At 55.7% G+C, this 546860-nt stretch overlaps 26 protein-coding genes, 11 long non-coding RNA genes, 2 other non-coding genes and 1 pseudogene across 131 annotated transcripts; 17 read left to right on the forward strand and 23 right to left on the reverse strand.

The window, feature by feature from the left end:
• The first annotated feature begins 12523 nt into the window (after positions 1-12523).
• CCDC124 (coiled-coil domain containing 124) lies at positions 12524-23679 on the forward strand. Its single transcript, XM_045496595.1, has 5 exons — positions 12524-12628; positions 17115-17286; positions 22268-22457; positions 22979-23093; positions 23230-23679. The coding sequence occupies exons 2-5, from the start codon at positions 17128-17130 to the stop codon at positions 23435-23437; spliced, it is 672 nt and encodes a 223-aa protein (XP_045352551.1). The 5' UTR covers positions 12524-12628; positions 17115-17127; the 3' UTR covers positions 23438-23679.
• A 5274-nt stretch (positions 23680-28953) lies between these two features.
• On the forward strand, positions 28954-61608 carry KCNN1 (potassium calcium-activated channel subfamily N member 1). Of its 14 annotated transcripts, none has more exons than XM_045496606.1 (12): positions 28954-29079; positions 31748-31862; positions 42454-42936; positions 43693-43788; positions 46292-46710; positions 47128-47136; positions 49538-49679; positions 52983-53093; positions 53710-53837; positions 58026-58034; positions 58452-58521; positions 61023-61608. In XM_045496606.1, the coding sequence occupies exons 3-12, from the start codon at positions 42535-42537 to the stop codon at positions 61275-61277; spliced, it is 1641 nt and encodes a 546-aa protein (XP_045352562.1). In that variant the 5' UTR covers positions 28954-29079; positions 31748-31862; positions 42454-42534; the 3' UTR covers positions 61278-61608. The 14 variants fall into 14 exon arrangements, 10 of the variants coding, with proteins under 10 accessions (XP_045352562.1, XP_045352560.1, XP_045352558.1 ...); XM_045496604.1 differs by lacking the exon at positions 28954-29079 and adding an exon at positions 30051-30178; XM_045496605.1 differs by lacking the exons at positions 28954-29079; positions 31748-31862 and adding exons at positions 37728-37838; positions 41798-42015.
• LOC123607398 lies at positions 44013-49531 on the reverse strand. The gene is made up of 3 exons (XR_006716727.1): positions 49402-49531; positions 44713-44874; positions 44013-44163 (listed from the first exon to the last, which is right to left on the reverse strand). It is a non-coding gene; the product is annotated as an uncharacterized LOC123607398 (long non-coding RNA).
• A 1248-nt stretch (positions 61609-62856) lies between the features above and the next one.
• On the forward strand, positions 62857-70742 carry ARRDC2 (arrestin domain containing 2). Of its 4 annotated transcripts, none has more exons than XM_045496611.1 (8): positions 62857-63646; positions 66659-66725; positions 66965-67112; positions 67634-67736; positions 67840-68096; positions 68210-68372; positions 68646-68803; positions 69050-70742. In XM_045496611.1, the coding sequence occupies exons 1-8, from the start codon at positions 63388-63390 to the stop codon at positions 69098-69100; spliced, it is 1206 nt and encodes a 401-aa protein (XP_045352567.1). In that variant the 5' UTR covers positions 62857-63387; the 3' UTR covers positions 69101-70742. The 4 variants fall into 4 exon arrangements, with proteins under 4 accessions (XP_045352567.1, XP_045352566.1, XP_045352563.1 ...); XM_045496610.1 differs by having other exon boundaries at positions 62861-63646; positions 69047-70742; XM_045496607.1 differs by lacking the exon at positions 62857-63646 and adding an exon at positions 63658-66565 and having other exon boundaries at positions 69047-70742.
• An 11337-nt stretch (positions 70743-82079) lies between these two features.
• Positions 82080-85178, reverse strand: LOC123607401. The gene is made up of 2 exons (XR_006716731.1): positions 84749-85178; positions 82080-82673 (listed from the first exon to the last, which is right to left on the reverse strand). It is a non-coding gene; the product is annotated as an uncharacterized LOC123607401 (long non-coding RNA).
• A 1184-nt stretch (positions 85179-86362) lies between these two features.
• On the reverse strand, positions 86363-91246 carry LOC123607400. Of its 2 annotated transcripts, none has more exons than XR_006716729.1 (3): positions 91024-91246; positions 86616-89320; positions 86363-86390 (listed from the first exon to the last, which is right to left on the reverse strand). It is a non-coding gene; the product is annotated as an uncharacterized LOC123607400 (long non-coding RNA). The 2 variants fall into 2 exon arrangements; XR_006716730.1 differs by having other exon boundaries at positions 86371-86780; positions 88419-89320.
• A 4384-nt stretch (positions 91247-95630) lies between these two features.
• On the reverse strand, positions 95631-115879 carry IL12RB1 (interleukin 12 receptor subunit beta 1). 2 transcript variants are annotated; one of them, XM_045496613.1, is made up of 16 exons: positions 115715-115879; positions 114355-114417; positions 113379-113493; positions 112732-112901; positions 111163-111305; positions 108044-108077; positions 107016-107141; positions 105971-106053; positions 104854-105097; positions 102164-102325; positions 101326-101463; positions 100805-100960; positions 99167-99301; positions 98115-98217; positions 97743-97824; positions 95631-96733 (listed from the first exon to the last, which is right to left on the reverse strand). In XM_045496613.1, exons 1-16 carry the CDS (start codon positions 115782-115784, stop codon positions 96380-96382), a joined length of 2178 nt encoding a protein of 725 aa, XP_045352569.1. In that variant the 5' UTR covers positions 115785-115879; the 3' UTR covers positions 95631-96379. The 2 variants fall into 2 exon arrangements, with proteins under 2 accessions (XP_045352569.1, XP_045352570.1); XM_045496614.1 differs by lacking the exon at positions 98115-98217 and having other exon boundaries at positions 96547-96733.
• Positions 107361-107445, reverse strand: TRNAW-CCA. The gene has a single exon. It is a non-coding gene; the product is annotated as a tRNA-Trp (tRNA).
• Positions 115880-122457: 6578 nt separating the features above from the next.
• On the forward strand, positions 122458-160077 carry MAST3 (microtubule associated serine/threonine kinase 3). 28 transcript variants are annotated; one of them, XM_045496615.1, is made up of 29 exons: positions 122505-122558; positions 128610-128641; positions 131133-131222; positions 139056-139144; positions 139228-139300; positions 139479-139499; positions 140011-140125; positions 140536-140696; positions 140882-140957; positions 141268-141477; positions 141574-141675; positions 141966-142098; positions 143613-143674; positions 144075-144160; positions 144978-145186; positions 145862-146000; positions 148610-148742; positions 148990-149155; positions 149769-149870; positions 150540-150662; positions 151544-151653; positions 152985-153121; positions 153646-153890; positions 154627-154833; positions 155130-155356; positions 155814-155936; positions 156559-156695; positions 156800-156981; positions 157965-160077. In XM_045496615.1, the coding sequence occupies exons 1-29, from the start codon at positions 122520-122522 to the stop codon at positions 158495-158497; spliced, it is 4062 nt and encodes a 1353-aa protein (XP_045352571.1). In that variant the 5' UTR covers positions 122505-122519; the 3' UTR covers positions 158498-160077. The 28 variants fall into 28 exon arrangements, with proteins under 28 accessions (XP_045352591.1, XP_045352592.1, XP_045352582.1 ...); XM_045496616.1 differs by having other exon boundaries at positions 153649-153890; XM_045496622.1 differs by having other exon boundaries at positions 140011-140089.
• Positions 160068-161038, reverse strand: LOC123607409. Its single transcript, XR_006716733.1, has 2 exons — positions 160427-161038; positions 160068-160320 (listed from the first exon to the last, which is right to left on the reverse strand). It is a non-coding gene; the product is annotated as an uncharacterized LOC123607409 (long non-coding RNA).
• Positions 161039-161145: 107 nt separating this feature from the next.
• Positions 161146-174084, forward strand: PIK3R2 (phosphoinositide-3-kinase regulatory subunit 2). Its single transcript, XM_045496644.1, has 16 exons — positions 161146-161270; positions 162958-163706; positions 166546-166638; positions 167005-167055; positions 167149-167280; positions 167370-167580; positions 168074-168159; positions 168319-168427; positions 168516-168614; positions 168774-168954; positions 169038-169163; positions 170683-170825; positions 171059-171235; positions 172158-172229; positions 172403-172573; positions 172905-174084. The coding sequence occupies exons 2-16, from the start codon at positions 163385-163387 to the stop codon at positions 173110-173112; spliced, it is 2181 nt and encodes a 726-aa protein (XP_045352600.1). The 5' UTR covers positions 161146-161270; positions 162958-163384; the 3' UTR covers positions 173113-174084.
• A 2536-nt stretch (positions 174085-176620) lies between these two features.
• On the forward strand, positions 176621-180088 carry IFI30 (IFI30 lysosomal thiol reductase). Its single transcript, XM_045496646.1, has 7 exons — positions 176621-176824; positions 177824-178006; positions 178089-178163; positions 178412-178504; positions 179322-179474; positions 179659-179712; positions 179797-180088. Exons 1-7 carry the CDS (start codon positions 176696-176698, stop codon positions 179857-179859), a joined length of 750 nt encoding a protein of 249 aa, XP_045352602.1. The 5' UTR covers positions 176621-176695; the 3' UTR covers positions 179860-180088.
• A 9091-nt stretch (positions 180089-189179) lies between these two features.
• MPV17L2 (MPV17 mitochondrial inner membrane protein like 2) lies at positions 189180-191931 on the forward strand. 3 transcript variants are annotated; one of them, XM_045496650.1, is made up of 5 exons: positions 189180-189572; positions 190247-190417; positions 191155-191231; positions 191324-191452; positions 191656-191931. In XM_045496650.1, exons 1-5 carry the CDS (start codon positions 189386-189388, stop codon positions 191683-191685), a joined length of 594 nt encoding a protein of 197 aa, XP_045352606.1. In that variant the 5' UTR covers positions 189180-189385; the 3' UTR covers positions 191686-191931. The 3 variants fall into 3 exon arrangements, with proteins under 3 accessions (XP_045352606.1, XP_045352605.1, XP_045352604.1); XM_045496649.1 differs by having other exon boundaries at positions 189181-189572; positions 191324-191540; XM_045496648.1 differs by having other exon boundaries at positions 189182-189572; positions 191324-191931.
• Positions 191932-191982: 51 nt separating this feature from the next.
• RAB3A (RAB3A, member RAS oncogene family) lies at positions 191983-197438 on the reverse strand. The gene is made up of 5 exons (XM_045496647.1): positions 197268-197438; positions 195870-196097; positions 194407-194525; positions 193705-193829; positions 191983-192833 (listed from the first exon to the last, which is right to left on the reverse strand). Exons 2-5 carry the CDS (start codon positions 196095-196097, stop codon positions 192643-192645), a joined length of 663 nt encoding a protein of 220 aa, XP_045352603.1. The 5' UTR covers positions 197268-197438; the 3' UTR covers positions 191983-192642.
• Positions 197439-201301: 3863 nt separating this feature from the next.
• Positions 201302-227138, reverse strand: PDE4C (phosphodiesterase 4C). Of its 4 annotated transcripts, XM_045496656.1 has the most exons (17): positions 227034-227138; positions 226574-226628; positions 221381-221586; positions 210473-210664; positions 209561-209597; positions 209397-209470; positions 209056-209108; positions 208569-208681; positions 208395-208488; positions 207701-207864; positions 207403-207501; positions 206793-206957; positions 206607-206706; positions 205839-205993; positions 204204-204326; positions 203763-203945; positions 201302-203194 (listed from the first exon to the last, which is right to left on the reverse strand). In XM_045496656.1, the coding sequence occupies exons 2-17, from the start codon at positions 226613-226615 to the stop codon at positions 202796-202798; spliced, it is 2199 nt and encodes a 732-aa protein (XP_045352612.1). In that variant the 5' UTR covers positions 226616-226628; positions 227034-227138; the 3' UTR covers positions 201302-202795. The 4 variants fall into 4 exon arrangements, with proteins under 4 accessions (XP_045352612.1, XP_045352615.1, XP_045352614.1 ...); XM_045496659.1 differs by lacking the exons at positions 221381-221586; positions 226574-226628; positions 227034-227138 and adding an exon at positions 218729-220499; XM_045496658.1 differs by lacking the exons at positions 221381-221586; positions 226574-226628; positions 227034-227138 and adding an exon at positions 213730-214114.
• Positions 227139-228900: 1762 nt separating this feature from the next.
• On the reverse strand, positions 228901-235636 carry LOC123607416 (proline-rich receptor-like protein kinase PERK9). Of its 3 annotated transcripts, XM_045496664.1 has the most exons (4): positions 235209-235630; positions 231376-231672; positions 229141-229301; positions 228901-229043 (listed from the first exon to the last, which is right to left on the reverse strand). In XM_045496664.1, the coding sequence occupies exons 1-3, from the start codon at positions 235465-235467 to the stop codon at positions 229162-229164; spliced, it is 696 nt and encodes a 231-aa protein (XP_045352620.1). In that variant the 5' UTR covers positions 235468-235630; the 3' UTR covers positions 228901-229043; positions 229141-229161. The 3 variants fall into 3 exon arrangements, with proteins under 3 accessions (XP_045352620.1, XP_045352617.1, XP_045352619.1); XM_045496661.1 differs by lacking the exon at positions 229141-229301 and having other exon boundaries at positions 235209-235636; XM_045496663.1 differs by lacking the exons at positions 228901-229043; positions 229141-229301 and adding an exon at positions 229872-230087 and having other exon boundaries at positions 235209-235634.
• A 521-nt stretch (positions 235637-236157) lies between these two features.
• Positions 236158-250909, reverse strand: IQCN (IQ motif containing N). 4 transcript variants are annotated; one of them, XM_045496655.1, is made up of 5 exons: positions 250664-250789; positions 248357-248494; positions 244947-247215; positions 243709-244829; positions 236158-237168 (listed from the first exon to the last, which is right to left on the reverse strand). In XM_045496655.1, exons 2-5 carry the CDS (start codon positions 248438-248440, stop codon positions 236242-236244), a joined length of 4401 nt encoding a protein of 1466 aa, XP_045352611.1. In that variant the 5' UTR covers positions 248441-248494; positions 250664-250789; the 3' UTR covers positions 236158-236241. The 4 variants fall into 4 exon arrangements, with proteins under 4 accessions (XP_045352611.1, XP_045352608.1, XP_045352607.1 ...); XM_045496652.1 differs by having other exon boundaries at positions 236158-244829; positions 248357-248489; positions 250664-250909; XM_045496651.1 differs by having other exon boundaries at positions 236158-244829; positions 250664-250909.
• Positions 250910-254263: 3354 nt separating this feature from the next.
• JUND (JunD proto-oncogene, AP-1 transcription factor subunit) lies at positions 254264-256183 on the reverse strand. The gene has a single exon (XM_045496660.1). The coding sequence runs from the start codon at positions 256020-256022 to the stop codon at positions 254979-254981; it is 1044 nt and encodes a 347-aa protein (XP_045352616.1). The 5' UTR covers positions 256023-256183; the 3' UTR covers positions 254264-254978.
• Positions 256184-258560: 2377 nt separating this feature from the next.
• On the forward strand, positions 258561-261164 carry LOC123607417. The gene is made up of 2 exons (XR_006716734.1): positions 258561-260778; positions 260905-261164. It is a non-coding gene; the product is annotated as an uncharacterized LOC123607417 (long non-coding RNA).
• An 11965-nt stretch (positions 261165-273129) lies between these two features.
• LSM4 (LSM4 homolog, U6 small nuclear RNA and mRNA degradation associated) lies at positions 273130-287012 on the reverse strand. Of its 4 annotated transcripts, none has more exons than XM_045496665.1 (5): positions 286798-287012; positions 282117-282158; positions 278799-278897; positions 275630-275813; positions 273130-273820 (listed from the first exon to the last, which is right to left on the reverse strand). In XM_045496665.1, the coding sequence occupies exons 1-5, from the start codon at positions 286798-286800 to the stop codon at positions 273729-273731; spliced, it is 420 nt and encodes a 139-aa protein (XP_045352621.1). In that variant the 5' UTR covers positions 286801-287012; the 3' UTR covers positions 273130-273728. The 4 variants fall into 4 exon arrangements, with proteins under 4 accessions (XP_045352621.1, XP_045352622.1, XP_045352623.1 ...); XM_045496666.1 differs by lacking the exon at positions 286798-287012 and adding an exon at positions 286481-286499; XM_045496667.1 differs by lacking the exon at positions 286798-287012 and adding an exon at positions 282473-282491.
• Positions 287013-294555: 7543 nt separating this feature from the next.
• LOC123607421 lies at positions 294556-296338 on the reverse strand. The gene is made up of 2 exons (XR_006716735.1): positions 295869-296338; positions 294556-295505 (listed from the first exon to the last, which is right to left on the reverse strand). It is a non-coding gene; the product is annotated as an uncharacterized LOC123607421 (long non-coding RNA).
• On the forward strand, positions 296333-325177 carry PGPEP1 (pyroglutamyl-peptidase I). Of its 5 annotated transcripts, none has more exons than XM_045496669.1 (5): positions 296334-296462; positions 298459-298511; positions 313551-313667; positions 316602-316834; positions 320728-325177. In XM_045496669.1, the coding sequence occupies exons 1-5, from the start codon at positions 296429-296431 to the stop codon at positions 320918-320920; spliced, it is 630 nt and encodes a 209-aa protein (XP_045352625.1). In that variant the 5' UTR covers positions 296334-296428; the 3' UTR covers positions 320921-325177. The 5 variants fall into 5 exon arrangements, with proteins under 5 accessions (XP_045352627.1, XP_045352625.1, XP_045352626.1 ...); XM_045496670.1 differs by lacking the exon at positions 296334-296462 and adding an exon at positions 296905-297068; XM_045496671.1 differs by lacking the exon at positions 316602-316834 and having other exon boundaries at positions 296333-296462.
• A 23075-nt stretch (positions 325178-348252) lies between these two features.
• LOC123607435 lies at positions 348253-355128 on the reverse strand. The gene is made up of 2 exons (XR_006716742.1): positions 355002-355128; positions 348253-353582 (listed from the first exon to the last, which is right to left on the reverse strand). It is a non-coding gene; the product is annotated as an uncharacterized LOC123607435 (long non-coding RNA).
• GDF15 (growth differentiation factor 15) lies at positions 353394-363293 on the forward strand. 3 transcript variants are annotated; one of them, XR_006716737.1, is made up of 7 exons: positions 353394-353676; positions 354952-355739; positions 355872-355943; positions 361735-361829; positions 362193-362306; positions 362501-362561; positions 363245-363293. XR_006716737.1 is itself a non-coding variant. In XM_045496698.1 (2 exons), the coding sequence occupies exons 1-2, from the start codon at positions 353394-353396 to the stop codon at positions 355593-355595; spliced, it is 927 nt and encodes a 308-aa protein (XP_045352654.1). In that variant the 3' UTR covers positions 355596-355850. The 3 variants fall into 3 exon arrangements, 1 of the variants encoding a protein (XP_045352654.1); XR_006716738.1 differs by lacking the exon at positions 362193-362306; XM_045496698.1 differs by lacking the exons at positions 355872-355943; positions 361735-361829; positions 362193-362306; positions 362501-362561; positions 363245-363293 and having other exon boundaries at positions 354952-355850.
• LRRC25 (leucine rich repeat containing 25) lies at positions 359370-364019 on the reverse strand. 2 transcript variants are annotated; one of them, XM_045496683.1, is made up of 3 exons: positions 363696-364019; positions 362320-363112; positions 359370-359809 (listed from the first exon to the last, which is right to left on the reverse strand). In XM_045496683.1, the coding sequence occupies exons 1-3, from the start codon at positions 364017-364019 to the stop codon at positions 359670-359672; spliced, it is 1257 nt and encodes a 418-aa protein (XP_045352639.1). In that variant the 3' UTR covers positions 359370-359669. The 2 variants fall into 2 exon arrangements, with proteins under 2 accessions (XP_045352639.1, XP_045352640.1); XM_045496684.1 differs by having other exon boundaries at positions 362320-363150; positions 363696-363799.
• A 9664-nt stretch (positions 364020-373683) lies between these two features.
• Positions 373684-390824, forward strand: SSBP4 (single stranded DNA binding protein 4). 12 transcript variants are annotated; one of them, XM_045496697.1, is made up of 18 exons: positions 373684-373960; positions 382656-382728; positions 383081-383142; positions 383240-383324; positions 386932-387021; positions 387511-387576; positions 387804-387863; positions 387949-388018; positions 388185-388252; positions 388337-388404; positions 388719-388764; positions 388854-388889; positions 389010-389064; positions 389151-389221; positions 389317-389395; positions 389766-389794; positions 389956-390063; positions 390439-390824. In XM_045496697.1, the coding sequence occupies exons 5-18, from the start codon at positions 386959-386961 to the stop codon at positions 390466-390468; spliced, it is 849 nt and encodes a 282-aa protein (XP_045352653.1). In that variant the 5' UTR covers positions 373684-373960; positions 382656-382728; positions 383081-383142; positions 383240-383324; positions 386932-386958; the 3' UTR covers positions 390469-390824. The 12 variants fall into 12 exon arrangements, with proteins under 12 accessions (XP_045352653.1, XP_045352649.1, XP_045352647.1 ...); XM_045496687.1 differs by lacking the exon at positions 373684-373960 and adding an exon at positions 375408-375819 and having other exon boundaries at positions 389956-390179; XM_045496690.1 differs by lacking the exon at positions 373684-373960 and adding an exon at positions 375410-375819.
• LOC123607430 lies at positions 375842-379313 on the forward strand (annotated as a pseudogene).
• Positions 377721-385022, reverse strand: LOC123607434. Its single transcript, XR_006716741.1, has 4 exons — positions 384822-385022; positions 380824-380951; positions 378169-378376; positions 377721-377836 (listed from the first exon to the last, which is right to left on the reverse strand). It is a non-coding gene; the product is annotated as an uncharacterized LOC123607434 (long non-coding RNA).
• A 213-nt stretch (positions 390825-391037) lies between the features above and the next one.
• Positions 391038-397106, reverse strand: ISYNA1 (inositol-3-phosphate synthase 1). 2 transcript variants are annotated; one of them, XM_045496674.1, is made up of 11 exons: positions 396843-397106; positions 393940-394068; positions 393635-393796; positions 393221-393353; positions 392916-393109; positions 392573-392722; positions 392272-392487; positions 391996-392160; positions 391787-391900; positions 391474-391691; positions 391038-391348 (listed from the first exon to the last, which is right to left on the reverse strand). In XM_045496674.1, exons 1-11 carry the CDS (start codon positions 397017-397019, stop codon positions 391147-391149), a joined length of 1860 nt encoding a protein of 619 aa, XP_045352630.1. In that variant the 5' UTR covers positions 397020-397106; the 3' UTR covers positions 391038-391146. The 2 variants fall into 2 exon arrangements, with proteins under 2 accessions (XP_045352630.1, XP_045352632.1); XM_045496676.1 differs by lacking the exon at positions 393635-393796 and having other exon boundaries at positions 396843-397105.
• On the forward strand, positions 394410-396993 carry LOC123607433. The gene is made up of 2 exons (XR_006716740.1): positions 394410-394708; positions 395406-396993. It is a non-coding gene; the product is annotated as an uncharacterized LOC123607433 (long non-coding RNA).
• Positions 397107-397404: 298 nt separating the features above from the next.
• ELL (elongation factor for RNA polymerase II) lies at positions 397405-484241 on the reverse strand. Its single transcript, XM_045496677.1, has 13 exons — positions 484237-484241; positions 475120-475267; positions 427728-427775; positions 420683-420804; positions 420104-420267; positions 417725-417999; positions 414260-414384; positions 406888-406984; positions 405262-405736; positions 402183-402249; positions 401764-401935; positions 400401-400445; positions 397405-399714 (listed from the first exon to the last, which is right to left on the reverse strand). The coding sequence occupies exons 2-13, from the start codon at positions 475252-475254 to the stop codon at positions 399598-399600; spliced, it is 1842 nt and encodes a 613-aa protein (XP_045352633.1). The 5' UTR covers positions 475255-475267; positions 484237-484241; the 3' UTR covers positions 397405-399597.
• On the reverse strand, positions 454679-460660 carry LOC123607436. Its single transcript, XR_006716743.1, has 2 exons — positions 456441-460660; positions 454679-454834 (listed from the first exon to the last, which is right to left on the reverse strand). It is a non-coding gene; the product is annotated as an uncharacterized LOC123607436 (long non-coding RNA).
• FKBP8 (FKBP prolyl isomerase 8) lies at positions 482458-494996 on the reverse strand. 5 transcript variants are annotated; one of them, XM_045496679.1, is made up of 9 exons: positions 494869-494996; positions 493172-493494; positions 490616-490785; positions 490338-490426; positions 489856-490073; positions 489023-489195; positions 487148-487225; positions 486509-486640; positions 482458-482845 (listed from the first exon to the last, which is right to left on the reverse strand). In XM_045496679.1, exons 2-9 carry the CDS (start codon positions 493467-493469, stop codon positions 482741-482743), a joined length of 1263 nt encoding a protein of 420 aa, XP_045352635.1. In that variant the 5' UTR covers positions 493470-493494; positions 494869-494996; the 3' UTR covers positions 482458-482740. The 5 variants fall into 5 exon arrangements, with proteins under 5 accessions (XP_045352635.1, XP_045352634.1, XP_045352637.1 ...); XM_045496678.1 differs by having other exon boundaries at positions 489856-490076; positions 494869-494995; XM_045496681.1 differs by lacking the exon at positions 482458-482845 and adding an exon at positions 485560-486091 and having other exon boundaries at positions 494869-494995.
• Positions 494997-502178: 7182 nt separating this feature from the next.
• KXD1 (KxDL motif containing 1) lies at positions 502179-509976 on the forward strand. Of its 2 annotated transcripts, XM_045496700.1 has the most exons (6): positions 502308-502346; positions 502913-502982; positions 504830-504951; positions 505919-506071; positions 507655-507701; positions 508634-509976. In XM_045496700.1, exons 3-6 carry the CDS (start codon positions 504851-504853, stop codon positions 508861-508863), a joined length of 531 nt encoding a protein of 176 aa, XP_045352656.1. In that variant the 5' UTR covers positions 502308-502346; positions 502913-502982; positions 504830-504850; the 3' UTR covers positions 508864-509976. The 2 variants fall into 2 exon arrangements, with proteins under 2 accessions (XP_045352655.1, XP_045352656.1); XM_045496699.1 differs by lacking the exon at positions 502913-502982 and having other exon boundaries at positions 502179-502311.
• On the reverse strand, positions 506243-510589 carry LOC123607432. The gene is made up of 3 exons (XR_006716739.1): positions 510468-510589; positions 509808-509992; positions 506243-506421 (listed from the first exon to the last, which is right to left on the reverse strand). It is a non-coding gene; the product is annotated as an uncharacterized LOC123607432 (long non-coding RNA).
• Positions 510590-510639: 50 nt separating this feature from the next.
• UBA52 (ubiquitin A-52 residue ribosomal protein fusion product 1) lies at positions 510640-513881 on the forward strand. 3 transcript variants are annotated; one of them, XM_045496703.1, is made up of 5 exons: positions 510640-510755; positions 511830-511943; positions 512212-512298; positions 513485-513587; positions 513684-513881. In XM_045496703.1, the coding sequence occupies exons 2-5, from the start codon at positions 511841-511843 to the stop codon at positions 513775-513777; spliced, it is 387 nt and encodes a 128-aa protein (XP_045352659.1). In that variant the 5' UTR covers positions 510640-510755; positions 511830-511840; the 3' UTR covers positions 513778-513881. The 3 variants fall into 3 exon arrangements, with proteins under 3 accessions (XP_045352659.1, XP_045352660.1, XP_045352661.1); XM_045496704.1 differs by having other exon boundaries at positions 510654-510755; positions 511833-511943; XM_045496705.1 differs by having other exon boundaries at positions 510751-510850.
• Positions 513882-515263: 1382 nt separating this feature from the next.
• On the forward strand, positions 515264-518361 carry REX1BD (required for excision 1-B domain containing). 4 transcript variants are annotated; one of them, XM_045496714.1, is made up of 5 exons: positions 515264-515755; positions 515850-515932; positions 516292-516520; positions 516899-516993; positions 517429-517508. In XM_045496714.1, the coding sequence occupies exons 1-5, from the start codon at positions 515654-515656 to the stop codon at positions 517445-517447; spliced, it is 528 nt and encodes a 175-aa protein (XP_045352670.1). In that variant the 5' UTR covers positions 515264-515653; the 3' UTR covers positions 517448-517508. The 4 variants fall into 4 exon arrangements, 3 of the variants coding, with proteins under 3 accessions (XP_045352670.1, XP_045352668.1, XP_045352669.1); XR_006716744.1 differs by having other exon boundaries at positions 515265-515755; positions 516899-517071; XM_045496712.1 differs by lacking the exon at positions 516899-516993 and adding an exon at positions 518140-518361 and having other exon boundaries at positions 515310-515755.
• Positions 516101-529267, reverse strand: CRLF1 (cytokine receptor like factor 1). Of its 5 annotated transcripts, none has more exons than XM_045496711.1 (9): positions 529110-529254; positions 524229-524510; positions 523800-523929; positions 523457-523626; positions 522277-522434; positions 522027-522195; positions 519701-519888; positions 519545-519587; positions 516101-516184 (listed from the first exon to the last, which is right to left on the reverse strand). In XM_045496711.1, the coding sequence occupies exons 1-9, from the start codon at positions 529219-529221 to the stop codon at positions 516180-516182; spliced, it is 1257 nt and encodes a 418-aa protein (XP_045352667.1). In that variant the 5' UTR covers positions 529222-529254; the 3' UTR covers positions 516101-516179. The 5 variants fall into 5 exon arrangements, with proteins under 5 accessions (XP_045352667.1, XP_045352662.1, XP_045352664.1 ...); XM_045496706.1 differs by lacking the exon at positions 516101-516184 and adding an exon at positions 518094-518406; XM_045496708.1 differs by lacking the exon at positions 516101-516184 and adding an exon at positions 518094-518406 and having other exon boundaries at positions 519545-519592.
• On the reverse strand, positions 521682-521754 carry TRNAK-CUU. Its single transcript has one exon. It is a non-coding gene; the product is annotated as a tRNA-Lys (tRNA).
• Positions 529268-535304: 6037 nt separating the features above from the next.
• On the forward strand, positions 535305-540446 carry TMEM59L (transmembrane protein 59 like). 2 transcript variants are annotated; one of them, XM_045496715.1, is made up of 8 exons: positions 535318-535579; positions 536543-536699; positions 536801-536910; positions 538056-538208; positions 538790-538892; positions 539216-539333; positions 539435-539552; positions 539803-540446. In XM_045496715.1, the coding sequence occupies exons 1-8, from the start codon at positions 535415-535417 to the stop codon at positions 539929-539931; spliced, it is 1053 nt and encodes a 350-aa protein (XP_045352671.1). In that variant the 5' UTR covers positions 535318-535414; the 3' UTR covers positions 539932-540446. The 2 variants fall into 2 exon arrangements, with proteins under 2 accessions (XP_045352672.1, XP_045352671.1); XM_045496716.1 differs by lacking the exon at positions 538056-538208 and having other exon boundaries at positions 535305-535579.
• Positions 540447-546860: the final 6414 nt, after the last annotated feature.

Below are 546860 nucleotides of genomic sequence, written 5' to 3' on the forward strand. Positions count from 1 at the left end.
TGTCCTCCTTGGGGCCAGGTCTCAGACTGGGGCTGGAATCTGGGATTCCCCCTAAATCAGCAGCCCCTGAGGACCGAAGAGGCAGCTGACCTCACACCATCCCAACCCACAGTATAGAATCTCAATGAAAGAGCTGTGCAACCTGCCGTCAGTTGCTGCCCCTGTCTGGGTCATCCACATCACTTTCTCCAAATCCTGACCTGGCAACAGGTCACTCAAAAAGCAGGTCAACCTCTTTGTTGTCCCAGCAACATAGGGCTCCTACATCGTGGAAAAAAAAAAAAAAAAGATCACGAGAGGGAAAGATTTTCTTTTCTTTCTTTCTTTCTTTTTTTTTTTTTTTTTAAATGCCTACTGGGTCATATTCACATTGCTCTGAAATTTACTGTTTTCTTTTCAAGAGTAAATCACAGAAATGTTTCCTGGGCAGTAATTATAAATCTGATTCATCTCTTGACTTCTTAAAAAACTTGAATTTTCCTGTTATCTTTTTATCACACAATATGAAGTTTAGAGAGCCAGATTGTTCTGGAACGCTTATTATGAAACTCTGTAGCCCCCTACGGCTCCCATGTTTGATGAAATCAAGAAAAACAGCAACACCATCGGGAGAGAAGGAAGAACAGTGTTGGGGGGATCTGGACTCACGGGTATTAGGGAACGAGGGTGTTTGGACTGGAGCCAGACACGTGGACAAGCCTCCCTCTTGCCCACCTTCAGCACCTGTGGATCCCAGATCCTCTTTCCCCGGATTCTGAAACAGCCCCTTGGTCTCCGCTCCCTGCATTCCGGCCTCTGCCCTGCTTCTCTACTCCCGAAGGATCTGACACCCAGCCTCCCTCCCCGGCTCACACATCCTTCATAGCTCCCTACTGCCCTCAGAACAAAATCCATCTGGTAGCATGAAGCCTCTCGAATCCCCTTCCCCTCCTCACGCCCACTCCCAGTGAGACAGCGAGGCTCTGGACTTAGAGCCAGGCAGAGCAGAGTTCAAATCCCGATTTTGCTGTTTGCCGGCTCAGCCCGGTGGGGGGGGATGGGGGTGTCTCGGTCTCTTGGAGATTCACGTTCCAGGTCCGTAACAATGGGTGTGTGTTCTAAGGGGGCCGTAAAGGCATTGCCCTTGACCAAAGGCACTGCCGGGATGACTGGCCGCAGGCTCTGAGGAGAGCCAACCCGGGGTTCCTGGTGGAGGCCCATGTTTGATGTAGGGAAAGAGGCACCAGACTGGGCTACTATCGGGGCGAGGTGAAAATGACGTGATTTGAAGTGAGGTTCAGGAGCGAGCGGTCAAGAAAGAGTTCTTGAGGGGCGCCTGGGTGGCTCAGTTTGGTAAGTGTCTGTCTCTTGATTTCAGCTCAGGTCATGATCTCACGAGAGATAGAGTCCCCCCTCCACCCCATGGGGCTCTGCGCTGGCAGCCCAGAGCCTGCTTAGGATTCTCTCTCCTTCCCTCTCTCTGCCTCTCCCCTGCTCATGCTCTCTCTCTCTCTCTCAAAATAAACAAATAAACATTAAAAAAGAAAAGAAAAGAAAAGAACGCTTGAGATGTTTTGGTACAAAAAGGTGGGTTTTTTTAAAATGTTTAAATTTGAATTTAAAATTTTTAAATGAAATTGAAATTGGAATTTGTGAAATGAAATTTAAATGAAATTTAAAATTTGTGAAATGAAATTTAAAATTTGTGAAATGAAATTTAACATTTGTGAAATGAAATTTAAATGAAATTTAACATTTGTGAAATGAAATTTAAAATTTGTGAAATGATGGGGCGCCTGGGTGGCGCAGTCGGTTAAGCGTCCGACTTCAGCCAGGTCACGATCTCGCGGTCCCGGAGTTCGAGCCCCGCGTCGGGCTCTGGGCTGATGGCTCAGAGCCTGGAGCCTGTTTCCGATTCTGTGTCTCCCTCTCTCTCTGCCCCTCCCCCGTTCATGCTCTGTCTCTCTCTGTCCCCAAAATAAATAAACGTTGAAAAAAAAATTAAAATTTGTGAAATGAAATTTAACATTTGTGAAATGAAATTTAAATGAAATTTAACATTTGTGAAATGAAATTTAACATTTGTGAAATGAAATTTAACATTTGTGAAATGAAATTGAAATGAAATTTAAAAATTTGTTAATTTAAATCGAAATTTTTTTAATTTAAATTTAGAATTTTTTCATTAAAATACTGAGTGTGCTTGTACTAAAGCATGAGGAGAGGACCAGGACCGTGGGCAGAAAGAACTGGAAGACCCACGCTGGGGTGGGGAGGGGCCACTGATGATACACTCTGGAGTTGGGGGAGGGAGAATGGAAGTCTCCAGAAGAATTTCCAAATGTCAAAGACTTCTGGGATCCTGCAGGCCTAGCTATTGTCAGGCTAGGTTGTTTTTCTCTCTAGTGAGGCATTAACGCGAAGATTGGAAGGTCTTGGAGGAGGGTTATACCCCCCCAGCCCCCCCACCCCCGTCTGCCTCAAGTATTTGTCAATGGGCTATAGGTTATAAGGAAATGTAATTTTATCTACATTTCCTTTTGCCTTTGTTCCCCACACCCGAGGTGTGCAAGGGCTTCAGGAAACCCACAGATTACTCTTATTGGGGAGAAAGGTCAACCCCAGAAAGCAAATAGCAGCTCTGTGTTCCCAATAGCCCTGGTCACCCATCAAAGTCTGGTCCCCACCCCAGCCCACCTGGGGTCACCACCATCCACAGAAAGGTGCAGCGTGTTTGCCAAATGCAGTCCTTGCTCAAACATTTGTTTTCAAGACAAGACGCCTGCAGAGGCCCCACATGCCCTTTAGGCAGGGACAGAGCCCACAGCTGGCGTGGAGGAGGAGGAGAGGCGTGTGTCCCCCGAGGCTGCACACAGCGGGACCCAGGGCTTCTCTCCAGGCCCGAGACTCTGGGCCAGGAGTCCCGTGGTGGGAGAACACGCCCCGCTCAGAGCTCGGGCCACGGACTCAGAATCTCCAGCCTTCATCATAAAGAAAGAACGAAGTACCGACACAGGGCACAACACGGACGAACCTTGAAAACATCACGCCAAGTGAAGAAAGCCAGAAAGCAAAGGCCCCTTAAGTGTTGGTTCGTAGGTTCGAGCCCCCTTGTCGGACTCTGCGTTGACAGCTCAGAGCCTGGAACCTGCTTCGGATCCTGTCTCCCTCTCTCTCTGCTGCTTGTTGTTGTGTTGTGTCTCTCCCTCAAAAATAAATGAATAAACATCAAAAAAAAAAAAAAAGAAAGAAAGAAAGAAAAGGAAAGAAAAGAAATGAAATGAAAAGAAAAGAAAAGAAAAGAAAAGAAAAGAAAAGTCCAGAACAGGCAAACCCATAGAGACAGACAGCAGATTAGTACTTGTAGGGACTGAAGAAGGGGGATGGGGAGTGGCTGTTAATGGGCATGAGGTTTCCTTTTGGGGAGATGGGAGCGTTCTGGAACCAGATGGATGGTTACACAACACCATGAATGTATTAAATGTCACTGAATTGTACACTTTAATCAGTTAATTTGATGTCATACGAATTTCACCCCAACAATCATAAATAAGTAAAATACTGTAATAAAAAAAAAATCATAGCCACTATGGAAAACTATATGAGAGTTCCTAAAACAATCAGATGCAGAATTACCACATGGCCCAGCAATCCATTTCGGGATAGATCCCCGAAAGAATTGAAGGCAAATATCGAACAGATTTTTGCAAACATAGCAACATTATTCAGAATAGCCAAAAGGTGGAAGTGACCCAGATGTCCACTGACAGATGCACGGAGAAATATATATATATATAGTGTATATATATATACACATATATAAAATTTTATATATATATATATATATATATATATATATATATGGTGTATATATATGTGTATACACACACACACACACACATATACACCTTGGAATATCATTCAGTCTTAAAAAGGAAGGAAATTCTGATGCAGTCTACAGCATGGATGAACCTTAGGGACATAATGCTGAGTGAAATCAGCTAATCCCAAAAGGACAGATATGGCGTGTTTCCATTTATGTCAGGCCTCTAGAGTAGTCATATTTGTAGAGAGAGAAAGTAGAATGGGGATTGCAGGGAAGGAACGGGGAATTAGTGTTGTTGTTTTTTTAAAGTTTATTTTCAGAGAGAGAGGGCCTGAGTGGGGGAGGGGCAGAGAGAGAGAGGGAGAGAGAAGATCCCAAGCAGGCTCTGCACTGACGGTGTAGAGCCTGACATGGGGCTCAAACCCATGAACCGTGAGATCATGACCTGAGCCAAAATCAAGAGTCAGACGCTTAACTGACTGAGCCACCCAGGTGCCGCATCCTCAGCCCATTTTTAAAAAAATTGTTGAGGGGCACCTTGGTGGCTCAGTCGGTTGAGTGTCCGACTTTGGCTCAGGTCATGATCTCACAGTTTGTGGGTTTGAGCCCCACATCAGGCTCTGTGCTGACAGCTCAGAGCCTGGAGCCTGCCTCGGATTCTGTGTTTCCTCTCTCTCTCTGCCCCTCCCCTGCTCTCTCCCTCTCTCTCTCAAAAATAAATAAACATTAAAAATTAAAAAAAAATTATTGAGTTATGTGAATTCTTTATATATTTTGGATATTAACCATTTATTGGACATATGATTTGCAAATAACTTCTCCTGTCCAGTGGGTTGCCTTTTCATTATGATGATGGTTTCCTTCGTGGTGCAGTTCGATGTCATCCCATCTGTTTAGTTTTGCTTTTGTTTCTCTTGCCTTTGGAGTCAGACACATCTCTACCTCTAAGACCGCTGCTGAAAAGCCTACCGCTTGTGTTTTCTTCTAGGAATTTTATGGTTTCAGGTCTTACATTCACATCTTTAATCCATCTGGAGTTACTTTTTGCGCACAGTGTAAGATATCAGTTTAGTTTCATTCTTTCACATGTGGCTGCCCAGTTTCCCCAGCACTGTTGATTGAAGAGGCTGTCCTTCCTCCATTAAATGTTCTTGACTCCTTAAAAAAAATTTTTTTTTAAAGTTTACTTATTTTTGAGACAGAGAGAGACAGAGCATGAACGGGGGAGGGTCAGAGAGAGAGAGGGAGTCACAGAATCTGAAACAGGCTCCAGGCTCTGAGCTGTCAGCACAGAGCCTGACGCGGGGCTTGAACTCACGGACCGCAAGATCATGACCTGAGCCGAAGTCGGCTGCTCAACCGACTGAGCCACCCGGGCGCCCTTCTCGACTCCTTTTTATAAACAAACTGTTCATCTATGTGTAGGTTTATTTCTGGGCTCTCAATTCTGTTCCATTGATCTGTGTGTCTGTTTTTATGCCAATGCCATACTGTTTTGATTATTACACTTTTGTAGTATAATTTGAAATCAAGGAGCATAGAGTTTTTCTTCTTTCTCAAGATTGTTTTGAGCATTACATAATGATAAAAGGGCCAATTCAGCAAGAAGATACATATTTATAAATATTACGCACTATATATATATATATATATATATATATATATATATATATATATCACAGAAGTAACAATGACCTTAAGTGATACATTAAACCAGATGGACTTAAGCTATATTTACAGAACATTCCAGATCATATGTTAGGCCACAGAGCAAGTCTCAATAAATTCAAGACTGAAATCATATCAAGCATCTCTTCCTGCCACAATGGTATGAAACTAGAAATCAGTCATAAGAAGAAAACTGAAAACAAAAATGTGGACACTGGGGCGCCTGGGTGGCTCAGTCGGTTAAGCATCCGACTCTTGATCTCAGGGGTGTGAGCTCAAGCCCTGCATTGCATTCTGCAATGGGAATGAAGCCTACTTTAGAAAAATGTGGAGATGAAACAGCATGCTACTGAACAACAAATAGGTCATCAAACAAATCAAGGGAGAAATAAAAAACTACGTAGAGACAGTTGAAAATAGAAATACAACGTACAGTAACACCTTGGTTTGTAAGCCTGAAACATGCTTGTAATCCAAAGCACTTGTATATCAGAGTGAATTTCAAGAACCATTGACTCAGTTGTCATCGTGGGACATTTCAGCGTCACGTACTACTCGTATGGCAAGATATCGCTCGTTTAGCAAGTTAAAATTTATTTGAAATTTTTGCTTGTCTTACAGAACATTTGCAGAACAAGTTACCTGCAGTCCAAGGTTTTACTGTAGCAAAATCTACGGGATGCAGCAAAAGTGGTTCTAAGAGGGAAATTCATAGCAGTCCATGGTCTCCTCAAAAAACAAACCAAAAAAATCACAAATAATCAGTCTAACTTAACACCTAAAGGAACTAGAAAAAGAAAACCAGGTAAAGCCTGAAATTAGCAGGAGGAAGGAAATCATAAAGATCAGAGCGGAAATAGATGAAACAGCGACTAAAAAGACGATAGGAAAGATCAATGAAACTTAATGCTGGTTCCTCAACAAGATAAACAAAATTTACAAACCTTTAGCTTGACCAACCCAGGAAAAGGGGAAGTTAGTATTTAATGGGGACAGAGTCTCAGTTTGCGACAATGAAAAAGTTCTATGGATGGCTGGAGGTGATGGTTTCACAGCACAGTGAATGGACTTAATACCACTGACCATTTAAAAATGGTTTTAAATACCATTTAAAAAATGGTTAAAACCATTCAAAATGGTTTTAAATACCATTTAAAAAATGGTTAAAACCATTCAAAATGGTTTTAAATACCATTTAAAAAATGGTTAAAACCATTCAAAATGGTTTTAAATACCATTTAAAAAATGGTTAAAACCATTCAAAATGGTTTTAAATACCATTTAAAAATGGTTAAAATGGATGTGATGTATATTTCACTCCAAATTAAGAGAAAAAAGAATCAAGAGTCTTCAAGTGGCAGATTCCTAGAATTTGGGGATTTTAGGGACAGTAACCTTAAATTGTGTTCTTCTGACAATACTTTGGGCTCTGACGAAGGCCAGCAGCCTTGTCCATGGCACCCTCTCTCAGTGACCTGGCCTGATCCGGCCAGGAAAGCCATGGAAGGTTTGGTTGGACCATGCTGGGTATGTCAGCTTCTTTTCTTTTCTTTTTTCTTTTCCTTTTCTTTTCTTTTCTTTCTGTTCTTTTCTTTTCTTTTCTCTTTCCTTTCCTTTCCTTTCCTGTTTTTTCTTTTTTGAAGTTTATTTTGAGAGACACAGAGATAGTGTGAGTCGGAGAGAAGCAGAGAGAGAGGGAGAAAGAGAGAATCCCAAGTAGGCTCCGTGCTGTCAGCACAGAGCACGACGAGGGGGCTTGAACCCGTGAACCCTGAGATCATGACCTGAGCTGAAACCAAGGGCCGGACGCTTAACCACCTGAGCCACTGAGGCGCCCCATGCTGGGTATGTTGGTTATTGGCAAGGGAGACAGACACCATGGGGACCGGAGCGCAAGGAGGGGCTTATTTTTATTGGGTTCAAGGAAGGAGAGTTGGGCTCTGGATCGGCCACAAAGAGGAAGAGGGGGAGGACTCTGTTTTGGCATCTTGATTTTTTACCCAGGGGTCAGGAGGAATCGGGGGAGGCTGTGGCTATAACTGAGCAGGAGCAGTTGCTCCTGGTAGCCAGGAAGGGAGACTTCTGGCCGTTTTTGTGATTTGCAAGGTGTTCTTGTGTTTGCCTGTGCTCAGACATGATTATGAACGGGTCTTTCTGGTTTTTTTTTTTTTTTCCGTTTTTTATTTTGATTATGATTATAGACCCACAAGGAGTTGCAAAAATAGTACAGAGAGGTTCCCTCTGCTGATCACCCAGCTACCCCCAAAAGTGACTTGCGTGTATTTGCAAAAGCAGGAAATGGTGGCAAAAAAAAAAAAAAAATTATACACACACACATATAAGTACATTATACATGTGTGTATGTATATATATGATGCGTGCATATTGTGTGAAGTAGAAACATGGCAAAAAATAAAGGCAGATTACAATTACGTGTAATGACCGGTGTTTTGTATCTCTTCCTTACTTAGAAACCAAATTTCTTTTCCATTGCTGCCGCATCAGATGACCACACACTTAGCAGCTGAAAACAACACTCATTTCTTATCTCATTATTTTCTGTAGGTCCAGGCCCAGGTTCATCAGAGCTCAACTGGGCTTTGGGTTCGGGGTCCCACAATCCCAAGTCAACGTGAAATTCAGTGGCATTTTTTTTCTTAAATTTATTTATTTTGAGAGAGAGAGAGAGAGAGAGAGAGAGAGCAGCGAAGGGGCAGAGAGAGGGAGAGAGAGAGAATCCCAAGCAGGCTCCGTGCTGTCCGTGCAGAGCCTGACATGGGGCCCGAACCCATGAACTGTGAGATCATGACCCGCGCCGAAGTCAGACGCTTCACCGACTGAGCCACCCGGGCGCCCCCAGGGTTTTGTGTCTTTTCGACAATTTTGTCCCATTAGCCAGAGGAGATGCTCTGAGAACATGCATGGAAAGACGGTGCTATTTCCATTAAATCGTCTTTAAAGTTTCCCAAGTGAGGAGGAAAGGGAGAAAGACAGAAAAAAGAAACGAGGGGAGTCCTTTTCAGATACGGTATTTCCACTCGGTCAAAGGACCGAGAAGTTTCAGTGGAGGAAAACCCATTGGCACAGGCACACAAGCGCAAACAGAGTCATTATACCCAGTTCAAACATTCATCTGGGTCCTTGATAATCTCATCAAACCGTGGATTGTGGAGCCCAGCCCTTGTTACAGACGCCCCAAAATCTAAAACAAACAAAGGGGTGTTTGGCCAAATGGTCTGTTTAGACAGGATGATCTCCCTGTGACAGCCTTTTTCTTTCTTGTTTCTAGATCCCTGTCCAATGAAAGGCCCCACAGTGGCCACTGCAATCCGAAACTTTGTTCCAACTCGTCCCCGATGGGGACAGTCCCAGCCGAGAGCGCCGTGTTCGAGTTAACGTGACGGAAACACGAAAGACGCAGGTGCTTGGCCCGGACCAAGCGCCGCTTTTGATGGAGAAAACTCCACGAGAACAGCAACGAGTGTTGGAAGGGCCCCTGTGCAACCTCGGCTTTCCAGAACTTTGCTAAAGGCTGGTCGATACCCATCGGAGGCCGAGATGAGATCAGCCTGGATTTGGAGTGGACCCTCAACCCAGTGACACGTGTCTTTAGAAGAGACACAAGGGAAGGCCGCGTGAAGAAGGAGGCGGAGACTGGAGCGATGTGGCCCCCCGAGCTGAGGAATGCCTGGGGCTGCCGGAAGCTGGAAAAGGCAAAGAGGGATGTCCCCCAAAGAGCCCTTGGAGGGTCCTGGGTGGGGGCAGCGAGGGTCTTGGTGGGGTCTCGACAGGATGCCCATCCCTACTGATGCCCTACCAGACATACGTGTAGTCAGACCGAGTTGGGTGTAATGGCTCATTGCAGGGGGGCTCTGTGTAGCATCCCAGAAAGAGGGGGTTAGGAAGGGCTTATTATAAAACTGGGGCTTACGTGAGGCGGTTTGAGGACGGGGAGGTTTGGCCCTCTCGGTGGTTTGTGATAACGACCTTGTGTTTGTCTGAGGTCAGATGCACCGGAGGGGGCCTGTTTTTGCCTTGCTTCATCGTGGCTAGAGTGGCCTTTTCTGATACTGACGTTCTGTGAAATTACGTCACGTAGGAGAAAACCATAGCGCAGCTGTAGACGCTGGGCCAACTCCCACCGGACCAAGGTCACGGTCCGCTTTCTTCTTTCTCGCTTTACACCTATCACCCGGCCTTTGCACATGCCATTCCCTCTGCCCAGAACGCCTTTCTCTCCCTTTCTTCACGCAGCCCTGTTTAAAGGCCACCTCCTCTGAGAAGGCCTCTTTGATCACCCAGCCTGCTGGCTTCTGTCACCCACTCTCAATGTGGGGAATATCTTCTGAGTATGGTGAGGATCATAATTTGAAGGGGGGGGGGGCGGCACCGGGGTGGCTCAGTCGGTTAAGCGTCCGACTTCGGCTCAGGTCACGATCTCCCGGCTCGTGAGTTCGAGCCCCGCGTCGGGCTCCACGCTGACAGCTCGGAGCCTGGAGCCTGCTTCAGATCCTGTGTCTCCCTCTCTTTCTGCCCCTTCCCCGTTCACGCTCTGTCTCCCTCAGTCTCAAAAGGAAATAAACATTTAAAAAATAAAGAATCATAATTTTTGTGTGTGTGACTTCCTGACTGTGTGAGCCCCAGAAGACCAGGGACCACGTCTGTCTAATTTTTTTGTAAATGCTTATTTATTTTGAGAGAGAGAGAAAATATCCCAAACAGGCTCCACGCTGTCAGTGCAGACCCCCACATGGGACTCGATCTCACGAACGATCGCGAACCGAGCTGAGATCAAGAGTCGGACGCTTAACCATCGGACCCACCCAGGTGCCCCCAACTTGTCTCTGTATTCCAGCACAGGCTCGAAGTAGGCACTCAACACTTGTTTGAGAATGAGGGCATCGAAGAGCTGTAGTGTCACCACGATAGAAGCTAAGAATCCTTAGGACGGGGAGTAGCACTGTGAGGCAGAGTGCCTGGCCGGTGGCAAAAGTCATCTTGCAGAAGATTTTGCTTGTTCTGGAATGATTCACTTGACCTACACCTCTGAGTTATGTCAATATGAAGCAAGAGGCATCCTGCCCCCGGGAAGGTGTGACGAGCCAATCTCTCTTTTAAATTATTATTAGCATTTTTTTTTTTTTTAAACCTGGCTCTTTACCAGCAGAAGGTTGACTAGGTGTTGGCTTTGCTGCCTCCACACATCCTGTACCTAATACTGAACAATACAGTTGACCCTTAAACTGCATGGGTTTTTAACCGCATGGGTCCACTTATCCAAGGGTTTTGTTTTGTTTTGTTTTGTTTTCTCCATAAATGCAGTATAGGGCTACCAATGTAATTTCTCTCCCTGATGCTTTTCTTAGTAACATTTTTTTCTCTAGCTTACTTTCTTGTAAGAATGCATTACATAATCTATATAACATGCCAAATATGCGTTAAGCAACCGATTGTTATTGGTCAGGCTTCCGGTCATTCGTCATTAAGTTTCTGGGGAGTCAAAAGTTATAGGCAGATTTTTTTTTGCAAGGTTTTTTTTTTTTTTTTAATGTTTCTTTAATGTTGAGAGAGATACAGAGACAGAGCGCGAGCAGGGAGGGGAAGAGAGAAAGAGGGAGACACAGAATCGGAAGCAGGCTCCAGGCCCTGAGCTGTCAGCACAGAGCCCGATGCGGGGCTCGAACCCACGAACCGTGAGATCGTGACCTGAGCCGAAGTCCGACGCTTAACCAACGGAGCCACCCAGGCACTCCGGCAGACTTTCTTTTTTCTTTTTCCAATGTTTACTTTTGAGAGAGAGAGAGCAGGGGAGGGGCAGAGAGGGAGGGAGACACAGAATCGGAAGCAGGCTCCAGGCTCCGAGCTGTCAGCACAGGCCCCAACGCGGGGCTCGAACTCACGGACCGCGAGATCAGGACCTCAGCCGAAGTCCGACACAACCGACTGAACCACCCAGGCGCCCCTATACGCAGACTTTCGACCCTGTGGGAGTCGGTGCCCCTAAATCCTGTGTGGTTCAAGGGTCAGTTGTACATGTTTTCTGCTGAGGCTGCTCCAGCTGCATGGGTTCCGTCCCATGTCACAGCCACGGGAGAAGCAGAAAACAAACAGGTCAACAAATGGACAACGCAAGCTGATTCTCTGACCGAAATAAAGGAGTCTTGAAAGGCAGTGGGAACCCACCAGGCTCTAGAGCAAGGTCCTGGCAGTGTGACTGGGGTTGCCTTTCAGAGAAGGACTCTGTGGTCCACTCGTCCTGCCCGGACGGTCCCCTAGATCCAAACCCTGCCTCTTTCCCCACAGCCAGGTCCAGGGTAACCACCCTCAGACCCCTAGTACTCCCCATTTTTACAGATGAGGACACGGAGCCCCAGGAAATGCAGAAACTCTCAAGTGTAGGTGCCTGGGACAAATTGGCCCCCCAAACTAATTGCTGAATAAAATAAAAAAGCAAGGTGCGTGTGCAGGGGGTGGGTGAGAGTGGAGCATTTCAGGAGGGGCCGGCGAGGAATTCGAGCTGCTGCGGGGGGGGGGGGGGGGGGGGCTTACATTTTGAGTAAATTCACTTCCTGGTGTCTCTGAGCCTCGGTTTCCCCAGCTGAACGGGGTGGGGTGGTTCGTTTCTCTGCCACTTTCTCCGGCCTCCCCTCTCCCCAGCTTCGCAGGTGGGACGCAGAGAGTGTGGATTAGAAGAGCGCCTTCTCAGCGCAAAGCGACAGCACAATTTGGGGGGATTCTTCTGGGCTTGGCCGGCTGCGGACAGCGATTGGACCGCAGGCTCTGGCGCCCCCTGGTGGCAGGGCAACTCCCGCCTGACGCCGTCGGACCATGTGTGAAGTGGAGGCCGCCATATTTCATCCGGGCAACGGCCATCTTGGTAAAGGCGACATTCTAGATTGTCGTTTTTAGCCGCCCCTCCTAGTTTGCCAATATCTGAAGCGAGAGGAGGGGGTGGGGGCCTCATAAAATAGCCTCTTCGCGGAGAGGAAAAGAAGTGGCTGATAACCTTGGCTCGGGTGGGAGGCCAGGGAGCGTTTCCCTTACCAAGATGGCGACAACGCTGACGCGTCATCAGCCCGCGCCTCCGGGAGCTCGGCGCGCAAGCCCTGCGGTGACGTCATGGATTCGCGACCGGGCCGGCGCTGGGGGAAGGAGGTAGGAGCGGCCGCGGCGCGGGCGGAGCCGGGGGGCGGGGTGGCTAGGCCTGAGACCGTCTCCCTGGGGGGGCTGGAGGTGGGGTGGTCGGAGACCCGGGCACTTTCAGCGTCCAGGCAAGACGGCTCTCGCGGGGGCTGTGCCCATTTCCCGGAGCGGGCGACCGAGACCCGGGGAGAACTGCGTCCTTTTGGAGGCCAGCCAGCTCCAGCCCTGCCAGGCTTGGGGGTGACAGAGCTGGGTACGGACGCCCCCCCCGGTGTCTTGCAGTGGGGTCAGGACTGGGGAGAGGCACGACGGGCAAGGGGGAGTCCGGAAGGGGTAGCGGGAGGGCTTCTTGGAAGAGGCGGTGTTGAGCTTTATCTTCTATTCTCTCTTTACTTTTGCATCCAATCAACCACGTGGGTCTGGATTCCGTCCTAAACGTACCCCCTTGTCCATCCGGAGCCACTCCCCGGATCCCTGCCTGAGTTCCTTGCTTATCTCACCCCTACAGTTCGCCTCTTATTCACAGATCAGCGCCTCCCGGTTCTAACACCCTCCGCATGTTTCCATCACCCTGAAATACAGATCCCCGCTTCGCAGCCTGCCTCCCCCACCCTCCTGGGGGCTCAGGAGCCCCTGACTCCTTCAGGCCTTTTCTTAGATGTCTCCTTCAGGAAGCCCTTTAACCCCAACCTGGGTCAGAAACCCCCCTCGAGGCTTCCCCAGCGCCCTGCATGTCCCCATCACAGTTCTTATGGCCAGTTGTCACTCCTACTGTCTAAGCCCTAGCCAGCCTGGCGGTCAGATGGGTGCTGCTTCGCTACCCAGTGTCCCACGCGTACTAGGTGCTTACTGAACGACAGCGTAAGTGTTTACCGCAACAGAAGAGAAGCTGTCTGTGTAAAGCTCGGGCTGCCATTAAAAAATACCACAGACTGGGCGGCCTAAGCAACAGGAATTTCTGTGCCTACGGTTCTAGAAGGGAGGAAACGCAAGATCCAAGTGCCCCCCAGTTTGGTTCCTGACGCAGGCACCCTTCCTGCCTTGCAAATGGCCACCTTCTCAACCGTGTCCTCACGTGGTGCAGAGAGCAAGCCCTGGTGTCTTTTGCAATGATAGGGGCACCAGCCCCATTAGATTAGGGCCGCACCCTTATGACTTTGCTTAATTGCTATCGCTCCCTCACTGGCCCTGTCTCCAAAGACAGTCGCCTTGAGGGTTAGGACTTGTTGAGCCCCTACTGTACCGGGCAGTGGGGAGCCAGTAGGGACCAAGGCAGTCCCTGCCTTCGCAGAACTCCCAGGCTGGTGGGAAACATGGACATTTGTCAAATAATCATATACGTGAACATAAAATAGCAACCCGGACGAGGGCCTCAAGGAGAAGCTTGCGGTCTGAAAGAGGGTGTCTCGGGGAAGGCTTCATGGAGGCAGACACACCTGAGGTAGGCCCTGAAATTTGAGCCGCCAGGTGGAGGATGCAACAAGTGCAAAGGCCCTGAGGTGGGAACCTGCAGTATGTTTGGAAAATGGCAGGGAGGCTGGCGTGGCTGCCACCAGTGAGTGAGGGGAAGATGGAGGGAGAGTAGGGTGGCAGGTTTTCTCTCTTTAAAGTTTATTCATATGGGGCGCCTGGGTGGCGCAGTCGGTTAAGCGTCCGACTTCAGCCAGGTCACGATCTCGCGGTCCGGGAGTTCGAGCCCCGCGTCGGGCTCTGGGCTGATGGCTCAGAGCCTGGAGCCTGTTTCCGATTCTGTGTCTCCCTCTCTCTCTGCCCCTCCCCCGTTCATGCTCTGTCTCTCTCTGTCCCAAAAATAAATAAACGTTAAAAAAAAAAAAATTTTAAAGTTTATTCATAGAGAGAGAGAGCACGCACGCGCACAAGTGGGAGAGGGGCAGAGAGAGGGAGAGAATCCCAAGCAGGCTTCACACTGTGTGGATCCCCACGTGGGGCTCGACCCAGGAGATCATGACCTGGGCCAAAACCAAGAATCAGAAGCTCGATCCAATCTAGCGCCCCGGGCGCCCCGGGTGGGGAGTTTTCTAATCTGTAACTTGGACAGTGACTCCCAATTCTTGGCACTCCCCTGGAGAATCCAGGGTGGGGGTGGTTCTATTGAGTATGCTGTGGACACTCAGTAATGAATGCTGACTTAGGTGGTCAAGGAGCAGCTGGGAGGCCTGCGGGATCAGGCCAGCATATCCCCCTGTGGCAGCTCTTAAATCCAGGGGGTCAGGAGAGGGACTGGGATCCATGCTGTGTCTCAGCTCAAGGGGAGCACTTCAGCTGTGATCGCAGCTCTGAGTCTCCTGGGTCCACTGATCGCCCCTACTTTGCCCTGCTCTGCCCCATGGGGCCCTCTCCTCAGTCTCAGCCTGGACCACCTGGCCAGGAGGCCACCCCTTGATGTTACGTGGGGGGGGGGGGGAGGGGGGCAGTGGCCTCAGAATCCTGATCCGCGGGGAACATCAACGGGGCCTGTCGGGACCCCGGGGTGGGCCAGCGGTTAGGAGCACAGAGTTGGGATTGGGGGTCTGGCCCTGGGTTGGAATCGGGCCTCCTCCACTAACCTGCTGTGTGGCCCTGAGCGTACTACTTAGTCCTGCAAAGCCTTAGGTTCCTTCGTCTGTAAAATGGGGCTGAAAGTAGCCTCTGCTGCTGCTGCTGGGGGATGAAGTGGTTTAGCGTGTCCCTGGTGCCGAGCATCGGTCCGAGTTGACATCGTTATGACTGCCCGACTCCATCCGCATCATTGTCGTCCCCTGGCCTATCCGCACAGTAGCCACAGTGGGCTTGGGAGCAGCCTGAATCAAAATGTGTCCGTGCCCTGCTCCGGGCTGCTTAACGGCTCCCTGGTGCCCAGAGAATAAAATCCTTGCTCTTCCTTGGCCCATAATACCCCACTCTGACAGCCCCGTGCCCTCCCACCCTCTTTTCCTCCCCCTCCCCAGTGCTCAGTGGCCTCATCAGTGCCGCAGGGTCTTTGCATATCCTGTGCCCTCTGCCCAGAAGCCTCACCCCTTCACCCTCACAAGGGTTGAGGCTGGAATGGGGTGGCCTGGTGGTCCTGGGTCAAAGTGGCCCCCACGTTCTCTTCCCTTCATCTGTGGATGCTGGGCCTATTTCCCTAAGGGGACTGAGCTGGAGATATTCAGGGGAGACAAACAACCCAGGAGCTTTGGAGGCATTCATGAATTTTTTTTTTTTTTTTTTTGAGTAAGCCCCGTGCTGTGGGACTTGAACTCATGACCCTGAGATCAAGGGTCCCATGTTCTACCGACCGAGCCACGTAGGCACCCCGCTCTGGAGGCATCCGGTTGAGTTGGTCCATATGAAGGGGTTAGTGGAGGGAAGGTGGTGCCTGCTGTTTGTGTATATCATTTCCCCAGCACCCAGCGTGGGACTTGCACCGACCATGTGCCTCCTGGACAACAGCTTTCCAGTTATACATCTCCTGGGTCACTGGGAGCAGTTCACGGCAGCCGAGTACCCAGCGAGGAGGATTTAGCCTCAGGGTTCTGGGGACTGAGGTGTCACAAGTGGCAGAATAAGAGGGGCCACACACAGACTGGCCTGCAGGGGTCCACCGAAGCATGCCTCCAAAAGCCAAAATGTGGAGGGGCGCCTGGGTGGCCCAATCAGTGAAACATCCAACTTAGGCTCAGGTCGTGATCTCAGTTTGTGTGTTCGAGCCTCACGTTGGGCTCCGCGCTGACAGGGTGGAGCCTGCTTGGGATTCTCTCTCTCTCTCTCTCTCTCTCTCTCTCTCTCTCTCTCTCTGTCTCTCTCTTCCCCCCCCCGCCCCTCTCCCACTCGACTCCCCCCCCCCGCCCCACTCCCATTATCTCTCAAAATAAATAAATAAATAAACTTAAAAAATGATGAAAAAAAAATGAAAGCCAAAAAGCGGAAACAACCCGGGTGAACGTTAGTGGTGAACGGATAAACAAAATGTGGTCAATCTGTACAATGGAATATTACTCGGCCATAAAAAAAGAACGAAGCACTGACATGCTAAAAAGCATAGAGGAACCTTGAAAACATCACACCGAGTGAAAGAAGCCAGACCACAAAAGGCCACAGAGTGCACCGTTCTGTTTATATGAAACGTCCAGAAGAGGCAAATCCGTAGAGACAGAAGGCAGATGGGTGGTTGTCAGGGGCTAGGGGGAGGGGGGAGGGTGCGTGACTGTTTGTTAGTGGGTGCGGGGTTTCCTTTTGGGGTGCCGGGAATGTTCCGGAACTATAGAGGCGATGGTTGCACGACATTGCGAATGTATTAAATGCCACCAAATTGGGCACTTGAAAATGGTTCATTTTTTGTTGTGTGAATTTCACCTCAATCCATTTTTTTTTTTTTTTAAAGGGAGATCACTAAGTCTGAGGCCCTCATTTTACAGACAAGGCCCTTGAGGCTCCAAGGGGCTCTTGACTGCAAGTGTGGGCGCGGGGGCGCCGAAGGCCGCCTGCCCCCTACTCACTGGTCCCTGCCCTCCCGCAGCCTGCTGAGGGATATGCCCAAGAAGTTCCAGGGTGAGAACACCAAGTCGGCAGCGGCCCGGGCGCGGAGGGCTGAGGCCAAGGCGGCAGCTGATGCCAGGAAGCAGAAGGAGCTGGAGGATGCCTACTGGAAGGATGAGGACAAACACGTCATGAGGAAGGAACAGCGCAAGGTGGGTGGTTCCCAGGCTCCCGCAGCTGCGGGTAAGGTGGGCAGTCAACATGGAAACGAGGTAGAAGGTGGCAGGAGGCCCCTGGGGCTTTGGCTAGAAAGTGAGAAGGCCCTGGACATAGAGCAAGGACGAGGAGGGCGGTGGAGGCAAAGGCCCGGGGGGGGGGGGGGGGAGTCGTTAGGCAAGGGAGCCACCACCCCCTGCGGGCTCCTCTCTCTCCTCCGGGTAATGTCCGGGCTGGGTCAGACTGGCACTTCTCAGCCTCGAGCAGTTCTGCACCCAGCGGGCACTTGGTAACATCCGGAGACATTTTGGGTTGTCACAGCCGGTGGGTGGAAGGGGCCACTGGCATCTGGCGGGCGGGGGCCGGGATCGCTGCTCAACACCCTTCAGGGTCCGGGACAGTCCCGCCGTGAAAAGAACGAGACAGCCCCGGACGTCCGCAGCGACAAGGCTGGGAGCTGCTGTACTAGGTCCCCCGCATCCACCCTGCTGACCCCGGGGCTCGCAGGCTCTTCTAGGTGTGTGCAAAAACACAGAGGAGTGCAGGGATGGCCATCTGTCCCCTAGTGGGTCCCAGTGTCAGGCACCCAGTGGGTAACTGAATTGGTGTCTGGGAAGTGGATCACGGGTGACGCTGACTGGCTCTGTCCAGTAGGTGGCGCCAGAGACCCACTGTCGCTGTCTCTGCTTGTCCCCCCCCCCCCCCCCCCCCCCCGGGGGGCTGATCAGAAGTTCCTGACCAGACTGGTAACAACTGCAGAAAATAGCACTGGTGACATACCTTCCCTGCTTGCCCGGTTCCGGGCATGCCTGGGTGCTTTTGTGAGTTTTTCCCATCACCTTGCTGTGCAGGACTGGATCCTGCCTTATTTTTAGTTGGACATGGCACGTCATTGGTTCCCTCCCCACACCCTGTGCTGCATTGGGTCCATGGAGGTCTTTCAAGTTTCTTTTTGACTGTCAATATTTTGATAATATAGGATAGTTGAAAACCCAAAAGAGGGGCGCCTGGGTGGCACAGTCGGTTAAGCGTCCGACTTCAGCCAGGTCACGATCTCGCGGTCCGTGAGTTCGAGCCCCGCGTAGGCTCTGGGCTGATGGCTCGGAGCCTGGAGCCTGTTTCCGATTCTGTGTCTCCCTCTCTCTCTGCCCCTCCCCCGTTCATGCTCTGTCTCTCTCTGTCCCAAAAATAAATAAACGTTGAAAAAAAAAAAATTAAAAAAAAAAAAAAAAAAAAAAAGAAAACCCAAAAGAAAAAAAAACATCGTCTGCCAAAGAGCCCTTATGCATTACGCGGAGAGAAAAAGCCAGAGACCTTTTTTTTTTTTTTTAAAGTAGGCTCCATGCCCAGCACGGGGCTTGAACTCACGACCCTGAGATCAAGACCTGACCTGAGCTCAGGAGTCAATGTTTAACTGCCTGAGCTAACCAGGTGCCCCACAGAGACCTGAAGCAGAGGTAGCAGCCCAGGCCCCAGGCCCCAAGAGCCCTCCCTGGGCTAGTGTCTTGGGCTCTGGGGTCCCTGGTTGAGAAAAGTGCGGCACGGATAAGGCAGGAAGCCCAGGTCGCAGGGCTGTGGTGAAGGGCTGGGACTAGCTGAGGCCATGGGTCTACCTTTTGGTCTGTTACAAGGGGTGGCTTAAAGGACAGGCCCTGTCCTGGGTGTGTGGCTTAGGGAGCTGTCTGTCTGCCCGCCTGTGTAGCATGAGCCTACAAGAACATGCAGAGCAGAGGTCGGATAGGCTGGAGGGGCCAGATGAGCTCTCACAGCTTTTTGACCCTGTCCTTCTGGCACAGAGCCACCATATGCAAATGGACTAAAACCTTTACCAAAACAGGTGGAGGACTGTAGTTTGCCAACCCCTGCCGTCTGGAATATTCCCAGCCTCCAGGCCCTTCCCAGGCAGTCCACCCTCCTGACTGTTTTGCATGCAGTTGCCAACATTGGGTGGTTTTCTGCGGTTTGTCTAGCCCTCTTCCTGCTGATGGGCATGTGGTACCCACAGTTTACGTAGCCCACCTAGTCCTTCTTTTCTTCCCTATACAACAGCTGCTTTAAAAACATTGTTTCTGGGGCGCCTGGGTGGCGCAGTCGGTTAAGCGTCCGACTTCAGCCAGGTCACGATCTCGCGGTCCGTGAGTTCGAGCCCCGCGTCGGGCTCTGGGCTGATGGCTCAGAGCCTGGAGCCTGTTTCCGATTCTGTGTCTCCCTCTCTCTCTGCCCCTCCCCCGTTCATGCTCTGACTCTCTCTGTCCCAAAAATAAATAAACGTTGAAAAAAAAAATTAAAACAAAAAAAAACAAAAAAAAACCATTGTTTCCGTGGGGGCCCCTGGGTGGCTCAGTCGGTTAAGCGTCCCACTCTTGGTTTCGGCTCAGGTCATGATCTCACAGTTCGTGAGCTCGAGTCCCGCATTGGGCTCTATGCTGACAGCATGGAGCCTGCTTAGGATTTCATATATACGTGAAAAAAACGTTTCTATGAAAAAAGCAAATCTGGGTGCCTGGCTGGCTCCATTGGTGGAGCATGTGACCCTTGATCTCAGGGTTGTAAGTTCGAGCCCCACGTTGCGTGTAGAGATTACTTAAAATAAAATAAAATCTTTTTATTTTTATTTATTTATTTAAAAAGATTTTTTTTTAATGTTTATTTTTGAGAGAGAGAGAGAGACAGAGCGTGAGCAGGGGAGGGGCAGAGAGAGAGGGAGACACAGAATCGGAAGCAGGCTCCAGGCTCTGAGCTGTCAGCCCAGAGCCCGATGCGGGGCTCGAACCCACGAACCGTGAGATCATGACCTGAGTCAAAGTCGGACATTCAACTGCCTGAGCCACCTAGGCGCCCCCTAAAATCTTTTAAAAAAGAAAGGAAGAGGGGCGCCTGGGTGGCTCAGTCCGTTGAGCGTCCGACTTTGGCTCAGGTCATGATCTCGTGGTCCCTGAGTTCGAGCCCCGTGTCGGGCTCTGTGCTGACAGCTCAGAGCCTGGAGCCTGCTTCCGATTCTGTGTCTCCCTCTCTCTGACCCTCCCCTGTTCATGCTCTGTCTCTCCCTGTCTCAAAAATAAATTTAAAAAAGTTAAAAAAATAAAATAAAATAAAAAAGGAAGAAAAAAGCAAATTCATGCTCACTCTAAAAAACCCACGTCCTCCCTCACATGACACCAGACTTTTCTCACCCAGTGTCCTACCCTAAAGCCCGTGTCTTCAGTTCAGTAGGGTCCCACAGCCATCTTTCTCCTGGCCACCAGGCAGCGGTCGCGGATGGGGCCGTAATTCATCGCCGCCCCCTCCCCCGCCGCCCGGAAGTCAGCAGTTTATCTCCACTTGTTCCGTATTAAGCAGCTCTGCCTGAGCACCTGACTCTCCGGGTTCCATGTCAATTATTTATGAGACTCACTTTTTATGGCGCAGGAATATTCTGCAGAGTGGACTTATCGTCACCCATCACCAGATACTGCCAATTGCTGATGGCTCTTTTTTTTACAAACTGCAAGTGACTTTGTCACAAAATTTTGCTGAATGTCAAAGCATAAATGCTCATGTTTCCTCCTCAGTCCCATGTCACTAGAGACTAACGGCCGCAAGCGAGTGTCTTTCCTGAGTTATTGGAGCTTTTTGGAATTCATGCATTCATGCAGCATACTTTTACTAACACCTACTGTGTTACTGGGCCTGGGGCCAGCAGGCAGCTGTTCAAAACCCAGGCCAGGGCCTGCCTCCTGCCTCCAGGACAAACCAGATAGTCAGAAGACCAGAAGCAGGGATTTGCGGAACACGGGAAAGAGCCATGGGGTGGAGGTGCCGATAAGGAGCCAGGAGCTTAGCCAGGGAAGGAGGCCTCGGCGCCCCAGGAGGAGAGGACAGCCAGTGCAAAGGCTGAGGCAGGGCCGTGTTGGGGACAGAACGAACATGGGCTGTATGAGTACCGTGCTGCAGGGACTAGGGGGCCTCGGGAGGACATTACCTCTAATTGATGGGTAAACTCAGGCTCGGACAGTGGCCCTGCCTGAGGTGCCTGAACACAGATGTGGGGGCCCTTAACCTTTAACCTCGCCTCCACTTTCCTGCTGCGCAGGCAGGTTAGAGTTCAGAGGCCCAGGGGGACACTTCGTTCCACTATAGGAGTGTCACAGAGGGCACTGAAGGAGTGGGGATCACCCCCAGGGCATGGAAGTCAGATGGCAGAGTTGTAGGCAGAGGGTAGGCAGGTTGAGGTGCCCGAGGTGCAGGGCCCTGTGGGGGTGCGGGTGGGAGGTGGCCGAATATTCCAAGCCTGTGGTTGCCCTGCACTACAAATGAACCAGGCCATGACTCTGCCCCCTGGTGGAGGTGGTGAGGGGCAGCGGCCAAGGGCAAGTCCTGTAGGTCAGATGGCATCAAGGCCTCCCTGGGGGGCAAGGTGGGACCAGTCACAGCCCCTGCGACACTTGGCTAGGGACAGTGCCCATAAGGGCAGACCCCTGCCCCAGCCAGAAAATGGGCTCAGACCTTCCCTGGGTCCTGTCACCTTCGGAATCCAATACAAACCCCTCCCTTGAGGCCCCTTGGGGTCCCACCCTATGTCCTCCCCACCTCTTCTCCTGCCGAGCTTCCCCTCCCTGCTCCAGCCACACCAGCCTTTGTGAGTCTCTCCTCTGTCCTGCTCGGAGGTTCCTGCCTCAGGGCCTTTGCACCTGCATTCCCACCTCTAAGGACTTTCCTGTCCTCCATCTCTCTTCCTGTCTGGCTCCTCCTCCAGCCCAGGTGTCGCTTTTCCTTCAAGAGCCACCATCCACCTGCCCTGGCCAAGGTTCCCTTTGCTCCCGTAGTACTGTAGGCTGGGAGCCCTCAGGTAGGCCTGTTGTGCTCCGGCTGTGTCCGCTGTGCCCAGCACAGGGTCTAGCACACAGCAGGGCCTCAGTCTGCCTTGGGTGAGATAGATAAAAACCCAGACCTCGTGCCAGTGGTGGGGCCCACTCCTGATCGCCTCCCTCCCCCCAGGAGGAGAAGGAGAAGCGGCGCCTGGAGCAGCTAGAGCGCAAGAAGGAGACGCAGCGCCTGCTGGAGGAGGAAGACTCCAAGCTCAAGGGTGGCAAGGCCCCCCGGGTGGCCGCGCCCAGCAAGGTCACCCGCGCCCAGATTGAGGAGACGCTCCGTCGAGACCACCAACACAAGGAAGCCCCAGACCCAGGTGGGGCTTTGGCTCGCTCCGGAGCTGCCTTTTTCCCCACTAAAGGCCAGGCCGCAGGACTAACCCTGGCTGAATCCAGAGCCCCTTCCTCACCCCCAGAGAAGCTGCCTGGGCTGTGTGGTGAAGCAGGGGTGGGCAGCGTTCCGGCAGGCCTGGCTTTGAGCACCGAGAGCATGGGCACAAACACGTGTGTATTTACTTGCTGTGCATCTGACCTCCGCTTGTGGGCCATGGGGTCCCCGGGGACTGAATGGGGTGCCCGGAGGGTAAGGAGACAGCAGCCAGGAGTGGGGGTGTCTCCTGTGTGCTCAGTTGCAGGGCAGTCAGGATGACAGCGTGGCCTGGGCAGGGGCCTGGGCGCTGGGAGGACAGGAGGGCGCCCCCATCGTTCTTTGCCTGCTTGCCTCCTTCTCTCTCCTCTCTTCCCCCACTGCGTCTCTCTCATCTCTCCGGAGCTCTGCATCCCAGCTTATCTCTGTCCCTGTGTGTGTCCCTGTCACTTGGCTGTCTTCCGCCCCCAGCCGAGAAAGCCAAGAGCCACTTGGAGGTGCCGCTGGAGGAGAATGTGAACCGCCGCGTGCTGGAGGAGGGCAGTGTGGAGGCGCGTACCATCGAGGATGCCATCGCGGTGCTCAGGTGATGGGGTGGGGCTTGAGCGCCGGGGGTGGGGCTATGTGTCTGGGGGCGGAGCACGGCCCTCCCCGCGGGCGGGGCCGCACCCTAGACCCCTCCCCCCCCTCACTCGGCTCTCCTCCTCACTGTCCTCCCCTAGCGTGACGGAGGAGGCTGCAGACCGGCACCCGGAGCGCCGCATGCGGGCGGCCTTCACCGCCTTCGAGGAGGCGCAGCTGCCGCGGCTCAAACAAGAAAACCCCAACATGCGGCTGTCGCAGCTGAAGCAGCTGCTCAAGAAGGAGTGGCTGCGGTCGCCAGACAACCCCATGAACCAGCGGGCCGTGCCCTTCAATACCCCCAAGTGAGCCCAGAACTGGGGGAGCCGCCCTACAGGCGGTCAGGGTCATGACCTCACACGCCGTCCGCTGGGTCAGCTGCGTGGGTTACAGAGAGGTCCGGGGCTGAGGCAAGCATCCTGGGGGCTAGGTGGCATCGTCGGTCGTGCCTCCCACCGGAGGGTCCCTGCTTCAAGTGACACCCACCACCCCCTTCCTGCGCCCGTGGAGCCCTGGGGCTGATGCCCAATAAAGGCAATCGGTGAGGCAAACCGTGCACTCGACGTCTCTGTGGGTGGCGGGTGGGTGGGTGGTGGGGAGAGGAGGGCTGGAATGCAGGGGTCACGGCCAGAGAAGATCAGGGCCCCCAAATGCGTGTTGTCTCAGCAAGCTGAGACCTGTGCCTGGCTCTTACGGCCTCCCCACCTGGCTGGCCACCTGTCCATTAAGGGACCTGGACCACCACCCCTGGAAGCTTTGCTGGGCTGCTACGAGGGGACTGCTCAGAGAGGTGGAGGCACTGGCTCCAGGTCACAAAGTACTTCAGGGGCAGAACCAGAGGCGAGCTGAAGGCGAGGTGTTAGCATCCTGAGGTTCTGGTTCAGAGTCAGCAGTCAGGTCACATACTGCGCTCGGGGTGGGGGGTCAGGAAATGCTGGCTGCTCTGGTGTTACTCCAACAGGGGAGGCATCTGGGTCAAGTCATGGGCAGGCTTCCCAGTGGAGGATTTCTTCAGAGCGGGCCTGAGCGGGAGATGAGTCAGATCCCATTGTACAGGCAGGGCCGTAGGCAGGCGAGGGCCTGGAGGCTGAACGGGCAGGTGGATCTGGGTAGGAATAAGTGTCCCATCAGAGGCTGCATGTCTGGGAAGGGTTGGGTGAGATCTGTTCCTGGTTCTGGCTTCCTAGAGCTTACTTGGCCTTGGAAAGTTGGCAGAAAGGGAGGGCAGCAGCCAGATGGGCCCCCATGGGTAGGGGTAGGGTCCAAGCATTTACCAGGTCACTGCTATGGCTCTCACCCACGTGACAGCCTCCACAAGGCTGCCCTTGCGGCTTCTGGCCTCCATACCCCCCAACTGCGTGGCATCCAGGGCTGGGCCAAAGGGGGCCATGAGGGTTTCATGGAGGGAAGGCCTCGAAGGATGCATAGGAATTCTGTGCACAGACAGGGGCAGAAAAGGCTGAAGGAACCACATGTGCAAAGGCCTGGAGGTCACAACTTTCCTGTTCAAGGGAGGGGTGCCATTAATAACTGGGTACAGCTAAAATGCAAAATGGAAGGTTCCTGAAGCAATTGCTGGTTGGCGTAAAACTAACCAACATATATTGAACAATGGCTTAGTTTGGGGATCCTGGAGCCAACTCTAAAACCATCACTAGAAGACATGTGAGGAATCCAGGAAGTATTCCCAGAAGACCCCGTGGGCTCTAGGGAAGTGAGACAGAAAGCAGGCGCCCTGCAGGGGTTGCCATGACAAGGAGGAAAATCGCACCAGGAAGCAGGGTGGGGAAGCCACCACCAAACTAGACCAGCTGTGAGAAACATCCCCTAGATGCTGGGCCCTGGCCTAGCACATGGTAATATGTCACCGAAGCCTGGGGACAGCCCCATGAGATATTTATTCCCTTTACAGATGGGAAAACGAAGCCCCCTGCCTGTCACATAGCCAGAAGGCACCCAGGGCTGTGAGGGAGCCAGCAGGGACAACCGTGGGGTCCAGAATCAGGGTTGAAGGCCAAATAATGGGTGGAGGGGCCCAGATGTCTCCTCACAAATCGAGGGTTCTGCCTTTTACCTCTGCGGTCTTAGGCCAGGGCCTTAATGGGGCTAAGCTTTAATTTCCTCCTATATAAAACGGGACTAAAACAGTATCTAACCCCAGGCTATCTCGAGAATCAACGAGATGGTGCCTGGGAAGGGCATATCCTGAAGAAAGGCCTGGCAAAGGAGCCTCCTGCGTGGGCACGTTGAGGTCTTTGTGGTCTGGAATGGGGGGGGGGGGGGGTTGGGGGTGGTGTTTAGCGACCAATGGTGAATAACCAGAAGGTAGATACCGGCTGGGCGTTCAGGGCCTCAGACGCCGGGCTGAAGAATAGGGCTTCACCGCAGGAAGGTAGGGAGCCACGGCGGGTCTGTGAGCAAGGTAGGAAAGGTATCGGAGCTGCGTGTGGCAAGCTCTCCTGGGGACCTGCAGAGGGATGGCCGGTGGACCAGAGAGGAAATAACACTCAGGAGCTGAGAGGACCGCTTCGATCCTCTGACAAAGGGAATATGGTAATAGCCTTTGTTCCCTAGCACGGAAAAGCCCCTTCTTTCTCCGGCCCCGCCCCCGCGGAATCCCAGGCCCGCGCTTGCGCGCGGGCAGCAGGGAATCCCCGACTCGGCTGCAGTGCGCGGGAGGGGGCGTGAGACGGGAGTTCCGTGCTCTCCCAGCCCTCCCCGCGCGCGTTGCCGGGGCAACCGGGCGGGGCTGTGGGGACGCCGGGCGCTCACTGCGCCTGCGCGGGGGTGCTCGCTTCACGCGCTAGGGCTTTCCCGTCGAGCGCTGGTCTGGGAGGGAAAGCCTCGCCCTGCGCGCATGCGTCGATCCCCGACCGACCCCCCCCCCCCCCCCCCGCCCTGTGGGCAAGGGAATCCTCACACGCCGCAGTGCGCACTGGGGGAGGGGTGGGGAAACCGGCTCAAACCTGAGTGGGGTTTGCTGAGGAGGTGGCGGGGGAGGGAGAGAGAGTGGGGTCTTCCGGAGGTTCCCGCTCCGGCCCTCGCCGTCGCCTTGGCAACCGGGCGCGCGGGCCGCAGGGAGGGGTGCGGCGGCCTCAGGGAAGCCGGGCGGCTCTGCGCCTGCGTGGAGCGCGGCGCCGGTGGCCGGGGTTCCCCCTTGCGCGCCCCGGGGATTGACGGGGGAGGGTTCGCAGAAGAGAGGAGAGGGTGGGTGCCCGGGGAGGAGGTTAGCGCGGAGAGAGGGGCCGTGGAGGAGGAGGGGGGGGTGGAGGGACGAGGGGGGGGGGGGTGGAGGGACGAGGAGGAAGGGTGAGTGCCAGAGAAGGTGGGGGAAACGCGAAGGGCTGGGGAAGATGGGGAGAGGGGTGCAAGAGGAGTAGGAGGAGTCGGGGGATGGGGTAATGAGGGAGGGCGTGGAAGGAGGGGGACAACAAAGGAAGAGAGAGGAGGGGAGGGGGAAACTTGAGGAGCAGTTAAGGGACGTGGACAGCGTGTGGGGGACAAAGGAAAGCCTAGGAAGGGAACATGTGCGGCGCCGGCGACAGCGTGATGGACTGGGAGAGGACGGACACTTCCAGGGCCCCTTCTCCTCCTCCTCCGCACAAACCCCAGGTTTGCTTGGCCAGAAGATCTGGGCTTAGAGTTTCCAGGTTTAGAAAAAGAAAACTACGTCGCCCAGTAAAACTTGACTTGCAGATAAACAACGAATACTTTTCATTTTTACAAGTATGTCCCATTCCGTGTCCTGTATTTTATGTGGCAACCCTAATTGTGCATGGTCGGGCACCCCTCCCCCCCCCCCCCCCCCCCCTTACTGTCTTCCACATTCCCGCCTGTCCTTTGAGACTTTCTGAAACCTCTCGGATGATGCCTTTGTCTCTTGCCTGGCTGGTTCCCCTGGTCCTGCATGCCAGGTCCCCCCACTTCCCATGCCAGCTCCCACCCTTCTGGCCTTGAACACCAGCCTGAGGTGTAGTCTGGGCTGGGCAGTGAAACGTGCAAAGACAGGGCACTCACCCATCCCGAGGCTTTCTCCCTCAGCACCCACAAGCTCCCCCCAAGTCCATGGCTGTGGGCCTGGCCCTGCTGACACCACATGTCCCTGCTCATCCCCAGCCCATCACCTTTTCCCAGAACCCACAAGGCTCTGTATTCTCAGGGACCCCAGGAATCCCCCCCCCCCCTCCTCTGAATTCAACCCTCAATGTCTGGGCATATAAATATATAGATAGTAGTTGCTCAAAGCTTTCAAGGTAAATTTATGGAGGCAAGTATGGGAGGGGGGATGTTTGATTTCTCAACACTGGCAGCTGCGTTTTCTGTCCCAGGGGGGGCACATACCCTCTCTGAGCTTTTATATCCTCCAACAAAGAGATTTTCCCTTTATCCTCCCCTTGGTTTCAAAAAGTGTAAGCTAATGAAACATGGAAAAGCTAATAACAAAGGAAAGGTCACTCCCCTCCCCTCAGTCACTGCTGAGGTCACTGCTGCGGAAAGGTCACTGCTCCCACTGCCCCCTCCTCCCCTCAGTCTTTGCTCTTCATACTTACTTGCCATCTGAGCAGACACGCCTCCGAGCTGGCTTCTCAACCGGCCTGGAACTGCGTCCCTGCGGACCATGACCATCATGTTATTCTGGAAACGGGCTAAGCCATCCCTGGTAGGGAACATTTGGGGGCCTGTGGTTTTTAGTGTCCCTGTGCAAGGTGACACCCCTACGGGAGCAGATGATGGATCTTTTGTGCCACGTCCCAGGGGTGCTTTCCAGAGTGGCTAGCTGGGGCAGTGGTGCTATCTCTGTCTCTGGAGCTGGGTAGCTCCTGGGGAGGTGCTGGGTCGGAGTTGGCCCACCCGTCATCAGCCAAGCCCAAGTTGCCGAGAACCCCCCCATTCCCTGGGGGAGGCAGAAGGTGAACAAGTAACACAGCACACCAGGAATGGAAGGCCTGAAACTAGAGGGATGTTCCCAGAGCAGGAGGTGACTTTGAACCGGGCTCTGAAAGACAATAGGGGGTGAGGGAAGGGTGATCTTGGCAGAAAGAAGGGCGGATGCAAAGCCCCTGAGGCTGGACACATTAACACAGAGGTTGAGTCAGGCCAGAGTGTGGTGGGTGGTCTAGGGAGACAGCCCTAGTGCTGGGACAAAAGGGAGTGGGAGCCGGAGCTCTCAGGACTTGGAAGAGAGGGAGAGTTCAAGGAGGAAGGTGCTAGTTCTGTGGACAGAGCCATGATCAGTCACATAGCTGAGTATGGAATTCTGTAGTTGCATCACGGAGAAGGGACGAGGGAGGCCATGGGTGCGAGGCAAGGAGCAGTGGGAGGGGCCTTCTGGGGGCTCCGCAGGGCAGATGTCCAGGTTCAAGGGTGGAGGACTCCCCCCTCCCCCCGTGAAGCCACCCTGTCACTGCTGACTCTTGACCCTCCCTGTGTCCAAGGTGCAGACCTCAGCCTTCCCCCCGCCGGTGGAGAGTCATCCCCGCAGAGGTACTGGGTGGGACCCCTCATCGGTGGAGTCCCTGCGGTTCCCCCAGCCCTCCCTCAATCTGCCTCCACAGTGAATACCCTAGAGGTCCCCCGCCCCTTTGTTCTCTTTCCCTACACACACGGTCACGGTCACGCTGACGGCTCCTTCTGAGAGCATCTCACACACAATGGGGGGGGGTGGTGCGCTCCCAATCGCCCCCCACTCCATCCCCCCCCCGCGGCCCCGCCCGCGCCGCGGAATCCCGGGCTCCGGGACCCCACCCGGGGAGTGCATTACCTTTCCAAGGGAGGCGCCCGGCGGCGTGGGGGGGGCGGGGGGGAGGAGAGTTGGAGAGGGAGGGCTATTTTTAGAATGAATGGAAGAAAAGAGGGGGGAAAAAAACAACCAAAAAGAAAAAGGATGGAGGCTCATGGAAGCTTCCTGGCTCCCAAGAGGAAACCCCCCTCATCCCAGGCCACGGCGGAAGGTGGGTGGGGGTTCAGAGACCGGGTGGGTGGGGCTGCGGGGGGCAGGGGGGCCGAGAGGGAGAACACGGTGGTCTGGGAGGGCACCACTCCTCCTGGGGTGGGGGTGGGGGGCGGAATTGGATAACAGCAAAATACAGCCGGCAGCCCCAAGGACCTCGGAGAGCTGGAGGGACCCCAGAAGTGAATGCTGTCCAGTCGCAAGAAAGAAATAGGCTGAGAGAGGGGCCTGAACAGGGCCAAGGTCACAGGAGGGGCTGAGCCCTGCGCAGCGCCCCCTCTGCCATCCCCTAGTGACCCTAACCCGGGGAGCCGCATTCTTCTAATTTGGCAGAGTGACCTTCACAAACAATCTCGCGGCCCAGGGCCCGGCTGTTCACGTTCAGCGGGGTCCCTGAATCGTGCGGTGAGAAGAGGGACGTCACAGCCCAACAATGACATTAGAGAAGTTTTCTGTGGTTTGTTTCATGGCCACCCGAGGTACCCCTCCCTCACTGGGACCTTCCAGCCCCAGCAACGTCACCAGCTGCCTGAAGCCTCCGGGTCCCCCCCCTGGACCTCCCAGGCCCCAGAGCCCGCTCAAGGTGGGGGGCTGAATTGCCTCCCTTTCTCTCCGCGGCTCCATTCCTAACCCGGACGCCAGGAAGCGACCCCCCAGAGACAGGCGGGCAGCCGCATTTCTATGCTGCTGGGGCGCTGGGCCCTGGCCAGGGGCGCCCCAACTCTGGGTCTCAGTTTCCCCATCTGTAAAATGAACGTGATGGGCCAGCGGCGGCGGAGGGTCCTCCCAGCTCTTTGAGCGTTCTTAGAGATTGGCTGTTCCACTCCTGCGGGGAGGGGGATTCCCTCCCCACCCTTTCTGGAAAAGCAGAGCGGGAGAGGGGGGGTCGCACGGTGGCCGCCGCAGTCTGCCTCTCTCGCTCCACCGGGTAGGCGCCCCTCCCGGGGAGGCGGGGCGGGGCCCAGGTCGGCGGGGAGGGGGTCAGCTCTGCGGCGGCGCGCGCACACCCTCCCGGCTCACACGCCCTTGCCCGGCCGTGCACTTGTCTTCGCGCTCGGGCCAGGCGCTGGGGCTCCGGCGGCGGCGGCCGTCTCTGGCCGGTGAGTAGGCACTAGTGGGGAATTGGGGTGGGGGCGCTGACAGGGCGGAGGGCCCAGCGGCGCTCCCCTTCTCCTTGGTGGGCGTTTCGGTCAGGGTTTGCCCCGACTCCCGGAATTCAAAGGGGGGAGGTGCGGGAGGGAGGGGAAACCCTTCCATCTCCGCCCCCCCTCCCCAACTCCAAGCCTCGAGTCACTCCAGACGCCCCCCCCCCCCGCCCCAGCATCCCCCTGGGAGGAGGGGGGCTTCCGCTCCCGGAATCTGGAATGCGGAGACGTCCTCCCACAGAGGAGAAGGTGGAGACCAGGGGACCCTCAGGCGCTAGCTGGGGGTGGGGGGTGGGGGGTGGGGGTGGGGAAAGTGGCGGGGTGGGGGGGGCAGTGGTGGCTCCATTGCTCCCTTCCCCTGCCTTCCCCCTCAGTCCTTCCACCTCTCACGGAGTGTGGTGGGGATTCCCCCGGCTGGCCCACTGCAGAGTGGAAGGGAACCCCCCCCCCCACCTGCCAGCCTACTGTGCGTGGGAGCTCCTCCTCTGCTCCCTTCCCTAAGCTCCACCTCCCCCCGCCCCCACCCCACTGACTGGGAAAGGGGCCGAGGCCCAGAGAGGGTTAGCACTTACCCAAGGTCACCCAGCTGGGCAGAGGCAGAGCTGTGTTTGTGGCGGACTCAGATTCAGGAACCCCAGAACTCAGCTGGTGGTGTGGGCTCCAGGGTCCCCTCTGCTTCCTGCGTTTAACTGTCAGGGTGGGGCTTGAGGGCCCTGTCTGGAACTGGGTAGGGGGAGTACCACACTCTCTCCAAGTCTCTCCACACTGCTGGAGGCCCAGACAGGACTGAGTGGATGAGCCCCCTAACTGGCTCCCTCCTCCGGGTTCCCGGGTCTCATGTCCCTCCTAGTCCTTCTTCCCCCAGCCTCCTCAAGCTGCCTTAGACCTCAAAGGAAGTCTGGCTGGTGAAGGGGAGAAGGGGAGGGAGGGCAAGGGGTCCTTCCAGAGCTGGTAGAGTGATCACTCTGACGCACCGACCCACTGGGTGACCTTGGACAATCTCCCTGTTCTCCCAGAGCCAGAGTCAGATCCAAAGCCCCCCCCCCCCCCGACTAGAACAGGCAGCCCCTGACTCGTCCAGGTGGCCACTGGCCCCACTCCAGATCCCCAGCGAGAGGAAGGGCAGCTGGGATGTCCATCTCAGCCCGTGTTTCCCCTTCAGTTCCATCCTGGGGTCGTGCTCCCTCACCCCTCTCCGCCATGGGGCTGCTCTGTGTCCCCTTTCGCCCTCTCCTCCGGAGTGGGGCCTGGGTTCCATGGGTACCATGGGGCTTTCGCAACAGCCCAGTACAGAGTGAATTCCTTGAGGGAGTTACCCCAGGGCAGCTGCAGACAGGGTGAGGATCAGGGGGTGGCCAAGAATACAGCTGGCTGAGTCAGGGATCCCTACCTCCTTCACCCTTACAGCAGCCTGTCCCAGCCTCATCCACCTAGATCTCCCTGTGGTGAAGGAATTGGGGGGGACCTAGGAGCAGGACAGGGAACAGCATGGGGAAACCCCTTACCCGTGTCTGGTCCTTACAGGTCAAGGGGAGAAGAAAGGCAGCTCAGCCCCCTGCCAGCCAGGTGGTAATCCAGCAGGACTGAAGGGGACAGGCCCTTTGGTGGTGGCTCATCCGGGAGACCCCTGCACACCAGGGTGAGTGAATCCAGGTCTGGGTCATATTTGGGAGTAAGGGTGGCCCGGGAGCTACGTGGACAATCTGGCGACGTAAGAAAAAAGCGCCAACCTCTGACATCAGACTAACAGTACAATAACCACCACCACAACAGCTGTGCTTTCTAGAGCCCCCAGAGAGTCACTGCCCATTTTCTCCAGTCGCTGGTGGTGGGGAACCCGCTCTGTGTCACACAGCCAGAAGGGAGGAGATGAGCCAGGTTGGAAGGTCCCCCACCCCTGGTCCGCCACCCAGATTCTGTGGTCTCGCTCCGGGAGACAGCTTTTAGGGAGTATCTCCTTTACTCCTTCTGTCCCCTGCAAACATTGGCTGACATTTCAGGGTCAGCAATGAGCTGCCAATGGGGGCGGGATATGGAGAAAATGGAGGCAACGGTTCTAAATACGTATGGTCGGTTTAATCAGTCAGCAAACACCGAACAGGTACTGTGTGCCCTGGGCTGGGTGCTGGGGACACGGCAGGGGCTGAGGCAGGCCCAGATCAGCCCTTGAGACATACTGGGAGGGAAATAGAACACAGTGATCCTTTTTTTTTTTTTTTTTTTAAGTTTATTCATTTATTTTGAGAGAGAGAGAGAAAATGAATGAGTGGGGGAAGGGCAGAGAAAGAGGGAGAGAATCTCAAGCAGGCTCCTTGCTGTCAGCTCAGAGCCCAGTGCGGGGCTTGATCTCACACACTGTGTGTGGAATCATGGCCTGAGCCAAAATCGAGCTGGATGCTCAACCGACTGAGCCATCCAGGGGCCCCTCGCAATGATGTATGAGAGAACGACCCGGGGAGAGGGAGGCTCCTGGAGGGGGGACAGAAGGCGGGAGGAGGAGCCAGCCAGGTGGCAGTTGGGAGAACGGCATACTTGGCAGCAGGGACAGCAAGTGCAAGGGTCCTGAGGCAGAAGTGAGGTTGGCACGTTTGAGGAACAGTGAGGAGGCTGCTGTGACTGGAACAGAATGAGCGAGGGGGAGAGAGGAGGAAGAGGAAGACCGAGGGATCTGCAGGCAGGGGCTGAGGTCAAGAAACAGACTGCAGAGCCGTGGGGAACCATGGAGGGGGTGTGAGCAGAGAGGGACAGGGTCTGGTTTATGATTTTCAAAAGCCTCTGTGACTACTGTGGAGAGCAGGGACTGGTGGGGCAAGAGTGGAAGCGGCAGAAGGCCGGAGGGGAGCCCAGGAGGCAACTGGGTAGAGTGAGCTCCGCCAGGACTGGATAGAGGCAGAGACGAAGAGAAGTGGGCAGACTCTGGGACTCAGCTGGGCGTGGAGGATGGACTGTGTGTGGCCAGTTTTCTGCCCAATGCTGAGGAACCACAGGGAGGAGGGAGAGATTTGTTGTGCTCTGGGAAATCTGGGAAGGCATCCTGGAAGAGGTGTTCTTCTTGCTCTTTGAGCTGGGTCTGGTCGGGCAAGTAGGTCTTTGCTGGTGTCCAACTGGAGTTGTGCTGAGGGTCAAATTGTACAGATGCCACGAGGGCCATGGGGAGCCACTGAGCATTCAGAATTAGAAGCAACATAATGAGATTTTAGCAAGGAAATATCCCTCGGGGGCGCCTGGCAGAGACTGGACGGGAGCCAGAGAAGTCAGGAAGGCACTTGAAATGGTTCAGATCCCGATCAGGCTAGTAGCAACTGGGAGCATCCAGTGAGCGCTTGCTGTGTGCCTAGCACATCTGAGGGGGATTGGATCCCCAGCCCCTCTCACTGCCCTCGGAGGGCCCCACTGCCTCGCTGAAGAAACTGAGGCTCAAAGAGGGATGTGCCTTGCCTGTGACCACTGTATGACTTTCCAGGGGCTGTAGTAATAAATGACTACGACCTGAGAACAACAGAAATGTCGCGTCTCACAGTTCTGGAGGCCAGAGCCTGAGATCCAGGCATCGGCAGGGCCACATTCCCTCTGGAGGGTCTAGGGGAGGATCCTTCTTTTTGTCTCTTCCCCTTCCTGGGGGGGCTTCATGTGTCCCTTGGCTTATGGCCACATCACTCCAGTCCCTGTACCTGTCTTCACGTGGCCGTCTGAGAAGGACGCTGGTCGTTGGGTTAAGGCCCGCCCTCGTCTAGTATGACCTCACGTTAATTTCACTGTGTCTTTAAAGACCCTGTTTCCAAATAAGGTCACATTCTGAGGTCCTGGATGGACTGGAATTTGGGGGGGAATACCCTCCAAACTAGTATGGCCACAAGCAGAATACCCTACTGCAGTCATGCCTTTGCTCCCAGGGCCTATGGTGAAGCAGTGGCCGCAGGGATGGGGACCGAGTGAATTTAGGGACAAGGATGGGCAGACCTGGGGTCCCATTAGATGTGGGGGTGGCCGGAAAGGAAGAGTTAGGCTGGAGTGTGAGAAGGGAGGGGACGCTGGTGCCTGGAATAGGGAGGCTGCCGCCAGCTGAATGAAGGAGACAGCCCCCCGGGTGGGAGGGGGGGGGGGAGGCGGCGGGGATCCCCTGGTGGGTGTGACAGGGGCTCCCAGGCCAGAGGCTGCTTTGTGGGGAGTCTGTGTTTCCGATAATACTGGTTCCCTGCCTGCCTGTCACCCCCAGACTCCCAGCTCCTCCTCCAGAGCAAGGATTAGGTGGGCTGCCCATGGGGAGGACCAGGGGCTGCCAGGCTTAGCTCCTCTGTACCCCTCCCTGGCCTCATTTCCCCCGGGGACCATCTGCAAGGGTCAACTGTATTTACTTACTGTCTCAAGATCTGATCTTGCCTGCTGAAAACACGAGTTCAGGGGACTTTTTTTTGTGTCTTCACCATGGTATCTCCACTTTGGGTCCATGCCTTGTATACGGGAGGCGCTCAAGAAACACTGATAGAATGAATGAAGCTTCTCTGAGTCCCCGAATCCCAGAGAGCCCAGGAATAAGCTCTCCGAGACACACACTCCAGCTCCCTTGGGCCTTCCTGTCCCCCTTCCTGCCCCTACAATTCACAGGACCCTAAGGGGCTTAACCCCCCATGACTCCCAGTCTGCTGAGGCCTCACGCACTCAACCCTGCAGGTGGAACCCCTGCCAGCCTCTGGCTTGCCCCATCCCTTTGCCCCTTCCCTCCAGCCACACAGGTCTCCCTTCCCTTCCTCAAACATTGCCCACCTCAACGTCTTGATCCTTGCAGTGTCTTCTACCCAAGGCACCCTTCTAGCTCTTCGAGGGCCTGCTCCTTGACCCCTGTTGAATGTCCCCCCTTCCAGGAGGCCTCCCATGACCACCTCAAAGTCTCCCCATCCCCATTCCTATTTTTCTCAACTTCATTGGATCTTTTCCTAATACTTTTGTGTATCTAGAATTCTTACTGGTCCCTTTATTTGGAGAGGGTTGTGCCTAGCGTTCTAGAAATGCAGCGCCACGAAGGATAGGTTTGTATCTCTGCTTCTGCATTCCCAGCAACAGACTCAGAAAAGGGGCTTGGTGGCTAGGTGAATGAATGAATGAATGAATGAATGAATGAATGAATATGTGAGTGAATGAATGAATATGTGAGTGAATGAATGAATATGTGAGTGAATGAATGAATATGTGAGTGAATGAATGAGCGAATGAGTGAATACATTCCCCACTCTGCCATCTCCACACTTATGGGAGACTCAGGGTCTAGCCTCCTTCTGGGCAGTTATCTGTTAGACCCAGGATGGGTCTGAGATTTCTGTGGATGCACACCTGCAGGCTTGAGTCCTTCCCTACTCAGGCAGCCTGTGGGTCCCTCAGCCCCTGGGAGACCTCTTCCAGGTCTCTGGCATCCGGACCTAGACTTGTGGCCCAGCCCTCAGGCTCCTGGAAGAGGGGCTTCCTGTTCAGCCACCACCCCAACCCCTGCCTGTTTGATCGGCCATTTCCTGGGAGTGTGAGTCCTGGGGCATCCCAACTGACAGGTTCGTTTGGAGGCTCCTCAGGTCTCTTCCAGCCAGCCATGGGCTGATAAGAGGCTCCATCTGGAATGGAATCTCAGGTGATGCCCACCCACAGTCCCACCTCCATCCACCCCTGACCCCTAGCCACCTCTGCCAGCCTCGTCTCTGAGGGGTGAGGTTCAAGCAGGCAGCAGGGCAGACACGGGTGGATGGTGATCATTCACCAGGCCCCCCCATTCTAAGTTCAGCCCCTTCAAGGGGGTCTCTGACCCCTCAGGGCAGATGACCCCAAAGGGGAAAGAGGGATCTTTCCAGAGAGAGAAGGTGGGTATAGAGCCTGCAGGGCCTGTTCAGGGTGGGAGGCCTGGCAGAGCCTCCAGGGTCTGTGGCTCGTGCTTTTGTGAGTATCTGGATGTCGACATATTGGACTTGAATTCAAAAAGCATCAGATGCCGCAAGGACTCCACAGAAGTCTGCACAGGCTGGAGTCAGCCAGTGGGCACAGTGTGAATGCTTCTTATGGGGCAGGGACCCGCACAGGGGCAGGCTCTGTTGTCAGGGGCTGGGGCACTGAATGCCATACAGGGATGTGTGCCCGGTCCTGAGGGAGATGTGGGTGGCTTCATCACGACTGTGCTTTAGAAAGAGCCCCCAGCAGGCCATGCAGGCCTGGGGTGGGGGCCTGGTGAGTGGATGGGGGGGATGGAGAGGGGATGGCTGCTCTTCGAGCATGGCTGAGAATGCATCCATTTAGGGTCCCCTCTCCTGGCATCCCTGTGGACATGGGAGGGCATGAGTGGTCCCCAGGCCTCCTCTGCCACCACAGCCAGGCCTTCTCCAGGGTGTCCCCGAGAGGCTGGGATGAGAAACCGAAGTCCTGTCTGCAGACCCCAGGCCATCACCTGGCTCTGCTCAGCCTCATCACTGGCCCATGAGGCCACCCCCTGCCCAGGCAGCCGTCCACTCATTCATTCATGTGGCCCAGCTATTTTCTGGACACCACAGAGGAAACAGATCAGCTGCCCGCAGGCAGTGATGAGCAATCAGATGTCCTGACCCTGTCCCAAGCTCAGAGCTAGGAAGAAAACACTGGGAGAGAGATGGTGTGTGTGTGTGTGTGTGTGTGTGTGTGTGTGTGTGTGTGTGTGTGTCAAAGCTGGACTCAGTCACCCTCAGTCAGGCTGGGACAGGGTGAGGCCTAGGTAGTTAGGAGGCCTGGGGGAGGAGGAGGAAAGGGCTCCCCACCTCCCTGTCCCCAAGGCTGAATGAATGAGCCGCCCAAGCACGCCCTCTGTGCCAGAAAGGAGCTTGGTTTTGGACAGCCCCAAAGCAGGCTTCTGCTGGCCTGTCTTCCTGGCATTGGTGATAAGGGTTAGAAATGGGGGTGGGGGCTCAGTCCCGATGATGGTGGCCTTGAACCTATGGCCCTAGCAGGCACCCCCTCAGCTCCTGGGAGCCCCCACGTCGGGGTCCTAGGCACCCTCCACGTGGCAACATCCTGCAAGCAGGACGTCTGAGGAGGTAGTTTCAGGACGGAGGTGTCCAGTCGCTTTGCAAAGTTATCCCCTCAGCAAATGCGTGTATTTGAGGGGTTGAAGGAGGGTTGGAGTTTGAAGACCCGATTTTAGAAAGGGGGCGGCTAGGAGTTCTCGAGACCTGTCGGGGACCGGAGTTGTCGCTTCCCTAAGTAAGGTCCCCTCCGTTGCGCCCAGCCAGAGAGCGGGTTTGAGGACCAGCTGAGCGCTGGGGGCCGAAGGGGGCTCCCGGGAATGTGGGATCTTTAAATGTAGGCGGAGCTTGCGGGGTCGCCGGGGGCGGTGCCAACCCGGGCTCGACCAATCGGCGGCGCCGTCCGCGTCGCACCGCCCCCTCCTCTCCCGGCCCGGGCGGGCGCTCGCCCCCGGCCGGGCCCGTGGACAGGGCGGCGGGGGATGCACCCGCCGCCGCCCCCGGCCCGGCCGCCTCCGGGCCCCACGCCCGCCGGCTGCTGCCCGCCCCGTCCGCGGCCCCGGGCCCGGCCCCCACGCGAGGGTCTGCGGCCGCGCGGGACCCTCTCCCCTCCAGCTTCTTCTGCCCACGGGAGCCGAGCCCTGCAGGTACCGGGTGGGACGGACCGGAGCGCCCAAAGAGGGAGGCACGTCCTGGAGGGGGGACGCGGTTTGGGACAGGGGCCAGGACGGAGGGTCTCCGAAGGATCCGGAACCCAGGGGACACGGAGAGGAAGGGAATGTGTGTCTGTGCACTGCCTGAGCGAGTGGAGATTCGCGGACCCCCAATCCCGGAGGGGGAAGGTACTGGGTTCACTTTGGCCGGGGTAGAGCAGTGAGTCTCTAAACTCCATAGATACGGTGGGGGGAGCTCTTGGGGTGAAGGCAGCGACCTGGGACTTATTTGGGAACGGGAGGGAGGAGACCCTCACCACTGGCTCCCAGAAACTGCCGTTAGGGTCGCCCTAATGCAGGGGCCAAGGAGCTAGGTCTCTCAGCTGTCCCCGGACAGAGGTTCGGGTACCCTACACAGGGCACTGCCTTGGCTGTCCTGGAGGGCAGGCTGCAGATGTGAGTGCTGGAGGCTGGGAGCCAAATGGGAGACGCTGATGGAGAGGGGTCAGCGTGGAGGGCGCTGGTGGAGGCAGCCCCGCGGAGGGCAGAGCAGGCTAATTGCACCCTGCTGAGCGCTGGCAGGTTCCTGACTGGTGGTGATGGGGGTGGGGGTGGGGGGGCGCCCAAGGGAATTGGGCAGTCAGCGCCTGCCTTACTGTACCCACTCCTGGGCAGCCCAGGGGTGGGAGGGCAAGTGGATCCCATCACACACACCCCACACAGCTCACCCACACGTCCTGGAAGGTTCTGCCATGTGTTGCCCTGGCCACGGTTCCTGGGAGCGGTGGGATGTGGATTTCACCGCAAGGGGGGGCTCTGCTTTGGAGATAGGCCCCTTCTGGTCCAGCTCCGAAGGATGGGCAGCAGCACCTCCTCAGATGTACCCACGGCCACATGCTAAGCATTTTCCATGTGAGATCTCACTTCCATTTTGGCCACCAACCTGCTGGGGGGGGGGGCGGGGGGCGGGCACCGAGACATCCTTTTACTGAAGAGGCAGGCAGCTGAGGAGGGGGCAGTGACTTCATCCTGGCTGGGACACCCAAGGGTCCCTCCCAGGCAGCCACTGCACCAACTTGTCATTTGTAAAAGGGCTCACTCGAGGACCTTGGGGGGTCTGGCCAGTTTCTTTGTCTTTCTGTTGAGTAGAAAAGCTTGGAGAAGCCAGCCGCCCTGCTTCCTGCCACCTGCCTGCCTTCTCCCACTCCTCGAGTCCTCCTGGGCGCCCCCTGCCGTGGGTGGCCCGCCGGGTTCCCACAGTGTCTCTTGGGGTGGTGTGAAAGGGGGGGGGGGTTCGGCTCATCCTCCCATGCCAGCCTTCAGTGAACAGAGGGCTCATGCCCCAGACACATTAGGTAATTTTGGCAATTCTAGGGACCTTCCGAACCAGATGCAGCCCACGAGGTGTTTCTAACTTTTTAGAACTCAGTGGCGAACCCAGGGCCTTCACCCAGAAAAATACACCCTTTCACAGACATCCAAACCTTGGCCAGAGTTTTAGAGAGGCTCCAGGTTCTTTGGGAATCTCTGAGGGTTCCAGGGACCCCAGCTTTGGGCCTAGTTGCAGTGGGGGAGGGGAAGGTATACCTGGGAAGGGGTGGGGTCTCTCGTCTCCCAGGGCCCCCCCCCCCCCCGGTCCCACCCGAACTGCAGAAACCAGCTGCCCCCTTCTATGGAATCTCAGGCAGGCCACTCTGTCCTGTTTCTTCTGAGGTCACAGGAAGGGTCAGACACCCACCGTGCCTGTGTCCTGAGCTCTGTGGCCCCTCAAGGGCAGGGCTTGGCTGACTCCCTTCCCAGAAGGCTCGTCAAGAGGGAACTTGGCACATCCCACCACCCTCTGCCCCCCCAGACGGCACTGACTTCGTCTCTGCTCCCTTCCTGACTTTGTGACCTTGGGCAAGGTGCTAAACCTCTCTGAGCCTTGTCTCCCATCTGTAAAATGGGAGCGGGAATGCTGCCTGCCTCACTTAGTGGCAATGGAGGTTAAACATGATAATTCTGATAAAGAGCCCAACAAGCCCACAGTAAGCGCCATGGGCACGTTAAGGTGATGGGCCACAGGAAAGCCCTCCACCTCTCTCCCTCCCAGAAGCCACCTGTACCCATCCTCCCAACCCCTCCCTGCCCAGGGCACCTTAGGACGAGGCTGCCAGGCAAGGAGGAGCATGGCCGACACACGGCTGAATTTGGCCTATGCGTCGGGCGGCTGAGTCACATCCCCAAATTGTATCTTCGTAAGTGCGTTTCGGAAGGTCGTTTGCAACACCCCCACCCCCTCCAGGCTCCGTCTGCCAGGCCACTCGCCTCTCCTGCCCGTGCCCCCGAGCCCTGGGTGAGGACCCCCTGCGCTTTCAGGAGGGATGGTAGGAGCGATGCCTGGGGTTTCCTCACCTCCTGGGAGAGAGCAGTGTCTGCGATCGCTGTGTGTCTCCTGGCGACAGGCTCCCGGCCCCACCTGCCAGCTGATGGCCCTTCAGGTGGCGAGCAGGGGCCCTCGCCCGGGAGTAGCAAGGCCCCTGAGTGTTCGTGAAGGTGGAGAGAGAGATCGGGGGCCAAGGTCAGCCTTATAAACTGTGAAGTGCTAAGCCCGTGTGAGGCCAGGACTTATAAACCAACGTGTCAGGCCACAGGTGGCCACGGCCTGGTTGAGGTAACGGATGGAGGGGCGAGGGAAGGGACACGTTCTAGTACTCATGAGGTCGCTTTGCCACGAAAGGAAGGTTTCTTGTGCCCCTACTGTGCGCGGGCACCAGCATCTGGGGACATGCGGTGAGTGGGACAGACACTGTCTGGGGGGTGCCCGACAAGGTGTCATCTTGGCATGTCTTTATGTGACAGTTTCCGTGTCTGTCACCCCCCCCCCCCCCCCCCGCCCAGAGTGTGGTTGCAGGGCCGCAGAGGCATCCTGTCTGTACGCACAGCCCTGTCTCCCGGGCCTGGTCCACAGGGGCCCGCCGTGCATGCCAGGCTGGCCTTTTCTTTTTTTTTTTTTTAATTTTTTTTTTTTTCAACGTTTATTTATTTTTGGGACAGAGAGAGACAGAGCATGAACGGGGGAGGGGCAGAGAGAGAGGGAGACACAGAATCGGAAACAGGTTCCAGGCTCTGAGCCATCAGCCCAGAGCCCGACGCGGGGCTCGAACTCACGGACCGCGAGATCGTGACCTGGCTGAAGTCGGACGCTTAACCGACTGCGCCACCCAGGCGCCCCGAGGCTGGCCTTTTCAAAGGGGGTCAGCACTTGGCCACTGCCTGTCGCTGCCCCACTTATTCCTGCTGAGAGAATCTTACAAAGCAGCCCGGTCCAGAATCTGCCCTAGAAGGACATGGCCCCTTCACGGCACAGCGCCTCAGTTTCCCCACCGGTAAAACTGGCCAAATCCCAGCACCCCTTCTTGGGGGTATTGGCAAGGATCAAGGAGCAGATTTGTGTGAAGGACGTAGCCTGGCGTGTTGTAGACGTTCGCTAAACATCAGCTCGTAGCGGCAACAGGGGGTACACAGGAGGGAGGGAGAGATGGTGGGTTGGGGTGGGACAGGGGAGGGTCTAGCAAGTTGGGACCCAGAAGGTGAGACTCCAGGCAGCCTCATCTTGTATGGGTCACTGTCCTCAAGGTCTTCGCTCTCGAACATGGTGCCAGAGGACACTGCCCTACGCAAGGGCAGAATCCCAGGATGTCGGGCGGTCAGACAGTCTGCTCTCTGGTAGCCTGGTGGGGAAACTGAGGCTGACCCGGGGTCACAGGGCCAGGCTGAGCACATCTCACAAGGCCCTACAGAATCAACTCTGGGATCTTAGAGGTAAATACCGGGTTGCCACGTCGGTCCCGGAGTCTCTTTGGAGATCACAAACCTCCTTCCACGCAGGCAGGAGGGGGCTGGGGGTCTCTGCAGCCACAGCCACGGTCCTCGTGTCCCCACACTGATACCCCATGCTTGCGTGTGTTCAGGCCTTCGGACAGCTCTAGGGGAGGAATTGGAGGCCCAGCAGGGTGAGCTTGACTTGCCCGAGAACCCGAAGGTCAGAAGGAGACGAGCCCAGGTTGGAACCACCTCCTGACCACACACACGGCCTCTGGTCCTCCCAGGCAAACCTGCCAGCACATTCTGTCTCCAGACATTCCCAAGTGTTTACTGAGTGTCAGCTGAGTGCTCGGCATTGTTCTAGGTACTTGGAGACAGAAAACCAGTGGGCAAAGGTTCAATAAGAGGGTGTTCCAGGCAGAGGGCCCAGCAGGTGCAAAGGCCCCAGGCTGGACCAGGCTGGTCAGGATCTGGTGATGGGGATGCTTATGTGGCTGGAAGAGAATGACTCTGGAAGAGTGAGAGGGTTGAGGTGGGTAGGAGCCAGACCACAGAGGCCCTCCTGGCCACAGTGAGGTCTTTGGTTTTTGTGCAGCAGCACTGGGGAGCCATGGGAGGGTTTTGAGCAGGAGAGGAATATAGGCTGGCTTGGGTGTTTCTTGGAAGGCCAACCCACGTGTCAGTCGCGTGTCTGGGTTCAGGGCTTCCTGAGCCTCAGAATGTCTTGGGGTGGTGACAGGGGTCCCTGCCCTCTGGTCGGTTGGCAAGGCCCTTCCCTGACTGTGTCCCTCATGCCCCTCAGGTCGGCACAGGAGCCCGGTCACTGAGCCATGCTGGGCCCCGGGTGGCCTACAGCGAGCCCAACCCCGGCACCCACATAGTCATGAACAGCCACAGCCACAATGGCTGTGGGGGGCGGCCGCTGGGCAGCGGGCTGGGTGCCCTGGGCAGAGACCCTTCGGAGCCCGAGGCCGGCCACCCCCCCCAGCCCCCACATGGCCCGGGCCTCCAGGTGGTGGTGGCCAAGAGCGAGCCAGCCCGGCCCTCACCCGGCAGTCCCCGGGGGCAGCCCCAGGACCAAGAAGAGGAGGAAGACGATGAAGAGGATGAGGCAGGCAGGAGGAGGGACTTGGGGAAGACCCCAAACGTGGGCCACCGCCTGGGCCACCGGCGGGCGCTCTTCGAGAAGCGGAAGCGCCTCAGTGACTACGCCCTCATCTTCGGCATGTTTGGCATTGTCGTCATGGTGACCGAGACGGAGCTGTCCTGGGGGGTCTACACCAAGGTAGGCATGGCCTTTCCCCTTGGCCCAGGGAGGGCCCTGTGGACCTACTTGGCTCCTCACTGCCCCTGGGGCGTGGGGTCAGGGACCATATTGGCCCCAGGAGGAGAAGGTGGAAAATGCTGGAGGAGTAGGGGGGGCGGGGGTCCTGGAGGCAGGGCAGGGGGTGGGTACTGGGCCTCCCACTGTGTCTACCTTGTGGGGGTTGCAGGCAGGCTGTACGTGGGGGAGTTAGGCTCCAGCCCATTCCTTCTGCCCTGCACCAAGAGGCCACACCCTGGCTTAAGGGGGGGGGGGGTGGCGGCTGCCCCCCAGTCCAGGCCTAGGACAGGAGAGCCCCAGCGAAGGCCTGGGCCTCAGAGCCCGGAAAGAGCTGCTCCTCCTGAGAGTGATCGGGCTGGGCTGCAGCTATGGCTGTATGCCCCCTCGTGCCACCCAAGGGTGTGTGAGGACAGAGAGAGAGATCGGGGCACGTCGGCCGGTAGACTGTGAAATGCCGCCGGTGGATGCGGCGAGGCCTTCTAAACGGTGAAGTACCTACGTGAGGCCAGGCCTTATCGGCTGTGACATGCTGGGCCTTTAGGAGGCCAGGCCTTATCAACTCTGAAGTATAGGCCAGCGTTGCCATCGACCCAGGCCTAAGGAGAAAGGACAGGAGCATTCCTTCCTGAGGGGGGAGCCCAGGTGAGGGGGGCGGTGAGGAGGGCCACCCACCCCCCAGCGCCCTTGTCCTCCTGCCCTCTCTCTCTCTCCGCCCAGGAGTCCCTGTACTCGTTTGCACTGAAATGCCTCATCAGCCTCTCCACGGTCATCCTGCTGGGCCTGGTGGTCCTTTACCACGCCAGGGAGATCCAGGTCAGTGCCAGGGCAGTTCCCCTCTCCGTGCCCCCAGAGACCCTCCCCGTACCAGGCACCGGGGACCCCAGCCCCCTAAAACATGAAAGGACCAGTAGCCTCTTTATAGACAAAAAAAAAAAAAAAAAAAAAAAAGACCTCTCTGAAGACATGCCCTTTAGATCACTCTAAATGTGTTTAGAATACTTGTCTATGTTTTATTTTTCATTGGTTATTTGGGGGGGTGGGGGTGGGGGGGGCGGAGAGGACAACGAGGGAGCCAGAGGTGAGCTGGGGTCTGGCACACATAAGTCATCTTCGCAGCCCTGGGGGGTCTTCCGAGGTTTTGCAGCCTTAGAAGCCGACCCCAGCCTTCTGTTCCTATTCGGTTAGACCCTGCGTTTGAAAGATTTATTACATGCCAGGGAGGCTGTTCTCCTGTTTCGGGAGTTCACTGCAACCTCGATGGAGCCCGGAGAGCCCAGCTCAGGGCGTGCTGTCACAGCCTGTCACAGCAGGCAGATGTCACCTGGGGTTGGCACCGGGGCCTGGGGATGCCAGAGGGTGTCAGATCTGGCTCCCGACTCTGGCCCCTGACCCCTGGCCTGAAGGAGCCGTGGTCTGACGGGAGGTGGGTGGAGGAAAATCCTGCCTGGGTGGAACCACCTGCAGAGATCCCTGGGGACATCCAAGAGAAATGAAAACCCCCACCGCCTACCTCCACACGCAACTCGTATACGTATGCACCTAGCAGCCCTATTCGCGGGTACCACAAAGTGGAAACAACCCAGATCCCCGGTGTATGGACCAACAAAATGTCGTGTGCCCACACAGTGGGATGTGGTTCACCCACTAAGAAACCGAAGCACTGTGTGAGGGTGTTCCCGGCTGCTTTAACAGAGCACCACAGCCGAGGGGCTGAGACGGCAGGAAATGTGTCCTCACGGTGCTGGGGCTGGAAGTCCAAGATCAGGTGCTGGCAGGGTCGGTTTCTGCTGAGGCCCCTTTCCTCCACTTGCAGACGGCTGCCTTCTCCCCCTGTGTCCTCTCGGCTTCCTCTGTGTGCGCGCATCCCTGGAGTTGCCTCTTCTTACGAGGACACGGGTCCTGTGGGAGCAGGGTTCCACCCTTATGACCTCATTTAATCTTAATTACTTCCTTGATTTTTTAAATGTTTATTTATTTATTTTGAGAGAGAGAGAGAGAGAGAGAGAGGGTGAACAAGAGAGGGGCAGAGAGGGAGAGAGAGAATCCCAAGCAGGCCCTACGCTGTCGGAGCAGAGCCGGATGGGGGCTCAAACCCACGAACGGTGAGATCATGACCTGGGCTGAAATCGAGAGTCGGACGCTTAACTGACTGAGCCACCCAGGCGCCCCTAACCTTAATTACTCCGTTAAAGACCCTCTCTCCAGGGACACCTGGGTGGCTCAGTTGGTTCAATGTCTGACTCTTGATTTCAGCTCAGGTCGCGATCTCAGGGTCATGAGTTCGAGCCCCACACTGGGCACGGAGCCTGCTTAAAAAAAAAAAAAAAGCGGCGGGGGGGGGGCGGGTTGTCTCTCTCCAAATACAGTCACAATGGGAGTTAAGGCTTCAATTTATGAGTTTTGAGGGGACACAAGTCAGTCCAGAACATTTCAGCCTCGGGCCCATCCCCCAAATTCATGTCCTCCTCCCATGCAAAATGCATTCACAACTTCCCACCTGCCCCAAAGTCTTAAGGCATTCCGACACCAACTCCCAAGTTTCATGTATCACTTAAGTATCAGATACGGGTGAGACTGAGGCGCCACTCCAGCCGAGAGCCGGACAAATCACCCAAGATGTAGGGGTGGGACAGGCGTAGGAGAGGCCTTCCTATTCCAGAAGGGAAATCTGAAAGAAGGAAAGTTGGCAGATGCTGAGCAAGTCAAAGAGCTCCCAAGGCAAATTCTCCGCGTTCTGAATGCTCAGTGCCGCGGTTTCCGAGCCCACTGGGGTGGCACCGTTGTCCCCTCGGCTCTGGGTGGTGGCCTTTGGTGCCTGTGTTCTTCGACTCAGCATGTTTCCGAGGTTCTGCCACATGGCAGCGTGTATCAGAGCCCCTTCCTCTTGACGGCCGAATAATATCCCATTGTTTGGAAGGACCCCGTTTTGGTGATCCATTCATTCATTGACGGACACTTGGGTGGTTTCCGCTTTGGGTAGTTGTTCGCGTGCAAGGATTTGTCCCAATGCCGGTTTTGTTTTGGTTTCTATGTTTTTTGTTTTTTTTTTCTGATGCTCGTTTTCATGTCTCTTGCGTGTGTCCCCGGGGACGAGATTGCTAGGTCCTTGGTAACCCCGTGTTTTCTTCCACATTTAATTTGAATCGTGGCTGACCCCGAGAGCTAGGGAGTTTCGCGTCGGAGGCTGTGTTTCTCATAAAAGCCAAGCCAGGGGTTCGAGGGCTGGGGGAGGAGGGGGGGTCCTCCCTGAGGGGGCACGGGCGCGAGTCTGACACCCACCGCCGCCTGTCCCCCCCCCCCGCCCTGCCCCCCGCAGCTGTTCATGGTGGACAACGGGGCGGATGACTGGCGCATCGCCATGACATGCGAGCGCGTCTTCCTCATCTCTCTGGAGCTGGCCGTGTGCGCCATCCACCCGGTGCCGGGTCACTACCGCTTCACGTGGACGGCGCGGCTGGCCTTCACGTACGCGCCGTCGGCAGCCGAGGCCGACGTGGACGTGCTGCTGTCTGTCCCCATGTTCCTGCGCCTCTACCTGTTGGGCCGCGTCATGCTGCTGCACAGCAAGATATTCACAGATGCCTCCAGCCGCAGCATCGGCGCCCTCAACAAGGTCACCTTCAACACACGCTTTGTCATGAAGACACTCATGACCATCTGCCCGGGCACCGTGCTGCTCGTCTTCAGCATCTCCTCCTGGATCGTCGCCGCCTGGACGGTGCGGGTCTGTGAGAGGTACGCCCCCGGCCCCGGGGCCCACCGTGCCCTCCCGCGGCTCCGGGGACCCAGGGCTCCCCTGGCCATCACAGCCCCTGACCCACATGATACCCCCCCCCCCCTCCCAGTTCCTGGCCTCAGTGACCGTCCTTCAAGCGCGGCCCCCTCATCCCTGGGACTCCAGCCTGTGTATCCTGTCCCCTACCCCAAGCGACACCCCCCTGGGACCCCAGGCCTCTCCCCCAGGGTGGGGTGGGGGCGGGTCTCATGCTCGTCTTTCTCCCAGCTCTTCCGCTGCGAGCAGCTAACCTCTGACCTCTGGCCCAGGGCAGTGGAGGCAGCAGGAACAGGATGCCCCCCGCCCCCCATCTGCCTGTTTCCCCCACAATTTAACCAGCTCTCCTTCTCCCCTCCGCCCGCCCCACCGGACTGTAGGGAAAACATGTGAGTCCTACCCTTGACCAAGCTGTGTGCACAGAGCCGCTGCCGTCCTGTCCGCCAGGAATTTAAGATTAGCTGCCGCAAGGTGGGGTGGGGCGGGGGGGGTGCGTTGGTGCATAGGGAGGTGAGGCGGGGCCGGGGCAGGCAAGTTCGGAGTCAGGCCCAGGACTGCTCTCAGGCCGTGTCCACTGGGCATCCTGGAGGTCCTTGTCTCCGAGGTTGGGGAGGGTTTTGTCTGGACAGCTGACCCTGGGGGACTTGGACAGCCCCTCCGGAGAGTTAGGTGGGTCCGGAGTAAATAAAAACTGACCCAGCCTTTAGTACCTGTCTCTGCACGGGGTTTGTTCTCAACAGCCCTGGAAGGTGCAGGCCATTCACCCAACTTACAGACGGGGAAAGGGAGGCTCTGGGGCAAAGGGACATTCCTGAGGGCCTGATTCCGGGTCGGCCCTGAGACCCACAGGGTGCTTCGGGAAAGGGAGGGTCTGCACTGGGCCTCTCGGGACGTGGGGGTGCCTTGGCTGGGAAAGAGCCTCTCCTACCTCATGCTTTGCTGGGGAAGGCCCTGGAAGGGTGTATGGCAGGTGGGGCTGAGACTGGGCTTCCTGGGGGTCCCTGGGCTGGACTTGTCCCCCCAGGACCCCAGTCTTCACCCCTTAATCTCCTCCATGGCGCCTGCCTCAGCCTGATGTGGGGCTCATGGGGGCGAGGGCCCAGCCCTTCTCGTCCTCGAGGCTTACCGTCTTGGGACCAGACGGGGTCTCCTTGGACCCCTGCTTGGATCCCTATGCCAGTTCCCACAGCCCATCCCCTACCCTGTCACGGCGGGGTCAGGATTGTGGTCTGGGGAGTGAGAGAGGGGCTCCCCTCCTCGGGCATCCTTGAGGTGCAGTCTAGGTCATCGCAGGGGTCCCCAGGTTGGGGCAGGGAACGGGGCAGGACCAGGGGGGCAGCCAATCCTAAATTCTGAGCCCTATGATGCTGCTTGAAGCCCCCTCGCCTGCCTCGCTCCACCCCTGCGGCTCTGTCCCACCCCCACCCTGCCTCCCGCATGTCCCCCACTCTGTGGTCCTAGGTAGTCCCGGGGGGGTCCTGCAGCACCCACCACAGCTCCAGCCAGGCCCCGGGCTCCCCCACCCGCTGCTGGAGGGCCTCCCTCTCGTCTTACTTGCTGGTATGGGGTGCTGGTTTCCCGGGAGACAGAAGCCAGGGTAACTTGGGGCTCAGATGCCTCGGTGGGATTCGGTCCCAGGTCCCCCGCACCCAGCAAGCAGACTGGCAGCCCAGGAGGAGGGGCCTGGAATGGCATCCCGACAGGGACCCCCAAACACCACACCTGCCGAGAAGGTCTCCAGCCTTCCCATCCTCCTTTGGGGGCTTCTGTGGCCTCCTCTTGAGCCCCTGACTCCAGCCCTGTCTGTCTGGAGCAGCCCTCCCCCCAGCTTCCCCTGTCCTGCCCCTGCCAGCGTCCCCCCTCCTCTGCGCCACCTCAGTTGACCTCTAACCTTGAGCCCCCTCAGGGCCTGAGGCCTGGGAAAGAGTGGGTCATCAGGAAAGGGCTCCCTGAGCTGGAGGGGCTTCACAGGCTGGGGAACCTCGAGCTAAACCCCTCTGACCCCCAGCCTGGGCTGACCGTAGGTAGGACGTGTCTGTAGCCCACGTGACCGGGTTCGCAGGGCTGGCCATGGCCAGGGACCAATTCATGTCCCTTGGGGCCCGCCCCCCCCCCCCCCATACCACAAAGTTAACCGCCAGCCTCCCCTCAGTGCCAAGCTGCCGCCTCCTTCCCCAACTCCCAAACAAACCCTAAGCCTGGGATTTGGGGACCATTGGTGCTGCCCCACACATACTGACTTCCCTTTTGCTCCCAAGTCCTGGAATACTGCAGCCACCCGTGTCCCCCAGGGGCCCTCTCCCCCTGCCCCCTCGACCTCACGGAGCCCTGCTGGCTGGGGAAGTTCTTCCCGATGTCTCACCTGAATCCTCACCTCCACTCCCTGCCGCTTCTGGCACCCGTGGCCACCTGTGTCTGCGTCTGTCTGTGCGTCTGTCTTTGGGAGGGGGATCGCGTGGACACAGTGGACGGACCCTCACCCGGACCCCTCTGCCCCCGGGCCAGGGCCAGGGAGGGCACACATCCTGGGCGGCAGCTTGGGGTGGGGGTGAAGGGAGAATGGTGGGAGGGATCCCGGGAGGAGAGTGTGGGTGCCCTCTGCCCGACGGTACCCTTGGGAGGATGCTGACCATCCCCTCTCCCTGCAGCGGTACCTTTTTGAGCCCTCAAAGTGGTCCGCTGCTTGTAGTCAGGGCCCCCACCTAGCCGGGTGGACCCAGGGCACCAGAGGGTGTGATGAAGGCAGAGAGACCAGTGTGGACTGACTGGGCCTTCCCCGGCTCCCCTCAGGTACCATGACAAGCAGGAAGTGACCAGCAACTTTTTGGGGGCCATGTGGCTAATCTCCATCACCTTCCTCTCCATCGGCTATGGCGACATGGTGCCCCACACCTACTGCGGGAAGGGCGTGTGCCTGCTCACTGGCATCATGGTAAGGGCGGGGGCCCTTGCACACCCCCTACGGATGGGGAGCTCACTCCATTGTGAACCGTAATGCATCAGCCTGCCCCTTCCTCTTTGTGTCATCCTGCTCCTTCACTGCGCCCCCCCCCCCCCGGCTCCTCCTTACCCCGGCCGTGACTCAGAAATCTGCACCCTTGGGCTTCCTGGGGGGCATCTCTTCTTGGCTTCTTCCAGCCCTAGGTATGTATGTAACTCCTGTGGTCCCCGCAGGGCTGGATGCTGTGGTCCGCTGTTAGCCTGGCGTTGGTCTGCCCCTTTATTCTCTGCAGCCTGCTTACTTCACAGCCCTGGGGTCCAGGGCTAGGGACTTGATGCTTCCATGCCTCAGTTTCCCCAGCTATAACCGGTGCCCATCTCCTCTGTTCATCATGAAGCTCAAGTCTGTCCCTTTTGATTTATTTATGTCTTGTTAAATTTTTTAAATGTTTCCCTTTATTTTTGAGAGAGACAGAGACAGAGCACGAGCAGGGGAGGGGCGGAGAGAGAGGGAGACACAGAATCCAAAGCAGGCTCCGGGCTCGGAGCTGCCGGCACAGAGCCCGACGTGGGGTTCAAACTCACAGACCGCAAGATCACGACCTGAGCCGTGGTCAGACACTCAACCGATTGAGCCGCCCAGGCGCCCCTCAAGTCTGTTCCTTTACGTGAAACGTCTAGAACGGCGAATGCTGTGGACACCCAGTCAACACCCTCTGGGTTGTGCCGTCACGGCTCCCTTCCCCATCCTTGCCTGATTCTTGGGGCATCCCAAGCACCCCGCTGAGCCCCCGTGCTGTGCAGCTTGTCTCCTGTGACTCGTTGGGCCCTGACAGCACCCCTTCTCCCCCGAAGACTTCTCAAGTCTGTCGGTGGGTGTGGGCAGCCTTTGACACCCAGCACCTTCTTTCCCTGGTCCCATCTTCGGTTTTGCTGCTCATCCCCTCCTTCTGGAACCTTCTTTCTCCAAGCCTCCACCTCCTTCACAAATGCTCTTCCGTGTTTTTGGGTTGCGGATGATCGGATGCGTCATAGGGAGCTCCTCTCCCCAGTCCCCAGTTAATAACCTGTTCATTTGTGAAGAACAGTGAGCATCGGTGGGACCAAAGTAGCACCAAAGAAGCTGACTTAATCCCACCCCCCAGGTTCCACGCCAGGCCACTCCTCCTCCGTTCTGGCAAACATAGGGCACGATCCCCACAAGAGTTTCCTTTTCTCCCGCCGACGGAAGGAGCATCTTGTGTGCCTCTGCCCACCCTGTTTCGCTGCTTGCAGACCGTGGTCAGTTGTCACTGTGTCCCGAGGCCCGCGGCTCTGTCCCCATTTCTCCTCACCCTCTCTAAGCTGTTTGAGCAGAAGCTGGGGGCTCCACGTCCTCCTCGGAACCCCCCCCCCCGGGGCCTCCCTCCTCCTGGCTGCGCTGACGCGGCCCCCCTCTTGTGAAATGGCACCACGCCTATTTGCCTGTGTTACTTTGCAAGAGGCGAAGGGGAAAAACTAAAGGTGGGCCACAGTCCAACCCCCACTACAAGCAAACGAACTTTACAAAAGAACCAAAAAAGGACTCAGGTAAGGCGAGCTCAAACCCGGAAAGCCCAAGACAAAACGGAAACGCCGAGTTCCGTTCTTTGGGACATGGCTCCTTCTGGAAAATGAGTTCCATGTGTGGCCACGTCTCCGCCCTCGCTGCTGGCACACGCACGGGTGGTCACGCTTGGGCTGGTTTCTAGTTCTCCTCTTGGCTCTCTCTGCCACCCTTGCCCAAGCGTGTCCACTTCCGGTCACTGCCCTGTCCAGGATCTCACCAGCCATGCGTTTGTCTGTTCTTGAACTTCAGGGCATCCCAGTGTGGCCCCCTCTGAGCCTGGCGTCTTTCGCTGGACGTGGTTTCCATGCTATTTTGCGGAGCCACCAGATGTCTTTTTTTTTCCTTTCTGCGTAGTATTCCACCTGGAGGGTTTTGTTTCGTTTTGTTTCGTTTGTTTGTTTGTGTGTTTTTTTGCCCGCCCCCCCCTCCTCCACCCAGGATGTTTCTCTGCCCCAGTTGCCAGGGATTCTTCTGAGAACAGACTCCAGGAACCTATGTCAGGGTTTTCTCAGAAGGCGACCTTGTGCCCATGTCGCCCTGGCGGGGCATGTGGGGACCCAGACCTGCCCAGGACCGTCCGATGGTGGCCCTGGCCCACCCCTCCCCATAGATGTTTCCTTCCATCCCTAAGAAGAACTGAGCATCCCTGGCCAAGTGTCCCAGGCTGAACTCTCCCTTCTTCCTTCTTGGAGGTCATGGCCTCAGGAGCAAGCAGCTTGCAGGAAAGCATCAGGAACAGCCCTCAGTGTAGGCGGGGAACTGCCTCCCCCCTTCACACCTGCTCCCGCCACCTGCCTTGAACACCTGCTGGCCCCCCTCACCTGCTCCTGTCACCGGCCTCGGGCACTTCTGGGGCTGATGACACTCCTGGGGGTTCTAGGCTGGCCCCTGGCCCCTGCTCCTCGGTGGCAGACCCTCTCCCTCCCTCCCACGTCACTTTTTGCTGCCCCCCTCCACCTGTCTGCCCTCTCCTCTCTTGGGTCCTCGCTCCTGCTCTTTTCTCTCTCTTTCTCTCTCTCCTAGGCTGCTCCCGGTAGACATACAAGTCCTCTCTGACCTCCTTCACTAGCCAGGAGATCTGCCATTTGGGGCATCCTGGGGAGTGTGATTGTATCAGGCGGGGAGGCCAACCATTCTCCCCTCCACTCCCCACCCCTCCTGGGACCTCCGCTCTGCTCCTTCCTACCTGCAAATGCCCCACCACAGGCAGCCAGCCTGACCCTTCGCTCACGCTGCCTTCTCACCCTGCCAACTGACCCCTCCCAGGACTGTAGAAAGACGTGTTGTCTGGGTCTCTGCCCTCAATGCCCAGACCCCAGCGCCTTGCGGGAAATGCTTCCAAATCCTCCCTCCTCCATGTTCCGAACGTACCTGCAGATCCTGCCCTTTTCTTCTCCCTTTCTTATCTCCAAGCCTCAGTTTCCCTCTCTGTCTAGTGGGGATAAGAGTGGTATTACCTCCCAGGGCTGTGGGGGATCAGATGAGCTCATCAGTGGGACACAGTCCCCAGACATTCAACCGATATTAAGCAGGTGGGACTGGGAGTCAGTGAGCTCAGCAGGTGGGACCTGCCAACACTGTGGGCTTAGAAGGTAAAGGTGAGGGTGGAATCAGGGCAGGCTTCCTGGAGGAGGGAGGGTGTCCTGCCTGTGACCCGGGACCTACATGGGGCAGGACACTGATGTGTTCCCCACCCTCCGCATGCAGGGGGCCGGCTGCACAGCACTTGTGGTGGCCGTGGTGGCCCGGAAACTGGAGCTCACCAAGGCAGAGAAACACGTGCACAACTTCATGATGGACACTCAGCTCACCAAGCGGGTAAAGACCTCCATCACAGCCACGTCCTCTTCTCGGTCATCAAGGGCAGACCCTCCCCACCTTACTTCTGTACGTGCCAGGCATGTGCACATGCCCACCGGTCACTGCCCTGCCTTGTGCTCTGCTGCCCACGTGAATGTGCATGAACCACGCACAGAGACGTGGCAGTGGCCCCAGGTGCCCACCTGTGTGCCTAGTCATAGCCCCACCCTGAGCCACACAGCAAGAGGCAGGCATTTGGGGGCCAGGCAGCCGGGTACAACTTAAAAGCTGTCTGACCTTGGCAGGTCGACCGCCCTGTGCCTCAGTTTCCCCGTGTGTAAAGTGAGAGAGATGCCAGCGTGTGTAGATTCACTGATATAACATTTGCAAGGTGTATAGAAAGGGTCTGACCCACGCTGAATGATACAAATGAAGCGCGCACACACACATACACACACACACACACCCACACAGTGCAGGTGTGGCCACGTAAACATGTCCTTGCCTTACGGTCCCAGGATCCCAGAGGGGCATTTCCAGGAGTTTCTAAAAGTTTCTGGAGGTTTCCGGAAGTTTCCAGAGCCTTCCACAGTTTCGTGCCTGCCTTGAGGAACTGTTCTTTTTCTGGCCCCAGGTAAAAAATGCCGCTGCTAACGTTCTCAGGGAGACGTGGCTCATCTACAAACACACTAGGCTGGTGAAGAAGCCAGACCACGCCCGGGTTCGGAAACACCAGCGTAAGTTCCTCCAAGCCATCCATCAGTAAGTCCAGCACCTTTCCCGCTCACGTTTCTGTGTCCACCTGGTGCGGAGGCAACTGTGGTCCTCGGGAGGAGGCTACAGGCCAGGCCAGACAGCTCAGCGTGGCCTCATCACGGCCCCTCCCATGCCGGGTGGTCAGTTGGTTGGGGCTTGCAGTGTCTGTGCTGGGTGGGATGGTCAGAAGGAGGCAGGTGATGGGCCCAGCAGTTGTCCAGAGCGATCACCCTTGATAAGTCATGCAACCCACCCCAAATACATGGCAAGAAGCATATTGTTTTCTCCAGAATAGCCAAAATTGTTTTACCTTTTAGATGAGAAGCCATTTCCCTTTTTTGCTTTGGCTGCCAGGAAGCTCCGAATTAAATTTGTGCCCTGATCCATGTGATCATGTGGGGTAACTAGAAATTCCTTGATTCCCTCTGTTGTCCCTTTGTCCTGAGAATTATTTAGTCAAGTAGTTCTCCACCTTGGCTCCTCACTGGAATCCCCCACGGGGCCTTAAAAGGCCCACAGGCTGCACCCAACACAGCAGAGTCTGGGATGCACCGTGAGCTTAAGTTTAAGTTCCTTGCGTGAGTCCAGTGTGCAGCCAGAGTTGGCAAACTTTTCCTATAAAGGGCCGGAGGGTAAATATTTCAGGTTTTGTGGACCAGACGGTCTGTCACAACTACTCTACTCTGCCACTGTAGCAGGAACGCAGTGAAGAGGAGTGGGTGGGCTATCCTCTAATAAAACCTTATTTTCCCAAAACAGGTAGCTGGCCAGATTTGGGCTGGGCCAGGCTATCATATGCCAAGCACTGTCCACTAGAAATATCACGTAAACCACAATATAGTTTTAAATTTCCTAGTAGCCACATTACAAAAAAGTAAAAGAGGGGAACCTGAGTGGCTCAGTCAGTGTCTGACTCTTGATCAAGGTCTTGATCTTGGGGCTGTGAGTTTGGGCCCTGTGTTGGGCTCCATTCTGGGTATGAAGCCTATTTTAATAATAATAATAATAATAATAATAAATTAAATTTTAAAATAGGAATGAAAACAAGTGAAATAAATTTTAATATATTCATGCAATAGATGCAAAATATTATCTTAACATGATTAGTATAAAAAATCAGGTATTTTAGAATTTTTTTTGTGCTAAATCTTCAAATTCTATTGTGTATTTTACATTTATTTACAGTCCATTTTTATTCAGACCATCCACCTTTCGAATGTTCAGTAGCCACACTGAGGATGTATGAGACCAGCACCCAGTCTAGAATTTTAAACAGCTCCAAATCCTGGGAGTGAGGCACTCAAATATAAATTACAACTGAGTCCTGTGGTACCTGATTTAAAATAGTAAAAACGTATTTAGGCACTTTTCAGAATGAGCCCATGGATTCCCATCTCTCGTGTTGTGGGAAAACCTATTCACAATTGGGTTCCCCTAAGAAAATCAGGTGGCTCCTTGCCCTGGGAGCTCCTAGGCCAGACTCAGGGGCCAATGAGTCACAAAGTAAAGTGAATAGTGTTAGAGGCTGAACTAGTACAGCAGCAAGGCAGCTGATTCAGCTGTGGAGAAAAGAGACAAGAGGCAGCATGGAGAACCCTGGTGTCAATGGTAGAGTAGGAAGGTTGGGTTGGAGCAGAGCTGAGGGTGTGGCTGAAACAGCCCAGTTTCTGGGATGTCAGAAGGTAAACGAGTGTGGCCATGAGGAGACCAGGCCATAGGAGAGGAAGCTCAGCCAGCTGGATTTCAACTTTTTAATCCTGTTTAATAATCTTTGCCTCTTAAAAAAAAAAAAAAAAAAAAAAAAGCTTTATTAAGCTATAATTGACTATAGTCAACTGCACCTATTTACACTGCATAATCAGTGTTACCGTATGTATACATCCACATAACAATTAGCACAGTCAAGATAAAAAAAAAAACAAAAAAACAGATCCATTGCCCCCAGAGTTTCTTCGGGCTCCTTACCGTCTTTGTCTTTTAGCTAGAGAGTTTAGTACATTTACATTTATTGTGTTTACTGTTATAATTGGATGGGTTTCAAATGATAACAGTCCCTACTTCACAAGACTGCAGGGAGATCTAAATGGGAGGATATGCAGAAATGCCTGGCATGGTCCTTGGCACAGAACAGATACTGGTAACACATGGTGCCCTCTGCTTCTGCTTCCACCATCGTCTAAAAAGCAGGGAGAGGAGCTGGTACCACACTTACTCAACCTCACTGTGTCCAGTGCCTTCTCACGAGACCCCAAGCCCCTTGAGGACAGAGACCCCTCTTCGTTGGCCCTCCCGCAGTTAGTAACTGACTACTGTTGTCCCAGTCTGGTTTCTGCCACCTAACTGTGGGACCTTGGCAAGCGACTGTGCTATTCCAAGCTGCGTTTTTGTATCTTTATAAGTGGAGCCAATGGTCGTTAATGTGCCTTTCCTCCAGGGATGAGGCGTGGATAGAACACAATGGGGGATTCACCTCCGCCTACCTGCTGTACAGTGTTTTCTAAACAGGAGAACCAGCAATGTTGTCATTACCACCCTCGATATGTTCATTTGGTTACTGTATACGCATTTCCTATGCCAGCTGGTGTGCCAGGCATGGGGGGCACAGACATTGGCCCTGTCCTGGACTTTGCCCCAAGGGAGGTTCCGGAAGGTTGTTGGAGGGAAGCAGGAGGGTAGGAATTTAGGAAAGCCAGGCCTGTGGAGAAGGCACTTGCTCTGTGAGTTACCTGTTTCCCTTTGTTCTGGGGCAGGACTGTCTCCTTCTTCTTTATTTATTTATTTGTTTGTTTCTTTGTTTATAAATAAGCCACCTGAGCCACCTGGGCGCCCCCATTTTTAATTTTTTTAGCGATTTCATTTTTTTTTTTTTTTAATTTTTTTTTTCAACGTTTTTATTTATTTTTGGGACAGAGAGAGACAGAGCATGAATGGGGGAGGGGCAGAGAGAGAGGGAGACACAGAATCGGAAACAGGCTCCAGGCTCCGAGCCATCAGCCCAGAGCCTGACGCGGGGCTCGAACTCACGGACCGCGAGATCGTGACCTGGCTGAAGTCGGACGCTTAACCGACTGCGCCACCCAGGCGCCCCTAGCGATTTCATTTTTAAGTAATCTCCATAACCCACATGGGGCTTGAACTCACAACCCTGAGATCAAGAGTCGTCCACTCCACCGACCAAGCCAGCCAGGCGCCCCTCACTCAATCTTTGGGTCCCCCTAAACCTACTCCCTTCCCAATCGGAAAAGAAAAAGAAAAAAATGGCCCCATAAAGCTGATAAAACCAAACAAGTTGGAACTAGGGCCTGAAGGGTGGGTGAGATTTGGTTAGGAAGCCAAAGGGGGGCGGGGGGGGGGCATAGCAAGGATTGTCCACAGCCCGGGCAGTGGTGGGGAGGTAGGAATGAGCGTGGTGCCAGGGAGACTGGAGGTCTGATATGCGGGCATGAGGGAGCCTTGGCAGGGTCTTGCGCTGGGGAGTCTCCGTGACGGGGACACCGTATGATCAGCCAGTGAAAAGGCAGACATGATCTCTGGAAAGATCGAGGAACGTAGTGGGCACTTGCTCGGGATGCCATAACAGAGTACTACCAACTGGGTGGTTTAAAACAGTAGAATTTATTATCTCACTGTTCCAGAGGCCGGAAGTCCAAGATCAGAGCTGGCAGGGCCGTTTGCCCTCTGAAGGTGCTAGGGGAAGATCTGTTCCAGGCCTCTTTTAGCTTCTGGCAGCCTCGGGCGGTCCTTGGCTTCTAGATATATCTCCCCAGCCCTCCGTCTTCAAATGGCCATCCCTGCTGAAGTGCCGGTGGGCACTGGCTTTGCCTCTCGGAGCCCCGTTATTCTTGGGAAACAGCATGGGCATAGTTCCCTGGACTGAATGCCACCTCTGGGACCAGGTGCCTGGCACAGACTGGGCTACCGTGGCACCACAAGGCTGCAGGCAGCTGCATTTGCTGGGTGGGCGCGGCTGGAGGGAGGGGAGGCCAACGGGTGCGTCCCCCAGGGGCTGGCGCTGCCCGCTCAGGCTGAGCCTCTTCGCAGAGTCAGGGCGACAGCCCCTCAGCCATCCAGGGCCCCCGGTCTGGTCTTGGACTCGTGCAAGTGGGAGGCGGGCAGGGTTGGGCGCGCGGCACCCGGCCGCACGGAGATTAAAATTGCCTTGTGATTTCTCTCTGCTCTGCCGGGGCCTGCCAGAGCTCAGAAGTAAGTCTCTCCCGGGGGGTTGAGGGGTGCATGGTGCTCGCGGGGCAGGGGACACACCCAGGGCCGCTGGCGGATCACTGCCCGCTGGCCCCAGGAGGTGGCCAGGGCACGTGTCCAGCGTATGCAGCCTTCACCTAGGCCTGGGAGTCCAAGTTCCCGGGACATCCTGAATCAGGCCGCGTGGACGTGGCCAGAAGGTGGACGCTGTCGGGGGTGGCTTAGCCACCCGCCAGGCCCTGCTACCCCATGTGTGCTAGGAGGGAATGCGCAGCATGGGGCCCGACCCTACCTCCGCCCTCATCTCCCACCTTCTGCATGTCCCACAAGGCGACCCCGGGTGGGGTGGGTGCATGAAGGGCCCCACTCCCCTGCAGCCTCCACCAACCCTGTCTACCCACCCCCCTGTCTGTCTCCCAGGCTCCGGAGTGTGAAGATTGAGCAGGGGAAGCTGAATGACCAGACCAACACTCTCGCCGACCTGGCCAAGGTGAGCCAAGCGGGGCTGGGCGGGGTGGCTCCCCAGGCCAGCAGGGGGTGGTCAGGCCCCTCCGAAGGAGGATGGGAGACATTCAGTAAAGAACAGAGCCCGCCTCCTGCCCGGGGAGGAACAGTGCGGGCACCGGTAGGGCAGACGGGGGACGCAGGCCGGGTCTGCAAGGCTCCAGAGGTTCTGCTTGTCAGAGAGAGGCTAGGAATCCACATCTGTAAGTAAACTACTTTTTTAGCGTGGGCAGCTTTTTTTTTTTTTAAACCGTATCTAGTAAAATAGCTTTAAAGGGATATCTTTTTTGTTAATGTTGATTTAGTTCTGAGAGACAGAGCAGGAGAAGGGGAGGGGCGGAGAGAGAGGAAAACACAGAATCCCAAGCAGGCTGCAGGCTCTGAGCCATCAGCACAGAGCCCAACGCGGGGCTCGAACCCATGAACCATGATCGTGACCTGTGGCAAAGTCGAGCGCTTCACCAACTGAGCCACCCAGGCGCCCCTTTAATAAGAATATCTAATTAGTGGTCCACATTGGTGAAGTGGTCCTTTGTGTTTTAGGCATATCGACACCCAAGCCCCAAAATTCAAGAGAAAATCAAAATTCTTTTGCTACGGATGGAAATTCAAATCCTAGCATCAGCAGAGAGCTGCTTTGCACGGCAATTAAACATCTTTCAGGAAATTAAAGCTGGTTGCAAGGGCTCTGTAAGATCAGTTTATGGTATACAGCAATCTATTTGTTGGTCTTATTAGCAAGTCCTGCTCTTTGAATATTCGGCACACTGTTCTGAACCCCCTTCTGAGCAGTGGCATACCCTCCATGAATAGTTCATGTGTGAACTCTGCTCATTGGCTCCCTCCCCGAATCAGTTTAATTAGTCTGAGGTTAATTTAATATTATCTTCAGAAGATGCTTATAAGTCCCATCCTACTTCCTATACCCAGAGCGTTTCGGACTCATTCTCTTCATCATTGTCAAGAGAATGCGATATAATGTTAACCTACATAAATTTAATTTGGAAAGAAACATTATGGAGGAGAAAACATATTCTAGAACCCTGAAGAAATCATTCCGTTGGTAGTAGAGAGAACATAGTCCCAAAAGCATATGGAAAACCCTTGCCAAACTAATTTGATGTCGTGTGAGATAACGGCTATAAATACACATGAAATGCCTTTGAGACACTAGATATTATAATTTGGATTATCTCTATCACACTTCCTTCTGTTAGTACAGATGACTGAAATTTGAATTTTTCAAAGTTATTTAAACCTTGCAATCACGGTAGTATACTCTCCGAGTACATTTAACAAAGCCTTCTTTGAAGGAAGGCTTTGATTGGATTGGATTATATGGGTTCCTGATTTTTTTAATTTAACAAGGTTAAGATGTTTTCCAGTATTAAACTTTAATGCGCTCCTGCCCCAGGTTGCTGATTTAATTTGTGTATCTCTGATAAAAGTCACATGCGTGTTCCAAGTTTAAAAAAAACTTAAACCTCAGAGGCCAGGAAAAAAAAAAAATCATCAGAGGGCTGGATGCCTCCAGATGTTATCCTCTGGCCCTGGGGACCGCGGCCCTCTGAGGCATGGAGGTTGGAAGGGAGAGGTTAGGGGTGGAACGCAGCAAAATGCCGGGGTAGATGCCTCATCCTGTCCCCCTTCCATGGAGCGGGGGGGGGGGGGGGGGGGGGGGGTTGGGGGCTCTTTCCCCGCCTCAGCATCAATTCTCCCATCCCAGGCAGTGGCTGGGGAGTGGCTGTCCCCCTTGCAGGGGGGTGCCCAGCGCTTAGCTGAGGTTAGAGATGAGGAACGATGTTCTATCGCCACCTGGTGGCAGCATTGGCCCGCCACGTGGAGTGGCCAGCCTCCCCTCCCAGGGCCCACGTGGACAGTCTCAGAACTGCCTCCTGCTTGCTGGATTGTGGGGAGCAGTCGAGTCGGCGGGGACATCCCATGGCCTACCGTAACAGTAGTTGTTGTGGCTGTTGTACTCCCTGGTCTGTGACCGGGTCGGATCCTTGGAGCGGTCCCTTCCCCAGCGTAGTGCGGGGCGCGGGGAGGCGGTTCACAACTGACCTCCTCCCTCTCAGCCATGGCCCCAGCCTGGAGCAGCGTCAGCCCCAAACCCCCTCCAGGCCTCTGGGCCGTGGTTCCCCTGGGTGAAGGCACCACCCAAGACCCCCCCCTTTGGCTGCCTGTCCAGGTGGCCAGTTAAACCCCTCAGGGCAGCTCTGACCACTTGTGCCCCGGGACCTCCCTCCACCTTCCCCTGGCCTGCTGGCCCCCAGCCTGGTGTCCAAGACCTGTCTGTCCTCCTACCAGTTCCGGGGGCCCAGCAAGAGACCTGTGGCTCTGCCATGTCTTCACAGTTGTCCCTCACTTGGGTCCGCCTTCCTGGGCCCCCCCCCCCCCCAACTGGGGCTGGTCAACCATCTCTGCACCTGGCCCTCCCTCTCTCTCACTTGGCCTCTCCTCTCTCTCCCACTCTGTCTCTGGCAGACTCAGAATGTCATGTACGACCTCATGTCCGAGCTGCACGCCCAGCACGAGGAGCTTGAGGCCCGCCTGGCTGCCCTCGAAAGCCGCCTGGATGCGCTGGGCGCCTCCCTGCAGGCCCTGCCCGGCCTCATCGCCCAAGCCATACGCCCGCCACCCCCACCCCTGCCTCCCCGGCCTGGCCCCGGACCCCTGGACCAGGCAGCCCGGAGCCCCCCGTGCCGGTGGCCACCCATGGCCCCTTCAGACTGCGGGTGACAACCCTGCCCACCACCAGACCCCTCAATCTTGGCCATCGTGTGGCCGCCACGTCCACGCCATCCAGGAAGCCCTGTACAGTGGTGCCTCTTGGAGTTCAAGGAGCCGAAGCTGAGTTGGGCTGAGTGGACCAGGGCCCTCCCCACCCAGACCGTCTGGGCAGAAGGCAGGGCCGGACCGCAGGCGAGGGCAGGGGTGGGCCACCACCCGTTTCCTCCCTGAACGGAGCCGGGGGGAGCCAGGAGCTTCCTCTGGTCCCCTGGCCCCCGGTGGGCACGGAGCAACCAGGAGAGGGGTCCTTGCCAGTTCTGAATAAAGCAGGACCCACCCAGTTGCTGCCTGTTTTGCATGGCTGGGGGACACTCATGACAAGGGAGGTGGCCACCTGACTCCAGGTCCCAGAACGGATGGGGGGGTCTAGGCGAGCCCCTGCCATCACTGTTCTAGCCTGGTGGCCCCCCAAGCCGGAGCTCAGCTGGGTACACCTCCTGAGGACAGCAGCGGCAGTCCCCACTGGACCCAACCCCGGCCTGCAGGAGGCAGCAGATAATCGAGACATCCTTCCCATTCTACCAGCCGACTTTGCTGGAGCACCCACAGTGGACCAGGGTCCGGTGGGGAAGGTGACATGAGTAAGAGCACCATGTTCATGGGACCTGCCGTGGACAGGGACCATCACGTAAATCACCACACTTCGTCACCAGAACCTGGCCCGGGTGGGGTAGGGAAACTGCGGGCCAGAGAAGTGAAGCCACCTGCCTGGGGCTGCAGAACGAGGAGGGCTGAGTCGGGATTCAAACTCGGGGGCCCATGGGTCAAAGCGAAAAACCTCGGTGGAGGGCGCTGGAGGAGGGGGGGGAGTACAAGTGGGGGAGGGTGTGGTATGATCCTCGGGTTAGAGTGGCCTCCGGGTGGGCTTGGGGTGGGCTGGAGTTCCCCTCCGGAACCTTCCCGGTTCTGGACACAAGGAAAATCAGAAAGGTCCTTCCAGGCCTTGGGCTCAGTGTGCTGTGGTGAGGCAGGGATGGCAGGCACTTGGCAGCTGCTGGGCTCTGGGTATAGCAGGGAGATGGTGGCCTGGCCCCTGGGAGGCTAGTCCTGGCCCAGCTGAGAGCCTCAGGTCCTGGCAGCCTCTGATAAAGAGCTCAGCAACCTGGCTCAGGAGATAACGTGGGTGCAAGATCGAGAAGAGTGGGGACGTGCCCATGGGCTCCAGACCGGAGTTGGGAGTCCTGACTACCAGGGCTGGGTGCTACTGGGCAGAGGCTGCCCCCCTGTGGGGGCCTCAGTTTCCCTCTCTGTAAGATGGGCTGAGGAGAATAGGGCACAGTGCCCAGCTTTGGGGATCACCTAGTCGGAGGGAGGAGGCACGGTAAACAGCACTCAGACAGAGACCAGAGCCATAAAGAAATCAACAAGGCAGAGTATGACTAGGGGACTCTGAGGAAGTGACATTTGGGCATGGGCGGGGCGGAGGTGGCGGGGTGGCGGGGGGGTGGGGGGTGGGGGGGTGGGGGGGGTAGTTGGGAGAGCCGATCTGGGGAAGGGCGTTCCTAGTAGGGGACTGGTCAGTGCAAAGGCCAAGAGGCAAGACCTGAGCTCGGGGGGGTTGGAGAACAGTCAGGAGGTGGCACGGAGACCAGAGTGGGAGGCTGGGTCGGTGCCCGGGGCCAAAGGTGCCGGGTAGGGGCCAGATGAAACCGCAAGATAGCCCGGTGGCTGCCTCCGCTCCGGGCCAGCCACATCCGCCCCCGCCCGCCTCTGACTCAACGGCGCCGACCCTGCAAAAACAGGGCCCGCCCCGCGCCGGGGGGTGGCAAAGTCAACAGCGCGGGCACGCGGGCGGCACGTCCCCGGCGGCCCCGGGCGCGTCACGGGGGCGGCCGCGGAGGACCAGGAAGTCGGCGGCCGACGCGCCCGCCGGGGACCCGGGGCGCCCGCACGAGTTCGCGGAAGCCGGGGGAAGCTCGGGGGCGACCGGCGCCGCGAGGAAGGGCGCTGAGCCGCGGGAGGGCCTCGGGCGCACCCCGGCCGCGCGCCCGGTCGCTGGGCGCGGGGGCCGTCCTCCCAGCGGGGTGCCGCGTCCCCGCCGGGCGCCCGGGCCTGCGCCATGCGCCCTGGGGGCGTGCGAAGCTTCGCGCTGGAGCTGGCCCGGGGCCCCGGCGGCGCGTACCGCGGCGGGGAGCGGCTGTGCGGCCGGGTGCTGCTGGAGGCGGCGGCGCCTCTGCGGGTGAGAGCGCTGGAGGTGGCGGCACGCGGCGGGGCGGCGACGCACTGGCTCGAGGGCCGAAGCGTGGGTGTCAACGCGGTTTCCAGCGACTACGCTGCTGCCGAGACGTACCTGCGGCGGCGGCAGCTGCTGCTCCGAGGTGAGCCTCTCAGCCCCCCGCCCCCACTCCCAGCTGGGATCCCCTGGGACCCTCGCCCCAGATCTGGGCGCTCTACTCCAGTGCGGGGAGAGTTTCAGTTTAGAGGCTGTGTGGTCGAGTGACCTTTCTTAAGTAGTGGGGACCTCCTCCCCAGGGTCTTGACCCTCCCACAGGACACCTACCCACCTACCCCCCTCCCAAATCCTCTTTCCCAGGAAAGAGACACCCCCCGCTTTACAGGGGGTGTCTGGGCACCCCCCCCCCCTCCCCACCTTGACAGAGCTGGGAAAACCCTCCACCTAAAGGCTATGCGGCGGGACCCTCCCCCCCACCCCTCCCATCCCGAGTTTGGAGAACCCCTGGGTGGAGTCGGGACATCCTTCTCTCTGGACCCCAGGATCTCCTTTTAACTCCAGATTTGGGTCCCTGATTTCCCAAAGAAGACCCCCATCTCCCGCGCCCTCAGTTTACCCCCGGTGTTTGCAAGAACCAGTTCTAACCCGGGTTGGGAGTTCTGGTGATAGTTGCAGGTAGGTTTGCATCCCAAAGAGAGAGGAGACTTGGGGTGGGGACAGATCGGGCTGCGAAGACTTCCAGCTCTGAACCTCAGCCCCCCACATTTAGGCCAACACAGAGAGTCAGAAGCAGGCCAGGGGCGAGCCTTGGCAGTGAGCTATGTTTGCTGTGGAGGATGTTGGCTTCCTGGGTCCGCCAAACCCCTTCGGCTAAGCCAGACTTCACTATACTCTTCTGTAAAATGGGCAGAGGAAAGAGACAGCTCAGACCTGGTTTCCCACCTATGGCCCCCTTTTTTCCAAGCAGATGCTTTGCCCACGGCCTTTCAGTCTTGTCTCAACACCCCAGGTGCAGGCTCTCCCCTTACTAGCTGTGGAAACCCAGACCTCAAGGGCCCTAGGGTGGGACAGGAAGGGCCCCCCCCCCCCCGAGGCACTTCCCTTCCCCTGAGGTTCAAGGGAAGTTGGGGCTGGTCTCACCCCTGGTTCCACTCACCAGCTGCTTCATTAAGACACTGCAGGGGTGAAGCTTGCAGAACTGCTGGGTAGCCTCAGGTGAGGCCCTGCCCTTCTGTGGGCCTCTGGGGACCGATCTGTGAAATGGACTCACCTCATCCCCCATCTCCTCCTGGGCTTATAGCCTCCAGGGCTCCACTTGGCCCTGGTGGGCGGGGGGAAGGTACTAGCCCTTCATTTTGGTCTCAGAGTCCCCTCTTCCGTGCAGACCCCCCAAGCTGATCACTGCGTCTACCGCCTCTGCCCCTCCCTTACGTACTGTTCTGACCCCAATGCCCCTGTGGCCACTCTGGCTGCAGGTTACCGTGTCCGGTTATGATTTCCTCCCACTGGGGCTTCCGAGGCCTCAGGGGTGGTCCCAGGGTCGTCTGAGGGCCCCTCAAAGGTGGCCGCCAGGGTAGTGGGTAGGTTCGAGCAGCTGCTCATCTCGCTGCCAGCAGAGGGCGCCGGTGCCCTGCAGACCGCCAAGAGGAAACTGCCTTAGAAACTCTCCTGGAGGTGCTTCTCTGAGGAAACTGAGGCCCAGAGAGGAGTCCTACCGTTTCGAGGGCACACCGCAGCCCTGACCCTAGGGGTTCCTGGGACGTCCCTTCCATTCGGCTGTCTGGGAGGGGACTGGGGCCGGGTGAGGGGCGGGGGGGGGGGGGTGCGGGCTGCCAGGAGTGGGCACAAGGACGCCTAGGGGGTTTGTAGGAGTTTGCTGGGGGCTGCAAATTGGGACAGGAACATCGAGAGTTGGGAACAGCCTGGGCAAAAGCGCCGAGGTGCGACAGAGTGGCGGCTTGTGGGGAGTGGGTTGATGACGTGGGAGCAAGGCTCTGGGAGAGGTCGAGCATGGGCTACACAGTGATTCAAGGCCCGACATTCTGAGGTCAGGACTGATTTTCTTCCAGCTCTACAAACAAGGAAACTTAAGTTTTAAGAGATTGTCACTAGCCCGGGGTCACCCAGCTAAGCGGGATTCTAATCAGAAGAGGGGGGCGGGCGCCCAAGCAGAGGAGGGCCCCACGCACTTCCTCCTCCTTCCGCCCTCACTTAGAGGGGAAACTGAGGCCCAGGGTAGTCCTGGGCACTCAAGGCCCCGATTGGGTCCAGCGCATCCCACACCCCTCTAGCTCGGGGCTGGACGTGTCTCGAGTCATATCTGAAAGTGGTGGCCAGTTGATGATTAAACCTAGTGCCAGAATGCTCTTGCTGGGTAACTTCAAGCCCGGGACCCGCTTCCGGCCCTGTCTCCCCTCTTTACCCCCGGGGTCTTCGAGAGACCGGCTCTGGCCCCCGATGCTTCAGTTTCACCGAGGGCAGAGGGCAGGCAGCTGGGGCGTTTGAGGTTTTGTTCCACGCCTGGGAGGAGCCACGCCCCTCGCCGCGCCATTGGTGTGGTCCTTTGTGGGGGTGGGGCCTGTGTCTCGCCCCGCCCCGCCCCGCCCGCCGTATAAAGGCAGCGCCGGCGCCGGGCGCACAGGAATTTCTGTCCTGGTCCGCAAGTGCGCCTGCGCACGTTGGGCCGGTTCGAGTTCTGAAGCTGTAGCCTCGGCGCCTCGCGCCGCCGTGCCGCCGCGTCGCGGGTTCGAGGCCAGGGTGTGTGCGTCGCGGGTTCGCATCCCGGCCGCGATGCTGTTCGACAAGGTGAAGGCGTTCGTGGTGCAGCTGGATGGCGCGAGCGCGGGCGCCGAGCCGGTGTTCAGCGGCGGCCAGGCCGTTGCCGGCCGAGTGCTGCTGGAGCTGGCGGGCCCGGCGCGCGTGGGCTCCCTGAAGCTGCGCGCGCGGGGCCGCGCCCACGTGCACTGGACCGAGTCGCGCAGCGCCGGCTCGAGCACCGCGTACACGCAGAGCTACAGCGAGCGTGTGGAGGTCGTGAGCCACCGTGCCACGCTACTCGCGCCAGGTACCGGCCGGCGACCCCAACGCGGCGCACGTGCTGCGCGCTCCTGGAACCTGGCGCGGCCGCTGAGCCTCCCTTTCTGGCTTCTACTTGCAGACACCGGAGAGACCACGACGCTGCCTCCCGGGCGCCACGAGTTCCCGTTCAGCTTCCAGCTGCCTCCGTAAGTCTTACGGTGTCGGGCGCAGGATTGCAGGGGAATCGCTAAGCCTGCTGCTGCTTTCAGGTTTAGGGCTCCATTGCTCTGTATCTGGGGACCCTCGAAACCCCAGCACCCCAGCACTGCCCCCCTGGGGGAGGATCCTCCGGGTCTCTGCCTCTCATCCTAAGTCTCTGGGGCCACCCCCCACTTGTATCTCGCCCCCTGAAGTCCCTTCCCTCCATCTCCCCCCGCCCCCCCAGGACCCTGGTGACGTCATTCGAGGGTAAACATGGCAGTGTCCGATACTGCATCAAGGCCACCCTGCACCGGCCCTGGGTCCCTGCCCGCCGGGCAAGGAAGGTATTTACTGTCATAGAGCCCGTGGACATCAACACGCCTGCCCTGCTGGTGAGCGGCCGTTCCAGGGGAGGTGGGATGGGAGCGTTGCAGGTGGGGGCCTGGCTGCTGGGTGACCCCGACGGGCTCCTCACCCCCTTCACTTCCTTCCCAAAGTGGGAAATCACTGCTGGGCCCTGGCAGGAAGGGAGGCAGGCGTGGGAATGCCTTTGGAGTCCAGTGGAGCTGGGTGCAGATCCCACCTGCACCAATAATCTGTGTGGCTCTAGACAAGTATCTCACCGTGTCTGAGCCTCAAAGGGCTCCATCTGTGAAATAGGGGACCGCCAGGACTTGCGATGATAATGGTTTTCTGAGCACTGATTGTATACTAAGCGATTAGCTCGTTCATCACATTTTCAGCCTTCTGAGATGGGTTTTTTCTGCGGCTGTCTGTTACAGGTAGTTATGAAGAACCCAGGAACGCTGCCCCAAATCCCCCCCTCTGCTGGGGGTGGTCGGGAAGCTCTTGGGGCAGGGTCTGTGGTTTGCACAAAGTGACCTGTTCCTGTCCCTCTCCTCTGCCCCACCAGGCCCCTCAGGCGGGAGCTCTGGAGAAAGTCGCCCGATCGTGGTACAGCAGTCGTGGCCTTGTCTCCCTCTCGGCCAAGATTGACCGAAAGGGCTATACGCCAGGTACCAGGCGAGCGGAGCTGGTTGGGGAAGAGGGCCGACGTCAGAGCTGCAGACGGGGAAACTGAGGCCGCCCCCCCCCCCCCCCCCCCGCTCCCCACTGCAGGTGAGGTTATCCCCGTCTTCGCCGAGATCGACAACGGCTCCACGCGCCCAGTGCTGCCTCGGGCAGCAGTGGTCCAGACGCAGACCTTCATGGCCCGAGGTGCCCGCAAGCAGAAGCGAGCAGTGGTGGCCAGTCTCTCGGGCGAGCCCGTGGGCCCCGGGCGGCGGGCGCTGTGGCAGGGCCGGGCGCTGCGGATCCCCCCCGTGGGTCCTTCCATCCTGCACTGCCGGGTGCTACACGTGGACTATTCCCTCAAGGTAGAGTGCCCCGTCGGTCCTAGGAAGCAGAGGCGGCTATGTCTGCTCTGTTCTCCAGACTGGGGTTCCCCCGAGGCTGCCTGGGGGCCCTCCCTCACGGTCTGTCCCTCCAGGTCTGCGTGGACATCCCTGGCACCTCCAAGTTGCTCCTGGAGCTGCCGCTGGTCATCGGCACCATCCCCCTGCACCCTTTCGGCAGCCGCTCGTCCAGCGTGGGCAGCCGTGCCAGCTTCCTGCTGGACTGGGGGCTGGGGGCCCTGCCAGAGCGACCTGAGGGTAAGCTCCCCGTCCCGCTGTCCGGGGGCTGGGGGGGCGGAGAGGCGGGGCGCCGGGCTGACCCTCCCCGCCTCCCCCGACCTCAGTGGCCACGTCTGTGAAAGTACACAGTAACGATCGCGTCGGTGGCCCCAGATCCCCCCGCAGAATCTCATGCCGAGGGCACACCGCCCGGCAGCCCCAGGATTGGCGCACGCCGGCTCCTGGCCGTTGTCCCCGATTCTGGGGCTCCCCTTTCCCACCGGCCTCACCCACCCTGTCTCTCACTTGCAGCTCCTCCCGAGTACTCAGAGGTGGTGGCAGGTGGGGAGGTGGCGGCCGCGGGGCAGAGTCCCTTTCCACCGCTGCAGGACGCTGACGTGAACCTTGAAGGCCCCTTCTTCGCCTATATCCGGGAGTTCCGCTACCGCCCCCCACCCCTGTACTCCGAGGTGAGCTTGGGGGTCCGAGAAGCCTCTCCAGGCCCTGGGAGCCCGGGTGGGGGTGGGACTCGGATGAGTTTTAAATGTGAATGGCATGCCTTCGTTCAGGGCCCGAGCCCCCCTTGCGCCCCAACCCGCACCGCGTGTTGCTTCCCGACTGAATGCAGGAGTCGGAGACGAGCAGGGCGGGAGAGGGGTGTTTCTGAGCCTCTGGAGCCCCGCCGTGGTAGTTGACCGGGTTCTTTCTGTCAGGAGGATCCAAACCCACCCTCAGAGGCCATGAGGCCACGCTCCATGACCTGCTGAGGCAAGTGAATACCTCGAGGGATGCGGGTACACGCAGGCTTCCGGCCTCCGTGGACACGGGGAATGGCTGCATCGAGAGCGGCCCGACCGGACTGCGCTGAAGTTGGGGAATCCGCGGCTCGGAACAGGGCAGGGCTTTCCGGCATAACCCAGGACGGGGGAAGAGTCTGGAACCTGACTGACGTGGACTGGCCCTCGCGAGGCATCAGATGCCCCTTGTCGGATCCCGTCTTGTCTACGCCGGCCTGTGGACAGGGCTCGGGTCCCCCGGGAGCCTCTGGTCTGGGAGAGACGTCGCCAGACGTAAACGCTTCCGGTCCCGTGGGACCAGAGGAAGAGACCCAGGACCGGGAGAGTCCAGACGGGAGCAGAGAGGGCTTCCCGGAGCAGAGGGCGTTCTGGCTGAGGCGGTGGCGTGTGAATAGCGGCCCAGCAGGCAGACAAGCAAGAGGAGGAAGAAGTCGGAGAAGGTCAGAGCTGAGCGATGTTTGGAGATCACCCCCTTCATCTCAGAACTGGGGCTCAGAAAGCGAGTGCCTCCGTTGAGGCCACACGGCAAGGGCCGGCAGGCGAGAGGGCCCAGGAGTGAGGCATTCAGGGAAGCGGGTCATTGGAGCTCCGTGGGGCTTATGGGTGGCAGGAGACCACTGCTCCAGCCTTTGTTTTGTTTGTTTTTTAAAAGTATTTATTTATTTTGAGAGAGCGCACGAGCAGGGGAGGGGCAGAGAGAGAGGGAGAGGAGAGAGAATCCCTAGCGGGCTCCATGCCGACAGCGCCGAGCCCAGCTCGGGGCTTGAACCCACGGATGGTGAGGTCATGACCTGAGCAGAGATCAAGGGCTGAACGAACGCTCAACCGACTGAGCCATCCCGGCCCCCCTCCAGCCTTTGAAAGCCAGAGAGAGATTCCTGGCCTAGGCTGGGCCTGCCTGGGGGCTCCTCCAAGTACTCCAGGACATGCGACTTGCCTGGGTATCATATGACCAGGGAAACCTGGTTCAGAATATTAAGCCAGACCTTGGGGTCAGAGGTCAGCCTGGGGTAACACAGGAGGACCAGTGAGCCTCTGGAGCCTTCCTGTATCCTGGAGGGACAAAGTGTGAGGGGGCAGCTGGACAAGCCCCCAGTTGGAGAGTCTCAGCCATAGCTGGGGGCGGGACCCCTGCCTGGGACTCATCATTTTTGATAAGCCTTAAATTGTTCTCTTTTTTACAGATTTTTTTTTTTTTTTTTTTTTTAATAAAAGCGTGGGGAACGAGACTGGGCTTACTGGTTTATTTCCCCCAGCTGCCAAGGGAGCTGAGTGGCCATGACCTCCATCTTGCGTCAGGATCTCAAGGGTCGAACTCCAGGCCGAGGAGGGCGGAGGGGCCCCTTGTCCAGAAGGAGAAACTGAGGCCCAGGGACACAAAGGGAGGCTGAGCTCAGGTTGCAGCTGGACCCCATGCCCCTTCCCTAGCACAGTCACAGAGGCTAGGAACTTGAATGGGGGAAGGCAGACAGAGGCCTCAGAGAGGAAAAAAAGCTGGCCGGGCAGGGGCGCCCCGGGACAGGTGGATCTTGGCTTCTCTTGAGTTTGAACCGCTTTTGTTTTTATTCAGATGAAACTTCTATGCCATGAAACGAACCCCTTTAAAGCATAAGGTTTGGTAGCGTTTTGTGCATTCACACGTGCAGTGTGCACCCATCACCTCCCCAAAGGAGACCCCGCCCCTGTTAGCAGTCACCCCCACCCACCCCCTCCCTCACTCCTGGCACCCACTCATCTGTTTCCTGCCTCTGTGGATTTTCCTGTTCTGGGCATTTCAGTAGATGGGATCATGCTGCGTGTGGCCTCTCCGGCCTGGCTTGCACTCAGCATAAACGTCCACGTTTTCACCCACGTGGCAGCATTTCGTCAACGTTTCATAACTTTTTGTGGCCAAATAATACTCTGTAGCGGGGATGGACTACGTTTGGATTCTCCCTTCACCCCTCGATAGACGTTTGGGCCGTTTCCACCTCTCAGCAACGGCGAACAGGGCTGCTATGGGCATGCGTGTGCAAGGATTTGTTGGCATGGAGGTCGTCATTCTTCTGGAGCTGCGGGTAGGGAAAGGGAGTCCCACGGAGTGAGGTGACTCGTGCAGGGTCCAGAGACCCCACTCGGAACCGCCAGGCTCACAGGTCGGCTCCTGGAGGGGCTCCCAGCGCTCAGGCCCCGCCCCCGACCCGAGGCCCCGCCCCCACAGGGCTGGGCCCAATTAGAACCCCGTTTTAATTGTCCCGGCTGTGTTCACCCATTTGCCCCAGGCAGTGAGAATTAACTGGCAGTCTGGGGTGACCATTGGCAGGGCTGAGGAACAGGGAGGAGGACGAGGGCACCCAGGGCCCGGACCCTGGCAGGTATGGGTTCAGGCTTAGCTTTCTGAGTGACCTACGGGCAAGGGCAAGTCACGTGGCTCTGAGCCAGTTTCCTCACCCGAGACTCTTGGGACACCTCCCTGCCACAGCCTCAGTTGTCTCCCACCCGTGGTGTGAATTTGGGTCCTGATCCCCACCGACTTCCGGCCCCGGGTTTTGCCCAGCCCTCCCTGTCCAGCGGCGTCTGCCCTCGGCAGCTGACCTGGCATCCAGCTTCGAACCCGTCAGATTTGGGGTTCCTTTGGGCCCAGCAGAGGGGAGATGTACCCACAGCACAGACCAGGTCACCCAGACCTCGCAAATAGCCTCAGGAGGGGGTGAGCTCCCCTGTCGCCCTGGTGTGCAAGACACAAGATCCCAGTCTCCAGAACTCTGTCCCCAAACAGAAGAGTAAGGTGTTTGTTACAAAAGGAGACACTGGTACAGTTTTACAAAAGTTTCCCCTGGCAGGCTTGGGAGGACAAGCCATCGCGTGTCCCCGGGACTTCTGCGTCTGCAACTGGCTGGAACCTGATCCCTTAAGAGGTGGATTATCCGGTTCAGATAAATGGGAATCAGAATGGAGCCGGCTTGGGTTGTCCAGAATTCAGGGAACCCCCTGAACACAGAGTGAGGCCCATAGGGCATAGAGGGGGGTGGCCGAGATAAAATCCCACCCTTCCCTAGGCCCCTCTCACCCACCCCTCCTTCCAGCCCCCCCCCCCCACCCCGGATCCCTGACTGCTCTTCACGTAATCCAAGCTGGTTTCCACCTCAGGACCTTTGCACATGTGGTTCCCGCTGCCGAAAGGCTCTTCTTCTCTGTGACTGGCTCTTCTTCACCTCCTAACCTCATTTTTCCAAGAACGCCCCAACCTGTTGGTTAAAGGTGACACTCCCTGTTACTCCCTCTCCCATCTCCCTGTCCTATTGCCTTCCTAGCCCTCATCCCTCTCTGAAATTTTGATTTAGATACTCATTTATTTGAAGCTTTGAGGGCCTCTGCCTCTCCCATGTTTTTTCACTGTCTCTTTGGCTCACTTTCTGTAAGTCTCTCGTCTTTGTCCCCCACCCCCACCCCCTCTCTGTCTCTGGTTCACCGTCTCTGCATCTCTCTCTCTCCCTTTCTCTCTCTCTCTCTCTCTCTCTCTGTCTTTGTCTCTGTCTTTCACTCACCGTCTCTCTTGTTTACCATCTCTCTGTCTCAGTCTCTGATTCTTTCACCATCTCCGTCTCCTTTCCTGGCTTGGCCAGGCCCCCGGGGCCCTGGGGGTGACAGGCAGGGCACCCTCTGCTTGTTTTCCACCCTCGCTGGCAGGGGGCCCAGCTGGGCCGCTGTTCAGGAACCCTCCAGCTGCCTAGCTGCAGCCACCAGGCACAGCCGCCTCTGGCCTCTCCTCCCAGCACATTCTGTCCCGAGCAGGGAGCACTGGGGGTGGGAGGGGTGGGGGTGGAGGGTTCCTGTCGGGCTCCAGTTACAGGACAGCCCGTCCTGGTGGCCTTGCTCCCCACCAGTGCTGCCCCCTGATGCCTCCCCTCCTTGCTTGGGACTTAGATCTTCGTGAATGGGGCCCCTCTGCCAGCTCATCCCTACCTCAGGGGCTTTGCACCTGCTGTGCCTTCCCCCTGGAGTTCCCTCTCCCCAGATAGGCCCAGGACCTTCTCCCCAGCAGGCTTCAGCTCACAAGTCACTGCCTCAGAATGCCCTCCCTGTCTCTGGGTCAGAACACCCCTCAATTCCCTGACTCCTGTCCTGATGCCTTTCGCTTCCTGATCTTCCCCCTTCCTCAAAGTTATATATTTACTTGTTCGTTGGTGTGGTGTCTGTTACCCCAGAGCCCTCCCGGGCATACACTGGGTGCTCAATGAATGCTTTAGAATTGTTGCCATTTCATCCCAAAGTTCAGCTCTAGCTTAGCCACCCAGGCGCCCACACACAGCTCCCGTCCCTTCAACCTGGCTGACCTACCCCAGACCCTGCCTCCTCCTGACCTTGGCGCCCCCTGCGCCCCCCGCACACCCGCAATATCTCTGCCCTCCCAGCTGCTTCTGGCGACTTCCCTCCCCCAGATGCACCTTTTCCAGTGAGGGGCTGAGTCTGTCTGTTTTTTAGACCCACTGGGCTCCATGCGGGGGCAGCTATCTCACACACACACACACACACACACGCAGAAACGCATGCACACACACATACAGGGACCCAGAAATGGGCCGGTGAACTCAGGCACACACAGCCTAGACCTCCACGGACACAGACCCGCGTGCGCCTGCGTGCACACACACGTAAGGTCCAACGGTATTGACCACGCCGGGCGCCCCCGGCTCTGGTTGAGGGCTTGCAGGGTGTTCCCTCTGCCCTCGCTTCCCCCACCTTATTTCGGGTGTTCGAGGAAGGCCAGGAAAGTCCCCAGAAAGCATCAGGCTGGGCGAGAGGCCCAGGAGGAAGCAGTGAATCAGCTGGCAGCCATCAGTGCCCAAAGGGACCCCCTCCGGAGGGTTGGGGGGACTTACAGAAAACAACAATAAAGGATTGGGGGGTGGGGGCGCCTGGGTGGCGCAGTCGGTTAAGCGTCCGACTTCAGCCAGGTCACGATCTCGCGGTCCGTGAGTTCGAGCCCCGCGTCGGGCTCTGGGCTGATGGCTCGGAGCCTGGAGCCTGTTTCCGATTCTGTGTCTCCCTCTCTCTCTGCCCCTCCCCCGTTCATGCTCTGTCTCTCTCTGTCCCAAAAATAAATAAACGTTGAAAAAAAAAAAATTTAAAAAAAAAAAAAAAAAAAAAAAAAGGATTGGGGGGTGGACGGGGCCAATGGGGCCTGCTGAGCGGGGTGGGGGAGGGGAGGGGGCGTGCCTCAAGGGGTTCCCGGGGCTCCAATACCCCCACTCTGCTGAGCCTGATTCCCAGGTGGGGAAACCGAGGCACAGGGATCAAATGACTTGCCCAAGCCCCTCCAGCCATGATGGGGCAGGCAGAGGCCCCCGAAGTCCTTGGTAAAAGGTTTTGGGGGGGGCGTCCCCTCTTCCTGCTCTCCTTTTGGAGGACAAAAGGAGCCTGGTCCACTTCATGGCTCCAGATGTGGACATATGACCAGGTCTGGCCAATTAGAGCCTTTTGTGACCACAGACTCAGGGATTGGTTCAGGAATAGGCATGTGACTCTGACTGGGCCAATCGTGCTGGGACTTTGGGGGGGTTCCCAGAGCTACTGATAGGCCTGGAGGTGATAATAAAGAGGGGCAGAACAGAGAGTTCCAAGGCCATTGTGGTGGAATCCATAGACACTCCTCCCAGGAGGAGAGGCCACTGGCGTTGGGGTTTTGATGGGTGAAGAGGAGTTCACCAGGGAGGTGGAGAAGGGCATTCCAAGAGAGGGCAGCCGCGGCTGTGTTTATTTGCTCCTAGGCACCCCCATGAGCCCCCTAAGGGTGAGACCACCTCTTTGCCGGCAGCCTTGTTGGCAGCTGACGTTCCATTAACGTTTGTGGCGTAGGTGGCCCTTGTCTGGGGACGCAGATGAGTGAGATGGGTGGGCCGTGAATGGGAGAATGGGATTCAGGGGGCCAGAGAGCCCAGGGCCGGGTCAGGGTGGCCCCCGGGGGGCCTGGGAACAGCACCGCGGTCCCAGGCAGGAGGGGGCACTTCCCGTCTCCCCGTCTGTGAGCCCCCAGTCCTGGGCATGGCCCTCCAAGGGGAGGCAGATGGGGGCCTCTGCCTTCCTGTGCGACCCTGGGATGGTGACGGCACGTCTCCGGGCCTCAGTTTCGTCATCTGGAACCTGACTTCGCGGTAGGACAGGGTCGGTACCGGGCACAGAAGCAACACCAGGTCTGCGGGACCGGATGGGGTGTGCTGAGCCAGTGGAGGAGGGGCTGGGCCGTCCAACACATTCCCTCAGCAGTTCCTGGCCTCTTTGAAAACAGGAAGCTGGCTCTCAAGGGAGCCCCCCAGCAGCGCTTCCTGAGCCTCCTCATGACGCGTGCTGGGAGGGAAGGAGGGGGGAGGCGGGGGGGGGGGGGCCGTGCACGCACATGCGTGTTTGCAGGCGGCCTGGAGATGAGTGAAGTCCACCAACGCGTGCACACGTGTCTGCGTGTCAGCTTTGTCCGTGGAGTTATCCGGAAGCACGTGCCCATGGTGCGCGTGCTTGAATGTGGGTTTGCACACGTCGGGGAAGCAAACGCGGGCTGGTGGGTGCATTTGTGAGTCTGGGTCTAGGTGGCAGGCATCGGTGTCTATCCGCAGTGGGGACCGGGGAGTGCTGGCGGGAGCTAGCCAGTGGGGGAAACACCTAAGGGTCAGTGACGGTCTGGAGTCACTCAGCCACGGGGGCCAGAGGGAGCCAAACTGGGGCCTCCTCACGCCATGTTCCTGAGAGGCTTTTCACTTGCCGGCAAACTTCTACTCATCCTTCAAAACCCCATCTCGCCTGGGTGGCTCAGCGGGTTGGGCATCTGACTTCGGCTCAGGTCACGATCTCACGGTTCGTGAGTCCGAGCCCCGCGTCGGGCTCTGCGCTGACAGCTCGGAGCCCGGAGCCTGCTTCGGATTCTGTGTCTGCCTCTCTCCCTCTCTGCACCCCCTCCTCTCAAAAATAAATAAACGTTAAAAAAATTATAATAAGAAAACCCCATCTCAAATACCCCTTTTTTTCTAAGCCAGTCCTGACGCCATGGGCTGAGGGCATTTCGTGTCTGGCCATGTCTATCCCCTCTGGATGCTGAGGGGCATCGCCAGGAACACAGGGCCATGTTCCCCACATGCTGACTTTCTGGAGTTGGCCCAGATTCCTTTGCCATACCTGATCCCCAGGAGGGGGACTCCTGCCGCCATATCATCCTCAGGACCTGCCAAACCCGGTGGTTTAGAAGTTCGGGCAAGACATTTCCACTTGATCCACAGGCCCATGTGTTCTGGAAAGTCCCCCGCCCAGGCCTGTGGGCTTTCTGGCCTTGGCCCGCAGCAGTTCAATGCCAGTCTGCTTTGTCTGTGGGATGGACCAGAGATTTTCCAAGGCCCAGGCCGTGTGATGGGGGTTTCTCGCTGGTATCTCAGTGTGCCAGCCCCAGGGCCGCCATGGGGGCTTTGAAACAAGGCTCAGATCCCATCCCTCACGCCCCCTCCCCCAAAGCCCACCAGGCCCTCTGTGGCCTCGCCCCGCAGCCTCTATCACAACAGACTTAGGCCTACCTCAGGGCCTTTGCACTGTTCCTTCTGCTCAGAGAGCCCTTCCCCTGCTCCCTACCTTCTCCTCCTTGATCTAAGTTCAAGTGTCCCCTCCTCAGAGGCCCCTCAGCCTCCCTGACCAAAGCTGCCGCTCTCTCAACCCCTCCCTTCCGCCTCTGGAAATTCATAATTACCACATATCTGTGGCTTCATGGCCATCCTCCACCTCTCCTCTGTAATGGGACCTCCAAAAGGAGGGGGCGGGGCATAACGCCCCTCCCCGAAATGGGAGAGTTTCCCAGCATCATGTCTCACCCTTTCCTTCCAGACTGGGCCTAGAAGTTTCCTCATTCTGGCTGTATCAGCCAACAGCATAGATGGGAAATCCCAGGGAAGGAGAGGCGGCGTCCCCATGTCCAGGCAGAGCATACTCCTCCCCCCACGTGGCCAGAGCTCCACCTCACCTGCGGGAGAACGTCCGGCTCTTAGGCTCGGAGTTCAAGGTCCAGCCCGCTTATGGCAAAACCCTTCCTCTTCCTTTCCTTAATTCTCAGCTGCTGTCAGAGACCAACTATTTGCTGCACTGAGCATGTCAGCACATCGGGCTGAGTACAAAGGAAGGGGACTCGTTTGCGCGGTATATGAACATTGCGGACCGATGAATCCATAGTCTGCCCAGTACGTAAACGCCGTTGCTTGTTGGCTACTGACAGCCGCGTAGAGAACAGAGGCTGCCCAAGCGCTTAGATCAGGGGTTGACAAACTTTTGCTATAAAAAGTCACATAGTATGGGGCACCCGGGTGGCTCAGTCGTTGGAGCGTCCGACTCTCGATCTCAGCTCCGGTCTTGATCTCAGGGTCAGTTTGTTTTGCTTTGTCTTTAAAGTGTGTTTATTTATTTTGAGAGAGGGCGTTCGCATTGGAGGAGGGGCAGAGAGGGGGAGAGAGATTGGGAATCCCCAGCAGGCTCCCTGTTCCACGCTGAGCCCGACGCGGGGCCAGACCTCATGAACCCCGAGAGCCGGTGGCCCAAGCCAAAATCAAGAGTCCGCCGCTTAACCCGCTGAGCCACCCAGGCGCCCCTCAGGGTCATGACTTCAAGCCCCACGTTGGGCTCCATGTTGGGCCTGAAACCTACTTAAAAAAAATAAAATAACATAGGGGCGCCCGGGTGGCTCCGTCGGCTGGGCGACCGACTTGGGCTCAGGTCACGATCTCGCGGGTCGTGAGTTCGAGCCCCGCGTCGGGCTCTGCGCTGACCGCTCGGAGCCTGGCCAGCCGTTCCCTTGAAAGCAGCCATAAACAATACACACATGAGGGGGGGCGTGGGCAGTGTCCCAATAAAACTTTATTTACATAGTTTTGAATTTCATATAGTTGTCGTGTGTCCGGAAACCTTCCTTCGGTACGTTTGTAATCATTGCAAAAGCGTAAAAGGCACGTCTAGCGCGTGGCCAAAGCTACATCATTTGCCAGCCCCTGGATGAGACCTTCAGTGGGCAACAAAGTATCGGGAGTGGTCGTCTTACAAACACTGGAGCTCTGCTTAAAGGATTGCAGGTCGCCAGCGACGAAATTTTAGAGCAGGGTAGACGCTTAACAGCGTCTGACCCCTGACAGGCGACAGGTATCACGCTTGATGTTTACGAAGCATTAGATCGGAGCAAGTGAGGGTGGCTCCCTGGGTGTCAGGACCCAGTTTAAGTTGGACCCAGCCCCCCCGGCTCCAGCACCACGCGGACCAAACGGGGCGCCGCCTGCCCATTCTCAGAACACTGTTTACCAAGTATCAAGTGACAGAGGCCGGCGGCCGGGTATCGAGTCACAGGGCAGTCACACTGAGGCTTGGGCGCTGTGACAACATCTCCAGACACCAGCTGTTTGCAGTGACATGAGACTGGCTGTTTACAGGGGACCAGCTGACCTGCTTCCGGATGCCAGAGTCCAGATGGCCGGTGGGACGGGCTCCTCTGCAGGTGTTTGCAGAGGGCCCAGGTCCTGGGGACCGCCCTGCTCCTGCGGCAGGAGTGGGGATGAGGAGAGAGCTCGTGGCCGAGGCGAGGTGAGGCTTTTGCTCGCAGAGGCCCCCCACGCTCATCCCTGCTCTTTGGGGGCAGGAATTGAGCCCTGCGGGGCATCAGGTTCCGCGGTCTGGCCGCCACTCTCTCTGCTCATTCCCGGCCGCGCCACCTTGCGCGCATCGCTTCGCTTATCTGAGCCTTCACTTCTCTATCTGGAAAATGGGCAGGGCGATGGATCAAGGTTGCCAAATAAAATACAGGATACCCAGTTAATATGGAATTTCAGGGGCGCCTGGGTGGCTCTGTCGGTCAAGTGGCCGACTTGGGCTCAGGTCATGATCTCAGGGTTTGTGAGTTCGAGCCCCAGGTCAGGCTCTGTGCTGACAGCTCGGAGCCTGGAGCCTGCTTCGGATTCTGTGTCTCCCCCTCTCTCTGCCCCTCCCATGCTCGCACTCTGTCTCTCTCTGTCTCAAAAATAAATAAACATTAAAAAAATTAAATACAGTCATCAGCATAAACGCAAAATTATAACTTGGACAAGACCTGCCAAAGGGAGATACGCAGTGCTAGTAGGATCCAGAGGGCCCTGAGTAGGGCCCAGAGGGGCTTTCTGGGGGAGTGACACTTTATGGGGACCTGGAGGAAGAGATTCGCAGGTACAAACATGGCACAGAGCATCTTAGGTAGTGGGCACAGCCTGTGCAAAGGTCCTGGGGTGAGAGCGAACGTAATTTCGGGGGCTGGCTTCGTGCCACCCCCAGCTCCCTTTGACAAGTTGCAGGCTCCAGCAGATAGGCAAGGCTAAGTGTAAGATGGTCGGGGTCTCCCGGCGAGAGGAGCAGGATGTGATGCCCTCAACCACCCACAGTGGGGGAAGGACAAAAGTCTGGGCGCATCCTCAGCCAGAGGGGTGGGGAGGAGCAGGTGAGGTGAACGGCGCCCAGCACCGCCTCTGCCCTGGAATTTCCTGAGCTACTTGCCGGCCCAGTCCACCCTCCTCGCCCACATTGCCATAGCCACTTCCCAGGGCACAGAGCAGCAGGATAGAGACAAGGCCACAAGCCACTGCTGGGTGGAGTCAGGAGGCAGAGAGAAGAGTTCTGGGACGCCCAGCTGGGAACTCTCAGGACCGAGAACCAGAGCCGGGATGGCAACAGTAGCAATCACGATAATAGCTGCTAAGGCCTAAAAGTGCCCAGCTGAGTCCTGGCAGGGAGATTTAATAGCCACAAAAGCCCCAGCAGGCTGGTTCCGGAAGTATCCCCGTTTTACAGAGAGAAAGACTGAGACTCAGAAGGATGAAGCTACTGGTTGAGGGCTCCTGGTGACCCCGGGATGTGGCAAATCTTCATTCAGGCTCCTACGACAATAACTACCACGGAACGGGGGGCTTAAACAGCAGACAGGTACTTCTCACAAGTCCGGAGGCTGGGAAGTCCAGGATCGGGATGCTGGCAGATCCGGTGTTTGGTGAGGGATGATTCTTGGTTTGTGGACACCTGCCTTCTGTCTGTGTCCTCACATGGCAGAAAGCAGGGAGAGGGAGCAAGCTGTCTTGTGTCCCTTCTCGTAAGGGCACTAATCTCATCGTGGGGGCTCCACTATCGTGACCTAATCACCGCCCAAAGGCACCCCCCCCCCCCTTCTAACGCCATCACACTGGGGATCGGGGTTTCAATTTATGAACTTGGGAAGGGACGCAAGCAGTCAGTCTATAGCCACACCCGCATTTCCTTTTTATCCTCACTGTTGAGGGGCTGACATCAGGGCCCATTGGACCCTCCGGGCCATTTGTCTCTAGCCTCATTAGTACTGGCCATAAAAATGGGACTTTGGCCAATTGCCAATATCCATAGGAAGACCTTGACCCCGGGCTCCTGAGCCCACTCTGGGCTCAGCCCAGAGGGACTATGGCAGGAGATGTTTCCATCTCCCGGTTGAATCTGTAACTCGCCGTGTCCAGTTGGTAAAGGCAAATGTGTACATCCACTATCTGTTACTTACTGTATACCTGGGGGAGGGGATGGGCTGCCACGGGGCCGATGGGACTTTCTGGGTGATGGAAATATGATATCCAGATTGACAGTTTCAGGATTTATGCATTTGCCAAAACACATCCAACTGTACTTTACTGGCTTTTGGGGTTTTTTTTAATTTTTTTTTAAACATTTATTTATTTTGAGACGGAGAGAGACAGAGCATGAACGGGGGAGGGTCAGAGAGAGAGAGGGAGACACAGAATCCGAAACAGGCTCCAGGCTCTGAGCAGTCAGCACAGAGCCCGACGCGGGGCTCGAACCCACGAACCATGAGATCATAACCTGAGCCAAAGTCGGCCGCTTAACCGACTGAGCCACCCAGGCGCCCCTGGGTTTTATTTTTTAACGTTTATTTATTTATTGAGAGAGGGAGAGAGAGAGAGAGAGCTCAGGAAGGGGAGGGGCAGAGAGACGGAGAGAGAGAATCCCAAGCAGGCTCTTCGCCATCAGCACAGAGCCCAACTCTGGGCTCGATCCCACGAACCACGAGATCATGACCTGAGCTGAAATCAAGAGTCAGACGCTTCACCAGCTGAGCCACCCAGGCTCAGTACGTGAGTCACGTACTGAATTCTATTGTATGGGAGTTAGGCCCTAACAAAGCTGACCTTTAACACAGTTATATGAAAGTTTATTTTAAGACCAGTTGGGGAAAGGCAACATCATAACAAAATTCACGTGCTTTTTTTTTTTTAATTTTTTTTTTTTAACGTTTATTTATTTTTGAGACAGAGAGAGACAGAGCATGAATGGCGGGAGGGTCAGAGAGAGAGGGAGACACAGAATTGGAAGCAGGCTCCAGGCTCTGAGCTGTCAGCCCAGAGCCTGACGCGGGGCTCGAACTCGTGAACCACGAGATCATGACCTGAGCTGAAGTCGGACGCTTAACCGACTGAGTCACCCAGGCGCCCCATAAAATTCACGTGCTTTTATACAAAGTCTTCTGTTTGGGGAACTTGAGTTATTTGCTGTACCTACGGAAGGACGTCAAGTGCTATCTCACTATAGACTCTAGCTGTCCAGACGTGCCTGGTAGTGTTCCCTTCCTCCCTTCGGAATAAAACGCATCTGTATTTTAAATCATGTCGACCCTAAGGTGCTATCTGCAAAGCCTTGGCGAAATACACACGAACATACTGCTACATAAACACAGAAAAGAAGATAAAAGCAGTCAATCTAGGCTGGGAGATGTCACAGCTGTCAAAGCCCCACACCCAGACGCTGCCTCCGTTTCCCCATCTGTGCAATGACGTAATAATAACCTCCTTGGGATTCTCTCTCTCCCTCTCGCTGTCTCTGCCCCTCCCCTGCTCACACGCTCTCCATCTCTCTCTCTCAGGATAAACAAAAATAAAATAAAATAAAAATAAATCCTAGATTGGATTTGGTATCCTTTGCCCTATCTGCTGTACGTGTTTGCTTTATGCTGACATAAATCAACACAACGGGTGGACGGCGATTCCCATCATTGTCCAAGTGCCTGAGTTGTTCGTCTACACGGCAGGCTTGCCTGAGTTGTTCGTCTACACGGCAGGCCAACCCAGTGAGGTGGCGTTCAGCAGCATCGCCTCAGCCATGCCCAGTGCGCAGCCGCCCCTTGACAAGGTCCACTCGTGGTCCTGCTTCTCTTCTAGAACGATCTTGGGGGTGCTGAGGAGCCCAGGCCAGTGCCTTGAGACCCCGGAGCCCCTGGGGTCACCAGGAGGTTGGATTCAGGGTGACCAATGGGGGAGCTGGGGTGGGAGGCTTTGGGACCCAGCAATGTGGCTCCCAAGATGAGGGGAGGGGGTTAAGGGGTGGGGCAAGGCAGCCAGGCCCAGGTTGGGCTCAGCGTGTATAACTTTGGCCCCTTTCAAAGTCCAGCCCGTCAACCATTCCCTGGAGGTTCGACAGCGTGGCTCATCCCACTCAGACTGGAGGCCCAGAGGTAGATGCAGGAGACGGGGGAGGTGAGACAGGGGACCCAGTCCACCTGTGAGAGAGACAGACAGATGGGGGAGAGACGGGGAGAGAGGGTCTCAAGGGCGATTTTGATTTTGGAGCTGGGCTCATCCTGTAAGACCCATCTCAAGTCTCGGATGAGAAGCATGACCCTGGGATTAGTAGGAACCTCATAAGGTCGAGGGGGAAGGAGTGTCATGGAACTGAGGTCAGTGCCTCCTGGGTCACTGTGCGTCCGGGGACGGGCCCATGGGTCACTGTGCATTCTTGACTTCAGGGCATGTTTGAAATTTTCCATAACACAAGGCATTTTTAAATGATCTCTGGAAAAAATAAATAAATACATAAAATGATCTCTGGGCTCCTGGGTCTGATCCCAGGCCTGATGTCCAGGATCGAGGGAAATCTCAGCTCTTCCTGGAGCAAAGCCCAGTGGCGCCAGAGTGGGGGATGTCTAGAAAACTCCGAGAATGCCCCAGGCCTGAGACAGAGGCGCCAGGCCGCCTCAAGAAGGCGGCTGGGAATTCTGCTGCTGGCATCCCCCTGCCATTGCGGAAATATGTGATGTGCACCCCCACACCTGCCAGCTCCGAGGCTGGAGTGACCAGAGCAGTGACTCCTTCATCCCTGGGGAGGCACTTGCAATATAAGGAATGACCGCCCTTCCACGGGCTGCCTTCCTGGGAGACGCTGGGGGGAAGGCCGGACAGGGGAGAGGTGGGGAGTGAGAGGTGACAGCCTGAGTTTTAGGGGACCTGGGGATCTCATCTCACTCCCTGAGACTGGGGGAGCGGGGCTGGCCTTATGACTGATGTCGCTGAGGAAGCGGGCTGGAATCCAAATGACCAGATCTGGAGAAACCCATCATTTCACCAGGAAAAATCTCTGAACCATGACCTCCACCAAGAGTGGGAACAGAGGACAGATAGCTTCAAATGAACTTGTCGTGCACCCCAAAACCCATGAGGGCAGATGCCGGCCATGTGAAAATCGGTCCATCCAAAAACAAACAAACAAAGAAACAAAACAGCTCGGTGGTATCGGGAATATGATAGAGGAAGGAATGAGCTGGTGAAACAGATCAAGTGGAGGCCTCCCTACATTGGAAAGAGAAATAAATGAAATAAATGGGGCTCTCGACCCTTCAGGGAAACAGAAATGGCTCTCTTAAGAGATCCTAAAGAAACAACAGGGAAGGTGGATGTACCATATTCATGGACGGGGAGGCTGAGGCTTAAAAGATGCAGATTCTCCCCATCTGAGGGTCTGTTTTGTCTCCTCCCCCCCCCCCCCCCACTTCTGAAGTTTTAACACAACCCCATCCAAAGTCACAACACAGGCTTTCCCTCAGGAGCATGATAAGGTGACACAAAAATTCACCGGGAAGAGCAGAGGGTTGCAAGTAGTCAGAATACTTATACAGAAGAACAGGGCGGTGTTACCTGTCCTACCAGCTATGGGGACCCATGACAAAGCTTGTAATTAAGTCAGAGGGATACTGGCACAGGCAGGGACACGTTGACCAATGGATTGGAATTAAATGCCCACGGTCACCCTATGGAGGTCAGGAATTGGCTCCAAGATAGAGAGGATCTATCTCAGCAGCGGGGAGGGGAGATTATTGTCTAAAAGAATCCATACAGTGAGAGTCTATGTTGAAAACAATTCAGGTAGTTCTTTCTGCCCACGGGTCCTGTCCCCGTGCTCTAATAAAACCACTTTTTCTGTACAAAAAAAAAAGCCCAAACAATCCAGTTGGGTCCCTTTGTCACATCACACACAAAACTCAGTCTCCGGCTCCAGTCTCCGTTTCCATCTCACATGGCCTTCTCTTCTGTCTCAGCTCTTCCCCTCCTTTCTCTTATCTTCCAAGGACACTTGGCATTGGATTTAGGGCCCACCCTAAACCAGAATGATCCTATCTCGAGATCTTTACCTTAATGACATCCACAGAGACCCTATTCCAAATAAGGCCACATTCACAGGTTCCAGGTGGACCCGTCTTTTGGAGGACACCAGGCAGAACGCTTCGGGGGACCCTTGGTCTTAAGCTCATACCAGAACACAGTGAACACCCATTAGCCTGGGGTCCACAAGGTCATGTACCTGTTGCTTCCAATCCTTGCTCGCCTCGATGTCCCCACTTCCGGCAAGGGCTTGGCCCACAGCAGACTGGAGAGGATTCCAGAGCGGTGAAGCGAATAGATTCAGGCTCCCGACAGCCAGGGTTGAAGTCCTAGCCCCTCAGAGCAGCAACCTGATCTCTCTGTGCCTCAGTTGCCCATAAAGTAGAGCTGATAATGATCTTCTTGGACAATGTTGGGTTGTGCCCCCCCCCCCCCCGCAAAAAAGAGATGTCTACCCACAACCTGAGAATGTGACCTTAAAGGGTGTGAAAGCAATAGTGTCCCTTAGGCCAAAAGGAGGCTTAATACCTAACCTAATTGCAAATTCAACCTCCCTGAGAATGTAAGTCTTAACCAGCCAGCCAGGAATTTTCTTTCTTTCTTGTTTTTTAATTTTTTTTTTTTAATTTTTTTTTTTAACCTTTATTTATTTTTGAGACAGAGAGAGACAGAGCATGAACGGGGGAGGGGCAGAGAGAGAGAGGGAGACACGGAATCCGAAGCAGGCTCCAGGCTCTGAGCCGTCAGCCCAGAGCCCGACGCGGGGCTCGAACTCCCGGACCGCGAGATCGTGACCTGGCTGAAGTCGGACGCTTCACCGACTGTGCCACCCAGGTGCCCCGTTTTTTAATTTTTTTTTAATTGGTTATTTATTTTTGGGAGAGAGAGCGCGCGTGCGTGCGAGGGAGGGTCAGAGAGAGAGGGAGACACAGAATCCGAAGCAGGCCCCAGGCTCTGAGCTGTCAGCACAGAGCAAACCCATGAAACTTCGGGCTCTGAGCCGAAGTTGGACGCCCAACTTAGCCACCCAGGCGCCCCAGCCAGGAATTTTCAATCTGCGCCAATGAGGGATCAGTTGTGGGCCCTGTCCATGCCCCCCAAAGGAAGATGAGGGAACGCACCTAATAAGACTCCTTGGCCCTTCTCACTTCAGGTGACTTGGCCTGGAATAACCCTTTCTTTTCTTTTGCTAATAACTTTCTAGCCCCACCCTCCTTCTGGTAAAAACCTTCCATTTTTTTCACAGCTCCTCCCAGCTCCCCTCCAGTCACTAGGTGCGATGCTGTCCCATTTGTGCCTGGCCTGATTAAAAAAAAACAATTTTTTTTTAAATATTTATCTATTTTTTGAGAGACAGAGAGAGACAGTGTGAGTGGGGGAGGAGCAGAGAGAGAAAGACACAGAATCCGAAGCAGGCTCCAGGCTCTGCGCGGGCAGCACAGAGCCCGCTGCGGGGCTCGAACCCATGAGCCATGAGATCGTAACCTGAGCTGAAGTCGGACGCTTAATCGACTGAACCACCCAGGCGCCCCGTGTCTGGCTTGATAAAGGCAATTAGATCTTCTACTTGGTCCAATTTTTGTTCTTTTTTTTTTTTAATTTTTTTTTTTTCAACATTTATTTATTTTTGGGACAGAGAGAGACAGAGTATGAATGGGGGAGGGGCAGAGAGAGAGGGAGACACAGAATCGGAAACAGGCTCCAGGCTCTGAGCCATCAGCCCAGAGCCCGACGCGGGGCTCGAACTCACGGACCGCGAGATCGTGACCTGGCTGAAGTCGGACGCTTAACCGACTGCGCCACCCAGGCGCCCCTCAATTTTTGTTCTTTAACAAGGGTCACTGCAAACATAATGAGCTTTGGATCTGGAGACAAGAGCTTCGGGGACTCGGGTTAAGGGACAAAGAAGAAGACAGAGACAAAGGCCACGTGCACGTGGACATAGAGGCAGACATCGGGGTGATGCAGCCACAAGCCAAGGAACCCCACGGGCTGCCGGCGACCACGGGAAGCCAGGAGACAGGCCTGGGTTGGGCACTCCCTCTGAGCCCCCAGGAGGAACCCACCTCGCCACCACTTGGGTTCCAGGCCTCCGGCCCCCTGGACTGTGTGAGAACAAGTTGTTTGAAATGTGGCAGGTTCACGGTCATCTGTTCCAGCCCCAGGAAGCTCAGATTTTGCCTTAGAGCGTTGTTGGGGGTGATGGGATGAACTAATACCTGGTACACAGCCTTTTAAACAGCAAGCACTTAATATATGCTCCGCAGGAGAATAAAATGTGCTAATTCAGCAAAGCACGAAGTCATTGTTGACTGTTGATTGAATGAGTGATCAAAGCTCAGTGGGGATGAGGGCTCCGTGCACTCCCAGGCCCCTGGCTCCCCTGCCCACACGGTCCCCAGACCCCTGACCTCCCCTCTGCCCAGGGTTGCCCTGCCTCCCCTGAGCAGACAGGTTGATCAGCCCCGAGCAGAGCAGGCAGCCGGTGGGGCAGCAAACCTCCCCAGGCCTCAGGCGGTTGGAGCCAGACGCTATTTGCAAATCGAGCAAATCGAAACGGGACTGAGGCTTTGGCCACCCACTTGTGAAACCAGCCGCTGCTGTTTCCTCCCTGTCAGAAAGTCCCCCAGTGAGGGGACGTGGGGAGGGGCAAGGGGAGTGGAGGAGGGCTGACTGTGTTCCCAGGGGACCTTGGGAAGTAACGGCACCTTTTTGCTTCGGTTTACCCATCTGCAACTGGGTGGGGGCAGGGGAGGGATCTGCGGGCTCCTGGTGGGAGACGTGGGAGTCGGGGACGCTGGGTAAGTGACTTCACCCCTCTGAGCCTCAGTTTCCCCATGTGTGAACTGGTGAGACACACACAGCTGCTCTTTCCTTTGGGAGACATGACTCAAATCCGATCACCTGCCTTGAGATCTCCCAGGGTGCCCCACTGCTCTGAAGGTGACGACCAACCCCCCTCCCTGTGGCCCCAAAGGCCCCATGAGTCCCACCTTGCTGCCCTCCCCACATGACCTCCCCACGCCACCTCCTCAGAAACAAACAAATGCATTCCTATCTCAGGGCTTCGGTCTCCATGCCACCCTTTCCAGAAGGTGCTCATCTGAAAAACTCTCTCTCTGCCCCATCTGGCCAAGTGTCCTACTCCATTCATTCGATCCATCTCCCTCCCTGCCCCCAGGCCATAAATCCCACCAAGGGATATGTCCCCATCATCCTCAGCCCTGTCCCCAGCCCCGTAGCCCAGGCCCTGGCAACACAGTAAGCGCCTGGTAAATGGCTCTCATTAAGAACGTGATTAAGCACGCTGATTAAGCACGTTGGCTTGACATTGCTGTGAACAAAACACAGACTCCTGATGGCAAGAGAAAAAGAAGGGCATGTGGGCGGACCTCCGAGCTGAGACCTGAAGGAGGTGACGGAGACATACGGATGTCTTGGGGGAGACCGTCCAGGGCAGAGGCACGGCCTGTGCAAAGGCCCTGGGGCAGGAGAGTGCCTGCCGTGGAGGAGTTTCCCAGAGGCCCATGTGGCCTGAGTGGAGTGAGAGTTGTGTTAGAGTAAGCAGTTCGTTAGGCTTTAACAGGATGTCTGAAGGCCAGCAAAGTGTGAGTCACGGTCAGTTATGGGGAAAGTCAGAGGTCTGTCCTGGCAGCCCTCCAAAACAAAGCCACAAAAAGCCGGATCAAACCAGACAGGCCCAAGACAACAACAACAACAACAACAACAACAAAAGTACAAAGCCCTGCTCCCCCAAAATCCCCTCCCCAAGAAATAAATATTCCACCCCCTCGTTAACAACTGTCAATAAAGGCTAGAGACCCAAACCCCAGGCCTAGCAGCTCTTCCTTGAGCCTGCCTGCTCTCACCTCTCAAGAGTGTATGCTCGCTTGAATTACACGTTCCTTCTTGAACCACTCAGCCGTTATGCCTGGTCTGTCCTCGAATTCTCTCTCGCAAAGGAGACCAAGAGCCTCTGGCAGCATCCCGGGGTGCAGCTGGATGGAGGCCGCAGGACCCGGGGTTCTCCCCAGCCTCCCTGCCGACAGTTGGAAGGAAGTGGGAACCGCAAGGCCAGCAGGGTCCTGGGGCTATGAGAAGGCCTTTGGCTCTTACCCCACGGAAGGTGGGAGCCATAGAGGGTTCTGGAGAAAGGCAGGACGAGTCTGACCCTGGCCACATGGAGGGAAGGTTCTATGGGGGCTGAGAGCAGAAGCACAGAGACCAGGGAGGCAGTGCCTGGCTGGTTATAGGGACAGATTCTGCTGGGGTTGGACCAGAATCTGGGGAGAAAGGGTCGGGCTTAGGAGCAGTTTTGCGGGAGAATGGAGAAGAGGATGGGCCTGTTTGAGCCCATCTCACAGGGAGGTAAACTGGGGATCTGGGAGCGGAGGGATGTAGGTAAAGGAGAGGCTGAAAGGGAAAGAGGGACGTTAAGAGGTGGCCAGGGTCTGGGACGGAGATTCGGGGCCTCCCCAGACTCACCAGGGCTGGTACAGACACCATGCTTCTATCTCTGATTTTCTCTAGAATTTCAATCTTGTCAGAGGGAAGAGGCTCACCTCTTACGGTTGACGATAGGCCCGACCCAGCTTCCCACAGGCTCATTTAACTCCCCTCAGCAGCTCTGAGACCAGGGTACCATCTTTTACAGAAGGGGAAACAGAGGCGCAGACAGACGAACCCGTCACGCAGGTTGATGAGTGGCAGAGGAGGGGTTTCGAACCCAGGACGTCAGGCTCCAGACCCCGTTGTTGGGATGGCGCTCTGCCTGGGGGAGGGGGTGGCGTCATCAAATGTCCCACCCTGGCACGTATTATTTAGTACCCGGCTTCAGATGGGGTTTTTGTGGTTGTGGGATTGTTCATTCATTCCTAGCCACCTTCAGGTTCCTGCCTTGTGCAGGTGAAGTCCAAGGCCCCAGCTTGGGAAGGTCTAGGCCTGACACAGATACTCCCAGTTCCATAGAGTCTAGGCCGGGAGGAGTTACCCCGAGCTGGGGGTCCCCAAGAGCCTGGGGGCTTCCTGAAGAAGGGACCCTCAGCCTGAGACTCCCTTCCTGCACCCCCCCACAGTTACGATGAAAGGCAGGGAGCTCGGGGCCAATGGAGGCACTTCCTGGGTGGAGGTTCCACCTCAGACCCTGCTTTTAGCTGCCCCCCCCCCCAGCTCCTGGCTGGCACCAGGCCACCTCCAGTGCCACCGCGACATGACTTGGGCCACCCACCAGACCACAGCCACTGGGAAACCAGCTGCGGGAGGTGAGGGTGTCGCTGTCCAGCCTGCCCGGCGGGGGGGGGGGGGGGGGGACCATTTACAGTGACTATTTATGGGGCAGGCCCAGGGGACCGCAGGCTGGAGGACAGCCTGAGAGCCACAGAGCCTGGTGGCTGGACCAGAATGACCAGTTATGCCACTGGGGGTTGGAGGCCCTGGATGAGACTCCTCATGATACAGGCTTCAGTTTCCCCATCTAAAAAAGTCAGGGGAGGGGAGTGGTGGCTGTGTGTAAGGCTGTGGATGCTGGGCTGCTGGGTTTCCTAGGTTTGAGAGGGATTCTGACGCGGTTTGGGTCTCCTGGGCAGCAAGAGAGAGCCCCAGGCTTCCTGGAGCGGGGGCCCTGAGGCCACAGTGAGGACAGATGGGGGGGAGAGCCTCTTAGACTGAGGGCTGGCGCTGGGTTAGTGCGGGAGATCCCCAGGCAGGCTTGAGTGAGAGACAGAAGCAGGGAGAGACAGGAACGGATCGGGAGAATGTGAGACAGGGAAATGAAATATGAAAGGGAGAGAAATGGGAAAGATTGGGGGGGGGTACGCTGAGGGAGGCACAGGCCCCCCCACCCTACAAATCCATGGGAAGCTGGGGGCTCAGGACCAGCCCCCTTGTCCACTGGGCCAGAGGAGCCCCTGGGTGGGGCATTAATCTGTGTGCTTTTTAAAATTATTATTAAATATAATTTAATTGGTTTCCATGCAACACCCAGCGCTCCTCCGACAGGTGCCCTCCTCAATGCCCCTCACCCACCCTCCCCTCCCTCCCACCCCCCATCAACCCTCAGTTTATTCTCAGTGTTTAAGAGTCTTGCATGGTTTGCCTCCTTAATCTCTGTGTGCCGTTGAGCAAACCATGACTTTAATATTATGGTGGATGAGGGGCATCTGGGTGGCTCGGTCGGTTAAGCGTCCAGCTCTTGATTTTGGCTCAGCTCGTGATCTCGCGGTTTCGTGAGTTCGAGCCCCGCTCCGGGCCCTGTGCTGACAGCTCAGAGCCCGGAGCCTGTTTCAGATTCTGTGTCCCCCTTTCTCTCTCCGCCCCACCCCTGCTTGTGCTCTGTCTCTCTCTGACTTTCAAAAATGAAGAAACGTTCTTAAAAAATGTTTCTTTTTAAGATTTGCTCTCTCTGCCCCTCCCCCCCCAAAGTAAATAAATAAATAAACAAACTTCAACAAATAAACACACTTTAAAAAAACATACCGTTGTGGATGATGTTAGCGACAGCTTCACTCTGCTCGCTCTCCACTCTCACAACCCCTAGGGAGGACTAACTACCGCCATTTCACCGATGGAGAAACTGAGGGTCAGAGAGCACCCCCCCCCCCCCCCCCCCAGGCTGCACAGCTAGGCTGGGAGCAGAGCCGGGACAGCCCGGGTGCTGGTGCGTGAGACGTTTGTCGGTTGCCTAGGTGACCCCACCCTCACCCCCCCCCCCCGCCCCCGCCCCCGCCCAGCCCCCAACCCCAAGGCACATCCGCTGACCGCCCCCTTCCCCCACCAGCCCTCCCGGAGTGTTTTTCTTCCCTCCTCCTGGGTGTTTTGGTTTTGGGCCCCGGAGCGGCAGGCCGCGTAACAGGCGGTTCCCGCCGGCAGGGTCAGCCCAGGGCTGGCGGGGAGCCAGGAGCAGCGCCAGGGCCAGGGTGGGGAGGACTCAGGGAGCGATCACCGCCCTTGCCCCCCCCAGTTGCTCAGCCAGTTCCGTTTTCCTCTCCCCTTGTCCCCCCCCCCCAACCCGTGTCCCGCTGGCTCCACCTGGACAGCGGGGCCCAGCGTGGTCGCGGCCCCCATCTGTGGCCACGGGGGCCCCCTCGCTGGATGCGGGCGGGTGGCTCCGGGCGGGGTTTCCCGCGTCCTTGCCAAGGTTCCGTGCGCTCTGTTCGTTATTAAACATTGATGGAGGCTGCAGGGTGCCGGCCCAAGAGGCCTCCCAGTTGGGGGAACGAGGGCAGGGAGCAGACGCCCCAACCCCAGTGGGGTGGGGGGTGTTCCGGCCAGGACCAGAGGGAGGGGCTGGGGGCAGGAGGATGGGACAAGTGCCTGGAAGGCCGGGAGAATTCTTAGCTATGACACCTAATCATAAGCAACCAAAGGAATACGTAAATTGGTCTCCATCAAATTAAAAAGAAAAACAACAAAAATTGACCAAGGTCATTCCTAAGAAAGTTGAAAAGGCAGGGGCGCCTGGGTGGCTCAGTCGGTTAAGCATCATGACTTTGGCTCAGGTCATGATCTTGCGGTTTGTGAGTTCGAGCCCCGTGTTGACAGCCTGGAGCCTGCTTCTGGTTCTGTGTCCACACCCCCCCCCCCCCCCCCCCCCGCCCCGGCTTGTGCTCTGTCTCTCTCTCTGTCTTTCAAAACTGAATAAACATTAAAAAAAAGTTCTAAAAAGAAAGTTGAAAAGGCAACCCACAGAATGGAAGGAGAACCATCTGCAAATCTTGTATCTGACAAGGGATCGATATCCAGAATATATGAAGCACTCTTACAACTCAAAAGGAAACAGACAAATAGCCCAATTAAAAAATAAGGAAAGGAGGGACTTAATGTGACAGCCTATCAACATTTGAAGATATTGGTACTTGATATCCTGTTAAGGAAAACGTGCCTCCGAATTTTAAGCTGGAGGGGTCACTGGAACAACTTTTCGAAGAGAATCACAACTACGTGATTTTTTTAGATTTTCAGTACATACTAAGAATTGTGTACAAACTGAATTGTCTGTACTGACCCTCAGAACAACCAATGAAAACGCAATTATGAAAAAAAATATGGAAAGCATTCAAATAGATGTTTCTCCGAAGAAGGTCTATAAATGGCCAATAAGCACATGAAAAGGCACAGAAAGAAAGAAAGAAAGAACAAATGAAAGAAAGAAAGGAGGGAGGGAGAGAGGAATGAAAGGGAGGGAGGGAGGGAGGGAGGAAGGAAGGAAGGAAGGAAGGAAGGAAGGAAGGAAGGAAGGTAGGTGAGTGAATAAATACACGGGGATAACGTCCATGCGATGGAATATTACTCAGCCATCGTAAAGGAATGGAGTTTGGACACACGCTACAACACGGATGAAGCTCTGAGACATTTATGCTGAGTTTCTTTCGCTGAAGAACACACACGGGAGGCCACGCGTCGTATGATCCCGTTTATATGAAATGTCCAAAGAGACAGATCCATAGAGAGACAGACAGCAGATTGGCGGGAAGACAGAGAGCCAGGGGCTGGGGCAGGGCGGGGGAGGGGAGAGGGAGTGACCGCTCACGGGCACAAGGTTTCCTTTGGAGGTGATGGAAATGTTCTGGAATTAGACAAAGGTGACGATCGCGCAGTATTGCGAAGGCACCAAGCACCACGGAATTAATTGTTCGTTTTACAAGGGTGATCTGTATGGTGTGTGGACATCTCTTAAAAAAAACAAAACAAAACAAAACACTGACAAACAAAAAAAGGAGGAAGGAACAAAGGCACACAGCTGGGGGAAGGGCCAAGGGCCTGGCGTCTGCAGGGTGAGGGCGGTTAAGCGCGAGAGGCCTGGCCACGGCTGTCCTGCGTCATCCCTACGGCCCAGGGTCCTCGGGGGCCGCTGATAACCCCAGCCCCATCCTGGCTCAAGGGAGGAGACAGAGAGACAACATCTCTTCCTGACCAAGTGCAGAGGCCCCTGGAGAAACAGAGGACGGGGGGATCTGGGGAGGTAAACTGAGGCAGCCTATCTCCCTGATGGAGACATGCTTCCTGACTCGAGGCGGAAGCCATGATGAGAGGGAGTCAGATCAAGAGAGACAGAGACAGAGGAGAGGGAGCGAGAGGGGGCCAAGGGCTCTGGAGAGGCCACCTTATCCATTTTCCAGACCAGGACGCTGAGGCCAGCAAGGCTGAGTTGTCTGTTCCTCTGAACAGTAGCAGGACTCACACATCAGGTCTCAACCATCCTGCTCCAGGACACCATCCCCCAGCCTGAGAATAAAACCCATAGGCCCCAGGAGGCAGTAACTTCTATCCCCACCCCCCCCCACGCCCCCACTCCCCCATCAACCACGCCTGCCTCAGGGCCTTTGCTCTCTCCGTTGTGCTGGCCTCTCTTCACCACTTGACCCTGGTATCACTGCTTCCAGGAAGCCCTCCCTTACCCACTGTTCACACTTTCACTAGTCGCCGTCACTGTGTCGGGTTTATTATAAGTCCCTGCGTGACGATTACGTGACCATCTGCCTTCCCCACCGCGCCAGAAGCCCCTCGTGACAGAACCAATTCTGACCTGCGCAGGATAGGGCTTGGCACACAGTAGGTGCTCAACGCGGACTTCGCAAATCAACGAATGAATACAGATGTGAAACGGGGTCTACTACAGTCCTGACTGCTAGAGCTGCTGGGAGGAGCTGAGGACTGGACATTCGGAGGACCCCAGAATAACGAGTCCACACTGGGCGCTCAATAAACACCGGGCTGGGGCTCTGCTAAGCAGGGTGGTCCAACCCAGTGAGGTAGGGACCCCAAACCAGTGCTCTGAACCCTTTCCTATTATACACACAGGCAAACAGAAACCCAGAGAAGCACCTCCTATAGGTCATTTCCTAGCAGCAGAAACAACTCAAAGTACAAAAAGGGAACTCAAAGTCAACAAAAAGGGAACCTGATGGAGGAAAAAAAAAAAAAAAAAAAAAAAATCCCAAGGTGGTGGGCTTCAGGCATGGCTGGATCCAGAGACAAGGGAGCCATCTCACTGGGCTGCTGTCCTCCCCGAAAGCTTCTCTCCCAAGGCAGTTTCAGCCTTCCCCATCCCCCCCCCCCCACCCTGTGGAAGCACTCTCCCCATTTCTACAGCAAGAAAATTCCAGATGGTGCTCAATAAAGGTCCAACTCCTACTCCTTGGACCCAGGGGGCTGTGCCTCCGTATGGGTTTGTTAACTCATGGGGCCACCAAACAGGGTGGGTCCAGGACTGGGGCAGCCCCTATGGGGGCGTTTAGTTACCTGGACGCTTCACTGTGAGGGGTAGGGGTGGGTATCGGGTTCTGGACTTGAGAAGGTAGCTTTGAGCTGCGGCCCAGGTCCCTCTGGTCTTTTTTATGAGGCCGCTGACCCGGCATCCCTTGCTGTCTGCCCACTTGGTCTTGCCACCAAGGAAGGAGGAGCACTGATTCGCAAGGGAAGGCATGCCTGGATGGGAGGTGGCACATCCACGGGAGGGAGCATGCGCACAACGGTGAACCGTCTCTCGCAGCTGGAGCACGGCGGGGGGGGCAAGGCTTCTGTTCTCCCGTCTAGATGCATAGATGGAAAACTGGGGCGCCCCCCAGGGGGCGAGGCCTGAGCCTCTCCCCTCCCCGGGGCGTTATGGAGCCAGACCTTTCTGCCCCAGAAGCTTCCAGGGGTTCTGGGTTCTAATCTCCTCCCCTTCCCCCTCCCCGCCCTCCCTTAAAACCGTTAAAGTCTGTTTTGCAAACTCCGTGGCAGGGGAGGGGGCGGGGAGGGGGCAGGGGAGGCCCGCGAGGGGCGAGAGACACGGGCTGGTGTTGCCACCTGGTGGCCACGGGGGAATCCGAGACGACGGGAGGAGCTCGGGTGGGGAGGGACGGAAAGAGGGCAGATTCAGGGTCCGAATGGGGCGTTGGGGGGGCGGGGGTGCTGCGGAGCGTTGAGGGCGAAGAGAAAGGAGGAACCCCAAGCGCTGACCCTGGGCGGAGGGCGGATCGACCCCTAAGAGGGGTGGAGCTGGGGGAAGGAACCATGGCTCCTGATTTCAGGGGACCCGCTCCCCCTCGGGCTGTCCCTCCCCTTGCCCAGTCCTGATCTGGTAGAGTTCGGAGTGATCATCCAGTGTGTCTCATTTATTAAAACGGAAGGCTCATTTATTCAGCCATAAGCTCCCTCCCCCACCCCACAGCTCTGTGAGTTCAGTATTATCCTCACCCCCATTCTACAGGGGAGGAGACTGAGGCTGAGGAGGGGCCATCACTTCCTTCAGAATGATTAGAGCCCTCCCCCCCCCCCTTGTTTTCCCCACCACTAGATCCTCAGAGCCTGGACACCCTGCGGCGCCGCAGGAACTCTGTGCCCAGACTCCCCATCAAGTGCTCCTGGGACAAGACGTCCAGCCTCGGGTCCTAGGATCAGCACGAGCCCCCGCCCCAGCCTATTCAACACCGAAAAGTTCTGTCCCTTCCCCCACGGATGTCTCGGGGGGTAGCAGCTTCCATTTTCTGGCGCTTTCTAGAGTTCCCACCAGAGGACATGTTGCAAGACTTGCTAGACAGAGTTGGGGGGGGGGGGGAGGCGGGGAGGACGGTGGCATCAGAGCCTCCAGGGTGGAAATGGGGTCTGGGTCACCTGGCCCAGGTTTGACTCCCACCAGTGCTGTGTAGCTTCAGCCTAGCCACTTGCCCTCTCTGAGCCTCAGTGGCCGTGTCTGTAAGATAGAACAGCCATGTACCTCTCGAGGTGGTTGTGGGGGTTCAGGACATCGCGGGAGTGTCTAGACAGAATAAGCTGGGTATGCAATGTTTGCTTAATAACCGGCTGTCTTCAGGCTTCCTGCCTGAAGGACGACTTTCTCCTCTGTCCCTCAGGCCTCCAGGCCGGTGTGCGAAGGGCCACCGAATACGGGAGTCTGTATTAGGTCTCCCAAGAGCAGTGAGAGTCCAGCCGCCTGGGCAGGGCTGCCCTCCAGACCATCCTGCCTTCCCGGCTCCGGAGTCTGAGCCTCAGGGTGTCCTCGCACCTGTCTCCTGTCCTCCGAGGGCAGCTCCGCGTCCAAGGCCAGCTCAGGAGTGCCCTGAAGCAGCCGTGTCTTCTCCTTGAGATGCCCGGGCGTGTCCAGGTCCGTTCCCTCACCTTTTTCCCAGGACACGTTCACCACCAGGGCCTCTTTTCGGTACACCTCCTCTGGGAAGTCTGCCGGGCTTGTCCACTGCCAAGCCTAGATAGGAAGGGTGGGCCCGAGGCTGTGGGCAGCGCCCTATTTCCTATCCACACGGGGAGTGGATCGTGCTCCTGCTGGCTTAATTCTCTAAAACCCTGAGACCAATTCGAGGATCAGCTCTAAATCAGTGACCCCCCCCATTCGGCATCCCCTTGGGAAGTCCTCCCCGGCCCCCCATTTCTCTTTGGGAAATTGTTCCTCTTCTCACTGTTGATGCGATTGGGCAGGCAGGGCAGTGTCTCCACCCCAATTTGAGTGATGGACATGTGACCTGGCCCAGCCAATCAGAGCACTCTAGCCCCTGATTCCATGAGCATGTGGCCCAAGCTGGGCCAATCAGTGATAGCCCTGAGACTTTTGCTGAAGCGAATGGGGAAAACGGCACCTGCTTCCACTGGGGAAAGACTGCGCCTGGCTGGGAGGGAAGACTGCGGGCAGAACGGCAGCCCAGGGGCGCCTGGGTGGCGCAGTCGGTTAAGCGTCCGACTTCAGCCAGGTCACGATCTCGCGGTCCGTGAGTTCGAGCCCCGCGTCGGGCTCTGGGCTGATGGCTCAGAGCCTGGAGCCTGTTTCCGATTCTGTGTCTCCCTCTCTCTCTGACCCTCCCCCGTTCATGCTGTGTCTCTCTCTGTCCCAAAAATAAATAAACGTTGAAAAAAAAAAAAAAAAAGAACGGCAGCCCAGACAAATGGATGTTCAGTGTCGGGATTCCTAGATCTAGCCATGCCTGAAGACCACCATCCAGGGAATCCTCCCCTTACCCCCCCCCCACCCCCACCCACACTGGGTTCTTCTGTTGTTTCTGCTGCTAGGAAATGACCCACAGGAGGTTCCTCTCTGGGCCTCTGCTTGTCAGTGTGTGAAATAGGACGGGTTTTTGGAATCCCTGTGTCAGTGGTTAGAGGAGAATAAAATGAATGAAGCCACGGCCATTACTCTGTAGAACGCCAGCCCAGAGTATAGACCCAATAAATAAGACCTTAAATTGGAAAAGGAGTGCCCTTACCTGCTTCCCCTGGCTGCTATGGAACTCGACCACAGTGCTGGCACAGGGTGTGGGCAGAGGCGGGCACAGATACCGCGCAGCCCTGGGGAGGGAAGGGAGCTGGTCGGAGGAGCAGTGTTTCTATCCGTTCTTACTTTTTCATTGTTCTGTCTTATTTTGTTCATCTCCACTAGGTTATAAAGGGAGAAATGATGTGGGTTGGGGGGGGGGGAGGCGGGCATCTGACAGACTTTGTTTCAAATCCCAGCTCAGCCCCCACCGCTGGATACTTTGGACCTGACTCTCTGAGCCTCAGTTTCCTCATCTGTAAACTGGGCACCAATACCTACTATGGCCATTATGGACCATCTTGGGGGAGATGGTGTAAGTTACCTGCTCAGGCCGAGGTACCCAAGGACGCCCAGGAGAAGGATGCTCAGGAAGCTCCCCAGAGACGCGAGGAGTACGGACAAATCGAACTGGGAAACCTGGACTTCTGGGAGTGGGAGAGGTTGGGTTGGGGGAGGGACACCTCCTGCCTCTTGCTGGGAAGGGAGGTGGGAGGGCTGGACCCTCCATCAGCTCGCTGCTGACCATGGCATGCCATGGGTCCCTCTGTGCCTCAGTTTCCTCATACGTGAAGCCAGAGACCGGGGAACCCACTTGCCCTGTGTCTGCGGGACAAAGGCCTGGCCCGCCGCGCCCAGGACACCGTGGCTCCAAGTGCCCGCAGGTTGTGCCCATGTGGTTGCTCCCCTGGACCCAGACCTGCCACCCCACACAAGGACTGACGGCCTGGTTCTCTTGGGACCAGATTTCACCGTAAGGACAACAGGCAGCGACTATGGCAGGAACAGGGATCATTTGATTTCCAAATCTCTTCCAGCCACACACCCCAGGACAACGGAGCCCGCCTCCTTATCTTTGCGATAAGAGAGACACTCATTCATTCACATTCACTCACTCAATAAATAGCCCCCTGCCCCCTCTACCTCCCCTGGAGCCCCCAGGCTGGAGGGGGGGGGGTGGTGGGACAGAGCCTGGGACACAGACACCCTCCCTCACCCACTCCCAAGATGTCAGGCCAGGAAGGAAGGGCAGTAACAGCTAGGGGGGCAGGGGGCGGGGTGGGCACCCAGAGGAAAGCGTGGAAGGCTTCCTGGAGGAGGAAGCTTATGAGCTGAGTTTTGGAGGATGGAAAGGAGTTAGCGGGAAGCACAGACATTCCGGGCAGAGGCGCCTGCACAGGCAAGGCAACAGGAGTGTGAGAGAAGGTTCCGGAAGGGAAAAACCGCAAGAAGAGGTGGGAACAGAGTGAGGTGGGACTTTCTCCTGAGGGTGATGCACTGGGGGGCAGGGGCAGGGCCAGGGCGGGGCGGCTGGGGGAGGCTTGGGCCGGGGCAGTGCATGCTGGGTAAATACCCAGGCCCTGCCCTCCTACTCACCGAAGCTGAATGGCTGAGGTTGGCTCCAGGCGCCCTGCAGCGTCACTGTGTCTGCTCGAACCTGCACGGTGTAGGCTGTGCCAGCCCGAAGGCCACCAAGGGTGACCTCGGTCTCCGTGGGCTTCACAGACAGCTCTGTGGGAGGGAGGCAGGCGCGGGTTCCTAGACTGCCTTTACTCCCATCGGGCGATGGGATGCCCGGGGTCTGGCTGGGCAGTGACACCCTAGGAATGGCAATGGGGACTCAAGGCGTTTTGCTGAAAACTCTTAATGCACCCACGCACCTCAGCTTATTTGGAGGAATCTTCGTCACCAAAATATTTAGCGACTGGTGCTATTTTTCTCAAATCCTGACCTCTGCAGGCTCCTTGCTCCGTCCCCTGCCCAGACCCACCTGCCTTTTCCTCCAAGCTCCTTAGAGACGCCAGGTTCTGTTACACCTCAGGGCCTTTGCACGGACAGTCCCCCCCTCCTCTACTTTGTTCACCCTTTCCCCGGATATCCGCGTGGTTTCCTCCCTCTCCTCCTTAAAAACACTTTTTCGGGGCGCCCGGGGGGCTCAGTCGTTTGAGCCTCCGACTTCGGCTCAGGTCATGAATCTCGCGGTCTGTGAGTCCGAGCCGCACGTCGGGCTCTGTGCTGACAGCTCAGAGCCTGGAGCCTGCTTCCCAGTCTGTCTCTCTCTCTCTCCCTGCCCCTCCTCAGCTTGTGCTCGCTCTCTCTCTCTCTCTCAAAATAAATAAAAATCTTAAAAAAAATAAAGCCCTCCATAAAAATCCTCACGAGGAGAATACCGCTGCTGGCCGTTATCAAGAAGAAAAAAACTAGAAGCCTCAGTCGATATTCTTTGTGTATATTCAAGATAGAATATTCTTCAAACGGAATTTGGGGGGAACGGGTAAATGTGGCCAAAGGGTGGTTCGTGCGCTAATCTTCAGCAACCTGACTTTTGGCAGATGGGTTTTCGGTAATGGCCGCTGCCAGCTACGCCGCCCCGAATAAGCCACCGAACCCCACTCGGCCTCATTTACCCCCTCTAAGCAATGGGTGGCCAAGCTGATGGCAGGTGTCTTTGATACCTGGGTGTCCCCCCTGCCCCCGGGGCATCTGTGCCTTGACTGGTGAGTGCTAGGTGCTTGGTGGGAAGGCAAGACACGAAGAGGCAGGTCTCGCTGGCCCGGCCCGTTGCTGCAGGAGGTGGGGGGTGTGAGGCCGTATCGGAAAGGCCGTGTTCCCTGCGTGGAAGAGGGGGGCCCTAGTGAGACTTGCCCGGCGTGTTCTCACTTCTTCCCCTCCTAAGGGGCGAGAAGGGGCACCTGACTGAGCCCAAGTCCAGGCTTCCTTAACCCTTGGGCGGGAATCCCACTCCAGGCCTCAGTGTTCCCATCTGTGAAATGGGGACAGCTGCTGATTCACAGGAGGGGCTGCCACTCACACACGGGGTATGTTGTGGGCGCACGGCTGCTGCCCCCTGGGGGCCTGGAAAGGGCCGTCGAGACTCGGAGCCCATCTCCTGGGTTATGGGTGGGAAAACCAAGGCCCAGAGAGGGGCAGCGAGGTGCTCGGGGTCCCGCAGCCAGGCAGACCTCAATCCCAGACCCCTTCTCCCCGCAGCCAGACCCGCGCTGCCTCACGTACTGGACATCTGGCCGCCATCCTTCTCTTGGCAGAGCACGACGTACTCCTTCAGGACGCCAGGGCAAGCGCTCAGCACGGAGGGTGCCCACTCCACAGTCACGGAGTCCTGGCTGAGCCTTTTCACCAGCACGTGTTGTGGGCTTCCGGCCCCCGGGGCTGCAACCGCGGCCATGGTCAGTTCCAGGAGTACCGGCTGAACCCTTCCTTCCCGCGTGCCCAGCCTGGCCCCGCGCAGAGACCCATGCGGGTGACCTTGGCGGCAGAGTCGGGCGGGCCTGGGTTCGAGTCCTGGCTCCCCGACCAGGCGCCATCATTTCTCTTCTCTGCGCCTCACTTTATTTAATCTATAAAATGGGGCGAGGCCGCTCGGGGCGTCTACAGGAACCCCCTTCTGCGTGTCTGGCTTCTGGCCAAGGCCTGGCCTGGAGTAAATGCCCCTGAATGTTCTTTCCCTCCTCCTCACGCCCAAGGCCGCTGCCAAGCCCTCCGGAGGGACCACCCCATAGGTCTGGGCTACTCACCGTGGCCCCCGAAGTGGTAGGTGGACAAGACCGTGGACCACGAGGTGGGCTTCTGTGGGTGTGCGGACGCGAAGATCGTGATGCGGTAACACATCTTCTGCTCCAGCGCCCCGGATGCCCTGCTCCAGCTGTAGGTTGCTGGAAGGATTGGCCCGGGCCAGGCCAGTAAACAGGTTGTATTTCCCTCCACATCTCGGCGCTGGCTGTGCCTCGTGCCGGGAACTCCCAGAGAGCGCTCCTGCTCATGCTTCAAAACCCTTGCACCAATGTCCCCTCTTCCAGGATCCCTTCCTTATCCCCCCACAGCCCGTCCCCGCCCCCCTCCAGCCCAGCCCTTCCTCTACAGGGCCTGGTGTGCCTGTCCCCAGCTCTGTCTCTCCAGTCTGCGGACTCCTCACGGGCCAGTCTGAGGCTGAGGTTCCTGGCGGAGGCCAGGCCCAGGGTAGGAAGCGGGAGGGAAGACGCGACGTTGCCGGGGCCATGAGCCCTCCCCGTTTTCCTCCGGAGGCCTCATTAAATTTGCCACCAGTATCTTGCTAGCTGCACCTTCTCTGGCACGGGTGAATGTTTAACAGGCACCCTGGGATGTGAGACTCATTACCTACTGGGGCGCGATCTGCCCAGGGCTAAGTAAGCCCTGATGCCCCAGGATCCTGGCAGGGAGCTCCCGACCGGCATGGGGGGGAGGGTCCAAGTCTCGGCCTGGCTCCCACCTCTGGGGGACGTCGGGTAAGCAGCCAGGCCTCTCTGGGCCTCACACATCGCACACGCACGGCCCATAGAGGTCTGACCCGACCAGGAGCTCTAAGGCAGAGGCAGAGGCGGGGCATTACGGTACCCATTCCAGTAGGGTCCCGATCCTGGGGTGGAGTCAGGGTGCAGGTGGTCAGGCTCCTGTCCTGGCCCCGGGGCTGCCACTCGATGCAGTAGGTCATGTCCGGGGCCCAGGCTGGCCAACGCATGATGGTCCCGTTGGCGCCGGCGCTGATATTCAGAACCCCTGGTTTTGGAAGGAGCGGAGAGAGCCACGTGAGAACAGGTGCCCCCTTCTCCCGCCTGCCCAAGGCTCCCATAGCCCTGTGCCACCCTCTGGCCAAACCCTAACCCCTCAGGGCCGCGGGTGTCTGCGCCTGGCTCTGTCTCCTCACACTGGGGGCCACCGGGCTGGGGGCGGGCCCAGGGGCTGTTTGAATAAGTTCGGTCATCTCCAGGTCTGACCACGAGTTCCCTGCTAAGACGCCCACCGTCCATGACGCCTGTACGCACGCACACACACACACACACACGCATGCGCACCCCTCCCCTTCCCGCCCCGCCAGCCCGGGGAGCATCTCTTGTTCCAGCAGATGTCTGGCCACCCACCTCCTGCCTCACCCAGTGACGGGTGGGTGTGGTGCCGGATGGGCCTCCTGGCCTGGGCACAAGGACACATCCACTCAGCTCCCGGCTCGTCTCTCCCACTCCCTCCCGCAAGGGCGTCTGCAACCACCTTGGGGAGGTGGGCACGACTTCTAATTCCGGGGTCCACAACTAGCACGTATTGAGCGCCGACTATATGCGCCGGGCCCGTGTGAGGGCTTTGCTGTACCCTTCGCTACCAACGGGGCTGTGATCACCCCACTAACACAGACCCGGAGGCTCAGGGAGGGAGAGCCACTGGCCCAAGGTCACACAGCGGGGCCATGATCCAAACCAGGCCGGGAGCTGACGGGCTCGCTGCTGTGCGAGTGGCTTCACCCATCGGAGCCTCAGTCGTGTCATCTCTGAAATGGGCATCATCGTAACAGCCCTGTGCTCACAGGGTTGCCGGGTGGCTCGGTGGGGCCGGGACCGGGGTGTGAGTGAGGCAACGATCGGGCACAAAATGTGAGGCACTGAAGAACTCAGTCGTCAAGGTAAATGTTGTTTTAAATGCGATATTTAAAAAAAAAAAAAATCAAGGGGCACCTGGGCGGCTCAGTCGTTTAAGCGTCTGGCTGGGGTCATGATCTCACGGTTCGTGGGTTCGAGCCCCGGATCGGGCTCTGTGGTGTCAGCTCAGAGCCTGGAACCTGCTTCAGATTCTGTGTCTCCCTCTCCCTCTGCCCCTCCCCCACTCGTGCTCTCTCTTTCTCTCTCTCTTAAAAATAAGTCAATAAAACATTAAAAATAAAATAAAATATAGGGGCGCCTGGGTGGCGCAGTCGGTTGGGCGTCCGACTTCAGCCAGGTCACGATCTCGCGGTCCGGGAGTTCAAGCCCCGCGTCGGGCTCTGGGCTGATGACTCAGAGCCTGGAGCCTGTTTCCGATTCTGTGTCTCCCTCTCTCTCTGCCCCTCCCCCGTTCATGCTCTGTCTCTCTCTGTCCCAAAAATAAATAAACGTTGAAAAAAAAAAATAAAATAAAATATAAATAAAGCTAAAGAAGTCAAAACATGAACGGAAAAGTATGTGATGGGCACAATTTACAATCGCCAAAAGGTGGAAACAGCCCAAGTGTTCATCTGCGGATGAACAGGTCAATGCGCCGTGGTCCCGGCCACGCGATAGAATGTTCCTCGGTCATAAAAAGGAAACGTGGATGAACTTGGAAAACGTTATGCTGGTGAAAGAAGCCAGATACAAGAGGCCACGTGGTGTGTGACCCCGTTTCCGTGAAATCTATAGAGACAGAAAGCGGGTTAGTGGTTGCCAAGGGCTGGGGAGAAGGGGGATGGGGAGTGACGGCTGATGGGCACGGGGTCTCCCTTTGAGGGTGATAGAAATGTTCTGGAACCAGACAGAGGTGATGGTTGTGCATCACTGTGAATGTCCTAAATGCCACTGAACTGCACCTGTTAAAGTGGCTGGTGTTGCTACGCGAATTTCACCTCAATAAAATATGTGTGTGCGCATACGTGCCCGTATACATAAATATAAATCTTGATTTTTTTCATCATACGTATAAATACATGTACATATTTAATTATGTATGTGTATACATAATGAACAAACATCAAGATTTTTATTTTATGCTGAGAGAGGGGGGGGGCGCAAGCGAGAGAGCGGGAGAGACAGGAAGACAGAGGGAGAAGCGGGGCTCCCCCGAAGCGGGGCTGGAGCTCCCCTGCTGCGGAACTCGAACTCACGAACCTGCGAGATCATGACCTGAGCCGAAGTCAGATGCTTCATGACTAAGCCACCCAGGCGCCCCAGATATCAAGATTTTAAGTGAAGATAGGATCAATCCTGTGCCCGCCTCGCCCACCACACCCTGATCTCACCCTGGTCCCCGTACAACTTTATTTACAAAAACAGGTGGTTGGTCTGGGCTGTACTTTGCCAGCTAGAGTTTTGGTGTTGGCGCGTTTGCTTTAAATACTGCGTTGTAACATGACATGCCCTAATTAGTGATTTTGACACGTTCCTAAATTCGACACCCCCTTCACTTTGTGCCTCACCTGCCTCCCCGCTCCCCCCCTACCCCGGCCCCCCTGCCTGGCGGAGGCTCAGAGTAGGTTCTCAGATCCCAGAGGCCCTCCCGCAGCCCTCCCCGGCCAGAGGAGACACCTGGGTGGGTGTGGGCATGGGCAGGAATGTGCCACGTCTGGTTGGGGCCGGGGCCGAAGCGATTCTGGGAGACGACAGCCAGGTCATAGGCGGCGCCGGAGATAGTGATGAACCTTCTCAGCTGCAAGGTCTTTGTGGCCTTGGGCTTACACGGGCAGGACAGCATGTGAAGGTGGACACGGTAGGTCACCTCCCCGCCAGACTTGGACCTGAGGCAGCCTTCTGGAAGCTCAAGCTGGGGCAGCTGTCGGGAGTGTGAGAGACGGCTTGCTTGCGGAGGCCTGACCCCGGTCATCATCCCCAGGGTGCAGCCCCTGGGCAGACTCATCCATGGGCCAGGGCCTGTGCCAAAAATTAAAACAAAACAACACAACCAGCCCCCGCCCCCCGTCCCCCAAAAAGAAACCCTCCGTGCCGCCAGGGCGGCTGGAAAATAGCCATTCATGTCCGGTGCATGTTGGTCTGAGGGGGAAATAATTTGGCGAAACTCACAGAGAGCCAGGGAAAAAAAAATGTTTTCGTTTTCTGGGGGTTTTTTGGTGTTTTTCTTTTTTTTTTTTTTCCCATCTTTGGAAAAGCCTGGAAATTTTTCCTAAGAAAAGGAATTCGAATGAGAGGAAAGCCAGGAAGTAAAAGAGCTTTACTGCAGCCTTTACTGTGACAGCCCGTTAGGGAGCTGGCCGCGTTAATTACGGTGAAGCCAGGCGGCGCAACATTTGGTGGTTTTGCTCCCTGACTTGGCCAGGAGAGTTTCCCTCTGTGCCTCAGTTTTCTTCCCTGTAAAATGGGGGTTAATTAGACTGTTCTTAACGGGTTGTTTATTATCTCCCATCTAGACTGACATGGCCGACCCCTGGCCTGCCTGTTTGCACCCCAGCCCCTCACAATCTGGCCCCCACCTGGCAGCCAGGGGAAGTCTACGAACACCTGAACCCCGCCATATCCCTCCTCTGCTCACATACCCTCCATTGCTCCCAATTACCTGCAGAGTTAAACCCACGGTCCTTGCCACCTCCATGGCTCTTCCCCATGTCCCACTCGTGCCCCGACTCCAGCCTCTTTCTTGTCTCCTTCTGCCCATCCCAGGCCACCCTACAGCCCTGTGCTGGCCCATTACCTGCCCATCCAGAGTCACCTGCCTCTTCCCGTCTGGGCGGAGTGCCCCCACCGAGAACCTCCAGCTGGGCTGTGGGAGACGTTCTGCAATGAATGGGATGGGCCAGACAGTGAGGCTGGGGGCGTTCCCTTGCCCGCCGCCACCCACGGACCCCCGATGGGGACCCCCCCGCCCCGCCTTGAAACACAGGATTCCCATGGGATGTTAGTTTGCAAAATCTGAAAACATGGAGATCTAGTCTCCAACAACGTGACTATACTTAACGCTAGAAAACTACACTTTGAAATGGTTAAAATGGTACATTTTATATATGATGGGCTTTTTACCACACTTTTTTTTTTTTTTAAAGCCTGAAAATAACTCTTGGAGTTGTTTTCCGGCAGATAATGCACTTGGGCAGGAGGAGACCCCAGATCACAAGGCCAGGAGCAAATGTTGCCAGTGGCCTCATCCTTCCCTCCCTCTTGGACCACGTCGCCACTCTAGAGCTGCCCAAACTCCAGCTTCCTGTGTCATTTGGGAAAATACGTCTTTGTGACACAGCCATTTTCCCCTGTCAGCGCCCTGGGTGGCTTGAAAAGAGCAAAAGCAACGAAACACCTCAGAAGAAGAGAACGACTGAGAAATGTTTCTTTCCAGATGATGGATTCCCCACATTTGACGACGTGAAACTCGCTCACCGCTCTGCCCCCTTTCACTCATTCCCACTGATTTCTCCCGTCGCCTGTTTACTGACACCCGCCGCCTTATTTCCGAGGCCCACTGCTGAATAATTCTTCTTCTTTTTTTTAATGTTTATTTATTTTTGAGAGCGAGACAGACAGAGCGTGAGCAGGGGCAGAGAGAGAGAGGGAGACACAGAATCCGAAGCAGGCTCCAGGCTCTGAGCCATCAGCACAGAGCCCGACGCGGGGCTCAAGCTCAAGAACCGCGAGATCGTGACCTGAGCCGAAGTCAGCCGCTCAACCGACTGAGCCACCCAGGCGCCCCCCGCTGCCGCATTTCTAATGCCTGCCCTGGTTCCTGTGATTCTAGGTGCTCTCACCAGGGGGGACACACACGGGGCTGCTCCAGCTGCTCCAAGGATCTCCTGGGGCTCCCGGCCTGAGCCGCCGCCTCCGCAGCTGGAATTCCTGGGCTGCGTCCATCTGCAGGGGGCAGAGGCATGACTCTGGCAAGAAACAGGTCAGACGTCAAGCTGAAGGGCTGTCCCACACCTGGGGGTGCCCCGGGGCTTGGCACTTGGCACTCAGCCGTCATACACTTTTTAAAAAATTTTTTAACGTTTGTTTTTTAAGACAGAGAGACAGAGCACAAGTGTGGGGGCAGGGGCAGAGAGAGGGAGACACAGAATCCGAAGCAGGCCCCAGGCTCTGAGCTGTCAGCACAGAGCCCGACGCGGGGCTCGAACCCACGAACCGCGAGATCATGACCTGAGCTGGAGTCAGATGCTTAACCGACTAAGCCACCCGGGCGCCCCAGTCGTCATACACTTATTGAGTGCCAGCTGTGTGCTGGGCCCTAGGGACACTGCGGGAATAGGCCAGGGCCTGTCCCCTTGGGGCTTCAAGATCACCCATTCTTTTGGGGCGCCTGGGTGGCTCAGTCGGTTAAGCAGCCGATTTGGGCTCAGGTCATGATCTCGCGGTCCGTGAGTTCGAGCCCCGCGTCTGGCTCTGTGCTGACAGCTCAGCGCCTGGAGCCTGTTTCAGATTCTGTGTCTCCCTCTCTCTGACCCTCCCCCGTTCATGCTTTGTCTCTCTCTGTCTCAAAAATAAATAAACGTTAAAAAAAATAATAATAAAATAAAATAAATAAAAAATTTAAAAAAAAAGATCACCCATTCTGCCCCTGCCCTAGGTCAGAGTCCCGGCAAGGCCACCCATGGGGATGTGCCCCTGATCAATGGCTTCTCACCCCCCAGGCTGTTTCCTCACCTGTGAACTGGGAATAATCCAATACTGAACTACAGGGTGGGCCAGGAAGCACACAGAGAATTTAGCACTGGGCCTGGCACCCAGTGGGTGCTCAATTAACGCTAGCTTGCTGCAGCTGTTCTTATATTATTCTCACCGAAGCCAGCATCATCCTGACGTCCACAGTGGCCCTAGGACAAGATCATATATATACATATATATATATATACACGTATATACATATATATACATATACACATATATATGTATATATACATATACACATACATATATACATATATATATACATATACACATATATATAATATATACATATATATACACATATATACATATACATATACACACACACACACACACACACATATGAATGAACCTGTGACCATTTCGGTGTTGAGAAATACTAGCTCTTTTCATTGTAAACAATTATTTTAGGGGCACCTGAGTGGCTCAGTCGGTTAAGCGTCCGACTTCGGCTCAGGTCATGATCTCACGGTCCGTGAGTTCGAGCCCCGCGTCGGGCTCTGTGCTGACAGCTCGGAGCCTGGAACCTGCTTCCGATTCTGTGTCTCCCTCTCTCTCTGACCCTCCCCTGTTCATGCTCTGTCTCTCTCGGTCTCAAAAATAAATAAACGTTAACAAAAATTTCTAATTAAACATTGATTTTACGTGCAATGTGGGAGCTTGGGTCGGAGCCAGGAACAGAAAGAGGATGTTTGTAAAAATAAATAAATAAATAAATAACCAGAAATAAAAGAGGACATTCGTGGAAAAACGAGGGACCTCTGCAATTTAATTCATAGCAATATGCCAACATCCATCTCAGTTGCAAACAAACACACTCAAGAATGTGAGATATTAACATGCGGGGAGGCTGGGTGGAGTTTCTGTGGGAGTTGTCGGCTTCCTGGAAACTTTACGGAGAATCTAAGATTCTTCTAGAATTACAAGTTTACTGAAAAGATTTCAGGAGGCAGGGGCGCCAGGGTGGCTCAGTTGGTTAAGCGTCCAACTCTTTTAATTTCGGCTCAGTTCACGATCTCGCGGTTCGTGGGTTCGAGCCCCGCATCGGGATCTCTGCTGACAGCTCAGAGCCTAGAGCCTGCCTTCGGATTCTGTGTCTTGCTCTCTCTCTCTGCCCCTCCCCTGCTTGCGCTCTGTCTGTCTCTCTCTCTCTCTCTCAAAAAAAAAAAAAGAAAAAAAGAAAAGAAAAAAGAAAGAAAGAAAAGGAAAAAAGAAAAAATCTTAAAAAAAATTACTTTAGGTGGCAAAACCTGTATTTCTATGGTGTTGGGGGTCAGGAAAGCCAGATTTAGGACACGGCCTGGCCCACACTTCCCAGTGAGATGCTGAGAGTCCCCCAACATCCCAAGCTTCAGTTCCCTCCTCTGCTAAGGTGCTCAGGGGGCTGGAAATAAAACAGAGAGACACGCCTTTCGCCATCAGAGGCCCCATACCACTGCCTCTGACTGATTCCGTTGACCTGATGGCATAACAGAGACTCAGAGGGGCCCAACATTGGGAGGGATGGCGGGGCTGACGCTGAGGCGGCTCCCTGACCTCAAGATGCTCCCAGTCTGAGGGAGGAGGAGACGCCATAATTCAGAGACTGGAGGTCTCTGTCTCTCCCAAACTAGGGGCTTCTTCTTCTTCTTTTTTTTTTAAGTTTATTTATTTTGAGAGAAAGAGAGAGAGAGATGGAGAGAGCACAAGCAGGGCAGGGACAGAGAGAGAGAGGGAGAGAGAAAATCCCCAACAGCCTCCATGCTGTCAGCGGAGATCCCACAAACCGTGAGATCGTAACCTGAGCTGAGATCAAAGCGTTGGGACGCTTAACCGACGGAGCCACCCAGGTGCCCCCCAGACTAGAGACTTCCTGGGCGCTAAGCAAGGGCTGAGATTTCTGGCAGGCCCAGCTGGCTCTGCCCCGAAGGGGGGAAACAGCAGGGGCGGCAGAGGGTAACCAAAGAATGAATGAAGGTCCAAAAAAGTCATACAGAGAAACAACCTAAGGGTCCGTCGATGGATGAATGAAAAAACAAACAAAAACAAAACCAAAATCAGGTGGTATATATACAATGGACTATCACTCAGCTGTCCAAGAAGGAAATCTTGCCGTCTGGGACGACATGAATGGGGGAGTGTATTATGCTAAGTGTAAAAGGATCTCTCACCCACGTGGAATCTAGAGCAAAACCACCCGGAAACGTGTGGATACAGAGAACTGATTGGTGGTTGCCAGAGGCAGGGGTGGGCGGTGCGTGACATGGGTGAAGGTGGTCAAAAGGGACAAACTTCATTTGTAAAAGAAGTCAGTCCTGGGGATGTCATGTCCAGCTCGGTGACTGTAGCTAATACTGCCTGATGGGGGCGCCTGGGTGGCTCAGTCGGTGACCCGTCCGCCGCCTTCGGCTCAAGGCATGATCTCCGAGTTCGTGAGTTCGAGCCCCGTGTCAGGCTCTGGGCTGCCAGCTCAGAACCCGGAGTCTGCTTGGGGATCTGTGGCTCCCTCTCCCTCTGCCCCTCCCCGCTGACACTCTCTGTCTCAAAAATAAGTAAACATTTAAAAAATAATAACAATAATAACACGGTGTGGTGTATTTGAAAGTTCCTGGGAGAGTAGATCTTCCAAAGGTCTTAGGACAAGAAAAAAGGTTTATAACTTCGTGTGATCGTCTCACAATATGTATATAAATATCAAATAAGTATGTTGAACACCTGAAACCAATACAATGTTATATGTCAATTATATCGAAGAAGAAGAAGAAGAAAAGGAGGAAGAGGAGGAGGAGGAGGGAAGGGAGGAGTGGAAGTGGAAGGGCAGCTTCCCGGAGAGGCGGCCCTGGAGCTGGACCCTGAAGGTGGGCTGGATTCTCATGTGCTCAGATAGAAAGGAAAGCATACAGATGGAGAAGACTGCATGGGTAAAGCCAGAGTCTGGAAATGCCGGGCATGAGCAGAGACTAACAGCCATTCAGGAGGGGACCAGAGGAAGCACAAGGCAGGTGAGGGTACCTAGGGCCAGCCGAGGAAAGGATGCCCTCCTGAGGGTAATAGGGAGCCATGGAAGGTGTGCGAGCGAGGGAGGTCCCGATGAGAGCTGAGTGTCAAGGACACTCCAGAGGCTAGAAACAAGGCAAGAGTGGAGGCCAGGTAGGAGGGGGGAAGGGTGTAGAGACGGTGAAACTGATTTGGGGGATGGAGCTGCCCCGGGGAGAGGCCTGTGTTCTCCCCCTGCCCGGGGAATAAACTCACCAGCTTCCAAAGGCTGCCGGCTGTCCGGTGCCGGAACTGGACCTCGGCGCCATCCTGGCGGGCTGGGGTCTCCCACTTCATGAGCAGCCGCCCCGCGGAGCCAGACACCTTGATGTCTCCCAGCAGCGGTGGGTCGTATTTAACTGGAAGCAGAGATGGGGTTTGGGGAGGGGGCCAGCATATGCGTGAGTTACTGGTCCTGAAAATTTCAGAACATCCGTTCCACCCAGCCCAGGGTAACTGACTAAGCCCCCAGTATGTGAATCGGGGAAACCCTTACATGCTCCGTCTAAGCCTGGGAGGGAAATATCAATACCCCTTAGAGCAATGCTATAGCGAGACAGGCGCTTTTGTAAGTTGCTGACGGGGAGGGTCGTTGACAATCTATTTTTCTGGAGGACGATTAGGGAAATCTTACTAATTTTTTAGACCCTGACCCAAAGAGAGACGTCTATCATTCTTTCTGCATCTTGGTCACACCATGCCTGATTCTACCTCAGGGCCTTTGCACTTGCCGTCGCTCTCATGTCCTCCACCTGGAACACACTTTTCTACGCTTTATTCCTGTTGGATCTTTTTTTTTTTTTTTTATCCTTCCGGGCTCAGCTTGAGCCAGAAGCCTCCTTGGCCTCCCAGCGGTATCTCCTCGTATGTCATAATCATGCCTCGTTCATCACCCCCTCTTGATTCTGGGCTCCACGAAGGCAGAGAGAGGCAGGGCCACGAGTACAGTGAAGCAAGAAAGGCAAGGGTGTACAAAGACACGGTCGGATCCTGTCTTTAATTAACTAATTAATTTATGAGTTTAGAGGGGTTTTGTTTGTTTGTTTGTTTGTTTGTTTTTGAGAGAGGGAGTACGAGCAGGGGAGGGGCAGAGAGAGGGACAGAGAGAATCTTAGGCAGCCCAGCGTGGAGCCTGACGTAGGACTCCATCTCAGGTCTGTGAGATCATGACCTGAGCCAAAATCAAGAGTCGGACGCTTAACCGACTGAGCATATTTTAAAACGCGATATTTTAAAACCGACCCCATATTTTAAAACGCGGTATTTTGTTCCCCGTGGATTTTTTTCCCCACGAATTTTGATTTTTAAAAATATTGCATTACCGTAATGTTTGTATCGACTAGCGAGGTTTGGGGCACCCCTTGGAAATGTTGTGCCCCAGGCGGGCTCCCTTCTCACCTCACCCTAGTCCCAGCTCCGAGCTGCAGACTTTGGTGGCCTCGCTCGTGTCCCTGTGACTCAGCGGTAGCACACGGTGGGAACTCAGCAACGATATGTCAAAGTGTGTGTGGTTGAGTCGTGACAACAGACATAGAGGACCCAACAGGGTCCCAGCAGCCTTCACCCAGAAGCCACCTAAGTGCCCGGCAGCTGGGGATTGGCGAGGGGACCATAAGAAACTGCCGTGTCTCACGATAGCGTGTGATGTGAAAATAGCTGGCGTTATCGAGCCGCTTGCCGGAATCGCCCCCCAGGTCCAGGCTCAGGGACCGGAGGCTTCTCTGGGTGACAAAGGGGCCGCGGGGAGGAGGAGGAGGAGGAGGAGGAGGAGGACAGGGTACTAACCTGAGCTATGAAGCATCAGGGTGACCTTGGGTGACTTCTCTGTCCGGTTCCCGGCTCGAGATTCAACCCAGAGGGTGACAGCCTGCAGCACAGATATGCCGTCCTGGTCGGAGAACTGCACGTTGGTGGCCGAGCCTGCGGCAAAGTAGCAACAGCGCCCGGACCTGAGGCTGGGGAGGGAGAGTGCTGGTGCTCAGTCTGGGGGTCCTCGGGACCCCCAGGGTGCCTCGGCAGAAGGTGTGAGTCGCATCCCAGCATCTTCTTCTGCCCCCTTTGCTCCCCCTCCGCGGCCTGGGGACTCCGTGGGGATCAGCCTGGAACCGAGGGGTTGGGTGTGTGTGTGTGTGTGTGTGTGTGTGTGTGTGTGTGTCCCGGAATCTCGCGAGATGGGCTGCCACAGGAGGAAGGAAGATGGGAATGAATGGATGGGAGGATGGACGAGTGAGTGAGAGGGTGGGGACCAGGGGCTAGAGGGACGCCCCGCCCCCCCACCTCCCACCCCCGCCACAACATAGAGAGTCCCAGCCCTCTCTTCTCAGATGAGAAACTGAGCCTCCCGAAAGGAGCCTGACAAGGTCACACATCTGAGAGCGGGAGCCAGGGTGGGATGATGCATGAGGGTCTGGGAACTGGGGCAGGGTCCTCACCAGCACCTCAGGAAGTGGCTGACCCCAGCCGCGGGGCCTTCGTACCGCCAGGAGCATTCATAACCGGCGCTGAACATCCGGTAGCAGGTCAGGTCCTTGGGGCCTGAAGCCGAGCCTAGAGGAGGTACCAGAGGTTTGGGAATGGACCAAGAATCGGGAGGGGCCCCTCCTTGCTGACACACCCTCAGGGTAAATCTTTGTGACATTTAAGGAACCCGCTCCCAGCCCCCTCCCTGTGCCCTTTTCTCCTGTCTCCTGCCGTCTCCTGTGCTCACCCCCCTCCGGCCACACCAGTGGACTCCTCACCAGTCCTCAGACACACCAAGCTTACTCCCACCACAGGGCCTTTGCACATGCGGGGCCAGCTGCCTAGAATGCTTTCCCCCCAGATCTTGACATTCCAGTTTCTCCTTCAGGGTCACCTCCTTGACCACCAGGCAACCTGAAACAGCCCCTTCCTTCATCCCCCACCTCCTCTGGTTTCTCATAGCACATCCTAGGATGCCGTCCATGTACGTGTTTGGCAGTTGGGGTCACGGCCGGTTCTTTCATGCCTAGAACTGTGTCCGCACAGAGTGGGCGCTCGGTGACTATTTCTTGCACAAAAGAGCGGATGAAGAGCCTGTTCAATGGCAGGCCCTTATTGGGGTGCATCACAAGCACACATGTTCCAGCAACGCCTGCCTCCGGGGAGCCCCAAAATGTCTCACGGCTGCTTAGCCCCCCCATGCTGAACAGACACAGACACCAAGTCTGCGACCCTGCGAGGGAGGAGACGAGGCTCAGAGAGGCAAGCGACTGATCCAGGACGCCCGAGCTTGGTGAGGATAGGACAATAGGCTGTCTGGTCACTGCCAAGACCTCAGGCCGGCCTCAAACTTTGGCTGGGCAGGAGGGAGCTGAGGGACCGGCCCCCAGGGATGGGCCAGTCAGAGCCCCGCATGCCCTCTCCCCACAGCGCAGAACTGTTCCAGACCTGAGTCTGCATCCGGATATGGTGGGTCCTGAAAACAGCACCCGCTCGTGCCGCAGGCTTCGGCTGCAAAGGCAACAAAGAGATCATGACATTCCCAGAGTTTCACTGCATGGGAGAGGGGCTCAGGCCGGGGGCTCGCCAAGTCACCATCCACCCACCTCTCCACGTTCCCATAAACGGATCCGCCCACCCGTCCTGCCGTCCCTCCAGACGTCCAATCTTCTACCCATCCATCCACCCGCTCGTTCATCCACGTGTCAACCTCTCAGGCTGCTCTTCCGATGCAAGCCAGGGTCCCCTGGACCCCTCCCCGTCTCTGCTCTCCAGCCCTGCCTCACCCCTGAAGGCCCCGAAACCCTGCCGCTGCTGTTTCCAGAGAGGGAAACTGAGGCACAGAGAGGCAAAGGGGTGGCCTGAGGTCACACAGCAGCAACAGCTGAACCGGAATTAGAGGTCAAACCCAGCCATCTGCAGGGGTCAGGGCTCCTTCCCATCTGATTCCACAAGACGGAGAGAGTATATGAGTATATATAAGGTAGGAATATACCATATACTACAAACATAATCAGTTACCCTGTATATCACTTATATACATATTTGTTCTTTACCCTTTTCTTAGCATTTCTTTTTATTTATTTATTTATTTATTTATTTATTTACTTATTTAAAAGGTTTTAGGGGCGCCTGGGTGGCGCAGTCGGTTAAGCGTCCGACTTCAGCCAGGTCACGATCTCGCGGTCCGTGAGTTCGAGCCCCGCGTCAGGCTCTGGGCTGATGGCTCAGAGCCTGGAGCCTGTTTCCGATTCTGTGTCTCCCTCTCTCTCTGCCCCTCCCCCGTTCGTGCTCTGTCTCTCTCTGTCCCAAAAATAAATAAATGTTGAAAAAAAAAAAATTTTTTTTAAAAAATAAAAGGTTTTATTTATTTTTGAGACAGACAGAGGCGTGAGCGGGGGAAGGGCAGAGAGAGAGGGGGACAGAGGATCCAAAGCGGGCTCTGGATGACAGCAGAGACGCCCACACGGGGCTCGAACCCACGAACCGTGAGAACATGACATGAGCCGAAGTCAGGCGCTTAACCGCCGGAGCCACCCAGGCGCCCCATCCTTTTCTTAGCATTTCTCACAGAACTCTGGGAAGTGGGAAAGATTCAGGGGTTCGGCCCATTCCACGGAAGACAAAATCAAGGCCGGAGGGAGGATGCCCAAGTTGGACCCCGGAAGCTATGATCGGCGATCTCCCATTTGAGAGAGGGAAAGACTGAGGCCCAGAGACGCAGAACCCACCCCAGAAACCCAGATCCACGGCCTTTCACACACACGTCTCCCAGCAAAGAGCCACCTTGTCGGGGTGGAGCACTCACCGCCCTGCCCTGGAAGCAGGAGCAGAAGGAGGGGGACCAGCCTGGTCAACAACTGCCCCATGAAGTCCATGCAGAGGCCTGCAGCCCCAGATGAGCTTCTGTGTTGCTGGCGAGGCCCAGCCACCCCGTCCTCGCCCTAGAACACATTGAAGCTGAGCAAGAAAGAATGCTAAAAAGATTAAAAAAAAAAAAAAAAAAAAAAGTTAGGTGTCATGGCCCCTCCTGGCATAAGTCAAACTGAAAGAGAAACCCAGGAAGTCAGCTCGGTGATGGTGGCCTCATCCCAGCCACAAAGCCACCCGTGGGGCCAGTCTGACCCAGGGCCTTAGATCTCGGGGTCTCTTCCGACCCGAGAAAGACCCAAGCAGGACACTGGGTGCCAGCCTCATGAGGGGGCAGCTCTGGGCCCTTGCCCTGGTCTCTGGCCCTCTCTAGCCAACTTCTGAGACTCGGGTGCCCAATGGGAGCCCAGGGTTCTTGGATGTCTGAGTTCACTCTCCCAACAAGTCATTCTGAAGTGTTTGCTGTACCTTACCCCTCCCCCCGCACCCCCCCCTCCCCCGCCACAGCAAATGCCCACCTCCCCGTTTCCCAGACTCTGGTCTCGGGGCACCCTGGGTCCCGGCTCCTAAAGAGCCCCTTTGCGTCCTTCAGACGAAGCGTTTTCTCTTCTCCGTGTCTGTTTCTTTGGCATCTGGGGGTCTCATTTTCTGAGTCTTTCTCCCCACTGCCAAAAGAGGCCCAGGATGTCCATGGAGAAGCAGTGATTCATGCTACAAAGCGGATGAATCTCAAACACATCGTGCTGAGTGAAAACAGCCAGACGCAGCAGCCCACGTGTTGTATGATTCCATGTATATAAAATGTCCAGAGCAAAAAAATAAATAAATAAATAAAAAATAAAAAATAAATAAGAAATAAAATGTCCAGAGCAGGCAAATTCGAAGAGACAGAAAGATTAGTGGTTGCCAGCGGCTGGGGGGTGGGGGCTGGGGAGTGACTGCTAATGGGGACGAGCTTCCCCTTGGGGTGAGGAGAATGTTCTGGAACTAGACAGAGGTGACGGTTGCAAAACGTAGTGAATGCTCTAAATGCCACTGAACTGTGTATTTTAAACTGGTTACTTTTATGTCATGTGATGTTTCACCTACAAAAAAAAAAAAATGTTCACGGAACCGTGGGAGACGGAGGAGCATACGGTGAGGGTCTCTCTTGGAAGAGCATCTGGGGAAACTGAGGCCCAGGTGGGCCAGGAGGAGGCCCATTCTCGGAGAAGCCCTGTCCCGGGGGGGGGGGGGGGGTGGGCGGGGCAGCTGGGCCGGTCAGGGTCAGGCGCCCGGGAGGCCATGAGGTCAGAGCCATGGGAACAAAGAAACAGTGTCCCAGGCCTGGCACAGTGGGGACGGGGACCCCGTGACCCCGCACAGAGCAGCCTTCACTGGCAATAGGGCCAGACCAGGCCACGGGGTGGAGTGGGCTGCAGGACTGATGTGTGAGGCCTGGGGGAGGGGCAGAGACAGAGAGAGACAGAGACAGATTGAGAGAAACATGAGGAAAGAGGGAAGAGACCGGTTAGAGAGAGGGCCAAAGTCATGACCTCCCCTCGAGGAGCCTGAGACCCCACCCGAGGAGACACCATCATGGGCCCCATTTCACAGATGGAGACACTGAGCCCAGAGGCCTCAGCTGCCTGTGAAAAGATGATTCAGAGAGAGTCCCCTCCCCTCCCCGCCCCCCAGTGGGGCTGAGCGGTGAGTGGGGAGTGAGCCTCATGCCCCAGGGCTGCCCCATCACCGAGGTCGGCCCTTCCAGGCCTCAGCTACCCCATCTGCAAAATAGGCTGTAGCGAGGATAAAGGATTTGGGCTCCCGGCAGATCGTGCCCACCAGCCAGCCAGCGTAATTAATCATTGTTTGGGGGGCCTCCAGTGGCCTCTGCTCTTGTCACAGCTCCTTCCCACCTCCCCAAAGTCAGAGCAGCCACTGGAAAGACATCGAAGGAGGGAGAGAAGAGTGGAGGAGGGGTCAGAGCTGGACACAGATGCCCCCCCCTACCGCCCCAGCTCCTTGATGTCAGGGCTGGGTGCAGGGAGGGGCTGGGGGTGTTCCAAGGGAGAGTAGGGAGGGATGCCCAGAGAAGGGGGATCTTGAACTGGGTTTCTAGAATGCAACAGCACTCCCCGCAGAGGGGCACAGCAGAGACCAAAGCTCCGGGGACATGCTTTGGGGGAACATCAAGATGAGCATGGCAGGTCTCGGACTCCACAGGAGAGATGAAGGTGGCAAGTCGGACAGGGACCTCGAGCGTCAGGCTGAAGGGCTGGGCTTTTTTCCCAAGGGCACTGGGGAGCCATAGCAGGTGTGTGAGCAGGACGCCAGTCACAGGTGAAGTGGTGTTTCTACCCTTATCAAAGTCAGGATCTGCACTTCACCTTCCCCCATGCCCGATCTGCACACCCACCTCCCTTGGCCTGCCCGCCCCCCTACTCCAGGAAGCCCTGGGGTGCCCTCAGTGGCCCCTCCCAGCTGCCCTAGAAACACAGCTGGGGTATGCCCCTAGGGCTGCCCCACTTTCAGCCGCCTCACGAACTGCTGGGAGGGGGAGGCAGGAAGGATTGGGTTAAAAGGGGCCGCCGGAAATGGAAATCGTGACAGGAGGAACCACAGAATTTCCCCACCCCCTCAGCTTCCGCCTCCTTCCTGGGTAGAGTGACCTTCAGTCAGCCGAGGGTTGAGCTTTTCCCTTCTCCCGGCCACAAGACCCTGACGCCCCTGGAGGGCATCTGAGAATGTTGAAGGATCAATAGGATTTTGCAAGGAGAAAATCTGTTAGTGTTTTTAAATCAAACACATTTCTAGGCATCACTTATTCGTTCAACAATCCCACTCCCTGATGCCCCTTAGAGATACCTGAGAAGGGTTTTGATGGATGTATAGAAGTTCGCAGGAAAACAAATCACTTATTCATTCGGTAAAAATGTTCTTTGATGCTTCTTAAATTTGAAGCGGGTTTTGAAAGATGCATAGGCGTTCACCAGGGGAAAATCACACTCACTGTTCGATTGATTCAGCGAGTCAGTCAATAAATGTCCCCTAGCGCCCACGGAAGGTGTAATTTTGGAAGTTCTGTGGAGAAGTTCTCTAGATGGAGCAAGGGTATTTGAAACCTCTCTGGTGGCTCTCCCTCCAGCAGCTCCCCCATTTGCCTGATCCAACCACCTCGGGTACAGGGAACCTCTCTTTCCCCAAGATTGTAGCCAAAGTCCCAGGGAAGACTGATTGGCTGAGCTTGGGTTTCATGTCCACCGTGAGCCAGTCACCCTGGCTGAAGTGAACGAAAAGTCTCTAGGTCACATGTCCACCCCAACTTGGACTCTAGGAGAACTTGTAGGCAGAACAGACCAGAGACAGGGCTGTCGTCGGTCGCTGTAAGGTGCGCGCTCCCCATTACCCGGGGTAGACAAGCTATAGCCTGAGGTCCTTTTAGCATAGGGTTGCCAGGTAAAACGTGCCCTATTAAATGAGAATTTCAGGTTAAACGCCCCCTAAGTTTTTAGCATATCTACTTACCAAGGATCGCGTGGAACATTATGAACAATTATTCATTGTTTGTCTGAAATTACATTTTTTTTTAAATTTTTTTTTCAACGTTTATTTATTTTTGGGACAGAGAGAGACAGAGCATGAACGGGGGAGGGGCAGAGAGAGAGGGAGACACAGAATCGGAAACAGGCTCCAGGCTCTGAGCCATCAGCCCAGAGCCCGATGCGGGGCTCGAACTCACGGACCGCGAGATCGTGACCTGGCTGAAGTCGGACGCTTAACCGACTGCGCCACCCAGGCGCCCCTGTCTGAAATTACATTTAACTGGGTGGCTGTAACTAGTTTGCTAGACCAGCCATATCAAAGAGACGGAGTGCCTTCAATAACAGGAATTTCTTTCCTTACAGTTCTGAAGGCTACAAGTCCAAGATCAAGATGTTGGCAGGTTTGGCGTCTTCTGGGGTCTTTCTCCCTGGCTTGCAGATGGGGTTTTCCTGCGTGTTCACGTGGCCTACCTTCTGTGCATGCCTGTGCCCTAATCTCTTCTTTTTTTTTTTTTAATTTTTTTTAACGTTTATTTATTTTTGAGACAGAGAGAGACAGAGCATGAATGGGGGAGGGTCACAGAGAGAGGGAGACACAGAATCTGAAACAGGCTCCAGGCTCTGAGCTGTCAGCACAGAGCCCGACGCGGGGCTTGAACCCACGGACCGTGAGATCATGACCTGAGCTGAAGTCGGACGCTTAATCGACTGAGCCACCCAGGCGCCCCCCTAATCTCTTCTTATAAAGACAGCAATCATATTGGATTAGGATCCACCCAGGTAACCTCGTTTTACTTTAATTGTCCCTTTAAAGTCCCTCTCTCTGGACACAGTCACATTCTGAAGGACCTACGGTGAGGATTTCAACGTCTGGATTTTGGAAAAACATGACTCAGCTTACAGCAGTGGCTGCTTTTGACTGCACAGAACAGTCTGGCCGTTTTTGAAAAAGCAGAAATATAGAGTTACCATATGACCCAGGAATTTCACGCCTAGATGTAGACCCAAGAGAATTGAAAGCATATGTCCACACAATAACTTGCGCATGAATGTTCACAGCAGCGCAACTCACAAGAGCCCAAAAGTGGAAAAACTCAAATGTCCATCGACAGGTGAACGGATAAACAAAATGGGGTCCATCCACACGATGGAATATTATTCAGCCATAAAAAGGAAGGAAGCCCCGATTCAAGCTACAGCGTGGGTGCACCTTGAAAATGTCGTGTGGAGCGACAGAAGCCGGACACAAAAGGCCACACGTTGTAGGATTCCATTTATGTGAAATGTCTAGAACAGGCAAAGCCACGGAGACAGAAAGCAGATTGGCGGCTGCCGGAGGGAGGATGGTGAGTGCTCATGGGTAAAGGTTTTCTTCTAGGGTTGGTAAAATGTTCTGCGATTAGATAGTGGTGATGATTACACAATTCTGAGAATATGCTAAGAACCACGGAATGGTACTCTTTAAAAAGATATATTTTAGGGGCTCCGGGGTGGCTCGGTCTGTTAAGCGTCGGACTCTCGATTTCGGCTCAGGTCATGATCTCACGGTTTTGTGGGTTTCAGCCCCGAGTTGGGCTCTGTGCAATGACGGCGTGGAGCCTGCCTGGGATTCTCCCTCTCCTCTCTCTCTCTCTCTCTCTGCCCCTCCCCCCCTTGCGCTTTCTCTCTCAAAATAAATAAACTTAAAAAATAAAAATAAATTAAAAGGTATATTTTATGGTGGGTGAATTATATGTCAATTTTATTTATTTATTTTTATTTATCTTTTATAAATTTGTGAGGGGAGTACCAGTACCCTTTTTTTTTTTTTTTTAACGTTTACTTATTTTTGAGAGAGAGAGAGAGACAGAGCGTGAGCAGGGGAGGGGCAGAGAGAGAGGGAGACACAGAATCCGAAGCAGGCTCCAGGTTCCGAGCTGTCAGCACAGAGCCTGATGCGGGGCTCGAACCCACGAACTGAGAGATCATGACCTGAGCCGAAGTCGGAGCTTACCCGACTGAGACACCCAGGCGCCCCTCCTTTTTTTTTTTTTTTTTATATTTAATGTTTCTTTATTTTTGAGAGAAAGAGAGCACCAGCAGGTGAAGAGTGGAGAGAGAGGGGGACAGAGGATCAGAAGTGGGTTCTGGGCTCACAGCAGCTTAGCCCAACGCAGGGCTCAAACTCCCAAAACCGTGAGATCATGATCTGAGCTGAAGTTTGACGCTCAGCCGACTGAGCCACCCAGGCACCCCAATATTTCAGTTTTAAAGTGTGTATGACAAAAACAAAATTTCAGGAAGCCCTGTATTTTTTTATGTGCTCAATCTGGCCACTGTAATTTGGTAGGAGCCTATCCAGACTCAAAGGCAATCGGGCCGTCCCTGGGGTCTCTCCTCCAGCCTGAGAAGATCCTGTAATGTTTAAGTCCAACGGATAGCCAAGGGAACCTGCAGGTGCAGAGACAGTGGCAGTCCCAGTGGAAGAGAGAATATGGATCCCATCTTGGCACTTGGGCTTTTCCCTGCCTCAGTTTCCCTTCTGCAAAGGGGGGCTGATCAATTATCACCAGATACCTGTGGAAGGTGGTCCTCATTAGGTGCTTAGTCAGGTGCCCAGCTGACTCGGCAAAGGGAGTCCTCCTCAAAACAGAAACCAGCAACAGTGGCTGCCTGTTCTTGTAAATAAAGTTTTATTGGGGCTAGGGCCAGAATTAAGGTGAAACCAGCAAGGCAGCGTGATGTAAAGGCAGAGGCAGAGCCTGCATTTTTGGCGTTTAGTTCATCCTGCGCTTTTCGCATTAGTTTAGATTCTTTACATTATTGTATTCGAATCTTGTGTACCTTAATCACTGGTATTTGTGGCCCTTTTCAAATTTTGAACAGAACTGAGGGTCTCGTTCACCTCACCCTAGAACTGGTCTTGTTGTGCGCCCTGGGCACATCAACTAACTTCTCTGAGCCTCAGTTTCCTTCCCTGCAAAATGGGGGTGCTAACGTTCCCTTATTCCCAGGAGGATTCATTGAAAAATGGACTCATCTTGGCTGGGGGGTAAGGGTGGGGCCTGGAAGGGCGGGTCTGGCCCATCCAATGGAGGCGGGGCCCTTCCAGGAGGGCTCCCAGGGAGGGGCGGGGCCAGGACACGTCAGCTGACCGGCTTGACCAATGGCGCGGGGTGGCGGGGCTTGGCAGGCTGGGGCGGGGCCGGGGGCGGGCCAGGCGGCGCGGACTAGCGGGCCATGGACGAGCCGAGCCTCCTGCGGCGCCGAGGGCTCCAGGTGAGGCCCCTGCGTGGGCGGGCGGAGGGCGCGGCCGAGTGCACCTGGCTTGGGTGCCAGGGGCGAGGTTTCGGCGTCCGGAGAAACTGAGGCGGAGAGCGGGGCGCGCGCTCCGATCGCTCCTTCTGCCCGCTTTTCAAAGTGGTTTTCGCCTGATGGGAAGGGGACATAGACTCCGTTTGGTTTGACAGATGGAGAAACTGAGGCTCCAAGCGCTAGCGTGGGAGACGGGGGCTGAGGGTTGGGCCCCTTCCCACCAGCTGCTCTAATAATATGAGCAACAGCAGCCTTTGAGCGCTCGCCATATGGTCCTCGTCGTGTTAATCTTTTTACTAGTGATATATTCTTATTAATTAATGTGGATCATTACCTGCCTCGTGCCTTCGCTGCGCCACCGCGCCCCAGCCTCGGCTCACCCCTAAGGTGAGCCAAGGAGGTTGGGGCTGTCCGGGCGCCCATTTGTCAGACAGGGAGACTGAGGCTCGAGTCTGGAAAAGTCACAAACTCGAGGTCGCCCGACAGAGGTTCAATCCGGCAGCCCTAACTGGCTCTCTATTGCAGAAATCACTGCAAACTGGCTTGCGGGGGGCCGGGCGGGCGGGCGGGCGGGGGGGAGGGGTGTCGAGGGCAGGAGACACTTTTGCTTATCCGGATCTCAGTTTCCCCATTGGCTGTAAGGGCCCTCCTCTTCTGACCTCTGGCCCTGAGTTTGTGCGTGAGAGAGTTCGAACCCACGCAGGGGCCATGGGACCCCGATGGGCGACTCCTTTGACTTTTCTGGCCCTCAGTTTCCCCATCTCTGTGCAAAGGGAATTAAGATGATCTAGCCGAGGCGTAGACCACACCCTTAAGAAGCCACCAGGTTGCCTGCCGGGAACCTGGGATTCATCATTTACCCAACAAACATTTCTTGAGTGCCTGCTGGAGAGGCGGCGGGGTGTTCACCCTCTGAAACCGCTCTCCTGGGTCTCCTAGCCTGTTGGGGGATATGGACGCCTGAGCAGCAGTGACCCCAGGGAGTTGTCAGCTGCAATGTGGGACGCTCAGGCACTCTTGGAGAAGGCGCCTGACCCAAGCGTTGCTGGGTGGTCTTGGAGCAGAGGAAGCAGCGCGGGTGGCAGGGCAGGGGCGGGGGGTGGGGGGGGGGGGTGCATGGGGAAATAAAAGAGTCTGAGGGAAGCTAGAACCTTGGAAGGACGGGGTGGGGGTGGGGTCCGGGAGGGCAGGGGCAGAGATGAAAGGCAGAAGCACCCCCACCCCCAGGCGTGGCGGGGGCGGGGGCCGCAAGGGGAAAGTCCGAGGCCAGAGACAAGAGCGAGGGGGAGGCCAGAGACAAGAGCGAGGGGCCTGGGCGTAGGGGAGGGGGCGGTGAGCGGTGGGGTGTTGTGGGGGGACAGGCCCCGCCCCGAGCCCCAGTTAGACGCGAGCCCCGCCCGCGGCCTCTTAAAATAGAGAAACTGCTTTCGGGTAGGCGAATGGGGGCGCTGCTGACGTCAAGAAGTGGGGGCCTGTTTCATGGGGAAGAGGCACCCGCTCCCTGATGACGAGTCCCATGCTACAAAAGGGGAAACTGAGGCTCAGAGAAGCCTAGCCCCTGCCCAGGTGTCACAGCACGTAGGTGACAGAGTCAGGATTCGAACCCAGGCAGGTCTGGCTCGCCCTCTTGCTCTGTGGAGGCAGAGGGACAAGTAGAGATTGCCCAGATGAGTGAGGGAATTCTGGGTGGAGGGCACAGCACGTGCAAAGGCCCAGAAGCACGTAACTATATATGTTGCATGGGGAAACTAGAAGCCAGGCTAGGGCCAGGACTGTGAGAGTGGACCCTCTGCTTCAGGGCGTTCCAGTGTCGATTTTGAAGAGGTTAGATTTTCTCCCTAAGGTGATTGGGAGCTATGGAAAGTGCTGGTGCAAGGGAGGAACACTATCAGACCTGAAGGCTTTGAAAGACTCCTCTGGAGCAGGTGGGAGCCACAGAGGGGGCCAGAGGCCAGGAAGTTACCTGGAGTAAATAACCAAATAGGAGACCGTGAAAATAATAAAAAATTAGTCATAGTAGATGTATAGAGCTGCCTGGGTGGCTCAGTCAGTTCAGCATCTGACTCTCGATTTTGGCTCAGGTCATGATCTCACTCACAATCATGAGGTTGAGCCCAGTGTTGGGCTCTGCACAGAGTGTGGAGCCTGCTTGGGATTCTCTCTCTCCCTCTTTCTCTCTCCCCCTCTCCCCCCACCTTGAAAATAAATAAATAAACATTTTGAAAAACTTTAAAAAAATAATAATAGTAGAAATATAAATAATGTCTCACAGTAACGGGCACCCACAAATGCGAAGCACCGTGTGTGCATTTAATTCTCCTAACAGCACAAGAGGTCAGTGCTATCATTGGCCTCGTTTTTTCAGAGAGGGAGACTGAGGATCAGAGAGGGAAATTAAGAGATTTGGAATGCTAACCAGTCTGGCTTCTGAGGATGCAAAAACGTGGAGGGCCTGGGTTTGGGGCATAAGCCATCTGGTACCTTAACTCGGAACTTTGTTAATGGGCCCAGGAGCACCCCCAGCCAAGCAGGTAGCAGCCTCCTGGTCAGAGCCAGTCAGATACTCTGGAGGCTGACCCTTCCAAAGGTCAAAGAGTCGATTCATAAAAGCTTGAGGAAGTGGAGGGGACTCAAGTCAGTTGCTGACCGGCTAGTATAGACCATATCCGTGGGAAGGCTGGCTAATCTGACTGGGGCAGTGCGCTGGGAGGTGGTAAGCAGGAACTGGTCTGGCCCTTGGACCCCCAGTTTGCGTTGGGTCAGAGGAAGAGCTGGGAACTGGGCCTTCCCGCTTTGGGTTAAGCTCAGTCTTCTGTGCAGCATTTATGGGTGCCGGTTAACGTGAGCTCTACTCCTCGCATTGTTATTGCTACGACTACTATTCTTATTATTCCATTGTTATTTTTTTATCATCTCCCACTTGGGCCTTTGCTTCACAAGCCACGCTTCTTTTTTTTTTTTTTTTTTTTTTAAGTTTTTATTTATTTCTTTAGAGAGAGAGAGAATCCCAAGCAGGTTCCACACTGTCAGCAACAGAGCCCGACTCGGGGCTCGAACTCATGAACCGTGAGATCATGACCTGAGCCGAAATCGAGAGCCGGATGCTTAACCGACTGAACCACCCAGGTGCCCCACGAACCACAGACTTTTAAAACACCAGATCTCCAAATCCAGGGGCAGTGAAGGTGGCCAGAGCTTGTATCTCTCTGAACTTTGTCTCTGCTGCTGCTGGAGGCATTCCCCGGAAGGTCCATCCTGCATCCTCGTGGCCCAGTTCAACTTACTCTTCTCCTCCAAAAAGCCCTCAGGCTGGTGCTCTGTGGTCCCTGCTGACTTCTCTCTCCCTTCACTGCAGTTGCCAACTTCCCGTGGGGCTTGGTGCCAGCCAGCCTGGGTCCTACCCCCACCGCACAGATTCCCACCAGCCTGACCACCCCCCACCCGGGAAGCCTCTTGGCTCCCCCCACCTCCAGCCCCTTCTCTCCCCCTGGGTCTCCCCAGTGCCTCCAGTTGTGGGGGTGTCCATGCCCCGGGGGGTTCCTCAGGATGGAGCTGAGGCTTCTGGCTGGGAGGCAGCATTGCCCAGCTCAGCCAAGAACCGAAGAGGTTGCCGTAAATATTATCTTTAAAGGGCAGTTGCAAGGGGATCGGGCCCCCACCTACTCTGGTCTATGCGGGAGTCACTCCTTGAGAACAGCCGGCAAAGAGGGGGCTGAAGGCGGAAGCAGATGGCTCTGGGAGCAGAGGGTCCGGGGGCGGTGCCGGGAGAATTCCATGTGGTCCCAGCTTTCCACAGAGCCTTTGCAGGGGGCTGCCGACCTTCCCTCGCTTCTCTCTGCCACTTTACATCTTTTTGTATTTTGGAAGCAAATTAAAATTTGTGGTTAAATTGGTGGTTATTATTAACCTCACAAAATCATTGTCTTGGCACTGATTTATCGAAGCCTCCCCAGTGCCGGGCTCTTAGCTTGTTTCTTGATTCCTCCCAGGACCCTATGGAACCCGGAGGCTTTCCAAATGAAGAAACTGATGTGAAATTGTTTGGCGGGGGTCACACAGCTCAGATGATGGGGAGCCAGACTGGGAACCCAGAACGGCCAGGGCTTTGGAAGGAAATGGTTGGGATGGGGGGAGGGGGTGCCGGAGCAAGTAAGTCCTGGGTTCAGATGCCAGCTCCTCGCTGTTTCACGGGTTAGAGGAGAGGGGTAAGCTGGCATAAGACCCCATAACAATTGGAGGGGGCAGCAGGAGGCCTTAATGGTGGTGGTGGTTCCTATGACTGTGATCAATTGCCCTGAACGATAGTGAGCTCTCCATTCCCGGAGGTGTTCAGGCAGACAGAAACACCACGGGATGGCAGGTCAGCCTCTTCCCACCTTGAATCGCCCGGTTTTGTGGGCTCAGGGTAGCTGGGGTCAAGCCTCGGGGTGACACCCCTCCTCTTGGACCCTCCTCTTCCCCTGCTGGGGGACCCAGCCAACCTCTCCCAGCCCCGTCCTGCACCGGGCAGCTTCCAGCCCCCTTGAATTGGCTGTGGGGGCTGATGACGTCAGTGGTTGCCATGGTGAACGCCCCGCTCTGGATGTGGGCAGTCCGGAGAGCCCACCTAGGTAAAAATAGTCATGTGTCTGTCCTCCACAGGACCGCCCTGGCGTGTGTGTTTGGGGGGGGGGGGGAGCAGGGGGGGGTGGGGATGTCCAGAGACCTGGATTCCCTTCCTTCTCTTTGCCAAGAGACATGGGCAGCTGGCTTCCCTCTGCGCCTCAGTTTCCCAGCCTGAAAAACGGCCCTTGCTCCTGGTCTGTATGTATTAGGTGGCTCAGTAAAATTTATCAGATATTACGATAGTCCACCTAGGCCCTTGCTGAGCTCAACAATAACACAACGCACGACAGCCACGATAATAATGGCTGATCATCACTACCCTGGGACCCTCCTGATGTTACCCTCCACCTTATAGGTGGGAAAATCAAAGCACGAATTGCGCAAGTTACTTGCTCAAGGTCCCACAGCCAGGCAAGAACAGATAATAAATAGATCTGGACCCAGGTCTGAGTATCCCTAGATTCGAAACTTGCGCGACATGGCCTTTTGAGAATTTAGAAACCTTCTTGGGTGAGCTACATTTGAGGATGGACTCCGGGGTCACCGTGACCCCCAAGTGCACGGCTTTTTGCCCTGCATATGGCGAGGGCACCCAGGGTTGGTGCAGTCAGCTTGCTGAGCTCCAAAAGGGAGTCACTGATTAGTGCCCCCACCCCCCATCGGTTCCCAAGACACAAATCCACATAAGCTTTGCAGAAGTGACTTTCAGATCTGGGAGGGGGCAGAGTGAGCAGGAGTCAAGAATCTCCCTTTCCTCGAACAATTGTTACTATTTAGCCACTATTGACATACTTCTTTACAAATATAACTAATTTGTTATTTAAAATAATGAAGTTATGGGCGCCTGGGTGGCTCAGTCGGTTAAGCGTTCGACTCTTGATTTCAGCTCAGGTCATGATCTCGATGTTCTCGCGAGTTCGAGCCCCGCATCGGGTTCTGCGCTGACAGTGCTGAGCCTGCGTGGGATTCTCTCTCTCTCCTCTCTCTCTGTCTCCTCTCTCTCTCTGTCTCTCTGCCTCTCCCCCACTCTGGCTCCCTCTCTCTCTCAAAATAAATAAATAAACTTTAAAATCAAATAAAATAATGAAGTTATTTTTAGTACAAGGAGGGTTTGAGCTAGGCAGGGAGGTGATTGGGAGTCTGGAGGGCTTTCAGGAGGAAGGGGTGCCTGAGCTGAGGGATGATGTGCAATTGACTGGCACCAGAGGGGAGGGAAGGCAGTCTTGGCAGAAGACACAGCTGGTGCAAAGGCTCTGAGGCAGGGCAGAACCCAGAATATGGGGCAGCAGAAAAGAGGCATTGGCTGGAGCTGGGTGAGCGAGGGGCCACCTTCGGGGTGAGGTGGGTGGAGGGCCGGGGATGTGAAGGGCCTGTCTCCTTGGGAATGACCCCTGTTTCCTCTCATTTCAGAAGGAGCTGAGCCTGCCACGCCGGGGACGTGGGTGAGTTCACCTAAGGCCAGTGGGCTGGGCTGGACCCAACGGTCCTGGGCACAGATATTTCAGCGGCAGCCTCCAGACTTGTGAATTTATTTGATAATTACAACGAAGCTGCTCACCTTGATCCTTTCCCCCGGTGTTTGCAAAGTGCTTTGGAAGTGCTTCATTTGGCCCGCACAAGCTGGGGGCCCACGCCAGTTTGCAAATGTGGAGATTGAAGCGCTGTAGGGTTGCACAGCTGGCACAAGGGCATCCAGACTGGAAAAGGAACCCTTGTCTAGCATCTAGAGTCCAAATGAGAGGATTCCAGCCAAGTATCCTGGAGCCAGCTTGCATGTCTCCCATGACGGGGAGCTCACTCTCAGGGAACACAGGTAGAAAATTGTATCCTTCAGGGTCACATTAGCATTTTTCTGTACGCTGGCATTTTCGGATCCCAGAGCTCACAGACCGTTGTGTGTCGTGTCTTTGCTGGTTTACAGACAGGAAAGCACACAGCCCAGGACAGGGAGGGTTTTGCCTTGTGCTAGTGGTCGGGAGGTGTGTGAGTGTAGAACACCCGCTCTTTGGGGGCTGTGTTTGCCTGAGGGATGGGAATTCTCTTGCCCGGCAGTGAAATTACCCACTTAACAAACTTTCTTGGGGTGCCTACTGTGTATCAGGCCCTGTTCCAGGCACGGGGGGGGGGGGACACAGAGACAAATCGATGCCGGACCCTGCCCATGGCGCTCACACTCTCTCGGGGAGAGTTATGGTGAAGAGATGTACTGCAGGGGAGAAATTAAACAGATAGAGGAGCTGGGGGTGGGGGGCGGCTTTAGCCCTGTTGGAGAAGGTAACATTTGAGCCTAGATCTAGAAGAGGAAGAAGAGGCAAGAGGGAAAGTCTGAGGGGAAGAGCATTCCAGTTAGAGGGAACAGCATGGGCAAAGGTCCTGGGGTGCAAACCAGCTTGGCATTGAAAGAACATCATGGAGACGGCAGTAGCTGGAGTGAAGAGAGCACAGGGGAGGTGAAGGGAGAGAGGAGGGAGGTCCTGGGGTTTGGATGAGAGTTTGAAATCGGATGGTGGGGATGGGGTCAGACTGGCCCCCAAGGCCTGACCGTATGTTCTTGATGGACTGGGGATGTGCAGCTGGTGGGGAGGAGCCTGAGGGGCCCGTAGGGGCGGGGCTCCGGCATTGACCGGAAGGCGGGCACTGTCCCTGGCCTTTGCCCAGGCTCGGGGCGGGGTGGTGGACCGGAATCAGTCAGAACCACGGAGGACAAAGTCCTGGGCCACGGGGCAGAACGAGGACAAAGACTCCCTGAGAGCTGTCTACTTTCTGCTACCTACCGCGTTCTTGACCGGGTCTAAGTGGGGTGTCGAGGGGGGGCCATAGCCAGACACAACCCCGGAGTCTTGGGAACTGGGCTGGGCAAAAGGGAGGGTGGGACTCGGGGCGCCATGGGTTGTTGTGTAGGGACGGCTCCGCCGAAGAGGGGCCCATGGGACCGAACTGGGATGTGGGTGAGGGGGACGACGCTCCAGACAGGGACCCCAGCGAAGCAAAGGCCTGGAGGCGTGGACCGGCCTCTGATGTGCGTGGGGATGCTGAGACCCGCCGCGAGGGGCTGTGCTGAGCGGCAGGCGGTGGGGGAATAGGGGCGGGACGCGCTCCGATCCGGGGTCCGAGAGACAACCCCCACCCCACCCCCGCACCTCCCGGGGAGGGGTGGGGCGAGGGCAGAGACCCGGCCGGGAAGGGGTGGGGCCAGGCGATGGAGCAATAATGCCAATCGAGGAGGCAGTGACCGCCCTTCCTTTTCGGCCGCGCAGCCCTGGGGCTCGAGACCCGGCAGCCTCGGCGTCCCTCTCTCCGGGAGGAGGTGGCACCTGCCACTCCAGCCTCCCGCAGCCCGACTTTTCCTGCTGGGCTGGGCCTGCGCGCAGGTGCGGGGCCCGAGCCCCGCCCCGAGGCGGAGAGAGCCCGCCCCCCGCGCCCCCGGCGGCCCGGCCTCCGCGCCGCCGCGTCCGTCGCGCCCGCCAGGCGTGCTGTCCCCACGTCCGCGTCTGTGGGTCTGTCCGATCGCGCCACCATCAGGGGTTGGGGGCCACAAAGAGGGCTTTGGCACCCAGCCGCGTAGACGCAACCCCGGCCTCAGCATGAAGTCTCGCAGGGACAAGCTTCACATCCCGGCGCTGACCCTCGAGTGAGTGCTTGGCAAAGAAGGGGGGAAATGGGGAGGGAGGAAGAGAGGCAGACAGACAACCGCCCTTCCCCCCCCCCGCGTCTCTTTTTAAGTCGCCCAGAGTCGGACCGCCGCCTCCGGGGAGCCCTCCCGGGTCATCGGTCATCGGTCAGGCCCCACCCCCGCGGCCTTGGCGAGACCCAGAATCCCGGGCCTTGGGGGCTCCTTCTCCCTAAGGGAACCTAAGTCCTGGTCCGAATTCGGATTCGGCCACACGCAGGGGCCACCACCAGGTTCACCGTCCCCGGCCTCTTTCTTTACAGTCTGTCTCCGAGCAGCCAGAGCCCATCTTTGCTGAGCCCCAGCAGCCCCTGCAGCCCTTGCAGCCCCTCACTGGGCCTGCATCCCTGGAGGTAAGTGACAGCACTTGGGGGGCGGGGCTCGGACATTGCCCTGGCACCCCAGAACCTTGGAAGCCGCCCAGACCCAGCTTCCTCACCAAGGTACTGTGGGCTGGTGACATCACCTCTCTGGGCCTCAGTTTACCCCTCCATAAAATGAAACTACTATCCACATTAGGGCCTTGATGGGGGAAATTCCATTTTCAACCATAGCCAACAGGTCCTCCATCCGACAGGTGGCCAAGGTGAGGCTAGAACTTGAGCTGTGGCCCAAGGACATCCCTGGGACAGATGCTGGGTTCCCAGCCTGCTCTGGGCCCTCCCTGCTGAATCAGCCTTGCCTTCCAGCCTGTGACCTCCAGGACCCTCCCCACACCCAGCTCAGCTGGCCAGAAAGCTCCTCCCTCTGAATGTAGACACACACACACACACACACACACACACACACACACACACACAGCTGAGAGTTCACCGTTAGAGCCCCACGCACTGTACCAGGCAAAGTGGTGTCAGGAGGAAAGAACCAGCTTGACTGAGTGCCAGCCCTGTACCAAATACCTTCTGTTTCCTGCACAAGCCGAGAGGGAGGCGCCCTTCCTGTCCCCATTTCTCAGCTGAGGAAACTGAGGCTGAGAGGAGACGCCACTTCTCCTGGTTCAGTACGTCTGAGGACCAAGCATCAGGGCCAGCTTGGCTACCAGAGTCTGTTGAGGGTTGAGGCAGCCTCTGTGACTGGCGCATCTCAGGGTCTTGCCCCCTCTATAGGAGGGAAGATCAGGGTTGTCGTGGGCTCTTCGCACGGCTTGGGAAAAGTTCAGGGAGGTGACAGATGTGTGAGTCAGTCATGTCTAGAATTCAATGGCCCGTCAATCATTTATACCTCAGTATGAACGAACTGATTAGATTCTTTCCATAGACCTTTCGTGGGGAGAAGAGAGAACAATTTGGAGCCCTCACTGGGTGCTGGGCAACAGACAGTTCCCTTCATTAAGTAGGTACCTACTGTGAGCCAGATGCTAAGGGCATAGCTGTGAACAAGATTAACGTAATCCTTCCCTCATGGGCCTCTCAGTCAGATCTCCGGAGGTGGGCAGTGAACAAGTGAGGAGACAAACAAGAGCCATTCAGACGGTGACCCCTTGGGGGAGGTGGTGTTTTAGCCAAGGTCGAGGCAGAGCTAGGGGAAGAGAGGTACCAGGCAATGGGAACTGTACGTGCAAAGGTCCTGAGGCAGGACCAAGAATTGAAAAGCTTCTGTGGCTGCCTTGGGGGAAGAAAGGTCTGCCGAGGACAAGTGATAGGAAGGGAGGTGGCCAGGATTAACATCTGGGTAGAAAATGGTGGGGCCTAGACCAGGTCGGGGTATCCAGCGGGGACTGCTGTACCCCCCATTTAGGGGAGGAGGAAAATCCAGGACATCAGAGTATGTTGTGCAGAGGTACCCTGGGAAAGAGTGTCGGGCCAAATCTGACACCGACTGCTTGGCCTCAACCACCAAGTGAACAATAGCTGAGCCAGTTTTACCAGGAGCAAATGGAGGCAGAGAGTTTGGGACTCTGAGCAGAAAAGCCTCCTCACCCGCCACCAGAGGGCAGCAGAGCCCCATCACCTTGGGCCAGGCAAGGAAATGGGTCCCTGCCTCCCCTGCTCCAAGTACCCTAGGAATAAGCCCACGTTTGTTCCCTCAGCCCCCAAGTCCCCATGAGTCTGGCCTCTGCCACCTCTTATCTCCCTGTCACCTATCTCCCCATCTGGCTCACCATACTCTAGCCATGAGGCTTCCTGGGCTGCCAGAATATAAGCTGGTCCAGCCTCAGGGCCTTTGCATTGGCTACTCCTCTGCCCAGAGCTCCATTTCCTCCTTTCTTTGTTTGTCACGACTCTATCAAGCCCTCAGATAGGAAGCTTTTTCTGAACACAGCCCCCGTTCAGGGCCTCCCAAGCCCCAGATACATCCATTATGCCTGTCCATTTCCCTCATTGAGACTGCATTATGGGTGTGATTTCCATGTTTTCTTGTGTGATTCTTAGGTTATTTTTCTCACCCAGAGGTTTGGGAGCCCCTTGAGGGCCAGAGCTGGATCTGTCCTCTCTATTCTAGGGCGGGGCCTGGCATACAGCAGGTGCTCAGTTAATGCTTATGGCATGGACAAATGGGAAGGAGGTGGGAGGGCTCTGCCTGTGGTGGTGAGCAGGAGGTAATCGAAGAAGGTCGTGAACTCAAGGTCGTGAATTCGGCCCTCATGGACAAGGGGGCAATAAAAAGCACTGTCAGAAGAATGTTCCCTCTGGGGCCTTGAATGTCAGGGACAGGAAGAATTTGTATTTTTCTATCCAGGGAACTAAGAACCATACAGCATATAGAGCTGGGAGGGGTGTGGACAGTGCATGGGCAGGTGGGAAGGGCTTGGGATGGTCGGACCACGGAGGGGTCGAGGGTAGGGTTCTGTATGCTCACTGGGGCTTTGCCATTTACATAGTCCCTTAGCACAAGCAGAGGGAGGCAGATCCTGAGTTACAGACAGGGTTAGGATCTGAGACCTAGGAGAGGGATTCACCCAGAAGTGTGGTTTTGCTGCAAAAGCACTGAGCAGCCACGGAGGGCGGGTGAGTTGGGGAGGGACGTGATCTGGTGGGCAGCGGGCTGATGCCAGGCATCGGTGGCTTAGTCAGCCTTTCACGGGAGGCCTTTGCCACGGCCACAGGCGTTTTGGATTGTCAGCTGCAGCATTGTTCTGCAGAGGAGGAAACTGAGGCCAGATGGGCGTGGGAGAAGTGGCTGCTGGGGATGCCAGCGCAGTGGGAGTAATGGGGGGCACAGAGGCACTATAGGGTGCCACCACAGCTGGGATTGACGGGTAATTCCTTGACTAACTGTGCAGACGCATCCCTAGCACACATGGTGGGGAGGGTTTGTGGGCACGGTATGTCAGTGACACCAGACCATGATTCCATGTCTACTTGGGCCTCAAACCAGGTGACACCAGACCATGATTCCATGTCTACTTGGGCCTCAAACCAGGTCTGGAATCTACCCACTTTTCCCCACAGCCTCACCCTGGTCCGGGCCTCAGTGTCGTCCTCCCAGACCCTGTTACAGCCTCTCACTAGCCTCCTGCCACTGCATTCCTGCCCCTGACAGCTCCTGTTCCCCATGGAAGACGGTGGCGGTGGGGGGCGGGGCGGGGGCGGGATTGACAACCAATTCAGACCATGCCCCTTCCCTGCTCACACGTCCTCCATGGCTCCCCATTGCTTCTCCCGTTACAACTGCACTCTTCCTGCAACGTTTACATGTTAAGTCCTGCTGGCCTCTTCCCCTCAGTCTGGTCTCAGGGCTTTTGCACAAGTTGTGCCCTCTGTTGGGAACACTTCCCATGGCTGGCCCCTCTTCTCAATGTGTCACCTCCTCAGAGAGGTCTCCTGGCTAAAGTCGCCCTTTGCCATTTGTTACCTCTGTTCTTTTCCTTCCTTGACTCTGGTGTTTGAAATTATCTTGATCATTGAGTCGTTTGCTGTTTACTGTCTGCTTCCCCCACCAGACTTGGGGCCTCTGAGAGCAGGGTACTCAGGGTTTAGCACAGGGTCAGGAACACAGTAGTTACTCAATAAATGTTGTGTGAGTGAATGACCAGCGAGGGGTGTTTGAGACCCAGGCCCAGGGGACCTGGAGAGCATCAGGAGGACAAACCCAGTAGCTTCCTGAGGGTGACTGTGGCCATGGCCAAGGCAGGATGGGGAGTCTCTTGAGAAACCTGAGAAGCAAAATTGGTTGGGGGGAGTTAGGGTTACACACCAGGCAGGGGCCCCTATCCATGACTTCTCAGATACGGGGTCTGGGCTTCAGCGTCTGGGTTGGTTCCCAAAGCATCATGTGATCTGTGAAGAGGCCACCCTCAGGGTGACACTGTCCCTGACTTCTGGGACGGTCATGAAAGGAAGAAGCATTAATTCACTACCTCCTGTGTCAGACGTTCCTGTTTCTTTTTTTTTTTTAATTTTTTTTTTCAACGTTTATTTATTTTTGGGACAGAGAGAGACAGAGCATGAACGGGGGAGGGGCAGAGAGAGAGGGAGACACAGAATCATCGGAAACAGGCTCCAGGCTCTGAGCCATCAGCCCAGAGCCCGACGCGGGGCTCGAACTCACGGACCGCGAGATCGTGACCTGGGTGAAGTCGGATGCTTAACCGACTGCGCCACCCAGGCGCCCCCAGACGTTCCTATTTCTATGGTGAACAGGTACTGCATTCCCAGCCCTTTCTGTGCCTCCGATTCCATTCCATTTTCCTGAGGGGACATCTGTAGAGGGAGAAACAGAGGCCTGGAAGTTAGCCTGGTGCTAATAACATTTATCACACATTTAGCAGGCACTGTTGTGGGTGCCACCTTACGTCTAATTCATGTAATCATCCTATCAGCCCAATTTCCCTCCCATTTTACACTTGAGAAGACAGGCCTCAGAAGTTAAATCAGGTATCCCCTGAGTCGGGTAGCCAAGTTGATGGCCTTTCCGTCACCATAGACAGGCAAAGCATGTCAGATGCCCTGATTTCCGTTTACCCAACACGTCCTTTCTGCCAGTCCAGTGCTGAGAGATGCCCGGGGCCTCAGAGAGCCCAAGCCCGAGAAGACAGAGCCAGACAGACGAGAAAAGGTTTCCTGGAAGAGGGGACGCTGGATTTTGCCAGGCAGGAAGGGCATTCCAAGAAGTGGAGCCACCGTGGCCGCGATAGCATGAGCCAGGCCAGGCCCTCGGATAGGTCTCAAGTGCCACACTCAGAAGGGGTTCGCGCGGGGGGGGGGAGAGGGAAAAGGAGACGTGAACAGATTGACGTTTTGAGGGAAGGGGGCTACGTTCCACCGCCTCACCTAACAGGCGCCAACGCCCCGCCCCCGCCGCCCGCAGCCCTGGCAACGCCCCGCCCCTCCGCCCGCGGCCCTGGCAACGCCCAGCCCACTAAGCCAGCACGCGGGTCCGCCAGCCTCGCTTCCGCGTCGCTCGCTCCGCCCCGCGAGGCCCCGCCCCCGCGAGGCCCCGCCCCCGCGCTCGCCTGGGCGGGTTCCCGGCCGCGTTCCGGGGCGCGCGCTTCCTCCTCGCCCCCTAACCCCAGCCCCGCGGCGCGCACCCCCTACCCCGCTCCGCGGGGCTCCTGGGGCCAATCCCGCCGCGGAGGTTCGTGCCCCGCCGCCGCCGCCGCTGCGCCCCCGCGCCTCCCGGGTCTCGGGCGGCGGCGGCGGCACAAAGAGAAGCAGCATGTCCGACCCCAGCTACTGGACGGCGGTGGCTGCGCCAGGCCACCGGAGCCGCCTTGCCAAGGGCGCGCTGCTGCAGCGCTCCAAGAGGTAGGGGGCACCGTGCGGGCAAAGGCGCGGCGGCCGGCCAAGCAAACACGAGTTGCCAGAAGTATATCCCGGCGGCGTGGCGTGGGCCACTGTGTGCGGCGGTAGGGGGCAGGGGGGGACGCTTTGGGATCGAGGTATCCTCTAGGACCCCAGATACCCTCGTTTCGCCCGTCGTTACCCCGGAGTGGGGTGTCTGCCCGCTGGGGTCATAGTTAAGGGGGTAACACAGGCAGAAGGGACTTGGGACCGAGTCAGGATTCGAACCCGGGTCTCTAGGCCTGGGAGACCTGGGGAGGAGCTTCTTGGAAAAACTGAGGCTAGTCTGTCCCTGGGGCTCAGTTAGCGGAAATATTGTTTCAGAAGCAGATATTTACCGCACGAGGCTGGCATGCAGGTGGTGTGTCAGGAGCCGGGTCACGGGGGTAAAATACTGGGTTTAGCCTCCAGCGAAGCCTGGCTTCTCCTGGAGTCTGTTTCCTCTTCTGAAAAGAAAAGGCCAGGTAAGGGCTGTGGACTTTACAGGACTTGGGTTCAAATTCCTGCCCAGCCACTGCCTGGCTGTGTGACCTTAGGCAGTTCCTTAACCTCTCTGTTCTTAGATGTTTCACTGGTGCTGGGTTGGGGCGTTCCTAGAGGGCTAGGCACTGAGACCAGCTGCTGAAGGACCTGGAATGCTAGGTTCAGGGCTTAGACGCTTCTCCCAGATCCTGTGGAGCTACAGAGGGCTTATGGGCACCTTAGGGATCGGGTACAGGAAACTGGCCTCAGGCCAGCGTTTTCTGTCGTATTCTCACTGTGTGGTCCCACTTGGGTGTTTATTGAATGGCTAGGCAGAGCTTCTCAGCGTCCTGGGCCTTCTCCAGAGAGGGCTGAGCAAATAGTCGACACTAGACAGTTGCTCGGGAAGTGCACAAATGATGCCCGGTTCCCCTTTGAGACCTCAAATATGGCTGTGTTTTCTTTTCAAGAAGGCCCCGCCTGAGAGCGAGAGGGAGGTGGCCAAGTGTTTTTCCCAAAGGCAGCTGTTAGTGATAAATGATGCATTGGGGTGCAGCATGGAGCTGAGGACCCAGATGAGGGCTGGGAGAGGATGTGGGACTGGCGGGGGTATGGGTGTGTGTGTTGGGGGGCGGGGGTTGTTGGCAGGAAGTCTTGCAGGAACCTGTGGGTTTCGCTTTTGCTTCTGTACATCAGACTACAGGACAGTTCCTTGCGGCTGTTGACATCCGTGGCCTCAGTTTCCTAGGCTGGGAAGTGGGTGCAACTGGTGTCTCTGACCTCCGGGTTTGTTGGGATTGGCAAAGGGTGACTTAATTCACCGGGGAGGCATTGCCTGCCCTCCCACTGCGTGCACTAGACCCTGCAGGAGTTGTGGGGAGAAAGATGACAATATACGTGCCCACGGCCATCGACCCAGTGCTGGGCCCAGAGCTGAACACTGTGTACGTAGTTCATCAGATCTTCCCAGCACCTTGCAGGGTGTACAGATGGGGAAACAAGCTCAGAAGGGCAGGTGCACATGGTGTCGTGGACAGGCTGGATCCCTCCTCCCTGCCTGTCCTGGTGCCTGGGTCGGCGGCTGACCCTGCTCTCCCATGTCTTAGCCTGCTCTGTGCCTTCTGCCTGGGACACCATTCCTGGCCCTGTAAGGCCCTGAGGTTTCTCTCTCCCTCCCTGCGCCACCGAGCTGCGTTGGCGGCTCAGAGTATGTGGGCTGCTGCAGAGCCGTTGCTGGGCGACTGCACCGGGGAAGGTGGGGAGACGGTTCGCTCTCAATTTCCCTCTGCCAGGGCGGGGGCCGGGGCCGGGGCACAGGTGGGAGAGGCTGGGCAAGCGCGGGAGTGGCCTGGGCCAGGGGGTCTGGAAGCCAGAAGACCACGGGGATGGAGGGAGGGAAACGTGTGGGCAAAAGTTGGGTAGAACAGGAAGGACAGGACCTAATGGGCGAGATGCTGATTTTCGGGGTTTTTTAAGGATCAGGTTGGCATTTTGGGGGGATCGTGGGGAGGAAGGTCGCCAAGAGATTGGGGCAGTGAGCCTGAGAAGGGGTGCGTGGAATGGAATGGGAACCTGCCTCGGTTCACCAGTGAGCTCCGGGGTCCTCTCCACTCTCTGCCTTATTTGCCAGTGCTCCTGGCCGGGGCATGGTGTCAGCGAAGGAGTGGGGGTGGGGTGGTGAACACAGAAGCGTGAGAGGGCTCACGGGGGGCTCCTGGCCATGTGCAGTGTCCCCCAGGAGTCTGCAAGTGTTTCATGCCACCACTGATGATAATAAGAGTTTTAATAGTAGGTAACATTTGTCAAAAATGACTACCCCAGACCTCAAAGGCCGAGCTAAGGGCCATGCAGGAGTCCAACTGGGGGCAGAGTGGCAGTGGTCACACCTCGCTTCCCGTCCTGCCCCAAAGCTGGCCACATGTGCGCTCTGGCTTGGGCACGTGGTCCTCTGAGCCCTGAGGCCTGGGCCAGCGCCTGACCTTGTCCCCACCTCCCTGACAGCTGCCGCAGTGGGAACCGCAAAAGCCTGGTGGTAGGAACGCCCTCCCCAACCCTCTCCCGGCCCCTGTCTCCGCTCTCAGTTCCAACAGGTGAGTGTGGGAGCAAGCCTGCAGGGGCGGTGTCCCGTCTCTGCCCCCTCTGCCTCAGCTTCCCCTGCCTGCTTCTTCCTCAGCAGGCAACAGCCCCCTGGATAGTCCTCGGAACTTCTCCGCTGCGTCGGCCGTGAACTTCCCCTTTGCCCGAAGGTGAGTGGTCGCTGGCTTTGAGGGATGACCTCAGCACAACTGGTGAGGGGACAGGCAGCGGCATGCTCTTGGTGGTTGGCCCTGCCTCTTCATTCGCCTTTTCCCCTCCCCTGTCCCCTGCCCTGTGACGGTCTCTCCCCCTGGCTTCTGCCCCCGGCAAACGCGCGGCCTTCTGCAGCCACGTCCCGCGCACGGACAGGTAATTTCAGGGAGCCCTTGGGGAGGAGGAGGGCACACCATCCAGGCTAAAATCACTAATTCCCTAAAAATCATTAATTTACTTAGAGTTGACGTTGGACCAAGCATTTAAATGTTACTCGTTCACTCATTAACATTTATCGAGCACCCGTTACATGCCGTACCCTGGGCCGGGGGCCGAGGAAGGGGGAGGCTGGACTTCGACCCTTGGGGAGTCCTCAGTCTCAAGGGGGTGACTGGCATGCTTCTCAGCAACTGCAACTCACAGAGGTCAGAGCTTCGATGTGGGAGGCACTGGCAGCTGGGTCAGGGAGGGCTTCCTGGAGGAGGTGTCAGAAGGACAAGGAGAAAACACACAGTGGATTTGTTCACCTTGAACCTCTGTTCTCCGCCTTTTCAGAAGATCCTTCCTCCAACAGGGCCAGCACCTGCCAGCCACGGTCTCCGTCCTTAGTCCCCGCAAACCACGGGGGCCGTGCCTTCTTTCCAACTCTTCTGGTTCTCCCCTCTAGGGCTGACGGCAGAAGATGGTCCCTTGCATCTCTCCCATCTTCTGGCTATGGAACCAACACACCCAGCTCCACCGTCTCGGTACCCACAGTCCCACCTTGGCCAGCAGACAGGCGGGTGCGAGGTGGGGCGGGACACGTCTTTGGTTTTTATCAAGGTGTCGGATAGTTGTCCGGTCAACAGACGTCCTGGCTGCCCCCTCTGTGCCCCATTCCGGGCAACGTATGGGTCCCTGAAAGGACCCAGCCTCGGTCCCAAGGAGTCCCCGTTCTGGAGGACAGAGACATCCCCATCCTGTGGGGTTAGGGCCTGGCCAGAGGGAGTCTTAGGGTTGCTTAAGGAGCAGGCGGCGAGGCTTGCTGGAGGAGGGGGCATCAGAGCTGGGGTTTTGAAGGATGCGTAGAAGTCAGGCAGGAGAGTGTTAACATCTAATGACCAGCAGGCAGCCTAGGCCTTGAGGGGTAATGCTGGGGTTCTGGCTTTGGCGCTGACTGTGAACTCGTGGCCCTGATACCCCCTCCTGCCAGTCGAGCTCATCCTCCCGGGAGCACCTCCACCAGCTTCCTTTCCAGCCGACACCGGATGAACTATGCTTCCTGTCCAAGCATTTCCGCAGCTCAGAGAGCATGGCTGACGAGGAGGGCGGCCACCGCTCACCCCACCTTCGTCCCCGTTCCCGCAGCCTCAGGTGGGCCTTGCCCTCTAACCTCAGCCCCTCCCCGGGCTGCCTTTGGGGCCCACATTGTGGCCCCTCCTCCACCTCTGGCCCTGACCCTGTCCGAGCCCGGCCTCTGATCCTCGACCCTCCCCTGGACTGGATTTCTGGTCCCACGTCACAAGCTGACTGTCCCCCGCCTGCCCCTTCCCCTTCAGCCCGGGACGCACAACAGGGAACTTCGACAATGAAATCGTCATGATGAATCATGTGTACCGGGAGAGGTTCCCCAAGGTGGGCAGCGCCCGGTGGCTGCACCGGCCCTAACCCCCCTCCATGTTGTGGTCCCTCCTTGGCACCCTGTCTTCTTGGCTGTACCCCCCCCCCCATCTCTCCATTTCTGTCTGTCCCTATCTCTCTGTCTCAAAGCGCCCCCCTCCAACCCAGGCATATTGCTTCTTCCCCCCACCCAGTTCTCTGGCCCCGTCGTCCCCATCATCACATTCTCCCCCACAACTGCCTGTCTTGCCCCCCGCCTGTGTGTATTGCCCCCCCCCCCCCCAGCCCCGTCCAGTGACCAGGTTGTCCCATCCGCCCTGCCCAGGCCACGGCACAGATGGAAGGCCGCCTGGAAGAATTCCTTGCTGCTTTTGCACCCGGCGCCCGGCTGGCCCTGGCCGATGGCGTCCTGGGCTTCATCCACCACCAGATCATTGAGCTGGCCCGCGACTGCCTGGCCAAGTCTGGAGAGGCCCTCGTCACCTCCCGCTACTTCATGGAGATGCAGGAGAAGCTGGAGAGGCTGCTACAAGATGTGCGTGGGGGGGGGGGTGTGGGGGTGGGGGTAGGGGTCCCCGGGGAGGGCAGGGCCAAGGGCCTGCAGGCGACACCATCACCCGCCTCTCCCTAGGCCCACGAGCGCTCGGACAGTGAGGAGGTCGGCTTCATTGTCCAGCTTGTCCGGAAGCTGCTCATCATCATCTCGAGGCCGGCGAGGCTCCTTGAGTGCCTGGTGAGTCTCTGCACCCAGCCAGGTGTGGGGCCCAGCGGTTGAGACTAGGCCGCTAGAACCGTCCTGCTGAGATACAAGAGACATGCCCGTTGGGTGGAGTTTGGAGAGGAGCACGGGGTGCCTCCCGGCTGGGCTGGGCTCTTTTCCCCAGGGAAGTGCCAGGAGCTGAGATCTGGAGGGGAGAGTTGGAGCCACCAATAGTAAAGCTGCTTCAGACGGAGGGAACCGCCCGGGCCGAGGCCTGGAGGTGGGCACAAGCCCCGGCTTACCAGCCCCTCTGCCACCCCCAGGAATTTGACCCTGAGGAGTTTTACCACCTGCTGGAGGCTGCCGAGGGCCAGGCCCGAGAGGGCCAGGGCATCAAGACGGACCTGCCTCAGTACATCATTGGGCAGCTGGGCCTGGCTAAGGACCCCCTCGAGGGTAAGCTGACGGGAGTAGGGTGGAAAGAGAAAACCAAGGAGAGGCCGGGGCAGAGCTGTGATTCAAACCCAGAGCCGTCAACTCCACAGCTGCCATGATGTCCTTCGTCTCTCTGTGGCTCTGCCCTCAGCCACCTGTGGGGCCCACTGTGGGAAAGTGCCTGGGGTTCCTGGGTCAGCCAGCTGTAAGTGGGACCTCTGACCTGCCAAGGGGTGGCTCCAAGAGGAGCCACCACTCCTCCCACGAGTCCCCAAAGTACTTTCCTGATTTCATCATCTGACTGTGGCCCAGGAGACGGACTTAGAGTCGGACAGGACAACCAACCCGTGGGCTTGACCAAACTGGTCAAGAACCCCCCCCCCCCCCCCCCAGACAGCAGAGTCAGGAGAACTGAGACGTGGGACCCGGGGAGCGTCGAACTTGGACCTGACCTGGTCCAGGTGCGGCCTTGGGAGGCTCTGGGGAAAGGTTGATGTGTAAGCGAGTCCTGGCGGACGGAGACGTGACCAGGTACAGATCTGGGGAAGAGAGGGGGTGAACCGGGAGGGGGAGGAGGGTGAAAGCAAAGGCCCTGAGGTGTGCGGGAAGAACAGTGAGGGGGGAAGCGACTGGAGCTGAGAAGCAAAGCTGGGAGAAGGTGGTGGGGTCAGCAGGGCTTTGCCACAGTGGCTGGCGTCTGCCCAGCATCACTGCTCTGTTAACCCTGGGACTGGGCTGCCATTGTCCCCGTTTAAGGCTGAGGCTCCAGGCAGATGAGGTCGAGCAGGGATTCAGACCTCGGCGGGCCCCAGGCCAGACCGCTTGTTGACTGGCTGTGTGGCCCGGGCTGTGCCTGGCTGTCCAATGAAGGCAGGTGGTGCCGTGGGCGGCCCCGGGGTCAGAGGAAGCAGAAAGTGGCCGGGCAGTTGGCAGCTGAGACTGTGGGGCAGGTCATCTATCCAGTGTCCCTGGCGGGGAACCTACTGAGTAAAAGAGGCTGTCTTCAAACCCCGACCTCCCTCACCCATGAGACCCCATTGTCCCATCCCAGCCTTGCTCCGTGACCGTGAGACACTGTCATGATTCAGTGCCATCATCACGGCTCACGTGCACCAGCCGCTCACTCGGGGCCGCCCTTCTGCCAAAGCCCTAGGGCCAGAAAACGGCATGGGTGGGGGGCTCCCTCTGGGCCATACCCTCAGCTGAGGAGGACGTTAGGAGCCAAGACCCAGAGGGCCCATGTCACAGCCTGCGTTAACAGGCCCAAGGCTCCGAGCCAGGATGGTGGCTGTGCCATTCAGAGGCTGGGCTTCCCACTGGTCCTTCTGGAAAGTTCCTCAGTCGTTGCTTACTCTGGCCCGGGTTTGGCCAAGGTCTGGACGTAGTAGGGGCTCGATGGTGCAACGATGGTATCGTGGGAGCCGGTCAGGGAGGCACTACGTCCCCAGGATGAGCCCTGGAGGCCTTGGGAAATCTCTGGGCGATCGAGGCACAGGCACGGAGGCATCATGTGAGGCTCCTCCCTTGTCTCACAGAAATGGTGCCTCTGAGTCACCTTGAAGAGGGAGGACAGCCTCCAGCACCTGAGTCCCCGGAGGTAAGTCACAGAGCTTTGACGCCCCCACCTGTCGGGTTCTTTTCAAGGTAGATCAGGCAGCCGTGGGAGGGGCTGGGTGTGCGGACGTGTTGCATGCAGTAGGTGCTTAGTAAATGCCTGTGACTTGAGGGAGAAGGTAGAGGCAAGTGCCCTGCCCTGGCGGTTGGACAGGGCAAGGCTGGAGGGGATACTGGAAAGGGGCGTTTTGCAAGATGTCTAGGAGTTTTCTGGAAGGAGGACGTGGCTCCGGCCAAAGCTCAGAAACTCAGAAGCTGAGTTTGAGAAGTCTGGAAGGAGAAAGTAGCATCAGATGTCGGGACCAGTGGCTGGGACTTGAAGGCAGGAAGAGCCCGGCCTGCTCTGAGGTGGGGCAGGACCCTGACCCTTCTTTGCCCCCTAGAGCCGTGCCCTGGTCGGCCCATCACGGAGGAAGCCGTGTGAGAATGACTTCGAGACCATCAAACTCATTAGCAACGGGGCCTACGGGTAAGTCCTCGGGTCCCCCATGGACTGATTTCTCAGCCGCCCACGGGGATGCCTGAGGTCCAGCGGCCCCTGAATGTGCAGTCCGGGAAGCCGAGGCCTGAAGAGGGCAGTAGAGACACAGTACAGCCAGGCCAGGGTCTCAGACAGGCTCCGCCACGATCTAGGCCATTACCTGCCCCAGGGGTAGGGAGTTCTAGGTATACAAGGGAAAAGATGGCCGCGTGGTGGCGGTAGTGAGCAGTGAGCGTTATTTTAGTGCTACTCTGACAGGTCCGCGTGGGGCTGGGGTGGGAGGGGGGGTCCTTCACAGGATAAGACTATCCAGAAGGGGCTTCTGCGTCTAGGTGATTTGGCTCAGCAGCACTGCCAGGAGTCTGGGTCAGGGAGCTCCAAGAGGGAGCAGTGGCTTGGGGTCTTTTAGCCTCAGGGTTCGTCTTCCAGATGGCTAGTAAATTTGGTATCGTTTCACTACGGATGCAAAGCTGGCAAGCTCTCAGCGGTTAAAAAATCTGCTTATTTGGGCCCTATTTAAAGCACTTTGAGTTTGGTGCCAGGGGGCTTTTGACTGCAGGGGTCTCAGTCCGCCGTGAAGACATAAGCCAAGGGCCATCTCTGTCATATCGATGTGACACCAAGAAAGGCAGCTTAAACCCATAGGGTGGCTGCTTTTGGAGAGGGGCCAGGTAAGGAGAAAGGGTGTCCCGGCTGTAGGGCGCAGCGCGGGCAGAGGCCTGGCAGGTTGGGTTCTGGGCCCAGGTCGGGTCCCGTTGGCTGCCCGGGCCTCGGTCTCAAGCCTCAGCGACCCCGGCTCCCCCAGGGCTGTCTACCTGGTGCGGCACCGAGACACACGGCAGCGCTTTGCCATCAAGAAGATCAACAAGCAGAACCTGATTCTGCGCAACCAGATCCAGCAGGTCTTTGTGGAGCGTGACATCCTCACCTTTGCCGAGAACCCCTTTGTGGTCAGCATGTTCTGCTCCTTCGAGACCCGTCGCCACTTGTGTATGGTCATGGAGTATGTGGAAGGTGCGGTCACTAGGGCTTGCATGCCGCCAGTGACGGGGAGCTCACCACCTGCCCAGAAGAAAGTCCCTCCTTTGACCAAGCTGGGGTCTGCTCCGGCCTCCCTGGGGTCCCAGCCTGCCTTGGGAGCTCCTCAGTCTGTGGTGGGGGGGGTCCAACCTGGGCAGTTGGGGCTGAGGGAGTCCAAAGAGGTGTGTGAGGGTGGGACCCAGACATCCTGGGCAGGGGGGGCGGGGGGTACCAGTGAGCAGAGGCCTGAGGGCCAGAAGTAAGAGCAAGGACGGAGGGAGGGCGGGAGGTGTGGGTCGGAAGGGCCAGGATGATTGGGGGCCAGGGAGAAGAGTTGTTGGATCAGGTTTGCAGTTAAAGAATGAGCAGGGCCTTCAGGTGGTGCAGGGGTGTGCACTGTTCAAGGTCCTTCTAGGCAAGGAGGGGGAACGAGCACTTAGGACGCACCGGCTGTGTACAGGGTAAGGAACCGCGTCCTCGCAGGGCTGCTGCCCTGCCAAGGGAGAATCAGGAATCTGGATCTGCCCTCCCTCCTGCCCTTCTCGGTTCCCCGCCTTGGTTTGGTATAGACCAGGGATGCTTTGCAGGAGGGTGGGGGGGGGGGGGTCTCGTAAGCCTGGAGCAAGGCTCTAGAGCCCAGGGCCTCTGAACGCATCTGTCCCCCAACAGGTGGTGACTGTGCCACACTTCTGAAGAACATGGGCCCACTGCCCGTGGACATGGCCCGCATGTACTTCGCCGAGACGGTCCTGGCGCTGGAGTACTTGCACAACTACGGCATAGTGCACCGGGACCTCAAGCCTGACAAGTGAGCAGCCTGGGGCTTTGGGAGCGGGGCCTCTGATTGGGGTCTGGGGCTGCTCAGAGCTCCCCGCTGGCCCATGGGCCCCTGGCAGCAGGAAGACAGGGAGCAGTGGCAACTTTGGGCACCTGGTGTATACAGAGGAGGACAGGTACTTAAGAGGCACCTGCTGTAGGCGAGGGGAGGATAGTTGTATTTATGGAGATGCGGTCAGGCAAAGAGAGAATGTGCACTTTAGGGTACACACAACGCACAGGGGAAGGGACTGTGCGCTCACAGAGTTACCGCGGCACAAGAGGAGAGAACGTGCATTTAGGAGGCACCGGCTGTATATAGGGAACAGGGACGTGCGCTTTGCAAGACCTTCTGTGTGAAGAAAGGGACTGTGCGTGTCTTGAGCACCTGTTGTGTGTTTGTGCAGGGAAGACAGGAAGAGATGTTCATGGAGAGCCTTGGGAAGTTTATTTTGCTCTAGCACCTGATAAGCACCTACTGCATGCCAGGTTCGCTGTGGGCGACCGTGAGACGCGTGTGTGAATAATCCATCGTGCTTTATAACCCCTACATAATTTGCAAGGCACTCTCCCCTGCATTAATTGAGCACCTGCTGTTTATAGAGCAAGGGGCTGCTCTTGATAATCAAGTGCCGTCTGGATACCAGGCAAGGAGCTCGAGTTTCTTAGGTTCTTGCTGCACGGGGGTGTGAACATCAGCATTAAGAGCCTGCACGTTTTCAGGCGTCTCGTAGTTTGCCAGCGGCTTAGAAAATAAAGTGTGTATTTGGCACCTGCCATGTACCTGGGCCTCTGTGCGCAACACTTGTCAATATGCTCTGTGCCATGAGGTCTGTGGATCATCCTAGAGTGGGGTGGGGTCTCCTGAGTGACCCCAAGGCAGCACCTGCCCCTCCCAGGCTCGGGACCCCCATCTGCAAAATGGCACAGGCCGGTGCCCAGCCCCAGAGGGTTCAGGGAGACAGACACACACGATAGACACGCGAGAGAGATATTTTCTCCTTTCACTTTGGAAAACTCCAAATACATCCCAAAGTCAAGAGAAGGCGCATTCATTCACTGAGGCTGTCAGAGCAAAGTAGCACAGAACTGGGCAGCTTAAACAATAGAAGTTTATCCTCACAGTTCTGGAGGCCAGAAGTCCAAGATCGAGGTAGCAGCAGGGCTCCCTCTGAAGTCCCCAGGGAAGGATCTCTTCCAGGACCCTCCCCCAGCTTCTGGTGATTTCTTGGCTTGTGGTGACATTGCCCCGCTCTTCACATGGTGTCCTCCCTCTGCTGTTCCCATAAGGACACCAGTCATACTGGATGAGGGGTCACTGTACTCAGGGACGTCCTCCTCTTAACTAATCACACAACAATCCCGTCTCCAAATAAGGTCACGTTCGTAGTCACTAGAGGTCCGGACGTCAACATGTGACTTTGGAGGTACATAACTCAGCCCAGAACAGAAGGAAGGGTCCAGTGCCCCCCCGTCCACTCCCCACATTCAACCCGTTTCCACAGCTTCCAACGCTTGGCCAATCCTGCTTCCTCCCCATCCCTGGGTCCCCCCACCCCCCATGCTGGGCAATTTGAAGCATATCCCAGGCATCGTATCATTTCATTTGTAAGAAGGAAAGTTTTTTGGTTTTTTTTTTTTTTTAACATTTACCTATTTTTGAGAGAGAGAGAGAGCGCGCGAGCAGGGGAGGGGCAGAGAGAGAGGAAACACAGAATCCGAAGCAGGCTCCAGGCTCCAAGCGGTCAGCACAGAGCCCGACGCGGGGCTCGAACCCACAAACCGTGAGATCATGACCTGAGCCGAACTTGGACACTTAACCCACTGAGCCACCATGGCACCCCCAGAACTTTTTAAAGACAGTGGGTGCACAGAATCGTTCCTTTAGAGAGTCCATGGATGCAGTTCTGTGCCAAGTAAACGGTTTATCAAACAACTTGGCTGTACGCAGCTCTCCAGAAATTAAGCAGCCGAGGTACCAGGAGGTGCGCGAAACCGCGACTTTCTAAAGGTGGTGCGTATGGTTCTGTCATCTGGCAAGGCGTTTATATCCTTGAGCCGACGGGAAAACTAGAACAGCAGGGTGCATGGGAGGTGTACAAGGTTTTAAAAACGGGTGCCCTCAGGAGGTGCACAGAAATATTTCTGTATACAGCAGCTGCTCAAGGTATGTTCGTTTTTCGACAGGAAACGTAAATAACGAGGGCTTGCAAAGAAAGCATTTAGCGAAAACAAAAAATGGCCACGTGTGCAAAAATATACTGTGGGTTTCAGACGTTTTCATGCACAGCGGGGAGATGGTATGATTCTCGGGAGATGTAAATGCCAACAGCGGAGTATACAGTAGGTGCTCAGTAGCGACACCCGATGCATCCGGTGGGTGCACCGAGACGTTTGCCAGATTGGCAGTATTGCCCAAGACCTGTCGGTCCTCGTGATGATGTGCCCGCGCTCGGGAAGTGCTGTCCGACCCCCTCGGGGGAGTTAAGCCGCCCTGGCTGGACCTCAGCCCACCTGGGGTGGCACCAGGTTCCGGGGCGGCATGAGAAGCCAGGCACCTCGGGCCCCCCAGCCCTGAGTGCACCACCCGCCCACCCACAGCCTGCTCATCACCTCACTTGGCCACATCAAGCTGACCGACTTCGGCCTGTCCAAGATTGGGCTCATGAGCATGGCCACCAACCTCTATGAGGGCCACATCGAGAAGGACACCCGGGAGTTCGTGGACAAGCAGGTGTGCGGGCGGGCAGGTGGCCCTGGGTGCGGGGCCGCCCCCCTCTATCTGGATCCTGACCCTCAGGACGCGGGGAGACTTCGCAGCACGAAGGAGAAAATAAACCGCACACCCCCCCGCCCCCCTGCCCCCCGCCCCGTAATTCTCTCCACCCCCCGTTCCCAGCCTGGCCCTGGCCCCTCCGTCCCCCTCATGGTGTCTCTGGAGTTGGAAGCCATCCTCCTGTTCCCCATTCTGCCTGACCCAGGTGTGCGGGACCCCTGAGTACATCGCGCCCGAGGTGATCTTCCGCCAGGGCTACGGGAAGCCGGTGGACTGGTGGGCCATGGGTGTCGTCCTCTATGAATTCCTGGTGGGCTGTGTGCCCTTCTTCGGAGACACCCCCGAGGAACTCTTCGGCCAGGTGGTCAGTGGTGCGTTTCCCCCACCGTGGCCCCGGTTCGAGTCTTGGCCGCCCTGGGGCTCTGGGCAGCAGTTTCCCTACCGAAGGGAGCAGCTATGTGTGTGGACTGGGCACGTGTGGTGTGCCTGGCCCCAGCTGGACACTGGGGACATGGCCAAGGGCGAGACAGCCAGGGAGAGAAATACGCAAGTTAGGGAACGTCAGATACAGAAAAAAGTGCCCAGGAAAAGAAGCAGGAAGAGGGGAGGGGATAGGGAACCAGAGGTGGTGGGGGCGGGGACTTGGGGGGGGGGCTGCATTAAATAGAGGGTCATGGAGGCCTCGCCAAGGTGACGGTGTGAGTAAAGACCTGACGGAGCAGCAGGGAGTCCCAAAAGTAGGAGAGGGGAAGGTGGTGTGGGCAGAGGGTGCAGCCACAGCAAAGGCTGTGGATGAGGTGGCACCGAGCCTGGTGTGTTGATGGAATAGAAAAGGCTGATGGCTTAGAGTACAGTGAGTGAGGGGAGGTGGTTGGAGGTGCTATGAAGGGCTGTCCTCACCCTCTCACTCTCTCTTTTTTCTTTTATTTTACGTTTATTATTACTTTTTTAATTTGATTTGGTTTTTCCCTCTCCTCATTTTAGATGAGATCATGTGGCCCGAAGGGGATGAGGCCCTTCCAGCAGATGCCCAGGACCTCATCACCAGGCTGCTCCGACAGAGCCCACTGGACCGTCTGGGCACCGGTATGTGGACGTGGGATGGGGAGAGGCTGCATAGAGAAGGGGGACTTGGGGCTGGGGTTTTGAAGGACGCATAGGAGTTCACCGGGAACTTGCGTAAGACCTTGAAGGAATAGCGGGTATCTGGGTCGGATGCAGACAAGGGGCACTGAGGCTGAGTGAGAGCCTACAGGGTCACCGTGGGGTATGTCCTAAGGTCCTCAAAGGCCCAGCCCAGTGGATCCCACTGTTCAGATTCCCCAGCCACCTAATTAAGGGTTAAAGGATTATTCGAGACTCATGCAGCCACTACAGGTTATGTCCATGAGGAAGCTTAGCCACTGGAGAGGACCACAGGGGCTGAGGTTGGAGAACAGGATCCCTTCACGCAGTCAGCTCTCTGCTCCGTGGAGTAGAAATGCATAGAAAAGGCTGGAAAGAAAGCCCTCCTGGGGCTTTGGGATCTCAGAATCCAGCAGAGGAAAGAGCAGGGCCTGGGGGCTAGCCCCAATTCTGTCTGTCTTCAGGCTCTTGAACAGCGGCCCCAATTCTGTCTGTCTTCAGGCTCTTGAACAGCAGCTGTTCCCCTCGCCATCTTTATGGCTCTGTGTTGGCCAAGTTGGGGCTCAAATTTGGCCCAGGGGGCAGTGGGGGACAGGGACACGCAGGGCTGAGCCAGGCATGTGTTGGCAGGTGGCACCCACGAGGTAAAACAGCACCCCTTCTTCCGAACACTGGACTGGGCAGGGCTTCTGCGACACAAAGCTGAGTTCGTGCCACAGCTCGAAGCTGAGGATGACACCAGCTACTTTGACAGTAAGTGGCGGGGGGAGGGGGGGTGTCAGGGGGGTGGGCTCTGCTGTCCCACAAGCCCCTGAGGCAGGGAGGGGATGTCTGCCAGGGTCTCCACCCAAGCACCTCGCCCTGGACCTGGAGCTTCTGACTTCCTGAGCTTTCTGAGTAATCAGAGCATGTCTACCGGTAGCTGCCCCCTCCCTGGCTGGGATTTCCTGTGCCTCTGGGGTCCGGAGGCCACAGCATCCTCTTGGGTTGTGGGAGGGGAAACCAAGGCACCGTGTGTGGCAGACCCTTGCCTGGCGTCCCTAGCAGGTTCAGCCTCCTGAGCGTCCAGCCCTGACCAAGGATGGTGCCTCATCTGTCACACGGGAGGGAGGGGCGCTTCGCTTTGCCTTGTGGAGGGAGCCCCTCCGACATTGTGGGTGGGCTCAGACAAGTCTTCCTCTGCCTACTTGGGGCTCCAGCCACACAGGTTAAATGCTCTAGGCTCCCAGCACCTCCTCTAGAACTTGCTGTGCGATCTTGGGCGTGTCAGAGGTCCTCTCTGAGCAGCTGTTTCCTGTTCTGTAAAGTGGGGAGCATCCTTTATGTTTAAGATGCACACGATCACCTAATTCTGGGTGACCCATCTCAAGGGCGAGGATCCCGAGGGTCAGACACAAGAATCCCCACCCACAGTCCCACGGTTTTTAGGGACCCAGCTGGAGTTTTTCGGCCAGGTCCTCACTCTGCCAACTCAAGCCTCCCGTGGCCCCTAAATACACCAGACACAGCCCCACCTCAGTGCCTTTGCCCTGACCGTGTCTCCCCACCCCGGGACGCCCTCCCCAGATCACCCCACAGCCCTCGCGGCCGCCTCGGGGCATCGGGTGGGCTGTACGTGACTTTCCGTCCTGCAGCGCGCTCGGAACGCTACCGCCACCTGGGCTCCGAGGACGAGGAAACCAACGACGAGGAGTCATCCACGGAGATCCCCCAGTTCTCGTCATGTTCCCACCGGTTCAGCAAGGTGGGCCCGGGGACCTAGCTACGGCACTGGGGATGTTGCAAAATGTTGGTTCCAGGTTGGGGGCAGGGTTCTGCTGCTTTCTGTCGTCATGGCGGTTGAAATACGTATGAAATATACCATCAGAGCCTTTTGATTGATTGATTGATCGATTGGGGGGGGGCGGGGTAGAGTTTTTACCTTTAACGAAATGCCCTTGGAAATGACGTACCTTTTCGCGACATCGACGCTACGGTTTTCGGAGTCACAGTAAGATACGCAGAATTGCATCCATAATTAACGTGAACGCCAACGCTTCAAGCAGTGATTTCAGTTACATGGCGAACACAGTCAAGAAAGCAGCCACCGGACAAACGTGGGCTCCTCTCCTGCCTCCCCCTCTTCCCGGGAGGTGGCGGCAGGGGCAGCTGCAGCGGCAGAGGTCAAAGGGGTGGCGCCCCATCGTAGTCATTTTAAACTACAATTCAGTGGCATTCCGCGCATTCATAAGGTCGGGACACCCATCACCTCTGGTTCCAGAACGTTCCCATCATCCCAAAGGGAACCCCCGGTCCCGTGGGCAGTCACTCCCCTTCCCCTCTCCCCCCAGCCCCGGGCCACCCGCAGTCTGCCTTCTGTGTCTGGTGTCTTTCACTCAGTTGGATGTTTTCAGAGTTCACCCACGGTATCGTGTGTGCAGGGCTTCGTTCCTTTTTGTGGCTGAGTAGTGTTCCACTGTGTGGACGGACCACGTTTTGTGTACCCATCGGTTGGTGGACACTTGGGTCGTTTCCACTTTTGGGCGACTGTGACCAGTGCTGCTGTGCTGGGTGCCACATTTTATAGCCTCACTAGCTTCAGTTTCCTTCCTTTGTTTCTAATTTGCTGAAGAAAACCTTCTCTGCTCCTTGTGGGCCTGGGCCCCAGGCAGGGCGTCCTGATCAGCAGCAGAAACCCTGGCTGCGGCCCCCTTGGTAGCCGGGCCCCTCCGAACCTTAGTTTCTCCGTCTTGTACAGTGGGCGTCTTTACTCTGCTGCCTTTAGGGATGGGGTGAGTCTGGACTTAAGGAAGTGACTCACAGGGAAGCACGGGGCACATAGGAAGCACTCAACTAAGCTCACTCTTTTTCCTTTTTTTTTTTTTTTTGAGAGAGAGAGAGAGAGCGAGAGAGCGCATGTGTGTGTGTGAGTTGGGGAGAGGGGCAGAGGGAGAGAGAATTCCAAGCAGTCTCCACACCCAGCGTGGAACCCGATGCCGGGCTCGATCCCACAACCCTGGGATCGTGAGTCGGACACTCAACCGACGGGGCCACCCAGGCACCCCCACTGTTACTAATGTTTTCTGTTTCTTCCAGGTCTACAGCAGCTCCGAGTTCCTGGCCGCCCAGCCCACGCCAACCTTCGCCGAACGGAGCTTCAGCGAGGACCGGGAGGAAGGGTGGGAGCGCAGCGGCGAGGGCGAGTATGGCCGCCGCCTGAGCATGGATATTCGGTAGGTGGGCTGGAGAGTATGAGCAGATCCAGCTTCCGAGCCTGCTGGGAGGTGGAACCCCAAAATCTAACAATGCAAGGAGCTTCCTGGTGGCCCAGGAGAAAAGGGTCAGACACACTGGCTAGCCTGTCAGACCCCTGACAGCGTGGCCCCTATCATTGCTGCCTCTGGCTTTGCGTCCCTTACCACAGCAAGCATAAAGCAGCCGTGCACTGTCCTACTGCTAGGCTTCTGCTTGCTCTGTTCCCTCTGCCAGCATACCCTTCGCTAACAAACTCCTGTCCGTTCCTCAAAGACCAGACTCAACAGAAATAATCAATGTCCACTAGAGGATGAGTGTCGGAAGCTGGGTTTTAAAAAACACAAATTCTCTGGGCCGAGGACGGGGCAAGCAGAGGGAACTCACCCTGTATTTACGAATTCCCTCTGGTTCTGGGCTGAGTATTCAAATCTGGCTGCCAGGGGTAACTGGGTGTCCCGGGGCGACGGTGCCTGGCAAGTGTGACTTTGGCCCTTCCCTGCAGCAGCCTGAGGTCCTGGACGTCCTCTGGTACTTCCTGTCCGTCGTCTTCCCAGCCCGAGCGGGGCCCCAGCCCGTCTCTCTTGAGTACTATTAGCCTGGACACGATGCCCAAGTTTGCCTTCTCGTCAGAGGATGAGGGAGCCAGCCCAGCCTCTGCGGGCCCCAAGAGGCCCATCTTCATTCTGGGGGAGCCCGATCCACCCCCAGCAGCCACCCCAGTGATGCCCAAGCCCTCAAGCCTTTCTGGTAGGTGAGGTCCAGGGTGGGTGGGATAGTGTTGTAGAAAGTGTCCCAGAGGGACTATTTGAGATGGGTTTTGAAGGCTAAGTAGGGGCTCCCCAGAGAGACCATTCGCCTGTCTAACGAAGGCTTTAAGATAGGAGAGGCCAGGGCTCCCAGAGAATCCTCGAGCCTCAGCTTGTCTCCCAGTCTAGGGGTGATACCCCCAGCTTCACTGGGTCAGGATGGGACTGGAGAGGGGGGTGAGACCGCAGAGCTCTGAGGGGTGCTGGGGGTCTGACGGGTGGGAGAAGGCTGCTTAGAGGAAGGGACTTGCAGAGTCTGGAGCTTTCCAGGGAGAGCAGTGCAGGAAGGAAGTGTGGGAAGAGAGAACCCTCTAAAGAAAGGCCAGGTAGGGGCGCCTGGGTGGCTCAGTCGGTTGAGCGGCCGACTTCGGCTCAGGTCATGATCTCACGGTCCGTGAGTTCGAGCCCCGCATCGGGCTCTGTGCTGACAGCTCGAAGCCTGGAGCCTGTTTCAGATTCTGTGTTGCCCTCTCTCTGACCCTCCCCTGTTCATGCTCTGTCTCTCCCTGTCTCAAAAATAAATAAAACGTTAAAAAATAAAAATTTAAAAAAAAGAAAGGCCAGGTAGCCAAACTAGGGTCCACGCTGACCGGGGAGGAAGGGGCTCTGCCTGCCGAGGGCAGAAGGACTGAGTGGTGAGACCGGCCGGGCTGACCCCCAACCCTGCTGACCCCTAGCTGACCCAGCCGCCCTCAGCCACGCACGCCTACGGAGCAACAGCATCGGTACACGGCACTCAACACCACGGGCCTTGGATGCTGGCCGAGGCCGCCGCCTTGGGGGCCAAAGAGACCCAGCTCCTGAGAAGTCTCGGGCCTCCCCCAGCGGGGGCCGTGTGCCCAAGTCCGCCTCAGTGTCCGCCCTGTCGCTCATCATCACGGCCGGTAACGCACATGGCCCAGCCTCGTCTTTGCTTTGTCCGTCCACGTCTGTTGTAACCGCGGGGCTCGGGCTGTGCCACAGGAAGGGGGAAGGAGCGAGACACGGGGAGAGCTGGGGGGCCGGCATTCCTGGCAGAGGGCACTGCATGTGCAAAGGCCTGATCGGGGGACCGTGCCTGGGACACTGCAGCGGCGGCAAAGCAGCCAGAACGGTCAGCTTGGTGGGAAGGGGAGGTGCCCTCCCCACCCTCGTCCCTGCGAGGGAGTGACCTCCCCCCCCCCAACCCGCGTCCTTGCAGATGATGGCAGCGGCGGCCCCCTCATGAGCCCTCTGTCCCCACGCTCACTGTCCTCGAACCCGTCGTCCCGAGACTCCTCTCCAAGCCGAGACCCGTCCCCCGTGTGCGGCAGCCTGCGGCCCCCCATTGTCATCCACAGCTCGGGCAAGAAATACGGCTTCAGCCTGCGGGCCATCCGCGTCTACATGGGCGACAGCGATGTCTATACCGTGCACCACGTGGTCTGGGTGAGCTGGCCTCGGGGTGGGCAGGAACAGCGGGACTTGGTTTGAGTCTAGCTTCACCCTGGCAAGGCACTTCACTTTGGGAGCCGCATTTTCTAGTCTTGGGAAAGCAAGCTCATTGGCTGAAAGGTTTTGGAGCCCAGGGCAGGGAGCTGGTGCCACCTGGGTCTTTGCAGCCCCTCTTACTTAGGGGGAGGGGGCTGGGCAAGACGGACAGGGATGGACAGAGGGGTAGAGACCTCAGTTGGGCACGAAGCTCTGGCCCCACGCCCGCAGATGCACCCTGGGTGTGATGTCCTGCCTCCCCCCAGCCCAGGGCCCGTTCCCTCCCTGCCAGCACCCAAGGTCAAGGAAACCACGTTGAGTGGCAGCAGCTTGCTGGGGTCCCACAGCTGACCCAGCTGGGCCGGGATCTCCAGCTGTGGGTCCCAAGCCCCCTGACCCTACCATCCACCCCCAGAGCGTGGAGGAAGGAAGCCCTGCCCAGGAGGCGGGCCTGCGAGCTGGGGACCTCATCACCCACATCAACGGGGAGTCAGTCCTGGGTCTGGTACACATGGACGTCGTTGAGCTGCTGCTGAAGGTTCAGCCCCCCACCTTCCCACCCTTGGGACTTCCAGACCCCCCCCCACTCTGCCTGCCCTTGGGGCTCCCAGAATCCCCACGTCCCGTCCATCCTCAGGGGCCCAGGTCTGCCCCCACTGCTTTGCTCCTGTGACCCCTCAGCTTTTGATCCTGAGGCTGTCCCCTCCGGAACCACACCTTTCCACACCTGGTCCCACCTCCAGGCCTTGCATGTCCCCTCCCCTCTGCCCGGGACAGACGTACATCCTCCTTTGCCCCCTGGGTGCCCCTACGTTTGGCCCTCCTTCTGACTCACCCTGGCCTTATGAGGCTGGGGGTGTCCGTATCATCTTTATCTTCCTCGGGGTGGGGGGGGGGGGCTGAGGCCTGGGGGTGGGGAGGTGGGCCCAGGCCAGGAGGCAGGGCCTTGTTTGGAGAGCTCCTAGGACCGGTGGGTGGACAGGTGGGCAGCTCATTGCATGGATGGGCAGATGACGGACATGCCTCTTTGGCCCAGTGAGTGGCAGGTCAGTAGGCGAGAAGTGGGTAGATAGGATCTGGGGCTCTGACGGATGCAGAAGTGTGCGGGGGCTTGCTAGGTGGGAGACACACAGGTGACCCCCTCGCCATCCCTCCTGCAGAGCGGCAACAAGATCGCCCTGCGGACCACAGCCCTGGAGAACACCTCCATCAAGGTGGGCCCCGCCCGGAAGAACGTGGCCAAGGGCCGCATGGCTCGCCGGAGCAAACGGAGCCGCCGGCGGGAGACCCAGGACCGGTGAGCGACGGGTGGGCCTGCGCGGAGTGCGGCAGAGGACCGGGAGCGGGCCCCCTAGACTGCTGGGGACAGGGGTTCTGACGCATCGGGTCTCTCCCCCTCAGGCGGAAGTCGCTTTTCAAGAAGATCTCAAAACAGTCCTCTGTGCTGCACACCAGCCGGAGCTTCTCCTCCGGCCTCCACCACTCCCTGTCGTCCAGCGAGAGCCTCCCGGGTTCGCCCACCCACAGCCTCTCCCCCAGCCCCACTACGCCTTGCTGCAGCCCAGCTCCCGACGCCCCCGCAGGTAGGTGTGCCCCCGCCCCCCCCCGCCCCGCCTCGGGGCCACCCTGGGGCTGCTCAGGTCTGTGGGGCCTGACCCCGGTGAGGACCCCGGCGGGGTTTACAGGAGGGAATATGACATGATGTAGGAAGTGAGGGGACCAGAAGGGCCTTTCCAGTGGCTTGGGGTCTGAAAGGCAGCCTGGAAGTGGGAGGAGAGAGGCGGGAGAGCAGAGAAGAGAGTACCCAGCAGAGGGAGCATCGTGGACCAAGGGGGCTAGGCTGCAGGGTTGTGAAGGCAGGGAGAAGGCTGGGAGGGAGGAAGTTGGCAGATGGGTCAGGCCAAGGAGCTGGGCTTAAATTGGTGGGCAGCTGGGAGCTATGGAGGGTGTGTGAGCTAGAGAGGGCATGTTTTAGAAGGGTCTGCGTTTTAGAAAGATCATTCCGGTGCAGGAAAGGATGGGTGGGGACTTGGCCCAATGTCTGTGACAGACAGCCAGGTGCAGACACCCCTAGGCTCACTGGGTCAGCATCCAGTGATGGGAGGACCAGGCTGGGGCACCCCTGAGGGGAAGCAGGGAAGGCCTCCTGGAGGAGGCGCCTGCTCCAAGAAGCCCTCTCTGCCCCCTCTCTACCCTGACTTCGAGGGGCTGAGGGTATCTGTGCCACCTTTCCTTTCCTCAGACCAGGTATCCTCTGCAGCTGAGGCTTGGGGTGGAGGGGCGGTCACGGGGCAGATGGTGGATGCGTACCTTTGGCCCACCGAGGGGTAGGTCATTAGATGAGAAGTGGGTGGGTAGGAACTAGGGCTTTGATGGATGAGTAGGAGTTCGCCAGATCTAAGCCAAGGGAACACCTTGCACACATTACAGGAGGCGAGAAAGGCAGGCATACTGGGTGGCCGTAGGCAGAGACGTGGGCTTTGGCAGGCGCTCTCAGGCCCAGGGCCCCACGACAGGGCTGGGGACATGCAGGCCGGTGGCCCTGACCCTCATCTATCACCCACAGACACCGCATCCCCTCCCAGTGCATCCCCGAGCTCCAGCAGCCCTGCCTCTCCTGCCGCCGCTGGCCACACCCGCCCTAGCTCCCTGCATGGCCTGGCCGCCAAGCTCGGGCCACCCCGCCCCAAGGCCGGCCGCCGCAAGTCTACCAGCAGCATCCCGCCCTCCCCACTGGCCTGCCCCCCGGTGCCCGTGCCCCCACCCCGCTCACCCTCGCCCCTCCCCGGGCACCCACCTGCACCCGCCCGGTCTCCACGGTTGCGCCGGGGCCAGTCGGCTGATAAGCTGGGTTCGGGTGAACGGCTGGATGGGGAGCTGGGGCGCCGCGGCCGCGGGCCAGACTCGGAGCTGGTAGTCATGCGGCGGCTACACCTGTCCGAGCGCCGTGACTCCTTCAAGAAGCAGGAGGCTGTGCAGGAGGTGAGCTTCGATGAGCCACCCGAGGAGGCCACCGGGCCGCTCACCTCTGTGCCGCAGATTGCCGTGGAGGGCGCCGAGGCTGTGCCAGGAGCCCTTGGTCCTGCCGGGAAGGACTGATCCCTCCCACCTGGCCTCCCCCTGGCCTAGAAGTTGGGCTTTTTCGTGTGCAATGTTTTTTCCGTAAAGCGACTCTTGGATGGAGCCTGAGCCACCAGACTGTGACACCTGGAAGGCGAGAAGCCATCTCAGTCCTTACCGGAAAGTAGAGACAGCACCTCCTTCGTGTTCCGGTGCAGATCAGGGGCCGTACGTAGGGGCAGGAATGGGGGACAAGGGTGGCATTGTAAATAGCAGCAAATCCCTGCGACTAATTTATTACTTTTTATAAGCGATAGGTAGACTGAGCCACCACTGTGAAGGTGGCTGCCTGGGTCCTGCCCCTTGCACCTGGGACCCCATTTGCAGACGCTGCCCCCTGGGCTGAGAAGGAAGCACTTTGGACAAGTTACGTATGTTTGTGTTTTCTAGGTTTTCTGTATGTTTTAGTTTTGTGTGTGTGTTCCTTGATCCCATCCTGGCCCAGGACCCACTGACCTGAGGGGATACAGGCAAGCTTACCTGTCCGGGCCCAATGCGGATAGGACTTGGAGAGTCCGTAAATGATTCCCCTCCACCACAAAACAAAGCAATCCCGATGATGGACTGGACACTGAAAGCTACGTCTCACTGTCATAGCCTCTATCCCTAGGCCAGTCTTGCTAGAGTTTGTTTCTAGTCCTGAAGGCTTCAGCCCGGGGGAGGGGGTGTGGGACCTGGGACCTTGATGGAGGAGCAGAGAGGTCACCCACTCCACAGGGGGGACACTGATGCCCTGGGGGTGGGGGGAGGCGCAGGCCTCGAAGGGTACTACTGCCAGGGCAGGGGAAGAACGTCCACCCTGGACAAGATTTCACGCGCTCAGTGCCCACCAGGGTGAGCCCTTGACCATGATGTGTCTGAAACACCCTACGGAGGGTTCCCGCAACGTATCGCAGCCTTCCTAGAATGAAATTCGAGTGAGAAACCCAACTGGGGGGCAATGGGGCCCAAGTTTGAATCTTGGCTTCCTCGTGTGGCTCTGGGAAAATGGCTTTCCCGCTCTGTGCCTCAGTTTCCTCGTGTTTACAAAACTAATCCCAATGACTATTTATTAAGCATCCGCCCTATGCCAGACGCTTCTACTCGTGGCTTCTCCCTCAGCCAGCCTTGAGAAGGCTGCAGGTGGCGGTGTCCTCCCCATTTTACGGACAAGTAACCGAGGCCTGGCGAGGGGTGGAGACGTGTCCCACCATCACCTGGTAAAAAAATCATGCAGCCAGGCCCCGTCGTGGGCACTGTCGACAAGGGAGCTTGAACGGAGAGTCTGGTGTCGGATACAGCAGACCCAACCTCCAGCTCTCTTCCCCAGGCTGCTGTGTGACACACACTGGGCATTTCAGAACCGCCACTCCCTCTGTGGAGGTGGCCGGCGAGATCCCTGCGCCCCACCTGATGAGGGCACTTTCCAGGCACGGTAGCCCACTCTGCATCCCTCCCAGAGACCCTCGCCCAGCACTGGCTGGTGCTGGAGCTAGACCAAGGCTGTGCATGACTTGTGCCCCCGCCCCCCAACTTCCATCCTGGAGCTGACCGTGAATAAAAGCCCGCGTTTACAAAGAGGAGGCCCAACGTCTGGATTTGTGAGGGGCAAAGAAAGGGGTAAGGGGAGAGAGTGTGGTGGGGACGGGGTGAAAACTGACTTCCTTTGAAGGGGTTTTGAAGGTGGCACAGGAGTTCGCCAATGAGATTCTCCCTGATGTCTTCTCGGGTCCCTGGCCTCCTCCTGCCCTCTCCCCGAGTGAGTACCCATCATAGGCTCTGCCCTTAAAAGCTTCATCCGGACACCGATCTGGGGCCCCGAGCTGTGTTAATAAAACAAATAAACCATCTTTGTGTCCTTTCTATACAAGTCTTCGCTTGAACTGTGCCCTGTCCCCCCACAGCCCCCCACGCCGCACGCGAACCCACCCCAACTCCGTGTTTTTGGGTTACTTCTGGGCAGTACCAGAAGCCCCGGGCCACGCTTCCGAGTGTCTTCGGCTATTCCGGAAACAATCGTCCGTCTCTGGGTCCTCGTTGGGCGTGTTCCCGCGCTCGCTGCGCTGCAAATAGTTCAGCTGTTTCCGGACGCTCTGGGCTGCCATGGAAACGCTTTCAATCCCAGCTTATTTGGCTCTTTCCTGAAAAGCTCAGATTTCTGTGGCGAGCTCCCTTCCCACCCCACCGCCTCCTGCTCCCTGAGCTCGGGGCCGCCTCGCGCCCTTAGGACCCATCCATCAGTTCCGGAAACTGGTGGTCCATCCCTGGCTCTCGACTCACAGGGCCTCCCTCTGGGTCCGAGCACACGCGGTTCTTTGCAGGAACTGCAGTCTCGGGGCTCAGCCTCGGTTCCATCAGTCCCGCTGGGGGGGGGGAGACGCTCGGCGATTTCCGGAATCACTCGGTCATCTCGAAGCCCAGCCGGGCCCCGCCGAGCTTAGGGAAACGCTTAGCTGACGCGATTGCACTCGGCTGTTTCCGGAAATGCTCGGCTCTCTCGTGGCACCCTCTGCCCGCCAGTCCCGCGGGAGGATGTTCGGCTCTTTCCGGAAATGCTCGGCCATCCCGAGGCTCCGCCCCCGCCTCGCTTCACGCGCCTGGCCCGAACGCGCTCGGCCATTTCCGCCGGGGGCGGGCCGGGCTGTTCGGAACCGCGGCGGCTGTGGCGGAGGCGGGGATCCCGCGGCTGCGGCGACGGCGGCCGCGGCGGAGCCACGGGTCGGGCTCCGCTCCGTGTGACGGCGGCCGCGGCGGCGGTGGCGGCCGCGACCAGGTAAGTCCAGGCCGGCTGGCGTGGCAGGCTAGGCTGGGCGTGCGCGCCAATGCGGGGCGCCTAAGCAGAGCGCGGGGCCGAGGTGGAAGTCGGAACGCGAGCGCCTAGCCGCATCGCGCCCCGCGGGAACCGGGGGCCTCCGGGAGCAGGAGGCCTCGGGTTCGACCTGGCAGCGGTGCAGCCTGCCCCGGACGGTGGGGAGAGGAACGCGGTGCCCCCAGGCAGAGATAAGGCGCTGGGACTGCGGCCCCCGATGGAAGGAGGCCCTGCCTGGAGTGGGGCGTCGAGCAGTAATAAGGGGCACCCAGGCTTTGTGTGGGACATAGTGAGATGCAGGAGGGTCGGGGGTCGTCTCCGCTTCCGTTCCCCTGGGGGTTGCCGGGTCCACGCAGGCCCGGGCACGCCTCTGAATACGCGTGAGCGCGCGGGCCCTGCGTCCAGCCGCCGAGCCCCTGGCCAGGCCTGGCCCTTCCACCCGGCCTCTTGGATTCCCCGGGCGCACACACCGGGGCGTGTGCAAACGTGTGCACGTTGGGGCGCGGGGGCCGGCAGGCGAGCGGATCCAGGCGGTTGGTTTCCTGGACGTCCCCTCGCTGGGCCTCAGTTTCCCCACCTGTAGAATGGTGGTACCGGGTCCAGGAAGCGGGTACGTTTGGGCACCCCGGAACGGGGAGCTTCTCCTCCCTGCAGAGAGTCCCTTCTGGGGCTCTCGTGGTCGGGGGACAAAGCCCCGACCCCTCTGTCTGGCACTCGAGGACCAGCGCGGTCGATGGCGGGTGGCTTTCATCGGGCCACCCTGAACTCTTGGCAAGCAACTTCCCACTGTCAAGCCTTTGCACGCACTATTCCCTCTAGCCAGTACTCTCTCCTATCCTTTCTGAAGACCCGCCCTCTAGAAAAGCACGCCCTCCCCCACTCCCCAGTCTCAGGAAGACCGAACCTGTGGGGCTGAGACTGGGAATGCTGTCCTTGGCGGGCTGTTTCCCCGAGGCTGGACGCTCCCGGGGCGTGATCACCGATCGCCATGCATCCAGCAGCCTCCCCCTTGGCAGCTGTGATGCCCTCCTGCCATTAACCCTCTCCTGGCTGCATGGAGGTCCCCTTGTCCGCCCATCACCCCCCGCCCCGCCTCACGTTTTGAGATCCTACTCTAGGCCCCTCATTGAGCCAAGCCGGAACACGCACGCACGCACACGCGCACCTTCATTTCTCCCCATGCAGAGACCTTGGACTCACTTGTTAGTCCTTTGCCGGCCCTGGGGCCTCCAGCTGGGCCTGCTTTCCTACCTCTTTGCTTCCTTGCTGCCTCCTGTGTTCAGCTGGCCCGGCCCCTCCTCGGGACTCCCATAGTACCCTAAGCATTCCCCATCACGCTCTGCCCACTGGGGGTCTAACTGGCTTCGTGGCCCACTGGTCCGACAAAGACCTCCCTGCGCTGAGCCTCAGTTTCTCCATCTCTAACAGGGGCGATGAAGAGCGTGCGATATGCCTGGGGCAGAGCTCGCCAGAACCCCCAAGGGCTGCTGTTACGCCCATTTTACAGCTGGGGAAACAAGACTAGAGAGGGGCTGGGACTGGCCCGAGGTTACCCAGCGAGGGGATTCCAAGCTCAGATTTGGGCCCATCTCTGGGGTGGGGGTGGCAGGAGCCCGACCCGGCTGACGCTGCCCTGCCCATCTCCCCCTAGGTCGGCGTCCTGGCCAAGCATGGTGACAGCCTGTGCCCTCGGCCCCCTCGTCTGGCGCAGCCGGAAGAGCCGCCAGCCTCGGGCGCCGATGGCCCCCCGTGTGAGGGAGTGAGCAGCCTGGCCCTGCCCTACGGATCGAGGGGGGACGCAGCGGCCGAGTGACCTGAGACCACGCTGCCGACCCCCTCCCACCAGTTGACGGATGGTGGAGCGAGCCATGAGCGACCCACGTCAGGGTCGTGGAATGATGGTGGGAGGCAAGGCATGAGTGACCCCCGTGGTCACCTGTAACTAACTTCTTGTAGAAATAGTGGTCTCGGTGCCCCAGGCCGACTCCGCGGACCCTCCCCGGCCGTCGCCCCAGCTGATGGGGCCACCGGGGCCCCGAGCAGCAGCTTGACCGTCCAGACCCCCACCCTGCCCAGCCATGGCCGGCGCCGAGGGCTTCCAGTACCGCGCGCTGTACCCGTTCCGCCGGGAGCGGCCGGAGGACCTGGAGCTGCTGCCCGGCGACGTGCTGGTGGTGAGCCGAGCGGCCCTGCAGGTGCTGGGCGTGGCCGAGGGCAACGAGCGCTGCCCACAGAGCGTGGGCTGGATGCCGGGCCTCAATGAGCGCACGCGGCAGCGAGGTGACTTCCCCGGCACCTACGTCGAGTTCCTGGGTCCTGTAGCCCTGGCCCGGCCCGGCCCTCGTCCGCGTGGCCCCCGCCCACTGCCCGCCAGGCCCCGGGACGGGCCCCCTGAGCCAGGTGAGCAGCAGGCAGGGGCCCCGGCAGGGGCGGGGGTTCCCTCAGACCCTCAGCTTCCTCTTCTTTCTAGTGAAGCAATGGCACCCCTTCCAGGGGAGGAGGAATAAGGACATGTGGTTGGTCAGCAAGTGTTGACTGCACTGCTGTCGAGGGCCGGGCACGGTTCACGGCGCCGGGGACACAGCGGTGGACACGGGCCCGGCCCTGCCCTTGTGGGGCTCCTGGTGCAAGAAGTGACAGGTGACGAGAAGTGATTAGGTAACGAAAAGGGCTGTGAGGAAGGAGCCTCACAAGGGGAGAGCTGGGGGCGAAGGGCTCCAGGCGGCAAGCACAGTAAAGGCAGAGGCTGAGAGGTAGGGATGGAGTGGCGGGTTCGGGGAACAGCCCATGGAGCCGAGTGGGAAGGGAAGGGCCACGCAACAGGGGCTGTGCCTCGGGGACTTTGTGGGATTGATTCTGAGCCCAGTGGGGAGCGTCCGGCAGGACGGAGAGGTTCACTTTAGCCTCGTCCCTCAGTTTACCGATAGGGTCCCTTGAGAAACCCCCTCTCTGTTGCCCCAAGTTTACCTGGATTCCAAAACGGAGGGAGCCACAGAGCCTAAACAAAGAGGATGGGATGATCATTCCAGGCCATGTAGCACACTGGGGTATGAGGACCCCACGGGCCTCCCCCAAAGACCCTTGGCCGTCTACACTTCCGAGGCACGTGGTAGGAGTGCAGAATGAGGGCACTGGGGGTAGGCTGAAATTGCTGTCTGTTGGGCAGGGCACATGGCTTCCAGCCAGGGAAACCAAGGCTCAGGTTGTGGGGAGGAGGCTGGTTAAGTGCTGAGTGCCTGGTAGTCTGCTCCCCCACCCCCCGCCACAGCAACCCAGGGAGGCCCCGCCTACAGATGGGGAGACCCAGGTGCAAAGGAGTCAAACCACTCACCGTGGGCACATCCCCCAGGGAAGACCAAGGCCCTGGGAGGCGCCATGGCCCCAACCTTTGGCCTGCCCGGTTTTGTGCCAGAGGGACATTGATGCCCCAAGAGGGTCACAGCAGAACCCCACAGCATGGGGCCGAGTTGGGGGGGGCGGGGTGCGGGAAACAGAGGCTGTGGTGTGGTGCTGCTAGGGGTTTGCAGCATCTGGCGCCTCCAGGGCCGGGGCCTACGTCCCGCCTCAGCCTGGAGGAGCAGGAGGCGGCCCCATCCGGGCTCCCAGCCAAAATCTGCCTCTCCCCCTGGTAACAGCCGCCTCCCTCCTCTGCCTGGCCTCGGTCCAGCCACCGCACACATGCCCACTCCGAGTGGCTGCCCAGCCCCGCCCTCCCAGTCTTCCAGGACTAGGTGACAGCAGCTGGGGCCAGCCCTCTCCAGGCCTCAGTTTCCTCATCTGGCAGCAGGAAGAACTGGTCCTTTGCACGTGCAGGCCCTGCCTCTCCAGGGCCCTAGGACCACCCAGCAACGTGCTGTGGCTGCCTGTGTCCCCTCCGTTCCATCCCACACAGGGAGCTAGTGTGAAACTTCAGTGTCGCACCTGCGCCCCCAGAGGGTGGTTGCTCCCTCCCTCGGCCTCAGTTCCCCCATCAATAAAATGGGGGTGACACCTGTTCTCACGAGACTTCCCTCCCCCGCTTTGCAGAGGAGCCACAGGCAACTTTCAAACCTGTGCCCCCACCCTGCCACCATCACCCACCTCCTCTCCCCTTGTTCTCTCTCTTTTTTTTTTTTTTCCTCTTTAGTGTTTTTGACGTAGCTGGGCCTTTCTCCAGCTTGAGGCACCACCTGGCCCATCACTCAGGGAGGCCCCGCAGGCCTGGGCTTGCCCTTGCTGGATGCCAGGGCGTCCCTGCCGAGGGCCGGAGCCGCATCAAATGGTGGCCATGCAGGCAGAGCACGCCTGAACACAAAGGGCCCGGTGGAGCGAGAAACGCAGGCCCAGGAAGGCCTCTGACACCCGCTGGGAAGGGGTTCAGCATTTTTAAAACCGGGAGAAATACTTTTTTTTTTTTTTTTTTTTTTTTTTAAAGCAAGATGACTTAGAGAATGGAGAAAGGTCCTTGAAGTGAGGTGTTCTGACCCGGATAGGGGAGACTGTCCTTTTATTGTCTTCAACCGCTTTGTTGTTCCCACTAAGGGAGAAATGACACCATGAACCGGCTTCTTCCTCGAGGGAACTGAGGCTCAGAGAGGGCGGGTTCTGTACCCAAGGTCGCACAGTGAGCAACGGCAGCACCGCCGTAGTGAATTCCCACGGACTCGGTGGCCTCAAGCAACAGTGTATTTGCTCACTGTTCCGGAGGCCACAAGTCCAAAATCAAGGTGTCGGCAGGGCCGTGCACCCTCTGGAATGTCTAGGAACGGGTGGTTCTTTGTTTTTTCCAGCCTCCAGGACCTCCAGGTGTTCCTTGGCTTGTGGGCACATCACCCCAGTCTCTGCCTTTGTCTTCACCTGGCCTTCTCTTCTTACAAAGACACCAGTCATTGGATTGAGAGCCCCAAATCTAACATCTCGTCTCAAAACTCTTACCTTAATTGTATCCGCGTAATAAGGTCGTAGTCGCAGGTGTCAGGATTAAGATGCGGACATTTCATTTTGGGAGACACTAATCAGCCCGCTATACCTGGTCTCTGAAAGTGTGTAAACTGGTACTTTAACCCAGAAAATCGTTTGCCACCAACTCAACCCTCCCAGCCGCTTCAGCCAGGCCTTTTGGCTTCCAAACGATGGCGGTTCAGATGCCAGGCTCCTGCCTAGACCCGACCCTACCGGGAGCCGCCCAAGCTGAGGTTCAGGCAAAGAAGGGCTGCAGTCCTTCCAGGGACCCCACCAACACGCTGTCCCCTTCTGCCAGGCCTCACGCTCCCTGACCTGCCAGAGCAGTTCTCCCCACCTGATGTGGCTCCCCCGCTCCTGGTGAAGCTCGTGGAGGCCATTGAGCGGACAGGTGAGCCTCCGCCCGGCTGCAACCCATGCATGCTGCTTGCTTATCTCTGGTGACGGGCCACTCATCCTCTCACGGGGCCGCCAGACCCACTCTGCATGGAAAGAAGCTGAGCTTGGATGCTCTGGGCCTCCACGTGGAGGTGGGGCAGTAGTGACTCCTACCGGGTTGGATGGGAATGTGGTCACCGGACCTGCCGTTGAGTGTGCGGTGCCCTCTGGCACCACCTGTCTCCCCTCCCCCTGCTCTTCTGATCTCTGGGAGGTTGAGTAGCCATCCCAGGCCCGTACAAGGGGTACGGGGATGCATGTGAGGGCCGGTCTTGCCATCTGGCGTGGAGCTGACCCACCCCTTCCCCTACCCCTCCAGGGCTAGACAGCGAATCCCTCTACAGGCCTGAGCTGCCCGCCCCGCGCACAGGTGAGGGGAAGCTTGGACGGGCAGGGGTTGGGGGAGCGCTGGCCCTGGGCCTCCTTGGCCAACCCTGCCCCCCCACCCCCCCCGCCCCTGCAGACTGGTCCCTGAGCGACGTGGAGCAGTGGGACGCCACAGCCCTGGCAGATGGCGTCAAGGGCTTCCTGCTGGCGCTGCCCGCCCCCCTCGTGACGCCCGAGGCTGCGGCCGAGGCGCGCCGGGCCCTGCGGGGTGAGCCTGGCGGAAAGCCCGGGTGGGAAGGGGGCCGGGGCGGACCGGCGCCGGCCCCGGCTCACCCTGCCCCGGCCGTGTGTCCGCAGAGGCCACGGGGCCCGTGGGGCCGGCGCTGGAGCCCCCGACGCTGCCACTGCACCTCGCGCTCACGCTGCGCTTCCTGCTCCAGCACCTGGGCCGGGTGGCCCGACGTGCCCCGGCTCCGGGCCCCGCCGTGCGAGCCCTGGGCGCCACCTTCGGGCCGCTGCTGCTGCGCGCGCCGCCCCCCTCGCCGCCGCCAGGGGGCGCGCCCGACGGGTGAGGCGCCAGAGGGGGCGGGGCTGAGCCGGAGCTGAAAGGGGCGGGCTTTCAGGGAGGAGGGGCGGGGAGCCTCCGCCCAGGGTGGGGTCTAGGCCGTGATAAAGGGAGTGTGAACGCGGCCCCGGGGTTAAGAGGCCAGAGGTGTTGTGATGCCGGGACTAGTTAGGATAACCCGGGGTGGGATCTGTGGTTCCAGGAAGACCCCAGCAGCCTTGAGACTTGAAGCGATGGGGCCTAGACCGCAGAAGAGGCTCGTGGGTGGAGCTGGGCACCTTCGCTTCCGCTCCCCCTCCCACCCTAGGTGCTAGACTCCCGTGTGTTTGGTGTGTGAACATTTATCGAGGGCTTACTGCATACACGTAAACAGGCGGGGGGCCCCCACACCTGCCCGTCTTCTTCCCTACACGTGCTTTCACGTACGTCTGCCGCACGATGCGGGACCCTGTGCACCTCAGACCCTACCTACCCCCTGCGCTCCCCTTCCCCCTAGGACTGAGCCCAGCCCTGACTTCCCGGCGTTGCTGGTGGAGAAGTTGCTTCAGGAACATCTGGAAGAGCAGGAGGTCGCACCCCCAGGTGACTCTCCCCTCCCCCCACCCCAATATTAGCTCTTAACTGTTGGGAATCACGAATACTGACCTGGAGTCCTGCCCGCATCAGCAAGCTCTGTTGCAGTAGGAGCCAGCCACGGTATACAGTTGGTGCTCAGTGTACATTTCTTTTCCTGTCCCCCAGCGCTGCCGCCCAAACCCCCCAAGGCCAAGCCAGCCCCCGCAGGCCTAGCCAATGGGGGGAGCCCGCCCTCCCTGCAGGATGCCGAGTGGTACTGGGGTGACATCTCCAGGTAGGGCCGTGGGACGGGGCCACGTGGCGGGCAGAGCCCGAAGGGCAGGGTCTCCCGCTGGGCGCCCCAATCCTGGGTCTCCCCGCAGGGAGGAAGTGAATGAGAAACTCCGGGACACACCCGACGGCACCTTTCTGGTCCGAGATGCATCCAGCAAGATCCAGGGGGAATACACACTGACCCTCAGGTGGGGGCCTGCCCCTTCCGGGGTGACTGGGTGTGAGAGGTGGGAGGGAGGACACCCAGGGCGGAAGGACAGGGGGTTGCCTGGAGAGTGGGGCACGTGCGGTGTCCGGACGGCTGGGGATCGCAACGGGCTGCTGACACCCCTCTCGCCCGCCCCTAGGAAAGGCGGGAACAACAAGCTGATTAAGGTCTTCCATCGTGACGGGCACTATGGCTTCTCAGAGCCACTCACCTTCTGCTCCGTTGTGGACCTCATCACCCACTACCGCCACGAGTCGCTGGCCCAGTACAATGCCAAACTGGACACACGGCTCCTCTACCCGGTGTCCAAGTACCAGCAGGTCTGCGGCCAGGGTGGGAGGACAGTGCCAGCCTCCGGCACAAGTGTCCCAGCCGCTTCTCTGATCACCCCGGGTGTCCCTAGGACCAGATCGTCAAGGAGGACAGCGTGGAGGCGGTGGGCGCCCAGCTCAAAGTCTATCACCAGCAGTACCAGGACAAGAGCCGCGAGTACGACCAGCTCTACGAGGAGTACACACGCACCTCCCAGGTACCACAGGCCTGCACACGTGGGGAGACCCAGGCGTGGAGGGGCGGCGGCGAGGCCATAGGGACAGCCGTCTGCTTCCAGGTCACAGAGCAGTCACTCGGCACCCAGAACTGCCCTAAAGGCAGAAATCAATGCATGTGTTTTCAAAAAAGGAAGGCACCAGCCAGCCTCCCGGGAGCAGCTGAGTCAGGACCTAGAAAATGCCTTGGTGGAGCCTCTGCGTTTCTCGGGGCCTCACTTTCCCCATCTGGAACCGCAGACTGGAACCGCGGGTCTTCCTTATTTGTCCGTAACCCCTCAACCTGGACGTTATCCCGAGTGATAATAACCTGACAAAGAGTTGATGGAGACAAAGGGTCAGGCGATCATCAGGGAAAGAGCAACATCTTTTAAAACAGGGAAGGGGGATGGGGCGCCTGGGTGGCTCGGTCGGTTAAGCATCTGACTGCGGCTCAGGTCAGGATCTTCCGTGAGTTTGAGCCCCGCGTCGGGCCCTGTGCCGACAGCTCGGAGCCTGGAGCCTGCTTTGGAGTCTGTGTCTCCCTCTCTCTCTGCCCCTCCCCTACTCGTGCTCTGTCTGTGTCTCTCTCAAAAATAAACATGAATTTTTTTTTTTTTAAACAGGGAAGGGGGAGGGAGGTTTTATCACTCCAAGACTGTTAATAATCTACTTCCGTAAGTCGAGACGCAGCTTATTCAGACTGGACATCCCATTTCAGGCAGAGAATATCTCGGTTCCCCCTGCCATCCCCGAGGAATTTCTTTCTTGTCCCCTTTTTAGTGACGGGTCGTCTGAAGCTCTGAGCAGACAAGACGCCTGCCTGATGGGTGATGAACATTGTGATCCTGGGAGTGACTTAGGGCCCCTGAGTCTGTTTCCCCATTAATAGCTGTCGCTTTGTAGGAAGCTCTCGGCAGGTTCTACAAGATGATATATTGAAAGTGATCCATGTAGCATGTATCCTGAGAGGGAGCCCCATGCCCTGTACGTAGCAACTCGATTTGTCATTTTTTCCAATTTTTTAAATTTATTTTGAGAGAGAGAGAGTGCACGTGAGCAGGGAGGGACAGAGAGAGAATCCCAAGCAGGCTCTGTGCTGTCAGCATGGCACGCTGAAGGCACACTATCATGCAGCTCCTCAGACCTAAGCTTCTGGCAGCTTAGGCGTGAGATCGTGACCCGAGCCAGTACCCAGAGTTGGACGCTTAACCAACTGAGCCACCCGGGTGCGCCTAGATTTGTCTTTAATTCTCAGCAGTGCTAACAGATCCAGGTGTTTGTAGGGTACCCAAAAGAGGATCTAAAGGAAGAGTGGGTTTGGGGAGTGGGGTTCTGAAGGCTGAATAGGAGTCCGTTCAGTACAGGAGGCGCTAGAGGAACGATGCCCCTGATAGAGGGAACAGCGTGAGCGAAGTCTCCATATCAGAGTGGGGATCTGCGTTCACCCCTCATGAGGGACTTGAAAGGAATCCCAGCAGGTGCTAAGAGTCCCCCCCCCCCCCCCCCCCCCCGCTTCAGGAGCTGCAGATGAAGCGCACAGCAATTGAGGCCTTCAACGAGACCATCAAAATCTTTGAAGAGCAGGGCCAGACACAAGAGAAGTGTAGCAAGGAGTATCTGGAGCGCTTCCGGCGTGAGGGCAATGAGAAAGAGATGCAGAGGTGAGTCGGCTCCTCTGCCCTGCCCTACCCCACCCTACCCTGATCTGGCACAGTGCACTTGGGGAAAGAAAGGAAACAGGGGGGACACCCCGAGTTCCAGGGGGAGGGAGGGTCGTTTGAAATGGGCTTTGAAGGATGAATAGGAGTTCGCGGGAAAGAAACCAGGGACGCAGCAGTGCAAAGGCGTAGAGGCTGGGGCGCCGTCTGAGGCCTCAGAGCCGCCCCTCCCACAGGATCCTGCTGAACTCAGAGCGGCTCAAGTCTCGCATCGCCGAGATCCACGAGAGCCGCACGAAGCTGGAACAGGAGCTGCGGGCACAGGCCTCCGACAACCGGGAGATCGACAAGCGCATGAACAGCCTCAAGCCGGACCTCATGCAGCTCCGCAAGATCCGAGACCAGTACCTCGTGTGAGTGCCTGGCTCTGTGCTCGGCTGCAGAGTCCCTCGTGAGTTCAGGCACATCTGGCACGGTGATCTCTGCCGGGGCCTCACTCTCGTTGCCTCCACCAAGCGGCCCCGCCTTGCCCCTGAGACCCCTCCTCTGTCCACGAGCCCCCCCCCCCCAGCCCCGTCGATCAGACCCCCTCCTAGCCCCCCCCCCCTCCCCCGGGAAGGGCTACCTAGGTACGGGTCGGCCTCAGCCTCATAGTGGTCTGCGAAATGGGAACACTGTTCCCACAGAGCTTGGTCACTGGGAGCCTCCAGCAGAAGCCAGTCTGTGGATGCTAACCGCGCGGCCTAGCGCACGGGAGGGTCGCAGCAGCCCCAGCCCGAGCTGAAATCGTGCCCCTGCCCCCCCCCCCGAGCCGCCGAGGGCTTCCTCAAGGGCTTCTCTCTCCCACCTCCGCCTGAGATGCGTACCTGCCGTGTGCCAGGCACTGTGCTGAGTACCGTGTGCGCGTTAGCTCATTCTGTTCTCTCAAAGTTCTTTGTAAAGTTGGCCCTTAACAGCTGAGGGAAACTGAGGTACGGAACAGAGCCCCCCTCCCCCCCCGCCGTGTGAAGGCACACTGCCGTGCAACCCTCAGGCCTAAATTTCTGGTAGCGATAAGACCTTGCTGGGGTGGCCCATTCTAGGGGTCCGATAAGTGTTAAAGGAAACATAGTAAGTGGGGGCTTCCCTGGAAGGTCCCCAGGGCCAAGCTTTCCTTGACCAAGCCAAGGCTGACCCCTTGTGGCAGCCGGCGGTATTGCACCCAGAACCTGCGCTCCTGTAGGCCGGTCCTTGCCTCCGGCCGGGCTGCCCTGACCCACTGTGGGCTAGCCTGCCTGTGCTGCTCTGTTCCCCTCCCGGCAGGGTGGAATGAGCCTACCTTTCCTCTTCCTCCAGGTGGCTTACCCAGAAAGGTGCCCGGCAGAAGAAAATCAACGAGTGGTTGGGGATCAAAAATGAGACCGAGGAGTAAGTGGACACCCGATGGGGGCCCGGGAAGGCTTCCCGGAGGAGGGGGCCGTTTTCGGTGGGTTTTGCAGGACGAGTAGGAGTTCCCCAGGGCAGGTGAGTCGTCCAGGCGGCAGGAGGGCCTCAGAGGCTTGTGGGTGAGTGACCAGGGTCCCTCCCTGCTTCCCCCGCAGCCAGTATGCGCTGATGGAAGACGAGGATGACCTCCCCCACCACGAGGAACGCACGTGGTACGTGGGCAAGATCAACCGCACGCAGGCTGAGGAAATGCTGAGTGGCAGGCGGGATGGCACCTTCCTCATCCGCGAGAGCAGCCAGCGGGGCTGCTATGCCTGCTCCGTGGTGTGAGTGCCTGGTTGGGGGGGGGGGGGCCGGGAGTGAGCGCAGGGGTGGGGGATGTGCGCCTTCCTCCTGAGAGCTCTCGCTGAGCACCTACTGTGTGCTAGACCTTGGGAAGACGGCCAGGAAGAAGCTCCCCGCCCTCCCCCACCCCCCACAATGGCTGCCACAGGCAAGGGAGGAAGCTAAGGCAGGAGGCGGTGGCATCCGGGCCAGGGTGGGGTCCAGGACACGGGGAAATGCGCGTCCAGCGCCGAGGTCACCTGGTGGGAGTAGCGGGAACGGGGAGAGCCTGGGGGGAGCCCACCTGAGCGCCCCCTTCGCCTGCGCCTGCAGGGTGGACGGCGACACCAAGCACTGTGTCATCTACCGCACGGCCACCGGCTTCGGCTTCGCGGAGCCCTACAACCTGTACGGGTCGCTGAAGGAGCTGGTGCTGCATTACCAGCACGCCTCGCTGGTGCAGCACAACGACGCGCTCACCGTCACGCTCGCCCACCCCGTGCGGGCCCCCGGGCCCGGGCCCCCGCCGGCCACCCGCTGACCACCGAGCACCGGCCCGGAGCGGTCACCCCCGGGCCCGGAGGCTGGGGGGGGGGGGGGCAGTCCCATCCTTCTGCCTCTGTCCCTTCTTCCGGGTTTTCTGTCTGGTCTGTCTGTCTCCTTTAGGAGCCTCTTCCTGTCTCTCTTTCCATCTCTCTTTCTGAGCCTCCCTCCGTCTCTCCCTGTCACCCTCTTTCCCTCCCCACCTGTCGGTCCTTCTCTCTGTCCCTCTGTGTCTCCGGGTTGGGGGTCCTACCTCCCCAACCCCATACCCCCCTCCTCCATGGGCACTGCCCTCCCCACGGCTCTGGCCACCCCTAATCCTGTGCGCCCTGCCCACCAGAGCCCCCCCACCCCCGGGGTCCCCGAAGCCCCACCTGGCTGCACCTGCCATGTTTACAGAGGCCCCTGGGCTGTGCGGCCCCAGCCTGGGTGCCCCGATTTTTAAGCCATAGACCTGGGGTCACGGCAGGAAGGAACTTTACTTGGCCTCTTCCAAGAACTTCGGCTGGGACATTCTGGGCCGGGCGGGACCCGCCCCCAGACCCAACTTCCCCTCCAAACCCTGAAGTGAAACCACCACTTGGTTATCCCCCCCATAGGGGCCACCGGCCAAGGAGCAACGCCCCAAAATGAAAAGAGTTAAAAATAAACTCACAAGCCGGCCCCACCAGGCACCAGGCCTCCCAGAAATAGAGGCCCCCGGCACCGCTTGGGCGGCTGAGACGCATCACTGCCCACGGCACCTCTACTCAGTGTAGGTTCAAGGCTTCTCCTCAATCATGTTGGGTTCTGATTTGATTTTCTCTTGACTGTAAAGCCCCTTTTTCTCTCCTCTTTTGGGATGAGAGCCCTGGTTTTCTACACTACCCGCGGACCCCCCGCCCCCCAACCTCCTGCCTGCCCAGCTAGGCTGGCAGGCAGGTTTTGTAAAGTACGTTGATACTGATATGGATATAAAACATCGAACGTGTGGATGCTTCTGTTGTTGGTGACGGGACTTCTCTATGGCTCCCGTGTGCTGGGGACCCTGGCATTCACAGGGTCACACAGACCCGGCAGCCAGTGAAGGCTGACAGTCCTCCCTCCCTCCCCACCACCCGGTTTAGCTGCTTGTGACCAGAGAAGTTGAGAGACCTGTCCAAGGTCACAGGGCAGAGAGGCTCAAACCCTGAGCTCTGCCCTGCGCCACGGCCTCCTCAAGGCACCCCAGACTCCAGCCCGGCTTCCTACCAGCATCCAGGCTGTCCCCCAGGTTTGAGTCCCAGCCCACGGCCACCAGCCAGGCCCTCAGGAAAGCCGCCTCCCCTCTGATGGGCAGCTTCGTCATTGCCAGGTGGGGTCGATAGCACAACCCTCTCATCACACTCAGAAGCCTCCCCCGCCATGTCCTTAAAGCCCTCAGTCCCAGCCCCTCCCTGCTGACTCTCCTCTGACCCCCTCCACACCCACCCCTGACTTTCAGGCCTCCAGGTCCCAGAGGACACTGACCTGGGGCCTCATGGTGTCTTTGACCTTGACCATTCGCCATCCTCCCCTCCCCAAGGTCCCGGTCTCTCAGCCCTCCCCTCTCCTCCCCCCTCCCCCTACAGAGAGTAAGCTTTCTGCCCTCTCCCCTCGGGGCTGGCACCTGTCAGGGCCCAGCATGCCTGCAGCAGCCCAGGATAAATGAACAAAGCTGCCCTCTGAGCCGTTTCTCACTGGGCTCCAAGGGGCAGGACCTGCCTCCCTTGGCCTGAGCGCCCGGGCTCTCCCCAGGGCTGTCCCTGCTGTGCCCTGTGATTCCAGCCCAGACGCTGTCTCCCCTGTGGTCTTCACCCACTGCCTGGGGGAACACAGGATAAAGGTCACCTTCTAGGTCCCATGACACCAGCAGGCTGAGCCTGGAGAAAAGAGGTAACACCCCACATGGCCTCCAGCCGGTGCCTGCACTCAGCCACCCGCTGTTTCCTTGGGACAGGTCCCCCCCCCCCCCTTTCTGATCCTCTCCCCAGAGGATCTGACCCTCAGATTCCTCTCACCAAGTCGGATCAATAGTTGCTACTCCCACCCCCAAGAGCAAGTCTCTTAAGGCTTGGATAAGCAAAGGAATGAGGTTACCTCTGGGAATTCATCCAATAGGGCTGGGGCCTAGTAACCGCCGGAAAACTTGTAGCAATTTAGGATTATTTCTTCTGCCCTGCCCTGCATGGAACAAGTGTACACAAACTCTACAAAGTTGTAGGGCTTCCTCTTCCAGAGACCTCACAAAAATGGGTTTTGCAAAGGGTTCAAAGAGAATTGGCAGGACCATCCAGCCGCGGGGACTTTAGGGAACCTCCTCGCCCCTGCCCAACGCTGCTGCCATGGACACCAGGCTGGGAGGCTGGGGCTTCTCCCAGACCGGAAGGAGGCAGAGCTGGGGAGCTGGGGACTTGGCTGTGTGATCTGGGCCAGGTTTGGGCATTTCCTCCCGTGGGATCAGGTCCTGTGTCATGCCTGGTATTTGAGGCCCTGCAAGGCCTGAACGCCTGGGTTATTCCCTCATCACCCCCAGCCTCCACCTCAGGCTAGTCTCTGCCTGCACCTCCCAAGACCTTTCCAGCTGGGCCACCCCACCCCTAGCCTGGGGCAACCCTCCCTCTGCCTCTGAGCCCACCACGTGGCTTTCTTCCCCAGACTTCACTCTTCTCCCCATGTTACAGAAGGGGAACCTGAGGGTCCATCGCTTGAGGCGTCCAGTGGAGTCTGGAGACAAACCCCCGTTTGGGTCCCCCACGGTCAACCCCCCTCCCTCCCGTGGGAGCTCCCTGCGGGCCTGGATGCTCACCGCCCCCCCCCCCCAAGCTTTGGATGGAGGAGAGAAGGAACTCCAGCTTTCCTCTTGCCCTCCACCCCCACCCCAGCCAGGGCTGGGAGGACCCAGAGAAGTGAGGGGCCCTCCCCCCACTGGCTTCTGCTTTCTGGCCCAACTGTGGCCAAGCCTGAGTCAGCGCCGCGGGACCACGCTTGGTGGCACTGAGGCGTCGGGGCTGGGGAGCCTGAGAGGAGGAGGGGGCGTGAGGGGCAGGTCCCATGGTCGAGAGTGAGGGGCTCCCCGCGCAAGGCTGGGGTGCGGGGACAGGCTGTGCAGCCCCTCCCTGCTCCCCCATAAGAGCAGGGTAGGGAGAGGGGGCTCCCAGGCTAGGAACGGGGGCCTGGGTCACCCTGGCCAACCCCAGAGCTGTCTGTGGGCCCATGGAGACCCTTGTTTCTCTGTCTCTCTCTGTGTCTATCTCTGAAGCCTCCACCTAATCTCAGCTCCCTGAGTTCTTGCCCCAGCCTCACGTGACTGGGCGACCCTGGGGGCTGGGAGGGGTCGAGAGAGATGGAAAGGCGGCCCCACGGCCTCGGGATGGCGGGCCCAGCACCTGGCAGGAGTGAGGGTGGGGGACAGGCTGGACAGGGACCCAGAGAGGTCAATAGGTACCTAGAGACGCCAGCCCCAGCCCCCAGGGGCGTGGGCATCGGGAGGCGGGTCCGGCTGGGGGCTGGGCCACCGCGGGGTTAAAGGCTGCTCCTTCCCCGGGCCGCTGCTCTCGCCTCCGCACGTTGGCCCGGCTGTGATGGCCTCGTCGCCACCTCTGCCGTTCCTGCCGCCGCCGCCGCTGCTGCTGCTGTTGCTGCTGGGGGTCCCCGCGGTGGCGCGGGCGTCCTCGCTGGACAGACTCCCCGAGGGGGCGGCCGCCTGCCGGGTAGGGATGGCGACGCGGCGGGTGGGCCGGCGGGGACCGACGCCCAGGCAGGGGGCGACGCGGGACAGGCGGCTCCTCCCCTCTCCCCGGACTTTGCCGGGAAAGCCTAGGGTCCCGGGGACGCTGTCCCGGCGGGTACCGAACCCCACCCGCGGGCACCGTGGCCGCGCTCGGATTCGTTTCACTTTCCCATCTCGCGTCCGAGACTCTCCGGCAGTCCTCCACCCACCCCCGCCCGCCCAGCCCGGGGGTGCATTGAGCACCTACTGTGTACGTCTGGGGCGGGAAAGGAGTCTCCTTCTGTATGCCAGGGGAAGCCCAGATAAGTCGGCCCGTGGCACCGACCCTGCAGGCGCTGCTTACTGGGTGCATTCCGGCCAGGGAAGAAAGAGCTCGCGTGCTTCTGGGGCCGAGCAAGCAGTTGTCCCGGAGGCTGAGCGACTTGCTCACTGCTGCACAGACACTGGCTGCTGCCATCCGTCAGCCGAAACCGGAAATCAGCACATATTAGGCGCCGCCTCTGCAGTGGGGTTTGGGAGGGGTTCACCTGGGCCCCTTAAGAGGAAGAATAAGTAAGGAGTCCGCGCAAGGGTAGGGCCCTGCTCAGCCCGGGGGCCAAGGCTCTGGGGGATGAGGTGGCAACAAATGAGCATGAATTAGTCTCCTGTGGTATGCACCTCTGAGAAGGCAGGATTGAGGGCAGTGACCAGAAATGCGCATGCCTCGGGTCCTTACTGCATACAGTTCCCCTGGGCCAGGGGTTTCACCTCAACTGAAGGAAAGCAAGAGCTGTGCATAAATTAAGTGCCTACTGTTTGCAAGTCTTTGTTTTGCAGAAAAACTAGGAAGACCTAGGGATGCAATAAAGCCTTAGGGTCAGGATTCCACCTGGCAACGTCTGAAAGGAGGGCAAAACGGAGCACCTACTGTTTGCAGCTACCTTTCTGCAAGAGAACCAAGCGGGGCTGTACTCCCTTCACACCCCTTCCTCCCACACAGGCGGGGGACCTGTGCCCACAGGGGCCCCTCGGGAAGTCACAATCCCCGCCTGTCAACGTGAGCCTCTACTACGAGGCACTGTGCCCCGGCTGCCGGTCCTTCCTGATCCGAGAACTCTTCCCGACCTGGCTGATGGTCCTGGAGATCCTCAACGTCACGCTGGTGCCCTATGGAAATGCCCAGGTACATTGGCACTGGGGAAACTGAGGCGCCAGGGGAGGGGGCAGCCGGCGGGCCAGCCAGCACTCACCTAGCTGCCTTGCAGGAGCAAAATGTCAGCGGCAGGTGGGAGTTCACATGCCAGCACGGTGAGCAGGAATGCAAGCTTAACAAGGTGGAGGTGAGCAGCTCCCAGAATTCCCGAGCGGTGGGGGCAAGAGGCTGGGGACGTTGCCCGTTGTCGGGAAGGCCGAAGCAAGGCTCAGAAGGGACTGGAACCGGCCCCATCCTCTGCCTGCGTGCCTCCACTGAGTCATAGCCTCGTTCACCCCTTTATTAGTGAACACCCGCGATTACTCCCAGAGTGGTGTAGGTAGGGGTGCCCTGGGCCCACTTCATGCCCTTGCCTGTCTCCTCCCTATCCCACAGGCCTGCCTGTGGGACCAGCTAGAGAGGAATATGGCCTTCCTGACCATTGTCTGCTTGGAGGAAATGGATGACATGGAGAAAAACCTGAAGCCGGTGAGCCACACCCCTCCCCTTGGCCCGGGTTGGGAGGCCCTGGGCTTCCCTGTACCCAGACGGACCCAGGCTCAAGTCTTGGCCCGACCACCACTCTCTCGGTAGCCCCAGGAAAGTGACCTTCCCTCGGGAAGCCTCACATCTCTGAATCAAGGGAACAAAGATCTTTTGGAAGCAGGGGTAAATCAAGGAGGGCTTCCTGGAGGAGCTGCCTCGGAACTGGGCTTGGATGAACAGAAACGTACAGGCATACGGATGATGATCCTCATCTGGGGTATGAGGATGACAGGACAGGCCCGCCTACTTCTCGGGAGGGTTCCGGAAAAAACAATTCCCAACGGAGTAACTCATGAATGCCGATCGTTTATTCGCCCATCAAACATCTGGACGGCCTAAGAGGCCTCACCCCGGGATGCCCCGCAGCCCTGCAGAGTCATAGCGGGGCCAGAAGAGTGAGGAGGAGGGAGCACTCAGAAGATTCTGGAGAAGGAAGTGGAGGGGTGTTCCTGGTGGAGGGAACAGCACATAGGAAAGCTCCGAGGAAAATGAGACGCTAGAGACGCCAGTCTAGGGGCTGCAGGTCTGGTCTCGTGAGAGGCAGGAGCAGTCGGACTCCCACCTTGGGGGCCTCCCCTCAGGCAAATATTAAGCACCTGCTGTCTAGGGGTCTTGTTGCATTGCTGTGGACCCAAACGTCTCCTGTTGCCAGTGAGGAAACAGAAGCTTGGCGGGGGACTGGAGGAGGCACCGTTGGGGAGATAACACAGAGGAAGCTGAGGCAATGCTCCAGCTCACCAGCAACCTTCTTCACCCTCAGTGCCTGCAGATCTATGCTCCGGAGGTGTCCCCGGACACCATCATGGAGTGTGCAATGGGGGACCGCGGCATGCAACTCTTGCATATTAACGCCCAGCTTACAGATGCCCTGCAGCCGCGCCACGAGTATGTGCCCTGGGTCGTCGTCAATGGGGTAAGAGCTCTCGGAACCCTGCGTGTGGCCCCGGGGCAGGGACCAGGATGATGGATGTGCCCACTGGTCTGGGAGGCAGGGGCCAGACTCGGAGCCATTTGCAGCCCCTTCCGGGCCAGACTCAGGTTAGTTGGGGCAAGTGGAGCCGGGGAGACGGTACGACTTCCTGTCGTGTTTTGCGCAGAAACCCTTGAAAGATCTGAGTCAGCTCCTAAGCCTCGTCTGCCACCTGTACCAAGTAAGCTGGAAGGGGAACAGAGGGGCCGCTGGGGGCGGGTAGGGACGCGTTCCGGGACCTCCAGCTCACGGCTGTCCCCTCCAGGGCGAGAAGCCAGATGTCTGCCAACCCGTGGCCAGCTCCCACAGGGAACTCTGCTTCAAGTGACCGCTGGTGCCCTCGAAGGGAGCCGATGGAGGAAAAGCCAGAGCACTGCCCCCGTTTTTTCCGATCCCTGACTCTCAGCGGCTGCTACTCACCATCCGGATAATTTCTACACATTCCACGAAGCCCAGACTCAGAATCCTACCCCAACATCAAGACTCTTGCCCCACTGGTGACGGTGCTACCTTGAAACTAGTTTAATAAACACTTCTGGATGTTGTGATTCATTTGATAAGTTCACAAATCTCTCTCTTCCGGCCAACACCATGCCGAGACCCCTGAGAAGTCTCCTTTCTAGGGAATGCAGAGCCGGACAGACGTTCCTGGTCTGTTCCTGGTCTGTTCCTGGTCCCACAGGGAGCAGAGATGGGCCAGAGGGAGGCACCAGGGCAGGAGGACCCCAGAGAGAGAGTGAAGCCTCTGCGTAGGAATAGGGGCACTGGGGCTCGGGTTCTGAAGGGTAAGAGTTCATTGGGCAGAGGAGGTATTCATTAATTCAACCCACAACACTAACTGTTCCCTTTTGCTGACCCCGCACTAATAGGAGTTGAGCCAGAAGGTGGAGCAGGGATCTTGTCTAGGGAGTTTCGAAGAAGGCGTTCACTAGTGGCAGGGGGGGTGGATCCCCGCATTCCAGGCAAGAGGAACAGAGTGCAAAGACCACGCCAGCAGCAAAATCTGGAGCTGTGGGCGCCTGGGTGGCTCAGTCGGTTAAGCATCTGACTTTGGCTCAGGTCATGATCTCACGGTTGGTGAGTTCGAGTCCCGCATCAGGTTAGCTTGAGCCCCACTTCTGGTGAATCCCGCTTCTCTCTGTCTCCCTCTCTCTCTGCCCCTCTCTGTCCCTTGCTCACTTGCGCCCTCTCTCAAAAAAAAAAAAAAAAAAAAAAAAAAAAATCTGGAGCTATAATGCCAAGTTGAGGCCAGGCTGAGAACACCAGGACATATTATAGGATACCTTAAAAGCGTTTTGGTTTTGGTTTTGGTTTTGGTTTTTGAGAGAAAGAGAGACGCGGGTGGAGAGGAGCAGAAGAAGAGGGAGAGAGAACCTTAAGCAGACTCCCCATTCAGTGTGGAGCCCGATGCAGGGCTCGATCTCACAACCGTGAGATCATGACCTGAGCCCAAACCAAGAGCTGGACGCTTAACCAACTGAGCCACCCAGGCGCCCCAAGATACTTTTCAAAAAAAAAAAAAATAGGATTCTTAGACTGATATAAAATGATTACATGTTAAAAATTTTATTTCATTCATGATTAATGAAGAAACCTGGTTAGATGTTCAAAGAAGCATTCAAAGAACAGGGAGGTTTATAAATGAGAAATCTTGAAATGATTGTGCAAATAGAAGTAAAAATCACTTTTCACTTTCTCATAAAGTGGCGGGAGGGGGTAACACGTTTTTTTTACTCCCAGTTTTTTTGTTTTACTTTTATTTATTATTTATTTAAAATCAATTTAATGAACATACAGTGTAGTATTCGTTTCAGGAGTAAAACCTAGTAATTCATCACTTAAGTTTTTTTTTATTTTAATAATAGATTTTATTTAACCTGAGGTTTTATTTAACCTGATATGGATCTGATACATTATCATTTCAACGTGTAAGGGATATGAGAAATCTTAATGAGACCTTCTTTGTTCTTTTTTTTTTTTCATACTAAGTCCTTTTTTTGTTTATTTATTTTGTTTTGTTTTTAAATGTTTATTTAGTGGGGCGCCTGGGTGGCTCGGTTAAGCGTCTGACCTCCGCTCAGGTCACGATCTCCTGGTTTGTGGGTTTGAGCCCCGCGTGGGGCTCTGTGCTGACAGCTCAGAGCCTGGAGCCTGCTTCAGATTCTGTGTCTCCCTCTCTCTCTGCCCCTCCCTCGCTCACGCTCTGTCTCGGCCTCAAAAATAAATAAACGTTAAAAAAAATTTTTTTTAATTTTTTAAATAAAAACTGAAAATAAATGTTTATTTAGTTTTTAGAGAGGGGTGCATGAGCAGGGGAGGGGCAGAGAGAGAGGGGGACAGAAGATCCGAAGCAGGCTCTGTGCTGACAGCAGCAAACCCCATGAGGGGCTCGAATTCACCAACCGTGAGATGGTGACCTGAGCCAAAGTCGGCCACTTAACTGACTGAGTCACCCAGCCACCCCAGTTTTTATGTATTTTGAGAGAGAGAGAGTGCGTGAGAGAGTAGGGAAGGGACAGATAGAGGGGGAGAGAGAGAATCCCAAGCAGGGATGTGTCGCTGTCTCCTTCAAAAATAAATACACATTAAAAAAAAAAAAAAAAACTAACAGAGAAAGCAAAAAAAATTCCAGTTTGCATAGCTACACTATTGATATTGAAGTTCATTGTTAAAACCCTTCTAATAAATCCATTTGATTTTTGACAACTTGACTGCACAAGATAAAATTCTCTCCCTCTCTTTCTCCCTCTCCAACTTTCTATATCTACTTAGGTTTTCGTTCTTTGTTTTCCTCGTTCATATTTTTTTTGTAAAGATTTTATTTTTCAGTAATCTCTACACCCAATGTGGGGCTCGAACTCACAACCCTGAGATCAAGAGTCCCATGCTCTACCAACTGAGCCAGCAAGGAGCCCCCCCTTTCTTATTTTAAAACAATCTTTTTAAAAAAATTTTTTTAACATTTATTCATTTTTTGAGAGATAGAGAGAGACAGAGCATGGGGGCGGGGGGTGTGGCACAGAGAGAGAGGGAGACACAGAATCTGAAGCAGGATCCAGGCTCTGAGCTGTCAGCACAGAGCCTGATACGGGGCTGGAACCCACGAACTGTGAGATCGTGACCTGAGCCAAAGTCAGAGGCTTAACCGACTGAGCCACCCAGGCACCCCGAAACAATCTTTAAATACCTTTAAGCTGGGACAAAATTACTCTCCTTTATCCTTCACACCTCATACATTTCCTACCAAAACACATCCTATTTTCCTTGCATTCTTTATATAGGAGTTTTTTTTTTTCTATACTCTGATTAATAATAGTTTTGTTTTCTTATACCAATTATAATATACCACTAATTGTATACAATTAGTAAACTGTAGAACTGTATACAATTGTAAACTGTAGAACAGACCAACATTCTGCCCTAGATCAGCAAATCTGTAAATCCACCATTTCATAATTTCTAGAGGCGTATGCTTTCTTACAGTACAACATTTCAATGGGACAAAGGTCATGTTCACAAACTAGCCCAAATATCTTTAGACCCTCTGTAGAAATTCAGGAGCCAAAGGGGACTATCTTCAATAAGTTTAGTAAGTAACGTTTCAGTATTTTATCTTATCTGGAAAGGATCTAGATATTCAATGAACATCCACCATCCAACTTAGCAAAACTTCAAGGTTCCAAGTTTCCCAAAAGATTTGGCAAACTATTTTTGAGCAAACTTTTCATAAGACGTAATTATGCCCAAAACACTCACTCATAAACTTTTATCCCACTTACATGTTTTTAACTTACTCGTTTTTAAAAATTATGCTTAGATCACTTGTGAACATGTGAGTCATGAAACATCTAGCCAGCATCCTAAGTTATCTTTCTTGTTGACAAATCAGGTAAGTATCAAAAGTCACAGGGGTGCCTGGGTGGCTCAGTCACTTCAGCGACCGACTTCGTCTCAGGTCATGATCTCGCGGTCTGTGAGTTCGAGCCGCGCATCGGGCTCTGTGCTGACAGCTCAGAGCCTGGAGCCTGCTTCGGATTCTGTGTCTCCTTCTTTCTCTCTGTCCCTCCCCTGCTCATGCTCTGTCTCTCTCTCTCTCAAAAATAAATAAACGTTAAAAAAAATTTTTTTTAATCACAGACACAGGACACCTGGGTAGCTCAGTCCGTGGAGCGTGCAACTCTGATCCACTATGAGCATGGAGCCTGCTTAAAATTCTCTCTCCCTCTCCCTCTCTCTCCCGTCCCCATCCCTCCCCACTTGCACTCTCTGAAAAAAAAAAAAAAATCACAGACTCAAAGAACCTACAAAGTTAAACATCTGACTCTCTTCCTTTTTTATTTAGTATCATGCTTGATATAAGCAAACCATTCACTTTTATCATATGTTTTGTTCTTAGGGTTGAATTTATCATTTAATAATCTTAAACGCAGAGATAACGACCTCGTTTGACTAATCTTAATTTATGTAAGCATTTTTTTAAAAGGTCAGTTAAAGGGCATCCGGGTGGCTCAGTTGGTGAAGCATCCGACTTCTGCTCAGGTCGTGATTTCACGGTTCGTGAGTTCGAGACCCGCTCCAGGCTCCTCACTCACTCTCCCTCTCTCTCTGCCCCTCACTCACTCACGTTCTCTCTCTAAAATAAGTAAGATAAATAAATAAAATAAAAAGCCAATTAAATAGAGCTCTTTGACAATTTTTAGCAATAGTTCTGGAGGTAGAAAAATGCCACATAAACACAGAGACAGATACAATCAGAGATCTTATAGCTCCTATTTTTAAATTTTAGCCATGACACAGGTACAGGAATAACAAAACTCACATGTTTGAAAAAAAATAGTTCAGGGGATGCCCAGCTGGCTGAGTCAGTGGAGCGTGTGACTCTTGATCTTGGGGCTGTGAGTTCAGACCCCACACAGGCATGGAGCTTACTTAAAAAAAAAAAAAAAAAAAGTTAAATTAAAAAATAGATTTAAAAATAAAATTATTTTAATAGTTGACTCCAAACTATGTTTCTGGCAGATGGAACGAGTTACTAATATTTGCAAAGAAGATTTTTAAGAGATTTCACATGCCGGTTTGTTCCCAAGTGGCCCTCTGAGTATATATTTCCATTTTAGCTTAGGAGAGAAGGCTTTGAAAGTAGTTCCTAACAGCCTCAGAATATCAGCCTCCTTAGGCCAATTTCTGTCCATCGAGTTCCTTTAAGAATAATAATAATGAAGGGGCGCCTGGGTGGCGCAGTCGGTTAAGCGTCCGACTTCAGCCAGGTCACGATCTCGCGGTCTGTGAGTTCGAGCCCCGCGTCGGGCTCTGGGCTGATGGCTCGGAGTCTGGAGCCTGTTTCCGATTGTGTCTCCCTCTCTCTCTGCCCCTCCCCCGTTCATGCTCTGTCTCTCTCTGTCCCAAAAATAAATAAACGTTGAAAAAAAAAAAAAAAAGAATAATAATAATGAAAAAAAAAAAAAGTCCTTTTAAATATCTTATCAGGCTTCAGCTCAGACAAACAGTAAATTTTTCTGGCGGTATTGAAATCTTATTATTATTTTTTTAAACAGAAGCATACCTGTTCCAAGTGATTCAAAACCCAAACCCGGAGGCGCCTGGGTGGTTCAGTCGGTTAAGCGTCCGACTTCAGCTCAGATCATGATCTCTCAGCTCGTGGGTTCGAGCCCTGTGTCAGGCTCTGTGCTGACAGCTCAGAGCCTGGAGCCTGCCTCGTATTCTGTGTGTGTATGTCTCTCTCTCTGCCCCTCCTCCGTTCGCTGTCTCTCAAAAAATGAATAAACGTAGGGGCACCTGGGTGGCTCAGTCGGTTAAGCGGCCGACTTCGGCTCAGGTCATGATCTCGCGGTCAGTGAGTTCAAGCCCCGCGTTGGGCTCTGTGCTGACAGCTCAGAACCTGGAGCCTGTTCCAGATTCTGTGTCTCCCTCTCTCTGACCCTCCCCGTTCATGCTCTGTCTCTCTCTGTCTCAAAAATAAATAAACGTTAAAAAAAAATAAAATAAAATAAAAATAAATAAAAATAAATGAATAAACGTCAAAAAAAAAAAATCAAAACCCAAACCAAAGCCTTTTATGACCTAACCAGGGACATAAGAGGTGTCCCCAAGGAGGGCACAAAAGCTCATTCTTCCCAAGATCCAGAGCCACTCTCAAAGACAGCCAACAGGACAGACATTCTCCAGAGAGCTGGCAACGACCCTAACCACAAATGGGGTGCGACCCACGTTTCTGGCTGGCCCTTGACATGTTCTCAGGGCTCCTAACCTGATGGTTGGTCCCCTGCAGCACCCAGACCTGACAACAGGCAGGCAGAAAGCCAAGCCAAGCTTTCAGCCCACAAAAGGGGACAAACAGGAAAACAACAGCTGGGAGGGAGGGATTAACAAGCGGGTACCCAAAACCAGAAAATTTTTGAAGTTTATTTTTATTATTGATTTTTTTTGAAACAGACAGATACAGAGCAAGCGGAGGAGAGACAGAGAGAGGGAGACAGAGGATCGCAAGAGGGCTCCAGGCAATCAGAGCAGAGCTGAACTGAACGTGGGGCCCGAACCGGGAGATCATGACCAGAGCCAAAACTGAGATACTTAACCGACTAAGGCCTCGCCAGGCGCCCTTCAAAACCAAATTTACAAGAGTCACGCAGAATCCAAAGAACTAGTCCTTCCGAATGCTTTCCTCTCGCCAATAGGAACCCAGAAGGGAACAAAGAGAAATTTTTACCATCCTCTCCCCACCAGGCACTAGAGCCAGAGATCCAGAAGGCAAATGAGGTAAGAAATCTTACCTACTGCTGGCTTCATCAGGCCCCAGGACCTCCCAACTGCAGACTCCAGAGCCAACGGAGTCCCAGCCAATGTTATACCGTCCTCCTTACTAAGCAGGACAGCCTCCGGCTGAGACTAACACCAGGCAGATTAAAAGCATGTGGATTTTATTTACACACACGTGGGAGCCCTTATGAGAAAAAGGAAGACTCGAGAAATAATTAGGCCCAAGTGCTTCTTTACTAGGTTGAACACAGGGAGGCAATGATGGAAAAGCAACTAAAGTATATAGGGATGAGCCGCTCAGACGCCCTTTTCTTTGAAATTATTCATTGATCTCCCATTGTCTCTCAGCCAGCAACTAGGAATCTTCCGATAGAAATTATCAAATGGTCAGACCATAAAGCCAGATTCCCAGACTCTTACACCCCCAATGCAGGTGACAATATCCATCATAAAGGCATCAAAAGCAAAGCACACATCTATAGAGAGGAGAACAAAGGCGAGAACAATAAACAGTGAAATTATCTTACCCCTTGGGAATCATCACAACTTTAGCCACCATGAAATGTACTTGTCTATTGACAAAGCCTACCTGACTCTGTCCTGTGAACAGTGTGATGTTTTCCCCACCTTTGGGCCATTTTGGAGGTTTTTCCACCAAGATGCAGTAAAATCTAGTGCCTGGAATACGAGGCTGTGGCACTTGACAGCAATAGGGAGTGCCAAAGGACAATTTTCCAAAAAAAAAAAAAAAAAAAAAAAAAAAAAAAAGGTAAAATCACAACTCTCCTACAGATAAAAAAAAAATGAGCACATGTTAAAAATTATTAACTCATTTTTTTTTAAGCACGGGAAATTGTACATTTTTTAATGTTTTTATTTTATTTTATTTTTGAGAGAGAGAGACAGAGTGCAAGTGGGGAAGGGGCAGAGAGAGAGAGAGAGGAAGACACAGAACCTGAAGCAGGCTCCAGGCTCTGAGCCGAGCTGCCAGCACAGAGCCTGACTTGGGCCTGACTCTGGGCGGGAACTCACAGACCATGCGATCATGACCTGAGCTGAAGTCAGACACTCAACCGACTGAGCCACCCAGGCGCCCCATCTTAACTCATTATTAATGAGGAGAACCGGTCAGATGTTAAAACCATTTCAGAGGGGATCCAAACAAGAAGCAAATTAGGAATAGTAAAATAAATGTGCAAATTAATGGAACAAAGATTAGGGGAAGTGTCTCTCCACCTGGCTGAATTCATTTGCATGTCTCGAAGCAAAAATTATTTTTCCCTGTAATCATGTAACTACAGAGTTTATAAAAAGTCTTCCATAGAAATCAAAATCAGAAACCCCTGAAGGGTTTAAAAAACATTTTTTTTAATTTAGATTTTATTTTTAAGTAATCTCCACAAAGTGGGGCTCAAACTCACAACCCGAAGTTCGAGAGCCATACGCTCCACCAACTGAGCCAGCCAGCACCCCAATAATTTTTTTATTGTATAGGGGCATATAGCAAAATAATTTAGTTGTTGCAGACCACAGTCTTTGTTGCAACTCCTCATTGTAGTGAGGGTAGACAATACAGAAACAGAATGAGCATGTCTCTGTTCCAATAGAATTTTATTTACGGATCCAGAAATTTGATTTTCGTGTAATTCTCATGTTACGGAATCTTATTTTGATTTGTTTCCCCAACCATTTGTAAAGTGAGAAAAGGAGGTGAAAAGGAACTGAAAAGGAACAAAGGCTTTAATCCGGGGTCCCAGAATCACACTTCAGGAAGCACAGATTCCTGAGTAACCAGAAAAGTGTCCCTCTCATGTGGGGAAGCAAACGGATTTTATGAGAAAGAAGAAAACGGTAATTACATGATTTAGATAAAGGAGGGGAAAAAAAAAAAAAAAAAAACCCTGCTAATTTGGTGCTGACCAGTTGAGTCACTTCTGATTACTGTTATTTTATTGGTGCGATCAAATGAAACTGTCCCTGGTATTTATTAATTTACTTTCTCCATATGATCCGAATGCCAATTACTCTTAAAAATTTTATGAGCAACTGCTTGTAAAACGATTGCTGTCCAGCCCAGCTCAAGAGTTCATTAGTTGCAAAGTAAAATGGAGCTTCAAAACGGATTCTCTCGGGTCCAGAAATTTTATTTCAACTATTTCACACACTTAAAAAAAATGTAAGAAACATTTTTAGCTCGTGAGCCTCACAAAAACAGCAATAGGATTTGGCCCACAGGCCACAGTTTGCGACACCCTGGCTCCTTCTAAGCCACAGCTTTCCACTGAAACTCCTCTATTTTCCCCTACAGGAACACGGGAGGTAAAATAGGGATATAATTGTTTGTATAACTGCTGGGAAATAAATTAATGCATGTAATGTGCCCAGAACGGTGCCTAACGTTTTAATTGTTATTATTCTGGAACTGAGGTCAGATACCCAGCTAAAGTCAGGACCAAGGTCAATGTCCGGATCAGCCTCCAACTGGGCCGCGCGCGTATCAGAACTGTATCTCTCCCCCAGTTCCGTGAGTCTCTGCGGGCTTAGACTTCTGCCGCGGGAGCGGTCGTGGTCACGGGTCGCACTCCTTCTCAGGAATTCCGGGAGAATCTGAGAACCTGGAGGGCAACTAAAAATGAGAACAAAATTGACCATCTCAACACAGGAGGCGGGACAATCGGCAGTGATTCGCCGGCATAACGCTAGTCTGTGATTGGTCAGTGCAGTAGTGGGCTGGTCGGTAAGAGTGTGGCGACGGCTGTCCATTGGTCGGCGCAGAAAGAGGCGGGGAAACGAGGGACAGTCAGCCTTTGATATGCGTGTTGCAGTGAGACGCCTATTTGCGATTGGTCCGTTAGGTGCGGAAGGCAACGACTGGCTTCATTCAGCGATCGGCCCGGGGATGGGATGCCGGTCTTTTATTGGCTAATACCTCTCGAGGCCCGCAAAATTGGGCGACCTGCGGTCAGTGATTGACTGGCGAGGACTGGGGCGGGCGTGCAGAAAGCGAAGACAGAGTGCGATTGGCCAGCACCGGGAGGGCGGCGATCCCGGCGCGGGTTCCAGAGTAGCGGCGGGCTATGGCTTCCGGCGGCAGGCGCTGGCTGCGCGGTCTGTGGGCCGTGGGGCAGCCCCTGTTCCAAGGTCGTGCGCTGCTCGTCACCAACACGCTGGGCTGCGGTGCTCTCATGGCGGCCGGGGACGGCGTGCGCCAATCCTGGGAGGTCCGCGCCCGTCCTGGCCAGAAATTCGACCCGCGGCGCTCAGGTGAGGAGGCCGGCGCTATACTGGCCCCTGGCCCCGGAGGATCTTTGGCCCCAACCTCAGATTTGGAGATCCCTGACCCGTGGCCCTAATTCCCGGCAGGACCCTTGGCCTTGGCGTGCACCCGAGACCCTCAAAACCCACCCTCGGGTCTCCACCTCGGGGTCTCTGTCCCGTCCCCACTCCAGGTCTCCCATCTCCTCCTACTGCCTGGTCCCTGCCTCCTCCCACATCCAGTTTCTGTCCACTTCCACCCGCCAGGCCTCGTCCCCACTCATCCCCTTGTCAGCTTCCCTCCCTTCTGCACAGAGACCAAACCGCACCCAGGGTAGTCGAGAGCTCAGCCTCCGGACCCAGTCAGCCTGGGATTGTGCCCTGGCCCCACGCTTCCCAACCCGCCGTGCCTGTTTCCTCGTCCGGAGAGCAGGGCAGCGGTAGAACCTGCTCAGAGGGTGGTGAAGGGGATGAGAGAAAACGGGAGAGGAGCCACTGGGACGGTGCCTGACAGTGGGGCTTGTAATGGAAGATCGTACGGCTGGGCTCAGGGAGAACTTCAGGTTAATCAGGGAGGGAGGTTAACCAGGGAGGGAATGGATGGGGGGATTTGCTTGCCTGACGTGCCCTACCCCCCCCCCCCCCCCCCCCCCCCGCCTCCCCGACTCTTGGACTGCTCTCAGCTAGCATGTTTGCAGTGGGCTGCAGTATGGGCCCCTTCCTGCACTACTGGTACCTCTGGCTGGACCACCTGCTCCCAGCGTCCGGCCTCCGTGGCCTCCCAAACGTCCTCAAGAAGGTCCTCATCGACCAGCTGGTGGCCTCTCCCATGCTAGGCGTCTGGTACTTCTTAGGTAAGGAGCCTTGTGAGCTTGGGCTTTGCCCCTCCATACCTCAGGAGGGGCATAGCCAGCTTTGTGTTAAGAAGGATGCTGAGGTGCCTTTCTGATGTGCTCTTCTGTGAGTGGCTCGGGCCTGGGTGCCGTGTCCCAGTGGTAACAGGACAGACCCGTCGGGGGCAGGTATGAACGGCAGAATCAGACAATGATCCTTAGTGTAGGAGGGATGAGGACAGGATCAGGTGGGCCCAAGGCAATGGTTGGGAGGGCTGCCCAAAGGAGAGGACACTCAGCTGAGACCTGAAGGAGCCAGCAGGCATGAAGAACTGCCTGTGTAAAGGCCCTGGGGCTGAAGGAAGAGTTGCTGAGGCTGGGGTTGATGTTGATGGGGTGCAGGGGGTTGATGTTGATGGGGTGCAGTCATCCAGCCCTTGACTCTAGGATAAGTTTCCCCCATCCTCCCCACCCCTTCCCCCCAGGCTGTTTCCTCTGTGAAAGGCAGGAAATAAAACAGCCTCAGGAAGGGTGCATTTTCATCCTTTGGGGTGCGTGTTTATTTATAACCTCTCCCTCACTGGGACCGACTTGTTCTCCGCCCCAGCCACTCTGCTGCGTGCGGCGCTTCCCACCACAAGGCTTTTAAAACATGGTCTGCCTGCCGGGGACACTGGCCTTCAGGGCTCCTGCCCCATCTACTCTATCACCGGTACTCCCCAGCCTCTGACACTCCCATTTTTTGGTTTCCTTCCCAGGCCTTGGCTGCCTGGAGGGCCAAACCCTGGATGAGAGCTGCCAGGAGCTGCGGGACAAGTTCTGGGAATTCTACAAGGTGGGCAACGCCCACCCCCTCGGGCCCCGCCCTTCCCTCCCCACCACGCCCTCAAGGCCCTGCCCCTGACCACACTCCGCCCCTCCCCTCAGGCCGACTGGTGCGTTTGGCCAGCCGCGCAGCTGGTGAACTTTCTCTTCGTGCCCAGCCAGTTCCGAGTCACCTACATCAATGGCCTGACGCTGGGCTGGGACACGTACCTCTCCTACCTGAAGTACCGGGTGAGCACGGTGGGTGCACCAGGCACCCAGGGGACTCCTCAGGGGCCACATGTGTGAACCCCCAACGGCAACGCATCTGCACTCCACCGTGAGGTCCTCCTGTGCCTGTGACAGTCCACAAACCACAGTAGGTGGGTGGGGAGCTGATCACCAGCAGGGTAAAGACCGAGCCCCTCTCTGCTGTTTGATGTGACCTTGGCCAGGTCCCTGCTGAGTCTTTCCCGCAAGATTGAGCCCAGCCACAAGACTGGAGGATGAGGGCTCACTTGGCGACGAGGAGTCCAGAGGGTGTGTGACCAGACCTTCTTGCACGGACGGACCCTGGGCCCAAGGTGGGGACACAGCCCATGCCCTTAGAGCAGGGCCGAGCCTGGAGTTGACCTCCAGAATCTGGGGCCTTAGGCGGGGCCGAGTGGCCTCCAGTATCCTGCTCGGGTCACGGGCTGTGGAAATTCTATTAAATTATCTTGTCATTGAAATTGCTGTGGATGACCAAGGCCACCGTTGGCAGGCCGGCACTCATAGGGACATGGCGTCATCCATTCACTTTATTGGGTGTGTGTAGTGTGGTCATGACATCTCCTGGGGATCTGAGGGGCACGTTTGACACTCATGACGTCCGAGCAGGTCTGGTGTTTCGGGGGGGTCCCAGGGTGGCGAGTACCCACAGCAGCCCTCACCTCTAAAAAAGGGTAAAACTTTGGGGGTGAGGAGCCAGGTGGGTCACTGCCTGGCTCTGATCCACCCCATGGTCCATGCTGAGACCCCCCCCCCCCCCCGCAGTGGCCTTGGCCCGGCGAGTCACAGCCAAGAGGCTGGCCAACCAGACTACCTCCCATCACCCAATGAGCCTGCCCTGGGGTGTCATCGGGCCCCCTCTTCAAAACCAGTAACTCTCGATGGGGGGTGAATTTTAAAAAAGGTGGGGTCTTGAGAGGAGGGGAAGCGGTGAGTTCACAGGGCCACGACACGCCACGGCAGAGTGGGGACAGGGCTGTATGTACAGGGTGGGACGTGGGATGGGCAGGGAGCCCGTGCCCCTGGGGGACATCTCCAATAAATAAATAAATAACTACAATAATAAATAAGGGTGAGGGGCCAAGTGGGGGCAGAGGTCTCGCGCCCTCGGCCAGTGGGGGCTGGATCAGGCCCGGGGGGTGGGGAGGGCGGGGGTGGGGGCAGGGCAGCTCTCAGCAGGCGCAGTCCTGGTGCGGAGGCGCCTGCTGGTCCGTGAGCTGTGGGCCCTGCTTGGCACCCGTGACTGCAGGGTCGGCCGTGTCCAATGACTCGGACATCTTCTCACAGATGACGTCCACCAGGCGCTCAAAGGTCTGCTTGACATTAATGTTGTCCTTGGCGCTTGCCTCAAAGAACTCAAAGCCTGTGGTTTGGGAAGGGAGGGGTGAGGACCCTGGTCTTCTGCCTCCCAGAGCCCCTTCTCTGAGGGCAGGGAACATCTGGAGATCCCCAGTGCCGACCACCTGTCAAAGGCACCAACAAGCCCTCTAGGGAAGCAGCACTAGGCCGGGTGGGCCCTGTTGCTCATATTCCTTCCCGCACCCTCAGACTGTCCCTTCTGGTCTCCAGGCCCCTGGCAAGACCTACTTCCTTGCTCCCGCCGGCCGACCCAGCCTGTGCACTGACCCTGGCAGCATCTGACATTCCCATCCGCCCGTGCCCTCCCCCGCTTACGTACCCTCTGGTTCCCTGCGGCCTCTCCGGAGGATCCGTGTGGTTCGGACCCTGCACGATCGGCCACGTTTCCTCCAAGTGGCCCCCGTGGTCCCGCCGTGTGAAATGACTCACCAAAACACCCACGATCTCCCCCACCTGTGGCCTTTGCCTAAGTTGTTCCCTCTGCCCGAGAGAGCACCCTTTGCTCAAGCACCAGATCCAGTGCCTTCCTGCAGGTCTTCCCTACTCCAGGCAGAGCTTGCCCCCCTCCCCAGGCACTCCCCCAGCCCAGCCCCCCGTAAAATGAGGTCCTTCAGGCCCAGCAACCCGACAGGAGGCCGGGCAGCGAGGGGATCCGAATGAATCAGTAACTCCCTGCCTGGTGAACTCCTATGCATCCATCAAGATCCCTCTCACGGCTCCTGGATCAGGGCCATTTGCAGAAAGCGTGAATTGTCTGCATTCAAATCCAGGCCCTGTCCTGGCTCTGCCGTGAGATCTTGGACGCGTCCCCTCCCTTTCAGGGCCTCGCTGTCGCTTTCCTAGCCTGGAGGTGTGCGGCCCCACGAGGCACTCACCAAGGTGGTCAGCCAACTGCCGGCCACGTTCCGACGACACCACCCGTTCATCTTCCATGTCACACTTGTTCCCCACCAGCAGCACCTGGGCATTGTCCCATGAGTAGGTCTTGATCTGGGTCGACCTGGAGGAGGCGGTGACAGGTGGGGTCAGGGCTGGGAGGATCCTGCCTCCAGCGTCCTTTTGTTTCCTCCCTCCCTCACCCCACTCTAGTCCCCCACCTCCTGATTATTCCTTGAACTTGGCAGACTTGGTCCCTCCTTCCAGCCTGTGTCCTGCCAGGAACACGCTTCTGAGGCTCCCAGACCTTCGAAACCCCTTTCAAGCAGCCCTCCTTCCCAGATCCCTGTCCCCCAGAGAGAATTTCTCTCTCCTCTGCAAACTCAGAAATCTCCTTAAAACTTAGCATTACTTTGGACAGGAATGTAAACGTTTATATCCTTTCACCTATGAGAACTGTCCTATTCTCTGCCCCCGCCCTGACTTTTTCTCTCTACATATTTCATAGTTCATTCTTCCATCTGAAATGAAACCCTTTTTTTTCCCCCTTAGTTCGAGCCAATGCTACCAAGCTTTAATGATTACGGACTGACAGCAGGTCTGAGAATCTAGTATTGTATTTACATTTCTGCCAGGGCAGCTGGGGCTTCGCATCAAACCCAGTTCTGAAGACAGTCTGCGAGGGGATGGGGTGTGCTCACCAGTCCTGCACGGCGTTGAAGGACTCCTCGTTGGTAATGTCGTACATGAGGATAAAGCCCATGGCACCCCGGTAGTAGGCCGTGGTGATGGTCCGGTATCGCTCTTGCCCTGCTGTGTCCTGGGGAAGAAAAGAAGGGGTCAGAGAGGACCCACACATAAGCTCCTCAGAATGGAAATAAGCCCTGAGGTTGTCCAGCCCAGCCCCCCTGGGGACCAGAGGTGGCTCAGGGAAAGCAGACTGGCCACGTACATCGTGCTCCATCGTCCTCCAGAGGCAGGCACCTACAGAATCATTCCATCACTCCTTCAACATACCTGGGCATTGACCTGTGCCACACCCTGTGCGGGGCACTGGGGGCACAGCCGTTAACAAAATGGACAAAAATCACTGCCTTGTGAAACTGACAACCCGGGATAGGAAACAGACGATAAACACATAGAAGAAAACGTATCCTATGTTGGAGGGTGATAAAGACCGAGGAGAAAGATAAAGTTGGACAAGGAAGGACAGGCAGTGCAGGCGAGGGTATGGTTTTAAAAGCTGAAGGAGGGGCGCCTGGGTGGCGCAGTCGGTTAAGCGTCCGACTTCGGCTCAGGTCACGATCTCACGGTCCGTGAGTTCGAGCCCCGCGTCGGGCTCTGTGCTGACGGCTCAGAGCCTGGAGCCTGTTTCCGATTCTGTGTCTCCCTCTCTCTCTGCTCCTCCCCCGTTCATGCTGTCTCTCTCTGTCTCAAAAATAAATAAACGTTAAAAGCTGAAGGAAAGGAGGAGGGACCCATGTGGGGATCAAGGGAGAGACAATCCAGGCAACAGGCACAGCCCAGGCAACGGTCCTGAAGAGGGTCTGTGCCTGGAACATCTGAGGAACGGTAAGGAGGCGGAGGTGGAAGGAGACCGACCAGGCAGGGGCTCCCAGACTGGGGGTGAGGGGGGTACTCCTAAGCCAGGGGACAGGTATGGGTTTTACCCTGAGTGAGGTAGGGGCCATGGGAAAGCAAGAAGCAGAGAAGGGAAGGCTCTGACTTGGGATTTAACAGGTTCCCTCAGGCCTCTATGGGGTTAAGGGAGGTGACCAGTAGACCCCTGGGAAAGTGCCTGCTCCTGTCCCAGGGAACGAGGTTGGGGGGCCAAGATCCAGCTGAAACCGAATACAGACTCCTATGAAAGAGCTTAAAGATGGGGAAACTGAGGCACCAAGCCAAGTGATGCTCTTGACAATAGCAAGGCATAGGAAAGGACCCAGCATTTGCTCCTTCCCCACACCCAGAGAGCAGTGATTAGGCACCCATGGGAGAACAACAGCACTCTATTCTGGGCCTCTAGCCCCCGGGTACACAGGAGGCACCTGATAAATGCCCAGTGTGTGAATGAATGAAGGAATCCAGACAGGGAACAGACAAAGCTGGGGCTGCTTTTCTGGGAAGGGAAAGTGAGAGACAGGAGCTCCCCAGCTGGACCCACCCAGATCTGCAGCTTGATCCTCTTGTCGTTGCGGTAGATGGTCTTGACCTTGAAGTCTATGCCCACAGTGCTGACAAAAGCAGGCGTGAAGGAATCGTCTGCATAGCGGAATAGGAAAGACGTCTTGCCCACGCTGCTGTTGCCAATGATGAGGATCTTGAACATGTAGTCGAAGTTCTGGTCCGAGGACTCCTTCTGCCCATAGCGTGAGTCTGTGGCGGACGCCATCTGGGTGTGTGGGGTGTAGGTGAGGTTGAGGAGTCCCCTTCCACCACCAACTGCCTAAGCCCCAGGCACAGGGTGCAGAGAACTCCAGAGCTCTTGAGGGGGACTAGTGTTTTGAGATTACCCTTATCTCATTAGAAGCCCCAGTGCTAATGGTGGGGCCGTGGCAAAGGACGGCAGTGACCTTGAAAGGCCGGAAGTGTCAGAGGAGGAGCTCAGAGAGGTGGGGGTAGGGACACCCCAGCAAGCCCGTCCAGCACGCCCTCGGCCCAGGTCCCAGGTCCGACTGTAATCCTAAACCCTAAGGCTAGGTGGGTAGGGGTGACTGCGGCCGGCCCCACCCCCCATCCATCATTCTGTTCCTCAGAACGGAGCTGCTCGGGCGCACGTGCACACGAGTGTACGATCCCGCGGGGATGCGAGTCGCAGCACCCCCTCCCCCTAGACTCCCAAGATAGGAGAGATCGGGCTAAAGCAGCTGGTCATGTGACAGGCACGGGGCGTGCACACGTTCACGTGCACGCAGCAGGGAACACAGCCGTACACGCGTGTGCACATGAGAGTCGAATACACTCGATGCACAGGAAAGAGACGCAGACACTTGTCTGCACACCAACACGCATATACAAATGTGACAAGCCCACCCGTGCGCAGGACGCCCTCCACCCATGCAGGCGTGTACACGTCACCCACGCGGGCACGCATTCCAGTGCACGTATGGACACGGCGTGCACGTACATCACAGTCCATGCGTCTCCTTCCACACGCGTGCAGCACGCACTCACGGGAGTCGGGACACCCACAGGGTCACACGAGCATACCCTGGTACATAAGCAAAAGGGTATGCACACAAACCCGCCGGCACAGGCGGGCGCGCACACGTGTGTTCACACCACGCGCACGCGCACGCACAGAACCTCCCGCGCGCAAAGCTTCCCGCAAGGCACTCGCCTCCCCTCCCCCTCCGCCGCAGAGGCCGAGGGTGGGGGGTGGGGGTGAGATTCCGGCAGGTAGGGGGAACCAGGGCCCTACCCTTACAAGGGCTGTGATCGCCGCACCCTTCTTCCCATTTGACCCTAGCCAACCTCGTCCCCTACCCCGCAAGCCCATCAGTCAAATGAAGGTTATGTAGGTGTTCGCTGAGGCGGCGAACCAGGCCGCCCGGGAACTCACCTTGCCCTGCACCGATGCGGTGGTGACCCTAGCGATGGCGACTTTTCGGCAGCTGTGGTGACAGGGCCCCCGTGAGTTGATATGGGGCTGCGCGACAGGGGCAGCGGCGGCGGCAGCAGCGGCTCAGGCCCCTGCAGTCCGCGGTGACGTCCTGCAAAGAGTGAGGCGGGGCCTCATATGCAGATGTAGCCGTGACGCCATCCTGGGGCGGAGCCGCGCTTGGAGAAGTAGCCCACTGACGCACACAGAGCCAGGGGGCGGGGCTCCCACGCAGATTAACCCACGAACGGGGCGGGGACCAGTGTGCTCAGCCAGTAGTGCGCGGGGGCGGTGCCTATCTGCTCCGCCCCCTGCTTGCGTCATGAAGGCGGGGGCGAGTGGCGTCCTGTCACTGGCTCAAGCTCCGGAGCGACGGACTGAATAGCCGATCAGAGATAATCACCTTTCTGCTCTTGTCCAATAATGGTTCCCATATGGTTGCAGGGATGAGAGGTTGAGGCCTTCCTTTGCTAAGCCTGGGTCTTCAGGGGGCGTTCCCGTTCCCCGCCCCCGCCCCCGCCCGCCTTTGGCCTGAGACTTCAGCGGACCGCGACCTCTTGTTAAAAACACTCTATTCCCAATTTCAGAAAAGAGGAGCAGACATCCGAGAGATGCTCCATGTCCCCTATTTATGGGGTTCAAAATAAGTACAAATGAAGAAAAAGCGGAGATAGGGGTCAAGAGAGACCAATTTCCGAGGTGTAAAATCCCCAAAGAGGACCGGGCTGGTAGATGCCCGATCCCGTTTCTGAGATGAAAAAGAAGAAAGAAGAAATAGGGATCAAGAGAACCACTTCCTAGAAAAGAAGGAAGGGGCTGACACTACAGGAACCCCTCCTCTCCCTGCGCCCCACTTTCCGGAGAAAAATTCGAAGACCGTGCTGAAGTGGGGCAGAGAAACGGCCTACCTCCTAAATGCCCAAAGCCTGCATTAAAAAAAAAAAAAAAAAAAAAACGAACAAGAAACCAGGAAACAGGGAGGGTCTGACCGAGGTTCAAAGACCCAGCCATAAAGATGGGGCTGGAAGATGCTTTACCCGTGCCTGGTCACTGACTTAGGGGACCCACTCCCTCCATCTGGGGAAAGAAGACTCAAGAGATTGGAGACTTTGGGGGCTGAGCTGCTCATTTATCCTCCCAAATCTTGAGGGGGAAATGTCAGAATTGGAGGGGGGGGGGGCAGGAGAACAAGACCCTTTCCCCCGTTTTGGATCCCTGCCCCTCAACTCCGGTCCCCAGACTCGGCAGGAGGAGCGTGGCCCCAAGAGAATCCTGATTCTTTGATTCCTCCCTGGGCGCTGATGGAGGGGATGGCAGGGGGTGGGTTTCGTCCTGTTTATAAAAAGGCTTGCCAGCTGCGGAGGCGCCTAAAGACCAGAATAACTTAGCGCCTGGAGCCGCCCCCCCCCCTCCCCCGCCCCCTGGAAGTTCGGGGCGTCCCTCGCGTTCCGCTGGCATTTATTTTTATTAAGGGTAACATTTTTGTCCCTCTCCTCCAATCGCACTATAAAAGTATTACGAACCTACTGCGGAGAGTTGGGAAATTCAGAAAAGCATAAAAAAATAAACAAAAATAAATTTACCCCCAATCTCCCCCACCCCCAGACCGGCAGTCAGTGGGGCCCCAAGCGCGCTGGGACAGGAACCGGCCCACACCCCCGGCGGAGGTAAGGACGTGTGAGGCTTCTTGGCTCCCTGACCTCCCAAACGCTTGCTCTGGGCTTTGTACGTGGGTGGCACTCAGAAATAGCCCACAACACTGTGTACCAGCGTCTGCACAGAGGAATTTGTGTTTTATTTTATTTTATTTTATTTTTTATTTGTATTTATTTTTATTTTTTCATGTTTATTTATTTTTGAGAGAGGGAGGGACAGAGCGTGAGCAGGGAAGGGACAGAGAGAGGGAGACACAGAATCTGAAACAGGCTCCAGGCTCTGAGCTGTCAGCACAGAGAACGACGCGGGGCTCGAACTCACCGACCGTGAGATCATGACCTGAGCCGAAGTCGGCCGCTTAACCGACTGAGCCACCCAGGCGCCCTGGGAATTTGTATTTTAAAGTAAAAATAATGCAAGGCATTTATTGTTGAGGAAGAGCATTCCACTCCAGAATTAGGGATGGTTGAATGGGGGAAATGCTGGACAGCAGGGGAGACCAGACACAGAGGCCTTAAATCCTCCCAAGTCCCACCCTACTCCGAGTAAAGTCTAAACTCCACCCGACAGCCCAGGCCCTCCAGCCAGCTGCCTCTCGCCAGCTACCTTCCCGTCTCATCTTTCTCCTCCAGTCAGATACTCCCTCTCGTTCCAGGTGAAATCCTACCTCAGGGCCTTTGCATCTGCTGCCTGGAGCACACTTCCCCCACCTCCTTCCAAGCCTGGCTCTCTCACCCCCTTCAGATCTCAGATGGACACCCACCTCCCATTTCGGGTCACCTTCCTATCACGTTGCCATATTTCTCCTTCTCCTGACACATCCCCTTCAGAAATAATCATTTGACTTGTTTATCCATCAGCCATCTGAGAGTTCTGAGAGACAGGAATTGGGGTCCCCGGCACCTAGACCTGTGGACACAGTAAGTGCCCTGTGATGGTAGGACATGTATGAATGAATGATTGGAGAGAGGCTGCCTTTGGCCACGGAGGCTGGGGAACCTCTCTGAAGAAGTACCATTTGAGCAGGAACGTGAAGAACGAGCTGTTCCCTCCAGAAAGAGGGAACAGCGAATGTTCGCTAAACAAGCTCAAGGGACAGCCTCTTTCCAACTCTCCTTTCTGAGGAGAGGCCCAGGCAACGTCTCCTTAAGAGAAAGGGCAAACCGAGGCCCTGAGAGTCACCCTAGGAGGTCACAAGGGCCGAAAGTTCCAAGGAGCCCTGAAGCCCTTCTCCAACCTTCCTCTTCAGGTACAGAGTAGGCCACAGAGGCGAAAACTGTGTCCCTTGGTAAGGACCCTAAACAGGAGAAAGTGGGGGGCCTTGAACATGTGAGCAACTTCACTCACCCCCTCTGCAGGCCTCAGTTTCTACATCTGATAAATGGGAGAAGGAAGAGACAGAGTTACTGTGCACCTCAAGCAAGTAGCTCGGTGTGTGGCTCAGGACACACTCTTCTCAAGCTCAGAGAGGTTAAGAGACTCGAAGTTGTCAATATTCATCTCTAGGGGATCCTGAGGATGGTGTGGTGGGCCTGGCCCAGGCCTGTGGGGATCAGGGTGTGGAGACGATGGTGGACATGAATCCAAGAATCCTCGAGAACTTCCACGAGTGCCAGCCTGGGATGGAGGGTCAGGAAGGACCGTGCAGGGGAGGAGATGCTGAGCTGAGACCCAACCAGTGAGAATGAGGGTGGGGGTGAAGCAATCCAGGTGGTTTGGCACAGTATGTGCAAAGGCCCTGAGGTGGGGCCATAACTTGGGGTATGGAAAGCCAGCATGGGTGGAGTGCAGTCAGTAGGAGGGAGAGAGATGCCTGTGACCCAAATTGAAGGGGAACATATGTTCTTATAAATGGGCGGAGAGAAAAAAAAAACAAAAACAAAATAAAAATGGGGAAATAAGGTGAGAGGCTGAAGGCAGATGATCTACAGGAAGGTTATAGCAGAATTTTATTCTCTTTTTTTTTATGTTTCCATTATTTCCAAATTCTCTACAGTAAACACATATTACTTGTAAGTAAAGGGGGGGGAGGGAGAAATAATTATAAATACAAATCCCCTAAATCTCTGCCTTTTATTTATTTTTTTAATTTTTTCTAATGTGTATTCCTTTTTGAAAGACAGAGAACGAGCAGGAGAGGGGCAGAGAGAGAGAAGAGGGAGACACAGAATCCGAAGCAGGCTCCAGGCTGCGAGCTGTCAGCACAGAGCCCGATGCGGGGCTCAAACTCACCAACCGTGAGATCATGACCTGAGCCGAAGTTGGACGCTTAACCCACTGAGCCACCCAGGGGCCCCTAAATCTCTGCCTTTTAAAAGTCTGGAAGGAAACGCACCAAGTTCGTGACCCAGATGAATTTTAATTCTCCCTCTGTGGAATTTGATCATTACTTGTGATGAGGATGAATCATATCAGTGGGATAGAATCATCAAGGGAATTATTTAGGAATGAAGCCAGCTGTCCTTGAAGCCAGGGGCTGCTTGATGACTTGTGTCATGTATGATTCTTCAGGCAGGCGACGAGGGGCGGGGCGGGGAGATACTGAGGCTTCTGGAGGCGGGAATCGAACCTGATCCTGGAGCACAGAGCAGGCCCCTTCAGCATGAGCTCGACGTCGCGGGAGCCGAGAAACGGCGGGTAAGGCGAGGAGAATCCCCCAATTCGCCCGGCCTCCCTTCCGTGCCTCCGTCCGCCAGGGGGCGCCGCTGGCTACTGTCCAGCTCCCAACTGCGCGGCCCAGCAGGCCAAACGGCCCTCTTTGCAACCCCGTTTCCCCATCCCTGAGATGGGCGCGGCATTAATTTTGGGTGATAGGTTTATTTACCCCAGAGACACGTTCAGTGCCCCACGTTTCTAAGATATTTCGGAGAGGTCACGGACACCACCCTCCAACCAAAGTTTACCCAAGTACTAGGATCAGCCCATGGAGGGGAAACTGAGGCCCAGAAGGGGCTGTGCCTGGAAAGAAAGGGTCAGAGGCCCCCTTCCCCCTACAGGGAGTCTGGGGGATCCTCAGAAACAGGAGGTGTAGAGATTTGCCGTTGGGGGAGGGGGCGGATTCTGTGCTTTGTTGCTGTTCTGTAAGAGGGAGAAAAGGCGGGCAGCAGGGGTCCTGGGGCTAGGGAGAACAGAACCCACAGACCCGAGGACAGAAACTACAGCCACTTAAAGCAACAACCAACGAGTGCACAGGCGGTCATAAGCTAAGTCAGTCTTCAGAGTTCCCGGCACAGAGCCCTCTTTCCTGCTCCGTATTGGTCCCGACCGGAGCTCCTGAGCCAGAATCGGGTCTGGGACAAAGCTTTGGTGCTGAAAATTCTCCCGTTCGAGTTTCCAATTTCTTGTGTGGAGCTGCCTGGCAGATGAAGGCGAGGCGCCTGAGGTGGGGGTGCATCGCCTGGGGGCTGCCTCCCCACCCCCTCGGGCACGCAGCGGGCCCGGGCCCGGCACACAGCAGGTGCCCAATAAACATGTGATAAAGGGTGAACGAACCAAGTGATGGATGTCCCTCAAGAGTGGCCGCTGGAGAAGGTGGACAAGGGGCCTGGCAAGACACCCTCTTTCCACACCGGCGGTGGAAGCCCAGGAGGGAGAGATCCCAAGGGTGCTGGGAGAGGCTGCCTCCAGCCCAGCCCCTTGGAGAGCTCTCTCAGCAAATCCAGGTTCAGACTGGCCCCCAGCCAGCTGCCTTCGCTTTGACCGCGAGGCCTGCCTAGAACTAAAAGCTTGGTTTTCTCCCTCCGTGGTAGGGGTGGTGGGGACGGCGGACAGAGGCAAGGCAGGGGCCACCTCGGACCTCTTCCCGGAAGGCCCACCCACCCAATCAGGAGCCATTAGGTCCCGAAGGGCTCAGCCATCACACTGGCCTCATCGTCCACGCAGGGCTTGCCCACAGGCCTCTGGTTGTCCAGGGGTAGGGCCCCAGGGTCTGGGCTGGCCTCAGGGACCAGCAGCTCGGTGTCAGGTGACTCCGAGACCTCCGTGTCCAATGTGGGTCCCTCCTCCTCCTCCTCCTCCTCCTCCTCTTCTGCCTCCTCCAGAGTCAGCTCAAACTGGAATCTGTCGGGACCACCCTGCTCGGGGCGGGTGACATCCACAGGACTGCGGGGGATCTTGCTCTGGTACCACTCGCGGTTGTCCTCCAGCGTATCCAACAAGTCCTGTGCGTCTGGGTGCACGAGATCAGCCCACGTCTCCCACAGTGGGTGTGCAATGTAATCAATGAAACCCACCTGTGGGTTGATACAGGGCAGGGAGGTGGGGAAGGTAGCTGTGCCGTGAGTCACCGTGGAACCTAGATCTGGTCCGGCCTCCAGGCCTCTGCCCTGGTTGTTCCCTCTGTCTGGAAGGCCAGCTCCCAACTCCTACTCATCCTTCAAAACCCTCTTCAAACAGCCCCTCCTCTGGGAAACCGCTCCTGCCCCTTCTGGTCTCCCTCAACCCCTAAGTCTTTCTCCCTATCTCATCCCTGTCACCTCCCCTCAGGGCCGGATGTATGTGGCCCCCAGACCGGGAGCCCCTCCAGGTTCCCCCCGCCTCCACGGCACCCAAACTGGTATTTCCAAACTCCTCCCGTACGGATCCCTCCCCCCTCCCCCTGCAACGGATCTCTCTCCCCGCAGTCCAGAGGGAATGCCTCCCGGGACGGACTCCACACAGCCCAGGGCAGACCTCACCCTTAGGCCACTTCCCCTCACCGGCCAGCTGTGGTCAAGCCAGGACTCCCGCGGTCGGCTCACCCAGCGTTTCCCTCCCCTATCCCCGGTGCCTGCTGGTGGCTCAGCCCGGGGGCCCTCACACCTGGGACTTCTCCACCGAGGCGGTGTGCTTGTCACACATGGGGCTGATATCCAGGCCTGATTCACGCTCCCGGTCGCCCTGCTGGAAGAACTCGGCCATGATGCGGTCGGTCCAGCGGCGGTACAGCTCCAGCGGCTTGGTGGGGTTGCTGAGGTCAGCACAGTGTACCAGGTTCTGCAAGACCTGGGGAGACCAAGGCTCGGGAGGGCTCGGGCCGGGCCACTCTCAGGCCTGGTAGCCTCCGCAAGAGGCTGGCGCCACAAACACCCCCATCTTACGGGTGGGGAAACTGAGGCCCGGGTGGGAAAGAAGGGCCAAGGCATTGGCGTGTGGCTCTGGGTGCCTCCGTTTCTTCAAGCTGGCTGCACAGCCGGTGCTTCGTAAGCAAAGCTAGGTGAGAGCCGTGGAAACCGAGGCTCCAGGGCCCATCTGGACACATACCTGGATGCGGTCAGAATAGTTGTCCAACAGCAGGACTCCAAGGCTTGTCACCTTCTTGGTCTCCACCATGGTCTTGAGGTCGGCCAGGAGGTTCATGTGTTTGGACATGTCCGTGGCCAGCACCTGGGAGCAGACAAGATGACGAGGATGAGGACTGCGCCCGCCCCACCTTCCAGACCCCACGCCCGCTCCGCTCCTTAGCCCTCTGAGCCTCAGCACCCTCATCTGTGAAATGGGGGGATGTCACAAGATTCACTGCAAACTCAGTTCACCGGAGGAGCTGAGTCAACGGTCCCTTCTCCAAGGTTGCTGGGTTCGTGAGGGTACATCCCATCCATGGGACAGGGCACAGGGAGAGAAATTAAACCGGGGGCTGGGGTGCCCGAGGGCAGTGGTGAAGCCCAGCAGAGGGCATAGCCTGTGCAAAGGCCCTGGTGCTGGGTGAGCTGAGGAACACAGAGGAGGCAGTTGCGATGGCAGCTGAGGGGAGCAATGAGTCTCAGGGAGGAGTGGGGGATTTATTCAGAGGGCCACCGGAGCCACAGGTGGATCTGAAACCAGCAAGGACCTGCCTTTGGTGCTCCCCAACCCCCCTGTGGCCACCGTGCGGCCAGAAGGGCTGTTTTCAGACATTTGGAGGGAAGTTCAGCTCTGAGCACAGCTGTTTCAACTTAACTGAAAAAAATAATAATAATCAGTTTCACTGGACCCGAGCACAGCCAGCCCAGGAGTGATCCACACGCAGTGCGTGGGCTCCTCTGAGAATCAAAGAAAAATCTCAAAAGTTCTCCCCAAACCTCCCACCTGCCCGAAATGATGTTCCTACCGGGGGTACCTGTTGCCCAAGGCCCCAAGTCAAGACCACCTCACCAAACTTTTCATTCTTGGTTTCCTCTGAGCTGTTCCCTCTGCTAGAAACACTCCTCCCTACCTCATGGCCGCCACACCCTGCGAGTCCTGCCAATTTCAGTGTTCCCTCCCGGGGAAGCCCTCCCCAACCTTGAGTACTCCCCTGCCTCCCCCCATCACGGCTCTATCTCTGGGTTCTCTCATCGTGGCTCTGCCTGTGGGTCCCTCTCCCTCACAGGCCATCGAGTCTCCTAAAGTCTCCTCCACAGGCCATTGAGTCTCCTACTGGTCATTGGCACAGGGCAAGCACACAAGAGGTGTCCAATAAACGCTTGTTAAATTAATGAAAGAGGGGCGCTTGGCTGGTTCAGTCTGCAGAGCATGCGACTCTTGATCTCAGGATCGTGAGTTCAAACCCCACGTTGGGCGTGGAGCCTACTTAATTAAAATAATAATAATAATAATAATAATAAGTAAAATAATTAACAAATGAGACACAAGACCCCAAAGCCTACTGTTGTCTTTTGATCTGAAAAATACCAAATGGACAGACTTATGGCTCAGAACAAAGTTGCACCTGGAACCCCAGAAACTCAGTTTATGAAACTCTGCCAGGATTTCATTCCCCCAACCAAGGGCCTGGTGACCCTCACCCAGGGCTTGGATGGTCACTGCCCCATTTTACAGAGGAGGAAGCTCAGGTTCAGAGCGGAGACATGTCCAGGTCCAACCGAACCCCCAGCCAGGCCAAGATCACCCCCGTCCCGTTCATAGCCATGTCCTCACCATGTCGATGACCATCCTGCGCAGACTCAGCCGCTGCTTGGCACTGAGGTTCTGGAAGATGTCACAGTTCTCTGCCTGCAGCAGCTTGAAGCCCACGGCCAGGTGGTGGTTCTCCAGCACGGAGGCATCGTTGTACATGAGCGCAAGCTCTGAGTCTGTGGGGGAGGCAGAGAGCCTCAAGACCTGTCCACCCACCACCTCCACCCAAAGGAGTTGGTAGGCAAACTCCTACTCGCGCACGAAGGCCCCAACTCTAATGCCCTCCATTCCGCGAAGCCTTCTAGAATTCTGTCTTTCCCCCTAGCCCTGCCCTGACTGCAGGCCCGGGGACATCGGTGTTCAGATCTCCCTCCTCGAGACCGGGGACCCCTTGAGGCGTCGGCGTGGCAGGAGGCGGTGGGCACTGAGTGCCAGTTGAATGAACAACTGAGTCACCGTCCTACTGGACTCTGGGCTGGTTGAGTAAGAAGGCTCCACTCTCATCCCAGGCTCTCCAAGGATGTATACAAGAGGCACCCAGTAATTATCTGAGTTTTTTCCGACATCTCAAAGGACCCTGAACTTTCAAACCTTTGTGGCCCCGGATCAGCTCTGCCACGTTTGTTATTGTCTCACGTATTGAGCACCTACTGTGTACCTGGAACTGCTCTGAGCACCAAAGGGAAGGACTGTCCCAGCCATTTCACAAACGGGGAAATTAGGCTCAGAGCAGGAATGGGTGGGTCTGGGGTCAGGTGATTGACAGGTGGGGCCCCGCCCCCGACTCACTGGTGTTAACGAGAAACTGGTTGGAGACCCCAGGGTGGTCCACGTCGTGGATGGCGCTTGCGAAGATAGCAGCCAGGACTTCCAGGTCTGTGAAAACGGCCTGGGCAGGCAGGAGGCGTGAGAAGTAGGGGGTGGGCTCCCTGCACCCTGCACCCACCCTGGCTGCCTCTAGACTTAGGGTAGTACCTCAAGGGCAGGTGTGGCCAGCAGCACGTGCGTGGACTGAGCCACGTCGGCGGCGTGTAGGCTGTTGTGGTAGGCCACATCGGCATGGTAGTGACTTTCCAACGTCAGAAGGTAGGTGACGAGTGTGTCTGCTGGGATCTGAAATGTCTTGAGCAGGTCTCGTTCCTGGTCCATCACAGGCCTCCAGTCAAGGCCTTGGCCTCTGGGGCAGCAGCATACACCGTTCCTATGCCTTCTCTCCTTCTGAGCTCCTATCCGTCCCTCAAATGCCCCCTCTTCCAGGACGCCCTCCCTGCTCTCCCTCCGAACTCCCTTGGTCTCTGTCCTGCCCCTCTGGTCTATCCCTGACCTCACAAGCCTGGGGCTCTCTTCGTCCAGTCCTTCCCTCCAACCCTGAGTCTCTTCAGGGCCAGGCTCCGGGCTGAGGCTTGTTGCCAATGCACGTTTCCACCTAGTGAACTCCTATTCGTCCTTCAATACGCAGCTCGCATTATGCCATTCGGGGGGATCGGGGAGCACTTGAAGAATGAGTGTCCCCCGAGGCCTTGGGGTAGGAAGATGTGAAGGAAAGAAGCCCCAGTAGCGTTGGAAGCCAAGGGCGGGGAGGTACCTGAAAGATGTTGAACATGATGGTTGTAAGGGGCCGGTTCCCACTGAGCTCTGCCACCTTGAACACGTCGAGCCCCCATTTGTTGGTATCTTCCAGTTCCTAAAATGCGAAGAACTGAAGCTTAACTCCAGCCCAGCTTGCTCCGACTCTGGACCCTTGACATCCCCCACCGGGCCTCAGGTCCTATGCTGAGCCCCACCTGCCCAATCTACAGGTGGGCAAACTGAGGCCCAAGGCAGGGCATCCACACAGAGCCAGGACTCAACGGCAAGTCTTGGTATTCCAGTTGGGGACCCACCTTGGCCAGCTGCCCCTCCTGGTCAGTCTGGACCCCAAAGCGTGGGATGGTGGCTGCAGAGAGGCCGGCACTGTGGGGGAGCCCACGCAGGCCGCTGATCTGGGACATGGGCCTTGGGGTCTCCGTGGGGGTCACCCTGGGCAACTCCATCTCAGTCTGCTGGTCTGTAGATGGGGAGGGCGGGGCTCAGGGAAACTGATTCACCTGCTGGGGTCATCCTGCCTCGCCTCAGGGTCACGGACCTTGCCAAACCTCAGGATCTGCCTCTTTTTTATCTGGATCAAAGCGAGCTTGGAGTAAAGTCCCTGCCTCGCCCGTAGCTACCCTTCTCCGTTCATGGCTGAGCTCAGTGACCTCTTCTGTTTGATATTGCCCGTCGGCAACCAGGGCTCAGCGTTTTCCCCCAAAAAGCCAAATGTGCTTTCCATCTCCCAAGGTCGAGACCCAGCTGTCTCGTTCACTCCCTGTCTCCCTTGGAAAACTTCTACTCGTGCTTCAAAATCCTAGCTTTAATATGCCCCTCCACCTAACAGTTCCTTCTGTGCCTCTCTCTGGAACAGCTCTGAGCCATGGGGTTGGAAGTGTTCATGTCCAGCTCTGTCTCCCCCAGGAGGCCTGTAAGAGAAGTCTTTTCTTTTTCTTGGTTCTTCCTACCTCTATTGTGTTGCTCAAGCAGTGACCCACCACAGCTCACCCAGGAAGGTTCGGGAGATGTACTCGGACACCTGGTTCCCAGAGCGGCTGGTTTCAGACAGGTGAGTTAATTCCCGGTTCAGCATCCGCTTGAACTGCAGGGGAAGGTGAGGACAGTGATGATGGGGGCACCGTGGCCAGAGGCAAACGAGCTGGGCTATCTGGCCCTCCTCACCTTGTTGGAGGCCATCTCCCCCACTGAGTGCCGCGTCTGCAGTGTCTCCAGCTGATCCAGACACCAGTCCAGCTCGTCCAGCGTCTCCAGAGCCAGCTTCTGCCCAGTGTCCTCTGGGGGCCGAGCTGGTCAGGAGGCCTGCCTCACCCTCCCCCCTCCCCGCCTTGGGGACCCCGCATCCCTCATGCCACCTTCTCTTGCATCTGGGCCCCAGAGCCCTTCCCAACAAGGCCACTCAGGACCTCAGGATCTGAGTGGTAGACATGTCCCCAAGTAGCTGTGTGACCATGGATGGGCAGGTCTCTGCCCCTCCCTGGGCCTCAGCCCCCCCATCTGTAACATGGGTATGGCAGACCCCACCCCCAAAGGTGTTCTGGAGATTACAGTTAGCAAGTCCCTAAGGACTCATGGGCTGAGTAGGTCGCCATGGAGAGGAAGTTCACAGCCGTCCAGCTGTGGGAGGAAGGGGAAGGGGCAGGCACATTACCTGTAAGTGGAGGGGGCTGACTGCCAGATAGGGGGTTTTCGACCGATCCCTGCCTGCGGTACAGATGGCCTCCCTCACTCATGGGCCCCGCCCCCAAGTCCTCCAGGCCCCGCCCCCACCCACCCCTTGCCCCGCCTCGCCCCGTCCCTCAGGTCGCTGGCCACCTTATTTCGGGTCAGGCCCCACCGCAGCTTTGCCCACCTGTCTTCAGGCCCCGCCCCTCTAGGCCTCGTCCCGCCCCCTCCTGCCCTTCCCTCCCGCAGGCCCCGCCCCGATGTCTGCCCGAGTTGGCCCCGTCTCTTTCTCGGCTCGACCCCGCCTCCGCCCCGCCCTCTGCGTACGAGGCTGCCCCGCGGCCTTGCAGGTGGGCTAGGGCTGCGACGTTGCTCCGAACCGTTCTCAGACTTGCTAGGACCTGTCGGAAGGGGCGCGATCAGCGCTGGAAAGCAGGGGTCGGTTCTCCCCGCTTGGCCCAGGGGAGGAGGGGCAAATGGTGGGCACCCACCTGAGCAAAAGGCGTCACGATCATGTCTTCTCCGTGTCTGCGGGGGGGAGACGGGACATCAGGAAGGGCGGCCAAGAGAAGGCCTCACGCTTGTTCCCATCTTCCAGCTTTTTATACATATATATGTGTATATATATATTTTTTTAATGTTTATTTATTTTGGAGAGAGAGAGAGAGAGAGAGCGCGAACATTGGAGGGGTAGAGAGAGAGAGAGAGGGAGACAGAGGATCCAAAGCAGGCTCTGCGCTGACAGCGAGCCTGATGTGGGGTCTGAACTCACCGCTGGGAAATCATGACCTGTGCTGAAGTCCCGATGCTTAACCGACTGAGCCACCCAGGCCCCCCACACCCACCGCCTTCTTCCAGCTTTGACCCAGACTATGCCCTCTACTGAGTGTGACCTCCCCACATGACTCCACCTTTGGTCCCTATGCTCCCCTCACCTGACTAGTCTGAAAGCCACCAGAGTTCCTCTGACCAAGCCCCATCTCACAAATAGTGAACCATGGGCAGCAGAGGTCTTAAGAGAGGCAAGGCGGAAATTACCGTGTTTTTCTTTTTTTTTTTTTTTAATTTTTTTTTCAATATATGAAATTTATTGTCAAATTGGTTTCCATACACCGTGTTTTTCTTTTCATTATGGCTACCACGAAGCTCAAATCAAGGTGTTTGTTCGGTTGCTGTCATTGAACATCTCCGGATCGCCACCGAACTCCAGGCTAAAGTCAAGCACAGAGATTTACTGGATATCATTCTCAGCATGCTCGACTGAATAAGGGAGCTGTCTGGAAAACACCTGCTTAAACTTCAAAGCCCAGCTCAAGTGACCACTTGAAGGAGGTTTGCTGAATGGAGACATTAAGGAAGGAGGGACGAACAAGGAGGTGTCATCCCATCAGTCTTGGACTCACAGATCACTGGCCACAGAGGAGTTCCGAGACATGGCCTTGGGTGAGAGGTCGTAGTCGCTGTCGGATCGGTACAGGAAGGACTCTCGCCTCTGGCCGTGCTGAGCAGGCGCCTGGATGACCCGGCCAAGGCCAGGCCCGGCCTGAGGGTCCAGGGTGCTTCTCCCGCATGACAGTCCATTTTCCAGATCAAAGCTGAAGGCAGATTAGGCATGGTCAGTGCCGAGGGTCCTGGCAGGTGGAGGCCTGGCTGTGGCCCACACCCGCTGTCACATCCTCCCGGGGGCCTCGGTGGGTTGGGCAGAATAGCCTCCGGCTTGTCTACCTCCCCACAGGCACACACACCCCTACTCAGGGACCGCGTGCCTCTCATTCCTCTGTCTCCACATCTGTACCCCGGAGCCTTTCCCGCTGGGAGCAACCTGGACTCTGGGACATGGGTTTCGGATCTGTCCCCAAGTGACTGTGTGACCATGGGTAGGTTTCAGCCTCTCTCTGGACATCAGCCACTTGGGCTCTAACGTGGGCTTGGTATACTCCTTCCCCGAGGAGGCTTTTAGGGAGTTACAACAGAGGACCTGACGAGGGGCAACTGTGTAAATTAAGGTCGAGGTCCCATGGTAAGTTCACGGGGACTGGAAATGACTTCCTGGGTTTTCCTTTCTGGAGACCAGGGTCCTGCCTAGATCTGACACGCTCCAAGGCTCCCCCCAGCCAGCTTAGGAGATGCTCCCATCACCTGTCCCCACCCCCAGCTCCCGGGCCCCAGCCCATTCCTTATGGCCCGGCCCCAATCTCCACGACCACGCCCCCAGCTCACTTGGCCTTGTCCTCAGTTTCCCCACTCGCCTGCTTCGTTTTAGGTCCAAACGCTCTGCCTGTTCTTTTCCACCTCCGGGCCTTTGCACAGGCTGTGCGTGCCCTCTGCCCGGAGCACCAACGTCCCTCCCTCGGGTGCCCCTTGTTTCGGATAATCCCCAATACCCCCTCCCAGCTGTCAGCCCTTGTGTCTCCATCATGCCACACTCTCACTGGGTAAGGGGAATCTACACCCCTACCCCTTGGGATTAGAGATCAGAGAAAAAGTGGGAGGGGCCCGGGGAAACAGAAGTGTGGGAGAGGAGTTAGGACAGCGAGCGGTTAGCAACCAGGGAGAGGAGGGGCCATCTGTGTGTGGGTCATGGGCTTTTGAGAAGGGGATAGGCAGGAGAAGCGAAGACAGGAAGACACCGGAGACCGCCCCAAACATGGGGCCCCTGGCTAAGGGCCGGTGTCCGCTTCGTCCCCTGCGAAGGGACCCCATCCCAGACCACCGGCCAGGATCAGCACCAGCCTGAAGATTCTGAGCAGGGGATTCGGCTCAGACCGTGGTGGGGGTGGGGGATTCGACAGGATTCTGTCCAGTTCGGCCGGATTCGGTCTGGGTCGGTCAAGTACAGCCAGGTTTGACTTGAGTTTGGTCTGATCACACAGGTTTGGGCCTGGTCCAGATAGGTTCGGTCGGGTGAATTCGGTAAGATTCGGATACGTCCGACCGCGCTCGGGAAGGTTCGGCTACATTCGGTCATGCTCGCCGAAATCCGGCAGCGCTAGGTTTCCGAGCAAGTCCGGGTGGCCCTCGACCCGAGTCGGGCGTATTCGGCTTCGTCCGGCCTCACTCGGGTGAATTCGGGCATATTCGGCTATGTCGGCAGCTCTCGGCCTTTTCGAGTTCGCCGCCTCCCTGAGAATCCCCAGGCTGCTGGGACCTCCGAGCTCCCGCTTCGTGACGTCACCCTTAGGGGCGGGGCTTCTTAACCCTACCCTGCCCAGGCCGGGGCTTGGCGGCGGGCCGCGAAACACTCTGGAGGGCTAGCGGCCCTCGGAGGGGGGAGTCCTGCCCTCGGAGGGGGGAGTCCTGGGGGTGGTGCACCTCTACCCCTTCCTTGCCTCTCCTCAAATGTTCTGGAAGAGCAAATCTATGGATCAAGAGGGAAACTGAGGCCAGGAGAGGCAACAGGGTGCTGGATTCGCATCCAAGTAATAGGTGCAGAGGGTTAAGGGCTGGGCCGGGATTTTCGCGCCGCGAGAAAAGCTGTTTTTCTTTCTGCTCTAAACTTAGCCCGGAGCGGCGGGGTCAGACCGTGATTCCATGACGCGGGCGGCGCGGAGCGAGGTCGCCTGGACTATGAGAATCGCGCGTCTTAGGTAAACTGAGGCAAGAGGGCCTCGGAGGAACCCACCCTCCTCTAGTCTCACCTTCTGGGACTGGTGGCTCTCCCTCAACGCCTTTGAGCTCTCTCCGGAGAGGACCTCTCTCCCTCCGCAGGGACCCCTCTTCGCGGGCGTCTGGTGCCCTGGGGACGCTCTCCGGGATCTGGGACACCCCTCCAACCCCTCCGGGGCTGAAATGGAGCCATCAAGGACCACGGTCACGACTCCCTCCACCCTGCCAGCTGTCGCTGGCCGTGTGACCTTGGTGAAGGGACCTCCAGTCCCTGAGCCGCCAGGTGCCAAATTATCAAGTGAGTACTAACGCGGCACGAATCCAGCGCGAGGCGCCAAACGCGGTCCGCGCCCACAAGCCCCACCTCCCGCCCCAGCCTCGCCCCCGAGCCCCACGAGGTCACAGCTTCCTGAAGGGGTCGGGGTTCGAACCCGGAACAGTGGGGTCGAGTCTTTGTAGGACGCGTGTGGGGCTGCGCGGAGCCAATGCTCTGCGAGGGCAGGTCCGCTTTCACCGTGGGACACACAACTCGCCCGCTTACGCTGCGAACGCCCTGTTTCGAAGGCCCGGTCAAATCAGGTCTTCATCTGTAGACACCGAAGGCTTAGTGTGAGCCCCCCCCCCCGCCCCTCCCCGGGGGCCATCTAGTCGCTGGCTCCGGGACCCGACTGGGGAGCGAGACCAAGGGGAGGAGTCATTTCCTCCTCCCCTCACCGCCAGGGCGTTCAGCCCGCCTGCCCCGGCCGACGAGGGTCAGGAGGAGACGTGAGCCTCAGCCCGTCCGGCTCGGGGCTGCACATCTGGAAAGGGACAGACGCTGGTCCCCAGGGCATGTGGACAGGCAGCGGGTGGAGGGAGACAGAAATGGAGAAAGAGTCTCCAAGTACGAGAGACCGAGAGCGGGCAGAGCGAGGGAGATCCCGAGAAAGAGAGGGAGGGGCAGAGCATCCCTACCCGGATTCCCCACCCGGCTCCAGCTCTCCCTGACTCTGCCCTTCCCACCTCCAGCCTGGCGGTTCTGGCGACCCCCGCCAGGCCCTCCTTCTCGCCTCACCACAGCGGATGGGCCACAGTGAAGCGCCGCTGCAGGCGGATACTCTGGTTCACCAGGAGCTTCCGGAAGAGCCCGGGGGAGCCGCGAGGGGAGCCCCGGGGAGAGCCGGGCCCGGGGGCCGGGGCGGGCGCGGGGGGTCCCTGCATCGCCAAGACCGCATGGAGGCTGCACCCAGCGCCGGCTGCGCGGGACCTTTTCTGGACAGCCGCGGGGGCGGGGCCCGGCGGGGAGGGGGCAGAGGGCGCACTTGGCCCCGCCTCGCCGCGGGACCTCTCCTTGATGCCCCCACCGGGACCAATGGGGGAAACTGAGGCACTGAGCTGGACGCGACTCTCTGCTCCCTCCCTTTGGGGGTGGCCCCGTGGGTCCCAGAACCCGGATCTTACGCCACTTCTCTCTGTCTAAATGTCCCTAACTAGAGCAGCTTCTGGGGTTGATAACTTGGCTGAAAAGAGTGAAATGCGGAAGTCAATAAGGGAAGCGTCCCCCTTTGGGAGAGGGTCACAGAGGCACGGAGTTTACCGAGGGGCTGCGTCTCACACAGGGCTTCCAGTGCCCCTCTGCCCATTTCCCATATGGAGACAATGAGGCCTGGAGCCACTCGGCGCTGCCCAGAAACTACAGACCCTTAACCCTTTGCCAGGTGGAGAAACTGAGGCTTGGAGGGAGGTAGTAACAGGCACAAGGCTTTGCTGCAGGGCAGCGGGGTTCAAACCCAGCTCCCCCTCTCTGAGTCCCCCTCCACTAGGCCCCGCATGACCCCCACCCACTCTGACATTCCCCAGGCCCCGTCTCTGGATCCTTTCCTCTACTTTTGCTGTTCCTACTAGACAAACATCCGCACTCCACTCTCGCCAGGTCTTCCGTCTGTGAAGCATCAACTGCCTTTCCTCTGCCCCAGGAGGGACCCCAGGGGGCCTGGAAAGGGAGGTGTGTGTCTGGGGGTTTCCAGGGGTCTGTAGCAGGTGCTCTATCCTCTGAATGCTGGCATTGGGATGGCCCTGCCCCATTCCATAGGAAAGGAAACCGAGTCTCAGGGTATCACACTCGGAGGCAGGACCTCGAATGCCCATGTTTTAGGCAGAGGCAGCTCTAAAGGCCTCTGTGTCCCTGCCGTGGGATGACACCCCCTCCCCCGCCTGGGCTCTGCCCCAGGGGACTTCATGAGTTTTGGGGTCCTTAGACAAATGGCACCCCCATTTCTGGCACTCCTAGGGGAATGTGAGATACAATGGGGGTGATTAGAACTTCAGCGGGGACACCTGAGGTGCTACAGGCGGGAGAACTCTGACTCTCTCCTGGCTCCCAACCATCCTGTTGTCCCCATCGTACAGGTGAGAAAACGGAGGCTCAGAGAAGTAGGGTCCCGCTGGGGCTCAGGAGTGCAGAGAGACTCAAGGACCTGGCTGGGAACCCCCTCCTGCTCCCATGGCCCTGCAACCGGACACCTGGTGGGAACCAGACTTGCTGTCCCAAAGACAAAAATACCATCTGTAGCTACTGTGGCTGGACCTAATTATAGCCGGTCCCCAGGGGATAGAGGCCGCCAGGATCAGCCTGGTGGAGGCACTGGGGACAGGGTCAGGGGAGCCTTGATATCACCTCGGCCCCGTGGGAGGGGCTTGGAATTGCCTGGTGTCCCCAAGGAGAAACTGAGGCACGGAGAGACTCAGTCCCTCCCCAGAAGTCACAGACATGAAATGGAGAGCTAAGACGAAGTGCCTCGACACAAACTGCTTCCTACTAGCCTGGAGCTGAGCCAAGGGCTGTGCATGTAAAAGTCATTTGATTTTCAGAGCAAACTCTACAAAGTGGGGACTATCGTGCTCATTTTGCCGATGGGGAAATTGAGGCACAGAGAGGCGGTGTTCACTTGTCTGGGGGAGTGGTAGGGCCAGGGTCATTCAAGCCGAGGCAGGAGGGCTCCCTAGCTTGTGCCCTCTCCCACTTAATGCTTAACTGGCTCCAGCCCCTCTGGAGTCCCAGAGGCTACTCTGACATTCATGTTTGATCAAAAGTTTTAACAGTTTAATGGTTTGAAACATTAATAGATTCAACTTTAAATATTTTATTAACAGTTTTAACAGTAATGCTCTATTAATAGCTTTTTGGATGGAGAAACTGAAGCCTGGCCGGCTTGATTGCGGGAGGCCCCGAACCCAGCCGGGTAAAGAGCTGAGGCTGAAGGAGAGGTGGACGTGAGGACTCCCACCTTGACTTTGTCCCTGTGTGCTGCATGACCTGAGGAAGTGCCCAGCACTCTAGTGCCCTTAACATATCACTGGAATCCACCCCCCACCCCCCACCCACCCCCCTTTGAGCATTCCTTCCCTGGGCAGACACTTTTTTCCTCTGCCACCAGGTGGCCCCAGTGAGATGGGTGCTGTTGTGCCCATTTTTACAGACAAGTAAACTGAGGTCTGGAGAGGAGCCATGACTTGCCGAAGTCCCCACGGAGAGTCTAGACAAAGGGAGGAGGGTGGGGGCTGAGTCCAGTTATAGATGCTCACATGGGGCAGATCTCACCCTCCTCTGCTCCAGACCCTCTCCATGGCTCCCCGTTGCCCTTCTGTCTCAACCCCCACCCCTCTGAATGCCTTGTATGGTCTGAACCTTTTGAGGTCTGAGCCTCCCTCACCCCCCTCCTTCCTCTTGGCTCCCTCTGCTCCAGCCTCTTCCCCCCTCCTTACTTTTCCTTGAACCAACCAGGTTCATTCCCACCCCATGCCTGTGCCCAGATGCTTTTCTCTGGCTGGCTGTTCGTGTTTCAGGTCATAACTGAAGCACGACCCCCTCCAGGAAGCCCTCCCTAACTAGATGGGCAAATATCCTCTGAGCGTCCTTCTCTCATAGGTACAGTTTCACATTTCCTGCCATGATTATTTGATCTGGATCTGCCTCGCCCACGAGACCCTCAAAGGCAGGAAGGACATGCCTTTGCTCACAGTGTGCCCTCGGTGTGTGGCACTCAGTACGTAAATGAATAAGAGAGGCTCCCCTCCCACCCTCCGGCCACAGTGATCTGTGTTCAGCTCTTCACAGAGCTGTTCTGGTCCTCTTTGACTCTGAGGCTCGGCACATTCTATTCATTCTGCTTGGCGTATCCTTCCCTTCATTCTCGCTGGCTAAAGTCTCTTCATCCTTCAGTTTAAGCTTAGAGGCCACCTGTTCCAAACCATCTTTTCTCACCCCCTGCCTGCCCCGTGCTGGATCAGAGGCCTCCTCTGAGCTCCCCTGGCACCCTGACCTCTCCCCATGGCAACACAGGTCACTCTGTGCTATTTCCCCCTGGTGTGAGTCTCTCCACCATCAGCCTGTCAGCACCTGTTTACCCACGGCTGAGTCTCCAGTACATAGTACTGGAGCCTGGCACATAGTAGGTGCTTAATAAACGCTTGCTGAACCAGATGCTAGCATCCTCCCAGACCACATGATCTGCCTGGGGCAGTGGGGGAGGACAGCCAGAGCTGGGGACGAGGCTCCCACACAGAAAGTTCAAGACAAAATGTAGAAAGTACAGATTCGTGTTTGCATCTCACTATCAACACTGTTGTTCAAAGAAGCATGGCCGCTTTTTCGGGACCACACAGCAGGTTAGCCTTGAACCCAGCTTCCCCGAGGGCTGAGACCCTCCCCCACACACCGGCATATATATGCACGTGCACATGCACACACACTCACAGGAACACAGTCCCCTGCCTTCCGGAGCCACTTGGAGTCTCCCCCTAGATGGGCCCAAACCCGTCTGTTTGTTCTTTCTTGAAGATGGAAAATCATGAGTCACTGGGAGTGGGGACAGGAGGAGCTGAGGGATGGGGGGGGCGGGGGCTGGTGGGGGCATGGGGCCTGCTGGGTCACCTGGGAACAGCTCCAAATCCTCTGGGCCATGGGGCCCATCTGCCCCAGATGTCTCCCAGAGCTGCTAGAGGACCAGGCTGGGAGTGTTAGTCCCGGCTTGTCGGCCAAGTAAGAAGTCAGTGGCCCCAGGAGGTCCATGGGCCAAAGTGGGAAAAATGAAAATCAAGATCCAGAGAGGAAAGCAATTCATCTGACGTCACCCTGCCTGGCCTCAAACCCAGGAGTCGAGATCTGGCCTAGAGTCAGGTGTCTCCCCCTCCCATTCAAGGAAGGCCTGGGGTTTCTAGATCCTGCTTCTCAACCCTCCACCTCCTCAGACTTCTAGCCCTGAGACTCCCATCTCTGGTCCCTCTAAGGCCCCTGCTTTACCTCTCTGTGTTTGTTTTCTGTCTGTCTTATTCCCCTGCCTGCCACCCCCTTGGTTTATATGAAAAAGGAGCAGCAGCCCTCCCTCTTTACCACCACCCCCCATCTCCACCCCATCCCTTTTGATGTGGAAAAAGCATGCTGTGTTCAGTCTCCCCAAGAGGCTCTTCTCCTCCCCAGGTCACAGGGGGCAGGGTGGAGAGGGGTGGCCAGACAGACCATAGAGAAGCTCCTTCCCCCAGCGCTGTGGATAGCCTGCCCTGGTCCTCTCATACACACTCCCCAAGGTGCCCTCAGATACCCACGGTGACCACCAACCCCACAAATGTCCCAGGACATTCCAAGATCTGGAGGACCCTCGGACACCCAGCTGGGTCAGAGTGAGATCACCCTCAGTCACACACCCATGGGCACCACAAGGGGAAACACATAGGCACGTACGCAGCGATGTACGCACACCCAAACGCATCCGGCCAGCCACAGACACAGCTGGCTCTGGACACGCACAACAGGTCGGAGTACACACGGGTGCAACTGCTCAGACTCAGACACACACTCAGATACAACTGCACCTTAACACAACCAGTCACAAACCCATAAGCAAACCCTCCAGCTCCAACCCACATAAAGAGCAGCTTTTTCCTCCAAAGAACCGGCCTCAAGCCAAGCAGCAGAGACCCCCGCCCCTGGAGAAGCAAGGACCCTCCCCCACTCCCGCCAGGCCCCGCGCGCCCCTCCCCCACGCCTTGGGAGTGCCCTGCCCCCGCCCACCTACCGCCTGTAGAAGGAGGTGGGCCAGGAGCGCAGCGACTTCTCGAGCCCGGGCCGCGGGCTCCGGTCCCGCTCACTGCGGCCCGCGGACTTGTCCGGGTCCGAGTAGAAGCGCTGCTGGATGCGGATGGGGCGCCGGGGCTGACGCCACAAGTGCTTCGGGGGTCTGGCTATGCCTTGGCGGCTGCGAACGCGACTCAGCTCGCTGGATGCCTCCTCCCCTTCTTGGACCCCTGGGGTCTCCATGCGCCAGAAGGAGGCGGCAGGGAGAGCAGGGAGCAGAGAGAGCAGGGCACGGGAGCCCCGAGAACGAGGAGTATCTGCGCCCGCCCGGGTCGGGCCAGGACCGGGGGTGGAGGCGACAGCGAGCAGCTGTCCGCGCCGGAGGTGCTGAGGCGGGAGAAGGTAGAAACAGGGACTCAAGGTGGGGCTGACACCAAGGAGCTGTCCTTGCCCAGATGGTGCTGAAGGACAGCACGGAAAGAAGAACTTGGGGGTGGGGGGTTGGAAACAGGGGCTGGGGATACCCCGAGAGCAGAAAATGGTTTGCTGTCCTCCCCTCTAGTGCCGAGTGAAAAAGGGTCAAGACATGAGCTTGGAGTGAAGACAGAGATTGTCCTCCCTGTTGCTGCCGAATGGAGAGCTGGGAGGCAGGGGCTCTGGAGATCCCCAGCGCTAAGGCTCTGTCCCTTCTCCTGGTGCTGAAAGGGAAGGTAGATTCAGGGACTCCGGGTGGATGAGATGCGAGGAGCTAGCTGCAGGAAAGCGCAGAGACAGGGGTTCAGGAACACCTCCACACCGGGGCGTCGTCCGCCCAGGAGGTGCTGAAAGCTGAGCAGCGGCGGGTCCTCAACCCTCCCCAATGACTGTAGCAAGGAGGAGTCTGGAAGCAAAGTCAAGGGCTCTGGTCTTCAGAAGTAGGCACAGATGGTGTTTCTCTGTCAAGCTCAGGAAGGTAGGATTAGCAGTTCAGTCCTAGATGGGGTCTCCTGGGAGCCCTGAAGCCCCTACTCACACAGGGCAGGGATCCGGGAAGGGCAGAGAAATGGGGAGGGCTGTAACAGGGCCCTCCCATCCCTGGGGTGGGCACACAGAAACTGCGTCTAGTCGGGGCTGACAACAGCGGACGTGGGTAGAGAGGGGCACGCTTTTATAGCCACACCAACGCCTAGACCCTCGGCGGAAATGGTGGGATCTCATTCGTCCCACTATGCCTTGGGCCCCACCTCACAGCCATGATTCCTGCCCTCAAATCCCAGGCCTGCCCCTCCCTTCCCCAGTTCTAGAAACTCAAGGCCCTACCCACCAGACATCCTAATCCCAGGAGTAATTTCCTGGTAAGTGGCAGAGGGAGGGTGAGAACATTTTCTATTATGGTTAACAGAAGTAGACATGGACAAGAGCAGGGCCGGGTTGGTGGGTGCAGTCTCTGGGCTGGGGCAGGGATGCATTTGGGGCCACTCGGTGCCGTAGATTTGGGGGCAGGAAGAGCCATGATCTCAGAAGGCTATTTCAAGGATATTTCTCATGGAGACCACCCTCTACCCTAGTTGTGTCCCCAGGTTGGAGAAATGGGAAATGTTTGGGCCCGAGAGCCAAACAGACTGGGTTCAGCACAAACAACTCTTCTATGTACTTTACTTTCATGGCTCAGTCATTGCCCTTCCTCTCAGCCCCCCGCCCTCTAGAGCTGATAGTAGGAGATAACTTGGTCCATTGGCAGGGAACATGGGTTCTCCCACTGGCTGGCTGTCACTCCACCACCCCCCCCCCAGCCTGTTTTCTATTCTGGAAAGTGGGGATAATGTTCGTGTCCTACATCCTGGCATTGTTGGGAGGGTGAAAAGGGATGTCACCTGCGAAGGGTCGAAGACTAGGAGCTGTCCACACCAGTCCCCCTACGCTTTTACTCCTGCTGGTGTCCACCAACGCCTGGTTTGTCTACCTCGTAAATAACTTCTGTATCTGCCTACTTCTCTCCAGCCCATGGCTCCACCTTGGTCCACGTACCACCATCTCCTGCCCAGAACTGCCCAGGCCTCTTCATTGGGCTCTTGCTGCTTCTACCTCTGCCCTTGACAATTCTACTCAGTAGTCACAGAGAATTTTTTAAGTGCCAATCTGATCAACTCACTCACTTGAAAACCCACCCATGGCTCCCCGTTGCACACCATGAGGTCTTATGTGGTCCAGCCCCTGCCAACAGCCGCAGGCTCCCCTCCCACCCTCCAATTACACTGATCTGTGTTCAGCTCTGCGCACACCTGGTCTTCTTGAGATGTGCTTTGCACATTCTGTTCCTTCTAACTGGCGTACGCTTCCCTGCCCTTCTGTGGCTGACTTCGCTGAATCCTTCATGCTAAACTCAGATGCCACTTCTTCCAAGTGGTCCTTTCCTCACCCCGTACCCCCCAGTGCAGGGTCAGAAACCTCCTCTGGACTCCCATGGCGCTCTGATCTCTCCAACTGGTATGAGTCTCTCTCCATCAGCAGCCTGTGAGCCCCTGTTTGCCCGTGGCTGTGTTACCGATACAGGGCCTGACACATAGTAGGTACTTAACAAATGTTTTCTGAACAGGTTAGAGAAAGGTTCAGCTAGACGAGGCATTCTGTCTCTCCTGAGACTGGCCCCCTTCATCCCCATCTGCCTCCTCACCTGCTTGGGCCTGGACTGTGGCTTTGCTCTGTTCCTCGAGCCTCGATGGTGAACACCACACGGGCACTGGGCTCACCCTCTCCAGGGGTTCCAAGGCGGCTTGACAGCGGCGGCAGCAATGGGGTCCCTGAGAATCTTCTCCGGACGAGACCACTGCCAAGCGGGCTTATGGGAGCCAAGCCAGAATCCACCGACTCTCGGACCCGCTGGGGAGACAGTGGTGAGACGTCAGCAAGTTCCCAGGCAAGGTGCCTCTCTGGGGCCCAGGGGACCGTGAGGAGAGTCTGAGATGCCCTCACCCAGATTCCTGGACTAGACCAGAGAGCCGTATCTCAGTCCTACTTTCTCCCTGAGTGAATTTACATCTCTGAGTCTCAGTTTACTCATCCATGAAATGGGCGTGTGGATCTCAGACCGGCAGAATATGAGGGGTCCTGGCCCACAGCGGGCATTGCAGCAATATTTATTTATTAATCAATTAGTACATAGTATATTTATAATTGATAACATTCTATAACATATACTGCTATTTAATATAAGAATACTCTAGTGATTTTCTATCATATTATATTTTTTATTAAAACATAAAAATAAAACATGCCGCACATAGACAAGTGAATAACAACAACAATGCCAATAGCTAACCTTTCTTGCACACTCACTGCGCATAGGTGCTGTTCTAAGGATCCCTCACGGGTTAGTTCACAAGGGCACAACAGGGCTGGTATATAGACCATTATCCTCATTTTATTTGAAAAAAATTTTTTAGAGATTTTATTTTTTAAAATAATCGCTAGACCCAATGTGGGTCTCTAGACCCAAATTCACAACCCGGAGATCGAGATCGCATGCTGATCGCATGTGCCAGCCAGGCACCCCCTCCCCATCATCCTCATTTTACAAACAAGGAAACTGAGGCTCAGAGGTGAAGAAAATGCCCACGTTTGCTGTTGGCAAATAAATCCTGAATTCGGAGCTGTGGTGCCTCATTTCCTGAAGGAAGAACTGAACAGGGGAAATTAGACGAGAGGGTGTTGCCAAGCATGTCCTGAGGAAACGCTTGAGACATTTGAAAATCAAACAGAATCAGAACGAACTGATGAATCAGCAAGGGTGAGCTTTCCAGCCCAACAGAACTGGCTTCACCCCATGCCACGTGGTGTAGGGGAAAGCATACCTCAGTGTTCCCATCTGTGAAATGGGACGAAAGTGATACCAATCATTTGGCCGTGTTGATAATAAAAGGACAGGCCCACATGTTCCCGTCACAGTCTGAGACCTGTCAGTGGTGCTGACTCCAGGTCTTGGAATTCACAGCCTTGGGTGTGTGTGTGTGTGTGTGTGTGTGTGTGCGCACGCACTCACGCGCTGGGGGATCAAAGGAGTAAATGGGATGTGGGAGAGGTGGAGCTCAGAGGGGCAGCCCAGCCTTCTCCTGCTCTGCCACTAAGCCTCACCAATTAGTCTATCTCGACAATCAGACATTCACATAGGAAAACCGAGGTCCGAGACAATATGGCACATCAGGGCCAGAGCTAGGGCAAGGGGAAGCAGGAAAGAAGGTACGAGGGACACACATCAGTTGCGCCTCTATAAGCCAAGTTTCTGCAGGGCATTTCTTCACGGAGGAAGAGGAAATGACTGGCTGAGAGTCACAGAGCCAGGGGCTGCTCAGCTCCCCCGACCTGCCAGCCCCACTAAGCTCTTTGCATAGATCTGATCCTTCTAGGACCCAGGATACTTAACCGGTCCCCTCACTTCCAACCCCATATGAGCATAACCCTCTCCCAGGAGCACCTGAATTCTAATGTAGAAATCTAAGTGTTCAGCGCTAGGCCTCCCCTGGGAGGTTTTGTGGTAGCCGGGAGGATGTGCAGGGAAAGCAGAGGGTGGGGTGTGTGGATGCATTGGGCCCCTCCCAGAACAGGAAGCCCACTGGGATGTCACCTGCCCATTTTCTTCTTGGGGAAGCTCAGTTCCAGATGGAGAAACCACCTGCCCACATTCATACTCACTCATTTATTCATTCCAAAAAAAAAAAAAAAAAAAAAGTTCCCATTGTGCTAGAAAGAAAATGAAACTGTGCCATAGCCTGGAGAGTGATGGGGTGAGGGGGACGGCTAATGTTGCTCAGGCATAGTTAGGGGCCTCTCTGAAGAGGCAACTTTGAACTGAGATCTGAAAGAAGAAGGAGCTATCCAGGAGAAAGCTAGAGCGAAAGCATACCAGGCACAGGGAACAGCATGTGCAAAGCCCCTGAGGTACGACTGAGCTGGTGGGTTTGAGGAACAGCAGAGGGGCTGGAGTGGAGTGTGGGAGATGAGTGGGTGGGGAGTTGATACAGAGGCTCGGGGGTGGGATGAGGAGTTGGGAGTTGGTTATGGGAGTGGACTGAGAACTTCTGAGGGGTGTGAGTTGCTTTATCATTTTAAGAAGCCTCCTGTGTTGATCTCAGGGCAAAGGGACGTCGGGGGCAGGGTAAAGGCTGGGGCAGCATCTCGGTAGGTCAGGATCGTGGTGGGGCCCACGGGTGGATTTGGGATATGTTTTGGAGGCTGAGGGATGGGCCATGGCCATGGATGTTCAAGGGGATTCAAGGGTACGTCATGATTATGATGGGTGACCAGTCCTTTACCGGATAACTAATAGCCACGTAGTTACCTGGGTGGGTGGGGCCACCTGGATGGGGAAGATTGGCGGGGGTGGGGGTGGGGTGGGGAGTATGATAATTAGGGCTTGGTTTAAATATCATGTGACCCTCCCAGGGGAAGCCAGTGGAGGCGGCTGGATGTTGGGTCTGGGCTTGTGGGGGGCCAGGCTGCTTTTAGGGTAAAACAGGAAAGACAGGCCCTGTGGGGAGTGGTTGACCTTCCCCCGTCTGGACCAGGGCTGGGGCAAGAGTGGGGCACTCTCAGAGCTGTAGGCTGGAGAGGGGACCGTCCTCCTGGCCTCTCAGCTGCAGCATGAATCAAACTGCCACTCCAGACTAATTGCTTTCCCTGTTGAGAGGCTGGCAAGGGGACAGAAAGCCTCGGGGGAGGAGGGGGAAGGGCTTGGAGGGAGGCCGAGAAGCTGTCTTTCTTGCCTGTGCTCAAGATCTCGATATGAGCCAGCCCTGGCTGCAAGCCCCGAGTCCTGCCTCTAAGACAAACCCTAAATCTGTCTCTCGCCTGCTCCCTACTGTCCCGTGGTTCCCAGCACCCCTAGAACAAATTCTCAGAAGCCCCTGGGACCCCACCTGCCCCAGACCCTACCCACAGCTGCCTCTCACCTTCCTCCATCTCCCCGTAGCTCAGCTGGCCCCAACCCCACCTAAACCTGCCTCAGGACCTTTACACGTGCTCTGCCCTCTGCAGGGAACACCCTTCCCCCAGCTCTCCCTCAAGACTGGCTGTTTGTTTTCATTTATTCAACTTAAATGTCACCTCCTGGGAGATGCCTTTCCTGCCCAGCCTGCAGTGTCATTCCCACTGACCCATCCCCAAATCCTATTCTTTTTGTTAGCTGGACATCCAACTCCCCAGCCTGTGAGCCTCCACGTCCCCCATGCCCAAAGCTGGGCCCAAAGCATAGTAGATGTTCCAAGTGCAGGTAGAATGACTGATGCTGTAAATTGTGTGCTTTGGGGGGCGCCTGGGTGGCGCAGTCGGTTAAGCGTCCGACTTCAGCCAGGTCACGATCTCGCGGTCCGTGAGTTCGAGCCCCGCGTCGGGCTCTGGGCTGATGGCTCAGAGCCTGGAGCCTGTTTCCGATTCTGTGTCTCCCTCTCTCTCTGCCCCTCCCCCGTTCATGCTCTGTCTCTCTCTGTCCCAAAAATAAATAAACGTTGAAAAAAAAATTTAAAATTGTGTGCTTTGGGGGAACACGGGGCGGGGGGGGGGGGGGTCCCCTCTGCACAGAGGAAGAAGGTGTGGCTCAGAGAAGGAGCTGGCTGCCAGGGCTCGCTGGGGCCTGACCAGGGCCTTCCCACACACCACGTTAAAAAGGAGGAACGGGAGGGGGTGTCTGGGTGGCTCAGTTGGTTAAGCGTCCGACTTCAGCTCAGGTCATGATCTCACAGTCCTGCGCTGACAGCTCAGAGCCTAGAGCCTGCTTCCGATTCTGTGTCTCCCTCTCTCTCTGCCCCTCCCCTGCTCATTCTCTGTCTCTCTCTGTCTCAAAAATAAATAAAAACAGGGGCGCCTGGGTGGCGCAGTCGGTTAAGCGTCCAACTTCAGCCAGGTCACGATCTCGCGGTCCGTGAGTTCGAGCCCCGCGTCGGGCTCTGGGCTGATGGCTCAGAGCCTGGAGCCTGTTTCCGATTCTGTGTCTCCCTCTCTCTCTGCCCCTCCCCCGTTCATGCTCTCTGTCTCTCTCTGTCCCAAAAATAAATAAACGTTGAAAAAAATTAAAAAAAAAATAAATAAAAACATTACAAAAAAAAAAAAAGAAGGAACGGGAGAATCTTGGGTGGTAGAAACATTGGGGGGCTCAGCAGTGGGGTGCAGGGTGCAGACAAGGGTCCCGAAGGCCCAGGTTCAAATCTCAGTTGGCCACTCACTTTGAGGGAGGGATAGCCTCTCTGTGCCTCAGTTTCCTCATCTGCAAACTGGGACTGCCCTCATCCTTATTCTCCTTGCATAGACAGCTGAGCTGTGGATAAATGAGTTAAGGCATGTGGGACCTTGCCTGCTGCAGGGGACCAGCTCATACTGACCTCTCTCAAACCACACAATTTTAGGCCCCCGCCCTTTTTTTTAATATAAGCAAACAGAGTTCCAGTTTATCAGTCACTCAGGCCTTGGTGATCAGCCTGGGATTCAAAGTCAGCCCGTGCTGGGTTCTCTGCTTACTACCTCAGTTTCCCAGAATGAGGTCGTTGGCCCCGTCCCTAAGGTACGACCTCCTACCCTCCCTGGACTGAGGGCACCCAGGCCTCCTTCCCTTGGGCAGTCAAAACCTCGCATCCAGACCCCAAGGCTCCCTGCTGCTCCCTCCTCCTCTACTGGTCTCCTGCTCCTAAAGGCAGTGGCTGCGGCCCTGGGCTGGACACCTAGATTGCATCCCAGACTCCTAGTGACCTCTCTGGGCCTCAGTTTCCCTACCTGTCAGCGGGCCCCCAGGCAACTCTGGGTGTTTCCAGTAGGGGACATACTGTGACCCCCTCCCCGACAGCCTGGACAGCCCGCCCCCCAGCCCCCAGCCCCCACTCACCTCACTGAGCAGGAAGGACAGTGCTGTCCCGCTGCGCCTCATCCTGCAGGCATCTCTGAGCCCGGGGAGACAGATGTGAGATCCCTGAGGCCCCGAGAGCCCAGCCGTACCCCTGTGAGACTCTCCCCAGACAGGGGGCTCATCCCACACCCTGTACCCTCTCTCAGAGCCCGCAGATACTCAATCAAGGTAGCCCGGGCCATACCACAGGCACCAGTGTGGGACACCCCCCCCCCAGAACTCTGGAGGGGCCCCTATCCAGGGACAGCAGGCCCCGATGCTACGCACACTCCCCAAGCCTCCTGCTCCCTCCATGCCAGGGTCAGCAGCCTTGGAGCATAAGGACCTTCGGGAAGAAGTCCCCTGGCCCCGGGCCCCATGGGGGATCCATTCAGCTCCCAGCCCAGCTCTGATGGATTCAGGGACCCAAGTCCACTGGCTGAGAACTCCCCAAACTCACACAAGGCTCTGCTAGGCCCCGGGCAGGCCTGGCACTCACTGCCACCGCTGAGTCCTGCCTGAGTCCCGTGACCTCCCTGGGAGCGGAGGAAGGGAGGACTGGACCTGCCCAAGTGGGCGGCTCAGGGTCCCCCCCCCCCATCCCGGCGGAACCCCTTAACTGTCTGAGTGCCAGGCTCAGACAGGACACACCCATATACCACCCTGAGGACAGAGCCAGGGGGTGGCAGGCAGAGTGACGGGGGAGAGTGTGGGGTTGTTCCCAACATGGAGTGTGACCAAGTGTATGTGTGTGTGAAGGGGGAGGTAGGCTCAGGGAGGGCAGGGTGTTAGGTTTAATTGTTCCTGTGTTTGTAAGAGGGACAGAGAGATGGAAACATGAAGAGCCAAAGAAAGAGAAAGAGAGAAAGAAAGGGAGAGACACACAGAGACACAAAGAGACAGATAGGGAGAGACAGAGAGGAGAGACAGAGAGAGGTGCAGATTTGAGTAAGAATGGAAAGATTTTACCCGCTCAGGGTCTGGGACACATGCTTCACAGCATAGCCCATGAGGTGTGGCCTCAGGAGTTTGGGGGTGGCCCTCTGGGGGGTCCCTGGAGGCTCCAGGAAAGCTGGTCACCACGCTGTGCCACTCTAGGCAGATCGATGACCCTCTCTGGTCAATGCCCTCTTCACAAACAGCGGGGACTGGAGCTTCAGTGGAACCAGCACCCCACCCCACCCCCACCCTGGGGTTGGGTGGGAGGGGCTGTGGCCAGAGGAAAGGGGTTTGTGTGGTGCTGTCACCTCTCGAGCTACTGCAGGTTAATGTGTCACCAGAACAGCCACCTGCCGGGGAGGCCCTGCCGTCCCTCTGCCCCCAAAAATCATTAGAGCATGACCCTGTCCCCGGGGCAGGCTTCACCCCCCCCCCCACCCCGTGCTGTGTGACCTTGACCTCCCACCTCTGTCACCACCCATTTCACAGAAGGGTAAACCCAGCCTTGAGGGGGCAGCTCCAGGCCGGAGTCCTGGCCAAGGCATAGCCTGGAGCCTCCATATCCCACTCTGGCTAGAGAAGCCCGGATGGTCCTGGGGATGGGGTCGGTGGAAGCAGGAAGAACCCACCGACCCACCAAAGGTCCCAGCCCCAAGCCTGCCGCTCCCTGGACCGTTTTCCCTCCTGCACAATGGGAGGAGAGAGTGGGGCCCAGGCTCAGGAAGCAGGGCCGAGGCGGGGGAGCCATTGTGCCTCCATGTTCTCTGCGTGCTTCTGGTGCCTTCCTGCCCCCAAGCCTTGGCACAGGCCGTGCCTGCCTCCTGGAGAGCCTTCTCCCCCTGCTGCTTTGTCCGCCTCAAGACTGGAAGCAGGACCTACTAGATTCTGGAACTTCCTGGCTGGAAACTCCCCCGTGATGTAAAGCTGGTCTGAGCCGGTAAAATCTTTCCATTCTAAGACACACACCCCTTCGCACAGCCAGCGCGGCCCCCCACTCACGTCTCCCTTATCCCGCTCCAACTTCACTTACTTCCGTGTTGTTTCCCAAACATCGCGAGTTCTTCCTACCGCAGGACCTTTGCATTTGCTGTGCCTGTTTCCTGGGATCCCCTCCCAGCTTTCTCCAGGGTGGCTCCTTCCCACCACCCCTCACCGCCCTCTCAGGAAACCTGGACGCAAGGGCCCTTGTGATTCGGCCACAACCCCAGTCTGTGACTCCGTGACCCTCTTCGCCACCTGAGGTGATGTCATTTGATTCCCTGGCTATTGTCTGTCCCCATATTTGAGACTGTGGGCCCCACCAGGGTGGAGAAATGGTCCCCACTATGACCCCAGCACATAGTAGACACTCAGAAGCGTTTGTCACAGCAGTCCATGACTCGGGAGGCCACAGAGGAACACAAAGGCTTTATTCTGGCAAGCCTAGCCCCTCCCCAGGTGCTCTACCCCGTCCAAGCCCCCTTCTCCCTTGGCCCCACGGAGATCACTCTGGTGGGTGATGGGCAAAGGAGGACCTTTGGCTCGCTGTCTCCTGGGGGAGGAACACACACGAGAGAACGGTCAGGCACGAGCAGGGTCTGCAGCAGGGACTTGGGAGGGCAATCCCTCCAGCCCAGCCCCCACCTCACCGTGGACATCTCATCCAGCTTCTAGAACTCAGACACACCACGGTGGCCACGCCTCACAGCCATTAGCACAGACCCGATGAGCAAGACGGACACCAGCAGACACACAGCCACCACCACGCCTGGGTTCCTGTGCAACTCAGGGGCCCCAGTGTCCCCTGGAGCTGAGGGGAGGAGGCCTGAGTCAGCCCTGGACCCCACCCCTCCCAAGGCTGAAACACGCACCGGGTGTTTCTACATCCCTTCCAGGAAGCCGTGCTCACTTCCCTCTCCTGTTGCTGCTGCGACTTTCTTTTAAGTTTATTTATTTATTTTGAGAGAGAGAGAGAGAGAGAGAGAGAGAGTGTGGGAGGGGCAGAGAGAGAGAGAGAGAGAGAGAGAGAGAAAGAGAACCCCAAGCAGGCTCTGCACTGTCAGCGCAGAGCCCGACTCGGGGCTCGAACTCTCAAACTGAGAGACCCATGACCGGAGCACACATCAAGAGTCGGACGCTCAACCGACTGAGCCACCCAGGCCCCCTGCTGCTGTAACTTTTTTCTTTTTAATATAGTTTTTTAAAAATGTTTTTAATGCTCGGTTATTTTTAAGAGAGAGAGACAGAGCATGAGCAGGGGAGGGGCAGAGAGAGAGGGAGACACAGAATCTGAAACAGGCCGTGGGCTCTGAACTGTCAGCACAGAGCCAGACGCGGGGCTCGAACTCCCAAACCATGAGATCGTGACCTGAGCGGAAGTTGGACGCTCAACCAACTGAGCCACGCAGGCGCCCCTGTAACTTTTTTTAAAGCACGATTTTCTCCTTTCCCTTTTGAAAATCATTTGTCTATAAGGAACTCATTCAGTGCTCTGTGTTTTTTGCTGCCCTCGTTGGGGACTCTCAGGAGTTCTTGCCAAGTGAGAAAAAGCAAATCTAGGATTCTGTTCCCAAATGCAGCGACGTTCTGAGGATGCCTGCAAAATTTGAGCCTTTGTGAGGCTGGTTTCCATCCTAGGACTTCTGGCAGGTCATTACACTTTGTGTCACGCTGTTCTTTGGACATTTGAGACAACACACTGTTCTGAATGACGGGGGTTTTTTTCTAGACCCCCTAGAAATGCTTGGCTTCTACTGAACCCCCAGGGCCCTGTCTGGCCATGCTCTGCAACTACCCTACCCTCCCTGCTGCCACCAGTATCCCCACTCATCCACCCCACTCACTCGGTCGGTCCCAACCCTGTCACTGGCCCTCAGATGCGCCAGGCACAGTCCTACCTCAGGACCTTTTCATGGGCTGTGCCAGCTACCCAGGCTGCTCTCCGGCTAGATACCTGTGTGACTGCCTCCTTCACCTCCTTTAAACTGAGACATTTACTAACTGTTCTTTAAAAATTTCAATCCTAGGGGCGCCTGCGTGGCTCAGTCGGTTGAGCGTCCGACTTCCGCTCAGGTGATAATCTCACAGGTCATGAGTTCAAGCCCCGCGTCGGGCTCTGTGCTGACAGCTCAGAGCCTGGAGCCTGCTTTGGATTCTGTGTCTCGCTCTCTCTCTCTTTCTCTCTGCCCCTCCCCCGCCTCACACTCTGTCTCTCAAAAAGAAATAAATGTTAAAAAAGAAAAAAAAAATTTTTTTAATTCAATCCTAGGGGTGCCTGGATGGCTCAGTCGGTTAAGCATCTGACTCTTGATTTTGGCTCAGGTCATGATCTCATGGTTTGTGAGTTCAAGCCCCACATCGGGCTCTGGGCTGACAGCACAGAGCCTGCTAGGATTCTCTCTCTCTCCCTCTCTCTCTGCCCCTCTCCCTGCTCCTCCTCTCTTTCTCAAAATAAATACATTTTTTAAAAACTAAAAATGTCAATCCTAGTACGGGACTCTTGATCTCCGGGTCGTGAGTTTGAGCCCCACACTGGGGGTAGAGATTACTTAACAGTTAAAAGTTTAAAACAAATTTCAATACACTTGTATTCACATTCTGACCCCTTATCGCGTTTATCTTGTTCTTTTATAAACAAATCAATAATTTACTTATAACCTGTCTCCCAACAAAGCTGTGTCTCACAGGACCTGATACACACTAGGTGCTTAATAAATGTGCATAGAAGAAAGAAGGTCTGAGCGGCTTTAGGTGATACCCGGTAGAGTGGGGAGAAGCACTTCTCCACACATTCTCAGGTCTGTGTCTCTCCCTGGTGGCTAATCCCAGAACTGCAGCCTGCTACCCCCAACCATTTCCCCAACCCCCAAACCTCCAGTACTCACCAGAGCCAGAGGACACAGAGGTCCTGTCAGTGCTGGCTGAGGGCATGGAAGAGGGCTCTGGTCTTGAGCTGGGAGAAGTGGAGCTCCAATGCAAGGTCAAGGTGGGGGAGCTTGGGGGGCTCGAGTGGGAGGTAGGGGTAAGCTCTGAACCCGGGGAGCCAGAACTGGGGTGGGTGGCCGTTTCTGGTTGTGGGGAGGAGATGGACTCCAACCTTAGATTTGTGGAGCTGGTGGGGGTTGCCCCTGAATTTGAGGAGTCGGTCTTTGAAATAAGGATGCGGACCTGGACGTTGGAGTCTGTAAAAAGAGAAACACGCCCAAAATGGAGTCACTTGTGCTAAGCCCCATATCAACAAACCAAGACTTAATACCTAATCTAATCGCAGTTTCCGCCCCGCCCAGGAGTGGGACCTTTACCCCGTCAATCTGGAATTAGCTGGTCAGCACTTGTGAGATAATCTGCCTCCTAGATGCCCCTCCTCTGCTTTCTCGTAAAGGAAGGTAAACTCGCCTGAAACAATCCACCCTTTGCTGGGAACTGCCTTTCTCTTCCCCCCCTTCTGCCTATAAAAGCCTTCCATTTTGTACAGCTCCCCGGAGCTCCTTTCTATCTGCTCAGATGGGACGCTGCCCAATTCATGAATCATTAATAAAGCCGTTTAGGTCTTCGGATTTATTCCTGCCGAATTTTGCCGCTTAACAAGTCTGCCTCTACACTCGAGGTGCTGCTGTGGATGGCAGCGGCCGGTGGTTTCCACTGAGCTAGAGGAGCCGTAGCTGGGAAGCTCGGTTCTCCGTCCTGCTCGCCAAGAGCACGGAAAAAAAATAACACTGGAGGGAAAACTCACTGAGGGGGCAGGGAGGGGATGGTTAGGGACAAGGGGGTGTGGCCTCAGCCCCAGCCCCTCGCCGGGGAAGAGGTCTCCCCGTTATCCCAGATGGTAAACACCTGCCTCTCGGGAGACCTGGAGGACTTGGCGAACCACGTGAGTGCTCCGTGGGAAGCGGGAGGCGCCCTTGTCTGAAGTGCTACAGCCAAAGTCACAGCCCGGGTGGGGCCCTCCCCGCCCCCACTCTTGCTTCGGGGCTCTAAAGGCCCTCGGTATATAGGGAATGGCTGCAACCCAGCCAGCTGGGGAACTCTTTCTCTTTTTTTTCTTTTCTCTTTTTTTCTTTCTTTCCCTCCTTCCTTTCCTTTCTTTCTTCTTTCTTCCTTCTTTCTTTTCTGTTTCTTTCTTCCCTCTTTCCTTTTCTTCCTTTCTTTTCTTTCTTTTCTTTCTTCCTTTCTTCCTTCCTTTTCCTTCTTTTTCTTTCTTCTTTCCCTTTCCTTCTTTCTTTCTTTTTCCTTCTTTCTTTCTTCTTTCTTTCCCTTCTCTTTCTTTTTTCCTTACCTCCTTCCTTTTCTTTCTTTCTTTCTTCCTTTCTTTTCTTTCTTTCTTTCTTTCTTTCTTTCTTTCTTTTCTTTCTTCCTTCCTTTCTTTCCTTCCTTCCTTTTTCTTTCTTTCTTTTCTTTCTTTCTTTCTTTCTTTCTTTCTTTCTTTTTCCTTCTTTCTTTTCTTTCTTCCTTTCTTCTTTCTTTTCTCTCTTTTCTTTCTTTCTTTCTTTCAGTCTATCTTCAATGTGGGGCTTGAAATCACCACCCTGAGACCAGGAGTCTCATGCTCCACCAACTGAGCCAGCCAGGCGACCCTGGGGAATCCTTCTAAACCTTCTGGGACTCAGTTTCTTCCTCTGTAAAGTGTAAGTCGAGCCTCTGAGCGCTCACACAGGTTTGGCACATAGTGGGTGGTCAGGTGCACAGATCCACCTCCAAGCCCTCCGCCCCCCCCCCCCCCCCCCGGGGAGGATCAGCTCTAATCTTCTTCATCAGGTACCTGGAAGGTCCCCAAGGCTAAACTCAGAGTCTTAAATGAGAGGTTGGTTCTGAGGTCTCTGGCTCTGGGAACAATCCGTGGTTTGGAGCTCTGGAAATTACCCTGCTCTGTTCCAGCCACTCCCTGGCTCCTACCCCATCCCAGGCACTGAGCCCAGGAGCTAGAATGAGGGTGGGTGAATATTTTGTGGGCCACGTCCCACAAGGACTTCCTAGTTCCAGGCTGCTAGGCACCTTAGCTGCTTGTGAGCTCGTTCATCAACGGCTCCTTGCCCCACCCTACCTACTCTGCCCCGGGCGAATCTTTGTGCTTCCTCCCTCACCTCACCTCCGGCAGCAAAAATGCGGAAATAACCTTAGGCGCCAGGAGGGGGCTGGGTCTACACACAGACCCCTAATTCTCTGTCCAGGCTCCCAGGCTCTGTGGGATGCCAGAGAAGTGTAGCCGAGGCATGGTGCACTGGCCTGACTTCATTCCCATTTTACAGATGGGGGACTAAGGCTCAGAATGGTTGGGAACCTGGCCCAAGGTGACTGGGAAGGTGGGAAGAGGGCCCCTTAAGGACCACCAAGGAGTCAAGGATGAAGAGGCCAGCCTCCCCAAACTGCTTCCTATCATTATTTTTGAGGCATTTCTGCTGAAATGAGGATGACTCGGGGCCACAGTGGACCCCAAGCCAAGCCAAAACTCTGGGGAGCTGAACTTTTTTTTTTTTTTTTTTTTTAAGTAGGCTTCACATGCAGCAAAGAGCCCAAGGGGTGGGGGCGCGGGGGGAAGAGACGGGCTTGAACTCATGACCCTTCAAGAGTCGGACCCTTAACTGACTAAGCCACCCAGGTGCCCCAAGGGAGCTGAACGTTTTATAAATTTTTTTTTTTTAACGTTTATTTATTTTTGAGACAGAGAGAGACAGAGCATGAACGGGGGAGGGTCAGAGAGAGAGGGAGACACAGAATCGGAAACAGGCTCCAGGCTCTGAGCCATCAGCCCAGAGCCTGACGCGGGGCTCGAACTCACGGACCGCGAGATCGTGACCTGGCTGAAGTCGGACGCTTAACCGACTGCGCCACCCAGGCGCCCCCCGAGCTGAACGTTTTAAAGTCACCCGAGGAAAGCCAGTGCTTGAAAGAGGAGGTGGAGGACGACACAAGCTCTGCTGAGTGCCGGGGACAGAGTAGACAGGTGCTCCTGAGCTGCCGGAGAGCTGACCAGAAGCTGAAGTGAAATTGGATCCAGGCACTGTGCCGGGAGCTTGCTTTGCCCGGAGTGCCCTAGACCAGGAGGCTGGCAAGAGCCAAGGCATCTGGTTCTACTCAGGGCCTGGCACAGCGGGGAGACTCGCCTCGCCTGAGCCTCAGTTTCCTGAGCTCTGCAGTGGGGATACATGTGGTGCCTTCTGAGTGAAGCCCTTGCCCGCAGTGGGAATCCCGGGCGTGGTGGCCTCCGCACTTGACATTCTAGGGCTGAGGCCGGGGCATGGGTCAGAGAGAGCCATGACTCGGTGGGACAAGGAGGGCTGGGGGGAAGGCTGCGGGTTCAACTCTTCTGCAGCCCGGGGACTGTCTTACAGGGCGGCAGAAGGAAATCAAGTCAGGCGCCAAGAACCTCTCCTGGGAGCCATCAATGCTTAGTGACCAGGAAGTGAGCCCTTATGTGGCCCCCACTATGGCCCTGGGGCCCTCACTCCTCTCCCCTTGGGGGCTACAAGAAACTGAGGTTTGAAACAGAACCTCAAACTGGGTATGGAGGCCCCCACCAGCCTCTTGCTGGTTCAGATCAGCAGCAGAGTGGCAGCGCCCCACTTTGCTTCTGAGAGGAGTGGCCCTTCACGTGTTGGGGGAAGGCTGGGGGTGGGGGGGGTGGCCTGAAGGAGGGATTCAGAAGCCAAGTGTGTTCCTGAGCCATACCCCCCCCCCTCCAGCTTCCCGAAAGCCAGGCCTCCTTGTCACCTGTTCTTACCTCTAGAGGCGACAGGGGCAAGGGAGGAATTCCCCAGCAGCAGCACCAGAGACAGCGGCAGAAGTGGCGATGGCAGCTGGGAGCCCGCCATTCCAGGGCAGGGAGGGCGAAAGGCGGGCTGGGCACAGGTGTGTGGCACGCGCACGCGCACGCGCCCCCTGCCTGCGGCGGCGTGTGGGGCTGGGCACAGGTGGGGCAGAGGTGGGGCCTCAGGACACAGGGCCTCTGGGGGCCCGCTACTGTTCCCCGGGGGTGCCATTCCTGCCGCCCTGTCCACCCGGACCCCCCGCCTCTCCTACAAACCCCACCTGGACCATGACCCTGAAGCCGTCCAACTCTCCCTATCCCCTCAACTCTGTGGCCCCCTCCGTAGCTGCCCTAAATCCATGCTGTCCCCGCCCTGCCCCTCCTCTGTCCGGGCCGCCCCCCTCTGGGGCAGCCCCCTCACTCTCTCTCTCTCTGCCCGGTTCCTGCCCCAACAGGCTGGGTGGGTCTGTCTGGCTCGCTCTCTCACCAAGACTGGGGGTGAGAGAGAAAGGCAGACTACATTTCCCCAATCGGGAAGTGGCTGGAAACTCCTAGCATTTCCTGAAGGGGGCACCCATGCGCCCGTAGGATTTTCTAGGGGCAGGGAACTCATGGTGGCCATTCTGGACCAGGTCCCCGGACACTGGCTTCTGGAATGTGCTGGGGACCGCTTCCATCTGGAACTGACTGGGCTCCACTCCATTAGCCACGGATAGACACGGTGACGTATGTGAGGCCACCCTGTCGGCCCTGACCTCTAGAAAAGATTTAGGGTCCCTCTCCCGGCTGCAAAACCCAGGTGCTGACTGCATGGTTGGAAGCTTTGGGGCCCCTCCCATCCAAGATGTTCCAGAGCCTCTCAACTCCACCCCCCACGCCAACCACACCCAAGACACCCCCATGAGCACAGGTGGACCAAGACTCAGGCTGTGGAGGGCTTTATTCACTAGACCCTAAGAGCCACATTGCCCCTCTCCTGGTGTCCCCCCACCAGTCAGCCAATGTCCTAGACACCGGGCCACTGCATATACTGCGGATCGTCCCATGCTGCTGGTCCCAAGAGCGCATCTGTGGTGAGGGTGGCCCGAGTGTGATGGCCGCGCCAGGTGGCTTGAAGCGTCTTGGTTGCCGCCTGCTGCTGCCTCAGCTGGCGGCGTGCGCTGAAGCCCCTCCACGCGGACTGGATGGTCGCGGCTGCCTTATTCTGGCGACGGGACTGCCGGGGGCTCCCGGGGGTTGTCTGGGTGCCAGAGCCCCATGGGACGCCTGCCTGGACTCTGGCGCCCCGGCCCATGCCGTGCACCACCCGAGTAGGCAGGGTGTGGCCACACGTGTGGCACGTGCGGGGGCTGGAACCCACGAGCATCACCACACTGGGCGGGCTCCCCGCCCTGGGACTCAGGGACTGGCAGAGGGGGCAGACGTGCGGCTGGCAGGACTGGAAGCAGCGGTGGTCAGAGGTCGACCGGGTCCTGCCGCCCATCTCGGCCCACACGCCCTGGAGCAACGCTGGCGGGGTTTGGCCCCGGCGGATACAGAAGCCCCGCCACACGGCTTGGATGACGGTGGCAGCTCTGGAGAGCTGGGCCAGGTCCCGCCGCACTTGGTACCCACGCCAGGCGGCCTGGATGATGACGGCCCACTGGTGCCACGCTTTGATGGCGCGGCGTGCCAGGTAGCCACGTGTGCACGCCTGGATAACGACCACAGCGCGGATGATTATCTTCTCCACGGCCTGCATCGATGTCATCAGCTTCCCCGGCTGCCTGGGATTCACCGCTGCCTCTCTGCCCACAGTGTCCCCCGGCACAGAAGCCCTGGCCGGCTCCCACGGGCCACCAGGGGTCACTGCGCCGTCCACGGGCCCGACGGCTCCACTGGGGACGGCAGAGTTCCGCGCTTGGCCACCAGCTCTGACGGCGTCCGCGGGGCCCTGGAGTACAGCGGGAGTCAGGAGTGCCCTAGGGCTGTCTGTAGGAGCCACAGCGCTCTGGAAATCCCGAGACCCCCATGTTGGCTCCTGGGTTAAAAGGGGCCTCCGGGAACCGCCAGGTGAAGACTCATAGCCCAGAGACACCCTCCGAAACTCTGGGTGCAGCCCAGCGATGCCCATGTCTTGTGTCGCCTCAGTACGTGTGATTGGTGTTATGGCTGGTGGTGTAGCCGGGAGGCGTTCGGGACTTTGCCGTGAGGACCTGTGGGCCTGCTCTCGCACGTCACGTGAGGGCACGATCCTGGCTACCTTATCATCTAGCATTTCCGACACAAGACTACCAGGCACGGACCTATAGGATTTTCTAGAGCCAAGAAACTTGTGGCTGGTCTGAGCCGGATCCCCAGATGCCGGCTTCTCGTGTGTTCTGGGGACAGCTTCTGTATGGAACCCACCAGATGCCACCCCACTCACCCTGGGCAGATAAAGCGGCACATGTGAGGCCACCGTGGCGGCCCCTGACCTCTGGGAAGTCCTGGGGGTCCCCATCCCAGCTACCGACCCTGGGTGCAAACTGGATGTTATAGTGCTGCCATGGGCCAGCTTGGGTGACCCTGCGACTATGGTAGAAGCCCCCGCCTCGTGGGCGTGGTTCTGGGGCACGTGATCCACCAAGGGGTTCTGAGGCACAATGAGAGCCACTGAGGGGCTCTGGGACCCATGAGCCGCTGTTGCCCGTTGATGAGCCAAAGGGGCCCCAGTAGCTCTGACAGACTCCATGTGCCCACTGGGGACCCTGCTAGTTGTCACAAAGTGGGAATTGGGGGCCCCCCAAGTGGTTGCTGACCCCTGCTGCAGAGCTGCAGTGACGCCCCCTGCCCTCCAGTGCTTGGCAATACTCAGGGACTGGGGAGGGACAGGGGCCATGCCACTGGTCAGCGACTTGGTTTCACTGGGAACCACCTCCTCCAACAATGGCTTTTGACCGTTGGGAAGGACCTGGAGGCTGTGATTGATGTCAGTTGACGGGAGGCTATGGGGCATCCACGGGGTTTCCTCGAGGACTATGGACTCCCCACTGGATTCGGACGCCTGGGACAGAGCCTTCTCCAGGTCCTCTGGCTTCATCATGACCTGGTCATCTGTGGTCTCAAATGGCATCATCCCAAGAGCGTGGCTCAACTGTGAGGATCTTTGTAGAACCGTGGGCCTTTGGTGCACCCTCCAGGTTGTGCCACTAGCTTCCCCAGCCCAGGGATGAAGTTGACCCAGGCCAATGGCACGGGATGCTTGGAAGGGGGCTATAGACCCTTCCCCAGCCAGAGATCCATAGTAAGGACGGGGAGTGATCCCGATCAGCATGGACCCCTGGGGAAGGCTCTGGGCCACATTTCCGACTGTGGGGGTCAGGCCAGCTGCGCTAGCCCTGGACCCCAGAACCAGGCCCCCATTCAGTCCCCCAGCCATAGATGCTGGAACCATAATAGAGGCCACAGACTCAGGGGAGACATTTGGGGCCACCTCACTCGCCACTGAACCTAGGACAAGGCTCGGAGCAGTGAAACTAACTGCACATCTTACAGGGAGGCTTTGCCCCATCCCACCAGCCCCAGACGCTGCAATCAGACTGGGGGCCACAGAACCTGGACACAGGGACCTGGTCATGCCACTGGCCACAGAACCCAGAGGAAAGCTCTGGGCCACAGCACTGGCCATAGGATCTGGAGGAAGACCCTGGCCCATGCCCCTGATCACGGATCCTGGGGGAAGGCTATGGCTGATACCATAGATCACAGACCCTGGGGGAAGGGTTTGAGCTACACCACTGACCACATAACCTGGTGGAAGGTGGGGAGGCACGTCACTGATCACGGGCCCCGGAGGCAGGCTTTGGCCCACACCTCTGATCACAGACCCAGGAGGAAGGCTGGGGGCCACACCACTGGCCACAGCACCTGGGGCCATAGCTGTGGCCATCCTATTGGCTACAGAACCTGGCACCAGGCCACTGTCTGTGCCCATCACAGGCTCCTGGCTGACAACATTTGCTTGTTGGTAACCTGGTGCCACAATTGTGGACACAGAAGGATTCTGGTGGTTCAAAGGTGTTGGGAGATCGACATTGACCGGAGACATATTGGGGGCCACGCTGGCCTGGGAAAACTTGAATGGACTCCTACCCCATCTGTTGGGCACTGAAGCCTGGGAGAAACCAGGACCCGCCTCTGAGGCTTGTTCACGAACCAAAGGGACACCTGCCACAGAGCCTGGGGATGCAGTGGGGGTCGTCCCACCGGCCACCTGAAACTGGTCTGGGCCCACACCAGTTACCACACTTCTCTGGCACACACTCCCTGCGATGCCTGGGCACACAGGTCCCGGACACACACTTAGGAACATACCAGCAGCCAGGGTCCCCTGAGACATATTTGGGAACATGCCGGCAGCCATAGCACCTGGGGACATGCTGGTAGCCATGCCCCTGAACAGAGCCCCCGGACATATACCGGTTCCCTGGTCTAGACAAGAGTCCTCTCCACTAGCCACAGGCACCTGGTAGAGGTTTGGGGCTGAAAGGGCAACAGCAGAATGTGCAGTCCTACTTGGGCACCTTCCCCTGACACTGAAAGGCTGATGAAATTCAAGGGACACCTCACTGAACTCAGGGGCCTGGGGGTATGAGGCCACCCCACTAACCATTACAGGATCTTGACATGGGTCCACCCCAGGGGTCACAGATGGCTGGCTCAGACCTTGACCCATGCTGCTGGTCCCAGATGGATATGATGCACTCAGGGGGACTTCAGTCACAACCGATGGATGACGCCGACTCGGGGCCACGGCATTCACCCTTGATGATGGTAGATTTGAACCCACTTTAGGGGGCCGACTTGACTGACCAATTGCACAGCTAGTACCACTCATTACAGATGGTTGGAATAGGCTGAGGGGCTCCCAACTGGCCACAGGTGCCTGGGCTAGGCTGGGGGCCACCCCACTGGTCACAGATGGCTGGGCTAGGCTGGGGGCCACCCCACCAGTCATAGGTAGCGGTGTTAGGCTGGGGGCCACTCTACCGGTCACAGATGCTTGCATTAGGTTGGGGACCATCCCACTGGTCACAGATGGCCAGGCTAGGCTGGGGGCCATCCCACCAGTCACAGGTAGCTGTGTTAGGTTGGGGACCACCCTACTGGTCACAGATGCCTGCATTAGGTTGGGGGCCATCCCACTGGTCACAGATGGCTGGGCTAGGCTGGAGGTCACCACACTGGTCACAGGTGGCTGGGCTAGGTTGGGGGCCACTCCACTGGTCACAGATGTCTGGGCTAAGCTGGGGGCCATCACACTAGTCATAGATGGCTGGGCTAGGTTGGGGGCCACCCTACCAGTCACAGATGGCTGGGCTAGGCTGGAGGTCACCACACTGGTCACAGGTGGCTGGGCTAGGCTGGGGGCCACCCTACCAGTCATAGATGGCTGGGCTAGGCTGGGGGCCACCCCACTGGTCAAAGATGCCTGGGCTAGGTTGGGGGCCACCATACTAGTCACAGATGACCAGGCTAGATTGGAGGCCATGGCACTAGTCATAGATGGCTGGGCTAGGTTGGGGGACACCCCACTGGTCACAGATGGCTTGGCTAGGCTGGCAGCCACCCCACTGATCACTGATGCCTCGGCTAGATTTGGGGCCACTCCACTGGTCACAGATGGCTGGGCTAGTCTGGGGACCACCCTACCAGTCATAGATGGCTGGGCTAGGTTGGGGGCCATGGCACCAGTCACAGATAGTTGGGCTAGATTGGGAGCCACCCCACTAGTCATAGATGGCTGGGCTATGCTGGGGGCTACCACACTAGTTATAGATGGCTGGGCTAGGTTGGGAGCCACCCCACTGGTCACAGGTGGCTGGGCTAGGCTGGGGGCCACCCCACCAGTCACGGATGGCCGGGCTAGGATGGGGGCCACCACACTAGTCACAGATGGCCAGGCTAGGTTGGGGGCCACCCCACCGGTCATGGATGCCTGGGCTAGGTTGGGGGCTACCACACTAGTCAAAGATGGCCAGGCTAGGTTGGGGGCCACCACACTAGTCACAGATGACTGGGCCAGGCTGGGGGCCATGACACTGATCACTGATGCCTGGGCTAAGTTGGGAGCTGTCCCACTAGTCACAGATAGCTGGGCTAGTATGGGGGCCACCCTACCAGTCACAGATGGCTGGGCTAGTTTGGGGGCCACGGCACCAGTCACAGATGGGTGGGCTAGGTTGAGGGCCACCCCACTAGTAATAGATGGCTGGGCTAGGCTGGGGGCCACGTTACCGGTCACAGATGCCTGGGCTAAGTTGGGAGCTGTCCCACCAGTCACAGATGGCTGGGCTAGGCTGGGGGCCACCCCAGCAGTCATAGATGGCTGGGCTAGGCTAGAGGCCACCCCACTGGTCACAGATGGCTGGGCTAGGCTGGGGGCCACCCTACCGGTTATAGATGGCTGGGCTAAGTTGGGGGCCACCCCACCGGTCACAGACGGCTGAGCTAGGCTGGGGGCCACGCTACTGGTCACAGACGCGTGGGCTAAATTGGGAGCCACCCCACTGGTCCCAGATGGCTGGGCTAGGCTGGGAGCCACCTTACCAGTCACAGATGCCTGGTCTATGTTGGGGGCCACCCCACCTGTCACAGATGGCTGGGCTAGATTGGGAGTCACCCTACTGGCCACAGATGCCTGGTCCATGTTGGGGGCCACCCCACCTGTCACAGATGGCTGGGCTAGGCTGGGGGTGACCTTAGTAGTCATAGACGATTCAGATAGGCTGGGGGTGACCCTACTGACTATAAATGGCTGTTGCGGGTTTGGAGCCATGTTATCTGCTACTGATGGCAGGGAGAGGCTTGAGGTTAATCTACTGGCCCCAGAGGGCTGCTGATACACAGTAGGGGCCACATTACCCAAAGACACACTCCTGGTCAGTCCTGTTCTATAGGATTTCTGGGACAAGCTCTTCTTCAGATCCATGGAGCTTTGGCCTGAAGACACATCCCTCTCATCCGGATCATCCAAGCCCCAGTGGACACTCAAGGTCACATGACCGGACACCGAGCTGTGGTGCAGAATGGGCATTGGCTCTGAACTCGCAGAGGGAGGGTGGTGGAGGTTTGGAGTCGTGTGTGGCCAGCTCACCTCCCTAGTTTCTTCCCTGTCTCCAGGCCCCTGAGGCCCCCCCTCGGCCTCTCCAGAGAGGAGGGCATCTACCCGGATGTCCCTATCCAAGCTGGCCTCCAAGGACGCCTCCTCCGCCAGGTCGATAGCAGTCAGACTGGCCACAGACGTGGTGGAAAGGCTGAGTGAACTACAGCTGGGCAATGAGCTCTGGGAATTACTCACATTCGGGCCACAGTCTGTGGAGTCTGGGGACAGGCTTCCGGACAGGTCATTGTCCAGACCCTGTGGCAAACTGGCCACCAGTTCATTGAGTATACGGCCAGTCACTTGCTCCCGTGGGCAGTGCCCACTGGAAATGGTACCCTCGGTCCGCTTCCTCTCCTGCCGAGGGATGGCTGTACCGGGCAGGGGGTGTGCCAACCTACTGCCTGGGGACACTTGGAACACACTGGGATCTACCTGAGTCTTGAGTGCCCAGCGATGACCGGGAGCCGCGGAGCCAGGCAAGAGACCTAGGCTTATGTCACAGGCCTTGGGAGTCTGTGGTTGGGCTAGGGGTGCTTTGCTCACAGCGGCAGCCCTCCGTGGACCTGAGGTCACCTTGCCGATTCTCTCCCTAGGGTCTGGGGAGGCCCGTTTGTGATTTGAGGACTGAGTTTTCTGCACGGCGTCCTCACGGACCACAGATGGCTGTCGTGGAACTTTGGTAGCTGATGACCGGTATACGCCGAGGGGCACCTTGTTGACCCCGGAGGGCCGACACCAACAAACAGATCCCCCATAGGCAGCGACACACTGGTGGGAGTGGGAGGCCTTCCCGCCACCCACAGTGCAGGGAGGCATAGCCGGGGCCACCCTGCCCTCCCTCGACGAGGCCCACGGATGTGGGGCCACCCTGCTGACATGTGGCTTATGGGAGCTCTGGGCTGTGCCACCGGCCACTGACGGCTGGCTGGTGCTTGGGCCCACACCGTTGGCAACGAGCGGCTGCCACAGACTGGGGGGCAGCTGCAGGAGGGGTGGCCTGGGCAAATCGGGGTCCATGTCGCTCTCCACGGGGTTGAGATCCGATGCCAATTCACCGGCCGCTGGGGGGAGGCACACATTTTTCTCACTGACCTCAGGAGTCAGATACAGGTTTGAGGAGGAGTCCCTGCTGGGCCCCCTCTCCCGTGATAGAGTGGGGTCCAGGGCAGCAATTAGGGGGTACTGATGAACAGTGGTGATCACTCTACTAGTTAGGGAGGCACCCATGGAGACCACCGACGAGCAGGGTGACCCCCCGAGCATGGCCCCATCCCCCATCTCTGCTAAGAACCCGGCAGGCCTGCCTGTGAAGAAGCCCTCCCAGGCCCCATCCTGGGGAACCCTGACCTTGCTGGGCTGTGGTCTCACGGGGCCTAGGGTGGGCCCCCACGCAGCTGATGGGCTCCCCACCTCCACTGGGGTCGGCATCACAGTCATCCTGCTTCCTGCTGTTTGCGAGGTGGCCTTGGGGAGGACAACTCCGGTCCTCAGGGCTGCCTGAGACAAAGACTGGCTCAGGACCGCGCCTAGCTCCCCCTGACACAGGGCCTGGCTCAGGGCTGCCCACTCCTCCTCCGTCAGCGCCTTGCTGAGCACGCCCGCCAGTTTGCCCTGCTTGGCCTTAGCGAGTTTTGCCCGGAGCTCGGTGGGGGTCAGGGTGCGGGACAGGGCAACGCCCAGCTCACCCCAGGACAGCACTTTCATCAGCGCTGTGCCCAGCATGCCCTGGGGCAGGGCCTTGGTCATCGTGGCACCCAGGACTTTCTTTGTCAGGGCCTGGTTCAGGGCTGCCCTCACTTGCCCCTGGGAGAGGGCTTTCGCCAGCAGGGCGCGGAGGTCCTCCTGGGAGCCCAGCTCGGCGGCCAGCTCGGCACACAGGGAGGCGAGCTGGGAGGCTGCCGGCTCTTCCTGGCAGGGTGTGGCTGGGCCGGCCATCGACGGCTGGGCCCGGGTAGCTCCACTGTCACCCCAGGATTCAATGTTGCACGTGGGGTGTCTGGGAGATGCCGACAGGGGCATCAGCATGCTCTGGGTTTCGGAGGACCCCTGGCATGGGCCCTGGGTGGCTTTGCCCTGTGCATGGCTGTGGGGCTGGATCTGGGTCAGTCTGTCCTCTGGCTTGGCTCGGGGCAGAGTGCCAAGGGCACCAACGTGATGACAAGGCTGGGAGGAGGCCCTGAACCCAGCCAAGAGCGGCTGCGACTGGGTCTTGCTGCTGAGCTCAGCAGGTTGGTGGGTTCCATAGAGGCACTTGGCTGCTTCTGTGACCAGCTGGGCCTGGGAGTGCACCTTGGTCAGCCCGGTAGGCAGATGTGCTTGAGATTGGACCTTTACTGCTCCTGTGGCCAGATGTGCCTGGGACTGTGCTTTGGTCAGACATGTGCCCAGATGTGCAAAGGATGGGGTCTTGGTCAGCTTGGCAGATGGACGTGCCTGGGACAGGGCCTTGGACGGACATGGGCCCAGATGTGACTGAGCCTCAGCTGCGGTCAGCTCAGCAGGTGGATGTCCCTGGGACAGGGCCTTGGTCAGCTTGGTGGATGGATGTGCCTGGGGTAGGGTCTTGGACAGACATGTGCCCAGATGTGCCTGGGGCAGAGTCGCGGTCAATTCAGCAAGCAGCTGTCCCTGGGACGAGGCTGTGATTGAACATGTGGCCAGCCGTTCCTGGGGCAGAGCTTTGGCCAGACATGTTCCCGCGGCCTTGGCCGGACATGTGGCCGGCTCGCCCCGGGGTAGGACCACAGCTGTTTCTACAGGCACATACACCTGGGATTGAACCTTCATGACATCGGTCCTCAGGTGTGTCTGTAATGAGGACTTGTTCCTGTCCTCAGTCACTTTTGTCCATGGCGAAGCCCTGGGCGTTTCAACGGCCAAACTGGTGTTGGATACTGTTTCCGTTTTCACCTGTTTCTGGGAGAAGGTCTTGATTTTTTCAGCTTCTAAAGGAGGCCTGGCTGGAGCCTTGGGAGTCCCAGCCCCCAGATGTGGTGGGGGAAAGTATTTGACCTTTCCCTCAGGCAAGGATGAGCGGGATGAGATCTTGACCATCCCTGTTGTCTGCTTTGCATCCACCACAGCCTTGGCCTTTGGTCCGTTCAGATACGTGTGGGATGAGGTGTTGGGAACTCCGGCTGCCGCTGCTGCTGGAGGTGAAGACTTCAGATTTCCAGCTGTTGGAGGTGGCAGGCACAGGGTCCTGATGATGGCAGCCACCGAGCGGAATTGGGCTGGGGTTTTGGTGACCATGGCCGCCAGACGGGTCTGGGGAGGTGTCTTGGCCATCGCCGGCGCGGGGCATGTCTGGGGCGGAGTCTTGGTCATTGCGGCCACAGGGCGTGTCTGGGTTGGGGGCTTGATCATTGAGGCTAACAGGCATATCTGTGGTGAGATCTTGGCCATCATGGCTGCCGGTCGTGTCTGGGGTGAAGGGTTGGTTATCGAGGCTGTTGCTCGCATCTGGGTTGGGGTCTTGGATACCGGGGCTGCTGGGGATGGCTGGGGTGGGGTCTTGTTCCCCATGGCTGCCAAGCAAGACTGTAATGGGGTCTTGGTCACTGTGGCTGGCTGGGATGTCTGGGGTGAAGTCTTAGCCACTGCAGCCACCGGGCATGTCTGGGGTGAGGCCTTGGCCACCGGGCCTACCTGGTACATCTGGGGTGGGGTCTTGGTTATTGTTGCCGTGGGCGTCGAGCATGGCTGGGGTGGGGTCTTGTTCATCATGGCTGCCAGGCAAGACTGGAGTGGGGTCTTGGTCATCGTGGCTGCTGGGTACATCGGGGTTGGGGTCTTGGTCATCCGGGCCGCTGGGTACATCTGGGGTGGGGCCTTGGCTACTGTTCCCGTGGGCACTACACACAGCTGGGGCGGGGTCTTGGTTATCACAGGTGCTGGGCCTGTCTGGGGTGGGGCTTTGAAGACCTCTGCTTCCATGTGGTCCTGGGTCTGGGTCTTGAGTGATCCGTGAACTGCCGGGGCATACCTGACAGGTGGTGGTGGCCCGGAGACTCCTGACTTGCTGGCTCTGGCAGTTCCTTGCTTGGTCTTCACTGTGTCCCCTTCTACATGGACAAGGCAGGAATTTCTGACGGTTCTTGTCAGCAGGCATGGGCAGCACTTTGCATCTAGACTCACTGGACACGGAAGTCTGATGGCAACGGTCTGGTGTGGTAGGAAGGTGACGTTGGGGCCTCCAATGGTACAAGGGACCCGTATGCCAGGCCGTGGAGTACTCTGGGTCTGCAGGAGGACCAGCTGGTGGGTGCAGGCAGCCAGGCTGTCGGAGGAAGGGAACTGGGTCTCTTTGCTCACCATGATGGGCTGAGCCAGAGGGGACTTGCTCTCTCCTGGATGCTGGAAACGCACCTGCTGGGGGGGGTGGTAAGGGATGTCCCCCTCCTCCACGCTCACTTTTTTCTCCACCGACTTGCCAGACCGGAGGAGACGCTTGGTGTTGAAGTGTCGCCAGGCCTCCTGGATGGCCTTGGCTGCCATCATCTGGGAGATCAGCTTTTGCCGGAGCCGGTAGCCTCTCCAGTTGGCTTGGATGAGGGTGGCTGCACGGGACAGCATCATGTCCATTTCATCTACCAGGATGTTCTTGAAGGCCTGGCTCTCAACCACAGCCCGGAGGCGTGGGATGTGACGAGTCACCTTCTTGTCCTTGTCCAGATCTTGCGGAAGGCTCTCCTTGGAACCAAGTGGCTCATGCTGAGGTTTTGGACGCAGCGTCCGTGCTTTGTCTTGGAGATTGGGGTCGGACTGGGGCTGGTACAAGCTCTGCCCATTGGGTGATAACTGGGGCTGTGTTGCTTGCTGCATTGTCTTTCTTCTTGAGCAGGTCAGCTCTGCCTGTGAAGGGTGGCAAGGAGGTAGGTGGTCAGGGAGTGGGGTCATGCAGGCAAGAGGTCTCCTTGCCGGAGCAAGCACTCCAGGACCTACCTCTTCCTGTTCTTGGCACCTCACAATCTTCCTCCTCTCCTTTGCAAGCCCTCTTTCTCCTGGCCACCTACCGCGGTGGCCTTTGGTACCTATGTCTCCCTCATCATCCTGTGGCCACTTCGATGCTGGCACAGTGCAGCCGCTCAGTTAAATGTCCAACCACCTTCTTGCTTTTTGAACTTCCTTTATATCTGGAACATAGTGTGAATATAGCACTGATCACACTATTTTGGAAAATTTCTGGGGTGTGTGTGTGTGTGTGTGTGTGTGTTATTTTTTGCCTCTCCCCATTTACTATGAATTCCTAGAAGGCTAGAACCAAGTCTGAGTCATTTCTGAGTCCCCATCTCGGTCACAGGGCCTGGTTTCAGGCTGCGAGCAGGTGAGTGTTGGGTGGGTGGCTACATTAATAAATGAGTGGTTGAGTGGATTGGAAGTTGGGCAGATAGGTGGACGAATGACTAGATATGGAAGGGATAAATCTGGATAAATGAATGAATGGTGAGTGGGTTGGAAAGATGGATAAAGGGTTGTGTGGAAGAATAAATCGGTAAATGAAATTGATGAATGAATTGATCAACAGATCAACAAATAAGGAAATGGACACATGGATGGATGGATGGATGGATGGATGAATGGATGGATGGATGGATGGGAGGGGAGAGAGAAGGAGGGAGGAATGGACGGATGGGTAGACGAATGAGTAGTGGATGGATGAAATCTGAGTAGATAAATGGGCGTATGAATGAAGAGAACTGAAGAAATTGAAGAGATCAATGAACAGGAGGTAGACTGATGGCTGGATGGATCAGAGAATAGATGGTGGATGACTCGTAGATGATGGGTAGATCAATGACAGATGGAAGGATGAGTAGAAGGACAAGGGGGTGACTGCGGTTTTCAGAAGTACCTTGGTTCAGAGGGAGTTGGGATATTGCCAAGCAGCCCTGATGCGTAACCTGGAGCATAATACACTTGTCTGGCAGAAGCCCCCCCACATCCCTGCCATCTGGTGGGAGCAGCCAGTTTCTTTTCCCAGCCATCTGCATACCTTGAAGGGCCATAGGGTTGGCGAAGGAGCAGGAGGAGAAGGTGCAATCCCAGAAGCCAACTTGTAAGAGGAAGCAGCCTTCATTCAGCCTTTCATCTCATGCAACGTGCAGCAACACTGCCCTGGGCTGGCTCTGACCTCAAGACCAACATGAGAAGAAATGTTAAAAAGCAGACAAACAAAATCCCCAAACCCTAGCATCTCAAAACAAAAATCAAAGACTTTTAATTCCACAAAGATGAATTCATTCTAGTGTTATTTGGGGTTTTTTAATGTTTGTTTATTTTGAGAGACAGAGAGAGAAAGAGTGCGTGCAAGCAGGGGAGGGGCAGAGGGGGACAGAGAGAATCCCAAGCAGGCTCCATGCTATCAGCACAGAGCGTGACACGGGGCTCAATCTAATGACTGTGAGATCGTGACCTGAGCTGAAATCAAGAGTTGGACACTTAACTGACTGAGCCACCCAGGAGCCCCTAATGTTATTTTGTACATATAAGCAAAACAGTTAGAGAGAACCAAAAAGGTGATTCCTAGGGGGTCAGTTACAAGTGCATAAAGGAGGATGTTCAAGGATGTTCATCACTGTATTGTTGAAGAAGAGTAAAAACTGAAAACCACCCAAATGCTTATCAACAGGAGGCGGCTTAAATTACACAGAACAAGGGGGCTTGGGTGGCTCAGGTGATTAAGCGTCTGACTTCGGCTCAGGTCATGATCTTGCAGTTTGTGAGTTTGAGCCCCATGTCTGTGCTGACAGCTCAGAGCCTGGAGCCCGCTTCGGATGCTGTGTCTCCCTCTCTCTCTGCCCCTCTCCTGCTCTCTCAAAAATAAATAAACATTGGGGCGCCTGGGTGGCGCAGTCGGTTAAGCGTCCGACTTCAGCCAGGTCACGATCTCGCGGCCCGTGAGTTTGAGCCCCGTGTCAGGCTCTGGGCTGATGGCTCAGAGCCTGGAGCCTGTTTCCGATTCTGTGTCTCCCTCTCTCTCTGCCCCTCCCCTGTTCATGCTCTGTCTCTCTCTGTCCCAAAAATAAATAAACGTTGAAAAAAAAAATTTTTTTTAATAAATAAACATTAAAAAAATTGTTTTAATTTACTCAGAACATTCATACAGCGGTATGCAATCCAGCCATCAGAAAGATGTCCAGATCCACAAAAAGGGCTAAAATTTAAAAGATGGACACAGCATGACCACTTGGGGAAACTGTCGGTATCTTGAAGGCGATTCATCAATTTCACCCTGACATTTACACTCAAGAGGTCCACGTGTTCATTACACTCACCCCAAACCGCCCAAATGCCCATCAACAGAAGACTTAAATTCAACCGTATCAGTAATTGATATAATAGACCAAACACTTTAAGACAGAGATGATCGAAATAGATTTGTTTTCAAAGACCCACGTGCTGCCTCCTTTCACAATGAATGTTGTAGCGTCACCTATGTAATGGCTTGAATGTCCTGCCCCAGCCCGGTGTTCACCCCAGCCCCAGGACAGGTTGGGCCCATTCAGAACAAGCATCAGTGTGAACTGAATCATAACGGCAAATGGGCCCGAGGCTGGTTCTCCTGGAGGTGGGCACAGTCATTGTCCCCATTTCACAGAGGAGAAACCTGAGGCCCGGAGAAGCCAATATACCATATTTCTTATTTCTTTGTTATTTCTGATTTGCCTCCCCGCCAATTAACTATGAGCTGCCCATGGGTAGGGATGTCTGCCTCTTTTGTTTGCTGTTGAACCCCCAGTGCCTAGAATAGTACATACAATAGGTGCTCAATAGATGTTTATGGATAGATGCATGGATGGATGGATGGACGGATGCAGCCCAAGCTTCAGAACTTGGAGAGAGCAGCTTCAGGATCTGAAACGGCCTATCCCAGAGTCTGGGGTTTCATCAGCCATATGGTTCAGCCCTTTCAATGAGCTCAATCAAAATGAGTGAACAGACAACGGAGCGAGAGGGGACAGGAAAAAGGAAAGGGGCCCCCAGACATGTAAGCTGAGCTGGCTTGGAAATTTTGAGTAAACCCCTCTGAGCCTCCGTTTCCCTGTCACGCAAGCTAAGACCACTTTCCCGGCCTCCCAAGAAACATGATAGGCTCTCCAGGCTGGGACCCCAGGCAGACAAACCCACCATCAGGTTTTTGGGGGCGCCAAGCGCCCCTGGTCTGAGGGACTGAAAAGCTGACCCACTTCTTGGAGTGGCCTGGAGAGTCCAAGGGGACTCTGAGGATGCTGGAGGCCAGGGGAGAACAGCCCAGTCTCCGTGTACCCCCCACCCCAAACCCTCCACCAGCCCCACTCACCTGCCCCTGAAGCTGAACCGACCAGCCCGAATGGCCAGCCTTGGGGCCCTGGTGCCACAATGGCTTTGTGACTCACAGCCAAGTTCCAGCCAATCCCCACCAGCTCCTCCTGGGGAAAGGGGGTTCTAGAAGGCAGACCCAGTGTGGGGGCGGTACCTAGATCAGGGCTGAGGGTTATGGTGGTGTCCACATATTTTCTGCCTGTCCTGAACAGAAAATTAGGGCTCTGAGCACAGAGGGGAGCCCGAATTCTTCCCCTACACGTGTCTCAAAGCAGACTCAGTCTCACATACCTTGGGCATTTGTTGAGCACCTAAGTTTGCAGCGGGACCTCATCTGGGTCTGGGGACACAAACAACTCAAATAACTTGGGGGTGTGAAACTGCTAGGAAGGAATCAAAGAGGGGGTGGATGGGCTGAGTCCCAGAGGAGAAGAGGTTAGTCACAGGAGAGCTGGGGGAAGGGCATCCCAGGTGGAGAACACAGCTTGGGCAAAGGCCCTGAGGCGGAAGAAGTTAGGCATGGTTAGGGAACGTGGAGGCTGATGTGGTTGGAGGCGAGAGGGAGAAGAGGGCCGGAGGTGGAGGACAACTGAATAGGGAGGAGTCAGAGAGGAGTACGGAGTTTGGGTTTTATCAAGAAGGTTCTGGGGAGCCATAAGAGGGGTCCAGAGCAAAGAAGACACTGCTGTTGTAAAAGGCCAGGGATTGTCTGTGTCTGGCTCTGAGGATAGGGGCTCCTTAGAGTGAAGCTAGGCCCAAGGTTCCTTGGGGTCCCCATATGGGCCTGGCAAAACCGGGTATTGACTCTGAGCCACAGTCCTGAAGGGGAAAGTGAGGCCACCGTCCCCATTCACCTCCTGGGGCTGGGCTGATGCCCGGTGTGAATCACACTGCTGGCCGGGGCTGGGGCTGACACACACCTTGGCCTCAGCTCAGCAGGGTCCTGCCAAAGCCACACAGCCCGGCCCAGCAGCCTCTGCCTCGCTTCCCTGGGGGTTGCGGGGGAACAGCTTCCGAGGCCAGCTGGGTAGCTGAGGGAAGAAGTGTTATCAGGCTCCCAGCTGTGCAAAGGCCCTGAGGCCAGAAAAGAAAGAAGTAGTTTGGGTGGGTGGGGGGGGGGGGGTGCCTGGAGAGACACTGACCTCTCCAGGGCCAGATGCACTCGAGGACTTTTTTTTCCAGAAAGGTTTCAAGTATGGGGTCAGATCTGTGGTTTCCAACAAAGCCCCCGTGTCACATGCTGGTGAAAACATAGGGCCTCCACTTAGACCCAAGGCTCCTGGGAGCCAGGCAGGAGTCTAGGGTTCTAGCCCCTGCTCTGCCATCTAGCAGGGGCGGGATACAGTAAGATATACTTGGCCTTCGTCCCTGGTCCCTGGCACTCTTCTCCTGAAACTCTCGGAATCTCTGAGGGTGATAAGTGTCTTTTGTAAACTAAAAGATGAGTGATGGCTGGGGACTAACAGATAGCTTCAGGATGGGGGCTGGTCCCCAGAAAGACCAAGGCATTAGAGGGTTGGAACGTTCAGCCCCACCTGCCAGACCTCCTGGGAGGGAAGAGGGGCTGGAGATTGAACTAATCACCAAAGGTCAATGATCTAACCATCATGCCTATGGAAAAAGACCACTGGGGTTCAGAGGGCTTTTTAGTTGGTGACCACGCAGGGGTACCGGGAGGGTGGCACACAGAGGGCCTGGAAACTCCACACCCCTTCCCCTTGTATCTTGCCCTATATATCTCCACCTGGCTCTTCCTGAGTTGTATCCTTTAAAATAGTCCAGTAATAGTAAATAAAGCACTTTCCTAGGCTCTTTGAGCTGTTCTGGCAAGTTATAAAAACTGGGGTGGGGGTCATGGAAACCCTTGGTTTCTAGCTGGTTGTTCAGATGTCCCAGGTGACAACTTGGGGCTTGCACCTGGCATCTTTTTTTTTTTTTTTATGGTTATTCATTTTTGAGAGACAGGGCATGAGCAGGGGAGGGGCAAGGAGGGAGGGAGACACAGAATCCGAAGCAGGCTCCAGGCTCTGAGCTGTCAGCACAGAGCCCGATGCAGGGCTTGAACCCACAAACCGTGAGATCCAGACCCGAGCCGGAGCGACTAAGCCACCCAGGTGCCCCGTAACTGGCATCTTAAACGGGGATGGTCTTGTGGGACTAGGACCTTCACCTGTGGAGTCTGTGCTAACTCCAGGTAATGTCAGAACCCAATTGCAGGGCACCTGGTGTCTAGAAAACCGAATTGGTTGGTGTGGGGAAAACCCCCCAACACATTTGACGTCAGGATTAGGAATAAAACAGTTCAGGGGGGTGTCGGGCACATCTCCCAACCTCCTGGGCCTCCTCTTCTCTGTAGATTGGGGGCTGCACGGGGAACACTGGAGTATCGTTATTATTCTTCCCCCAAAGCGATATGGGAGATGTTACCTGGGCATGAACGTACCCATTTCACAGCACGGAAGGTAGAGGGGAGAAGGGGAGAGGACTTGGTTGAGGTCACGCAGTGGCAAATTGGCAAGTGAGGGCTCCGTCTCCTGAAGAGTGAAGCTTTGCCCCTAAAATGTGGCTCTTGGCCCCCTCTGTGTCAAGACACCCCCAACTCAGCTTCAGCCTCTTTCTCACTCCCGGGCCCCCTCCTGAAACGTCTGCCCGAAGGTAGGCGGTGCTCAAGAGGAGGTCACATGGTTAAAAACTAACCCCCAAAGCAGCTCCCGAAGCCTTGAAAAGTGGGCGGCCCGGGTTATCAGAAGGAAGAGTCCCACCCTTCCAATGGCAGAGGGACTGTGGGCATGTGCCCTTCCTTCTTTGCACCTGTTTACCCATTTATAAAACAGGGACAATTCATCTGCCTTCCTTAGCAGGGCTGGGTATACAGCTGGCACTGAACACATGACCACCAGCTTGACTTGCCCTGTGCCTAGGTCCCTCCAGGCCCCAAGTGAAGCAGAAGCCCCAAACCCAGGGTCTTTTGCCCACACAACAGCACGGGCCAGAGCAGGCAGGGGAAGAAGGCGGCCTGGCAGTGAAGGCTCTGGAGGTGAGGTCCGCATGTCCCTGCAGTCTCCCGAAAATTTCAGGCTGTGTGACCTCAAGTTACTCAATCTCTCTTAACATTAGTTTCCTCAAAAAACTGAGCACCACCTGTAGCCAAGCACCACTCTGTGAACAAAGTGTTCATCCTCCAACCTTGTGGGACAATGTTACAACTGTTCTGCCCATTTTACAAACACGGTTAACAGAGGCCCAGAGGTTCAAGTTTCTGCCTTTTCCCGCCTGCCGGTACTGGGCTGTCCTCTTTCCATCTTGGTGTCTCTTCCCCCAAGGAGACAACCGTGGGCCCATCAGTTCCAAAAGCTTGTTGGAGATCCCAATGTCCCCCACCTAACCTGGACACGAGTCGGCCCCAAGCCTAGGCGCGCCTAGATGGCGCTCGCTGCGCGCCAGATGTGCAAGGCCCCTCCCGGACGCCGGCTCTCCTCCGAAGTAGGGGCGGAGGGAGGAGGGGAAGGAGGCAAGGAGGGGGAAGGGGAGCGTGCGGGCCAGGCCCAGCCCAGCCCGACAGGCCCCGGCGGGGGAAGAAGGAGGCAGAGAGCCGAGCTGGCGTAACGAGACTTTACTGAAAACAGAAAACCGGGCGAACCAAGGATTACAAACCGGAATGTGGACTCGTAGCAAAACAAAACAACAGAACAAAAAGGGCGGGAGGAGGGGTGTCGGAAAGACAGAAGGGGGGGGGAGCAAGAGCGAGGAAAGGGAAGGGAGTTTTTTTTTTTTCTTCTTCCCATTTCTTTAAAAAACCAACACAAGAAAAAACACACACACACAACCAACGTTTGTTCCCGAGTAGAAACATAAATAGGGCAGAATCGAACACTCTGTTCTTCTCTCTTCCAAAGGCAAAAAAAAAAAAAAAAAAAAAAAAAAGTAAAAGGAAAGGCAGGGCTTGAGGCTGCGCCCCCTCGGAGCCCCCTTCGGCAGCGGTGTGTACAACGGGGCGGCCGGGGCGCGCGGGTTTGTGCAACACTGGGTGGCCGCGCTCGGGGAACAGAGGCAGCGCGAGGGCGGGGGGGGGGTCATGCGCTTGCCCCCCGGGAGTAGGGGGTCCAGCTTGTCGAGTCTGAGGCGCCCTCTCCGAGTCCTGGGCACCCTCGCGGGGTCCTCAGGGACCGCGCTCTCTCGGAATCCTGGCACCCTCGGGGTGGGGGGGTGTCCCCGGGGCCGCGCCCTCTCGGAGTCCGGGGCGCCCACGCCCCCCCCCCCACGCAAGCCCGCCTCCCGGGGAGGGGGGCCGCGCATGCGCCCCGCGCGCGGGCTCAGTACGCGGACACCTGGTGCTGGGGCAGCAGCTGGCAGCCGCTGTTGACGTGGCTGAGGACCTTCTGCTTGAGCTGCGCCACCTGCTCGCGCAGCAGGCTCGCCGTGGACGCCAGCTCCGTGTTCTGGCTCTTGAGCGTCTTGACTTTCTCCTCGAGGCGCGAGATACGCTCCAGCTTGCGCTTGCGGCACTTAGAGGCAGCGATGCGGTTGCGCAGCCGCTTGCGCTCCGCCTTAATGCGCTCCTGCGTGTCCATGTCGATGGGCGACAACGGCGGGCTCTCGCCGAAGCTTGGCACGTCGGGCACCGTCTGCGGCTCATCCTTGAGCGCCGTCAGGCGGGGCGGCCCCAGCGCGCCTGGGGGCGGCGGCGGAGGGAAGGGCACAGGCTCGGCGGCGAAGGCGACTGTCGCAGCACCCCCTGAACCTCCGGTGCCGCCCGCATAGCTGCTCAGGTTCGCGTAGACGGGCGCCTCGGGCGTGGCTGCCGCCGGGGCCAGTTCGCCAGGAGGCGCGGCGCCCGCAGCCGTGCCCGAGGGTCCTCCCGCGGCCGCGGCAGCGGAGGCCGCGCCCGCGCCCAGCTGGTTCTGCTTGTGCAAGTCCTCCAGGGCCTTGACGAAGCCCTCAGCAAACTCCTGCTCCTCGCTGGCCGCCACCTTGGGGTAGAGGAACTGAGTGCTCGTCGGTGTGGTGGTGACCAGCCCGTTGGACTGGATGATTAGGCGCTCGAGCTCCGGCGAGGCGAGCTTGAGCAGCCCCAGGTCGGGCGAGGCAAGCAGGCCGTCGGGGGGCGCCGCGCCTGGGGCGCCGTCGGTGCGCAGGGGGGCCGGGGGCGGCGCGGCGGCAGGCTTGAGCGCCGCCGCCACCTGCTCGCTCAGGCTCAGCGTCAGCGCGTCTTTCTTCATCATGCTGCCAGTCGCCGCCGTCGGGGGCGCCCCGGGGAACAGGCGACCCGGGGACGCGAAGCTACCACCGCCACCACTGCTACTGACGCCGCCGCCCAGGCCGCTCAGCGCCTCATCGCCGTAGAAGGGTGTTTCCATCCTCCGCCTCCCCCGCCGCGCCGGCCCGGGGGGGGGGAGTGGCCGCGGCCGCCCGGGGGGCCTGCGCCCCCCCGTCCGCTCGGCCCTACGCCCGCCCCGGCCGAGGCCGCTGCGCCCGGCCCTCCGCTGGCGGCGGCTCCTACGCCGCGCAGTTCGCGCGCCCTCTTATAGCCTCGGCCCAGCGCGATGAGCTCACTGCCCCCGCTCACCATTGGGCGTGGGTGACGTCGCTCATTTGCATGGTGGGGTGGGGCCAAGTCATTGACGCCCCCCTAGCTGCCGTTGCCCCGGTGACGCGCGGTAAACCGCACAACAGCGCGCTGCCTTGTGGGTTGACGTCATGGGGGCGGACCCCGAGCCCGGACCCGGTTACCCCGCCCCGGGAGCGCAGTGTACAACCAATGCCCCCAGCGCTGCCTCCCGCCAAGGCACGTCCCGGGTGGCGTGATGAGCCCGGCCACCAGCCGCCTGCCCGCCCCAAGGCCCCGCCCCGCATCCGCGCGTGGGGCCCCGGCGGGGAGGGGGAGGGGGCGGGGGCGGGAGCGGGGGCGGTGCCGGCCTCCGGGGACCGGTGGGGGATGGGGCCCGGATGGATAAATAACTCCCTGGCGCCCTCCGCTCCACTACGCCTACAAGTGCCTTCCTCACCGCTCCTCTCTTCTGGCTCTGTACGAGCTGGGGGCAGAAGGCCTTAGGGAGCTGTACCCGGTGGCTTCCTGGGCGTGTTGGCCAGATCTGCCTGTTTCACCCCCACCCCAAATCTCCAGTGATGTGTTTGCCCCAGAAAGACGAGGGAAGGGAGAGGAGGACTGTTGGAAGCTGCTGAAAGCGCTTTGATCTTGATACTTTTCACTGAGGAGTCTAAAAGTACGGAGTCCAACTTCCTGACTTTACAGACTGAGAAACTGGGGCTTACTAAATTGTGACCAGGCCTGACCTCTTATTCACCTGGTAGAACCCGGGCCTCCTGGGCCTCCTGCTCCTGGGCAGCCGCCTACAATTTTACCCTGCATCTGCCAGGGCCTGCTGTGGGTCCCTAGGTGAGGGTGATGGACTATAGCCCCTCCCCCCTCGCCCCGTTTCCTCAGCGGCTCTCCCTTCCGGAATGTTAAGGCAGGAGCCCATCTGGTCATTGTTACCTGCTTATTATTATTTTGTTATTGTCAGTGCTCAACGGGCCTCCTCAAAGACTGGCTGGGGATGGGATATGAGGGTGTGGGGAGAGGGCAACCTCCCCAACACTCCCTAGGGATTGTTGGGACATCTAGGTCTGGCTGACAGCTCCTGCACACAACCCCTCAGGTAGACTGTGAAGGCTCCCAGGACCCTTCTTCCACGGACTCCCTCTGACCTTTCACTTTCACCTTCTCTGAGCCTTGGCCTCTCAGCTCATAGCTGCCTCAGGGCCTTTGCATGTACTCTGCCCTTTGCCCGTGCTCCCTTCCCCACTGCAACTCCTAATGTCCTCAGAGAGGCCACTCCCACTCACTGTATTTCCATTATATCCTTGGAAGCATTCAGAATGACAGGATGGACCATGGAGGGCAAGGACCTTTATCTATCCCGAACCTGCTGGTCACCAACATCCAATACAGCGCCTGGCTCAGTGTTGAAGGAGAATGCTGCCTGGCCTAGTTGCTGTGGAATCTCTGGCCTCAGTTTGTCTGACTCACCTGTGGGCATGAACATTCCCAGTCCCCAACCCTCGTCTTCTACCTCCCTACCTCATCTGGCCCTGCCCCTGATTGGGCTCTGGAGCAAGAAGGCCATGAAGGAAACTGTCACCAGGAGCAGGAGGCCTGCCCTGGTGGGCAATGGCCCAGGGGTGTGAGTGTGTCTATATCCACACAAATGTCTGTTTGTGCCTGCGTTGTGTTCATGTATGGGTCAGTGTACTCAGGTGTGTTCACACACAAGGGCAGGTGTCTATGTGCCAGTGTGGGTTCATGCACGCAGATCTGTGTGCCTGTATGTATACACATATATGTATACTTGTGTATACGTATGTGTCCATTTGTGTGTTTCTAGGCACGTAGGTCTCTGTGCCCTCCAGACCTGTCCTCTCAGGTCCCAGCCTGGGCAAAGGGACCCTTGATGAGAGGGGATCCTGTCCCCAGCCTGTTGCTAGCCTTGCCCTGGGACCCTGCTCTGGGCCTGTGCAATGGGGCTAGATTGGAGGAGATGGGGCCATGCTTCTCTCTCCAAGGCAGGACATGAGTGGGTGGCCTAGATAGCCTCCACCCTGACCTTGGGCCTTGACCTTAATAAGTGGGTGAATGGTCTGGTGAAATATGGGCAGAACCTACCTGAGCTGAAAAACTGACCAGCAAACAGGCCTTGGGAAATGGAGGCGCAGGGAACCCAAGGCAATTCACCTCTCTGAGTCTGTTTCCTCCTCATGAAAATGGAGTGAATAATCTCACCTCCCTCGTGGAGTATTGTGATTTTTGTTTCTTTTCTTTTTTTTTTTTTATTCAGTAAACTCTACCCCCATCATGGGGCTACACATGCTCTACTGACTGAGCCAACCGGGTGCCTCAAAGAATACTGTGGTTTTTATTGGATTTAAAGGAATAGAGCTCATAAGTGCTTTCTATGATTGTTTTATGTTATTATTATAAGGCTAGCCTTAGCTGTGTATGGTTGTTTGGTCTGGAGCTCCTTCAGCCAGAAGTGCCCTTCTATCCAACAGGCAAATTGCTACTCCTGCTTCAAAACCCACTGTCTCCTCCTCCAAGAAGTCTTCCCTATCCACACCCTCAAGGAGTCCCCTAAGCCACCCCCCACCCCCTACCGTCTGGCTGAGCCCGTCCACCATCTGTATTGGGCTCTGTCTGCCCCAGATGGGGCAGGGGAGAGTCCTGTAAGCTGGGTAGGCAGGACCTGTCTTGGCCTCTAAGTATGGGGAGCTGCCCTGGGCAGACTCTGCCAGCCCCACTTTTCAAGGAGTCGAAAAACTGGCTCCTTCAGTCTCCTCTGCTGTGCACCTGCTGTTCCCTCTGACCCAACACCTTTTCCTACCCTCTCCTTTCTCCTAGCCAGAAAGCCCTCTGGGACACCCTAATACTGCTCTTCCATTGGGACCAATCCTATCCCCACCTCACCAGGCAGTTCAATAGGAGGCCTGAATCCATCAACCAGCCATATGCAGTGAACTAGGGGTAACTCCTATTCTCTCATTCATTCGACAGATACTGACTGAGCACCTACTGTGAGCCAAGCGATGGGGACACACACGAATGACACAAACACCCTCACCCCGCACCCGGTCTGAAAGAGGAACCTGTCAAACACGGCTTCAAGGAGGCTGAAGGGTGCCCCCTCCATGGACGGGGGTATGTTTTAGAGTTGGGTGATCTGGGAGGGGCACCCTGGGAGGTGATGCTGAACGAAGGAGAAGCTGGAGCAAATCTTGAGCTAATTTGAAGGCCCAACCTCCCAGACTGTGGGAACAGCAAAAGCAAACGCCCTGGGGCAGAAACCAGCTGGCCACGTTGATGGAGAGAGGCAGGTGCCTCTGGATTGGGTGAGCCAGGGGAAGCCAGAGGGAGAGAAGGAAAGCAAGGGTGCAGGACTTCTACAGAACCCGGTGGTATTTGTCCCAAGAGTAGTGGAAATGGCTGTAGAAGATGGGATTGAGGGAGAAGCCGGTAACAGGGCTCAGCCTGGACTCTGCATTTTCGCCCTTCCTCTCCCAGCCCCTCCAGGAGTCTCAGGACATTATCTCACTTCCCAGATCAGCGTCCAGGGAGGGTGCGGGACCCACCCGGTCGAAAGAATCCCCAACCCCTACCCCCACCCACCCATCCCCGTTTGGAACGGAAGCTGAAACTAACCCCCACCCCTCTCCCAGCCACGGCTCTAATCTCTGCCGCTCTGGCGCCTCTTTCTCGAGAGCGAAGAGTTTACCCTTCTTGTTTAAAGCGACCTGCAACTCGGTTTAATGTTTAGTCTTTATTTGAAGACCCAGAGAACTAAAATCTACTCGATGAAACGGAAAGCCCCAAAGAAAGAGAAAGAAGGAGTTAATCAGGAAGCAGAAAGGGGTGAGGCGGAGGGGACCTCTCCATGGGGAGGTACGCGGGGAATGTCCCGCGGCGCTCGGGACACCGCGGGGCTGGGTAGAGTTTATGGGGAACGTCCTCCGACACTTAGGACCCACCGGCTGGTGGGGGCGGGGCTTGCGATCACAGTCCCCGAGTGACGGGACCCCGCTAGGGGGCCGGGGGAGGGGCGCCGGCCTTGGGCCGGGGGCGCGTCGGCCCCGGCGCATTCCTGAGGATCAGGTTACCGGCCTAGGCGGCGGCCCCTCCCCTCCCTTCCAGCCTGGCTTCCGCCCTCGCCAGGGGCAGGAACCACAGTCACCTCCCCCGTCCTGTGCAGGTGCTTGGCCAGCCGCAGGGAGGGGATCCACACCCTGTCCTCTGGGCCGGCTCTGACGCTCTCCAGTCTCACAAGACCATTTTACAGACGAGGAAACCGACGCGTCCTCAGCGCCTTTTCGGCACTGGTGGAACCAGACTGATAGAGCTTGCTTTACGACCCGTGTGGCCCAGTTGACTCCACCGAGGCTGCAGTGTCCCCAGCCTCTCGTAGGCAGGCCGGGAAGAGCGGCTCAGTCTAAGTCCAGTGTTCATTGATTGTCCTGGGTGAGCCCAGAAGGGCGCCGGCTCAAGGAGAGAACCACGCCTCCCAACACCTTCCCTACCAGATTCCTGCGCTCATCCAGGGAACTCTGCTGTATACCCAGGCCCAGGTTAGGCCCTTTCACAGGCAGACTTTAAGAAACCAGAAGGTTTGAGGGTCAGAGGGTGGTGAGTCGGACTTCACTAAAGCAACTTCAGAAGCTGATTTGTTTTGATTTTGTTTTTCTTTTGGCCAGCCTCAAGCACCATCAATCACCCCTTCCACCACCCACTCTTGAGCACCTACTGTGTGTCCGGGCTCTGTGTGCTGGGGGAGGGTTTTCCATCATCCCTCATCACCTCCTAAGCTGATCCGCGAATAGAAGACAGGACAGAACCACCATAATGAAGAAATATGCTTTAGGCTGATGTCACTCTCTCTCCTTCAGGTCGACCCCTTTTTCTGTTTTTACTTGGGTAAATATATTTCAAAAGGGAAACTTCATGTCACCGCCAAGAATGGAAAACCAGTTTCTCTTCCATAAATAGAAGGAAAGTGAAAAACGATGAAACGAGAGCAAAACCCAGGCATTCCCTCCTCAAGGACACTCTGGGCCAGGCCCAGAGTGGGAATGTCCAAATATCCCCCAAGCCAAGCCAAGAAGAGTACAGGAGGGGCCACAAGGGTAGTTTTGTCCCCTAGCGGCCCAGCACACAGTAGATGGTCAGTGATGTGCTAAGCCTTGGCAGCCAGCACCTACTACGTGTGGGGGTTGCCTGCATCCACCAACAGCCTTCCAGTGCCTGTGAGTTACTGACCCGTTTCCAGGTACAAGTGAAGGTGATGGCAGGTAGCAGCCCTTTGGGGGGTGGGACCCCACTGGGGCCTCTCTGGGGAGACTTCAGGTTGGTTCAGTTAAGTGGAAGCTTCCGCCTAAAGACTTTGGGGCTGTCCCCACCCACAGTCCTGTGGCCCCTGACGTCCTTCTGTGCTGAGTTATGGGCCCCTTCCCAGGCTGCCCAGGGACTGGGGAGGGAAGCAATGTGTGAATCAATGAATGAGTGCGAATAAGTAAATGAGTGAGCGAGTGGATGATGTAACGGATGGTTTGGTGAAGTAATGAATGGATGAATGAATGAACGAATGACCGGATGCACCCATGCTGCCAAGATGGGATACCCACTCCCCACGTTTTTCCGTGATACCTTCCCACCAGCACTGCAAGGAGGGCCACCTGTCCACATTTTTCAGATGGATAAACTGAGGCTCGGAGCAAACCATGGCTCCACATGTTGGAGGGCGGATTGGAATACAGGTGGCCTCGTTCACCGCGAGCTGCAGGCAGAGGGGCTGGGGCTCAGGGGGCCTGGCTGGGGCAGACGAAAGCTGGAACTGGACCTCAAGCCTGCGGGGCCTAGAGGGCCGGCACCTGATCGTCGCCCAGTAAAGGAGCGGGGCCCCAGCGGAGGAGTACATTGAATGGGGGCCAGGCGAGACGAAGGGAGAGAGCTGGGAAGCGGTGGGGGCGGGGCCGCCGGAGTGGGGAGGAGCAGGCAGTCCCAGTCGCTTAGGAAGGGGCCCCAAGGAAGGAGCAGGATTGGGGGGCGCCCCGACACGCGAGACACACAAACGCCAGCCCTGCGTCTCCCGAGGGTGGGGGGCACAACCCCCCCCCCCCATCGGAACCTGAGGCCGCCACCGTAAACTCCCTCGCCTGCCCGCCTCCCCCTTTCCTTCGCCACCGCCTCTCCTCTGGAGGAAGTGGTGAGGGTGCGGGGGAGGGCCCCCCATTCTCACTTCCCCTGAGGCAGGGCGGGGACTGCAGGTCAGGGTCCCCTCCCCCGCTGCGAGGATGGATGGGGGGGGGGTGCCCACAGGGGTGGGGGCGGGAAGCCGCAAGAGCTGGGGCTCGGCCAGCGCGGGGCGGCCCCTCGCTGGGTGACCTGAGCTCTCTGGGTTTGAACGGTTCTCATCTGAAAAATGGGGGGAAGAAACTCAACCTTGGAACAATGGATTGCTGGGTGAGAGGCCCCGCCCCAGGCCCCGGGAGACAGAGCCGGACAAGGACACTCCCAGGCCCGGAGGGGTCAGGGCCGGGCCGGAGGGAGAGATGTCGCCGTAAACACGGACTTGGACCCGGGCGGGAGGCGCATTCCAGGCGGAGGGAAGGGCGCAAAGGCCTGGAGGCTGGTGGGGACCTCCCGCCTCGCCGGGCGGCTGGGCCTGCCCAGGACCTGCCCCTCGTCGGTCCCCCCAGCCCGGCCCCTCCTCTGGCGGGGGTGGAGGAGGGATCTGGAGGGCCTCCGCGCGGCCAGCCGACGCCGCACGGTTCACCCCGCGCCGCGGCCGGACCCAGTGGCGAGGGGGGCGGGTGGCGTCAGCGCCGACGTCAAGGCGAGGCGGAGCCGCGTAGACTCGGGCCCGGCGCCCGCGCCCCACGCAGAGCTGGAAGTCGTGGGTGTGGTGGTAGGCAGGGTTCGCCTTCCAGCTGTCCCGACGTTGGGGACCGGAGGGGGAAACTGAGGCCCGGCGAGGCGCGTGGCCTAGCTGAGACTGAAGCTGGGCCCCAGGGCTCCAGGGCCCCCGTCTCGCAGCCCCAGCCCTTCCTGTGTCCCACACCGTCACCCTCTCCCAGTCGTTCGCTCGCGCTGGCCCGCACCGCGACAGCCCCCAGGGTCACTCGGCTGCGGCGACGAACTGGGGTTTTGTGTGTTGTTTTGCTTTCCGGCAGGTAGACAGGTCCCTACGAAACCGCCCAATTAAGCGTCACCGCAGATACGATACGTGGGCCTCAGTTTCCTCAACCGGACAAAGGAGGAAAGCTGACATTTAACCGCGGGCTCACAGCTCCTGCCTTCGGGAAGGGCGGGGGAGACAATCTAGAGGCGAGAGATACAAGTGGGGGGGATACCAGCGAGGCCGAATTCGAATCCACGGCTGGCTCCCGGTCCCCCTTTTGTCCTCTATACCCCCGCCCACTCTCGTCCCACTCCCTCGGTTTCTAACCCTCTCCCCTCTCCTCCCGTCTCCCTCCCCTCCCCCCACAGGCCCCGCTCCGCTCCGAGCCCCGCCGGGCCGCTAATTAAATGCAGAACTGGGGGGAGGGGGCGGCTCGCTGTTAACCCCTTCCCGCCGGGCCCAGGAGGGCTTCCCTTGGCTGAGGAGGGGAAGCGGGAACGCTGCTCAGCCCCCCTCCGCTCCTGGCTTAAGGCCCCAGGACAAGCCCATTTGACGGACGGGTAAATCGAGGCTGAGGGGCCAGCCCCGAAGCTCTAGGCAAGACCCGATTATTAATCAGGGCCTCCAGATAGGAGGGCCAGGGCCTAGAAATAGCCGAGAGAAAAGGGAGAGAGGGGGAGAAAGGCAGAAGGAGATGGAAGGAGAGAGAGCCGGGAGGGAGGGAGGAAAAGTCTGTTGGAGCCAGACAGAAACAGCCAGAGACCCAGAGAGAGTGAGACAAATGAGTTAAGAAGAGACACCAGCTGGAGAAGGCTAGAGACAGCAGGAAGAGGAAGAGAGAAACACTCAAGTATTTTCTATGGGATTCTCCGTCCTTGCCTGGGGACTAGAACTAACTAGTGAGGAAGGAAAGGTGGCCCTCTAAATATCTACAAGGAAAACAGAGTAACTATCCCAGGCTGTCACGGTTGGGACTGGGGGGGGACGCAGTGGCCCTGAGAACTATCAGTATGTGTGGTGATAGGGGACTCCTAGGCCACCTCAGGAGCTGGAGGCCCACAGGCCAAGCCCCCCCTCACTGGCTCCTGGCCCTGGGCTGGCTTGCCCACTATTCGCTGACCTCTGACAGGGCCTTGTTGCCTAAACTGAGGGTCAACCCTGACCAGGGAGCTGTAGGTCACCTCACGTTCCCACCCTGTCCTTAGAGCTCTGGGTCAGGTAGACAGGACCCAGGCACAGCCATTCCACTGCCTGGGACCCCTGTCCCTCTGCACGATGACTACTGCCACTGTGGAGCTGGGTAAACGAGAGATTTGAGAGGGGCCCAACATTCTTGGGGTGCGAGCAACTGAAAAAATGGGTAATACGTCAAGCAGTGACAGGAGCTTTGAAGAGATCTCGGGGGGATGTGCAGAGGATCAGTGACATCTGTGGACCAAAGGGGCTCAGGGGAAGGGGGGGACCGGGGAAGGCCGGACTCCTGAAAGCTGGAATAGCACAGGCAAAGGTCCTGAGGTAGGAATGCATGATGTGCTGGAGGAGAATCTAGAAGAAGGCCTAGAGTAGGGTGAGGAGAGGGGAGACAGGGTAGGGGGATCACAGGGACACCCAGGTCACCAGCAGCTGAGGGGGGAAGGGGGTCATTGGAGTTTTTGCCAGCCCAGGAGGAGCCTGTGACAACCCTCCCTGCCTCAGTCTCCCCACCAGTGCCCATGTTTCAGAGGATGCAGAGGAGTCTCGGGGGAATAGGCGCTGCCCAGAGCCGCAGGGACCTGTCTTCTGTCCTCCGCAGGTGCCACCCTGGCCTCCTCTCACCCTCTGTGGCTCCCTGCTCTGGCTTGTCTTCCTGTTACCACCTAGCTCTGCCCCTCCTGTGGTCCAGCCTCCCAACACGTGCCCATAACGTTCCTTCACCCGCAGTCCCCGCCTCAGGAGACATTCCCTGGCCCCCTCCCAGGCAGAGCAAAGAGACCCTTCCTCGGCTGGGGCTGGCTCTCCAACCGCACTCAGCCCTCTCACCCTTTGGCTACAAGCTCTGCAAGAAAGGAGGAGGCTCAGGAGACTGGGTTAAGGGAAACAGGGGAAGGTGAACAGTGTGGTCCTTGAGCCTGCATAAAAATAGCTGCCCCCTCTGCGCCTGCCCCCTTCAAGGAGGCATGACGGTGGCTGCAGCGATGGGGGATGTGCCAGGAGGAGCATCCGGCGGGGCCCACGTTGCCATGGCGACGCTGACTCAGAGGCAGAGGCAGGTAGCAGCATCTAGTACCCGCCAGCCCGCCCCTGTGCTCCTGGCACCCTGCCCAACCCCCACCCTCCAGCCTCCACTCTGGGGGACCTCTTTTGAAGCTGAAGAAGGGTGGGTGAGACCCCAGCATGGCTGGATGAAGTTCTCCACTCACCCCTACCCAATCACCTGCTGGAAAGTGGGAGACACTATTTTATCACACTAACCTGGGTACCACACCTTCCTCCTTCAGGACACTCATCTCCCCATCCATCTGTTTATATGTCCATCCATCCATCCATCCATCTATCCATCCACCCACCCACCCACCCACTCATCTGTCCATCCCTCTATTTACCCATCCACCCAATATTTATGGAGCCCCTACTATGCGCCCACATTGTTCTCAGCACAGGGCACTCATCCTCTGCTCCAGCATTCAAGGTATCAGAGAAGGATCTGGGCTGGGGCGATGCAGGTGACGATGATGAGGCCTCTGTGGCTTCTTGGGCCAAGGCCTTGGGAAGTTGAGGCCCCTTCTCTCCCTCCTGCTCTCAGTCTGTCTCCTCTACCACTATCTGTTTCAGACTCTATCTCCCCCTCCCAGAGTACAGACCAGACCCTTCCCCAATCCCACCCCCAGGCCCTCACCCCCAGACCATATATCCCCTTTCCTCTCTTCCCCTCATTTATTCACTCCAGCCACATGAGCCTCTGTGTTTTTCCTCCAACACACCAGCTTATTCCCACCTCAGGGCCTTTGCACATGTTTTTCTCCCTGCCTGGAAAACCCTTAAGGTCTTTACCTGGCATTTATCTTGTTTATTTCTTGGCTTCCTTATTATCTGTCTCTACGCCCATCTCCAGAGTATAAAGACTTAAGAGAGAGTCTGGTTCCTTTGGTGTCCTGTCTGCCTATCTCTGCCTTCATTTTGCCCGCTGTGAAATGGACAGATGGGAATGGTGTTCACAAGTAAGACTTTATAGAGGGGGTTGGGAGTAGGAATTAAGTCCTTAGAACTGTGCCTGGCACAGAGTAAGTGCTCAACTAACATTTCCTTAAAAATAGTCCGGAGGGGGGGCACCCTGGGTGGCTCAGTTGGTTAAGTTCCCTACTTCAGCTCAGGTCATGATCTCACACTCCGTGAGTTCGAGCCCTGCGTCGGGCTCTGTGCTGACAGCTCAGAGCCTGGAGCCTGCTTTGGATTCTGTGTCTCCCTCTCTCTCTGCCCCTCCCCCACTCACGCTCTGTCTCTCTCTCTCTCAAAAATAAACATTAAAAAAATTTTTTTTTTAATTTTTTTTTTCAACGTTTATTTATTTTTGGGACAGAGAGAGACAGAGCATGAACGGGGGAGGGGCAGAAAGAGAGAGAGGGAGACACAGAATCGGAAACAGGCTCCAGGCTCTGAGCCATCAGCCCAGAGCCTGACGCGGGGCTCGAACTCACGGACCGCGAGATCGTGACCTGGCTGAAGTCGGACGCTAAACATTAAAAAATTTTTAAAACATAGTCCAAATGTCCATGAGCTGCTGAAGGATAAACAATATATGATATGGCTGTACAATGGAATACGACTCAGCCATAAAAAAAGAATGAAGCCCTGACACAGTTACATCGTGGATGAACTTTGAAAACGTCGTGCTCAGTGAAAGAAATCAGACACAAAGGCCACCTGTTGTATGATTTCATTTATATGAAATGTCCAGAGCAGGCAAATCCGTAGACCCAGACAGCAGACTAGTGGTTGTTCAGGGTCTAGGGGAGAGGGAGTGGGAGGTGACTGGTAACCGGACAGGGTTTCTTTTTTTGGGTAACGAAAATGTTCAGGAGGGGTGCCTGGGTGACTCCGTCAGTTAAGCGGCCGACTTCGGCTCAGGTCATGATCTCGCGGTTTGCGAGTTCAAGCCCCACATCAGGCTCATTGCTGTCAGCCTGGAGCCTGCTTGGGATTCCATGTCCCCCTCCCTCTCTTTGCCCCTCCCCCGCTTGGTCTCTGTCTCTGTCTCTGTCTCGCTCTCTCAAAAACAAATAAGCATTAAATATAAAATAAAATGGTTAATTTTGTGTGAGTGAATCTTACATCAGTAATAATTTTTAAAAGAACATTGGGTGATGACTAAGGAAATCTGAATAAAGTGTGTACTTCAGTTCATAATGATCAGCTTACTGCAACTTCAAGATGCCCAGCATGCACTTGCCCTTGAGCCTTCACACCTGCTGTTCCATCTAGCTGGAGGCTCCGGGGAACCTAGGAGCTGGATCAGACTCTGGGGTCTGAGCTGCAGTCTAACCATTTGCCGTCCCTCTGCCCCCTCCCCCCCCCTCCTCCAATCACTGGAAAGGTCAGAGTGCTTGGTGGATAGGGATGATGTTGAGGACATTCCCCTGCCTTTGGAGGGTCAGTCTGCACTCTCCGGGGTCGGGGGGAGGGAGAAGGACCTCCAAGCTAGTGGGGTCCCGCAGCAAGTGGGCAGGAGAGGCAATGGATTCCATCCAGCTGGGGAGCCCTCTCCTGTTTCCAGCTGTCTCATGAACACAAACAGCAAGAACCATTTTTTGAATTTTTAAGGAAAGTTGCTGAGTAATGAAGATCTCCCTGGACAGCACTGCTGTGCCCCCAGGCTCCCTCTCCAGGAACTGAGTCTTCTGGGGTTTGTGGAAAAGACAGCCTTTCCAGAAGCTTCTGAGGAAACCATGTCGAGGCTCTCCATGGCGACAGAGAGAGTGGGAGGGAGGGAGGGAGGCCACCTCACCATCATCCACACGCACTTGGGCATTTAGGGACATCCCCGAGCCCTGCTTGCCAGGGATACTCAACATGCCAGAGGGGCACAGTGTGGAGGGACAGGCCCTGGGGGGTGGGGGGCCTACAGGGAGGGTTTTCAAAGGAACAGAGAAGGGAATGAGGGAGGGGAAGACGCAGGAGGACGCACTGAGTATTTTTAGGCACTGAATGCAGCCCTGAAATATTTCCACGGCCACTCCCCGAGGGTGAGCAGGGTGACTATTTCGGTGCCTGGTTCCAGTGGAGGCGGGACGGACAAGGGTGAGTCACCGCTGGGTGGCTGGACCCAGACTGGGAGGGGGCTCTTAGGGCAGGACCGGGGGCCTTCCAGGTGACCACTCACCAGCCTGGGCCAGGCAATCAGTGCTGGCCTCCGGGGCGAGGAGGACGGTGGCCTAGCCAAGCCAAGCATGTGGCACCATTGCCAGGGTCCCCCCAGTGAGCTGCTCGGGCTGAGCCCAAGACTTATAGAGACGGAGAGGGTCCCAGGAGGAGTTTCCGACACTCTACAGGTGATCGGTGAAGAGTGAAGCTCCCCTCTGAGCCGCATGCAAGTCTGTATGGAGCGCTTGCTGTATACCAAGCCTCCTTCCCCTTGTAATCGTCCCGGCAACCCCTGGGAGGTAGAGGCCACTGTGATCCCCTGTGACCAGCAAGGAAGTGGAGGCGCAGTGGGGTAACCCTTGCCAAACATTTGGTGTATCTCGAACCCAGTCCATCAGTGGAGGCTACAGTCAGGGGAATAAGTTTTAAAGCAGGTGCCAACCTCACCCGCCCCCACCCCAAACGACTGCTGTCTCCTGATTCCATACCTGACACAGCTAAACTAGGAGAAGGTAAACGGATGCTCCAAGTTCCAGGAGGCAACAGAAGGCGGAGCTTGGAGGAGCCTCTGGAGCTGTGTGACCTGGGGGCAGGTGGCTCACCCTCTCTGTGCCTGAGTGTGGGAGCTACCTGGCACACACTAGATTGTTTTTAGGATCACGGCTTGGGTCTGATGACTCCTTTTTTTTTTTTAATGCTTTTTAAATTTTTTTTTTTCAACGTTTATTTTATTTTTGGGACAGAGACAGAGCATGAACGGGGGAGGGGCAGAGAGAGAGGGAGACACAGAATCGGAAACAGGCTCCAGGCTCTGAGCCATCAGCCCAGAGCCTGACGCGGGGCTCGAACTCACGGACCGCGAGATTGTGACCTGGCTGAAGTCGGATGCTTAACCGACTGCGCCACCCAGGCGCCCCTTTTAATGCTTTAAAAAAAAAATTTTTTTTTTATTTAGAGAGAGAGAGAGCACACACATAAGCACATGAGCTGGGGGTGGGGGGTGGGGGCGGGTAGGGAGGGACAGAGAATCCCAAGCAGGCTCTGCACTGTCAGCACAGAGCCTGACGAGGGGCTCGAACTCAAAAACCATGAGAGATCATGACCTGAGCTGAAATCAAGAGTTGGGCATTTAACCAGCCGAGCCACCCAGGCACCCGGGGTCTGATAACTCCTGACCTCATCTCTGCCCGGCTGTGACAAGCCACATAAGCTTGGGGGGCTTTTCACTTGCGGTTCCCTCCACCTGTTCCCTCCTCTCTTCCCGTGGACGGTGGCTTCTTGACCTTCGGGAGTGGATTTGAACATGCCTCCCTCGGTGAGGCCACCCCTTCCTCTCTGGAAATCTTCAATCCCAGCATCCTGGCGTTCCTAAGGAAAGACGAACCCTTCTGCCTGGGCCCTCATGGCACCCCTGCCCCCTCTTTTTTTTTTTTTTTTTTTAACATTTTATTTATTTTTGAGACAGGGAGACACAGAGCATGAACGGGGGAGGGTCAGAGAGAGAGGGAGACACAGACCGAAACAGGTTCCAGGCTCTGAGCTGTCAGCACAGAGCCCGATGCGGGGCTCGAACTCACGGACCGTGAGATCATGACTTGAGCCGAAGTTGGACACTTAACCGACTGAGCCACCCAGGCGCCCCCCCGCCCCCTCTTTTACCACGTCTGCGACCTCTACTGTGGGCTGAGCCCCCAGCACCAACCTCCTCCTAGTCTCCTGGCTTCCGCTCTTGTCTCGGTCTGTTCCAGAACCCTCTGTGCCTCCCATCTCGCTCAGGGCCTGCACCTGCCCCACTTCCTACCCACTCACTTTGTTCTTGTCACCGCTCTGTGCAGGGCCTTTGCACTGGCACAGGCCTTTCCCCTTGTCTGAAATGCTCTTCCCCTCGATGGCTCGCTCCCTTGGCTTCCTCCTTTTCTTGAATGTCACCCTCTGGCCTGCCCTGACCACCTTTCTCCCACTCTTGCTTTCTTTTTCTCCACGCTGATGCATTCGGCTTGTTTGTTGCTCACTCACTCTGTGGAAGGTAAGGGCCACCGGGCCAGGGCTCTTGGCCTCATTCGTGCTGAGTGTCCAGCAACCGGGACGGGGTGGTGGCCCCAGTTCCTCCGCCTCCAGGCCAGCCCCCTGCTCCACTGAGGCGGGCAGCTTCTCCCAGAGGTCCTGTGAGCAGACATCAGCCCCACTCCTATACCCCTTTCTGGCCGGGTGTCCTCAGAGGGACAGAGGAAGACACCAGGGCACTCACTGAGCCACTGGAGACACATACACTGCTGATACCAGGACAGGCTGGGGGCCCTAGGGTCCAGATGGATGGGTGGGGAGGACACTTGTCATCATGCTCCCGTGGACTCAGCGGGCACAGGGAAGGGCTTCCCCGCGGAGCTGCCCTTGAAGCAGCATGAGGCCCCACCGAGAAGGTGTTGGGGGGGGTGTGTGTGCAGACAGGGGTGGCGCAGGAAGCCAGAGAGATGCCCCCCCTTCCCCCTGCTCGCTGCCGCCTTGTGGGACGGATGCTTCGGGTTGCTGACCGCATCCGTGTCCCCCAGATGGACTCTTGGCCCCAAGTCAGGCAAGCAGGGGCCAGGGCCGTCAAGGCTGGCCCTGCAGGGCTTGGGCTCCAGGCTGAGTCACACCTCCGCTCAGATGGGAACTGGAGCAAACGCCAGGGGTAGGAGGTCCTTGGTTCTTGGGAACCGGGAACAACCTACGTTGAAGGCGTCCTACTTGCCCCGAGTCACGCACCGGTCAGCTGATGAGGGCTCAGGTCCCAGCCGACAACCATCAGAGGGGTGGAAAAATCGAGGCCCACTGCTTAGGATCTAGATGGGCTCTTTCGGTTTCTCTTCTTGTTGAGGGGGCCGAGGCTGGTTTCTCGAAACCAACCGGGAAGCTTTGAAAAACGGGGCCGTCCCGACAGCTAGCTCAAAAAGACAGAACCTTCCGGAAACCCACTGCACCTAAGCGGACTGGGCTGATGAGGCGGCTCACGTCACGGGAGGGCGAGGAGGGGACTGGGCTGCAAGCCCGGGCTGCCTGGCTGGAAAGGTCAGGGCCGGCTGGCGTGTCTGGCGACACACGCGGGAAGCCGCGATTACGCAGGCTGGCTCCGGTGCCGGCGCTGAGCCCCGGTGCAGAACCGTGGTGGGGGTGGGGGGGGGGGAGGGAGAGCCTGGGCCCAAGACCCTGAACTGTGACAGGCGTTCTCGTTCTAGTTGTTCTTGGGGCAGGGCTAGGTTAGGGGAGGAAAAACCAAACTGCCAGAAGCAGGAAGGGGCGGGGACTCCAAAGGGCTTCCCATTCGCAGCCTTGCTGGACACCTGACCCCAGCTTTCATCAAAGCCTCTCCAGACGGGGCCCCACAGGCTTTTATGGGCCTGTGAGTCCGGGGCCATGGGGGAGGGGAGCTGAGAACCCGGCCATCTCCCTTCCCACCGGTCCTTCTGGCTCCTGCCCCCACCCCCCCACCCCCAGCCCGCAGCCCACGTCTCCGAGGGATGTGATCTCTCTGGGCCTGGGGCTTTGCCAGGCGCTCCCGGGTTCCGCTCTGCCTCCATGCCCTGTCCCCCGTCCGCGCCAGAGTGCTGCTTTGACACTCGACACATATTCGGGCTGCAGCAGGTCCCACGAGGGGCGCCCGAGGGAAAAGCAATGGTGGTGGCCTGGGGCAGGGCAAGAGCACATCTTGAGACCGGCTGAGGAGTCTCGGATGTGGCTACCTGCGAGACTGCCTGGCTAGCCCTCGGCAGCTCCAACAAGTGGAGCTCTGTCTCAGGCAGCACCTTGGATGCTGATCACCCCTGAGAACGGGTCTCGACACGGTGACGATGAGAACCCGCTCTGGTGGGAAGCGGCTGGTGCCCCGTCTTGCCTCCCAGCACCAGGCTGTCCCGCGGTTCCCCTCACTTGTAACAACAAGGAATATCAGTCCGCTGACAATGGCACAGAAACGTTTTACAAAAGTGCTGGCTCAACATCCCAGGCAGATCACGTCTGTGCCCCAACTTGGGAGAGGAGATAAGAGCCTCATGACAAGGTTCCTCGCACGTTGCTGGAGGCAGCCGCTCGTCACAGCTTCTCTCAGTGAACCTGGTGTGAATGGTGCTTACAAAGCAGGGGCGGAGGGCAGGACACTGCTGGCAAGGATGGGCTGCGTGGGCATCACGCCGGCTCCTCCCTGGGACTTCCCTCCCCCCCCCTTCCCCGCATCACCTCTCTCTGCAAAGGGGCCCAGGGATGACAGGCAGACCTGGTGCTGGAGGGCCACTCCCACCGCCCGGACAACAGCCACCTCTTTCTTAAAAGGACATCATGGGACACGGAACCAGTGTCCTGTTGAAATACTTCCCCTTGGCGAGACAGGCAGCAACCCTCGAAAGGAAACTTCTTTTATGGGGCTGTGATTTCCTGAGGATACCACACTCTAGACGTGCCCAATGGCTCAAAAGGAATTAGGAATTTGCAGTTGGTAGTTGTATTTGTTTTTATTTTTGTAACACAAACAGGGAGAGAGGAGGCAAAGGGGCAGGGCGCAGCAACGTCCCAGGAACAGCTTCTGTGGCGGCATACGTTCCTACGTATTTGTTTTCAAAAGGCAGTTCTGAGGTCCGTGTTTCAGGAAACTCCCAAGGCTGTCAATCTCAGTGCAAACAGCTTAAAATAAAAACCTCCGGTCTGTTCACCACAGGAGGATCCAACTCAAAATGCAAAATAAGCCTGTTTGGAAAGCGCCCGCCCTCAAAACAAGAGCGAGGGCTCTAAAGACATATTAAACACAGAATCTTCCAGGAATCAAGTCAGCTGCGGCATCACAAAACCAAAAACACCAAATAGCATATCCAACTGTAGAGCTGCTGGCTTTAAACAATAAAGGGGTCGGGGAGGGGGGACTTACGAAAAAAGGATCACAAAATGACAGACGGGGAGGGACGGGGGCTCTTCCCCAACACCTGCCTCTTCTTTTTGCTCTGAACACGCTCCCGAATCGGAGAGCAGGACCGCGGCGTCAGGGAGCGGCAACAGATGCTCAGGGGCAGCTCAGTCTCGGGGGGGACGAGGGGCGGCTCACTGTTTGCCCGCCTGTCTGCCCGGCTTCTTTTCCGGCTGACCTCTGCCTGTGCCTGGGATCCCACCTCGGCCCCGGCCACCAAACACACCTGTGAAAACAGAGGAGGGGGCTGCAGCAGAGCCAGGTGTGGAAGTCCAGCTGAGATGTGGGGTGGTGCTCCAGAAAGTTCTCAGTGTTGACAAGGGACGAGACCAGCTCCCCAGGGGTACGAGGGATGGCAGGGAGGACAGAGGTCAGCTCCCAGTCACACTGGGGCTTGGGGCAGGCTTCCTGGGAGAGGGCCTGGGGTCAGGGTAGCGGGGAGTCATCAAAAGGACAGAGCCAGATGGCTTCCAGGAGGAGGGGAGCGAGAGCCCGAACAGGGCCAGCACTCAGCCCAGGGGGAGGGGCACAGGCCCCCAGCTCTGAGGACCCAGGCTTCTCTTTCCCGGCACCGCCCACACCCACTGGCCCAGGAGAGAAACCGTTGGGAGGTTCTGTGTGTCCAGCCTGGGGGTGGGGATAAGGGAGTTCTCTGCCCTCTAACCCCCGCTGGCCAGTGATGGGGCTGTGTTTCTAAGACATTTTAGGTGGAGCCCGAGGTAGGAGCTGTGTAGGAGGCTGAGTAGTCAGGGATAGAACACAACCCCACCCAGGGAGGACCCGGAAGGACCAGGGCAGCATGGGGACACAGAAAGGTGCCCACAGTCCCCCTTCCGCCACAAACCCGCAGCGGGCCCTACAGGGACTGACGCCGATGCCCGCAGAAGCTGCCTCTCCTCACCTCTCACGGGCAAGACCAGCTCTGCCACACACCGTGAGATTTCCAGCTGCCGCCGAGGGTCCCATGGCCTCTCTCTTCAGAGTGGCCCAAGGAATTACTCCTCCCTCAGTCTCTGCTCCTCTGGGCAGCTCACTCAACAGTGGAGGCCCCCAGCACGCAGAGCCAGCCCCCAGGTATGGAAAAGGCCCAGTTCACCCCCCGGCCTCGGTAACCCTCCATCTGGAGTGTCCTCTCCGCCTCCTCCCTCTGGCTCACTCCTGACGATCACGGGAGCCTCGAGGCTCCGGGCTGACTCTGTCCGTCCTGGCCCTGCCTGTGAGCCCCCGGGGTGTGTGGCGGGGGACCTAGGCCTGGCACACAGAAGGCCCCTACAGATGGAAGAGACAAAGCCAGGGCCCTCCAACAAGAGGAGTGAGTGGGGGGTGGGGGGTCTGCAGATGGCCTCTGGGCTCAGGCCCCAGCTGACTGCACAACAAATTGAATTTTAAGCCAGATTTATAATCCCGGGGTTGGGGGTAGGGTGAGGGGAGTCGATCAAAAAGGCATGAACTCTTCCTTGTATAAAGGAGAGACAGCAGGGAAGGGTCTCACGCCAGGCCCTGAGCTGGGATTCTCACCAGCAGCCTGGTGAGGCAGGGGCCCCCTGCAGAGGGGAACCTGAAGCTGGGGAGGTGCCTCGCCATGCCCAGAGCACCTGCCAGGACCCACAGGTGGGCATCAGACGAGGGCTCAAGTCCCAGGTCAGCACAGGCACCGCATCAGTCGGCTGAGCTGGACCCAGAGTTAAGGGAGCACCGATGACTGCTGCCGGGCAGAAGGGCCCAGGTCGGGGAGGAGGGGGGTCAGCACCACCCACCAGGACTACACGATGCTCCTTGGGTTGGGCCTGTGGGGCTGGAGCAGGCAGCAAACAGCAGCACCAGGAGAGCCCTGTGAGTCATGACCCCCAGCTCTACGTAGGGGGCTCAGAGCCAGGCCTGTGGCACCGTGACGGCACCACCCAAGAATGTCAACACTGGGACGGGATGGCTGACACGTGCTGCTGCAGCCACCCTTCAGCGGCAAGGCCCGGGCAGACCCCGTGGCCTAGCCAGCTGGAGGGGTCGGGGGGAATGAGGGGAGAGAAAGGCCTACCTCGCCCAGCACCCCCCATGCCTCGACCCTTCTGCTGCTTCTGCTGCTGCAGGCCACCGCGGCCACGGCCCTTGGCCACCACCTCCTCCTTGACCATGTCGATGATCTCATCAGGTATGCGCAGGTACTTGATCGTGCTGCCACGGATGTAGCACTCAGGCATCCGCCAAAACTTGTCCCCATCCTGTGTGAGAGAAGGGGGAGTCTCAGATCTGGGGAGCATGGGGGGAGTCCCTGCAGAGGGGGTGCAGATGGCCAGGGCACATCTGTCCCTCATGTCCCCATTCCCACCTGGGCCACAGTCCTAGCCTCCCTGCACCTGCAATCACCCCTGCGTAGTTCTCAGTCCTGGACTTGACGTGGGGGTGGGGGAGCTGCCTTCCAGTGGAATCTCTCCAGACCCTTGGTATCCCTTTATGCAGGAAGAGTCAGGGGATCACATGAGATAGCTTCCTCATTCTCAACCTGTCCTCCAGTGTGGGACAGGGTTTGTTACCTGCGGCCCACAGCCCAGAGAAGGCTGTGGCCCTACGTACCAGGCACTGCCACAGCCCGGCCATGGCCCAGCCCCTCCACTCTCCTGCCCCCAGCCTTCTAGAACCCACCTTCTGGAACCCTCTCCTCCTGCCCTGACTCACTCATTCATCCACATGTCTCCTGACAGGCTCTGAGCTGGGTGTGGGACACAAGTAAGTGGGATAGAGACTCTGTGTGACTGGTGAAGAGGGCAGGAGGGGGTGGCAAGGTTGGCCACAGGCGGCAACCAATGATGCCAGTTTTTAGAGGAGCTAATTAAGGCTGGAGAGATTAGGAGGCTTGCAAAGTCACAGACTCCGGAGCAATGCCAACGCTGCAGGTCCTAGGATGTCAACTGCCTCCCCCGCCCCGTACCCTGTGACCAGCACAAGGCCTTGCTCCACACCCCCTCCTGTTGCCCTTGGGCAGGAGCCCAGGGCCTCTTCCTTCAGATTAGTTCTCCAGCCCCACCCCTGGTACCCTGAGCCAGAAGTCTTGGCAGCCCTCTCCTCCCTGCACATCCCTAGAAATCAGACCAAGACACTTCCCTTCTCAGAACCCAATCAGGGCCCCCTTGGCTCAAGGACAAGGTCCAAACTCCTCAGTGTGGCTCCCAAGGGCCTGAGATCTAGCCCCACCCTGGCTGCCCTCTCTCAGCTCTCGATGACGTGCCTTCCAGATGGAAACTTCTAGAACACACAGTGGGCTTCTTGTCTCTAGCACTTTGCACATGCTGTTCCCACTTTTCCATGTCTGGCTAACTCTGACCCCCGACAGGCCTTGCTTCCCAGCCTCCTTGAAACCCCCAGTCCTCATGCATAACACTTCCCAGCAGTGCCTGGGTCAGGCCGGTCTGGCCCAGTGGAAGTACTCAACATGACAAATGGAAAACTAAGGGCCAAAAGGAATGTCTGGGGGCCGACTCTTCCCAGGAGTGTGCACAAGCCCCCAACCCGCACAGGAATCCCATGAGGTCTCGGGGCACTCCTCTCCCAGGAAAGGTAGGCCAGGGGCCAAGTCCGCAGCGATGCAAAGTACAGCCTGACAGAAACAGAATGATTCCATGGAAGCTCAGGGCTGGGACTGGCTGCTCAGGGCTCAGCTTTCCCTTAGCCAAGGACGGGCTGGGCCCAGCACACTCCCTGCAGGAACCAGAGCTTACTCTGCATTCCCTGGCAAGAGCTGAGCAGCCTGAGCTGAAACCACCCTCCAACCAACCTTAGCTTTCCAGTGCTTTCTTGGCCCCTGGGGTGTCTGTATCCTGCCCATGCTGCCTGCTGCCCAAGGGAGGTGCTGCTACCACATGTTTACAGATGAGGATGCCGGAGAGCCCAAGTGACACTGAACCTCACACCGGCCTCTCTTTCCAACCAGTAGATACAAAGGGAGGACGACCCAGGAGGACCCACAGGTCCAGTCTCTGCTGGCGGTGGAGGTCAAGGCTGACCTTGCCCTGAGAACTGGCGGTTGCTTCCAGGCCCCAGCAGTGGACACAGACCTACTGGCCACGTGCTCGGCTATGCACTGTGACAGCGTCTGCTATAGCCACACTGGAACTGCCCAGACACCTGCTGCCAGAAGAGCGGCATGAAAACCCGGAGAAGGTTTCTAGCGGGACACCTCCCACAATGTACCATCACAAGAAGCAGGGCACAGAGCCACACAGGTGAGGGGAGACGGTCACACTTACCACTTTGCCTGCTGGGGTGTGAACCATCCAGGAGGACGGCCCAGGGGCAAGACGGGCTGCCTAGTGCTCTGCTGTCCTCTGGGATGGCAAGCCTCAGGGCACCTGCCCACGGGCTCAAGACAGCCCCATTCTGGATGGTCCCCCTGCACCTTCCTCCCCTGTAACATAGGGGGCTGTTGCCAAAAGGGGGATGGAGACTGGAATCAAGGCAGAAGGAAAGCCCTGGCAAACCCCAACACAGGTTAGCAGTAGAGAGCCCTGCCTTCACCACTATCATCATTCTCATTGCTCTGTGGGTCATCCTGAGGGCTGGGGAGGCCTGTGACCCTAGACCTCCAGTCCTGGCCCATCCAGGGGTCCTCCTGGCCCTGTACTTCCTGGTTTGAGGCCTTGGGAGGTAAACAAGTTTCCTAATCCACAGGGCCACAGGGCTGCCCTCGCCCCCTGGTGGCCTGGATATCCCATGGCCACATCACCCTGGCCTGCTTGGCGAGAGATACACACAACCAGGACCAAAGGCAGCAGAGGCTGACAAGGAAGGTCAGGCTTGCCTTGGAGGCCACCGCCCTACCTGGACACTAGGGATCTGTAACCAGAAGTGCCCCCTAGGCCTAAGTCCTTCTTGTTTAGGATGGGCACCAGAGGTGGGGGGTTGGGGCAGCGTCCCCATAGGTGCAAAGTCCGGGGCACTAGGTGGAGTTGGAGGCCCGCACATCTGCCCCCACCACACCTGGACCAGTCACTCGGGCCCCGCCCTTCCTAAGCCCAACTTCTTCCATAGCCTTACCCTGGCGGGATGGCCTGGCAGATGTCATCCCACAAGGGCAGGGAGGGGCCTTCACTCCCCTGAGGGCGCTGAGGCTCTATAAGCCCCAGATCTTACACCGGCCTGGCCCTGCCTGACCAGCTGTGCCAGAAGGCCCCCAGGCAGTGGGCGCAGACTCAGGGCACGAGGGCACTCACCCTAGATGTGCAGATCACCTCTCGAAGGTTAATGTTCATCCAGTTATCACAGCTCACCAGGTGCCCATTGTATGTCTCTCCATTTTTGAGTTCCACCAGCTGGAAAGAAACGGCCCCAAGTCAGCCACGGGCCCCAAGGGAAGTGCAGCCCTGCTTCTAAGAGCTACGGGACTATGGCCCGGGCCTCATTCTGACACATCCTAGCACCTCTTGGGACCCAGTAGCCACAGCACATGGTGCCTAACATGGTCCACACACACCCATCCCCACCCCCTGACCCCCGGCCTCAGTGGCCCATCTTACAGGTGACATGTTTTACATCCTCTGTATGTTTTGCTGGGCATCGTGGACTTCTATGATGAAACCAAAACAAATTTTTTTTTAAAGTTTATTTATTTTTGACAGAGACAGAGTGCAAGCATGAACTGGGGAGGTGCAGAGAGAGAGAGAGAGAGGGAGACACAGAACCCGAAGCAGGCTCCAGGCTCCGAGCCGTCAGCACAGAGCCCGATGTGGGGCTCGAACCCGCAAACCGTGAGATCATGACCTGGGCCGAAGTCGGACGCTTAACCGGCTGAGCCACCCAGGTGCCCCGAAACCAATTTTTTTGTGCAAAGCAAACAAAAAAACAGAAAACAAAAACCAAACAAACCCACAAAAAAATCCTCTACAAATCTTTCTTTAAAGGAACCAGCGAGGTTTGGGTAAGAGTGGCCACTGATTCACGACAGCTGGGAAGGCACACCTCAGCTGGTCCGGGCAGGTGTGCCAGGGGCAGGTGTTCTTTAATGGCACATGTGTGAGCTTTGGTGGTCTGGAAAGTCTTTTTCCATCCAACGCTGACTTACTCATCTATTTTATTTTACTTTATTTATTTATTTTTAAAGCTTTCTTTTTTTAAAATTTTATTTATTTTGTGTTTTTAAGTCTTTTTTAACATTTATTTATTATTGAGAGACAGAGAGAGACAGAGCATGAGCAGGGGAGGGGCAGAGAGAGAGAGAGAGGAAGACACAGAATCCGAAGCAGGCTCCAGGCTCCAAGCTGTCAGCACAGGGCCCGACGCGGGGCTCGAACTCACGAACCGTGAGATCACGACCTGAGCTGAAGTAGGACGCTTAACTGACTGAGCCACCCGGTCGCCCCCTTACTCATCTATTTTAATGTGTTTTGGGAAAACACAAATAGTAGCACGTCAGTCTGAAAATATGCTGACATTTAAAAAAGAATCAACTCGGGGAAAAAAAAAAAAAGAATCAACTCAGGTACCTGCCCAGGAGAAATAAAAACAAACATCCACGCAAGAACGAGTGTACAAATGTCACTGCAGCCAAAACAATCCCAAAAAGACAAAAAATAGAAACCACCCACATGTCCATCATCAGCAGACAAATGGATAAACAAATTGTGGTATGTCCATACAAAGGAGTATCACATGGCCATAAGGAGCGAAGCCCTGATACACGTTAAAATGTGGACGAACCTCGAAAAATATCATGCAGAGTGAAAGAAGACAAACACAAAAGGCCACACAGTGTATGATCCCATTTCTAGGAAACGTCCAGAAGAGGCAGATCCATAGAGACAGAAGGCAGGTTAGTGGTTGCCAGGGGCTGGGGGAAGGGGAGTCACTGTTAACAGGGATGGGGTTTCCTTCCCGGGTGATGAACTTGTTCTGAAACTACACAGAGGTGGTTGTTTACAACACTGTGAATGTACTAAATACCCCTGAGTTGTATGTGTTAAAAGGCTGAATTATAGGGGTGCCTGACTGGCTCAGTCAGAAAAGCATGTGACTCTTAATCTTGGGGTTGTGAGTTTGAGCCCCTTGTTGGGTGTAGAGATTGCATACATAAATGAATTAAGTAAAAACTTCAAAAAAAAAAAAAAAAGGTTCAGGGGCGCCTGGGTGGCTCAGTCAGTTAAGCTGCCGGTTTCGGCTCGAGTCATGATCTCACAGTTCATGGGTTCCAGCCTCACATCAGGCTCTCTGCTGTCAGCGCAGAATCTGTTTTGGATCTTCTATCTCCCTCTCTCTGACCCTTACTTGCTTGCTTGTGCATGCACACACACACTCTCTCTCTCAAAAGTAAATAAACAAACAAAAAAAAAGATTGAACTGTCTATGAGTTATATTTCAGTAAAAAAGAGAGAACAGAATATACTGACATATATCACACACTGTATGATTATGGGCAAAAGTCATTTAGGGAAAAAACACGTGTTATGTGATCCCATGTATATTTTTAAAAAGCACATTCATGTTTATACACGTATGTTAAAAGTCTGGATGTGCAGGGCACCTGGCTGGCTCAGTAGGTGTAGCATGTGACTCTTGACCTTGGGTCTGTGAGTTTGAGCCCCATTTGGGCCAGGTGTCTACTTAAAAAAAAAAAAAAAAAAAGTGTAGATGTGCATATATAAAAGATACAGTTAATTTGCTGGGAAGGTTAATGAAGAGAAGCTTCTAGGTTTTTTTTAATGTTCACTTGTTTTTGAAGGAGAGAGAGACAGAGCATGAGCAGGGGAGGGACAAAGAGAGAGAGACACACAAGAATCTGAAGCAGGCTCCAGGCTCTGAGCTGTCATCATGGAGCCCAATGTGGGCTCGAACTCAAGGGCCATGAGATCATGACCTGAGCTGAAGCCGAATGCTTAACTGATTGAGTTACCCAGGCGCCCCTGGAGCTTCTAGTTTCTATGTATCTCTAGTGTTTGACATTTTTTAAAAAAGTTTGTTTATTTTTCTGAGAGAGAGAGAGCATGTGCGTGTGTGAGTGTAAGCAGAAGAGGGGCAGAAAGAGAGGGACAGAATCCAAGTAGGGTCCGCACTCAGCGCAGAACCTGACCTGGGGCCTGATTCCACAAAACTTGAGATCATGACTTGAGCCGAAATCAAGAGTCGGACACTTAACCCACTGAACCACTCAGGTGCCCCATGGTGTTTGACATTTTTTCCCCCTAAGTGTTTAAACGTTTATTTATCTTTGAGAGCAAGAGAGAGAGAGAATCCCAAGCAGGCTCTGCATCGTCAGCACAGAGCCCGACACGGGGCTCGATCCCATGAACTGTGAGATCATGACCTGAGTCGAAATCAACAGTCGGATGCTGAACTGCCTGAGCCACACAAGTGGCCCAGTGTTCGACATTTTAATAAGCATGTATTACTTTTATAAGCAGCAGAACTAACCCAGGTCCTGACACAGGCAGAAGAGGGTTAGGAGGGCAGGTCTGCCTCACCCTTTGCCCAGTATCCCCACCCCCATTCTGAGGCTGGCCCCCACTGAAACTCATTGCCCCCGACCCACATGGACTCACCATGGGATGATTCTGAGCAGTCTTCAGCAGTGACAAGGGAAGCTGTAAGGCAAACACAGGCATGTGACTTGTCTGTCTGATCAGCACTAAGGAGCCTTGGCCTCTGGGCACGGCTGGGACTCCAGTCTCACAAATCTGCCAGCTCATCACAGCGCTGGGGGTGCGGGAGCATGCATCCCTCACCCCGATAGAAGACATGTGCTCCCAACTCTGCCCAACCCCAGGACACACAGCTGCCTCCCGGTGTGGTAAAATCTCGAACACTTCCCTCCTGCCCAAGATCAGAGGCAGCAGTCACCTGGTCTTGGGGCTGACCAAGGGCATTTCTTTATAACTCACGTTGCATATATTTACACCCTCGACAGGAAAGGGCTTAGCCCTCCGTGCTTATCAGTAGCATCACAGCACACAGGTCCTACTGCTGGTTGCGTTTTTTACTCAACTGCTGTCTCTGAGATGCATCCATGTGAATACATGCAGCTCCTTCAACTTCATCCTCAGTGAGGTTATTGTCACACCCACTCTACAGATGGGGATACTGAGGCTTAGAGACTGAGGACCTTGCTGGGCACTATAGAGCTAGTAAGAGAGCCTGGCTTGACCCCATTTGCTGGAAGGCAGTTCATGCCGAGCCCACGCCTCAAAGGGCAGCCAAGCAGCTGGGAGTCAGCCTTGATCGAAGGTGGCTACGTCTGAGCTAGGTTTTCAGAGAGCACTCCATCAGGTAGGAGGAAGAAACATTCCAGAAAAAAATCCGTCATTACTACAAGTGACGGCAAATAAAAGATGCACTCTTTGAAATATCACCCACACAGAGTTTTCAAGATATTAAAAAAAATCTGCTCTTCTCATTTTGGGTGCACAAATCACGACCCACATACTAAGGGCCTGCCTCTCGGTCTCCAGGAGGGTGACCTCGGGTGGCAGTGCTTGGGTCCGGGATTCAATGACAGGCCAGCTGGCAAGGCCAGATGAAGGTTCCGGACCGAGGGTCCGACGGATGAGACACTGCCTCAGCGGGGAGGACGGGAGCTTCACTGTACCCTGCCCTGGCAGTTCTGGAATCCGAAGTCACCCTGCCCCCCAGAAGCTCTCTGCAGGGGAGCCTCAGCCTGCCCTCACCCTCCCAACGCAGGGCAGCTGCTTCTCCAGGTGGTGGCGACCGGAGGCCAGAAATGGCCCTCAACCCCCACAGGGGGGCCCCAGTGGAAAGACTTGAGCGGGGATTCCCACATCCCATAGACCTTCTCTATGAAGGGCAGCCCAGGGGAGGTCCAGCGCCGGCAGGAAGCCAGGCCCAAGCCCACTTCCTGTATTGGCTTCCTGGAAGGGCAAGAGAAGAAGGGGCCACGTGGAGAAGAGGTGGCTGCTGAGAGGAGGGCGGGCAAGCAGGCTGGGGCCCCAAAGAGACAACCTGCAGCTCCTGTGCCCTCATCTGTGCGATGGTGCCCAGGTGCAGAGAGCCATGGAAAAACAGGAGGCTCCGACTCCCACGTGGGGGCCGCGAGTCTCGGTCGCCTTTTACAGGGGAGAAGCCTCAGGCTTTCCTGGGCAAGCCTGTTATCTCGTGTCCAAAATGGGAACGTGGACCAGGGTGACACGCTCGCTCGGCAGGTCTTCCTCCCAGATTACCTGAGGGGGCAGGGCCAGGCTGGCCCTGGAAGGCACAGAAGGTCGACTCAGCACTGAGAGGCAGAGAGAAGCGCGGCCAAGGCCCCTCTAGATGAGGGTCCAGCGGCCAGAGCAGGAGGGACCTTCCAGGGACACACAGCAAGATCCTGGTAAAGCCCATGAAAGCAAGCTGATGTCCGTCAGCAGGGGACCCACAGGGGTCCTCCTACGGCATACGCAGCTTCTTTTTAATTTGTTTTATTTTTGGGAAAGCACAAGCCAGGGAGGGTCAGAGAGAGGGGGACAGAAGATCCGAAAGCAGCCTCTGCACTGACAGGCTGACAGCAGCGAGCCAGATGTGGGGCTAGAACTCACGAACCGTGAGATCCTGACCTGAGCTGACCTCAACTGACTGAGCCACCCAGGTGCCCCGCTTTTTTTTTTTTTTAAGTTTATTTATTTATTTTTGAGAGAGAGGGAGTGGGAGGGACAGCGTGAGCGGGGGAGGGGCAGACAGAAAGGAGAGAGAATCCCAATCAGCACAGAGCTCGAACTCACGGAACTGTGAGATCAGGACCTGAGCCGAAATCAAGAGCCTGACACTTAACTGAGCCACTCAGGCATAGGCTTCTATGCCGGCGCTGGCCTTTCCCTCGTCCCAGCTACTGGCAGCACAGCCCTGGAGAAGCCACGGCTTCCTCCGCTGTCACTGGCAGTGCCCTATTCACAAAGCAGCTGAGAAGGCGTCTGAGACACAGAAGGCACCAAAACCTGCTCCCAACACTCCCCTGCACATCCAGGCCCCAGGCAGGTCACAAGGCCGAGCCAGCTCCAGCCAAACTGGACCATTCGGTTTCTCACAAGCCACACCCATTTGTGCTGTACGACCTTTGTTCCCCAAGTTCCCTCTGCCTGAGCTGTCCTTCCCCAGGCTGGTAGCTGCTCCCATATCACTTCTTAAGGCTCTTGGCCAAGCCCTCATAATAACCTCGTCTAGGGATTGAGATTTCCACCTGGGCCACCCACTGCTGCTTCCATTATAGGACAGAGCCAGTCTCTAATTATCTTGTTTATTATGTCTCCCTGGCTAGACTGGAAAACTCAGAGGGTGTGGACTTTGTCCAGTGCCGAGCTTGGAGCCAGGCACTTGAGAGGGACTCAGTAAATATTTGCTGAACAAATACACAAGAAAATGCACACATCATCCAGGGAGGCAAGCGGTGTGGGTGGAATAACTGCCCCACCCCACAGATAAGAAAAGGCGAGGCTCAGATGGGGAGGGGTGGCATCGGAACAGTCCCCCCAAGGCTGCAATGGCCGGGAGCAGTGTCCACATCTTGCCATCTTCCAGATCTTTCTCCCTAAACTGAGCCGGAGACAGAGGCTAGAGGAAGGGGAAGATCCCTGAGAACTTAAAAGACTCGGTGGGGAAGAAGTTCTTGAAGGTGACCGGGGAGATGGCACAGGGCAGGACACCATTGGGGGAGACAAGGCCATCTGGAGTTGGGAGAGTCAAAAGCTTCAGAAAAGAGCCTCCCTTCCTCTAGGCTTTTTCAGAATGTCTGGGGTCTGGTTCTCAGGTCTAAACCAATCTAAGGCTAGACCTGACAGCTTCCTGAGGCTCCCAATTCAGGAAGCTGTCATGGATCCACCCTCCAGACCTCCTGCTTTCAGCCCCACCATGACCACAGGGAACTGGCAGTGTGTCATGCCTCGTCCCTTCGTGAACATTCTTCAGGCTGAAAAAATAAGTCTTTCCACAAGCACTGTTCTAGGCTCAGGCAACAACTTATCAGGGATAAAAGTCAAAGATCCTGCCTCCAGGGAGCTTAACGAGGAAGGAAACTTCCGGTTCCGCCCCTGCCCTCAGGTCAATTCTGCCCTCTGGCAGAGAGGAACACACTCCCTTCTCTCAATTCCTGCAACAGCCAGCAGTATTTGGTGCAAGCCTTCCCTAACCCTCAGGGTGACTGGTGCTGATGGGCTAGGCACTCTCCTTAGGAGGCCTGGCTCTGAATTTCTGTGTGGTCCTGCTTCCCTGTCCGCACATTTTAATTTATTTTTTTGAGAAGGAGAGAGAGAGCACGCAAAAAGAGGGGCAGAGGGAGCGAATCCAAAGCAGGCTCCATCCTCAGCTACGGGGCTCCATCCCATGACCCTGGGGTCATGACCTGAGCCAAAATCAAAAGTTGGACGCTCAACAGACTGAGCCACTCAAGTACCCCTACACATTTTTTTTTTTTTTTTTTTTTTAAGTAAGCTCTACGCCCAACACGGGGCCTGAACTCACACCCCCAGTATCAAGAGTCGCATGCTCTACCAACTGAGCCAGCCAGGCGCACCTCCCTGTCTATACTCTGAAGGCACAGGCAGTCTCTGGCCTAAGTCCAGAACTTCCAGACCCGAGAGCAGCATGGTTCTGGAGAGATTTCCGGTCAGGGCCTCAGTTTCTCCTTCAGTGAACTGGGAGGGTGCAGTGATTCCACTCGTGGTTCAAAATGCCCTTTCTCCAGAAACGACACCCTGTGTGATCCAGGGAGAAGGCAAATCTCCTCTATGGGCCTGTTTTTTTCAGCCTGAAAACGAGTGGCACAGAAGACTTGTGCTAACATTCTAAGAACCTTGCAGGTCTTGAAAGTCTCAGAACTGGCTTAATTTGAGAACTCAGGTCGACCCCCTGTCGCTCCACCTTTCCAATATATGAAGTTAGATTAGGTCGGATGCACTTGGAGCCACTCCCTGCCCGAACTCACTCTAAGGCGTTCACCGGACCCTTTGCCGGGTCCCCTCTCTCAGGCTTCGGTTTCCCCATCTGCAAGGTGGGAAGACTGCAGCTAGGCAGACGTATTATGAGTACACGTTCGTCCAATCCTAAATTCCCTGAGAGCGACGTGCTGGGTGCCCTGGGAGACCTCCCTGCCCTCGTCTGCGGCCGGGGGGGGGGGGGCAGAATCGAGGCCCTGGCTGCACGCTAGCTCCGCGTCGCCCCTGCCTCAGCGCCCGCCCCGAAGGCGCTCGGCGGCCGCGTCCCCCGCCTCCCGGAGAGACCTCGCAGCCGCGCAGCCCTCACCATGGTGTCGGCGGGGAGCCGGCTAGCCGACCACTTCCGCCGCCGCCGCTCACGCTCCTGCCGGTAGCCGCCCTGCCGCGCGCCACTAAGCTGAAATGAAGTGGCAGCGACGCGAGCCAGTCAGCGCGGGGCTCGAGGGAAGAGCAACCAATCAACGTGGAGTAGGGAGGGGTCGGCTAGACAAGAGGGACAAGGTTGGCTGTGTTCTCGCTGGAGGAATACGAGAGAGGGCCGTAAAGTGTCGACGTGAGTGCTGAAAAAGGGGCGGAGCCACGCGCGCCAGCGCCAGTGGCCTTGTGGGTAAAGGCGCATGCGCAGGTGAAACTCTCGTTGCTCTCCTGGGCTCCGCGCTGTGGGCAAAGCCGGATATTGCCACAATTTGCAAAGGAAGAAATTGAGGCTTCGTGGTTATTGGGTTGTGTCTAATGCCTCCCTTAGGGCTCCTACACTTCAGATTTTAGTTATTTTGGTTGAGCCTCGCCCCAGGCACGTCTTTTGGTAGGTTGGAATCCCGACTGTGCCTCTCTGAGCCTCAGTTGGGTGACCATCAAGGGTTCCTTCCTCTGCTTTAACCTTCAAGCTTGTAAGTGAGCAGTAGGTGCCTTCCTCCAGTGACTACTCTTTTCCAGGTGTCCTGAGTGTCAGCATTGGCATGAGAGCCTTTCTTACCAAGACCAGGGCCAAGTTCTTCCAGCTAAGAAGACCCTGTATTTCCTGGAGCCTGCTTGGGGAGGCCTTGATGCTCACGTTCTCAATAAAAATTCCCCTGCATCAGGCCTCAGAGACCTGAGCAGAAAAAGATGGGAACACATAGGCCTAGCCACCTCCCACTAAAATCTCCCCTCTAGGACCTGGTGAGGGAGGGAGATCTGGGTGCCCAGCGCTGCTATAAATGAGCTGAGTCAGGCATGTTATTCCCTTTCCCCTCCTCCTTAAAAACCGAAATAATCATCTCTACCAACCAGGGTTACTGTGTGGCTTGAAAAAATATGGAAGCCACATAAAGTGCCAGGCACCTGGGAGCGCTGAATCAACAGTTGTCCTTCAAGCCTTAGCTTGGGGTCCTTCCACCCCCGGAAACCAACCTTGAAGACTCCAGGGCACATAGCCTATCAACAGGGTGACCCCAGGAAACCCCTATTGGAGGTGGAGGCTGAGAAAGGGAGGGTAGGATCCTTGCAGGGGGCACCAATGAGTAGTCAATGCAGTAGTCTAGCAACTGGGGGTCAGTCCAGCTGGAGACCTCACGGAGACAGCATAAAAGCTGGTGTCTTAATAGTGATTCCACCTAGGGTCAGGGCAGCTGGGGTATATATTCAAGCCTTCTCTAGCATTGGGTTAGGCCTGGGTGCTGGTGGGGTCTGGGTTGTGTGCAGGACACTGGTAGGTGACTAATAGTGATAACGCCACTGGGTTAGAGGGATTAGAATGACAAGCCAAGCCTTGTTTGCCAATGTTAAAAAGGCTGATTACGGTAAACAACAGAAACTGCGGTACCATGAACTGTCTCGGCATCAGCATGGTGGTGGAAATAGGAAGAAAATCACAGGCTGGTACACTCCTTTCTGATTTTCCTCGACTTCTGTACTTGGCAGTTTCTTCTTTGGCCCAACTGGCAAACGCCTGTTCATGCTTGAAAACTCTGCTTGGGTGACCCCGTGTGGCAGACTGCAGTCACTGCAGTTGTCGTCGGCTCTTTTAACATAGGAATGGCCAGTCAGAATAGAAGGCTCCATCCCCCTGGCCCATCATGATTGGTTAAAGGAGGAGCATGTGACCAGCCAAGGTTAATTAGGATCTCCCTTGGGAGGGACGCTGAGGCTGGCCAAGAGAGCTTTCCATGGAGGTTGTTGAAAGTGACATAGTGTGGGGCGCCTGGGTGGCGCAGTCGGTTAAGCGTCCGACTTCAGCCAGGTCACGATCTCGCGGTCCGTGAGTTCGAGCCCCGCGTCAGGCTCTGGGCTGATGGCTCAGAGCCTGGAACCTGTTTCTGATTCTGTGTCTCCCTCTCTCTCTGCCCCTCCCCTGTTCATGCTCTGTCTCTCTCTGTCCCAAAAATAAATAAACGTTGAAAAAAAAAAAAAGAAAGAAAGAAAGAGACATAGTGAAAGACTGGGATTGGTTTTCTGGACGATGCTTTCTCTGCATGGTGAATCCAACCTCCACAAGAGCTACCATGTGGGGAAGGAGGCATGGTGTGAGCCCCTGGATCCAGCTGTACCTGAAGCCGTGAAGTGCGACTTTCCACTTAGCCCAAAATGTTGTCCTTTATTGCTTAATTCTCTTGGAGTTTGGACTCGGTCCCCGGCAGTTGGCATAAGGTGCACTAATGTATAGGTGCTCTGCGAACATTTCCGTGATAGCCCCCCAAACCTAATCGTCCCTTCTCTTACACTTTGAACTTCAGTAGCTGACACTGAATCACTGCCTGGTCTGTGTCACGTTGTAATTGCTTGCTTGCCCGCTTAAGCCTTCTCAACTCTGACTTGTAGGCCCCTGTTTACCGCTGTCAGCCAAGTTCCTGCTGTTCATCAAGGACACGTGACCCAGGCTCAACCAATCAGAAGGCTCCCCTGGGATGGTTCTGAACCGGCAGAACCGGAGCGGGAGTCAAGTACAGACCTCCCCATCTCGACTTCAGAATCTTGGCTCCAACTGTGCCTGATGCTTCATAAATCCTCCCCTTTCCTTATCCCTTGAACCAATAATGCTATTTTTTTTTTTCCCGTCTACTTTACATTGTGTTTCTGGGGGCGCCTGGGTGTCTTTGCTGAGTGGTGGACTCTTGATTTCAGCTCAGGTCATGATCCCAGGGTGGGGATCTAGCCCCAAGTTGGGCTCTGTGCTGAGTGTGGAGCCTGCTTGGGATCGTCTCTCTCTCTCTCTCTCTCTCTCTCTCTCTCTCTCTCCCCCTCTGCACCCCACCCCTCAAATAAAAATAAAATAAATATAAGTTGTGTTTCTGACAGGCTCTGACAGCAGAAACCTAAAGGGTAAAGGTCAAGGTACCTGTCAAATTAACAAAAACACTCTACCCTACACTAAAAAAGGGGGGGGGGGTTGAAGAATTGTAAGACCCCATGCTGTCAAAGTGGTGGTGAAAACTGGTACACATATATTTCCTTTCGAGTGGGGAAAACATTGGCATTGTTGGCCAATCATGTCTCAAAATCCACAGACGTGTCACGTCCTTCGGTAAGCCATTTCTGAAATTTTATACCAAGGAGATCTTGCAAAGGAAGGGAACCACTCTATGCCAAGGCCTTGCAGCAACGTTGCCAATTGTAACATAACAGAATGAACATCAAGGTCTAACAGCAGTGGACTGGTTGCGTAAACTACAGTTCACCCACTAGACAGAATATTTTCCATTCATTAAAAATTATATGTAACCTCACCATCATCACCAAGGGTGGGCTGAGCTCCGTGACTCACTTTCAAAGAACAGAGCAGAGAAAGGGGAAAATAGTGACTTGACGGTGGAGACATGTGACAGTTGCCACACACAGTGGGGTGAATGGCAGGCCCCTAAAGACACGTCCAAGTCCTGACTCCAGAACCTGGGAATGTGACCTTATTTGGAAAAAGAGGCTTCCCACATTTAATCAAGTTAAGGGTATTGAGATGAGATTGTCAGGGGCTTAGGGTGGAGCCAAAACCCAATGACTGATGTCCTTGTAAGAGAAAGGCAGAGGGAGATTTGAGACACAGAGAAAACAGAGGCAGAGTTGGGGGTGATGCAACCATAAGTCGAGAAATCCCCAGGAGCTGGAAGATCCAATGAAGGATCTTCCCTTAGAGTCTCCAGAGGGAAGATGGCCCTAGGGACACCTTGATTTTGTGCTTCTGGCCTCCTGAACCTTGAGGGAAGAGATTTGCGTTGTTTTAAGCCACCGAATTTTTGGTCATTTGTTATGGCAGCCACAGGAGACCCAGATGACACCACTATGAGAAATTGTGTGGATGTTAGGGATCCCTGCTACGATGAGACGAAAGGGGCGTCTCACCTCTGTGGTCTCCCCCAAACACCCACAGCCCTGTTCTAATCACAGCAAGAACATCAAACAGACCCAGATGGACGGTACCCCACAGGACACGGGCCAGTCTTCCTCAAGACTTGGTCAGGTCGTGAACAACAAGGAAAGACACATATCCCATTCTATCAAGGAAAAAAAAAAAAAAGGATTCCCCCTTATTCTGTGTGACTACATTGTCATCCACGCTAATGCATGGAAACAATTCTTTACAAATGAAACTTGGTTTTTCAACAACTCTGAGAAATTAGGTGCGGTACTGAGTCCATTACATCGTATCAATGTCAATTTCTGGTTTGGCAATCCTTTAGTAAGATGGACCATTTTCCTGGGTCAAGCTGAGTGAAGGGTCCATGGAAATGCTATTTTTGCAACTTTGTATTAGTCTTCAGCTGCTTCAAAAAGAGAAGTTATAAAAGCTGAGTGACCAAAAGACTCGAAAGCAGCCTGTCGAAGAGATACTTGTATACCCCTGTTCATAGCTGCTGTCTTCCTGACCGCCAAAAGGTGGGAGCAGCCCAAGTGTTCACGAAGGGATGAATGGAGAAACAAAATGTGGCGTATTCATACAATGGGGTATTATCAGCCTTAAACAGGAAGGAAGTCTGACACACGCCACGGTCACGGAGGAACTTTGAGGACACTGTGCTAACTGAAATAAGCCAGTCACAAAAAGACAAAGGCTGAGGCTGTATGATTGTATTTATATGAGGTCCCTAAAGCAGTCATATTCATAGAGACAGAAAGTAGAATCGTGAGCACCAGGGGCTGGGGGAGGAGAATGGGGAGTTAGTGTTTAATAGGGACAGAATTTCAGTTTTGCAAGATAAAAAGTGTTCTAAGGACCACTCGCAAGAAAGTGTGAATGTACTTTTTAATTTTTTATTTTTTTTAATGATTATTTTTTTTGGGGGGGGGGGAGAGTCAGAGAGAGAGGGAGAGAGAGAGAATCCCAAGCAGGCTCTGCTCTGTCAGCGCAGAGCCCAAGGAGGGTCTCGAATCCACAAACTGCGAGTGAGATCATGACCTGAGCCGAACTCAAGAGTCAAACGCTTAACCGACTGAGCCACCCAGGCGTCCCTGAACGTACTTTTAACACTACTGAACTGTATGCTTAAAAATGGTAAAATTTAGGGGCGCCAGGGTGGCTCAGTCGATTAAGCATCCAACTTCGACTCAGATCGTGATCTCACGGTTCGTGAGCTCAAGCCCCACATCGGGCTCTGTGCTAACAGCTCAGGGCCTGGAACCTTCCTTGGATTCTGTGTCTCCCTCTCTCTCTGTCCCTCCCCTGCTCACGCTCTGCCTCTCAAAAAGTGAATAAATGTTAAAAATTTTTTTAAATGGTAAAATTTATGTTAGGTGTAATTAAAACACACACACACACACACACACACACACATACACACACACACGCACACACACACACACAACCCCAAAACTCTAGTGGCATTTTTTTAAAAGGAAAAGTGTCCGTGTTGGATTTATTTTGGAGTACAGGTATCCCCAACTTTTCAAAAGTTCACGTTATGCCACTTGCTTTTATGAAATACCTACTCCTTAGTACCCATTTGCCGTAACCGAAAGAAATGGGAAGGTTTAGCGACTGTTCCGCAGCCAGTCCTTATAGAGGCGGCGTGCATCCTGGGCAGCAGGAGTGGAAGCCCCAAGCTCCTTCTCCGAGAACTACACTCAGCGTCACAACGTCAAGCCACCAGAGCACCCGCCTGTGGCTGTGAGCGTCTGTGTCTTATTTTGATTGGTTGGTTGGCCGATCGATCGACTGAGTCAGTCATTCCCTTAACAAGATGCATCCTGGGGCACCTGTGAGGCTCAGACAGTTAAGCCTCGGACTTCGGCTCAGGTCATGATCTCACAGTTTGTGGGTTCGAGCCCTGCGTCGGGCTCCGTGCCGACAGTGTGGAGCCTGCTTGGGATTCTCTCTCCGGTGTCCCTCCCCTCCTTGTGCACAGGATCTCTATTTCTCTCTCTGAAAATTTAAATACACATTAAAACAAACACACAAACAAGATGTGTCCTAAGGTATCAGAAAAGCCTAAGAGGTTATTTGGGGGGGGTCTGGGAATGCTAAAAAAAATTTCCATATTAATTTAGATGCTTCTTTGCCATTTCTGCTTACTAAAGGTTTCACAGAAACACTCTACTTTCAGATAACAGCAGAAACCTGTAGGTGATGTGTGTTGGGGGTGCATGAGCTGTTGGCCATGTTCCCCCTCTACTCCCACTTTCACACACCACCCCCATCCCGGTTCTCTCCCCAAGAGGCCCTAGCATCAATTTCTTGTTTTTCCCTCCTGAGATATTTTCTGCATTTGCAAACACATTTGTGTTTCTCTTTCTTTCTTGAACATTTGCTTTTTATTCCATAGATTCTTCTACGCTGGATTTCTTTCCTCTTCTTTTTAAATATTTTATTAATTTGTTTTTATTTCAAAAATTTTTAATGTTTACTTATTATTATTATGGGTTTTTTTGTTTGTTTGTTTGTTTGTTTTGAGAGAGAGATAGAGAGACAGAGTGAGAGCAGGGGAGGGGCAGAGGGAGAGGGAAACACAGAGTCCGAAGCAGGTTCCAGGCTCCGAGCTGTCAGCACAGAGCCCCATGCAGGGCTTGAACTCACGAACCGAGAGATCATGACCTGAGCCAAAGTCAGATGCCTAACCGACTGAGCCACCCAGGTGACCTTGTTTATTTTTAAAGTAGACGCTACACTGGACTTGGGGCTCAAACTTACGCTCAGAGATCAAGAGTTTCATGCTTAACTGACTGAGCCAGCCAGGTGCCCCTCATCTTTTCTTTCTCTTTGTGATAAAATGCACATAACATAAAACCCCTTAAACCATTTTAAAGTGTACAATTCATTGGCACTAAATACATTCACCATGTTGTACAACCAACACCTCTACTTCCAGAACATTTCATCACCCCAAAATGAAACACCATCCCTGTTAGCAATCACTCCCTCTCCCCCCTCCCCCAGCCCCTGGCAACCATTCATTTGCTTTCTGTTGTCTATGGACTTGTCTGTTCTGGACATTTCTTATTCATTCATTCATTCATTCATTCATTCATTCGTTCGTTCGTTTGTTCATTTACTTTTGAACATTCGTTCATTCATTTACTTTTATTTTTATTTATTTATTTAAAAAAATTTTAACGTTTATTTATTTTTGAGACAGAGAGAGACAGAGCATGAACGGGGGAGGGTCAGAGAGAGAGAGGGAGACACAGAATCTGAAACAGGCTCCAGGCTCTGAGCTGTCAGCACAGAGCCTGACATGGGCCTTGAACTCACAAACCGCAAGATCATGACCTGAGCCGAAGTTGGACGCTTAACTGACTGAGCCACCCAGGCGCTCCTCATTCATTTACTTTTAAAGTTTTCACTTATTTTCAGAGAGAGCATGAGCAGGGGAAGGACAGAGAGAGAGAGAGAGAGAGAGAGAGGGGGAGAGAGAGAATTCTGACAGCAGGCTCCACACCATCAGCACAGAGCTGTTCTGGGTATTCCTTATAAGTGGAATCATACCCTCCGTGGCCTTTTGTAACCGGCTTCCTTCACCAGGCACGATGTTTTCAAGATTCATCCATGCCTGGATCAGAACTTCATTCCTTTTTATGGCTGAGTAATATTCCATTGCATGGATGGGCCAATTTTGTTTCCCTGTTCAGCCATTGATGAATTGATGAACATTTGTTTGTAACAGACCTTCGGGCAATCGAATAACGTTGTCATGAACAATCACGCACAAGTATTTGTTTGAACACCTATTGTCAATTATTTTGAGTTTATACCTAGGAGTGGAATTGCTGGTCCTATGATCACTAGGCTTAACTTTTTGAGGAACTGCCAAGCTTTTCCACAGCAGTGCTTTAGGGCTTGGCTTTCCAATGTAATTATCTTGCCCCCCCCGGTTTTTTTTTTTTTTTTAAGGAGCCCTCCATTTCTCCCTGCCTCTTCATCTATCCCCTGGTGTTGCTGGGCCTTTCTTCCACTCGCTCTCAGCAGTACTGTGTGACTCAGTTTCTCCCCATCAGCGCTGACTCTGGATGTTATACAGGTGTCCTTCCTTTTGTACATTGGGATGAGGGCAAGTGATGTGGCTTCCCTCCCTTCACAACCCTGGCTTCTAGCAACATGTGCAGACACTTCTGACAATGTTTGAGTTACGAAACGTGATCGTGGGGAGATTTTTGTTCTGTTCCCTTCTCCCACTTGGCTTGGCTCTTGTTCGCACAGCTGGTGCAAGCCGGCTCTCAGATTTTCTGAATTCTACCTGAAGCTGCCAGAGACCAAAATAGCCACTGAGTATGTGACCTCTGGTCTGAGCTTGCAAATCAGGGCTCCAGGCCAGTCCGAGGAGCTCTGCCCTGGGTATTCTGAGGCTGGGGCCAGAGGCAGATGGCCTTTGAGTCAGCACCCAAGCTAATCCGGTGCCAAGGCTGCTTGGAATGAGATGTCAGCGACCCGAGTCCAAGGTCTAGCCCTGTTTTCTGATGATGGGGCCAGAAACTCAGCTTTCTCTCTCTGGCAGTTTTTGGAGAAATCCTGGTCTCTGATGATCATTAGTGGGCCACCTACAGTATGCCAGGCACATGGTGCAGGGACACGGCTGTAATTGAGGCAAGCTCCTGGCCTGGAAGTTCTAATCCCTATGTCAGAAGAAATGGGAAATAAATCAGAAAAGTAGAGTCTATCATGGACTGTGGACGAACAGCAAGCAAGGAAAGGAGATGGACCTACTCACAGAGGGTGAGGGGCCGGGTAGGGGATTCTCAGCCAGGGAGGGCAAAGAGAACGCCCAGGAGGAGGTGAAGTGGAGCTGACTCCTGAAGGAAGAGAAGCAACTAGGTTCGCAGATACCGGCAGGGCATGTTCCAGGCAGCAGGAACAGGAAGTGCAAAGGCCCTGGGGTGGGACTCTGCTAGGCCCTTGGAGGGCTGTTGGGGCTAGAAGTGGGGTAAGTGTTGGGGAGATGGAGAGAGGGGAAGCCTAGGTCTGCGGAGCCACATCACCTTCTTTCTTTGCAACACAGGAGCCTGCAGAGGACCTCTGGGCGCCGCCGCACTGTGGTGCTGGGCTTTCGCTTTATTTCGTCCCCCCGCCCTCAACCTCCTGGCCCGCAGGCTGCTTCTGGGACTCCAGGAGGCTCTAGTCGAGCGGCTTTAGGATCCATGCTTCAGTTTCCTCCTCTGTAAAACGCAGCGACTAACGGAGCCTTACCGGCAGGTGGCGGGGAGGGGAGCCAGATAATTCACAGCAGTGAACTCAGTGAGTTCAAGCGGCCACGCCGCACAGGACGAACTGTCCCCATCACTCAGGTGGAGACACTGAGGCTGGGGAAGGCGGGGAGTTGGGCGCTCGGGGGGGGGGGGGGGGGGGGTGAGTGTTCGGTTCTGGGCGCGCACGCAGCGTCTGGCACCCGGGGGCGCGCACGCCGAGCGGCCCGGCGGGGGCGGGGCCGGGGGCGGGGCCGGGGGCGGGGCGGCGCGGGATCCGGGCCGCGGGGGCAGCGGCGGCTGCGGGACTCGCCAGTCCCGACGGGAGCGGGTCCGAGGCGCAGCCTGAGCCCGTCATGGAGCAGCCCAGGAAGGCGGTGGTGGTGACGGGTACGCTGATGGCGGCCGCGGTGACAGCGGCCGCGGGCAGGGGCGGGTCGGGCGGCTCCAGAGCCGGCGGGGTCGGGAGGGGCGCGGTGGCCGGGCGGGGCAGGTGCTAGAAGTCGTCTTAGGTTTGGAAGATGTCATCGCCCAGCTCAGTCCGCGCAACACGTAGAAAGTGAAGAAGGAGCGCCCCTGTGTTCCCACTGTCAGGGGTCGGGGCAGGCAAGGGCGTGGGGGTCCGGTCAAGTGCCCAGCGCGGAGCAGGCCCCTCGGACGTCCTTCCTTCCCCAGGTGAGGACAGTGGCTCTCTGGGCACCTGTCTTCTGTCTGCCCGGCTGGTGGGCAGGACTGGACTTATCCCTGCCCCTCCCGAGGTCGGGCCTGTCCCCACCCACGGCCCCAGGGGACAAAGGCCAATTTGCGGGCAGGAAGTGCCCCAGTGACAAATGAACCTCCTGGCAGCCAGTGCTCCCCCAGCCCTGCGCTAAGAGGGGGCTGCTCTCCTGAGGCAAGAGCAGGTGGAGGTCGGGGGACCTCGAGCGGGTAGCCGCTCTCCCTGTTGTCGCCAGGACCGGCTCAGTCAAAAATCTTTCCGCCCCGGGCTCTTTATGGGTGAGTCCCTCCCCGCTGTCACCAACTCCCTGAAACTAACTGTTCCTCCTCGAGGAGACTCCGCCTCAGGGCCACGTGGGCGTCAACTTCCGCCGGGCCTCTGGCTGGGGGGTCATTTTGACCCTCTGTCTGGAGGGGTCAGAGTAGGAGATCCCGCTAAGGTTCACGCAAGTGGTTTGTGGACCCGGGAGGGTGAGGCTGGGCCTGGAATTCTCAGGAAGATAGAAGAAGGCACTCACTCAACAGATGTGTGTAATTGGGGCGACGGTCACTGCCCCCCCAACCTCCCCACCCCCACCCGCGCAGCCCTCCTGTATCTGGTTATTTGTTCCTCTAGTGTCCACTATGCAGGGAGCCACCGGAGTGGACTTTTTCCTTGCATGAGTTCACGATATGTTCTCCATGTCCATTTGGCAAAGGGGAAACGGGCTCACAGAGGTCACCCTGTTTGTAGGTGGCTGAGCTGAGACTCATACTTAGTCTATGAAGGAGGAGAGAGGGGGTAGAGAAATCCTGCCCCCACTGGGGGTGGGGGGGGTGGGGAGCCTGCTGTTCCAGGACACAGCATCCCTTCCGGGGGGGGGCCTTGTCACCACCTGGGACCCTCAGTCTTCTTGGGGGTGTTCATTTTTAGGCAGGGTGACAGGGTGATCAGAGAAGAGCTGTGGACTCTCATGAATCTGGTTTAAAATCCCAGCTCTTCTGCCTTCTGGCTGTGTGACCTTAGGCAGCTGTTTTCACCTCTCTGTGCCTTAGTCTCCCTTCTGTAAAAGGGGCCCAGGAAGCAGCCTTGGCTGCAAGGGGGATGCGGTGCGGCCGAGTGCCACAGTGCGTGCAGAGCCCTTAGCACATCCTCAGGTGGACTCTCTTGGTTTGTAAGTGGGGCTGGAGTTTGAGCAAGTGGACAGGAGGGTGGCAGGGTGGTGTCCCGTCAGCCTGTCCTGGGAGACACCCACATGCATCCCTTAAGGGCTGTTCCTTACTTTGTGGCGGTTCACGGAGCCCAGAGGCTCTGCACAAAGACATCGAGAAAATAATTGTAGATGGGGGTCGGGGATAGTGGAGGAAATCTCGAGGGGAACAGGCCAGCCCTTTCTGGGGCAAAAGGAGGCCACTGGCCCCTTGCTGGGCACAAAAGTCAGGTGGCGGTGAAGACAAGAAAGGACAGTTAAAAGCGGTTAAGAGCAGAGAAAGGAAGGGGTGCTCCGAAGGCCCCTGGGTGCACCCAAGAACACAGGACCAGGCCCCCTGACATTGTCCCACGTGGCAGGTGCTCTCGAAGATCCCTGTTCCCCCAGGTGGGGCAGCAGCCTGACCTTGGGCAGGCTAGAAAAGATCACTGGGTGGTGATACGCTGACTTTCCTGTTTTTGTTTTGGTTTTTTTTGCAGGGTTTGGCCCTTTTGGGGAACACACTGTGAATGCCAGCTGGATTGCAGTCCAGGTAACTCAGATCCAGAGGGTAGGAATCAGGCTTGGGGCTGGGGTCCCCCTGGAGATATATGGCACCAAAGAAGGGAAGGAATCTATGAAGAGAACGTCTCCCTTGAAGCTTCCTGCAAAACATTTATGCCCGATACACTCTTCTTTCTACATGGGAACCACTGTCACTTGCACCTGTCGGCTTGCTCTGCACCGAGCACTCTGAATTTCCCCCACAACCCCTTGCACGGTTGGGGTCACTTATTCATGTGCCCACTTTACTGATGAGGCAACTGAGGCCCAGAGAGAGTTATCTGAGGTCACACAGTGAGGAAACTAGAATGGCATTGCCTCAAAGGTACCCCATGCCCCAACCAGGTTTGGGGGTGACCAGGCAGGGATGTTGGGGGGGACGTATTAACCTTGTTGAGAGGATATAATGACCTTCACTGTTGCCTCCCAGCAGCTGGGGGAGGAGAAGGCTGCATATTGGGGGGGGGGGTGCCTTTCCCACTATCCTGAACAGGTTGTTAGCCTGCAAGCCTTCCAGTTTCTTTGTCAGATGGGGCATTTGGAGAGACAGACGGGAACAATGGGGAGAGAGAAAGAGAGAAACGTTTTCTCCTTATATAAATCAGATCTGCAGAGACCGGAGCCAAACTCATGTTAATCCTAGCCCATTAGCTGCTTGATTTAAAGCATCCCCTGCTTTTCACTCCAGAGCCCTGACTTTGGAGAAAAATCCAAGTTAAAACCTCAACGCATCAACCCCTAGTTGGGGGCCCCCCCCCCCACCTCTTATGCCATCCCTCATATAGACCTCAAAATCGTGGCGACTTTCCTTTTTAAAAAAATGTTCACCCCACCTTCTGAGCGGGACAGAGGGACGGGGTCCCCGGGACCCTGCAGATGGAAGCGTGTCCGGGGCTCTGTCCATTGCACCCGCTCCCTGGAGCCCCAGACAAAAAAGAAACAGCGTGTTTCTGAGGACGTTGTGTGTCTGGCTTTGTGCGAGTTTCAGACAGGAGCCTTCACGGGGCTGAGTGGACACAAAGCCGTGTGTCTGAATTCCTGGGCCCCAGACACTATGATCTGCATCTAAATAGGAGAAAAATCAATTAAACAATCTTTGGAAATCCCTCCGGGCTTTGGGATGTGGATGGTGGGGGACGGCAGCTTTTCATCCCGCTGCCCGAGGGGAAATACCCCCTGATATTTTGGTTGCCCAACTTGCCAGACCTGGCCTCTGGAAGACTTTGAGTTTTCTTCCTCAAGCTTAGGAAACAAGAAGAGAGGCTTCTCCACCATTCCCTGGATAAAAAGATGCCAACCTTCCCAGATCTGAGCGTTTCCCTTAAAACAAAACCCAAACAAACAAAAAATTGTAGTTGCTCGTACATACTTCGAGTGAACGCGTTCGGCGTAGCTCCACGAAATTTTCCGCACGTGCACCTTCGCGTCACCCGCGTCTGGATCAAGATCTAGAACATTCCTAGCCCCCTTCTCTTCGCAGAAGAGCCTTGTGCCCCTTCCTAGCTATTTCCCCCCAGGCGTAAACCTCGCTGCTGACTCCCCCCGCAACTCCCCCGCCCCCGCTGCCGACGTGGGTGACACCTGTTCTAGAACTCGGCCTCAATGCAGTTGCACTCGGGTCTGGTACCTTCTGCACAGCACAGTGTCTGCGGGTTCCTTCTGTGGGGTGGCTGGGAGCTCCCCTTGGTGTGTTTTAATTGACCTGGGTAAAACGGATTTGCCCGTGCAAAGGGTGTCCCGTTGGGTGGGTGGAATCCATCCCTCAAGAAAATGTGCCTCGGCATGTTCTTGCTGTGATCCAGACCTGAGTTCTGAGTCAGTCCCCTCAAGCTGAAGATGGGAATTTTGTTCCCCGGGCTGAGCAGCAGTTAACTTCCGGTCCCTACTGACTTTTCAGAAGCCCAAGCTGTCATCTGTAGAAGAACCTCTCCTCTCCCAGGGACCAGCTAACTTCTCTTGTCTTTCTCTCTCTCTCTCTCACCTTCTCTTTATCTGTCTCTGTGTCTCTCAGACTCCCTCTGGTCTCTCCCTCTTTCCACTTATGGCTCCGTCTGTCTCTCTGTACATCTGTCTCTGTCTCTGTCTTTCACTGTCTTCTCGCCGCTGTTCCCCCCACCACCTCTGTCCGTCTGTCTCATCTGACCTTCCTTCTGCATGCCTTGGGTGAACGTGTGCTCTAGTGGAGAGTGAACTGTTTCCCACAAGCCACAATGGGGAGGTGAGAGTTCTGGGGACGGAGGGCACCCCCTTTTCATCTTTCTCCAGGGTGGCGCTGCCCCTCAGCACCTCTCACAGAAGGGGCTTAATCTTTGGAGTGTCCTGTCTCCCCCTGGGTCTAGGGTGGCGGGTGTGGGACACTGGCTGCAGATCTCTCTTCCTAGGAGGCTCAGGTGGGTGTCAAGGGCCGGGACCCCCTTGGCTTGGGGCCGTCTGGAGTGTTCCCTGCCCAAGCGCTACGAGGAAGAGCTGGGTCACAGGTCCTGGTGACATCACGGGACAATTACTGCCACAGTGAGTCTAGACAGACCTGCTAAGGATATTAACCAGGGAACAAAGGGGGTCTTTGTCGTGGGGTCAAGGGAATCGGTCAGATGCGGCCTCGCGGCGGGGTCTTGTCAGGTAGACTGGGGTCTAGACAATGCGCCGTCTGGGGCGCGGGAGCCCTGTTCGTTTCACGGGTGTGTGCTCAGCAGCCACGCTCACCGCGGTGTCGTGGGACTTGGGGTATGCGTGCCGCTCCCCTCCTCCCCCAGGAGGACTGTCCAGCCCTGCTGGGACAGAAAGCCTCCCGAGGCAAAGAATTCAGCTAGATTACAGGCCACCCGCTTCTGATCACTTCGGATGAGCCTTATATAGCCGCTCCTTCCCCCGCCACTGCCTTGTTTAAAATTGGGGAATAACTTGCATAAAGCGACACTACAGATCTTTAGCGCCCCTAACACTTCAGTGAAGAGTATTTATACCCTTGTCAGGGATATTTCGGTCAACATAGTGACCCATTTCCAGCAACCTGGAATGTTCCCTCCTGCCCCGCATCGCTTCCCCAGCACCCTCCGCCCTGCCCCCGAGGCAGCTGCTGTCCTGACCTCAGTCACCTTGCATGAGTTTTTGGCTAGCCTCAACCTGTGACTGAACAAGATGGCACAGCCTCTGTGTCCCCCGCGGGCCGGCTGCTTTTGCTTAGCCTGAGTTGGTGGCAGGAGGGCGACCGGCTCTTTTCCCGACTCACCCCCTCCTCCCACTGACCTTGGCATTGAGGGGCTTCAGGGTTTGCTCCCAAAGAATGAAACGGCAGGGGCACTGTGGAGGGGTGGGTTGAGGTGGTGGTATATTTTCGGTGGCAGCTTTCTTAGTTTAGATTTTTTTTTGCCCCCCAGATGAGGGGGCGGGGGCTAGGTGATGACCCAGAGCACAGGAGGAGCAAAGATCAGGACAAGAAGGCTACTCCCAGGGCACCTGGCTGGCTTGGTCAGTAGGGCATGTGACTCTTGATCTCAGGGTTGTGAGTTCGAGCCCCACGTTGGGCATGGAGCCTCCTTAAAAAAGCAAAAATTGAAAAAAGAAGGCAGTGAGTCATTCCATGGCTCCTTGGTGAGGCCAATTCATTTCCTACCACCGAGAACCGATGTGGGCATGTGGCCATCCCACTAATGCTCAAGAAACATCACCCAGTGGAGACAGCCCTTGAGCTGATCTAGGCAAGTGACACTGCTCAGAACAGAGTGCCCGTCCTGCTGGGCAGAGAGGATCCGTAGGGAGGGCCTGCTGTTCCGAGCCAGGCATCCAGCCTTGGCACATCACATGTCATGGTGGCCACCAGGAGGGTTATGGTGCCCCAGAGAAGGTTTCTCGGGTTGGTCACCAATAGAGTTAGCATCCTTTGTCCCCCTGCCCACAGAGGTGGTTTCCCCAGGTACACGTGTCTGGGCTTGTGGGTGGCCTGGCCTGTGGACAGCTCCCCAACTGGAACCAAACAAGTAAAGGTGATTTTTTGGGGGGAGGGGGCAAGTGAGCGAGGGCAGAGAGAGAATCCCAGGAGGGGCAGACAGAGAGAGAGAGAGAGAGAACAAGTAGGGGAGGGGCAGAGAGAGGGAGAGGGGATCACAGACAGACTCACACCGTCAGCGCAGAGCCCGACGTGGGGCTCGAACTCAGAAACCATGAGATCACGACCTGAGCCCAAGTTGGACGCTTAACGGATTGAGCCACCCAGGCGCGCCCCTGCCCTGAGTCATTTAGAGTCAATTGCAGACATGACACCCCCTTGACCCCTAAATAATTCACCGTGCATTTCCTAAAACACAACCTCAGCACAATGATTAAAGTCAGACTCCTTTAACATAGATGCAATGCTACGACTTACAGCCCTTATTCAGAGTTTGCCAGCCCCCTCATTCATGTCCTTCACAGCAGAAGAAAATTCCACATCACACATTGTGTTCAGTTGTTCTACCTCTTTAATCCCCTGTAATCTGGAAAGTTCCTCGGTCTTTCTTTGTGTCTCACGTCAGGACACTTGCTGAGAACTGCTCAGTTCTTTGGAGAGCGTCCTTCGGTGTCGTTTGTTTGACGTTTCCTCTTGATTACACGGAAGCTGCAGGTTTTGGCAGGAGGTCCTCAGAAGCGATGTTGTGTCCTTCTTGGTGCATTGTATTGGGAGTCACCAGAGTTTGAAGTGTCTTGTGACTGGTGTTGTTGACCTTGATCGTTTGCTAAAGATGAGATCTGGTGGACTTCTCTCCTATGATATTATGATCTTGCCCTTTGTAATTAAAAAGTACCCTGTCGTGAGATACTTTGTAGTATATAAATACTTGTTTGGACTTACTTTTAGCATCCCCTGGTGAGTGTTGCCTGAATCAGTTTTTATTTTAGTTGATGGTTACCAAATGGCAGTTTTCTAGTTCCAGCTTTCCTTTGACACTTTTTTTAATGTTTATTTATTTAGAGAGAGGCGGGGGGGAGGGGCAGAGAGAGAGGGAGACACAGAATCCGAAGCAGGCTCCAGGCTCCGAGCTGACGCGGGGCTCGAACCCACAGACCACGAGATCATGACCTGAGCCGAAGTCAGACGCTTAACTGACTGAGCCGCCCAGGCGCCCCTCCTTTGACACTTTTTTTGGCCTCCTGCTTTTAGGAGTTTATTTGTATCCACGTGGATTTACTGCCCTCAAGATATGACCATTGCTCACTCTCAGTCTTTATTTTGATGTTCAAATTGTTGGTGTTCAGATTGTCTCAGATTTGGCTCGTGGCATTCCCTTCAGGCTGGCTCCTGTGTCCATTTTGTGTGTCCCCATCATTCTCTGAGCACGTCGCTTTTTGTTGTTTTTTTGTTTGGTTGGTTTTTTGGTTCCAGAGTCAATTTTTGCAAATGAGTTATTTCAGAATAATTTTAGAACCTAACTTACGCATTCAGAAAGATTGCACAGATAATACAAAGGGTTCCTGCACATGCCTCGCTTGATTTCCCCTAGTGTGAACATCTTAAATAACTACTACATTTCTCGAAATGAAGACACCAACCCTGGTCCACCACTGTTAGTAAACTCTGGACTTTATTCCGGTTTCATGAGTTTTCCCACTCATGTCCTTTTTCTGTACCAGGATCCCATCCAGGATCCTTCATTGCATTTCGCCGGGCATCTCTTTCTATTTTCTTTTCTGATTTCTACCTGAGTGTTGGATGTCAAGTGCTTCATGTCCTTTTTTAAAAAAAAAAAAATCAAGATTGGGCGCCTGCGTGGCTCAGTCGGTTAAGCGTCTGACTTCGGCCCAGGTCATGATCTCACGGTTCGTGAGTTCAAGCCCCGCATCGGGCTCTGTGCTGACAGCTTGGAGCCTGCTTCAGATTCTGTGTCTCCCTCTCTCTCTCTCTCTGCAACCCCCCCCCCCCCAGCTCATGCTCACACTCTGTCTCTGTCAAAAATAAATAAACTTAAAACAAATTAAAAAATAATAAAAATCATAAAAAAAACCAAGATATAATCTTACTGAAATACAATCATGTGCCGTAAAGTTCCTCCTGGTACAACCATCACCACTATCTAATTCCAGAACTTTTTCATCACCCCAGAAAGAAAGCCCATGCCATTAACCGTCACTCTCCCATTCTTCCTTTTTCCTAGTGTCTGATAACTACTAATTTACTCTCCATCTCTATGGATGTGTCTGTTCTGGACATTTTATGTGGAGTCATACATCATGTGGCCTTTTATATCTGGCTTCTTTCACTCAGCATCCCGTTTAATTTATTTTGTATTTTTTAAAGCATTTTTAAAAATTTTTATTTATTTATTTTGAAAGAGAGAGAGTGGGGGAGGAGCAGAGAGAGAGGGAGAGAGAATCCCAAGCAGGCTCCACACTGTCAGCAAGGAGCCTGACACGGGGCTTGAACCCACACACCGTGAGATCATGACCTGAGCTGAAATCAAGAGCCAAACGCCCAGCTGACTGAGCCACCCAGGTGCCCCTCAGTGTCGCGTCTTCAGAGTCCTTCCCTATTGTAGTGTGTCCACACTTCATTCCTTTTTATGGCTGAATAATATTCCATTGTGTGGGCATACTGTGTTTGACTAGCTATTCAATCGTTGATAGCTATTTGGGTTTTTTCCACCTTCTGGTTGTCGTGAATCATGCTGCTATGGACATTCACATACAGGTTTTTGTGAGGACGTAGGCTTTCGTTTCTCCTAGGTATACATAGACCTGGGAGGGGGACTGATGGGTCATGTGGGAACTCCAGGTTCGCCCATGTGCTTTCCCTGCTCTGGCCTTGGAATCAGCAAGTTCAACAAAAAGCCTTCATTTCTGTCCTCAATAATAACATTTAAAAACCAGGAGCTGAGGGCTGGGTGTGCTCAGTACTGCTGGGGTGTCGTTACTTGTGAGCTGTCAGTGGGCAGTGGGGGAAGCAACGATGCATCGGCTCGCACACCCACCCTTACGTGCACCCATTTCTTTTTATTTAAAAAATTTTTTTTAATGTTTATATATTTTTAAGAGAGAGAAAGAGAGCGAGCACGCACGGGTGGCGGAAGGGCAGAGACAGAGGGAGACCCAGAATCCGAAGCGGGCTCCAGGCTCTGAGCTGTCAGCACAGAGCCTGAGGCAGGGCTCGAACTCACGGACCGGACCGTGAGATCATGAGCTGAGCTGACGTCAGACACTTAACCGACCGAGTCACCCAGGCACGTGTAGATTTAAAAAAAAATTTTTTTTTTAACGTTTATTTATTTTTGAGAGAGACAGAGACAGAACGCAAGTGGGTTAGGATCAGAGAGAGAGGGACACACGGAATCCGAAGCAGGCTCCAAGCCGTCAGCACAGAGCCCAATGCGGGGCTCGAACCCACAGAGCGGTGAGATCGTGACCTGAGCCGAGGTCAGGCACTCAACCGACTGAGCCACCCAGGCGCCCCAGGCACCTGTAGATTTTAGATTCCCCATCGGGATGGGGAGAAAAGGCAGAGAGAGGAATTCCAGAAAGTTCTGCAGGGTTTAAAATTGGAATCGGGATAGTTCCCAGCTTTCAACAAGTGAAGAAGAACGGTTGGCAAGGAGCCAAAGGCTGAATCTCCGAGGGGGAGAGTCCGGGGCTCGGGGAACAGAGTGCTCAGATTCCTGACTCAGGGACAGGAGCCCGAGAGCAGCTATTTTCCCTCCTGTTACCAGCACCACCCCCACCCCCACCCCCAGCCTGATGTGGACATGATCCCAGATGCCTTTTAGTGCCTGCGCCCTGGGGGCGGGGTGGGGGGGGGGGAAGCTAGCCAAAGGGAAGGCAGTTAATACAGACCATGGATGGCTTCTTGCCTTGTTCTTTCTTTGTCCTTTTAAAACGGTGAGAAAATCAAGGAAGAAATCCAGGAGAAAATCAAGGGAGAAAATCAAAGGAAGAGACAGAGCCCTATGCGGGGCACGAACTCCCGAACTGTGAGATCATGACCTGAGACAGAGGCAGATGCTTAACCGACTGAGCCACCCAGGCACCCCTCCTTCCTTTTTAAGGCTGAATATGATTTTATACTGTATGGCTAGCCCAAATTTTGTTAATCCTTCATTAGTTGATGGACATATCGGTTATTTCCGCCTTTGGCTATGGTGTATAATGCTATTATGAACATAGGTGTATAAATGTACATTCAGGACCCCGCTTTCAATATTTCGTATAGAGACCTAGAAGGGGAGTCGCCGGATCGTATGGTAATTCTGTGTTTAACTTTTTTTTTTTTTTTTTTTAATTTTTTTTTCAACGTTTATTTATTTTTGGGACAGAGAGAGACAGAGCATGAACGGGGGAGGGGCAGAGAGAGAGGGAGACACAGAATCGGAAACAGGCTCCAGGCTCTGAGCCATCAGCCCAGAGCCTGATGCGGGGCTCGAACTCACGGGCCGTGAGATCGTGACCTGGCTGAAGTCGGATGCTCAACCGACTGCGCCACCCAGGCGCCCCTGTGTTTAACTTTTTGAGGAACCACACAGTTTCCCACAGCAGCTGCCCCATTTCACTTTCTTTTTTTTTTTTTTTTTTTTTTTCAAAGACTTTAAGTAATCTCTCCACTCAAGGTGGGGCTTGAACTCACAACCTCGAGGTCAAGAGTCACGTGCTCCACTGACTGAGCCAGCCAGGCAACCCTGCACCATTTTACATTCTTACCAGCAGTGCACAAGGGCTCCAACTTCTCCACATCCTCCTCAACCCTTGTTATTTCTTGTCTTTTTGATATTAGCCATTCTGACAGGTGTGAGGGGATCCCTTGTTGGGATTTTGATCTGCATTTCCCTGACGACTGATAATGTTGCACATCTTTTCATGTACTCATTGGCAATTTGTATGGCTTCTTTGGAGAAATGTGTATACATATCCTTTGCCTATTTTAAATTAAAAAAAAAAAACATTTTAGAGAGGGCACGCAAGCTGGGGAGAGGGGCAGAGGGAGAGAGAGAATCTTAAGCAGTCTCCGTGCTCAGCGCAGAGCCCGACATGGGCCTTGAGCCCACACCCCTGGGATCATATGACCTGAGCCCAAATCAAGAGTCGGATGCTCAACCGACTGAGGCAGGTGCCCCCCGGCCTTTGCCTATTTTAAAACTGGGTTGTTAATTTTGTTGTTGTTCTTGTTATTGAGTTGTAGGCATTCTTTATATCTTCAAGATTTTGATTCCTGGTCAGATACATGATTGCAAATGTTTCCCCTCATTCCATGGGCTGTCGTTTCACTCCGTTGATTGTGTTCTTTGGTGCACAAAAGTTTTCCATTTTTATCAAATCGAATTTCTCTGTTTTTGTTTTATTGTCTGTGATTTTGGTGTTGTTGAATTTGTTTTTCAGAGGAAAAAAAGAGCTCAGTGGGTCTCTTCGTAGGGACTAGGGGAAGATTCATTTATAAATTCTCAAATTTTTCCCCTGCCTCTAGGATGTGCTGAGTCAGAGATCAGAAAAGCAGGTTTTGATTTTGGTCTTCAAACTTGATCTGTATGGATTTTTAAAAAATTGCTCTTTGGGGCACCTGGGTGGCTCAACCCGCTGAGCCACCCAGGCGCCCCAATAAAAAAAAACAAAAAACTTAAAAAAAAAAAATTTCCTCTTTAATGTCCTTATCTACTAATTAATTCTACCATCTCTGTTGTTCCTGGACTGTTTCTGTTGATTGATTTTTCTCTTCATTAAGGGTTGTAGTTTACTGCCTTTTTTTTTTTTTTTGCTTGTCTGGTAAGTTTCACTTTCCTGCCAGACCTGAATTTTACCTTGTCGCCGCTGGATACCTTTTTATTTCCTCTAAATATTCTTGAGCTTTGCTCTGGGATACGGTTAAGTTGCTGGAAACAGTTTGATCCTTTCCAGCCTTGCTGTTAAATTGTTTTTTTTTTTTTTTTTTTTTTTTTAAGGCAGGACCAGAATAGTCTTTATGCTGGGGCTAATTTTTCTCTACTTCCTTATGAAGTTTTTCCACTCTGGCTGATTCACACCCTCTGCTCCTTTCGAGGCTCAGTCCCTGGTCTTGGCACACCTATATGCCCATTAAGTTCTCAAACTCTCAAAAGATGTCTGCATTGATCAGGCTCTCCCTTTCCCCTCCTCCCCGCCCCCCCCCCCCCCCCCCCCCCAGCTATCTTCTTTCTAGGACTCTGCTCTGCAAACTGTAGCCTTCTTACCTTTTCTAGAACCCCAGCTTTGATGCCTCAATGTCTGAAAAGTGTTATTTTACACATTTTGTCTATTTGTTTCCAGTTGTTCCAGATTGGGGGGAGCGGCGGGGAATCTGATTCTGGAGGCTCCGTTTTAGCCAGGAAGAAATGGCGCTTTTTTTTTTTTTTTTTTAAAGGAAGCACATACATGTTTTAAAATGCAATTTAAGTTAACATCTTTTGAGCAGTTTTTAGACTCTGCCTTATGTGTGTGTTGTTGTATTTTTCCTCCCTATGACATGGGTACTCTTGTTAATCCCATTTACAGATGAGAAAACTGAGGCACAGAGAGGGTGAATGACTTACCGAAGGTCTCTCAGCCAGTAAGTGGTAGGAAGAAGGAGCAAACGTGGCCAGAGCCTCCGGCTCTGGAGGCTGTGCCCCTGACTCCTACCCTCCAGCATCCATGCCTTCAAGAGCCACTTTTTTTCTCTTTTTGTTTATGTAGATGAAACTTACATAACATAAAATTAACCATTTTAAAATGAACAGTTCAGGGGCATTTACTATGTTCACAGTGTTGTACACCCCCCACCCGTCTCTGGTTCCAGAACATTCCCATCCCCCTAAAGGAAATCCTGTCCCCATCAGCAGCCACTCCCCATCCGCCCTTCTCCAGCCCCTGACTACCACTAATTTACTTTCTGTGCCTATGGATTTGGCTGTTCTGGACATTTCATAGACAGAAATCACATATCGTGTGACCTTTTGTGTCTGGCTTCTTTCAGTCCGCATGTGCTTTCGTGGTCATCCACACTGAAGCACGGGTCAGGGCTCTGTTCCTTTTCATGGCTGATTAATATTCCACTGTATGGCTAGACCACATTTTGTTTCTTCATCCTTTTATCCACTGATGGATGCTCGGGCGTCTCTACCTCTTCTATTGAGGAGGTACTTTTAGTTACTTATTTTCAAAGTTTTACTTATGTAAGTAATCTCTGCACCCAACATGGGACTTGAACTCATGACCCCAAGATCGAGGGTTGCATGCCCTTCCAACTGAGCCAGTCAGGTGTCCCAGGAGCTACTTTTTTTTTTTTAAGTGTATTTATTTATTTATTTTGAGAGAGAGAGCTCGCAAGCAGGGGAGGGGCAGGGAGAGAGGGAGAGAGAATCCCAAGCAGGCTCTGCATGGTCAGCGCAGAGCCCGACGCGGGGCCTGATCCCACGAACTGTGAGGTCATGACCTGAGCCGAAATCAAGGGTTGGATGCTTAACCAACTGAGCCCCCCAGGTGCCCCCCCAGGAGCTGCTTTTCTTTTTTTTTAAATTTTTTTTTTTTTTTTTCAACGTTTATTTATTTTTGGGACAGAGAGAGACAGAGCATGAACGGGGGAGGGGCAGAGAGAGAGGGAGACACAGAATCGGAAACAGGCTCCAGGCTCTGAGCCATCAGCCCAGAGCCCGACGCGGGGCTCGAACTCACGGACCGCGAGATCGTGACCTGGCTGAAGTCGGACGCTTAACCGACTGCGCCACCCAGGCGCCCCTCAGGAGCTGCTTTTCAATGTAGGAAAGGATGGAAAGAAAAGAGAGGGTCCCAGCTAGCAGCTAGTCCAAACCTCTATTTTGTAGTTGAGGAAAGTGAGGCACTTAGGTCTATATTTATTTCGGTCTATGCTTGAGCTGCTCAGTTGCTCAGCCAGTATTCACAAGCACCTACCTTGTGCGTGCCCTGTGCTATAGAAAGGACACCATTCTGCGGGGCTGAGGGAGTGTGCAAAGGGGTGCTTGTAAAAGTGTCAAGTGCTTGTCAGGAGGCTGAGACATGAAGGCTAAGGAGAGAGTTGACTGACGGGAAAGTAAGGGGAAGAATGTTCCATGTAGTGAGAACAGCCAGTGCAAAGGCCCTGAGGCAGGAGTGAGTCTGGTATGTGGGAGGCCACATGGCTGGAGTGAAGTTAGCCAAATGGGGGTGGGGGGTGGTGGGTGGGGAGGGTTGAGGGTGAAGGGAGAAGGGAGAGAAGGGCAAGGAAATTGGCAGCGTCTGGCTTATGGGCCTCGTGGATGATGGCGGGAGTTAGGATTTTTATGCTGGGTGTGGCAGGAAACCCAGCAGAGTGAGCAGGGGAAGGGTGTGATGTGATTTTAGATTTCGCCTTGGGAAGCAAGCCGTTGGGGCGGCGTAGGGTGGGAGACCATGGGGTTTGAGTCTCCAAACTGCCCAACAAAACCTGGCGTATCCCATAAATCCCACCCATGGGACTCTCTGACATCCACCGAGGTAGCCTTTTCAACCCCCGAGTGAGATCTGGGAATAATATGAGAGAGCCCTACCGATAGTAATCGTTGGGAGCGTTCATTTTACTATGAAAAATGCTCAAGCCAAAGATCGTCTGTCCGTGTTTGTGTGGCCATTCAAAACAATCCCCCGGGTGTGTGGCACGTAGCAGGCGGGTGAGTGTTTATGAAATTGTAGGAATGGAAACAGGGCTCAGGATGTAAAGCCTTCTGGTGGGGGGTGGGGGGGTGGGGGGCGTGACAGCGTGACATTTCGCTGGCGAGCTCCGTGCCTGCTTCGTCTCCAAATCCCCACACCCTTTAGAGAATGTCTCCCTGATCCCATTGCACAGTCCGGGAAGTTGAGGCTTAGATGAAAAGGGAACGTGAGCGTAAACATACTAATGACCGAGAGAAAAAAAATTATAATAAGAGAAATGAAATATGCTGCCAAGTTTCTCTTAAGGATATGTGAAACGTTTTGAAATGGATTTCACCCAAAATGTCACCCCCTCACCTCGCAACCACCTGCCCCAGCAGCGGCCTGCCCTCCACCTGTGCACCAGTGTGGAGCGAGCAGATCTACCCTCTGTCTGGCCCTGGGACTTCTTCCGGGGTTGGGGGTGGGGAGGTTCTTTCTGATCACTGGGCTTGGTGACAGGGATGGGGTCTCAGTCCCCGGTGCTGGAGTTTAAGACTCTCCCCACATGGGGGGGGCGCCTCGGTGGCTCAGTCAGTTGAGTGTCCAACTTTGGTTCAGGTCAGGATCTCACCGTTTGGGAGTTTGAGTCCCGTGTTGGGCAGTGAGGGATCAGCTGCCCAGATCCTCTCTGCCCCTCCCCCACTTGCGCGCGCGCTCTCTCTCTCTCTCTCAAAATTAAAAAAAAAAAAAAAAAAAAAAAAAAAAAGATGGGGCGCCTGGGTGGCACAGTCGGTTAAGCGTCCGACTTCAGCCAGGTCACGATCTCGCGGTCCGTGAGTTCGAGCCCCGCGTCAGGCTCTGCGTCAGGCTCGGGGCTGATGGCTCAGAGCCTGGAGCCTGTTTCCGATTCTGTCTCCCTCTCTCTCTGCCCCTCCCCCGTTCATGCTCTGTCTCTCTCTGTCCCAAAAATAAATAAACGTTGAAAAAAAAAATAAATAAATAAAAAAAGAAATAAAAAAAAGAAGACCCAATGATTTGGGGCACCCAAGTGGCTCAGCCAGTTAAGCGTCTGACTCTTGATTTCAGCTCAGGTCGTGATCTCAGGGTTTATGAGTTTGAGCCCCATGTCGGGCTCCATGCTATTAGTGCGGAGCCTGCTTTGGATTCTCTGTCTGCCTCTCTCTCTCTCTCTCTCTCTCTCAAAATGAATAAAATAAACTTAAATGAGATTTCCCACACAAGTACACCATGCCCCCCACCCCCTTGGTGTCGTTGTCTCCAGGTGACCTTGACGCACCCTCTGGGGGGGGGGGTAGTTGGGAATTCTCTGTCGGTGAGAAGGGACCTGCCTTTCCAGGTGTTGGATGCTCTCCAGCAACTGCGGTCAAATGAGCGTGGAGTTGGGACAGCGCGGATAGCAAGGTCAAGGCAACCAGATAAAGTAGCCCTGAAGCCATGTCAGGGGATGCAATGAATGAATTCCGCGAAGCCAAGTGCATGCAAAAAAGGCTTTGTCTGGGACCCCACATCCACCAGTGGCAGCGTTTTCCAACCACTGCACGCGATCTGAGAATGATAGGAAACAATCCTGCAGCGGTCATTATTCATTATTCAGAGTATCAGTTAAAAAAAAATTTTTTTTTAATGTTTCTTTGTTCTTTGAGAGAGAAAGAGAGAGAGCACGAGCAGCGGAGGGGCGGAGAGGGGGAGACAGAATCGGAAGCAGGCTCCAGGCTCTGCGCTGTCAGCCCAGAGCCCGATGCGGGGCTCGAACCCACGAACGTGAGATCATGACCTGAGTCAAAATCAAGAGTTGGACGCTTAACCGACTAGGCCCCCCGGGCGCCCCTCATGATGTTTTTAAGCCACCTCATGCTGGAGATTGTTAGAGGGTCCCTAAGGGGTTGGGTCCACCTGTGAACGTGAACTGAGATCCTGCTATGTGTGGCATGCGTCAAGTCTATAAATAATTCTCATCAGGTATAATGAAGCGGAAAGTATAATAACAAATAACAAAGACAAGAGTCGTAATGGGAGCCCACATTATCTGAGCACATACGATGTGCCGAGCATTTCTTGGAACTATTAGCGTGTATGCGTTCGTTTAATTCTTACAGCTACCTTGTGAAAAAACTACTTTTTTACCCCCATTTTATGGGTGAGGAAACAGGCTCAGAGAGGTTAAGTAAGTTGCCCAAGATCACACAGGGTTCAAACCCGGGCGCCCAGCTTCAAAGGCTGCAGCGTTATGCTGCTGCCCATGGAGATGCATAGAGAGTTTGAGAAGAGGGAGCGGGGAGGGGAGCGAGGGAGGAGCTTTGGGGCTGGGCCAGCGCGCGCACCTTTCCTTCCACTCTGCACACTGAGTCTGGAGCCCCACCTGCTTTCTGAGGACGGGTCAGTTTACCCCCTGGGAACGCATTAACCCTGCAGCCCTCACCTAATGCCACAACACTCCCTCTCGTCTCCCTTCCAGGAGCTGGAGAAGCTAGGGCTTGGCGACAGCGTGGACCTACATGTGTATGAGATTCCAGTCGAGTACAAGACGGTCCAGAGGCTCATCCCTGCCCTGTGGGAGAAGCACAGCCCACAGGTGAGTGGGGCGAAGGCAGGTGCTTCCTCATCAGGACCTGCAGGTGGGCACCCCGCACGTGGATGATTTGTGTGGCTTTGTTCCTGCTTCAATCACATGGCCGATGCCCATGGCCTTGTCCCCCATAGGGCCACACTTTCCCGGGTTACCCGTGGATGCGAGGGAGGAGTGCAAACATCTGCGACCCCACAGAGCCTGGCTCCGTCCCTCTGGAGTTCTGTGTCACTCACGACCCATTTAGTTATAGGTGACAGTCAAAGCACACCTTAACTCAGCTTAAGCACAAACGCTTGTAAGCTTCAGGTATAGCTTGATCCAGGCACTCGCCCAGTGTTATCAGCCATCCCTCTTGGCCCTTCAGCTTTGCTTTGTGCCTCGCTTTTGCTTTGGCAAAGATAGGTGGCTGCTGGCTGATACCCTACCGACTCAGCCCCTCAGCGGAAAGAAAACATCTTTCCTTTTGATAATTGCCCAGAGTCCATGGCTGATTCTCACTGGCCACCGGGGTCCCCTGCCAGTCCCTGAGCCAATCACTATGGCTGGGGGTTGGAGGGAGGAGTGCTCTGATTCGTGACGCCTGGTCACATGCCTCCTCTGGTGGCCAGTGGGTGGTCTCACCTCTCTCCGAACCTCTTGAAAGGGGGTTCCACAAGGGGACCATGAGTATGGGAGGGAGCTGTGATGCGGTGTAATGGAGGCCAGACAAGAAGGAGCCACACTCTCCCACCACAGACACATGTGACTCCAAGGGGTCAGGAGTGGAAGTTGCCTGGGAAGTTACCTGGGTGGTGTCTCTGATAAGTGAGGTAACTGGTCGCCCGTGGGCGCCTCACCCAGCTTCCCACACTAGCCTGCCAGATGCAGATTTTCCAGGGCCGTCCAGTGGAAACTTCCTTCCTAATGAGCCCTCCTGTCGAGTCTCAAGTGGAATTTGTCCTTTGTGAGAGGGGGACCTGGAGGCTTAGTGAGACGTGACCAAAGGTTCTGTCGATGGACATTTTCTTCTGCTTTTTCTTTAAAAATTTTTTTTAAATGTTTATCTTTGAGAGAGAGAGAGAGAGAGAGAGAGAGAGAGAGAGACAGAGTGTGAGCGGGGAAGGGGCAGACAGAGAGGGAGACACAGTATCCGAAGCGGGCTCCAGGCTCCAAGCTGTCAGCCCAGAGCCCGACGCGGGGCTCGAACTCGCGGACCGCGAGATCGTGACCTGAGCCGAAGTCGGACGCTTAACCGACTGAGCCACCCAGGCATCCCTCTTCTGCTTTTTCTGTGCAGTCCTGCCTTTTGCTAGTTAAACAAATAAAAATACCCTAAAGCATGAACATGTTTTGAAAAATTTTTCCGACCGTAGAGAATCACCCCTGCCTAGTTAACTGGCACCATGATTATTGCCATTTTATCACTCACACACGTATCTGCACACACGCGTGTGCGTGTATGTTAGTATGCACACGCATGTGCTGTTTCAACAACCTGCGTGGACTGGGTTCCTGCGGCTGCTATAAGAATTGGCCGTAAACTTCGAACCACAGAAATGTAGTCTCACGTTTCTGGAGGCACAGAAATCCAAAGTCAAGGCCTCAGCAGCTATACTCTCTCTCAGGGGAGGGTCATTTGGGGTCTCTTCCAGCTTCTCCCGCTGTGGTCACGTGGGCTTCTCCTCCTCTCTGTCTCTGGCTTTTCTTCACGTGTCTCTTTTACGGACATTTGTCATTGGATTTGCGGCCCACCCAGATATAAAGACCCTTTTTCCAAATGAGGTCACGGTTGCGATTTCCAGGCAATTAGGACAGGCTCTTTTTTTTTTTCTTTTTTTTTTTTTGCATGCGGGGGTATCACCTTGCAGCTCATTATACAACAGCTGCTGCTTTGTTTTCACATTCACCAATATTCAATTTATGGAACTCCAGATAGGACAGTGCCAGATGTGGGGCGTCCGGTAGTGAATCAACTAACCTTGTGACTCCAAAGAGTTAGATTCTCCAGCATTATGGCCCGTTAGACATCATCACTCCCTTCTGCTGGACACTTTACATCTTCTACTAGCCACACTTAAAAGATACAAGAACAGGGGCGCCTGGGTGGCTCAGTCAGTTGAGCGTCCGACTTCAGCTCAGGTCGTGATCTCGCGGTCCGTGAGTTCGAGCCCCGCGTCGGGCTCTGTGCTGACGGCTCAGAGCCTGGAGCCTGCTTCAGATTCTGTGTCTCCCTCTCACTCTGCCCCTCCCCTGCTCATGCCCTTTCTCTCTCTCTTTCAGGAATAAACATTTTAAAAGTTAAAAAAAAAAAAAAATGTTTATATATTTTCTTACAGTGCCCTCTCTGGGTGTAAGCATATACACAAATAATAAGTAGTCGTTGAAATTCGACTGTACTTAATCTGGTGTCCTGCTTGTTATAAATATTTTGTTGTGAGCATTTTATTATGTAGGTCATTAAAAATCCTCCCTTATATCACGTTAACGGCTGGGTAGATTTTAGTAATTGACATGACTGCCCTCCTATTATTATTCTAGTGATTTGATACTTTTTTCTCATTTTTATGCAAAACCCTGACGTGATCATTGACAGGCTATTACCTCTTTCGCTTCGATTCCTGAAAGTTACACCATGTCTTTTGCATTTGGCAATATGTCTTGAAGGTCATCCTGTATAGAACTGCTTTTGGCATGTTAACTCCGTAACGTATCCAGCCAACCCCCTACTAACGGCTAAGGAGGTTGTTTCTGGTATTTGATTGTATTAACACAGTTTACAGCCTTGCGTGTTTCGCTTGGCCTATACCTTTGTGTGGGGCCGACTGTGTGTGGTCTATTCCAGCAGCAAGAGGCCCGAAACGACGTCACTCCAGGCAGAGCCCCGAGAGGATGCTGTCCTCTCCTGCACCTGGGGTGGGGGGGACCCCCAGTCTCATGGCCCTGCCCATCTGTCTGCAGCTCGTGGTGCATGTGGGGGTGTCGGGCATGGCGACCGCGGTCACACTGGAGAAGTGCGGGCATAACAAGGGCTACAAGGGGCTGGACAACTGCCGCTTCTGCCCCGGCTCCCAGTGCTGCGTGGAGGACGGGCCCGAAAGCATTGACTCCATCATCGACATGGATGCTGTGTGTAAGAGGGTCACCACGCTGGGCCTGGATGTGTCAGTGACCATCTCCCAAGATGCCGGCAGGTAGGGCACCTTGGGGTGATTGCGAGCAGTGGTTTCCCTCCTCCACCGGCCCAGGCTGGCGTTGAACGAGCCAAGTGCGTTGACTTTGGCCTCTGTGGGCTGAGCACTCACCGTTCACGAGGCTCAGAGCTAAGTACGTGCACATAACAGGTGCCACGGATTCTGCTTCTGGGACTCATTATGTGTGGATCTGCCCACCTCTCCCCTGCTCTGGGTGCTAGCATCTGCCACCTGGACGCTGCTGCCCCGGCCGCCTCCCTGGTGTCCCTCCCTCCACCTCTGCCCCGGCCCTGAGGGTCCTCTTCCTCCAAGCGGTTGGTTTCTGTTTGTGTTTTCTGTGGCTGTTGTAACAAAAACCATCACCTTGGTAGCTTAGGACAACAAAAATGTATTGTCTCCCAGTTCTGGAGGCTAGAAGTCCAAAATCAAGGTGTTGGCAACGTTTCCTCCTTCTGGAGGCCCTGAAGGGGAATCTGTTCCCTGCCTCTCTCCCGGTTTTTGGTCTGCAGGTAACCCTTGGGGTTCCTTGGCTTGTGGCCACATCACCCCGATCTTTGCCTCCGTCTCCACACGGCCTTCTTCCCTGTGTGTGTATTTACATGACCTTTTCATGAGCACATCAGTCATGGGATATAGGACCTACCTGAGGCCAGTATGATTTCATATTAGATAATTATATCTGCAAAACCCCTATACCCATATGAGGTTCTGGGTGAACATACAGTCTGGGAAGAAACTCTTCAGCCTCTTACAAGCTCTTTTATAAATTGAAGTCTGATGGTGTTCCCTTCCTTGCTTAATCCCTCCTGCAGCTCTCACGGCACCTAGAATAAAATCCAAGCTGTCTCCACCACCATCCATAGGTTCTGTGTGGTCTGGCCCCTGCCCACCTCTCCACTTTCATCTGCCTTCATTCTTCTGTCCCCCACTGCATGCCAGCCACACAAGCCAGCCTCCTCCAGTTCCTCAAACACAGCACGCTCACTCTAGCCTCAGGGCCTTTGCACATGATAAGGCCTCTGCCCTCATGGGCAGATCTCACCTCCCTCTGATAAGGTGTCTTTCGGGGGGGGGGGTGGCCTCTGCAATCTCCTGGAGCAAGTTATGTCCCCTCTGTTCAATGCCCTCTCAGCACCAGGTGTCTCCATTTCTCAACACTCTGTACACTTCTCCAGCCCAAAGGCAGCAGGTGACAGATTCAGTAGACTGAATGGAGTAACTGAATTCACCATCCTTCTGTTTTTATTTTTTTTTTTAATGTTTATCGATTTATTTATTTTGAGAGAGAGATAGAGAGCGAGCGGGGGAGGAGCAGAAGGAGAGGGACACAGAGAATCCAGAGCAGGCTCCACGCTGTCGGCGCAGAGCCCGATGCGGGGCTTGAACTCACGAACCTTGCTTGAGATCACGATCCGAGCCAAAACCAAGAGTCAGACGCTTAACTGCCTGAGCCACCCAGACGCCCCCATCATTCTGTTTTTAAAACTAATTCCAAATGGCACAGATAATTCCAGACTATATTCTCATGTGTTCCCACTGGGAAAAATTCTCTTGCCCTCTCTCCTTCTCCCTAGCGATCCCTCTGTTAAAGCTGAGACTTAAATTGTAAAACGTCCTATGCACCGACACCTTTCCGTAGACGGGTAACCCTTGAACAACATGGGGGTAGGGCTGCTGATCACCCCCCTGCATACAAAATTTGCATAACATTTGACTCCCCTCACCTCTGCCAAACTTTACTACTGTTAGATCACTGTTGACCAGAAGCCTTACTGATAACATAAACAGTTGATTAACACACGTTTTGTATGTTATGTGTGTGTGTGTGTGTGTGTGTGTGTGCTGTATTCTTACAATAAAGTAAGTTAGAGAAAAGAAAATGTTATTAAGAAATTCAGAAGGAGGGGCTCCAGTCTGGCTCAGTCAGTAGACTGTGTGACTCTTGATCTCGGGGTGGTGGGATTAGGCCCCCACGTTGGGTATAGAGCTTACATTAAAAAAAAAAAAATCAGGGGCGCCTGGGTGGCTCAGTCGGTTGAGCATCCAACTTCAACTCAGGTCACGGTCTTGCTGTTCATGAGTTCGAGCCCCGCGTCGGGCTCTGTGCTAACAAACAGCTCAGAGCCTGGAGTCTGCTTCCGATTCTCTATCTCTCTCTCTCTCCCCCTCCCCCGGTCATGCTCTGCCTCTTTCTGTCTCTCAAAAATAAGTAAATGTTAAATTTTTTTTTCTTAAAAATCATAAGGAAATGGGAGCTAGCCCAAGTGTCCACTGACTGATGAGTGGAGAAAGAAGATACACACACACACACACACACACACACACACACACACACTGGGATATTATTCAGCCATAAAAGAATGAAATCTTGCCCTTTGCAACTCCACGGATGGAGCTAGAGAGTATAATGCTCAGCAAGATAAACCAGTCAGAGAAAGACAAATCCCATGTGATTGCACTCATATGTGGAATTTAAGAAACAAATGAGCAAAGGGGAAAAAAACAGAGAGAGAGAGAGAGAGAGAGAGAGGCAAACCGAGAAACAGACTCTTAACTACAGAGAACACATCAGTGGTGCCCAGAGGGGAGGGGTGGGGGTGGGTGAAGTCGGTGATGGGGAGCAGCGAGGGCACTTGTCATGACGAGCACCAGGGGTTGTCTGCAACTGTTGAATCACCAGATCGTACACCTAAAACTAGTATCGTACTGTATGTTAACTAACCGGAATTAAAGTGAAAACAGACAACAACCGCAAAAGAAAACCATAAGGAAAAGAAAATGCATTTACGGCACTGGGCTTGCTGGAAAAAAACCCTTGTGTGAGGGGACCCTTGCAGTTCAAAGCCATGTTGTTCAGGGATCGAGGGTACGTGAACACTTGGTCCTCCAGTTGAGGCTTTTGTCCTATTTTGTTTTGCTTTTATGCGGCTGGGGTTACGTGATGTGTATGTTCTTGAGATGTCCCTTTGTCGGTTTCACTCGTGGGCACGCGGCACGGGTCTTGGTGGATTCTCCGTTTCCCTCTGGATCCGCCACGTGCCTTGTAGATGGCTGCATAGTATTCCCTTGTGTGGATGAGCCGATTTATTAAGCCACTCTTCAGTCAGCGGACGTTTAGATTGCGCCCTGGCTTGTTTGGGCTGCTACAACCACATACCACATACTGGGCGGCTTATAAACAACAGAAAGTAATTGCTTACACTTTTGGAGGCTGGGAAGTTGAAGATCAAGGCACCGGTCCGGTCCTGTTCTAATGAAGACCTCCCTCTGGGCTGCAGCCCCCTTCTTGCTGCGGCAAGAGGAGGGAGATAGCTCTCTGGGGGCTCTTTTATAAGGGTCCTAACCCCATTCATGAGGGGCTCTCACGTCCCAAAGGCCCCACCTCTTAAGACTATCACATCGGGAGTTAGGGGCTTCAACAGTGAATTTGAGGCTGGACATTCAGACCGGGGCAGGTTACTTCCCATTTTTCGACTTTTCTACTTAACAATGCAGCAAATGCCTTGTTGGTCTTTCTTGTGCCCTCATGCCAATGGCTTCTGAAGATAGATTCCAAAAACCAGAAATAATATGTCACGAAGTCTGGGCATTTGTGATATACTAGCCTGCCCAATTTTCCCCCTGGGGCAATTTGCATCGCCACTGGTAGCATCTCATACTGCCTCCTTCCTCACATACACACCAGCACACGAGGTTATCGGGTTTTTTCGTTTTTGCCAGCCTGGGGAGGGTGAAGCAGTCGGTGTTCCATCCTGTGGCTTTCTGGCGAGGTTGGGGGTCTTACGGTAGATCTGGATGGAGGCTGTCCTGTTAGTCTGTGTACTGACTCTCTGACCCTGTTTTGGTCTCCCTTCTGCCACCCCCCCCCCCAACCGCCATGCCCTGCAACGTAGGTACCTCTGCGATTTCACCTACTACACCTCTCTGTACCAGAGCCATGGCCGCTCAGCCTTCGTTCATGTGCCCCCGCTGGGCAAGCCGTACAACGCAGACCAGCTGGGCAGGGCGCTGCGGGCCATCATCGAGGAGATGCTGGACGTCCTGGAGCAGTCAGAAGGCAAAATCAACTGTCGCCACAAACACTGAGAGCCTCTTAGGCCTCCCAAGACCTCGTCCCACTAGGGACCCTGGGAGGGACATCTGCCTTCTGGGGCCTGGCCAAGGAGGATACGCCTGACAGCTGGGGATCTGATTTGGATCAATATTCCGACTTACACACCTCTTCCTTTTTCTCCGCAAAAGGGCTGGTCGATTTGCAAGGGGTGGCTGAAGATTTTTCCTCTATCGCCCTTGGCTTTAGGGGACACCGCCACAGTGGCTGGGAAGCCCGTGGGTCCCGATCTCCACGGGGAATCCTGGCCGAGTGGATCTCTGCTCTTTGATCCCGCAGCTGGGGCCCCCTGTTCACCTGCCTGTCTAAGTCTCCGGTGAAGGGATTCCGGTGTTCCCCCCCCCCCCCCCCCCACGTCCATGACTGGTTTTTCCCAAACTTAAAAACTCCTTGAAATGTCTTTGCCCTGATTCATGTCCCAACAGCCTGGACAGCCCTGGAAAGGGCTGCCTTGGGATATGGCAGGGGCTTTTTTTTTTTTTTTTTTCTCCTCTCTCTCTCTCTCTCTCTCTCTCTCTGTCTCTCTTACTCTGGAGCGGGGCTGCCGGTGGAAAGCAGACCTTGTCATTTTGACATGCACATGACTGGTTTTTGTTTTCTTTTTTTTTTTAATGTGTAAAAATTTATAGCAGCTGCAAACCCACCCCACATCTGGCCTGGATTTTTGCGGACTTGGTGCTGGGGACCAGCTTATTGCTTTCCTCATGGTGGTGGGGGCAGAATGGGGCCTGGGGGCTGGAGTTTGCCGAACCCCTTGTGGCTGGCGTGTTTGAGCACGAGGGTGGCGAAGCAGCCAGGGGGCTTTTGTGTAGATGGTTTTGGAGCCGCGCCCAGGACTCAGGAGCAAATTTTGATCTCGCTCCCTGGCAGCTTTGAACTTGCCAGCCGGGGATGAGAGTAACGCCACCCAGCTGGACCTTGATTACCGGTCAGAGGGAGAGAACGACCACAGCAGTCAGGAAGCCAACTGAGGAAAACACCCATTCGGGAAGGGATCTACTACTTTGGGGGACTGTGTGGTTTTATCATGCCCCTAAGCGTGAGGTGTGCTGGAATCTGATGCCGTGTTGGAGCGTGTCGGTGTTTCCCAGCATGCAGTTCTTTTGAAAACAGATGAGGGTTTTGCTTTGTTTTGTTTTGTTTTGTTTTCTTCAACCTTCACCTTCTTCCCCGCTTGTTCCGATGGCCAGGGGAGGTCCTGCCTCTGCTGAGCTGCTGTGTCGCTGGGAAACCGGGTTGATGGGTTTCCGAGTTAAATGCATGTTCGGAGTCCTGGGTTTCCTCTGGATGGGGGAGTGGAGAGAAGTGGGTGACTTGGGGCCGGCACTTGGCCATGGGTGTGGACTATGGCTGGCAGGTGGAAATGATTGGGACTCTTTCTCCATGCCCGCCCGCCTTCTACCAGAAGTGTCCCTTTCGCGTCCCCAGTCTGAGCTTGTAGTCTCCCGAGAAATCTGCAGCGTGGGATTCTGTGAGCAGAAATTGCGGCTCTTCTGAATATGGGGAGCTCGAGGCTCATGGGTTAGCTCGGTTCCCCAAAGGTCCGATCTGCAGGTGTCGGAGGAGGAAACGAATCCAGGCAAGATGGGGAGGGAAGGGGTGGGGCGTTCCTGGAGATGAGCCACGTCTGTGCTTAGCTGGATACCCACTGGAACCCAGACGCACCATCCCCAAACTCCGCATTTTCATCCTTCTTTTGTCTTCATTTTGCCTCTCTGTTTGAAGCACCATGTGATTCAGAAAGTTAGAGGTATAACTTATTGTCCGATCATTGTTGAGTGTACGTATGTCATTTTTGTGTTCCGGCAGTGGTTTTAGATTTTCTCATCCAGTCCAGCTGGAATCCTCTCCTTGTCCACGATGCAGAGCATTTTGCTCATTCTTATTTAATCAGACAGCCATTGAACATTTCACCCACTTCCTGCCAGCTCTTTGATCGTCCAGTTTGGGGCAGACTCACCTGTTCCCTCCGTGGCGTGTCTGTCCGCATTTATCGGGCCTTGGACTAAAATGTCCTTGTGTGAGAAGGGAGGACCAAGCCCCGTTCTTCCTCCCTCATCATTTGCGGAGTCTCAGGGGGAGGGGGGCACGCAGCATGGGGCAGGGGGATGGCTCTGTGAAGTGGCTTAGCCCCGTGTGGAGGGGAGATGCTGAGAGGTGGGTGCAGCAAGTGTTAGTGGTAGAAAGATGGGCAGAGGGATGTGGTGGGAAGGCTGTTGGGGGAATCTTGTAGGGTCAGTGGCGAGGCGCCTCTCCCTGGGCCCCCATGGCGGGGTGCCGAGGTGGGGGATGGGGACAGCAACAGTCATCTGGGTGTCTGGTGATGGCATGTCCTTTAAGGTGCCAGAGCCTCTGCACCTCATACCTTTCTTCTTCTCTCAGCCCCTTTGGCTCCCCCTTCCTCACCAAAAAGAAGGTCAGTGGTAGGTACTTGAGGGCGTAGCTTGAAAAAGAAACAAGAAGGCGTGGTTGGAGAGAAGGAAAGGTGGCAAGAAGCAGGAATTTGAGTCGGTGGCCTGGGCTTGTATCACCTGGCCCACCTGGTCTGGTCAAGGAACAGCCAAAGGTCCCTTGGCCACTGGGAGAGACAGGGCCAGGTGGGGGACAGAGGTCAGGGCCAGGTGGGGGGGACGGAGGTCATGGCTTCCCAGGTGGTGCCAGGTCTTTGGGGGAAATGTCAGATTGCAATAGTTTCAGCAAGGCAAAGAGTTTTCAGCTGCCTTGCTCTTTGCTGGCACAGTGACTTCTGGAACAGAAAGGGCCTGCTCAGGGGGATGGCTGGAAAAGTAGATTCAGGATGCCTTTTTGTTGTCTTAGAAGTTTCTGCCAGGAAGCCAGGCCCGCTGGGGTGTGTGTGTGTGTGTGTGTGTGTGTGTGTGTGTGCACCCGCATGCCTGTGTCCCCCGAGGGCGACTGGGCCAGGGAGGGGAGCTGCTCCTGGAAATCCGCCCACCCCACCAGCCTCTTTTCTGTTGCCACTGTCTAGACTGTTGACCTTTGACCTCTCCACCTCTTGGAGTGTTTAAACCCGAAAGTCCCCTCTGGGGAGAGTGGGACAAAGCCCCATTCTTCTCCATGGCCCCAGCCTCCACCCCGAGACCCTCGAAAGCGCACGCGTGAGCCTGCAGCCGGTGTGGGGACGTTGATGGTCATACAGGCGGAGGCAGGCCACCGCGTTGCCAGGTGGCTCCTCGTGGCCACGAATCCCCCACTGTATCCATTGACTCCGGGAAGCCGAAAAGGGCTTTTGTTTTTATATCCCAGAGTGCATTTCCCTTCTCCAGGCACAAGTGCCTCAAAAGGGCCTGGGCCTGCTGGCTGGGAGGGAGAACATCTCTATTTTTGTGGTGAGGAAGCACATTAAAGGCCACGGACCCCCTCACACCCATGGCAGCATGGCTCTTTGGGGTGGGAGGCCATTTGCTGACATCCACATCTCGGGTGGATGCTGAACATTTCTGCTAAGAGACTCTGTCCTCCAGTTCATGGGCAGTTGTCACAAGCTGAGTGTCGCGGGCTCCCAGGTCTCTGGGGGACCTGTTCCAGCCCTGAGCTGCTCCTCCTGCCAAACCCATTTCTCCCCCTCTCTCTCCTCACCAAGCCTTCCTTTCAGCTGCCTGGAGACCCACAGAAGTGCCTGCCTCTCTAATAAACACGGGGCACAGAGAAAGGGGACGAGATGAGAAAGAGAGAAGTAACCCCAGGCTCTGGACCCCAGGGCCCAGGCCAGGGTCACCGGAGCCATTTGCAGAGGTGGGGTCTGGAGCGAGTGACTTTTGTGACTGACACACTTTGTCCCCAGGAAATCACAGAGAAAGCCAGTTTGGAATTGGGCTCTGTGCTTCCCGGGCGTGTGGCATCCCCAGATGCCAAGGAAGCTACATCGGGATCTTGGGAAGCAGAATTGGCTTTTGCCTGCCCTAGGGGTACCTGGCATGTTTCTGGGGCTCCGTTAACATCTCAGGTTTCTATCTCATCCTGTATCTCTCTTTAGGAAAAACCTTTCCCACCGAAGGTAACTGCATTTTCTGTCCCCCAAGGTGGGCCTGGTCCCTGCACCCTCAGGGTGGCTTCTCCCTGACCCCCAGAGTTCCTATGAGTGCCTTGTCCGAAACCCTCCTGGCTGGGACCCCTGGCTGGGGAAGGGTCTGTCGGACTTTGCTGGGGGCTGGGCTCTGGGACACCCCAATCTTGACACCCCAGAAAGCAAATAAAACAGTTGAAATATGTGATTTCTTGTGTGTCTTTATGAGAGGTTAGCAGCCACCGGGGTCATCCCCAGCCCGAGGGCATCAGTGGGCACAGGGGGCTCTGACTCACTGGGATTTCTGTCCTTGGTGCCCACTTTGTGGCGGCTGTTGTGAGTGTGCTGAGTGGATAATGATGAGGGGGTTTCTGTACAGAATGGTCTCCCTCCTCACAACCCAATGCCTCTGTTCTGATGCACAGAGAGATCAAGTAACTTGCCTACTGTCCCACAGCAAGGGGGTGTGGTGGTGCTGGGGTTTGAGTCATGATCGTTTAGACTCCCGCGTGTGCAATATTCCCACTCACAACTCTGTGGTGGGGGTGCCATTACGACCTTTCACAGATGGGGAAACTGAGGCTCTGACAGGTGAAGCCTCTTGTCATGGCCAGGGAGAGGAGAGGCAGGAAAGTGAACCCAGACCAGCTTCTCTGGCACTGAGTAGTTTGAACCAGAGACAGGGCCTGGTCATTCCCCTATGTCTGTCCTCGGAAGGAATGAAGCCACTCCAGGGTCAGGGGCTTTCAAAGAATAGATTTAAAAAAAATTTTTTCCTAATGTATTTTTTTATTTATTTTTGAGAGACAGAGACAGAGCACCAGCTGGGGAGGGGCAGAGAGAGAGGGAGACACAGAATCCGAGGCAGGCTCCAGGCTCTGAGCTGTCAGCACAGAGCCCCACGCGGGGCTCGAACTCACAAATGGTGAGATCATGACCTGAGCCAAAGTTGGATGCTTAACCGACCAACTGAGCCACCCAGGCTCCCCCAAAGAATAGATTTTTGAAACCAAAAGGACTTGTCTTGGGGGATGTTGGTCCCGGGGGAGGGGGCACCTACTTGAAGTCCCTGAGGACACAGGGACTTTGCACCCTCAGAGGAAGTGTCCTCTGCACCCAGCACAGCTCCAGGCGTTTAATAGGTGTGCAGTAAACTACAGGGGGAGGTGGGAAAGGGGTGAATGCTCAGTGTTCTATCTCGAGGCCAGCAGGGGGCGCAAGGAGGCGCCGGAGTCTCCAGGGAGCGGAAGACAAGCCCTGGAAGGCCAGCTTCCTTCTCTAGCCCAGACCCTCACACCACCTGCTCCTTACCACTGGAGCCCTGTCTCCCTGTGGCTACATCAGTCACTTATGAAGTGCCTACTGTGCATTGGTGCCTGGGCTGGGGACACACCAGGGATCCAGCAGTTTCCAGGCCAGGAGTATGGTGCAGGGGATCCGGCAGTGATGGGGGACATACAGGGAGCTGAACGGTCAAGGCATATGAGGGGAGGCTCATTAGAGGGTAAGGCTTGGAGAAGTCTCTGTTGGCCCCATTCAATAGTTTCCGTCAGCTCTCGCCTGGACATTCTCAGTCTTACTTGGAGATCAGGGGCTTGGACGATGGGGTTTTGGGGTGACGGGGAGTTCGGAGCTGACAGCCAAGAAAGAATTCTTGAAGACATCTTTGGTGCAAAAAAGGGGATTTTATTAAAGCACGGGGACAGGACCCGTGGGCAGAAAGAGCTGTACTGGGATTGTGATGGGTAACTCATTATAGACCTTTGGGTTGGGAGGGGGTTAGGGATAGAGCAAATCTCTAAGGTATTTTGGAAGCAAGGTTTCCAGGGCCTGGAGGGCCTCAGTGTTGTTTGGAAAATGTCATTTGTTACCGATTAGTAAAACCTCAGTCATGAGACCCTTCAGATGTATATCAGAGGGCCGTATGCTTGGAGTATGATTGCCAGCATATATCTTGGGGGAGTTGAGATAAAGGAAGTTTCCAAAGGAATTTTTATATGTTAAAGCAGACTCACAGGATCCTGGGGGGTCAGGATAATGTTAAGCCAAGATTGTCTTTTGCCCCCAGCAAAGTGTCATCGTCGAGGCAGCTGAGCTCCTAGAGGAAGGTCGCTCTGCCTGTTTCAAGGACTCGTCAATGGGCTGTAGGCAGTAAGGGAATTTCATTTTTCCTTAGTTTGCCTTAGTTTCCCACATCACCACAGCAAGCACATAAATCCCTTTCCTTTGTTCTTGGGTAGCCGGGGGTGTCCAAGGAATATCACACATGTGCCACCAGAGCAAGGGGGGTTGCTAGCCTGTACTTTGCCCTTGGCTTGCATTATGCTCCCTCACCATTGGACACCAGTCTCATCCTTCTCGTCCACCTGATTCTGGGGATCTGATGGGGGCCCCTCCCCATCTCTCATGCCCTCCATGGCTCTCTTGTGCTTCCAGGAGAAAGCCTGACTCCTCTGCTGGGCATTTGAACCTCCGTTCTCTGGTTTCTACCAATCCCAAGCTATCCCCTCTGCCTGGAAGCCCTCCTGCCCCCCATTTATACCTGGAGAACTCCTATGCATCCCTCAAAACCCAAGGTCATCTTGGGACACGTTGTATGTGAAAGTCCTGGGTAGGGGTAAGGGGGGAGGGTGAAGTGCTGAGCCGGATATCCCAAAGTCCTTCCCCCACACCCTCTTTAACTTTCCTACCCCTTCCTTTCTGCACTGGCAGCTTGCCATCACGCATTCAGCAGTTTCTACAAGGAGTGTCTCAGACCTGCCCTGACATGTCCAGGTCCCTGGAAAGGGGGAGGGGCAGGCTCAGGCTGCCCCCCCACAACCACCCCCACCCCCACCCCCACCCCCATACACTGTGGTCCTGATGGGGAAGGTGGGGAGGCCAAGATAGAGATTCCGAGAGACTGAAAAGCAGAAATGCAGAGAGAGCAATGGAGAGATTCAGAAACAGGCAGAGAAAATACGGGAAGTCCCTAGACATTTTCTCTTCCAAACTCCTGTGAGGACACTCAAGGGGCAGAGGGGGTCCCGAGCCAGCCAAGGAAAAGGATTTGAGGTGTTGGGTGACCTGGCTGGATGCTGTGTGTCCCAGCCAGGCACAGGGTGCCCTGCTCTGGGCTTCGGTTTCTCCCGTGCTAACATTCACCCACCTTCATGTGGCAGGACTGTGTGTCTGTGCTCAGCCAGGGCCTGGCACCGAGTGGGTGCCCCATTAATGCCCATCGTAGCTCCCAGAACCATGACAGGAGCCAGCGCACGTGCCAACCTGGGCGCTGGAGCGCGGGGAAGGGAGGGCAGGCTCGGGGTTCCCCGGGCCAAACGTTCCGGGCAGTGAGCACGTGGGGTCCCGAAGCCTGCTGCCTCAGCTGACCCACTTCCTGCCCAGCTCAGGCTGTCCATAGCCCCCCCTCGGCCAGGAACCCGCACAGCCGGTCCCAGGGGCTGAGCTAACCACTTCCGCCCCAGGCAGCTTGGCCGGGCTGACTCACGCTCAGCTGTCCTCACCACTCCTAACCCACGGAGGCAGAGTTAATGGGGGGCAAGGGGGAGGGGCTGGCAGAGGCCCAAACCCAGAATAAGAGAGGTCAGGCTGGAAGCATCACAGAGGAGAATCATTCACCAACTTCCTGACAAATGAAAACCTGACCTTGATAAGGGGAAAAAAAAAAAAAAAAAAGGAATAAATGGAGGGTTTTGGGTACATTAGAGTCAATCACAATTTTGTGCTTTTGGACACCAAAAAAATCCATAAAGAAATGGAAAAGACAAGCCAGGGACTCAGAGAAGATACCTGCCATGCATTTCACTGGCTGAGAATACCTTCCAGAACATATGAAGACACGCTGATGGAGGGGAAAAAAAAGACATATTTTTTAAATGTTTATTTAATTTGAAAGAGAGAGAGAGAGAGCAGGGAAAGGGCAGAGAGAAAGGGAGTGAGAATCCCAAGCGGGCTCCAGCACAGAGCCTGACGTGGGGCTCGAACTCACAAACTGTGAGATCATGACTCGAGCCAAAACCGAGAGTCAGATGCTTAACCGACTGAGCCACCCAGGTGCTCCCCAAACCACCAGATATTAAGATGGGCGGACGACATTCATTGTTTCATGGGGCGGCCATAACAGTTACCACAAACTGGGTGGTTTAAAGCAGCAGAAATTTATTCTTTTATTGTCCGGAGGCCAGAAGACCCAACTCAAAATGTCAGCAGGAGGCCGTGAGGGAGAATTGGTCCCAGACCCCCTCTTCTGGCTTCTGCCAGCTTCCAGCACTCCCTGATGGCCCTTGGCTGGTGGCCACATCACTCGGATCTCTGCCTCTGTCTTTACGTGGCCTTCTTATAAGGCCATCAGTCATTGGATTTAGGGACCATCCTACTCCAACGTGACCTCATTTTAATGTAAATAATTACATCTGCAAAGACCCTAAAAGTCACAATCTGAGGTTCAGGTGGGTGTGCATTTGGGGACACAATACTCAATGAAGTACCGACATGAACGGGCAGTTCAGGGAAGGTGAACCAGGACAACCAAAGATAGAAGCCCAACCTTAGTTGGGAGCAAAAATCACTCGGAGACCTCTCCTCACCCCTAGGGAGACTCGCAGGCAGGCTCCAGAGACAATGGGCAGAGGTCGCTGGGAGTGCACTGGTGATGGGCGTGGGAATCCGTCTGGCCATGTTAAAGAGTAATTTGGCTAGTGCAGTTGGGGATGGCTGGACCCTCCGACCTGGCCATTCTGCTGCTGGTGTGCATCCCAGAAAAACCTGAAGCGCATGTCTTCCCAGCGGCCTGGCTTATCATAACGAGGAGTGGGAGCCCAGAAAAACGCTGGGGCATAATACCGTGGAGCACTATAAGCACCAAAAAAGGATGAGCCAGACTTCCAAATCTCCTGAACATGGAGTGAAAATGAGCAGGTTGCAAAGGGGGATAAACACTGTGATGCCAATGTGAATAAAGGTTTTTTTTTTTTTTTTATTTGCATTTTTGTATTGTGGTAAAATATAGAGAGCGTAAAATGTGCTATTTTAACCATTCCTAAGTGTACTGGTCAGTGGTCCATTTACAAGGTTGCATACGCACAACACACGACCTCTACTTAATTCCAAAACTTTTCCATCAGCCCCAGACAAAAACTCTGTAACAATAATTCCTCATGCCCGTCCCTCTTCCTTTAGCCCCTGGTAATAACCTCTAATCTACTTTCGGTCTCTCTGCACGCACATATTACAGATATTGCATGCGAGTGTAATCATATAATGCTTGTCTGTCTCTGTCTAACTTATTTCACTCAGCGTGTTTTCAAAGTTCATCCAAGTTGTATCATGGATCAGAACGTCATTCTTTTTTATGGCTGAGTAATATTCCATCGTGTAGCTATACCGCATTTTATTGATCCTTTCAGCCAGTGAAGGATACTTGACTTGCTTCCGCCTTTTGGCTATTGTGAAGAGCGCTGCAGTGAACATCGGTGTGCAGGATTGGTTCCAATCCCTGCTTTCAATTCTTCTTAAAAAATTATGGGGCGCCTGGGTGGCGCAGTCGGTTAAGCGTCCGACTTCAGCCAGGTCACGATCTCGCGGTCTGTGAGTTCGAGCCCCGCGTCAGGCTCTGGGCTGATGGCTCAGAGCCTGGAGCCTGTTTCCGATTCTGTGTCTCCCTCTCTCTCTGCCCCTCCCCCGTTCATGCTCTGTCTCTCTCTGTCCCAAAAATAAATAAACGTTGAAAAAAAAAATTAATTCATCTTTGAGAGACGGAGAGAGCACGAGTGAGCGAGGGGCAGAGAGAGAGGGAGAGAGAGGGAGAGTGCAGAGCCCGGAGCAGGGCTCAAGCTCACCCAGTGTGGGGCTCGAACTCATGAACCGTGAGATTATGACCTGAGCCAAAGTCGGATGCTTAATGGACTGAGCCACCCAGGTGCACCCCCCGCTTTCAATTGCTGGATCATATGGTAATTCTCTGTTTAGCCTTTTATTTATTTATTGTTTAAGTAGTCTCCATGCCCAAGATGGAGGGCAACTCACAACCCTGAGTTCAAGACCTGAGCTGAGATCAAGAGTCAGACACTTGGGGGCACCTGGGTGGTTCAGTCAGTTGATCAGCCAACTTTGGCTCAGGTCATGATCTCACAGTTTGTGAGTTTGAGCCCTGCATCAGGCTCGCTGCTGTCTGAGGAATCCATTTTGAATTGTCTATCTCCCTCTGCCCCCCGCCCCCACCTCTCAAAAAAAAAAAAAAAATAATAACGTTGAAAAAAATAAGAGACACTGAATCAACTGAGCCACCCAGGTGCCCCTATGTTTAGCTTTTTGAAGAACCACCAAATTGTTTTCCACAGAAGTTGCACCATTTCGCATTCCCACCAGTGGCACAAGAGGGTTCCAATTTCTCCACACCCACCCATTATTCTGATATTAGCCACGCTACTGAGTGGGAAATTGTATCTCACTGTAGTTTTCATTTGCATTTTCCTAATGACCGTTGATGTTGAGCATCTTTTTAGGCATTTATTGTCCATTTGTATATCTTTCTTGGAGGAATATCTAAACCCTCATGAGATATAATTTGCAAATATTTTCTACCTCTCTCATGGATTCCTTGGGATTTTCTATATATAAGGGTCACATCATTGGTGAATAGAAGTAGTTTTATCTCTTCCTTTAAAATTTAGATGCCTTTTATTTATTTTTCTTGTCTAACTGCTCTGGTTAGAACTTTCAGCATGACATTGAGTAGCAATGGTGAAGGTAGACTTTCTTGTCTTGTTCCTTGTCTTAGGGGGAAAGTTTTCGCCTCTCACCATTGAGAAGGAAGTTAGCTATGGGTTTTTCATAAATGTCCTTTATGATGTGCATGAAGTTCTATCCCTAGTTTTCTGAGAGTTTTTATCACAAAAAGGTACTAGATTTTGCCAAATGCCTTTTGGCATTAATTAAGATGATCGTGTGGGGGCGCCTGGGTGGCTTTGTCATTTAAGCATCTGACTTTGGCTCAGGTCATGATCTCACAGATTGTGAGTCTGAGTCCCGCATCAGGCTCTGTGCTGACAGCTCAGAGCCTGGAACCTGCTTCAGATTCTGTGTCTCCCTCTCTCTCTCTCTCTCTGCCCCTCTGCCACTCAATCTCTGTCTCTCTCTCTCCTTCAAAAATAAACAAACATTATGTCCACCAACTGATGAATGGATAAAGAAGATGTGGTTTATATATACAATGGAATACTACTTGGCAATGAGAAAGAATAAAATCTTCCCTTTTGCAGCAACATGGATGGAACTGGAAGGTATTACGCTAAGTGAAATGTCAGTCAGAGAAAGAGATCATATGTTTTCACTCATATGTGGAACTTGAGAAACTTAACAGAAGACCATGGGGGAAGGGGATGGGGAAAAAATAGGGAAAACAAAGAGGGAAGGAGGCAAACCATAAGAGACTCTTAAATACAGAGAACAAACTGAGGGTAGATGGGGGGGCGGTGTGGGGGGAGGGTAAAACGAGTGATGAGCATTGAGGAGGGCACTTGTTGGGATGAGCACTGGGTGTTATATGTAAGCAATGAACCATGGGAATCTACCCCCAAAACCAAGAGCACATTGTACACACTGTATGTTAGCCAATTTGACAATAAATTATACTTTAAAAAAAGCAAAAATAAACACTAAAAATTTTTTTAAAAGATGATTGTGTGACTTTTTTCTGTCGTTCCATTAATATGATGTATTATGTTGATCGATTTTGTTATGTTGAACCATCCTTGCATTCTTGAGATCAATCCTACTTGGTTATGGTGTGTAATCTTTTTAATATGCTTGTTTGTTTGTTTTTGTTTTTGTTTTTGAGAAAGAGAGAGAGAGCACCCACATGTAAGTTGGGGAGGAGCAGAGCAGATGGAGAGGGAGAGAATCTCAAGGAGGCTCCGTGCCCAGCCTGGAGCTCAACACAGGGCTCAATCTCATGACCGTGAGATCGTGACCAGAGCTGAGATCAAGAGGCAGATGCTTAACCGACTAAGCCACCCAGGCATTCCTTAATATCCTTTTGGATTTAGTTTGCTAGCTTTTGGTTTAGGAATTTTACAACTATATTCTTAAGGGATATTGATCTGTGTTTAAGGAAATACTTCAGTCCTCCTTCTTTGTTTCTCTTTCACTCTCACACAACTACCACCATACTCACACAATTTCTGCAACGCCACAATAAGCAATTTTCAGCCGGGTATCTGACAGTTTAACTCAGTTATGACACTATCTACCTGCAGATAGTGTCAGATCCTTCCGGTTAAGGGTTTGGCCCTATAAGACTGCCCAATACTTCCGATGCCCATAGCAAGTCCAAGTTCATAGACAGGCTACAAATCAGAGGTTCCCATGACCCACACAACTCAGGACAACAGTTTACTTACTGTTTACCTGTTTATTATAAAAGGATATGATAAGGATACAGGTGAACATTCAGATGGACAAGATCTGTAGGGTAAGTATGTGGGAAGAGGCAAGGAGTTTCCATGCCTTCTCTGGGTACACCACTTTCCCAGCATTTCCACATGTTCACCAACCCGGAAGCTCTCTGAACCCCGTCCTTTTGGGATTTTTATGGAGGCTTCATCACGTAGGCATGATAAATCATTAACTCCATTTACAGCCCCTCTCCCCTTTCTGAAGAATAGGGGGTGTGGCTGAAAATTCCAAACTTCTAATCATGGCTTGGCCTTTCTGGTGACCAGTCCCCATCCAAGAGCCCACCCAGAGTTGCCTCATTACAACAAAAGACACTCCTATCGCCCAGGAAATTCCAAGGGTTTTAGGAGCCCTGTGCCAGGAACTAGGGTCAAAGACCAAATATTATAACAAAAGATGCTCCTAGTGTTTTTATCACTTAGGAAATTACAAAGGCTTCAGGGGCTCTATGCCAGGAACCAGGGCAGAGACCAATATGTATTTTTTCTATTCCCTCGCAGTCTGTAATTTTCTTTTCTTATAACGTATTTATCAGTCTTTATTATCAGGGTAATGTTGGTTTCATTGTAAGTGTTGCTTCCTCTTCCATTTTTTGGGAGAGTTAGATAAGAATTGGTGTTATGGTTGAACCTTGAACAACATGGATTTGAACTGCACAGGTGTATACATGGATTTTTTTTTTGATAAATACAGTGTGGGACTGTAAATGTATTTTCTCCTCCTTATGATTTTCTTAATGCGTTTTTCTCTAGTTTACTTAATTGTAAGAATACAGTATTTAATACATATACAAAATATAAAATAATACATATAACGAACAAAATAGTTTTAGTCGACTGCTTATGTTATAGGTAAAGCTTCTGGGCAATAGTAGGCTACTAGTGGTTGCATTTGTGGGGACTCAAAAGTTATACCTGGGGGCGCCTGGGTAGCTCAGTCGGTTAAACGGCTGACTCTTAGTTTCGGCTCAGGTCCTGATCTTGCCTTCTGGGAGTTCTAGCCCCTCATCGGGCTCCGTGCTGACAGTGCAGAACCTGCTTGGGAGTCTCTCTCTCTCTCCCTTTCTCTGTTCCTCCCCCACTCACTCTCTCTGTCTTTCTCAAAATGAATAAACTTAAAAGAATTTTTTAAATTTAAAAAATTTCAAAACAAGTTATATGCTGAATTTTGACTCCATGGGGGGGGGGGAGTCAATGCCCCTAACCCCCATGTGGATCAAGGGTAACTATTTAATGAATGATTGGTAGAATTCACCAGGGAAGCCCTCTAGTCCTGCACCTTTCTTCGTTGGAAATTTTTTGATTACAGATTCGATCTCTTTATTTATAGGTCTGTTGAGATTTTCCATTTCTTCTTAAGTCAGTTTAGGTAATTTGTGTGTTTCGAGGAATTTGTTTCATCTAGGTTATCTAATTTGTTGGCATATTTTTTATAGCGTTCTCTTATCTTTTTTAGTTCTTTTTTTAAAGCTTATTTATTTTGAGAGACAGAGAGAGTACAAGTAGGGGAGGGGCACAGAGAGAGGGAGAGAGAGACTATCCCAAGCAGGCTCCCCATTGTCAGTGCAGAGCCTGGTGCAGGGCTTGAACTCATGAACCATGAGATCCTGACCTGAGCTGAAGTCTGACACTTAACCAACTGAGCCACCCAGGTGCCCCTCTTTTTTATTTCTATGAGTCAGTGGTAATGTCCCCACTTTTATTTCTGATTTTAATGATTTGCATCTTCTCTCTTTTTCCTTTGTCAATCTAGCTAAAAATGTGTTGATTTTGTTGATATTTTCAAAGATGCAACTTTCGGTTTCATTGATTCTCAGTGATGCTATTTTCTCTATTCACTCTTTATCTTTGCTGTAATCTTCCTTCCTTCCTCACACTAGCTTTGATTTAAATTTACTCTTCTTCTTCTACTTCCTCAAAGTGTAAAGTTAGGTTATTCATTTGAGATCTTTTTTTTTTTTTTCTTTTTCAACGTAGGCATTTATAGCTGTCGGTTTCACATGTGCCCTGCCTTTGCTGCATCCCATGACTTTTAGTATGCTTGGTTTTCATTTGTTTCCAGATATTTTCCAACTTCCTTTGTGATTTCTTCTGTGACCCACAGTTTCTTTAAAATTGTGTGGTTTAATATCTATATATTTGCAAACATTCCAGTGTTCCTCCTATTATTAATTTCTAGCTCCATTCCGTTGTAGTTGGAGAAGACAGTTTGTAGGACTTCGATTTTTTAAAATCTTTTAAGGGGCGCCTGGGTGGCACAGTCGGTTAAGCGTCCGACTTCAGCCAGGTCGCGATCTCGCGGTCCGTGAGTTCGAGCCCCGCGTCGGGCTCTGGGCGGATGGCTCAGAGCCTGGAGCCTGTTTCCGATTCTGTGTCTCCCTCTCTCTCTGCCCCTCCCCCGTTCATGCTCTGTCTCTCTCTGTCCCAAAAATAAATAAACGTTGAAAAAAAAAATAAAAATAAAATCTTTTAAGACTTTTCCCCCTAGCATCCGGCCTATATGGGAAGATATTGCATGTACCTTTGATAGGAATGTGTAACTCTGCTGTTCTTTCATGGAATTTTCTATGGATGTCTCTTCAGTCTAGCTGGTTTACAGTGTTGGTTAACCCTCTATGTCCTTAATCTTCTGTCTAGATGTTCTAGATGTTATTAAAAGTGGAGTATTGGAGTCTCCCATCGCTTTTGTAGAACGACTTGTTTTTCCTTTGGATTCTGTCGATGTTTGCTTCTTATAAGTTGGAGCTCTGTTGTTTGATGTATATATGTTTAGATATGGCTTTGAATTACCGTCTACTGTCCTTTTATTTCAACTTTAGCATTTTTTAAAATGCTCGTTTATTTTTGAGAGAGACAGAGAGAGCGTGCGCATGTGCGAGTGGGCGAAGGCAGAGGGGGGTGACAGAGGATCCGAAGCAGGCTCTGTGCTGACAGCAGAGAGCCCGACGCAGGGCTCTCACTCACGAACCACAGGATCATACCCTGAGCCGAAGACAGATGCTCAATCACCCAGGTGCCCTGTTGGCTACAGAATTCTTGGTCAGGCTGTCAATCTTACTGAGGATGTACTGAGCATGTACATGATGAGTAGCTTTTTCTTGGTTCTTTCAGATTTCGCTCTTTCCCTTTGGCTTGCAACAGTTGCATTACAATGTGTCAATGTGGGCTTCTTAGAGGTGTAGATTTGTATCTGCCATCAAATTTGGGAAGTTTTTGGCCATTTCTTCAGGCATTCTTTCTGCCCTTTACTCTCTCTCTACGCACACACTCTCCCCCTTCTGGGCCTCCTATAATGCTTATGTTGATTCTCTTGATGGTGTCCCACAGATCCTTTAAACCGTTCACTCTTTGTTCTCTTTTCTTTCTGCTCTGCAGACATAATAAATTCAATTATCCTATCTTCAGGTCTGTTGATTCTTTCTTCTGCTTGCTCATATCTTCTGTTAAGACCTCTAGTGAATTTTGCATTTCGGTTATTGTCCTTTTCAGATCCAGAGCTTCTGTTGGGTTTCTTTTCATAATGTCTATCTCTTTATTGATGATCTTAGTTTGTTCATACGCTATTTCCCTGACTTCCTTTACTTCTCTTTCCATGTTAGGTCTTTGAGCATGTTTAAGATAGTTGTTTTATAGTTATTGTCTAGTAAGTCAGATGTCTGGGCTTCCTTAGAGGTGACTTCATTCCTGTCAATTTATTCTGTCCCTTTGAGGGCCACCTTGCTGGCTCAGATAGTGGAGCATGTGACTCTTGGCCTTGGGGTTGTGAGTTCGATCCCCACAGTGGGTGTAGAGATTACTTAAAAATAAAATTTAAAAGGGCACCTGGGCAGCTCAATCGCTTAAGCGTCTGAGTCTTGGTTTTGGCTCAAGTCATGATCTCATGGTTCGTGAGTTTGGTTTGAGCCCCGCGTCGGGCTCTGTGCTGACAGCTCAGAGCCTGGAGCCTGCTTTGGTTTCTGTGTCTCCGTCTTTCTCTTCCCCTCCCCTGCTCATGCTCTGTCTCTTTCTCCGTCTCTCAAAAAATAAAATAAAATGTTAAAAATTTTTTAAACATGAAATAAGATAAAATTTTGAAAATTAATTTATTTTTCTCCTTTGAGTAGGCCATAGTTTTATGTTTCCTTTTATGCCTTGTGATCTTTTTGTTGAAAACTAGGCATTTGAACATTATAATGTGGTAACTGTAGAAACCAGATTCTCCTCTTCCTGAGGGCTTGCTGTTTTTGTTTTTGTCTTTAAATTGTTGAAGGTTGTCTTGTTTCATTTGTTTAGGCACTTTTCCAAACTATATTAAGCAAGGACTGTATTCTTTGTTGTGTGTAGTCCTGAGTTCTCTGTTCGTTTAGCTCAAGCTCAGTTAATATCTTTTTTCTTTTTCTTTTAACTTGTTTTATTTTTTATTTTTTTAAATTTATATCCAAACTAGTTAGCAGATAGTGCAACAATGATTTCAGGAGTAGATTCCTTAGTGCCCCTGACCCATTTAGCCCATCCCCTCTCCCACAACCCCTCCAGTAACCCTGTTTGTTCACCATATTTATGAGTCTCTTCTGTTTTGTCCCCTCCCTGTTTTCATATTATTTTTGTTTCCCTTCCCTTACGTTCATCCATTTTGTCTCTTAAAGTCCTCATATGAGTGAAATCATATGATTTTTGTCTTTCTCTGACTAATTTCACTCAGCATAATACCCTCCAGTTCCATCCACGTAGTTGCAAATGGCAAGATTTCATTCTTTTTTGATTGCCGAGTAATACTCCATTGTATAGATATACCACATCTTCTTTATTCATTCATCCATCGATGGACAGTTGGGCTCCTTCCATACTTTGGCTATTGTTGCTAGTGCTGCTATAAACATGGGGGTGCACGTGTCCCTTCGAAACGGCACACCTGTATCCCTTGGATAAATGCCTAGTAGTGCAATTGCTGGGTCATAGGGTAGTTCCATTTTTAGTTTTTTGAGGAACCTCCATTCTGTTTTCCAGAGTGGCTGCACCAGCTTACATTCCCAAGGCTCAGTTAATATCTTGACAGAGATTTCTTCTAATGCCAGGAGATAAAAACAACAACAACAACAACAAAAAAAAAAAAAAAAAAAAACAAACCCAAAACCAACCAACCAACCAACCAAACAACAAAAGAATCCACCTCTCCTAGTATTTTCAGATTGGTTCTGTGCTAGGGCATTGCTTCAACATCAAGCTGGGTTTGTACTGAGTCTGGGGATCAGCCTGAGATGAAAGCTTAGGGTCTCCTCAGGTCTTTTCTGAGCATGAGACTAGCCCTGGACCATACACATAGTTTTCCAAATTCCCTCCATATAAAAGGAGGCTCTGAATGTCCTAATTCCCCAAAGAATCTCCCCCAACTTTTCCTCCTGGGGTTTAGATGATTGATAAATACGTTTTGACCACAATCTTTTACCCTAGGTGCTTGCGGTTAGTTAATTCATCTTGCAGAGCAACGCCTGCCACTTTTCTGGCCTGAGCTCTGAGTTAGGCAATTCAGAGATGAGCATTTTGTGTGAGTCCTTCAAGAAGCCCTGAGTAGGTTAGAACAGACCTACAAAGTAATTTGTGAATGAGATCTGCTCTGCCTCCTCCAGAATTAGAGACCAGGGTCCAGCACTGGTAACACAGATTGTCTCTGTTAAACCATCACTGCTGAGCTGAGGAGGGGATGGGGCAAGGGCAAGTAAAAATACCATCAAGCTTTCCTACCATTTTCAAATTGCCCTTTAATTCTTTTCTTCAACATTTGCTTAGTTGCTGCAAACCTTTGATGGTTTTCCAGAGTTCCGACAAAATCAACTCTGATAGTTTCTGTTTGTTTGATGTTCTTGTGGGGTTGGGAGAGGTTGGAGCTGTCCATTCCACCATTTTGCTGGTAGTTTTTTTTTTTTTAAGATTTTATTTTATTGGGGCACCTGGGTGGCTCAGTCAGTTGAGTGTTGGACTTGGCCTCAGGTCATGATCTCACGTTCGTGGGTTTGAGCCCCGCATTGGGCTCTGTGCTGACAGCTCAGAGACTGGAACCTGCTTTGAATTCTGTGTCTCCCTCTCTCTCTGTCCCTCCCCTGCTTGCGCCCTATCTCTCTCTGTCTCTCAAAAAGAAAAAAACTAAAAAAAAAAGAAAAAAGATTTTATTTTATTTATTGTTTTATTTTAGAGAGAGAGCGAGAGCATGAGTGAGGGAAAGGGAGAGAGAGAGAGAGAGAGAGAGAGAAAGAATCCCAAGCAATCTCCACGTCCAGTGTGAGCCTGACATGGGACTTGATTCCATGACCCAGGGATCATGACCTGAGTCAAAATCAAGAACCCAACACTCAGTTGACTGAGCCACCCAGGTGCCCCTAAAGATTGTATGTATGTGTGTATGTATTTATTTGTTTATTTTAAATGCGTTTTTTTTTTTTTTTTTTTGAGATAGAGAGAGAGCAAGTGGGGGAGGGGCAGAGAGAGGGAGACAGAGAATCCCAAACAGGCTCTGAGCCACCAATGTGGAGCCCAATGCGGGGCTCCAACTCACAAACCGTGAGGTCATGACTGGAGCCAAAATTCTAGAGTTGGATGCTCAGCAGACTGAGCCACCCAGGCATCCCCTAAAGATTTTTTTTTTTTTTTAAGTAATCTCTATACCCAATATGGGGCTTGAACCTACAACCTCAAGATCAAGAGTCACTTGCTCCATTGACTGAGCCAGACAGGTGCCCCATGCTGAAAAAGTTTTAAATATGCCTACCCCTTCAAAAGATATATAATATTATAAAAATAGGCATTGGGATGACCAAATCCCAGTTTTAGATAGAGACTTCCCTGGGATTGGAAAGGACAGCATAATGGATGGACGATGGAGGGTATAAAAGGTGTTCAACTCTTTTGGGAATGTTTCTTTCTTTAGCTGGGTAGTGGGTAGGTGGGTGTTTGTTACTTTATTATTGATACTTTTGTGTAGACCTGAAATATTTTGTAACAAAAAGTAAAACTGAGACGAGAAGGCTTGGCAGTTTCTCAACAAGTTCAACGTAAACTTACCACGTGACCCAGCAACTGCTCTCCTTGGTATAGACCCAAGGGAACTGAAACAGGTGTTCAAACAAAACGCGTACATGCATGTTTATAGCAGCACTATTCACAGTTGCTAAAATATAAATATTATGATTCCACTCATATGAAATGTTCAGAACAGGCAAAATTATAGGGACAGAAAGTAGATTGGTGGTTGTCAGGGGCAGGGGCAAGGGGGGTGAGGAGTGACTGCTAATGGGGACGGGGTTTCCTTTTGGGGTGATGAAAAAGTTCCAGAACTAGATAGCGATGATGGTTACACAACACTGTGAATGAATGAAACCCACTGAATCGCACATTTTTAAATGGTTATGTTTATGTAATGTGTCTTTTACACAATAAAAAAAAATTTTTTTTTTAATTTTTTTTTTCAACGTTTATTTATGTTTGGGACAGAGAGAGACAGAGCATGAATGGGGGAGGGGCAGAGAGAGAGGGAGACACAGAATCGGAAACAGGCTCCAGGCTCTGAGCCATCAGCCCAGAGCCCGACGCGGGGCTCAAACTCACGGACCGCGAGATCGTGACCTGGCTGAAGTCAGACACTTAACCGACTGCGCCACCCAGGCGCCCCAATAAAAAAAAAATTTTAATAATAAAACTGACTTTGCTCAAGAAATGGCCCTTGCCATCGATCGGGTACTTTTTGGGGGTGAATTACATGCTTACAGATTTGTAATCGGATCTTGATCCCGAAAAGCTGCAAATAAACCTCTCTGGGTGAGGAAAACTGCCCTTGACAAGAAAGAAAAAGAATCCAGGATGTGAAGAGCTCACTTGCCCAGGTTACAGAGATGAGGAGAAGCCAAACCAGGATTTCAAACAGGCTCATCCGCTGAGAACAACCTCCAGGGCCCGGCTGTCACCTCCAGCTGTCTCACTCTCACTCTCACACTGTCTGTGTGAGAGTCTCTAACCTCAGGGCCTTTGAATAGGCTGTGTCTCCTGCTAGCGGTTTTTTCTATACTCCCATCACACCTAGAGTCTTCTTTTTCCACTTGAAAGGAGGCCCTGGCACATGACAGATGCTGAAGCAGTATTTGTGGGATGAATGAGGGAATGAATGAGTAGATGGTTTTCTCTAAAGCACCTCCTTGGGGTGCCTGGTGGCTCAGTCGGTTTGGCTCAGGTCATAATCTCACAGTTCATGGGTTCGAGTCCTGCATCCAGCTCCGTGCTGACAGCTCGGAGCTGGAACCTGCTTCCGATTCTATGTCTCCCTCTCTCTCTGCCCCTCCCCCGCTCATGCTCCGTCTCTCTCTCTCTCTCAAAAATAAACAAACAGTAAAGCACCTCTCATGTGAGCACTGTCAAATGGCAAAAGCAATACAATTTGGCAATGAGTTTGATGTCCCTTCTTCAAGGGAAAACAATCCACGAATCCATGGGAGACTACATGTCTCATGGGCAGAGTAGCATACCCCCTGAGGAATGTAGGATTTTACAGAGCTTTAGAAGTGACTCAGAAGCAGGATATGGCTGACGAGGAGGTCAGGGATTTCCTTACAAGGTTAGCAGGTCTTATTTTCTAGGGTAAGGTGAGCTAGCTAACGCTGAACGGGAAGATTGTGATTGGTGTATGTTAGGTTTCCTATAAGGACGGGCTGATTTAGGTTTATTTATTTATTCTTTAATGTTTAATTATTTATTTTGAGAGAGAGAGAGCGAGAGAGTGAGCATGAGTGGGGGAGGAGCAGAGAGAGAGGAGAGAGAGAATCCCAGGCAGGCTCCGTGCTGTCAGCACAGAGCCCGAGGTAGAGCTGGGACTCACCAAACTGTGAGATCATGACCTGAGCCGAGATCAAGAGTCGGACGCTTAAATGACTGAGCCCCCCCAGACGCCCCAAGGTGATTTAGGTTTAGATTTGTGATGTGGGCAGGGCCCACACTGGGTGGCTTCTATTTTGTGGGTCCAGGTATGCAAATTACCCTTATCAGAAGCAAGGAGAAAGACCTGTGGATCCTCATAGCTGTGGCCTGTCCAGGGCTGAGGACATTAGAGGACGAGCCTGGCACAGAGAGGCCAAGACACCTGCCTAAGACCACACAGCCAGGAAGTGGCAAAATCTGGATTTGAACTTGAGTCTCCCTTCCCTGAGCATGGGTTTGTCCTACAATGGCCCGAGTACCACAAGTCCATTATATACCCCAGAATGTGTGTGCATCTTTCCCATCTGAAGGTGCCAGAAGATGCCAACCCCTCGCCACCCCCATTCACTGCTGTGGGTGGCCCTCAGGGACTTTCCCAGACCACGCCTGATCTGATAGCTATCCCTCAGTCCCTGTGAATGTGCCTTGATTTGGAAAGAGGGTCTTTGCAGATGTGATTAAGTTAAAGATCTGGAATGAGCCCATTCTGGATTTATAGTGGGACTTAACTCTACAGGTGTCCTTAGAGGGGGAGGAGGAGAGAAGAGAAGGCCATGTAAAGACAGAAGCAGAGATTGGAGTGATGGGGCCACAAGCCAAGTATTGGGGAGGAGGAATTCTCTCTGCCCTTCAAGGTCCCCGTAGCTGGACTAAGAATCAAATTGACATGAGACATTAACAGGAGAAAATGAAATGTAATAGCATGCATATGTCTGGGGAATCCACACAGATATGGGAATTCCTTGCATGAGCTCAGGAGAGGGGTAGGGGTCTGAGGAGAAAAGGGAAGAGAGACCCGTTAGCAGGAGGGTAAGAGGAGGTGTTTATAAAACAAACACCACCCTGTTATGTAGATACGTTTCTTAGGTAAAGAGGAATTTTGGGGAATAGCTCTCTTCCTAGCACAAGCAGGTAGTTGAGTGGGAGGTACAGAGCTTTTCCCGAATCTGCTGGGTTCTGATTGCTTTTAACTCAAAATAGGGTTCATGCTAAAGCAGCTCATCTTGGGGCTGCCTGCCCTTGGCCCCTCCATGAGGAACATCTGGGGCCACAAACACTGGGAGAGGCCAGGATTTCAAACTTCTGGCCTGCAGAACTGTGAGAGAATAATTTTCTGTTGTTTTAAGCCTCTCCGTTTGTGGTCCTTGATTACAGCAGCCTAGGAAACCAGCATAGTAATAGTGGGGCCTGGTCCTTGAAAAGGTGCTGGTCTGCGGGGGGCACAGGGCCAGAACCAGATACCCTAGTCTTCGGTGGGCAGGATGGCACCCTGAGAGGGAGGTCCCTCAGCCTCAGGGAAACTGGGGAGAGAATAGGGAGTGCTTAATGGGAGGCAGGACATCAAAGCTGGGGTTGAACAGATACATAGGAGTTTGTCAGAAGGAGACACTGTTTCCGAGCAAACTTGCCCGGGCGTATTTCAACCCAACTCTGGCTGAAGTGGAGAGATTGCTGCCCAACCATCTCTACTAACAGAGGTCATTAAATCTAAAACATTGGGATTATAGCTCAGATTAAGGCCCATCTACTCAGTGCTACCCTTTAAGGGGGTAGTGCTGAGAAAGCAGTGTTTGGAAGAGATTAGCAATGCTTCAGAATCTGCTGGGCATCTCAAGGGCTGAGCCAGCATTTAAACCCAGGCTGCCTGGAGGACCCTCTAGATGACACAGGCACCCACTGGCCTGGAAGGAAGCTCACGTAATAGGATAGCAATTCTCCTTGTCCTGCAAACTCATAGGAAATTTTAAAATAACTTTTTTTTTTTTTTTTTGGCCTCTTCCGGACCTCCTGCCGTGACTGTGTTTGTTTCATGTCATGAGAAACAAATAATAGAAGTGGGTGTGTGTTTTCTTGTGTGTTGCGTGTGTTTGATGAGGGTGGCCATGGCCAAAAGTAGGTGGTGGCGAGGGAAAATTCTGGGAGGTTTGGGGCCAAGCCAGGTGGCGGGAACGGCCTGACCCCTGGCCTTCACGCTGTTTACTTCTACCTTGGCCCCTGGGGACCCATGGAAGCTGCCAGAGAGGAATGCAGGGCCCTGGCCCACTGAGCTCACTGATGGCTGCCTGCCTACCTCCCACCCCACCGCCCCTCCCAGCTTGGCCACGGGGCTGGCCATGAGGTCATCAGCTAACGATTTTCTGAAGGGGAGCCAGAATGGCCTGGATGCCTTCATTCCAGAGTTTGGTGAACTGGAAACACCATGGAGCTAATGTTCCCCTTCGCTGCCCCTGGGCATCCCCCAGGCCCTTGGTGGTGCCATGTCCCCTTGGGAAGTTCCAGGAATAAATAAACTAATTAGTGGTTCTGCTTGTAAAGTGGTAAGATGCCCACTCACGAGCCAGCAGCTCCACTCCCTTCTGGAGTGGACTACTAAGCAGCCAGGAAAAGGGGTGAACCAGATAGAGAACAAGTGGTGTTGGGTGCAAGATGCCAGACAGAAGAGAGAATGCTGGTTCCGTTATATCAGGTTGGAAAACAGGCAAACTCAGCCATCGTAACAGAAGTGGGCATCGCGGTCATCCAGGGTGTTCCTGGGGCTGGGAATGTTCTGGAACCTCATCTGGGAAGTCGCCCCGCAGGCCTACTGTATGGGAAGTGTCATTGAGCTGAACACTAAGATGACTTCTTTTCTGCTTCATGTTAGTCGTATCTCAATAAAAGTTTAAAAAGAAAACGGCCGAGGCTGTGGAAAATATTCCGGGCACTCCTCAAAAAGTTAACACACAGAATAACGATGTGACCCAGCAGTTCCACTTCTGGGCATAGCCCCACGAGAACTGAAAACAGGTCCTCAAGGGGTGCCTGGGTGGCTCAGTCGGTTAAGCATCCAACTCTTGGTTTCAGCTCAGGTCATGATCTCACGGTTTATGGGTTCGAGCCCCACGTTGGGTTCTGCACGGTCAGTGAGGAGCCTGTTTGGGATCCTCTCTCTCTCCTTCTCTTTCTGCCCCTCCCCGGCTTGTGTGCTCTCTCCCAAAATAAATAAATAAACTTAAAAAAAGAAAGAACGAAAGAACGAAAGAAAGAAAGAAAAGAAAGAAAGGAAGAAAAGAAAGAAAGAAAAGAAAAGAAAGAAAGAAGGAAAGAAAACAGGTCCTTGAATCCTTGTATATCCTTGTAGGGCTGTTCACAGCAGCCCTATTCAAAGCTGCCGAAAGGTGAAAACAATCCCAATGACCATGAATGGGTGAGTAGATGAACAAAACGTGGTCCATCCATACAATAGAATATCACTCAGCTATAAGAGGGAATGAAGGACACACGCCACGCCATGGATAAACCTGGAAAACAGCATGCTGAGGAAAGAAGCCAAACACCAAAGACCATCTGTTGTATGATTTCACATATATATGTGACATTGTCACTTATAATAAGAAATATGTGTTTGGTCTTTGACCCTTGGAATTCCTGTGATGAGGGCTATAAACGTGTCTTTTTTTTTTTTTTTTTAAACGCTCCATGCCCAATGTAGGGCTTGAACTCATGACCCTAAGATTCAGAGTCACATGCTCTACTGACTGAGCCAGCCAGGTGCCTCAAGAGCTATACGCGTGCCTTTTAGAAGGCACCTGACCATGTGATTAGACAGTTCAACTTTCAGTCCCATCCACACTGACCTCAGGGGAGGGGAGAGGGGCTGGAAGTTGTTGAGTCAGCCCCCAACTGCCGATGATTTGATCAACCATGCCTATGTCGTGAAGTCTCCATAACAACCCAAAGGGCAGGGTTCCCTGGAGGGCTTCCGGGTTGATCAACATAGAGATTTAGGGAGAGGGCACCCCTTCCCACCTAATTCACCCTGTGCATCTCTCCATTTGGCTGTTGATTCGTATTCTTTTATATCCTCCGTAGTAAATCAGTAATCTAGTGAGTAAATGGGTTTCCTGAGTTCTGTGAGCTGCTCTAGCAAAGGAGCTGAACCCAAGGAGGGGGTCTTGGGAGCCTGTGATTTATAGCCAGTCTAGAAGGACCACGATTAACAACCTTGCTAGGGGCATCTGAAGTGGAGGACTGAACCCTTAATCTGTGGGATCTCCCACAGGTAGGTAGTGTCAGAATTAAGTTGACCTGTAGGACATCCACCTGTGTTGGAGAATTGTCGGCGTGTGGAACCCTACCCGCCCCGCCCCATCACATTGGACATTGGGTGCAGTATATACTTAATATGAACCGTCCAGAACAGGCAGATCCATGGAGACAGAAAGCTGATTGGTGGTTGCCAGGGGCTGGGGGAGGGGCATGGGGAGCGACCGACTGCTCATGGGAACGAGGTCTCTTTTTGTGGTGATGGAAATGTTCTGGAACCGACCGAGGTGATGGTGGCACAAATGCTGCGTCATTCAATTGTTCGCTTGGAAATGTTGAGCTGTTAATTTTCCGTGGAGCCTCCTACGGCCTCCCAGGAGAGCTAGGTGGTGAGTGGAGATGTCTTCAAAGAAATCTTCCCAGGCCTCCAACCTCTGTGCCCCTGGGGACCCAGGCATTCTAACAAGACACAGGGAAGTCTTACCTGGCCAGTGGGGACATGTGCAAAAATCCCATGGTAGGATGGCTCCCTATTACTCTATCTACCTTGCTTGCCCCCAGGGCCCTGGATTTCTCTTTCTTTTTCTTTTCTTTTTTTTTTTTAATGTTTATTTATTTTTGACAGAGAGAGAGAGAGAGAGAGAGACAGAGCATGAGCGGGGGAGGGGCAGAGAGAGAGGGAGACACAGAATCCGAAGCAGGCTCCAGGCTCTGAGCTGTCAGCACAGAGCCCGACGCGGGGCTTGAACTCACGGAACACGAGATCATGACCTGAGCTGAAGTCAGACGCTCAACCGACTGAGCCCCTCTTTTTTTTTTTTTTTTTTTTAAGTTTACTTATTTATTTTGAAGGGGAGGGGAGGGACAGAGAGAGAGAGAGAGAGAGAGAGGAAGAGAGAGAATCCCAAGCAGGCTCCCTGCCATCAGCACCAAGCCTGATGTGGGGCTTGAACTCCCAAACTGTGAGACCATGACCTGAGCTGAAATCAAGAGTCAGACACTTAGCCAACTGAGCCACCCAGGCGCCCCGACCCTGGTTTCCTTAATCTTAGAAAGCAAATGGGTCTGAATGGAAAGAGGCTGGGTCCAACCTCCTGCCCAGCTGCAATCAGGCTGGAAATGACGGTGGCAGGAGCAAGTTTAAGCACCTCCTGCTGGCTGGGGACATCACCCAGGACACTTTGGGACCCTCCCAAAGCCGGGCAGTAATCCCAAGGCACAGAAGCTGAGATAGACTCAGGGGAAACCCAGTCTCCCCAGTGGGTGCATGCTGGGCGTTGGGGGAAGCCTGGCCCTGCTCCTCCAGCAGGGACTTGCTTTGTGATCCCCAGCAAGCCCTTGTACCTTTGCTGCACACACTGTCACACTTCACACATCCCCACGGTTGGCCTCACACAGCTGCCCATCTTCTCTGTGGCCAAGGAACAGGCACAGGGGCCAGTGCCTGGGGCCAGGGGTCCTCAGCAGTGGAGAGAGGTCTGAGGGGAAGGCCTGGGTCCTCCTGGGGCACCCCTTGCCCTCTACCATCTGGTGGCTGGACCTGATACCTGCCCCAAACCCCAGCACTCCAATTCCCTGCCCCCTCCACTCTGGGCCCAGCCAAGGGCCTGGGCCCCAGAGTAGCTTCATCTCTGTCTAAGTCTTCAAAGGGCCTCCAGTCTGGGGCAGACAGAGCCAAGCACAGATACTCCCAGTGCTGTGAGGTCAGGTCTGCGCTGAAGGAAAGGATGGGGGTTGGGAGCATGCGGCTGAGCCTGGAAAGGTAATGGTAGGCAAGGCTTCCTGGAGGAGGAGCTTTTTGGGTAGGGTTTTGAAGAACGAGCAGGAGTTCCCCCTAAGGATCAGGGACTGCAAAAACACTCAGTCAATCACACAACCTCCTACGGGTCTGGCCCTGTCGTTTATGCCCCATTTGAACTTCTCTCCAGTGAAAGTCTCAGTTCTTGTTTTCCGGATGAAGAAACAGAAGTGGGATGAAGGGGAATGACTTGCCTAAGGCTGTACCTTCTGGCTCCTTCTGGTCCTTTCTCCTCTGCTTCCTTTGGTTTTCAACATCTGGAGCCTTTGACCGGGCCCTCTGAGATGCGATCCAGTCTGGATGTCCCCAGACTCCAGAAGTTGCAGAAACCTTTCTAAGACACCCTGACCATGCTGCCATTGAACAAGAACTTGAAAGACTCAAACGCCAACCAGATCCTAAAGTGTGAGTGAAATCTCAGAGACCCTTTGGGGCAGTCCCCACATCTAACCAGTGGTTCTGTGTCCCAGAGACCCACTGCTGAACCTCAGTTACTCCCCATCTGTGAACTGGGCAGGAATAGCCCATCTCCCCTCATGACTGAAGAAGGAGCCAGCAGCCTCATCTGCGCAGCCACACAGGGTGGGGCTCGGTCAGCATGGGATTATTATAACCCTGCCCTGATCACAGATGGAGAAAATGAGGCCCAGAGGGGTCAGCAACTCTCCTGAAAGTGCACAGGGCCTGCAGAACCCAGAGGCAGGTGCCAGGAGGGCATCGTTCTTACCGTTGGTGGGGGTCAGGGGGGAGATATGTGCAGGGGTGAGGGGAAGGAACCTGCTTAGGTTGGTTCCAGATTTGAGGCAATCGAGGGCCAAACACTGCTAAAGTTGCCAGCAGAAGGTGCCCTCAAGAACTGGGCTATATGATCCTCTGGAAGGAGTTTGGTGGGGGAAGGTGTCAGGATCCGGAGAGCGCTCTGAACCCTCCCTGGTCTTGCCTGTGCTGTATATTTTCCAAGTAAACTTGGGTCCTCTCTGAACCTAGTAACTAGGTTGAGGGCCCTAGAATCTCAGGCCCACTCCACAGTTGTCCCCAAGACCTGGACCAGCTTGGGGGGCTGTGTGTCTGAGGATCCTAAGGGTCCAAGGAATCCGGAAGTTAGGCACCCTGTGTGGTCTGGTACCCTTCATTGCTCAGACATGGAAACCAAGATCCAGAGAGTTGAAAACGCGGTAGCTGGTTGTTATAGCCCCAGGGACTTAGCAGGCCTTCAATAAAATGTTTTTGACTTCCAGAGGAGGCAGAACCACTGTTTGGCTCTTAGTCCCTCTAAATATCAGATATACATGAATTCCTGCCAGTACTTACCAAGCACCCACTGTGTACCAGACATGGTGGTGACTGGACAGACAGAAACTCCTACTAAGATTCTAGTAGGGGAGATGAAGTGACACGTAATGAAAGAAAATGGGGCAGTGCCTGTATTAGGCAGGCTGGAGGGATATGTAGCCTGCCATGCTGAGATTCAGGGGACTAGTATGCCAGGAAGAGGAAGCAGCTTGTGCAAAGGCCCTGAGGTGGGATCCGCCTTGGTGTGTGGGAAGAAATGGGCACCCTGCGCCTAGCACATAGGAGTCCCACGAGTTACCAGTTTCTTTTTCTCTCTCCACAGGAAACCTCCAGCCTAGCATCTCTCCTGCCCATGAGAAATCCTGCTCCCACTGCCAAGGTCACTATGAGTCTTATGGTCCCCGAGGCAACACGTGGGCCTGGGAGTCAGCTCCTTGTCACCCCAGAGGTAGCATCCAGGCCCCTGGAACACCAGATCCACAAAAAGACTGGACATACACCATTTGGGATATGTCTCATAGCTTAACCGCAATGCTGCCACTTTGCCTCTAAGCCCACAGGTCAGAATGGCAGCACTTAGGGTGAGGCAGGCACTAGCTAATGTCCACATCTTGAAACTTAATTCCTAACAGATCCTGAGTGCACATTCCAACAGACCTTGTCCCCTGACTCTCTCCCTGCCTATGAGTCCTCCTTACATCCCTGTGAAGGGATGATGGGGGGTGCCATTACCACCTTTTACGGACAGGGAAACTGAAGCTCATTTATCACAAGCTGGGGGTTGAGAACTCACAGATCATGAAGGAAAACAGTCCAGCCTTTAGCTGCTCTTCCTTCCCCCAAATTCATTTCTCTTCCTTCCTCTCCTCATCAAACCTACCTTCAGCTACCCAGAGACCCACAGAAGTGCCTGCCTCCCCAGTACACATGGGGCACAGAGAAAGGGGACACGATGAGAAAGAGAGAAGCAACCCCAGGCTCGGAGAGGGGGCCGGCTCCTCACTGCTTGGGTTGGGGTCATCCAAGGGTTCAAAAGGGGTGGGGTCTGGGGCAAGTGGTTTTTGTGGCGACACACTCTGTCCTGAGGAAATCCCAGAGGAAGTCAGTTTGGAATTGGGCTCCCTGCTCCCAAGGCATGCAGTTTCCCTGGACAATACAGGAGGCATCATCTGGCTTTGGGGGAGCAGAGGTGGCTTTCTGCTTGCCTTGGGGGTACCTGACATGTTTCTGGGGCTCCCTTAACATCTCAGGTTTCTATCCCGCTCGAAATCTCTCTTTAGGACAAACTGTTCCTGCTGAAAGTGACTGTATCTTCTGTCCCCAAAGGAGGGCTTGGGCCCTACATCCTCTGGCGGTCTTCTCCCTGACGCCCAGAGTTCCTGTGAATGCCTTGTCTGAAGCCCCTGTGCCAGGGACCCCAGGGTCTGCTGGACTTTGCCCAAACTTGACACCCCGGAAGGCAAATAAAACAGCTTAAATAGGTGATTTCTCACGTCTTCGTGAGAGGTTAGCCTCCACCAGGGTTGTCCTCTGCCTGGGAGCATCAGTGGGCAGAGGGGGCCCTGATTCACAAGGATCTCTGTCCTTGGCGTGTGACCTGGTGCCCAGTTTGTGTTGGCTCTTGTGAGTTTGCTGAGTTAAGAATGGTAAGATTTCTGTACTTAATGTTCTCCTTCCTCACGACCCACACTGCTTTTGTTCTATGCACAGAGAGTTTGAGTACTTGCCTATGGTCACACAGCAAAGTGGGTGGCACTAGGATTTGAATCACGATCGTGTTGACCCACAGCGTGTGCAAAAATTCCCACTCCCTGTGTGTTCTCCCCACAGCCCTGACTCAGAATGCCATTACCACTTTTTACAGATGGGGAAACCGAGGCCCTGCCGGTTGATGCCTTGTCCCACATGTCATGGCCAGGGAGAAGTGGGCCAGAATGTCAACCCAGGCCAGCTTCTCTGGAGCTGACAAATGTCCAGTCTGTTGGGACCTGGATCAGGAAAAACTCTTTATGAGGCTTTTAAATTTGGGGGGGGGGGGAAGAGAGAAAGGAAGGAAGGAAGGAAGGAAGGAAGGAAAGAAGGAAGGAAGGAAAACAGTCCTAGACAGAGGGAACTTCAGAATCCTATCACAGGCTTAGAAATGCCAGGAAAACAGTCAGCCAAAGGCTGGTCTCCAGTGTGGAGTTGCCCCCTACAATCTTACTTGCCCCTCCTGGTTTGGTTCCCTTAAGAGAAAAGTGTATGAACAGTGCCTGCAGCGTGAACTCTGGTGAAAGTTGGCATCTCACCATTATTGATCTTGCAGGGAAAGCGCCCTCTCTGCCCCACCCACCCCAGGTGAGGTCAGACCTAGGCACTGGTGACCCTTGCTGACCTGCCCCTACCACGTTAGGATTACTCAGCACTCTCGCTCACCTTTGGCGCCTGGCCTCTGCGGAGGGCATAGCAGTGCGGCCGCACAGTGGCCCCAGCTCCTTGTCTAGTCAGTCCAGGACCCTTTTTGAGCTCTTACTGTGTGGGCCAAGCTGGTGGGGCAAGAGGCCCATCTTCCCAACAGCCCCTGTCAAGATGGTAGTGACAGTGGCAGGAGCCGGTCTGTTTACTAAGCACCTGAATGCCCCGGGCATCACAGAGGGATACTTGAGACCCATAGCTGGGCGGTAATCCCACTGCAGAGAGGCTGAGACTGAGACTCGGCGGAGGTGGCGGGGGGGTGGGGGGGTGAGCCTTGGCTGGGCTCACACAGCCAGTGGGTGCATATTGGGGGTGGCGGGGAGGCCCGACCGTGTTCCTGCAGTGTGGGGATTTGCTGTGTGACCCGCAGCAAGCCCTTGTCACCTCTTGCCTGCACACGCTGTCACACTTTACACATCCCCACGATCTGCCTCAACTGCTGCCCGTCTTCCCTGTGGCCAAGAAACAGGCACAGGGGCCAGTGCCTGGGGCCAGAGAAGGGTCTGAGGGGAAGGCCTGGGTCTTCCTAGGGCACCTCTTGCCCTCTACCATCTGGTGGTGGGCCTGATAACAGCCCTCCAATTCCCTGCCCCCTCCACTCTGCACTGGGCCCCAGAGTAGCTTCATCTCTGTCTAAGTCTTCAAAGGGCCTCCAGTCTGGGGCAGACAGAGCCAAGCACAGATACTCCCAGTGCTGTGAGGTCAGGTCTGCGCTGAAGGAAAGGATGGGGGTTGGGAGCATGCGGCTGAGCCTGGAAAGGTAATGGTAGGCAAGGCTTCCTGGAGGAGGAGCTTTTTGGGTAGGGTTTTGAAGAACGAGCAGGAGTTCCCCCTAAGGATCAGGGACTGCAAAAACACTCAGTCAATCACACAACCTCCTACGGGTCTGGCCCTGTCGTTTATGCCCCATTTGAACTTCTCTCCAGTGAAAGTCTCAGTTCTTGTTTTCCGGATGAAGAAACAGAAGTGGGATGAAGGGGAATGACTTGCCTAAGGCTGTACCTTCTGGCTCCTTCTGGTCCTTTCTCCTCTGCTTCCTTTGGTTTTCAGCATCTGGAGCCTTTGACCCTAACCAGGAAGGGAGAGAGAAAATCCCATGAGGGAGAAGGCCTCCTCTTAAGCGCTTGCTATGGAATTGAGCACATACAAATAAGTCTTTTTCTGACAAAAGCATTCTTTTCACCAGTCCACCAAGCTGGAAGGAAGTCCCCATCTCATAGAGGATACTGAGGCTCAAAGAGGCTTCTGGGGGGGAGGGCGTCCCCCACTTCCCCAGGAGAACTCCCCAGAAGGGCCTCCCCCTTAAAAGCAGCCCAAGACTCAGCCATGTATGGTCCCTGGAGTGTTTACTCTGCACCCAGAGCGGAAGGGACCAGGCAGGCGGGGGCGGACAAAGTCCGGGGATTATAAAGGCCAGTCCAGCAGCGTCCGGTGTCTCAGTTCAGAACTCAGCCAGCACAGGCATGCCTGGGCCCGGACCCACACCACCAATGCTGCTGATGCTGCTGATGCTGCTGATGCTCTGCTGGCTGCCTTCGGGAGGTGCCCTGTCTTTGGCCCAGGAGCACCTCCCGGCCTTTCCCGGACCCTCAGAAGCTCGCTCCGGTACGGATGTCTCCAGATTCGAGGAGTTTCGGAAACTCTACGAACACCTGCAGACCAGGTTGCGGTTGAACCAAAGCTGGGAAGATTCAAACCCTGACCGAGTCATCTCTGAAGCTCGAGTCCGGATACTCACTCCAAAGCGTGAGTGAAATCTAGGAGACCGGCGCCCCCTGTGCAGCTACCATCATCTAACCAGTGGTTCTGTGACACAGGGACCCAGACCTGCCACTGAGCCTCAGTTTCCTTATCTGTGAACCGGACAAGAACATCCCCCCTAGGGGCTTCGGGGGGTGGAGGGGGGGGGGAGGTGGTGGCCGGGTTTATGCCAAGACTAGGCGGGGTGTGGCCAAAGTGAGATGTTAAAGATTGCAGATGGGGAAACTGAGGCCCAGCGAGTCTCTTGAAAACTCACAGAGCCTGGAATTTCCAGAAACAAAATCGGGCGCGGGGTGGGGGGTGGGGTCCCTGTCCTTGGGTTTAGGGGTGGGGGAGGGCACGCAATCTAGGAGAAGGGATGCAGGGGCGGGGACGAGAGGAGCGCAGCCCAGGGATAGGCCGCATCTGCCGGTACTGGTTCCCAGTCTGATGCAATCCCTTGACAAGCCACTGCTCAAGTCTCACGTAGCAGGTGCCTTGGAGAGGGAGGGGGTATTTTCTCCCCCCTCCACGGAGGCTCTAGGGGGTAGAGAGGCCGGAAGGAGATCTGGGCTGCGCTAACTGGGAGGGGTTAGGGAAAGAGCGTCAAACCAGAAGGGAGCGCTATTATCTCACCCTAACCCTACGTGTGCTGTGAGACTCCAGGTTCGCCTCTTGCTCTCTCTGAGCCCGGTGACTGAGTCCAGGGCCCTCAAACCCTAGTCTGCTCCCTATCCCCAACACCTGTACCAGCCTGGGGACCTGAGGATCCTGGGAAGCCAGGCACCCTTCATTTCTCAGACATGGAAACCAAGATCCAGAGAGTTGAAAACACAGTAGCTGGTTGTTGTAGCCCCAGCCCCAGGCACCTAGTAGCCCTTCAATAAAACGTTTTTGACTTCCAGAGGAGGCAGAACCACTGTTAGGCTCTTAGTGCCTCTCAAAATCAGATCCACATGAATTCCTGCCAGTACTTACCAAGCACCCACTGTGTACCAGGCACGGTGGTGACCGGGGAGACTGAAACTCCTACTAAGATTCTAGTAGGGGAGATGAAATGATACACAATGAAAGAAAATAGGGCAGTGCCTATGTTAGGCAGGCTGGAGGAACATGTAGCCTGCCATGCTGAGATTCAGGGGACTAGTGTGCCGGGAAGGGGAAGCAGCTAGTGCAAAGGCCCTGAGGTAGGATCCAGGTTGGTGTGGGGGAGGAAATGGGCACTTGTGCCTGGTGCACATAGGCCCGTCACTGACTGACTGGCTCTCTTCTCTCCCTCAGTGCGACTTGGGCTGGGCGGCCACCTGCACCTGCGCATCGCCCGGGCTGACCTGACGAAGGGGCTCCCCGCATCCTTCCGCCTGCATCGCGCGCTGCTCAGGCTGTCCCCGACGGAGCTGAGCTCTTGGGACGTGACGCGGCCGCTGCGGCGTCAGCTCAGCCTTGGAGGTTCCGGGGCGCCCACCCTCCACCTGCGACTGTTGCCTCAGAGGGACCGCTTGCCGGCGGCGTTGCCTTCTGCACTTCCCCAGCTTGAACTGCACTGGCGGCCACGCGCGGCCAGAGGGCGCCGCAACGCGCATGCGCGCTCCAAGGACGACTGCCCCCTGGGGGCGGGGCGCTGCTGCCGCCTGCAAAGCTTGCGCGCGTCGCTCGAGGACTTGGGATGGGCCAACTGGGTGGTGGCGCCTCGCGAGCTGGACGTGCGCATGTGTATCGGCGCGTGCCCAAGCCAGTTCCGGTCGGCCAACACGCACGCGCAGATGCAGGCGCGCCTGCACGGCCTGAACCCCGACGCGACGCCGGCGCCGTGCTGCGTGCCCGCCCGCTACGAGCCGGTGGTGCTCATGCACCAAGACAGCGACGGTCGGGTGTCGCTTACGCCCTTCGACGACCTCGTGGCCAAGGACTGCCACTGCCTATGAGCGGTCCTAGTCTTTCGCTTACGGCTCGTGCGCAGTGGAAGGGACCTCAGAGGTCCTTGCCTGTCGAAGGGGCTTGTGGGTCCTGAGATACCCGATTTCCCACCACTGCTATCTACCCCGTCCGGCGGAGACCGCTGTATTTATGTTTGTATTTATTATTAACTTATTGGGGTGATCTGCCTGGGGACTGGAGGGGCTGGTCTGACGGTGTGCATTTATTTAAAACCGTGGTAATAAAAATGAAGTTGTCTGACCTGAGCCCCGATGGTTGTCCAGGATGGAGCTGGTGACCCTGGGAAGAACCTTCTGCTCCCTGAGCTCAGTTCTCACAGGGGACCTGGTATTAGGGTGAGTGGAACTGCTCAGGGAACGGGTGGTGGGGCGTTCTGGGATGCCAAGCAATTGGATGGTGCTCATGACGCCAGTGCCCCTCAAAGACACCCTTCTCTCTGTCTCTGTGCTTCTCTGTCTCTCGTTCCTCTGTTTCTGAGACCCTTCTGGGTGTCCCTCTCCCTCCATATCTCACCTCTCAGTATTCCTGCTTCTGTGGTGATACGGTCCTCTCTCTATCACTGTCCTGCTGGCTCTCCTTGCATTGGAGTCCCCTTTCCAAACACAGGCAGCCATCCGTCTGCAATCAGGCATATTGTGTGTGATGTCGCCCCTGACCTCGAAGAGCCCCATCACTTCTATTTGTGGCACATCACTCTATGTTAAGGGTACCTCTATTCTCTCAGATAAAAAGAGCTGGGCTGGGGGTGGGGGGTGGGGGGAATGGGGGGTGGGGAGGACCGCACCCTGCATGGCAGAGGCGGCCGGGAGTCCCAGGCCTCTGCCTGCACTTGGTTTCCACCAGCCCACAAACAGCGTGGCAGCCATCCCCTGCAGCGTCTTGCTCGTGGCCACCCTCGACTATCACTGGCACCGCCTGGGTTCCACTTCCAGTAACACCTCCTGCGGAAGGGCAGAGTATCCTGGGGAAGCCATCCCTCACCACCCCAGTTCCCCAAGACTAACCCGGGTCACTGATGGGCAAGCTGCTTTTTGGGGAAGTCCACTCTCCCATTCGCGGCCACAGTGTTGGAGTCCCCAGAACCCTCAGAATCTCTCCAGGCCTCCAGTGGCAGGATCACCTATGACTTGGCTCTGGAAGCTATATGAGGAAGCAGCTTGGTGGCCAGCCTGACAAGGCTAACGCCTGGCCCCAGTCCTGAGTGGGCACCACCAGGCACCAGCCTTCAGGAGGCGGTAGGCTCGTCAGAGCCCATCCCTCCCCTCCCCGTAGACTAGGCAGGCTGCAGCAAGCAGACCAGTTGGTTTCTTTTCTATCAAAACAGCAAAACACTAAAAAGGAAGTTGAGAGAATCCCACTCTTTACTATCCAAGCCACAGGCATGCCTTTCTGACACTCTGTTATTGTGTGCCTTGCACCAAGTGGAAAATCTACTCCAAGCAGCTAGTTAAAAACAAAAAATGGGGAAATAAATACATTGTGAGGAACATTTTCATGCACACTGCATCTCCAATGTTATGAGTCTTCCTACTTAGGATCTTGGAATCCCCAAGATGTGCCAAATCCAGGCCCGTCCCACACCCAACTGCCTGTCCATCCTGAGAATCTCTGATAGGAAATGTTACGGGGGGGCCTGGGGAAGAGAGTGCCTACTTCCAGCAGTGAGTGAGGTGTGTCCCCTGTGAATGCTGCCACCTAGAGGCAGGCCTGAGTGACTGTAGGTGCCCCTGAATGTATTCAGTGAATGCCCACTTTGTGTCAGGCCTTGACTGGGCACTGAGGACACAGAAATACCAAGACAGGCAAAAAAGCATCCCATTTGAGCTCAGTCGAGTGAGGAAGATAGATGAGTGCAAAGAAAAGTAATGAGAAAGTAGTGGACGGTGGTAAGAATTGTGCTGAGAAGTCAATCCAGGCCATCTATTAATGAATGGAGTCAGAGGTGATTTAGATGGTCGGCGGAGGGGGGGGGGGGGGCCTCCCTGAGGAAATGATCTATGAACTGAGACCTGGAAGAACAGGACCCGGGAGAGTTGGAGGATAAGCATTTGTGGCATAAGAACAGGTGCAAAGGCTCTGGGGTGGAAACAAGCTCAGTGTTCAACAGCAAAACTGTTGAAGATGGGGCCAGAGAGGTGGGGGCGGCGGGGCAGAAGCCACCAAATCTCATGGGTGATGGTGGGGGTGTGGGTCTAGTTGAAGAGCCATGAATTAGACATAGGAGCTGGGGAGGGCTGGGATCTGATTTATGCCAGAGGCAAGAAAGATGACTGGGGACAGGAGTGGCCACTTGAACAGTGTCTAGGGTGGGCATGCAGGGAATTAAGGTAGTAAAGACCCTCATAGTTTCCCTCTCCCACCCCAGATCATTCCCAAGTGTTGGGGAACCCAAGGGAGCCTCAAAATTAATACCAAGGTCACCCAAAGCCAGCAGATGCCGTTATTGAGCCTCTCCCCAAATAACAGCTGTTGCCTTTGCTGAACATTGTGTTGCCCATGGGCCTTTTTATCCCTCTAGGCTGCTGCTTGTCAGGCTGGTCCCCCTACCCAGTATGCGTGTCCTCTCCACTTCTCAAACACTTAACGCATTCTTCAAAACCCACTCCAGATTCCCTTCTTATATGCAGCCTTTTCTCACCTCCTTCGTTCATCTCCCTCTGGAGCCCTTGACCCCATCCCTCCCTCCAGGCCAGGCTTGACCTCTCAGGACTGAGGGTGCCTGTGTCCAGCTGTCTCCCCTAGATTGGAGGGTTGGCAGGAGCCAGGCTGGAAGCAGCTGACAGGGTACCCAGCTGAGGCATGAGAATTTGAACAAACTCTTTTTTTTTTTTTTTTTAATTTTTTTTTTCAACGTTTATTTATTTTTTTTAGGACAGAGAGAGACAGAGCATGAATGGGGGAGGGGCAGAGAGAGGGAGACACAGAATCGGAAACAGGCTCCAGGCTCTGAGCCATCAGCCCAGAGCCTGACGCGGGGCTCGAACTCACGGACCGCGAGATCGTGACCTGGCTGAAGTCGGACGCTTAACCGACTGCGCCACCCAGGTGCCCCTGAACAAACTCTTAAAAGACACTGAGACTCAGTTCCTGACAAGAAACCAAGGAAGCCTTCTTAGAGGAAGTGGCATTGAGCCTGACCTTGAAGGGTGAGTTAAGATATCTCAGCATATTAAAGCTAAAACAGCTGCAGAGACACTAACTCTAATTGCCTTGTACAGAGGGGGGAACTGAGGTCCTGTTAATGGCAGAGTCAGGACTTGGACCCATGCCCCCTGACACCCAGAGACCAGAGTTCTGCATCTGTATTAAGATATTTAACAGTGCGACAAAGTGAGAGGGGATGGCATCCTGGGCGAAAGGAACGGCATGGGCAAATGACAACTTCAGGAGCAAGGTGGAGTTGGTGGTGAGGAGGCCTATACCAGAAGGACAGAGGGATGGGAGAGGACAGTGAGCTGGGCAGGGCAGGATCACGCAGGCCTCAACCCCCAGGCTGAGGTCCTGGGGGCCCTGGGGAATCCATGGAGGGTATGTGAGCAGGGGAGGAACACAGTACCATTCATAAGTTATAATGATCCCTCTGGGGCTGGTATGGGCTGCCCTGGGGGCTAAGCCTGGGTATCAGGTACCCAGGAAGGCAGCCTAAGAGGGACAGAGGGGAGAGACCAAGGGTGGGGAACAATTCAGGAGTCTCAGAGATCTGGTTTGGGTAGCTTAAGGAAATCCCCACCTCAAGGAACCCACTCACCCTGAGCCAGCAGCCTTGTCAGCCCTGCAGTATTTACTGAGCACGTCTAGTACTCTCCCAGGAGGGTGACAATGGCATTCACAAATTGACCCTCCTGTCCCCATACCAGGGCCTCTCCTCTTCCCCTTCCAGCAGCTGTGGGAGGTGAGAAGCAGAGTGGGGGCTGGAGAGGGAGCTACAGAGCCTCCCTGGGGCTTTAGGGACAGTCCTTCTCTGTCCCCATTCCTCAGGTGGGAAAACAGAGGCCAGGGAAGAGCCAGAATGCTCCCAGTCAGCTGGAAGGCAGCAGGTGTGAGTTCAGGGCACCAAAGACTCAGTGCCCGGGGATCACATACTCCTCTTCGTCCAGTGGGGCTCGGTCCAGCGACCGCAGATTGCAGTAGACAGGCTGGGAGGCACGGTCGAGGCCCTCATAATTCATGTAGAAGTCGCTATCCTCTGATGGGTGGGCCCTGTGGAGACAAACAGATGCAAGGGGAGGGAGGACTCAGGGTGCAGGCACGTCAGCTTTGAGAGGCAAAGAAAGTTCTGGGCAGCTGAGTCCCCCCCCCCCCCCCCAGTATTTACATGTGAAGAAACTGAGGCACAGGGCAGTGTTCTCCCAGCCTCTCAAGTTTCTCTGAGGAAAGGAGGTGGGGGGGCCAGAGATTCAGGGAAGATTCCGTGGATTTAGCATTGTAATGCTGTGGCACAAGGACCTCGAGCCCATGGTCAAATCGTCTTCCCCCTTAAAGTTGAGATCAGGGGTGCCTGGGTGGCGCAGTCGGTTGAGCGTCCGGCTTCGGCCAGGTCACGATCTCGCGGTCCGTGAGTTCGAGCCCCGCGTCGGGCTCTGGGCTGATGGCTCAGAGCCTGGAGCCTGTTTCCGATTCTGTGTCTCCCTCTCTCTCTGCCCCTCCCCGTTCATGCTCTGTCTCTCTCTGTCCCAAAAATAAATAAACGTTGAAAAAAAAAAAAATTTAAAGTTGAGATCATTGCTCATTTTTTACATTAAATCTAGACTTCAGTTTCCTCTTGAAAAGTCAGAAGTTCCAGCTGCACCAGCCACATGGACACAAGTGGCTAAAGCCAAACCAGTGCCCCTTCAAATGGGAAATGTTTTCACTAGGTTTCCTGAAGCAACTGACTTTGTGGCCTCAGTACAGAAATAAATCTCGGAGTCCCAGATCCATAGAGGAGGAGGCAGTTTCTTGGCAATGTCTAGCTATGGTAGGCAAGACCCGCAGAGAAGAACTTTCCTGCCTCTGGAACATGCTTCTAGAACCCTACCCCAGGTTGGGGGGGGGGGCACCTCTTTTTTTTTTTTTAACGTTTATTTATTTTTGAGAGAGGGAGAGAGAGTGTGTGTGCATGCACACAGGCGGGGGAGGGGCAGAGAGAGAGAGGGAGACATAGAATCCGAAGCAGGCTCCAGGCTCCCAGCTGTCAGCACAGAGCTCGATGCAGGACTCGAACTCGTAAACCATGAGATCATGACCTGAGGCGAAGTCTGAAGCTCAACCAACTGAGCCACCCAGATGCCCCTGGGGGATACTTCTTTGTTACCTCTTGTAACAAAGGCTATTTGGGGCAAGTTGTGTCTATCAGTCATTCATGCTTTACAATGAATCACTCCGGGGGCGCCGGGGTGGCTCAGTCAGTTAAGCATCCAACTCTCAGTTTCGGCTCAGATCATGATCTCATGGTTTGTGGGTTCAAGCCCTGCATTGGACTCTGGGCTGTCAGGGTTGAGCCTGCTTGGCATTCTCTCTCTCTCTCTCTCTCTCTCTCTCTCCTCCCTCTCTCTGCCTCTACCCTGCTTGTTCTCTCTCTCTCAAAACAAATAAATAAGCTTAAAAAAAAAAAGAATGAATCCCTCAAAATACATAAATGCTTATGTGGGATAGACAGGACTCAGAGCCAGGATTTGTTTCCTGCCCCTGCTTTGGACTCACTGTGTGACCTTGGGCAAGTCATGCCCCTGTCTCCCAGAGCCTCCGCCAGTACAACTAAAACATAGGGTGGGAATGACACATCCGATATCATTTGGATCGCATCACAATGTTTTTGGCGGAGACTGGCCCTGAGATTTTGCTGACAGTGAGGCAGAGGCGAGCATCAGAACATGAGCTGCCTTATGGAGTCCAGTGCCTTTCAGCTCCCCACCACAGACCACTTCTGCTTTTGAGCCAAATTTGCATCTGCTTTGCATGTTCTCTCATTTCTCACCAGCAGCTTCCCAGCAGCCTCCCCACTTTGTGGATTCCCTTGCCCAAACCCATCCATGATCCTGTTCCACTCCTGCTGGGGTTCTCCCAGCCCCCTCCAGCCTCCGCTCTGATGTCTTGCTTTTCGCAAAACCGATTCACGGAAGATTCTCTATTCTCTTCCACCTCCAGGTCTTTGCCCCTGCTGGCGCTGCCGCCCGAAATTCCCTCATTCCCTCAGCCAACCTGGAAAAGTTGAACCCATCTAAGTCCAGCCAAATCTGAAGGTGACAGGGCTTTGTTGGCGGGGGGGGGGGGGGGGGGGGGGGGGGGGGGGGGGGAGAGGGACACAGCTTTCTTAGCATCTCATGTGCCAAAGGCAGATGGGGAAAGGGGAGCTGTCCCCATTTTACAGAGACTGAAACAGAGGTTCAGAGACAGCCCTTGGGTCACACAGGAACTGAGCCCAGGCCACTGACTGCTACTGCAAAGCCCCTACTCTGCCTCAGCACGCGCTTCCTCTCTCCCCATCCTTGATAGCCAGAAACTGGGTTTGCAGGTCACAAAGGGGGAAACGTGTCTCAGATACAGGAACTCAATTCTTATCCCAACTCCATGAGGTGGGGGCTGTTATTATCCCCATTTTACAGATGAGAAAACTGAGGCCCTGAGGTGAAACTACTTGCCCAAAATCACACAGCCTACAAGAGGCGGTGCGGGGATTTGAATCCCGGCCGTCTGCCTCCAGAGTGTTGCAGGCAGATGTGAGTCACTCACCCTGTTCGGCCCACTGGTGCCTGGTAGCTGGCTGGCCCACGAACACATTCTCATAGTCGGGTGTGGAGGGTCTGGGCAGGACAGCCTCTGGGGGCTTAGGGCTGAGGCCTCGGCTGCCATACCTCGGCTGCTTGCCCAAGCCAGACCTGGAACCATCCTGAGCAGCCCATGTTTTGTCCAGGTCGTGGCTGCTGACCATCCAGCGTCCCCGAAGTCTCCAGGCCAGCACTAGGCCAGCAATGGTGAGCCCAAGGAGCAGGCTACAACCAGCCACCAGTGCCCCGATGGTCATCACGGACAGGCCAGGGGGGCAGCCAACCTCCAGGAAGGTAGAGATATTGTGCCAGGCACCAGTAGCTGTGTCCAGGCACAGCAGAGGCAGCTGGCCAGAGCAGTTGTCCCGTCTGACCTGGTGCCAGGATTCTAGGACACAGCTGCAGTCAGCCTTCAGGTCAAGTTTACAGCGCATGGCCAGTGCCCTGTCCACTCGGCCCAGTGGGTTGTTTGTCACATCTAGGACCTCCAGCTTTCCCAGGAGGGCAAAGAAGGGCAGTGGTAGCTCTTGAAGACCATTCCCAGACAGGTCAAGAAGGACCACGTTCCTGGCCTGCAGAGACTGGTTCCGGGGCAGGCTCAGGCCTTGGCCGCTGAAATTCAGGCATGTGGCTGTGAGCTCTGTGGTCCAGTCCACGTCCCACGAGGACACGTTGCATGACAATCCTTGGCTGCCGGGATCCTGCAGCAGCAGCGGCAACAACAGCATCCACACCAGGGCGCCCCCCATCCAAGCAACCTAGGCAGAGACACCAGAATCCAAGCCCCGACCTTAGCCTGTGGACACTTCACCCTCACTGCCTGTGTATTAATATTAATGTCAATGTTAATATTAATGTCAATGTTAATATTAATATTATTCTTATTTCAGAGTGACTCAGGCTCCTTCGGAAATGATTAAATGCAGCCTCTAGTGTGCCTCCCCTCTGGTCGGCTCTAGCCTCTGTCTGGCCCCAGTCGTCCCCTCTGGGAAACGGGGGCGTACGTAATTCCAGGGCCCAAAGGTCTTGGAAGGCGAGGAGGAGACCCGACCCAATCAGCCCCTCCCCTTCTCCCCGTGGAGCCCCTTCGGGTTAAGTTTCCCTTCCCCTCCCCTCCCCACCCCAAATATTTCGGGCGCCCTCACTGGCCAAGACGGGACCATATGCAAAATAAGCGGTTGCCCCGGAAACGGCCCGCCCCTGGCCCAACTAATTGTTTCTTCCGGAACTGCGAAGTGTTGGGAGTCTTGGGCTGATCTGGGGTGGGGCTGCTGAAAGGAACCCCCTACAATTTGGTTTGAGGCCCCTTCTCGGACCCCAGTTCTAGCGCCTCCGTCCTACCTTTGTGGTCCCACCGCCACGCTTTTGCCTCGGCGGTGCTGGAAGGCTCTGGCGCGGGACGGCTGCGTGGTGGCTGACCTGCACGAGAGGGCCCAAGTGGTCAGCACCCTCTGCGGATTCGCTCTGGTCCCGGACGCTCCTCAGGATCCGCACCCAGAGACTCAGGGGAAGAGGAACTGGTGTCCGGGTGCAAGGCTGAGGGGAAGAATGAAGACACAGAGACACGCCCCCCCCCCTGCAAGACCTCAGGCTCAGGATTCTCACGGGAGGGGGAGGGGCGACCTGCTTCTCTCTTGCTGGAACCCAGTGACTACATGTCCCCATTAACACCCCGAATGACTGCTATCTCATCAACTCGCTTCCTGGTCTCAACTCGGTTGCCGCCCAAGCCACGCATTCACATATTCATTCAACAATCACCCATGCTGGACTTCCAGAAGGCCTCGGCTATGGCCAGGTTCTGGTGGAGCAACCCAGTCTTTGGAGAGAACAGAGCTAGCCACAGACACACCCCGTCCAGTGGAGTCGGGTCAGGGTCAGAGGGAGGGACAGAGTCCGGTAAGGGTTCCTAGAGGAGGGAGCATTAGAATTGGGGCTTCAACACGTGAGTAGAGTTTTGCCAAGAATTCCTAAAACCTGCCTTTGACTCTCCCAGCTGCTAGCCTCCCCGACAGACTCAGAGCTCCTGCTCCTCCTGTACAGTGATGCCTCCACCGTGGAGGGGGCTGCGAGGAGGGCTCCCTGGGAGAGGAGATGTTGATTTCAGGACTTGGGGGTGAGTCACAGTAGCTGGCAGAAATAAATGCATGGCAGATTCCAGGCAGAAGTCACAACAGGCGTGGAGGCCCTGCAGCTTGAGAAAGCATGGTGGGCTGGGACTGTGCATTTAGGAGTGGAGTGGCTAGATGGACAGGCTAAGAGGAGGAAGTGGTGGTGTGGGCAGGCGGTGGGCAGTGCCGGCCTCAGAAGCCAGGCTGAGGAGTGGGGCGTTATTCCCAGGGCCGTGGGGAGCCAAGGAAGATGTGTGAGCAGTGGAGGAGTGCTGTGTCCAAAGATTCCTCCAGAGTGAGCGAGCCTGCTGTCTGGAGGTGGGGAACCTGGCCAGGAGACCAGCGTTCCAGAAGGAGACAGGTACCTGAGCCAGACCCAAAGCATACTGACAAGAGTAGATGAAGGAGGGTGGGCTAGGAGAGGGTTTCCGCCTCCCTGGGGTCCTAGCGTCAGGCAGACCCAGTTCAACTCCCTTCCAGACCCTGACTCACTGTGCAATCTTAACCCCCCTGTGCCTCAGTTTCCACATCTGTAAAGTGGGATAAATTCTGAGAGCCTTCTTGACGGTGAGAAGCTGAACCCCACTCTCCCATGCTTCCCCCTCTCCTCAAACTCTGCCCCTTCCCTCTTCAGACTCAGAGGGATGGCCAAAGGTTTTGAGCCGAGACTTTTAGAAAGAGCTGGAAATTGTCGTTCCAACGCACCCAAAGGTACTTTTTCCTAACAGAAAAATTGCACATCACAACTCTGAGGCGTCATTTGTTTTCCCCTATGAGACTGGCAAAGATTCAGAAGTGTGCCGATGTTCTGCGCTGGCCGGGCTATGGGAAAACAGGGAAGCCCATGCCACGCTTCAGGATCACATGTGGCGCTGTCCCAGTGGAAGGCACACTGACCGGCAGAGGCCACGGGAGTTCCAAACACTCGTGCCTGCTGCCCCAGCATCCGCTGCTGGGACTGTCCTGAATATTTCATGTTGACAAAGTGACAAGGGCGGCAGTGGCATGAACTAACTGAGGAGTGGATACAGGAAACGTGGTGCCTCCAGACAGCGGAATGTTACTCAGCCACAAAAAGTGGTGAAACGCTGACGCTCCCTTGGTCATGGATGAACCTTGAAAACATCAGGGTGAGTGAAAAGAAGCCAGTCACAAAAGCCCACAGAGCCTGTGACTCCATTGATACAAGACGTCTGGACCAGGCAAATCCCTAGGGACAGAAAGCAGATTGGTGGTCGCCAGGGGGCTGGGGTGAGGGTGGGGCGGCAAAGCGGGGGGATGGGGTTTCCATTTGGGGCAATGGAAATGTTCTGGAGCCAGAGGTAGGTGGTGCTCACAAAACACTTTGTAAATGTACAAAATACTCACGCAATCGTTCACTCTAAGATGGTGAAAATGGTCAATTTTATGTTAAGTGTGTTTTGAACAATCTTAAAAAAGAGGGAGGGCCAAGAGATGACACGGTTAAGGATGATTCATCTCAATGTTGTTATATGGGGGGGAGAAAAAAAAGGAAGCAATCTAAGGGATTGGGTAGATGAATAATGATTTATCCATCCTGGAGGGGGCGTGCCACAGTCATAGAAACAAAATGACGGGTCTCTATGAACTGAGAAGCAAAGACTCATTTATTTTTCCCACAAACCTTTATTAAGCTCCTACTGTGTGCCGAGGCCTTAGGGAGAAGGATGAGGGGGACTTATTGAGTAAGGAGGTGGGAGAAGGGCATCCAGGGGATGGAACAGACTGTGGCAAAGGTCTGGGGAGGGGTGGAGGGGGTGGGAGCAGACCTAGGTGAGAGCAGATGTCTCCAAGAGAAAACATTAACTGAAAAAAGCCAAAAAAGTAAACTTCTAGATTTCGTGTCGTTCCTCCAGAGAAACCGTGGATGAAACATGGAAAACAAATACCCGTGGTTAGCTCGAAGCAGCGGGCAGAAGGGAGGGAGAAATTCACCACGTAGGTTTTTCATGCAAAACACAGAAATCAGCCAGCAAACACATGTAAGACACGCTGGCTTTGGGGATAAGAGGGACAGAGGGGCACCAGCCAGCTTCGGGCCTGGGTAGGGGTGGATGTCCCCTATGCCCCACACCCTGGGAGGAATCCGCAGAGTTAAGGGCTAAGTCCTCTTAGAATAGGAGGAAATGAGAAAATGAGGAAGTACCAGACACAAGGGCTGGGGGTGTTTGGGGGGGGGGGGAGGGTCAGGCGTGGGGCCTGGGATAGTGGGTTCTGGAGGTGGGTCAGGGGGACCTGGGGGTCCTGGAGTCTGGAACATTTAGAGGGGTCTGGAGTTTGGGAGGCCTAGGTCCTGGGGCTTAGGAGTCTGGAGGTTCCTGGCATTTGGGGAGGTCCTGGGTTCTGGAGCATGGCAGGGGTCTGACAGGTCTGGGGCCTGGGGGACTTGGGGTCTGGACCTGCTTGCTGCAGCCCCAGAAGGTCATGGCCAGGCTATGGGGAGCAGGGCAGCTCTGGCTCCACGGCCTGAGGGACCAGAAGCTTCCAGAGGGTACATCTCCACACTCCCTCTCCTTCCAGGCTGACATGTCCCGAGATTGAGTCTGAAACAGGTCTGAGTCCCACACGGGGCCAGTCTCTCAGCACGGAGACTTCCCAGAGATCCTTAGAGACACCTAGAGACCTTCAGAAACCCCCAGAGATACCTAAAACAACTCAGAATCCCCAAGACCCCAGAAAAACCTATAGGCCCTCACAGATAGCCCAAGACAGAGATTCCAGAGACACTCAAGGACACCTAGAGACCCACAGAAACTTCCAGAGATACCCAGAGAAACTCAGACATCCCCAAGACCCCAGGGATGCCCAGAGACCTTTAGAGACCTTCAGACACCCCCAACAATAGTCAGAAAAATTCAAAGGACCCTCCACTAAAGACAAAGATAGATATACAGAGTTCCCTGGGGGTAAACCCAGACCCAGGGCCACCAATGTGCGGCCCCCACAATTTAGCCATATTTGCCCGACACCCTCTGACCCCCATGTACCCACCTATGCTGGGTAAGGCCTCGGCCTGGGCCCTGCCCCCAATATTTCCGAGACTGGGAGCTGAAGTGGGATCAAGGGTTTGCCCTCTCCCATTATCCACCTCCCATCCTGCTCCTGGGTTCTCACACTTATCCAGAATCTGCCCCTCTCTCCACCCCTGGGGTCCAGGCCCCCAGATGTCTTGCCCTAACCCCTGTCCTACCATTTCCAATCTCCATGTATTCAAAGTGCAGCCTTTGAACACCAGACTTCCCCCCCTCCCCCCTTCCCTCCGGGTCTGGCTCTCTGAAGATCCAGTCTCACCTGGGGGAGGGTGGAGGGCAGGGTGCCAGGCAGCCCAACCCAGCAGCAGAGGCCATCTAGAGGCCTGGATCTTGAGGTGTCTGAGGGGCTCTGGAGCCAGCAGGTCAGGACCAGAGAGGCAGGTGTGACAAGCAGAGGCTGCACTGGGGCAGCAAAGCTGACTTAGGGGCAAGCCCGGACTGTGGGTAGATGTGGGTGGCCGCGGACCAGGCGTTAATCCAGCAAGCGATGACTGAGGTCTCCTTGGCCACTTCACCGCTGTGTGACCCAAGGCCAGTACCTTAATCTGTCTATGCCTCGGCTTCCTCTCGGGTAAAACAAGGACAGCGAAAACCACGCTAGAGGGTGGCTGTGAAGGGCTGAGAAGCAGGTGTGAACACGAGCCTGCCTACGGCACCGGGGACACTTGGCTGAGTGTCCCACGGGGGAGGGGGAGGGGGTCAATGATGGTCCATCGAATGGACAAAGATTGAATCAGAAGGTATAGCTTGATTTTGAATGAGTAGAAAGACGAGTCTGAAGTCACGTGGCCATGTTGGTTACGGTGAAATTTTAGAAGTCAGTGAATGCTGTTGTAAGGGGGGGTGAGGTGGGTGGTGGTGGGGGGGGCAAACAAAAATATATCGCTGAGGCAGCTGCGGTCAGCAAGCACGTTCCACCTGCGAGAGCCAAGTTTGGTCTGGTTGTGGGAGGCTGCGGGAGGCCAAGCTGCTGGGCCACAGGGCTCCCCTGGGAATAGCCCTCCGCCACAGAAGGAGGAGCGTTGATTATAAATGCCTCAGATTCCTCCTCCCTCACTTAGGACATCTCTGAGGCACGCTCTGGGCTGTGTCCCTGAGGGCCCCCTGGGAAACCAGCCCCTGGGAACCCCCTGGTTGGTAGCCCCTGAAGGGCTCCTTCTCTCTCCTCACCTTGACCTCTGTCTCTTCCTCGACCAGGGCTTCTCGGAATGACCACCTAAACAGTCCATGCTCTTGAATTCTGTTCTTAGAACCTGCTTCTTAGGGACCCCAAATTAAGATGGGGGAGTGATTGGGACACCTGGCTGACTCAGTAGAGCATGTTGACTCTTGACCTTGGGGTCATGCGTTCAAGCCCCACATTGGGTGTAGAGATTACTTAAAATAAATAAAAATAAGCTTAAAAAAAAAAAGGATGCAATCTTCACGATAGCCCCTCGAAGATAGGAACTGTCATTACGCTTCATAGGAACTGAAAAGACCCCTGCTCCATTTTACAGACAGGGAAACTGAGGCATGGTGTGTTTGAGTAGCTTGCCCAAGGCTCAAGAGCAACTGAGGGTCAGCCGAGAATCCGTGTTGTTGACCATGAGGCTGCACAGTTGCTCAAACACAAGATGCATTTGCGTACGTCTACCTGGTGGGGTCTGCAGGTCTGCAGGTCACTCCTGGATGCATGGATTTGAACTTGAGTTCATGACAGCGATTGCCTGGGGCTGTGGGCTAAGGAGGGTATTTCGTTTTATTTGTTAGGTTTTCTTTTCTTTTTCTTTTTAGAGATTTTATTTTTAAGCAATCGCTACCCCCAACGTGAGGCTCGAACCCACACTGAGATCACGAGTGGAATGCTGTACCGACTGAACCAGCCAGACGCCCCTAATTTTTAAATTTTTTACTAAGATTACATTCATCCCTCAAATATTTACTGAGTGCCTCCTGAATGCAGCAAAACTCCCGCCCTTCCTTGAGGAGCTGATATTCCGTGGGGAAGGTGCAATGATTAGGAAGTAGGAGTGCAGTGGAGAAAAAGTTAAACAGAGTGTAGAGGGGTTTGGTTCATGGCTTGGAAAAGTTGGTGAAAGACCTCTGGAGAAAATAAAGTGAGGGGGGGAAAAAAAGATATGCAGGGCAGAGTTCAAAATGGGAAGTTTTGGGGGGGGGGGGTGGAGGAACCGGGTGATTTTTTTCTGTATTTTTCTTCTTTTTTTTGCTATGAAATAATTCAACACATAAATATGTAAATATATATCTGGAAGCCGACTTGGGGGCATGGGCAAGGTCAAGAGAAGCTGACTACGTTCCAAGCCTGAAGCTTGAGATCTCAAGTGCAGTTCCAAAGGTGCACCAAGGCGAGGCTTGAGGGGGGGAGGGGGGCGGGGGAGGAAGACCCTTAGGAGCTCGTGCTGCGAGTCTCTGCTGCCCTCGTGTGGCCATACTTGGGATTGTAAGTCCTCGGTGGCCTGGGCAGAGGCAGAAAATTGGTCCCTGGCCCTTTTGAACCCTGGACTCCACCCTGGCCAGGGAGGATGGTAATGATGGTCTGTGTCACAATCAGGCTAAGACCACTGAGGACACTGAAGGCCTCAGATCCCAGCGCAGAGGGGACAATGATCATTTTTAATTCATGTGTGTGGCAGCAGGTATTTATTGAGCTCCTGCTGTGTGCCAAGACTTGTTCTAAGCACTGAGCAAAACATTCAAACTCCCTGCCCTCGTGGAACTCATGGATTACTGAAAATGTGGGAAATCAACGTGCAAAAACAAGGTTTTCAGGAAAATCCAACGGGGCAATGTGACCCGGGTTGGAGGGCCTCTCTGAGAAGACATGTGGGAGCTGAGGCCTTAAGGATGAAGAGTAGCAGGCCATGGGGAAGGGCTGGGGGCAAGGTATCCCAGGCAGAGAGCACTGCCATGTAAAGGCCCTGGGGTGGGGATGAGCTGGATGCATACAACAGGACTGTGGACACAAAGTACCCAGCTTCTGGTGCTTAGCAAGCATCCATTCCCCAGTGTTATTATTAAGTGATGGACTCCCAAATGGGGGGGGGGGGGGGAAGACCCCTCCCCTTTACTGCCCAAAGAGATACCTGGTTCTCCACTCTCTGCTGTGTGTCTTCAGGTAAGTTGCTTCCCTGTACTGAGCCTCAATTTTATCTGTGGAACTTTCTCTGTACCTGCTACAGGCTCTTCCCTCCTTCATTCCTCTCTTCCCTGCTCCTCCCCCCAGGCCTGAAGTTTCCACAGAATGCCTCCAGTTTCTTAGAGTGAGTATCCCAGACCCAGACAGGGCAGGCATACCAGTGGGTGAGGTGCTGCCTCTGTGTCACCCGTGTGACTTTTTTAGTAGCTCTCTGGGCTCAGAGAGCCCTATTCTAGTCTATAACATGGGAATGAGGCTGCTGGGCAAATTTTCCAGGGATGATCTGATCCGGGCTGAGCCCACCAATTCCTTACGATTGGTTTGGCCCTGGAGTTCAAATGCAACGAGAAGGAACAGGCACTTAATTTATGGGCACTGGAGCCCACGGAAGGCACTGGAGGTAGGTCAGCCTACTGGCTCAGGCAGAGCTTTGTTGAGGATGGTGCTGATGGGTGGAGCTGTAGAATTGCTTGAGGCTCCTCCTCCTAGTTATCCTGGGTCCCCTCGGTTGCCTAGAGTTCGGCAGCAGCTCTGCAAGCTGGTGGGGGGGGGGGGTTCAGTCGCCTCCTGTTCCAAGACTCTCAGTGGACCTGCGCAGCCAGGATTCAAACCCAGGCCCAATATCCATCCATCCGGGGACTTCTACCTCCAGGTGATCAGTCTTGGAGTACAGGAAACCTGAGACTCCAAGGGGTTTCTGCCTCTTCCGGGAGCCTTTGCCCCCCCTCAACCCCCCCCCCCCCCCCCCAGCGCTCAGGTTGGGGGCCTTGCTCCTCCCACCAGGTCTAGGCTAGAACTCCCACCCCTGCTCTAGCACTCGGGCCAGCTGCTGTGGCTTCTCCCCTCCCGATGTTGTTTGGGTTTTAATTTTTGTGTTGCAGTTAGAAAATTACCCATAATTACAGCTTCTGAGAGGAAACATCTCAGGGCCCAGACCCTGCTCCCAGCTGTGGCCCGCCTCCCACGCACGGCTGGGGAGGAGCCCCCATCCCGAATCCGGGCCCCTCCCAAGGCCTGCCACTTTAATGAGAAGTCGGGGGGGGGGGGGGTGCTCCTTCCATCTCCAGTGGAGAGGAGAAACCATCATCAGGAAAACCCAAACCAGGCTTCCCAGCGACTTCTGCAACATATTCACCGGCCGCCAGGGCTGTGTCCTCAGGGAGGACAGATCCGGGGGGAGGCATAGGCTGTCAACAGATTATTTGATGCATCATTTTATCGTAACAGTGACAAATCCAACCAAGACCAGTGCTGAACCAGTAATCTGAGGGAGATGGCCAGGGAAGGCAAGGAAGAGGGAGGGGAGGAGAAAGAGGGGAAGGAAGGAGACGAGGGGGGTGGCGGGAAGAAGGAACTAGAATAGGCAGGGCCAGGAGCCAAAGAGCCCTCCAGGCAGCAGCAGGAACAGCCCGTGCAAAGGCCGGGAGGTGGGCCTGTGAAGGGCGGGTATGAAGAATGGAAGGGCTGGCAGGGAGTGGGGAGGGACAGACTTTCCTCCATTCAACCCCCCACTCCCACCCCGCCCCAGCCCTAGGAGCACAGTCCGCTACGGGCTTGCCCAGGCACCGCCTCCAACCCGGTGGTGATCCCGAGGCAGAGAACTGGCTCAAGGCTGCAGTCCCCGCACAGCCACACAGGGGCAGTCGGGAGCCGATGAAGGAATGGCGGGTCTAGGATTCCGACCAGACTTTAATAAGTCTTCTCTGCTTCGGGTCCCCACCGGGACCCCAATCAATTCCCGGGTCTGCCATTGGCCCAGGGCCCCTGTCTACCTGGGCTTCTTACGCGGGCAACCTTCTGCATCCTCCATGCTATCTCGATGTACCCAGCAGCCCCATGGAGCTTCTTAAAACCCTGTTGCGGATTGCCGTTCAAGGCTACACACTTTCCCGTGGCTCCTTATTGCTTAGAACGAATCCCAACCCGTCCCCTCGGGAGTGATCCGGTTCCTCTTCCTGTTCCAGCCACACTGCCCTCCTCGTTCTGCCTCCAGCACCTTAACCGTGTACCCACCTCAGGGCCTTTGCACTTCTGTGCTGCAGTCTGAACATTTTGCTTTCAGATCTTTCAGATCCACCCCTCCCCTTAATAAAACAACAAACAAAAAAAAAAACCGAAAAACTTTCCTCCCCCCCCCAAGCCCCTCCCTCTTCTGGGTGCGGTGGGGGTAAGGCCCTTCTGTGGGTTCTGCTCTTGTAAGGAGTGCGCCCTGCTTGGATGTGCGCGCGGCTCCGCTTCCCTGACGCCGCGTGGGGCCGATCTCCCTTTTCTCGGACTTTTCCGCGGGCACCGAGGCTGTGTTTGGAGATCCGTCCCGGTTGCCATGAGAACCGCGCTTGTCGCTTCAGCCCGCCGCACCTCCCCCTTCGCAGCTCGCGCTGCGTTTCCCTCCTTCTCTCCATCCTCCCACCACCCCCCCACCCCCCGCCCGCCTCCACCCTGCCTGGGAGCCCGGCCCTTTTGGCCATCGCTGGATCCTCTCCACTGGGAACCCCTCCCTCTGCCCAGCATGTGGTACTCCTTGAAATTATCCTACGGACACGCCAGCGTTTGACGGTCAGCCCTCCCCATCAAAATCTCAGTTCCACAAGCAGTAGCAAAGCGTGCTGGCTGGGTCCCCAGAGCCCCCACAAGAGCCCTGCGCACAGCAGATGCTCAATAAATGTTTGTGGGGAGGTTGGAGATCACGACTCAAGGAACCGTGGCTCAGAAAGGCCGAGGGACCCGCGCAGGACACACAGAATCCCGGGGAGCCACCGAGCGCTGGGAGATAAATAGGGGGTGCCTGGGATGGCAGGAGGAGCGTCCTCGGGGCCGGAGTGTCACAGTTGTCACATATACGCTGTGCGACGTGGGGGAGCCACTTTCTCTGTGCCTCGTTGGAAGTAGGCGCCGGAGACCGGTGGTGGGAGCGGGTATTACGACGAGGGTGCCCTTGGCTCCCACGTCCGCCGGTGGCCTCCGGGGCGCTGGGCAGCCGCCAGCTCGAGGCCCTATAGAAGCTTGCCGGCCGCGCCCCCATTAGCTCGCAACGCAGGCCCCTCCTCTACGCCTGCCCGGGCCTCGGGGGCCCCGCGGGAGAGGAAGCTGGGGGAGGGGACGACCGGCTGGACAGGAAGTGGGAAGGGCTGGCGTCCCCCTCCAACCCCGGCCCGGGGCCCCTCGGGATGGAGGCGGGGCTGGGGCCTGCCTGGCCCTTCCCTTCCTCTCCGCCTGTCTGGAACCCCAGCGGCTCCCGACTTCCCGACCGCCAGGCTTGAGGGGTGGGGATCCCTACTGGGGAGCGCGGCCTCTTAGAGGGAGGTATAACAGGGGGTCAGCTGGCAGGGGCGGGGGCGGTTGCTCCCATCAAGACACACACACACACACACACACACACACACACACACACACACACACACGGCGCAGGAAGCCTGAGCACACAACCACACAACACAGGTCCCGGGGAGCCAGTAATCAACCTCCGCGCGGAGGCACACGCAAACACACACACTTGTGCACACAGCCTAAGGGCGTCACTCGGCCTCACACAACTGCCAAGGACACACAACCGCTGCTGCAGAGCCAGGGACAGTTGACCAGACAGCAGCCTTTCCCTGGATACCTACCAAACTCCAGGCAGGCATGATGCACATGTGCACTCACACAGGAACTGCGGGTTCACACCCAGACACAGACACACACGCTCGCAGTCGTGCATGGGGGGGGGGGGGGCGGGGGGGGGACCCCTATGGCGGACATTCACAGAAACAGCCAGACCTGGAGACACGACCGGACTGCCTCCCTCCACCGGGCGCAAGCAGGTCCCGCGCACAGGCCTCCACCCCTCGCAGGCACCCTTGTCCTTACTTCGGTGTCTGCCCCCCTCTCACACCCTCTGGAGAGAGGAGAAGGGCCCCTGGAGGGGGAATGGGGTCCCCCCCCCCCGCCTGCAGTCCTGACTCCTGCAGAGGAGACAATGGAAAGTGGGATGCGCCCCGTTTACAGCCGGCCGATACCCAGGCTGAGCAGCAGCCGCAGGAATGACCCAGTCGACAATCACCCAGCAACTGCTATTGACACGGGGTGTGGCTACGGGGCGGCGCTGTGTGGTGGTCTTCGGGTTGCATGTGTCTGCGTCGTGTGTCTGTGAGTGGCCACAGGCCCCGGGACCGTGTGACGCTGTCGTCTGTGGCACTGTGAGACCCCAGGGCTACGTGTGGAGCCCTGGGTAGGAGTTCCGACAAGCAGCCGCGTTTTTTTCCACGGCCCGTTGGGAGCTGTAGCACAACGGAGCCGACGTGTGCCTGTGCGTCCCTGTGAGCAGTGGCCTGTGTGTTTTGCTGTCCTGGTGGCCACTGTGTATACCACCGTGTGTGGGACGGGGTGTCCCTGGGTGAACTGTACGTGTGGCGGGTTCCTCTCAGGATGTGGGGGGGACATATCTGTGGGGAGGACACCCAGTGTGACGGCCTGTCGCTTTAGGGAACCCTCACTCGTCGTTCCAGTAGCTCTGTGGATTTGTGTGTGTAGGGTCCTGCGTGTGGCTGTGCTCCTGGGTGTACAATTTGGGTGGCTGGTCCTATTTGTAGACCGTGTGTGGAGCCGTGATCAACTGTATCCTGCTGTGTGTCCCCAGGTGGCCGCCCCCACCCGTGCCTGCGTGTGTGTCCCCGCGCTCCCCCCCCCCACCCCACCCCACCCCACTGCGTTGGGCACTGCGCGTGCGCGCCCGGCCCACGGTCCCCACAGCGGGACCCATCCGCGCGCCCGCCATCGCCCCTTTAAGAGCGGCGCCCGCGGGCGGCAGGGAGGCGGCGGGCGGGGGCGCGCGCGGCGGGAGGAGGGGGCGCGCGCTTCCCGGAACAGCCCGCGCTGAGGGAAGAGAGGAAGAAAATAAAACCCGTGGCTGGAGCTGAAGCTGGAGCTGCCGCCGCCGCCGCCACCGCCGCCTTGGCCGTCTGGAGCTCCCCCGCGCGGACGATGCCCGCGGTGCCCGCGCGGGGCTCGGGGCTGTGAGGCCCAGGGCGCGGGGTAGCTATGGCGACCGCTAGCGCGGCCCGCGGTGCCGCCTGACAGGTGTGGGCCCCGGAGGCGGCGGCGGCGGCGGCGGCTCGGAGCAGCATGTACGCCAAGGGGGGCAAGGGCTCGGCCGTGCCCTCCGACAGCCAGGCCCGCGAGAAGTGAGTCGGTGGGCCGGGGCCGTGGGCGCCGGGGGCGGGACTCGGCCGCCGCGCGGGCTTCCGTGGGCCCCAATGCCGGCGGGCACCGCGCGGGGCACGTGGGCGCGGGGGCAGGGCGTGCGGGGCCCCAGCGCGGCTCGAAGGGGTCGCGAGATTTGCGGGGGCGCGCGAGACCCGAGGGGCGCGAGATTTGAGGGGGGCGCGCGAGACCCGAGGGGCGCGCGGGGCCGCGAGATTCGTGGGAGTGCGCTAGATCTAAGGGGCGTGGGGAGCTGCGGGGTTCGCGAGATTTGACGGGCGCGTGGGACTCGGGCGGCGCGAGGGACGCAAGGGGTCGTGTGGCTGGAGGGGGTGCGCGAGATCCCAGAGGTCGGGAGGGCTGAAGGGGTGCTGGAGACCCGAGGTTCGCGAGATTTGAGGGGGCGCGTGAAACCCGAGGGCTTGAGCGACCCGAGTGGCGCGAGGGGTCGCGACGTGGCCCCAGACTTGAGGGCGCAGGATTCGAAGGGGCGCGACGGATCGGATCCGAGCCGGACTCGAAGGTCGCGAGACCTCCAACAGTCGAGACCTGCGTGCGCGCGAGGTCGCGAGCCGAGCCCTCTCCCACATTCTGCAGGGAAGTTTCCGCGGCCGACGAGACTGACCTCAGTCGGGGAGGGGGGAACCCCTGCACCTCAGGAAGAGCTTGAGAGAGGAGAGGGCCTGAGGGGTGCTGGCCCCAGCCCCGCGTGGGCAGCTGGGTGGATCCCCTCGGGAGGCCACACGGCTCCCAGTGTGTGTGTGTGGGGGGGGGGGGGGGACACTGGGATCTGCAAAAAACCCTCATGCGGAGGCTAAAGGTGCCATCGTGCCTATTCTCCAGGCCCCTTGGTGACCAGAGCTGCCCTGCGTTCGTCCGTTTCTTGTAGGGGCTCCCATGTAAGCGTTGGTTTGGAGATCGGGTTCTGCTGCTAAAGAAAGTTTGGAAAACACCAGATGGTCGCACCCCCTCTTTCATCCGTAGGGCTGCGGGGGCCCTGGGGAGGAAGCGATCTGCTGAGGTCTCAGCGTCTAGGGCACGAGAGAGCGAGAGAGCTCTCGGAAGGGGGGAGGGCGACACCGCACCCGGGAAGCCGGCTGGTTGCTGCTGAGCCTTCCTTTCTGAAATAAGGACGACCGGCCTTGTAGGATTCTCACAAGGACTACAAGGACTGGTGAAAGGCTGCAGGTAGGGCACCCCACGCAGGCAGCCACCAGCCCAGCCACTTCCTGTGTCTGGGCCTCGGTTTCCTCCTCTGTGAAATGGGGTGTGTGGGGGGGGAGGGGGTCACACTGCTCAGGTCCTCAGCCCCTGGCACTATGTTTTTCTCCCTGCTCACCCTCCTGCCTCCTCCTGCCCTTCCTCCCTCTCAGGTCCCTGTCCTGGGCCCGCCTCTGGCTCCCCATCTCAACACTGGGTCTGGGACAGCCTGCCCCAGAAAGGACTGCATACCTGCTGGGTGCCAGGACGGTGGATCCAATAATAAACACTCCCAACCTACAGGGCAGCCTGGAGGGCACCTGCCACCCAGAACTAACTAGCACTTGCATTTGGTCGTTGGATTTAGGGCTTTTTAAATAAGAGTACGAAGGTAGCAGGGGTAGCTGCAGGCCCCTTTGTCCCCTTTGTATCCCTCCTCCTATGGCTCCAGAGGTTCTGCCATTGTGAAGCGCTGCTAGGTTGGTTTAAATCATTCCATAAACGACAACCATGGTGGGTGTCACGGGGTTCCTTGTGTTTTTTTCTCCTGGGGCGGGTTTTGAGACAGGGCACATGACCACAGGTGAAGTTTGTTCCTTAGCCCAGCAGGTGCGGGAGTCACCTTGCGTTTGCTCTGTTTCTTGCTGGGCTTCCGAGTATGGCTGTGGGCATCCTTGTTTGGAGAGCAGATGAGTAAGAGGTCCTTAAGAAAGGAGCCCCTGAGCGGAGTCTTGGAGGCTAAGCAGAGCCGCTGGACACAGGGGAGCCTCCAAGGAAGGACTTGAGAAGAGGTAGTGTCTGGGAGGGAACAGGAGGAGGAGGAAGACAGAGGTGGAATTTGTGAGTGGGGGGTCATCACTCTGGCCACCGTGTGGGAGAAGGGCTGTGAGGGGCAAGTGTGGAGGCTGTGCCAGGCGGATGGTGAGGAGGGTGGTCACCACCCTGGCAAGAGATGCCTGAAGGCCTGGCCTTGAAGGCAGCAGTGGGGAGGGAGGAAGTGTGTGGCTTGGAGAGTCCCTTTGCTGAGTGATACAAGCCCCTGGGTAGAGGGCATCTCCCAGCCCCCAGCAGCAAGTCCAGGGGCTTTAAGGGGGAGGAGGACACCATGCGGGGAGCATCCGTTTACCTACCATAATTCTTGATTACGGTGGTGGTGGTGCCGCATTGTAGCCTGCGGGGCTCTAACATCCTATTGGGTCACCGTGTGCATTTCTTCCTATGAATACTTGGGGTCTGGGCACGCCAGATCCTCTAGGTCACTCGCTCCTTCCATCCACCTGCCCTCTTACTGCAGAAGCGCCCCCCCGAGTGCAGTCATTCTGCAGGTCATTTGCCAACCTGGTTAGGGGTGGGGATGCCAGGATTTGGATCCAGAGCCCAGGCCCTTCCCCATGACCGAGCCCAGGGCTTGGTCAGTGACCGTCAAACTAGAAGCCCTGCTTGGGGTCTCTGAAGGGCCCTGAACAACATAGCCCGTGTCCAGGCTTCAAAAATTTTCACACCCCCCGTCCCCCGCCACCAACATGCGCGCCGTCAGGCCCCAGGCTGGCGGTTCCGGCCCTCGCTTTCCCTCCAGCAGTGGCCGGACCACCTTGCTCTTCCACTCCTTTTTCAAGTCCCTCGTGGGCAAGGATGTGGTCGTGGAACTCAAGAATGACCTGAGCATCTGTGGAACCCTCCAGCGTGTGGATCGGTATCTCAACATCAGACTAACTGACGTCAGTGTCACAGACCCTGAGAAATAGCCTCACGCATTATCAGTGAAGGACTGCTTCATCCGGGGCTCAGTGGTCCGCTCTGTGCGGTTGCCGGCAGATGAGGCCGCCGCAGCGGCTACAGGACGCAGCAAGGAAGGAGGCCCTGCAGCAGAAACAGTGGCGGTTCCTCCTCCCCTTGCTGTCCCTCTTCTACTGGTGACCTTTAACCTCAAGTCCCAGCCGGGACCCCTGGCTCCCATACTTGAGGGTTTTTTGTCTTTTTTTTTTTTTAATAGTGGAGCCTTTTTTTTTTTTTTTTTTTTTTTTTAATTATTACTTCAGGGATGAGTGGATGAGAGGAAATAATAGTGGGGAGCAGCTCTCCTCTGTTGAGGGGAGGATAAGTAGGCTGAGGAACTGCAAAGCCTGCCTTGTCCCCAGCATCCGTCCTTCTCACTCCTTCCCTGGAGTGGGAAGAATCTCCTAGATTTCTCCAGGGCGCCCATGTGTTTCGTTTTGGGGATGGAAGGAATCTCCCTCCCGTATCGGCAATAAACTTACGATGCACACACAAGCAACAACAAAAGCACTTTTCACGCAAAACAAAACAGCTCACAATTCTTCCCTCAGACTCCATCGTAGTAAAAATTAAAGTACCAACATGTAAGAGAAATCTGCAAAACTGAAAACTCTGCCTGGTTTCTCTGCTTTGGGGATAAAACCCCACCCAAATCCTTAACATCGAAATACTCAGCCAACTTGTATGGGTGCTTACCAGACTACTTGTGTTAATCCCCCCGAAGTCACAGGAGGGAGTCCTGGTGTTGGTTTGTTCATTCCTTTGGGGTAGATGGGGGCCCAAGATGCGCTGGGCTGTTTTTTTTTTTTTAATTTTTTTTCAACGTTTATTTATTTTTTGGGGGACAGAGAGAGACAGAGCATGAACGGGGGAGGGGCAGAGAGAGAGGGAGACACAGAATCGGAAACAGGCTCCAGGCTCTGAGCCATCAGCCCAGAGCCTGACGCGGGGCTCCAACTCACGGACTGCGAGATCGTGACCCGGCTGAAGTCGGACGCCCAACCGACTGCGCCACCCAGGCGCCCCTGTTTTAAGTTCAGTAGTGAGTGAAAGAGAGCAAGTCCCTGCCTCCACCCCCGGCCCCCTCCGAAGCTGCATTCCAGAAGGAACTGCAGGCAGAGAGCAGAGACCTATGTGTCAGAAGGGGATAAATAAGGTGATGGGGGGGGGGGGGGGCGGGCAGCGGCGGATGGGGCAGGTGGTGTTAGGTGTGATAGGAAAGACTGTGACGGGTGACATTTGAGCTACACCGGCCTCTAGGTGGAAGCGTTGGAGGTGGGTGAACACCCTGGGTAAAGGCCCTGAGGTGGAGGATGGCCAGTGTATGTGTGTTGGGGCAGTGAAGGGGGAGTGTTACGGGATGTGTGTGTGTAGACACTAGGGGCTGGGGAGAGCGCAGCCCCTGGAAGGGGGCGGGGGGGGGGGGCTGTCGAAATCCAGGTAAGAGATGCTAGTGGCCTGGGCCAAGTGTGTGCTAGAGGAGGCAGGAAGAAGGCTCCGAATCAGGAGAGCGAGCTTTTTCCTTAAGTCTTTTCCCCCTAAATTCAGTAAGTGCAGTGATCTCAGGGCTGTGGTTGGGTGGATATTATTCGTGCACGTGTGTGCACCCTTGTATCTTTGTGAGTCAAGGCCAGACCACCCAAGCCAGATCACAGGGGCGTGGGGGGCAGGCCGAGGCGGGCTCCTGAACCTGCATTCTGGGTCACATGTCACTGCTGAACAGTCAAGGGCAAAGGGAGGTATAGGAAGACCCAATGGCTGGCAGTGTAGACCCCTTGGTGGATGTGGTGGGAGCCAAGGGTATTTCTTCAGGGGGCTTACTGAGCTAGAATTCCCCCAGGGCAAGACCGCAGCCCCCCACTACCCCTACCCTTACCCCATCTACCTGGATTCCCCCACCTCATTTTGCTTCCTTGTCTCTGGACGCCTCACCCCAGACTTTCCTGCTCCTTGCAGCAACCCCCGAAATGGGTGAGGGACTGACCAGACCTCTCTCAGCCTCTCCTTACCTGGAAGGTGGGGTAGCTGGTAGGCCTGCGCTGGTTGGCTCTGCTTCAGGCCATTGGCTTTTCACATTCGTTGCTTCACTAATGGACACAGGGCTGGCAGATGCAGGCCCCTTGAAAGCTCAGGAAGCCTCCAGAAAGGAAGAGTCACAGGAGTGAATTGGACAGGTAAACCTGGCCATGGGGCCATGGGGCCAGGAAGGCTGAGAGGGGTGCGATGATGTGGGGGAATCCGCAGCCAGTCTTGAGGAAAACCCACACTTGGAGTTGCATGAGCACCATGAACTCTACCCCTCTATGCCCTGTCCCTGTAGGTGGCTGTCACAGCTCATTTGGTGTGGTGTGAGCCAGGGGCCCACCTCACCCTGGGACAGCTGCCCACCCCAACCCCTTAACGTCCCCCTTTTGCCCTCCCCTAGCACGCACAACCTTCCGGCCCAGCATATAACTTAGCTTCTCCTATGTAGTGTTGCGTCCCTGTCTGCCCACAAGCAGGTAGCTTGCAGAGGTACAGGTGTCTGTTGCGTTCATTGCACAGGGAGGCGCTGGATGAAGGAAGAGGATCCAGGCCAAGGACAGAACCCATGGGGTGGGGCAGGGACTGGGGGCCAGGACAGAATGGCCAGAACTGCCTCTGTGAGGTCTGAGGAAGGGGGAGTGATCTGATGGGGGGCGGGTGTGTGAGGATCAAGAAGCCTGGCTGGGAAGGTGGGGAGAGAGCAGGAACATGAGACAAAGCAGGGTTATTTTAGGATGGGGCCCTCAGCCAGGGAAGGGCGGCCAGCCGAGTGGGGAGGCGTTCTAGAAGGCCTTCCAGCTCAGGCCAGCCCTTGAGGAGTCCCCAGTCTTGGATCTGGACCCTATACCCCCCAGCCCACATGGGACCTGGACGGGCAGTAAGGTCCCTGGGAGCACTGGGAGGGGCCCGTAACCGTGGAGTGGATGGTTGGGAAATGGGTGACCCCAGGGGCCAGGAAGTTGTTTCTCTGCTTGCTCGTGTGGAGGACTGATGAGGGGGCGTGGAGGCTGAGGATGGAGAGGCTTGGAAGGTGGCGTGGAAGGGCCGGCCTTCCTATGTGGTCCGTGGAGGACACTGCCGGATGGAAGGTGGCCTGTTCTTGGGGTGGGCAGTGGCCAGATTGGTGTGTCTAAGGTTACCCGGCACTGTGTTTCGACAAGGTGCCGTGGCAGCCAAGTGGCACTGCTGGCCCCACTGCCCCTCGCTACCCTCACTTCTCCAGACTCTCCCTGGAGGGCTGGTATAGATGGGTCATGGCCACCACTGGTGGATGGGCGCTGATCCTGAGAAAGAGAACGGGGGTCCAGGGACACCTGGAAGAGGGCCCCTAGCAGGCAAGGCTGGGAGGGAATTAGGTGCTGGGCCCTGGCCACATGGCCTAGGGTACTGGCTGGGAGACCCTACCCAGGGCATAGTCTGGAGTGACATCCGGGAGCCCTTTCTCCTGGGCAGAAAACCTCCCTGGGACCAAGGCTGTTCTGGGGTCTCAGCGTTGGCAGGATGGGGCCGGGACTTGGTGTTTAACAGAGCAGAGTTTGGTTTGCCAGTGGGGGGTTATGGACTGCTGAGAGCGTTGCCTAGAAGAAGGGCCTGCAGGCTGGGTATTGATGGATATGTAGGAGTTGGCTGGTCTGAGCAACTGAAGTCATCACCTGTCAGGGTGGGGGAGATGTGGGTGATTGGGGAACCAGTAGGGGGCAGTGAGTGAGGCCGGGAGTGGCGTCATGAGGGGCTCACTGAGGGCCTCTCTCAGGGATCCTTGGGACTGTGGGGCTCGCCCCAGGCCTGAGCCAGCCTCCCCTCTGCCTGCCTGCAGGTTGGCACTCTATGTATACGAGTACCTGTTGCACGTTGGTGCCCAGAAGTCAGCCCAGACCTTTCTGTCCGAGGTAAGCCAGCCTGGCCAGGCAGAGATCCCCCCCTAAGCTGGGCCCTTCCTTACCACCCATACCCTGGGGTCCTCTCCATCTCCTTTCCAAATGGGTTGGGGTGCCCCTCTGCTGGCCCTGGGAACTGAGGGCTGGGGTGGATCAGGGCCCGTGGACTGGTGTCCAGGCATCTGCCTAGCCATCTGACGATCTGTGCCCACTTATCTGCCCCTCACATAGTTGCCCCCCTCCCAGCTCCCTTGCTCTGGGCTGCTGGTCCCCAGCATTCCCCAGGCACCAGGCTGGGCTAGGGCTGCCCCAGGTTGGAAGGGGTCAGGCAGGGCCCTCTTACTGTCTTGCCTTCCCCCTGCAGATCCGATGGGAGAAGAACATTACGCTGGGGGAGCCCCCAGGGTTCCTGCATTCCTGGTGGTGGTGCGTGTGAGGCTGGCCAGGGTGGGCCACGGAGGGGGGCTGGGTGGGGACGTGTGGGGAAACCATCGTCCCCCCCCCCCCCCCCTGCCGCCCACAGCGTGTTCTGGGACTTGTACTGTGCAGCACCTGACCGCAGAGAGGCGTGTGAGCACTCAAATGAGGCCAAGGCCTTCCAGGACTACGTGAGTCCCTGCCCCGGGGACTGGGACCAGGGCTCGTGGGCATGGGCAGGTTTCTGGGCCTGTGGCCTTGGGGTCCTGTGTGGCCTGAGGCTGGCTTGGGTGGCCAAGTGGGTCTGGCTGTGGGGGTTGATCTGGGATCTGGCCACTTCTGGGGAGTCCCTATTCCCTCTACTCAGTATAGGGATACTCACAAGATGGGGGAGGTCCTTCCACTGCGCTCAGCTCCTGAGGGCCCCCACAGCCCCCCCCATACCTTCCTGAGGCGGGCCCCGCCTCTCTTCTCCATCATCTGAATCCCCCGTGGAGCCAGGAGCTCCTGCCTCCCCATCTGCCTAGCTGTGTATGTGTAGTTTGTGTGTGTGTGTCTACATGTGTGGCGGGGGACGGGGTTGGGGCCACTACTGCATGTCCCCTCCCGCCCCAGCCTTTCTGAGTGCAGGCGGGAGTGGGGGTGGGGGTTGGCTAACTGGCAGGTGCACCCTTGAGCAGCAGAGGCCCAGCAGTGGGCACACTTCCTAACTTTGCTTGGTGGCTGAGGCTGTTGACTCCACCTCTTTGGCCTCAGTTTCCTTCTGGGTTGAGTGGAGTCAGAGGCCTGTCTGAAGAGGAAAGGGCATGACATGAAAGGGCTGGTGGCATTTTGTCATGGGCAGATGGCAGCCCCTGCCTTTATCTTCTTGGCCTTGGGTGTGGGGCTTGGCCACCCGGCTTCTCCGAGAGGTCTCTGGCTGGCCAGGAAAGGCTTGGGGGCTCCGGGCCCACTCAAGGGGGAAGCAGCAGCTCAACTGGCGTCCAGGGGCGGGCAGCTCTAGGCGAGTTCCCCCCTCCCACCCCCCTCCCCGTTGTGCGCCCACACTCCGACAGCCGTCCTCGCATCCTGAGCAATCCTCCCCGCTGTGCCCCCTCGGGCCTCCCAGGGCGTGGCGGTCCCCATCTCGCTCTGCAATTGGTCAAGGTTGTGCACCGCCTCCCCGCATAACGCATCCCCTCCCCTGCCCAGTGCAGGCCTTCGTAGGGCGGGAGTGCAGCCCCGGAGGGGTAAGGCTTCGTCTTGTCCCTGAAGACGCTCCTCACGCGCCTTACGCTGTGCTTGGGAGCTGGGGTCATACTGTGGGTCCCTATTGGGTCCCACTGCTCGTGTGCTGCCCCCCTGTCCCTCTCCTGCCAGAACTGGGGCTCCAGGGGTGTCTGGAGTTGTGTGCGTGCCTGACTCCTTGAGGGCGCCCCCTCCCGGCCTGCTCAGCGCCCCTTCCCTCTCCGCCCCGGCTTTGCCTCTGCCGGCGACTCCAGCGGCCTCTCAGGGCGCCTCCAGGGAGGGCAAGGAGGGCGGAGTGCTTGGTTCTTCACACGGAGGGGTACGCGCTTCCCGGGAGCGCGCCGGTTACCATGGCAGCGGAGCGCGCGTGGCGTGGGGGGTGGGGGGAGATGGCACGGGCACAGCGGACGTGGGTGGAGGGATGGGGACCCCCCCCCACCCCGCCCGCGGTGGGTAGCGACCTGGCCCCGGGGTGGCGGGTTCTCTGTTGCTGCGGGCGCACATCCTGCCCGGCCGCTGCTCTAGCGCCCTGCTTGCCTCCTCTACGTGGTCGGTGTGTGTGTGGAGGCCTCCGAGTGGGGACTCAGTTCGCCCCTCCCGGCTCTGCTGCCGACCTCGGCATCTCCAGGAAACGCTAGCGCGCCCAACCCGTCGTCATAGCAACGCAGGTTGGGCCAGGGCGTCTCCGGGCGGATGATGGACGTGGGGGCGGGGGGGGGGGGTCTAGCTGGGCCACCCGCCAGGGAGAGTGGACCGCCCCATATTAACCCTTCTGGGCCTAGAATTGGGAAGCTACAAGGGGGTGAGGGGTGCCCCATCTTTTCCCTGCCCCCACATCTCGTGGTCCGCAGCCCAGAAAGCAGCTGCCCCCACCTCCGCCCTCCCGACCAGGAAATGATCTGGTGCCTGTTGTGGCTCAAAAGGAGGGGGACTGCTCTCCCACCCTCCCTGTGGGGTAGGTGGGGGGGGGGGGCGGGGGTGGATAGACCTAAGGTTCAGAGGTGCCCCTGTTCAGCCACTGAGGCAGGCGCCTTCGAGAATAGCTGTTCAGCTGTAAGGCTGTATCTGTGGGAGAGCATGAGGTGGAGGAAGGGGGGGGGGGTGGCAGTTTGGAGGGGGTGCTGAAAGCTTTATCCCCCCTCACTCCTAGGGTCTCTTGGGCTTTCAAAAGATTTGCAATGGGCCCTGGGAGTGCTTTCAGTCACCATAGGCCTGGGGAGGCTCCCACCCATACCTCCCCAGTTTGGGGCCTGGAGTCCTTCAGAGGCTGACCTTTGAGAAGGGACAGGAAGGGGGGCAGCTTGCATTCCCCAGGCGGAAGGGTATGTCTCCAGGGGCCCTGCCCTGACCCAGCCAAGGGGCCCTCTCCCCACTTCTGTAGGGCAGGAAATGCTGTGTGACCATGGGCAAAATGCTTAACTCCTCTGAACCCAAGTGGGTGCAGTTCTACAAATTCCTGAGCATCCCTTGTGTGATGGCTTGTGCTAGCCCCAGGGACGGCAGTGACCCGCAAAGACCAGACCCTTCCTCTTGGGTCCTGTCAGGCCTGGAGTGGGGGCAGATGATCCAGACAGACCAGAGTCAAGGGGCCCCCAGAGAACTACTCCTCTCTTCTCTACTCAGTCCCTGCAGAGTCCTTCTCCTTCCCTATCCTTTGATGTGTCCCCTCTGCCCTGTAAACTAGGCCTCCATTTCCCCTTCTCCTCCCTGCTCTGTGGGCCCCAAAGGCAGACAGGCCTGGGACTTGGAACCGACCAGAGGAAGTGGCCTGTCAGCCTGCCCCCTGCCAGCTCTGGCCTGCCACCAGCATCTCCGCCCTTGGCTGACATGGGAACTCCCCTCTCTGGCACCCTGTCATCTCCTCTCCTCCATCTGAAGTCAGGAGCCTGAAGACCCCACCCCAGTCGTCCTCCTCTTCATTTCCCTCCCTATTGGAGGAGGAGGGGGATTGGTGTGTGCAGCAGCTTCAGGGAGGAGCCTTCTGGAAGGGAGGTTCATCTTGAAGCTGCCAGTTGGTTTTTAGGTGTCTTGGATAGAGCTGGGGGTCTAGCTTATCTGCCTCACCAGCCTACCGGGATGGGCCTAGAGTTAGGGACTGTGCCCCTACTAGTCTGAGGTTAGATTCAGATGGAAGGAACAAGCCTGTGCCAATGGATGAGGCACATGCCCACTGGAGCCCTGGGTTGTTGGCATTTTCAGACCCCCAGATCCTCGGGCTTGGGACTGACTCCTTAGGAACTGGGAATCCTGGCCTCTTTCCTGGGCTGTGGGTTCAGCCTGGCAGGGCCCTGATCACCTCCAGCGTCTTGGGTGCAGCAAAGAGGCAAAGCCCATCCTGAGGGCCACATAGCGCATCTGAGGAGGAGGCCAAGTCAGGGTTGCTAATCATGGGTGGGGACAGGGGCAGCTGCTCGTCACCTAGAGGACCCTCCAGGCATCCTCACCTGCATGGGTAGAAGGTCAGATGGTCCAGGTTCCTTGTGCAGTGGAGTGGGCTGCTTTTGGAAAGGAGAGGACACTCAAGCAGGAAGTGACCTGACCTGGTTTTCATGGTATTCCCCACCCCTGCAGAGCTCTGTAGCGGCCCCTAGTCCAGTGATGGGGAGCATGGCCCCCAATGACGCAATGGCAGCGGGCCCCATGGCACCCGGCTTCTTCCAGGTACAGCCAGGGCTGGTGCCCCCTGTTCTGCAACTCTTGAGTGGTTATGTCAGGGTGACAGGTGCGGGCACTGATGGGGTTGGGGGTCTCATGTGGGGAGAGGCCCTGGCAGGCTGGAATTGGGTGGGAGGGTGGTCAGTGCGTGGGTTTTTGCATCTGGGTTTTGGTGTAGCCAGCGGGGGAGGGGCCGCTTGAGCTGGGTCCCAGGCCAGGAGAAGGCGGGGTCTCTGTGCAGTTGGTCTGTGCGTGCCAGGTTGCTAAGAGCCTTAGAGCATGGCTCTCTGAGCCGTGGGTCTTGCCCCTGACTGTTTCCGTAGAGCCCCTCACCCGAAACCCCGTCTTGCCTTAGGGGGAGTGCAGGACTGGCCCACCCTCCCGCCTCCATGGCATCCCCTCCCCCCTCCCTGGCCACGCCCAGCAAGGCCACAGAAAGCAGTGAAGCTTCGGTGGACCTCGCTCTTCCCAACCCACCTGGTTCTGTCCTCCTAGGGCCCCCCCGACTCCCAGCAGCCCCCCCACAACCCCAACGCCCCCATGATGGGGCCTCACGTTCAGGTAAGGACCTGTGACGCCCCGCCCCTTCACCACACGCACGTCCCAGCAACTCGAGCCCCCGGCCCCACCGCACTCACGCGCCGGGCACTGGCTGGCTGCGGTCTGCTGACTGGTCCTGGAAGAGGGGGCTGTCCAGGCTGGGGGCCGGGGCGCCGCAGGAACGGGGTAGCTTGGGGGGGGGGCGAACGGGCGGTGGGAGGTGCTGATCCCCGGCCCACCTCTTCCAGCCCTTCATGTCACCGCGGTTCCCAGGGGGCCCCCGGCCCGCCCTGCGGATGCCGAGTCAGGTGAGAGAGGGATGAGGGGAGGGGGGGCAGGAGTTGGGCCAGGGTGGTGGTGCCCTCGCTCACTGCTGCGACGCCCCCTCCGCAGCCTCCGGTGGGCCTCCCCGGCTCCCAGCCCCTCCTCGCTGGCGCCATGGAACCCTCCCCGCGTGCTCAGGGTGAGTAGGGAAGCTCCAGCTGCTGCCTCCCCCTCCACTCATCGGGACCCCGGCTCGGAATGCCTCGTCCCTGCTGTCTCACGGTGCAGAACCACCCCCATCCAGCCCATGTCCACCCCGGGGAGTGTTACCGGCCTGAGCCCCCCTCCTTCTGTCCCCACCTCAGGGCATCCGAGCATGGGCCCGATGCAGAGGGTGACACCTCCACGGGGCATGGCCGGCGTTGGACCCCAGGTGAAGGCAGGGTCCGGGAGAGGGGGTACGCCTCGGGGCCTTCCCCCCACACCTTGGCCACTCACAGCCCTTTTGCTTCCCCAGAGCTATGGAGGTGGCATGCGGCCCCCACCCAACTCTCTCGCCGGCCCGGGCCTGCCCACCATGAACATGTAAGGCCCTGGGAGAACCCCTGGAGTGTGCCCACGTGGGCCATCACCCAGCTTCACGGGCTGGGTGGGCCGGGGCAGGCTCAATCTGCACTGGCCATTGTTCATGCTCTGGATATCGTTTACTCTGCTGTCAGGTGGGGAAACTGAGGCCCAAAGGCCGGTGAGGGATGAAGGCTGACCCAGCCAATGTCTGCTGCGCTGAGGGCCTGTTTGGGGGCACACGGGGCAGCAGGGTGGGGGGTGACAGTGCGTAGCGGGGGGGGGGCCGTGTACCACCCGGCCTCACCCCAGGGTCCACCCACTGTCTCTTCTAGGGGCCCTGGAGTGCGAGGCCCATGGGCCAGCCCCAGCGGAAACTCGGTGAGTGGTGGCCCGGAGGGCCGGGGGAAGATGGTAGCGGTCCGTGCGGGGTAGAGCGGGCGACTGCTCATAGCTGCCCTTCTCCCCAGATCCCCTATTCCTCCTCCTCCCCCGGCAGCTACACGGTGAGTGGGGCCCAGCGGGCCGTGGCTGTGCCGCTCAAGCCTGGGGGGAGGGGTCGTGGGTGGCAGATGTGTGTGTGTGGGGGGGTCTTTCTCACCTTCTCTGTCTCCCTCCTTGTGCAGGGACCCCCAGGAGGAGGCGGGCCCCCTGGAACACCCATCATGCCCAGCCCTGGAGGTGGTACAGCCCGGGTGGGGTACAGGGAGGGTGTTCCTGGAGAAGTCGTCCCACTTCTTCCCCTCATGCACCAATATCTCCCCCAGACTCCACCAACTCCAGCGAGAACATGTACACTATCATGAACCCCATTGGGCCGGGCGCCGGCAGGGCTAATGTGAGTGGAGGGGGCTCCAGGGTGGGGGCTGCAGAAAGTAGTGGCCCCACTGGGGGTCTGGTGGCCCTAGTCCCACGCTGCCCCGCTGCCCGCAGTTCCCACTTGGCCCTGGTCCGGAGGGCCCCATGGCGGCCATGAGTGCGATGGAGCCTCATCACGTGAACGGATCCCTGGGTGAGTGGGCGTCCGGAGACCACCCCCGCCCCACTCCCCAAACAGGCTGCTTCACAAGCCTTTTGCGCCCCCTGGCGGATGCTCCCGCCCCTCCAACCCCGTTTCTCCTCTGGCGACCCTAGTTGTGCCCCGAGCTTCCGCAGGCGGCCTAGTGGCAGGGGTTGCGTTGGGGGGAGGATTCCTGTAACTAAACCATGAGTGCCATCACTGACCCCTGCCCGGACCCTCCGTCCGAGATCCCCAGCAGGCTGGGCCTGGGGGCGGGGGAAGTTCGAGGAGGGGGTCGATTGACCCTGGGCTCCCGGGGGCGGGGAAGTCGGGCCTGGCGCAGGCGCGTCTGAGCCGCGGTCCGCCGTCTGTCGGTCCACAGGCTCGGGCGATATGGACGGGTTGCCGAAGGTGAGGGGCCGCGCTCCTGCGTGGGGTGGGGCCTGGGGCTCCCGGGGCGCGGGGATGCGGGCTTGACCAGGGCGGTGAGGCCTAGTCCAGGTCGGGACGAGCGGTGGGCAGGGCCTGGCCCGCGGGGCGGGGAGTACCGCGCTGACCGCGGCCGCCCCCAGAGCTCCCCCGGCGCCGTGGCCGGCCTGAGCAACGCCCCGGGCACCCCGCGGGACGACGGCGAGATGGCGGCCGCCGGGACCTTCCTGCACCCGTTCCCGAGCGAAAGCGTAAGCGACTGCGTCGACTCCCCCCCCGCGGCGGCGTCGGGCCGGAGGGGCCTGGCGGGCAGGCCCCGGCGGGGCGGCCGGGGGGCCAGAGCAAGACCGTGACCGCGGCGGGCCAGGTGGGGGGGCGGCCGCGTCATCCTTCCCCTCCCCTCTCCCCCCTTCCCTCACTCCTGCCCTTATCTCACCGGCCCGCCCCCGTCCCAACCCCACCCTGGGACCCGCACCCCAGGGCGGCTTCCCCACGCTTCGCCACCTGTCTCCCCCCCCCCCCACACGTCCGCCCCGCCCCGTCCCCTCTTCTCCCCGGGGGGGCGGGTCCCAGCCTAGGCCGGAGCTGAGCCCGCCTCCGCGCGCCACCCCCTCGTCTCTCCGCAGTACTCGCCGGGGATGACCATGAGCGTGTGATGGGGCAGTAGCCCCTTGCCCACTGCCGGCCTCGGCTTCTGCCCAGTGCCCCTGCCTGGGACCAAGGTCCAGGGGCTCGGGCAGTCTGCTGGGTGAGGGTCTGAGGTCACACCTCGGGCGACTGTACTCCAGTTCAAGGATTGGACAGCTGGGAGGCCCCGCACGAAGGACTCTCATTTTATAAAAAAAACAAAACAAAAAACAAAAAACGCAAGGACCTCAGAGACGTTCTTTCATGTATAGGACCTTCCTGCCATTTCTATTTTGTCCAAGGGGGCTCCCTGGGGACCTCTTTTCCCCTGGACAGCAGGGGGTGGGCCCCATCAATAAATGTAACTTGGTTTTGGTTTTTGGTATCTGGTCTCAGATTTCTTCACTTTGGCTTGCAGCCACATCCTCCATCATGGGGTTAGGCAGAGGCTTCAGGGTTCTGGAAGTCTCAAGATTTGGGACATCAGTTTTTGAAGGGTAGGTTGGAGTCTACCACGTGAGAAACGGGAAATGGAGTCTAGAGTGGGGGGGTGGGGGTGATTAGGATTAGGTCGCAGGCGCCAAGAACCCACAGGTGATGCTGTGGCCGTAGTGGCACTGGCTTTATTGTCTTTAGGGGTCTTGGAAAGGTTGGGTCCTGAGGGGCAATGGAGGCCGGAGTTTGGGGGCAGAAGAATGACCATGGCCTTAAGTGGTGGGCATCTGGGGTGCGTCAACCTGCGAGTGCCCGTTGGCATCACCCGTACAGCCGTTGGGGGCAGTTGGCGCTGGTCCCTTCTTGCAAGGCACAGGGCAGGCAGCGACCACGGGCCCCCCTCGCGTGAGGCCCGGGCGCTCCATCTTGTGCTCCAGAAGCATGTGGTTCTGTGGCGGGAGCCCCACACAGGCCCTGGGGAAAAGGCTGGGGGTTAGCGGGGGCCGGACTCCGCGGCCGGTGGACCCCACGGCCTCCGATCCCTAGAATCCCTGTGGCCACTTGGGCCTGGGACGGGGAGCCCCAAGGCCAGGGCGCACCTGAGGATATTCTCGATGCAGCTGCGCTGGCGGAAGAGCGCATTGACCACCGGGCTGCCCGGGGGCACTAGCGGCGCCTTGAAGAGGAAGCTGAGCAGCGACAGCACCGAGTGGAAGCTCTGCGGCTCTGGGTCGGCGTCGGTGCAGAAGCTCACTCGCTGGCACAGTTCGGTCAGCAGCACCAGGTCTAGCATGATGGGCGCGGCCAGAAGCGAGTCCTGTGGGGCCGGGGGGGGGGGGGGGGGGGGGGGGCGGGTCAGAAGGTAGGGGGGGCCGGTGGGCAGCCCCCCTCCCGCCCCGGCGGGCCCCGCACCTCGCACGTGTTGTGCAGCACCAGCGTGTTGGTGCCGCCCAGCATCAGCTCCGACGTGTACTCATCCAACGCACGCTTGCTGTCGCCCACGTACGGCACGTACTTGATGACCACCTGGAGGGCAGCACCAGGTCACAGGGGTCCCCGCCCTCCTCGGCCGGGAGCCCCCACCCCCACCCCGCCCCCATAGCGGCCCACGGCCCACGCACGCAGTGGTCGGGCTCCTCGCCGGGTGCGTAGAGCACCGGGTTGCTCTGCACCATGTCATCCACCACGCTGCTCTTGGACACCTCCTTGGAGCGGAACTGTGGAGGCGCCGACAGGTTCTGCCCGTCGTTGTTGCCCAGGTGGTTGTAGCTCACGATGGACATGGTCTGCGGGGGAAAAAGGGGCCCCGCGGCAGCTGCAGGCCCCACAGCGCACAACCCCGGCGCTTAGGGTCCAAGCACCCCCTCCTGCGCCGTGCACCCCCGGGGCCCACGCACCTTGAGGCCGGAGCCAATAAGGAAGTCCACCAGTACGGACTTGACCTTGGTCTGTCCTGACTTGAAGTCGTCTCCACCCACGAAGACGCGTCGCTGACGTGCAAGCTCGAGGGCCCCGGGTACCAGCGTGTTCTGCGGGGACCCGTTGAGGAAGGCACAGCCCTCCAAGATGCTGGCCACAGCGAAGAGAGTGGAGGGCGACACCTCCAGGCCCAGCTGCGGACGTAGGCGGGCAGTCAGCACGGAGGGGTTCTTTGGGGCTCTGGCCCTGACCCCTCTCCAACCCCGTGTGCACCCCCACCTGGATGGTACGCAGCAAGTTCTCAGCAGTGTCATTGAGGCCTGGGACCACTTCGCAGAAGCGCTCCGTGTTCGCTGTCCACAGGACGATGACTTTGTCTAGCCCAGCGCTGGACCGGAAGTCACGGATGTCCCTGCGGATCTGCTCCAGCTGGGCGGGGAGGGAAGGAGGTTGTACAGGCCCCTCGATCTGGAGAGGTCTGGGCGACTCAGTTGCCCAAGTGCAGAGTGAGGTGTGGACCCTCAGGATGGGAGCGTGAAGACAAAAGACGGATAGAGAACGTGGGGGCAGACGGCGGGAGCAACAAGTGGCAAGGGATAAAGGACTTGGGGCGGGGCTGCACCTGCTGGGCGCGAGTGCCAAGTATGAGGTTGTCCGCACGCGCACTCTGGTTAGCGGCGATGAACTCGGGGATGTAGACAGAGGGCCGGGGGCGGAGGGACTCCATGTGTGGCCACAGTTGCTCCTGCAGTCCCCAATCCAATACTTGCGCGCGCCGCATGGCCTCAGCCAGGTTCACGGATGATATGTCCCAGCCTGAGGCGAGGTGCGGGGTGGAAGGCTAACACCCCCAAGCTCAGCCCAGCCCGGAACCTAGGCCCCTCCAGGCCCCGCCTCCCACCCGCCCCTGCCTAGGGCCCCGCCCACCGTCGAACACGAGGTCGTCGGGTGCCACCATGGGCAGCAGTGCGCTGAAGGGCACGAACACCTCCTGGCCCTCGGCGTCCAAGCCCAGGCTAACGGTGCCGGCCTGCGTCAGCGAGCCGTAGTAGTTGGCCTCCTGGGGGGCGGCAGGCGGGGCGGAGTGAGGTGGGGCGTGGCGTGGGCCGCTGGCCGGCCACGGCCCCGCCCGGCATCCTCAAGCTCCGCCTTACTTTTGGACGCCTCAGCCGCAGAAGCGGCTCCCCGTTTGGAGGTTCCCCCCACCACGGGAGCCGGCCGGCACCTTAGGCTCCTCCCCCTGAGGGCCCCCCCCCCTCCTTCGTAGAGCTCCGCCCCCTAGAGGCCCTTCTCCCTCCCGCACCGACTCCGGCCAAGGCCAAGCCCCACCCGACCCCCCACCTTGCGGCCGGTGCGCGTGGGCCAGGACAGGCGCAGCCGGTTGGCCAGCACGGCAGCGGTGAGCGTGGAGCCGTTGTTCCCACCCCAGCCGACGAGCATGACCCCGAGCCGGGGCACCTGCCGGACGGTCCGGAAGGTGAAGCGCGTGGACGTGGGGTATACCTGGGGACGGGCGGTGCAGTGAGTCTGGGGCCACACCCCCCTCTTACTGCAGGGACAGGCCCACAGACGTTGGGTCATTCCCGTCCCCTCCTGGCTCCCTGGTTCCCCCATTCCCACCCCACAACTCCTGGTCCCCTGCCTACCTTGAGGACACCGCCCTCGCGGCTGACGCACGTTGTCCGGTACTCGTACTGAGCCTCGATGGCGTCAGGGCCGTAGACCACGTCGGGGCTTTCGACCACGAACTCGGCTGTGGCCTCCATCGCGGAGAGCTAGGGGCGTAGGGTGGGCAGGTCAGCGGGGACACGGGAGCCGGCGGACCGAGGCGACTGCGGTCCCCGGAGAGCCCGCACCAAACCCGGGGACGCACTCACCGGCGCGGAGTCAACTCGGACAGTGGCGGACGGCGAGGGCTCGGGGCGCGCGAACTCCAGAGAAAAGAGCCGCGGCCCCGCCCACGCCCCGCCCCTCACCCCACCCGCGCCAGGGAGGAGGGGCGCGCGGGGAGGAGGGGCGCGTCTGCCTAAGATTCGGGTTCAAGGCCCCGGAGACCTTAGCCATCACCGCCCTTGGGATCCCGCCCTGCCTGGCGCGGCAGGACATCCACGTGGGCTCCAGACCCCGGCCCGAGCACGGAGCGCGTGGATTCACTTCGCACCACAGTCGCTTAAGGCGCTCGGCCACTTTGCCTCATTTTGCAAAAGAAGACAATAATGGTTGCGAGAGCGCGCCAGGCCCAGCCACAAGGCAAAAGGTGGAGCTGGAGCAGGGCAGGGGGGCTGGGCACCTGGGTCCGAGATACTGCAGTGGAAACTAAGGCCAGAACTCTGACTCCCAAGCCAAACACTGCTTCAGCCTAGGCCGCCTCGGCCTCCCCGTTCCTGAGAAGACACTCCCGACAGGGCTCACATGGTGCGTGTAGGGGGCGCTGCGAGGCCTCGATTTCCCTACCTGTGGCAGGAGGGCTTGGCAGGGCCAGGCTGGAGGGGGCCGGTGTTTGGTGAGAGGGCAGCGGAAGGGAGGGGGTGGGCAGGACCAACGAGGTCAGCTGGGGAGGAGCTAGGCAGGCACAGCAAGGCGCCCCCCTAGCACCCAGTGATAAGGGAGCGTGGGAACCCGGCGGGCGGGCGGGGGCGGCTCCCCCAGGAACTTTCCAAAACAAGCGGCCTCCTCCGGCTGGAAAGTTTCCACCACTGGAGCTGACCCAAAAGGTGGATAGTTGGGAACGTTCGCAGGAAACATGGTCAGGGCCTGGCCTTGGGGTTGTGGGCTCCGAGACTCTGGCTCCAGGCTTTGCCCTCGAGGGGCTCCAGTGTAGGGGCGTCCGAAGTACACTGGGGCACCCCTACCTAGCCAGAGGCAACTCACAGATAGGGTCTGGCAAGGGCAGGCTGCCTGGAGGAGGTGGTTGCTGCAAGGTTCTTGAGACAAGAGGGCATCTCTTATGGGGAGATATGAAGGACTGCCCAGGCAAAAACCTGGGGGAGTGGGTTCGGGGGCAGATGGAAAGGTGGCCGGGTGGGAGGGAAGAGAAGCGGTCTGGGGACAAGGGCAGACCCTCGAGGCTGGAGGGAGGGAGTAGTGTATAATATTTGGGTTTCGCCCCCAGTTCCTGGCTGGAGATAGAGTCCAGTCACCAACGGCCAGTGATTTCATCATATGTACATAATGGAGCCTCTGCAAAAACCCAACAAGGAGGGCTCGGGAAGCACATGACGGTGCTGCCTACATGATGGGCGGTGGCACATCTGGAGAAAGCATGGAAGCCCAGTGCCATTCTTCGCTCCCTGCCTTCACCATCTACCTCCTCCGGCTGTTGGGAGTGTTTTCCTGAGCACTGTGAGCCATTCTGGCAAACCAAGGGGGGGAGCCGAGGGAACCCCTGATGTATAGCCAGAGGGTCAGAAGTTTGGGTGGCCCGAGACTTGTGGCAGGTGTCTGAAGTCGGGGCGGTCTTGTGTGGGACTGAGCCCTTAACCTGTGGGGTCTGATGCCAGCTCCAAGAATTGAAATCCAGTAGGTGCCAGAAAACTGGAGGGAGCTTGTGCCTCCAAGTGACAAGTGACCTGGGAATGTGTGCAGAGACCAGAGAGGTCCCCAGCCCCAGGCCTGGGGAGCCCTAGCATTCATTGGGCAGCCTGCAGGAGGTGCCAGGAAGATGGTGGGTGCCAGGAAGATGGTGGGGGTGCCAGGCTCCCCGGAAGGGCAGTGGGGTGGCTGGGTGGGGGGCTGGGAGGGACGTGGCCTCGGGCTGCTTCTAATCCTGGCAGACAAATGGGCACCGTACAGTGATCGCAGGGACCACCTGGGGACCCCGGTGGGGCTCTCGAGGGCAGGGGCAGGGCTGTCTCAGCCACCGAGTGCCAGTGCCCAGGTGGAGCCTGGCGCACAGGAGGGACTGTGGGATCGGAGTGCCGGCAAGATGACACCTGGGGATGTCGTCCAACAAGTGGCCGGAATGGTGGGCGGCCCCTAGCCCCTCGGCCATGGTACAGATTGTGACCTTGGGAAGACCCTTCTGGGGCTGGGGGGCTGGACTTGTGACATCCTTGGCGCGGGAAGGATGGTCACGGGACTGCCTGCCGCTGAGGTGCCGGGGGTGACGGCCACCCTGGGAGGCACGGGGGCTGCAGGGGAGTCTGGTGGAGGGCCTAGGGAGTCGGGTGGGCAAGGCGAAGCTGAGGCATGACGGGGTTGAAGGAGGCAGACGCTGGCCCTGGACTCCGGACCGTGGGGGAGAGAGATGTTATCCCCGAGAAGAACGGTACGGGCAGGCCGCCCGGGGAGCAGGGTACACTCTGCCCCACAGGGCCTGCTTGACCTTGTCTCCTGCGCCCCTTGGATTCCCAGGCCACCTTAGAACTCGGACCAAGGCTGCTGGCCAGCAGGGCTGTCCCGGAGGCTAAGGCCCACAGCCCCTGACCCCTGGACCCCTTTAATCCCAGTCTTACTCTTTATCTATTTTTCCTTCCTAAGATAAACACCCACCCGCACTACGTCCTTCAAGAACAGGACCCTGACCCCTGCCTTGCCTTCAGCTCCTCACCTGGAACATGGGACAAGGACAGCCATCCCTGCTGGCATCCCGGGCCTGTGGGATTCCACTGGGCCTCAGCGTCCCCATCCCCATCATGGGCACAGGGGCGGCCCCAGCGAGCCGGCCTAGTTGGGAGAAACAATAAAATAGTGCCGTCACCGCCGTTTTCATCATTTCCCCAAACATGGGTGCTCCCCTGGCCCCACGCGTTCCCTGCTCCTGGGGGGTCTGGCACTTCGGGAGGCCTCTGCTGGGCCTGGTCTACCCTGTCCACACCCGGGGACACGGCCCTGCTCATACGCCCACCCTGGCTCCCCGCTGCCCCCACATCCCCAGTGTCCATTCCTCTCCTGCCTGTGACCAAGTGGTCTGGCCTCGTGCCTTGGCACCTGCAGGGCCCATCACCTCGCCTGGGTCAGCCTCCACCTGCCGGCCTCACCCCCACGTGTGCTCATCACCATGGCTACTCCGGGGCCGGCCAAGTCTAGTCCTGACCCCAGCCCTCCCCCACAGGGGCCCAGGAGGCCCCTGGCTGTGACAGACACAAACGCACCCAGGCACTCCGGGCTGCTAGGTTCGGTTCAGTGAAATTTATTGTAGGTTGAAAAAAAATCAGCATTCACCTGTTTAGTGTACAAAAAGGACACTAGATCTTTTAAGAAAATATTAGGAAACTGAAGACGCGGATGCCTTTCAATCGTAACATTTTGGCAAAAGTGAAAAGTTCTTGTAAACACCAACTCCATGGCTCAAAATAGTTTTTCTCCACAGTACAATATTAAAAAGGGGGTGCAAAACACAGTATCAATAAGTTAGACCATATTTAATCAGCCAGAACTTTTGTCCATCAACCCCCAAAGCACAAAACTTTTTCTTAGCTTCATAATTCCTTAAAAGGAGAAAAACAACAACAACAAAAAACAACAAAAAGCCAACAACAAAAAGGAAATTCAACTGAGAGTCCCTTGAACCGGTTCCCAGGGCAGAGGGCCGGGTCAGCCCCGCGGGCTGCAGCCTCCTTAAATAATCCCTTTTCACCCGGGTCCGCGCGACCGGCTGAGGACAGTCAACGCGTACAACGCGGCTGTCTGCAGAACTCGGGGCGGGGGGGGGGGGGGGGGGTCCCTGGAGTCTGCTCAACCCTTATCCCACTCCATCCCAAATGAAAAAAAACAAAACAACCACTGAAACATGAGGGGTCAGTTCCCTCGGTGCTCGGGGCATCCCAGGGGTCCCAAGAAAGGAGCCTTGGGTGGGGCAGGCACACTGCCGGTGCCTCCGTGAGGGCGCCTGCTCTTTGGGAAACCGTTAGGAGACGTCCCCATGGCTTGGAAAAATAGACATTTTTCTGCGTGAGCATTTCTGCTCTCCCTGCCTCACTACTGTTGGCGACAGCACCCCCCACCCACCCAGCGCATGACCCCAGGCTCCAGGTTGCAGCCTCTCCGTCTGCCTTCCCTGGTTGTGGCTTCGCTGAATGCGGCCCTGAATGTCCCCACTGCACGCCTCCGTCCCCACTGCACCCCGGCGGGGCCCTCACACACACGTACACACACATACATGTGGTCCCCCAACACTGGGGGACACTAGACTAGGCACAGCTACTAAGCAGCAATGATGGTGTCCGTGGATCCCACGCCCCCCGCCCAGAGTGGGCGGACAGGGCACGTTTTCTGAGCTCACTCTCAGGGGGTCCCCTGACCCCATCAACCCCCCCCCCCCAGCCCCTCCCTGAGTGTAAACCCTGCGGTGACTCTGCTAAGATGACCCCAAGACCCACAAGTGGACTGAGGGATGGAGTGAGGTCAACAGCATGGAGACCACACGGTCTCAGCGCGAAAAGAAAAGCAGCAGCAAAGGGGGAAATGGAGAACGTAATAAAAGAAAATCCGACACTGTTGTTGCAGTGTGAGCTCGTAGCACAGAAAACCCCCAGTGACCCCCTACAGCTGAGGGCCTGAAATAGCAGGGCAGGCCTGGTGGGCCGAGAGCCGCTCTGCCCCTCCGGCTCTCAGCAGCTGCTCTGGGGCCAGCTGGAGTTCTCGAAATAGACCTGGGCGGGCCTCTACCCCCCTTAGAGCAGAGACCCCGTCCCGGCCTGGGCAGGGAGAGGCCCGGGGCTGTAGGCAGGGCCCGGGGCGGGAGCACAGCCAAACGTGGGCATCAGCTGCACCCCCGCCCCTGCCCACCGCCCCCTCCTTGGTTCTCTCCTCAGCCCTCAGGAGCAAGACTTTCAGATGGCATCTGTAATACTGCAGAAAGGACACAGGGCGGCATCTAGACCCTGGTGTCCAAGGAGGGGAGGCACAGGTTTAGAAAAGATGCTTTCTCTCTCATACAAAAATAGACTGAAGTCTCATAAGCAGTAGCTAAAAGTGGCTGTCTTTGTATAAAACTAGAAAAGGCAGGCAGGCTGGCCTTGGAGTCTTTCGGGGAGGGGGAAGCTCAAGCCCCTTGGGCCGTGGGCCGGAGAAGAGGTGGGGGCTCCTCAGGAGGTCGGGGGGGGGGCCGGGGGAGTGGGATGAGACGCCGGCCCCCGCACCTGGATCTGTGACCTGTGGGCACCAGGTCTGCAGGGGCTCCCCCGAAAGCCGGCGTTGCTGGCTCAGATGAATGTGTCTTCCTCGTGTTTATTTGTTTAAATAAATCTCTTTTTTTCCGTTCTGGAACTCCCCCCCCCCCCCCGCCCCCAGCTCCCCCACCATCCAGGAGGGTTGGCCCGGCATGGGGAGCCGGCCTGGACCACCAGCCCCGTGGCCTCAGGCTAGGGCCAGGCCTGCAGCTGTCGCTGGTCGTACTCGGCGATGAGCCTCTTGATGTGGGCCAGCTTGCTGTGCAGGTACTCGCAGCGGTGCTTCTCCTGGCTGTAGTTGGTGTTGGTCTGCAAGAGAGCAGCGGCAGGGCTGAGCCACATCCTGCAGCCGCCACCCCAGAGCGTGCCCTGTGTGAAGCAGGCCAGCCTGCTGGTCGCCTCGGGCTCCCACTCCCCTTACTTGCAGGCCAGTGCCCATCAAGCAATGACAGGGACCCTTGCTCTACCTTGGGCCAGAGCCCTGGGCCGGTGTCCCCCCTCCCCCAAGCCCCATCCTGGGAAACACGGTCACTGCCAGGATGAGGGTCAGAGGCAAGACCGTCACAAAGTCTCCTTCCTGGGCTGGGACCTGGCTGGCAGAGAAACACCCTGGCACACGGGGGCACACACGTGGTGAACCCACAGCTCGTGGCCTTGAGGAGCAAGAACTGACAGAGCCCTGACTAGGCATTCCTGCCAGACTAGCGGCTGGGGGCGGGAAGCTTCGGCTCCTCCCTTGACCTTGGAGGGAGCCGGAAAGAGCCTGGGGGCTGCACCCACGAAGCAGTGGGAGAGCTGGAGGGTGCTGGGGTGCCCAGGGAGGGACGGGCTGAGCTTCTTAGCTGTCAGTGGGGGCAGGGACTGCCCTGAGGACCCAAGACTCCAGCCTAGCCAAGGCCCATCCCCCTTCCGTCCTCTCCTGGACTCTGGTGCTGCTCACCTTAAGCCAGCTTCGTCTGACGCCCTCCCCAAGCCCACAAAGGGTAGATACTTACCTTTTTGATTTTTCGATATTCCTGCAAGATCTGCCCGCGAGTAGTCTGGAAAACAAAAGAAAGCGAACGATGACCCTGGCTGCAGGAAACCCCAACTGAGTGACCCCTTATCCCTGATAACCTGTGACCTGCACAGTCACCACCTGCCTTGAGACAATAGCCTCAGCATGGCGTGAGGGAAGCTGACCAAAGTAAAGAGAGGCAGGCCGAGGGGTGGGGAGGGGAGATGAACAAGGCAGGAGGTGGGGGGAGGATGTTGGGCCAGGGGAGAGAGAGGCAGGGGCCCAGCCTCAGGGACCAGCACGATGGGCAGCACAGTGGGAGGGGCCGGTCAGAACCGTGGGAGGGAGGAGGCAAAGAGCAGGCTGGGTGGCCTCCTTCCCTCACACCCAGTTGGCCTGTCCTCTGTTCAAGGCCAACCATCCGAGGGTGCAGGGAGCTACTGGGGGATGTCCACGTGGGGGCTGCAGGAGGGAAGAGAGAGAGAGAGACCCCAGGGACTCATGTATCCCAGACCCTCAGAACCCCGATCGTGCCTCCAGTTACAAGCTGGTTTCGTCTGGAAACCAAGGTGGCTCCCACGAGGGGAGACGGACCTCAACACCCAATCAATCAGATAACTAGCTCCGAAAGGTGGCATGAGGGGAGGCTGGAGTCCCAGGGCTGCTGACCAAGGGTAGAGGCCCCCCCCCCGCCCCCGGCCCCCCACCGGTGAGCTCCAACACGGTCAGCTCGGGGAGCCTGCACGCCTTTGATCAGAGGGCGAGGGAGTCCTAAAACGGGCAGGGGGTCACAGGAACCCTCCAGCTCCTCCCCCTGTGGCTCTGAGAGCACGGATGGGCTGTGAGCCGCAGAGAGGACCCCAGGTGCTCTTGCAGGGGGGACCCAGTAATCCGACCCACCGCTCTGTGCGGGGCCTGGCTGTTTCAGTTGCTCCAGACGCCACCCCTGCCCTAACAGGTCATCTCCCACCTGTGGAGTCTGCCTCCACCATCCCCATTGCAGAGGAGGCCAAACTTGGCCTGACAGCCCGCTGACTTCCACGGCCGAGCCCTGGGGATGGGCCTGAATCACATCAGCGGCAAGAGGCAGCTGACTGCCAGGCGTGACAGGAAGAAACACTGGCAGACGCAGCAGCCCTCCTCACCTGGGAGGGGTAGAGGCCAGGCTTGGGGGCCACGGCTAGGGCTGGAGGCCTCGGGTTTGGCTGCACCCGTGAGAAACAGGCCCGTCTCACCAGGTCGGGTGCAGAGCACGGGGGGCAAGTGTGCAGCGCCCGGGGTGGGCCGGAGGTGGGCCGGGCCCCCAGCCCAGAGTATGTCTGTGAGTGCGGCGGACAGTGGCGGGGGAGGGGGGTGTCCACCTCGTATTCCTCGGAGCCCTGGGACAACTGCCGGAGCTGGGCGTCCAGCTGTGTGAAGCGCCGTGTGATCTGCTCAATGCGCGCGTGCAGGTCGCGGTACTCGCTGTACTCCGCGTTAAAGTCGTTCTTGTAGCTCTGGCGCTGCTCCGAGGAGGAAATGGTGGCATATTTCCTGGGGAGAGGGAGAGAGGGGCCAGCAGGGCCCAGGGGGCTGCTGCGGAGAGAGGCTGGGGTGCCCGTGGTCGCCTGCGCCCCGCCCCCCACCAGCCCCCACCTCGTGGGTGATTTCCTGGCTTGAGCGGGAGCCTGGTCCTAGAACTCCCACACAGAAACACGCAGTCGGATCCCACCTCTGCTAACTTGCGGTGCGGGGGAGAGTGTGGGGCGGGGAGAGGGAGGCCAACCAGGGAAGTACTCACAGCAAGTAGTCGGGGGTCTCTGAGGTTGACGTGGGGACGCTCGAGCTGTTGCAGGCCCCATTTAAACCTACAAAGGAAGAGCAAATGCGTACCTTCTGAGTCCACACCGAGACCCGCACCAAGCTCTGTTGTCCGGAGGACATGGAAGGATAGCAGAAGGGAGGTCAGGAAGGGCAGAGAGAGCGTGAGGGCTGGGCAAGCGACACCTCGGGGGCCTCACTGGACCCAGAAGCGCCGCAGCCGAGCCAAGTGTGCGTCCCTGGACCACAGTCGCGTAAAGTGCAGGGAGCCCTGGCGTGCCGCGTGCACGTTTCCGGCAAGCAGCAGAAAGGACACGTTAACGACAGGGCCGACGCATGGGCCACTTGTTCAGAGCCTGACCGAACCAGAGACCTTGCTACCTCTGCTGACTGCATGTAAAAGACCGCTACTCTGAAAACAAGCAACGCCCTTGTCCAAGGTCTCTGGCCCTGCAGGACGAAGAAAGATGGCCACCTTGTTCCTGCCCGCATCCGAGGCCGTCCACTAGGAGGAGCTGGAGGACACGGGACTGTCCACGGCGCTTGGGGGCAGAGTAGACCAAAACTACCATCTAGCAGATTTCCCGCGGGGGGGGGGGGGGGGCTTCTTTCAGACGGCCTTTTTTCTCAGCACGGAAGACATCTGTCACCGTGCAGTATATCCTCGGTACCCACTGTGTGTCCCTCTGACTGGAAAGCAGCCCACCTGGGAATCCCTGGGCTGCAGGGAATGATTCCCACCATGGAGCACACCTCTCCCCTCCCTCGGGGCCGTGGCCCGAAGAACACACATGTAAGTTTAGTCCGTGCTTCCGCGACCCACGCTTTGCATAAGGTACGCCTTCCAGAGTGTTCTGCCATGCGTGGGCCCAGTCAGCATTGCCTCATTTAGCCTTCCTGAGATCTTCAGGTGAGAGAACAAATGGAGAAACCAAGGCTCAGGGTCAGATTCACCTACCACCTGAGACACCTCTGGGGGCCGGCCTGAGCAAAACTTAGAGGCCCTATTCCTACCGGAGCACTCTCTGTGCATCGTCCTCACTCAGCCACCCCGCCCCGTCACTAGCAGAGCTGATTCCCACCATGTGGCCCGGGCCTACAGGGAACCCCCCACAGCTGCCCCCTCCATTGTCCCTTCTACCAGCTTCTCCTATGCCTCCCCCATGCCTGGGTCCCACTGTGAGAGGGACTCCCCATCCGACCCCTCAGAGGTCACTGGGCCTCCTGAGCTCAGCCTGGCTGTGCCCAACCCCCACACCCAGCACACCAGCCTGCCCAGGAAGGTACCCTGAAGCAACAGGAGGGGTCCAGGGACCGAGCAAGAGTGGGGGGCAGACACAAGGATGGGCGTAGGACCCAGGAGTGCACCTGCAGCACAGGCACGAGTTGGGGCTATGGGCCCAAGGTGGCATCAGGACAGGGGTGGCTAAGAAGAGCCATCTGCCCGGCAGATGCTGCATCTGTCGGGGTCAGAGGCAATCATGGCGCAGGGCTGGGACAGTACCGCACAGAGGAGTGGGTTAAATCAATGCCTGTGCCTCCCGTGTGGAACACGAGAACAAGAAAGCGTCCTCACATGCTGACCCGGAACCTTCTCCAGTGAGTCTGAAGCAGAGGCAGGGTGCACAAAGAACCAAGGTGGGCGTTTCCTGCTTGTACGGCTGCCTGCACAGGCAGAGCACATACTCTATCCCAGAAGGAGCCTCGGAGCAGGACGGGGGGCCTCTGTGCCCAACCGTTTTGTTACCATTCGAGGCACCTGCGAGACGCAGATGAAGACAGTCACCCAGCCTAAGGCACAGCTCCCAGTGCCTCAGTTGTCCTCATCCCTTCCCTCGGGCCGTCTTACTCCCTGGTTTGCCCGATTCCAAACCTCACTTTCTCACTTTAATCCGGGGACAAGCTACCTAGGCCGCTGTGTCCTGGGCAGGACCTGAAGCCACCTGAGCCTCACGTGTGGGGCCCACCCCATGGTATTCCTCCTTCCCAGGGCCCTTCCAGGGGCACATGGGGTCTTGCGTTCACCGTTTGGGACAGGACGTGCTGACCGGCTGGGCCTGCTCAGGGTTTATCTCCCCAGGCAGGACAGGCTCAAGGGACCTAGGCCTCACCTCAAGGGAGGGGCCGGCAAAGGCCTTTCTAGAGAGCAGTTGAACAACTCATTAAAAATAAGGAGAATGCAGCTCCACCCTTGACCCAGGAATGCCTCCTGCTCGGATCCTTTCTGGACACATAATCTGAGAGCGGCAGAAAGTCACACAGCGTGAGACTGCCTGCAGGAGGCAGGTGCAGCTGCATCTCTGTGGCCACATCATGCTGATTCTGTTAACAGCCACGTGGGGTGCTCAGCTCGGGCACCTAGGGCCGTGAACTCAAGGTGACCCAAGCTCCGGGGGGTGAAGACCCCCACTCCCACCCCAAGCCTGGCCTGTCCATACACCTTCCCAGTATCTCTGGGCCCCACAAAGGTTCTCCTGCTCTCTCTCCAGCCAGCCTTGTACCTGCTGCTGTGATCCCAGCTTTCTCGACTTCGGCTTCCTCACCTGCTACATGACCTCATTCTGACTCCTACTGCCTGCTGTTCTATGGACAGCTTCCCAAACCCAGTCTCCACAGGCTGAAATATTCACTAGTCAGCAGGCTACACAAGGCCTGCGGCGGCCCACGTGCCGCCCCACTGCCTTCCCTGAACCCCAGCCCCACCCTGCTCCCCTTTCAGTGTCTGGGACCTCCCTGCAGCCAGGGCTGTCGCCTGGAACTAGCTCCTCTCCGGGTGCGTTGTTTGCCTCCATGGGCCTCAGCTCGGTCGGGTTCTGTGCACCCAGCACCAGCCTGGCACACAGCAGGACTGCAGAAGCCTCCAAGGCCAAGACCACTGGGGCACTCATGACCTCGTACAAGAACACAGGGTGCAAAGGGGTTGAATGTGCAGGGCGTGCCAACATGGGGGCCCATGGGGTGGTACAGCCTCCTCTGAGCAATGGCGGGTGTGGGGAGCTCAGGCTCCTGGCAACGTCCTCCTGCAGTCTCCCACCACAGGCCTGTCTCCTGGTACCTACCCGGGGCATCTGGTGGGGCTCCAAGGGGGCTGGGTAAGTGGTCTGGCAACCGGGCCTGGTGCCTGTCCTCAGCTGCCCTCTCCTTGTCTTTGTGCTTCTTGGACTTCTTCTTGGATTTGCTGCGCGATGAGCCACCATGGGGCCTGCTGGGCTGGGCACAGTCCGTCAGCAGGGGCAAACCGAGGCGCGTAGTCGGGGCCGGGGTGGCCACTTCTCCGTGATCACAGTCCCGGCCGCTGTGGCCCAGGTCATTGCTGACGTCAGCCAAGGGGTCATGGGCCCTCGGGGGCTCCAACCGCGGGGGCAGGTGGGCATCCGTGCCAGCCAGCGGGCCTGGGGTAGGCAATAGGGCCTCGCGGCCATGGGGCGCACTCAGCTTCCCATTGATGGCAGGCTGAGCTCTCTGGGTGAAATGTGATATCCTGAGTTTCTTGCTGGCCAGGGAACTGATGAAATCAGGAGGCTGTGGTCGTTTCTACAAAGGAAGGGAAACAATTTTAAAAGGGAGACTGTGTCTGGAACCACTGGTGTCCCTTGAGAAGTGGCTGGGGAGCAACAGGCTGACCCTGAGCTCAGCAGCGAGGCCCTAAGAAACCCGGTGCCCACCTGCAAGGCCCACTCTGGCCACAAGGGGGCACACAGAAACAGCCAGGCCCTTGCTGAGGCAGGCTCAGCCCACCCTGAGTAGGAGCAGAGAAGCAGCATCAGCAGAACTGGCCAGCTGAAGCACTCAAAAAGGCCACCTCTAGGGACTGGTCTGAAATGTCGCTGCTTCCAGCATTTTCCCTAGATGAGGGGGATGGTGACAGAATCAAGTCTGAAGGATACAGGGCAGCCCCACCGGCTGGGATATCCACCCCTCTAGACCCAGGACTCCTTGGATCCCCATGGCAACCCTGTTACGTGTGCACGCCTCATCCCCATTTCACAAGTGAGAAGGCTGAGGCGCGTGAGGCAGGGACGGACCACAGACAGCCCAGACCCAGGGAAGCAGCTAGACAGAAAGATGGTGGACAGCAGGCCCGCGATCAGGGGGAAGCAGTGCAATGGGGCCCTCAGCCCTCTATTTTGGCCCCAAAGCCAGGGCATGCAGAGACCTGACCTCGCCACAAGCAGGCTTCAGAGCCTTGGACACGGGCTGGGAGCCTCCAAGGCAAAGGAGAGAAGGGAGATGAATAAGGGACCTGGGACAAGGGACTCACGGGCCAGAGCATGCAGGTAGGGACGTGTGAGTGCCCTTGCTGACTACTGATTAAATCAGCAGCGGCCACCACTCACAGGGCCCTGTGCCCGCAGCCAGCGCGCTCCATTTTACAGAATGTTCGCGACAGCTTTGAGAAGCAAGTGCACCTGCCGTGCCTGCTGGCTCAGGGCAACGCGGTGGCCTGCTCTCCATCCACCCACAAGTACTCGAGGGAGCTGCGCCAAGGGCCCGGGCCCGGGTCCCCAGACTGGGGGAAGCCAGGCAGCTGCTCACTCACTGCAGAACATACCCGGCCCTGAGCCAAGGGCCCAACAGGCTACCCGAACACTGAGGTCCGGCCTGGCCCCCTGGCTCCTACCCCGCCCTCCCCCCTCACCACTGCCACCACCACCTGCGGTCACACCCATGCCTGCCACCCCTACCTGAGGGGGCGAGGCCGAGCTTCCACGTTCCCTGGGAGGACTGGAGGCAGCAGGGTCTCCGGGGAGGCCGCCTGCACTCTGTGGCTGGCACAGCTTCCTATGAAGGAGAAGTGGGGTGGTTGAAAGGCCCCGCACACCCAGGCCCACCTGCCTTTCCACAGACACCATGCTGTCCCACCCTCACCCAGTGATTTGGGGAGGGGCCAGCTGCCCTGGAGAACCAGAACGGGGTCGAGTACCTGGGAACATCAGGGCATGGTTGGCAGAGAGCAGCCTGAGCACATCCACCCTGGGTTCATCCATAGCCCAGAGGACCACCCCGCTCAGTGTCCTGCTGCGCCCAGAAGGGTCAGTGGACACCCCCTCATCTAGACACCCGTTACTGTGGAGACCAGGGACCCAAGTAAAATTGACTGGATATTCAAGGTCTGTGTCACGTCCCTGTGGAAGCTGGGTAAACTGGAGCACCGGCCCCTTCCTTTTAAAAACAATCATTCAGGGCGCCTGGGTGGCTCAGTCAGTTGAGCGTCTGACTTCGGCTCAGGTCATGATCTCACCGTCTGTGAGTTCGAGCCCTGCATTGGGCTCTATGCTGACAGCTCAGAGCCTGGAACCTACTTCAAATTCTCTCTCTCTCTCTCTCTCTCTCTCTCTCTCTCTCAAAAATAAACATTAAAAAAAAAAATCATTCGTCCTCATAATGCTGCTTACTGCAGAAACTTTAGAAAATTCAGAAGGGGACTGAGATGACCTGGCATGACAGGAAGTCCTCCCGGATTCAGGACTCACCTTCGTGGGAGCCACATTACAATACCTCCTCAAGGGCGACCGGGGCAGCCAGCGATCCACAGGAGGGGTACCTGAGCATAACAGTGCAGCCAGGTGCCAAACAAGACACACTCTGACACTCAATGGGCAAACAGAAGGCCTACTAGTGACCCTGGCCTGAGGCCCCTCTCTAATCCGCCTCTCATATTCCCGGAGGTTACGAGTCTCACAGGAGCCCAGCCGCCAGCCCGGTGCTGTGCGTGGTGCCGCGGGCCCTCCAAGTGCCCTGCAAATGTCTGCCACGGGGACCATGTCGTCTGCACTGCTCTTGAGCACTGACAAGCAGAGCACAACTCCTTGACCGATGGCCACATTACAGATCACTGCTGCTGTCCCCTCCACGGTGGCCCCAAATGCAAGGAGAGCCACAGGAAAAGGGCCTGCAACACGCAAGCACGCACCAGGGTAAAACAGTCCGTGTGGCCACAAGGGGTACTGCCAGTCTGCTGTCCGGGCCACAAGGAAGCAACCGGAGGCATTCACATGCACTCTTTCCAGCCTCCGTTAAGAAGGCACGAAAGAGGGGAAAGACAGCAGCACGGTCTAACGCAGAAAGCAGAAGTGGTGACTATCTTGTAGGAGCCAAGAAAACGGGGTCCCAGGCCACAGGACCCCACGGGCCTGGGGGTCAGAGCCTCAGAGACCGCAGAGAAGGGGCTCCTGCAGGGCTGTGCGCTCTCTGCTCTGGATCCTGGTCCACTGCGGGGAAAGATCCCACAGTGTGCTGAGGAGTGAAGGAGCCCAGGCCTTCTCTGGGAGGCCAGGAGGCTGCTCAAGCCACACCTGGACAACAAGATGGACAGACGTGTGGCCTCAGGAGAGGAGGAAAGGGAGGGGCCCGTGGGGCTTCAGAGAAACCTCAGCAGCCCTCCTGAGGAGGTGAAGCCGCTCAGAGGAAAGTCTTGAAGGCCTGCACCCGGGCCTCCAGGTAACAAATGTGAGAGAGACAAGCAAATGCATTTGAAAGGGAAGAGAGACTCTATAAGCAGATGAAAATTTTAAATCCACAACAGAAACACCAGCCTTAGTATCCTCAGAAAGACAAAGGACTCCAAATAGACATTTCTCCACATGAGAATAGACATTGGTCATTCTCCAAGTGAGAATAGACATTTCTCCAAAGAAGATACACAAATGGCCAAGAAGCACATGAAAAAGTGCTCAACACCATTAGTCGTCACGAAAATGCAAATCAAAACCACAATGAGATATTACCTCATATCCATAAGAGGGCTAGAATTAAAAACAAAAAACCAAACAGAACAAAAACCAGAAAATGGGTGGGGGAAAGCAAGTACTGGTGAGGATGTGAAGAAACTGGAACCTTCCTGTGCATTGCTGGTGGGAACGTAAAATGGCGCAGCTGTTGTGGAGAAAAGTCTGGCAGTTTTTCGAAAACCTCAACTCCACTCCTCCTTCCTCACCTGAGAGGACTGAGGCTCTTTGTCCACACACATCCTCTGACACAAATGTTCACAGGAGCGCTACCCATGATCACCAAGAGAAAGAAATGACCCGAGGGTCCAGCAGCAGATGAGTGAATAGACAACTGTGGTGTATAACCACACACGAGAGAATATTACTGAGCCACAAAAAGGAGCAAGGCTCTGCCACGTGTTACAATCTGCAGGAACCTTAAAAAACGTTACAGAGTAAAAGAAGCCAGTCAGACAAGGCCACGTGGTGTATGATCCCGTTTATGTGAAACGTCCAGAGAGAACAGGCAAATCCAAAGACACAGAAAGCAGATCAGTGGTTACCAGGGGCTGGGGGAGGGCGATGGGAGTATCTGCTAATGTGGGGTTCCATCTTTGGGGACATGTTCTGGAACCAGCTAGAGGTAGTCGTTGTACAATGTTGTGGATATAATTAATGCCACTGAATTGTGAGAAAGAACGAAGCTGGAAGCATCAATCCCGTGTTTCAAGATACAGTATAGGGGAGCCTGGGTGGCTCAGTCGGTTGAACGTCCGACTTCGGCTCAGGTCATGATCCCACAGCTCGCGGGTTTGAGCCCCGCGTCGGCCTCTGTGCTGACAGCTCAGAGCCTGGAGCCTGCTTCAGATTCTGTGTCTCTCTCTCTGCCTCTCCCCCACTCACACCCTGTATGTCTCTCAAAAATAAATACACATTTAAAAAATTAAAAAAAAAAAAAAAGACACAATATAAAGCTACAATAATCAAAACAGCATAATACTAGCACAAAAAAAGTAGACACATAGATCAATGGAACAGAATAGAGAGCCCATAAGTAAACTCACGCTTATATGGTCAATTAATCCATGACAAAGGAGGCAAGAATATCCAACAGGGAAAAGACAGCCTCTTCAATAAATGCTATTGGGAAAACTGGACACCTATATGCCAAAGGATGAAACCAGACCACCTGCTTACACCATACACAAAAATAAACTCAAAATGGATTAAAGACCTAAATGTGAGACCTGAAACCATAAAACTCCTAAAAAGAAAACACAGACAGTAATCTCTTGTACACTGAGTTTAGCAACATATCTGTTGGATGCATCTCCTCAGGCAGGGGCAAGAAAAGCACAAACAATTGGGACTTCATCAAAATAAAAAGCTTTTGCACGGCAAAGGAACATCGACAAAACAAAACGACAACCTACTGAACAGGAAAAGATACTTGCAAATTATACATCTGCTAGGGGATTAATACCCAAAACATACAAAGAACTCACACAACTCAACACCCCCCCCCCAAAAAAAAACACCCCACAAATAATCTGACTTTAAAAAGGGCAGAAAATCTGAACAGATATTTTCCCACAGACCTGCAGATGGCCAACAGCTACAGGAAAAGATATTCAACATCACTAGTCATCAGGGAAATGCAAATCAAAACCATGAGATATCACTTCACACCTGTCGGGACGGCTAGTATCGAAAAGAAAAGAAACGAGTGCTGGTGAGGATGGGGAGAAAAGGGAACCCTCCTGCACTGTTGAGAGTAATGCCAACTGGTACAGCCACTGTGGAAAACAGTATGGAGGTCCCCCCCCCCCCCCCCCCCGCCAAATTTAAAAATAGAACTACCAGGCAATTAGCAATAGCACTACTGGGTACTTATACAAAGGAAACAAACAAATGAATCAAAAATATACAAGCTCCCCTAAGTTGACTGAAGCATTATTTACAATAGCCAAGATATGAAAGCAACCTAAGTGGCCGTGAATAGATGAACAGATAAAAAAGATGTGGAATATAAAAACAACGGAATATTACTCAGCCATAAAAAAGGATGGGGCCTCACTGTCTGCAACAATGTGGATGGACCGAGAAGGTATTATGCTAAGTGAAATAAGTTAGACAAATACCATATTATTTCACTTATATGTGGAATCTAAAACATAAGATGAAATAAATAAATAAATAAAATGAACACACAAATAAAAAGAGAAACAGACTCATAAATGCAGAGAACAAACTGGTGGCTGCCAGAGGGGAGGGGCATGGAGGGGGGGAGAAAGAGGCGAAGGGAATTAAGAGATACAAACTTCCAGTTATAAAATAATTAAGTCACCAGAACAGGCACAAAAAGTGCGGCATGGGGAATAGTCAGTAACACTGTAACAGTCTCACAGGGTTACAGATGGTGACCACACTGTACTTACTGGTGAGCACTGAAAAATGTACAGAACTGTCATATCATTATGCTGTAGACCTGAATCTAATGTAACACTGTATGTCAACCATATCTCAACCATGAAAAATTTTAAAATAAAAACATCACTCCCCCGGAATGAGAATGTGATGCTACAAAAAACCAGACCAAAGACCAGTGGGAACTAGAAACAATTGGCAAAAGGGATGGGATGGGAGGAGCTGAAAAGAGAGAGCGACGTGCAGTGGGGAAGATGCGAAAGTGGACAGTTTATGGAGCACAATCCTCCCCCCGTACCTCTGACACCCCCACTCCCCCCCCCTCTCTGCCCCCTGCCTCACATAGAGGGAGGTTGCCGGAGGGGCATAGGAAGCCTTTCCAGGAGCACACACAGGGTGGGAAGAAGGATGAAGGGAGTTTTCAGGCTGTGAGAGCAGAGACACTCGCCCCAGAGCACCTGCCAGGCCACGCCGTGATCACGCAGATGTGTAAATGGCTGGGTGGGGAACCTCCAACCCTTGTGGGCCAGGCCTTCAACATGGAGGCAAAAGTCCTCGGGATCTGAAGGCCCAGACTTGGGCAACTGCCAATCCAATCTGACTGAGCTATGGCAGAGGGGCCAATCAAAGCCCTTTCCTCAGGAGCTGTATCCCTTCAGCACCAGGACAGAATCGCAGACCCAGGAATGGGAGAGCTTGCACAGGCAGAGGGAGAGGGAGAGGAGTGAGGAGAGGGAGAGGAGAGTGAGAGGGGAACAGGAGTGGAGCGGTCTCCTGGGGGAACCGGCAGGACCTCTGATCTGCTGAAAGTGACAAAAGGCCATGGGACAACCAGGGGAAGCTTGGGTTGTGAAGGACAACACGAATGAGCAGAGTAAGTGACAGGGCAGCCAAGCAGGTTACCAAGTCCACAAAGAGCATACGTGATGGGATGGTGACTGTGGTTTGGCGTGTGGTCCAGATGCCTGCCCTCGGGGAAGCGAGGCCAGGACAAGTGCAGGTGGTGGCAGGGTTGAGGGGAGTGAGCGGAAGGCCAGGCAACGTTGCCAAAGTCTCATCCTGCACTGGGAACACCTGGGGCAGGACGGGCCCCAGCGGAATAGAAGCACAGAGAAAGAATCGAAAGGATGCAGGAAGTGGGTGTCCGTGTAGAGCAAAGCCTCAGGGGCCCAGGTAGACTCTGCAAGCAGAAGCGTGCTTAACTCAGGTATGGATTTTGAACAAGCTGTAGGAAAAGGAGATGGCCCAGCTTCTGGGGTGACACTCGTCCCTAGTCCCCACCAGCAGAAATACCCCAAGGCCCAGTTTTCCTTCCTGCCATGGGGCCATGGCTTCAAGAACTGCTATGCATGGGGTTTTCTTCGGGGCGTGAACAACCTAAAAAAGAACTGAGCAGACAGGTGGCCGGGGTCACCTTCAGCGTGGTCACGGGCATCGAAGATGCTGACCCTGACTTCTGCACACCAACCAGTTCAAGCTTCCAAGGACGGTAGGTGCTGCTGGTAAGTCGAGTGTTTCCTGGCGAGGCTGATCCCTAAGCTGGCCCATGCAGAGAGAAGAGCACCATGCTGGCCCGGGCGAAAGCCAAGTGCCTTGGGTTTACATGAGTCCTGGCAGCTCATTCAGCAGAGCAGGGAGGAATACAAGCCCAGAACGGCACAAAGCTGCAGAGCCGAGATTCCTACTGACCCCACCTACACACACACACACACACACACACACACACACACACACACACACACACTCCTGGCCATTCCCCTTCTGGGGAGCTCAGTGTGGCCAATGCCCTCAGGGTCTGAGAACAGCAGCCAGTTAGTGAGAGGCTCTGAAGGACGGGAGGACAGGAACAGTCTTGCAGTGAGTGTCCCTCGTGTGCCCCTTGCCACCTCCAAGCACTTGGGTAGGTAAACTTGACCATGTCAACAGTGGTCAACTCAAGACATATTTAGCTGGGGCAACAGCAGACCCCAGAGAGGGGATGGGGGCGAGGGGGGGGGGGTCTTCTGCTGAAAACCTCTCCTCTCAGTCTCCCCAAGACCTCTGGACAGCCGGAGCCGTGACCCTAGGCTGGCCTAGAAACACGTACTGGCTTGGGGAGGAGTGCCCTGCAGGGCTGATGAGAAACTCCGGGTTCACCTAGAGCGGCCCCAAATCGGCTCTGCTTTCTACACGCAATTAGTGCTTGAAACAGGTGAACTTCAAAACACACACACACACACCTCATAAATAACTCCAAGTCCCTGAGAAATCACTTAAGGACTAATTAGTGTATCAGCCTGCTCTGAAAGCCGCTTCACAGCCCGGCTCCCAAGTCAGGCATCAATCGAGAAGGAAATCATTAATTGCTTGCCTGAGCCAGGCAGGGGCCTACTTAACCACTCCTCCCCTGGGCCACCAAGGCCATTCCTGACCTCAGGTCCCAATTAATCTGAGAGGGAATGTGTTTAATTAATGCTACTTAATCATGTCTGTGGGGAGTTTTGTTTTGCTTTGTTTCTCTCTGCTTCAAGATCTCGAGAGGTTCTTCTTAAGAAGGAAGTGGCCTACAGCAGAAGCCTGTGGGGGTGTGCAGGTTTGGGAAGGGAGCCTGATGGGAAAGGAAAGGAGGCACTGGGATAAGCTGGGTGGACTGAATCCTTCTGTCTGGGCATTCTGGTGTTCAGGACAGTGACTTGTGCCCTCCACTCCACCCAGCAGGCGCTGGCCTTTCCCCCGACAAGGGGCCACGGTGGGCTGCCCGGGCACTGTGGCATCCCAGGCAGCGGGGAAAGACTGCCAGAGAGTCTCCATGGATCCTTCCATCCTGCTCAAGGGCCCTGTGGCCTTCAGAACCACACAAGGCCACCCCGGCATCCTCAGGAGGAGATCTGCCCCAGAACCAAGGTGTGGGGACAGGCCCAGAGATGGGAGGCGGCATTACCGGACCAGCATCCGCTTCAGCAGCTGCTGGTCCCCTTCCGAGTAGCCAGGCCAGTCCTTCTGCACATCCTTATACACACAGTCCTTCAGCGTGCATGTGCCATCCTTGGCATTCACATTGGCCACCTGTAAGAAGAACCAGAATCACCTTGCGGGAAGCCCAGAGGAAGCAGGAGCTACTGAAAGCATTTGATGGAAGGTGGGGGGCAGACACACAGGAGGGGAAAGAAGACAGAACCACCCCCCCACCCCCCCACCCCCACCCGCCAAATCCCCTGCCTACCGGGGCAGCAAGCCCTGGGATGCAAAGGCGTCAGAACACCAGGTCCTGACACACGTGTCTTACAGCTGCCGGAAGACAGGTTGGCTCCTAAAGGGGCGGTGCTGCCATCTATACTCGCGGGACCCCATCACCAGCCTCCCGACTGAACGTTTCATCTTCACCAAATTCAGGTTAAATCTTAACACCCAAAATGATGGTGTTAGGAGGCGGGGCCTTTGGGAGGTGATGAGGTCATGAGGGTTTAGAGGCCTCATGAACGGGAGCAGTGCCCCCTATAAGAGACTCCAGAGGGCCCTCGCCACTCCTGCCACGTGATGACACAGTGAGAAGACCCACTCTGTGAACTGGGAAGGGGGCCCTCACCAAACCCCCAATCTGCTGGCGCCTCGATCTTAGACCTCCCAGCCTCCAGAACTGTGGGAAGTAAACGTCTGTTGTTTATACGCCACCAGTTTATGTTATTCTCGCAACAGCAGTCTGAACAGACCGACGCCCGCTCTCGGATACACACTCCCGGGACACACGTGGCGGAGGCTGGGGCAGCCGGGGCCTCCAGGGGCCAGGCTAAGTCCACCTTCCCCGCAACCAGCCAGCCCTGCTCGGGCGGGGTAACAAAGGCTGAGCTGGTCTCCAAGACTGTGAAGGCAGACTCAAAACGTTGACCCTGAGGATGCTTCTAGAAGTTCGGACCCCACCCCAAAGCGGGTACTTCCGGGACTATCTCGCTGGCCTTTAGCGCACGGCCGCAGGGAGCTGGCGCAGCGGCTGTTTTTCACTCTCACGGGCTCTTCTGAGAGGACTCTGTGTCACAGCGGTTTCCACAGGGAACATTTTTTAATGGTTGAGTAATATTCCACCAAACATCTGCACTGTGATTTACTCAAAGGTTTCTCCTTTGTTGGATGCTGACGCCATTTCCAGTTTCTCTGTAGCATATAAACAGACCCCGCTGTGTGCAGGTTTTTCCATGCTGGCGACGTTTGCCTTCGGCCAGCTTCCCAGAAGTGGGATTAATGGGTCAAAGGCTCTGAACATTTTTATGGCTCTTGATGCGTTTTGCTAAAATGCTCTCCAGAAGAGCCACCCACCCGTCAACACTCCCACCCATGGAGGACGAGCCTGTGGGTTTCTCTGAGGCCCCGCCAGCACCGGAGACAGATGCTTTAAATCTTTGCTTTGGATGTTTTCACAGAAGGAAGAGGGAAGGTGCCTCTGAGGAGTGTGGTTTCGTGTGTATTGCTCATCGGAATCCCTGATCACTTGGGGGCGGCTGGAAATGACCAGCCGGGGCAAGGCCCAGCCCACAGTGTTCCCAGAGACCTTCCCCTTCCTCAAGCTGACGGGGTCCTGCTACTGCCCACGACCACCAGGGAGAACAAGCTGGGTAGTAAATACAGAAGCACAAGGCAGATGGGGCCATTTAGAAGAAATCACAGTAGACGTGGGGAGCACCCTCTGCCACCGACACCACGGGAGGCTGCCGACTCCAAATCAACCTAAGAAGCCAGAGCCCAGCAGGGTACCTCTCTGGTCCTGGGAGCAATGAGAGCATCTCAGAGGTTAAAAAAGCAGCAGGAACCCCTGGCACAACGACATCAGCACCGACAGATCCCCTTTCTCTTTGGAAAACTGAGCCCGCTGGCATTCTTGCTGCATCGGAGGACTGCTCAGAGGGTAAATCTCAGGTGTAACTGTGTGCACGGTCAGTTAAGTTTCACGTTCTGGTTTGAGGGGTTCAAGTGCTTCTTCTTTACTCTGGGCACAAACAGGGCAAGAGAGGAAGGTGGGAGCATGGGCGTTCCCAAGAACACCACAGTAGGGCCAATGGTGGCCTGACTGGGCAGCGGTGTGGACTACAGGCATGTCCAGGGTGGGCACAGGTCCCACCTGCGTCTTCAGTCCTGGCTCACATCTGAAGACCTGGCAATCTGCCAGCCCTGCCTCATTCTGAGCTCCAGCCCAGGGGAAGGGCCTCCACTGTGCTTCCCTTGAGTTCCCAAGGATAAGGCTGACACCTGCGACTTCCCAAGGAAACAAGCCCCCTAAGAACATCATTCCTGTTCTGGAGCTTTCTGGATGCTTTGGCAAGCCCCTCTGCCAAAGAAAACTTCTGAGCCATCAAGCTACATATCTACCTTCTAATAGGCCAGGAGCCAACTCGTGAGCTCAGAGGGAGAAACCTTAAAGCGTGGTCCTCGCCTGCACAGCCTCTGAGTAGGGGACAGTGGCTCAAGAGGCCACATCCACACAGGGGTTCCTGCCAAGTAGAGCCCCTGAGGCCAGGGTCCCGGTGACGTGAGGGGCCGCGAACCCCGTGGCTCATCCTCAGACACATCCAACTGTCACAGCATGTGAGTTCTGCACTGCTGCCAGGAGCGTCTGAGGTGGGATGCAGGTGAGCTGGCGGACAGAATCCCTGGAGGCTCGGCCACGCCTCCTCCGCAGGATGCGACTGTCATGCCAGCCACGTGGACCTCACAGCAGGGCTCCACGGTGGCCCATCCCCACTTCACAGCAAGGAGGCATCTGCGTGGTCTGGCTGATGTGACGAAGCCAGAGCGAGCCGTTCACCTTCCCAGGGGTCCTCAGACTCCCTCCGGGGGCTTTGGGAGACAGGCCCCCCCTCCCTCCTGCTCCAAAGCCTGAGCTGTGCCCTAATAGCAGGCTTCATCTGCTGACATCACGTTCAACCCCTCAAGAGGCACTGTGGGCAAGCTGCAGCCACACACGGAAGCCTGAGGGTCTCCACGTGAAGCCCCTTGCCCAGAGCCACGGCTGGTGTGTGGTAGGGACGCCCACTGACCGTGGAGCCTGTGCTCTTGTTAACTCACATATGCGGTCACCCAGGCTTCTTTAAATTCTAAAAGCCTCAGGCGGCGAAGTCTTTGCTGGATCCTCTGTGCTGTGCCCGCTGCCTGTGTGGTAGCAGACAGCGAAGGAGGAGCATGCTGACCTCCCTCCGAGCCAACCTCGGAGCCACTGGACAAGAAGCACCATGGCCAGCAACGTGTCCGTGACACCCTTAAGCCGGTCCTAACCCAGGAGGCCGAGGCTCTGAGGCAGGCCGCGAATCTTGGAAGAGATCCCAGGAAGGGCTCTTCCCAGCACCCCTGTGTCCAGACCCTCTGCCGAGGCCACTCAAGGTTGACTGAACCCTCCACCTGGCCCCGGGCAAGCACGAACCTGCTGGAGGAGGCCGTCCAGCGCATCCTTGTCCGCCTGGGCCAGGCCGTCCTTCTGCAGCCGTAGCAACAGCTCGGCCTTCCGATAGGGCCTCAGCGCCAGGAGGTGCAGCACTCGGTCACGGAAGGGCCTCTGAGACACCCCACTGCCCCCACTGATGCCACCAACACTGCTCTTCTTGATGGCACTCGCCAGGTTGATTGGCGTCGCCCGCTTCCGGGAGGGCACGGCGTCCGTGGCCCCCGGGGCTGGTTTCCGAAACTGAACCTTCTTGCCTGCAACAAGAGCCAAGGCATTAGGGATTTAAGGGGGTGAGGGGGTACGGCCTCTGTGTCCCTCTGCCTGGGGCTGATGCCGAACTCTGAGCGAGTGCGTGGACGCCTGCTGACAGCCGACAGCCCAAGGGGAAGGCAGCTGGAGCCCCATCCAGCCTGGCCTGCTCCGTGGGGACCTGGACAGCTGAGTACACCACCTACTGACCACACACAGCTACCAGGCCCTTGCAGGGCCCCAAGTGTCAGAAGCGGGAGCTGCAGGAAACAGAAGTATGTTCAGAGCTTTAATGGATTTCATCAAGGCCAGCCCGACCGCTATACGGAGAGGGCGGCTGATGAAAAGGGTGGGGTTCCTGAACGGCCAGAGGCAGGCGCCCCCAGAGCCCGCACATCACAGCACTCTCCAGCCACAGGATCCGGCATTCTCTTTTATGATAAAGGAGGAGTGGATAAAGGTATGGGGCCGCTTGGGCAGCTTCTCTGGAGACCCCGGGGTAGGAGCAGCTCCCCAGGCTGCAGCCCCGTCAAGTGCTTCTTGGACAGACCCAGAGTCCCGGGGGAGGGGGGCAGCGGCCCGATCCCCCACCCCCCTAGTGCGAACAGACTCCAGCACTGCTCTTGAGGGAGGGGCCTCTGCTCAGAATTTGTTAACTCCACCCTGGACGGCAGCACGGCCACTGAGGGAACGTGCACGGCCAAGTGAGGTCAGCGTGTGCCTCACGTCCTTGGGCCAGAAAGCTCTCCACAAGAACTTTTTGTTTTGCTCTCATCCCTTAAATCTCATTTGTCAAAATAATACCGGGAAGGAGTGCTGTCAAAATCCTTAGGGCCAGACTTTGTTCCCAGAGGACCCAGCTGATGGGCTGACGCAGGGTAGAGGAGAGGCCTGATGCAGTGGGACATACATGACTACGCTTTCAGAGGCCAGGAGGCAAGTGCTGCCACCAGAACCGAAACCAAGAACTCTCGCCGTCCCCAAAGTGGTACAACAAGCCACACTTTTGACCAAGTTTTTGGCTGAAGGACCCAGAAACTTACTAAGATGTATATGAATGTCCACATTTGCACGCTGAGGCGAGAGCAGGCAGGGGAAGCATTTCTGGATTCTGGCTGCTGCTCTCGGGCGGCTTTGTCCCCAGCAGCAGCTCACAGCCCAGGGCATGGGCTCCCTCGGCATGCACGGCCACATCCAGCAGGATGCAGCGTTCACTGGTAGCATGGACTCCTCCTGCCTAGGGTTTCGTTCAGAGCCAACCCCACTGCCACGCCAGTGAAATCACATACTCCTTTGGGGGCCTTTGAAATCCTCCCACCTTTTCTTAAAAAACAAAAAACCCCAAAAGCCATTAAGGTCCTGTTTGCTGTAAGCCATTTTGTGCCTTTCTCGGGCCTAACGCCCTTCCTCTTGGCCTTGAATCCTGATGACTCTTGAACTTGTCTGGGTCTAGGTGCTGGGAAGACTAAAGCAAGAATGGAGCTTCCTAAAAGTAAACACTTTTCATGCTGCTGGTGTCTCAACTTCACCAAAACCGTTTCCAAGCAGATGATGAGCTGCCAGAGCCTTCTCGTCCAGCAGGAAATCAACACATTTCCTTCCCAGTTGTGATGTGACAGGCCCTTGCTGGCCCCAACCCAGCAGCAGACTATTTGCCATAGGGCACATCTCACAATCGGCACCTTGCCGCTGGCCATGTCAGGCTTGGGGAAGAGCCAGCCAGGCGGGTGAGGGCAGGGGTGGCAGCTGAAGGAGGACAGACCCCAGCCCTGTCATCGAGGAGCGTGTCTATCTCCCTGATGGGTAGGGATTCCCGAGGTCAGAACCTGAGAGAAGGGCTCGTGGATTCGGAATTCCTGGAGTTCCTGGGGCTCATATTCAAACTGGGGAATCAGCAGATGCCACAGCCCCCAACAGACTCGGCCAGTACAACAGGACCTTTTCTGACCTGACAATGAGAGATGGCTCCCCTTGCTTGGGGCTGTACCTCTGTCAACCCATCATTCCCACTCCTGGCCAGGAAAAGCCCTCAGTCCCTCCTGCTCCCCACCACAGCTGCCCAGCAGGCATGAGCCCCCCCACAGGCAGAGTCGCAGGCCTCATCCTCACCCAGGTAGCGGCCTCCAGCCTTGATGACGATGGCACCACGGCTCCGTGTCTCCTCCTCAGCTTGCGCCATGCTCTGTCGTGCTTTCTGGTAGGAGTCATCGGTGGCACACACCGTGATTTTGTCCTGGATGCTGCCCAGGCAGTCCAGGTGAACATCCCCGTGGCTGCAAAACGAGGGGCCAGAAGCTAAGGTGAACTCCTGGGATGACAGGGAGACACGGTCTGGGCGCCCGTGCCCCCCCGTTACCCCCCAGCTGGAAATGGGGCCAGCGCTAACTTGAGCAGCATCATTTCCACACAGCGTATCTTAACCTGGAAAAAACAAGGGAACCCAGACCCCTGGGCAGAGGTAGCAGGCCTGCACCTGTGCCCTGGACACACTGAATGCAGCAGCAAGGCTCGGGTATGAGAAGGGGGATCTGGAATGGCCTGGCTGGCTCAGTCAGTAGAGCATGCGGGTCTTGATCTTGAGGTCGTGAGTTCAAGTCCAACATTGGGTATAGAGATGACTTAAATAAATACCCCCCTCAAAAAAAGAGAAGAAGAAGAAGGGGGCACTGCGCCCAGATGGGGCCTTACCTGGATACATATTGCTGGATGCAGTCAAAGCTGCCCTGGGGGCTGTCACGGCCAATGTTGGAGAGGTAGAAGGAGAAGGTCCGCGCCTCCGTGGGGCAGTCAGGCTGGGGGATGGAGATGTGCTGTATGGAGAGGGAGAAACATCACTGGGAGGTCCACATCACGGAGGGGACCGTGGGACGGGCCATCCATTGGACCCCAGACTGTCCCCCACAGCTTGACACAAGGAGGAAGTGCCAGTGCTTTCTAAGCATGGCACGTTGGTCTGAGGAGCACAGAGCACTTAGCACAAGCCCGGAGCCAGGGAGCCCACCCTGATCTGGGCCATGAGCCAATTTCCCACCCAGCAAATGGGGCAGATCTGGCCTGGGACATGTGTGAAGGTGACGTGAGACAAGACGGGCAGCAGTAGCTACCAGTGCACACTGAGCAGCCGATATGCTCCAACCCTTGCTCCCCTGTGGGATACACACTCCACCTGGATGTCCATTCACTGTCCTGCAGCCAAGACCAAGGCGGGTGCAGGCCCCGAGGGGCTCACAGATCAGCCGCACCCTCCCCCAACAAACCGTGACACGGTTACATGTGACAAAGGATGAATGTCTTGGTTAATAGAACCCTGACTTTGGACAGTGCCTGTGCAGAAGGGTGGGACAGCCTGACCGGCAGATAGACAGACAGCAAAGGTCCCGGCCAAGGTGCAGGGTTCGGTGCAGGTGGGATAGCATTGCACCCACAGGCCGGGGCGGCATTCCAGGCCAACCCTCACTGGGTTGAAGTCCTGGGGGCTGTGGAGGAAGCTGGTGGGAAGATCCATGCTCTGGTTGCTGGCCCATATTTGGGGCACCAGATGGGCCTCCAGAACCCTCTGTTACCAGTGGGGACTCCTCATAAAGTAATCCCTGGGTTTTGAGTGCAGGAGCTCAACACAGCTAGGCACACAAACAAGGGGGGACAGAAGTGGTAAACGGAGGTTGAGGGGGTGGGCAGGCCCCATTCAGGCCTTATCCTTGGGCTGCTAAACCACCTCAGTATGCCCAGGCCCTATTTCTTCTCCACTGATGTGAGACCACCATGCCTCCCTCATCAGCACTGGACCAAACATGGCCCCAGCTGAATTCCAGCCTTGCCCAGCTGTCATATGTAAATAAGGGCAGTTCAGCCTGAGACTGAGGACACGGTGGCTCAGGTCACAAGGAGGGCCGCTGCCCTCTTCACAGCCTCCCTCCCTTCACCGCTCCTCAGGGTGGTGTGTGGACCCATAAGGGAACCTGCACGTGCACCTGGCCTAGAGTTAGCCCCAAAATACTGAGTGACCTGCCCAGCCTGCAGTCAGTCCCTGCTCCAGACGTGCACAGTGAGAGCCAACGTGGCACAGACTGGCTCCCAGATAAGGCAGTTCAGCCCTGTCCTGCCTGTATGCGACATCTCCCTGTCTCACACTTGTGGCCATCTTGTGCTGCCGGCCCATCCCTTCTTGGATGTGACTTTTGTTCTCCATCATAGAAGCAGCCGGAACACGCGGCCCAGATGTTGAGGCTCAGGCTGCTGAGGGTCACTGCAGGAGACGCACCCAGAGCCAGATACGCACTGATGCCGTTGCCCAGAATGCAGCCGGAAGCTCATGCACCCCAAAGTCAGCAAGTCAACAGAAGCTTCCGGTGGAAGCTGACACCCCTGCCATCGGGTGGCTCTTCCTCCACCCGATCCTTGAACCTCCTCCTCATCTCATCCTGGCTCTGATGGAGACATAGCCTCCCCAGGCGCCACTTTCCATCTCAGTCTGCTCAGAGGACAGTGGCTGCCTCAAGGGCAATGGTCCTCACTGGGCTGTCACCCCTGAGAGGAGGGCAGGAGGTCAGGTCTCAGTCCCAAAGTGATTGTGCTTCTCTCTGGGTGGGAGCCGTGGGGACTCTTTGCCGTGACCCTTTTATGCCATCTAAACCTTTTCCACACAGGTGTGCGTGCCTACCTCCAAAATTCGTCCTGGATGTGGGGGTCCCAGCACAGAGCCCGGAGGTGGGTTTGTGTAGCCACTGGGGCCACAGGATGGTGGGAAACCCGGGGCTTGAAACTGATGCATGGGAGAACGTGATGCTGCTGGGGACAGGGGAGACACACACAGAGGTCTCCAGTATCCTTCAGGACAAAGGCGGGGACACCCGAGCGGGGGAAGGAGGAAGGCAGAGGGGAGGTTTGCTGGGAGCCTGGTGTGGCCAGGTCTCTCGGCCCCATCGCCGCCCAGCACTACCACGGCCTGAGGACTCCTTTGGTTAACGGGCAGCTTTGCTGCTCCTCAGTGACACTGGTTATCGGTTACCAGTCGGTGGGCACTGAGCAAGGAAATTCCCCATCTGGGCATGAATAGACCAGGAATGCATGGCTTTCTCTGTGCCAGCAAAGAGCTTGGCACATGTACCAGGATGTGGCCCAACAGTCAGCCCTGCTCAGCTGCAGCATGTGCCTCCTGGACCGAGTCTCGGCTGCCCCACGGGGGCCACCATGTGGCCCTCAGCTGGCCTGGGCATGCAGGTCTGGGTGCCTCTAAGGTCAGCCCTGACTCCAGGTTATGGGGGCAGGGGGAGTCACTTTAAACCTAATCGAGTGTCTGTGCACACAGACCCAGAGCAGCAAACAGGCTTGTCCTTCCTGGGCGGCCCTGAGTGCCTCTGAGACCTGTGAGGGGCACAGGTCCCTGCCAGAGCCCTTTCACCTCCTCCTTTTTATTTATTTATTTTGAGAGAGAGAGAGATTGAGAATGTGCACATGTAACCAGGGGAGGGGGAGAGAGAGAGGGAGAGAATCCCAAGCAGGCTCCGCACCGTCAGTGTGGACCCCGAGGCAGGGCTCAATCTCACGAACAGCGAGATCATGACCTGACCTGAAATCAAGAGTCGGACACTTAACTGACTGAGCCACTCAGGTGCCCCTCACTTCCTCCTCCTTTTGAAATCCATCCTAAGTGGGGCCTGCTTCCCACCCCCCCCCCCCCCCCCCCGATCTGCAGGTGCAGGCGGGAGCTGTGAAAAGGCACATCAAGTCCTGGTGGCAAAAACTGGCGGGGGAAGGGCTCGATATTCCGTTCCGGTAAGAACAAGACAAACAGGTACGTACAGGAACCCAAACTCCAACTGACCAGGTTCTCTCTGGCCAGAGGAGGTTCCAGGCAACACTTGCTTTCTTAGTTATTTTCGCTTCCTAAAGAAGCCTCAGAATAAAACATGTTCTGGGTAAAGAGAACTACGGTTGTCCAGCTGAACTTGACTTCCAAGAGCAAAGCAGCCACTTCGGCCCAGGGGCACTCCCTCAGCCCCAACACCAGGGTGCATTCTAAGCACCTCCCTGCATTCCAAGACCCACTCTCATGCCCTCACTCACCGAGGATGCTCAGAAGAGGGAGTGCACGCCCCTGCCCTCTGCTCAACCTTGGCACACAGATGGCTCCCGACTCTGCAACACCCCATTTTAGAAATGTTTTAGACTGTTTTCAAATTGTCCCTGTGACAACACGGCAACAAGCACCCTCGTGCCTCAATCATGTGCACATCCCGGACTGCTCCTTCAGAGTTGGCTCCTGGACACACAGACAGAAACTGGTCAAAGGCTTTCGACCAGCCCTGCCAAACTTCATTCTAGAAACTGCAGCTCAGGCAAATGCCGCAACGCTAAACTGCCCTGGATACCACCCCTACTTCTCTTTTTTCGTCAACTGAAGAGTTTTGGGGTGGGGCTGGCCAGGTGGAGGTTTCTTTTCCCCTCTGGAGGCTGACTTTTCACCAGCTGTCAGACGTTCACAACGCAGAAGTGAACCCCAGGGGCACCTGGGTGGCTAAGTCGGTTAAGCGTCCGACTCCTGATTTTGGCTCAGGTCATGATCTCACAGTTTGTGAGTTCAAGCCCTACATCGGGCTCCGTGCTGGCGGAGCCTGCTTGGGATTCTCTCTCTCTCCCTCTCTCCCTCAAAATAAATAAAATAAACTCAAAAGGAAAAAAAAAAAAGTGAGCCCCAGACAGCAGAGGGGCCCAGGTCAGCCAGCTCAGTGTCTGGGAGAGGGCGGGGAATGCAAACACAAACATGTACGTGGCAATGAAACGGCGATGAACACTTTGCTCTGGCGCATGACACCCTAGAGGCCAACACGCTACAAGTGAGAGACCTGGCAAATGCCATTAGTCACCCCAAGGAACTAGCCAACGCCAGGGCCCGGCCACACACCACAACCTCCTCAGGCAGGCCTGGCTCCCATGGTGCTTACAAGCATAGGCAGGGAGGTGACCAGGCCAGATCGGACTCCCACCACCTCGCCCCCAGGCAGCGCTCAACACTGAGGTCCTATGCTGGCTGTGCACACCAAGGGGGACATGCACTAGGGGCTGAGTGAGCTTGCTGTGGGCTGCAAGGACACTGGTTTTCTAAGTCCTTATTACCCCCCCCACACACACAACCCCGAAGGCAGAGAGCCCATCTCCTGGGTGAGGAGGCTGAGGGACAGTGAAAAGAACTGGCAAAGGCCCCTGAGCCAAGAGCCTACAGACCTTCAGTCTGTCAGCTTCATGGGCCTCTGGGAAAGACGGTCCTTGTCACGCTATGCAGAGCCTGGAACGTGGACTCAGCCCATGGACCACGAACACTGAATGGGCCTGCCCAGCCCCGCCCCTCTGGCCTCCCGTTCCTCCCACCCCTCTGGCCTCCCGTTCCTCTCTCTACCCAGCCTACCTCACTGGCCCCATCCCCACCCTCAGCTATACACAAGCAGCTCAGCGACCAGGAGAGGTGGGAGGGGAGAGCCCAGGCACCCTGCCTCCTCTGGCAGCATGATGACTATGCAGATGCGGCCTGGCCAGGAAAGCGTCTGCTGTGTGTCCAGCACCAGGCCAGGCCCCTCACACCTGGCAGGGAGTAGGGGATGCATCCCATCACTGCCCAGGAAGAGAAGGATGACGTGCAGACACGGAGGGCAGACCTAGTGCCTGACCCTTCACAGCAAGCAGGGAAAGAACAGCACCCCTCCTCTCTACCTGGCACAGCCCTCCCCAGGCTCACAAAGGGAAGAGTGGAGAACTGTGGCCTGACTTGCCCAAAGCTGCGGCACAGGGCCTCTGTACCCTCAGAACCTTCTAGAAACTCTGTTACACATGAGAAAATCCAGAAGGAAGGAAAGTGGGCAAAGCATGATTCTGACTCTAAGGTGGCAGGACCCCTGACTCGAATGGATGTGGCTCTCAGGCTTTGCACAGAAATTTGGGTGACACAAAACATGGCCCAGGAGAACCTCATGGTGCTTCCGTGAGCGGCCGTGTGGTGTCCTGCTGACCAGAAAATGCTGCTCACAGGATAAGCCATGGCTTTTAGTGGCCCTTTCCATGCATCTGCTTCCTCATCTTCCCGACTACAGAGGGTACAGCATGACTATTGGCCACCAGAGGGCACCATGGGGCCGGCCTGGCAGCAAGCCGAGGGAGCCCTGCCCCCCAACACTGACCTCTGCCCCTGGGGAAATGTCCCAGGGACAGTAAAGGGAAGGCTGCCACAAGACTGATGGGACCAAAGAGAGGTGCAGAAGTTCCAGAGGAGGAACTGGGGGAGCGAGGAGTCTGGGGCCTTTCAAGAGGTCTTGCTGACTTTAACTGGTCTTCGCAATAATGTCAGTTCAGTTCAGTTCACGTGTGCACCTGGCCAGGCCTCAGCCCCCGGGGGCATCATGAATGCTAATGTGGATGGGGGTATTCTGTAGATGTGGTGGCATCCACAACCAGCTGACTTTAAGAAAGTGACCCTCAATGGTCTGAGTGGGCCTCACCCAAACGGCTGAAGGCCTTAAGGAAACTGAGGTTTCCCTGAGGAGAAAGAAGGTCGCCTATGGACCACAGTGCCCATTCCTGCCTTCCCCATGGATGACTTTCAGCCTCACCAGCCCCACAACTATGTGAGCCAATGCCTTGCAATACATCTCCTTGTATCTATGTATCTGTACACACAGACACATGGATGTTCTAGAGGCTCTGTCTCTCTGGAGCACCCTGGCAGGTGCGCAGATCTTCTTAAGGAGGCAGCCGGCCAGCTGTCAGGTGGAAACTAACTGATTTAGACACTTGTGGCAACCCTTCAGATTAAAAAGAGAAAAAGAGAGAGACAGACAGACAGACAGACTTGCAATAAAGACCACAATAAAAACCAGTGTATCAAGGTATGTTTGGTGGGTGAGGGATTTGGGGGGGGGGGGGGGGGGAGGGGGCAGGGGTAAGTCCTAAGCCTTGGGAGGCAAGGATTGTGGACAACTAATCCTTTCTTTTATTCTCCAATTTTTTTCTGTAAGGTGGTCATTTAGAATGAAATAAACACATTTCACAAAAAATGGGAGTGCTGAGTTTCTATACCTACCCCCTGGGCCAGCAGCCCAGTACCAAAATCAGACACCCACGGTCCCAGGTCCAACAACAGAGACCAGCTTCCAGGGAGGCTACAGCTCCAGTCCCACTTGGCCTCTGGGACACCTCAGTTTTTTTGTTTTTTGTTTTTAAATTTTTTTACATTTATTTATTTTTGAGAGACAGAGCACAAGTGGGGGAGGGGCAGAGAGAGAATGAGACACAGAATCCCAAGCAGGCTCCAGGCTCCAAGGTATCAGCACAAGAGCCCGACGTGGGGCTTGAACTCACAAACTGTGAGATCGTGACCTGAGCTGAAGTCGGACGCCCAACCGACTGAGCCACCCAGGCGCCCCTAGGACACCTCAGTTTTGAATCAGCACAGAGATCAGATCAGTACGGGGGGCCCAGGAGTCATTGGCTACAGGAAGGAAGTGGAGAGACTCTGAGGGGCCACTGGACAGAGAAGCTGCATTCGCCCCAGACAGCCTCTTGGTGTGGCCCTGGCTGTGGGACCAACCTGGCAGGCCTCAGCTTGGCACAGGCCCTGGCCTGACACAGAGCCGGATGGGGCCAAAATGCTGCCCCCAGCCTGCCTCTGTGCCCAGCAAGCCATGACAGGCAAGACAGCACACTGGTCACAATTCCAAATACGATTAAGACAAAAAAGACTCACCCCTTGACTTCCCTGAAATCGGATTGACGGTCTCAGTGAAACAGAATCCTGCAAAAAAGAAAAACAGGAAAGTGTCATTAAGATATCTGTAAACCCAGGGATTTACTTCCCAGTTGTAGAAAGAGTAGTGTAAGGACAGTGCTTTCAGGAGAGGCAAGAGAAAACACACACACGCTGAAAATGCCAGGAAAGGTCACTGAAACAGAATTTTAAAGGATCGGCAGTTCTCGGATGCTGTGGGGGCCAGGTATATAAGAAGTAAGAGTGGAGACACAGGCAGTGGGCAGTCCTTCACTGTCCTCCCCAAACCAACGTCAGCCCAGGCTGTCCTGCCCCGGAGACACCCTCTCAGAAGGGAACCACCATGGACAAGCACCACTGTCCAGAAGGCAGGCTGATGAGGTGATGTCCTCGCCCCCCACACCCCACCCCCCCACCCCACCAAACACCCTGCCAAGACAGGGCCCAATGCCTGCTCAGTTCCCACGTCACAGCTTCAGAGCAATTTGTCACCGAGCTTGGGACGGCGGAATTTCCAAATGTCACAAGAAAAAATATACTTAAAAACTCAAAATACTTGAAGCTTCAGCTATTCAGAGATCAGCCTTCTGTCAGAATTTCAGAAAGAACATGGGTCCAGATGGAGGGTCGCACCTCTCTTTCTCACCCATCTTGGGCCCCAAGCACCCACCTCTGCACAGCAGATACCGCCCCACCGCGTGGTCCTAGTTTGTCACCACAACCCTCTCCCTCAGCCCCCAAACCCACCTGGCCTCTGTGCCCACTGTCCTCCCCAGCCTTCTTCAGACGGCAGGCAGGGTCTGGGCTCTCCCACCTCCAGTCGAGCCCCACCTGCAGTGAGGCGAGGCCCTCCCACCTGGCCCCCACACTCCCAGACACCAGGGGTCTGGAGTGGCTACCTGTCTGCTCCCCATCCAGCATGTCAGGCCACCGCAGGCCCTGGGATGAAGGAGCTCTCCAGATTTGTGGAAAGAACCAGCCGACGGGGCACCTACGTGGCTCAGTAGGTTAAGCGTCCAAATCTTGAGTTTGGCTCAAGGTCATGATCATGATTCCTGAGACTGAGCTCCACACTGGGCTCTGGACTGACAGCATGGAGCCTGCTTGGGATTCTCTCCTTCTCTCTTTACTTCTCCCCGTCTACGCTCTCTCTCGCTCTCTTTCTCTCTCGCTCTCAAAAAATAAACATTAAAAAAACCCCACTAATAACACAAAATTAAAAAAAAAAAAAAAAAACCAACGGGCATGCTGGCCTCTCGGTGCCCATGGACCCATTAGCCGCTGGGGTGAGGGCTGCGGTTGTGTCGCAGACATGGCTCAGCCAGCATGGACCACGCAAGCCACGCATGTACCCCTGCCCTTTTTGTTTACCAGGAGCCCCTTCTTTACCCAAAAATCTCAAGGATTCTGTCATCGGGAGCAATTTGTCACTGAGTGTGGTGCAGCAGAATTTCCAAACGTCCTGAGAGATCACACCGAGCACCAGCACTTACCTCCATGGGATCAGACACCCTAGAAGCTACCCTATACTTCCAAAGCACATCACCTCTCACTGCCAGGCCATCAGATATGGGACGTCCACCAGCCCCTTGTTCTGCTCCAGGACTAGAAACCTGCCCCTGCAGGCACAAGGCCCACTGTGCTTTGGAGAAAGGAGCCAGGCTTCCCCCAAAGCAGGCTCAGGACCAGCTGCCCCATCCTACAAACCACAACCTGACCCCCGCCTGGGCTGACGTTCAGAGAATGAGAAACACAGCCCCTGTGGGGTCCCCGGCCTGGCTGGGCTCTCGAAGACACGACACTTAGGCAGCCTTTGCTTGGAATTGGGTTAAAGAAAGAGACCAAAAAGAAAACCTGCAGGCGGCCAATGAGCATGTGAGAAGAAGCTAAGACTCATCGGTGAGGCGCAGGCTTTGTAGGGAGATACCGTGCACCTATCAGAATGGCTAAAACAAAAAGGATGATACCCCAGACATTCATCTCTTGCTGGTGGGAGCATACAAAGCACAGCCACTGTGGAAAACGGTCTGGTAGTTTCTCAAAAGGTTAAACACAGTTACCACATGACCCCGAATTTCCACGCCAAGGCACAGACCCAAGAGAAATGAAAACATAGATCTACACAAAATCTTATCTACAAATGTGCACAGAATTACTCTTAATATCCAAAAGGCAGCAACAATCCAAACATCCATCAACTGGTGGACAAATTCCCAATGGACACAACATGGACAAACCCCAAAGCCACTGGCTAAGTGACAGTACCTCAACATGTGACATCCTGCAGGTATGAATCTGCTCATATAAATCTCCAGAAAAGGCAAAACTAAAGAGACAGAAAGTCAATCAGTGAGTGCCTGGGCTAGGGGTGGGAGCGGCAGTGGCTGCAGATGTCGGAGGCAACTTCTCAGGTGGTGTAGTCACTCTCATGGACTCCACACCTAAAACGGGTACGTTCTGTGTGCTGTCGACACACCTCCATGATAGCTGTGACCTGTCCTCAGGCTCACGGAGGGTCTCTCTCTGAAGACTCCTGGGCTTTGAGCAACATCACCCGAACACAGAAGATTCCTGAACACCCAGGGGAGATACTCTGGTCTGGTAATCGTTTGCAGTGCAGGCGTGATATAAAGGAGATGGAAGTAAATGGCAGAAAACACAAGAGCACCACAGCAAAGGCGATGTTAAGACCGAGCAGTCCTACAGAGCTCTCTACCACCATCACCGGATCATCAAAGGCAGGAAAGCAGGCTGTTCCTGGCAGAGGGAACAGCAGATGCAAAGCCCAGAGCAGAGGTGTGGGACGCCGCGGTGCACCCCCCGGTCTGTTAGTCCAGACCCCCACACAGGAGTCAGCCAGGGACTAACTCTAGTACCGTGTGTGTCTTTATCAACACAGGGCAAGGTCTGTGTCCTCCAGGGGCTTGGGGGACAGGGGACATGACAACGGTGATGCTAGGAGTCTGGATATAGAGTAACAGTGGGGAGGAACTAGAAAGAGTGCACCTCCCTGGAAAGAATTCCACCAGGGCGGCCCCAGAAGTTCCTGGCTGACAACCAGCACCCACACCAGCTGGTGTGGTGGGTCACCCTCCTCCTGGACCACATGCTCCCCGTGGGCCATTTAGTGAAGCATTTAACCGGCTTGGTTGCGGTCAAGCAAGTTATCCGGAAGACTCCTTTCTTGCAGTCACTCATTTCCCAAGGGCAGTGGCTTCACCCATTGGAGACGTTGGCAGAGAGGCCTAAAAACCCAGGCTTTCTTGACAATGCCAAGTGCATGCCCCCATGCGACGAGGCTGTCACCACAGAACCAGACTCCTGGCTATACGGGCTCTCATGGTGTCTCCTCCCTCCAGCAGGAGCACCAGACCCTTCTTGTCAATAGCAGAGCAATGCACTCACGCTATCGCATCCACACTTGGGTGACTCCCCACAGGCCCTGTCTAGAGCCACTAACAAAAAGAGGCTCCAGGACAAGACCTACCAGAGTTCCGCCCGCCCCGTGCAGGCAGGGGAAAGGGGCCCCACCTGGTAAGACGTTAGAACAAAGGGAGAAGCAGCACCTCAGTGCCCTCACATTCACTAGATGACAAAGTGTATTCTAACGGCACTCAGGCCACGCCATCCAACACTGGACAGCCAGTCACAGCCACAGCCACACTTAGGGCCTGGTAGGGCCCACCCTTGGTAATCTGGGTTAATAAGGCTCCCTGAGCCACTGCGGCTCTTACCCATCAGCTCCTCCACCCCAGGGCAAACTACCTTGACTGTTTTTGGTTTTGTTTTTGTTTTTTATTTATTTTGAGAGGGGGAGAGAGCCCGCATGCATGCAGGGGAGGGACAGAGAAAGGGAAAGAGAGAATCCCAAGCAGGCTCCACGCTGTCAGCGCAGAGTCCGACGTGGGGGGGGCTCGATCTCGTGAACCATGAGATCATGACCGGAGCTGAAATCAAGAGTCGGACATTTAACCGACTGAGCCACCCAGGTGCTCCTACCTTGACCTTTTGTGCAGACTTTCCACACGGGGCACCTGCTGGCCACTGTGCACTCCACCCCTCCGCCTTAAGATTTCCAGGAAGAAACCTAGGTGCCAGCCGGGCCACCTCTCCACGGGCTGCAGGAATTCGGTCTTGGAGTGTCCTCTATACTGGCATGTGACCATCCCACCTGCCACAAACTCCCAGCTCAGAGACCCAGCAACATTTTAATGAAGCACAACAAAATGAAAATTGTTACAACAAGGTTTTAATCTTACAGAATTTTGTAAAGGGTTCTAAACTGTACTGAAACCTCGTGTGTGTCTCCACACACGAGTGTGGCCTTTGGCACACATTATTTTGCCCGGGGAGGGGGGGTGATACTTGCAATGGAAATCTGTTTTTAGATCAAAGTATGGGTTTTATTCTTCTAAAAGGAAGTTCTCAACTACTTACTGTAAAGCAAATACACTTAATTTGAATGACTCAAAGCACATCTAGCCTGTCACCTCCAAGAACCTACTAGAATGAAGCTGGCTGCATCATTCAGCAGTTCTTAACCCTCCCTCTGAGTCAGGTTCAGGGTGGGGCAGGTAGGCTGAGGGGAACCCCAAATGCTGTGCATCCCTGTGGAAACCCCAACCACTGGGTCAAGTCACATTGACAGAAGTGGCTTTCAGCATGTGGGGCATCGCCCCAGCTTCCTCCCTCTGCCGTCTAACAAAGAGGTGCAACCATCTGGGCTTCTTCCCGCTCCAACCAGCAAGCTGCAGCAGACACCAACGTGGACCCCCACTTGGAGGTCACTGGGTGTCTGCTGGGTACACTGGGGACACAAGACCCAGCAAAGGCCTGCTGCGCCTGACCCCCGTGGGTGGCCAACGGCCAGTGGTAGCAGAAGCAGCCACAGCTTTGTTCGCACCAGCAGTGCCGCATGCCGCGCGCAACGGAAAGGCCTGCTGGTCTGAAGCTGGCTGTTCCCAAGGGCTCCCAGGGAAACACGGGCCGGGCAGCCTCCAGGCCCTAGGCTAGCAACTTCCAAATTCCTACAGGCAACAACACACACCCAAAGCCGAAGATCCAACACCTAAGAACAGCATGCCTGCACTTCCCCTCACTTAGCGGCCTCCACGGCTGGTGAAGGCACAGAACTCAGTGCCATCCGGAGGTGGGGCAGCAGGGGACGAGGGCACACGCACACCAAAACATGTCCTACAGGTCACAGGCAGAGAGCTAGCTGCACTTTGGGCTTGTCATCACGAAACTCCACGACAAACCTCAAGTCACAGGGAGGGTCAAATGACTTGCCTACACCCACGAGGGCAGGATTCAACCCTGCCTGCCACCACTAAGGCCCACGTTCTCCGCAGTGGGTGATACACAGCTGCAATCTCCTTTTTTCCGAGCCCTTTAGGGGCACGCAGGCTGACCACGAAAGGACCCAGCCAGGTCCGCTGCAGTCACCTCTGGCCTTCTGTCTAGGGATTCTGGGGTTCAGGCCAGTGATTCATGCCCTCCACTCCACTGACAGGAGGTTGGCCTTTCCTCTTTGGGAGGCCATGGTCGGCCACCCAAGTCCAGGGAACATTTGCTGGATGAACGGAAGGGCAAATGAACAGACGGCAATCTCATCAAACCCTCTCAGCCCTTCACAAGCAGACACTTACATAAGCGGCAGATAGACTATCTGGGTCCAGACATGCCACCTACTGGCAACAACAAGGGTGGTGGACAAAAAACATCCAACAACAATTTTCGGATAGGGGCACGGGCAGCACTAGCCAGAGATGTGCAAGAGAAGGGAAACAGCTAAGGGAGTCTCTGACTGCCCAGCTCACTGCCTCAAGAAACTTTCCAGATCACAGGCGGGGGAGGCTGAAGGGGCTGGATGTGTAGACAGAAGCCCATGGAGGAGGGCGCAGCACAGAAGGATTCTCCTGGAGCCTGCACAGGGCCCTGAGCTGCTGCCCACAAAGGCTCAGGGGCACTTCCCAAGGCAGGGCCCCCAGGATGTGGCCTGGGACATGCCATATGTGGCCAGTCCAGGGGAGTCCTCGCTGCACCCTGCTAGGCAGTAGAGCTCAACTAATCCTCTTCTCTCAATTCCCCTTACTAAAAAAATCTCAGAAACAAGCTTCCGTGGGATCAGCTGATCCACCACTAACCAAAGTGCCTGTCAGAGGCCACGGCAGAACACGCTTCAAGAAAGACAACGAAACCCAGCACACAACCCCATGGAATTCACAACACTCAGTATCCAAAACCAAAGCCTCCAGACATGTTGAGGCTATAGGAGAATGTGACCCCCTAACACAGGAGAAAATGCAGCCAATGAGAACAGACTCAGAAAGGCCAGAGATGATGGAACTGATAAAGGCTTTACTTTAGAGCAACCATTATATATCAAAAGTGTTCAAGGGCTGGGGTTCCTGGGTGGTTGGTTGAGCGTCTGACTTCGGCTCAGGCCGTGATCTCACAGTTTGTGGGTTCGAGCCCTGCATGGGGCTCTGTGCTGACAGCTCAGAGCCTGGAGCCTGCTTCGTATTTCGTGTCTCCCTCTCTCTCTCTGCCCCTCCACCACTCACGCTCTGTCTCTCAAAAATGAATAAACATTAAAAACATTTTTTAATTAAAAAAATGTTTAAGGACTTAAAAGAAACTTGAACTGGTGAGAAGAGAAATATGAGGCATAAGAAGAGAGCCACACAGAACTTCTAGGGCTGAGAAATGCAATATCTGGAAAGAAAAACTCACTAGGAAGGATTACTATTAGGCAATGTGGAAGAAGAAAGTTATGAACCTGATGACAAACTAACAAACACTATCCAAAATGAATCACACACAGGAAAAAAAGTCTATGGAAAAGTGAATACAGCCTTGGTGAACTTCGGGACAATGGTACCAAGAGTTCCAACATATGCATAACTGGTATCCCAAGAGCATGGTATCTGAAGAAATAATGGCCCAGATGTGAGGAGCACAATAATTCAATAGATCCAAGAAGCTCCAGACGGAAAACAAAGAACTACGTCACAGCATACCATAAGCAAATGAGCATGACTGCTGACTGACATGCTATGAACCAAGAAGCAAAGATAAGACTCACAAGGCCCAGTATCAAAAAAAAAAAACAAAAAAAAAACAAGCCTGGAGACCGGGGAAGGACATCTGTAAAATACTGAGGAAGAATAATGCCAACCCAGAATTCCTTATCCAGTGAAAAGAGAAGGGGAAACGAAAACTTGTGCAGACAAAGGCTGAGAGAATCTTTGCAGTAGATCTGTACTGCAAGGAAGATTCTGAAAGTCCTTCAGGAGGCAGGAGAATGACACCAGATGGGCCCGTGGCTCTGTACAGAGGGTAAAAAGCACCGGGTTACAGGGAATGTGTGTATGAACATGAAAGACTTGTTCTCATTGTGATATTTCCAGAGAAGACAACAGTGGGGGGGGGGGGGGGGAGGGCAGGGGGCACCTGGCTGGCTCAGTCAGTTGAGCATCAGACTCTTGGTTTCAGCTCAGGTCATGATCTCATCGCCTGTGAGTTCGAGCCCTGCATTGGGCTCTGTGCTGACAGCTCAGAGCCTGGAGCCTGCTTTGGATTCTGTGCCTCCCTCTCTGCCCTTCCCCTGATTGTGCGTGCGCTCTCCCGCTCTCTCGCTCTCTCTCAAAACTAAATAAACATTAAAAAATTAAAAAAAAAAAAAGGTGGCCATGAGGCACAAGGACTGGGGTGGGGAAGATGGAAGCAAACCTGAGGCACAAGGTTAACTGGAGGGCTGCGCTCTCAGTGCCAAGCTAACCCTGACCTCCCTTGAGCCCAGGCCTTGGGGGAATGGAGTAGCCAGACTCTGCACCTTTGCCTGCTGGACACGCTGGCCATGCACCTCCAGCCCGGCTGACCACTTACCCCTTTATGCGCTCAAGGGGCATTTCCCAAGTGCCTCGAGTCCCAGGCCATGCCTCACAGAGCATGGCATGCAGGGCAGGACAACTGGACACAGGCCACCCACCATGGGGCCATGATTACACACAGAAGGATCCAGTGAGGGATCCAGTGCACACGGCAAGAGGGCAGACCTGAACCAGGGTGGCAGAGGCTGGCGCGGAGATGCTGAGCAGCACAAGAGCGGCCCTGGGTAAGAAGGCGTGGCGCAAATGGAAGTCCGCGGCGGTGTGATGGGCACAGGGCTTCCCCGGGGCTTGTGGACCCCCGACAAGGTGTGGCACCGACAGTGCGGAGCAAGTGGCCAGAGCCCCGTCAGAGATGCCTTCACAGCAGGACCAGCGGTCACCCTCTGGACCCACCTGGCCCGGCCGCCAGCAGCTGGAACGCCAGCAGCTGGCAGTGCATGGGCTCACCATGCTACCATGGCCCGTCACTGCCTTCTGGCTGGCTGCTCCCTGCAGGGGACAACATGGGGCCAGGGACACACCATTTGTTAGGGGAGCCCTGTCACCCTATTACCTCACCTACTCAGCAGGACAGAAGGCGGACATGCCAGGGAAGGTCCAACAGACTAGCCCGGGTGCTGCCCATTTCCCTGTTGCCTTGGCAGCTTTTGGGTCATTCCCCAGACTGTGATTAGCAAGTTATCAGGTAACACGACTTCCTATGACAGTCTCTAGGACACACCTGTCTGCATGCATCGCGCTCAGTAAGTGTATGGACTGCACTTCAGGCCAGCAATGTTACACACAACACCTCCAGTCTCTGCAGACCCTCTGAGGGGTCATGTCATTCCCACCACAGGCTCAGAGGTCATACCCTTTCCCAAGGCTGAGCAGCCCAGTGACTGCAGCAGGCATGGAGCGGGGTCTGGGCCCTTGAGAGCCCCACCCCAGCTGTGGCCCTATCAGGACCCAGCGTAGGAGAACACCATCTCCTATTAGGCACGTGCGGGGTTTGAAACCAGGAGTTCGTTGGGACCAGTGTCGCTGTGCTTCGGCCAAGAGCCCAGGGTGAATCAGGAGGCCTGGTAGGGGTGGGCAGCGAGGAGGCCTCACTACAGAGCACACTGCAGTCTTCTGGCCCCAGGCAGCTCCTGCAGGTGTAATAAAGATGCTGATGCAGGTAGGAAGAAACAGGCAGCATGCAGGGCAGGGCAACAGGCAGCCCCACAGGAGGAGGCATGGATGCTGCCCAAGGCAGGCCCCTTTACGCCAGGACCGGGACAGGGAGAGTCAGAACTTCACCATGGCCAGAATCCCCCTTCTTCTCCCCATGGAGAAGAGCACTTCTTGGGTAAAGCAACAGGAAGTGTTTACGAACTCCACCTCCAGGTCCAGGAAGCACCCTAGGTAGGCACTGAGTTACATTCAGGGTTCTTAACCAAGTGATTCTGCCCCGGGGGGGACATGGGCAATGTCCAGAGACATACTTGGCTGGGGAGGAGGGCCCTCCTGGTCTCTGGAGCACGGAGGCCAGGGATGCTGTTCAACACCCCACAAGGCCCACAACAGGCTAACTCCAGAGTGATCTGGCCCCAGACGTCAGCAGTGCCGAGGCAGAGAAGCCCTGAGCTAACTGCTGTCATGAGGAAAGCAAAGGGGAAAGCAATTGTCAGAGCAGAACGTGGGCCATAACGTGGGCTATTCCACGGGACAAATGACCTGGTTTCTTCAACAGATGGATGGCACAAAAGGAAGAAGGATGGAGTGCTATAAATTACCAGACTTGACACACACATCACGTGTGGGTCTGCGTGGACCCAGCCACGTGAAGGCAGCCTGCAAGGGTGCCTGGGGCTGCGCCTCAGGTGCTCTCACTGAGCTGCATAAAGACTGTCTGAAAAAACCAGTTCCTTTCTGTAAACATTCAACTCAGTCACTGAAAAAGCCAAGAGTGCGATGAAAATATGACCGGGATTATTTTACAAAAACTCCAGCAAAACTAAACAAAGTTGGGGAGGGGTGACTTGGGGAAGAGTTGAAACGAGAAGGGTCAGGCACTCACAGAGGGCAAGGTTGGGAGATGGCATGGGGCCAATCGTTCTCATCTCTGTCATTTCTTCACATTAACATTCCCATGTGAAAGGTCTATTATTTTTAATTTTAAGTTTATTTATTTCGAGAGAGAGAGGGAGTGCAAGTGGGAGAGGGGCAGAGGGGAGGGGGAGAAGCCCAAGCAGGCTCCACGCTGTCAGCACAGAGCCCCACGCGGGTCTCGATACCGCGAACTGTGAGATCATGATCTGAACTGAAATCAAGAGTTGGTCGCGTATCTGACTGAGCCACCCGGCACCCCCATGTGAAAGATTTAAAACAAAAAGTGCACACATACAAGCCCTCCCACACCACACAGAATGGACACGGGGCAAGGCCAGCAAAACGGACAAGCACTGAGTCTGCACGTCATCTGGGGAAGAGGGGCAGGGCCAGCAGAGGTAAGACAAGTGAGGACTGGTCTGACCTGGACACAGCCCCAGGATGTCTGCCACTGGCCTTGCATAAGCAGCAGCACCCAACGCCGCCCCTCCCAGTTCCGGAGTGCCAACTCTTCCTGGGGAAACACGCTCCCTGTAATCTACATGGCCTGACCCTCGTGACGCAGAGCCACCTGTGGAAAATGACCAAAAAGAAGGCATCTGTTCTTCCCTAAAGCCTCTGTCTGTAGGACTCTGCAAACACAAGTGAAGTGCACCAGCATTTCTTTGGGGCTGTGATCAATCAATCCTCTCCTGAGCAGTATGTGACCAAGAAAGGGGGCAGTTAAGTCCTGAGAAAAGGCCTGGCTGCAGACCTCCTGGCAACCGTTCCCACCTGCCCCCCCCCCCTCCCCTGCCTCTTTCCAGTAAAGCACAAACAATTGGGAAACTCTTTTCAAGGAATCCTCCCTGCAACTTCCCGGCAGATTCTGAGCAGGATGCCGAGGCTGTGGAAAGTTTAGACAGTGTCTGTGGCCGTGAGGGGCCATTTCCATGAAGTACAAACAGGGAGAATGGCAGCACATTCATCACTGCGTGGAGGGACACGTAAAAGCAAGAAGAGATTCCAAGCAGCCAAGAGCCAGGTGTAAATCAGGACCCACACAGTAGCCAGCACAGCAAATATTTCTACCTAAATTCATGGACGTGCACAGAAAGTTCGAGGATTAGAAAAAAAGATGCAAATCACCTGAAACTGTGACCTGGACAACCCCCCCCCACCCCCCCACCCCCCCACTCCCCCACTCCCGTGTGTTTTGCTTGCTCTTCTTGGGTCAGCAAATAAAGGCAGACCAGAAGGACCACCTTCTTTCCGCAGAGATTCCCATGTGCCCATCCATACTCCAACTCCCCACCATGCCCGGTCCCTGGCGATCGCCAATCTGTTTTCTCCTTTTCCAGGTTATGTATATGGAATCATGCTGTATGAGTTTCCTGTGACCACTATAACAAATCACCACAAACTTGGTGGCTGAAAAGAAGAAAAATGTATTCCCTCTGTGTCCTGGAGCCCAGAAGTCTGAAATCAGTATTCCACAGGCTGAAATCCAGGGGTGTGCAGGGCCACACTCTGTCCAGAGGCTCTAGGCAGTGAGCCTTTCTCGCTTCGTCCAGCTTCTTGGGTCTCTAGGCATTCCTCAGCTTGTGGCCACATCACCCCAATCTCTGCCTCTGTAGTCACACCACCTTTTCCTCTGTGTCAAATCTCTTTCTGCCTCTTTCTTACAGGGTTACTCGTGATTACGTTTAGAGCCCACCCAGATAATTCAGGATGATCTCCCCACCTAAAGATCCCTACCTTAACCCCATCTGCAAAATCCTTTTTTCCATCTAAAATCACATTCACAAGCTCTAGGGGTTGAGTCTTGGACACTGATCAGACCCCTATCCAGCTGACCACACACACTTCGCAGAATGCCTCTGAGATTCACCCATGCTGCTGTCTCCAAAGTCCATTCCTTTTTACCGTTGTTAACCTACTGTATTATGCCAGCGTGTTCATCCGTTTGCTGACTAAAGGACACAAGGCTCATCTCCTATCTGAAGGACTAATGCATAAAGCTGCTATAAACATTCACATATGGGATTTTGTACGGACATGAGTTTTTGTTTCACCCAGGAGCACAACTGGGGGTCCTATGGCAAGTGTCTGTTTAGCCTTATGAGAAATTGCCAAATTGTCTCCCAGAGTGGCCCCATTCCCACCAGCAATGAGGGGAGTCCAGGGGCTCCCTATCCACACCAGCACTTGGCATCCTCGGCTGTTTTACTTTAGCCACTCTCATAGGTAGGAAGTGGCAGCTCATTGTGGTTTCCGTTCGCATTTCCTTATTGACTAATGACGTGGAGCGTGTTTCATGGACTAATTTGCCATTCTTTCATCTTCGTGGGGAAGCGGTACAAAGCTGCAATGCATTTTTAAAAACTGGGTCGTTTTCTTAGCATTGCATTTTGAGAGCTCTTTATATGTCTGGATACAAGAGTTTTATCACGCGAGTTTTGCAAAATCTCTCCCAGTCCATGGCCTTTTTATTCTCTTACCAGTGTCCTTCAAAGAGAAGTTCTTCATTCTGATGAAGGGGCACTTACCAATTTTTTCTTTTATGGGACTTGTTCTTTGGGGTTATAGCTACCCCTTGGCTTTTCTGAAATAGTCCTGTTTTATGAAAATCTAAATCGCCATTCTTACCAACGTTCCCTTCCTTTCCCAAAAAAGAAGCTCTAGGGAACTGCCAGGTCCAGCCCCCTCGGCCCAGTCCCCGCTGAAGTGTTTCTCCCAGATGCTCGTGTCTGCACACTCCCTGGATCACGACCCTGGATGCTCCCTGGATGCTGACCACTTGGACACCATCTGGTTTCGGCCTTAGGACCCTGGCGGGTTGGGCCAGGTACCGTCCTCCCACCACACCCGCCCTTTGCCCTGAAGTACAGCTCTCACTACTTCAAGGCCTCCATACTGGTACAGCCAAGTTGGGCCTGGGCCACACGGGGCCAAGATCATTCCCCCGCGGGGTTCCCTGCGTCCCCTCGTGTATCGGCCGACACAACCACCCTTAGGTGCCCAAAGCGGTGGCCCTACAGACGGGACACTGAGTGAATCAGCACATAGGGGACATCAGGACACAGGAAGTGCAGAAGGACCCATGGGGCACGGTCGGGCGCATGCTCCGCTCAGATGAGGGTGGGCAGCATCTGAACCCTGACCAGAACGGGTACTACATGGGCTCGCTGGGCACAGGCTCTGCACAGAAACTGCAGCCAAATCGAACACAACAACTTGTGGTATCTCGGCTGGCAGCCATCATGAAGCCCCTTCTTCAACTATCCAGACATCAAGGTTCCCACTGTTACAACTGAGGAAAATGAGGCAGAGAGAGAAGACACGGCTGCTGGAGGTCACAGGTGGGGCTGGGGTTCTCTGAGCTGTGCAACCCGCGCCTGGGCCTGGGCCTGGCCCTCTTTTCAACACCTCTGTCTCATTATTTCATCTTTCCCATCTGCCTTTCCTCAACGAGAAAAAGTAAGAAGCCGCCCTGCCTCGATCCTTGCTACACGCCCCCAGCACACACAGCCCACAGTGCTGAGCACAGCCTGTGCAGGGGCCAGGCCCACACACTGGACCCGACCCCTCTGTCCCCACGGTGGCCAAGGGCCGAACCTCCAATCTCATTGCTCCTGGGACCTGAGACTCCTCTGTCTGGGCAGAAGCCAACCTCGGGAAGGTACGTCCTTGGCCTCTTCTCTCTCTCTTTCTCTCTCTCTCTCTCTCTCTCTCTCTCTCTCTTTCTCGCCTCAGTCCAGGAACACAGGAAATGCAGATAAACGAGCAAGAAAGCACACAGAGCACTTTGCACCAAGGCTCTTCTGCCACAGCCTCATGAGGAGCCTGAGTGCCGAGTGGGCTTCTTCTGTTTTTCTAACTCGACTAACACTCATCATACCAGGCACTGAACTCCGTGTCGAACTTCACTCCGCCCAGAGCCGGTGGGCAGGAGTGGGGAGCATGACAGCTCCACTCCCCACACAGCTGAGAGAGGATCAAGTGACAGTGGAGGAAGCTGAGGGCCTGACCTAGGTCACGGGATCCTCTGGGGCACAGCCTGGGATTCGGGCTGCCCAATGCTCCACATCTCACGGTGGGCTCGGCTTGCTTGTCTCCCATCTCATCACTGCCCCCTGCGAAGTGCCACCAACTTGCCTCTGGAGACGCAGGCCCAAATCACAGACAGATTAAAGCCCTGGCTGCAAACTCAGACCTCTCTTCCCTTTGGGGTGCAATGGTACCCCACGGCCTCTGGCCAGTGCCCACTGAAACATCACCCTCCTACATCCCTGTCACACACACATGACCTGCAGCTGGGAGCTACCAGGTCAGGGACCTTACCCAGCCTCAGCGCTCAGTGTGGATCCAGCCTCGTCACCTGGGCACGCGTTCTGAATCCACAGCCCCTCCACCCCCTCCATCCCCAGTAAGCCTCTGGGTGACGCCAGCCTCCAACCAGCCTGAGTATCAGCTCCAGGCCGTGCTCAGCACCCTCTGCCCCCTTTATCAGGGTACTAGAGTAAATCCTAACTGCTCAGGAACACAGAGAAGGCCGACCCTGCCATCTGCCACCTGGGGCGCTGGGAACAGGGGCTGCCTCTGAGCAGAGCCAGCCTGTATGCAACTGGGCCAAGGAGGCTGCCTCTGCCATAAGGCTGGTTCAGACACTTGACCTGGGACCACAGGGAGAAGTTCACCTGGGAAACCCCTTCCAAGAGCTCAAGAGACAGCCTGAAGGCTTTAGGGGAAACGTGTGGACAAGCCAACCTCTCCAGAGAGCTCAGTCACCCTCTCTCATTCTAGAAGCTCTAATATTTTGAGCCAGAACATTCCAACATCTCAAAGAGGTGTCAAAATTGTCTGGGGCTCAGGGCCCACCCACACGGCAGTTCTGAGTCCCTCAGTCACTGGCAACACGCTCTTGCTGACATCAGAGGGAGGGCACCGGGCCCAGGGCTCGGCCAGGGCTACTCTCTAATGTGCAGACAGGAGGAGAGCAGAGTGGATGTGATCAACGCGTGTGAGGTGGTTACACTGGGCAGTGAAGCTGCAGAAGGCCGACCCGGCTGCCTTGAGCCCATGTCTTCCTTCTTCTGGAGGAGTGTGCAGGCACCATGCAGGGAACCAGGCTTGGGGTTCCGGAGTCAGGCTCACAGCAGCCAACTAGCTCAGATATAGGCCCTTAGTTACTAGCTGCACATCTCAGGAAAGCTCTCACCCTCACTAGGTCTGACGCAAAGCATGCTGCATGAAATCCATGTATTTCTAACTTTGGAGAAGCAGAATCTGACCTGGCCAAGGTCGTGCCAGGCTAGGTCCCGCAGGGAGGCTCCAGGACCAAATGACACCCTGTGTCCTGCACCCACAGAGCGTCACCAAGTCTCCTCAATGAGGTCCCCTGTGGTTGCCAGGCACTCAGGTTTCATCACTATTAGAGCCAAGAACAGATCAGTCCCTTCAGATCCTGGCTTGGCTTCCAACAGGCCCAATTGTTAGTCTTTGGGACAACAAGATCCTCTATCACCTAGATAAACAGAATGGACCTTCCTGGAATAATCTGGACTTTCAGACTCTGGATGCCCAGGAGCTGTGGAGCCCAGGGGGACAGAGCCCATCTACCCATCCGGCTATACTCTCAGCCACTGGCTTCAGACCTATTCCAAGAAAGGCCCTCTGCCTGCTACTCCCACCTGATGCTAAGTATGGCCCTCTCTAAGCACTGACAGTCTGGCTGAAGGAGCAGGCATCCTCAGCTACCCTCCACCTGAGGGCACCTGGCAGATGAGCAGTGAGTGAAGTCTGTCCCACCCTGCTTCTCTCTGCACGTCAGCTGCCACCTGGCTCCCATGACACAAAAGGATCAGCCCTGTTGCTGGGTTAAGTCATGCATAAGCATCCCCCAAGATCCACCAACTGAGTACTCCCTAGAGAGATGACCATCCCTTAGAGCACACTGCCCATGAAAAATGGTGCCGAACCGGGCTCATCCTCCAAAACAGACGGGGCAGCGGTGCCCGTCCATCTCTCGTGTGGTGAAGGCAGAGGGCAGCATGTGCTCTGCCAGGTGTCTAGTGCCCACCTACCCTCCGAAGCCTGACCGCGGGGACCCCCTGTGTACACGGTCACGCCTTTCCGGGGCCAACTTCAGGCAGATGAGGAAACTGAGGCTCAGGGAAGCCAACCAACCTGCTCGAGGTCACCTGCTCAGTAAGCAGCAAAGCACGCAGCACTCGAACCCAGGACTCCCTCAAATAAGGAGGGAGCAGGCCCTCTACTATGTGGGATGTGTCTTTTCTCCTGGTTGCCTTTCTTCCACATCAGCAGGGTCATGCTACTCTGGACGTGCCTGCTTCCCTCCCAAACCGGCTGACCAGCATCCTCAGCTGGAGCTATGCGGAGTGCTCCCCATTTCTGCAGGTCTGCTTTCCTTAACCCGCCTGCTGGGGAAGAGTCTTGCTCCGAAAACACATTCGTGTTCAGCCAAAAGTCTGAAACTGTCATAGGCCTTTTTACAGAACGTTTTGTCACCTGCCTAAAAACAAAAGCGACTGATCTCAGCTCGAAGTGACAAGATGAGCATCATGTATTTGCCAAGAGCTGATGCGTCCCAGAAACCAGGAGGCAGCTCAAGTTCTGCTGAGTGAACTGCAGACCCAGGTAAGAGCAGTGTAGGTGTGCGCGCGGAGTCCCTTCCAGGAGCTGCAGCACAATCCTAGGAGCTTAGAAGAAGCTGAAGCTTGTTTTGCTTTTCTTTCTTTTCTGTTTCTTCTTTCTTTCTTTCTTTCTTTCTTTCTTTCCTTTTTTATTTTTTTTTTAATTCACAAGAACCTTTCTTGGTTCTCTCTCATTTTTAAAAAATTTTTAGGGGCGCCTGGGTGGCGCAGTCGGTTAAGCGTCCGACTTCAGCCAGGTCACGATCTCGCGGTCTGTGAGTTCGAGCCCCACGTCAGGCTCTGGGCTGATGGCTCAGAACCTGGAGCCTGTTTCCGATTCTGTGTCTCCCTCTCTCTCTGCCCCTCCCCCGTTCATGCTCTGTCTCTCTCTGTCCCAAAAATAAATAAACGTTGAAAAAAAAAATTAAAAAAAAATAAAAAATTTTTAAATGTTTATTTATTTGGGTTTTTTTTTTGGGGGGGGGGTGCAGAAAGAGAGGGAGACACAGAATCCAAAGCAGGCTCCAGGCTCTGAGCTGTCAGCACAGAGCCCAACGTGAGGCTCGAACCCAAGGACCGTGAGATCATGACCCAAGCCGAAGTCGGATGCTTAACCGACTGAGCCACCTCAAGCACCCCAAAAGTATTTAAAAAAACTTTTTTTAACGTTTATTGATTTTTGAGAGACAGAGAGAAACAGAGCATGAGCGGGGGAGGGACAGAGAGAAAGAGGGAGACACAGAATCTGAAGCAGGCTCCAGGCTCTGAGCTGTCAGCACAGAGCCTGATGCAGGGCTCAAACCCATGAACCATGAAATCATGACCTGAGGTGAAGTCAGACACTTAACCGACTGAGCCACTTAGGTGCCCCAAGAGTATTTCTTAAAGTATGTAAAATCAGACAATCTCACTGCCATGGCGAGGTCTGGGGAGAGCAGGGCAAGCCCGGGTGGACTCCAGGCTGGCCACCTCCCTCCTGCATCGATGAATGTTCACCCCTGCCATGCTCCCTCCTAAGTAGACCTTCTCACCTGCTGACACCCAGGCCTTGTGCCCCTTCCCAGCCAGCTCCTCCAGCTCGGGAGGGGGCCTCCGATCTTACACAAGCATCCATCAATTCTTGCCCCGCAGCCCCAAAGGACCACACTGCCCCCTTTATGGTTCTCAAACCCAGCACTTATGATGCTGTGAACCCCATGCCATTGTCTAGGGCATTGCTCCTGGGATCCACCCCACTGACCTCTCAATGGAGAGCTCCTCGGACTTCCCGCCAGGCACACTCACTCTGACCCCTGCCACCAGCAGAGGGCACCTCTCTGACCAACGTGCTAGAGTGGTCTCTCCCGGCCAGAAGGGGAGTCCTAGGAGGAGAGTACGTCCCATCATGGCTGATCTCCAGGGCCAACAGCCTGGCACCAGGCCGCTCAGCTCTCTCTCCTAGACACGATCTGGAAATAATCCCAAACTCACAGAAAAGCTGCAACAGTGCAAAGAACACCCAAGTACATTTAAACCCCGCACTGACCTGCTGTTGCTTCCCAACCTGCCCACACAAGTACGTGGGTTTTCTCCCTGCCCACCCCGCCCGGCACACCGTCACATACCAATTTAGGTACACGCACTGGCTTTCTTGAATCACCTGAGAGCAAGCTTCACACATCACCACGTTTCACCCCTAAACACTTGGCACGCTTCTTAAAAGTAGAGGTATTCTCTCCCCTAACCACATGGCAGCTGCCAGCCTCGTCATGCTCCTTATTAACAGGACATCTCCCACCACGGTCCACCTTCCGCATTGCCACCTGGCTCAGTGGTGCCCTCACTTACTCTCCCTCTGGCAAGGAGACTGGCATACCGCACTGAGCCACCCCATCTCGAAAGTCAGCTTTTTTTTTTTTTTTAATTTTTTTTAAGTTTATTTATTTATTTTGAGAGCGACAGAGACCGTCCAAGTGGGGGAGGGGCAGAGAGAGAGGGAGAGAGAGAGCATCCCAAGCAGGCTCTGCACTGCCAGCACAGGGCCCGAGGGGGGGCTCACACCCACGAACTGTGAGATCATGACCTGAGCCGAAACCAAGAGTCAGACGCTTAACCGACTGAGCCACCCAGGCGCCCCTCGAAAGCCAGCTTCAATCTGGAAGTTTCTCAGCAGTTCTTTGACGTTTAGGCACTGGCATTTTGGGGTAATACAGGACACCACCCCTTTTCCTACTAGAGTGTGCCACACTTCAAGTCTGCCTGATGCAACCCAGAATAAAACTCATTGTGTGCTCCATCCCCAGGCCTCGAGGTGACAGTGGCCCTCCAAGGCACCCCACCTTCAGCATATGAAGTCTGTCTGCCCTCATGGCTGTGAACACTGATCACCCAGGCAGGGCAGCCCTGCTCAGTCTACCTTCTCCCCGTGCAGCTCACAGCAGACACCTTCTCCCCACAAACAGTCCAGGTCCAACCCTGCCACATACAGCTTCACAGTTGTGGCCATAAAACCAAGTTCCTGTCTCATTGGCCTCAGCAGCCTATGGTAAGCAGGAGCCCTCTCTTCTCCTTATTCATTTATTTACATGCTTACCATCAGCAGTGTAATGGTTAAATTTATGTGTCAACTTGACAAGGCCAGTTGTTTGGTCAAATACCAGTCTAGATATTGCAGCAAAGGCTTTTTTTAGATGAGAAAAACATTTAAATCAGCAGACTTTGAATAAATTACCCTCTATGGTGTGGGTGGGCCTCATCTAATCAGTTGAAGGCCTTAAGAGCCCAAAAAAAACGAGGCCCCTCGGAGAAAGAAGGAATTCTGCCTTTGGATTCAAGATACATCACTAGCTTCCCTGGGTCTCCAGCCTCCCAGGTCTGCCCTGCAAATTTTAGACCTACCAGCCCCCATGATCTCATGAGCTGGTTCCTTAAAAATAAGTCTCTCTTGGGGCATCTGGGTGGCTCAGTCGGTTAAGCATCCAACTTCAGCTCAAGTCATGATCTCACGGTCCATGAGTTTGAGCCCCACATCGGGCTCTGTGCTGACAGTTCAGAGCCTGGAACCTGCTTCAGATTTTGTGTCTCAATCTCTCTCTGCCCCTTCCTACTCGCACTCTGTCTCTGTCTCTCAAAAATAAATAAATGTTAAAAAAAAAAAAAAAGTCTCTGTCCGTCTCACTCTCTAGTGATTCTGTTTCTCTGGAGAACCCTAATACAGATTCATGGAGTGCCATTTGCAGTGGTCTCAAACGCATCGCAGTCATTAACATCTTGATGCTCAGATTGTCCCAGGCTGGCCCTGGAGCCCTTGGTGTTGGCTCCTGACCCATCTCTGCCCTCCTCGGAGTCCTCTCTAAAGTCCTGGCACCGCGAGAAGCTCTGGGCTCCACTTGGCTTGCTCCAGGCACAGCAGAGGCATCACCTATCTCTGTGATGAGCCCTGGTTCCAAGACTGAGACCTGGAAGCTTCCTCATACAGAGGCCCCCACCGGGATAGCTCGTAAGAGAGAGCACTGCAACAGAGGAAGTCGACAGGACACGGGTGTTCTCGAATTTGAGTGAAAAGACAAAACCACATCTATTTCCACCAACTGGACCTTGGTGTTTCTTTCAGTTACAAACACAAGCACCAAACTATGCAGCTGATCTTGAACAACACTGACTTAAACTATAGGAGTCCCCTTATACACAGTTTGTTTTTTTTTTTTTTTTTTAATTTTTTTTTTCAACGTTTATTTATTTTTGGGACAGAGAGAGACAGAGCATGAACGGGGGAGGGGCAGAGAGAGAGGGAGACACAGAATCGGAAACGGGCTCCAGGCTCCGAGCCATCAGCCCAGAGCCCGACGCGGGGCTCGAACTCACGGACCGCGAGATCGTGACCTGGCTGAAGTCGGACGCTTAACCGACTGCGCCACCCAGGCGCCCCTACACAGTTTTTTTTGATACAGTACTTTAAATATATTTTCTCCTCATGATTTTCTTCCTAATACTTTTTTCTCTAGCTCTCTAGCTTGCTTTATTATGAGAATACAGTCCATAATATGTACAGCATACAAGCTATATGTTAATTGACTATGTTATCGGTAAAGCATTATTTAAGTTTTGGGGGAGTCAAAAGTTATACACGGGTTTTCAACCGTGTCAGCGCCCCAACCCCCGCATTGGTCAAGGGTCAACTGTGCAGCAACACGCACAGTATCAACTCTGATTTCTAAATTCAAGATACGTAATAGCAACTGAATCTGCTGTATCTCATCATTAACACATTAACAATAAATTTGTTACTAGGTCACACATTTCTTTTGAACGCTTTACTCACTCTCCATGTAGAATGCTGCCTTGATAATTCTACGTATTTTGGTTGTCTGAAAGGGATCCATGCCCAGAAAAGACTAAGGCCCTTGTCCGTGATTCGTTGACTTAACAGGACCTGCCCCAACTGAGGTTCAGCCATGGATGGCTTCACTGGGAAGGTACTTATGAAGTGAACTGGAGTTTAGAAAAAAAAAAATTACATATATATATATGTATATATATATGTGTGTGTGTGTGTGTATATATATATATGTGTGTATATATATATATATATGTATATATATGTGTATATATATATATATATGTGTGTATATATATCTATATATGTGTATATATATATATATATCAGTTTCACTAATCTGCTGTTTCTAAACCATACTCCTCGCCACAGAAAGTCAGTGAGCACTCACCAGATAAGCCAGGTAAAGTGCCAGCTCAGGCAAGGAACATCAGTGCCCCAACCTCTACACCAGTGCTAATGGGGGAATGACACCCCCAGTGTTTCCTGGTGCCACAGGGCTGGGGGCTGGGGGCTCCATGCAGCAGGGAACACATGGGCAAGTTCAAGAGCATTTGGTTCAAGTTACTACAAATGCCATTAATTATATCATGAACACAGGTGCACCTGGGCACAAGACGTCACATGAGTGAGAGGACACCTAGACGTGAATGCCCCCCCCAACCCCAGGCCCTGTTGGGAGCCCCTGCCTACCCCCTACCTGGCCTTTCTTGAACCTCCCCTTCTTACTCCTGGTACCTTTCCCCAGCATGTGGCCACCTCCCACAGGTTTCTAGGTTGGCACAAACTCTGCTCCCTGGAGTGGCTGTCCCTCCTGTCCTGCCTGCAGCCCCTGGCAGGGAGCACCTATGCACTGCCCTCAGCTCAACCTCCATTAGCACACCAGGCCGTGAGAGGCCCTGCCCAAACTCAGGTACTCTGCAGTGTGAAAGCACATCATTCTCTTCACCCCTGGGTCCCACCAAGTCCTGACCAGAGGAAGCCCAGGTATCTTGTAAACTCAGTGACCTACTTATAAACTCAGCAATCATTCAGCAAGGAGCATGACAGCTTCTGATTGCCAACCCCGAGCATTTTGACCAAATGAGGTGCTACTTTGCATGGCCATTTGGGCCTAAAGCACACAGGTGCCTCCGTGCCCTCTCTGCCCAAGGTGTCCCCAGACCCTTCAATGACCAAAGGAGGGAGGTGACAACAGGCAGAAGCTGAAGCTGGGGAAGGCAGCTTGGAGCAGAGAGCAGGGCTCTGAGTGGAGCGGTCAGGCCACACACCTAGTCCCCTGCTCTCCTATCCTCGTGGCCTTGGACAAATGAGCAAGCTTCCTTGAGCCTTGGTTTCCTCTTCTGGAAAACAGGACCGTGAAGACCAACTGGCTAGGCTGAGAGGACCCCAGGAAAGGCTGGGACAAGTATGTGCCCCACCCCCAACCTCATGATTCCTCTTGCTAAGACCCCCTTCTGGCCCCCAAAATGAAAAGTGTGGCTCTGAGCACCTCCCAGAGCAGGCCGGGCCATGCGGTGACCTCACCGCGCTGCTGCCCCTGATCCAGGGTGGTTTCTAACACCAACAGGGACAAGCAGAGGCAAGCACGGCTGCCTTCATATACTGCATCAAGACCAGACCACTAGGATAACCGAGAAGGAAAGTGAGGGCTTACACCAATCAAGGCAAAGCATTTCTACAAGCCCAGGGATTTCTCTGAGAAATTAAAAAGGGAAAAGGCAGGAGACAGGGAGAGGTGGCTGAGAGACCGGAATGACAAGAAGGGGCCACTGTCACCAGAGCTGCCTACCAGGCCGTGCTGGGAAGCTCTGCCATGCACCTTCCAGAGAAGACCCTCTCTGTACCACGGCTCCGCAGAGCTCCAGGCAGCATAATGACACTTTGTCCCTCCCAAGACAGAGACTGCTGGCCAGAGAGGGCTGGGCACCCCTAAACACACAGCATGGGGCCTTCATCTTGGGTGGAAAACAGAGATCATTAAATGGGAGCAAGATGCCCCACTCAGGAGGATGGAATGACATCAACGTGGCTATTCTATTTTTCCATCTCTAACCTGCCTGGGTGACCCGATGGGGAGGGCAGGCAGGACAGCCACAGAGGTGCCCCAGAACAAGGGAAGAGGGACTCAACTCAGACCCACTGGGTTCCCACGCAGACACTTACAGGTACCACCCAAGCCAAACGTGTGACATCAACGAGCCAAGACAGCTCATCGTCGTGAGCGTGTGACATGTGGCGTGTCTGAGGCAAGGGGAGCTACGTGTAAGCCCCAGGGGGCACAGTGGGTCCCTGCCTTATCCAGAAACCTTCTCAGCCTGCAGGAGGGGCTCACGCGTGGACTCCGAGACGATGCTGGCCAAAATGCCGAATGAGGCGGGAGCCTCCCAGAGCATTTTGCGATCTCCGTGCACAACGGAGGCAGAGCAACCACCAAGCTCAGGAACCAGCAGCACACACCCCAAGGGGTGCCCCAGGAAAGTGCCACTGTGACCACTCAGTTGTTCACAGGGTCAGGCCAGCCCAGACCTGGCTACAAGCCACGCCAGAGCATTTCCTGGACTCAAAAAGAAACAAGAGCAAGTCAGACACAAGAAACAACTTACTAGAAAGGTAGTTTGGGTAGGAGGAACAGCAAGGCGAGCCCCAGTGGCTGGAGGAGCAGAGTGGCCTCTCACTGCGGTGTAATATCAAGTGTTCCGAGGGAGCAAACATCACATCCGTGACAAGAAACAGCTAGAAAGAAAGATCAAGCCTTCCTACTCGTCAAAATAAGGTCATTGTAATCGTTTCATTTCAGGCCTGAAATTAAATTTTGGGAGAAGCTCATGATGTGCGCCATCACGAAAGCAGAACCTGGCAGGACTCCAGAGCCGCCGCCTCCACTGGAGAAGGGCCAGAGGTCTACTTAGGAGAGGAAAACGGAACCGTCTTGCTGGCACTGGACAGTCGCGTGTATCAGCGGTGAGACTGCGCAGCCCAAACCCTTTCTGGACTTCTAGGCTAGGGACCCGCAACTGACCCGGAGAAGAGGTCTGGTTAACTCTGGAGGCCCTTTAACAGCCCCCTCAGGGCCTGAGGCTGGTCTGGCTTCACGCCAGCACCATGCTGCCCACCATACCGGTGAGCAAATGTCACACAGCCAGGGGTCTGGGTGACAAAGAACTCAAGATGGAACTCACGGATGAGGCGGGAACTGACAAAGTAAAAAGCACTCCCCGCCCCCCGCACTGGGTCCTGAGCTCCCTCTTCCACACCACCCCTGGCCGCTCAAACCCAACCCAGGGCTGGAGGGAGAGGGCCCGACCTCCCTTGAAAGCTGAGGCAGTGCCTGAAGGCGTCATATCCTTTCCTTACAGGAGATCTAGATCTGAGCAGCGCACCTGCCCAGCGTCCACATCAATCAACCAGTCCTAGCAGGGACAGGGAACCAAGGGCTCATGAGCAGGAATGATACACTAGGCCACCGGCAGCTACTGGGAATTGAAAGCGAAACTGTCTCAGTGCCCAGAAGCTGAGATCAGAAGATTCACTTCTGCTTCAGGATCTGCCATTTAAAAGCTGTGTGACCTGAGTAAGGTACTTAACCTCTCTGGCTTGGTCTCACAGGGCTGGTGATCTGACTCACGAGGCTGCTGAGACAAGGTATCAAACCAGCTCTGCCACACACATGGCCTCCAGCTCCCACTTCCAAGTTTCTGAATGCTATAAAATAAAGCATTGCAACATTCTTTGGGGAAGGGAAAAAAAAAAAAAAAAAAAAAGGCCAAGAAACAAAAAACCACCCTGACAAAAGTAAGGGGGCAAGGCCACTAGGGTCAGGGAGACCACCCTTCACTGGCCATGTAACCTCAGGTGGTGATGGACATCATGCCTGCGCTAATCAGTTTTCTCATCTGTGAAATGAGAATGACCCCATTCTTGACTTTCATGGGCTGCAGTCAGAACCGGGCAAGTTTACACCCTCAACCTTGAGAGGCAATGCAGACACAACAACGGCCATGTGACCTCACTGCATCGGTTCTCCTGCCAGGTCAAAGGGGACAAGGGCTGAGCAAAAGGACACCCAGATGCTCTGGGTGCACCAGGAGGCGCTACCACAGACGGCCAATGGGACCGACCCTGACAGAGGGAGGGCCCCTTCCCCCCAAACAAAGAGAACCATCGGAACCACAGAACCTGGGGCGTCTGGGTGGCTCAGTCAGTTGAGCACCTGACTGCAGCTCCAGTCATGATCTCGTGTCTCGTGGGTTCAAGTCCCACCATCAGGCTCTACGCTGACAGCTTGGAGCCTGCTGCAGATTCTGTGTCTCCTCTCTCTCTGCTCCTCTTCCACTCATGCTCTGTCTCTCTCTCTCTCTCTCTCTCTCTCTCAAAAATAAGAAAACAAAAACAAAAACAAACAAAAACAGTGGCACCTGGGGGCTCAGTGGGTTAAATGTCTGACTTTGGCTCAGGTCACGATCTCACTGCTTGTGGGTTGGAGCCCCATGTCGGGCTCTATGCTGACAGTTCAGAGCCTGGAGCCTGCTTTGGATTCTGTGTCTCCCTCTCTGCCCCGTCTCCACTTGCTGACTCAAAAATATAAACGTTAAAAATAAATAAATAGGGGCACCTGGGTGGCTCAGTCGGTTAAGCGGCCGACTTCGGCTCAGGTCATGATCTCAGTCCGTGAGTTCGAGCCCTGCGTCGGGCTCTGTGCTGACCGCTCAGAGCCTGGAGCCTGTTTCAGATTCTGTGTCTCCCTCTCTCTGACCCTCCCCCATTCATGCTCTGTCTCTCTCTGTCTCAAAAATAAATAAACGTTAAAAAAAATAAATTAAAAAAATTAAAAAAAAACCACTCCTTCTTTTAAATAAATAAATAAATAAATAAATAAATAAATAAATAAATAAATAAATAAAAATAATATACACAAACAAACAAACCAACCATGGGGCGCCTGGGTGGCTCAGTTGGTTAAGCATCCAACTTCGGCTCAGGTCATGATCTCGCGATTCATGGGTTCTAGCTCCGCGTCGGGCTCTGTACTAACAACTCAGAGCCTGGAGCCTGCTTTAGATGCTGTGTCTCCCTCTCTCTCTGTCCCCCACCTCGTGCTCTGCCCCTGTCTCTCAAAAATAAACATTAAAAATTTTTTAAATAAATAAATAAAAACAAATTTAAAAAAACACAGAACCTTTCCCAAAACTGCATCGACAACTTCAAACAATATTCAGCAAACTAATAACAAGCAATTAATAAGTGGTCATTTAAGTAAAACAGGACTACTGGCCATGCTCACGTTCCCACATCTGTCATGTATGTGGTAGGTATACCACAATGACTCTGGTGCATGTTAAACATTTGAGTGAACCCCTGAGATGATGCTGAGAACTCACCGTGTGGATGTCTGTCGTGTATTACTTTGACAGCTGCCCCACCAACCCTCCAGTCATGACTTTGAAATCCTGCACACCGAATCTGGTTTTCTCCAAGCAGGACCTGTTGGTACCTTCCTCCTTTAACTACCTCCCCTGACAAAGGCAGAAATGGGAAGTGTCCTTGCAGGAGGAAGGGACAGAGGGACAGAGGAGGAACCATGGGCTTCCTTCAAGGAAGCAGTTGTGTGTCAGTGCTGACAGTGTACCCTTGTCCCTGCAGAGGTCGGCATGGCACAGGTGCCCTTACCTCTTGACGAGCCCTTAGCTCTGCCCCAGGGACAGGAAGCACTTCATGTGGCCCTGCACACAGTGGCCCTCACTGGCTATCCCTGCTTCCAAGAGTCACCAGCTGTGAGTCTGAATGTGACATGTGTATGAGCGGACTTTGGGAATCATCGGGGCCATCCCGAATCTGTTAGTATTTTCCAATTCACAAATGTTGCTTTAGCTTTTTCACTAATGTGTCACTGAGACAAGCTGAAGTAAACACAAGACCCTGGAAGATAGCCTGAGAACACAGTCTGAGTGCTTCAAAGTCACCAGCCAGCTGGGTCCATGGTCATGCTCAAGAAAATGACAAATGGCTGGCTGGGTGGCAACTTCACACATTTAATTCACCAGAGCAGAACCTGGGAGTAAGCATCACTTATGGGGACCCGCCAGGACAACTTCCAGCCACCAACGGAGGCCAAAAGTCACAGCAGGAGAGGTGATCTTATCCCACGAGGAGCACGGCGGGTCCCACCTGGGAGAAGGAACAAACATGTGACGATGCCATCCTCACCCTCTGGACGGGCAGACAGCACTCAGCTGGCACCCAGAGAGCAAACCAGGATCACGCCACACCGGAGAAATCCCAGTTAAAAGACCAGCCAACGGGAAACGGCAATGAACACAGCATAGACCGAAAAGATAGTTGCAAGTAGCTAAAACACGAGACACCATCAGGAAGACAAAAATGAGAGTGAGATAATCATTTTTGCCCAGCACCACCACAACATTAGGAAGAATCAGATAATCTGGTGTGTAAGAGGAAGTGGGAAAGGCATGGTGGGGCTGGGGGTGGGGGATGGAATAAGCACAACCCGCAGGGCAGCAGCTCAGAGCTGGGCCCTCCCCTGGGTTTGTATGGTCAGGCTGGGCTAGTGGCTCATGCCAGGGGCCACTTGTTCAGACGAGGATGGACAGGAGTCACGGGGTGGGACCCACGAGCCTCAACAGGATGTGCATGACGAGCACAATCCTGCAGGTCTGGCTGGTGCCCAAGAGCGGTCACAGCATGTAAAAGCAAAATAAAGTCGGAAGCCACTGATCCAGAAAAGGAAGGTCCAATCGAATCCACGGGCTCACAGCAAAGGCCTGGTGCGTGCGGCCCTCCCACACACACTCCGTCCTGGGAAGAGTCCTGGGCTCTGGGAATGTACCTCTCGATGGGTAAGAGAGTGGGGAGGCAGTGAGGGCCCTGATACCGGAGAGAAGGCTTCCAAAGAAAGACCCTCGGCAGTCAAGGAGGAGAGCACACCGGGGTCTGGACAACAGAGTTCCAGGTGCCCTGTGTGGGTGGTTTGGGCATGGGAGACACATGATCGCAATCACTCACCGCCACTGTAAGCATCCCCCAGTGGCACCGAGTCGCACTGCTGCCCAGCTGGCCGAGACAAGGGGTTCATAACCGGCAGAAGGAGCCCTGTGTTAGGTCACCAAATGTCCCAGAACTCTGTGGGATACGAAGGCCCCAGGAGTGGCCCCTATCACTGTGGCTCAATAGTCTCCATTAAGAGCGCACACTCTCAGTCCAGCCGGAGCTGAATGAGGGCTCTGGGACAGCAGGGGACCCTGGGAACAGGCACAGCCATCCGGGGGTGACGGGCCACAAGAACAGAGCACAGGCCCCATGGCTGTGGGTGGAGAGAGGCTTCCGGGAGCCATGACCACAGAGCTATCTATGCTGACAGAGCACTTTCTATATGGGCCACAGGCATGACAGGAGTGAGCCAGGAGGAGATGGAGGGATCGCAGGTGAGTGGGGCGAGGGGCACGGGCCCCTGAGGAGGGAGAGGTGCTCTGACTACAGCCTTTGACCCAGGCAGAATGACCAGCAAGCAGCAGGCACCCACCTCGACGTGTGCTGCAATGACAGTGCCATAGACAGGGCAGCCAGAAGCCAGACTGAGCTGGCTTTAGTCAATCCTGCAAGCAAGGACCACCACCCCCGCCACCACAGAAAATCTGTGACCAGCCAAATTAGGAGCAAATGTTTACAGCTGAAAGGTTAAATGTCCCCACCGAGGACCTTCTGGTACCCTAAACATAGGAGCTCCCAAAAACCCCATCTTTGAAGGAAGACAAACCTTAGTGATGACATTTGCCACTTGTTAAATCAGAGTGCCAGGACATGGGGCATGCAGCACGGTCAGTGTTCTGTGAGGAAAACGGATGACCTTCATCTTTCTGCTTCTGAACCAACTTAGGGAAGAAGTTTTAGGCCCACAAATGCAGAATCCAAAAGCCCCTGCCTGGGGAAAGCACTCGGCAGCCTGGCAAGGTTTGCCAATGCCCAGGCATGAGCCCGGTCACTGGTAACAGATAGGCCAGGGCCCCAAGCAAATGGCCCTGATGCTGCTGTCCACGGCACCCCCATCACAAGCAGGCTGCAGGGGCGGGGAGCACCCTGCAGGGGAAAGCACTGCCCCGTGACCACACGAGGCCAAGAACTTGCCACTGGCCACCGGCCCCTGGGCAGAGTCAGGCCACACTGTAGGACTCCCTGGCCCCTACTCCTGTCACCTACTTAATAAAGTGCCACTTTATACCTGGTTTTATTTGATAAAAAAAGGGAAAAGGTAGCACGACAGGCCTAGGCCTACCACAGGGAAGGTGCTATGAGCCAGCCATTCCAGACTGTGTCCAACCAGACTGTCCAGCTGTGGGCCCATGCTGATGCTCCAGGCAGCTTCAGAGGTGCCTTTATGGTGCGCTCTGTGAGGGAACACCACCATCCTGGGCTAAGATCCGGGGCAACGCAAGCGAGGACATGGAAGGGCTTTCTTTATGGAAAAGGAGTCTGGCAGAGCCAGAGAACAACGAGTAAATCAGATATATAAGCATGGACAGCTCCCCCCCCCCCCCAAAAAGTTACAGCCACCAGGCTAGGGATCTACCACGGGAGCCGAGCTGCCAGGATCCAGACCCGGTGCAAGACACCCGCCCTTGGAGCAACAGTGCAGACTGCACAAGGCTAGAGTTAGACCAGGAGACCGCACAGGACCTGCGTCCCCCTTGACATGGTCCCACCACACGTTCATCTGATAGTGGTTCACTATGCTCCTGTGTGCTACAGCAGCCCACCTACGGCTGGGACAGAAGCAGGCAGACCTCTAGGGACATGCTGAGTGCTGGAGGGCACACGGAGCGGGGACCCTCTGACCCGAGATGACAAAGGAAGGGGCAGGGTGTAGGGTCGGGAAGACATGGAGGTAAAGCATGCCAGGTGTGGGCACAGGGCACTGTGTCCTGAAGCCCAGAAGTGTGTGGTGCCCTGTGGTGCAGCATGCCCCCCGGCCACCCTCCCCGTCCTCTCTGACCTGTCACCCTGACCGTGATGCTCAAGGAAGAGGTCCAGGCCGCTCCCTCAGCACATCCTCCCATGACTCCCCAGGGTACAGGCTCTTCCCCACCACCTGCCTGGGGCCCAGGAATGCCACTTTTCCTTCAGGTCCTGCCAAATATCCCTTCTCCAGGGACCTCTCCTGGCTGGTAGGTAGGATTAAAGCCCATGGGACTATCCCTCTTCACTTGGAACCATCAATGCCCAGCACAGGGTCAAGCGCTGGAGGACTATTTGCTTACCTTGCTGTTATACCTGGGATCTGGCTGGAGTCTGGCCAAAGTTAAGGACACACACTCTGGGCCATCAGATGCCTAGGTCTGACTGGGACCCCACATGGAGACATCCCACTCACTCACTCCCCACTGCCCAGGCTTCACCTGGCCTGCAGAGTCTGGGGAGGACCTGCCAGGTGGCCACAGCTCGTGGAAGGTATGCACAGACTGCTTTATTTCAGGCCCTGCATGATGGGTGCTCATCCACTGTGCAGACAGGGCAGGCTGGCACAGGGGCTGAGGAAGGCTGGCCCCATAAGTGGGCACAGGACAGGAGGCTGGCTGCTCTGTTAAACAACCTGCCTGTATGGGCTGACTGCTGCCACTCCTGTTCTGTTTTTTTAAACACAATCTTCTGACTCTTCGGGTTACCAAAATCTCCGCACACATCCTAAGTGGAAATGATGACATGAGGCTCACTTTTCTAAATTTCCCCTAAATTTTCCATAGACTTCAGGATTCCTCCTGGACTCCAACGTAAAACTGCTATGCACATCTGATTTCTGCTGTGCTCATCTGTGGCTGGGGCAGGGAAAGGGGAAGCAGCTAGAGGCTCCAGAACCCTCAAGCCTGGAACCTGGCTTTCAGAACAGCAATGCTCATCTCCCCAGAACTGGCCAACTTGCAGAGCTCGGATTCTGGGCCCCCTGACGCCACCTGTCAAGCTTAAGGTGAGCTCAGCACCACCCACAGGGTGAATCGATAGGTTAAAAAGTAACGAGAAACACTAGCCCCAACTTTAAACAAAGCTTTCCAGGCTGCATCCTGGCTAAGGCCCAGCCTTGGGTGCGTGTGAGCTGTGTCCCCACTCCCCTCTCTAACACACCCTGCGGGGTTCTTCTGAGAAATGCTACTGACTCCAGAAACCATCCACTGTGGGAAGCCTTCCACAGTCACCACTGAGTCCTGCCACCAACTTGTCAATAGGTCCTGGGGACTCACACAGACCCTGTAGCCTTGAGCAGCCAAGGAGTCGGTTGGCCAGGAGTCTATGATGCCTGTAACCCAGGAGACCCTCCACCCAGAGTTCCAATGGAGTGGCAAACTCCTGACTTTCCAAGACACCTCAGGCCTTAATTATTCTCCTGGATGACTGGGGCTATGGCATGGACAGCCAGCCCCTTCTCCCCTGCTCCTCCCAGCCCCGTGTCCTGCTCTGAACTTGGCAGCCACCCAACCATATCAATATCAGTGAAGATTTGGAAGCAATACAAGCTGTCCCCCACCCTGGCCATCGGCTGTTCAAGGGACAGCAGCTCAGATAGCCAGAACCTGTATCCAGGCACGCACATGAACGCCAGGCAGGGACAACATCCTGGGTCTGCAGCCTGATTCAGCCCCGATTCGGGCAATATGAGGTATCCTGTTCCACCACCCCAGGCCTGGGCCTTGCATCCCGCATCCTCCAGTGACCTCCCTGCAACACCCCCAAGCTCGTCCGCCCTGAGCTTCACAACAGCAGAGGGACGCCCACACCTGCAACACGTGGTGTGCTTGCTCTTAAATAGCTGAGCCCCAGGAATAGCACCAAGAGCCCCAAGAAGAGAACACAGAGGTGGTACCACATCTATTCAGACCAGCCACTCACCAAAGCTGAGCTGTGCCTAGCAGATCCCACACTTGGCAATCAGTTCCTGTCACCCGAAAGCATCTGGACTCAATGAATTTACACAAGAGACCAAGACAAGAAAGAGGAGAGGCAGGTCACAGGAGCCACGTGAAGATCCCAGAACAAAGCGCGATTAGAGTCACTGTTCCGGGTGGGGCACAGACCCTGGTGAGTTGCCCTCCATCCCTGAGGAGAAAGCGGTCCAGCATCAGCCCAACTTCTGCTGACAGCCTGGGAGCCTTGCCCTGCATACTTGGGCACCAGTGAAACCCATTCACTGGCCACATTCTCACAGCCCAGGTTCATGGTGGTGGGGCAGCGGGGGCGGTGGGGGGAAGGGGAGGGTATTAACCTCATCTGCTCAGAGACAGGACCTTCCCCACAGAGATACTAGCCAACAGAGCCAAAGGCAGGAAGGACCGGGGGCCACATCGCATCAATCCTACACTCAAAGCCAAAACCCGTCTAAGAATCCTTAACACAGCTCCACTTCCTGTCAGGAGGAACTGGCACAGATCACTGGGTCATGTGGCTCTGTGCACAAGGCTCCCCACCAGCAGGACCCTGTGCACAGGTAAGGGAGCCAGCCAGGCCTCGTCCCGACGCCAGAGCAAGCTGGAGACACGCTGAACACAGGCGACCAGTGCTGGCTGTCCTCATCCCACTTGCCAGATGCACTGAGAGCTGAGCACGTCTCGCTGGAACAAGCAGACATCTGTGAGCGTCCAACACCAAAAATAGTGTGACCAGGGGAGGAAGGAACACACTCTTCTAGCTGTGACCTGCCTCTGCCTCACATATCTCCCCGCAGTCTCTCCACACTGGGATGTTCCCCCACACGATCCTGCCCTCGGGTCTCCCCACCGCACAGCACCTCTGCCCAGCCCTGAAGCAGTTCAACAGTCCCACCGATTCTGAAAAAGGAGAGACGACACTGAAAGATAAGAGCAACATCATGCCATTTCTACTGATAGAAGCCAAGAACCCAGATACCGCAGGCCCTTGGCAGAGAGGCCTGACTGCCCTTCTCCAAGTCGTTTTTTTTTTTTAATGTTTATTTTTGAGAGAGAGAGAGAGAGAGACAGAGCATGAGTGGGGGAGGGGCAGAGAGAGAGGGAGACACAGAATCCGAAGCAGGCTCCAGACTCCGAGCTGTCAGCACAGAGCCTGGCATGGGGCTCGAACTCACAAACCATGAGATCCTGACCTGAGCCGGAGTCGGATGCTCAACTGACTGAGCCACCCGGGTACCCCCCTTCTCCAGGTCTTTAGGGCTGCTGGTACCTAATTTAGAATCCATCTATAGATGATACTCATTCTGAGCTGAGAAAGCTCTGGAAGATTCACTGAGCGCCCCCCCCCCCCCCCCCCGCCTGTGGAAAGCTCACTCCTAGAGGACAGGAGATGCCTGAGGCTCACTGTCTCCTGTCATCTAGTTGCTCCTCATGCCACGAAGCACACGTTCGAAAGACACCCCAATGAACAACCAACCCCTGAGTACAATCCTCCCCTGGAAGATGACACTAGTCCCGCTGTATCCCCAGGGACCTAAGGCTGAGGAGACAGAGGGAGGGGAGAGGGATGCCGCAGCCACAGCCGGACTCCAACGGGAGGCAGATGCCTGCCCTCCCACCTCTGCCAGGAACACCCGTGCTTGGCCCTTCCTGCCCAGGCTGCGCATGAATTGTGTTTCCAGAGTTCACCAGCAGGTCACAAGTAAAAAGGACGGGCCCACCAGAGGCTGTGCCAGTCTGGAGCTGTGCCCGAGAAAAGCTCCTGGGCAACCCAGGGATTTGCACGTGGAATGGGAAGCATTCCAAGCCTGCGTGAAACTGGGGTGGGAGAGAGGGTGCAGACAGTCCTAGGGCAGACACCCTCAGGTCTGAGGTTCAATTTAATCTATGCTGACCGTGTATCCTCAGGTCAGTCACCATCGTCCAGGTGTCCCTTCAGTGAAATGAAGGGGCCAGACCAAAAGGACACTCCAAGATCTCAGTCCAGCCCTGAGACGTGACAGGAAGCCACAGCCCACAGGGGCGGCATGCCACAGCACAGGGGTCCAAGGTGTGAGCCCGGTCAGCACATTCTACTAGCACACGTAGTCCTCACGTCACACGCCCGTGCCAACACTTCAGACCAGCAGCTCTCAAGCTTTGTCTGTAAAGGGCCAGAGAATCAATCTCTTAGGTTTTGAGAACTAGACAATCTCCATCACAAAGACTCAACTGCTATCATACGGCAAAAGCAGCCTTAAATGATGCTCTGTTCCAAAAAAAACTTTAGAAACACAGCTGGCAGGTTGCATTTGCCCCTTGGGTCATGGCTTACTAACTTCTTTCAGACTCTAAGGATAGCACTGAAAGAAGAACACGCCATAGGGGCCCCTAGGAGGCTCAGTTGGTTAAGCGTCCAACTCTTGATTGCGGCTCAAGTCATGATCTCACAGTTCGTGAGAGCGAGCCCTGTGTCGGGCTCTGTGCCGACAGCGCGGTGCCTGCTTGGAATTCTCTCTCTGTCCCTCTCTCTTTGCCCCTCCCCACTTGCACACATGTGCCCTCTCTCTTTCTCTCTCTCAAATAAACTTAAAAAAAAATGCCGCAACAGTCTACTTCGTTGGCATCCTTATCCAATTCTGTTCACCTCATACGGCAGCAAATATGCCAGAGGCCTTGGTTTTGGAGGCTAGCAGCTACAACAGCAACACTGGGCACAGCAGACCTCAGCTTCCTTGAGGACAAGAGGCCCACTATCACTAATGGTATAGGGAAAGCTCTACCACTAATGGTACAGAAAACAGAGCAGCCAGGATGGGGACAAGGCATGGGATCCCTGTCAGGACCTGGAGAACAATGTAGCGGGGAGGTTACAGGCAGGAGGTGCCCACTGTCAAGGGGAAGGCCATGCTAAACTAATGCCCCACCCCCAGCTACTGCACACTGAGCTGTCCTGACTTCATTCAGTGGGCATTCTCCTTGCTGTAAGTGTTGCTCTAGGTCCCTTAAATCATCCCCTCCAGATGCGGGGAGAACCACAAGGTCCATATCAGGAAGCTGATTTTCCTCCAAAAAGTCACTGTCCAGGAAAAAAAGGGGGGGGGGGAGGAACCTTCCAACCCACTTATCCTCAGGCCAATGGCAGGAGGCGAGGCTAGTCTAAGCTCTCTGGGTCCCAGCGGTACCACTCCCCACAAGGAAGAGCAGCACGAAGGGTGGCTGTCTCAGTCCGGCCCCTCGCCCCGCCTCTGATCAGCCTATGCTTAACTGTAGGGCCTGAAAGCAAGTGTGGGGCCCTAGGCCCATGTGCACATCCCGTAAGCAGAAGGGGAGGCGCCAGCAGGACAGGGGTAGGGAGTCCCGCCTCTACAGTTGGAAGCCCTGAGGCAAGTGGACTGCATCTGCCCACAGGGTCAGAGGAAACACCGCTCCTCCTTAGGCACTACTGGCACAGGCCCCAGCCCTGAGGCCAAGCCAAAGGCAGGAGCAAAGGCAGCAGCATAGTCCCCTACCTGTCCACCACCCCCCAGAGGGCAGGGAACACCCAACCCGAGGGGCCTCCAGGCCATTTCCTACCTGGAAGAAAGCCCATTTTCCACAAGTCACTTTTTGACTCCATGTGGAACTGAAAGAACTAAATTCACCAAAGGAGAGATTCTGCCCCATCTGAGCTCATGGCCAGGGAAGGGCCCAGCAGCCTCAGGTGCCACAGGGTGGAGCCCAACCTTGCCAATGTCCCTCAGGGCCTCTGTTTGGTTTGGGGACCGGAACACAGAAGTCGTGCCACTGGGAGGGCTGGGAGGTGGTGACACTTTCCTTGGCCTCGCTGCCATCTACACCCAGGTGACCCTGATCAAGATCCTCAGGCAGGACCCGAAGCTAGCCCAAGCCCACCTCAAGTGTGAGAGCCAACATGACCCAATTCCCTGGGGTCAGGTTCTCTGTCACCTGCGATAAGGGGACTCCTGAGCCCATCAGTGGTCCAGCAGGCGTCAGAAGCCCCATAGACCCAAACTCTCGTTGGAGACCCATCAGTATAGCTACCAGCAAAACAAACAAACACACACACACACACACACACACAATCCAGAAAATACCAAGTGTTGGTGAGGATGGCTGGCTGAAGAAATTGGAACTCTTATACACTGCTGGTGGGAATGTGAAATAGTGCAGTCGCTGTGGAAAACAGCTTGGCAGTTTTTCAAAAAGTTAAACATAGAATTACCATATGATCCAGCAACTCAACTTCTGGATATATACTCAAAAGAACTAAAAACAGGAACTCAAGTGAAATAAATCAGAGAAAGACAAATACTGTAAGATCTCATTTATATGCGGGATCCTAAAAAAGAAAAGAAAAAAGACAAACCCACAAAAAGAGATCAGACTTGTGGTCACCAGAGGCAGGGAGTGGGTGGAGGAAGGGGGGGTCAAAAGGTGCAAACTTCCAGTTATAAAATAAATGAGCACTAGAGATGTAATCTATGACATGGGGACTACAGCTAACAGTGCTGTTATGATATACAGAGAAGTTGCTAGGAGAGTAGATCTTAAGATTTCTTATCATAAGAAACAACTCTTTTTTTTTTTTTTTTTTTTGTATCCATATGAAATGAGAAATGTGAACTCAACTTGCTGTGGTCATCATCTCACGATATGGGTCAGTCATGTTACTATTCTGTACACCTTAATCGTATACAGCGCCAGATGTCAATTATATCTCAATAAAACTGGGAGGAAAAGGGGGGGGGGAAGCAGAGTCTCAAACAGATGTTTGTACACCAATGTTCACAGCAGCACTATTCACAGCAGCCAAGAGGTAAAAACAACCCAGTGTCCATCAACAGACAACTGGATAAACAAAATGTGGTATATCCATACGATGGAATATTATTCAGCCTTAAAAGGGAAGGAAACTGGCACAGGCTACAACATGAATGAACCTTGAACACCATGAAAGAAATGAGTCATAAAAGGACAAATACCAGGGCGTCCAGCTGGCTCAGTTGCAAGAGCATGCAACTCTTGATCTTGGGGTCATGAGTTCAAGCCCCATGTTGGGTGCAAAGATTACTTACATAAACAAACAAACTTTAAAAAAAATCTAAAAGGACAAATGCCATATGATCTCACTTAAATGAGATCACAAAAGTTAAAAAATTCATAGAGACAGAAACTAGAATGGTGGGTGCCAGGGGCTAAGGGAGGGGAATTAGTTTTTAATGGGGACAGAGTTTCAATTTGGGAAGATGGGAAAGTTCTGGAGCTGGATGGTGATGATGGCTGCACACACACTTGATATCACTAATCTGTACACTCAAAAAATGGTTAAAAAGGGAAAAAATGGTTAAGATGGTAATTTTATGTTACGTGCATCTCACCACAACTTTTAAAAAACATTTACTTATTTTTGAGAGAGCACAAGCAGGGGAGGGGCAGAGAGAAGGGGACAGAAGATCCCAAGCCGGCTCTGCACTGACAGCAGTGAGCCCGATGTGGGGCTTGAACTCACGAATCACGAGATGATGACCTGAGCCAAGATCAGATGCTCAACTGACTGAACCACCCAGGTACCCCTCACCACAATTTCTTTTTAAAAGGCTCCAAGAGGTCCCAGATAAAGACTCTCGCTGATTGGTTGGAGCACTCCCAAGGCCTCCCTTGACCATGGCCTGTCACAGGATGGAATCCCCCAGAGAAAATGCTTGTCTACGGAGTGGAGTGAAATCAGCGTGGAGTCAGCCCCCCCACACTGACCCTAGACAGGGGCTGGAGCTCGTCTACACCCACACAGGCCACTGCAGTCACAACTGCTTAGTCGGCTAGATGATGAAATTAACCCCAACTTCAAGCCGGGGCATCCCTTACCCCCACACCCTCCGGCTGCCCCGTCACCCCAGCCTCCCTCCTGTGGCCAACCTCTTAGATCTCACGCAGACTTCAGCAATCTCAGCCTCTTCCCGTGTGGTTCCAACTGCTCCACTTCCCACGGCACCTCGTGCCCACAGCCCGCTGTGTTTCTCCCTCCCAGTAGTCATCGCCCATGGGCACCACTACCATGCTCTCAGTGGGCCTCCCCCATAGAGATGTGAGGGCCTTGGGGCATGCCTGGCTAGCCTGCCCACCACGAAGCCCCCGAGCCCAGAATGGCACCTGGCCTGCCTCGGCCCACCAGCAGATCCCAAGTCAGTCTGATAAAAAGAACATCAAAGCCACATGCACCTGTCCAAGTGAGGGTTGTGGTGGGCCGGTCCCCCCACCAGAAAGAGGTCAAGGGGCACAGGGAAAAGTAAGGGGAAGCCCCTTGTTATTCGGCCTTTACACACTGGGGCCCCACTTGCCCAGACTGGATGATGGAGGAAACAGGGCCCGCACCTCCCATCCCTGGGGAACAGCATTCTCCTGGGGAGAGGGGGCTTGGCCCCTTGAGACTGCCCTCATGTCACTCCCCAACAGCCCTGAGCCCGCATGCAACCTGAAGGCAAAGATGGGGCCACCGCACCCAGAGCTCTGGGCCCGACTCCTCACACTCCGTTGGCAGAGGCCGCCAGCCTGGTGGGCTCAGCAGGCACCCTTGGGCCTGGTCGGAAGTCTCTCCAGAAGCTCAGCCAGCACCTCATGCCTCTCCTCTGCTGTGCGGCCCCTGCCCACTGCCCGCTCCACCATCACCACCTGCTGAGGCTGCCCACGGCGGGATGGAGAAGAGGGACACGCAGAGGGGCCCAGCTCCCTCAACACAGTGGGGTCGGCTCCGTGGCAGGAAAACTGCTAAAAAATCTGGGGAAAGTCATTTCCTTATTTAAAAAAGAAACCCTTAACGATAGACACAAACGAGTGGATATTTTAAATTCTTAAAGGCCTCACATTCTCAGGTCATTTGTGGTACACTGACACATGCATATACACAGGGGGGCAGAATGGACTGGACACAATGGAATGACAGGACCATCTGACCCAGCTGCTCACTACTATCTCCGGTGACGCTTCAACCCAGGGAAACTGAGGCTCAAGAGGAAGCCTGGATTCCCAGGCTGTTAACAGGAGCTAGCTAGAGCCAGTCCACCTGACCCCAACTCCCGCTCCTCAGCATCCTTTGAGGGAGGCACCTTCTTATTAAGACACCTTCCCTACATGTCTAAGATGGACACGGGGCCAGCAAGGCAAACAGTGAGGCGCTGACACCCACTGACAGCCTGAGGTAGGAGCAGAGTTAGCTGGAAGGGCACACATTCAAGGAAGGTGTCCCCGAGTTGAGCCTCATTTTCCCCGTCTGAGGAACAGTGAGAACACTCGAAACAACACAAAGGCGCAGTAGATTAACCACAGCCCCCCCAGTCAGGGCAGTTCATTAACTCCTCAAAGACGGGGTAATCCAAGGCTACCTGTTCCACAGCACATTTGAGAATGCTGGGAAGTGAAAAGTGGGCACAAGGCCCTTGAGCCAACTTTCTCTATGCTTTAGACAGCATCACCTGTCCTCCATCCAGCCTTGGCTCCCCCAGTATCCAGAGCACCCACTCTCCAGAAACTGGTCAACACCAGCACAATAAAGGAAACCTGGCACGCAGCTACCCCTGAGCAAAGAACATAATCCAAGAACTGGGACCAAAAAAAACCCAAAACCAAAAAAAAAAAGGCTGCTGGCTGCCAGAGCTGCCACATCAGTTCAAAACACCTTCTACACCTTCCAATCACACTCAGGACATTTAAAAAAAAAAAATCACGTGACATCCACATCTGGGTACAAAAGCGGCAACCCAGGGGCACCTGCGTGGCTCAATCGGTTAAGCATCCAACTTCAGCTCAGGTCACCATCTCACAGTTGGTGAGTTCAAGCCCTGCATTGGGCTCTCTGCTGTCAGTGCAGACTCCACTTTGAATCCTCTGTCTCCCTCTCTCTCTGACCCTCCCCTGCTCATTCTCTCTCTCTCTCTCGCTCTCTAATAAATAAACATTAAAAAAACAAACAAAGCACAATAGCTCCTCGTTCTCTCTTTAAAAGCAACCCAGAAAGATGTAGGCTCTGCAGCCAACACCAACAGGGCAGCGTATATACATCTACCACCTTAGCCCTCGACGTTAATGACAATGATATGCACCCACCACAGACCTGCAGCAGCCCTCGGATCAGCCACCCTTATCCTTCCTCCAGCCCAGAATCACTCCAGAGGCGACCGTCAACATCTTTTCAAGCCACACATAACCTGACTCTCACAAACCCAGCGCAGGCATGACAATAAAGCTGAGTGCATGACGATGTTTCTGCCACGCGGCAGAAATCAGGAAACGTTAGAAACGTCCACCTCCCCAACTAGCCACGGCTGGCTGCCCAAATACTTCCCACATCTGTCCTGTTGCCCATTCCCCTGTGCCACCCCAGCTCAGGCCTTTAGAACCTCCATTCCATCCCCGGCCTCTCGCCTCTAGCCCTGCCGTCCCTGACCATCCACTCCCACAGCCCAGACCACATCTCTCCCAAGCCTCGATTTTAACATGCAGAAGTTGTACCACTCAGCCGCACGCAGCCTCAGGCTCCACTCTGCTGTGCCGGCGCACCAGGGGTGCCCCTCACTGCGCTTCAGCGCTTCTGCACAGCCCTCAGCAGGGGACAGCAGACAGGGCTCCCAGCACACAGGAATCCCCAGGATCGGTGTGGTGCCCCAAACACGGTACCCGAGGAATACTGATCCGTTAGGGTGCACACAGCAAGGGAGATGCAGTCACTAAAAAGTAAAGCCTACAGCCACGTTGAATAACACAGCTAATGTAGTGTCGGGAAGAAACAAGATCTGATATCTTAAGAGGACATCACTATGATGATGAGGTGCCCAGACGCAAGACAGAGGAAGGCACCAAGGTGTCAACAACAGAGATGGCCTTGGCCTATGGGAACAGGAAGTCGCTCCGTTCAGATATTTTGCAAGTTTTCTATGCTGAGCTATACTCCTTTTATAGTGAACTTTTCAACTTGTGTTACTTTTTTTTTTTTTTATGCTGTATTTATTTTTGAAAGAGAGACAAAGAGAGGGCACACGTGTGAGCAGGGGAGAAAGGAGGGCCGAGAGAGAGAAGGGGTCAGAGGATCCAAAGCGGGCTCTGCACTGACAGCAGCGAGCTCAGTATGGGGCTTGAACTCACAAACCTCGAGATCATGACTTGCGTCGAAGTCGGCCGCTCAACCAACTGAGCCATCCAGGCGTCCCTCAACACGTGTTACTTTTAAGTAGGAGTTCCATGACCCCATGAACCTGACAAACATGAGAGGCCCCCTCCCCTCCAGAAGGGCTGCAGGGAGTCACCAACATGCCCTGACCTGGTGACTCAGCCAAGAAAGAGCTGCATCACAATGGCCAGGGAGGGACCTAGACCAGAGAATATAATTAGCATCAGACTCCAATGCAGCCACTTGGTGTGGGGACAGGAGGTCTCTCGCTAGATGGTTAATTCGGACACCAGCTTTTTTGTTAAAAAGTAAAGTGACAAGGGGCGCCTGGGTGGCGCAGTCGGTTAAGCGTCCGACTTCAGCCAGGACACGATCTCGCGGTCCGTGAGTTCGAGCCCCGCGTCTGGCTCTGGGCTGATGGCTCAGAGCCTGGATCCTGTTTCCGATTCTGTGTCTCCCTCTCTCTCTGCCCCTCCCCCGTTCATGCTCTGTCTCTCTCTGTCCCAAAAATAAATAAACGTTGAAAAAAAAAAATGTTTGTAAAAAAAAGTAAAGTGACAAAACAACTACATACTATAGTTGTCTGTCACTCACTGCACCTACAGGTCAGAGGTCACTTGGGGGGACTGTTCTCAAAAGCATCCCTTTGGGCACTTGGTTGACTGTGGAGCGGCCACATATCACCGGAGGTAAGATCTCAGACGACTCCAGGTTTTGCTCGTCACAGACCCAAGAGAGACTCATAAAGACAGGGGCAGGCTGGGGCGCCTGGGTGGCGCAGTCGGTTAAGAGTCCGACTTCAGCCAGGTCACGATCTCGCGGTCCGTGAGTTCGAGCCCCGCGTCGGGCTCTGGGCTGATGGCTCGGAGCCTGGAGCCTGTTTCCGATTCTGTGTCTCCCTCTCTCTCTGCCCCTCCCCCGTTCATGCTCTGTCTCTCTCTGTCCCAAAAATAAATAAACGTTGAAAAAAAAAAAAAATGTAAAGACAGGGGCAGGGGAGCAAGGCCCTAAAAATGAAGGACTCAAAGGAGGCCAAACCCCACAGGCATGGATTGGCAGCCTGGGCCTGGCCAGGCTGCATCAGGCAGGGCTGCTGCCACATGAGAAGGAGACTTCCTGAAACCAGTGTCTGCTCCAGAACCAGTTACTCGGAACAGGGGAAGCAGTGTTATTGTCAAAGACACTCTAGAGATGTCACAATCTGGCTATGATGTCAAAACTACTTCAAGGGTGATGAACTCTGGCCTTGCGATGAGTCAACAGAGGGTGGGTTTCTGCCAAGCAGCCTGCTGTTTACACACAATCACCACAGTCACCGTGGTGGTGGCAGGAACAGCGCGCAAGCCAGAAGCCTAGTCAAGGGTCACAGTGGCCGAGGCGGGGCCCGGCCCCTCCCCACAATCTCACTGGTCGCCCGCAGAAATTTCTATCCCTTGCCCCCACAACCTGGGTCATTCACACATCCTGTCACAGCACCTATGAGACAAGAGCCTTCTAGGAAGGATTCACCCCACCCACAACTATCAAGAGCGTACTTTGAAATACACAAGGAAACTGAACCCCTACAGCCAGAGGGCAGGAGACAGGAAGCGGTGCTCTGGACACCAACAGGCCGGCCCGATCCACCTGGCCCGGCCTGCCAGGCCACCTCCCTTCAGAGGGGGCAGAGCTTGGAGCCATCCCAAGCTGGTTCTCAGCCCCATCCCAGTTGGGAAATTCCTTCCGGTGACTTGACCTCCCAGAGTCTCTTCCCATTTCCTCACCTGACAAGTGGGAACCACTCCCCGCCACAGGCCTGACAGATGGGGGTGAGATAAAGTAACGTGTGCAGCTCGGGCCAGCGCTGGCGTGTGGCCGGTGAGCCACAGGTGTTGGTTGTCACCATCTTTAGGCTTTCTCAGGGCAGGGGGCACAGTACAGTCACAGTGACAACCTCAGGAATTTGCATGGCCATTCATGTCACCCGTGCTTGCAGGAGTCCAGAGCGCTGGCATTTAACTAGAACTGGAGACCGTGGTGGGATCCCCTTTCATAGTTGCATCCCAGTGGCTCAAACTCCCTCCCAACTCAAGAGGCAGCCTGGGCCAGAGGACAATCCAAGTGATCTTGGGCAGGTGGCCGATGACCCTCTGGGTGCCAACCGCCCTCAAAGGCATAGTGGGAACAATCAGCTAGCCTTCCAGCCAAGGTTGTCAAGAAGATGACAGGAGCCTGGACAAAGGACTTAGAGGGGCCTGGCCCATAGCCAAGAGGGGCAGCACCAGCTATTTCTGAAGACGGCTGGTCTGAAAAGCAGACCAAGCTGGCAAGAAGCTGTCCTGCTTAGGGCTAGGTGGGCACCCCCAGAAAGGGGAGACAAGCTTACTTCCCGGGGCCTCGCTGTGGGAGGGGAACAGAGGCTAAATTAAGGCTCCTCCTGCCACCAGTGCCCGAGCTGACATCCACACAGCCGCCCCCTTAGCAGCAGGCGAGCAGCCCCCAGCACAGCTCTAGAACAGTCATGGAGTATTTGCGGCAGGCCTCCTGCATGTCCTCTCCCCACACACCCTTCCCCAGGACAGAGCCCTGGCAGCTGTCCTCCATGCCCCAACACCCTCCCCAGTCTCTTGTGTCTCAAGGCTTGAAGGCAGCATGCCTGGAACCCCCAGCCCTCCCTACACAGGATCCCTCACCCAGAGACCTCAGCCCTGGCATCACCTCGAAGCACCTCTCTCAATCAGCACCCTTTTACACCACCCCACAGCATCACATCATCCCATTTTATTTCCTTCCTGCTGCTGGCGGCTGTCAAGTTCTTTGTGCCCATTTCTGTGCTGTCTTGTTCATTATTATATGCCTCCTGCCTCCAGAATGTCAGCTCATGACACTAGAGGCCCATCTCGGTCACTTCTGAACATACAGCACCTGAGCAGTAGCCCTGTGCAAACCAGCTGCTCGATCAGATTTGGGTGGATGCAGGAACCCAGGCTCCCTGCCTCCCACAAAGTCTATTCAAACCTCCAGGTGGGAACCAGCTCTGGGTACAAGTACCAAGTGCTGAGAACAGGGAGGAGGGAGGTTGGGGGTGTTAGGGCTGCACTGATGGCCACACACATGTCAACAGAATCCTCACAGCCTTAAGAGAAGAAGGAGCCAGAGCTGAGAGAGGGCAGGGCACTGGGACCCTCACAGCCCTGACAGAAGGATCTGGAACTGGGAGGGGTTGGGTACTGGGACCCTCACAGTCTTGAGGAGAAAGATCTAGAGCTCAGACATGGCCAGACACTAGGAACCTCCCAGCTAAGAGAAGAAGAATCCAGAGCTCAAAAAAGGGTCGGGCAGTAGGACCCTGCAACCCTGCAAGAAGAGTCAGAGCTGGGAAGGGTCAGATACTGGAATATGCACAGTCCTGAGGACAAGAAGGATCCAGAGCTGGGAGAGGATCAGGCACCGGAATCCTCATAGCCCCAAAGGGGAGGAATCTTGACTGGGAGGGGTCACTCACTAGCCCAAGGCCTCAAGCAGGTAGAACCAAGATTCAAACTCAGATAGACTACAATCTTCAGGCATCTTGAGCCCCTCCCTGGGTCCTCAATTTTTCCTTAACGACAATATGCTCCTCTCCACCAAGGAGCTTATAAACCAGGAGAGAAGGTCACCCAGCAACAGAAATATCTAGGTGGTTGAGGCAGGTGCCCGAAGGAGGGTCACTTCCTCAGAGTGGCCAGGGAACACTTCTCTAAGCAGGTGCATGATGCTATCTTGGAAGGATGTATCTGTACCTCCGCCCTCTTCTCTCCCAGAAGTAGCCCACAGTGAAATGGGAGATCTACAGGCATAGCTGCCTCGGGACTCACTCGAGTTTTTATATTCAAGAAGAAGCTTCACGAAGCCTAAGTCTAGACGGTGGCAGCTGTGTATATTACCTTCTGCTACATTCCAGACTGGCCACTAGGTCTACACAAAGGCAGCTCACACTCCACACCCCTCTGGAGAGAGAAACCATGGGGGACTTCTACCCAGGCTCCTCCAACAGCGAGGATTACAGGCTCTCTTTGGCCACAGAGAAAATTTCTCAGTAACTTCCTCTCCAGTCCCCTGCCACATCTGAGTCTGTGAAAGTCTCTTTGCAATTAAAAGTAAAAATAAAAACCCTCTCCACAAGTTGCTATTGACAAACCATATAATAACCACAGTGCTACAGAATAGAAAACTCCAGACACTATTGACAACTGCACATAAGAGGTTTTGTTAGTAACCCCTACACTTCTCCGGTCGCACAGACCAGTTCTTCAAGTCACTGTCCCCATGCCCACCACCCAAAAGCACCCAAGCCGCCCTGATTTTAGCTCAATCCTCTACAATGCCCAACAAGTAATGTTAAATATGAAATTGCCAAGTAACTTAAATTATCAGTCAGCTTCCGAGAAAAACTCAAATTTGGGTCACCCTCAAAGTTTAGTCCAGCTGGCCTAGATGCCCCAACTGGCTTGGAGCAGTTCTTTGAGGGAGCCCCTCCTGGCTGATCAACACCGTCATACACAGTGTGCTTCGAAGCTGTGCTTCGAGGGGGATGAGCTGGAGTCTGTAGTTACCTTCACCCTCACATGAGGAAGATCCAGCTTAGTTAGGGGATGTAACCAACACCCTAAATTAAAAATAGCAGTATGACAGCATGAGGTGGACACATAGGCAGACCTTCCGGACAACTAGATCAAGCAAGGGCAGCATGGCAGGGAAGGCGGGGCTCTTAAGTGACCAGGTACCAAGTTCACCTTATTTACATGACTCATGAGCTCTCCCCCAGCTGTTTCGAGGAAAGCCCGCCTTCCTGCAGGACAAGTCAGAACTGCCTAGGGAAAAAGACTCCAGACTGGAATGCCACAAGGAAAGGAGACTTAAGCTGGACACAGTGTCCCCACCACCTCCTCCTCCTCACCTGCAAGGGCACCTTAGCCTCATCTTGAGGAATCCTTTTGACAAGGGGAGAACTCGCTCTTCTAAAAAAAAGAGACCTCTCCTGTGAATGGGAAACTATGACACCAGGACAGGAAGGAAACTGCCCAAAAAAAAAAAAAAAAAAGTGGGAAGAAGCTCGGGGGAAGGGTGGGCACCAGGAAAGTGGTGGGAACGTTAACAGGGGAAGAAATTCCCGGCTTAGCTAATGGTGCTGAACAAGTCTGGGGCAGGAAGAAAGCCACATTCCTTCCTAGTTAGTCTCTCTCCTCACCCGCCCTCGGCCCCCCCATTCCCAGTATACACAAACACACACACACACACACACACACACACACACACACACGCACACATGGAGCAGGGCCTCCACGAGCCGGACACCAGACCCCTCCCCAGCCACTTTATGACTGCAAAGTCCCCACTTTCCAGGCAACAAGGAAAAGGGCTCCCAAGCCACTTCTTCTCCTCAGGTCCTGACCACTCCGGGCACCTGCAACTTCTGTCCCAACACAGACGGAGGGCGCCATGACGCAAACAGAAATGGGAAGAAGCAAGTTTCTGATCAGGGTCCCAGATGTGCCCCCAAATCGGGCCTGAAAGAAGGTGCACTGCAGCCTCCCCCCAACCCACGCACACTGAGCCAGGTGGCAGAAGTGAAACGCCTCTAACTTCCCCAGATGGGCCCAAATCAGCCCCTGAGAAGTTTGAGAGTCAGCAGCTAGGTACCCACAAAGGGCTCCCAGCCTGGGAAAGGCACCATGCCAGCGACCCCCCACATACACACCTTCTTCCCCCCAAAACATTCCCACTCTCTAAAAATGTCCAGTAAGGCAGGGTCACCTGCGAGGAGTAGGGGAGTTGGAAACAAGCTGTCAGTTTCTGCCCAAACGCCCCTTCCCAAGAACCAACAGTGAGCCCAATTCCAAGGGCTCCATTGGTGTCAAAGCCGGCCCTCCCAATGAAAACACAGCTTCCCCACACAAACGGAACAGGATCTCCACAGGTGCCCCGACAGCGGTGCCCCACTGATCCACCCTGCCTGGCACCCAGACGGAGAAGCCCCAAGCTTCCCCTCCACCCTGTCCTCCGGCCAGGTGAACAGCTCAGTTCCTGCCCAGGTGCTGGGTGAGCCGGGAAAGGCTCTGGAGCCTCCGGGTGCCGACTTAGTCGCCCACCCCCACCCCCGGACCAGACGCGCGAGCTCCGGGTCCCTCGGCCGCCTCGGGCCGCCCGCCAGTGTCACCTCCCAGCGCCGTAAAGGAACGCAGCTCCCCGCGCTCCAAGCTGGACAGGTGCCCACCCCGCGACCTGTCGGCCCAGGGACCCGAGAACAGCAGCCGGGACGCCGGACCCCGCGCCCCCAGGCCAGGACGCCTCCGCGAGGGGCGCGTGAGGCCGGCCTGCGCTTCGACTTCTCCGACGGCCGCGCCGGGCTCCACGCCGCTCACCTGGCTGGAGCGGTAGCTCTCGAAGGCCCTCAGGGCACTGTCGGTAAGCTTCACGTGGAACACAGACACCTTGCTGCCGTCGCTCACCCGCCCGCAGGACAGCCCGTAGCTCCGATCCTCCTTCAGCGCCGCCATCTTGCGACCATCGCTCCCCCGCCCCCCCTTCCCGGTTCCAGCGCCGGAGCGCCGGCCACGCCCCGCCCCGCCGCCCGCTGACGCGCTGCATTATTCATGAGACGCGGCTGGCCACACCCCCTCTGGATCTAGCGAGGCCCACAGTAGCCTCTGCACGGCCGGCCGACTGCTGCATTATTCATGAACGCAGCTGGTCGCGCCCCCTGTGGGCCTGGCGAAGCTCACAGTCACCGCCCCAGGTGCTGTATATTCATGAAGTGTGGATGGCCCCACCTCTCAAGGCCCCGGAGAGAGTCACTTCCGTGCCCGGACTCCGCCCCGACACGCGCACCCCTCCAGGCCCCGCCTCAATATACATTATTCATGATCCTGACTCAGCCAGGCCGGCCGAAGCCACGCCTCACTGGCCGCTGACGTGATGCATTATTTATGAAGTCGCACCAAACGTACCGCCTTTGGTTTTTGTTGAGAGCGGTAGCCTGTGCGTAAAGGGGGCGGGGCCGGTGCAAAACACGTGGGGGGCGGGGCTGGCTATTGGCCCGGTGAATGGGCGTGACTATGCAAACCGAGCGCGCGTTGGACGCTGGGTTGGGCTAGTGGGGCTTCCCTTAAGGTAAGTAGATGGGATTCCCTGGCCCGGGCTGTTAGGGAATTGGGGGTGATGGGGAAGCAGGAAATTTTGCTCATGATAAAAGTAGACTTTTATTAGAATAAAATTCTACATCCCCAAGGTTCCTGAAATATGGTGGTTGTGCAGCTTTCCCATTTTAAGAAAACACTTTATGGGGGCACCTGGATGGCTCAGTAGGTTAAGCCTTGGACTTTGGCTCACGTCATGATCTCAAGGTTCGTAAGTTCCAGGTCCGCACCGGTCTCTGTGCTGACAGCTCAGAGCCTGGAGTCTGCTTCTCTCTCTGCCCCTCTCCTGCTCACACTGTCTCTCTCTCTCTCTCTCTCTCTCTCTCAAAAATAAACATTAAAAAAGGTTAACATAAAAAAACATTTTATATATCATAAGATTAACCCATTTAAAGTGTGCTATTCAGTGGCGTTTAATACATTCACAATGCTGTGCAGCCACAATTATCTCATCTGGGGAAATTTTCATCATCTCTAAAGAAAACCCGTACACCAGGCACCTGGCTGGCTCAGCCCATGAAGTGTGCGGCTCATCACGGAAATTGCTTCAGGTCCTCTGTTCCCCTCTCTCTCTGGACCTTCCCCGCTCGTGATCTCTCTCTCAAAAAAAAAAAAAAAAAAAAAAAAAAAAAAAAAAAAATTAAAAATAAATAAAATATCTCAATTAATTTTTTGAGGGGAGGAGGAGCAGAAAGAGGGGGAGAGAGGGAATCCTAAGCAGGTTCCACATCCAGCGCGAAGCAGGACACAGGGCTGGAACCCATGAACCATGAGATCATGACCTGAGCCAGAATTGAGTCAGATGCTTAACCAACTGAGCCACCCAGGTGCCCCCCAAAATAAAATCTTTATAAAAAAGAAAGAAAACCCCTACCCACTAGTCACTCCCCATCCCCCCTTCCCAGCCCCTGCAACCAGTAACCTACTTTCTGTGTCTATGGTTTTACTTATTCTGAACATTTCATATCGATGGAATCATACCATATGTGACCTTCTGTGACTCGCACTCAGTGAAAGACTCAGCATGATGTTTTTGTGAAAGTGAATGAAGGCAACCTCATTTAAAATAGAGTCAGGAGGTCAGAAGAAGGAGCTCTGTGCCCTACTGACTCATTGTTAATTGCAGACCCCAACAGGAAGACGTCTACTTTACTATACCCCAGCAGGACAAAGGATGATTTTCTCCTCACCCAGCAATAGCCCAGCCAATAAGACACTGCCACAACTCACCCAATGAGAAACTCACTACCTTGACTTTCCTCCAATGGACTTTCATTCAAGGCAGCGCCTCCCAACTTCCTCTCTTTTCTCTAGGAGGTAATGTTTCATCTCTTTTGTTTGGTTTTGCCGATACCCTAGCTTGCATGTCCTGAGTTGCAATTCCTCTGCTATTCCTGAATAAACCCATTTCATTGGTAAAATAACTGGCTGTTTCGTTTTCAAGGTTAATATATTCAAGGCTGGTCCCGTTGTAGCATGTATCAATAATTCATTCACTTTTATGACTAATATTCCATTGTGTGGATGGGCCACATTTTGTTTACTCATTCATCCACTGATGGACATTTAGGTTGTTTCCACCATTTGACTATTATAAATAGTGCTGCTGTGAACACTCAATGTACAAGCTTTCGTGTGGACAAATATTTTCCCCTCTCTTGAGTCTATACCTAAGAGTGAAATTATTAGGTTCTATGGTAATTGTTTAACCTTTCAAGGACCTGCCAGACTGTTTTTTCACAGGAACTGCAATTTTATCAATCTCTCATTTTACAGGTGGGGAAACTGAGGCTGGAGACCAGGTCTGGCTTGTCCAGGCAAGCTTCTCCTGGGCTCCTGGGTATCCTAACCTATGGAAAGTTCTTGATTTGTTTCCTTTTTCCCTTCAATCTAATTACAGACAGTAGTCATAGGATGAAGATTTTAAGGTGAGAGAGGAAGGTGAAGTTCAGGGGCCTTCTGTCTATCTCTACTCAGGTGATCTCCTTAGATGTGCCCACCGCTGCCAAGTTGGCACTATCATCTGACCATGAACTGCTGACCCCAAGGCCATGCTAGACTCCTTGAAACCTTTTCCCTTAACTGCCATTAACATCTCCATTTACAAATGGAGAAACTAAGGCTCAGAGGCCTGAGGCAAGCACTCAAGGGTATTGGCCCTGCCAATGAGTGGGCTGGCTAGAACTTGAACTTAAGATCTTTCTGACCCAGAGCCCTCCTGATTACCCTTCACCCTGCCTCTAAAACCTGGGTCCCTTTCTCTATATTTCTTCATTGAACACCCTCAGCCCAGGGCCTAGCATGGAGTAGCTGCTCAGGAAATGAGTGTTGAATGAATAAATGATCTCATTTAATTCTCACAACACAACTACCAGCCAGTTTTGTAGATGAGAATAAGGCTCAGAAAGTTTTCACATGCTGCCGCAGAGATTCCAACTGCAGCCTGCCTAAGGCTTAAGGGTTAAAACTCTGGAATCCTCTACCCTTCACCTGGGGCCAGTCCATCCTACAGGGAAGATGCCAGCACTTGCTCACACACACTGACCCCTCTGCCCACTGTCTGTGCCCAGCTGTTTATCCAGGAGCTGGGCCAGGTAAATATTGGAGTAGGCAGGGCTCACTGCCTAGAGGGATCACGGAAGGGCAGGAATAAGGCAGGTGAGGAGTGGTTGGTCAGAGTAGAGGATGGGGAGGGTAGAGACAGGTGGACTGCTGAATGGAGAACGCAGGAGGAGCCAGCTTTGAAGGCTGACCAGCTCCCTGTGTGACAGTGGGAAAGGCATGACCCCTTTCTGAGCCTCTGTGGATTTATCTGAGAAATAGACAACAGTAGGAATATTGAGTGCTTAAAATACACCAGGTTCTGTGCTTGGCATCCATGACTGCCTTTGGGAGTGAATACAGTGGTTTGGACTCATCTGCCAGATGAGGAAACCAAGACTTGGAGAAGTCAAGAGAATTAAGAACACAGCAACCATGGGCTGTGCTGCTTAGCACCAAGCATTTCTCCACTTTACCCTTAATGCTCCGGTGGCTCCCAATGGAACCCCAGGAACAATAATGGAGGAACCATCAGCCATTGGCATGCTCTCCAAAATCTCTAAGAACTACGTCACCCAGGGGTGCCCGGGAGGCTCAGTTGGTTAAGCGTCTGACTTTGGCTCGGGTCATGATCTCACAGTTCACGAGTTTGAGCCCAGCATCAGGCTCTGTGCTGACAGCTCAGAGCCTGGAGCCTGCTTCAGATTCCGTGTCTCCCTCTCTCTCTGCCCCTTCCCCACTCACACTCGATCTTTCTCTTTCAAAAATAAATAAACATTAAAAATTTTTTATTAAAAAAAAAAACTACTTTACCCAAGGAATTTGAAGCTGGTTGGTCCAATGGGATGGCCCCTGGGTGTGCACTCCACCTGGCCAGCTCATTGAAGAAGGTCTAGCTCTATGATGGGAACAGTGACTCTAGTCTGCTCCTCATCCCCTATATGGCTTTGGACATGTCTTACCCTTCTCAGTGTGCTCACATCATAAAACAGGGATAATAATGGCATTTACACAAAAGCCGGGCCCTGGACCAATGGCAAATAGCATCATCATGGAAGTAATTCTTATTATTTTTTTTAATGTTTAGTTCTGAGAGAGAGAGAAAAAAAGGGAGGGAGGGGCAGAGAGAGAGGGAGACACAGAATCTGAAGCAGGCTCCAGGCTCTGAGCTGTCAGCCCAGAGCCCGATGCAGGTCTTGAAGAACTCACGAACCGCGAGATTAAGACCTGAGCCAAAAGTCGTACGCTTAACCGACTGAGCCGCCCAGGCACCCCTGGAAATCATTATTAATGAGTTTACAACAGTTTATCTATATAATCCCTTTCTGTCACATCTTTAGGTTGTTTGCAGTTTATGTGTTTTTAAACCACACTGGGGGGCGCCTGGGTGGCTCAGTCGGTTAAGCGGCCGACTTCGGCTCAGGTCATGATCTCGCGGTCCGTGAGTTCAAGCCCCGCGTCGGACTCTGTGCTGACCACTCAGAGCCTGGAGCCTGTTTCAGATTCTGTGTCTCCCTCTCTCTCTGACCCTCCCCCGTTCATGCTCTGTCTCTCTCTGTCTCAAAAATAAATAAACGTTAAAAAAAATTTTTTTTAAACCACACTGGGATGAACACCCACTGTTAGTCAGCTATTGCTAATAGCTATTACTAATATATGTATTAGTTATATACTGCTATATAAGAAAATACTTCAAACTTAGTGGCTTAAAACAATAAACATTTATTATCTCACAGTGCCTGGGAGTCAGAAATTATCTCACAGTGCCTGGGAGTGATATGTTTTAACTGGTCCTCTGCTCAAGGTCTCATGAAGCTGCAGTGGAGGTGTTGGCTGGACTGCATCCTCATCCCCGAGGCTCAACTGGAGAAGGATCCATATCCAAGCTTCTTGAGCCTGTTGGCAGAACTCATTTCCTGGTGGTTGTAGGACTATAGTCCCCATTTCCTTTCTGTCAGCTGGGGGCCACCTCAGGTGCTAGCCACATGGCCTCCTCCATCTCAGTAAGAGAAAGCCTCCCTCTATTTTTTTTTTTTTTTAATTTTTTTTTTTTTTTCAACGTTTATTTATTTTTGGGACAGAGAGAGACAGAGCATGAACGGGGGAGGGGCAGAGAGAGAGGGAGACACAGAATCGGAAACAGGCTCCAGGCTCTGAGCCATCAGCCCAGAGCCCGACGCGGGGCTCGAACTCACGGACCGCGAGATCGTGACCTGGCTGAAGTCGGACGCTTAACCGACTGCGCCACCCAGGCGCCCCAGCCTCCCTCTATTGAGAGGGAGAATTCTGAGTGTTGAATGCTGAACCCCTCTCATGGTTCAAATCCCTCGGATTTCCTCGTCTGCAACCAGTGAGTCAGGCCCACTCAAATTATCCCTATGTCTTAAAGTCAGTTGGCCCAATAACATAATCACAGGAATGAGATCTGTCCCACTTCTAGTTCTGGGATGATATAGAATAAGAAATCTCGGGAACACCTTAAAATGTCTGCAGCCCATAGCCCTAGGAGCCACATCTCTGCACACCTGTCCCACAGCCTCCTACAAACTCAGTTGTTCAGTCAGCAAATGAGCCTCAGGGATTCAGACAGAATGCAAGGACTCATTAGGGCACTCACTTTGGAGAGAGCCCCTCTACGTGGTGGGGCAGCCAGCATGCAGCCTCAGGGTCCAAAGCCTGTTTCACTGCCCCCTCAGCTGGGCATCTCAGAGCCAGCAAGTCTAGCTTGTAGGCCCTCAGGCCTCATCTGTGCATCAGGGAGGCTAACAGTCCTTCTCGGGACAGGGAGTAAAGACATCTGTTGTTGGGGATCCCCAAGACTATGCTCAGGTTTGGTGATTGACTAGAAGGACCCACAGAACTCAGAAAAGCTGTTCTGTTCATGGCTATGGTTGAGCGCAGTGAAAGGATAGTCTAAAGTCCTCAAAGGAGAAGAATGCGTGAGGCAGAGCCCTGGAGAAACCAGGCACAAGCGTCCAGGTGCAGACCTGTCACAACCTTCGCGACAACACACACACACAGTACTGCCAACCAGGGAAGCTCACCCGAGCCTCATTTTCCAGAGTTTCTACTGGGGAGGAAGGCTGACCACCCATGTGCTTGACCTCAGTCTCCAGCCCCTCCATAGGTCAAGTTGATACCATTTGGCTAAAAGCCCCACCTAAAGTATATTATTAGCATAGACTCTCTGGTGTGGCCCAAGGTCTTAAATAAACAGACACTTTTGGGGCGCCTGGGTGGCGCAGTCGGTTAAGCGTCCGACTTCAGCCAGGTCACGATCTCGCGGTCCGTGAGTTCGAGCCCCGCGTCGGGCTCTGGGCTGATGGCTCAGAGCCTGGAGCCTGTTTCCGATTCTGTGTCTCCCTCTCTCTCTGCCCCTCCCCCGTTCATGCTCTGTCTCTCTCTGTCCCAAAAATAAATAAACGTTGAAAAAAAAAAATTTTTTTTAAACAGACACTTTTATCGGTCAGGACATCCCAAGAACTTAGACGTAGATGTGACCTGCCAGAAGCAGACCAAGGGCCAGTCCTTTCTTGGGAACATGCAGGGTTTGGACAGCCTAGGTCTGCTGAGTTACTTCTTTACTGATCTGTATCAGGTGGGGCTCCAAGTGTCCCCAAACCACCATTTTGCTTCATGGATCAGCTGTATTATCCTCACCGTGAGCAATGAAGAAGGTACGGCCTAGCGTTACCTGGAAAGAGTTTATAGTGATGACCATGCAGACTCTTCCTCAAAGGTGGCCTGTGTGCTGGCTACACCTTCTGGAAAATGTTCAAAGTCAGTTAAAACACTTTCATGCTTAGGTGACTCTGATGGTGCCACAGCCGATCCCCTCCATGCTAATTTTCTTCCTTTCACCCATCCATCTGTCCACAAGCATTTATGATTACTCCTTTCTGTCCTCTGCCCAGTCAGGGAGGCTCCCTGAGGAGAACACAACAGGCCACAGAACAAAACTGATACAACCCAGCAGACTTCCCTCCTCTAAATGCCCACATGCAACAGAAAATCCAGGCTGACTCAAGCAAAAACAATTATTGGCTCAAAAGAGTGAAGAAATGATAGACCTGGGGCGGGGCACAGCTAGCTCCAGGAGCTGAACAGGATCACCACCGTGACTCAGTCTCTCTCTCAGCTCTGCTCTCTAGAAGGCTTTCACTCTCAGGACCCTCTTCATAGAGACAAAGATAACCACAGCAGTACCAGGCCATCAGCCCCAACTCAGCATCCTCTAGAGTAGAAGAGTATCTACTTCCTCTGGGTCCAGAAGTTTCAGGGAAGGCTTTGATTGGCTCGTTGTGGGTCACAGTGTGGAGCCAATCACTGTGGCCAGGGGGCTAGAACACTCTGATTGGTCAGACCTGGGTTGCAGATCCATCCCTGAAGGCTGGTGGGGAACCAGCCCCATCTGCATGGAAAGGAGTGAAGGTGAGTTCCACCAGGAGGAAAAACAGAGGACAGGCATTCAGGGACCTAATGGTACCACGCTGGGTGACTCCAGCCAGCCCTCACCCACGCCCCAGGAGCTCGTCCTTTAAGGATGACATGAGATGGAGGCATGCAAAGGATGCTTCATCAAAGTGCTCAGGAGATGTGAGTGCCTCCCTCTCCCCCCGCCCCCCCATACACACACACACACACACACACACACACACACACACAGCTCGTTCTATCATGCTCACTTCCAATTCACAGCCCACTGTGAGCTGCACCCTTCAAGGGCAAGGCAAGGCTGAGTCATTGCCTAAGACCAAGTACACAGGAGGCACTGATACCTGTTTTCATATGAAAGAATATCCATCCTAGCTGTCCTCTGAATGTATCATGTACTGCCCAGTCGGCACACCTTTGACATGCCATGCCAGTCCTGGGAGCACTCTCTATGCCTGCTAAAGGACTCCTGCGTCTTCAGGGACACTTCAATGCCCCTCGTCCTGGACACCCTACCCCGCCCACCCCATTCACACAATTGAGGCTAAAATGACCAAAGGAATGAATATTCTAAACGTCACACTTCTGGCGATGGCATTCAAAGCCTCTCCCATTTCCGGCCATAACTTGCAGAGAGGTGTAGAATTGGCTGGGGGTCAGAGCATGGGCTCTGGAGGCAGGCTGACCTGGGCCTAATCCTGCCTATTGTTTCTCGGTGATGGGCCAGCTCCTGGACAGGAGCTGACTCTTTTCTGAGCCTCAATCTGCTCAGCTAATAATGGGCACAACCAAAACATCCTTGGAGCAAAGGGAGAAGACACACTCAGCCGGACTCCACTGTTACTAAAAAACTAGTCTTCAAGACAGCATGGGACCCAGTGTGGGACCCACAAAGAGGACACAGAGACCCTCAGCATGGAGTAGGGGCCAGAAGACTCGCGTGTGTGGTCAACTGATTTTTTACAAAGCTGCCACAGTAACTCACTAGGGAAGAGAAAGTCTTCCCCACAGATGTTTCTGGAACAACTGGATAGCTATAGGGGAAAAAATGAACCTTAACTCCAACCTTACACTATGTACGAATGTTCACTGAAAGTGAATTGTAGTCTCCATAGAAAAGTTGAAGCCATAAACCATTTAAAAGCCTAGGAGCGCCTGAGTAGCTCAGTCAAACATCCGACTCTTAATTTCAGCTTAGGTCATGATCTCACAGTTTGTGAGATCAAGCCCCACGCTGGGCTCTGTGCTGACAGGACAGAGCCTGCTTGGGATTCTCTCTCAAAATAAATAAATAGACGTTAAACAGAAAAAAAAAAAAAAAAAAAAGCCTAAAAAAATCCCTACAAACTAGATTTAGCAAATATTGACAAAGAGCACACAGAAAGGTAGAAAAAGCTGATAAATTGGACTTTATTAAAAATATCTGCTCTAAGAAAATGAAAAGTGAGCCACAGAATGGGGAAAATATTCACAATATACTACCTGACAAAGAACTTGCCTCCAGAATGTGCGAAAAATGGACACAGCATGAGGCCGCCGTGGGTACCTGGCGGACGAGTGCCATGACAGACATGATCGCCACTTGGGAATGACGGCAGTGGTTACTCACACAACCTCGGCCAGGAAGTCACCCTAGCCAGCCCACCATCCCACTGGCCCCCCCTCAGGCCAGCTTCCCAGCCTGAGGTCAGCAAATCTGAGGAAAAGGGGGGTGTCCTACCTGGGACTCCAGTCCCCCGAGCCTGGCCAACCCACGGCCCTTACCCCAGCACCACTCACAGAGCCCCCCTCCTGTCTGAGTACAAAGTAGAAGCCTGAGGGGGCTGAATGGCGGAAAGGAGGGTTCAAGCCACCAACAGATCGGTGTCCACAGATCTGTGTCCGCAGGCTTATAGAGCAAGGGCCTGGTGCAGGCAAGTTCAAGGCCTGATTGCTACCTTCTGCTGAGTGGCTGTGGCCAATGGCTTTCCCTCCTGGGCTGTAAGGGGACAGGTGCAGGACAGATCCTTAACGGTGATCTATTCCCAGAGATCTCCTTTCCTGGAGGCAGGATGAAGCCTTGAGCAGGGTCTCAGGTGCTGCACTGACAGAGGCCTGAACACTGGCTCTACCTGTTCTGGCTGTGATGGTACACAGCATTTAAAGGAGATGATCCTACAGCCTCAGATTGGGAGAAAAACTAAACAAAACCAAGAGGAGCTCCTGGAATCAACCCCAACCCCTCTCCATAGTCCCTGAGGCCCTGCAGGGTCCAGTTCTGCTGACCACACACTCTGCTCAACCTTGAACACATCAGGCTCACCCCTGCTCCAGGGCCTCCGCACTGGCCACGCTGCTACCCAGACACGGGGCTGTCAGCGTGCAGCACAGCCAGACCCCTGTGGCCACTGAAGTCTCAGCCCAGCACCCAGTTAGATCCTGCCAGGATCCCCATCTTCAGATGGGGCAACAGAGATGACAGCAGTGGGGTAACCAGCACAGCTGGGTGTGAACTCCTGCGGAGTCCAGCTGGGTACCCTGAACACATTGCCCCACTTCTCCAGGCCTCCATTTCCCCCTGTGTAAAGCAGGTCTGCTGTGGTCTGAGAGGAGACACCCCCCGCTCTAGTCCTGCAGGACCCTGGATGTGACACAGGCTGTCTCTGGCCCCGCCCCAAGTGACAGCGGAAGAAGGTACTGGAGCCAGCAGAGTGCGGGGTAGGAGGCTTTATTTCACAGAAGGGGTAGGAGGGAGAACCTGGACAGAGGGCAGCAGGCGGGGTGGGTGGGTGGTGGTGCTTGGAGAGGGACTGGGTCAGGAAAGGGCTGCCCCCAGGCCTGTTGGGAAGGAGAAACTGAAGCCGGCCTCTGCTGAGACCAAACCCAAGGGGGTGGGGGTGGGAGTGGAAATTGGGTCTGGAGGAATGAGGGCCCCCTCCCCCCGGGCTGGATATGGAGCCCGGGCCCTGCCTCAATTTCCTCCTGTAGGGCCATAGTCCCTCCTGGCTCACTAGGGCCACGTGGCCCCCAAACCTCACTGCTCCCGCCCCAGAGGAGGGGGCTAGATCAGACAGGGCAGTTGACAGGGAGCCTGGGGAAGTCAGGGAGCGCGGGGTGGGGTCCACGGTGTGCGAAGGGGTGGTGGCCACCTGGGTGGTCAGTTCCTGGCAGCGATGACCACAGAGAGAGCCACGCCCCCCAGGGCAACAGCAGTCGCCCCAAACAGCCACTTCCATGGGATGGACTGTGGATAAAGGGGAGGGAAGAGAAGGCCGGAGGCTGGTCAAGACAGATACCCTGGTCTTCACCTACCAACATGGCCGAAAGAGGCCTCCCAGCAAACCATTGCTGGACAATGCCTTTCCTACCTTCTGGCAAACTCCTACTCAAGCATCGAAACTCCCCTGTTCTAGAACACTACCCCTTCCTCTCTGGAAGAGCTATCATTCCCTGCCCTGAGCCCTCGAAATTGTGTTCCATCTCCTGCTCCAGCCCTGGCCACACAGGGCTGGGGCTTCTCTGTGTCTCCAGCATGGTCCAGCCCGGTTGACAAGGACATCAATGCTTGCAAAATGAAGAAACTCCTTCTGCGTGGTGTGCCCCATCCTTAGCCCCTACCCCTCCTCTGGGAGCATCCCTGTGCCTGCCAGCCCCAGCTCACCCAGGCACCCTTGCCAGGACACTTGGCAGGCAGCCGGCTGGGGTTGCCCAGCATTTTCCGGTACAGGGCGGTCTCTGTGCTCCGCTGGGCTGCGTGCTTCTTCACCAGTTTCGAGAGCTCTGCGTGGATCGTCTGCAAGAGGTGGGTGTCAATTGGGTGAAGAACATGCAACCTGACCATCTAACTGGACCATCATCTCTGATGCTCTGCCTTTCTGTGGCCCCTGGTCACTTTGGACTGGGTCCACTGGGACATTGAAGTTCCACCTGCCCCTCTCTGGGCCTCAGCAAAGTAGGGGCCGCCATCTCTATCCCCCTAGGTAACCAGAGGAGGAGGCAGAGCACAAGGTGGCCAGGAGAGAGGAAGATTCCAGGAGAAAAGCTGAAGACATTGACACGGCCCCGGTTAGTGGCACCCTTGGCCTCTGGGATCCCCATGGGGGAGGGCTGAGCCCAGACCACCTATGCAGGAGTCGTGACGGTCTCAGCCAGCTGGCTGTGGCTCTTCAGCCACCGATCCCCTGTCACTCCCCAGGCTGGAGCACCATAGGGAAAACCACAGTAAGAACAAGAAGACTCCAGGATGACTTCCCAGATAGGCTGGCAGGACCAGTCCCAAGGGCATCTCCTGTCTGCTCACCTTGTTGGAAGGTTCCAGCTTCAGGGCTGCCCTCAGAATGGGGATGGCCTCACTGTACTCCCCTTGCTGGGCCAGCACCTGTGGGAGGAAATGGATGGCATCACAATGGACCGTGGTCTTCTTCAAAAGACCCAGCCCTGCCAAGCTCCTGGCCACCCTGACTAGTCCCAAATCTATCACCAACAACCACCCCAGGGTTCCAGCCACCTTCACTCCCGAGCCCTCAGACTACATGAGTGCCCCCACTAGGCGGTGTCATCCCAATCTGCTCCCACCCCTACATGTCAGTCTCAGCCTCTGCAGGAGACCTGGGTGTGGCCTCACCTCCTCCCTCGCCTCCCTGGCTGGTTCAAGAAGCCAGGTGAATGTTTGCAAAGCTTTGGCTACAGTGGATGATTCAGAGCCAGCCAATGAGATCCAGCCTGAACAATGCTGGTGTCACTCAGAGACCAGATGCTAAGTGGGGAGGATGGAAGCCTTGGTCTTTTGAGGGGGTAAGAAGCAGCATCTTGGTCACGTTGAGAGGGAAACCCATAGCAGACAGGCACAGCATCCTCACAACATTGCTAATGCCTGGATCCAGCCATGCCTGAAGCCAAACACCCTGGCAGTTCCACAAGCTATTAATTCCTCCTCTTGCTTGAATCAGTTTGAGAACGTTTCTGTCACTACAACCAGCAGACACAAACACGCATGAGACCACATTAGCAGACAATCCCACTGCCCCCAAGAGGATGATAAACCTTTGGAAAATAGGGGCAGCATTTTCTTCCCAAGTTTCTACACAGAACTCTACGCACAAGTGCTTTAAAAATGCTGGGTGGAGAAAGGCCCTGTTCATGCCTCTCATAACCAGGCTGGGTGATCCACCATTTGCTTGTACCTCAATTTCCTCCATTCACTGATAAAAGGTGCTGAACTCCCTGTCAACACACACATACGCACAGACACACACGCAGACACAGACACACACACACACACATACATACATACATACATACATACATACATACACACACAAGGGCAAGGATCAACAAAAATGGGGGCGAAAGCAATTACGGTCAAATCTTCACAGGCCAAATTCATCCCTACATTCCACAGCACTTACTGGGTACCCCCTGGGTACCTGGCCCTGTTTGCAGGGCTAGAGATTTCACACCAAGTGAGCCAGACAAAATCTCCAGCTTCTCGTAAGGGAGGTAACAGCCATGATGACACCTGTCAATGCTGACGACAACATGGAAAACATGAAGACAGGGCAGGGGAGCAGGGGTGTGTGGCCAGGAGAGCTTCCTGAGGAGATGACATCAGAGCAAAGACCTGAAGGGATCAGAGAGGGGCCCATGGGGGGGCAGGGGGGGATCTGGGGTCTGCATGTCTCAGGCAGAGGGCATAGGCTGTGCAAAGTCACTAGGGTGGGAGTAGACCTGGCCTGGGCAGGAACAGCAAGGAAGCTGAGCAGGATGAAGAGGAGAGGCAGAAGGTGATGGCAGGGGACCAGATGACTCAGAGCCCCAAGGGCTGCAATGAGGACTTGGCTTTTATTCCGACAAAGATGGGAACCATGGAGGATTACATGCAAGGAGCAGTCACCAATAGGCTACCCCGCAGTGTCAGGGATAATAGGACCTAGGATTCAAGTCTGGCCTCAGTCAATGAATTACTGGGATTCAGGCCATACCAAAGCACCTGTCTAGGACTCAGGTTCCCCACTTGTACCCCAGAGAGCTTGGCTGGTTGATGCTTATGCCCGTCTCAAATTCAGAGTCTGGAACCAGCCCCGCTGTTCTGGGCGGGGGAACTAGCCTGCCCACCTGCAGCCTATGCCCATCTGCCCGTGGCTGGCGGTCCATCCATCTGCAGCCCACAGCTCACCTTGCCCTTGCGGAAGAGCGCCTTGATATTGTCGGGCTGGTGCTCAAGCACGAGGCTGCAGGAGCGCAGCGCTGCACGATAGTGGTCTAGCTTCAGCTGGGAGGCTGCCAGGTTGTTCAGACATTTCACCTTCAGCTGCAGGAGCTGCTCCTCCTCCTCGAATGTCATGTCCACTGTGGGAGGATGGTGCTCAACCACGGCAGTGGTTACCACACTGCCAGGCCCCCACCACTGCCCATCTGCGGAGCGACGGCCGCCTTCTACTTCGGGGAAATGCGCCCCGTATGCTGTGTGACTCAGGCCAAGACCCACTCCTTCTGTACCTCATGGCAGAGGAGCCTGGGTGGGGAGGGCCTCTGAGTATCCCCGTCACAGGAGACCGGGAAAGGGGGCTCTGAGTTCCCAGTGGTGGGGCCTCCATCATCTGATCCCCCAAGCCCAGCCCCTGCCATCTGTTCCATGAGTCCTCTGGTCTCAGTTTCCCTATTTCTAACATACACCAAGACCAGCGCCAACCTTAGGGCACTATCAAGGAGTCTGTAAGATGGAGGCTAAGCAACGCAAAGGCCTAACCACAGGGCACATGGATTGACACGGTCTACAGCCACCCACATTCCTACATACACCTGCGTCTGTAACATTCCACTGATCAGGGATATGCTGCAACTCCGGAGTGGACCCTAACCTAAAGCTTAGGAATAGCTGAACATCTATCCATACTCTGGAATATTCTAGAACATTCGGAGTCTGAGGTCTGCCGTGGCAGAGGGAAGTTTCTGGCACACTAGTGGATGCCTCTGCAGGGGAATGGCAAGATTTGACCTGGCAGTCACCTTTGGCGCTAGAGGTGATGGCCTTGATGGCGAGGTCGTAGGAATTGGCAGCCAACACGAAGTCGGCCCGCTGGTAGTGGGCATTGCCACACTCCCGCTTCCGGTTGGCCAGAGCCACACGCTCCTGCCCCGTGAGCATTTCCAGGTCGGGTCCATCCACGGCAGTCTTCAGGGTCACTTCCAGGCACAGGGCCGCGTGGGGGGGGATGTATGGGCTCCTGCTGGGGGATGGGGCAAGAGCAGCACTCAGACCCAGCGGCTCAGACATGCTGGTTTAGCTAGGGAGCAGAGGGGAAAGGGTTCAAGTCTTGGAGCTGGCCCCACTGTCACCCCCTGCTCAGTACACCGAAAGGGAAGTAACTTACCACCCATGAGCTACCCGACTTGGAGAGTAACTTCCCTTCTCTAAGTCTGTTTCTTTTATATAAAATTGGCAGGCAAAGGGGTCCCTCATGGGGACCCTGCTGGTGACAGGTTCTCACCTGCCCTGGGGGCCATAGCAGTACTTGGAATCAGCAGTGACCATAGCTGTCTCCCCCACATCCATGAGCGGAACGCTGAGATCCAGGGCCTGGGTGTGTAAGGGCAAGGGGTCAGGCAGGCTCAGGTGCAGAGTAGCAATGCCATGTTTGCTCTGGCCCCCCCCCATTTTCCGGCCCCCAAGCCCAGCCCCTGCCAGCCACCACCACCTCCCCTCCATCCCACCTTGCCTCCTCCGCTCAACCCCAGGGCAGCTGCCAGTCCCCTCGCCCCTTCCCACCTGGATGACATCGCAGTCGCCCAGCGTGAACACCAGCTCTGGCTCTTCCTGCACCCGAGTGCCATTCTCCAGCGAAGTCTGCAGCTGCACAGTGACTACCTGGCCTTTAGCTGGGCGGCTTGAGCCGGGTGGGCCTGGGACCAGCGTCTTCTTCCTTAACAGCCCATTGCCTGCCGGGGACCAGGGACGAGCAACCTGTCACTAGGCGGCTTAGATGGGTGCCTGCTCCCTGAGCACCCCTCCCTCAGCACTCAGCTGAGCCTCAAACAGCTGCTCTGCCACTTACTGGGCAGGTGATCCCATGCCACTGGAACTGTCCCTGGCTGGACACTGGGCATTAAAGGATTAACTTGAGGGGTGATGATAATGGCCTGTCTGACCATCATCTTAAGAAAATTAAGACTCGTCCAGGGCAAAGGGCTGAGAAAAGTTGTCCTGCCCAGCATTGTCAGGCTGGCAGGGATATCCAGACTCTGGAGCCACCCCCATCTTCCTCCCCTGGTTCCAATCCAGCCCTTGACATTTGGGCCTCAATTTACCTCACCATGAAATGAGGTAGTCAGGGGGACCCCTGGAGACACCCAGTGAGCAGTTTGCTTGGTTAGCAGAGTGCCTGTGACACCAGGCGTGTGTTCCTACCAAAGCGCCACATCGCTAAATTTAAAAGTTAAACAGAGGGCGCCTGGGTGGCGCAGTCGGTTAAGCGTCCGACTTCAGCCAGGTCGCGATCTCGCGGTCCGTGAGTTCGAGCCCCGCGTCGGGCTCTGGGCTGATGGCTCGGAGCCTGGAGCCTGTTTCCGATTCTGTGTCTCCCTCTCTCTCTGCCCCTCCCCCGTTCATGCTCTGTCTCTCTCTGTCCCAAAAATAAATAAACGTTGAAAAAAAAAAAATTAAAAAAAAAAAAAAAAAAAAAGTTAAACAGAGCCAGAGGGCCTATATGCAAAAGTGCCTGTGATGGCCCCAGAGCTCATGTTTTTCTCCACGCCCCAAGCAATCACAGGAATGGCCAAATGGTCACAGCCAACAGCTACTAAGCAGGCATGAGGCCGAGCACCTTTACAAACCACAATAAAGACACTCACTGACATCCCAAGACAACCACAGGCAATCGAGGGCTTACACCTGTGGGGCCTTGTCATACTGATACTACCTACAGTCACCCATATTCTGACATTTATCTGCGTTCCGTAATATTCCACCAGTCTGGAATATACCATAACTCGAAATGTACCTTAGACTAAAAGTTAACGGTAAGAAAGTATCAATTGATATTCTGCAATATTCTAGAACGTTCCAAATTTCTGTGCTGCTCCTTGACTTGTACATGCCCTACATCCAGTCTCAGAACCAATGACCTACTGGATCCCTAGGGATCCCTGTGTCTAGAAGTTTCTGGGCACTAATGGTGGGTGTCCTGGAAGGGTTACAACCAGGCACTGCCTCTCATCGGGGTAGACTCTGGTGAAATCAAGTACCCTCTGAGGGTCTCAGTTTCCTTGTATAGAAGCCCAAATACTGACCTCAGAAAGTGGCTGGCTCAAATATAAAAGGACAAAATCAGGTTTGCGTGCAGAAGGACAGCAGGGCAGCTCTTAATATCAGTAAAGAGCTTCCCAAATTCTAATATAGCCAAGGGGGCTGTGTGACCTTGGGCAAGCACCGCCACTTCTCTGAGCCTCAGTTTCCTCATTTGCAAAATGGGGATATGGTAGGAATTACATCACAGGGTTGTCGTGAGGATAAAATATGATGCACAGGCCTGGCACAGAACCAGTGCTCAGTAAATATTACCTGGTGTTATTTTTAGAAGTAACAATGTTTTTATCAGCAATAAAGATAGTATCAGTGACAATTCTGTATTATCGGTATCAGTGTTATTTAACACTCTTATTTTAACGTTAGTATCAACAGTGTAAAAATGATGTTTTACTAACATATTTATTAGCGGACACCGGCATTATTGAATACGCTAGATATCAGTACCAGTAGCAAAAGGTTTTCTAGTTTCCAGAGTTGTTATCATGAGGTGGGGCATATGGGTGGGTTCCCCTAGTTTCTTTCTTGCAGGACTTCTCTGAGCAGCTACAATGCTAATGCATGCTATGAGCCAGACAGAAGCATGAACAAAATGGGACGTTCCACAGATCCATCTGACCCATGGACACATTTTCAGGAGACAGGCACTTGCTAGACAAATGCCAAAAAAAGAAGCAGTGGGGGTTGGGAGCTGCCAGCGCCTGGTGTGCTGGCTGTGTGGCTCCGGGCAGGTGACTCAGCCCCTCTGAGCCTCTGTTAGCAGCTCTGGGAAACAGGGACATAACACCAGGTGCATGTGCGTGTGTGCATGTGACAACGAAAGGGATTCTTAAACATGAAGTATCTCAACCAGTTGCCTGTGGCTGGCAATCACCGTGGTTACGTGTTTTATTTCAAACCTACTTCATAGCAGAGAAGGAAAAATGAGGCTCAGGGGAGAAGAGGGCCTAGGCCAAGGTCACTTCTGAACCTGAGCTGTCCAAGCCCTGTGGGTCAACCCAAGCCACCCCTGCTCCTTACCCAGGATGTCCAGCCACTCATCAGGGGCTGGGGCGGGCTCGGGCTCAGGCTCCATGGCGGCCAGGAATTCTCGGGCCAGGGCCCCAGGCTGCTCAGCCTCCTCCAGCGGAGGCTGCCCCACGTCTTCAAGTGGTGGCAGCTCACTCAGATCTTCCTCCTCCTCCTCCTCCTCCTCCTCCTCGCCCTCTGCGTCTTCCACCCCATCCAGCACCTCGAAGTCCTCAAGTGGTGGGACCCCAGCAGGCGGTGGGGCAGCGGGCTCAGGACCCGCGGCAGAGGGCTCAGCACAGGATGCCATGCTGCTGGGGGGACGGGAATTGGCCCTGGTGGGGGGAATGGATGGGGTAAGAATCCCACCACCCAGCCCCTCAAATTCTCCTCTGCATCCATTCGCCACGCTGCCAAACACTTGCTGTGTGACTCAGGGGCTCCAGGCCTCAATTTCCTCATCTATACTAGTGGGGAAAGAACCACCAAGCCGTGGACATCAATCAGTCCCAAACAATGTTAGCTATTATTACAGCTAATTATCTTTTAGTCTTTATAAATACCCAGAGAAGTAGGAAACATTCCCCTCCCCCATATTTTGCAGAAAAGGAAATTGAGGCCCAGAGGGGCAAAGTCATTTACCCAAGGTCACAGAGCAAAGCAACTGCAGGGGCAGAATTTGAACCTGGGGCTTATCTGATTAAATGTCCAAAGGGGGTGCTGGGATTTTTTTAGGGCGACTGAAGTCTCAGGAAGTCTATTTTTAGAGCCCAAAGGGAATTGAGTCTTCACCAGGGCTCCCTACCTTCAGCTGCCCCTTCTCCTATGGGGAGCCACCTAGAAATCCCAAGCCTTCTCTTTCCATAACCTGAACCTAATACCACTCCCCCAACACCAAAGACCCTGGCCCAAACTCTTCCCTGGGAGCCCTTTCTCCTCTTCTCAAGCCTCCAGACCATTCTCAAAGTAGCCTCCTTTACAAGAGTGATCAAGACCCCCGTGGCATTCTACAGCCTCTTCCTTGGGCCATCAACTGTCCCCTTCCCCCAGGCCCCAAGCTCGGAGCTGGTAGAGCCTAGCCATCATTCTAACCCACAGCATCCTCTCCCTAACCCTCACCTGCCTGCTGCTTCCGGTCTTTGGCCCCATATTCTGAGACCCTCCCAGCCCCTACCCCCACAATCCCCTGCGCCCGCATAACTCGCCCTCCGCCCTCCCCCAACCACCGCCCCCAGCCCGGGCCAGCTACCCCCACAGCCACTCAGTCGACCCGTAAACACCCTGATGTCCCCAGACGCCCCTCTCCGGATCGCATAACACTCTACGCCCTCTAGACGCCCCCGGCCCAGGCCTGGTTCTTCGTCAACCTCCCACCCAGGGCCCCAACGCTTCATGCCTCTTTGACGCCACCAGTCTGGGGCCCCCGACCCCTCGCACCCCTCGGGGGCCCAGGCCCTGCACTTCTCTGGCAGCAGCGCCCCCACCCACTCCCTTCAGCCCCATTCGGTCCCCACCCCCGGTTGCCCCCGCTCGGCCGCGCCCCCTCTAGCACTCCGACCCTCCGCTCCCCCCGCAACCGGTTCGCCTCCCCCCGCGGCCTTTGGCCCCGCCCATCGGCCCCAGCCCCCGCCGCCCCAGCACCCAGACCAGCCCAGGCCTGGGTAGCGCCCCCAGCCGGGGCAACCCTGCCGGCACCCCGGGACACGTGCCTCCGGCTCCGGGACCCCCGCCTGGGGTCCTGCGCCCCCCTCCCCGCCCCCAGCCGCGGCTGCCGCGCCTCGGGAACCAGGCTCGGGCGCCCGGCCCCGCCCCCACCACGCCCATTGGTCGCCGCTGCTGCGACTGCAGCACCCATTGGCTCCAGCGCACATCCGTCTTGGGAGCAAGCACCACCCTCTTCCTGCTTGTTTCCGCGGGGCGTTCTTAAAGGGGCAGAGACTGCCGCGCCACCCCGGACGGGGGCGGGGGCGGGGGCGAGAACCTGGACAGGAAAGAGGAGCGGGGCGGGGGCAGGGGCGGGGGTAGCAGGCGGAGGGTCTACAGCCCCAAGTCTGTTCGCCAATACGCGCCGGGTTGCCTAGCGGGAATCTGCTCCCGTCTGAGCTTCATCTTGCTCATCTGCAAAATGGGGATAAACACCCCCATCCGCGCACTCTCACCTTGGGGGATTTGGGGAGGACAGCCTTAAAAGGTATTGCCTTAAAAAGCTCAGTCTTGACCTTCAGGGCAGCTCTGGGACTGCTGGATAACCTACCCTGTAGCCCTAGTTACGGACGTGGTCCCAAGGTCCTGAAGGGGAGCGATCACCCAAGAGCACACAGAATCCCCGCCCCACCCTCGCGTGGTCTGTGTAATCCCCTGAAGGTTGCCTTTTGCATACAGAAGGAATTCAATTAGTGGCTAGGTGAGCGACTGAGCAACCAGGTCTGCTGGAAGGAGTTTCTCCTCCCTGCACCCTCTGCTAGAGGGTGATAAGGTACCCATGGCTTTGGGAGAAGGTGGCAGTGTCGATTAGATGGATTTTTATGGATCTTGTTTTTTTTGGGGGGGGGGGGCGCTTACTCTTCCTTCGCTCTATTTTATTTCCTTCCCGGGGTTTACTCATTTACAGAACGATCTTACATCTTTTGCTTCCCTCCTCTTATCCTGCTTTGCTCCATTCTGGAAAGAATTTTGCCTGTTTTGTCCCCACCGCATCCATGAATACCTAGCACCTATGGGAGTTCAATTGATGAATGAATAATTGAATGAATGAATGAATGAATGAATGAATCACTGGCTATTGGAGGTAGCTAACACTGGAGGAGGTAACTGGCTTTTGGAGGTAACTAAGGTCAGATTGTAGCTCCTTGCGAGGTCACCTCCTACAGGAAGCTTTCCCTGACCTCCCCAAGGCAAGGCCTGGTTGGCTGTCCTCTTAACATGATGAACCTCTGCTTCCTAACTGATTTTATGTCTGTGCCATTATTTGACTTACCTCCGCCTTGCCCACTATATTAGAAAACTCTCAAAGCCTTGGAATTGTCTACTGTTTGCCATTGTTTTAGCGCTGGGGCCTACACAGTGACTGGCACAAAAGGAGAGGGGGTGAGGGGAATTCAGGAAAATCATTGTGGTTGGAAGGAAGGCAGGCTAGCCAGCCTCAGAGGTGCTAGGCTAGTGAGGATATGTAAGAAATTTCCTGGGAAAGAACATCAGATAAACTCTGGGCCAGTGGTGGTTTTGAGGGACTTGGACTTTTCCCTGTCCATCTCTGAACCTCAGTGTTTTCATCTGCCCAATGGAGTCTCTTACCCATCCAGCTTCACCTCTGTTATAAAGGCTGGAAGAACTGTAATAAACAATGAGGGGTGGGGCACCTGGGTGGTTCAATCGGTTGAGCATCTGACTTTAGCTCAGGTCATGATCTCTCGCAGTTCACAAGTTCAAGCCCTGCCTCCGGCTCTGTGTTGACGGCTCAGAGCCTGGAGCCTGCTTTGGATTCTGTGTCTCCCTCTCTGCCCCTCCCCCGCTCACACTCTGTTTCTGTTTCTCTCTTAAAAATAAACATTAAAGGGGCGCCTGGGTGGCGCAGTCGGTTAAGCGTCCAACTTCTGCCAGGTCATGATCTCGCGGTCCGTGAGTTCGAGCCCCACGTCGGGCTCTGGGCTGATGGCTCAGAGCCTGGAGCCTGTTTCCGATTCTGTGTCTCCCTCTCTCTCTGCCCCTCCCCCGTTCATGCTCTGTCTCTCTCTGTCCCAAAAATAAATAAACATTGAAAAAAAAATTAAAAAAAAATAAACATTAAAAAAAAATTTTTTTTAATAAATAAACAACGAGGGGTGCCTGGGTGGCTCAGTGAGTTAATCAACCAACTCTTGATTTCCACTCAGGTCATAATCTCACGGTTCATGACATCGAGCCCCACATCAGGCTCTGTGCTAACAGTGTGGAGCCTGCTAGGGATTCTCTCTCTCCCTCTCTCTCTCTCTGCCCCTCTCCTGTGAGCACACACTCTGTCTCAAATTGTAAAAAACACAGGGGCCCCTGGGTGGCTCAGTCGGTTAGGCATCCGACTTCGGCTCAGGTCATGACCTCGTGGTCCATGAGTTCGAGCCCTGCGTCGGGCTCTCTGCTGACAGCTCAGAGTCTGGAGCCTGTTTCGGATTCTGTGTCTCCCTCTCTCTCTGACCCTCCCCCGTTTATGCTCTGTCTCTCCCTGTCTCAAAAATAAATAAACGTTATAAAAAAAAAAAAAACCACAATGAGACTAATGAATAAACAGCTAAGTTAAATATAAACTGAGAACAGCAACTGATACAATAACAATAATAATGGCTGACAGCACAGGTGAAGGCAAACACTTTACATGTATTTAATCCTCACATCAGCTTTATGAGACAAATACATACCCTGATATTTGGAGGCCGTGTCATGTACTGCATCATGTTGCAATGTCAGGTTCCTGGTGAACTGGACTTTTTTTTTTTTTTTTTCAACGTTTATTTATTTTTGGGACAGAGAGAGACAGAGCATGAACGGGGGAGGGGCAGAGAGAGAGGGAGACATAGAATCGGAAACAGGCTCCAGGCTCTGAGCCGTCAGCCCAGAGCCCGACGCGGGGCTCGAACTCACGGACCGCGAGATCGTGACCTGGCTGAAGTCGGACGCTTAACCGACTGCGCCACCCAGGCGCCCCTGAACTGGACTTTTTATTGTTATGATGTGCCCCTCTTTATCTCAGTGCTTCTTGCCTTAGAGTGGGCTTTGTCTGATATTAAGATGGCACGCTTGTTCTCTTTTGGTTCACTTTTAATTTTTGTTTGTTTGTTTGTTTAAAGTAGGCTTCACACCCAGCGTGGAGCTCAATGCAAGGCTTGAACTCATGACCCTGAGATCAAGACCTAAGCTGACATCAGTAGTCGGACTCTTAACTGACTAAGGCACCTGGGTGCCTCCAGCTCTTTTTTGTTTTTTAAGGTTATGTATTTATTTTGAGAGAGAGAAGTGGGAGGGTAGGGACAGAGAGAGAGGAAGAGAGACAGAGAGAGAGAGAGAAACCCAAACAGTCTCCATGCTGTCAGCACAGAGACCTATGCAGGGCTTGATCTCAAGAACTGTGAGATTGTGACCTGAGCAGAGATTAAGAGTCAGATGCTTAACTGATTGAGCCACCCAGAGTCCCTCTTTTTTTTTTTTTATTGGCTTATTAAAATTTTTTTTTAATGTTTACTTATTTTTGAGAGAGAGACAGAGCACAAGCAGGGGAGGGGCAGAGAGAGAGAGGGAGACACAGAGCCCAATGCAGGGCTCGAACCCACGAACCCTGAGATCATGACCTGAGCCTGAAGTCAGACACTTAACCAACTGAGCCACCCAGGCACTCCATTGGCTCAGTTTTTAAATGCTTCATCCTTTTGCAACCTTTACCTTTCACCTTTCTGTATCCTTGTGTTGTACATGTGTCTCTTATAAGCAGCACAGAATTGGGTTTTGCTTTTTGATCTAGTCTGCCTGTCTTTGTCTTTTAACTGGGGCATTTGGCCTATTTACATTCAATGTAATTATAGACCTTTTTGGACTTAAATTTGACTTCCTGTGTGTTTTCTCTCTGACCCACCTGCTCTGTGCTCCTTTTCTCTTTCCTTTATGGCCTTTCTTAGGATTGGATGCATGTTTTTTGGTAAGACTATCTTCATCTTACAGATGGGGAAACTGAGGCACAGAGACAGTAATTACCTTGTTCAAGGTCACAGGGATGAAAAACAATATAGGCCGGGTCTCTTCCCCTGTTGAGTTTCTATTCCACCTCCGGAGCTGGATATTGCACAATGATGCAAGTAAGTATCTAATTGCAGCTGTGATAAGCACTAAGTAGGAAATGAAACTAAAAAAGTGGCAGAGAGACGCTTCCAGTCCCTAGACTGTGGCGTCCCCTCAACAATGTCCCCATCACTGGATTGACTGTTCTCATCACTTTTCACCGTCTCCCTTGGACACACACAGGGGTTAAATATTTTCTTGTCTCTGATCCACTGTGCACCAAACATTTGGGGCCAACCAAGTCCCTTTTAGCCTTGACTTGTAGCTTCTACCCCTGCCAGTACCCTCATAAAGGTTTCCTGGCTTCCAACAGAGCCCAAGGTACCCATTAAAAAGGTTGGTTTCTCCAGCCTGGGCCTTTTCTGCTGCAGCCTGCAGACAGAGCCATGGTTCTCAGCATCCCCAACCCAGGCTCTTCTCTTAGTACTGGTTGCTGCCTGGCTCACAGAACTCCACAGTTCTTACAGAAATCAAATCTACACTCTGTGATTCTCTCAGCCCTGAATGATTGTCAACACCTAGAAAACTCCTAATCTTATCTCAAAACCCCATCCAGATGTACCTGCTTCCTTGCCCCCGAATGAGTCCTCATACCGCACTCTTCAGGTTCCTCCAAGTTTAAGTCTCTCCTCTCTATAGTCCTGCATTATTCTCCTTGGTATTGGCATTGTCTGTGTCAGATACTGTCTCCTTTCATCCTCCAGGGCTAGGCAGGGATTGAATACTCTCTGGATCTCCAGAATATGGGCCACACCCAGAGGAAGTGCCTAGAGGGTTTACTGAACAATTTTTAAAACTGCTGAACTAAATATATAAGAATCCTGATCCTTATTAACTTTTCAGGGAATGAAGGCAGCAGAATGTGGGAGTAAAAAGTTTGCCGTCAGTTTACTGAGGGCTTATAGTGGGCCCAGCCTTATTGTAAGGAAGTAATCTGTATGATTTTACAAGGTTAAGCCATTTGCCCAAGTCCACTCGGCTAGGATGTGACAGAGCTGGAATTAGAACTCAGATATGTCCAAATTCAGGGCTCTAAAAGAGTCTTTTATGTACCCAAAGGCATGCATGTATCTTCCAAGGTTTCAACGACCTTAAGAGGCAGATGCTATGATCACTCACAGTTAACAAACTGAGACTTAGAAAAATTAGATCTATAATGTGTAACAATACACACAAGACTTCAGTAATTAGTGATAATTAATTGCTAACATTTATTGAGCCAGTACTATTTGCCCTGTTTTGTTCATGCATTTAACTTGAATTATCTCACTTAAAGTGCATCTTTGTACCAGTGTGAATGAATTCATGGTTTTCAGTATATTAAAAAGGAGACAGCTATTGAAAGGAAATATAAATGTGTATGCATTGGTTAGCATATATATCTCCTAACTCTTATTGCTGAGGGGGTCTTTGAGCAATGATACTCCAATAGCAGTGAGCACACACCTAGCACCCAGATCTTGGTTTCTCAATACCATTCTCCAAGAAAAGGAACCAGGATCCCTAGAGAAATGGCATGGAACATCTTGTACTAAAGTAAGGAAGTGCTCAGAGAAAGATGGGAGACATTAAAAGAACATAGAAGTTACAAAGGAGCAGCAAAGTAAATAATAGAAATTAATTATAAGGGCACCTGGCTGGCTCAGTCAGTGGAGCATGTGACTCTTGATTTCAGGGTCATGAGTTCAAGTCCCACATTGGGTGTGTGCCTACTTAAAAAAAAAAAAAGAAAGAAAAAAGAAATTAATTGTAACCCACAGAATAGAATAAATAGTCATGAGTTCATGGTGATATAAATACATGAATAAATGGGGGTGCCTGGTTGGCTCAGTTGGTGGAGCATGTGACTCTTGAGCTAGGGGTTGTAAGTTCAAGCCCTGTGTTGGGTGTGGAGATTAAAAATAAAATCTTTAAAAAAATTTTTTTAAAACATTTATTCATTTTAGAGAGAGCCTGAGCAGGGGGAGGGGCAGAGAGAGAGGAAGACACAGAATTTGAAGCAGGCTCCAGGCTCTGAGCTGTCAGCACATAGCCTGATGCTAGGCTCAAACTCATGAGCCCTGAGATCATAACCTGAGCTGAAGTCGGACACAACCTAGTGAACAACCCAGGCGCCCCTAAAATCTTTTTTTTTTTTTTTTTAAGTTTAGTTATTTACCTTGAGAGAGAAAGAGAGGCAGAGAGAGGAGAGAGAGAATCCCAAGCAGGCTGTGCACTGTCAGGGCAGAGCCCTATGCGGGGATTGAACTCATCAACTGCAAGATCATGACCCAAGCTGAAGTCAAGAGTCAGATGCCTAACCAACTGAGCCACCCAGGCGCCGCCCCCCCCCCCAAATAATAAATATATAAATACTTGAGTAAGTGCATAACTAGTGAAGAATGGACAGCTCTTGTTTACAATAGAATTCCAAATAATAATTAAACTAGTAAGTAGAAAATAACCATAGTAATTGTTGCTGGCAAGAGCCATGCATGGGTGCAAAAACTAGTGGGTGAAAATATATTAAAAAAAAAAAAAAAGCGCTAGGGTATTTGCGCTATGTATCTCCCCGTAAGATACTTATTGCAAAGAGAAAAATGGTAACTTAACAGTTGAGAAACTGACAGACATTGCTTAAGCAAGTAAGCAAAGTCAACATCACCAGTAGTGAGACACATCAATATCCTGTGACGCCAGACATGACGCATCGAGACGGCTATAACATCGTTTCTGCGGGAATCCTGCCCAAAGTGAGAGACTTCAGTCTAATTATGAGGAAATATTGGACAAACCCATATTGATGAGTAGTCTAGAAAACCAGCACTCTTCAAAAATACTAAGGTCATAAATTATTAGGAAAGACTGAGGAACTGTCCCAGAGACTAAGGAGATACACTTAAACATAATGCGGGATCCTGGACCAGAAAAAGGTCACCAAAAGCAGAGCAGGGATTTTTGAACTGGATGAATCTGATTTCCCACCTAGGAAGCAGGATGCCTGGGTCTGGGTCAACTACAGGCCACTTGAGCATCGCATGACTTTGAGGGAGTCCCTGCCGCTCAACTTCAGTCTCAACATCTACAAAGTAGGACGCCTTTTAGACACCCCCAACTCCTTCCGGCTGCTGGGCATCTCGGGCCTTGGAAACTACGCAGGCGTCAGAGGGACGGCTTGATTGGCTATTCGTTGTGACGCACTTGCTAACTGTAGCAGCGCCTAAGCCCCACCCCTTCCTGCCGCGACTCCTAGCACGCATATCGGCTCCGGGCACGTCGCCTATACGCGCGGTTGCACGCGTGTTGCGTGGTGACGTCGTGGCGGCACGGGCGCCATCCCGGAAGCGCGAGCAAGGCCGCCAGATGTGCAGGTGCTGCTGCCACCGACGCCGGGGCCGAGTTCGGGGTGGGGCTGGGAATGCCGGGGCCGCTGGGGAGCCGGGCCGGGTCGGGCGCGGCCCCCGGGCTGTTGCGGGGTGGGGCGCGCCGCTGGCCACATCTGGGCACTCCCCCTGCCTACAGGCCTCAGTTTCCCCGTCCGCGCAATGTGTGCGCTGGCGGCGCCACGGGCCGATTCCGGAGCCAGGACGCCGGAGCCGGGGCTGCTTGTGTTCAGTCTGCAGTGTCACCCGGAACCGGGCGTTGCAGTCTTTGGGCCTCAGTTTCCCCGCTTTGCAGGGGCGGGGCGTGAGGGGATAGGCGAGTCCCGCCTCTCTCGCGGGTTTTGCTTAGCTTGGGCTGCAAAATTAAATTCTGGTAAATACTGGGTGGAATCGTGGCTCCTCCGCCTTGCCGTGTGACCTTGGGTAACTGAGCCGACTCCTGTGAGCCTTAGTTGCCCTTGGAGATGATAGTGTTTGCTTCACAGGGATGATTAGGGATAAAATGAAGTGCTGTACAAGTGTTGGCTCCTGTTCTTGGAAGGACCAGGGAGCACCTTGCTACAATGCTGATTCCCTGGCCCCGCCCTAGGAGTTCATACTCCCCATGGGGAAGCAGCCTGCTCCGAACCCAGCTCGTTATCACTATCACAGACAGCGCTGTGAGATTCTGATTCTTTATTGCTCCCATTGTCTGGATGAGAAAACTCAGGGAGGTGCGGTGACCCTCCCAAGGTCACACAGCCTCCTTTTTTGTGTATTTCCCTCATAAGTAATATTTGGAGCAGAGACCAGAGCCCGTGCTAGGTCATTTCTACTCTGTTTGTGGGCCAGACTAGCTGTTAGGGAAGTTTTCCTGAGGCAGGGGAGCGTGCCTTGAATCAGCCCTCACATCTGGGAGCCAGAGACTGGAAAGAGCCCCTTGAAGCAGAACCATTTTACACAGGTCCAAATCTTGTGCCCTGCCAAGCACTAGCTGTGGGCTTCCTGCCACACGACTCTGCCCTTTGGGCCCAAGTGTCCTCATTATACATGATAATGCTTCTTTGGAAACGTGGATAGTGGATACTGTGGGTGTTGGTACCTGGCACATAGTAGGAATTCAATAAACCTAGTGATTATCTGGTGTGTGTGTGGGGGGGGGGGGCAGATTTCACCAGGTGTGGCAGCTTATTTCCAGAAGGCATGTAGGGGCTGCAAATAGATAAAGTCTTGGCCTCCATGGTGTTTGAGGGAAGAAAAGTATTAGCTGTTAACATTTGTAAATGAGGTAATTTTACACACACATAAAAGTCCACATTTCTGAGGGTTTTTTTTTTTTTTTTCCTGGAAAAATTCAGAAGTCTGGTAGTAGTCAGTTACTGTAAGAAGCCGCTGTCTTGGCAGAGGTGGATACTGAACATCCGTTCAGATTCACACTCGTGGGTCCTGCAGACTAGGCATTTGAATTGTGACTCGGGTTTACTGAGTATGTGACAATGGTCCAGTTTCTCAGTTTATGAGTCTCCGTTTTCCTAGGTGTATAAAGTTAGTGCATTGGTTAGCATACAGTAAGTGCTCAATAAAGAGAGTGGATTAAGGGCTCTGAAAGCCCTTTGTGATTCTGCATGTGAATCTCAACCAATTGCAAATGGGCCTTTCTGTCAGCAGTTAAATATGTGAACCCCAGAGCCAAGCTATGTCAAGATTCTGGGTTTTACCTGACACCCCCGCCCCTGAGGGTGAGTGCCGAACCTGTAGCCCTTCCTGCCCTGGCAGGGTCCAGGAGGCCCCCCACCCGCCATGATGGTCATCTACCTAGCCACACAGCCATCTGGGTTGCTGGGGCTCGTAGCCTGGCTGAAATTCTTGGCTTGAATTTGCTAATAAAACCCTAGAGTCAGAGCGGAGTTTGAAAGCCTCTGGTTGCCTCCACCAAGCTAAGTTCTGGTGACCCCTTGCTGTGAACCGGTTTCTGGGTTGGGCTCTGGAGGCCTTTGCTCTCTTGAAGCTGACGTTGCTTTGGTAGCGACGGACAAAAAAGTCAAATGATTACTAAGATAATTTCAGGAAGAGATGAGTCGATGAATAAAATAAGGCGAAGTGCTTATAAAAGTGATCAGAGTCGAGAGGAGGGGCAGTCATCACAGGAGAAAAGATACTGGAGGTGGTGATGATTTGAGGGGGCAGTCATGTATGTGAGGACGGCAGGTGCAAAAGCCCTATGGTGGGATGAGCAAAGTTGGGGGGATGTAGGAAGAGGCTGGCAAATCTATGCAGGTGGAAGGTGGCCGTGGTCTTGGGCACATGGAGAGTGGGGGCCACAGAGGTCGGTGGGTGATGGGATTCTGATGTGCTTGGGTGCAATTTACAAATATGTCCTCCCAACACCCCTGGATTCTCAGGATGACAAAGCTGAGGCTCAGGTGGCATGAGCAACTCATGGCCTGCGTTCTCAGCCCCTCCTTTCTGTCCCAGCAACCCCACTGCCTAGTGCAGACTGAAGACTCTTTCGCCTTGCCTGTTTTAGGCAGCGGAGGAGGAGGAAGAGATGGACCCCCCGGACTCGGCCTCGAGGGTCTTCTGCAGCCGCATCCTAAGCATGGTGAATACAGACGACGTCAATGCTATCATCCTGGCTCAGAAGAACATGTGAGTGGTAGCCAAGGGCTGTGGGCCCCAGGCGTGGGAAGGAATCCACTCGCTGGCCAGCATTCTTGCCCTGTCTGCCCTTACCCTGGGCCCACACTGGTGATAAAATGAAGGAAATGAGCAAATCTGCCGGCTGGCTCCAAAGTAAATTCCTTCCTGGCCTGGAGGCGAGGCCTTGGCACAGGAAGCAGGGCTTTGGGATGGTTTCGCAGCTGTGGATGGCTTGGCAGGGGCTGTAGCAGCTCCTATCCCAAGGCCCGGGGTGGGCTGTTGGGGGAATAGGAAGGGGCTGCGGGAGGGGATTTAAAGAAGCCAGTGAGTTAATCTCCTGTTGGGAATCTAGTCTCTCACAGCCCAGGCTGTCTCTGCAGAGGACCTGTGGTCTTTCGGAGGGGCTGTCAACACCTTTGCCCTCCTTAAGGGCTTGGCACTGTGACCACTGTGACCGATTCCAGCCTGCTCTGTGGGGAAGAGAGGCTTACACAATCTTGGGATGGAAGCACAGCCTCCTGTGGCTTTATTTTTGTGTATTTAAGCCAAAGGCTCTTCCTTCCATTTATGACACAACAGCGACCTGATACCCTTCCATTTCTCTCCACCTGTGACAGGGGTACTGGGTTTGTCTGGGTCAGATTTAGGCCTGGCCTGGTGAACTCCCAGAATGAGGGGAGACAAAACCAGACACACACCATGGCCCCATGGTGTCAGGGCTGGGCCAGAGGAATAACCTGGGTCTAGGGACTCAGGGGAGTCAGAGTCTGCTTGAGGGAGGGTTTATACATGAGAAGGATGTACTTGGGTAGGGTTTTGAAGGTTGAGTAGGAGTTCGCTAGATGGCTCAAACAGCAGGTAGAGTTCTACATGGCAAGGAAACAACACATGCAAAGGTCATGAAGCAGGAAAGGGCCTAGCACGATCAGTTTGTAGGGCATGGTTTGCAGGGCTGGTGCCTTCTCTTTGCTGCCAGGCTGGACCGCTTTGAGAAGACCAATGAGATGCTGTTGAATTTCAACAACCTGTCAAGCGCCCGCCTGCAGCAAATGAGCGAGCGCTTCCTGCACCACACAAGGACCCTGGTGGAGATGAAGCGGGACCTGGACAGCATCTTCCGCAGGATCAGGTGGGTCCCCAGCCTCTCCAGCTTCTGCCTCCCCCTCAGGTTTCTCCCCTCTTCAATGAGGATCATCCACTCTGCAAAACAGAGATTGTGCTAATTTGTTCTTTGAGGCTTCATCGCTCACTTAGCGTCTGAGAAGATCTGAAGTTTGGGATAAAAAAATCTTGAAGTTTGTGGATTTAGATTTTATTTATCTTTCAATAACTGCAACGTAGTACCAGATGCAGGATGCAAAAGGCAGGCAAGTGCAGACAGTGAAAGGCAAGTCTCTGGTCCTCCAGCCCCCGGCCCCGGTCTTCTCTCAAAAGGCATCTGAGATTGCCAGTTTTGGTGGGTCTTTTCTGAGCTGTTTCCTGTGAGGACAGAGAAGAATGACGTTCAGGTCCCTAAGCACGTAGAATGCTCAGCGCAGCACCCAGAGCCTGCATCACTGTGGCCACATGCCTGGGCCTGGAACTAGCCAGAGCTGCAGCTGTATTTCCAGCTGACAGCACCACTTACTCTGTCCTGGGGGCAGCCCCACCCACTGGCAGACTCAGGAACAGAAGATCATGAGACAGGCCAATTAAATCCCGTATAAAAACACATATTTTCTGAGGTGTCTCATCAGGCTGGTTGCCCAGGCGTGGTTTTGGGGGTGAGCAGGAACCCCAAGTGTTGGCATCTTTTGTGCATATCTGTATCGCCCAGGAAGGGGATAGTTGTGTCTGCCCAGTTGCCTCATGGGTGGGGACCCAGCAACGGTGGTGCTTCTGGTGGGGACTGGGTCACCACAGTCAAGGATGAGACTCCACCCCCCGAAGACCCCTTTGTTATTCTTTGTAAAGGCGACTTCATTACTTTTTTTTTTTTAATGCTTATTTATTTTTGACAGACAGAGCATGAGCGGGGGAGGGGCAGAGAGAGAGAGGGAGGCACAGAATCCGAAGCAGGCTCCAGGCTCTGAGCTGTCAGCACAGAGCCCCATGCGGGGCTCGAACCCACGAACCGTGAGATCATGACCTGAGCCGAAGCTGGGCTCTCAACCAACTGAGCCACCCAGGCGCCCCAGTGACTTCATTACTTTAGGAAGAAAGGAAAAACAGCTGATTAAAAATGAAGGAGGTGTTTCTCTGTGAACGTCAGTTCATTGTATGCAAGTACTCAGTGTCTGGGGTGTGCATAATCACTCCTGGCCCCCACACAGACACTGTCATCTTAGTGGTGGGGGACAGGATGGTACAAGTCACCCAGAGGAGCGACAGCTGAGGAAGGGGTGAGGAAGCCTCCTGGAGGGTTATCTGGGCAGGGAAGGATTAGACCTAAGAAAGGCATTGCAGATAGAGGGCCTAGCCAGACCCAGCACGGAGGACACGCACAAGCTCTTGACAGCTGGGCAGCTGCCATCTATCCTAGGGCTGGGAGGTCCGCAGGGCTGAGCACATGGGCCTCCTTCCAGCCCAGGAGCAGAGTGACAAGCAGTAAAGGGTTGGGGGGAGTTCCCGTCCCCCACCCACCTGGAACTGCAGCAAGGGTTCCTGGCGTGCACCAGGCCCAGCCTGTCTGCTTGGCAGGTTCAGCCCTGTATGCCTTCCCTTCCCCTGCAGGACGCTGAAAGGGAAGCTGGCCAGGCAGCACCCGGAGGCCTTCAGCCGTAAGTGTCACCCAGGGCTCCTGTGCCCCACGTCTGGCCTCTGCACCCACGGATGCCAGCACCCTCACCCCAGGTCTGGCTTCTGGAAGGTCACCTCTGGGGCCGACACTGAGCCCAGGTCCTGGTGGGCTGTAGATCTAGAGAGACTTGGAGCAGGGGGCAGGGGCATGGGTGCTTGGCTGGTCTTGGCAATCTGTAGAGCAGGTGCTGGGACTAGGATCCCCTCCCTGGGGGAGGTTACACAGGGGAATGTGGATAAGAACAATGACAGTCCTTGCCCAAGTGGATGTAGTGTAGCTCTATGAGCTAGGCTCTTACCTGCAACCACCCATGAGAGTGGGGGCTGTGAGTATCCCATTTCATACAGGGGGAAACTGTAGCCCTAAGGAGCAGTGACGTCTCAGAGGAAGTGCGGCACCCCCTATGCTGACTCTCAGTTTACCCCCTCTGCCAAACGGGCCAACATCTCCCTACCTCAGGGCTGCTAACAACCATAGGCACAAAAGCAGTGCTGTCAGGGTACCTGATTGCCTTAGTCAGTAGAGCATGCGGCTCTTGATCTTGGGGTTTGAATTCAAGCCCCCTGTTGAATGTAGTGCTTACTTCAAAAACAACAAAAACCAAACAAGGCAGGCCTGCTTTGTTTATAGAGCAGAATGCTGAGGCAAGGGTAGTGAGAGGCTTGGCCCTGGCAACACAGGAGGGCAGAGCTAGGCTCAGGCCTGTGTTGGCCTGACTCCCGAGAACCTGGGTCCTTATACCCTGAAGGGAAACCTCTCCTCTGCCTGGGCCTCAGTTTCCTCCTCTGTAAAATGGGCCAAGTTAGGCCCCACGGGGTGGCAGGGGAGCTGTTAGGGGTCATAGGCCCAGTGAATCCCTCATCATGGTGCCCGCCACAGTGACTAAGCCAACTCCTGGCCTCCTTCCCCCAGACATCCCAGAAGCATCCCTCCTGGAGGACGAGGATGAAGATCCCATACCACCCAGCACCACGACCACCATTGCCACCTCAGAACAGAGCACGGGCTCATGTGACACCAGCCCTGACACTGTCTCACCCTCCCTCAGTCCTGGCTTCGAGGACCTTTCCCATGTCCGGTCCAGCTCTCCTGCCATCAATGGCCGCAGCCAGACGGACGATGAGGAGACACCGGGGGAGTAACCCTACTCCCTGGCGCCCCGAGGGGTCTCAGGGAAGTGGCAGCTCTCCCCAGGTGTCTGAGGTGGCAGTACGTAGCCCTGCCTGGAGATCAACAGCTTTGCCACCCTGTTCTGTCACCCAGGGCTCCTGGGGGACAAGACTCCCTCCAGGGGTGTGGAGTTCCTGGGGGGTCTATCATTCCCAATTCCTCCTCACTGAGAACATCTGTCTTCTGCAGACCCCTCTGCCAGGCCAGGGGATGACCAGCTCGGCTGGAGTTATGGGCTGGGCATAAGGGAGCTTTTCCAGAGCCAGGCTTGAGGTCTGCTCTAAACATTTAAAGGCTCCCAGAGACCAGAGCCAGAAGGCCCCTGCCCCGATGCCCTGGTCAAGACCACCTCAAAGTGGATCAGCACTGTCATGTCTGAGTTCACCCCAACCCATCCCTGTACCTACTAATTCTGGTCTCCCTGCCCTTTCCTCCAACAAAAGTATTGAATGCTGTCTCCAGTTGGTATGTCAAGGAGGCTTCTGAGACAGTTGTAGAAGGCTCAAGATGGAGGCGGGCCATTCAGCTGCAAGCCTGATGAGGTCTGTGTTTCTCTGGCCAGAGGTGTGAACCCTCAGGGCCCAGCAGGCCTCTCCCAGGACCTCCATGGAGCAAGCTGAGCCACCTTGGAAAACAGAGTTAAACGGAATATTTTTGTACCCGATGTTTACAGATGCTGTTGGGAAGTTATCAATAAAAAGACTCTGTTACTAAAAAGGGAAGGGTGTACTTAGCGGTGGCTTCCTTCCATCCTTGGGCCCGGGATGCCATAAGGGGGATAAGTGCAGGACGTGAGACAGGAGGGGTATGTGGACGGCCAGGCACCACTGAGGTAGAGACGTGGCTGCTCTTGGTGGCAGTCTCCAGTGGTAGCAACCGTAATAACCCAAGTTCCTATCACTACCTATGTACTCACACGTGCCGGTTCCCTTATCTCTGAGTAACTTCTCCAGATCGGTCTCAGGATGGACTCCTCAGGGAGGCAGGCCGGGTCCCTTTCCCCATCAGACACTGTGTAGAGTTCCCTGTAGAGTTCTTTTAAGCACTTAAAAATTACGTTATTAAAGACATCTTCCTAGATCCAAGAGTGTGTGCTTTTGCCTGTTAATAGGGGGCGCTGGTAAGTGTTCAAGGAAATAAAGAGGAACCCTGCCAAACCTACACGTAACTTCTCAGTCCTCACCCTTCCCGTTCCTGGCACTGTTTAGCCATCCGCGACAACTTGGTCCTAACAGAAGTCCTCTTTGGCCCCAAACTGACCCTGGGTCCCACCCCATTTTGAGTGAGTGCATCAGCTTCACCTTCCCTCACTGCTCTGATAGGCGCCGCCTTGAAATTCCTCCAGGCACAGCGGCTAGAAAGTTTTCAAATATCTAACTCCTTGGTGATAGGTGGATCCCCAGGGTTCGGGCACGTCCCACCCCTGTGCCGCCTACCACCTTCCCGTCCTGAGTCCCGGACCCGTTGACCCTCTGCTTAATTCCTTCGCTTTAGCACAAATTGTCTCCTCTACTCTTGTCAACAAGCATTCCCCGAGTGACCGTTACGTGCAGTTTTTAGCCAACTGAGAGACAACCTGGAAAGGTGAGGCCGTCCCCTCACGTGCCCTGGAGGACAGGGGAATGCATCCGGAAGCGGGTTGGTGACACTCGCCCACGGGGGCTTCGGCTTCGTTAGCCAGCACCCAATACGGCGGCGGGGCGGGGCCGGGGGGTGGGGTACGATGTGCGGCGCGGATTGTGACGCAAGCGCGCAGCGTGCTCGGTGCGCAGGCGCTCTCTGCGGCAAATCGGCGGTTTCCGGTCCGTCGCCCTCTTTCTCTTCAACGAGGTTCCCGAGCGGTTTGGTGGCAGCGGCGTTGCGGGTTCGCTCCAGACCGGGGTCGGGCGGGGGGCTGTGGGAGGCCGCGGGCGTCCCGGTGGCGGAAGGGACAGCCCGGAGCCCGTCCACGCGGGCCAGGTTCGGCAGGGCGGCCCGGTCGGCTAAGTTGGGCGCGTGGAGCCGAGGTTCCCAGCCGGGACTGGGCCCCGGGTGGCGAACGGGTCTTTGGGAGAGAAGCCTATGCGCCCTTCCGGCCCAAGCTATCCCAGGAGGCCTGGGGGTGTGGATGAACTTTCTGGGCATGGGGGAGGGGGTACTAAGCGCAAATTTTTTTTTTTTTTTTTTTTTTTTTTTTGGTGTCCTATAATGCGCCAAACCTTTTGAAAATATTAAGTCCTTTTCCCCTCCCACAGGGTGATTCACTACTTGCCTTCTCAGGAGAGGGTGGTAGCATCCACCTTATAAGGTTTTTTTTGGGGGGGGGGGGAGAGATGAAATGTGTGTAAACAAGTACCTGACACGTGCTTGGCAGGCACTGTTTATGAGTTGGAGCAAAGGCAAGAAGTGTGGGCGAGTTTGGGTATAATTTAGAGGGTAGCCAGGGTGTCCGATGTCTGAGCTTGGAGTTGGAGAGAACTGCCACCAAGGAAAATGTGTGGGAGGAGTGGCTGCCAAAACTGGGATTCCCATTCAGGTTGCAGGAAGGGCTGCTTGTGGAGCAAATGCGGCTTACAGAGGGGTAGGGAAGGGAGGGAGGATGGGACCTCCCGGCCACCCTCGAAGAAAATGTGCCTGACCAAATGGTGCCCCAGCTACATACTTCTCATTCCGTCTTCAAAGTTGCCAGAATTTCATTTGCTGGGCCCAAGGAGGATAACCACTATCTTTGTTCCCATGAAGCACACTTTGCCACAGGGGTCCAGGGGTAAGGTGCGGAAAGCACAATCCTTGATTATAGGATATTTGGGCTGTAGCCTCAGAGAGGTGGAAGGAAACAGGCGCTGGGATGGGCCTGTACTTGTGATTGATACTGGCACGGGGCTGGCCAGCCCCTGAGCTCAAGCTGCTCAGACCTGCAGTTCTTAACCTCTTCATCCTACTCCTCCCCACCCTCCAGCAGTCGCAGAGATGCAGATCTTTGTGAAGACTCTAACGGGCAAGACCATCACCCTCGAGGTTGAGCCCAGTGACACCATTGAGAATGTCAAAGCCAAAATCCAAGACAAGGAGGGTGAGTTGAGCGGAGTCCAGAGGTTCTGTTCAGCAATCCCTCTCGGCCCAGAGGAGACACTGTCATGTGCAGGATGGATGCTGGGCTTGTATAGACCTCAGCCTTGGCCAGTGCTTCCTTTGTGTGATCTTAAGAGGACAGCTTGTTCTCTCCACCTCAGTTTCCCCTTTGATAGGTTGGAGGCTATGCCAGAACACCCCTGCGGGGAGAAGGGAAGCTGCCAGCAATGTGCTTGCCAGAGTCTTAGTCTGAGCTTTCCTCTTCCCAGGCATCCCTCCTGACCAGCAGCGTCTAATTTTCGCGGGCAAACAGCTGGAAGACGGCCGCACTCTGTCAGACTACAATATCCAGAAAGGTACTGGGAGTTGGGTGGCTGGACAGAGGCCTGTGAGGCCTAGAACCAAGGAAGAGGCTTTGCAAGGATGAGGCTTTGATGGTCTCATTGGCAGCATTGGGGAGGGTGGGGGGAGGTGATCAGATGGGGCTAGAGGAGTCTTTTATAAAATAATGTTTTCACTGGGGGAAGCATCTCCTGGTCGCCACTTATGTTTCCAAGTGTGGCAGTGGTTTCTCTTGTTCTTGCTCACCTTTTTTTCTTTAAAAGACTGTTTTGTTTAAAAATGTGCTAAGAGGGACACCGGTCTGGCTCAGTCAGTAGAGCACGCAACTCTTGATCTTTGGGTTGTGAGTTCAAACCCCACATCGGGTGTTGAGATTACTTAAAGATAACTTTTTTTTTTTTAACGTTTATATTGGAGAGAGAGACCGTGTGAGCAGGCAAAGGGCAGAGAGGGAGACATAGAATCTGAAGCAGGTTCCAGGCTCTGAGCTGTCCACACAGAGCCCAGCATGGGGTTTGAACTCATGAACTGTGAGATCATGACCTGAGTCAAAGTCGGTTGCTTAACTGAGCCACCCAGGCACCCCAAAAATAAAATCTTTTTTTTTATTTTTTATTTTTTTTATTTTTTATTTTTGAGAGACAGAGCGTGAGCAGGGGAGGGGCAGAGAGAGAGGGAGACACAGAATCAGAAGCAGGCTTCAGGCTCCGAGCTGTCAGCACAGAGACTGATGCGGGGCTTGAACCCACGAACCGTGAGATCATGACCTGGGCCAAAGTTGGATGCTTAACCGACTGAGCCACCCAGGCGCCCCCCCAAAAATAAAATCTTTAAAAATGTGTCTAAAAATGTGATAAATTTTGTCACTATCGTAAAGGAAATCCTTGTCACTTTCTGTAGCAACTAGATTTAATTTCTCAGCCAAATGAAAGATCATCTTTACATCCCTCAGAAATTACCTTGTCTGTTGAGAACCCCAGTGCACATTATGGTCAGCATATATTAGTCTCAGACTGCCCAAAGCCTGGGCTGGTGGGAAGTGAGATGGAGGTTGTGTGGGGTGGTCTGGGCCAGTATGTCCATCTATGTATAGAGTACCCAAGGGATTCTCATTTGAGGAAGTTCTGGAGGGCCCTACCCTGCACCTGAGGTGCTGGGGCCAGGCTTGGTCACTGTCTCTCTTTGACCTTCCTCTCCTAGAGTCCACCCTGCACTTGGTGCTTCGCCTGCGGGGTGGCATCATTGAGCCTTCCCTCCGCCAGCTGGCCCAGAAATACAACTGCGACAAGATGATCTGCCGCAAGTGAGTACTCTCATGTGGTGGCAGGGGGTGGCTAGCCCCGGTGGGGAGGGCTTGGGTTGGGGTGTGTCCTCACCAGTCTCTCTCATCCTTCTGCAGGTGTTACGCTCGCCTGCACCCCCGTGCAGTCAACTGCCGCAAGAAGAAGTGCGGCCACACCAACAACCTGCGCCCCAAGAAGAAGGTCAAATAAGGCCCCTCCACCGGCTCTTCCTTGGCCTGCAGGACGGCCTCCTGCCCAAGCCCCAAGGCCCTGGGGCCTCAATAAAGTTTCCCTTTCATTGACTGGAGCAGTAACTGGTGTCTGCATGGCTGGTGTGTCCAAGGAGGAGCTGGCTGAGCTGTGGGCATCTCCCGGAGGGACTCCATCACTTGATTCTGCGCAGCCCTCGAGAGTCCCGTGTCCTTTGGGTTTTGATGGTCTCAGCTATAAAATGTGCCGTGGTCCCTGCCCTTCACATCTAACAGGGTTTTTCACAGCCACAGTGCACACAGGTTTCAGTCTCGGCCCTCTGCCACATACCCTCATGAACCTGCCTGTCTGCATTTTGTCATCCTTAATGAAGACTCCCCCAACCCCCCCAAGCCCAGGCTCTTGCCAGACTGCAGGTCAGCCATGTCGCTGCCTGGGCCCTACTCAGACACTCGGATGACTTCATGCCTGTGCCCTGGAGGTGTCCAGGTGTGGGTGGGTAGACAAAAACTGCACCTAGTGTAAAACATGTTCTCCGTTGGCTGAATATGAGGAGCACCTGGGCCCACCTAAGCCCTCTAACCTCAGTCTTGGAGGGGCAGGCCTTGGTGTTTATAAAACTTGTGCTGATGCTCCTGAGAATCAGGTGAGCTTCGGAGTGCTCTGGACTGGCCCCGGTAAGGCCATGCTTTTATTTGTCTTGAGATGACTGGGGCTTTGTCAGGTGACAACCCAGGCCTGGACAGTGACTCAGATCTGGAGTACCAGCTAAAGGCTAATGCCTCTGTTGTTTCATGGGTTTCAACCCTGTTAACTGCTGGCCCCTGCTTCCTAGGCTAGGCTACCAACATCTACTTATCCCTGGAGAAAGAAGCTTCCCAAAGCTCAAACAAGGTAGTGTATCCCCAGCAGAAAGCTCCAATGCCTCCCATGCACTTAAAACGAAGCCCTGCTGGCCTCACCCCTACCCCAGACTCTGGGCCTTTGCACAGGCTCCCTTCAGCTAGCTCCTTTCTGAGGAGTGCACACAGTACCTGCCAGACTTGTTAAACAGCTGGGGGCTCCTGGGTGAGTCTGTGGTTAAGACTCTTGGTTTCTGCTCAAGTCAAGATCTCATGGGTGAGATCAAGCCCCACATGGGGCTCTGTGCTGACAGAGCAGAGCCTACTTGGGATTCTCTCCCTCTCAAGCATTTTTTAATATGCTTTTTTTTTTCTTTTTTTTTTTTTTTTTAAATTTTAACGTTTATTTATTTTTGAGACAGAGAGAGACAGAGCATGAACAGGGGAGGGGCAGAGAGAGAGAGGGAGACACAGAATCTGAAACAGGCTCCAGGCTCTGAGCGGTCAGCACAGAGCCTGACGCGGGGCTCGAACTCACAGACCGTGAGATCATGACCTGAGCCGAAGTCGGGTGATTAACTGACCGAGCCACCCAGGCACCCCTCAAGCATTTTTTTAAAAAAGCTGCATTCCAGCCTTTTGGACTCTCCAGTATTGGAATCTCTGATCAAATCCTCATGTCACAGCAATCATGGCAAAACATCACCTCTTGGGCTCTTTTTATTTGAGTGGGAAATGGGATGGGAGTGTGAAAGATGTTGAGATAAATGTGTCCAAACCGAGGGATGGCCTTGTTTACAGAGCTGTACATTCTAGGACAAACACGATAGGAAGCAGGAGCTCGACGGAGACAAACGGGGTGGATGGGGGGGTACAGGGCCTAAGACTCTGGTCTTTTCCTCCATTCTTCCTCTGGATCTCCAGGTTTCCGGTTTGGCCGGCCACAGGTTGGGGTGCGGAGACCTCCGGGCCTGCAGGGGGCGCCTGGTGCAGCGGAGCGCCCTAATCTCGGGCAGGGCCGGGGCTGCGCAGTCATGATCACTGCCAAGGCCTCGGCGGACTCCGCCGTCCCCTCGGTGCGTGGTACTGCGGTGGCCACCGGTGTCCCGGAGCGCGAGGAGCCAGAGTGGCCCTGGGTGAGCCCGGGCCTGAGCAGGAGCAGGCGCGGGGTGGGCGGTGCAGGCTTGGGGGCGCCGGCCTCATGCCCCAGCCATGCCCCCCGCCCCGTAGAAAGATGCCCCGATCCGGGCGCTGGTGCAGCGCATCCACCAGTTGCAGGCTGAGCGCGCGCAGGCCTTCCGCCGGCTAGAGGAGTAAGTGCGGGCGCAGGGGTGGGCAGGGGTCGCAGAGTTCAGCCCCAAGCCCTCTCCGGGGATGGGCGTGCCTGGGGGCGGAGTTGGGTCCCTGAGCGGCTGTGTTGTCAGAGGTGGGGAGGGCTTCGCTGGGGGACCAGATCTTTGCTTTCCCCCGCTGGGACCCAGGGCGCGTCCCCACTGCCCGATGGGCCACTCCGCGTGGCGTCTCTCCCTTCCCCAAGCGCAGGAGTGCGCCCATCTCCGTTTACCCTGCGGGAGTCCGAGAGTGTCCTCCACACTCTGGGGTCCAAGGACCCTTCCTGGGGGACTTTCAGGTGGTCAGTGCGGGTGCAGGGCCTGAGAGCCTGGGGGCGTAGCCTCAGGACCCCCACCTGCCGCAGAGGCCACCTCCAGTACCTGCGAAGCGGCCCGCCCTACGACTTCCCCCGCTACCGGAGCACGGTGCACGAGGTGACCCAGGCCTTCGCCGCCGCCTCGCGGGAGGTGCTGGCGGTGGAGGCCGAGCTGTCTGGGCCCAGAGGGCAGCCGCTGCTCGCGAGCCACGTGCGAAGCCTGCAAGAGCTGGAGCAGACGCGCCTGGCAACGGTGAGGCCCCATCCTCGGCCCCTGTCCCCTTCGCCGCGCCTGGTCTGTCGTGGCCCTCTGTGCACCTCCTAGGCGACAGCCAGAATCCGGCCATCCAAACCCCAGCCCCGGCGCCCCAGACCCCACTTCTCCCTGCCCCACCTCCATCCTCCACTAAGGTTTCACTTGGGATTCTCCCGCCCTGACCCCTCGTAGTCCCAGGACACGCCCACTTCCCCGGAGCCCCAGTGCTGTGCCCAGTGCCCGCCCCCACTACGCTCCTACCCCTTTGGCTATTCCCATAGCTTCGGGTCTGGTCCTCAACCCGGTGCATATTGGGGAGCGTGAATTTCCACAGCAGACGCCCTCTTGGGTAACGCTATATATATCCCCGTCTAGGTTCTGGCCCTACTCCTCCCCTGGGTTCCAAGACCCCGCCTACTCTACCCCTACAGCCAATCCCGACCGAGACGCACTTCCCAGGCCGAGCCCACGTGAGGCCACGCCCACATCGCTCTCTAAAGTGGGATTCCCAGGCCACGCTGCTTTAGGAGACCCCAATCCCAGTCTAGGTGTTTGGCCCACTTCCACACGCGTCCTTGGGACTATGAGGTCCTACCTACTCCACCCCTGTCACCAATTCCTGGCTGAGCCTGTGCCGCTATGCCCATGCCACGCCTTCACGCGACCACACCCACATTGCACCACCCACTAATCTAGGGCCTGCCCACTCGATCCTTCTCCGGGGGGCCCTTGAAACTGACTCGCAGACTCCGTGCGTGCGAAGCACCACCCCTCGCGAAACCCTGCCATGCCCCCATCCTGTGCTGCCTTTCTGGGTGCTTCAGTGTCTCCCTGCCTGATCTGTGTGGGAGGGCGGGGGGGGGGGGTCCTGCCAGCTGTGACATCCTTCCCGTTGCCCACATCAGGTGGCCCTGCTGCAGCTGATGGGGACGCCAGAGCTGACTGGGCAGGAAGACACCCTGGAGACGCACCAGCTGAAGATGAAGTGAGTGCTTACTCCCAGTGGGCTGGAGGTGTTAGATTTGCACGTGCACCTTCAGGCGCCCACTCTCAGCCAGGTGTGCCCCAAGGCTGGCACAATCATACTGGGCTGACCCTTTGGACCTGCACACAACCCTTAGGGTGTGCACACTGGAGTCCTTACCTGGTGGTTCCCAGACATACAGCACACATTGTCCCGGTGCACACACCCTACAATTTCACACCAGACTCGCACATTTCTGGGACACAGTTGGGCACCTCATACATGCCCATCTTGCTCACGTGGCTGGACTTAGAACTTGGACACGGTTGCCCACCGGACACGGGCCTGCACATTCCTACCTCCAGCCCCTGCAGGCACCCACGAGTGCACACCCACTCAATATCTGCTATGTGACATAGCACAACCTTCTGATGGCACCTGCTTAAGATGGCTTTTTCTCTCTGCCCACTCTCACCCACAGGACCACCCCCTCTCCCAGGCACCCAAATGGTTCTCTTGGCCACTAGTTCTGCCTGGAACTCTGGCGGCAGGCAGGAGGGCCCGGGGCTTGCCACGGCCCCCTAGGAGCTTCGCAGTGGCAGCTAATTCGCCCCATCTGGGTTTTATTTATAGTTCCCATCCACTCTTGTAGGGTAATTAAAACCATGGAAGCGATCAGCGAGGTTCTTCAGGACCTTAGGTTTGATGCAGAATCTGCCGAGTGATGGTGGCTCCCCAGTGACACACCAAGGGATATGGGAAATGTCCCCAAGCCTACCCCTTGACTGTCAGCTGGCTGGGGTCACGCTCCACCAGGTCGCCGACTGCCCTTGAGTTTGCTGCACCTCCCACAATAAAGAACCCTTCGTCTGTAGCTGCTCCACTGTCTCTGTGTCCTGGGGTGCTGGAGTGGGTGTCCCTGGGGAGGAGGCCCCACAAGGCCAGGGATGGCAGGTATGACTCCCCCTGCTCCTGGACAGTAGGGCTGGTGTTTTGGATCACACCCTCCAGTGAGTTTAAAACCAGATATTTCACATCCTGGAGACAGAGTCTGAAATTCTGGGAGGCAAAGATTCCAAGCCCATAGGGTGGGTCATTAGGATTCCTCGTGCTTCCCCTAAACCCCACAGCCCCTACCCTGGGCCAATCGAGCCCCAAACATCTTCACAATCAGGGCACCTAAATAGCTTGTTTATTTAAAAAGATTCTTTGCAGGGGTCCTGGATGAGGTGGGGGTGGGGGAATAATGACCCCTCTTCACCCCCAGCCCTGGCAGGGGTTCTGGGCAGCTTAGCCAATCCTCACACACACCCCCACTGGAGTTGCACCCAAGAGTGGCCTCACATGGAGGTCAAGGATGTTGTGACCCTCAGAACACCCACCCCAGCTCCTGCTGAGGGTGCTCGGTGCCCTGAGGTGAGGGTACAGAGTTAGCCCCCAGTCTGGGTGCAGCCCCCAGGTCTCCACGCAGCAGGGAGGGTGGCCCCAGTCCCTAGAGCTTATCTGGCAGGACCTGCAGGCAGAGGGGAAGCCAAGCTAAGCAGGGAGCCTGGGAGGGGCCAGTACCCTCCAAGGGTACTCTGCCAATTACAGAGCAGTTGAGGAGGCCCCAGTTCAGGTCGGGGCCCTGCCACTTTCAGCTTGGTGACCTTGAGTAGGGTACTGCCCCTTTCAGGGCCTTGGTTTCCCCATTTGAGAAGTAAGACTATCTGTTCGTCCCAAAGGGTGTCCCGTGGGTAAAGCACTTGGCACAGGGCGAGCATGCAGTAGGTGCTCATATATGCTAACTGGGGTGAGTATGTTCATTCTTGAAGATGACATTCCACTTTGGACGTTTTCCGGGGTCAGATGCTTTTACTAGGCTAAAGGCCACAGGACTAGGTAATCACTAGGTGTTAGGTAAATGCTGATGAATAAGACATGGAGGAAGGGATTCCATCTCAGCAACTCTAAGGCTGAGGGTGGGGGGCCCACGGGCCTGTGGCCACCAGGAGGGGCCCTTGTCTCCCTCCCTTGCCCGCCCACCCACCCAGGCAGCTGGGGTGGGCCCCCCTTACCTCTCGTCGTGCCCCGTCTGCCCGAGGGCAGGATCCCCTCGTCCTGTGCTTGGAAGGAAGGAGGCAGTGTCTGGGGGCTGCGGACCTACCTCCCCAGCCCGATTCCCTCCCAGCCCCCACCACTCCATCCCTCGCCCGCGAGTCCCTCCTTCCTACCTGGTTGCGGGTCTTGTGTGACTTCTGCATCCAGGCTCGCCACTGGTCGTAGAGGCGGAAGCTCAGGTTCGAGCAGTACGCGTGCTTCTTGAGCCAGCCCAGGAACTGCTTGAGCTCGCGCCGCACCGGCCCCGAGCTCGGCTCGCCGCCCCGCGGCTCGCACGCCCCGCCGCCCGGGCCCGGGCGCTCTGATGTGGGGGGAGGAGCCGCAGCGTCATGACGCGCCCGCCAGAGGGCGCGCGAGGGCAGCAGAGGGAGGTTCCGCGCCTTGGTGGGACCGTGTTGCCCTTGGGCGCCTCCCTCCCGGTTTCTCCGGGACCGGGTCCTGTCTACCACCCAGCACAGCAGCCCAGCTGAGCCCCCGAGGAGGTAGGAGGCAGGGGAAGGAGAAGGTCTTCCTTCATGTCTCCTCCAGGAAACTGATTCCCGTGGCCTGAGCCAGGTGTGAGTGGACGGGAGGGGGAGAAGGAGCGAAGCCAGGGCCAGATGAGATGAGACTCAGACACCGAGCAGGGGACAGAGAAAGAGAGAGAGAGAGAGAGAGAGAGAGAGAGAGAGACAGCTGGAGAAAGACAGGCAGAGATGGAAAGATGGAGACAAGGAGAGACAGGGAGATGTCGGGAGGGCCAGAGCAACAGGGGACAGCAAATGCAGAGGGACAGAAAAGGGCAAGGTCAAGAGAGGACTGGAGTGGGCAGAGACAGTGATGTGGGGATGTAGGGACACAGAAACCAAAAAAGGCAGAAATGCAGAGAGATACAGGGGAAGAGAGTGACAGAGGGACGGAGGGAGACAGTGAGACGAGACCCCAAGGGGGCCAGGGGGAGGGACGGTCCCCAGGACAGGCCTGAGAGAAGGAGCCAGTGGGATGGGGAGTGGGCTGGGAGGGCCAGGTGGGAGGCCGGCCTGTCTGTCCAGCTGCCGGCCGCAGCCAGCCCCTAGCAGGCCGGCAGATAAGGACATCGGCCTCACGTCATAAATAACGCCGGGAACCCGCTGACAGGCCCTGGCACGGCCACGGCCCCCACCGCCCCTGCTGGCCTCCCCCGGCCTCCCTAGTGTGTGTGTGTGTGTGTGTGTGTGTGTGTGTGTGCAGCCGCCTGCTGGCTCCCGTGCAAGAATCGCAGGTGCTGGGCACGAGCAGGGGCCAAGGCGCAGGCCCCTCCCGGCCGTGTTCACTCCCGCCCACCCCCAGAACCTGGAGGGGCCCAGGATGGGGGCTGGGGAACTGGCTGGAGCCTGGCTCTGCCCCCCACCCCCACCCCCTGCTTTGAAACACCCTCTGGGCCTCAGTTTTCCCATCATCCCACGAGGATGGACCTGGACTTCAAGGAAACTGAATTCAGATCCCTGTGTGACCTTGGGGGCTGGCTGAACCTCCTAGGGCCTCTGTGTCCTCACCTGAGAAGAGGAGGCTCCCTTGGGGTGAAACGATGGGGGCGCAGGAGATGGGAGCCATAGTAAGTACCACTTGCAAACACTTAGATGGCGCCCACCACGCGAGTGCACTTTCTTGGATTACCTCATCTAACCCTAACAATAGCCTGAGGTGGGTGTGATTGTTGTCCCCACTTTCCAGATGGAAAAGCTGAGGGCAGACATTTCATGTAACATATTTCGTACCATTTCGCAAAGAGAATGGAGGCTCATGGGCTTAGAGAAGCCCCAGATGGCAAGGGAAGTCGGACTCGTGCCCCTGATGGTCCCCATTCCCCTACCTTGATCAGAAGGGGAAACCAAGGCCCATTAGAGGGAGAGTTGGTAGCTGATCAGCCTCAGAAGCAGAGGTTTCAAACTCACTTGCCTTTAGGGATTAGGGAGGGGGTACAGATGGGCAAAATGGGCCTGGTGGGGATGGGGCCACTAGAGAGTGAGGGCCCTGAGTGAAGGGGCCACCTCTGCTGATGGTGGCTGTGGGGCAACTCTGGCTGTGTCCTGTTACATTTTCTTTTTTCAAGATTTTATCTTTAAGTACTCTCTAAACCCAACGTGGGGCTTGAACTCACAACCCTGAGATCAAGAGTCTCATGCTCTTCCAGCTGAGCCAGCCAGGCACCCCAACATTTTCTAGACAATTAATTTTTCCAGGAAACCTAAGATATTGGTGTTAAAACTTCCTGTCTTTAAATGTCTGCAAGTAGGTCAAATTCCCTCCCCCATCCCTCCCCCCCAAATGACAGGTCAAAGAAAATGGATCCAAGGGCCACATTTGGCCCCAGGAGCCACCAACTTGAGACCTCTGCTCTCTCGGAGGAAACAAAGAAACAGAGGCTCTCGCTGCTTTGGGAGAAGTCTCCGGACCACCCAGCCCTGCTAGGGTGCTCACCACTGCGAGGGGTGGAGGCGGCCGTGGGGTGGCTCCACTCGCTCCAGATCCCTGCCTTCTTGGAGCCGTAGATGCCAAACGGATTGCAGCGCACTTGCACGAAGTAGACTGTGCCTGGCTTCAGGCCGGCCAGGCGGCAGGAGGTCTGGTTGCTCACATCGTCCACCACCTGGCGGCAGTGGCAGGGTCAGAGGCCGGGGGCGGGGGAGGCGCAAGGGGTGGGGGGGTGGGGGGTGGGGGTGTCAGGCACCTTCCAATCCACGCTGTCCTCCACTCGGTAGCGGATTTGGTACTTGGCTTGGAAGAGGAAGTCCTTGAGGGCCGGCGGGGAAACCCAGCGTACGCTCAGCTGGTCCTCCAGGCCCCCAACTCGGCTCACGTGCACATCGGGTGGGGGGTCGGTGGTCACTGTGGGGCGGGCGGGGCTTAATCACTCAGCTGTCCCCGAACCGGGCTGGCCCCGTGTGGGCTCAAATCTCAGCGCACAGGGCTTTGGTGGCACCTGCCTGGGTTCTGCCCTCTCCCCCCCCCCCCACCCTTTCAGGACGGGTGGATTACATTAGATAATATTTGGGAAACACTCAGCACCTAGAAGCACTCAATTAATGTTAGCTGTTATCACCCTTATTATCTGTGACAGGAGAAACATAATCCTATCTTCAGGGAACTATGTAAAAGCAGACGCTGCCTGGCTGATGCTATTGTTATTATTATGCCCAGGAGGCCTGGGGGGCCATGAGCTGCCAGACCCCTGGGAAGCTCCTCCTGACCTCACCCCACCCCCCCTCCACTGCCCACCTGCACCTCTGGACCTTCTTTCTTTACAAAAGTTTTCAAATGACAGCCTTCCTGGTGCAGAGGGAAGACTGAGGCTCAGAACCTGCCCTCTGCACCTTCAGGACTTGAGGAAGCAAGGCAGGAAGCCGACTGGGGTGGAGGGTGGCTACTAGCCTTCTGGGGATCCTTCTGGGAGCCCCGTGGGCAGCAGAGAGGTCTGGCCTCTCCCCCTGAGGCCTTAGTGAGGGTCTGAAAGGGTTAAGGCACAGGCCTGCTAGGGGCTGAGAAACACCCTAATTAGATTAGGCCCAATTCTGCTCGCAGATCATCCGTTTCCTGCCTCCCGCCTGCGCACCCCCCCCCCACTCCAGGCTGAGGCTTCCTGGGGCGCCTCCCGACCTGGGCGCCCCCTCCCAGCTCCCTCGGGGCCCCCTCCTGCACACCTGGGCTGCCGAGGGGGAGGCAGCCAGGCCAGGTGTTCTCCACAGAGTGGGGGTATCCTGGCTGCTTTAGGGGACTGGGGACCGATGGGTGGATGCCTAGTTCCTCCCGGCCCCAGCCAGGGTCGGAGCTGGAGCCTCAGCCATGAGCTGAGCCGAGAGAGGAGGTGCAGGCTCCCTCGTGGGCCTAGGAGCTGGGGTGGGGGGGCTCACCCACATCCAGGATGTCCAGGGTGAGCACATCGGAGCGGGCCGAGCCCAGCCGGTTGGTGGCCTCTACCCAGATCTCATAGGGCGTAAAGAGAGCCAGGTCCTTGGGGATGTGGCAGGAATGAGGTCCTACCGTGTGGTACTCCTCACACGTGTTGTCCTGCCCGTACCACCTGCAGGGCAGGAGGGGGTGTGAGGACACAGGAGAGTCTCTTCAGACCCCCAGACCTCCCCATGGCAGCCCCAGAGGGCAGAAGGGACACCCGGCTTGGAGAGGGTGGGCTTTGCCAAGACCTCGCAGCCAGGCTGGAACACACATCACCCAAGGGCCACCGCCACCACCAACCTCAGCTTGTACTTGAGAGAGTAGTTGGTGTGGAGGAAGGTTTCCCCATGGGCTCCCGGCGTCCAGCGGCATGTCAGGTCCTTCATGTTCTTGGACCAGCAGCTGATGTTGAAGGGTTTCTCTGGGGGCACTGGGGAAGGGGGTGCAGGGGACTGAGGGTCTGGACCAGCCCTGGATAGGTGAGGTTGCTAGCCACCAGCTGGGCCCCCATCTTGGAGTAGAAGGAGGGTGACCAGAGTGGCTGTTGGCAAGGCTGTCTGCCTGGAACCTCCTGGGGATAGGTTCGGGGGTTCCAGGCTCTCATGCCCACGCCCAGAAGTCCCTGCCTCTCAACCAGCATGCCCACTGTTCCGTCCTGGGCCAGAGGGCCCGTGATGCATGCCCCTCTCCCAGGAGTTGCCCGTGGATATATCCTGGGGGCCCGCTTACAGCCAACATAGAGACAGGAGCCAGCCAGGATGCTGCCGTCACGAGCGTGGCACACGAGGTTGTCGCCTGACTGCTGCCTGGATCCGTTGAGGTTGGCCAGGGCGAGGGCCAGGGTGGAGGCGTTGAGCACACGGGAAAGCTCGGGGGCTAGGCGGCGTCCGTTGAGGGTCCAGTAGAGGCCCTCAGCTGTGGCGCCTGACGGGTCCCCGTGCACTGAGCATGTGGCCTGCAGGGAGGAGCCGATGAGGAGCGTGGGGTCCTGGGGGCTGATGACAGCCGTGTCTGGGGTCAGAGAGGAGTGCCCGTCAGGCGTGAGATGGAGTTGCCCTGAGCCCCCCACCATGCTAGGACTTCTGGACTCATGGCAATCCTACAAACGAGCTGTTTGTTTTTGTCTCCCATTTCACAGATGAGGAAACTGAGGTTCAATTAGGCCAAGTGACCAGCCCAAGGTTGGCGGCAAAGCCAAGATTTAGCCTCAGGACTGTCGTGATTCCACAACTCAGGTCCTTCCACGTCACGTCTTCACGGACGTGCCCAAGGCTCTGGGAGCGGTCACAAAACTCAGGCATAAACGCCCATTCAGACTCAAGTAAATCTGGCTTCGCACATAGTTCTGACAACTATTACATTCTTTTTCTCGCCTTTTCTTTGCTTTTCTTTTCTTTATCTCATTTTTGGCAATTAGAAGTAAAAGATTGATATCCCTACAGGCACACGCATAGTAGGTATGTCTTTGGGGGTGGGGGGAGGGAGACACTTCTAAAAAAGTGTACTGACTCCTACTAGAATCCTGGTAATCTCACAGGTGAAAAAACTGAGGCTCTGAGTCATCATCTCTTGCCCAAAGCCATTGCATGAGAGAAGGGCACGCTACTGAAACCCAGATTTGTTGCTCTGTGCTGCTGAGACTGAAGGAGGCCGGGGCAAACTCTAGGCCCCCAACCCCCATCCAAAGGGACTGGCTCTCATTGTTCTTTCCTTCAACTCATTTTTCCTAATCTGCAAGACGGGAGCAAGAAAGCTCATGATCCCTAGGGCCATTGTGAAGATCAGATGGAAAGTGACTTCCTAAACAGGATTGTGTGGAACTGGGTGCTGGGCACAAGGGTCTCGGGGATACCATGGTTGATGTCCTCCCTCCTGTCTACTGCTGGGGTTAGAACCTAAGAAGAGTCTGTTTTTATCCAAGGAGAAACCAAGGTCCAGATAAGGGTGAGAGGCTGTGCAGTCCAAGACCCTGATACCCCTCTCTGAGCCTCAGTCTCCCCATCTGGAAAATGGGCATCGTGGTATAAACCACATGTTTGAGAGGAGTGAAAATATTGTCTTAAGGACAACCCTGTGGGATGTTTAAGCCAGGCTGACCTGGGTTCAAATGCCCCCAGCTGACTGTGGAAGCTTGGCCCATTCACTTTATTTCTTTGAGCCTCTGGGAAGGGACCTCTCCCTCCACCAAGAGCAGTTGTGAGGACTCATTCACTCATTTGTTCATTCATTCATGCATGCATGCATGGAACATCTACAGTTTGCCAGGAGCTGAGGGCACAATGGTGACCAAGATACTCAATATTCCTGCCCCTGTGGGCCTTGAATCCAAGGGAGCAACAGGAAAAAGTACAAATAAATATCTAAGAATAAATAAGGGAGAAAGTGAAGCACACCCCCAGGAGACCTATCTGATGAGGCATTTGAGCTGAGACCTGAATAAAGTTGAAGTAACCAAGAAAACATCTGGGAGAGAGTGTCCAGGCAGTGGGAGCAGCAAGTGCAAAGGTCCTGGGGCAGGAGTGGTGGGGAATGAGGTCTGGGAGGTCAGCAGTGCCAGACCTGCAGGGAGGGGTTATTCCAGGGTTCCTAACAGGGGAAGATTTACATTTTAAAAGGATTCCCAGGCAGCTGTAAAAAGGGACTGCAGGGGGGCAGCGGGGTGGGGGTAGCCCAGCTTCCCTAAGATGGCAGCCAAGGACAGGGTGATCCTGGCCCCTTGGGAGGCACCCTGAATGCCAGCGGCTGCCCTTTGCTGGCCCTCACTGCCTCAGATGGGCGAGGTGGGGTGGACGTGGTTCTCCCCGCTGGCCCTGACGGTTTTCCGGGGCAAACTTGGCTTGAGGGCCATTTCTTGCTGGAGCCTGGGATCACAGTTGCGTTTGGGGCTTGGCCCAGGGCTCGCCGGAGGTCTCAGCGTCCGTGCGAAGAAGCCGGCTGAGCGGGCCAGAGCCGAGGAGGCGGGGGCGGCCGGGGGCGGGGGCCAGGGGGCCGCCCCGGAGGTCCCAGGCAGCCAGCCGCCCGCTAATTCGGAATTCCTTCGGCATGAACTCGGGCGTGCCAGCGTCTCTGCCCCGGCCCACCCACCGCTTCCTGCCTGGGCCCCCCCACCAGGGTGGGAGGCACGGCCAGGCCTGCCTGGACCCCAGGCCCACTCTCAACCGTTTGGGGGTAGGTCACGCCCCTCCTGCCCCCCACCCACCAGCATCCTCTTAGCCAGGAAGGGGCTCTCTGGGGGGTCTTGGCTGGGGGGCACTGCCCCTCTGCCACACCCGCCTGGCCTGGGCTGGCGTGGCCTGCCTGCCAGCAGCTGCAGCTGCCCTCCTGGGGCTGGGCGGGGGACAGGGCGAGAGGGCAAGGCCAGGCGGGCCTGGACAGGCCAGTCCCCCCCACCCCAAGTTCCACCAGAAAAGGTCAGAATGAGGACTTCTCCTGGGACGTCGGTGCCAATCCCAGCTGGAGCACCTGAGCAATTGGCTTCCCCTCTCCTGTTCTCAGTTTCCTCCTCCATAAAATGGGAGGAAAATACGTTCTACCTGTTGGGGAGATTAATGAGATGAGATCATGATGTCCAGAGGGCCCAGCACACTGCAGCACCTAGGAACTATGGGGATTACAGCCCGTCCCAGTTCTGAGGTCCCAGCTGGCTCCCAGCTCCCTTCAGGTCTCCCCAAACAATGGGCCAAGGCGCTTGGGACCTGGACGCACACATTTCAGGCCAGGCAAAGCAGCTGGGAACAGCCCACGAAGGTCGTAGGGGCCCTTGCCTGGTTTGGGGGGCCTCCTTGAAGGCTCCCCAAAGCATATCCCTGAGCTAAGCTTTTGGACAACCACCCCCCTCCCCTTGCTCCCTGCCTCCCTGCCTTTCACACAGAGCTGGGGCCTTTAAAAGTTTTTTCCTTCTCCCTTCCCAATCTGGAGCCACTGCCGTTATTAAAAAGGAACACCATGTGTTTTAAAAGGGAAAAGTGTGAGATTCTCTGCAAGCAAGGCAGGAGGGTGGCCTCCATCCCGGGGTCCCGACAGGGGTCCCCATCTCCTGTCCCGCTGGTACCTGCAGACACTTTACGACCCACCCGCCTGCTGGTCAGGTGCTAAGACACACCGTAAGTAGAAACATATTGCTGAGGTGTGAGAATCTTTTATTTAATTTCTTCCCTCTTAAAGGAAAAAACACACGCACAACAATCCCCCAACCACCACCACCTTTGCCTGCTGCTCTGCGGACTGGGAAACAAAGCCAGCCACTAACAGTGGCACTTACAGGCACTGCTCACGGCCTAGAGCAGAGTTGCCAGGGAACCCGGGAGGGCCTGGGTCAGCCCCTCACCTGCCCAGGCACCTTGGGCACGCGGGGCTTTCAGCAAGTGTCCCCAGGGGGTGCCCAGACCCCGTTCTTTCTGGAAGAGCACCACAGGAAGCTTGCAAATGGCTCTGTGTAGCGTGGGATGGCCTGGGGAGCAGTGTGTGCGGGCCCCCAGCGACCCGCGCGCCTGGATGAGGCGCATGGAATGACTGGGAACGTCTAGGGCAGGCTGTGCCTGCGTGTATACCCCTGTGTTGCCTCCCCCGGAGGAATGTGTGTGACCACGAATGTGTGTGTGTCAGGGATGGAATGTGTGTGTGCGCGCCCCGATGGTGTGCGAATGTGCATCTGGGCTGCAGTGTGCGCTCATCTGAGGGCGAGGGTGACGGGCCACAAGCCAGTGTGTCTTTGTGTGTCTCTGGGTGTGTCCCAGAGAGGGTCTGGATGTAGAGATGGTGTCCTGGAGGGGGTGTGCTTCTGATGGGGGGGACAGAGAGTGCCGGGGGCCAGGAGCTCCTGACAGGGCGGGGGTCTTGGGCTGCGGGCCGTGGGTTCCCTGTTGCCCCCCCCCCCAACCAAGGCTGGGCCACTGGTGCCCGGACTCGCTGGCTCCTGCTCCCTCTCACTCTCACCCACTCTCTCACAAAGATTTCTCTCGGTGGAGACTCTCAGCCCCGCGCAGCCTGGCCAGGAATGGTTCCGAGCCCGCCGGTGGCTGGGACTCCGCGGACCCCCGAGCGCGGGGTCCCACTAGGGGAGGGCGGCGGCGGCGGCGCCGGCCCGCGGAGAGGCGCGTCCCCGGGGACCCCGGGCCGCGCGCCAGGCGGCCAGAGCGGCCCCCCTCCCGCCGCCCCGCCTTCCTCGCGGGGCTCATCCCTCCACTCGGGGAGGGGGGGGCGCCCGGAGCCAGCACCCAAGGCGCCTACCGCGTGCGCCCCTGACTGGGAGCGGTGCCCCTTGGTCTCCACGGCTCCGAGTCCACGGGCGCTGTTGCGTGCACCCGCCGCGTCCTGGAGTTCAGCGAGTCCCAGGCCGCGGCACCCCCGACCCCCAGGGCAGAGCCGGGTGTCCCCGGCCGGGCGGCCCAGGTAAGAAGGCCTAGGGCGTGGAAGCCAGACCCTCTGGCCGGGGGACTGCGGCGTCGTGCGCCCCGCAGGTGAGGGCGCCCCGAGGGCCGCGCCGGGGGCGCCTTCCTTTGTTCCCGGGCCGTCCAGGTGGCGCCCGCGCCCCCCTCCCCCCGCAGCTGCCCCCGGGGCGCACGCTCTCGGCCCAGGCGGGAAGAAGGGAACAGGACGCCGGGTACTCACGGGCTCCTGATCCGGCTCTCGGCGCCCCGAGGACGCAGAGTAGCAGTAGGGGCAGCAGCGGCGGCGGCCGCCGCGCGGATTGGGCGGCGGGGCCCGGGCGGCCGGCGGGCATGGGGCCGGCGCTGCCGGGGGCGCGCGGCAGGAGGCGGCGGGCGGCGGCTGCGGCGGCGCGGGGCGCCGGGCGCGGGGCTCGAGGCCGGCGCGGGAGGGCGCGGGCCAAGCAGCCCGCACGTCGCTGGGCGCGGGCGCGGAGGCCGGAGCAAGTCTGAGCAGCCGAATTGACAAGGCGCTAATGCGCCGCTGGCCCCGCCCGGCCCCGCCCCCGGCCCGGCCCGGCCCCGGGGGGGCGGCGGGCCCCGCACCGGCCTCCCCGCCGCCCGCCCGCCCGCGGGCACCGCGCGCCCCACCCGTCCGGCCTCCGCCCCGCCGCACACCGCGCGCGCCCTGTCCCGCGGCCCGGAAGCCCCCGCTCAGCCCCTACCAGCCTGAGAACTCTTTCCAACCCCGCCAGCTCCAGGCTCCCCACCCCCAATCTGGAACCTGGCGCCCCCAACCCTGTTTTCATACCTCTGCCCACTTCCCTGCACCCTGCTCTCAGCCCTTTGCCCCTTAAGTGTCCCCTGCGGCCCCCAGCCCTGGCCCGCTCCTCCCCCCCATCCTGCCTCGGCCCCCACCCCGGTTTTTAGCCCCGCCCCCCGCTCCCCCCCCGCTGAGTGGTCCCTGAGCCCCGCCTGCTCCCATTTCCACCCCTCCTTCCTCCCCAGGGGCCCAAGAGTCGTACCCCCCGGCCCCACGCCCTGGGCGCGCGGATCCCACCGCTCTCGGCCCAGTGCCCCCCGCCTCCCACTTCATCCCGCCTCTCCTCGGTCCTCCGCTCGCAGCCTCGGTCCCAGGCTTTGCTGGAGGGAAGACTGAGAAAAAGCTGGAAGCCAACGGAGTCCCCGGCCCTGCCTTGGCTCAGCTGTCCCCTTCACGCAGGACAGGGCTGAGGTTCCTCAGGGGGCTCTGGGGGCCTTAGGAGGGAGCTCCGGCGCGGACAGACTGGGAGAAATGGGACCTGGTGGGAGCGGGGACGGGGATTTGCCCCGGTCCCGCAAGCGGGACGGGAAGGGTACCCACGAGGAGAGTGGTGAGGAGGCCCACCCCGACTCACTGACACCCCTCCCCACGGAAAAATCAGTTCAGCGGCCCGCGGGTGGGGTGCGCCACGCAGTGAGTAATAGCTCCGGCGGCCGCCGCCCGCCGACTCCAGGTAACGCCGGCTGCCTGGAGCGACGCATAGTTTGTCTTCTTTTTTTTCTGCGCCTTCTCCGTGTTATTATTTTTGGCCACTGCTTGGGTTTCGGGACCCCTCCTGGCCCGGGCGCCTCACTCCCCTCCTGTAGGTCAGCACCCGATGCAGTGCCCAAGATAGAAGGGCTCCTGGCCTCTCCGGAGGTTTAGGGGGTGCTTGAGATGAGAGTTCCAGGGACACCTCCAGCCCGGAGGTTTGAGTCTCAGCCCTGCCCCCAGCGGTGTGCCCAGAGAGAGAAAGGGCTCTAACTTCCCTTACAGAGGGGTTCCCTTAGAGGCCTGGACCCTCTCTCTCCATGTCCCTAACCATCCAGAGGGGTAAAAGCTTCTGAGCGTGGCTCAGGAGTCCTCACCTTGTTTGCTCAAAAGCTACCCTCCACTCCTGTTGCTTGGATCCCCAACTCAGACCCCAGACTGTCAGAAAAGAGGATTGGAGGACAGGATCCTGGGGGCTCTGCACACGCGCATTCTGGATTCTGGGTGGGTTGATGAGAGAGTAAAGCCCTGGAGTAGTACACTGCCGTTCACTGATGCAATCAGGCCTCAGTTTTATCCTCTGTCCAATGGGTAGCTCTCAGACAGCCTAAGGTCTTCTGTGAGAAAATGCATTGCTACAGAAGGTGCCACAATCTAAGCCCTTGGCACGGCCGTTGGCACTGGAGGTATGTTCTTTTGTAGCAAAGACGGTCCCCAGGCCTCAGTCTGTCACCTCTGAAAAAGGGGGCCAGAGTTCCACCTGCCAGGTGGTCCAGATGGTTAAGAGGCATTGGCAGTTCGTCACTGGAATTGTTTTCAGGATATGCGCAACCCCTCCCCCACAATCTTTGCCCTGCAAAGTTTGACTCCCTCCAGGAGGACTTAAGACTTCTCGAGTGAGATCTTGATATCCCCTCCCCCTATCTCTGCTCCTCCCCCAGTCATTCCTGGGTTTTGGGAAAAGGCTCCCCCATCCACCCAGGTGCTCAGGCCAGAGACCTGGAGGCGTGCGTGACAACTCTCTCCTTCGCTCATCCCCCACGTCCAATCCATCAGCAAATCCTGTTGGCTCTGATTCCAAAACACATCCCCATTCTGAGATTCTGACCCCTTCTCCCCACCCCATCCCGGTCCAGGCCCCACCATCTCCCTCTGGGATACTGCTCGGCCTCCTCCTGGGCTTCCCCCGTGACCCTCCTGCCCTGGTCTGCACGGCAGGCAGGAGCTTTTAAAAGAAGCAAAGCAGGTCTTCTCTGCCCAGCCACCCTATCCCCCCTCCTCTCCCTTCCTCTCCTCCACTCTCTTTTTCCCCTTCCTCTCCCTCACTTCGCTCCAGCCACTGCAGCCCTGTTTCCCCAAACACATCAGGCTTGTTGCTATCACAGGTCTTTACAGATTTGCTCTTCCATCTACAAGGATGCGATTCCTCCCAAAGCTCCCCCCCCCCCCACCACACACACACTTAGCACCTTATCTTCCATCAGGTCACAGGTCAAGTGTCACCTCAGAGGGCATCCCCCCCCCCCCCCCGCCCTTACAAGGCACCCTTCTACCCCTTCACCTTTTCAGGTTGTCTTTGTAACACAACTCTTTGAACATTGTCTTTCTCTTGAGACGTATTTTCTTTAGACTGTGAACGCCCTGAGAGCCATTAGGACCTCATGCTGGGCCCAGTGAGGGCCACAGGAGAAGAGCTCAATGAATATTTGCAAAAAGAAAGGATGGAGAAGTTTCAGTCCTTCCAAGTGGCTAGAAAACGCAGTCTCAGTGAATCATGATGCCTGGGGTCTCAGTGAATCCCACGCTGGGACCCTGACTTGCTGTGTGACCCAAACTGGTACCATCCCTCTCTGGTCCTTACCAATAGAAGGGTAGGGATCATTTGCCCAGTCCTGCCCTGGAGCATGCCCTCTACCCTCTGGGTAACTTTTACTTCATTACCTTTGACTTTAAGGAAAGAGACTTGACCCCTGGGTGCACACTTCCCAGCCCTGGCACTCCCAGAGGTTTAACCCCTTCCTTCCCAATCCACCGCCTTTTGCGAAGGAAGAGGAACCAGCATTGACGGCACTTCTAGCAAATATTGACCCAAGTCCTTGAAGGTGTCTGGGAATGTACTGAGGGGGCAGATGGAGAGAGGGCCCCACGTGGGCTGGGGGAGGACTCCTCCTTAGTCTGCGTACTCTGTACCTAAGGATTAGGTCGGGGAAGACCCTCCAGCCCCAGCCCCCCATGTAATTGAAGAGCATTGAGGGGACACTGGGGAGGAAGCAGCAGTAACAGCACTGGCCCAGAGGAACCCAGAGCCAGTGGGAGTGAGCAGAGCAGAGATGCTTCTCCCACGCTGAGACCCCAGTGCTCAGGGGCCCTCAGTATGGTATTAGCCTGTGTTCCAGGCCTGTGTTCCCAGGAGGCAGGTGCAGTGAGGGTCCGGACCTGGACATATGAGGTTGGGACAGCAGAAGGTGGGGCTTTATCATTGCTACTCTGGAGCTTGCGCCTGGGTAGCTGGGATGCCTAGGTTCAAAGCTTTGTGCGCTGAACTTTAAAAATTCAGACCCCATAGGCATTGGAGGTGGGGCCTCAGGAGTGCTGCCTGGGTCCAGGTCAGGTCCCCTGGACACCCTGGAGAACCTCGGATGTCTGGGTTCCAAGAGGAGAAAATTGCGGTGTGTGTGTGGGGGGGGGGGGGGGGGGGGGACGGACAGCTGGGTCCCTTTCTCCTCCTCCCCCCACCGTCAGCAAGCGCCGGCGCCACGGTGCCGTGCCTCCTCCTCAGCCTGTACCCAGCTTGGGGGTGGGGGTCAGCGGGGTCGTGGTGAGGGCGGCAAGGGACAAAGGGCGCTTGTCCGATGCCCGCCCTGACCTCGGCCGCCGCTTCCCGGACGCCCGGCCCGCCGCTGATTCACGCCCAGGCCCGCCGCAGCGCCCCGCGCCTGCCGCCCCCGGCCGGGCCGCCCCGGGGGGTAGGAAGTGGGGGGGGGGGCGAGGGGCGGCGCCGAGTCAACTTTCCCTCTTAAGCCCCGAAGGAATGTCGGCGGATTTCCTGAAACCCGACCCCGGCCGCCCGCCGGCCCTCCCGCCCCTCACCTGGACCTGCTCCCCCGGGAATGGCAGGAGGGGCGCGGGGGCTCACCTGGGGGGCCAGGGTCAAGTCCTCCTTCCGCTCCCGCTCCCAGCGGCCTCGTGGAGCGGAAGGGGGGGGGGGTGGGCAGCAACCAAGCCCTCTCGCTCTTCTCCGGCAACCGACGCCAGCTCCCCAACCACTCCAGCCTCAGTTTCCCCTTCCCCAAAAGGATGCAGGGAGTCCTTCTTTCCTGCCGCTCTTTAAGTGACGCCTCTTATGCCTGATGCCCCACCCTCGGCCCGCGTCTCTTTGCTCCTCTCGCTTGTATCTGGGCCCACTCCTTTTCCCACCCTGAGCCTCAGTTTCCTCATCTGTAAATTAGACAACGCTACCGGCACTTCCTTATAGGGTTGTTGCAAGAACATACCTGGGAAGGGCTTTGTTTGCAATGAATGGAAGGACAGTGACTGTGGAAGGTTTAAGCGCGCGGGGCTCTGGAACTGACTTGTGTGGGCTTGAATCCTAGCTCTGCCGAGGGGTCCTGGGGCCCAAGTTTCCCACCTGTGAGGCGGGGGACAGTGTCAGTCTTAACCAATGGCTGTTTCCCAAGGCACAGGGCCCAACGCGCGGGGGTTTAGCCCCGGGGTTCCCTCGCTTTCGCGGAAACCGCGGGCTGGAGGCCCTTGCCGCAGGGTCGCCGCGGCGTAGCCCGGGAGGGGCGGGGCGGGGGAGGGGCCGCGCCGGGATCCAGATGTTCAGGGTCCGCCAGGCACAGCCGCGCCTGATTAAGCCACGTGGGGGCCGGCCGAGGCCGCGGAGATGAAAGCGCCGCGGCCGGCCCGGGGAGGGGGTGCGCCAGGTCCCCCCGGGTCCCTTCCTCCTCGGCCGGAACCTGCGGCGCCCTTTGACCCACCGACCCCGCGTGGCTGCCGCCCCGTCTGTGGGGGTGGAGCGTTGATGGAAGCCAAGTGGACGGCTGCGCGACCTCCGCAGGCACCTGCACCGGGCATGCTAGCGAGGGATGGAGGGGTCATCTTTGCAGGGGACCGAAGCGTAGAGGGGCGCCCACACTACCCTGCCTGACTGAGAGGGAGCTAGGGAGACCTCTTAAACCGAGATACAGGGGGTTTCAATCTGTCACCTTGGAGCGTGGCAGTTATGGAAGGCAGCAGTGTCCCTGTTTGCCCCAAGTTTTCCCACAAGAATTAGGAATTTTAGCAGCACCCACACCCCGCACCTACACGCACCTCTGTGCCCCCTCTCACTCAGCGCCGGGCCGAGAGGCTCCCAGTCTGGGGGGAGAGAGTGCTAGATCCCCCAAGCCTGTGGATCAGGGCTGGGCCAGGAGGGGGCGAGGCTGGGGGAACCCTGAAGGGCCCGGAAAGGCTTCCTACGAGAGGCAAACCAGTTACAAAGTTACCACCCCTCTCACTTGGATGGCGAAGGACTGGGTGCCACAGACCTTCCCGAGGCCTTCACCGACCCAGTCTTGTGATCCTTACGTCCCTCCACCTCCACTCTCTGGCTTCAGCACCACCACCCTCCTACCCGCCTCAGGGTTCTCAGTTACTTTTGCCTGGATTGCCCTCCCCGCTTGGTCAGCTCAAACTTTGCCTCCTTGGGGAGGCCCTCGCTGAATCCCCTGGCGAACAGAGACGCCCCAGCCCATCACCCAGTTTGTTTCCTTTGGGCCCCAAAGCGCTGGCTGAGACTCTCTAGCCTGCAAACGAGGGAGGTGTCATGGCACCCCCGAGATGGGACAGAAGGTCCACCTGCCCCACCCCACCCGCTCCCCGACGGTGCCGCAGCGCAGCTCCCCCGCCCGTTCTCCGCATCCCCCGCCCCCCCTTCCCAGGCTGCCTCGCTCGGGTGACGTCAGCGACCCGGTCCCCGCCGCCGCCGCCGCCGCCGCATCCTCGGTGCCTGCCAGGACCCGGCGTCCCCCGAGCCCCTCGCGCCCGGCACGGCCATGGCTTCGGTGGCGCTGATGCCGCTCCTGCTGCTGCTGCTGCTGCAGCCTCCACCTGCCACCCCCGCGCCTTCCGCCCGCGACCCCTTCGCCCCGCAACTCGGGGACACGCAGAGCTGCCAGCTGCGGTGCCGCGACCGCTATCCCGGTCCGCAGCTCTCGCAGGTGAAACGCATGCGGCGCCAGCCGGAGGACCCGAGACCTCCCTGGTGGGGGAGGGGTTGGGGATGCGGTTCCCACCGTCGGGAACGCGAGACGGGGGTTCTTCGGAGGGGGAAGGAGTCGGAAATGGGGCTTCCACAATGGGGATGGGTCCCTCTGGTGTGGGAAGGGCTGGAGTCTCTTCTGTTGAGGCGAGCGCAGGGGTCGGGTGTCCCTCCGATGGGGCTTGGGAGTTGCTCCTCCCGCGGAGGAAGGGCTGGGGAGGGGGGGGGGTGGTGTCCCTCTGATGAGGGAGGGTTTGGAGATGCAAGTCCTTCTGATGAGTGCGGAGCTGGGGGGGGGGTCCCTCCAAAGGAGGGGCTGGGAGGGGGACTGAGGTGTCTTAGTCCGCTGCGCAAAGACCCTCGGGGCGCCCATCCCCCACCTCCCTCAGGCCTGACGGTCCTCTTCTCCTCCCCCTCCTCCACCTAAGCGACTTCCACATCCTCCTCCCTACCCTCCCCCCCAAGAGCTACCAGCCCTCATTCACATCCTCAGCGCCCCCCCCCCCCAAGCTGGATCTCCATTTTCCCAGGCCAGAAAATACGACAAAACCTCCTCCTCTTAGCCTCCTCCCTCCTTCCTGAGGCCTGAGAATCCCCCTCACTCTCTGCCCTCCTCCCTGGAGCCTTGGTGGGGGGAAGGCATTTCTCTCCCTCTTATGCATTTTACAACCATTGCCCAAACCCAGTGCCCTCCACGGTCCGTCCCCCTTCTCAAGCTCCCTCCCCTTCTCTCTTCCTCAGAGCTAAGAACCCCCACTAATATTCTTAGCCTTCCTCTCCCCACCTCAATATCTCTGGATTTGGGGGGGGGGGAGGAGGGAGAGGACCACAAATTTTCTATCTCCTGCTCTGAGCGTGTGCTTCCAGTGCCGATCTCCTCCTGCCCCTCCCCCTGGCCTGAGCCCAGTGTCCCCTCTCCCAGGCAGAGCTTGAGGAGGAGGACCCCACGGAGTCCCCATATGAGTATGACAGGGCTGTCCTGATCAGTGCTTGTGAGCGTGGCTGCCGCCTCTTCTCCATCTGCCGATTCGTGGCCAGGAGCTCCAAGCCCAATGCCACCCAGACTGAGTGTGAAGCAGGTGAGGGCTGGCTGGGTGGCCAGGGTGGGGAGGGGTGGCGGGGGAAGGGTCAGCCTTTAGTCACCCCTCCTGCCCCCTCCCCACTCCAACCCATCCCCCAGCCTGTGTGGAGGCCTATGTGAAGGAGACGGAGCAGCAGGCCTGTAGCGAGGGGTGCTGGAGCCAGAACCCGGAGCCGGAACCTGAACCCGAGCCTGAGCCAGAGCAGAAGGTGGGCACCCTCCCACCTGTGGCCCTGGGATTGTCACCACTCTTCTCTACCCCCTCCCTGCAAATCTGCACTCATATCCAGAGTCTCCCAGACTCTGCAGTCCCATTCTGGGCTTACCGGGTGCCCTCGACGGAGTCAAGTCCGGTCTCAAGCCTCAGTTATCACCTCTGTGATATGGGAAGTTCTCTCTCCTCCCACCACCTTACGAGGAGTAAGGAAACAGCCACGGTTTGTCAGTCATTTGTCCTGGTCCAGGCTCAGCCATAGCCTGTCCCAAATTCCTCAGGCTACCTAGAGGCACCTGGGACAGCGCCACTCCCATCTCGTGCCTGCGAAGCAACTACCCGAGTTCATACATTTAGGGCTGTACGAGATGGGATTTAAAGCCAGTGCCACCAAGGCTTATGAACACCTCTCCCCTCACTCGTCTTCTGTGCTATTAGAGCTGACTTTATTGAGCACTTACTACATGCCAGGTGCTGGTCTGAGCACCTTCCTTGTGATGAACAGGTGGCCACTGTCACGGGGGCGGGGGCCCAGAACTGAGTTTCAGGGAGGAGCAACCCCCCACCCCCACTGCAGGGAGAAATAATAATTGCTCACCTGTCATGTCCATAAGTGAGTCTAGGAAACCCTATATCTGGGGAAACTAAGGCACAGGACATCATTCATCACAGCCAGAGACCCATGGACCGAGATTCCCCAGAAAGCTCTTCTCCCTTCACCCATTTTCCTCCACCCCCTCCAGGCCTTCACTGTTCATAAAACACACTGCGCTACGATTCCTTCCTATTCTGAATTCTCTGCTGATGCTGTCAAAATAAGAAGGATGGTGGTGACAAATTTAATAATAGCATCTACTACACATTAGGCGCTTGTGCTGTACCGTTGTCTAGCTGAACTCTCATAACAACCCCGGGAGGGAAGAGAATCATCCCCATTTGAAGGTTCAGAGAGGGCAATCCACTTCTCCGAGGGCAACAGGAAGCCAAATGCAGCTCCTAAGGCCTGTGTTCGTTGTACGAAGCCCTGTTGCCCCAAACCACTTAGCAAATTCCAATCATAGTGAATTCTCCCAGCTCCCCTCCCATTGGTGAACGCCCTGCCTTGGTGACATTTCTGTGCCTTGGGCCTTCCCTTGGCAGAGAAAGGTCCTGGAAGCTCCAAGTGGGGCCCTTTCGCTCCTGGACTTGTTTTCCACCCTCTGCAATGACCTTGTCAACTCGGCCCAGGGCTTCGTCTCCTCCACCTGGACATACTACCTGCAGACTGACAATGGGAAGGTGGTGGTGTTCCAGGTGAGGGGTCTGGCAGGGGCCACACCAGCGTGGTGGGTGGGTGATCAGGGTAAGAAGGGGGGATGCGTTGGTTCTTGGCTCATGGGATGCAAAGTCCTCGGGTGGTCAAGGTTCAGACACAGCTAGATTCAGGGGTTCACTGTCTCACTCCCCTCCTTGACTCTGCTTTTTTCTGTGGTGGCTTCATTTCCAGGCAAGCTCTTCCCTCCTGATAGCTGGGTAGATGCCCAAGGCTCTAGATTATAACCTCTCTGAAGTTGTAACTAAATTGGGACTTACTTTGATTGGCCCTGGCTGGGTCATGTGACCATCTCTCGGCCAATCCCTGTGATTCTATTGGCTTGGTCAGGAGCTATAAAGGATGGGGTCAAGATGAATTGAGATGCCCACAATAGCAGGGAACCACATCCCTGATGTCACAGCCCAGAGCCCCACAGAAGGGTGTCCTCTCTGCACCCAGCGGAACGATGTGCCAGTTGGGCATGGGACAACGTAGCCTTCATGGGCCAGAGATGTGCTTCCCAGGGCTAACGTGGTGACTTTCTAAGTGGCCCTTCTGTGCTGTCTTGTTCTTGACCCAGACCCAGCCTGTGGTAGAGAACCTGGGGCATGAAGGGGCCCGTCTGCAGCGAGTAGAGGTGACCTGGCGGGGATCCCACCCTGAGGCCTTGGAGGTACACGTGGGTAAGTTCTGAGGCTAGACCCATGCTCCATCCACAGGCAGCTCCACTGCCATAAGGCATCCTCCTGGAAGATGAACCTCTAGGAATGGGATTTCTGTCTCTCAACTCTTAGAATTCCTTGGTCCATCTCTCAGGGTTCTGTAGTCTGCTTCCCAGGATTCCATGATCCATCTCCTAGAGTTCCATGGTCCATTTTCCCGGGTTCTGATCTATTCCAGGACTGTATGTCCCATTGCCCTAGGTCCTGGCTTCCTTTCTCCTCTCCATGGCTGCTTTGATCTCTTGGGGGAGGTCCGGGAATTGCTAAGAGCAGACCTGTCTCAGACCCTGTAGGCCCCTTGGACAAAGTGAGGAAGGCCAAGATCCGAGTCAAGACCAGCAGTAAGGCCAAGGTGGAGTCCGATGAGCTGCAGGACAACGACTTCCTCAGTTGCATGTCCCGGTGGGTGACAGGACCCCGGGGGTGGGATGGGAGTGGAGCTGGAAGGGAGGGTCTCCCAAACTCCCACTAGGACCGCTGAGCGTGCCTTCTGGGTGGGTCAGGCGCTCAGGGCTCCCTCGCTGGATCCTGGCCTGCTGCCTCTTCCTTTCTGTGCTGGTGATGCTGTGGCTGAGCTGCTCCACCCTGGTGACCGCACCTGGCCAACACCTCAAGTTTCAGGTGGGCGGGGCCCAGTGGAGGGGTGGGAGAAGGACTGCTGCCTGGTCCTGAATTGGGCCACCCACTGTCCCCTGGAGGCAGGGTCTCCTGACTTGCTGTGTGGCACTGGGCAAGTTTCTTCACTTCCTTATGAGATGGGGGGAACGATGCCAACCCATAGTTGAGGTGACCTGAGATCAGGGGTGGGAAGGAGCCTTGGCAGGGTGGGAGCTCATTAGCCCTCCCTCCATCCCTCTTCCTCCCCCTGCAGCCCCTGACCCTGGAGCAGCACAAGGGCTTCATGGTAGAGCCAGACTGGCCCCTGTACCCTCCCCCGTCGCATGCTTTTGGGGACAGCCCCCCACCCTACAAGCTGAAGCTGGACCTGACCAAGCTGTAGGTGTCCATCCACCCATGCATTGCCAAGTGCAGGGGCTCCGCGAGCCTCGCTTGCCCTGTGCCCAGGAGTCCAGGCCAGGGTGGGACCATCCTTGGGCTCCTCTACCCCCGATCCTTCTTCTTTCCCCAGTCCCACTCCTTGCCCCTCCGGGCCCTGGGATTGCCACGCCCCCAATAGGGGGGTGGGATCTGGCCTTGGTTCCTCCCTGCCCCCCCTTCCCCAGAGTGTGCTACTTTTGTCTTCTATCTTGTAGCTTCTTGAGTATTTGAGCCCCAGTTCTGTGCTGCCTTCCTCTTTCCTCTTTCCTCCCCTTTTGGAGGGTGGGGGCTGAAGGCACAGGGGAGCCACCTTGTGCTAGGGCCCCCTCCTTTTACCCACCTCACCTCCGGAGATCCAGTCCCAAGAGAGGAGGCCCCTGAGAGAGGAGGTGGTGGGCAGCTCCATGCTGGGAGGGCGGCTGAGACTGGGGTTGCAGCATGGGGGTCGGGAGGAATAAACCATGTATATAAAAGATATTTTGGACTGAGCCTGCTTCTGTCTGTCTTTCCATCTGTCCTTGGGAGAATAGCCTGGGCATGGCCAGGACCCCGGTCCACTTGGAGATGGGGACAGCCCTGGCAACTCCCCGTGGCTTGAGGAAGGACAGCCCCTCTGCCACCCAGCCCACATCACACTTCTGTCCCTAGAAAAGTGGCCTTTGCTACCTGCTTGGCCTGGATGGGTCAGTACCCTTTCTTGCCTCCCTTTTAGGGTCCCTTCTGTGAGATGCACAAGTAGAGTCTTGAGGGGGGATGTTTGTTAATGTTGTGGCCATCAGGTTTCCATTGCCCTTTCTTTTGGGGACGGAGTTCTGCTCCACTGGGAGCAGCTTTAGGGCACTGACCTTGGGTCTTATCCCCTTCCCTATCCAAGAGATCCATACTTGGCATGAAAAAAATTGTTTAATGTTTATTTATTTCTGAGAGAGAGAGAGAGAGAGACAGAGCACGAGCTGGGGAGGGGCAGAGTGACAGAACGAGAGGGAGACACAGAATCCGAAGCGGGCTCCAGGCTCCGAGCTGTCAGCACAGAGCCCGACACCAGGCTCAAACTCACGAACCATGAGATCATGACCTGAGCTGAAGTTGGACCCTTAACTGACTGAGCCACCCAGACGCCCCCATACTTGGCACGCATTTCAGGAGGCTTGCAGGACAAGAGCAGCCTCCCCCCATGAGGCCACAGCCATGGCTGTCCATCCTTCCTGTCTATTCTGCTGACTCCCTGAGATTCTTCCAATAAATCCTCTTTTAGCTTCAGCCAACTGGAGTCGTTTCTATATCCGGCAACCAGAGATTGCTGGGGAGAGTTTGGGACGAGGGGTGTGGTGGTGGTCAATGGGGTGGCGGTTTCCCAGGGCTGATGGACATCTATGGGTGACAAGTGGGCTGGGGGAGGGGGTTTAGAGGGAACAAGGTGTGGGGCTGATTATCAGCCCATCCATGCTTCACCTTACCTTGTGTCCCAGGAGGTGGCGATCCACTTGGGCTCTCTGCCTTTTGCTAGAGTCACCACAGGTGGGAGGTGGGAGGAGGGAAGAGCGAGAAGTCCGAGTGTTTCTCTTCTGGTGTCTGTCCCTGTATCCCCCAACCTCCAGCCTGTGCGTGGTCACAGCTCCTCGCTGTTGCTCTCCCAGGGTGCTGCGCCACCTCCTGTCGGTTACCCAACCCTGCCCACGCCTCTGCAGATAGCCCCTTTACTACAACTCCTGAAGCATCCATTCTGAGCGGCTCCTGCCTGCACCTTCCTCCCTAATACCATGAACATCAGGACTCAACATATAGACAATTTAGCCCCCAAGGGATTGTTCTGGGTCCTGGTGGGGTTTCAAGGCAGCCCCTTGGCACGTTGCCAAGAAATGACACCTGGGCAGAGGTAAGAAGCAACAGCAGGCCCGTGCTGCCCAGTAGAGCTTTCTGGAAACATTCTGTCTGCAACACCCCCACCCACAGAACGTCATGGGTCCCTTGCGATGTGGCCGGTGAGACTGAAGACTTCATTTCTCATTTAGTTAGAGTTAGTGTACATTTAAGGCTTTCCCCCTATTTTTTTTTCAACGTTTATTTATTTTTGGGACAGAGAGAGACAGAGCATGAACGGGGGAGGGGCAGAGAGAGAGGGAGACACAGAACCGGAAGCAGGCTCCAGGCTCTGAGCCGTCAGCCCAGAGCCTGACGCGGGGCTCGAACTCACGGACCGCGAGATCGTGACCTGGCCGAAGTCGGACGCTTCACCGACTGCGCCACCCAGGCACCCCAGGCTTTCCCCCTATTTTTGTGTGGTGGTAAACTATATATATCACATATTTTAATCTGTTTTTAAGTGTACAATTCTGTGGCATTAGGTTCATCGACAATGTCGTGTGACCGTCACCGCTATTTAAGTGGCTACTGTAGGGGCGCCTGGGGGACTCAGTCGGTTCAGCTTCTGACTCTTGATTTCAGCTCAGGTCATGATCTCACAGCTTTATGAGTTCAAACCCTGTATCAATCAGGTTCTGCGCTGACAATGCGGATCCTGCTTAAGATTCTCTCTGTCTCTCTGTCTCTCTGTCTCTCTCTCTCTCAGTCCTTCCCCTGCTTGCACTTTCTCTCTCAAAATAAATAAATAAACTTAAAAAAAAAAAAAGGCTACCGTAACTGCTCAGTCCAGTGCAAAGGGGACCCTAATGGTCCTTTCCGCCTTGTCCACGGCCTCCCGTCTCATTGACTCCAAACACCTGGATGGCATCTTGAGTCTTGCCTGTCCTCCCTCCACCTTAACCCATCTTGGCAGAGCCTATCTCCCCCACCCCTCCAACCCACATGCTTTTCTTTATCTCCATGGCAACCAGCAAGGTCTAAGCCGCTACCACTTCTCAACCAACCACTGCACCTGCTTCCCCTTGGGGCTCCCCGCTTCCCCTCCAGCCCCCCTCCAGCTCCATGCAGCAGCTTGGAGCTGCCAGGATAAAGCGATCTGATCCCAGCTATCACCCGCTTCTGGGGTTTACTGCTGCCACGAGGAGTCCAAACAGCCACATGTACCATTGAGGCAACCCACCATCTGGCCCCAATCACGTCTCCAATCACTTCCGTGGAGGCTCTCCCCATCGCTCACTATGTTCCAATCACACTGCTTCTCTCTGGATCCCTGGAGCCTACCTTGTTCCTTCCTGTCCCAGGGCCTTTGCATTTGCATGTGCCTATGCCAGGAACTCCCTCATGGCCCTGCTCTGCCCAAGTCCTCATCTAAAAGGGCTCCTCCTCTGCAAAAGACATCCTGGCCTCGTCAGACTCCTCCAGAAGCCCCTGTTACACCTGTGTTCAGCTTCTGCACCTGCGCTCACCACATTTATAGTTGATGAATGATCACTTATTTCAATGTTGGCCTTCTTCAACATAATTTCATAAACTCAATGAAGGCAGCTCCTGAGGGGCTCGTGTGTGACCTGGCATCATGGAGTAGGTATTAATTGTGTTTGTTGGAATGTCTCCCTATTTCTCGGACCCTAGAAGCAGCCTCATCTGGTCAAGTCCCTTCCGTGCATGGGGTTAGACCTTTTCCCTCCCCTGCTGATCACCACCCCCTCATCACGAGTTGTTATTGCCCTCAGACATCACCAGATTTCCTCTGTTTATCATTTATTTATTTATTTATTTATTTTAATTTTAGAGACGGGTGGGGCAGAGGGGCAGAGGAAGAGAGAGAATCTCAAGCAGGCTCTGTGCTCAGCATGGAGCCCGACACAGGGCTCGATCCCTCAACCCTGGGCTCATGACCTGAGCTGAAATCAAGAGTTGGACACTCAACCGACTGAGCCACCCGGGCGCCCTTATCTGCTTCTTTTTGAGATTTTTGTTTTTAAGTAATCTCTACACCCATCGCGGGGCTCGAACTCGCAACCCTGAGGTTAAGAGTCACATGCTCCACCGACTGAGCCAGCCAGGCACCCTTACCCCTGCTTAACCTTTCAAAGGCTTTCAATATTCGCCAGCCTGGCAGCCACTATTTCCTACCTTTGGGTCTGAAGACAAAATGGGTCCTACCCTCACGGTTCCCTGCAGTAACATCAGTCAACGGTCTAACCTCCGGGCCTTTGCTAGAGCTGCTCCTTCTGCTCGGAACACCTTTGTGGATTTGGTAGGAATCTACCTGGCACCCTACGTCGCCCCCTTCTTGCTTCTGAACAGAGCGCCGGCTTGGTTTGATCAAGATTATGTGGCTTCGGGCAAGCTGAGCAGCATGACCCAAGCCTTCCCAGGCGCGGGTGGGGTTTACTGGGAGAGATACACACACACACACACACACACACACACACACACACACGCACGCGCGCGCTGTCAGCTGGGGTTGTTGAGCGGGGAGGAGGATGTGGGTCTGGAGCTGCCGAGGGCCATTTGTTACCACAGCAACAGAGCCGCCCAGAGGGACAGAGAGAGACCGTGTCTTTATACGCCATCGCGGGAAGTCCTGGATCAAATGTGCCTGAAGTCCACCCTGTCCCTTCGTGTTTGCCTTAAGCCTGTTTGCGTTGGAACTGCAAAGTTGTGACTGGTCCCAGTCTCTTTGCCCTCCCTCCCCCCTCTCAAGTCTGAGCCCCGAGGGCTCGAGGTTCTTGGTATGTTTCGATGCCATGTGTCTAGTGTGTCAATTCTCGAAGCTCTGGGGACCAGCCTAGGGCTGGGCCCAGAGTGGGTGCCTCAGAGATGTGGGATGAATAATGCCAGGTGGTGTGGGTAGAAACTATGAGTTCTGTGCTGTGCGGTGTGGGGAGAGAAGTCCCTTCCAAATATGTGGCGAGCGGCGGTTGCCCAGAAGAGGTGGCAGCTGACTTGGGCTTTGAGGGATGGGTGGAATCTGAGAAGGGAGGGTGTCCTGGATATGTGGGTGTGTTAGAGGTGTCCCAGGGGTGTGCGCGTGTATATGGGAGGTGCGTGAGTGTGTGCATGTGCAGAGAAAAGCGATGTTCACTTATATACACCTACCCTTTGGAGGGCTTCGTCCACCACCCGCAAGGCCTGCATGGCCTGGCCCCTGCCACCTCCTCCCTGCTTCTCCCTCTACTTTCCTCTCTCCTTGCTACAACATGCACCTCAGGGCCTTTGCACTGGTGCGCCCTCTATCTAGAATTCTTCTTCCCTAGATTATCTGGCCCTATCCCTGGATTCATTTTTTTTTTTTTAAATCTGATATTACTTCCTCCCTGAGACCTCCTATTCAGCTCATCACCTGCTGAGTCTTTCTCCTTCCTTGACTTGCTTACGGCTTCATGATCTGTCTCCTCCCCCACCCCAAACTGGACATGCTGCAACAGTCCAGGCTCTGTTCAGACGCACGATTGGGTCTGCTGTGGCCCCAGCATCCCTACTGGCTGACTTGAGGGATGCCCCAGCAGGGCCGCCTGGAATCGCTGGGGGAGACACGCCAAGTGCCGGACAAACGCCTTTGGGCCCCTCTTCCAAGTCACCCCTGTCCCCTTCTCGGAGTCTCAGGAGTGAGAGGGCCCATTGCCTCTGTCCGGGACTCGTCCAAGGAGTACAGGCCCGCAGGAGTGACCTCGTGGAAGAGCTCTGACTCTCTATAGCTCTCTGAGCCTCAGTTCCCTTGTCTGTCCCCACCCCCACCCCCAGGTCTGTGAGTCATCTGGGAAGCTGCCCCCTCTGCCCCTTCCTCTGCCTTCCTCCCGCACTGATGCAGACCTGATGGAGGGTGGGTGGCTGGCTGGCATCATGGCAAAAGGCAGGAGCACCCATGTGTCTGGGGAGTGCAGTGTTGCCATGGCAACTGGTGGTCCTGCTTCCCTGGTGACGGCCTGAGTTCTGGGCCCAGAAGTGGTAATCTGCAGAGGAAGGGAGGAAGGGAGGGAGGTGTCCCTGGCAACATTTATAAACACTTGGAGGAAAGAATGGGGACTCGTGTCTTTCCCTTTGGGGTAGGGGTAGTGGTGTGAGTTCAGGGCAGGCCCCAGTTAGGGGCTGCCCAAGTTCCTTCTCAGAGCCAAGCGCCAGCCCAGTGGGGAAGCCGAGGGGCCTCCAGGAGTCCTATGTCACGTAACACTGCCCACTATCCCTTCACACCTGGTCCTGCCAGGCTCCGTGCAGCTCGCGGCACTCTCCCTCCTCAGGGTCCCCACATCCGTTGTTCCCTCTGCCTAAAAGTTTCTGCTCTCCTCCTGGCCAACTCTTCAGCCTGAGTATCGTCTCTGACCTCCTGGCTCAGCCTGGCCCCTCTAAGTCACTACGCCCCAAATCAAGCCTCTATCATGTTGACAATTAAGTTATTGCTTCTTTGCTTGTGTGATGATTGGTTTAATAAATGTTCCCCCTGCCAGATGCGACGCGCTAGCAGCCTCAGTCACAGCTGTGTCCCACACACCAAGGAGGCTGCTCTCAATACATCATTGTCGACACTCTCCCTCTCACTCGAAGCCTTGCCCACATCACCCCAGACAATGTGGTCTCATCTTTGTCCCTCAGGCTCTTTCTGGCACCAGGCTTGGGCCCTACACATCAGTTCCACCTGGAATGTTCTGAAACATCCTGGGCCCTTCTACAATGTTCTGGAATGTCCCAGAACATCTTAGAACATTTTGTCCCCGGCTTTTATTAAAGCTGGCACATCACCTTCTCCAAGAGGCTCTCCCTAACCTTCTGGCTACAGCAGTCTACCTCACCTGGTCACCCTCAGCCCATTGCCTTTATGACAGTTACCATCATCTGGAAAGGCCTTGGTCGTTGATCCTTTCATGTGTCTCAGATGTGTCTTATGCATTATAGGGGCACCTGGGTGGCTCAGTCAGTTGAGGGTCCGACTTCAGCTCAGGTCATGATCACGTAGTTCGTGAGTTCAAGCCCTGCGCCCGGCTCTGTGCTGACAGCTCAGAGCCTGGAGCCTACCTCGGATTCTGT

Source organism: Leopardus geoffroyi, chromosome A2, assembly GCF_018350155.1.
Source record: "Leopardus geoffroyi isolate Oge1 chromosome A2, O.geoffroyi_Oge1_pat1.0, whole genome shotgun sequence".
Taxonomy (NCBI): domain Eukaryota; kingdom Metazoa; phylum Chordata; class Mammalia; order Carnivora; family Felidae; genus Leopardus; species Leopardus geoffroyi.

Coding starts and splice junctions, on each gene's coding strand:
- SSBP4 (XM_045496685.1), top strand. CDS start 375,761: ATGTACGCCAAGGGGGGCAAGGGCTCGGCCGTGCCCTCCGACAGCCAG. Junction 383,143..383,239: donor TTCCTGCATTCCTGGTGGTG/GTGCGTGTGAGG, acceptor TGCCGCCCACAG/CGTGTTCTGGGACTTGTACT. Junction 388,765..388,853: donor CCAGCCCCAGCGGAAACTCG/GTGAGTGGTGGC, acceptor CCTTCTCCCCAG/ATCCCCTATTCCTCCTCCTC.
- MPV17L2 (XM_045496649.1), top strand. CDS start 189,386: ATGGCTTCCGGCGGCAGGCGCTGGCTGCGCGGTCTGTGGGCCGTGGGG. Junction 189,573..190,246: donor ATTCGACCCGCGGCGCTCAG/GTGAGGAGGCCG, acceptor GACTGCTCTCAG/CTAGCATGTTTGCAGTGGGC. Junction 191,232..191,323: donor AGTTCTGGGAATTCTACAAG/GTGGGCAACGCC, acceptor CCCTCCCCTCAG/GCCGACTGGTGCGTTTGGCC.
- GDF15 (XM_045496698.1), top strand. CDS start 353,394: ATGCCTGGGCCCGGACCCACACCACCAATGCTGCTGATGCTGCTGATG. Junction 353,677..354,951: donor CCGGATACTCACTCCAAAGC/GTGAGTGAAATC, acceptor TCTCTCCCTCAG/TGCGACTTGGGCTGGGCGGC.
- CCDC124 (XM_045496595.1), top strand. CDS start 17,128: ATGCCCAAGAAGTTCCAGGGTGAGAACACCAAGTCGGCAGCGGCCCGG. Junction 17,287..22,267: donor TGAGGAAGGAACAGCGCAAG/GTGGGTGGTTCC, acceptor CCCTCCCCCCAG/GAGGAGAAGGAGAAGCGGCG. Junction 23,094..23,229: donor GATGCCATCGCGGTGCTCAG/GTGATGGGGTGG, acceptor GTCCTCCCCTAG/CGTGACGGAGGAGGCTGCAG.
- RAB3A (XM_045496647.1), bottom strand. CDS start 196,097: ATGGCGTCCGCCACAGACTCACGCTATGGGCAGAAGGAGTCCTCGGAC. Junction 194,526..195,869: donor GGATCAAGCTGCAGATCTGG/GTGGGTCCAGCT, acceptor TTTCTTCCCCAG/GACACAGCAGGGCAAGAGCG. Junction 193,830..194,406: donor TTCAACGCCGTGCAGGACTG/GTGAGCACACCC, acceptor CGCCTCCTCCAG/GTCGACCCAGATCAAGACCT.
- PGPEP1 (XM_045496669.1), top strand. CDS start 296,429: ATGGAGCAGCCCAGGAAGGCGGTGGTGGTGACGG. Junction 313,668..316,601: donor GGGAGAAGCACAGCCCACAG/GTGAGTGGGGCG, acceptor ATCTGTCTGCAG/CTCGTGGTGCATGTGGGGGT. Junction 316,835..320,727: donor ATCTCCCAAGATGCCGGCAG/GTAGGGCACCTT, acceptor CCTGCAACGTAG/GTACCTCTGCGATTTCACCT.
- TMEM59L (XM_045496715.1), top strand. CDS start 535,415: ATGGCTTCGGTGGCGCTGATGCCGCTCCTGCTGCTGCTGCTGCTGCAG. Junction 538,209..538,789: donor GGAAGGTGGTGGTGTTCCAG/GTGAGGGGTCTG, acceptor TTCTTGACCCAG/ACCCAGCCTGTGGTAGAGAA. Junction 538,893..539,215: donor GGCCTTGGAGGTACACGTGG/GTAAGTTCTGAG, acceptor GACCTGTCTCAG/ACCCTGTAGGCCCCTTGGAC.
- CRLF1 (XM_045496706.1), bottom strand. CDS start 529,221: ATGCCCGCCGGCCGCCCGGGCCCCGCCGCCCAATCCGCGCGGCGGCCG. Junction 522,196..522,276: donor AGGACAGCGTGGATTGGAAG/GTGCCTGACACC, acceptor CACTGCCGCCAG/GTGGTGGACGATGTGAGCAA. Junction 519,588..519,700: donor CACACAAGACCCGCAACCAG/GTAGGAAGGAGG, acceptor TTCCAAGCACAG/GACGAGGGGATCCTGCCCTC.
- MAST3 (XM_045496615.1), top strand. CDS start 122,520: ATGGACGAGCCGAGCCTCCTGCGGCGCCGAGGGCTCCAG. Junction 140,126..140,535: donor CTTGGCCAGCAGACAGGCGG/GTGCGAGGTGGG, acceptor CCCTCCTGCCAG/TCGAGCTCATCCTCCCGGGA. Junction 142,099..143,612: donor GGCTAAGGACCCCCTCGAGG/GTAAGCTGACGG, acceptor CTTGTCTCACAG/AAATGGTGCCTCTGAGTCAC.
- LOC123607416 (XM_045496664.1), bottom strand. CDS start 235,467: ATGGCACCCCCGGGGAACAGTAGCGGGCCCCCAGAGGCCCTGTGTCCT. Junction 231,673..235,208: donor TGCCCCTGTCGCCTCTAGAG/GTAAGAACAGGT, acceptor CTCTTTTTACAG/ACTCCAACGTCCAGGTCCGC. Junction 229,302..231,375: donor CTCTGTGTCCTCTGGCTCTG/GTGAGTACTGGA, acceptor TCCTCCCCTCAG/CTCCAGGGGACACTGGGGCC.
- IQCN (XM_045496652.1), bottom strand. CDS start 248,440: ATGAAGGCTGCTTCCTCTTACAAGTTGGCTTCTGGGATTGCACCTTCT. Junction 247,216..248,356: donor CAACCCTATGGCCCTTCAAG/GTATGCAGATGG, acceptor CACCCTTCACAG/GCAGAGCTGACCTGCTCAAG. Junction 244,830..244,946: donor CGCGACTCTGCCCCAGGCAC/ATCTGGGCACAT, acceptor AGGCTCAGTCAC/ATCTGGGCCCATGTCCGTCC.
- LSM4 (XM_045496665.1), bottom strand. Junction 275,814..278,798: donor AGGTGATCTGCACATCTAGG/GTGAGTGCCCTC, acceptor TCTCTCACACAG/GATGGGGACAAGTTTTGGCG. Junction 273,821..275,629: donor CATGGGGGGTGCTGGGCGAG/GTAGGCCTTTCT, acceptor CTGTTTTCACAG/GTGTGTTTGGTGGCCGGGGC.
- IFI30 (XM_045496646.1), top strand. CDS start 176,696: ATGGCCTCGTCGCCACCTCTGCCGTTCCTGCCGCCGCCGCCGCTGCTG. Junction 178,007..178,088: donor TGCCCTATGGAAATGCCCAG/GTACATTGGCAC, acceptor GCTGCCTTGCAG/GAGCAAAATGTCAGCGGCAG. Junction 178,505..179,321: donor TGGAGAAAAACCTGAAGCCG/GTGAGCCACACC, acceptor CTTCACCCTCAG/TGCCTGCAGATCTATGCTCC.
- UBA52 (XM_045496703.1), top strand. CDS start 511,841: ATGCAGATCTTTGTGAAGACTCTAACGGGCAAGACCATCACCCTCGAG. Junction 511,944..512,211: donor CAAAATCCAAGACAAGGAGG/GTGAGTTGAGCG, acceptor TCCTCTTCCCAG/GCATCCCTCCTGACCAGCAG. Junction 512,299..513,484: donor AGACTACAATATCCAGAAAG/GTACTGGGAGTT, acceptor TTCCTCTCCTAG/AGTCCACCCTGCACTTGGTG.
- LRRC25 (XM_045496683.1), bottom strand. CDS start 364,019: ATGGGGACATGTAGTCACTGGGTTCCAGCAAGAGAGAAGCAGGTCGCC. Junction 363,113..363,695: donor GTGGCGGTGGGACCACAAAG/GTAGGACGGAGG, acceptor GTCTCTGCCTAG/GTTGCTTGGATGGGGGGCGC. Junction 359,810..362,319: donor GCACCAGTGGGCCGAACAGG/GTGAGTGACTCA, acceptor TTTGTCTCCACA/GGGCCCACCCATCAGAGGAT.
- PDE4C (XM_045496656.1), bottom strand. CDS start 226,615: ATGAGGCGCAGCGGGACAGCACTGTCCTTCCTGCTCAGTGAG. Junction 205,994..206,606: donor CCAGTTTCTCGTTAACACCA/GTGAGTCGGGGG, acceptor CCTCCCCCACAG/ACTCAGAGCTTGCGCTCATG. Junction 204,327..205,838: donor GCAGGATGGTCATCGACATG/GTGAGGACATGG, acceptor GTCTGCTCCCAG/GTGCTGGCCACGGACATGTC.
- REX1BD (XM_045496712.1), top strand. CDS start 515,654: ATGATCACTGCCAAGGCCTCGGCGGACTCCGCCGTCCCCTCGGTGCGT. Junction 515,756..515,849: donor AGGAGCCAGAGTGGCCCTGG/GTGAGCCCGGGC, acceptor CCCGCCCCGTAG/AAAGATGCCCCGATCCGGGC. Junction 515,933..516,291: donor GCCTTCCGCCGGCTAGAGGA/GTAAGTGCGGGC, acceptor CTGGGGGCGTAG/CCTCAGGACCCCCACCTGCC.
- FKBP8 (XM_045496682.1), bottom strand. CDS start 494,662: ATGGGGCTGAAGGGAGTGGGTGGGGGCGCTGCTGCCAGAGAAGTGCAG. Junction 489,196..489,855: donor CATCACCTCTAGCGCCAAAG/GTGACTGCCAGG, acceptor ATCCTCCCACAG/TGGACATGACATTCGAGGAG. Junction 487,226..489,022: donor CGCTCTTCCGCAAGGGCAAG/GTGAGCTGTGGG, acceptor TTCCTCCCACAG/GTGCTGGCCCAGCAAGGGGA.
- ISYNA1 (XM_045496674.1), bottom strand. CDS start 397,019: ATGTTTGGGGAAATGATGAAAACGGCGGTGACGGCACTATTTTATTGT. Junction 393,354..393,634: donor CCACGCGCACCGGCCGCAAG/GTGGGGGGTCGG, acceptor GCCGCCCCCCAG/GAGGCCAACTACTACGGCTC. Junction 392,488..392,572: donor ACTTGCTGCGTACCATCCAG/GTGGGGGTGCAC, acceptor CTACGTCCGCAG/CTGGGCCTGGAGGTGTCGCC.
- PIK3R2 (XM_045496644.1), top strand. CDS start 163,385: ATGGCCGGCGCCGAGGGCTTCCAGTACCGCGCGCTGTACCCGTTCCGC. Junction 169,164..170,682: donor AGTACACACGCACCTCCCAG/GTACCACAGGCC, acceptor CCCCCGCTTCAG/GAGCTGCAGATGAAGCGCAC. Junction 171,236..172,157: donor ATCCGAGACCAGTACCTCGT/GTGAGTGCCTGG, acceptor CTCTTCCTCCAG/GTGGCTTACCCAGAAAGGTG.
- JUND (XM_045496660.1), bottom strand. CDS start 256,022: ATGGAAACACCCTTCTACGGCGATGAGGCGCTGAGCGGCCTGGGCGGC.
- IL12RB1 (XM_045496613.1), bottom strand. CDS start 115,784: ATGGACTTCATGGGGCAGTTGTTGACCAGGCTGGTCCCCCTCCTTCTG. Junction 111,306..112,731: donor CCTGATGCTTCATAGCTCAG/GTTAGTACCCTG, acceptor CTCTGCTTCCAG/TTAAATACGACCCACCGCTG. Junction 102,326..104,853: donor CCATGCCCACACCCACCCAG/GTGTCTCCTCTG, acceptor TTCCAAAACCAG/GGGTTCTGAATATCAGCGCC.
- ARRDC2 (XM_045496607.1), top strand. CDS start 66,292: ATGCTGTTCGACAAGGTGAAGGCGTTCGTGGTGCAGCTGGATGGCGCG. Junction 67,737..67,839: donor CCGAAAGGGCTATACGCCAG/GTACCAGGCGAG, acceptor TCCCCACTGCAG/GTGAGGTTATCCCCGTCTTC. Junction 68,804..69,046: donor CCCCACCCCTGTACTCCGAG/GTGAGCTTGGGG, acceptor TCTTTCTGTCAG/GAGGATCCAAACCCACCCTC.
- KXD1 (XM_045496699.1), top strand. CDS start 504,851: ATGGACCCCCCGGACTCGGCCTCGAGGGTCTTCTGCAGCCGCATCCTA. Junction 504,952..505,918: donor ATCCTGGCTCAGAAGAACAT/GTGAGTGGTAGC, acceptor CTTTGCTGCCAG/GCTGGACCGCTTTGAGAAGA. Junction 506,072..507,654: donor AGCATCTTCCGCAGGATCAG/GTGGGTCCCCAG, acceptor CTTCCCCTGCAG/GACGCTGAAAGGGAAGCTGG.
- KCNN1 (XM_045496596.1), top strand. CDS start 37,674: ATGCACCCGCCGCCGCCCCCGGCCCGGCCGCCTCCGGGCCCCACGCCC. Junction 37,839..42,453: donor ACGGGAGCCGAGCCCTGCAG/GTACCGGGTGGG, acceptor CATGCCCCTCAG/GTCGGCACAGGAGCCCGGTC. Junction 49,680..52,982: donor GCCTGCTCACTGGCATCATG/GTAAGGGCGGGG, acceptor CTCCGCATGCAG/GGGGCCGGCTGCACAGCACT.
- ELL (XM_045496677.1), bottom strand. CDS start 475,254: ATGGCGGCGCTGAAGGAGGATCGGAGCTACGGGCTGTCCTGCGGGCGG. Junction 420,805..427,727: donor GATTTCAGGGAAGTCAAGGG/GTGAGTCTTTTT, acceptor CTCTCCATACAG/CACATCTCCATCCCCCAGCC. Junction 406,985..414,259: donor CTGAAGCGGATGCTGGTCCG/GTAATGCCGCCT, acceptor TCTCCTTCATAG/GAAGCTGTGCCAGCCACAGA.